The sequence below is a fragment of the Rana temporaria genome, chromosome 2, assembly GCF_905171775.1.
Source record: "Rana temporaria chromosome 2, aRanTem1.1, whole genome shotgun sequence".
Taxonomy (NCBI): Eukaryota; Metazoa; Chordata; class Amphibia; order Anura; family Ranidae; genus Rana; species Rana temporaria.
This window is the reverse complement of record NC_053490.1, coordinates 116,109,001-116,634,000: the sequence shown is the minus strand read 5'-3', so window position 1 is coordinate 116,634,000 and position 525,000 is coordinate 116,109,001. Positions and strand designations below refer to the sequence as shown.

At 43.1% G+C, this 525,000-nt stretch overlaps 1 protein-coding gene and 1 long non-coding RNA gene across 2 annotated transcripts; one reads left to right on the top strand and one right to left on the bottom strand.

The window, feature by feature from the left end:
* The first annotated feature begins 30,866 nt into the window (after positions 1-30,866).
* On the top strand, positions 30,867-40,790 carry LOC120928550. The gene is made up of 2 exons (XR_005747220.1): positions 30,867-30,968; positions 39,873-40,790. It is a non-coding gene; the product is annotated as an uncharacterized LOC120928550 (long non-coding RNA).
* A 69,813-nt stretch (positions 40,791-110,603) lies between these two features.
* SCN8A (sodium voltage-gated channel alpha subunit 8) lies at positions 110,604-361,975 on the bottom strand. The gene is made up of 27 exons (XM_040340817.1): positions 361,877-361,975; positions 308,835-309,165; positions 261,058-261,176; positions 255,641-255,730; positions 249,726-249,854; positions 240,883-240,974; positions 224,213-224,434; positions 220,340-220,403; positions 210,769-210,910; positions 207,958-208,161; positions 207,274-207,567; positions 197,617-198,003; positions 193,921-194,059; positions 188,698-188,936; positions 185,868-186,041; positions 184,804-185,160; positions 182,535-182,999; positions 181,314-181,431; positions 172,692-172,846; positions 166,450-166,623; positions 163,486-163,608; positions 151,041-151,325; positions 150,720-150,773; positions 147,554-147,691; positions 137,471-137,575; positions 122,266-122,536; positions 110,604-115,495 (listed from the first exon to the last, which is right to left on the bottom strand). Exons 2-27 carry the CDS (start codon positions 309,108-309,110, stop codon positions 114,348-114,350), a joined length of 5,964 nt encoding a protein of 1,987 aa, XP_040196751.1. The 5' UTR covers positions 309,111-309,165; positions 361,877-361,975; the 3' UTR covers positions 110,604-114,347.
* Positions 361,976-525,000: the final 163,025 nt, after the last annotated feature.

Genomic DNA, 525,000 nt, shown 5'->3' with positions numbered 1-525,000 from the left:
GCACACAGAAAGCAGGACTCGGCCCAGCACCCCGGCGTCCACGTGATTGGATTTAATTTAACAGCAGCGGGAACCAATAGTTGCGCTGCTATCGATCTATCCAATCAGGATGCAAGACACCATCTAGAGCTGGATTGCTCGTTCCTGGACGGAGAAAGACAGTGTTCAGGTAAGTAAAGGTGGGGTGGGGGGGGGGTTGCAGCACTACAAACGTTTTTTCACTTTAATGCAATGAATTAAGGTGAAAATTCATGAGGGTTTACAACCCCTTAAATGCATAGAATGCTTTAAGGTAAAAAAAAAAAAAAAAGCATTCTGCCTAGAACCACTTTAACATTGGGTATGCCTCTGTCTACTGTATCTATCTATCTATCTATTTATCTATCTATCTATCTATCTATCTATCTATCTATCTATCTATCTATCTACAGTATATATATATATATATATATATATATATATATATATATATATATATATATATATATATATATATATATATATATATATATATATACTGTATATATACTGTGTGTGTGTGTATGTATATATATATATATATATATATATATATATATATATATATATATATATACATATTTAATCTTCTGCAACATATCTTTGAGTTGAAGTGTATCTGCCAATAGATCCTTGAAGTCATAGCGAAGTATAAAAGCACTGTAGTTAAAACTCACCAGACCTAAGGCAATAGGCAGAGGACACCTCTGATACCCTGCAGGTTAAGTTAAAGGTCCAGAATTCTATAAAACATGCTAACACCATAGGGACTGGCACTAGAGCTGAAATCTGAAAAGTATTTAAGTATCAGAGTGGAAAAGGCTGCAGAGATGTTTCCTATGGGGTCTCATGGTGTCTCGGGGTACAAGGATGATTATTTCTTTGTAATCCCCTGCCTGCCATGTATTGCTGCAATAAAATTCAGTGTTGTAAAGGTTAATATCCTTACTGGAGTTTGTCGGGAAATTGAATAGCAGGAAGCAAGAGCCACTGGAATTCGTTATGGCACTTACAATAAGACCTAATCTCCAGGAAATCATTTAGTGATATATCCTGAAACCAGTTTAACATCTTCCTTTCCCAATTATTTTACTTAAATGAAAAATAAATATACATATTTATGAAAAGCCATACATATAGTGAGAAAGTAAAATGACAATCTGGCCTTGTATGAATTTTGGGCCTCTAAATGTATGTTTCCATTGATATGCACATTATATCTGTCTGTGCGCCCCTTGCATATGAATTTTAAGGACGCATAAAGGCACTATAAATGTCCTAATATCAATCAGTTTCCCAAAGGAGATGCAGCACATATAAGCTGCTATAATAGATTCCTCAGCTTCTACCAGCTGCACATTTTATGAAGATATTACAATCTTATCATCACAATATCTCTATAGTATATTCTATGTATATGCACCCAAAGAATAATCATAATGAAAGTGTCTATTATTTGGACTGAAAAAATATTCATGAGGGTAGAGCATGTGAATTCACTTTGAATGTAAATTAGATGCAAGGTGCTTCTGGCTTCTACTGGGACTCTGTAGACTGATGACAATTTAAAAATAAAAATTGAATGTGTATAATCGGTCATTTTGGGCCTAAATATAAACTAATTGGAGCTCTAAGTCTAGAAGCTCAGTAATAGAAAGTACTGTAACTCTAACCAAACAGACAACAACACAGTTGAAACCCATATACATTACAGGAACTGGAACTCTAATCCAAAAGAATTGTATGGTGATCATTATACTTTTGGGATTCAACCACCGTTATTAAGCTATATACAGAGGTAGTGCCAACATGCTAAAGAAAAGTGACAAAGGTGTAATCATCTCTCTCCCTTTCCCATCGCTTAAAGGAGTTGTAAGCCCAGGTTCACACTGGGTACGATTTGCTTCGATTTGAGATGCGATTTCACATGTGAAATTGCATCTCAAATCGGCGGCATTTGCCGGCAATTGTCGGCAATGACACCGTCCCAATCGGTGCGACGCCGCATCTGCGGCGCTGCACCGATTTCAAAAAGTAATTCTTGTACTACTTTTTGCGATTTCAGGCCGCGATTTACATAGACATCTGTGCAGAAACCTCCACAGATGTCTCTTTAATAGCGGCCGAAATCAGGACTGCCAGCGGGAGTGAAGCCGTGCGAGTTCAGCTGAACTCGCACGGCTTCACTCCCGCAGCCCAGTGTGAACCAGGGCTAATGGAATTTATTATTTTTTGCTGAAATTACTGTTTACAGGGTATAGAGACATATAGCTAGATTCAGGTACAGCCGCCTATCTTTAGGTTGGCGTAGCGCATCCCATTTCCACTACGCCGACGTAACATAGTGAGGCAAGTACTGTATTCACAAAGCACTTGCCTCCTAAGTTACGTCGGCATAGCGCAAATGGCCCGGCGTAACCCCGCCTAATTCAAAATAGGCAGGTTGGGGGCGTGTTGTATGGTAATGAATCCACGATTCATTATCATACATGTAAATGAAGCGCCAATCGTACGGCGCATGCGCGCATGCTCAGTATCAAGTCGCAAATACTTCTTGCTTTCGACGTGAACGTAACCTACGCCCAGCCCCATTCTGAATCGGCTTACGCAAACGACGTAAACAACGTGAAATTCGACGGCTGTCCGACGTCCATACTTAACATTGGCTGCGCCATCTTTTTGGTGGTTTATCTTTACGCCTGAAAACACCTTACGTAAACAGCGTATCTTACATGCGACGGCCGTGCGTACGTTCGTGAATAGGCGTATCTTGATCATTTGCATATTCTCGGCGTAAATCGACGTACACGCCCCTAGCGGCCAGCGTAATATGCAGATAAGATACCACGGCGTAGGAGACTTACGCCGGTCGTATCTTAGCAACAGATAAGCGTATCTCAGATTGAGAATAAGCTTATAGATACGACGGCGCCGCATTCGGACTTACGACGGCGTGTCTACTGATACGCCGTCGTAAGTCTATGTGAATCTAGCCCATAATAGTTAACTGATTCCTTTTAAAATTGATTAAAAATAGATAAAAATCAATCATATAATGTACCTCTAGTTTCGTTTTTGCATCTATTTTCGTTTTTGCATGTTATCCTGCCTCTGTGCATGTACAGAGCCATAGAGCAGTGATGGTTTGGAAAATGAAACTAGAATCTCCCAGTACTGTGGTCATCAGGAAACAGACAACCAGGAAGTGTCCAGAACAGAGAAGAATTACAGCAACATCAGAGCTAAAACGAACAATGATGACATGAAACCAGGATGGTAAAGGAAGCATAATTAGCTAGACAAAATATTTCCTTTAGTGACCCTTTAAGATAAATTACAACTCTGAGGCTTTTGTACCTTAATAGTAAATGTTACCTATTACGGCCTATGTCACACAAACGATCCTATTGCTGTGGACAACTTGCCAGTCACAGGACCACTAGCAGATAAAACTCCAATAAAAGCCTCTTCTCATGATGTGTCTCCATCAGCAGAACAGGCCATTTGATATCAGCCTACCTACAGCACAAAGCAAATTGCTTGCTAATTAAACCACAACTCCAAAAAAGCAAGATAAAAGTAGGTAGCCCATTAAAAGTTGAAATAACAAACCCCTACCGCAATACTCAGCTTTAATTCAGAGATTTCCACCCTAAAAATGTTTTTCTGCTGCTAGATGTCCTTAATCTGATGGCCAGCAAAATTCAATCTCCTTCTTCTGAGCCCAGGTCATTCTGGACGCACCACAGTCTGCAACAAGACAGTAAAAGGAAAAAGACAGTAAAAGTACACTGATGAGTAGGGATGGGCTCAGGCATGTTTGGATCGTAGTCTCAACCCACCAGAGCAATCCCTCCAGGAAGCCATCACTGCACACCGCCAATCATATGTAGCATGTGTATGTGCAGCTGCGAGAAAGCAAATGCCTCACTGCCTAAGTTTGGAGCTCCTGAAGCTCAGCTGGATTGGGACTACTATCCGAGACCATCCCTACTGAGCTCATATCTCTGTCACTCTACTTTTTCTTCCTATCAACATGCTTCTTGTCAGCACATAAACTGATTGGCTTCTAATTCTTCCTTTCACACTCCACGTCTGCTGCACAGGAACGCCAAGAGGCTGATACCAGGTCAGATCCAGGCACTTGTACTGCTTGCATTTCAAAATACAAAAAGAGAATCTTTCATAATCATTTCTGTTACAGTTCTGTCTCCAATGGAACAAAGTGCATGTGATTTAGTACTTTGTCTCATGATGTTAACTGCTTTCTAACCCTGCCCACCTCCTCTCCTGCCACAGCTGAACCGACAACAGCTTTGAAAGAGATGGCCGATTTATAAGTGCAGTTTGTCTTGGCTGCGAATACTTTCCACAGACAAACAGCAGCAAGAGGTATGCATAGGGAGAGGCTCTACATTCCTCTTGCTATTGCAATAGGATCTGATCTAAACCTGATTGTAATTCTGTGAAGTCTTATGCGAATATACGTTGGAATATTGAGTGTATATATATATATATACTATATTACCAAAAGTATTGGGACGCCTGCCTTTACACACACATGAACTTTAATGGCATCCCAATCTTAGTCCGTTGGGTTCAATATTGAGTTGACCAGCCCTTTACAGCTATAACAGCTTCAACTCTTCTGGACCCACAATGTTTAGAAGTGTGTCTATGGGAATGTTTGACCATTCATCCAGAAGCGCATTTGTGGGGTCAGGCACCAATGTTGGATGAGAAGAACTGGCCCGCAGTCTCCACTCTAATTCATCTATCCCAAAGGTGTTCTATCTGGGTTGAGGTTAGGACTCTGTGCAGGCCAGTCAAGTTCCCCCACCCCAAACTTGCTCATCCATGTCTTTATGAACCTTGATTTGTTGATTATGATGGGTTCCCTATCACATGATCAGTAGCTGGGAGTTCAACTTCTGGCCTCTGGTGTTATTAGAGAAACATAAATAAAGAAAAAAAAGCAAGGACTACACACCCTGAAGCGTTAACTACCAAAATGAGAGTCAGTGTACCTTGAATGGTCATTAAGTCCACGTGAAAAACATATAAACACTGATATAAATAGTATAAATCTTACACTGATATGTGAATAAACAGTAATCTTAGATTTATATTGTGTAACGGCTACCCACTGGTAGTGAGGGGTATCGGCCGTTGGAGACGTCCTTTTCCCTGGCAAGCTGCGATATGCAGGTACCGCCGGTATATCCCATGGAACGCCCTTCCAAGAAACGAGACGTGCTACGTTTGGAGGGTCAAGCAGACTGACTTTATTTGGCATATTTCACCTGCTTATATCTGGTTACAACTGTTACAAGAACAATGACAGTTTCCGCCCTCCCCTTTTCCCAGTAGGGGGCTTCAACACAGACCCCCTGAAACAATGACATCTCCTTGAATTAATCACTTGGCCAGTTTCTAGACTCTTCGGCACCTCACCCCACTTAACATTTCCTGGCCAGGCACATAGAATTCAATTAACCTTTAAAACAATTATCACTCACACATAATCCCCATCAGCATACACCTCACAGGGGGGCTGTTTACCTGCACACAAAAGAGGGTTCATTAGCATTCCAGCAATGAAAGAGACTTGTCCAGTTAACCCTTTGAGCTCAGAATACAATCTGGTACCTTCACTTGTGACAAGCCATGCAGTTCCTTGTAGTCCCCCTGCACGAAGATTATAACTGTCTCGGCAGCATGCCTGTGTCCGTTACACTACTCCCCCTTTGTGGAACACTCCGGCAGACCCGGATTGATCCTTTTCGGATCAACTTGGGGATGTCCGGTCTGCTGTTAGGGTAAAAGTTCCGTTTGCCTGGACAGTCCGTCGGCCTTCCCATTGGCTTACCATGTCGGTAGCTGATGGTGACGGTGAAGAATAGAATTCAATTCTGGAACAGTCACTTGCTTTGCTCTCTCAATGGCTCCCAAAACCTGTTGCTGATGCTCTTGGGACAGATACGGCACCACCTGGATGCAAATCCCATTTAATCTTTTGACAATTTCCGCCTGTTTGTGCATTTCAATGTTCAAGCCACGGGACATCTCATAATACGTGACATAGTGTCGTTGCATCTCTGATTTCTCACTGGCCAACTTGTCACATTCCCATTTTAGACTGTGATATTGTGCCGGATCTACAGTACAGGTCGGGGAAGGTAGTCTTACCCGGTTCTCAGCAGCAAGCGGGTTGATTCCAGCAACGCGGGTGGTCACGGGACAAGCAGCAGCAGGTGTAGGTAAATAAGCCGAAGTCAGAGGGCCAATGTCGTTGCCCAGCACCACCTCGGCAGGTAGGTTGTCCATGATACCAACTGTGGTCTTTCCTGACCCGGCTCCCCAGTCTAAGTGCACCCGGGTGGTGGGTACGTGAAATACAGCACCCCCTGCGACCCGGACGGCAACTGTGCGAGTGGACACGTTCTCTGGCTTTACCAGATGTTTTTGAATCAGAGTGATAGTAGTCCCGGAATCTCTTAAGCCTTGTGCTACTTGTCCATTCACTCGTACCTCCTGACGGTGATGCTGACGGTTATCCGGAGAGGCCGCTTGTATTGGGTCTGCCTCATACCAAATTCCCAGACATTCCTCAGGGCCCCCCTCGGTCTCCAGGCAGTGGGCCGCAGAGGGACGTGATGGAGTGACCTCTGTGTTAGGTTCTGTGCGTCTCCAATTGTTATTTGTAGCTCTCAAAGGGCAATAACGAGCAATATGTCCCGTGTCGCTGCAGTGATGGCACGTCACCCTAGGCGAATCCCGGGGGTAGTTGCTAGGCCCCTGAGGACGTGGTGGGACTGGAGCCCGAAACTCTGGGCGTGGGGTGACGGTTGGAGTACGCGGTTCTACCTTATGAGCCAGCCGTGTAGTACCCTGGCTTACTTTCCTTGTTTCCGCGTACTCATCTGCTAGCCGAGCCGCCTCGTTTAAGTTAGCGGGTCGGCGATCTCGTACCCAGTCTTGTATGTCTGCGGCCAGGTCTTGGAAGAAATGTTCCATTAGGAACAGCTGCAATACTTCCTCCCCGGTGTTGGCCTTGCACCCTTGGACCCAAAGCGATGCCACCCTTTGTAACTGGTTGGCCCATTCCATGTGGGAGTCCACAGCCATCTTCTTGGACTCCCGGAAGCGCCGGCGGTAGGCTTCTGGCGTTACGGCATATCGGGTTAGCAGCGCCTTTTTAACTTGCTGGTATTGTAAAATATCCTCTGGAGTGAGAGCCCGAAAGGCTTCATTGGCTTTGCCCGACAATTTCCCCGACAAAATAGTGACCCATTGGTCTGGTGGGACCTGGTGTAGTGAGCACTGCCTCTCAAAGTCCGCCAAATATCCATCGATTTCCTCCTCACTTTCTACAAAAGCTTTGAATGCAGTGAACGGTATTTTCTTTCCTGTAGCAGCAGGTGGGGGGGTAGGAACTGCAGGTGTAATGGGCTGTCTCGCTCTTACCAGTTCCAGTTCTTGTCCCCTCTTCGTTTGTATTTCTTCCCTTGCTTCCCGGAACAGCTGGTTGATTAGTTCCACGGACGTTTCTGGATACAAGGATAATCTCCGCTGTACAATCCCAGTAATTACATCTTCTTTGCTGACCGGTGCAAGGGGCTCCGTTCCTTCCATGGATCCATCCATTTCGTCCAGCTCCAGCAGGTCAGCTATCAGCTCCCTCCGTGGTCTGTTGCTGGCGCTCCTACCACGAATCTCCAATAGATCTTTCAGTGTGGATCTTTTCAGCCTGGCGTACTGCGACTCCATTCAGCACTTGCTCTTTGGATAAAAGGACCATCCCACTGCTACCAACCAATGTAACGGCTACCCACTGGTAGTGAGGGGTATCGGCCGTTGGAGACGTCCTTTTCCCTGGCAAGCTGCGATATGCAGGTACCGCCGGTATATCCCATGGAACGCCCTTCCAAGAAACGAGACGTGCTACGTTTGGAGGGTCAAGCAGACTGACTTTATTTGGCATATTTCACCTGCTTATATCTGGTTACAACTGTTACAAGAACAATGACAGTTTCCGCCCTCCCCTTTTCCCAGTAGGGGGCTTCAACACAGACCCCCTGAAACAATGACATCTCCTTGAATTAATCACTTGGCCAGTTTCTAGACTCTTCGGCACCTCACCCCACTTAACATTTCCTGGCCAGGCACATAGAATTCAATTAACCTTTAAAACAATTATTACTCACACATAATCCCCATCAGCATACACCTCACAGGGGGGCTGTTTACCTGCACACAAAAGAGGGTTCATTAGCATTCCAGCAATGAAAGAGACTTGTCCAGTTAACCCTTTGAGCTCAGAATACAATCTGGTACCTTCACTTGTGACAAGCCATGCAGTTCCTTGTAGTCCCCCTGCACGAAGATTATAACTGTCTCGGCAGCATGCCTGTGTCCGTTACATATTGTATAACAAAAAGATGAATAAACGCAAAAAAAGGGGGGTAAAAAAAATAACAAATATGTTCTCAAAGGTGAAAAACAAGTGTTCAAAATGGATTTCAAAAGGAAGGTATGGTAAGTCCCAATGGCATCAACATGTGTAGAAGAGACAACCACCACCTACTTTGAAAAGGCTTACCAGACCATGTGGACTTAATAAGGCTTGTGCCCAATGAGTCGACAAAGCAGGAGGTGTATATACACCAGTGAGATAGAAGATCCTGGACTGCCACACTCCTTAAAACGTCTTTATTGTACAAAAACAATCAAAGCGATGCAGTCAAAATGAAGTGAACAACAGGAAAAAGGTTTTGGTTTAGTGGGACAGAAGCAAAGCCAAGGGATCAGCAGTTTTTAGAGCAGTATCATCTCTCACATCCGTGAATGAGGTTATACCGTTTGTGTGTCACATAGAAGAAAATGTCCATCCTTTGATCTAAGGCTGCCAGTCCTAACCAGTCATCACAACATTGAGCTGTGCAAGGAACGGAGGGATCATTTCCTATTGTGGCCAGGATTAAGTGGTGGGCAAGCTCCATCTTACTGGTGTATATACACCTCATCCCACAACCAGGCAAGGGTTGTGGGGATGAGGCCCTTGTCCCCATCAACATGGGGGCAAGGTGCTTTGGGGTGGGGGCACAGAACCCCCCTGCCCCAAAGTACCCATCCCCCCATGTTAAGTGGCCTGGTATGGTTCAGGAAGGGGGTGCTCTCTCATCCCCCCCTTTTCCTGCGGCCTGCCAGGTTGCGTGCTCGGATAAGGTTCTGGTATGGATTTTGGGGGGGGGGCCTAAGCTTTTTTTTTTTTAATTGGCGCAGGGTTCCCCTTAGTATCCATACCAGACCTAAAGGGCCTGGTATGAATTTTGGGGGGACCCCCACACAATTTTTTAAACATTTGTTGCTTAATATTCATACCAGACCCAAAGGGCCTGAAAATGGACTGGGAGGGGAACCCAATGCCGTTTTTTTCAATGAGTTTTATCTTTATTGCCAAGACCCGACAATACATTACAGCCGCAATCATTTTTAAATTACTTTTTTTCCTTTTAGAAATGTCATTTTGCTGTGGTAATGTTCTAAACATGGGAAAAATGTGCCACTTTACAGGCATACTATAGACACCCACCCAGGTACAAAATATAAAGAAATATTTCACTTTTATTGTTTCACTAAGCATTATTAAAATCACTGCTCCTGAAAAAACTGCAGTTATTAAAACTTTTTTTTCCATTGATATGTTTGGGGACCCTGGGGCAGGACCCGGGTCCCCAAACACTTTTTATGACAATACCATGCATATAAGCCTTTATAATTAGCTCTTTTGATTTTTTATGTTCGTGTCCCATAGACTTTAACAGTGTTCGAACAATTTTTTTCGGCTCATCATTAGCTAGCAATCCACAAGAAATTCTATATAATAAAGATATATTAACCGCTTACTCACCGCCCTATAGACGATATACGTCTACAAGGCGGTTCCGTAACTCTGGGAGGACTTCCATGGACGTCTTCCCAGAATCGCGCGCCCCCTGGGGCGTGCACACGGGAATGTCCGCATCACGGTAAATCGCCGCTGATAGCGGCGGTTTACCACGCGATCGCTCCGTCCAATGACGGAGCGATCATTGTAAACAAACCGGCGTCATGTGATGACGCCGGTTCCTCCCTCCCCTCTCTGTACCGAACGGTACAGTGTGAGAGGAGAGGGGAGAGAGCGGATGCAGCACGAGTGCTGTGGGCTGGGTCTGTGACAAATGCAGTCACAGATTCAGCCATCCATCCCTGCTCAGCCATCCCTGCCCCATACTAAGACTACTCTACTGAGCAATACTCTGCAATACCCCACAATACTCTGCAATACCCCACACTACTCTGTAATACCCCACAATACTCTGCAATACCCTACACTACTCTGCAATACCCCACAATACTCTGCAATACCCCACAATACCCTGCAACGTCGCCTATGGGGATTTTTAAGTAGCGAAGGTTGGCGCCATTCCACGAGCGTGTGCAATTTTGAAGGGTGACATGTTGGGTATCTATTTACTCGGCGTAACTTCATCTTTCACATTATGCAAAAGAATGAAGAAAAAATACTAAATTTGCTAAATTTTATAACAGAAACAAAGAAAAATTCATTTTTTTTTTACAGAATTTTCAGTCTTTTTTCTCTTATAGCGCAAAAAATAAAAAACCCAACGGTGATTAAATACCACCAAAAGAAAGCTCTATATGTGTGAAAAAAAGGACGAAAATTTCATTTGGGTACATTGTTGTATGACTGAGTAATTGTCATTCAAATTGTGAGAGCACCGAAAGCTGAAAATTGGTCTGGTTATTAAGTGGGTTTACGTGCCTGGTGGTCAAGTGGTTAATGTATTGTACATGAATGTGTTAAAAGTATTTGTAACTTAAATAATGTGTCTAATGTGGCTGTCAGATGAATCCCAAAGCCAGGAGGAAAAAAGGGAGTCCATAAGACTGCTATAAAAAATAAAAAATAAACCCAAGTGGCTGTATTATATAGATTCTACTGAATCCCAAAGCATAATAGAACGTGAGTATGTGTGAAAAGAATGTGATTAGGATGACAAGAGTGAAAAAGATATTTTCACAGTATTAGGCTTGTCTTTTACAGAATTTCTGAGCGGCATTTGCGATTTTCTCTTCATTTTATTTATAATTTTTTCCTTTTTTTTTCACTCATGTCATTCTAATCACATTCTTTTCACACATACTCACTTTCTATTATGCTTTGGGATTCACTAGAATCTATATCCTACCTATAAAGCCACTTTGTTTTGTTTTTTTCCTATACCAGTACACTTATGTTATGGACTGCCTTTGTTCCTCCTGGCTTGGGATTCAACTAGCAGCCACACTAGACACATTATTTAGGTTACAAATATACTAGCCCGGATTCTCCAGATACACCGTCGTAACTCTGAGTGTGAGGCGTCGCATCTCTGCGCCTGATTCATAGAATCAGATACGCCTCACTGTTGCCTAGATATGAGCGGCGTAAGTCTCCTACGCCGTCGTATCTCGGGGTGCATATTTACGCTGGCCGCTAGGTGGCGCTTCCGTTGATTTCCGCGTAGAATATGTAAATGAGCTAGATACACCGATTCAGAAACGTACGTGCGCCCCGGCACATTGATTTACGTCATTTACGTAAGGCTTTTTTCAGCGTAAAGTTACCCCTGCTCTATGAGGCGTAGCCAATGTTAAGTATGGACGTCGGGACAGCGTCGAATTTTGCGTTGTTTGCGTAAGTCGTACGCGAATAGGGCTGTGCGTAAGTTACGTTCACGTCTAAAGCATTGACTATTTGCGGCGTGATTTGGAGCATGCGCACTGGGATACTTTCGCGCCGTTCGTAAGGAGCGTCAATTACGTGGGGTCACAAGTAATTACCATACAACACGCCCCCTACCAGCCTATTTTGAATTAGGCGGGCTTACGCCGGCCCATATACGCTACGCCGCCGTAACTTTGGCCGCATGTTCTTTCTGAATACGGGACTTGCCTCTCAAAGTTATGGCGGCGTAGCATATATGAGATACGCTACGCCCGCCTAAAGATAGGCATTTCTTTCTGAATCCGGGCCTCTATGTTTAAACGTTTGTTTTTTATACCAATGTCTGCTCTTATGGATCAACATATAAAAACCACTGTATTTTCTATGTAATCAGCTCTTCATTCCATATCTTTATGTTGGTACACCATGGTTCAACTGTATTATTGATGTATATTTTACTATATGAATTGACGTAACCATGATGTATACCCAAATAATCTGTTTATGAGGCCACCTAATCAAATACTTGTTTTTAATTATATTTTTTCTTGAATGAACAAATATTGAATTTCAAATAACAAACAGCTACATTATGATTGTGCTAAGCACTCTTAAATTAGAACTATAGACAAAACTTATTTTTTTCATATTGGATGGTTATAACCCCTGTCAGATTTGTTTGCCATCTATGCCCCATTGCAGATATTTCCCTTCACGTTATGTCCCATAGCCAAACAGAAAGTGAGAGAAAATCTCTGCAAATTATGGTAATGGAATTCCTTGGGGACCCCCAGGTCTCCAGAACTACTGTCCCCACTGAAAGATTTCCCCTCTAATACTTTTCTGGGGACAACCCAAAATGTGTGATTTTATTTTCCTGTTACTTTCAATGATAATGCTAGTACATATAACACTTACCTCCACCCAGACTGACAATGCTGCTGTCCAAATGTGCCCCTTGTTCTTCTTCATCCAGAGTGGGGGCACTCTAAAACAGCAGTTGTGTTACTGGCCAGATCACCAGGTGAAACCAGAGAAAAAAAAAGAAAACTAGTGAAGCCACCACATTTAATAATTGGTAAGCTGCAATATATAACATTTGTGGGTTTAATACTGCTTTAAAGGTGTTGTAAAGGATTTTTTCCCCCTAAATAGCTTCCTTTACCTTAGTGCAGTCCTCCTTCACTTACCTCATCCTTTGATTTTGCTTTTAAAATGTCCTTATTTCTTCTGAGAAATCCTCACTTCCTGTTCTTCTGTCTGTAACTACACACAGTAATGCAAGGCTTTCTCCCTGGTGTGGATAAAGCCTCTTGAGGGGGGAGGGGGAGGGCAGGAGTGTCAGGATGCCCATTACACACAGCTCCTTTCTCTATCTCCAAAGAGAGTGTCCTGACTTGCCTGCTCGCCCCTCCCCCCTCCCCCCTCAAGAGGCTTTCTCCACACCAGGGAGAAAGCCTTGCATTACTGTGTGGAGTTACAGACAGAAGAACAGGAAGTTAGGATTTCTCAGAAGAAATAAGTACATTTAAAAGCAAAATGGAAGGATGAGGTAAGTGAAGGAGGACTGCACTAAGGTAAAGGAAGCTATTTAGGGAAAAAAATGTTTTCCTTTACAACCCCTTTAAGGCTCGGTTCACACCTAAGATGGATCCGTCTCTCAGCAGGGGTCCGGTGCATCCTAGTTTACCATTTTAGGTCCGATGTCAGCCTGAATTTTGGGCTGAATTCAGACCTGAAACGGACCAAAAGACGCACAGCGTTTTTTCTGCAAAATGCACCGGAGCTGCTGCGGAGATATGTGAACCGGCTCCATAGAGAAGCGGTCAAAATCTCCTACTATTGCGAATTGGATGCGGTGATTCAGCATCCAAATCGCAATTGTGTGAACCCAGCCTTAAAGGAGTTGTAAAGGAAAACATGTTTTTGCTGAAATGACTATTTACAGGGTATAGAGACATAATAGTTAACTGATTCCTTTTAAAAATGATTAAAAATAGATAAAAATCAATCATATAATGTACCTACAGATTCAGTTTCGTTTTTTGCATGTGGTTTCCTGCTTCTGTGATGTACAGAGACACAGAGCCAATACAGGGCAGTGATGGTTTGTAAAACGAAACTGATTGGTGTTGATGGGTTTTAGACACACAGTAATCACACCTCCTTGATTAGTGACCACAGAGAGAAAGCTCCCAGCACTGTGGTTATCAGGAAACAGACAACCAGGAAGTGTGGAGATCAGAGAAGAATTACAGCAACTCGAGAGCAAAAACAAAGCTATTAAGATAAAAAAAATCCTTTACAAAGCCTTTAAAGGGGTTGTAAAGGTACATTTTTTTTCCTAAATAGCTTCCTTTACCTTAGTGCAGTCCTCCTCCACTTACCTCATCCCTCCATTTTGCCTTTAAATGTCCTTATTTCTTCTGAGAAATCCTCACTTCCTGTTCTTCTGTCTGTAACTCCACACAGTAATGTGAGGCTTTCTCCCTGATGTGGAGTTTCGTACTCGCCCCCTCCCTTGGACTACAGGAGGACACCCACTAACACACAGCTCCTTTCTCTATCTGCAACATAGAGAGCGTCCTGACTCTCCTGTAGTTCAAGGGAGGGGGTGAGCACGACACTCCACACCAGGGAGAAAGCCTGGAAATACTGTGTGGAGTTACAGACAGAAAAACAGGAAGTGAGGATTTCTCAGAAGAAATAAGGACATTTAAAAGCAAAATCAAAGGATGAGGTAAGTGAAGGAGGACTGCACTAAGGTAAAGGAAGCTATTTAGGAAAACATGTTTTACCTTTACAACCCCTTTAATCATGGTGATGGGTCCACCTATAATAATTGTTATAGCTATATTAACAGTTATTATATTCATATGAAATTTAATGGACACAATATTGTAATTTAAAGCAGAGTTAATTCTCATAAAAAACAGATTGTAGCTTCTCCAAAATAAAAAGTCATCATTGATCTATATGACGTTCTTTGAACTTGATTCTCATATAGCTTTGTTTATTTCAATACCCCTAGGTTTGTGCATTGTTCAGTGTTCCTTGCTTATTTCATTCATTTGTTTTATAGAAAAATGTTTTCTGAAAATAAGGTTACTTCAATTTGTATTGGCTTCCTTTCAAACTCATCGGTCTGCTAATTAACTTAAAATGTAGAATGTCTCGTTGACCTCTATACTTGCATGTGTAAGGGGCTTGCGATTTTTTTAACGAACAAAAAAAAATGTTTAAATAGAGCATCTTTGACATCTCTGGGAATTTCTTCAGGATAGCAGATGTACAAAAAAAACCTTTCAGACTGCATATTTAACAGCACATTGAACTTAATAATTCTTGGTATTCACTCCTGTCAATGCTTTTTTAAATAATCAGTGAAGAGCTGCTTCAGACATCCACACTAAAGTCTTAAGAGGTGTTTTCTTTCCTTTTCAGAACCTGAAATTTATCGTAGGTCACCTTGCTGTCTACAAAGAAGTACTGTATTGCTAGCCTACTAGTGTAAAATGCTGTCAGACTCATTAAAAAGATAGATCTCTTCAGCCTTACAAGGACCACCATGCTCTATTAGCCTCAATAAATCTATTGACCACAGGAGCCACTTCTCTTTCCTCTCATTGCTCAAGAACATTGACTTGGCACATTTTTGTCTTGGCTCTTTCCCTACTCCAGAGCCCCATGAACCGACAGTCTACTGTTTGTAAAGAGTTCTTAAGGTGGTTTGGTTCCGCAACTTGATGGAAACGGTCACACTAAGCTTCCTATTGTTTCTTTAAAGTTTCCTTTCATTACAGATGCAGATGCAAGGACCTGAGATAAAAGAGAGACAATCTGACAGAAGAGCATTCACTAATAATCCCTATTGAATATGGCTCGAAATTCTTTGACCATTCTAGAAAAATTGAAAGTTTCAATTATTCTTTTTATTGTTGAATGAGTGGGGCCCTTGAATGACAATTTGTGTATGCTTCGTATTTTATGTCTTGATAATATTTTTTATTGTGCTTTTCAAAAAGAATATAACTAGGCCTTGTAGAAATTCCACACCGTCTGTCAGAACACCATAGGATTGACAAGTTTTGAGTAATTGGTGAGTCCAAAGATAGGAGACTTTGTTGAGAGAAGGCCCTTGAGAAATCTATTGCAGAATGAAAGAAAGAGGGGATTGGAAAGACTGAGAAGATTAGACCTAGAGAAGTCCTATACAGTATTTCTTAGCGATCATGTGTTTTTTTTTTTAACTGTGCTTACCAATGTCTCAATGACATTTCGTAAATTTCTGTATAGCATGCATTGTTTTCATATAATTTAAAATTAAGATGATAGATATATACTGCTATAAAAACAATTAAGATATACTGTAAATGCAATACAGTAGTGGTTTATTTCAGTTGTAATGAGGTTGAAAGTATACTACTACTTACTTTGAGGTGATTTGGCCATATGAAAGTGGTTAGCAGCAAAACACTCTTATACCAGTCATTTGCTTGAATTAGGGTGCTGTCACGTTTAGCCTTACCCTCTGATCTTTCGCTCTAATCCTAATCTTGTACCCTAGTTATAAACCCAAACCTAAACTTCCGCTGTAACCTTAAACTGAGTTCCCAGCCTTAAAGGGGTTTTCCACCTTTTTTTAAAGTTTATTAAAAGTCAGCAGCTACAAAAAGTGTAGCTGCTGGCTTTTAATAAACTGACACTTACCTGCTCCACGGCTCCAGCGACGCCCCAGCCGCGGCTCCGCTCCTCGCCCCCCCTCGCCGGCCGGCGTCTTCATTCTTGGTGTGGGCACCCGGCAGTGACAGCTTTCGGCTTCACGGCCGGGCACCCACTGCGCATGCGCGAGTGGCAGTGGAGGGGCTGTGAAAAGGCGATTAAGCTAATCGCCTTTCCAGCCCCTCGGCGGAAGGAGGAAGTGGGACAGGAAGTCCCCTTCTCCTGAAGCCCCCACTCCCCCCCCAAAAAAATTACATGCCAAATGTGGCATGTAAGGGGGCGAGGAGTGGGTTAAGAGGAAGTTCCATTTTTAGGTGGAACTCCTCTTTAACTTAGAATTCGGCTTTAAAGGGGTTGTAAAGGTTTGATTATTATTTTTTTTTTTTTAAATAACAAACATGTTATACTTATCTTTAGTTCCGGTTCCCACTACAACAACTTGGAATCCGACTTGTGTCGCCCCAAGTCACGCGACATGAGAAATTTCATTGAAGTTAATGAGAGCTGTCTTAATGTACACTACTGAAGTCGCTCCGACTTCAGAAAAGGTTCCTGTACTACTTCAAGGCGACTTCTAGGCAACTTGTAGGCAACTTGTACCCATTGATTTCAATGGAAGTTGCCTCCAAAGTTGGATCACAGTCTTAAAGCGGAGTTCCGGCCACAATTTCACTTTTTAAATATAAATACCCCTGTAATACACAAGCTTAATGTATTCTACTAAAGTTAGTCTGTAAACTCAGGTCCATTTTGTTAGGTTGTTACAGCATTAAAACACTTTATAAAATAGAAATTGACTGGGGCCATCTTAAGTGTGGGTATCATGAAGCCAGACTGTATGACTTCCTGGATTTCAGCCTTGCAGATCTCGCACATGCTCAGTGCTGCACAAGCAGTGCAATAGGTTTCAGATCAGGTTTCAGCACCTGTACTGTCCAAGTCACATGATTCTTCGAGACTGGGGAGTGCACAGACTCCTGGAAAGTTACACCCACTACATTCCCACTACATTAAAGGACTAATGATTTTTTTTTAAAACTACTGATGTAATGTTACATTTATGGGTGGAACTCCACTTTAACTGGAGCAACTTTACAGGAAAAGAAAATAGTTTACTCAGGCAAACCCCTCCCTCCCACAGAGCTGATTATTCTGTGATTGGCCACAGCCAAAGTTACCTGTCCTGGAGGCAACTTTAAGTCGCGTTGTAAGTTGCTTCAAGTCGCGTTAAAGTCGCCTTGCAAAGACGCGCTGTAAGTTGTGTTGCCACTGTGTGAACCGGCACTAACTGTGCAGTTAGTTTTGCACAGAGATCCTTCTGTTCTGGGGTCCTTTGGCGTCTCTCTCAGCTCCTCCCCGCTACAGATAACCCCCCTGGGAAGCGCTCTCCCAAGGGGATTACCTTGCAGGCGTGCTCCCGAGTCCTGCATTCGGCGTCCATAGCCGCCAATTGCAGGACTCGGCCCCGCCCCTGTGTAATTGGATTTGATTGGCAGCAGCACAAGCCAATGGCTGCGCTGCTATCAATCTATCCAATGAAAAGCCGAGAAGCCCGGGCAACGATCAGGGACATTCGCAACGCGGAACTTTCCAGGGCTCAGGTAAGTAAAACGGGGGCTGGGAATCGTCAGATGTTTTTTAACCTTAATGCATAGAATGCATTAAGGTGAAAAAACATGAACCTTTACAACTCCTTTAACCCTTATTTTATCTGTGACTATAGCCATAATCCTCTTCAGACTTAAACTGGCCCTATAACCACTTGCGGACCGACCACCATACTGCGGCAGGGCGGCCGCTCTGTGCCAGATCACGTACTTAGTATAGGACCTGACACTTTCAGGTCTGGGTTTGGCGTGTGCATGCCGCAGGCTACCTGCTCCCACTGTGGTCACTCACAGAGGTGGGTACCACAGACTCAATGTCCACTGGCACCCGCCGATTACACAGGACACAGATAGAGCAACAATCTTCTGATGTAAACAAGGCAGATTGTCGTTCTGTCAGAACGGAAAGGAATTGATCCTGTGTTTGGCTTGATTCACACCTATGCATTTTTAGTGCTGTTTGCATTTTGCAGATTTACTCTACAGAATGTGTTTCATAGGAAACCATGTTAAATGGACTGTAGTGCAAATCTGCAAAAAGCACAAAAAATGCATAGGTGTGAATCAAGCATTTCTGCTAAGCAGGAACACAGATCTTTGCCTTCCCCTAGTTAAAGCACCTCCCCCACAGTGAGTAAGCACAACCTAGACACACAGTTAATCCATTGATCACCCCTGATGTTAACCCCTTCCCTGCCAGTGTCATTACTACAGTGACCGTGCATATTTTTTTTAGCACTGATCTTAGTGTCACTGGTCCCCAAAAAGTATCAAAAGTGTCAGTTAGGTGTCCGAGTTATCTGCTGCAATATCGCAGTCCAGCTATAAGTTACTGATTGCCACCATTACTAGTAAAACAATTAAAATATTTTTTATATATATATAAAAATATATATATATATATATATATATATATATATATATATATATAAATAAATACAAAAAAATATCCCATAGTTTGTAGACGCTATAATTTTTGCACAAACCAATCAATATACACTTATTGGGATTTTGTTTACCAAAAATATGTAGCAGAATACATATTGGTCTACATTGGTGAAGAAATTAGATTTTTTTTACATTTTTTATTGAATATGTTTTATAGCAGAAATTACACAAACATTGTTTTTTTTTCTAAATTCTTGGCTATTTTTGTTCATACGGAAAAAAAATATTTGTGGGGAAAAAAAGGACAAAAGTTCTATTTGGGTACAGCATCGCACACTGCGCAATTGTTAGTTAAATTAACGCAGTGCTGTAGCGCAAAAAAAATGGTCTGGTCATGAAGAGGGTACATCTTCCAGAGCTGAAATGGATAATATATAAAGATTTCTCTTGTTCAGTGGGCTGAAAGAGAAAAATCCATAGACTTCTCCATCAATGCTAAACAAGTACTGATTTGCCAACATTTTTTTACCCAACTAATTTCTCAATTAAAGTTTGTTGGCAGGGCCATCCACAGTTCAAATTTTAGCTGATTCGCAGGAATCATACAACATGGCCAGCTTTACTGTTTAGGAATAAGATGATTACTGCAGATTCATGATTTGCAATCAAACTTATGTGCAGAATCACCTGAGAGAATTTTTTGTTCACTCTTAATACAATGCATGGCCTCTGAACTATGACCAGCAGGCATAGAAAGGCCAATAAGGAGGCTTTTGGTTAAGCCAGCCCTTCACTATTAAAAAAGTGTGTGTGGAAGCGAAGGGGGTTGACAGAGCAGCCATGTGTCAATGATTTGGAAGCTGTTGCAGAGAAAGCATAGAAAAGGCTACACAACTGCATACAGAGATTAAAATCAGCTAAACCAATTAATTCTAATTGCTAGCATTTTGCAAAATCAACCCCTTTGCTGATTTTTATGTTCTTATTATTTGGGGTGTTTAGTCTATCATGTTAATTTTTGGTTGGTTTAAGATTAACTGTCACTTTTAGCTACTATTCTTTTTTGCTGAAAGTGCTTTTCATTCAGGAGTTCTAATTTTGGGGTTTTAATTTGTTTTAGGGATATTGTTTTTTATTATTATTATTATTATTATTATTATTATTATTTATTCAAGGGTGATAGGGCCTTTATTTTAGGTTACCGTAAACAGATTTTTCCTGCAAGGAAATTTTTTTTGGGGGGGTTTTCTTTCATTTTTATTTTTTGTTGCTCGGTCCTTTTTAAGTCTGGAGTTCCCAAAAAGTGGAGCATTCACTTATTACTGGCAATTTGTTCTTTGAGTCTGCTTTTCGAAATGAATTGCAAGAACAATGGGCCAAATCCTCAAAAGGGATACGCAGGTGGAACTGCTGTTCAGCCTGCGTATCCCTGTTTCTATCTTTGGAACTGATCCTCAGAAGCAGTTTTCCAAAGATAGGCAGAAGATCCGACATCTGTAAGAGACTTACACTGTCGGATCTTAGGATGCAGTACCGCATCCGCCGCTGGGGGCATTTTGAGTTGAAATGCCGCTTTGCATATGCAAATGAGGACTTACGGAGATCCACAAAGCTTTTCAGCTTTGTGTTTTCTGCGTAAGTTTACGTTTGCATACGTAAAATTAGTTCTGCTTTTACAAAGTGTAAACTAGTAACACCTTGTAAAAACAGATCTTTTTTTCGATCGCCGCGTTTTTTTTTAAATTTTGAATTTTTTTCCCGGCGCGTAACTTTTTTTTTACCCGACGCAACTTTATTGTCCCGTCGCAATCCACAAAGCCTGACGTAACGTAATTTTGCGCGCTGCCCGGGAAAATGACATCACGAGCATGTGCAGTACGGCCGGCGCGGGAGCGCGCCTCATTTAAATTGTCATCGCCCCCTGCAGAAGAGGACCACCTTGCACCGGAGACATTTAAGTTACACGGCCTGGAATTTCTAGGTAAGTGCTTTGTGGATCGGGCACTTAGGTAGAAATTTTAAGTCAGTGTAACTTAAATGGGAAAAAATAAGTTAGGCAGGATTTTTGAGGATTTGGCCCCATGTTCACATAAACCAGCTCACATTATATCACTCTCCTACCCCCCACACACACACACACATTCTCATAGATAAAATAAAAGTTAGGCATATGTTGTATATCAGTTAGGCCTAGTATCCAGGGGTCAAGTCCTGGGGAAAAAAGTGTGGGAACTCCCACCCAAGATCCACTCCCCCACCAAAAAAAAAAATAATAATACGCTCATATGCATAATTGCTAAACTGCATGTTTTGTTTTTTTTCGATCCACTGTACCTTAGTAATCCTGTATGTTACTGGCCACTTCCTGTATATGGATTCATCGGGTAGTGTGCGGGTATTCCGTTACTTTCTCGATGCCGCAATGTCTCCTGGGAGCTTTTGTCATTGCTCCCAGGAGACATTGCAGAGGTCTGCCGCGAGTTATCATAGGATTTAGAAAGAACTTGCTTTGAGCTGGGCATTATTGAAGGATTGGCTCAGGCAGCTCGGCTGCTCTCGGCTGCTCTAGTCCTGCCAAGGGAACTGAGTTTCTGCTGTAAAAAAAGTGCAGGAACTACGTTCCCACGCGTTCCCGCAGGACTTGAGCCCTGCTAGTATCCCTATCTGGCTACTGGCTAGTTTTAAAGTATCCAGTATCCTAACTCTTGCAGTAGACCCTGAGCCTGTGCTGTTCTTCTCTAAATTTAGGCCTACGCTTGATATTTAAAGTTGTCCTGCTGCTGGCTATTGTCATCTGTGATCTCTAAATTCTTAATGAGAACCTGATAGAAACAGCAAACCAATGGTCAATTCTGTCTGCTGGTCAAATTAGGTATATTACTGTTCGATAGAAAAGCATATATTGTTGCTAAAGCTACCTGAAAAAAAAAGAAATTTTTTCAAACTGAAATTAATCACATTGGGGTGCTGATGCTGTATGTAAGTCAAGCTAACCGTGAAAAGAAAAAATCAATTGCAGCCAAATATGCACTGTTAGCATATGCTGTCACTGAAACTGTTCATGAAAATCATACTGTTCTGTAACACCACATGTAGCTTTTTACCTTAATGCATTCCCCCATCCCTAAACACTTACCTGATTCCTCTCACTGATCCAGCCCTGTTTTGGGTGCATCAACGCTCCCCCCACTTCCTGTATTATAATGAGGCTCCTACTGCTATCAGTCAAACACTGCGAGATGTAGCCTAAAACTGAAATCTCTAAATCTAATTGCAGCCACAAACTAAGACTAACTTCTCTAGCCCTGTAAAGCTAAAATTGCTATACATACCTTTTCTGAAGATGCTCTGGTCCGTTCTCCAGCGGCAGAAGCTCTGTGCAGGAGACAGCTATCAACAGCTGTGAAATGCCTGGGAAGTGACATCACCCATAGAATTACTATGGGGGCTCCTCCACAGAGACGCTGCCACTAACAACCCAGCGTGGATCCGGACTGCAGCGGCTTCAGAAAAGGTATATTTAGCAATGTTTCCTTTATAGGGCTAGATAGGTTAGTCTTAGATTGTGGCTGCAAATAGATTTAGAGATTTTAGTGTAGCGCCCACCCCAAATCTAGGGGGCGCTATTTCAAATTTAGGGGGAGTCTTGGCCAATACTTGGGCCCAGACCTGTTTGATTAAACACAAATTTGCCTCTGTTCTGGCTGTGGTACTACTTAGTAGTTTCCCTTGTTGCCTGTAGGTGGTGTTGCCATCTTGTCCCTATGTTGGAAGGCAGGTGTACCATGGTGTGTTGGGTGTCCATTCTCAGCAGTGGTGCAGTGGGAGTGGTGACCCCGCTGTGCATGCTTGGGAGGGGAACTTAAGGGACAGACGCCAATTGATTGGGGTTCTTCCTTTGCCTCGCTGCCATCCTGTTTCGCTGCTGAGTAGGCCCAGCTATGCTGGCTGGGGGCTGCAATTCTAAGAGGGGATTCCAAGCTGTCTGTCCACAAGGAAGGAGGTTATCTTGATGAAGGAAACCGGGGGAGGACCTGCCCTGGAGGACACCGGCAAAGTGCTAGCGTCTCAGGTGAGACCCGGTGACCCAATCAAGGAGGGATCCACTACATTGAAAGCCTTGCAGTCTGCCGGTTTCGGCTTAAAGGCTCTTCTACTGCTCGGCTGGAGGTTCGGGACTTTGAAATCCTGTGGCAGAGGATTTCCTGGACGCATCCAAGTTCATTCAAAGGTCTGTGGCAGAGACCAAGCTCATTCAAAGGTCTGTGGCAGAGACCAAGCTCATTGAAAAAGGTCTGTGGCAGAGACCGTCTGGACATCAGTTCGTCCATCATCCTGGCTGCTAGGCCAAGTGAGAGGGGACTATCCGGGTGAGCAATACCCACTCAATAGCTGAGAGTGGAGACTGATTTATTCTGTACCGTGTGCCTGAATGTTCCCCTGCTTTTTGCCTCCCTCCTACTTTCTCTATTTCAAGTTACCTTGCAGTAAAATAAATAAAGCCCAACTGTTGGAGGTTTTACATCTGTCTGGAAATTGCATTTGTTATGGACTTTGCCACCCTGACAACGAAGCTACAGAGGTAATGTGCAAACCCAAAATTTAACCAGCAGCTCCTCTGGGGGTAGTGCTACATTAGTTTTAGGCTGAACTTCTACTTTAAGTCCAAAAAAGTAGATAAAAACAGTGCGTGTACTACAGCACTGCCAACATTTCTAAACAATTTCTAGGGACATGTTGCAGCTAAATTGACATCCAGCTACTTCCTCACTGTTCCCAAGGTGTTTTAAAGTCAGATGTATATTTTTTGCATTTTACTTTACAAGCCATATTTTTTATTAAACATTTTTGGGAAAAGGAGTTTCTTTAGTAAATGAGTTTATATCTGAATCCAAGGCCAATTCCAGGGGCAAATCAACAAACCCCTGGATGGGAGACCATTGGCAACTTGTATTAAACAATATTCTTAGCCTTTCACTGATTGCTGAACTCTCTTAAACATGACACAGTTACAAATATTGTATGGTAACCACAGTTTTACAAAGCTTTTGGATCCTCCTGAAAGCCACGTGCAAACATCTGTGGGATATTAGACAATACATTAACATAATATGTATTTTTTCTGGCATACTGGCAATGAAGAGAAATCCATTTAAGTACATTCTCATTATTTTGGACAGAAAAGACTGAGATGAAATTGAACTGGTTTCAGTAGCAACAGAATGAGGTTCTGACCTTCTGCCAGAGAGACTCTCAATCAGTTTCAAATCCAACAGAAATCTAAGGGATAAATGAAGAGGAGGAACCAAAAACCCCAAAGAATAAGATGACAAGTTTATGCATTGTAAGAACAGAAAAAAAAAACTTACATAAAATGGTTTCTTGACCTCAAGCTGTACAAATCCAGTTCAGGTCCAGGTCAGGTTCAAATTTTCTACACTGATATATTGGAAGAATACCATATAAATAACTGCATGGATAAAGACTACAAATGGTCTAATTTAATTGGCAGAGCATACATTTTCTTTATTATGGAACATTTCAAATGATACAACAGTGCATGAAATAATTAAATCATGCATTTTATTAGAAATGTAACAGCTGCAAATGAAAATGTATAAGTATACTATATGTACCTCTTTGTTTAATTATAACCAAGGCTGTTGAATCACTTTCAGACTTGCTGTTAACCACCAAAAGTTTATTTGTCCATCCCTAATTCCGGTGTAAATCATTACAATATATGTGATGTACGTAAAAGATTTAAATGTTGTGTTTTGGGCTCACTGAAAAGAATACACTGAAAAGAATACACTACATAGACTGAAGACTTTTGAGTATTTTGCAAACTATTTCATTATTAGCAGCAATGCGTGTGAAATCAAATATATCATTGGGTAGCTATTTCTACATTCACTAAGATATGACACGTGAGAGCAGTGTGGCTTTGTGGTTGGCTGGTATAAATAGTTGATTGTCTTTGCATGTTCCTACTGTTTTTTCAATATCTCTAAATGTAATAGGCCCATGACTTAACATTCCCTCCTCTGAACTCCCCTTTGAGCCATATACAACCATTTAAGCATTTCAGATTTGCCGCCAAGTTGGATAACAGTTCTGTCCCCTGATGTGAGTAAGCTGATGGAAATTGAATGTGAATGAAACAGTGGGCAACATTTGTGCAAAGATATAACATTTTAATCCAAAAATAGACTATTTTGCATTCTGCTGTGCGTATGCTGTCAGAAAGACAACCTTCTGTGACTATTTTTTAAGGTGTATTGTAACAGGTAGGGGGATTGGTCCAAATGATCAGACAAAGGGTAGCTTTAATATGAATTTTAACAAAATCATGCTCAGGAGATTGTAGAAAAATGAAGTAAAGGAGCCCACATCTGCATCTAAGCATGGTAACTAAAGAGGTACTTCAATCTACTCCACCTCGCTTGAACTTGCTGTCCCTGGCAGGTTTGCAGACCAAACAAAGTCATCCTGCACAAAACATTCATGGAGTCTCCTGAAGTCTTCTGGGACAAGCGGCAACATGCCTCTGCTCTCAGACACATTAGTGCATGGAAGTTCAGAGGCCTCCCCAACAGGAGCATGGACCTGAGCTGTAACATTGTCAGGATCCATGGTTTCTCCTGGGGGTCTTGGAGGTAATGGAGGAAGAGTAGGAGGCAGCCACCATTGATGCTCTGGTTGAAAAATGCCTGTGTCTCATGAATTTGCAATGCTCCTTGTTTTTTTCTCGAGTACCTTGTCTGTGGTTATCATAGACTGGCAAACCTGGAATCAAAATGTTGTAGGGCAACTCCAGAGACCTCTTTCACAGTGTTTGTAGTTTTCATTGCTAGTGTGTGCTTTTGCATTTGACTAGCACTCTGTCCTCAGGTTGGAAGTCAAAGTCTATTGCCACCAACTCCCTTTGCTCCACCCATCACTAGGCTTTAAGAAAACTGTTAGACTTTAGACATAATTAGCATTTTCGAATCCCAGAATTTGTGCTCTGTTTCTTCTGTGGGGACTGTGGCCCAAATGTCTGTGGGCCCCTAAGAGTATCTCCAAGCATAATATGGTGAGGTGAGCATCCTGTTGTGAAATGCACTGTTTAGTTGTATTTTCAGACTATTTTGAACGGGTCCATTTCTTATTGATTTTGAAACAGGGTCCCTGATCTGAATATATCTTTTGAAGACAGTCTTAAGGTAGGAAGAAGTGCTTCCACACTATCCGGGTGGTGGTCTTGGTGATCTGATCACAGGTCGATACTACCACAACAAACTTAGTAAAGTGTTTAACCATAACTAGACCATGATGATATCTGTCTTCTGATATATCATGCTTAAGTGGTTGTAAAGAGAGAAGGTTTTTTACCTAGGGTGTGTAATAATAGGGGGCGCTGTGAGTAGTGTTAATTTATATTCGATAGTGACAATCTTAGTGCATAGACAAAATAAAGTGCATAGTGCTAATTAATAATATAATAAAAACAATTGATGAATACTTTTCCAGTGTTAAATTATATTTGTTAACAGTGAATCAAATATTTCATCAAAGCAAAGCTATTTGTTTTTTATAGTGCGACTTCAATCCTTACACAATCACCAATGGCAAAATCACCTGGTGAATGTGAGTGAAATGCCTACTCACCAGACCACCATGACCTCTTTAACTAAAATGAAGGTCAGATCAGGCTGTTTATGTTTGCTGATGTACCAATGGGGATGTAGCTGGGAACCTTGTTGTTTCTCCAACACGATAGCCCATTAAGAGATAGATACCTCGAACTCCCTAAATTCCAAATCACTCATCTCCAAGTTGTTCAAAACACGGCCGTTAGATTAGTGACCTGCAAAAAAACATGGGAATCAATCTCACCTTCTCTGAGATCCCATCATTGGTTGCCGGTAAAAGACAGAATCTCCTTTAAAGCCCTTTGCCGAATGCATAAGTGCATCCAAGGAAACGCCCCCCAATATCTATCTGAAAAAATAAAAGCCCATAACCCCAATCGTATTCTGCGATCCACCAATCAAAACCTTGTCCAGATACCCAAGGCCAGGTACAAGTCCAAAGGGGATCGAAGGTTTGCAGTCCAGGGACCACGGCTGTGAAATGCTCTACCAACCGCCATCCGTCTGGAGGTGAACCACTTGACCTTCAGGAGAAAGATTAAAACCCAACTCTTCTGAGGTCAAAGGGTTTTACCCTCGGAATGGTTACAGCGCCCAGAGGAGATTTAGTTCGCATGTTTTGCGCTATATAAATTTTTCACTCACTCACTCAGATAGAAACAGGACCCTAGTGTGACAGTTTATTTAAAAAGGAAAAAAAACTTAAGCCAAATGGCTGCTTACATTAGTTGGTGCCTTTTCCCGGCACTAAGGATAGCAGCATGAAACACCAGACAGATGTATTCTGCAGCCGTCCAGCTTCCACTTGGTAGATCGACGTGCGTTCCACCGCCGTGGTGAAGTGAAGCAGGAAGTGGCTGGAAATTACGTGACCGGAATGCACCCCGACGTATGTTACGTCTTACAACGTTATCAGAAAGTGTGATACTTTGTATGACGAAATGTATTCCCCTCCTTTTTTCCGGATTGTCACCTCCCATGAGGCTGGAGCCATGGTTGCAGTTCAGCTTCCTACCTGTGACTGCCATGGATACATGCAGGCCTCTATATACCTGCTCCTGAGATGCTATCACTGCTTTGAAACAGTTTTTAAAAAAATAATAATTGGGATTACTCCTATCTTTCTCTTGTAGGCGCTGTGTAATTGGGTAGTTTCTACAGCAGGAATCCTGTCATCCTGCCAGGAAAAAGGGGGGGGGGCAATATTACAGCTGCAGGAGACTGCTTGCTTTCCCTCTGTAAGGGGCTTCAGTTTCCCCCCACTGAGACATGCATAGAGACCATTTGGAAGATACTTTATGATGGATGGTTTATTGAATGTTATTTCTTTAATACATGGGCTTTCAAATACAATGCTAATGCTATACATCGGACCATTTTCATCAGACGAACCGATCGTGTGTGCAGGACATTAGAGATCCTGTCCTGATTACACAGATTCTAAAGAATATGCTCCTAAATACTATACAGGTGAGAAGAATAGCTCTACATTTGAAGGGCACTGCTGAGATAAATATCTTGGGTCAGGACATTATGGAATGACCATGTCACTGTCAGGGCCGGCGCTTCCACTAGGCGGACTAGGCAGCCACCTAGGGCACACTGTCGCCTAGGGCGCCCAGCCGCTGGTTATACTACAACAACACTGTCAGTCCAGATAGCTTAGAACTAACACCTGGCAGCCAGCCGCTATGACATGTGTGAAGCAGCGCCACGGCCCCCCCGCCCCCATCTCCGCTCTAAACAGTGTGACATGTGTAGTGGATACAGTGGGTACAGTCCAGCACTCCCCCTGGGCCCGCCGCTCTGACTCTGTAACCCATCCCACCCCCCTGCCAGCCTGCTCTGTGGTCTGTAACATGTGACAGTGTCCAGGTCCAGCCCACCCCCCAGGGCGCTCTCTGGTGTTTGTGTACAGTGCCGTCCTTCAGCGCACCCCCCCAGGATGCTCTCGGCTCTCCGGTCTCCACGCGCAGCCCCCCCCCCCCCCCGAGGATGTTCTGCTGCCCGTGTCGTGTCACACACTTACACCGCTGGAGCGGAGTAAATAATGATGGGACAACACAGTGCCTGGCGGCGGCTCTCCGAGCTTGGGGACTGGTGGAGGCGGAGCCTGGAAGAGTCACCCAGCACAGAGGCAGGTACATCGTAAAGCAGCATTTTAAACCAGGCAGCAAGCAGCACAGGGTCACATCAATACAAATTTGCTGAGCCCAAGACCATCACCTCACAATCACATGGTAAATACTGTTGCCGTCTGTCTTGGATAATGAGATAGTATATTATATATTGACAATGACATGCAATTTGCAAATGTGTGTGTATATGTATATTCACTGGTCTGCCAAATGCCAAGTATGTATCAAGCCCCCCCCCCCCCCCCCCTGTGAGGCTGCATTGATTGGAAGTGGTGAAGCAACATTGATGGGCACAGTTGAGACTATTTGATGGGCATAGCTGAGTAGGAATGAATGGGCACAGCTGAGACTAATTGATGGGCACAGCTGAGACTATTTGATGGGCACAGCTGAGACTGTATTTGATGGGCACAGGTGAGGCGGAATGGATGGGCACAGGTGAGACTGGATTTGACGGGGCGCTGGTGAGGCTGCATTTGATGGGCGCTCGTGAGGCTGCATTTGATGGGCGCTTCATTAAAAAGGTAGGCTATACAAATACTATAAATAAGCAGGGCAAAGGGGGTGGAGTCCGGGGTAGAGCCAGGGGGAGGCAAAATTAGGTTTCGCCTAGGGTGTCAAAAATCCTTGCACCAGCCCTGGTCACTGTTCTCAACATAATCTGTGAGACAGTGGGCCCTGGAAGAGGGACTGCCACCTAAAAGGACATTTGCTATTTTGTATGTACATATCACTGTGAGCACCCATAGACTGCAGGAGGTGGTAAAAGCAAATGAAACCTTGCAGTCTGTCTCTCTTGATGATAAAAGAGAGGAGGATGAAAGTTATGAAGTCTATACCCATTATCTCTTTCTCAGTGAGGTGGATTTAAATCCAGTTAAAGGACCATTTTGCATATATCAAAAAGGAGCTGAAGTAATTGGTATGTCCAGTAATTCAACCTCCAGTAAGGCGAAAGTTACCAGCCCTGCCTGTAATGTGTGAACCATTGAATACAACTGCTTCATCAGGAGAAACTATAGTGTTAATTGCTACAGCCGCTAAGCAGGAAACAAATATTGAGCATCTGCTGCTAAAAGTAGACATGTGCATGACGAAAAAAATTGTTTTGTTTTAATTCGCTAATCTAGTTATTTTGTTTAGTTAAAATCGGTTGATTCGTTCAATTAATTTTCAAAATTTGTTTTTGGAATTCGTATTTGGAATTCGTGTTTGGAATTGTCAAATTTTCTTAGAATTTACATTTTTTTTTATTTGAAACGATCAAATTGATAAATTTTCGCATCGGTCGAAATTAAAATGTTATATTGTTTTCGATTCAAATGTAGCAAAGTGAACAAACAAAAGAAAAATCTTCAGCAAATGATTACAATGACTCCTTAAATCGGGAGTTCACCCAAAATTCAACTTTCTGCAGTTAGATCCAGCATACTGCTGACATCTGCAGTATGCTGGTCTTTTTTATTTTATTTTGGTACTTATCGTTATAGCAGTATTTCTTCTATGGCTCCGAGCGGGGAATGCTTCGGGGAATGGGCGTTCCCGAAGGCAAGCTAGTTGATTGACGGCCTTCGATAGCGCCTCACGGCTTCCGAAAACAGCCGAGGTGACACTTGGCTGTTTACGGCGCCTGTGCCTGCCGTGTAGAGCTGACTGCGCAGGCGCCGTAAATTGCCAAGCGTCACTTGTGTATCTTCGGAAGCCGCGACACGCTATCGAAGGCTGTCAATCAACTTGCTTGTCTTGAAGGGAACGCCTATACCAGGAAGTAATCCCCGCTCGAAGGCATAGAAGAATTACTGCTAGAACGATAAGTACCAAAAAAAAATTTGATTAGAATTTCACTATGAAATTCTGAAATTTGGACGAATTTCATTACATTATTCGGAGCATTCAGTAAAATTTGTTTAAATTGTAATTCAGGTATTCGGATATATGCGAATCTCCGAATAACGAAAAATGTGTCTGAATATTAATTCAGAATGAAACAAACCGCACATGTCTAGCTAAAAGTCACTGAAGTCATTGCTGACAACTTACATGCCGATTCTTATTGCAAATTACATTTTTTTTTTAGGAGTGCTACCTGTCCCCGCTGGTGAAGAAAACTTTGAGGTGTGGAAAGATCATGGAAAGTTTAAGACTACCAGCATCCATTATCATTAGAGCTTACAAGCACACTCATGTGAGTACCAGTACTCAAGAATATATTGAGCACTATTAGACATGGGCACCGTCAATAAATTTGTTTTGTTCCGTTATGTTCCGTTTCGTGGTTTAACTGGATGGACTTGTGTCTTTTTTCAACCTGACTATGTATAAGCCGAAGATTCGTATTTCGTAATTCGTGTCCGAAATTCAATTTGGATTCGTACGAAATACGAATTTTCGTTAGATTCGTAACATTTTCGTAAAAATACGTACATTCGTTATGATGAATTTAAAAAGCAAACCCAGGAATTCAGCATTGCTGCTGACTTCCTGGGTTTGCTTTTTAAATTCATCATAATCATCACCTAATCACATAATTCATTACCTTTCTCAATATGGCAGTCGTCGCCTCATTATGCTCATTATGAGGTGCTTCCACCATCCCTGTGCTGTGCTGACTTCCTCCTGGGGCTGTACCCCTGCTGTGCTCATTATAAGGGCCCCCGCAATCCCTGTGCTGTGCTGACTTCCTCTTGGGGCTGTACCCCTGCTGTGCTCATTATGAGGGGCTCCCACCATCACTGTGCTGTGCTGACTTCCTGGGTTTGCTTATTCATCATAACGAATGTTCGTAATTGTTGTGAAAAGTTAACAAACATTCGACCTGTTCTTTTAAGAAATTCAGATCCGAAATTCGTCCACGGAATTTCGTATTTCATAAAATTCAGAAGCAAAGCAATTCGGATTTCAGATGCTTCCGAATGTACGAATTCTTCGGAAATTTGTACGAATTTTCGCTTCGTGCGAAACGAACTGCACATGTCTAAGCACTATTGAGCAATATATTTTGACAGATGCTTATGGACTACAACATGACCCTAATCAGATAGTGGATGATTTTAAACAGACAAAGCATAAAAAGGGAGAGGATGTTTATGTGTTTGTGAGAAGGCTAGAATTGCTTCTAGGGAGATTGCTCACTGAAAAGGTAATTTCTCCCACAGATGTTGACAAATTTTGGTAAGGACTGCTCAAACAATAAAGGTGCTACAGCCTCATTACCCAATGTCACCAGTCTTAAGAGTTGTTTTGAGAGAGAGAAATTTTATTTTCACTGAAACTATGACTGAAGTAAAAAGTCTGATATCCTTTTTAGTACCCCTTCTAAGAGCAAAGTTAAAGAGAGGATTTTGGTTGAGCACAAAAACGAGACTATTGCTAAAAACAAAGTGGATAGACTCCCACAGCCTAAAGCTCTATCTGCTAAAAAAAATCTCCAGTGATAAGCCTCTGTTCCACATTAAATGTTTCCGCTGTGGACAAGCAGGCCATACAGTTCATCAGTGTTCACTGCTTGCTGATTGTTCTGAAATTCACAGTAATGCCGCGTACACACGATAATTTTTCGGTTTGTAAAAAATTCCTTTTTTTTTGTGTCATTAAAAACGAGTGTGTGGGCTTCAGAGCATTTTTCGAGTTCTGAAAAACGGCCAAAAAATAATTCGAACATGCTGTATTTTTTCACGACGTTTTTAACGTTGTCGTTTTTCGGGTTTTAAAAAATGGTCGTGTGTGGGCTTTAACGATGTGAAAAATCCGTGCATGCTCAGAAGCAAGTTATGAGACGGGAGCGCTCGTTCTGGTAAAACTACCGTTTGTAATGGAGTAAGCACATTCATCACGCTGTAACAGGCAGAAAAGCGCAAATCGTCTTTTACTAACACAAAATCAGCTAAAGCAGCCCAAAGGGTGGCGCCATCCGAATGGAACTTCCCCTTTATAGTGCCGTCGTACGTGTTGTACGTCACCGCGCTTTGCTAGGGCATTTTTTTTTTCATGATCGTGTGTAGGCAAAGCCATTTTAATGATCAAGTTGAAAAACATTTTTTTTTTCTAGAGCCTGAAAAACTTCGTTTTTTACAACCCGAAAAATGATCGTGTGTACGCGGCATAAGGCTCTATGCTTACTGGACCTAAAAAAAACATTTGTTCTCTTGGGAGTAAAAAACGCTCATATACAGTAGAACATTTGTTGTACAAAGTCTAGATGAGTTTAGAAGAACCTTAGTTTTTTTCTGCCAGTAAGCTCCAATCAGAAACGCAAACCAGAAGATTTTTTTTGTCCTGCCTCTAAACATTAAGCTAAGAATATCCCATTAACTGTCCTAATGTGCATGGTCACATAGAATAACATTGAGCAGCTTCTACAGGCAGAACACAAAACTCCTGTAGAAGCAATGTTTTTTTTTAAGCCAGTGTGTATAGAGCCTAAAACTGGACATATGTACAAAAGAAAACAGGGAAAATCAAGAAAACAAATGTTTACCAAGCTGCCTGTGTTAGGCTGCAGATGTACTTTTAATTTGTTTGGTAATGATATACCCACTACTGCTCTGTTTAATACTGGTTCTCAGCTGACTATCATATACAGGCCCTTCTATCAGTAACATTTAAACCACCTCCCGGACATTATGCCTGTTTATGGTGTGGGAGAAAATCCTGTTTTTATGGATGGTTGTCTAGAAGTTGAGCTTTGCATTCCTGGCTGATGAGGATCACCCACTTAAAGTCACTGCTTATGTGAGCCCTCCACCTGGGGATAACAAATATGCTCCTATGATTGTCAATATTCATTTTAAATGTCCAAAAATGAATATTGTTACTGTTCGGAACATTACCACATACCCAGTTATAATATAACAAAAAAACCTGGGGAATGCCCAGGGAATAACCAAGCCTACTTACCGACCAGCTCGCAGAACAACCAATTAACCTGTCTAACAGTATGCGTTAAAAACAGGGGTTTTGTCCGCACGCATTTGAAAACGCATGCGTGAGCCACAGGGCAGCGCCAAGGCACCCTGTAATCTGTGCAAAATTGAAAGGGTATACTGCGCAGGTCTCAATGTGATATGAAAAATTCAGTAAAAATTGAATGTGTAAATAAATGGTGAAAAAATAATGAAAACTAAATACTAGGGATGCACCGAAATGGAAATTTCAGAACCGAAACGAAACCGGAAAAAAAAATAATAATTCAGTCCGAAACCGAAACCGAAAATTACTTTTCTTTGTTTTCCCCCTATTTAAATTTTTTGGCGGTAATCGATGTGGCAATAATAATTGATGGTTACAGTGGCTGCGTTTGATGGCACAGTGGCTGCGTTTGATGGGCACAGTGGCGACGTGTGTTGGCAGTGGTATAGTGGCTGCGTGTGATGGCACAGTGGCTGCGTGTGATGGCACAGTGGCTGCATGTGATGGCACAGTGGCTGCGTTTGATGGGCACAGTAGTGACGTGTGATAGCACAGTGGCTGTATGTGATGATGGCACAGTGAGGCTGCAATTAATGTTTTTTTTTGGTAGTCAGATAAGGCAAGCATGGCTCAATAACACACAAACGTTAAGCGTTTGTGTGTTATTGAGCCATGCTTGCCTTATCTGACTACCAAAAAAAATATCAATTGCAGCCTCACTGTGTCACTGTGAAAAAATGGCAGATACATATTTTTTTTTATCTGGTCACCTCAGTTAGTTAACCACTTACAAAAGCCCCCGCCCCCCCCCGGAACTAGCCATTTAACATGAACACAGTTAAAACTTCATTTCTTAAAGGTTTTGTGCTGTTAGTGCTTACTTTTTTTGCGGAGTACACTGCTAGGTTCCTCCTAGGCAGGCAGTGTGATTAGTCTGACTGTGTCACACTCACAGGTTCCGACACAGCTCCCTGCGCGCTCCGAGTCCTCCCTCGCCTCTGGCCGTGACGTCCCACGGCTCACGCTGCTGGAGTACACCAAGAAACTCCCCCGTAGGGGGAGTCCAAAAATCAGGAATTAGGAGCTAGGAGGACTCCGGTGGAGCACGATCGGCAGTCGGCACACAATTTGTACAGTGCCACTGCCGCTGCTCGCGCTATGTACAGGTCTGGCGGCCAGCATGTGTGTCTGGCGGTCTGCATTTGCATAGGAACATTGCCCCCCTCTCGTAAACTAAATGGTACCACCCACAGCTTCATTATCGGCAATTTTACTGTGTTTCGGCAGGGACCTAAAAATGCTATTTTCGGCTGATATGTATTGGTCGCCGATAATCGGTGCATCCCTACTAAATACTGCTGCAGTTAAAATGTCAGATATAAACATAAATAGCAATTATATAAAGTGTAAACTGCGCTGCATGAAAATAAGGTGATATATGACAAAAATGTATGTGTCTATATAATGAATACTAATACACATAGATAATCTCTTAAATCAATATTAAGCGTGAACCTAAATAATTATAAAAGTGATATCAAAAAGATCAAGTCCATAGATTTTCACTTAAATCAATGATAGGCGTGAACCTAATAATTAAAAGAATGATATCAAAGAAACAAGTCCATATGTGTTGAATTGGTCCCAAAAAGATTCAGAGAAAAATAAAAGAGAGTGCAAACTCGTCCAAACAAGTGCTGAACAGATCCAAAGGGAATCGTGCCGACCAGCAAGACAGATGAGATGAAAAGAACCTCCACCACTTATGTCTTAACTGCTTACCAAAACAAGTTGATCTCGATAAGGAGATCGTACGTGCATGTGGCTAGCAGCCCTGCTCAAGACTTCCTTGGAAAGTCTTTTTTGCGTTCAGTCCTTGGTGTTATCAGACATATCTCCTCAATGTAGATGACCCAGAAAGGAAAACACTAACATAGTGTAATATCGTCTAGACTGTTTATTAAAGTAAAAAAGGATGCACTCACATGTTGGTAGAATAAATAGTGCGTTTGTTTAAAATTTGCTCTAGCCGGCCGGCTATACTATCCGCCCGTCCTTCCGGATAACAGCGAAGTGAACAGTGGTGACGTCAGCACGCCGCTCCTCCCTGTAATCTGTGGTCCTAACACTAAACAATGAGTGTCCCTACAATGGAGGCACATGCATTCTAATGGATAGATAGGGGCAGGTGGACTGAAGGGGAGCCCCCCTACTTAAAGGTGCAGGAGCACACCAAACACCCAGCATATAGCACAATGGCTGCAAGGGTGTTGGTGTGTTGCTGAACCAATACAAGCACCACAGGTGAAACATGAACGTGTCCACCGCCCCATCTATAGCTGGCCATAGCAGTAAGTAGCATTGGAAGGCTAAAGCAGATAACAAAAAAAACCTGGGGAATGCCCAGGGAATAACCAAGCCTACTTACCAACCAGCTCGCAGAACAACCAATTAACCTGTCTAACAGTATGCATTAAAAACAGGGGTTTTGTCCGCGCGCATTTGCAAACGCATGCGTGAGCCACAGAGCCGTGCCAAGGCACCCTGTAATCTGTGGTCCTAACACTAAACAATGAGTGTCCCCACAATGGAGGCACATGCATTCTAGTGGATAGATAGGGGCAGGTGGACAGAATGGGATAATACCAGCCTGGCAAGAGGTAACTCATTTTTACACCCTTAGCTCCTACCCTGCCAAGGTCGAGGAGAAAGACACCAGTAGACTTTCACCTGAATGATGTTGATAGTCCTGCAGAGCCTAAACAAGCACTAGGAGAGCAGCTAATGGAATACAATGATGTGTTCTCTACTGATGACATGGATGTTGGGTGTGTTAAAAGTATTTAGAACAATATTCGCCTAATACTAGATAGCCCCCCCATTCAATAAAAGATCCAGGCGCATACCTCTTAAAGATCTGGATGATGTTCGAGAGTGCTTGCTCAAAATGAAAGATCAAAACATCATTGTTGAGTCTAAAAGCCGTATGCATCTCCAATAGTGGTGGTCAGAAAAGAAAATGAGTGAGGGTTTTTTCCAGTTTGCTTGCATGCCTCTGGGTATCAGTGGTGCACCTGCAACCTTCCAGCGTCTATTGGATCGGACACTGGGAGACCTTTGTCCCACTCAATGTATTGTCTACCTACTGTAGATGACATAATTGTTTTTGGCTCCACTCACGCTCCAGCATGACCAGAGACTGTTTAAAGTGCTAGATGATTTGAGAGAAGGTCTGAAACTCTCCCTGAACAAATGTAAGTTTGCTCGCTCTTCAATAAACTTTGTGGGTCACATCGTATCTGCAGAAGGGGTAGCAACTGATCCTGCTAAAGTGGAGGCTGTGGTAACCTGGCCCCATCCCACAAATCTGAAAGAACTGAGGTCCTTCTTGGGGTTTTGTGGCTATTATCGCTGCTTCGTTAGAGGCTATTCCAAGAATGCTCGGCCTCTTAATGACTTGCTCAAAAAAAAACTGGCATTGACACACTCCTTTCAGTTAGAGGTGGATTTCTGCTTGAGAGGAAGCTTTTCTACAGCTTAAGAAAAGTCTTACAGAAGCACCAGTGTTTGACCAGGGGCGGGACTTTGAATGTCGCCTAATTAAAGAGCTGTTAACATTGCTTAACATCGACATACTCCCTGAACATTTCATTCGCACCTTGTTGAACATGTTGGACATGTTGGGTACCCTCCCTAATGGTGCTAAGCAAACCTGGAGCCAACGTGTTGGAGCTATGGTACATGCCTACAGTTGTACCAGACATGAATCAACTGGTTTCTCTCCTTATTTTCTCATGTTTGGGAGAGAATCCTTTCTCCCTATTGACATTCAGTTTAGTGTGTCTACTGATGGAGTGGAACAAAGAAATCACTACCAGTATGTGGCACGATTTAAACAGAGTTTAAAAGAGGCCTATTGAATGAGTAAAATTCTGCAAAAATAAATGCTGCCAATAAAAGGCATTTGATGCCAAAGTTTGTAACAAAGGCTGGTGATAAAGTGCTTCTCCGCAATTTGGGACCCTCATCAAAAAATATGTTAGCCGACCGCTGGAGAAATGAGTTGTTTGATGTTATAGAAAAACTACCTAGTATTCGAGTCTATGGGATTGGAGGACATGGAGTCATATAAAAGCCTGGCATAGGAATCTCTTTATGAAAGACAGGAGTCTTTTATCACAATTATTTTATTAATTTAAGATTTTTTTTTTGGATGGTTACACAAGGACTTGTGCAGTTCATCTCTGTAATTGAGGATTGTATATATATATATTTTTTTTATAATGGTATAAATGGTATAATGATACATAGCACTACACTATTAATAGCAAATTATAGTTTTTATTAAGTGTGGTGATTCACTGTGAGTGTTATAGCAGCTGTGGAGATATTTATTTTATACTCACATTTTGTTTTAGGTTAGCAGTTTGGCACTGATTGCTTTTTTCACAGTTTATAGGAATCACTTGCTTCTAGTACCACAATTTGTTACTACTGATGAGGAGCCACAATCTGATATTGTTACAGATTCTAATGATTTGCTTTGTGCAGACAGTAGAGACCAGAGTGATGACACTGACTGGTGTACACCTCCATCAGAGTCCCCTGTACAGGTTCCTTCAACTATTACTGATGGGGGCCTCCCTCAGAGGGGAGGTCTGAGGCCAGCTACCCCTGTTTTCGAACAAACAGCACAAAACTTTGTGCCTACAGTTCCCAGCATGGTTGGAGCACCAAGTATTAATGCTGTCCCAGAGTTATCTTTATTAATGCCTGAGGGCTTGAGGAGAGGAGATTGTGTTTGACGACCTCCACCAATGTTTTCTTATGACACCTTGGGAAGATCGTGCTATGCTGTAAAGAACTATGTACAACCTCATGTTCTGATGGACATGATTGCAGCCCGTTCTAGACTGGTTAGCATGATGTTACTAACCATATTTTCTTTGCAGCTAATCTCTGTAATAGTTTGCTTCTGGAGAAGTGGTTTGCAGAAGGCGACAACAATGTTAACTTTTGCTATGTTTTGTTGCTATTTTATGAATATATCCTTGCCCGGTTGGAAGGATTTTCAGCAGGGGGATAATGTATTGATGTGGTAATGTCTTTGAGCCATTTGCCAAGTGTATACTCCTGTTATGCAGCATTTGTTTTGCCATTTTCCAATATGGCTGCATGCTCTCTCTTTCTGCACCAAGGATGAGATCATCAAAAACAGCAGAGGTATGGCATGAATTCTTGAGTAGGTGTGGGGAAGGAGAGAGCACATGTGGTAGAAAGAGAACAGTGGATTCCTGCAGAGAGAGCACAGATTGTGAGTGGCTGCAGTTTCCCCTCACTGAGACATGCATAGAGACTGTTAGCCTGGGTTCACACTATAGTGAGGCGGGAACTAGCGTGATTCCAGTGCTGTTTCCCACATTGCATCTCTCCCACAGGCAGTTCACACTGCCCTCTGCGAACCGCTGCGGGTGTCAATACAATGTTAAAGACACCCCCATATCCGTTCACAGATTGCAGTGTGAACTGTGGATTCGGACAGGAATCAGATGGCATGGGTGTTAACACCCATGCCATCCGATTCCAGTGCGGGAAAAAAGTCCCTGCTCATTTTTTAAGGCGAATCCAATGCAAGTTCAGCCATACAACTGTATGACTGAACTCGCATTGCACAAATATCGCATGTGATCGGCATAGCAGTGCAGGTGCGAATCACAAGATACCTTATGTTGGATGGTTCACTGAATGTTATTTCTTCAATACATGAACTTTCAAATGCAATTCTGTGTGGATTACAGAGTATACCTCTGTAAATATCAGTGTACCTCCAGAGACACCGCTTTTTTCCAAATATATACTTACTTCTCAATTAAGGGTATAATAAAAAAAAACAATTCCATATACACTTTAGATTTGATTTACACATTGTATACGTTCCACTGTAAGTAATATATGGATAGCCATTGCTCCTCCTTAGATGATCTATGTTGGCTAATGGCAGTAATGGAGTAATGAGAGGATACAATATTTGAGAACAGAAATAAATTCTCCAGAGGGAGGGAAATTCCTCTTAAATTGTTGTCTTTTAGAAAAAGTGTGTCTGCTGAAAATTTTTATCTCAATGAATTTTCTTGTAACAACTAAACAAATCAGTTTTTTTTTCTAATTGTTCTCATTTCAGCCATCTTTGGAAAGGGTCACCAGGATAAGCGTCACCGGGAAGAGTGCTTCACCCAAGTAGGACAGCAAAAAAAAACATCAAAAAAGTATATCCAAAAAGAACTGGGACTTTAAACACTTATTCATTCCAAAAAATGAAGAGACCATAATTAGTGGACAAGCTGACTCACTCTTCTAAGGCTGCTTATCTGAAACAAGGCTGCTCTCCAGTGGGTACCCGGGATGTGACTCAAAGCATAAACACATAGGGGGGACTGTCCCTCTCTTTAAACAAAATCTCTCTATCCCTCTTTCCTCCTTATTGTTCCTCTTTTTGTTCTATAGGTAAAGGCCTTGTTAAAAACAATCTATTTTTTAACTCCCAAAACTATTATACTATGCTGAACCTTTCATCCAGCTAGAACGAAGAAGAATTAGTCGTAAAAAAGACTTCTAAACATACATAATCATTCTCTGCATATTTTCTATCTACATAGCTGGGGTGGGAGGTTTCAGGGATGTATCCTTTGCCTACATGCCTGGCACCAAAAGGTGTCCCTCTTTCCCATCTCAGAAAGTTGGAAGGTATTTAGGCATATACCTGAAGGACAAACCAAATTGTTCAGAAAATGATCACATAAAAGCCAATACCTTTCAGGGGGCAAACAAATGTCATCATTAAGGCTCAGTAACCTTGTCAAGGCTTAAGAATTTGTTAAGGCAGAGTGTATCAGTGCATTTTACACTGCTACAATTTGTCTTACTGCATTTTCAAAAATCAGCTACAGATCTATTTGGTCATCTACATTGATTAGTTTGTTTAAGCTTACGTATACCTAGTGATGGGGAATGTGTTTGGCCCTCAAAACAGTTTTGGCTATTTTTGACTATTCTACTGTATATGATCAGTTAAAGAACAATTAAATAATTTTGGACTCTGGTGCACCTGGTTTATGTTTATGCTTTCAGCAAAAAAAACCTGAGCAGTGACAATTATAACCCCCCCACTGCTCTATAGAAAGAAAAAAATTGGGCTTTCGATCTACTGTAACAATTTTAACAATAAAGATGTCTGATTACATTTTAAGCAGACATAAAGTATTTATTAAAGAGGGAAAAAGATAATTTGGACATTTGCAATAAACAATTAAGCTACCACTAATGATGTGTGCACCATGTATGGCTGCTGCTGATTTCACTATAATTGTTAGTTTCATGAATTTCATATAATACAGTAAGCACCAAACATTTGGCACTGAAACTCACAGCTCCGGCTAGAGTACAGCTCTGATAGCAGGTCACCTGCGTAACGTTCCATCCCTTCCATTCATAGAACGTCTTACATACTTTAAATTTCATGGAATGCCTTGTATTAAAAGTTCAATAATAGTTTTTTCCTGGAGTTCAGCTTTATAACTACTTATAGTTATAACTACTTCATTTCAGACACAATGAAAATAATCTAACAGAGGGAGTCTAAGTTTTGAAGTGGTTGTAAACCCTTTGCAACCTCTTTAACCTACTGTACAGGTAAATCTAGATTTAGGCCCCGTACACACGACCGGATCTATCTGCTGAAACTGGTCTGACGGACCAGTTTTAGCGGCCAGATCCGGTCGTGTGTAGGCCCGAGCGGACAATTGTCTGGCGGATCGGACAGTTTCCAGCGGACAAAAATTGCTTAGCCTGCTAACAAATCTGTCCACTGGAAACCTGTCCGCCGGACGTGTTCGGTCGTCTGTACAGACTCACCGGACACGACCGACCGCCATCCCTCGCATGCGTCATACTGATTTGACGCATGCGTGGAAGCTTTAAACTTCCAGGGCCGCCCACGTCGCCGGGTCATCGTCGCGGCGACGGCGCGGTCACGTCCCCGCGTATTGTTTACGCGCGGATTTCTGTCTGATGGTGTGTACAACCATCAGACAGAAATCTCCGGGCGGACATGTCCGCTGAAAACGGGCCGGCGGACCGTTTTCAGCGGACTGTCCGTCCGTGTGTACGAGGCCTAAGGCTTACCTGTAGGTGCTTAAAATATCTCCCAGATCTGCACGGTCTAGGAGATATTTGCAAATCACTGTATGGCGATTTCTTCTACGCATGTGCCGGAGTTAGAAAGGGCACGCTGTGCTGTTTCTAGCTCAGGTCATGCCATTAAAGGCGGCTCCAGCGCGCATGTGCGAGAGTGACGACACGCGAATCTGGCCGGTCACAGAGCCGGAGTTCGCGGCCACGGAAGAGGGGTGAAGAATGGACGCTCGCTACTAGCGAGGAAGACGGGGACATTAGCTTCTCTTGCAGGTAAGTGTCACATAATGGGCTACTATGCGATGCATAGTAGCCCATTATGCTTTACCTTCCTCTAATTCTTTAAGGTCGTGACTTATGACTTTTTAATGTGTTTTATACTAAAAGGTGTTATAAAGGCTAAAGTATTTTTTTTTACCTTAATGCATTTTCTGCATTAAGGTAAAAAAAACTTTTAATACTACTTGCCCCCCAACCCCTCCTAAATACTTAAAGAGGAAGTAAACTTCCATCTCTACATTTTACCTATAGGTAAGCCTATAATAAGGTTTACCTATAGGTAGTGTAAATATCTCCTAAACATGCACCGTTTAGGAGATATTTACTGTACATGCGGCCAGTGACATCACTTGCGCAAGCGTACTAAAAGAATGGCCAACTGTGCCATTCCTTCAGAGCCCTGTGCCATGACCGGTGGCTCCCACGCGCATGCATGTGAGTGACGTCATTGCGGCTCCGTACAGTCACAGAACTGGAGTCCGCAAACCTAGAAGCAAGACAAGTGAAGATGGAAGCTGTCTCCAGCGATGACATTGCAATCGCTGGAAGGCTTCGTTTTCAGGTAAGTTTCTCATAATGCACTAGTGTGCGATGCATACTAGCACATTACAGTATGTCTTTGCCTTGCAGGTAAGAAAAAAAAAACCTGCAGCAGTTTATAACCACTTTAACTGAACTTGATCTCGATTTATCGCTGTGCCCATCTGCAGCAGCTCTTGTCTCCTCTCTGTCAAAGGCTTGGCTGAGAGCAGCCAAAACACTGGCTTCTGCTGCTGTCAGTTAAAATCTGTGAGCAGAGAGGGTGTGTGGGCTGAGCCGCACTGTGTGTCTTAATATAAGCACATAGACCGGCTTGGGATCAAGCCTGCACGAGTGCCCCCTTAGCAAGCAGCTTGCTATGGAAGCACTTGGAAACGAGGCGGAGCCAAGATCACTGGCTGTGGACCCCAGAAGAGAGGATTCGGGAGTCTCACGGTACAAAACCATTGTACAGAGTAGGTAATGAATTTGGGAGTTGGGCAGTGAAGGGGAAAAAAAAGACACCGCATCCCAATAAGAAGACAATTTATTAAGACAAAAAAGCGGGACTTTTAAGGTGCCAAAGAATTACATTATCACACAATATAAAATATATCAAAATTTTATTCTATAACAATTTTAAAAACATTGGGCCAGATTCACAGAAGAAATACGCCGGAGTATCTACTGATACTCCGGCGTATTTTCAAATTTGCCGCGTTGTATCTTAATTTGTGATTCACAAACAATATACAACGGCATTTGGCTAAGATCCGACAGGCTTACGGCTTCATACGCCTTCAGATCTTAGGCTGCAATACTTCAGCCGCCGCTGGGTGGAGTTTGCCTCGTTTTCCAGCGTTGGGTATGCAAATTAGCTTTCACGGCGATCCACGAAGGTACTCGCGTGCGTTATGTCGTCGCAAGTCGTTTTTTCCCGTCGCAAAGTTAAGGCTGCTTTTTCATGCCTTAACTTTAGACCAGCCATGTTAAAGTATGGCCGTCATTCCCGCAAAAAATCTTTTACAATCTTGTATTCTATTACAAGACCACTATTTTGCTCAGGAATGCGCAGAGCACTACGTTACCTGCTATGGGCAATGCACATGCTCACCCTAAACTGTGTACATAAAAGGTAACCTTTGTTAGCATACTCATCAGTGTAAAGTTTGTCCAATTCCCTGTCACTTCATTGGACAACTTGATCTGCATGTAATACAATGAAAAATCGAAATAAAGTCATGTGAAATTATAAATGCAATCCACATATTGAATACTATTATTGCATGTAAAAACACATCCTGCTATAAAAAATAATAACTGACCGTTAACCATAAATGAAACACATACATATAATTGGATTTAACGACTAATGGTTAAAGATATTCATTGTTATATTGTCAAGATCATGTCTTATACAGGGATCACATTTGAAATTACAGTATATACAATGTAAAAATGATAAATCACAACAGAACTTGAATAAGTCATGAAAAATGATGGCATGGCAATGAAACTAGCCAATTAAGGGAGATTTTTCCCCATAAATACATATCACGTATTCACTGGTTCAGTCGTGTTATTTGTAAAGTGGGAATGAATACAGGCAATCTCTGAGCTGTCAATCACAGGACATTTTCAGTGAGAGGATGATGAGTAACTGTCAGTCACGCTCAGCTGAAGAATTAGACTATGTTCCACAACACTGCCCATCTTTACAATGGGTATTATCTCTTACCCGTGAATCGCACAATCTCCCTTTTAGTTCCACTTTCCCATGCAAAGTCAATTTACCTGTGCTCATTACTGCTTTCTGCTGCAGGGAGGAAAAGTGTAAAGTAACACTATGAAGCAATTGTATTCACATCAAACTGCCCTCCTGAAAAAACAGCCTTGTGTGCGGTCACAGCGAGAGCTTCTAATCATTACTAAATACTTTCTGTTTCTAAGTAAGTATGTGCAATTTGAGTTTAAAGGTTTAGAAACTATTTTTATGGACATTGACCTGCCTAACTGCTTCACTGCTAATTCCGTCATACAATATGTTTCTCCTCTGGCATCACACTTTCAAAGATGTCGAGAAAAATCACAGCGTTGTAAAGCAGTCTGATGCGGCGTACACACGATCATTTTTCAGCATGAAAAAAACTTAGGGCCAGATCCACAGCCCGGCAGCGCAACGTAACTTTTTAGATTTAAGTTACACTGCCGCAAATTTCCTAAGTTAGGTACCGATCCACAAAACACTTACCTGGAAATTTGCGGCGGTGTAACTCAAATCCGTCCGGCGCAAGGCGGGCCAATTCAAATGGGGCGAGTCCCATTTAAACTAGGCGCGCTCCCGCGCCGGACGTACTGCGCATGCTCCCGGCGCTTTTTTCCCGACGTGCATTGCGCGACGTGACGTCATTTTTTGAACGGTGCGGCGCGTAGCGTATTTCCGTATTCCCGTACGGCTTACGCAAACAACGTAAAATTTAAAAATTTGACGCGGGAAGGACGGCCATACTTTACACAGCAGTACGCCTGCTGTGTAAAAGTAGGGCTGCCTCACAAAAGTGTAACTAAGCGACGGGAAACTAACGTAGCGGCGACGTAGCGAACGCGAAAAAGCTTTGAGGATCGACGTAACTCCTCATTTGCATACCCGACGCTGGATTATGACGCAAACTCCCCCCAGCGGCGGCCGCGGTACTGCATCCTAAGATCCGGCAGTGTAAAACAATTACACCTGTCGGATCTTAGGAATATCTTCTGTGAATCAGTCGCATAGATAGAAACAGGGATACGACGGCGTATCAGTAGATACGCCGGCGTATCCCTTTTGTGGATCTGGCCCATAGTTTTTAAAAAATGTCATTTAAAATGATGGTGTGTGGGCTTCACATCATTTTTCAGGTTCTGAAAAAAGACAAAAAAATTTTTTTTCGAACATGCTGCATTTTTTAACGAAGTTTTAAACGATGTCGTTTTTCGGGTTGTAAAAAATGATCGCGTGTGGGCTAAAACGACGTTAAAAACCAGCGCATGCTCAGAAGCAAGTTATGAGACAGGAGCGCTCGTTCTGGTAAAACTACCGTTCATAATGGAGTAAGCACATTCATCACGCTGTAACAGACAGAAAAGCGTGAATCGTCTTTTTCTAACACGGAATCAGCTAAAGCAGCCCAAAGACGAATGGAACTTCCCCTTTATAGTGCCGTTGTACGTGTTGTACGTCACCGCGCTTTTCTAGAGCATTTTTTAAAAACGATGGTGTGTGGGCAACATCGTTTTAATGATGAAGTTGGAAAAGCAACGTTTTTTTCTACATGCTGAAAAACTTTGTTTTTTTTCATGCCGAAAAATGATCGTGTGTACGCGGCATGAGACATTGTAGAGGTCACTTTTACTTCTTAAAGCGGTTGTAAACCGCATATATAATTATTTTTTTTTTAAACCTGCAAGGCAAAAGGCATAATCAGCTAGTATGCACCGCATAATAGCTGATTATGAAATACTTACCTCGGAACGAGGTGAAGAACACTTACCTGGTCCACGCCGAGCGAGATGTCATCTTGCTCCGGCGTGTCTTCCGGGTATCGCCGCTCCAGCGCTGTGATTGGCTGGAGCGGCGATGACGTCACTCCTGCGCGTGCGCGCGGGAGATTTAAAATCGGCAAGGCCCGGCGGCTGCCGGTCCTTTCGCCGTGGATTCCCCCTGCGCATGCGCCGCTGCAGCGGCGCATTGCGAGGGGAATATCTCCTAAACCGTACAGGTTTAGGAGATATTCTTTATACCTACAGGTAAGCCTTATTATAGGTTTACCTGTAGGTAAAAGTGAAAAATAAGGGTTTACAACCACTTTAATGTCATACTCCTATTTCTCAATAATCAGCAGTGTAGATGCAAAGATTTTAGTGATTGATCATGTTCCAGAATTTCCTGCCATTTATATACAACATTGATATAATAGTACAACATTGGTACAAAACCTCCTGCCATTTTATCATAGACTATTGAACCAATGTTGTATTTCAAAGGTAAAGATTTTAGTTACTTATTTAAAGTGTATGTACACTCTAGCAAAGAACTTCTCTTGTTTGCTCCATTTAGGTCTATTAACCGCTTGCCGACCGCTTCACGCCGATATACGTTGGCACAATGGCAGCAGTGGACAAATGGGGGTACCTGTATGTCCCCTTTAATTTGCTGTGCAACGCGCACCCGCCGTGATCTCCGTGAGTGTGCTCGCGGGCCCCCCCGAACACGATGTTTACCGGCGGCCCACGATCCTGACACGAAGAGGCAGAATGGGGAGATTTCCCAGTTCTGCCTAGTGACATGACAGGGATCTAATGCTCCCTGTCATTGGGAGCAGTGATTGCTGTCATGTGAGTGGTTGCCCAACCCCCCCCCCAGTTAGAACACATCCCTAGGACACACTTAACCCCTTGATCACCCCCTAGTGTTTAACCCCTTCCCTGCCATTGTAATTTATACAGTAATCAATGGCTATTTGTAGCTCTGATAGCTGTATAAATGACAATGGTCCCAAAATAGTGTCAAAAGTGTCCGATGTGCCTGCCGAGCGAAGTCCCGATAAAAATCGCAGATCATCGCCATTACTAGTAAAAAAATAATACAAATGCCATAAATCTATTCCCTATTTTGTAGACGCTATAACTTTTGTGCAAACCAATCAATATACGCTTATTGTGTTTTTTTTTGCCAAGAATATGTAGAAGGAAACATATCGGCCAAAACTGAGGACATTTTTATATATATATGTAGCGCCCCCTTGCTTTCAGCATGGGCACTATGCCTAAAGTTAGTGGGAAGTGGGAGAGTTACCCATTCAATGTTTACTTAAATTTGGGGACTTCTGTCGTTCCAGAAAGTCCACTGGGTCAGAGGGGTTCTGGCGGAACAATTCTTCCCCAGCAGCCAATTGGAGGAGTTTATGCCTCACGAGGCATGCTGGGGGAGGATATATCTGGGACAGGGGTCATGTGTTCGGGAGTCTTCGCGGGGTCCCCGTTCCAGGTACCTACCTTCAGGGTACGCGCATCCATGGACCCCGCCGGTGTGGCCCACCTGGCCAGAGCTGACCTCTGCACCGAACCTCATCCTGATGAGAGAAGGGACCCCAGTGTTTCACTGGGTTCCAAGGCCTGTTGACAGAATCCTAGTCTGGGATTGGGTGTCCAGACCACTGACAGGTATGCTTGCTGTCATCCAGGGACCCTTTATAGAAAAGTCTACTGGGAGGATTCTCTTTTCCTTATTCACCCAAGTCTTCTATTGAAATTGGCCCGTGGCAGGGGCCCCAGAGTCGGGTCTGTGAGAGAGGCCTGTTCCTCCCAGTATTATCCAGAAGTGGCGCTCCGGCTGCCGGGCCTATCATAGGGGTCTGTCCGGGGGCACTTTACCCACTCCAAGCAGAGTGGCGACGTGTAGCAAAGTTGGTTCTATACAGAGCAGTGTTGATTGATCCGTTCTATATTCAGGCCTGATGCCGCATGGTTCTTTTTCTTCCTTCATCAACCTTGACCTTCCCAATGTGTGTTGATGTTGGCCGTGTTTGGCCTGGACAATAAAGCATTGAAAACTCTTTATTGGATGTCTGGACCTCCACTCACTGCTGTTATTCTCACAGTTACACCCCTAGACACTGCCAGGTTAATTTGGTAGGCCGGTCCCAAATCAAACAGTGGCTCTTTCAGGGGTAGCGCTACATATACATATATATATATATATATATATATATATATATATATATATATTGGGGATATTTATTATAGCAAAAAGTAAAAAATATTGTTTTTTTTTCCAAATTGATGCTCTTTTTTTGTTTATAGCGCAAAAAATAAAAACTACAGAGGTGATCAAATACCACCAAAAGAAAGCTCTAATTTTGGGAAAAAAAGGACGTAAATTTTGTTATGGTGCAACGTCGCACAACCGGGCAATTGTCAGTTAAAGCGGCACAATGCCGTATCCCAAAAAGTGCTCTGGTCAGGAAGGGGGTAAATCCTTCCGAGGTTGAAGTGGTTAAATATACCACTGGCAGAGTTTTGTTACAACCCCTGGCAAAAAGTATGGAATCACCACTCTTGGAAAATGTTGATTTAATTGTTTTAATTGTGCAGATTTTTTTTTTTAATAACAGACATGCCTCAAAACTATTTTCATTTAACATTCCAACCTTCTGGTTTTAGGAAACAGTTAAAAAATAAAGAAAACTGTAGTCAGTTGCAACTGTTTTTGCAGATCAAGCAGAGGGAAAAAATCACGAATTTCTGAGGAAAATATTATGGAATCACCACGTACTTTGCAGTTCTAAAACAAACATTGCATCAGATTACATCCTGAAAAATGATGTCATCGCCACCAAACATCCTTTCAATTGATGGAATAAGAAAAGTGTCCAAAATCTCAATATAAACTTGTGCATTTATTGAAGATTTAATGACTGTTGTCTCCCCCGTACCTTTACCTGACATGCAACCCCATATCATCAATGATTGTGGAAATTTGCATATTTTCTTCAGGCAGTCATCTTCATACATTTCATTGGAATGGCACCAAACAAAAGTTCCAGCATCATCACCCTGCCCAATGCAGATTCGTAATTCATGGCTGAATATCACTTTTACCCAGCTATAGCTGTCTCTGTAATCTGTTCTCACTGGACATGAAGCTTGACTTTTAATGCAATTTGCAGGCCTTATTTAAAAGCAGTCTTAGAGAAGGCACTAGCATTGCCTGATCAATACTATGCAGATTTGGCCTCTTTCTGATAGTAACATCTGTTCCCCAGTACATTACAACGTGTATCATATTGCTTGTACATCAGATTGGGTCTCCAGATGCTATGAAAATATATCTGCTGTTTTTCTTGTTTTCCTGGTAGGACTACTATCAGTAAAGACATTCTAACAACTAAAGGACACTTGATCCGGAGTTTAATTGATCAGAAGGACAGATGGCATACAATATATAATCAATCAAAACATATTAAGCTCATATTAGTAATGTGATATACCCTACAGAGTCATTTGTATGCTGTCTGCTTCTTTCTAATCACTGTACCATCAAGTGTGTCATGTTGACATGCTGTGTCTATCTGAGACTATCTGAAACAAGTAAAATATATCTAACAGTAGTTCAATAAAAATAAATAAAAAAAAAAACAAGCTAAAATGTCAAATAAGTGGCATTGTTCTATGAACTATACGACCACTTCAATTATACAGAATGTCTTAAAGTGGGTGTAGACCTTCATTTTAAAAAATAACAAACATGTTATACTTACCTGCTCTGTGCAGTGGTTTTGCGCAGAGCAGTCACAATATATATATATATATATATATATATATATATATATATATATATATATATATATATATATATATATATATAAAACAGCAAATTCCAGTTAAAAGTGGTAAAAGTGGAGCAATTATCAAGGGGGACACCTGAGACTCTGGGAATGTGGGGGGGACTCTGATGACGAGAGACGACCTTTCCGCAGAAAGAATACACTAAGGTAAGGGGGGGTTACTGATATAAGTGGGAAACCTTTATATCAGTGCCCCCTTACATTATTGTATTCACTCCCCCTTACATCAATGACCACCCCCCCCCCCCCCTCAGACTGGCCTGGCGGTGCTATCACTGACCTCCTCTCAGGTGAACCTTGAAGGCTCAATCAGTCGGCTCCAGCTAGGTGGCTCTGGTTTTCCTATAGTCTTTTCTCCACAGTTCACACAAGTCTGACTTCTACCATGACTCCCATCCCGGCAGCGCTTCCATTCTTGACTCCTCTCCAGACTCCCTCAGAGACTGCAGACATGATATAAGACAAGATGGTCAGAGGTTGCGGACATGATACAAGAGATGGTTAGAGGCTGCGGGCATAGTGCAGGAAATGGTCAGAGGTTGCAGACATGATACAGGAGATGTCAGAGGCTGTGGGCATGGTACAGGAGATGTCAAGATGTCAGAGGCTGTGGGCATGGTACAGGAGATGTCAGAGGCTGCGGGCATGGTACAGGAGATGTCAGAGGCTGCAGGCATGGTACAGGAGATGTCAGAGGCTGCGGGCATGGTACAGGAGATGTCAGAGGCTGTGGGCATGGTACAGGAGATGTCAGAGGCTGCAGGCATGGTACAGGAGATGTCGGAGGCTGCGGGCATGGTACAGGAGATGTCGGAGGCTGCAGGCATGGTACAGGAGATGTCGGAGGCTGCAGGCATGGTACAGGGGATGTTGGCCTCACCAGTGCCCATCAATGCAGCCTCACTGTGTCCATCATTGCAGCCTCACCATGTCCATCATTGCAGCCTCACCATGTCCATCATTGCAGCCTCACCATGTCCATCATTGCAGCCTCGCCGTGCCCATAATTGCAGCCTAACCATGCCCATAATTGCAGCCTCACCGTGCCCATCATTGCAGCCTTACCCTGCCCATCATTGCAGCCTTACCATGCCCATTGCAGCAAAAAAACTGGCAAAAAAAAAATATCCCATAGTTTGTAGACACTATAACGTATGCGAAAACCAATCAATATACACTTTTTGTAATTTTGTTTACCAAAAATATGTAGCAGGATACATATTGGCCTAAATTGATGAAGACATTTTTTGTTGGTATGTTTTATAGCAGAAAGTAAAACATTATTTTTTTTTTCAAAATTGTTGGTCTTTTTTTGCTTATAGCGCAAAAAATAAAAACCATAGTGGTGATCAAATACCACCAAAAGAAAGCTCTATTTGTGCAAAAAAAGGGGCATACATTTTGTTTGGGAACAGAGTCGCACGATCGCTCAATTCTATTTTCTCCATCAGTTCATTCCCCAGTAATTACCTTTTGTATCACCTGAACGCGTCCGCAGGTCAGAGCACCAGCAAAGCCCTGCCCCCTCCCTCCCTGCACACAGACTCACCCACCTATGTGTCTACACAGCCACCTTCACCTGCTTCCCATCACTGGAGCGCCCACATAGGCAGTGGCAGTGCTGCGCATGAATTGTATAATAATTGTCCTGTCTGCCCTCATTGGTGTAAAGTGCTGCGCAAACTGTTGACGAAATTATAAATCCTGTACAGTAAATAAATTGATTGTTTATTAAAGTGTGTGTGCGGACACCCTAAGTTCTTTTCATTGGTGTACTACACAGACAGTTGTGTTTGTCCTTATTAAAAATAAATAAATACATAAATAAATAAATAAATAAAAATAAATACATACAAAAATAAATAAATACACACATAAATAAATAAAAATAAAAGTCATACATAAATAAATCCAAATAAATACATACAAAAATAAATAAATAAATACACACGTGAAAACAGAGGGAAAATGCCTTACAAAAAAACACATACAAAACAAACAATGCAGCCACCACTTCTAAGGATTAGTAAGATGCAATATATTAAATTATACTGCTTTAACCACTTCCATACCGCGCCTATTCTGGCACTTCTCTCCTTCATGTAAAAATCTATTTTTTTTGCTAGAAAATTACTCAGAACCCCCAAATATTATATATATATATATATATATATATATATATATATATATATATATATATATATATATATATATATATATATATATATATATATATTAGAAGACACCCTAGGGAATAAAATGGCGGTCATTGCAACTTTTTATCGTGCAGGGTATTTGCGCAATAATTTTTCAAACGCCTTTTTTTGGGGAAAAAAACGGTTTCATGAATTAAAAAATAACAAAACAGTAAAGTTAGCCCAATTTTTTTGTGTAATGTGAAAGATGATGTTACGCTGAGTAAATAGATACCTAACTTAAAATTGCGCACACTCATGGAATGGCGCCAAACTTTGGTATTTAAAAATCTCCATAGGCGACGCTTTAATTTTTTTACAGGTTACCAGTTTAGAGTTACAGAGGAGGTCTAGTGCTAGAATTATTGCTCTCACTCTAACGTGTGTGGCGATACCTCACATGTGTGGTTTGAACAGCACCAATAAGACCCCACATCTCTCCTCCAGGCTGGAAAGCATGAGATCGGGAAAAAAAATTCACCCACATCATGCTTTCAGGCACGATTGCGAATTTGTTTACTTCCGGCTACCCGGGCGTGATGTCAGAATGTTGCGCCCGGGCCTTTGACGGTCATAGAGATGACCGGTGATCACCTGGTCACTGGAAATCTCTATCCTCCTCTTCAGGCGGTGGCCGATTTGTTCTCCGGCCTCCGATGGCACGGGGGAAGCACCGGATGGCGGCGGGAGGGGGGGGAACGTCCCCTCCTGCCACCTATAAGAACGATCAATCGGTGGAACCACCAATATGATCATTCTTATGGTGCGCAGAATCGCCGCCTGAAAAGAAGGATATATGAATGATGCCTGTAGGCATTATTCATATATCCCCCCTTAAAGTCCAGGACGTCATATGACGTCCCACAGTAGGGTTAAATACAAGTTTAATTCCACTTTAAATCATGTTAATAACCACTTCAGCCCCGGAAGATTTGGCTGACAAATGACCGGGCCACTTTTTGCGATTCGGCACTGCGTCGCTTTAACTGACAATTGCGCGGTCGTGCGACTTTGCTCCCAAACAAAATCAACGTCCTTTTATTTCCATTATTTTGGTGGTATTTGATCACCTCTGCGGTTTTTATTTTTTGCGCTATAAACAAAAATAGAGTGACAATTTTGAAAAAAAAAGCAATATTTTGTGCTTTTTGCTATAATACGTATATGTATTTGCTATAATACGTATTCTTCTACATATTATTGGTAAAAAAAATCGCAATAAGCATATATTTAATGGTTTGCCCAAAAGTTATAGCGTCTACAAAAAAGGGGGTAGTTTTATGGCATTTTTATTATAAACTTTTTTTTTTAAATTATGGCGGCAATTTTTATTGTGACTGCGACATTATGACATTATGACATTGGACACTTTTGATGCTATTTTGGGACCATTCAAATTTATACAGTGATCAGTGCTATAACAATGCACTAATTACTGTATAAATATGACTGGCAGTGAAGGGGTTAACCAGTAGGGGCGGAAAGGGGCTAAGTGTGTCCTAAAGAGTGATTCTAACTGTTAGGGGGCGTGGCTTACTGTGACACGTCACTTATCGCTGTTCCCGATGAGAGGGAGCAGACGATCAGTGTAGTGTCACTAGGCAGAACAGGGAGTTGCCTTGTTTACAAAGGCATCCCCCCGTTCTGTCATTCCGTGACCCGATCGTGGGACACCTTTGGACATCGAGTCCACGGCTCCCGCGGGCACGATCACGGATACCGCGGCGTGCGCTGGGGGGCAGGTTCGCCTGCCTGTGCCATTCTGCCGACATAAATGTGCGTGAGGCAAGCGGATAAAAGGTAAGTGTTGTGAGATCCATTTACTACTTTAAATTTGTGATTATTGCCTTATAGGCCTTATAAAGTAGGTAGATGCATTTGTATTCATCAGTCCCAATACCCCTTACACAGGCAAAACTGCTCAGGATTTATGTGAGTTTAGTGGTATTTTGGCACTCATGATTTTACACACTGAATAAATATTGCAGTTTAGGATCACTGGAATTAGCCTGGTACATGAATTTAAATTACAGCCAGGCAAAAGTACAGCATTTTATCCTCTAACAACTGGTGTTTTAGTTACATTTGTATCTCCCACAGGAACCATTATTATTTAGAGAACTGTTTGTATTTAATACATATATACTGCAACAATAGGCTCAGAAATCAAAGCAGATTTTCTATACAAACACTAGACTTTAAGGCTGCAGTGCCCCCTGCTGTCAATAAGACATAATACAAGCTTTACTTCATATGTGAATATTTTATTTAGCATCAGAGCAAAATAAGTCACTGCCTTCTCTATGCATCTATGACAGTAAGGCCGCGTGTACACGATCCGTCAAAACCGATAAAAACGGACTGAAGGACCGTTTTCATCGGTCCAAACCGATCGTGTGTGGGCCCCATCAGTCAGTTATCCTTCGGTCAAAAAAATTAGAACTTGCTTTAAAATTTAACCGATGGACGCCTAACCGATAGGTCAAAACCGATCGTTAGTATGCAAAAGCATCGGTTAAAAACCTGCGCATGCTCAGAATCAAGTCGACGCATGCTTGGAAGCATTGAACTTTGTTTTTTTCAGAACGTCGTTGTGTTTAACGTCACCGCGTTCTGACACGATCGTTTTTTAACCGATGGTGTGTAGGCGCGACGGACCATCAGTCACGTTCATCGGTTAACCGATGAGAATGGTCCTTCGGACCGTTCTCATCGGATGGACTGATCGTGTGTACGCGGCCTGACAGTAGTCATTGTAACACAATAGGAAAGCTGAGAAGTGCAGGGGGTATATGAATGAGGGGGACAGACCTCTATTATCCTCCTCAAATGTACGGTGTATTTTAACTCTTTAAAGGAAATATATACAATTGAAATTTATTTTTCTCCTTTTTTTTGCAACATTTGATTTTTCAGTACAAGCTTTCGGGGTATGTCCCCTTCTTCAAGGTCCGAGCAGTTCACCTCAAGCAAAGAAATATGTAGCTATCAGCTATTACTTCTGAAAATCCTAGATAGCTAGCTGCCTGTGGATCCAACATTTTCAGTGGCACTAGTCAGTGAGTGCAGGAGCGCTGCCCCCTCTCTCCTGCACCGCCACTGACTAATACATAAATTAATGCATTGCATGAATCTATGTATTGTCGCCGACGCCGCTGCCGCCCACTATTTAGATGGCCGGCCCCCTGGTGTGCGCCGGCCATCTGAATAACAGCAGTTGGTTGGCTTTGGAAGTGTCTATCAGAGCCTGTGGGCTGTAATCGGCTTCCAAATAGTTAACCAGGGGACGCACAGGGTGTGTGTTCCCTGGTTAACACTGACACACGTCTTAGGCCAATCAGGTTCACCGGGTCTGCTTACCGGTAACCTGATTGGCTGAAGCATCATCAAGGTTGGAAGAAGACATCGAGGGACAGTGGAGGGAGGATGGCTGACCCGAGAAAGGTAAGTGCGCGGGGGGGGGGGGGGGGCAATCTGGCAGCATTTTACAGGGCAAACTGGCGGTTTTTGAGGGAGCAAACTGGCGGCAATTGATGGGCACAGTGGCGACATTTGATGGCATGGCACAGTAACAACAATTGATGGGCACAGTGGTGACAATTGATGGCACAGTGGCTGCGTTTGATGGCATGGCACAGTGGCGACAATTGATGGTTACAGTGGCGAAAATTGATGGGCACAGTGGCTGTGTTTGATGGCATGGCACGGTGGCGACAATTGATGGGCACAGTGGTGACAATTGATGGGCACAGTGGTGACAATTGATGGCATGGCACAGTGGTGACAATTGATGGGCACAGTGGCAACAATTGATGGCACACAGGCTGCATTTGATGGCATGGCACAGTGGCTGCATTTGATGGCATGGCACAGTGGCGACAATTGATGGCACAGTGGCGACAATTGATGGCATTGGCACAGTGGCGACAATTGATGGCACAGTGGCGACAATTGATGGCATGGTACAGTGGCGACAATTGATGGCACAGTGGCGACAATTGATGGGCACAGTGGTGATAATTGATGGGCACAGTGGCTACACTTGATGGCACAGTGGCGACAATTGATGAGCACAGTGGCTGCGTTTGATGGGTACAGTGGCTGTGTTTGATGGGCACAGTGGCTGCAATTAATGGGCACATTGGCGGCAATTGATGGGCACAGTGGCAGCAATTGATAGGCACAGTAGCTGTGTTTGATGTCCATCGCTGGACTCCAGGACAGGTAAGTGTCCTATTATTAAAAGCCAGAACCTGCAGTATGTATTGCTGCTGGCTTTTAATTTTATTTTAATTTATTTTTTGGCGGAAAAAAACACTTTAACAAGACAAGCTCAGAGGAAAAAATAAAATATAAAACAGCAAATGCGTATACGTTCTAATATAAGTCTATGGTTAGTGAAAATGGCGTTAATATCACTATAAGCACTGGTTCACCCTGGTGCGATTTGACATGCGATTTGACATTTGCATTTGTAATCGTGGTCGAAATCGGGACTGACAAGCGGGAGTGAAATCGTGCGAGTTCAGCTGAACTTGCACGGCTTCATTCCCGCAGCTCAGTGTGAACCATGGCTGAAGCTATATTAAACCCAAAACAAAAAATGTAATATCTTGCAGCTTATCAATCATTAAATGTGGTGGCTGCATTCGTATATAGGCATTTTTTCCTTGTTTTTACCTGGTGATCTGGCCAGTAACACACCTCTTGTATGTAGACATTAAGGGCCAGATTCACGAAAGAGTTACCCGCCGCGATTCACAAAACTCGGCGCAACGTAACTTCGCGCAAAGCACGTCGGGAAAATAGCGTCGGTAGCATGCGCAGTACGTCCGGCGCGGGAGCGCGCCTAATTTAAATGGGACTCGCCCCATTCGATTGGGCCCGCCTTGCGCCGGACGGATTTAAGTTACACCGCTGCAAATTTCCAGGTAAGTGCTTTGTGGATCGGGCACTAACTTGTGTAATTTAAGCAACTTGGTAACCAGTCGTGGGCCACAATGAGCGGAGCAGGCAGATGAAGGGTCACGGCTACTCTATAGGCCCTCAGATACGATCTGCCCAGATGGAAGGGGACAAATTCCCCTCTATTTTTTTTTCTTAGAGGATCGGATTTGAGTAAGGCGAGTGTAAACGGACAAAGGTCTGTTTACATCTTCCCCTCTTTAGAGGTGAATTGAGGGTCCGATTGGGTAAGGCCGATCATGTGAAAAAGGCCTAAGACTGCTTTCACACTGATGTGCTGCGGTTTACCCACACCACGGGTGCAGCGTACATTCTAACTTAGGGGTATCAAACTCAATTTCATTGTGGGCCGCATCAGTATTACGATTGCCCTCAAAAGGGCCGGTTGTATCTGTAAGATTAGATGTCCAGCGCATCCCCCCCTTTACATTAGATGTCAAGAGCCACCCCACCATCAGAAGTTGAGTCCCCCATTCTGCCTTACATCACAGTGCACCCCCCTTTCCTTATGCTGCTGCTGGGAAGAAGCTGGATGCATTGCTTGAAAGCAGAAAGTAAGGGTCTGGAGTAGGACCAGAAGAGGGATGGAATTCTCCTGCAGGAGAGGTGCGAGGGCCACATGAAATGGCCTGGAGGCCAGATTCAGCCCGCGGGCCTTGTGTTTGACACCTGTATTCTAACTGAATATAGTGCCTGTTACAGCTCCCTCAATTCTATTAACCCTCACCTCACTGGAAGATTACGGTGGCAGGAGTAGGGAGGGATCGGAGGAGGAAGATTTCAACCAAAGCAGAAGACAGTAGCACAAGAGACACATCACACTGATAATGTGGCACCATGCGATCTAATCTCCGGGGCTTACCCCAGCGACTTGTAGAGTCCTGACTTAGACTGGGGGGGAGAAGTAATAATTTGCTCGCAGTGAAGTGGAGGGATAATCGGAATGTTTACATTCTGTCCTTCCTTCACGCAGTACAAATTCCAACGGTGAATGGTGTTGTGGAGAAACCCCTCTGTGTCCACGAATACAACCTTAATATGGGAGGGGTGGACCTCAATGACCAGTTGAAGGCACCGTACTTAATTGTCCACAAGGCCAGATGCTGGTACAAAAAAGTGTCTGTATACTTACTCCAATTGTCTCTGCTGAACGCTTATGTGCTATACAAGGTGTCAGGACAAACAGGATCCTTCCTCAAATTCCAGGAAGAGATCATAACAGTCCTTCTGTTTCCAGATGGTCCTGTGGCCCAACTTCCCAATCCAAATGCAGTGAGCCAGTTGCATGAGAGGCATTTTTTGTATGTCCTCCCTGGTATCCTTTCCCAACGATCACCCCAAAGAAGATAAACAAAATAGTGAAAAAAGGAAATGATATGCGCCCTTCAACCTTCTTCCACCCCACTGCGCCAATCAATATGAAAACCCCAAGAAAAGCAGCTACTTTTATTATTTTTTATAACTTTTTATTATTTATATGTTGTTTTTTTCATTATTTTTCACTTTTTACATATACCTATTATGGTTTAATACGTGTATACTTTGTCACAGATTTATTTTCACATTTATTTAGGATTGTTCAAAGTAATTTTTGCACATAGCGCTACTATTTTGTTCATTCAGAATTTTTTACACCCCAAAGAAAATGTTGTGTCTGTAGCAAGAGCGGATATAGGCATGACACCCGTTATTATTGTCCCTCCTGTCCTTTCCAACCTGGTCTTTGCATTGATGAATGTTTTGAATGCTACCACACTCTAGTGGAGTAATAGCGTAGGGTACAGCACCACACAGTCTAGGGTACACTTTCATAGGGTCTCCAAAGATGCCATCGCATTTTGAGAGAACCGAACCTGAAACCGTTACAGTTACAGTTACAAATAATGGTGAAAAAATAAAGAAAACAAATCTCCATTGTTCGCTTTCTATTGTTCTGCTCTTTTTACTGTATTTTTTAATTGCAATGTTTTATTGTTACTATATTTTATCGGGTTTTATTTTCAGGTATGTAATTATTTTATACTTTTCTGTTTACTGTGTTTTATTGTTAACCATTATTTTCTTTTCAGGTATGCCATTTAGCTGCAGCACTGATTCATTTATCTTGACAGCAACAGAATTTGCTCTCACGGTATGTAATCCAGCGCTGTAGGAGGTGATTTTACCACCACAGTTAAAAAAAAAAGTGCATATATGCTGAAGCATGGGGGCAGGGGTGGAGGGGCGATTTTCCCCTAACATTAGGGGTGGATTGCCGCCATCGCTTCGGCATATATATTTTACTTATTTTTTGGCACAGATTGTTGTTGTTTTTTTTTAGTTAATGTTTTATTGTTACCAGTGTTTGCTTTTCAAGTACACCATTCAGCACTGATTTATCGATCTTGACAGCAACAGCGTTTGCTCTCATGATACGTAAGTCAGCGACTCCAGTGCTGTAGGAAGTGATTTCACCACCACAGTTAAAGAAAAAATGGTGCACGTATGCCCATCATTAAAAGTGGGTGGATACCCACCGATCAATCTCTTTTTTTGTTGAGCCCACAGGCTGCGTGAAAAAAAAGAACATTACAATATATGCCCAACAAGGACAGCAAGCCCACCCTCTCCTGAAACATACCAGGCCACAAGTTTCGTAACATGGGGGGTTTGGTGCTTTGGGGCAGGGGGGCTGATGTGACGTCAGAAGGGGCAGGGCCTCCGGGTGACATAACCGGGTGGCCCCGTCCATTGCCCGATATAAGAACTGTCAAAGCGCAGAGTGGGCAGTCAGCGGGAAGCCTCCCAGGAGGCGGAGCCTTTTTATTTATTTTTATTTTTTTGGGTCTGGTTGACGATTGATTTACTTTGAGGGACACTATTTGTTTTTTTTCTAGCAATGGTCTTGTCAAAAACTGTTTCTTGTGGTTATTACCGTTTAAAGGCCTCGTACACATGACCGTTTTCCTTGACAAAATCCATCAAGAAACTTGGTGGCAGAGCTTTTTTGCCTAGGAAAACGGTTGTGTGTATGTTTTTCGTCGAGAAAACTGTCCTGGGTCTCGACGAGAAAAAACGAGAACAAGTTCTCTTTTTTCTCGTCGGGAGTCTCAATTTCCTTGTCGTGTTTCTCGTCGGGCTGGTTTACGTCGAGAAACACGTTCGCGTGTATGCTTAGAAACCCGCGCATGCTCAGAATAAAGTGTGAGACGGGAGCGCACCTTAGGTAAAAGTAGCACATTCGTCACGCTGTAACAGACTGAAAAGCGCGAATCGTCTCTTACCAAACTTTGACTTAACACGCAGTAACATGAGATTAGCAAAAGCAGCCCCAAGGGTTGTGCCAGTGCCATCAAACTTCCCCTTTTTAGTGCCATTGTACGTCACCGCGTTTGAGAACGACGAGATTTTGTCTTGACAGTGTGTATGCAAAGAAAGCTTGACAAGATTCTCAACAAGCCTGGCAAGGAACTCGTTGAGGAAAACGGTGTTTCTTTTACGACGAGTTTCTTGGTCATGTGTACGAGGCCTGACACTTTTTTGGTGTATGGGTAGGGGTACGATGTACCTGATACCCATTCACATGGAGGGGGATGAGATTTTGTTAAAGGGGGCTTCCAGGTTCCGGTAAGCCCCCTGCACACAGACCCCAACAACCACAGCCCAGGGTTGTCGGGAAGAGGACCTCATCATGGGGACAAGGTGCTTTGGGGTGGGGGGTCTCATGTGTTGAGGGCCTGGTATGGTTTGGGGGGTGCTCGCTCGTCCCCTCCCCTTTCCTGACCTGCCGGGCTGCATTCTCAGATAAGGGTCTGGTAAGGATTTTGGGGGGACCCATGCCGTTTGTTTTATTTTTATTTTGCCATGGGGTTCCCCTTATAATCCATACAAGGCCCAAAAACCCCATACCATCATTTTCTTTATTTTTTCAATAGACGGGTCCCGGCAATGGTAACCGTGAGTCATTTTAAATGTGATTTGACTTGTTTTGTTCGCTTTAGAATTCTTTAGAATTTTTGCTATAGCATGGTTTATGCATGCTACAGATTCACCACTTTACAGGCAAATTAAGGGAACCCCCCAGGATATTTAAAGGAATTTTTTATTTTTATTGTTACACTTCCAACATAAAATCACTGCTCCTGAAACGATTGTTTTTTAACCTCTTGCAGACCGTGCTATAGACAAAATACGTCTACAGCACGGTCAAGTTATTCTGGGAGGACGTCCCTGGGACGTCCTCCCAGAATCTTGCTCCCGCGCACCACCTGGGGCGCGCTCCCGGAATCATCCATGACCGCCGGGTCTAGAAGACCCGGCGCATCATGGATTGTGGTAAATTGCCGCTGATAGCGCCAGTTTACCATGTAATCCCTCCGTCAAATTAAGGAGCGATCACTAGTAAACAAACCAGCGTCATGTGATGACGCTGGTTCCTCCCTCCCCTCTCTGTACCAATCGGTACAGTGTGAGAGGGGAGGGGGAGAGAGCGGAGGCAGCAGCAGTGCTGTGGGCTGGATTTATGACAATTGCAGTCACAGATCCAGCCATTCATCCCTGCCCAATACTCAATCCTGCAATACCCTGTGCAATACTCGGCAATACTCCAATACCCTGTGCAATACTCTGCAATACTCCAATACCCTGTGCAATACTCCAATACCCTGTGTAATACCCTGTGTAATACCCTGCAATACCCTGCAATACCCTGCAATACTCCGCAATACCCTGCAATACCCTGCAATACTCCGCAATACCCTGCAATACTCCGCAATACCCTGCAATACTCCGCAATACCCTGCAATACTCTGCAATACCCTGCAATACTCCGCAATACCCTGCAATACCCTTCAATACCCTGCAATACTCCACAATACCCTGCAATACTCCTCAATACCCTGCAATACTCCGCAATACCCTGCAATACTCCAATACCCTGCAATGCTCCAATACCCTGCAATACTCTGCAATACTCCAATACCCTGTGCAATACTCCAATACCCTGTGCAACACTCCAATACCCTGTGCAATACCCTGCAATACCCTCTGCAATACCCTGCAATATTCTGCAATACCCCAATACCCTGCAATACTCCAATACTCCAATACCCTGCAATGCTCCAATACCCTGCAATACTCTGCAATACATCCCCCCCTCCCGCCACCCTCTGGTGCTTTTACCGACTCACTGCTACGATCGAAGTCAGGATCATTTTTTTTTATTTCAGTCTTCCCAGCCTAGAGGTGAGATGTGGGGTCTTATTGACCCCACATCTCACTGTAAAGAGGACCTGTCATGCTATATTCCTATTACAAGGGATGTTTACATTCTTTGCTAAAAAAAACATATATAATGTTTTGGGGTTCTATGTAATTTTCTAGCAAATAAATGATGATTTTTACATGTAGAAGAGAAATATCAGAATTGGCCTGGGTCAGGGCTCAAGTCCTGCGGGAACACGTGGGAACGGAGTTCCTGCACTTTTTGCACAGAAGGAACTCAGTTCCCTTTGCAGGACAAGAGCAGCCGAGCCGCCCGAGCCAATTCTTCACTAAGCGGCGATGCCCAGCTCGAGTCACTGTCAGGGGCAGGCGAACCTTAGTAATCCTTTATGTTACTGGCCGCTTCCTGTATATGGATTCATAAGGTAGTGTGCGGTTATTCTGTCACTTCCTCGATGCCGCAATGTCTCCTGGGAGCTTTTGTCATTGTTCCCAGGAGACATTGCGGAGGTCTGCTGCAAGTTATCGCAGGATTTAGAAAGAACTTGCTTCCACAATGTCTCCTGGGAACAATGACAAAAGTTCCCAGGAGACATTGCGGCATCGAGGAAGTGAGGGGGGGCCTGAGGACTGGAATTAAGAAACACTGATATACAGGAATCGACCAGTAACATAAAGGATTACTAAAGTACAGTGTATCGAAGAAAAAAAAACATGCGGTTTAGTAATTATGCATATGAGCGTATAATTTTTTTTGGTGGGGGAGTGGATCTTGGGTGGGAGTTCCCACACTTTTTTCCCCAGGACTTGACCCCTGGCCTGGGTGCTCCAGAACGCCTGAAGGTGCTCCCTGCATGTTGGGCCTCTGTATGTGGCCACGCTGTGTAAAAGTCTCACACATGTGGTATTGCCATACTCGGCTGTTGATTGACATTTTCCCCAAAAACGAGCTCTCCCCCCGTCGCGTAAGCCAAGTCACGGTTGGCGAAAGGAGCCGAACGGCGAGTCGGCGCTATACTGCGCATGCGCATCGCCGTTCGGCTCCTTTCGCCAATCGTGACGCGGCTTACGCGACGGGGGGAGAGCTCGTTTTTGGGGAAAACGTCAATCAACAGCCTGTGAGGAACGCCCACTCCCGCGGGACTCGCAACCCGGATGCACGGGTGAAGATGCTGTACTAAGGTATGTACAGCAGGAAAAAAATATTAAGAGCATTAATCGTGATGGAATGTGGGGGGGCAGTGGAATAAAAAAATGTTGTTTTTAAGGGGGAACCACCGCTTTAAGTAAGTGAATAGCCGCTTACCAGATCCACAGATTAAACGGGCGCTGTACCCATCAATCCTTCGGCTGAATCGAGCTGTTCACTCCTGCTTTCCTTCCTCCTCTGCAGATTGCAGGGATACTGTGGTCTCCAAACAACTCTCCCAGGAATGGAATGCACGAGAAGGAATGGATTATAAAATGTGTGGATGAGGAAAAAAGAAGAAAGGCTTCATTGTGCAGCGATGTATTAAAAAGGTACACTTTACTCCACTTGCTGGAGATAAATCACTGACATCAAAGGCTTTCAGCAACAAAGTAAAAAGTCTGGGTAAAAAATACAAACCAGCTTCGGCTCAGGCCAATCAGCTGGGAGCGTGGTGACGTCAGCTACTGATGCTCCACCCGACGCTGCATTTCTCCCTACTGGGCATCAACGGGGAACGGAGGCAGTACCCAGACCTCCAATGGCAAATCACTTGCATATAAGCCTTCAAAATGGGAACTTAGGGCCTGATCCACAAAAGGGATACGCCGGCGTATCTACTGATACGCCGGCGTATCCCTGTTTCTATCTATGGAACTGATCCACAGAATCAGTTTCTCATAGATAGGCAGAAGATCCGACATGTGTAAGGGACTTACACTGTCGGATCTTAGGATGCAGTACCGCAGCCGGCGCTGGGGGCATTTCTCGAAATCCAGCGTTGGGTATGCAAATTAGCACTGACGGAGATCCACAAAGCTTTTAAGCTTCGTTTTATCTCCATAAGTATTAGTTTGCCGTCGCAAAATTAGGGCTGCTTTTACAAAGTGTAAAGTTAGTACACCATGTAAAAGTAGACCCTTCTTTCCCGCGACGCTGTAAATTTTTTTTTTTAATTTTTTTTTTCCCGCCGCATCTCTTTTTTTTCCCGACGCAACTTTTTTTACCCGGCGTGATTCACAAAACTCGGCGTAACGTAATTTCGCGCAATGCACGTCGGGAAAATCGTGTCGGAAGCATTCACAGTACGTCCAGCGCGGGAGCGCGCCTAATTTAAATGGGACTCGCCCCATTAGATTAGGAACGCCTTGCACCGGACAGATTTAAGTTACACCGCTCAAAATTTCTAGGTAAGTGCTTTGTGGATCGGGCACTTAGGTAGAGATTTTGCGGCGGTGTAACTTAAATGCCAAAAGTTAAGTTACGGCCGGTTTTTGTGGATCAGGCCCTTCGATTTTTCCTGGTCTGCTCCCGTAGACTTCAATGGGGTTCGCTGTTTGGGTTAGAACATTTCCCCAGTTCGGGACTTCTGGTGTGAACCAAACAGGGGAGTCAGGACCTTGTGCTGAATCTTGACAGCTAATTAACCACTTGTCGACCAGCCGCCGTCATTATACTGCAGCAGCTCGGCACGATCCTTTGAACTGTCATATCTGTTTGTTGGTCCCTTTAAGTGGGATAGCAAGGGATAGCATCCCCACTGGGGGGGTGCCGATGCGCGTGGCCGGCGGTCGCAATGACTGCCTACCACGTGCGATCTCAGGCGCGAGAGGCAGAACAGGGACGTGTGTGTGTGTAAACACACAAATCCCTGTTCTGTGACGAGAGAAGAGGCAGATCGTGAGTTCCTACTAGGTAGGAACCACAATCTGTAATTTCCTCCAGTCAGTCCCATCCCCCTTACAGTTAGAACACACACTAGGGAACACTGTTAACCCCTTGATGACCCCCTAGTGTTAACCCCTTCCCTGCCAGTGACATTTACACAGTAATCAGTGCATTTTTATTGCACTGATCGCTATATAATTGTCAATGGTCCCAAACATATGTCAAAAGTGTCCAATCTGTCTGCCATATTGTCGCAGTCCCTATAAAAATCGCAGATCGCTGCCATTACTAGTAAAATAAATAAGTAATAAAAATGCCATAAATCTTTCTTCTATTTTGTAGACGCTATAACTTTTGTGCAAACCAATCAATATGTGCTTATTGCGATTTTTATTTCCAAAAATATGTAGAATACATATTGACCTAAACTGAGAAAAAAAAATGCTTTTTTTAAAAAAAAAAATTGGGGATATTTATTATAGCAAAAAGTACAAAATATTGTGTTTTTTTTTTCAAAATTGTCTCTCTTATTTTGTTTATAGCGCAATAAACAAAAATTGCAGAGGTTATCGAATACCACCAAAAGAAAGCTCTATTTGTGGGGGAAAAATTACATCAATTTTGTTTGCGTACACCGTCACACAACTGCGCAATTGTCAGTTAAAGCGACACAGTGGCGTATCGCAAAAAATGGCCTGGTCATTGAGCAGCCAAATCTTCCGGGCCTAAAGTGGTTAAAGTTATGTCTGTGAAGACACACTCTGCATGCAGCCTTTATTTGGGATTATACAAAACAAAAGGCAGCTTGCAATTCCAAAAAATGCCAGAAGGTCCTCATGTCCAAAGTTGACATCAAATGAGACTTAAGTATCCACCTGGTAAAATTGAGAGAACGTTTAAACAGAGGACAACAGGTAAGCATATAATAAAGCACCGTTTAGGAGATATACTTACGAGTAGGGCATTTAATGGCCATCGTGACTACCTGGAGTTTCCCAGGGGGTCAATGGCTCAGTGGGCTGGTTTTAGTGACAGCTAGTGGCCCAAATCTGGGGCCCATAGCCCAAAAGGGCCAAACCACAGGGCCGTTGCCTGCCCTGCATTACCGCTGTTCCGCCCTCCCTGTGCAGCCAAGGGCAGAAGAGAGATTACATCATCTCTCACTGCCTGCCCTCTCTCTGGTGACCATGATGTAAGGAGTAGCTCTCTGGGGACTCTGAGGTAAGGAGGGGCTTTCTGGGCACCCTGATTTAAGAGTGGAGGGCTCTCTGAGGACCCTGATGTAAGGGGGAGTCTCTCTGGGGACCCTGATGCAAGAGGAAGGCTCTCTGAGGACTCTGATGTAAGGGGGCTTTCTGGGGACCCTGATGTATGGGGGAGGCTCTCTGGGGACCCTGATGTAAGGGGGGCTTTCTGGGGACCCTGATGTAGATGGGGACTCTCTGGGGACCCTGATGCAAGGGGGAGGCTCTCTGGGGACCCTGATGTAAGGGGGAGGCTCTCTGGGGACCCTGATGTAATGAGGGGGGCTCTGGGGACCCTGATGTAAGGGGGGGCTCTCTGGGGACCCTGATGTAATTAGGGGGCTCTGGGGACCCTGATGTAAGGGGAGGCATTCTGGGGACCCTGATGTAATGAGGGCTACCGGCCAGAGGGGGTTTGTCAGGCCCTCACACATGTATGCTCTCAGTTGTCCCTCACACCTGTATGCTCTCAGCCCCCCTCACTCCTGTATGCTCTCAGGCCCCCCACACCTGTACAATCTCAGCCCCCTCACACCTGTATACTTTCAGCCCCCCTCACACCTGTATGCTCTCAGCCCCCTCACACCTGTACACTATCAGCCCCCCTCACACCTGTATGCTCTCAGCCCCCCTCACACGCTCCCAGACCCAGCCCCCTCACATCCCCTCACACCTGTATGCTCTCAGGCACCTCACACACCCCCTCACACCTGTACACTCTCAGCCCCCCCTTACACATGTACACTTTCAGCCCCCCTCACACCTGTACACTTTCAGCCCCCCTCACACCTGTATGCTCTCAGCCCCTTCCAACATACACACACAGACATGTACACATACACACAGCCACCCCCCCTCACTTGTACAACAGTCCTTACTTGTAAGGTGGTCCTCCTAGTCCCAGCTCTTGTTTCCACATACAACAGAGAAAGGTGCTGCAGTCCAGCCTACAGTACACTGAGTACAGGCAGCTCACACAAGGGGTGCACATGCAGGAAATTACCAGAGGTGGCAGCAAAGATCCCGATGTGAGCTCAATGACACAGACCAGCAGTTTTCGACTCACACATACAGCAGCATTCATGATGCTCCTCTGCACCTGCCCTTGCCTTCACCCATCTCCGTCCAGAAACTCGGGCTCATTGCAAGTATATGGGCTGTCCCCCCCTGATGGCGGCTCATATAATAAAAACCAAATTGAAATCCTGTGTTTATCTACATTATTCATTTATACACTGTTGACAAGTTTTTTACTGGCCCTTACAAAATATGTAAGAAGAAAAAAAACACAAGGGACAATACTTTCCTTCAATGTGTTCCTTGTGCTGCTGTGGCCTGATATACCCCCACCCCTGCCAATGTAATCTATCAGTGTGGCAGGGGTTAATAGAACTAAGGGAGCTTTGACAGGCACTCAACAAGAGTGCCAAACTATGTCTGCCCTTTCTGCCAAGATTCTATATTCATTAAAGCAGTAACTACAGCTTCAACAGTATAACTGAAAAATAATTTCTGAATGGAAGACGAGCAGATTATTGAAAGGTCCAGCCTCTCCAATAATAGATGATGTTTCATTGTTTTATTCATAGAAGTTGTTGTGCAGCTTCTATGAATGGAGGAGCTGCGTAGAAAGAGCAGGATACATTTGTGCCCTCTTGATGAGTTCATGCCACAGCTCCTCTGGTTCTATCAATTCTTGCCAAACCAGTAATGATTAAGCACAGTATGTTTGTGTGAAACACGTCTACGTGACCTCGTGTTGGTGTCTTTGGTGTTATCACTTTGAACAATAAAAGGCAATCGGAATTGCTGGATGTGCAGCCAATTCTTTTCTTACAAGTTTCCCACGGAGGCGGGCCGGGGCTGGCACTCTATGAGATATTCCACCTCAGGTTATCATCATACACCTGGAGCAGCGGCTCTTTTTTTCTTTGTTAAAATATTATGGTGGCAGGGGTGGAGGGAACATCAGAGGAGGAATATTTCTGGTAAACCAGGACAAAGGCCAAGTGACACATCACACTAATGGTAGATGTCCCTTGTGCAAATTTTTATTTTGTAAGTGAAGTTAGGCTATAAAAAGATTTTTTCTCTAGAAGTAAAAACAGTGCCAGTGTAGGGAAGATAACATTCTTTAGTTCTGAAAAGGAGCCTCAGCTGAGATAGGTACTGTGGCAACCTCAAATCCCACTGTTGCCACAAGAGTGTGACAACTGCGCTTCCAGCCACTCCCTGTGCAAAGTCTTTCCAGCTTGTGGGACAACCATCTAAGTACCAGAAGACTGGCGATTACTGACTGGTTTATTTCTCAGCTAACCTTTTACACACACAGTAGCTACCACTACATGTTTTGAAGGAAACATTCACAGCATCTGCTGTAGCGATTCAAAACTTTAAGAAATGTCTGTGACACTCACTGTCATGCCAGATAGAGAGGTAACAGATATTAAAAATTGTTAGCTTTCCTCAAAGAGGCTTCTTCTTAATAAAGAGTATTTATGCATATTTTTCTTTGGCAGATGTAATAGGTCTCATTTGTCTACTGGACATAGACATGTTTGGTACCTACTTGATGTCATATCAGGATTCATGGAATATGAAGAGATTTTGATTCTGGTAGTGGACTATTTTATTGACTATTTTATGAAAGCTATTAACTGTCTCTGGCCTAATGGTGGTTTACAAAACCCAATTACGACCAAGATGCATTAGAAACTGTTAAGAGCTCAGTTAAATTATTTATGACATTGAAGTTTTATAACAGGACTTAATTTGAAGTCTTTTGAGGCTTTGTAGTCCCTGGCAACTTAAAGCGGAGTTCCACCTAAAAATGTAACTTCCGCTTTTCAAAACCCTCCCCCCCTCCGATGTCATATTTGGCACCTTTCAGGGGGAGGGGGTGCAGATACCTGTCTAAGACTGGTATTTGCACCCACTTACGGGCATAGACTCCTGTGGGAGTCACACCACTTCCCGTCCCCCCCTGCTGCCTTCTGGGAAACACACTGCCCCCAGGAGAATGCACCGCGCTACTCGCGTATGCGCAGTAGGAAACCGGGCAGTGAAGCCGCAAGGCTTCACTTCCTGATTCCCTCACCGAGGATGAAGGCGGGGGGAAAAGAGGGACGAGCGATTACCCGTCTTGTGCTGCCGACATCTCGTGTGCACTGGACAGGTAAGTGTCCATTTATTTAAGGTCAGTAGCTGCAGTATTTGTAGCTGCTGGCTTTTAATATTTTTTTTTTCCGCTGGACCTCCGCTTTAATCTGCTTGAACTGGTTGGTTTTTGAAGGCAGGTTATATGAAATGAATATGTGGTAGGGGTAGTGGCGCTGCCTGTTTGGCTGTGAAATCATCAAACCTTGGCTGTGTACCAAGTGACGTGACGTCTAATGCCTTCCGTGCCGTGTGATATGTGTGCGGCGCCTAGGCTGTGTGTCAGCCCACACTTCCCACACCCTGAAAAAAGGGGGTGTCTTGTGTAAGTCAGGAGATGAGTAAGTGATCTGATGTTTAAACGCTGATGTAAGAGGCTACTGAAGAGCGATCCACACACGGGTCACCCTTCACAGGCTAATGCCCCAATTCTCCAACCCCAGTCTCCTGGACCGTTTAATAGTGTTAAAGTGCCAAGTGCAGCTAGGTGCAACTCTTTCAACGTTAATATCCTTATGTGCAATGTTGAACGTGAAATATAGAAAGCAAAATTTATATCATATAATGAATATCCACAAAAACAATCCTTCTTTCTAATGTAATATCACTAGTGCCACAGAGTATGTGATGAAAAAATATAGTTCATCAAAATCCTCAGTACATTGTCTCACTGTCTCTCCAGGGCAGTGAGAGCAAGTGAGCGCTAGCAGCAATAAGATGTAAAGGAGACAAGTCCATACAGTAAATAATCCCAGCAGGTAATAATTAAAGTGACTTCTGTGATGAAAGAATCCTAGCTGTACGGTCTTCAGTATCGGAATCAGGTGACTTGGAGTGCCCCCCCCTAATGAGTCCCTACTCACCGAAAGTAGATACCCCTGCAGGGGCAATGGGCACTTCAGCGGGATGGATGGAATGCTCCACTGCCTTTTCGATCTCGTCCTTTGACCAGCACAACTTCAAGGCTTCCAATCCTCACTCAAGACAGCCAGTTAAGGTTGCAGCTCCTCAATTTCTTGTTCATAATCCACAGAACGTTTTGTCCTAGTTCCTCTTCCAATCATGCATTTAGGAAAGTGGATGAAACAGACATGTAGCAGGTAAGTGCATCCAGGAGATGTTCCAGTGGCAGGGCAGTCCCAGTCTGTGATGGTAAAGCTTCCAGGGAAGTCCACAAGATAACAGCCGACTTGTGCTGTGAATATTCAGAGGACACAATCACGCTGGCGCCTGTGGATGATGTCAGAGGAAGCGGGACAGAAACCAGCATGGAACACAAACAGGATATGGACAGGAAATGTGTCATAGAGGCGGGACGAATTTCGGAACAGCTCATTGGTTCCTTCTTCAGCCAGTGACGTCACAGCCAAACAGGCAGCGCCACTACCCCTACCACATATTCACTTCAACACTATTGCCCTATCTTAGGACATTTGAAGGGGGGAGCAGCCATTACTCCATTTAGCGCGGATATTATTTTTTTAAGGTTAGATGAAATGTGTCAGCTCTCTGCCTAGCCCTAGAGACACAAGATGTAAATCTAATTATTTAGTCACAAATTGACAAATGAACATGGTATTGGGTTCTGTATGGATCCCCAATCTCCATGAATCCCCAAGGAACCTTGCATGGAAAGAATTTAAAGTTCCTTTCCAACATGAGTGACTTCTGTTGGCTTTGCTTGCTGGACATTCCAGCCTAGTTGTCAGTCATGGGTACTTCACTTCTTGTGTTGTCTGGTGTAATGGTATTGTTGGAGAATTAAACTCCAGCAGAGTAGATCTCTGTGAAGCTGCGCTATAACGATAGCGAGTTCCTGTTTCTGCAGCACACAAGACATTCTTTGTTGATAGTGGCTTATGCTAATTCTCAGGAGAGCAACTTCCTAGTCATGTAAAGAATGGGATGTTTCTCTTTTGACAGATCCACCTGGCTAAGGACTACACCTAAGCCACAAAAGGGGCATATTTTTGCAAAAGTTGAAATCTAGAGCCTGTAGCATAAGAGCATTAACCAGTGCCTCTTTCAAGGCCTAGAAGGCCTTCTCACGCTCGGATATCCAGGACACCAGCTTAGGTATTTCCCTCCTGATTAGGTCCATCAAGGTTTTAGCTAAGGCACTGTAGTTACACACAAATTTGTTAAAGTAGCCAGCCGTCCCCAAGAATGACATAACCTGTTTCTTAGTTTGAAGGGTAGGCAATTATGACCTGGACCGTATCTGTCCCAGTGTGCCTCCTCCTACCTGCTGTCTCATTGGCCCCAGGTCTGGGGTAAGTAACAGCATTAGTGATGGCATCCAGCTTTTTGGGAACCAGGTGGGACTCCTGAATGCAGCATTTTGTCAAAAAAATGTCATGTCTGCCTTTATCTCCAGTGAGACTCAGTAGGTTCACTGTTAGATGGGAGGGTGTGCCCCTTTGTCCACCTTGTGGATTGCAAGATACGTCTCTTCCATGATTTCCTTTATATATGGACACAGTGTGCCACAAGCACCTCCAGTAGTTGGGGTTCATGTGCTGAAGAGAGGTGTGAATCAATCCTGAGGCTTGTTCCTACATCCTTAGTATAAGCTAACAAGTCCAACAGTCTCTTTCTTTTCAGACCAGCTACATTACATATGCTGTTCTTTCATGATGTGCCTTTAGTATGTTTACATTGAAAGTTTTGTCTTTTGCCTTCTTCTCCCACATTTACCACATAAATAAGACAATTCAGGTGTTCTGTTGTTAGATATGGCCACTTCCACGCTGCTTCTAATTTAATCTTCTACATAAGGAGTAAACCCTATACCTTCTGACCCACGTTGTACATCTTTAGGCTCTCCTGAAAAGAGCCTGTATCAGGGTGGATACAAGCTGTAGTTCATGATGGCTGAGGAGCTCTGCATGAAATCCTACTCTCACAAAGATTTCCAGGAAAGCAGCTTTGTCCACCCTAAAGGACGTACAGTGCCACAGCCTCTGGTTACTGGGTGCCATTGTTCACTACTGTCAAGATATAACCTTTGCCTAAACTGCTGAGGATGGCTTGTAGCCCAAACATTTCTACCGCCACTTTTTAAAAAGTTTTAGTGGAGCCCTGTGGTGAGCATCTTCTACCAGGAATTTCATTGTGTTCCTTGATTGGCTGTGTACAGTGAACAGCCTTTTAACCATTTCTGTCTCACTGCCTTTGGTCAATAGTTCTTCCTTGTAAAGCTTTTCATTGTCCCAGTAAACCTTTAGGTTGCCTCTCTCAGAGAGAGGGCTGGAGGCTATCCTTTGGTCAGTCTGCAGTTCTTGATCAATTGTGGCACTACAAGCCCCATCTAACTGTCCTGTGGCTAACAAGGTTAGCATAGCAAGCAAGGCTCATCAAAGGCCAAGCCCACTGGGCCCCAGCAATGAAACAGGCCACGGGTACCATATTCCTGCTCTGCAACCAGAGACTACATGGATCGGCAACCGTGATTACTAACACATCGGATCCAGCAGTTACATTTTCAGCATCAGACATACATTATTGGGTAACTGTGCATGCTAAGCGGTCTCCTCTCTTTCCATGAAGAACTATACATTTCCACACACATTCCTCCTCCCTCTGCCTATTCCCAAGTTGGCCAGATGTCACAACTAGTGTTGCTCACGAATATTCCTATTGCGAATATTCGGTTTGAATATAGCATATTCAAGTAATCGCGATATATTTTGAATTTCGCTGTGAATATTCGCAATTCAGAATATTAGATTTTTTTCAATTTTATTTTTAGAACAGATCACATCCTAGATAGCTCCATCGACGTCTAAAAGCATTGCTGGTATGATTAGAGACCTTGGGCCGAGTAGCTGAAGCGATCATTGTATTTTGCCGAAAAATCGCAATGCGATTATTCGGCAATCGCAATATCGCGCGATTATTTTCATCGCCCCTATCTTCCGCATCAGAGCGATTTTTTCAGTTTAATTTTTAAAACAGATCACATCCTAGTGATCTCCATCGACGTCTAAAAGCATTGCTGGTATGATTAGAGACCTTGGGCCGAGTAGCTGAAGCGATCATTTTATATTGCCGAATATTCGCAATGCGAATATTCGGCAATAGGAATATTGCGCGATTATTTTCTCCGCCCTTCTTTTGCATCAGAGCCAATCAGAGTTCTCCTACCACAGTTGTCATAGGTTTGCAACCAATAGGAACCTGCCTGCACGGACATTATATAAGGTCACTCCCAGCACCATTTCATTGCAGATTCAGAAGGTGGCTAGAGAGTGTGGACTGTTTCTGTGTTCCTGTGTCTGTGTTCCTGATTGATCTTGCAGCATCAGCATTGTGCTTCATTGCTACTTTGCTAGTGATTTCAGTGCATATTCTACTGATTATAAACTGCTTTTTTCAAAGCAAAAGACCCAAGAGCTTTTTTAAAAGCTACGTTTTGTGTTGTGTTGTTCAGGTAGTTTAGCTAATTGTTAGATAGATTTCTGTGTAGTAAGTGTACATACTGTGAGGCCTCGTACACACGACAGAGAAACTCGACGTGCCAAGCCCGTCGAGTTCCTCGACGAGTTCCTTGTTGAACTTGTCGAGAAGCTCGGCAGGCTTGCTTTGCGTACACACGTAACATACCAAAATCTTGTCGTTCTCCGGCGCGATGACGCTCACGACGTATGACGCGACTATAAAGGGGAGGTTTGATTTTGTTGGCGCCACCCTTGGGGCTCCTTTTGCTGATTCCGTGTTTACGCGTGTTAGTAAAAGTTTGGTGAGTGACGATTCGTGCTTTTCAGTCTTTGTGCTTTCAGATTGATCTCTGCCGTTCAGTTTGTACTTGTGTGGGTCGTATCTAGGCAATCGAGACGTGCGGTCAGGTCGTATTGTTTTACATTGCGGTCCTGTCCCCGCGTTTTTCATTGTCAGGGTCGTTCTTCATAGGTCTTGCTGTTCTTCACTGCGGTCTGTTTAGTGCAATTCTGATTTGTCGTTCGTAACTAGCCTTGTAGCCATGTTGCAGGCACCTAGTCGTCGCCGACTTCGTGCTAAGCATCTTCTGTCTATAGGTCTGTTTGTTTATGACCTAGACAATGAGGAGTTCATGAACAGGAGGAGGACACGTTCATGGACCAAGAATTGGTTGCTCCGTAGGAACCAATTCTCTCACATGCCTTTGCTGCGGGAGCTTCAGGAAAATAATCCTGTTGATTACAGGAATTTCCTGAGGATGTCTGATCCCGTCTTTCAGCACCTGTTGGCTTTGGTGTCCCCCTATATTACCAGGCAGGACACCGTTATGCGGGAAGCCATCAGTGCTGAGCAGAGGCTAGTTGCCACCCTCCGTTATCTGGCAACTGGGAGAAGCCTTCAGGACTTAAAGTTCTCCACGGGCATCTCCCCCCAGGCTCTGGGCCTCATCATTCCTGACACCTGCTCTGCCATCATCCAGGTTCTGCAGGAGGAATATATGAGGGTAAGTTTTCTCCTTTAATATCACATTTTATGTCTATAATGTATGCTAATGTCTTGTAGTTATCTCCTCCTTCCCTAATTACCATGTCTGGAATATGCTGTGAATGTCCCCTTTGCCCCCATGCATGATGTAAACTTTGATGCCCCTTTTTTGGCCTACATGCATATTTTCCATCACTTACCTCCCCAGCATGCTATCCTGGGCCCCAACCTACCTAGTCTAGTCACTTCCCAATGTATTGTGTTATATCCATTGTAATGTCCCCCCCCTCCCCTCCAAAATGTGTTGTAAAGTCTATGTTCCCCAATATTTTTTTATTTTTTATTTAAATTTTAGGACTCCCAAACTCATCTAGCCCTCCCCTCCAAAATGTGTTGTAAAGTCTATGTTCCCCAATATTTTTTTATTTTTTATTTAAATTTTAGGACTCCCAAACTCATCTAGCCCTCCCCTCCAAAATGTGTTGTAAAGTCTATGTTCCCCAATATTTTTTTATTTTTTATTTAAATTTTAGGACTCCCAAACTCATCTAGCCCTCCCCTCCAAAATGTGTTGTAAAGTCTATGTTCCCCAATATTTTTTTTTTTTTTTTTTTAAATTTTAGGACTCCCAAACTCATCTAGCCCTCCCCTCCAAAATGTGTTGTAAAGTCTATGTTCCCCAATATTTTTTTTTTTTTTATTTAAATTTTAGGACTCCCAAACTCATCTAGCCCTCCCCTCCAAAATGTGTTGTAAAGTCTATGTTCACCAATAATCAAAATTAATTTTTTTTAGTACTCCCAAACTCATCTAGCCCTCCCCCAAACTTGGGCATTGGCCCATCAGAGGGGGTGTTTAATGTGTTAATTGGCTAAATATATTTAGATATAATATGCTAGTTCCCAGAAATGTTATAATGCTTATAATGTCTTTGTATAATCTGCTTGCAAGGTTATGTGGCTAATTTTTTCTTTTTTTCTTCCCCAGCTTCCGTCCACACCACAGGAGTGGCAGTCTGTGGCTTTGGACTTCCAGACCCGATGGAACTTCCCCAACTGCGGGGGAGCCATCGACGGGAAGCACGTCCGCATCGTGCCTCCACCCCGTTCAGGATCCCAGTTCTTTAATTATAAGGGGTTCAACAGTATTGTGCTGATGGCGGTGGTGTCAGCACAGTATGAATTCCTTTTTGTGGATGTCGGGATGAATGGACGGGTATCGGATGGGGGAGCCTTCAGGCAGACGGAGTTCGCGCTTCGCCTTCAGGATGATGATCTGTCATTGCCACCGGATGACCAGAATGTAGAAGGCCTGCCATTTGTTTTCCTGGCTGATGAAGCGTTTGCCCTGGGACCCCATCTTATGAGGCCATTCCCTCAGCGCACCCTCACCCCAGAGAGGAGTGTCTTTAATTTCCGGCTGGGCCGAGCACGTAGAGTGGTTGAGAACGCTTTCGGCATCATGGCCAGCCGGTTCCGCCTTTTCCTCACCTCTCTCCACATGGCGGAATATAAGTGGAATACAATTATTTTTGCCTGCTGCATTCTCCACAATTTTTTGCGGAGACAATCTCCAAATTATATGGCTCTGGTTGGGCCCGAGGCACAACATTTGACCCCTGCAGAAACTTTGGCGGGCCTTGAAGCTGGCCACACAGGACTGCCCCCCCAGAGTGCCCGTGAAGTCCGGGACAAATACATGGACTATTTCATGGGTAGGGGGGCAATACCATCTCAATCAAATTTGCCATAATTGTAGCTTTCAAAAAAATAAATCATAATCTTTTTTCTAAACTTGTTATGTCTTGCTTGTGTTGTTTGGAGTTCTTTACTAAGTGTAACTAAGTGTATTTTCATTATCAACTAGCAAACATTTCCCAGGTGACCCCCAAACCAAACACATAGAAAATTTTACGTATTTTATGAAAAACACCACACACTTTTTTGAGGTTCAAAAGCTCTTTATTTTCTTAATTTATTTATTTTTATTTTTTCATAAATACCCTACAAAAATTTTTGGTATATTTTCTCATACAATATACAATCATTTTTGTATTTTTGTTGGTCATTTTTCTCATACAATATACAATCATTTTTGTATTATTTTTGGTCATATTTCTCATACAATATACAATCATTTTTGTATTTTTGTTGGTCATTTTTCTCATACAATATACAATCATTTTTGTATTATTTTTGGTCATATTTCTCATACAATATACAATCATTTTTGTATTTTTTTTGGTCATTTTTCTCATACAATATACAATCATTTTTGTATTTTTGTGGGTGATTTTTCTCATACAATATACAATCATTTTTGTAATTTTTTTTTTTTTTTTTTATTAAATAAAGTATAAAATCTGGTTTTATTATTTTTTTGGTTATTTTTTTATTAAATAAAGTCTAAAATCTGGTTTTATTATTTTTTTGGGTTTTTTTTATTAAATAAAGTATAAAATCTGGTTTTATTATTTTTTTGTTTTTTTTTTTATTAAATAAAGTATAAAATCTGTTTTTTTTTTTTTTTGGTTTTTTTTTTATTAAATAAAGTCTAAAATCTGGTTTTATTATTTTTTTTTTTTTTTTTTATTAAATAAACTTCAAAATCTGCTATTTAAATTTTTTTTTGGTATTTTTTTCAGATTCAGACTCTCCCCAAAACATCCAATAAATTTTTTAATTTAGTTTCCACCCTCCTTGCTCTTTCATTATTTTTTCTGTTGGCCAAATGTATCTCCTCCACCTCTTCTCTGCAGGCCCATATTTCCGAGATCAGCATCTGTTTTGTATGCCTGTCCAAGCCACCACCTGATCCTGAAATGTGGGACAAAACAATTTATTTAAATTAGGCAGGCCTACATCTACATTACCTGAAGCTGGGTTAGTTATATGTTACTTTACCTGATGTGGTGGCAGGCTGCGCATCATCACCATCCCTCGGGGGTGTGGCTTGCTGGACTTCTTGCTCCCGTGTTGAAGCTTCATGACGCCCTACGAGAATGAAGAAAATGGAAACAGGATTTTTAGAGCTTATAGGCCTGAAAGAGGAATATGATTCACTTTATAAAATTTCTGGGACTATTGATGTTTAGAAAAACCCCTCAGGGCAAAACACAGGATTGAAGGCATTCACAAAGATCCTGACAAATCTTGTAGCTTTGGTCTACTTTTAAACATGTAAGCCAACAAAGTATACACTGGATCACCTCAGCTCTGTGTGAAGCCCAAAATGGGTTATTAAAGGGGACAACAATTATGCAAATGAGTCCACATGTGTCACCGACTGCTGAGCAGACTCTCCTTTTACTGTATATTTAATTATTAAAAAAAGATTTGTGGTTTTAATAGCACATCTACATAATTTTCACGATTGATCTCACCACAATTTTCAAAAAATGTCATAATTTGTAGGATTTAAAACACAATATTTAGTCGTTCCGAATGGACGTCCAGTTTGACGACAAATTATTGTGCCTAAAAAAATATTACAGTACAACCTGAAATAAAAAACACATGGCGCGGAACAATTCTTACAAAATATATAACAAACTTACTTCTTCTAATCACTCTCCTGATCCTCTTCATTTGTTCCGGCTCCCGTTTCTTAAGGTCACACCACCTTTTCCGGATCTGCTCCTTGGACCTTTTCACTCCAAATTTGCGATGGAGACTCCTCCTCACCTTCTCCATTATTGCGGCCTTGACCTTGTTCGGGTACTTATATGGCCCATGCCTCCCATCGTAGTCCTCTGCTTTGAGGATGAGGACCATCTCCACCATTTCCTCAAAGGTCATGTTGGAGGCCTTACAACTGATTCGCCGTGCTGCCATATTCTCCAACATGTGCTTCCAACAAAAAAAAGATGGAAAAGGGGCGGGGAAAATACGATACCATGAACGTCAGGGGCGGGGAGACGTGCGTAAAGTCCCACATGCGCGTGTATAAAGGGCTACCACGTGAGTAAAAGGGGCGTTCACAGTTTGTGGAAGACGGCGGAGATAACGATCGGGTCAAAGACCGGTATGTAACTACATTTTACATGTTTTTCTTGATTGAATGATTTTGTGGCCTACATCTTAGGTTCAGAAATTACAACATAGCCAGTTTGAAATTTGAAGGTAATGGTCCGCTATAGTGCCGTCGTACGTAAACAACGCTTTGATTATGCATTTTGATCCAACTACTGTTGTGTGGGCAATCTCGGTTCTCATCAGGATGTCTTCTAAAAACAAGTCGGTTTAAACATGATGCAAATGGTCGCTTTTATGTCTTGACCAAACTATATCGGAGTGCTTTTATCTAACTAACGTTTCATACACAAATGAGGATGAGATCTGGCTTATTAGTTCGACACAACTGGTCATCTGTTTCCTAGGAACTGACCCAACATGATCTGCTGCCAATTCCACCTTGTCGTTTTTGCGACGGAAGATAAGGGGCGGGGGGGAAACATCAATTTTTTTTTAAGCATGGGCGGATGTCGTGTGCGGAGTGTATATAAGGCTCGAACACATGTAGCGTCCATACGACCGGGTTGCGTAAGAAAGACGTTTGAACGACAAGCGTGTAGGTATGCTTCGAACTTGGGACAGCAGTGGCATATTCAGGAAAGACAGACATTTAAAGGAGCACTAAGCCAAAATTGTTTGGGGCAGAAATAACTAACTTTACATTATATCAGTCTTGATTTCATGTCCTCATTGTCCCTTTTTGCTTTTAAGCAGCTGTAATCATTTGCATAAATCATCACTTCCTGGTTCTGCTCCCTCTCAAATTTATCAGGGGAGCTTGTCACTGTGGTCTAAGCTGTGTGTCTAAAAATCAACCAAAACAATGCTACTAATTTTTGAAATTAAAATATGCCCTGCTTTTATTTTTTTTGGGTTCTGTGTGTCTCTTTACTTCACAGAAACAATAACTAAATTTAAAACCAAAAGTGAAACTAGAGGCACATTATATGTATGCACTTGTATGTCTCTAGACACTGTAAACAGTAATTTCCTCCAAAAATATAGTTATCCATTAGTGACCCTTTAAGGGCTAGCTTGTGAGAAAGAGTAATTCACTTTCTAGATTGTGTAGTGACATTATTTTTTTATCCTTGGTTTTGGACAGGAAAAGATGAATCTCTTTAACCGACCCGACTTCTTGGAGATCTTCATTGATAGGTGGCAAGAACTTCCTGTTCTGTGGGCCACCAAAGACCCCATCTCTCGAAATAGAGAATTGCGCAAAACTGCACTGGAGAGCCTGCTCCCACTTGTGCGGAGACAGGTGGGGTTTGATGTGACAACTGACCAGTTGGAGGTCAAAATTGGGACCTTGAGAGGCACCTACAGGAAGGCACGCAACAAGGTCTTGGCTTCGATGAGGTCTGGAGCTGGAGCAGGGCGGGTATTTAAACCCAAGTTGTGGTACTACAGCAAACTGAGCTTCCTGGATGAACACCTGGAGGTTAGGGAGTCACTTTCTAGCCTTCGCCCCAGAAGCCACAGAAGCTCCAGCCTTCCCTCCAGCCAACCTGCTGCTCCCTCTGCAGAAGAACCCTCTCAGCAGCCTTCCATCCTGGATGAAGATCCAGATTTGCCCAGCTGGAGCCAGGTATATAGTACTTTCAATGTGCAAATATGTGGTGTTCAAATGTTGTTAAAGAGATGTAAATTAAGATATTAAAGGTAAATAAAAATTAGATCTAAAAGTGTTATTCCTAAAATTTGTCAGTATTGGCCATGAATTTTTGTGGTGTGATTGACCATAAAACATGGGTCAGAATGATTGGCTTAGCTAAGTCGTGACCAAAAAAAATGCAACAGTCAGGAGCTTAAATAAATAAACCAAAAATGTTAAAAAATAGTAAAACTTTACTTTTTTTCCATACACAGGACGAGACCAGGCAGCAGGAGGATCAGGAAAATGCCAGGCAGGAGGAGGACAGGGTGAGTGGCTTGGAGGAGGCTGCAGGCCCAAGTATCTTGGACGTGTTGGCAGGCCCAAGTATCAGTAACGTGGTGGCAGGCCCAAGTGGAGCGGATGAGGTGGCAGGCCCAAGTGGGTTGCACGAGGTTGCTGGGCCAAGCACGAGATGCCAGGTGTCTCCTCTTCGTCTGCGTCCGAGAAGGCAGGTGAGGGATACAAGGGTGCGTGACGCCTCACTAGCCCTCATTCGGGATGCCCATGCAACCCTGCAACAGCCTCCCACTGCTCAGGAGGGATTTGTCACAGTTGTTTTGGCCAAAATGTCAGAAATGACATTAGACCAACGCCTCCTCTTTGAGGGCCTCCTCATCACCCTGGCAAATCAGGGGGTGAGGGGTCTTCTCACAGAGGACACTGTGATTTGCCGCCATCCCCATCCTCACACACCACATAACTCCCAAGCTCCCCCACCTTCTTCTTCTTCTCATGCTCCTTCTCAAGCTCCCCCACCTTCTTCTTCTTCTTCTTTTTCTCATGCTCCTTCTCAAGCTCCCCCACCTTCTTCTTCTTCTTCTCCTGCTCCTTCTCAAGCTCCCCCACCTTCTTCTTCCTCTTCTTCTCCTGCTCCATCTGAACATTCTTCTTCCTCTTCTTCTCCTGCTCCATCTGAACATTCTGCTTCCTCTTCTTCTTCTACTACTCCTCCTCCTTCTACTGCTCCTCCTCCTTCTACTGCTCCTCCTCCTTCTACTGCTCCTCCTCCTTCTACTCCTCCTCCTTCTACTGCTCCTCCTCCTTCTACTGCTCCTCCTCCTTCTACTGCTCCTCCTCCTTCTACTCCTCCTCCTTCTACTCCTCCTCCTTCTACTGCTCCTCCTTCTACTGCTCCTCCTCCTTCTACTCCTCCTTCTACTGCTCCTCCTCCTTCTACTCCTCCTCCTTCTACTGCTCCTCCTCCTTCTACTGCTCCTCCTCCTCCTCCACCTCCTCCTCCACCACCGTCGGCTACTCATCCTCCACCACCTTCGTCTACTCCTCCTCCTGGCATGAGTACTACCCCTGTGGCACCACCTCCAGCCAGGCATAAGAGGAAGGCTGCTGAGAAGGCTGCAGAGAAGGTGAAAGAGCAGGCTGCAGGGAAGCCACCAAGGAAGGCCTTGAAGAAATCAAGAAAGTGACTCCCTTACTTCCATGTGGTGTACCAGAGTTCAGGCTGCTGTAGTACCACAACCTGGTGACATCTGCCTGCCCTGCTCCAGTTTCTGACCTCGGGGAGTCCAAGACCTTGATGCGTGACTTCCTGAATGAACCTCTCAAGTCCCCATTTTGGCCTCCAACTGATCACCAGTCACATCAGGCCACACCTGGCTGTGCACAAATGGCAGCAAGCTCTCCAGTGCTGACTTTTGCATATCAAATTTTTTTTTATTACCAAAATAAATGGTACATTTTTTTTTTACAGTTCATACTTGTCCTTGTATTTTTTTACATTTTAATTTTGCAAGTGAGAAGGCAGGTTCTTATTTTGTAAAAATTGGATATAAGGTGTAATTTGAAAGGGACACATGAGATAAGACAAAGCAATAAGGTTTCTATGGGGGGAACTTGACATTACAAAAAATAAAAGGATTAGCATTTTTTAAAAATTAAAAAATAAGGTGATTAAAAGCAGGATTTAAAACACACGACCAAAATAAGGTGACAATAAAAAAAAAAAAAAATATTGAGTCCAGTAAGAAAAAGGTTCCACCTAATTTTAAGGAACTCTGTGTGAATATCGTAAAAAAAAAATTATTAGATTGCTGTTTTGTGCCCTTAGGAAAAATTGTGTAAAGCGCTGCAAATAAACGATTAAATAATGTTGGAAACGACACGAATGTGCTATCTCCAATCCAAACGCTAGTTTTACCTATGTTGGTCTCCAGTGTCTAAGTTTTTGACAAGTTTCTTAGCATACACACGACCGAGTTTCTCGTTTAAAAAACAGCCCGATGAAGAACTCGTCGAGCCAAAATCCACTGCCATCGAGAAAATAGAGAACCTGCTCTCTATTTGCTCGACGAGTTCCTCGGCGGCTCCATCGGGCCAAAAATGTACACACGACCGAGTTTCTCGACAGAATCCGGCTCTTCACCGAGATTCTCGACGAATTCTGCCGAGAAACTCTGTCGTGTGTACGAGGCCTCAGTGTACATTTCTTTCAGCTAGCTTAGTTTAGTGTGTGTTTAGTGTCTGTCTTGTCAAAAAAAAAATACCCAAATTTTTTTTATTATTTAGTGTTTGTTTAGTGCATTTTTTTTTGTAGTTGTAGTCCTTGTCAGTTAGTGTAAAAAAAAAAAAAAAAATTAGCTTTAGTTTATAGTCTTTAAGTTTGTGTAAGCAGTTAGTGTTTGTTTAGTACTTTTTTTTTTTTTTTGTAGTCCTTGTCTTTGGTGTACTAGTTTTATTATAGTTTAGTAGCCGTCTGTCTACGTCTTTGTCTGCGTGCCTGTCTGTTAAAAATACAAAAAAACACCTTCCTCACATATCCCGCCCCAATAAAGTTTACCCCCCCCCCCCACATCAGCAATTATGAGCGGCATCCGTGGCCGTGGCCGTGGCAGCAGGGGTAGGGGAGTTACTCCCAGTGCTGGGTCGCTGCCAGCACGGGGTACCTCTCGCGCCCCTACTAGTGCTACAGGATCGGGTGGAAGGGGAGTCCGCCTGATCCAGGAGTTCTTTCCATCGGGCAGCCGCCCGATATTGCCATCTCAGGCTCCAGTAGTGGTGGACTATATGGGGCACAGCAGTGCCACTGAGTCGTCTGTCCCGACTCTCAGTAGTACCACCACTACACCGGTGCCTTCAGTACCCCCCCCCCCAGCCCCCAAGAGTCCAGCATCTTACTGTTCGACAGCGACAGTGAGAGGGATCTCTTGGGGGAGGCCATGCATCAGGCAGACCTCCAGCTCTGTCCTGATGGTCAGGACCTTTTTGAAGGGATGGATGAGGAGGATGGGATACCTGCTGGCAGTATCCCAGAGACATCCCTTCAAAGTGGTGCTGCTGTTTTGGTGCAGGCAACAACAGCACCTAGTCAGACCCAGGCGTGGGTGAGGGGACAGCGGAGCCAGGCTAGAGGCTCCATGTCAGCTGGTTCCCTCAGACCACAACATCTCAGCCCTTGGTCTGACATCTCTGGGGGCGAAGAGGAGGGTGACCCATCATGGGTGCCATCTGACTCGTCGGCTCACTGCGTCAGTGACGACGGGGAAGGTAGGCACCCTGGGGAAACGGTGCGCCAGGTCACCACCAGGGAGACCAGCGTCAGGGTCTCCACTGGTGATGGCAGCAGGAGGTGTCAGCAGCAGCAGCAGCAGCAGCAGCAGGCAGCTCCACCTGTGCGCACCGAGTCCCAGCAGGTGCAAGTCATCATCACCCCATCTGACAGGAGGGCGGTGCTGAAGTCACCTGTCTGGGACTACTTCACCCTGGTAGCAGACAACCCTACCGTGGCCATCTGCCAGATCTGCAAAGTCAGGGTGAAGAGAGGGAAGTGTTTGGCTCGTGTGGGTACCACAGCCCTGAACCAGCACCTGCGAATCAACCACTGGCGGGTGTATGACGAGATGAAGCGTGGTGGTGGTAGCAGCGCCACCACCACAAGTGAGCAGGGTACAGCAGCCTCTGCCACAGCTTCATCTCTTCCCAGCAGGTCATGCCCCCCCGCTCCCTCTAGTAGAGCTACTGGTACCGGCATCCAGACCTCTACTTTCACAGCACCCTCCGCGTCTGTGTCCTGCACTGCCGTCCGTCGCCAGGCGTCGATTTCAGACGCCTTTGAACGCACCACTCCCTTCCCCCCTGGAGACCGACGTGTGCGTTCCCTCAATGGGCTCCTGGCAAGGGTTATTGCCCAACATCTGCTGCCCTTCAACATAGTTGACAGCAACCCCTTCAGGCAGATGTTGGAGCAGGCCCAACCCCAATGGCGTGTCCCCAGCCGCCATTTCTTTGCCAGGACTGGTGTCCCTGCCCTACACCAGCACATTGTGCAGAATGTAACCCTGTCGCTGAATCACGCTGTCAGCGACAGGGTTCATCTGACAATGGATGGCTGGACCAGCAGGCATGGGCAGGGGCGCTACATAAGCTTCACGGCACATTGGGTTTCCCTCCGAGGCACCGGGGAGGAGTCAGCGGCAACCGATTTTGTGGTGCCGCCCCGGGGGGTCCAGGGGAGAACTGCTGGTCTCCCTCAAGCCACTGTCTCCGCAGCTGCTGAGCCTCCCAGCAAGCGCCCCCGTAGCTACTCAAGTGTGGGGCACGTGCGCTGTCAGGCCGTGCTCCAGCTTGTTAGTTTAGGGGACCGGAGACACACTGGCACTGAAGTGCTGACCGCACTTCAGGCTCAGGTCCAGAAGTGGCTGACACCCCGAAGGCTCCAGGCAGGTATGGTTGTCTGTGATAACGGCAGCAACCTACTCGCCGCCCTCAATGCTGGCAGTCTGACCCACGTGCCCTGTCTGGCACATGTCCTCAACCTAGTTCCTGCGCACCTATCCCGGGTTGAGTGACATTGTGCTAAGGGTGCGTAGGATTGCCAGCCACTTCAGGCGCTCCCCAAACCGCTACCACGTCCCTGTCCAATTTGCAGCGGGTCAACAGGCTGCCCCTTCACAGGCTGATTGTGGACAGTGTGACGCGGTGGAACTCCACCCTCCACATGCTGAAGAGGTTGTGGGAGCAGCGAAGGGCGGTGAGGGAGTACCTGCTGGAGCTAGGCACTGAGAGGACTTCACTAAAACTCCCTTTCATCACCTGTGCGGAGTGGAGGCAGATACACCAGGTCTGCCATGTGTTGTCCTCCTTCGAGCAGGCGACAAAGATGGTGAGCAGGGAGCATGTCGGCCTCAATGACATGCTCCCTATAGTGTTCGTGCTAGAGAGGACACTAGATCGCCTGCTCGAAGCTGGGGAGAGTGCCTTGGTGGAGCAGGAGGAGGCAGCAATGCTCCACCGAGACCAGGGCCAGGACGAGGAGGAGGAGGATGATGATGATGAGGAGGTTGCTGGTGTCGTCCTGGAGTCAGGGCCTGATCAGGAGGGAGAGCCGGTGTTGGGGGCACCGATAGTCCGGGGGTTGGGCATCTCTGAGCGTGAGCAGCAGCGCCTCAGGGATGAAGAGTCTGACCTCATTGACCTGGGCAGCAGTGAGGAGTCACAGCGGGCTGTGCTCTTCCCCATGGCTGCCCACATGCTGAGATGCCTCAGGAGGGACCCCCGGATTAAGACCATCAAGGAGAGGTATGTTTTTTGGATGGCCACCCTTTTGGATCCCAGGTGCAAGGGGAAACTGGAGCAGTTCATCCCAGCCAGCCGGAGGCAGCACCGGATGGAGGAACTGCAGGCAGGCATTGTCAGCCGGTTGGAGCAGGCAACTCCCCGGCCTCCAATTGTCCCCCTCATCTCACCCAGCAGGTGGCTGCACCCAGCAGCAGCCGAGCAGGGGACCTAATGGATGAGATGAGGATGTTCTTCCAATCGGAGCGACCCAGTACCAGCAGCAGCAGCAGCAGTCACCACCAGCGGCTGGCCCACATGGTGGCAGATTACATGGCGTCCGTCGGTGCTTCTGAGAGTATGATCACCGACGACCCCATGGAGTACTGGGTTGCCAGATTGGACACCTGCCGCGAGCTCGCTCAGTATGCGCTGGAGTTATTGTCTTGCCCCCCCTCCAGCGTACTATCTGAGCGGACATTCAGCGCGGCAGGTGGGGTGGTCACGGACAAGAGGACCCGTCTGTCCACAGACTCCGTGGACAGACTCACATTCATAAAGATGAATGAGTCCTGGATCGGCGGTGACTTTCTGGCACCCGCCGTCGGTTCAGGGCGCTGAAGGGTCCCTTGTCATGCATTCCCTGATGGAGCCCCGGACCTGATGTATTTACAGTGCTGAATATAACTATTTGAACACCTGAGAAAATCAATGTTAATATATGGTACAGTAGCCTTTGTTTGCAATTACAGCGGTCAAACCTTTCTTGTAGTTTTTCACCAGCTTTGCACACACTGGAGGAGGGATTTTGGCCCACTCCTCCACACAGATCTTCTCTACATCAGTCAGGTTTCTGGGCTCTCGCTGAGAAACACAGAGTTTGAGCTCCCTCCAAATATTCTCTATTGGGTTTAGGTCTGGAGACTGGCTAGGCCACGCCAGAACCTTGATATGCTCCTTACAGAGCCACTCCTTGGTTATCCTGGCTGTGTGCTTTGGGTCATTGTCATGTTGGAAGACCCAGCCTCGACCCATCTTCAAAGCTCTAACTCAGGGAAGGAGGTTGTTGCCCAAAATCTCGCAATACATGGCCCCGGTCATCCTCTCCTTAATACAGTGCAGTCACCCTGTCCCATGTGCAGAAAAATACCCCCAAAGCATGATGCTACCACCCCCATGCTTCACAGTAGGGATGGCGAAAAGTTATATTATGGTCTCATCTGACCACATGACTTTCTCCCATGACTCCTCTGGATCAGTCAAGACAACTATGTCAGAAGTAATTTCCCACTCTATATACTACTAATATTACCACTGCTGTTCATCATGGCACCTCCTGCCCAAGTGATATGACTCTGTATCTACTACTACTACTACTACTGCTGCTGCTCAGTCAAGACACCTATGTCAGAAGTTATTTCCCACTCTATATACTACTATTACCACTGCTGTTCATCATGGCACCTCCTGCCCAAGTGATATGACTCTGTATCTACTACTACTACTACTAATACTGCTGCTGCTCAGTCAAGACACCTATGTCAAAAGTTATTTCCCACTCTATATACTCCTATTACCACTGCTGTTCATCATGGCACCTCCTGGCCAAGTGATTTGACTCTGTATCTACTACTACTACTACTACTGCTGCTCAGTCAAGACACCTATGTCAGAAGTTATTTCCCACTCTATATACTACTATTACCACTGCTGTTCATCATGGCACCTCCTGCCCAAGTGATATGACTCTGTATCTACTACTACTACTACTACTGCTGCTCAGTCAAGACACCCATGTCAGAAGTTATTTCCCACTCTATATACTCCTATTACCACTGCTGTTCATCATGGCACCTCCTGGCCAAGTGATATGACTCTGTATCTACTACTACTACTACTAATACTGCTGCTGCTCAGTCAAGACACCTATGTCAGAAGTTATTTCCCACTCTATATACTACTATTACCACTGCTGTTCATCATGGCACCTCCTGCCCAAGTGATATGACTCTGTATCTACTACTACTACTACTAATACTGCTGCTGCTCAGTCAAGACACCTATGTCAAAAGTTATTTCCCACTCTATATACTCCTATTACCACTGCTGTTCATCATGGCACCTCCTGGCCAAGTGATATGACTCTGTATCTACTACTACTACTACTACTGCTGCTGCTGCTGCTCAGTCAAGACACCTATGTCAAAAGTTATTTCCCACTCTATATACTCCTATTACCACTGCTGTTCATAATGGCACCTCCTGGCCAAGTGATATGACTCTGTATCTACTACTACTACTACTGCTGCTGCTGCTCAGTCAAGACACCTATGTCAAAAGTTATTTCCCACTCTATATACTCCTATTACCACTGCTGTTCATCATGGCACCTCCTGGCCAAGTGATATGACTCTGTATCTACTACTACTACTAATACTGCTGCTCAGTCAAGACACCTATGTCAGAAGTTATTTCCCACTCTATATACTACCATTACCACTGCTGTTCATCATGGCACCTCCTGCCCAAGTGATATGACTCTGTATCTACTACTACTACTACTACTACTACTACTACTACTACTACTGCTGCTGCTGCTCAGTCAAGACACCTATGTCAGAAGTTATTTCCCACTCTATATACTCCTATTACCACTGCTGTTCATCATGGCACCTCCTGGCCAAGTGATATGACTCTGTATCTACTACTACTACTACTACTACTACTACTACTACTACTACTGCTGCTGCTGCTCAGTCAAGACACCTATGTCAGAAGTTATTTCCCACTCTATATACTCCTATTACCACTGCTGTTCATCATGGCACCTCCTGCCCAAGTGATATGACTCTGTATCTACTACTACTACTACTAATACTGCTGCTGCTCAGTCAAGACACCTATGTCAAAAGTTATTTCCCACTCTATATACTCCTATTACCACTGCTGTTCATCATGGCACCTCCTGCCCAAGTGATATGACTCTGTATCTACTACTACTACTGCTGCTGCTGCTCAGTCAAGACACCTATGTCAGAAGTTATTTCCCACTCTATATACTCCTATTACCACTGCTGTTCATCATGGCACCTCCTGCCCAAGTGATATGATTCTGTATCTACTACTACTACTACTACTGCTGCTGCTGCTCAGTCAAGACACCTATGTCAAAAGTTATTTCCCACTCTATATACTCCTATTACCACTGCTGTTCATCATGGCACCTCCTGCCCAAGTGATATGACTCTGTATCTACTACTACTACTACTAATACTGCTGCTGCTCAGTCAAGACACCTATGTCAAAAGTTATTTCCCACTCTATATACTCCTATTACCACTGCTGTTCATCATGGCACCTCCTGCCCAAGTGATATGACTCTGTATCTACTACTACTACTACTACTGCTGCTGCTGCTCAGTCAAGACACCTATGTCAGAAGTTATTTGCCACTCTATACTCCTATTACCACTGCTGTTCACTGATACCACTGATAGTTAATTTATCCCTTAACTACCCCCATTTGTGAGGGTCTGGGTTTTTCTTTAAAGTCCCATGCAAATCAATGGGAAATGTATGTTCCCACATAACTTCTGTACGCCTAGAGATATTTCAATAATACCTGCTATACATATTACTTATATGCCAAATAAAAATATATAACAGTTAAATTAACCCTTACCTACACCCTTATATAAAAGATGGGTATATTTATATTACTATGATTTTCCTCCCCAAAAGGTTAAGATAGGAAGACCGGGCAACGCCGGGTATTCAGCTAGTAATGATATAAAATGTTTTTGGTTATTATTAAGTTAGATGTGTTGATGTTGATGTTGATGTTGATGTGTTAGATGTGAAGTTATTTCCCACTCTATATACTACCATTACCACTGCTGTTCATCATGGCACCTCCTGCCCAAGTGATATGACTCTGTATCTACTACTACTACTACTACTACTACTACTACTGCTGCTGCTGCTCAGTCAAGACACCTATGTCAGAAGTTATTTCCCACTCTATATACTCCTATTACCACTGCTGTTCATCATGGCACCTCCTGGCCAAGTGATATGACTCTGTATCTACTACTACTACTACTACTACTACTACTACTACTACTACTGCTGCTGCTGCTCAGTCAAGACACCTATGTCAGAAGTTATTTCCCACTCTATATACTCCTATTACCACTGCTGTTCATCATGGCACCTCCTGCCCAAGTGATATGACTCTGTATCTACTACTACTACTACTACTGCTGCTGCTGCTCAGTCAAGACACCTATGTCAGAAGTTATTTGCCACTCTATACTCCTATTACCACTGCTGTTCACTGATACCACTGATAGTTAATGTATCCCTTAACTACCCCCATTTGTGAGGGTCTGGGTTTTTCTTTAAAGTCCCATGCAAATCAATGGGAAATGTATGTTCCCACATAACTTCTGTACGCCTAGAGATATTTCAATAATACCTGCTATACATATTACTTATATGCCAAATAAAAATATATAACAGTTAAATTAACCCTTACCTACACCCTTATATAAAAGATGGGTATATTTATATTACTATGATTTTCCTCCCCAAAAGGTTAAGATAGGAAGACCGGGCAACGCCGGGTATTCAGCTAGTAATGATATAAAATGTTTTTGGTTATTATTAAGTTAGATGTGTTGATGTTGATGTTGATGTTGATGTGTTAGATGTGAAGTTAGATGTGTTTAACAAACTAACAATCTGAATAAGAAATGAAACCTTTGCAAAAAATAACATTTTTTATTAAAACAAAAAAAAAACATAATTAAGACACGAGCTTCTGAAGCTCTGCCACCTCATCAAAATTTTTCCTCAGTTGTTGCGCCAGCTGTTGGTTTTGGCGGGTTAAAAAAAGAATTTGCTGCTCATTTGAGAGTATTCTTTCTGTCATACTTTTCATGGCAGATTGTTTCCTCTTGAGCTTTTTCAAAACTGTTAGGATATAAGAAAAAAAACATTTGGATTTCAAAGACCGTTACGAAAGATTATTTTCAGCCCTAAAAATAATAAAGTCTGACTTAAGAGCCTCTATGAAAGAGGATCTGGCAGAGGCAATTCTCTTCCTTAGAACTCTACATTGAATTTATTTGCATTTGCTAAGCCTAGAACTACATTTCAAGATTAATATAAACCATTTCTAGGTTTTGCAGATTTTGTTTTTGGTTCATTATAGATAAGCTTTGTTTTTGTTCTAAAACAACCAAATAATGTGGTTTGTATTTTTGAACTGGTAAAGATCCTGTTCCTGATGTTTATGCCTGCTGCTACTATCCAGTCACTTGATTGTTTTCATTGTGTTTGTCTTTTGCTTAAACTGTGCAATACAGTAGACTGTTGGCTTCCCAGCCAGTAGTCCTGTGGTAGGTTGCGTTTCTTTCCCTCAAGGAATGTATAAAATACATTCGCATATTAATACAGAGGAGTCGGAGTCGGGGAGTCGGAGTCTGAAGTACATAAAACTGAGGAGTCGGAGTCGGAACATTTATCTACCGACTCCACAGCCCTGCTTTAAATGCTGTCCATTTTTAGAGCTACATTTTATTGTTGAAATTTTATTAATCTCTGTGCACATATTTACCCTCCTGATTGATGGTAAAATGAACCGTCTCATCCTGCTCCTCTTCTTCATCACCCACTACTCCACCAGAAGTTTTGGGGGGGGGGTGCAGCTCCTCCTCTTGCTCCTCCACAGGAGCTGGGGATGGCGATGTGGATGGCCCTGGCTGCTCCTCCTCATCCCTCTCCTCCTCTTCCACATCCTCCTCCTGCTCCTCCTCTGCGGCCTGTCACCTTGTGCGCTTGGGGCGCACAGCTGGTAGAGAAGCTCCTATAATAACACAATGTTCATATATGTTAAAATGTTTTCTAATGACGTATGCAAATTCTGTGTACTCTGCTGTATTGTATATGAATACAAATTAATGTATATAGACAGTTAACCAATGGGACAATGTTATATTAAAGGGTCTTGTGGGCACTACAGGGGACTGAGCGTGAGCTGGGCTGCCACCATGGTAAAATGAGCTGTTTTTGTCTCCTTTGTTTTGTTCAGACGATCTCATGTTAAAAAAAGGGCCTGATGGAGTACACAGGATTACTATAACAACCCCACGCCTAACACAGGAATTTAGTGGGAATCTATATATATAAAACTCAACGTGTGTGTGCATGTATGTATGTATGTTCCAGCATCACGTCCAAACGGCTAAAGATATTTACATGAAACTTGGCACACAGGTTACTTATATGTCAGCCACAAACATAGGATAGGTGGTTTAACCCTTACCCACCCCCATTTGCCATGGTCGGGGTTTTTCTTTAAAGTCCCATTCAACTCTATGGGAAATACATGTTACTTCATAACAGCTGTAGATATTTCGATAACACTTGGTCACATGTTACTTATACGTCCACTTAAAGTATAGGATCGTTAATTTATCCCTTAACTACCCCCATTGGTGAGGGTTGGGGTTTTTGTTTAAAGTCCCATGCAAAGCAATGGGAAAAGTATGTTCCCACATAACTTCTGTGTTCCTGTCTGCTGTCCCATGTCTTTTTTCAACAGTACTATGAATACCTTGGCTGGTGGTGATATATGTTACCACAACATGGCGTCTGGGTTAACAACATCTGACCTTACATTAATTACATATGACCTTACATAACTGTCACCAAAGGAGCTGCGGTGGCTCAACGCGATTGCCACTGCGCTGACAAGCGATCCACCTCTGCAGCTAGGGGTTCGGATCCCGCTCTCGGCTACATGTGAATTGAGTTTGGTGGTCTCAGCCCGGCCCCCGGTGGGTGTGCTATGCAAGGTAAGCCTGCGCTTAGTACGCCCACCCCCCTCCCACAAAAACCACCACAATTACACGCGCACTCGATATTGGGTTAACATGCAGGCACTCTGACCACGCGGTCTCTAAAAAGAGAGGCGAAGGACTAACGGGGCTGGTTGAGCGGGCAAATCCTCTCACTCCCTTATAGGGAGTCCCTCTGCCCCGTTGGGCTTCGAAGCAGAGCAGGTAGGACGGTCTGTGTGGGAGGACCCCCTCACACCCGCCATTGCCACCCGGGGCATGGAGAAAGGTGGCAGATTGCCTCTGGGGGAGGCCTGCCTACTCCCAACTCCTGCAGTCCGGCTCCTCTCTCGAGTTCACGCACAAAATACACTTTGGAAAAAAAAAACATAACTGTCACCAATAACTTACCTGGATGATATTTATCCCGGATATGCCTGACACGGTCCATGTGGCGCCTCTTCATGTCAGACCATTTTTTAACGATCGCCAGGCGATCGTGTTGGCCGCCTAATTCCGTCATTAGGGCGCTGACCACGGCCTTTTTATCAGGCTGCCTGCGCAGCTGATCGTAGCCCTTTTCTAGGAACCTCTGCAAGATGAAGAACAAAGTATATTGTAATACTTTTGTTTAAAGCCTTATGGATATATGACGGAAATCTATGGTATTCAACAATTGGAAGCATTCTTGCCTTATTAATCAATGACAGGGGTAACATGACAGATTTTTTATCCTGCCATTTCGGTCGCCACCTTTTTTGCATAAATATAGCAGCCATTATCATTTGCATAATTATGTATATATGATTAACAACACAGGATACACGTATAGGGGAGATATGCGTTGCTATTCATCTGACCGCTATAATTATTTTTGGACACTTATAATGGGCCTGTACAATAGATTATTTTTTTTCATCCCTATCTTTATATAGGAACAATAATATGTTTGTTTCTTTTGACTTTTTGATGAATTAATTTTGAATAAATAATGGAGTTGATGTTATTTAACAACTACAACTACCAGCATGCTCTGATACACCATGTAGCTCACCGTCACCAGCTGTACAACAATTATACTTTAACTCCCAGCATGCCTGGACAGTTAATGGCTGTCCGGTAATAACGGGGAGTTGTTTTGCAACAGCTGTAGGCTCCATTTAGGAAACAGTGCCGTACAAGATGTTTTCTTTTAATGTGGAGGTGAGGGTGGCTATGTAGGGGTATGTGTATATGTTTTGTTTTTTAATTTATATTTAGTGTGGTGTAGTGTTTTTAAGGTACAGTCAGAGGGGCATGGGGTTCACAGTAGTTTCCCGCTGAGGGTTTGAGCTGCAGGGCCAAATTTGCTTCAGCTAGAAGCACACTGTAAGCCACAGCCCATGTGAATGTACCCTGTACATTCACATTGGGGGAGGGGGGGGGGGGTAATTGCAGCCAGTTGCATGCAGGGAGTTGTAGTTTTGCAACAGCTGGAGGCAGAATTATTTCACATTGGTCACTTTCCTCACTCTCCCATCTTCCTTTTCCCCACTTTCTTTTATTATTTTTCCCCGTGTTCTGTTTTGTTTGTCACTCTTTTTGTTTTGGTGCTTGCACTTTATGTGTGGCGAGTAGGGTGCTGGTCCTCGGGCCGGTCTCTGAAAGTCTTGGGAGTTGGTAGACTCGGCCTTCTGGTTAGGTTCACCGGCTCTCATGGGGTCTCCCTTCGGGGGAGCCTCACCGAGGAGGGTTCTGTTTCGGCAGTCCCTCCGAGGATGTTGGGTCCTTGTGGCTTTGGCTGCTTGGACCAAGATGGGTCCATATGGCTTCGGCTGTATGGACCACAGTAACTCTTTTCCCTGTCAGGAGACTAATGCCCCGGGGGATCAGAGACGGGTCCTTTTCGGAGGACCACTGACGTATGCACCCATCGCAGTTTTTTGTGATGTCACTCTTTATGTGTGTGCACATTTTTCCCTGCACCGGGTGGAGTTTTTGGGTTGTGTTTTGCACGCCACAGGCTTTTCAACAGAAAAAAAAACAGCTGGAGGCAGAATGGTTGCAAAACACTACGGGTTTGTTACCTAACTCAGGGTTTCAAGACCAGTCCACCTCCAGCTGTTGCAAAACTACTACTCCCATCAGCCACGGTCTGTCAGTGCATGCTAAGAATTTTACTTTTGCTGCATCTAGGGTGCCACAGTTAAGGCCCCGTACACACGACCAAACATGTATGCTGAAACTGGTCCGCGGGCCAGTTTCAGCAGACATGTTTGGTCGTGTGTGGGCGCGAGCGGGCCGAATTCCAGCAAACATTTGCCCGCCGGGCCTTTTCCCAGCAGACAAATATTCCTGGACTTGTTTTAAAACAGTCCGCTGGAATCCTGCCCGCTCGGACATGTACGGTCGTCAGTACAGACCTACCGTACATGTCCAGGCGCCCGCCGTCCCTCGCATGCGTCGAATGACTTCGACGCATGCGTGGAAGCATTTTAAAGGCAGGCCGCCCACGTCGCCGCGTCATTGTCGCGGCGACACCGCGGACACGCCCCGCGTATTGTTTACGCGCGGACTTCTGTACGATGGTGTGTACAACCATCGTACAGAAGCCCTCTGGCAGACATGTACGGTGAAAACGGTCCGACGGACCGCTTTCACCGTACATGTTTGTCCGTGAGTACCCGGCCTTAGAGACCCGTGCATAAAGGTGGGCCTGCAGAACTTACAATACTAGAAGTGCCAGCATTCCCAGGTATGCTGGAAGTTGTAGTTCTGCAACATCTAAAGGGCAATATGTATTCGAACGTCCTTGGGCCTTAAGGACCCTAAAGTCAGGACATTCGCATACGTCCTATGTCCACAACATGTTAAATTCATTATGCTAAATAACAAGGAAAGTGCCTAAATACACATTTACCAACCAGGGTGTCTGCAGCTGTCCAGGCATGCTGGGAGTTGTAGTTTTGTAACAACAGGAGACACATTGTTTGGGAAATACTAATATCTGATCTTATATACTAACTTTTAAACTAGACTAAAATGCAGTTAAAGATAATGAAATAACAGTGGTCAAAATACTTACACTAATCAGCATCTTTTCCTCAGCGAGTGAGAAATTGCTTCCAACCATTATGATATTGCGATGCGATCATAAAGTAGGAAACTGGCAAGGGTCCAGGAAATGGTCGCGTGTTGGGCGCGTGTTGTTCGCGCGATCGAAAATTTCGCAATATATATCGCAATCGCAATATTTTTTACGCTAAAATATCACAAATATTCGATTTCAGAGTGCTCCTACAGCAGTTTTCGAAATATCTGCAATCAATTTCGCATTCGCATTTTGTGAAATTGCGCTAAAATATCTCGAATATTCGATTTCAGAATGAGCCAATCAGAGCGCTCCTACAGCATTTGGGGAAATTCCGCAATAATTATCGCATTCGCAATTTTGTGAAATTTCGATAAAATATCACGAATATTCTGAGCCAATCAGAGTGCTCCTACAGCATTTGTCGAAATTGCGCAATAAATATCGCATTCGCATTTTGCGAAATTTCGATAAAATATCACGAATATTCTGAGCCAATCAGAGTGCTCCTACAGCATTTGTCGAAATTGCGCAATAAATATCGAATATTCTGAGGCAATCAGAGTGCTCCTACCGCAGTTGTCGAAAATTTGCAATTATTTTCGCATTCGCAATAGCGAAAATTCGCAATCATTTCATTTCGATAAAATATCACGAATATTCGAATTTAGCGAATATATCTCGAATATTCGACTATATATTCGAGATATATCGCAAAATCGAATATGGCGTATTCTGCTCAACACTAGTCACAACCACATCTTTTCACAGTACCTTTGTACATCCAGGGGGCCTAGTTAGTAGATTCTGGTTGTCATCAAGACCAACATTCCCCAGATCTGTGCCTAGCCGAACCAGTGTGGGGATCTTGTCTGAGGCCCTAACCTCTCTCATCCCACTGCTCACAGCCAACAGTGCTTCCCTGTGCCAAAGGGAACAGAAAGTCTCATTTGGCTGCTGTTGCTGGAGCTTACCGATCTCAAAATACACGACAACAGGCAGCTTCCCTCTGTGCAGCTGCTCTCTCAGTCTGATGCTTGAAAAACTGTAGGTACCCCAAAGAAACCATAGCTACTATGCATTGCAGTGCTTCCTTCAGCTTATGAGGATCAACGTTGGGTACAGACAGCCCAGTAAATGCAAGCTTACACTGTGGACCAGAGGACACATTTGTTGGTACATTAGGTTCAGTCCTTGGGCTCTCACCCAGCTGGGCTGTGCCAAAACCACTTGTACCTGTAACAGGCAGAACCTGGAGGGTTTTCCAGGGTCTGCTGTGCCTGGACAGCTGCATCATGTACCTCACAAATCATGTCCTCCCTTGTTTTCCATATGTTTTGGTCAACCTTGCGTGGCACACATTTCACAGATTGTTTTTGACAATTATTTTGTACTTTACTAGACCATGCATGCTTGCAAATAAAAGATAGAAAGAAAAACAAAGGATAAGGAGGCAACTGTTGCTGTATGTCTCTCTGTATATAAATAATATTGACTAAACAGCCTATTAGAACTGTTTTAAATGAGGTTGAAGGGATTGTTAGAGCCGATATTAATGTCTGCCAGCCCCTATGCAATAAGATATACTATACAGTTTGTGTTTTTTTTAAATTCAGCAGCTTAATACCCTTTTTCATATAGCCAATGTGCAGATTACAGTGGGAGGGGCAGAGTTTTCCCTCTGACATAAGCCAGGGGGTCACGTGACCACAAGACATCTAGCTGCAGAATAAAAAAAAAACACACACAGTTTCTAGTACATATTTTTATTGCAGAGGGGCTAGAAGGAATTGTCAGTAACTTTTACAGGCAAAATAGCGGCAGGAGGGGTGGGAGAGGAGAGAAGAGGGAAAGAGGGGAGAGATCAGCTAAAAGAGTGCAAATCAGGACCAGGCAGGATCAATCAGGTACTGTAGAAGATAGAAAGGGGCAATTGAAAATGCAAAAGCACTATGCTACAGTTAGTAACTCAAAAGGACAGAAGCAGGATTTTTTTTTTTGGGGGGGGGGGGGGGGTAACAATCACTTTAAAGACAATAACTGCCATCACAAATTTTAATGGAAATTCACTGTTTATCTGCTGTAGTGATTCTGACCTTTTAGAAATGTCTGTGACACTAACTACAAAGCATTAGCCACTGCAAAGCCTAGATAATAGAGTGTAAAATATGTTGGCTTTTTTCAAAGAGGCAAATATTCTTTAATTTCTGATTAGAACATTTAGAGAATCAGTATAGCAATTTTCAAATATTGCTCTAATTTAAAGAATAACATTGCAAGATAATGTTTACAAAAAAAAAATTACAAAATGGACAACAGTAAATCCAATTTGGATTAATGATTGATCCCTAGCAATCCTTCATGATTTCATTGGAGAATGCAAGCTACAGCTGCCAAATTTCAGCAGCTTTTTGTAGACCATCTAGTACAGGGATAAGCAATTAGCGGACCTCCAGATGTTGCCAAACTACAAGTCCCATGAGGCATAGCGAGACTCTGACAGCATCAAGCATGACACCTAGAGGCAGAGGCATGATGGGACTTGTAGTTTGGCAACAGCTGGAGGTCCGCTAATTGCTTATCCCTGATCTAGTAGGTGTCATTTAGCCAACCCCCTCCCAAGGAGAGCTGATGGGTCTAAAGTAGGAGTGCTGAAGTCTTTTATCATTACAGTGTTTACTCTCTCAATGCCAGTGTTCCAACTATAATATTATTTCGGGGAGAGAAGACTCAACGAGTGACGGCTCACTTGCACAGTCTTCCACCCATCACCATATAAGACCCCCCCCCCCAATCAACATTACTTCCCTGCGTTTTTTTTCTGCGACCATGGGTTACCTAAAATACTCTGCAGAAACTATCCGGGAACTAAAACCATTTGCCTCTATACTCCCAGTTGTCACCAAAAAAGCTCTAAGGAATGAGCGACTGTTGAGAATCAATCGACGATCAACCGTCAAAAACTACGCGCAGGTACCCCAGCCCAAGCGCATAATATGCGCTTTGGTCAACACAAGATCGGCAGTAAAACACCGACAAGAAATCTATGATTTCATCCTTCAACACGATCTAGACTGCCTCTTCATCACAGAAAGCTGGCTGACAGCCGACTGCAACACCATTCTAGCAGAATTGGTGCCAGCAAATTATCGCATTCAAATGCAAAACAGAGTGGGGCAAAGAGGGGGGGGGGCCTGGCGGTGATCCACAAGACTCACCTCTCGATCACCAAACCAGTCCTTCAAAACTCGCTTCCATTCATGGAAACCCTCACTCTGCAGCTGCAAACAAATCCCCAAGATACGGTCCATATGCTACTTTGCTATAGACCACCAGGCCCAAAAACGCACCTTCTCACTTCATTGACTGAATTCATCTCCACATATACCCTAAACATCAAACACCTTTTGGTGCTTGGGGATTTCAACCTCTGGGCCAACTCCTCGCTGGACCCCGTAGCCGACGCCTGCATCGACCATCTGGAAGGATTAGGTCTGCAGCAACTAATACAAGGCCCCACTCATGCCTCAGGCCATACGCTCGATCTCATTTTCAAACAAGATTTGGAAATTGACGTCCTGGGAAATGAGCCGCAACCATGGACCGATCACCATGACATCAAATTCACAATCACCAAAAATGCCAGCCCAAAAAAAACGACAAAACCAGTGACAACTCACTGGACTAGATCTCAGAAGAAGCTCCACTCGGAACTCTTCAAAACAACACTAGGGAACAAAATAAAAACAACCCAACAAAAACAAACAGCCACAGAAACACTTGACGCCATCAACAAGGCGCTACTACAGTCAGCTGACTTAGTAGCACCAAAACGCAAAACTTGCATCCGGAAAAACAACTCCAGCTGGTTTAATGACCAGCTGACGTTGCTAAAGCAAGAGCGTAGAAGAGCAGAAGCTGCGTGGAAAAGGTGCTCTTCAGATAAAAACCACACCATTTACAAGATAATAACAAAGAAATATCACAAAGAAATCTTCACAGCCAAAAAAAATCATTTCTCCAACATCATTGCAAATGCCCTTAACCGCCCCCGAGAACTCTTCAAGCTGGTCACTCAGACTATGAATCCAGCTTGTTTGGAGGCCCCCAATTCTGATTCACAAGAATTTTGCAACAAATTATCGGATTATTTCATTAATAAAATTGAAAAAATCCATGAAAGTATTCAGCAAAATGGAACCGTCACCAACTCCCCCCCAAATCACAAACCTAATACCCACATAAATCCGTCGCAACCACCAAAATTCACTCTAAAACACATTTTTATCTATGCCACTAAAAACATCATCGGGACTCTGCGTAATAGCACAGCACCCAATGATATCACCCCCACTAAACTGCTGAAAGAAAGTGCCGATATACTGGCACCAGCTATCACGCAGCTCATTAACCAATCATTCAAGGAGGGCATGGTGCCCACCTTGCTAAAACAAGGTACAATAAAACCAATTCTAAAAAAAACTACCCTCGACCCCAAAGACCCAAACAACCGGAGGCCCATAACAGCTCTAAATGTCTTCTCCAAGGTAATGGAGAAAGTAGTTGTACAACAGCTGCAACTGCATTTAGACACCCATAAATTACTCGATCCGTTTCAATCAGGCTTCCGTCCGGGTCACGGAACAGAAACAGCGCTGCTTAAAATATGGGATGATGCTCTAGAGGCCGCAGACGAAGGAGAATCTTGTCTCCTGATACTGCTGGACCTAAGCGCGGCTTTTGACACTGTAGACCACGGACTACTACTGGCTAGGCTAGCTGAAGTAGCCGGAGTCGCTGAATGTGTTTTACCCTGGTTCTCCTCCTTCTTGGAAAACCGATCACAAATAGTGAAACTGGGGTCTTTCACTTCTGAAAAACGTACGGTGTCATGCGGAGTCCCTCAGCGATCTCCCTTATCGCCCGTATTGTTTAATATCTATCTTCGCCCTCTCTTTGAAATCATCAGTAACCAGAAGTTACTTTACCACTCCTATGCAGACGACACACAACTGTATTTCCGCATCTGCAACAAAAAGGATCATTCTCTTGGACTAGAGAAATGCCTCACTCTAATAGATAACTGGATGACAAACAGTTATCTTAAACTCAATGGTCGAAAACAGAACTTCTCCTGTTTCACGCTAACCGGAAAAATCACCCCGCGTCAACATGGACTCCCCCGCCCATTCTGGGTAAAACTATCACCCCTAGCACCAAAGTCAAAAGTCTCGGAGTCATTTTAGATACCTACATGACAATGGATGCACAAATAGGGTCAGTAGTCAGCGGATCCCACCATCTGCTGCACCTACTACGCAGACTTACGCCCTTTATCCCGAAAGAGGACATTGCAGTCGTGGTGGGAACAATCATCAATTCCAGACTCGACTACGCAAATGCCCTCTATCTAGGACTCCCCAAATACCAAATCACTCGTCTGCAAGTCGTTCAAAATACGGCCGCTCGACTAGTGACTGGGAAAAAAACATGGGAATCAATCTCACCTTCACTGAGATCCCTTCATTGGTTGCCGGTAAAAGACAGAATCACTTTCAAGGCACTCTGCCTAATACATAAGTGTATTCAAGGCAACGCCCCCCAATATCTATGCGAAAAAATAAAAGCCCATAACCCCAATCGCATTCTGCGATCCACCAATCAAAACCTCCTCCAGATACCCAAGGCCAGATACAAGTCCAAAGGAGATCGAAGATTTGCAGTCCAGGGACCTCGCCTGTGGAATGCACTACCAACCACCATCCGACTGGAGTCGGACCACTTGGCCTTCAGGAGAAAGATTAAAACCCATCTCTTCTGAGGTTCCTTACCCATGAAATGGATACAGCGCCCAGAGGCGATTCAGTTCGCATGTGTTGCGCTTTACAAGTCTCTCTCTCTCTCTCTCTATTTCCAGATGACCATGTTTGACATTTTAGCGACCAATGTATTTTTGAATAAGATTAAATCACAATTTAATAGACAGAAAATATAACATTGATATTCGAATATTCGCCTTAGGAGACGTAACGTTTTTAGAAGAATCAGTCCCAATGAAGGTGATAAAAGTATAAATAAAGTGCTCCACTCGTGCGCTTCATAGAAGGTTCTTTAATAAGGTGCAGCTAGACCTTGTAAAGAGGTCTTAGGCCCTGTACACACGATCAGTCCAAACTGATGAAAACGGACTGAAGGACCGTTCTCATCGGTTAACCGATGAAGCTGACTGATGGTCTGATGTGCCTACACACCATCAGTTAAAAAAACGATCGAGTCCAACGCAGTGACGTAAAACACAACGACGTGCTGAAAAAAAAGAAGTTCAATGCTTCCAAGCATGCATCGACTTGATTCTGAGAATGCGCGGGTTTTGAACCGATGCTTTTACGTACTAACCATCGGTTTTGACCTATCGGTTATCAGTCCATCAGTTCAATTTTAAAGCAAGTTCTAAATTTTTGGACCGAAGGATAACTGACTGATGGGGCCCACACACGGTCGGTTTGGACTGATGAAACTGAACTTCAGTCTGTCTTCATCAGTTTGGACTAATTGTGTGTAGTATCTGGTAAGAGGCGATATTACTTCTCCTGGTGGAGCACAATTGGATGATCACCTAAAGCACGGGATTTCTATAAAGCGCACAAGTGGAGCACTTTATTTATATATATATATATATATATATATATATATATATATATATATATATATATATATATATATATAATATATATATATATATATATTTGTTTTTATTATTCACCTTCATTGGGACTGATTCTTTCTTTCTTTGTTTATTTCTATATTGATTTAATGAATTATGGGACTATTGTTTTGTATTTTAATATATTAATTTTATAATTTGTCATTTTAATTCACTTGTGAATCATGTATTTAATTTGTTTATGAATTATATAAAGCCCAGATCAGTAAGCGGATTCTCTGTTGATTGGAATGGAATCCGCCCCATGTACTAGGGGCCTTAAAGTGTTCTTACTGCTTGTTCAGAATATGTAAATACTTCAGTGTGCATATTCTGGACACAGGTTAAAATTTACTATAAGCAAATATAAAAATAAATGCACACAAACTATAAAAATAACACATTCATTAGTGTTTTTTTTTTAAACACCTCACCTTTTCTCCCCAACCAGGCATTATTCATGTTATGAACTACATTGTAAAAAAAACATTATTTCACAGCTTGATACAGTGTGTAATTCATAAATAAGTTACAATTATAGTTCTTTTGGGGCTTATCCTGGTTCAATAGGGCCTGTAACTGTGTTGACATGTCAGTTCTTGGGGTGAACCACACAGTATCCATTAGACAATATATTGTCTTCTTGCAAAGAAGACTTGGTAGCCCCTTCCCTAGCCCCACCATGTCCTCCTGAGGAGTCCCCCGAACTGTTTGACCACAGTGTTGGGTACATGCTGCATGAGGATGCGCAGTGTTTTGAAGGCTCCGATGATGGTACACAGCTAGAGGAAGGCAGTAACGTGAGCCCAGAGAGAGGGGGTGCCCAAGAAGGACAGCAATCTGGCAGTCATGTTCCCCCAGCTGCAGCATACTGCCAGGTTTTCTACAGTGATGAGGAGGGAGGGGATGATGAGGTCACTGACGCTACGTGGGTGCCTGATAGGAGAGAGGAGGAGGAGGCACAGGCACATCTCCAACGAGGCAGGATGCCCTCCAGGGGCCAGCTTAAGGGCAGCACACCGACTGCATCAAAACGCAGAGCCAGGCATGTGCAGGGCGCTGCTGTCTCTCAGCATTATTCCAAAAGTTCTTTGGTGTGGGCCTTTTTGAGATGAGTGCATCAGATCGCACCCCTGCTATTTGCAACATATGTCTCAAGCGTATCTCGCGTGGCCAAAACATCACCCGCTTGGGCACCACATGCTTGACCAGACATGACATGCCATGCAGTTCGTTGGCAAGCGTACCTCAAAGACCCACCCAAAAAAGCGGACCTCCCCTTGCTCCTCATCAGCTGGGATCTCCAACCCCACTATACCCTCAGTCCTCTCTGAAGCCTGCACTGATAGGACTGAAGGTGTAGAATTAGGTGTGTCACAGCCAAGTACTTGCGAGCAATCTACTATCGGTACACCGATGGCAGATTGTACCAGGCAAATTTCCTCGCCCCAGCTGCTGCAGCACCGAAATAAGTTCTCTCCCAGCCATCCACATGCCCAGTGGTTGAATGCTAGCTTAGCTAAATTGCTAGCACTTCAACTGCTGCCTTTTCAGTTGGTAGATTATGCCCTCTTCCGTGCGTTTGTGGAATGTGCGGTACCTCAGTGGCAAGTTCCCAAACGCCACTTTTTCTTACGGAAGGTGATTCCGGCTCTCTACTGGCATGTGGAAGGCAATGTCCATGCTTCGCTGGACAGGGAGGTCAGTGGTAAGGTGCATATTACCGCTGACTCATGGTCCAGCAGGCATGGACAGGGACGTTACCTTTCTTTCAGTGGCGCATTGGGTGACTCTGCTGGCAGCTGGGAAGGACGCAGGACAAGATACAGTAGTGTTGGAGGTTGTTCCGCCACCATGCCTCCAAAATGCTACTACTGGTTGTGACACGCCTCTCTCCTCCACCCCCTCCTCTTCTTCTTCCTCTGTGGCCTCTTCCTGTGCTGATGTGTCCTCGGAACCAGTGGTGCTCCGTAGGCATTCAAGGGGCTACACAGGAATGCAGGCAAAGAGATGCCATGCGGTGCTTGAGCTGGTGTGCTTGGGGGACAGGAGCCACACTGGGCCAGATGTTCTGTCAGCTCTGCAGGGGCAGGCTCAGAGGTGGTTGAAGCCACGCCAGCTTAAGCCAGGAATGGTGGTTTGTGACAATGGCACCAACCTCCTCTCCGTCTTGCGACAGGGACAAGTGACCCATGTGCTCTGTTTTGCTCATGTCCTTAACTTGGTGGTGTAGCGGTTCGTGGGCAGGTATCCGGGCTTACAGGATGTCCTGAAGCAGGCCAGGAAAGTCTGTGTGCATTTCCGATGGTCATATAATGTCAGTGCTCGGCTGGCAGACCTCCAAAAGGAATACAACCTGCCCAAGAACCGCCTAATCTGTGACATGCCCACCAGGTGGAACTCTACGTTGGCCTTGCTGCAGCGGCTGCACACGCAGCAGAGGGCCATCAATAGTATCTGTGCCAATATGGCAGCAGGAAAGGGTCAGGGGAGCTTGGGTTTTTCCCCACGCGAGTGGGCCATGATCAGGGATGCATGCACTGTCCTGTCACCATTTGAGGAGGCCACGAGGATGGTGAGCATTGACAGTGCATGCATCAGTGAGACTGTTCCTCTTATTCACCTGTTGGAGCACACGCTGCATAGAATGGTCAGGGCCCTTGAGGCAGAACAGAGGGAGGAAGAGGAGGACTTCCTTACCTGTCAAGGCCCCCTTTATCCAGACATTGTTCCTGCTTGCCCGCCTATCACACAGAAAGAGGAGGAGGAGGATTGGGGGAGGAGCCTAGCACTCAGCATCAGCAGCAGTCTTTAAGGGATCAATTACAGTCCCAAGGAACCCATGGACTTGTACGGGGCTGGGACGAGGTGGCTGCGGATCATGTCATCCTCAGTGACCCAGAGGACTCCGCACCGAATGCCTCAGCAAACCTACATTGTATGGCCTCCCTGATCCTGCAAAGCCTGCGGAAGGATCCTCGTATTCGTGCTATCAAGGAGAGGGATCATTACTGTCTGGAAACCCTCCTTGATCCACGTTACAAGAGTAAGGTTACGGACCTTATCTTGTCGGCACAGAGGGAGCAGAAGATGAAACATCTTCGGGAGGCCTTGCAGAAAGGTCTGTGCAACGCGTTCCCAGATACTGGGAGGTTACAAAATCCTGGTCCTGGACAACGTGTTGCTGAGGCTTCGGTCAGTCACAGAAGGAGCGGTGGAGAAGGTGGCCGTCTGAGCGATGCATTCAGACAATTTTTTAGTCCGTAGCCCCAAGGTATGACCGGTTCCAGCAACCATCGCCAGCGTCTGTTTTACATGGTGCGGGAATACCTAGGGGCAAGATCAGATTGGGACACCTTTCCCACCGAAAATCCTCTGGCTTACTGGGTCTTGAGGATTGCTTACTGGCCAGAGCTTGCACAGTACGCAATTGAGCTACTGGCTTGTCCTGCATCCAGCGTTCTTTCAGAACGCATATTCAGTGCTGCTGGAGGCTTTGTAACTGATCACAGGGTGCGCCTCTCCACCGACTTGGTCGATCGACTGACCTTCATAAAAATTAATCAGGCTTGGATCACCACCAGCTACCAAGCACCTGATGCTGATGTAACTGAATCATTTTTTTTAAATGTCAGATCCCTTCAAGACTGCCTATGCTGATGCTGAGTGATTATCCTGTTATGCTGAGTGACTATCCTTTTCCTCCTCAATGATCATGCTGATAGCTTGTGAGAACATTTTTGGTTCTGGGCACCAGCACCAGTGCCTAAGGCTCAATTTTTCTGCCCCTGTTTAACAGGGGCGTGTAATTACAATTTTTGATGCAATATTTTGCAGCGGGCTCATTCCTGCACTCCAACTAGAGTATCTGTGAGGGGTTGCAGTGTTGTGGCACCAGCACCAGTGCCTAAGGCCCAATTTTTCTGCCCCTGTTTAACAGGGGCGTGTAATTACAATTTTTGATGCAATACTTTGCAGCAGGCTCATTCCTGCGCTCCAACTAGAGTATATGTGAGGGGTTGCAGTGTTGTGGCACCAGCACCACCACCACCAACAACAAAGGCCCAATTTTTTTCCCCTGTTCAACAGGGGCATGTAATTACAATTCTTAAACTAATATTTCACATCAGGGCCCATTCCTGTGCCCACCAAGAGTAACTGTGAGGGCTTACAGAGTTGTGGCACCAGCACCACCACCACCACCAACAAAGGCCCAATTTGTCTGCCCCTGTTCAACAATGGCATGTAATTACAGTTCTTGATATAATAGTTCACACAGCTGGGGGCGTTCCAGCGCCCAGCAAGACTAACTGAGGGTTTACAGTGTTGTGTCACTGGATTAGCGCTAATCCAGTGACCTGACACTTTGTACAGCCCTCGAACCAGGAACAGGAAAAGAGTCTGCTCTCAGCAACTACACTGTCCGGCCAGGAGAGGCATACAGGCACAGTACTGGCATCAATTATTTTCTTTGCTTGTCACTTTTATACTTATGGTACGCATAATTTATTAGGGGATGTGGTTTGGGGCTCAATAAACTTATGTTTTAAAAAACAATATCACACTATTTGAGTTCCCTCTGTTTCCATGTGATGGCGATTTGAATGAATACAAACACATTGGCTGGTGGAGAGTGCAGCATCCAGGAGATACACAGAGATACATGCTCAAGGCTTTACTTTTACATATTTGTGGTGAGTGCATCCCCATAAGGGGTTTATCCCCCCACGTGGTGAACGCCCCCTCTGGTGAAAGGAGCACTAATTGAAGATTTTCTTTCTGTCTATCTATCAGCACTATCATCCGATTTCCTATATTAATATGGACATATAGAAGTGTTTCAGACGCTGGTCTGGAAATAGCGCTGCTACAGTGTTTTATTGAACTTTGGACTTTTGAGTTTTAGAAGTTTTAGAAGTTTTATATTTACTGTGTATTTTACCACTGCTCCCCCGTTTTAAGCAGCAGCTTTCATCTTGTATTATCTAGCTGTCTGTGTCCAAGATTACCCCAGCTTGCATCCTAAGCGCTGAGCTGTGCTGCAATTTGGAAGGAAGGGCGACATCAGCATTTTTTGAGCGTATATACGGCAGGCCCCTACTTTCAAACATCCAACTTACAAACGACTCCTACTTGCAAACGGAAGGAGACAACAGGAAGTGAGAGGAAATCTACCCATAGGAAGGGAAATTCTCTTCTGTAAAAGGTGTCTCCTGTCCACTGATGCTTTATCACCAATCCTTGTTTCACTAAAAACCAAATTTTCTAAAAATCTTTTGTCATTGGGACAGAAAGTGAATTGCAATCTTCTGAACAGATGCACACAGACAACAAAACAAATATGTTACAGGGGTTATAATGACCCTTCTCTATGTTTTCAGAAAAGCTTAAAAATAGATTTTATGGCTGGAGCTACACTTTAAAAAAGTACCAGTTCACAATTACAAACAGATTCTACTTAACAACAAACCTACAGTCCCTGTCTTGTTTGCACCGCCTATATACTGCTGTTCAAAGTATATAGGGCCAAAGGGGCTTGTAGTGACCTGGGGGGAGTTGGGGGAAACCCATGCTATTTTTCTCAATGATTTTCATCCATATTGCAGGGACCAGACATTACATTTAAGCCGCAAGCAGTTTTAAATGACTTTTTTCTTATAGTAATCTCATTTTGTGTCTAAACACATGCATACTATAGACACCCAGCAGGTACAATATTTAAAGGAATTTTTCATTTTTTTCCCACTTTAAGCATCATTAAAATCACTGCTCCAGAAAAAACGACAGTTTTTAAAACTTTTTTTTCCATTGATACATGTTTCCTGGGGCAAGACCCGGGTTCTCAAACCCGTTTTCCGACAATAACTTGCATATTAGGCTTTAAAATTAGCACTTTTGAATTCGAACGTTCGAGTCCCATAGACGTCAATGGGGTTCTAAATGTTCGCTCAAACGTTCGGTCTGTTCGAAGGTTCTGGTGCAAACCAAACGGGGGGGGGGATTTCGGCTCATCCCTACTTATTATAGGCTTACCTGTAGGTAAAAGTGGTTATACAGGGTTTGCAATCCCTTTAAGTAGCTTTTCATCTGAACATGATGGCTATGGAACCTGAAGCTTGAGCAGCGCCACCTTGAAGTGACAAGACATTGTGAAGCTGTTGCTAAACCTGCATTTTATATTTCAGATAAGGTGGTAGTTAACCTAACTGTATTATTTGTTGGGAACCATACCCTTACTGCCAAGCATTGGCAAGGGTTACATAAAGATACCTTTTCATGATCCCTGTGGTTCAAAGGTCACAGAGAATTCCCATCATTTGTAGGTACTAGTACCAAAATCTGAAGTTAATTATTTTTTACTTCAGAGAGGGGAAGTTAGCATCAGCCACAATACATTTTCCAAATACATGATCAGTCTTTATTTACTCTTTTTTTAACAGAGTCCTTTTACATGGCTTAGCACATTATTTACATTATTTCAACAACTACGGTATATAAAAATAAAGGAAAAAAAGATAATGACAAAAACAGTTTGAAGACCAGCTTTTGTTTTTGGAGCCAAATGTAATTCACTGAGCTTTACACTATGTGAGAAAACGTTGTTACATGATGTTTATATCTCTAAAATAGTTTGTGAGATACAAATATGTGTAGTGACATTGCGTTCTACATGCTGAATGTCTGTCTCATCATTGGATGAATGGAAAGTTTTGTTGAGGCGGTTGTGAGGCATGATACACAAGTAGATGGCCAATGACTTCATAACCTTACCAATCATAGGCAACTATTATAAGAAGCTACACAAAAAGCAGCAGTAGTTCTAAAATTTTCCACCTGCATTGACAAAGAGGGTCTAGTAATTAGAAGTGGTAGAACATTAAGAGGTGCAGGTAGTGAAATCAAATCAAAGGCCAAAGGCTAATTTGTTGTAAAACTTCTGCTCCTCCAAGCTCACTAAGGATAAGCAGAAATAATATTCAAGACTGCATAGTATAGTCCTTTTGTGCACCAGTTATATCAATGTGGCACTGATTGAAAACTCATTGCACCTACATAACAAAACATATACTGTCCCAAAGACCAGTTGTCATCTCTCCTTCCCACTGTGCTTTTATTTCAATCAGTAAATTTTATGAAATTACAATTTTACCCAAAGCTAGTATTTCAGATTTTGACATGCATTAGTAAGTTAAATTACTGTATTTATTGGCATATAACACTCACTTTTTTACCCTGAAAATAGAGGGTAGACTGTGCCTGCGTGTTATATGCAGGGGGCTGTGGCAAGTTTTTTTCCTAAAACTTCCCTCTTAAAGTTAGGGTACGTGTTATACGCCTGTGCGTGTTATACGCCGATAAATATGGTACCTGTTTATCGGTCTCTGAGAACCCAGTAGAGAGATTTCTCTAGTAGCCAATTAGTTTTACTCCTTACCATATTGATTTCTCTCTTGCAGCAAGATTCCAGTATTTTTTTTTTTTTGCTTCTACATTATGAAGAATCTTATAATGGTCATCATAATATAAATCAGACATTGTAACAATCATGCCATTCATGTAGAAGTGGCAATCCTCATATAGGAAAATCTTGTCTTTGAAGTGCCAAAGAAATAAAAGAAGCTACTACGCCCTTCGACTTTCCACTATGTACAACTGAGTATTGGGTGGGGATGTCTATTAGGTTTATTCCGTTTTTACACCAAAGTTGATTTATTTTATTTTGGATAGTGGAGAAAGAGTGCATGACAAACTACACAATGCATTGGTACTTTTTTATTTAGTGAAGCTTCATTTTTCATCATCCCTTCCCTTGCCCAAATTAAAGACATACAAAAAAAGTAAGACATCAAATTTTTCAGTGCCTGTTTACTGCCACATTACTGCTGGTGATGGCGTCACTCTGCTACCTACAGTTTAAACAAAGCTAGCAGCCAGCATTTGCTTACATTATTCTGAAATGTAGATGGGATACTTCAGTTCATTTACTTACTACATTGTATGGACTATATATTTTAAAAAAGATGTACTTAAAGGGTCAGTCAACCAAACAATGAAGTGTATAGCAGCTTGCATCATGTAATGGCTTTCCATAAGACTCCAGAAATTAGATCTCTGTGCACCAAAGTCCACCAACTTGATGCTGCCTTTATTTTGGGGTTTCGCTTTTTCTGATGCTACATTTCTAAAAACTGAAGAAGCATTAAGTTTGAATTTAAACCCATACATAAAATGTTTTTTGGCACAAGGACCTTCATTTTTTTTGCTTTCAATTAAATAATACTTGGTGCAAGATGTATCCACAAGCCCTTTCTTTTCTGGGGTGACAATGCTTTCTCAGTTTAGCAGCTTCATTGTCACCCCTTTTCTGTGTGCTTCAAAGTTAGACTAGAGACAGCTGTGCCAATACACAGTGTGTTCTGCCACTGCAGTAAAACTGATATTCTGCTGCTACCAAAGTGGGTATATGTCCACAGGAATTTCATGCAAGAAAAGTCTACAGGAATTGCACAGTGCAGGGAGACAAACATGAACATAGTAGAGAAAAGTTTTTTTTTTTAAATAATGTTATACAGCTTTATTTACAGCACAATTTCCGATTAATTTTGTTTTACATTAAGTCCCATTCTGCAGTAAAAAAAATGGCATGGCTTGAGAGCAGAATCAGGATTTATAGGGAATGTAGCAGGAATTAAATGATCTTGTTTGCCTTTATTATGATTGCAGCCTAAATGCCACTGCATTTGATGTAGAGTAGGAAGTGTTTCACTTGGCACAGAGGTATGGCTGGAAGTGTTAAAGACCTCTGGTTAGCAGCTTGCATAGCAGCAGACCCTTAGTGACCTAAGAAGCCAGTGTTTGATCCAGCGCCAACTTTAACTGAAATATCTGTTTTTGGGTAGACTGACCCTTTCACTTAAAAATAAAGTAAGAAACCCTACAAAAATGTAGCTTTGTGATATCACCAGCCTTAGCAATTTGTTGCAAGTGGCTATATAAAAACAACTTGGCTTATCACAGCTGAAATATATTTATATGAAGAATAGCCAAATGTTGCATAGAAGTGGTCAATATTTATTGCACACTGGAATGAGAATAGATGACTCATAATCTTATTGGTGTATTATCATCTGAGATATACAGTTCACACTGTCCTGGCATTTTTTTTTAAATAAATAAAAAATAAATGATAAAGATGACAATGGCATACGCCAGAAGCTATTTTGTTTAATTTGTCATATTTTCCGTATTTACAAAAAAAATTCGATAAAATAAAATGATATTTTACAGCATTTATAATATCCTCTTAAAAAGTTGAACCACACTTTTCAGCTTTTTGTGCTGTTTACAATGTAGCCTGTACACATGTATGGAGTTGATATATAATACATCCTATTTCAGCTGTAAATGGAGAGCAATAAATAGAAACACACTATGAAGTTAGAAACTGTTCCTTCTTCAGATTTTCCTTTGTTTAATGCTCACCTATGCCACTGCATTTGAAGTAGACTAGGAAGTGTTTCTCTTGGCACCGAGGTATGGCTGAAAGTGTTCAAGTGGGTTTTAACAGAAAATCGAGTCATGAACTAGTAAACAAATGAGTGTACAGTATGATATTTCATGCATTCTGTGTGTTGGTTAGATATCAGGTAATTATTTGGTCCACACCAAAAACAGATTTCTTCTTCGACCCCATTTACACCACACAATTCCATAGCATTTTCAGCAGCATCAGCTAATAAAATACAGAACACAGCAAGCTTTCATTTTTTTTTTTTGCATAATGTTACTGCAGCACCAGCCAGGTCTCAAACAATATTTAAAAAATGAATATAAAAAAAATAAAAATAGAAACACATTCTTAATTTTCTGGTCTCCAACATTCTCAGTCATCGTTAACACAAAAAACACAAAAATGTAATGAAATGAAGAAATATATGTAAAACAAAATTTTCTTGCTATGAAATGTGTTGGAACTCATTACATTTCACAATGCATTGTTACACCTCAAGACCTTAAAACTTGTCATTTGAACTAAACCTTTTATTCTGATCATTGTCAAATTTGCAACTATAAACATGGTGCCAAATGCATTTTTGTAAAAAAAACATAAAAAATAAAGGAAAAAAATACAACTCAAAGTTGAGGACAAAGTGAAACATGCCATTTAAAGTGCTAAGCTGTGAATTGTCCCAAGCGAAACAAAACAATCTTTTTCTTAAAACAACGCCTATACAAAAGTATAAGCATATTGCAAAAAACACATCCCAGTGCCACGATCTTTACTCAATTAAAGGCTTTTCTAAATATTGCAGCTTTGCTTCTGCTAAATATATGCCCTCTGTAGAATGAAGACTAAAAACATTGTAAAATACAAAAAGCAGAATTTCATAAGCCCTAGATTTTGGTTTACAGTGACATAGTATATTAGAAGCTATTTTCTTGTTTTTTTATTACTATTTTTTATAGTACCCCAGTAAAGGAAACCTTAAGCAGCAACTAGTTTCTTTTTTTTCTCATTTTGTTTGTAATATGTGCAAAAGTGATGTTATTTAAAGTATTTATATTAAACATACACAAATCGTTCTGTCTTGCTTTAATCCCTAACCGTGACGTGTAAAAGTTTGAAGATTTGGTAAATATTGGTGAAGGGTATATATTAAGTTGCCTCCAGATATAGTGTTCAGTATTCAGTGTAGTGCCTCAAACTTATGGCTATCCCACTGCAGTGGACAGAGAACTGATGTTTTGTGTTTTATGAGTCTTCATGCATGATTCCTGATCACAGCATGCCATCATGCAAGTCATTTCTATGCATTGAACGAGCACAACTTATTTAATTTTTTTTTTCTTTTTGGAATTGGCCTGAGCAAATGCTCTTTAGCCAGAAAAATAACCCAATTTTCCCATCTCCCGAATCACATGAAGCCCATGTAGAAAAATTATGCAGATATATCAAATAAATTGTGACATGTGGCATGGGCCTAATGTTAAGTTGTTGTTTTTTGTTGTTTTTTTATTTTCCCAGGTTTTTTGTGTTTTTTTTTATTTTTTTATTTTGTCTTGTTTTGCTGCTTGACTAAGGTAACATTGCAAATATAGTTTTGCATGAATAATCACATCCCTAAGTGGTGCTTTTTCTGATTTTTTTCAGAATAATATGAGAAAATAAACTCCATCTGGCTGCCCTGGAATTGGACTATTCCTTGCAGCTCCGGTCATTTCTCCTAAGTTGCATTGGTGTATGGGAGACATGCAGTACAACTTCCTCGTTTTTGTCCTTTAACCAGGTGGTGATTCACTGCCTTAAAATGCAACAATGTCATAATAAGCAGATTGTTTGGTATTGATCTTCAGATAAGTGTCTCCATAGCTGTTCTGCATTGATATAATTATTAAATTTGTAAACAATCTTTGCTTGCAAATGAGAAATGTTAACATTTTTTTCAACACTTGGATTCCCTGACAGATTTTTGTCTTTTCGCTCTTTCTCTCATTGCTTCTTGTATTCTTTCTTGTTTTTCTTTTTCAGGTTTAGTTACACTGTCATATGATGGCAGCGATGCTGTAGAAGGGGTGCCTTCTTTTCTGTCCGTATTTGTTCCTCCATTTTCCATTTTAGTTGAGGAAGGTTTTCTACAAACAATACCTCGTTTTGTTAAACGGCGTCTGTAGGCCTGCTGTATAACCACAGCTGATACATCCTCCTGTTTGCGCCTGAGCGTAGTGGTGATGGGCTCATAAGACACTTTTGAAGGGTTGGAAGCTACAAAGCGCTCTTCCATTTGCTGCCGCAACATATCTAGCTCCCCACTCTCTCCAAGCACACGTTTGGTAAAGGCAAAGAGGATATCTAAACAATGGATTCTGTCACCACTCACCATAGGCAAATCCATGGCAATAAGTTCAATAGTGTTTGGCTTAGGAACTCTCAATGGATGCTCCAAGGCATCTGCAAAATCTGTGAGTTTACCGAACTGGATAAATTGGGTGGCATCGGGATCAAATTTCTCCCATATTTCATAAAATGTTTCAAAGTCATCCTCACTTAGAGGATCTGCGCTCTCTTCTGTGGCAACGCTAAAATTTTCTAGGATTATAGCAATATACATGTTTACCACTATGAGAAAGGAGATGATGATATAGCTGACAAAGAAAAAGATTCCTACAGAGGGGTTTCCACAATCACCTTGCATGGGATTTCCTGGATTCTCCTTCTTAGGATCACAGTCTGGGGGGCGGTTTAAGATGGGTAATAATAAGCCATCCCAGCCAGCAGAGGTAGTGACCTGAAATAAACAAATCATGCTATTGCCAAAAGTCTCAAAGTTGAACATATCATCTATTCCTGCTTCCTTCTTTACGTAGCCAAAGTTCGACATTCCAAATATTGAAAATATAAACATAACGAGAAATAGTAGCAGGCCGATATTAAACAAGGCCGGCAAGGACATCATTAAGGCAAAAAGCAGGGTTCGAATTCCTTTGGCCGATTTGATTAAGCGGAGTATACGACCAATACGAGCCAAGCGTATGACTCTGAAGAGCGTCGGGGATACAAAGTACTTTTCAATCAAATCAGCCAGAAACATACCTAAGGGAAGAAAATGGACCACTTAGTACATAATATAAATTGCATAACATTAAAATTTTCAATTCAATTTTTGAAAACACATATAAGATGAAATTGTAGAACAAAGGAACTGAACAAACCTTTTTTTAAACATGGTCTTTAATAGTTAAAATTACTCTAAACAATTATTTATTCTGCAAAGTATTCTGGGAAGTATTCTGGGAAGTAATCCAAACACATCCACTACTTAATGACCCGGTAATCTATTTTACTTAAAATTGTTTGTTACTGTGTTTTTCTGCCTCCTTGTAACATCCTCTGTGAGCTCCCAAACTTCTTTTCACCTCTTCCATTTGGAATGAGCAGTTCTTGTTAGCTACAGTCATATGCACTGCTCTATGCGCACCACAAGTCATATAGTCCATCTCATTAGCAAGCAAGAGAGGATGGCTACATTTCTACATACAGTAGGGCCATGGAGAAATCATGAGAATGCTAAAAAACTAAATAATTTGGAGCTTATGGACGAGGCTGAGGGCAATAGAAGGTCCATTTTTTTTAGTTAAGAATTCACCAATACTAATACTGAAATAGAATTTGTGGGGGTAATCCACAAAAGGGATACACCGGCGTATCTACTGATACGCCGTCGTATCCCTGTTTCTATCTATGGAACTGATCCACAGAATCAGTTTACCATAGATAGGCAGAAGATCCGACATGTGTAATTCAATTACACTGTCGGATCTTAAGGATGCAATTCTAGGCCGGCCGCTAGGTGGCGAGGCCATTGCGGCCGGCCTAGAATATGCAAATGAACACTTACGGCGATCCACGAACGTTCCGACGGGCCCGTCGCGCTAATTCTACGTCGTTTACGTCGAGTTACGCCGTGTAAAAATAGGGCTGAGTCCTATTTGACTAAGCCCTATTAAGTATGGCCGTCGTTCCCGCGTCGAAAATTCAAACTCTACGTCGTTTGCGTAAGACGTCCGTGAATGGCGCTGGACGCCATTTACGTTACTGTCTAAGCAAATGACGTCGGAGCGACGTCTGTTAGCGCAATGCACGTCGGGTAAGTTACCCGACGGAGCATGCGCAGTACGTCTGGCGCGGGAGCGCGCCTGATTTAAATGGGACTCGCCCATTTGAATTGGCCCGCCTTGCGCCGGACGGATTTAAGTTACACCGCCGCAAAATTCCAGGTAAGTGCTTTGTGGATCGGCACCTAACTTGGCAACTTTGCGGCAGTGTAACTTAAATGGAAAAAGTTACGTTGCGCTGGCTGGCTGTGGATCTGGCCCCAGATTTTTAAACCAGAGTTTAGTGTCATTTTAAAGCTCACTTGAAGAACATTCTGATCCATTAGCATTTCCATCAGTCCATATGGAAAAGCAATACCAGGGGACCAGACAGAGAGGGAGATTGTGTAGACTGGCTAAATAAATAAATACACACAAGGCTGAATTTACAAATATCTGATTCACACACCCTGGATGTGTTAAACTTTTCATTTTTATATTGATCTTTTTTTGTTATCTGTTGGGTTGTTTCCTTGCTAGAATGAATATAGTATTTTTGGTCAAGTACACATGAGGAGTACATGGTCCTGATAAAGTGGATGTATCTGCTAAACGGGTAGACCATATACAGTACATTATTGTTACTGTCTATTGTTCCACCTGTATACTGTAGTCATACTTGACTTTTTTTATAATGCTGTGTATTTGTTCTTCTAAATTTTAAAGGGACATTTATGTGTGATTTTCTACAATAAAATTGATTTATTTTTTACATTATCATTTACCTCCTATTTATATGTTCCCGGCGGCAAAATCAAAGTCCCTTACTCTGGTGTTTTTGTTGAAATATTTTTTTGGGATGATGCCCCCAGAAACGGGCCAGATTCATAAAGAAATGCGGCGGCGTAACGTATCCCAAGTTTACAGCGTAAGTGCCTGATTCACAAAGCTCTTACCTGTAAACTTGCGGCGGTGTAACGGAAATCCGCTCGGCGCAAGCCCGCCTAATTCAAATGGGGCGGGCACCATTTATATTAGGCGCGCTCCAGCGCCGAATGTTCTGCGCATGCTCCGTTAAGAAATTTCCCGACGTGCATTGCGTGAAATTACGGCGCCCCAACGTGTTTTTTGAACGGCGATGTGCGTAACGTACTTTCGTATTCCCGGACGTCTTACGCAAAAAAAAAAAAATTTGACGCGGGAACAACGGCCATACTTTAACATGGCTGTTCTAAATATAAGCCATGTTAAAGCACCCTTAACTTTACGATGGGAAAAAACGACTAGAGACGACGTAAGAGATTACGACGAACGCGCGTATCTTCGTGGATCGCCGTAATCACCTAATTTGCATACCCGACGCTGGAAAAGGACGCAAACTCCACCCAGCGGCGGCCGAAGTATTTCATCCTAAGATCCGACGGTGTAAATCAATTACACCTGTCGGATCTTAGGGCTATCTATGCGTAACTGATTCTATGAATCAGCCGCATAGATACTCTCAGAGATACGACGGCGTATCAGGAGATACGCCGTCGTATCTCCTCTGTGAATCTGGCCCAATGTTCCACCACGTTTATTATTTCTTGTGGATATGTTCTTTTTAAAAACAACAGACTTACTGGTCAGATCACCAGATGAAAATAGAAGGCAAGTCTAAAAAGAAAACAAATGCAGCCATCACATCTAAGTATTGGTAGGCTGCAATATAATAAAGGTTTACTGTTTAGGTTTAGTACCACTTTAGATGATTAAAATTAACTAAAGGTAATGTTTTAATGTGAGTTTGTGAAAACTAAAGAATTCACAAGTATTTATGCCACTGATGCAGCCCAATGGAGTGGGATATATACGTGGGTGTGTTTGTGTGTGTGTGGGGGGTCCCATTTGTTACATTTGTTTCATCTGAAAGGTGTCTGTTAACTGAATTATCAAAGAAGTAGTAGGCATCCAAGCTGTAGACTGGGACTGAGCAAGTGACCTGGCAGTTGTCTAGAGGTCAACTGAACTGCCAGTCTTCTGGGAAACTCTCAACGCCGCAAGTAACAAGAAGACAGAATAAGTAATGAAAAATTGAATAATATTAGCTTTTACCAGTATGCCATTTCTGTAGTTTACATATCCCTGTAGATGTGAATGTAGGGCGGGGGTATAACTGTTGGACAGAACTATACTGTGTGTAGTGGCTAGTTTGTTGCCTGAAGTATAAGTTAGTAGGCCATTTTCTGGTTTTCTTTTTCTTTTTTTCTACAGGCCTAAAGTTTAATATTTTATTTTGGCCAGTTTATTAAACCAAAAGCAAAATTTACAGATAACAACTATTAAACAGTTCACCTCTGGAGCATTTGTTCCTTTTTCGCAAACATGTTAAAATTTTAATTTTGTCTAGAAAATTACTTAAAACACCTAAAACATTGTACATATTACATATTCTGAAAGCAAGAGCGCTTTAGGAAAAAGATGGTAGTTGCAAAAGTCTATGTAACATGATTATTGCATATCCTATGCCCGGTTCATGAACCATTTTTAGGTGAGCAATCTACACTCCCTTGACATTTGACAGCTTTGCAATGACAAAATACCATGAGCATGACTTATCTCATGTCTACTATGTTTTATATAATATTGCTTGTCTTTGTGTATTATATTACATGTTCTATAGATCCTCCTGAAGAAGCGGTAATTCCGCGAAACCGATCAAGGTTGTGGCCAGCTCCACTCTAACAAGATATCTTACGGTTTTTGTTACCAACATTGCTGTTCTATATTGTGGGGCTTGTCCCAAATGTTTTCAACATTGTATAGTTTTTTATGTTAATAAATATTTTTTATACGATTATATGTCTCTGTTATCAGTGCCTAGAAAAATCCTAGTCAACACCCCTTGACCTGTGACTATTGATGGGTTAGTTGGCATCAATCAGCCCCTACCCTATATTCACTTGGTGCCATTTCCTGTATTTAAATCGATATTTTCAGTAAAAATGAATGAATTTTATTGTATACAAACACAATATAACTGTAATTTTTTGTAAAAAAACAAAACAAAAGACTAACTTATACAAATATGTCAAGCACAAAAACTGTGCTCGCACATGAAACATCAAAAAATTGCGGTACCCCAAATTATCAGTAGGCGAAGCTGCCTTTACAGTTCATCAGTTTAGAGTTAACCATAAATGAGGGACCTGGAATTATTTACCGCACTCTGGCATGCACAGCTATATCCAATATGTGTTGTGCAGACACTGTTTTCAAACATGCATGGGAAAACAGAGGTACTTTTACTTTTTTATTTATGTTTTATTATATTTTAATGTTAACACTTTTGAATTGTATTTTTTCACTTAATTTTATTTTTATAACAAGGGGGCTAACAAACCCCCTATGTAATAGCACTGGGCAGATGACCGGTACTCTTTATAGAGACCTCAGAGGTCTAATGTCTATCCTGACCTCAGCTTCAGCTGATTGAGTACAGACTGTGACACCAGAAATCGTGAGGGGGAGGGAGGGAGTGGGGGAATCCCATAAAAGAGATTGGGTATCCTGTAAAAGTGATTTTGGGGGAAGGGTATGCCCAAGGTCTTGAAATGATTAATGTTGAATAATAAATACTATGTTTTGTCTCAAGTTCCTAATAGTGTTGGGCGAACTGTTCGGCCTGAGCATGAGTTAAGGCCAAACATTGGCTGCACAGTGCATTCTGCACTCTGATTGGGCAAAGCTTTAGGTGCAGTAAAAGCTAGTTGTTAAGAAGTGGGGCCGGGTAGCCGGCAATGGTATCCTTAACAACTGATGAGTCATCAGCTATTAATGAGCATCCCCGCTGACAGCTGAAAAAAATAAAAAATAAATAAAACATTTCTGGTAAACAAAGATAGTAAAAAAAGTGCAACAATAAAACTGAAAAATTCCTTTAAATATAGCGTCTGGGGGGGGTCTCCTTGGTCTGTCTGTAAAGTGGTGAATCTATAGCATGCACAGCAGAAAAAATAACAGAGCCCCCCCCACCCCAAAGTACCCCCCCATGTTGAGGGCATGTGGCCTGGTATATTTCGGGGTGGGGGCTCACTCGTCCGCCCTTTCCTGACCTGCCAGGATGCATGCTCAGATAAGGGTCTGGTATGGATTTTGGGGGAGACCCCACGCTGTTTCTTTTTTTTAATTTTGGTGCAAGGTTCCCCTTAAAATCTATACCAGACCCAAAGGGTCTAACTGGGGGTGAACCCACGCCATTTTTTTCTTTATTGTTTTTTTCAATATTATTATTATTATTTAGGTACTTATATAGCGCCGTCAATTTACGCAGAGCTTTACATATACAATGTACATTCACATCAGTCCCTACCCTCAAAGAGCTTACAATCTAAGGGCCAGATTCAGGTAGAACTGCGGCGGCGTAACGTATCGTAGATACGTTACACCACCGCAAGTTTTCATCGCAAGTGCCTGATTCAAAGAGCACTTGCGATGAAAACTAGGCCGCCGGCGTAAGCCAGCGTAATTCAAAGGGGCGTGTGCAATTTAAATTAGGCGCGCTCCCGCACCGAACCTACTGCGCATGCTCCCTTTTGAATTACCCGCCGTGCTTTGCGCGACGTGACGTCATTTTTCCGAACAGCGACGCGCAGAGCGTAATTCCATATTCCCGGACGGCTTACGCAAACGACGTTATTTTTTAAATTTCGACGTGGGAACGACGGCCATACTTTATACAGCACATATGTGTAAAGTTAAGGCACCAAAAACGACGACTAACTTTGCGACGGGAAACTAGACTAGCGGCGACGTAGCGAACGCGAAAAACCGTCGTGGATCGCCGTAACTCCTAATTTGCATACCCGACGCTGATTTACGACGCAAACTCCCCCCAGCGGCGGCCGCGGTATTGCATCTTAAGATCCGACAGTGTAAAACAATTACACCTGTCGGATCTTATGGCTATCTATGCGTAACTGATTCTATGAATCAGTCGCATAGATACTCTGAGAGATACGACGGAGTATCTGAGATACTCCGTCGTATCTCGTCTGTGAATCTGGGCCTAAGGTCCCTAACTCACATTCATATACTAGGGCCAATTTTAGGCAGAAGCCAATAAACCTACCAGCATGTCTTTGGAGTGTGAGAGGAAACCGGAGTATCCGGAGGAAACCCACGCAGGCACAGGGAGAACATGAAAACTCCAGGCAGGCAGTGTCATGATCGGGATTCGAACAAGCAACCCTTTTTACTGCTAGGTCGAGAGTGCTACTCACTACACCACTGTGCTGTCAATAGCCGTGTGCCAGCAATTGCAAGCGCGAGTCAATTTAAATATGATTTGACTTGTTTTTTTTCTTTAGAGATGTCATTTTTGCTGCATGCTACATATGCGCCACTTTACAACCAGACTAAGGGGACACCCCCAGGTCCTATATTTAAATACAATTTTCATTTTTCTTGTTGCACTTGTAAGCATCATTAAACTCACTGCTCCTAAAAAAAAAAAAAGATTGTTTTAAAAAAAAATCCATTGATATGGGGGTCCGGTTAGTACCCGGACCCCCATACCCCTTTTTATGGCCAACTACTTGCATATAAGCCTTCAAAATGGCCACTTCTGATTTTTCCTGTTCGGCTCCTATAGACTTCAATGGGGTTCGCCATTCATTAGAATTTCTCCCCGGCTCCTAAAGTGAATTTGTCTTCTGTTATGCTGCTGTTGTTATGCATAAACAGTAAATATGTCTATAATTCTATAATTATCAAAAATACCACACTTACCAACAATAGAAAGAATTACTACAACAAAGTCAAAAATATTCCATCCGATGGTAAAGTAGTAATGTCTCAGTGCAAACAGCTTCAACACACACTCCGAGGTAAAAAAGGCAATAAAAACCACATTAACCCAATACAAGACATTCTCAGTATGATCAGTCTGATCATCTGTTTCCACCATCATGGTGACCATGTTCAGACAGATGAGAATCATAATGATTATATCAAATGCTTGTTGGGTGATCAAATCAAAGATGGCACCTTGGCATATATTCTGTTTAAAAAAAAAAAGAAAATGTAAACATTAATAAAAGGCAGATAAACGAGTAGATAAATGCTTCAAACACTACCTTTTCAACACATGGGATTAAGAACCCAGCACAAAAGGCAGTGGTTAATGGAATTCGGTGCATAAAACATGAAACATAGGTTTTCTATAATAAGTTTAGCTTCAGTTCTACATTGACAATAAAGGTATTTAACTTATAGAGCTTTCTTCACACAAACATATTGGGGCAGATTCACAAAGAGAGTACGCCGACGTATCTACTGATACGCCGGCGTACTTTCAAATTTCCCGCGTCGTATCTTTGTTTTGAATCCTCAAAACAAGATACGACGGCATCTGGGTTAGATCCGACAGGCGTACGTCTTCATGCGCCTTCGGATCTTAGATGCAATACTTTGGCGTCCGCTGGGTGGCGTTCCCGTCGTTTTCCGCGTCGAGTATGCAAATTAGCTATTTCCGACGATCCACGAACGTACGAGCGGCCGTCGCATTTTTTTACATCGTCTCTAGTCGGCTTTTTTCAGCGTATAGTTAAAGCTGCTATTTGGTTGCGTACTCAATGTTAAGTATGGCCGTCGTTCCCGCGTATAATTTAAAACTTTTTTTTTGTTTGCGTAAGTCGTCCGTGAATCGGGATGGACGTAATTTACGTCCAAGTCAAAACAATGACGTCCTTGCGACGTCATTTAGCGCAATGCACGGCGCGAAATTTTAGGGACGGCGCATGCGCAGTTCATTCGGCGCGGGGACGCGCTTCATTTAAATGAAACACGCCCCCTACTTGCCGATTTGAATTACGCGCCATTACGCCGCGAGATAGACTATGCCGCCGTAACTTACGGCGCGAATTCTTTCAGGATTCGAACATAACAAAAGTAAGTTACGGCGGCGTAGCGTATCTCAGATACGCTGCGCCGGGGCAGATCTTTGTGAATCTTCCCCATTGTTATTTGTATGCACATGTTGAAGCCTCTACATAAATCAACAACACTGGAGGATTTGGCTGGGAAGTCAGGCGTCGGCCTGGAGGACGGCACACGGTCATCTGTGGGGGGCCCTCCTTCAGGCTTAGGTCAGACATTTACCTGGTAATCTCCAGGGGAAAAGTTTTAGACCAGTAAAGAAAATGATTGAGAAGGAGCTAACTAGGTTGGAATGTTGTACCGTAAATAAGGGGTTTGCAATAAATTGAAGGGAAACGCATGGCTCTCAAAACCCTCAGTGATGATCCCTCTATCAGAGTCTCTCTGAATAAAAAATTATGATATATAACTTCTCTAAATTTTAACCACTTGACAACTGGGCACTTAAACACCCTTAATAACCAGACCAATTTTCAGCTTTTGGTGCTCTCACGTTTTGAATGACAATAACTCAGTCATACAACATTGTAACCAAATGAAATTTTTGTCCTTTTTTTCCCACAAATAGAGCTTTATTTTGGTGGTATTTGATCACCTCTGCGTTTTTTTTTTTTCGCTATTAATGAAAAAAGAACGAAAATTTTGTAAAAAAATGAATTTTTCTTCATTTCTATCATATCATTTTGTAAAAAAGTAATTTTTCCTCATACATTTGGCCTAAAATGCATACTGCTACATATTTTTGGTAAAAAAAAAAAAAAATTTGGATATTATTTAGTCTGGGTGAAAGTTATAGGGTCTACAAGCTATGGTACCAATTTCTGAAAATTGAACAATTTGATTACACCTGAAGTACTGACAGCTTCTCTCATTTCTTGAGACCCTAACAAGCCAATAAAGTACAAATACCCCCCAAATGACCCCTTTTTGGAAAGTAGACATTCCAATGTAGTTAGTAAGAGTCATAGTTAGTTTTTTGAAGTTGTCATTTGTTCCCACAATTCTTTGCAAAATTAAGATTTTTTTTTTTTTTTTTCATACCAATATTGTCATTATAACAGGTTATTTCTCTCACATGGCATGTATATTCCACAAATGACACCCCAAAATATATTCTGCTGCTCCTCCTGAGTATGGCAATACCACATGTGTGAGACTTTTACACAGCGTGGCCACATACAGAGGCCCAACACCGAAGTAGCAACTTCAAGCATTCTAGGAGCATAAATTACACATCTAATCTCTCAACCACCTATTACACTTTTGAAGGCCCTGGAGCACCAGGACAATGGAAACACCCACAAAGTGACCCCATTTTGGAAAGCAAACACCCCAACGTATAATCTATGAGGCATAATGAGTCTTTTGAACAGTTCATATTTTTCCAGATGTTCTTGGAAAATGTGGAAAAAAATAAAAACGCATTTTTTTTTACAGAAAGTTGTCCATTTATAGGATATTTCCAACACATAGCATGTACATAGAAAAAATTACACCCCAAAATATATTCTGCTGCTCCTCCTGAGTATGGCGATACCACATGTGTGAGACTTTTACACAGCGTGGCCACATACAGAGGCCCAACACCGAAGTAGCAACTTCAAGCATTCTAGGAGCATAAATTACACATCTAATCTCTCAACCACCTATTACACTTTTGAAGGCCCTGGAGCACCAGGACAATGGAAACGCCCACAAAGTGACCCCATTTTGGAAAGCTAACACCCCAACGTATAATCTATGAGGCATAATGAGTCTTTTGAACAGTTCATTTTTTTCCAGATGTTCTTGGAAAATGTGGAAAAAAATAAAAACGCATTTTTTTTACAGAAAGTTGTCCATTTATAGGATATTTCCAACACATAGCATGTACATAGAAAAAATTACACCCCAAAATATATTCTGCTGCTCCTCCTGAGTATGGCGATACCACATGTGTGAGACTTTTACACAGCGTGGCCACATACAGAGGCCCAACACCGAAGTAGCAACTTCAAGCATTCTAGGAGCATAAATTACACATCTAATCTCTCAACCACCTATTACACTTTTGAAGGCCCTGGAGCACCAGGACAATGGAAACGCCCACAAAGTGACCCCATTTTGGAAAGCTAACACCCCAACGTATAATCTATGAGGCATAATGAGTCTTTTGAACAGTTCATTTTTTTCCAGATGTTCTTGGAAAATGTGGAAAAAAATAAAAACGCATTTTTTTTACAGAAAGTTGTCCATTTATAGGATATTTCCAACACATAGCATGTACATAGAAAAAATTACACCCCAAAATATATTCTGCTGCTCCTCCTGAGTATGGCGATACCACATGTGTGAGACTTTTACACAGCGTGGCCACATACAGAGGCCCAACACCGAAGTAGCAACTTCAAGCATTCTAGGAGCATAAATTACACATCTAATCTCTCAACCACCTATTACACTTTTGAAGGCCCTGGAGCACCAGGACAATGGAAACGCCCACACAGTGACCCCATTTTGGAAAGCTAACACCCCAACGTATAATCTATGAGGCATAATGAGTCTTTTGAACAGTTCATTTTTTTCCAGATGTTTTTGGAAAATGTGGAAAAAAATGAAAACGCATTTTTTTTTACAGAAAGTTGTCCATTTATAGGATATTTCCAACACATAGCATGTACATAGAAAAAATTACACCCCAAAATATATTCTGCTGCTCCTCCTGAGTATGGCGATACCACATGTGTGAGACTTTTACACAGCGTGGCCACATACAGAGGCCCAACATCCAAGAAGCACCATCAGGTGTTCTAGGGACATAAATTACACATCCAATTTCCTTACAATCTATCACATTTTTGAAGGGCCTTCATATTTCTAACACAGCATGTACATACCAAGAATTACACCCTAAAATACATTCTGCTGAGTAATGGGTAAAAAAAAAAGAAGATTACCTGTGGTTTTAGTAGTGCAATTGTCCACAGAAGGAGAGCCCCGATCCAGGCAGCAGGCAGGGACGTGGTCACTGGTCAGCGACAGTGAATGGAATTGTCCAGGCAGCAGGCAGGAATATTGTCCATAGTCAGGCAAAATATTCGTCCTGGTAGGAACATGGTCCAAGTAGCGGGCCATGGGTAGGGGAATGGGGACAGGGGTAGAGGCTTCTCCCACCCAAATCTCTTTGAAGCCTCCGGGCAACCAGACCCTAATCCGGGAATGAGAAAACGAAAAAATTAGTTTTTTCATCCAGAAAAACAATTCTGGAGCCCCTCACATATGTGAGACCCCTGTGTTCCCACTAGTATAGCAGGGTAAAAGATCAATCCAAGGGGCAGGCAAAAAACGTGGTCAAACAGTCCAGGGTCAGTTCCAGAGCAGGCAGATGTAGGTACAGTTTAGGGTTAGGCAAAAGAGTGGTCGTATAACAAGCCAGGGTCAGTTCCAGAGAAGGCAGAGGTATGTTTAGGGTTAGGCAAAAGAGTGGTCGTATAACAGGCCATGGTCGATTCCGGAGAAGGCAGAAGTATGTTTAGGGTTAGGCAAAAGAGTGGTCGTATAACAGGCCATGGTCGGTTCCGGAGAAGGCAGAGGTATGAGTGCAGTGGCATAAGGGGTGTGGGGGGAAATTACAGGAAATTAGAATTGCGTTTACCATACGTCCCTAATAATGAAGAAACGTATGGTAACGGCGGAAACATGTTCCAATACAGAGGCCTGGTTGGGAAGGACAATCGGGACAGTAATACACAGTGTCTTTTCGAATTCCTCTTCTGGAGCACACCCGGCACCTCTTCTGATTTCTGTGGCCTGTTTCAGGGGAGGGGGTTTTCTCAGGAAAGTGACGCTCGTGGAGTCTGCTCACAGAATCAGAGCGAATATTTTCCGGTGGGTTTTCAGGGTACAAAAGGGCGGTGATGACTTCTTCTTGATAGTCCAGATATGATACGGGGTTCTCTGATGACTTTTTGTAGATTACATAGGAGTTATAAAAGGCCAAACTAAAAAAATAAATGGACACTTTCTTGTACCAGTGGCGGTATTTTCTTGTGGGCAGGTAGGGTTCTATCATCTGGTCATTGAAGTCCACTCCCCCCATGAACAAATTATAGTCATAGATGCATTTTGGTTTTTGGATTGGGCCGGTTCTTTTGGGGACTTCCACGTGGGTGTCATTGTGGATTGATGAGAGCATGTGGACGTTCCGTTTGTCCCTCCACCTGACAGCCAATATCTCCTGGTTCCTCAATGCTGCAGACTCCCCTCGTCTGAGCTTTTGATCCACCAGTTTTTGCGGGAAGCCTTTCCTGTTGGGTCTTATTGTGCCACATGCTGGGGTATTCCGGAGGTAAAGACAGCGAAACAGGGGCAAGCTGGTGTAGAAATTATCCACATAAAGGTGGTATCCCTTTCCAAAGAGTGGATACATCAGATCCCAGACCACTTTTCCGCTGACTCCCATATACTCTGGACATTCAGGGGGATGCAGTTGGGAGTCCTTCCCTTCATACACCATGAATGAGTAGAGGTACCCTGTGGCTCTGTCGCAAAGCTTGTACATTTTGACCCCATATCGGGCCCTTTTGCTGGGGATGAACTGCTTGATGTCCAGCCTGCCTGAGAATTTGACAAGGGACTCGTCCACAGATATGTTCTGTTCAGGGGTATATAATTGGGGAAATCGTTGAGCGAAAAAATTTAGAAGTGGCCTAATTTTATATAGCTTGTCAAAAGCAGGGTCATTTCGGGGAGGGCACTGGGCGTTATCGTTAAAGTGGAGGAACCGCATAATTATTAAATATCGGGATCTTGGCATAAGGGAGGAGAAGAGTGGCATGTGGTGAATGGGTTTGGTGGACCAGTAGGAGTACAATTGTTTTTTTTTTTGAAAGTGCCATAGTAAAGGTTAGGCCTAAGAAAATTTTAAATTCGTCCACGGTTAGTTCTCTCCACTCAAAGGGGCGGGCATATCTGGAACCAGGGTTACTTCTTATGTACTGTTGTGCGTAGAGATTGCACTGGGCCACAATGAAGGATAGCAAATCTTCGGTGAAAAGTAAATTAAAAATATTAAGCATTGAAAAGTTTTCGGTGTTCACCTGGACACCTGGCTGGGCAGTGAAAGGGGGGATATTTGCTGCTCCGGAATTAGGGGGAAGCCACAGGGGGTTTTGAAGGCCATAGGGAAGGCTGGCATGGCCCCTTTGTTGCAGTGGCACAGCGCTTGAGGCGGACGGCACAGCGCTTGAGGCGGACGGCACAGCGCTTGAGGCGGACGTCACATCGCTTGAGGCGGACGGCACATCGCTTGAGGCGGACGGCACAGCGCTTGAGGCGGACGGCACAGCGCTTGAGGCGGACGGCACAGCGCTTGAGGTGGACGGCACAGCGCTTGAGGTGGACGGCCCTGCGCGTCTGGGAGTAGGCCGCTTCTCCACGCCAGCACCCCTTCTTTTCCTGGGCCCACGTTCCTCATCAGATTCTGAATCCGACCCACTGTCTATAACGGGTTCATAGGCCGAATCCGAATCGGACAGAGACTCCTCGCTGCTCTCATCGCTCATGGCAAGTAGAAGATGTACGGCCTGCTCACCGGTAAAGAATTTTTTTGCCATACTGGTGGCTGGTGAGGCTGTACTGCAGAGCACTGTGGTGGCACTGATGGACACAGGTGGGCACAGGCGGCACTTATGTGCACTGTAGTGGCACGGGTGTGGCTCTGGTGGGCACAGGTGGCTCTGGTGGGCACAGGTGGCTCTGGTGGGCACAGGTGGCTCTGGTGGGGCTCTGGTGTGCACTGATTAGCAGAAGGCGGCACTTATGTGCACTGTAGTGGCACGGGTGTGGCTCTGGTGGGCACAGGTGGCTCTGGTGGGCACAGGTGGCTCTGGTGGGCACAGGTGGCTCTGGTGGCTCTGGTGGGGCTCTGGTGTGCACTGATTAGCAGAAGGCGGCACTTATGTGCACTGTAGTGGCACGGGTGTGGCTCTGGTGGGCACAGGTGGCTCTGGTGGGCACAGGCAGCACTGGTGGGCACAGGCAGCACTGGTGGGCACAGGCGGCACTGGTGGGCACAGGCGGCTTTGGTACGGCACTGTTTTGGCACTGGTATAGGACTGTTGTGGCTCTGGTGGCACTGGTGCGGCTCTGGTGACACTGGTGCGGCTCCGGTGACACTGGTGCGGCTCTGGTGTGGCACAGGTGGCACAGATGTGGCACTACTGGGCACAGATGTGGCACTATGGACACAGATGTGGCACTGATGTGGCACTTTAGGCACAGATGTGGCACTGATGTGGCACTATGGGCACAGATTTGGCACTGATGTGGCAATATGGGCACAGATTTGGCACTATGGGGCAATATGGGCACAGATTTGGCACTATGGGGCACTGGTATGGCTTGTAAAACTCACAGTTTATCTCCTCTTCTCTCTCGCTGATACTGTGTGAGGAGAGGAGAGGAGATAAACTTTCCCTGACCTTCTTGTGTTTACATTGTGATCGCGCCGTCATTGGACGGCGCGATCACATGGAAAAAGACCACTGTTACTGGTCAATTTCCCTGATCTGTGTAGCGCCGGGTCTCATAGACCCGGCGCGCACAGAATCTTCTGTGTGCGCACCCGAGGCGGCGCGCATTGCTGCTTCTGCAGGGCGCCGTTAAATAACGGCAACCCCCAGTTAAGCAACCACCTTGCCGCCGTTATATGACAGCGGGTGGTGGTTAAGTGTTTAACTATGAAAAAGGGTAAAATGGATATTAGTTTAAATTTAAGGTAGGCCAAAATACAAGGCCGCGTTGATGTTTCCCAGTATCAGAGTTACATACCAGGGAAACTGGTTATGCAACTTGAAATGTTTGTTCTGCAAGCAAGTTGTGTACAAGTCAATTAAAGTCAGTGGGGTAGATTCACGTAGCTGCGCTTTAAGTTACGGCGGCGCAGCGTATTGTATTTACGCTACGCCTCCGCAACTTACAGGAGCAAGTGCTGTATTCACAAAGCACTTGCTCCGTAAGTCGCGGCGGCATAGCGTAAATGGGGCCGGCGTAAGCGCGCGTAATTCAAATGGGGATGCGCCGTCCGTGTATATATCCCAGTGTGCATTGCTTCCAAGTACGGCGCAACAACGTATTGGTTTCGACGTGAACGTAAATTACGTCCAGCCCTATTCGCGAACGACTTACGCAAACGACGCAAACAATTCAAATTTCGAAGCGGGAACGACGTCCATACTTAACATTGACTGCGACACCTAATAGCAGGAGCAACGTTACGACGAAAACGACTTACGCAAACGACGTAAAAAACTACTGCCGGGCGCACGTACGTTTGTGAATCGGCGTAACTAGTTAATTTGCATACTCTACTCTGAAAACGATGGGAGCACCACCTAGCGGCCAGCGTGATAATGCACCCTAAGATACGACGGCGTAAGAGACTTATGCCAGTCGTATCTTAGGCTAATGTCGGTGTATCTTGCTTTCTGAATACAGAAAGAAGATACGCCGGCGCAGATTTGAATTTACGTGGCGTATCTATGGATACGCCGGCGTAAATTCTCTCTGAATCTACCCCATTGACTCTCTGAACTGTGACCAATGAAAAGATTTACTCCTTGCTAGATGGTACCTAGTGCCAGAGCGCCTCTCTGAACTGTACTCCGTTCTTCATATATGATGGACTTTTCCTAGGGTCCGTTGTTTTTGAATACGGGTTCATTCCTTAATTTACTCATTCACTATGGTCAGTATTACCAAAAACCCTTGAATAGCACTGCTTAAAGAACCTGTGGAAAATATCCCGCAATCCACACAGACTTTTTTAACTACATGTTTTTAGTGGCAAAAATAGCAATCGCTAATGCTTGGAAAAGATCAGTGATTGACCTAGCTTTAATGAAGCAAAAGCTAACCTGGATCATGCTCCACTAAAAAATGGTTAGTGCCCCCCTGGGACAAACAACCAGTGTTTGAAAAGGTATTGTCCCTTTCTTACCTACAGGCACCGGATACTCGGGGTTGACATTGGATTGGTGGTAGGTAGGTGGATTCCTGGATTGGTAAGGTCTCACTTCTCTACTCTTTTCTCTGGTTTTCTTCTCTTTACTTGCCCTTTCTATCTCTCTCCTCAGGCACAGTATTGGTGCTCTAGTCCGACCCTCTGTCCCTTTGTCACTCCCTAGGGATTTTACTCAAGGTTTTTTTATATGACAAGTTATCTTACAGGATACTAGATTAATATATTTGACCATTCTAATTATTTGTTGCTACCAGAGTAAGATAAATAAGTCTAGGGTTAGGCGCTATAGGGGTTCCTATGTTAGCCATACTTCTTTCATTATGGTCATAGCCTGCTCAGATGGAAGGGTGAGCGGGTGTAGTCCTGCTTGACCCCCTTCGCCAAGCCTACAATGTTGGCCTGAAGGCCCATCGGATGTTTGCCCTTATCCTGGCATATAGCTGAACCTGTATTTTTATATGAGACTCTTTACCATTAACCACATTGGCGAAGTCCCTGGTACCTAACAATGGACTTTTCATGGGTTTTTGCCTAAACTTCTTATCCTTTTAATATGCTAATATCACTATTTTCTTGTCAATTGATTTTGATGACAGTGTCATTATGCAATTTCTTTTGTTACATTATAAAAAATTTTAATGGGCAGTTCAATAGGCAGTTCGGCTCTTCTGCTTGATTCTGAGCATGCATGGTTTTTGGGAATTGCATACAGACGATCGGAATTTCGGACAAGAACTCTTTCAGTCAGAAAAATACAGAACCTGCTCTCAATCTTGTGTTGCTGGAAATTCCGACAGAAAAAATCCAATGGAGCATACACACTGTCGGAATTTCCGACCAAAAGCTCACATCGGACTTTTCTTGACGGAATTTCCGATCGTGTGTACGCGGCATAAGGGATACAAGACAACTGTTAAATATATGTCAGGAATTGGCCTGGGAGGAAGGAAATATCTGGAACACGTGTGATGTGTCCAGCTTATACTCTTCAATACCCCATTATTTGGGCTTGAGGGCTGTATAATTTTTTCAGGACCATCACAGTGATTACACCTTGATCCCTTAGAGAGTACATCTTGGAGTGCTTAGAGTATTTGTTAAAGCAAAACTTTTTTTCTTTTGATGGGGACTTCTACATCCAGAGATGCAGGGCACCTATGGGTGCTCATTTTTCACCCTCTCTCGACAATATTTGTATGGGTTGATGGGAGAGGACCCGCATCTTTGGGGGTATGAACCTTTTTAGGATGCACATCAAATGTTATCGTCACTATTTTGACGACTTGATACCTTTGTAAGCTGGTGGTCTGAGGAGTTTTGCAGATTTCCTAAATCTAAATGATAACCCTTTAAATCTTAGGTTCACTGGACATTTGAGTTATGATTCAAGACCTTCCTTGATGTGGTTCTTTGCAGTGAAAGGGGTGTATCTCTTCTGGCCTGTAAAGAAAGCCTCTCTTTGGCAACACAGTCCTGCGAGCTGACTCTGGACACCCTGACCATACTATTAGTGGCATACCAGTTGGTCAATTTCTCAGGCTTCGCAGGACTTGTTGCGATGAGAAAGATGTTGGTAGTGAAACTGCATGCATGTACAAATGGTTTAGTCAACGGGGAAACCTTGAGCCCAAATTTAAAAGAGCCCACAAATATAGCCAAAACAGCACAGAGAGGCCAATTGTTATAGGAGAAAACTCACAGGGATGTTTGTGCGTGCTTACCAGTGTTTTCTATGCCATATTGTGCAAACGAGAGGTCTTCTGGATTTTCTCCCTTCAAACTAGAATTCTAGCATGTCTGATATACTGAACTGTTAGTTCATTAAAGTGGTTCTAACGCTTATGCATTCTGTGCAATAAGGTAAAAAAAACCTTCTGTGCTGCAGGAGCCCCCAGCCCCCCTTTATTCTGACCTGAACCCAATCCGATACAGTAATGTGCAGTGGCTCTCACTGCCGTTTCCCTCCTCACTGGGCAGATTGAGAGCATCGACAGGCATTGGCTCCCACTGCTGTCAATCAAATGCTGTGACGAGGGAGCGTGGGGGCGAGTCGCTCGGTTTGTGGCAATAGACCCAGACTGGGCCGCTCGAGAGCGAGCACACACGAGTGCCCCCAGGGAAAATGGCATTTCCTGGGTGCACTTACCGAAGAGGAGGGGTCTGGAGCACCGGCGGGGGACCTCAGAAGAAGAGAATAGGGGCTGCTCTGTGCAAAACTATTGCACAGAGCAGTTAAGTATAAAATGTTTGTTAATTTAATAAAAAAAATTATAATTATAGAAATAGTAGAACCAATGTCCCATTGGGGTTTTACAATTATGTTACATGTTTTTAGGTTTGCCAATACTGTAGTCATTTTTCTTCAATAGGTTTTTATTTGGTTTTTTACAATTAACATATGCATACATAAACAGTGTACGAACAAAAGAAAAAAAAAACATTGGTTGTCGTATGGCAGTAGAACAACGCCATGTGTGATTTTGTATAAGGCAACAGTACAGTGTCTACAATAGGTATCCATAATAGTATATGAATTACCTTAACTTGGTAAAGTAGTGGAGAGAGGAGCTGGCTCCAATCCCGGGAACCCCCTGCGGGTTCAAGACTCCAGGACTCAAGCCAGCCCCTCTCCTCAAATAAGTTCCATTCAACCGTATTGGTCAATGTATAGTATTAGAAAACATAAAACGAGAACAAAAAGACAACTAAGTGTCAGGAATAGACTTGGGGAGGTAGGTGTGCACCTTGACATCTCTACCTAGGCGTTGTACAGTAGGTTAGGGTATTGCCAGGGATATCAAAGAGTTATTATTGTACCATGCCAACCATGGATGCCACTGTTGGGAGATGTGTTCTCTGCTTCTATTTCTGAGTGCCAGTGTCTGCTCGTATATAAAGTGTAGGTGGGTTGTTTGGACCACTTCCCCTAGGGTGGGTGGTGCAGGTTTTTTCCACTTTCTGGCGATGCTCAGTCTAGCTGAGAGTAGGATATGAGATATGGTATGTTTCAGCTGTTTTGGGTAGTGGTCCAATACTGTAGTGATTTTGATAATTTGGTTATAGTGTTTGTTTTTCTTTTGCTTTGTTTTTTTAACTTTGTGTTATGAAACAGATTATGTATCTGGTTAGGATTTTAGCATAAACATGGTTAGAGAGGAGCTGCCGACTGATTACTGTATTTATTGGTCACTTTTTTACCCTGAAAATAGAGGGTAAACTGTGTCTGCGTGTTATACGCAGGGGGCTATAGAATGTTTTTTTCCTGAAACTTCCCTCTTAGGCCGCGTACACACGGTCGGTCAAAACCGATGGAAACGGACTGAAGGACGTTTCATCGATCCAAACTGATGGTGTGTGGGCCCCATCGGTCAGTTATACTTCGGTCCGAAATTTTAGAACTTGCTTTAAAATTGAACCGATGGACGCCTAACCGATAGGTCAAAACCGACGGTTAGTATGCAAAAGCATCTGTTAAAAACCTGCGCATGCTCAGAATCAAGTCGACGCATGCTTGGAAGCATTGAACTTCATTTTTCTCAGCACGTTGTTGTGTTTTACGTCACTGCGTTGGACTTGATCATTTTTTTAACTGATGGTGTGTAGGCACATCAGACCATCAGTCAGCTTCATCGGTTAACCGATGAGAACGGTCCTTCGGACCATTCTCATCGGATGGACTGATCGTGTGTACGTGGCCTTAAAGTTAGGGTGCGTGTTATACGCCGATAAATACGGTAGTTATTTGCACCTGTATTGATTGCCTGTGGATAACAGGTGCATTAATCAGAGGGCAGCTCAGGTGTGAAGAAGCACATTTAGTGTGAAACCTGTTACCTTTCTCCCGTGTGTACTTTGCACGATTGCTGCTTTTATCAACTGTACTGTATATGATTTAAGAAAAAGTTGCCTGAAGTGAGTGCAGCCGTCCGGATTTTTTTCTCTTATAGGTGGACAGCAAACAGGCTGGGCTGGCAACCCTGTTGTGCTGAAGAAATATAATAATGTGCTAGCTTACCTGGAGCAGTGTGAGTGTACCTGCATATTGTTCCCTCCAGGTACTTTGCAAGCTTCCCCTGGCCTTAGACAAAATCCTCTATTGGTGCTGTTCTCCTCTCCAAACACTGGCAACCACAGTCTGCCACCTCATCGGCCAACCCCTCCTCATGGCTAGAGCGCACTTTGCAGTAAACGCTCTAGTTGCTACAATATATTTGCTATTTGCTGCACTGTGCCTTATGTACCCTCCCTCAATGGTCACAGCAATATTTCCTTCATCTTCAGTATCTAAAAGTAGGAATGCCTGTACATGACCAAGATCATCTTCCTGCAGCAAGTCAGTGATTGTGTGATCAAATAATCTCCTCATTGCCAGTTTTCAGGGCTATGGTGAGATTACTGGAGGATGCGGAAGAGGGTGCATTTGCAGCCGTGGGAAACAACTGGCTGCTCTGCACATAGGAGGGTAAAGAAGAGGAAGGCACTTTGTCAGCCACTCAACTACCTTGTGCATGTATATTTAGTCCGTTCTGTGATAGGAATACCTAGTCTACATGGTTGTGCATAACCTGCTCATCCCCTATTACCTCCACAACAACACCACCAAAAAACTACAAGGAGGAGGGGGGGAATTTTTTTTTGAAGAATGCCAGAATATAGGGACTAATGCTATCTGTGAAAGATGTACTGTTCCACTTACACACATATAGCTGGATTCAGAAAGACTTACGCCAACGTATCTACAGATACGCCGCGTAAGTCCACTGATGCGCCGTCGTATCTATGCGCCTGATGCTTAAATTAAGATACGCCTGAATTTTGGCTCCATCCGACCGACGTAAGTCTCCTACCCCGTCGTATCTCTATTTACGCTGGCCGCAAGGGGGGCTTCCATTGATTTACGCGTCAAATATGCAAATGACCGAGATACGCCAATTCACGAACGTACTTGCGCCCGTCGCAGTAGTATACGCCGTTTACGTAAGGCGTACGTCCGGCGTAAAGTTAAACCACCAAATAGGAGTCGCAGCCCATGCAAAGGTATGGACGTCGGAACAGCCGTCGTATTTGACGTTGTTTACGCAAGTCGTACGTGAATGGGGATGGGCGTAGGTTACGCTCACGTCGTAGGCATTGAGCCGTCGTATCTTAGATGCGCCGTTCGTTCGGCCCTTCATTTACATGGGGTCACGCTTCATTTTAATACATCACGCCCATTTCCTTGCTACTTTGAATTAGGCGGGCTTACGCCGGAAAATTTACGCTACGCCTCCGCAACTTACGGAGCAAGTGCTTTGTGAATACTGGTCTTGCCTCACTGATTTACGTCAGCGTAGCGCATATGAGATGAGCTACGCCGGTTTAAAAATGCGACGCTCTACGTGAATCCGGGCCATTTTGCTTAAAGGCATTTCCAAACATGTATTTGTTATTAATTTTTGAGCCTTTAAAGCTGCGATAAAAGGAGCCTCACATCACTGTATGATATTTTAGAAAAAATATGTTTTTTATTTGCTATATATTGACAGGAGGAGAGAGCAGAGTAACAGAGAGAGCTCATCAGTCTGGTGCTTCTCCAGCACCCATTTATTCACAGCCTAGGGAACGGATAAGACATAGCTGTATGCTTAACTACAATCACTTTCAAATCTGCTTGATGATCCGAATTATTTAAGTGTGACAAATAGGGAACGGATAAGACATGGCTGTATGCTTAACTACAATCACTTTTAAATCTGCTTGATGATCCGAATCATTTAAGTGTGACAAATATGTAAAAAAAAAAATCAGGAAGGGGCAAAAACTTTTTTTACAGTACTGTTTGCAGAACTATAGCACACCTAATCTGATCAAGTGACATCACTTTCTTTACTCCTATTTATGGCCCATAAAATATATCATAGTTAACATTAAATTAAAGCAGTGCTCCAATATTGTTCATAATTTAAAAAAATATATATATTTCCATCACATCTTGAAAATGTTTACCTGAAGCAGACCCCACATAAAGGCACCCTCCCATATAACATAACATATAAAACAACACATGGGCCTTACCAATGGCCTTGGGATGGGTTTCTGAGGTTTCTTCGAGCCCAGTTTCTTCATAGCATTGTAGTATTTTTTCTGCTCTTCTGTCATAAAGATATCCTGACCTCCAAAGTGGAGAGGAAAACACAAAACTGGTTACAACCTATATGACAACTTGGGAAATAGTCCATTGCTGATTTCCCACCAGTACCTTAGTACCAATCTAACCCAACTACCTGCCAAACAAAACAAATTGGGCCCAATAAATTATCAGTGGTCTGACATTAAAATAGTGCAGATTGAGACATTTGTACTTGTGCAAAAAACAAACAATGATTCTCAATGCATGTTCCTGTGGAATTTGACATAAATAGGTGTCAGAAATTGCAAAACCCCATTAGGATATTTGGCATAAATGTTGCCATTGTACACCATAGAATTGAAATGATTGTATATATGTTATGTGCATAGAATAAGCACATTGGTGTGCCAAGCGGTAGGTGGTACATGAGTACTAGTTATTAAGAATGATCTTTGGATTTACAGGAACAAACTGGCAATATTTGCTAGTTTTCCCTACCCGAACCCTGGCCGACGTTTGAAAATAGCCAGGAATCTGTCATTTTACGCATATGCAACTTCACCATTTCGCTTCATATAAACTATGGTCACTGTGACATTATAGATAATTTGCGGCAATTTAGCTTGTAATTTTTCTGACGCAATTTTTCTCTCTGTACCACTGATAGTTTTTTTTAAGTCAATTCTGTAGAACTTGACCCCAGTAAATGGTATCATATCAGACATGCGTGCAAAAGGAATTTGGGAATGTACTGTTGGCCTAAAATGTATGTAGGCCAACAAGAAAAAACATATTCAACACATCTTGGCAATACATGCACATTTTCTCTTGTTTTATCCCCTTTCAAAAGGTTGCAAGTACAGAAGAATGTATACAAAGAAACACCCGCATGAAGCGCTACACCATAGAAACGGTAAACCACAGTGTTCTGTGTGGTTAAAGAGTTACACTAAAACACACACCCGTGCAGCTGTCAACCACTAAGGAGACATGGGCAAAAAACAAAAGAACAAAAACATACAGCGCACAAGGGTTAAGTGAATGTCACTTTATAGTCTGTAAAATAATATGGAAAAACATATATGCATGAAAAATTTAAAAATTGAAGTAGCCACAAATAGCACACAGGAAAATAGAACATTAAAATTCTAAAAAAATCTAATAAAAATAGTCCGCATTACATAGGCAGAAGTTCATGTGGAGATGGTAGAGTGAAAACACATACACTTCGGGGGAGATGTTAGGAATAAATCCAAATGGTGTACATACACTTGTATGCAGAGGTGATACGATACCTCAACAAAAAGCAGCCGCTTGTACGTCTCTATGCGGGGAGATGGAATCCGTTGGTGGGAAGATGACAGTCACGCTGGGAGCAGGTGTAAATGCTGTTTCCATGCAGAGAGGATACTGCCGTTTTCACCTCACTAGCTCGGGGGCTGATGGAAAAGGAAAACTTCCTCGCAAACCGGGATCTCAAGCGGCAGGGAAAGTCCTGAAGGGGAACCACCAAGCCGGTTCAGTGACGCAGCCGCGTCACACGGGAGCGAGGAGAGGGGGACGGAAGCCTAATTGAGTCACGCAGAAAGAGAGAAGGAGGTGTCCGGACACCATCGATCAAGCGTCAGGTGACTCCAGGCACCAATCGTTGTGGGCAAAATTCGAGCAGTACGGGTACTGGCGCTAGCGTCACTGGAAGGATTTCCCGAGTGTCAGCACTACACATCTGCCACAATGTGCTTACTGCAAACATATGGGGGCATCAAGGATAGTTATGGTGAGCCGTGAATTTTGCCCACAACGATTGGTGCCTGGAGTCACCTGACGCTTGATCGATGGTGTCCGGACACCTCCTTCTCTCTTTCTGCGTGACTCAATTAGGCTTCCGTCCCCCTCTCCTCACTCCCGTGTGACGCGGCTGCGTCACTGAACCGGCTTGGTGGTTCCCCTTCAGGACTTTCCCTGCCGCTTGAGATCCCGGTTTGCGAGAAAGTTTTCCTTTTCCATCAGCCCCCGAGCTAGTGAGGTGAAAACGGCAGTATCCTCTCTGCATGGAAACAGCATTTACACCTGCTCCCAGCGTGGCTGTCATCTTCCCACCAACGGATTCCATCTCCCCGCATAGAGACGTACAAGCGGCTGCTTTTTGTTGAGGTATCGTATCACCTCTGCATACAAGTGTATGCACACCATTTGGATTTATTCCCAACATCTCCCCCGAAGTGTATGTGTTTTCACTCTACCATCTCCACATGAACTTCTGCCTATGTAATGCGGACTATTTTTATTAGATTTTTTTAGAATTTTAATGTTCTATTTTCCTGTGTGCTATTTGTGGCTACTTCAATTTTTCAATTTTTCATGCATATATGTTTTTCCATATTATTTTACAGACTATAAAGTGACATTCACTTAACCCTTGTGCGCTGTAAGTACAGAAGAATACCTGTTGTTCTGCCAGAAATCCTGTAAGCTTCTAACTTCCTTTAGTAAGTTGCTGCACTACAATTTCAAGCAGTGTTGTCTGCCCTAAGTTCTCCCATTATGGACTACAGAATTCCCCCCTCCCTCCAGGGATGGACTGGCCATTGGGACTACAGGGAGTTTCCAGGTGGGCCAATGGCTCAGTGGGCCGGCTTCAGTGACAGTGGACCGCCGCCCCCCTCCGCTCCTCTGTCTCTCCCTTCCCACAGTGCTCACCTGGGGGGGAACAAAGAAGCAGGAGGAGGACCAGAGGAGCAGGGGGGACGACAGAGGAGCATGGGGGACGACAGAGGAGCACGGGGGAGGGGACAGACAGCTGACTCAACAGCTATGGCCTGGGAGTTTCTTCCTTCTGCCTAATCTTGTCCCATAAGGGGGGCACCGAACTGATTCTTTGCCCCGGGTGAAATAATGTCTAGCTTCCCCACTGGTACTGCCTATAAGAGTACCAGTACCAGCCGTTCTACTCTAATAAATTAGAACGGCTAGTGAAGGGGGAGAGGGGGCTTGGGTGGCCAGGGGGGGTGTGGGAGTTGTCCGGCCGCCATGGGAGAGACCTGTCAAAGTGGGCCAGTCTGGATGAAGTCCAGGGCCAAATTTCTATCCCAGTCCAGCCCTGCTTCCCTCCCACTTCATAAGGGGGAGTTATTCTGTAATCCAGCAGGAGAAAACGTAGCACAAAAAGGACATGAGGAGCTCTGGCAGAATCAATGGGTGTTTTTCTGTACTTGCAGCATTTTTAAAGAGACAAAACATGGGAAAATGTGTATGTTTTACAGATATGTACGAAATATGTTTTAATTTTTTTGCCTGTATTGTCCTATATTCCTTTTGATAAGGCCGTCTATCAAAACATCTAACTATGGTTAGATTCTCCTTAATAAAGGAAGGCAGATTTGCTCAGTTAGAACATCAAACCATTCTTAAGCCCTGTACACACGATCGGTTTGTCCGATGAAAACAGACCGATTGGACGAACCGATCGTGTGTGGGCCCCATCGTTTTTTTTTTCCTATTGGTGAAAAAAAATAGAACCGGTTTTAAATTTTTCCTATGGATAAAAAAACGATAGAAAAAAAACGGTCTGTGTGGAAGTCCATCGGTCAAAAATCTTCGCATGCTCAGAAGCATTGAACTTCATTTTTTTCAGCACGTCATAGTGTTTTACGTCCCCACGTTGGACACGGTCGGATTTTTGACCGATGGTGTGTAGGCAAGACTGATGAAAGTCAGCTTCATCGGATATCCGATGAAAAAAATCCATCAGATTAGATTCCATCAGACATCCGATCGTGTGTACGGGGCTTTACAGTATACAATTTATTTTACTGCCCACCTTGTGTAAATGTTTGAAGATCAGACAAATCTGCATGAAAACATTCAAGCAAATACAAAATGCAAATCTTTGTTGTTTCCAATTCAAAAAACCCAGAGCTAGGCAATGCCTCCCTAAAATGAATTATTTGTACCCTAGATGTCCTTTATCTATAGCATTTCCAATTATTTCTAACATAGTAACAGTGCCTTTCCATTAAATATACAATAGACTTGTTGGTTAGAAGCTGAACCGTGGGAACCTTGAGTGGAGAGTGTGAGCAAGTTTTGCTTTTGACTGCTGGTGATTGCTGTGTTGCAATTTTTTTTTGGGGGGGGGGGTTACCTTGCAGCTTTTTTAACACCCTCTCTGTCACTTTTTAACCACTTCCGCCACGGAAGATTTGGCTGCCCAATGACCGGGCCATTTTTTGCGATACGGCACTGCGTCACTTTAACTGACAATTGCACGGTCATGTGACCCTGTACCCAAACAAAATTGACAACCTTTTTTCCCACAAATAGAGCTTTATTTTGGTGGTATTTGATCACCTCTGCGGTTTTTATTTTGTGCGCTATAAACAAAAGAAGAGCGACAATTTAAAAAAAACACACAATATCTTTTATTTTTTGCTATAATAGATATCCCACATTTTTTTATCCCCAAAAATTATTTTTCCTCAGTTTAGGCCGATATATATTCTTCTACATATTTTTGGTAAACAAAATTGCAATAAGTGTATATTGATTGGAATGCACAAAAGTTATAGCGTCGACAATATAGGGGATAGTTTTATGGCATTTTTATTATTATTATTTTTTTACTAGTAATGGCGGTGATCTGCCATTGTCATTTATACAGGGATCAGTGCTATAAAAATGCACTGATTACTGTGTACATGACACTGGCAGGGAAGGGGTTAAACACTAGGGGGCGATCAAGGGGTTAAGTGTGTCCTAGGGAGTGATTCTAACTGTGGGGGGGTGGGTTACCACTGACATGACAGCGGTCACTGCTCCCAATGACAGGGAGCAGTAGATCCCTGACATGTCACTAGGCAGAACAGGCAAATGCTTTATTTACATCTCCCCGTTCTGCCTCGTCACCCCGCAATCGCGGGTCGTGGGCGAACATCGAATTTGCGAGACCTGCGAGCACACTCCCACTAGGAGGCAAATTCAAAGGGATGTACAAGTACGCCCATTTGCCTGCCCATGCCATTCTGCCGACGTATATCGGCGTGCGGCGGTCGGGAATCGGTTAAACAGACTTTTGTTTTCTTCAGCCTACTAATTAAGGGGAGTGGTTAATTGGCCACAGGCGCTTGAGGTCTATATAACTTTCTGTAGAACTCATTTTGAGCCTGCTCATCTTTGAGCTTGCTGGAACTTAGATCAAGTGGAACTGGAAACAGGAGGTTATAACAGGGTTCAAAGTACCTGTGCAGTGTGAGTACCTGAGTGTTGTCTAAATAGTGTGTGGATCGTTAGTACCCGTGAGTGTACGTGGGTCTGCGAGTGCACGTGGGTCTGCGAGTGCACGCGGGTCTGCGGGTGCACGCGGGTCTGCGAGTACCTATGTATTGTGTTGTTGAGTACCTGTGTATTGTTGAGTAGTAGTGCCAGGAAGCTAGTTGTAAGGTAATTTGGTCAGGGTATAATCCCAATCTTCATTAAATTGGTAGGTACGATGCTCAGCGGGTGTGGAGATGTGAATCGGTGTACATCTTGTGGCATGTACTGTATGTGTTACTTGGTTATCTGATTGAGGGCGAATACTGCTGTGCAATATGTAAGCACATTTAGGTAGATTCACAAAGAGTTAGGCCGGCTCATCTGCAGATAAGCCGACCTAACTCTGAATCTACGCCGGCGTTTGTTTAAGCGTATGCTCAAACAGAGATACGCTTAAACAAAGCTAAGATAGGCCGGCTTGCGTCGTTCTATCTTAGCTTGCAATGTTTCTGGTGGCCGCTAGATGGCGCTTCCATTGCGACCGGCATAGATTATGTAAATTAGGGGATACGCCGATTTCCGACGATTCACGAGTGTACGCCGGGCCTACACAGTCGAATTACGTTGTTTCCGTAAGGGATAGGCCGCCTAAAGTTATTCCACCTATGAGGTGGAATAACAATGTTAAGTATGGCCGCCGTTCCCACCGCGAGGTTCGAATTTTTAACGTCGTTTGCGTAAGACGTCCACGAATCGGGATTTACGTTGTTTACGTCCGCGTCAAAATCAATAGGCCCGTACGGCGTACTTAGCCGCAATGCGCCCTGGGAAATGTAGTCGCCCGGCGCATGCGCAGTACGCAAAAACGTAGAAAAACGTGAGGTCAAGCCTCATTTCCATAGTACACGCCCCCCTCCTAGTAATTTGAATTAGGTGCCCTTACGCCTGTTCGCCGTAGATTAGCAGGTAAGTGGTTTGAAAATCACTACTAGCCTAGCTAATTTACGGCGGCGTAGCCTAAAAACACTAGGCTAGGCCGCCCTAAAGTTAGGCCTCGGTACGTGAATCTACCCAATTGTTTCCCTGGAAACCCAGGTTCTTAATCTAGGGAAACTGTCAGCATTGAAGTGGTAAGCGCATTATACCCTCTTTGTATGTACATGTGTTATACACTTATTTACAAAGTTTAAGATATTAAATTACTGTATTATACCTGCATTAATGATGAATTTCTATGTCATACACAGACCACTACATGTAATAAAGGAACAGGAATATTATGCAAGCCCTGACGAAGCACATCTAGTGCGAAACTAGTTGGCAAACTCGCATCTACTTTTCCTCTAAAAATAACCTTTTCCCTTTTATTTTGTGAATCATGGAAATGTGGTCTTGATCATGTATATTTCATTATGTTAATAATTTTATGAAATTTGAAATTTTATATTTATATAATTAAACTATTTTTGATACTACTAAAAACCTTGTGTTTTGTGCGCCTACCTTTGATACTAAGAGCAACACACCTCACATTAAAAATCCCTTTATTTGGAGAGGAACTGGTTTTCTTCCCCTGATATATGCTAACTCTTTTATTTCGGAAACTGTCAGCACTGAGAAGACCCTACTAAAGGAGAGCCGGGAACGTACCCGGCAGGTTCCATCACAGAGGCGGGTGGAGATAAAGAGATGCAGGCACCAGAAAAGAGTAGATGGGTGACAGTCAGGAAGGATAGAGGGGGAAGTGCCAGGGAGGCCGATCCTGGGCTGGAGCATCCCAATAATTACGCTCCATTGAGTGACATTGGTGAAACCAGTCAGGGACCAGCACTGCTGGAAAAAAAGGGGGGGGTGCAGGTCCTATGCTCACTATATTAATTAACTGTGTAGGATATTATTCCTGTCACAGCAACCCGTTAGTTGCGGACTCCCCAATTAAGGTGCGGTGTCCATTGGGGGGGGTTTTCTTTGTACCAGCACTGCTGGTGCTGAGGGACTCTCCTAGCTGCCAGGGGAAGAACTCCTCCAGTGAGAGCGGGGGGAAAGAAAAGGGAAAGGATAGACTGTTTCTGGCGGTAGGGGACTCTATTCTTAGAAGGACAGAGAGGGCAATCTGTGATAAAGACCTGAAGCGCTGAGCTTGTGTTTGGCACATCACGGATCTGGTGGACAGATTACTGGGAGGGGCTGGGGAAGACCCGGCTGTCATGGTGCATGTTGGCACCAATGACAAAGTCAGAGGCAGATGGAGTGTCCTAAAGAACTATTTTAGAGACTTGGGAGCTAAATTAAGGAAAGGGACCTCCAAGGTAGATTACTACCGGTACATCGAGCCACACCAGAAAGTGAGATTGGGGAAGTAAACAAGTGGCTGAGCAGCTGGTGTAGTAAGGAGGAGTTTGGTTTCCTGGAGGCCTGGGCCGACTTCTCAGTCGGTCACCAGTACAATAATAGGGACGAACTGCACCTAAATGAGGAGGGTGCAGATCTGCTGGGAGTAAAGATGGCCAAAAACATAGAGGGGTTTTTAAACTAGGCAACGGGGGGAGGGTCCAGAGATAAAGATAGTCAGAGCAGAACACAGTCCAGAGGGTAGTATTGGGGGCATTAGTGGTAGGTTGACTAAAGCACATAAACTCAAAGTAAGTATAGTAACAAGTCCTAGTTGCAATCTCGGAAGACCCAATACAAGGATAGTATGTGACCGGTCTAAACTATGTGGCATGTAAGGGTGCAATTAGGGCGGCTAAGATAGAACACGAAAGACACATAGCAGGGGAGAGCAAAAAAAATCCCAAGAAATTCTTTAAGTATGTAAACAGTAAAAAAGGGAGGACAGACCATATTTGCCCCATAAAGAATGAGGAAGGACATCTGGTTACAAAGGATGGGGAGATGGCGAAGGTATTGAATGTATTCTTCTCCTCAGTCTTTATGAGGAAATGGGGGGGGGGGGCTTCAGTAACCAAAACTGCAGTGTTAATCCTTGTTACACATCACAGGAAGCACCCGCATGGCTAACAGAGGACAGAATTAGAATTAGGCTTGGGAAACTTTAATAAATCACCGGGACGGGATGGCTTGCACCCGAGGGTACTTAGGGAACTCAGTCAAGTAATTGCCAGACCATTGTTCCTAATTTTTACTGACAGTCTACTGACTGGAATGGTACCAGCGGATTGGAGAAAATCCAATGTAGTACCAATATTTAAAAGGGCCCAAAATACATCCCTGGGAATTACAGACCAGTTAGCCTAACATCAATAGTAATTTATGCTCTTGGAGGGGATGATAAGGGACTATATACAACATTTTAGTAATGAACACAGTATCCTTAGCAGTAATCGGCATTGGTTTCATGAAGAATCGTTCTTGCAAACCAATCTATTAACCTTCTGTGAGGAGGTGAGTTGCCATCTAGATAAAGGAAGTCCCGTAGTGGTGTATCTGGATTTTGCAAAAGCATTTGACACAGTTCCCCATAAACATTTACTGTACAAAATAGGGTCCTTTGGCATGGACCATAGGATGAGTACATGGATGGAAAACTGGCTACAAGGGCGAGTTCAGAGGGTGGTGATAAATGGGGAATACTCGGAATGGTCAGGGGTGGGTAGTGGGGTCCCACAGGGTTCTGTGCTGGGACCAAAACTGGCTACAAGGGCGAGTTCAGAGGGTGGTGATAAATGGGGAATACTCGGAATGGTCAGGGGTGGGTAGTGGGGTCCCACAGGGTTCTGTGCTGGGACCAATCCTATTTAATTTGTTCATAAACGACCTGGAGGATGGGGTAAACAGTTCAATTTCTGTATTTGCGGACGATACTAAGCTAAGCAGGGCAATAACTTCTCTGCAGGATGTGGAAACCTTGCAAGAAGATCTGAACAAATAATGGGGTGGGCAACTACATGGCAAATGAGGTTTAATGTAGAACATTTTTAAATAATGCATTTGGGTGGCAAAAATATGAATGCATCTAGGGGGAGAACCTCTGGGCGAATCTAGGATGGAAAAGGACCTGGGGGGGCTAGTAGATGATAGGCTCAGCAATGGCATGCAAGCTGCTGCCAACAAAGCAAACAGAATATTGGCATACATTAAAAAAGGAATTCACTTCAGGGATAAAGCGATAATTCTCCCACTCTACAAGACTCTGGTCAGGCTGCACCTGGAGTATGCTGTCCAGTTCTGGGCACCAGTCCTTAGAAAGGATGTACTAGAAATGGAGCGAGTACAATACGGACAACAAAGCTAATAAAGGGTCTGGAGGACATTTGTTATGAAGAAAGGTTGCGAGCACTGAAATCATTCTCTCTGGAGAAGAGACGCTTGAGAGGGGATATGATTTCAATTTACAAATACCATACTGGTGACCCTACAATAGGGATAAAACTTTTTTGCAGAAGGGAGTTTAACAAGACACATTGCCACTCATTAAAATTAGAGGAAAACAGGTTTACCCTAAAACTACGTAGAGGGTTCTTTACTGTAATAGCAGCAAGGATGTGGATTTCCCTTCCACAGGTGGTGGTCTCAGCGGGGGGAATCGATAGTTTAAAAAAACTATTAGATAAGCACCTGAACAACCGCAACATACAGGGATATACATTGTAATATTGACATATAATCACACACATATGTTGGACTTGATGGACTTGTGTCTTTTTTAAACCTCACCTACTATGCAACTATGTAATGCCCCCTGTGTTCAGTGTATTTTTTTTAACAAGATATAAAATGCATATGATGTTATGTATCATGCATAGTATACTTATCTTTTTCTTCTGTTGGTTAAAGTTATCAATGATGACACCAATGAATAAATTTAGGGTGAAAAAAGACCCAAAGATTATAAAAATTACAAAATAAATATACATATAGATGTTGTCTTCATATTTTGGCTGTTCTGTGACCTAAAACATATTTAAATGATATGTTAATATACAGACAAAAATAGAAATGCAAACTACATAAAAGCTTAACATGCCAGGGGACATTTATTAATTATTTTGCAAAGCATGACAGTGTTAAACACCAGCAGTAGATATGGTTAGGACAGGTTTATAATAATTAGGCAGCGTCATTTATGAATTCACCCCTCAGATTCTCTAAAAATAGCACTGCGATAGAATAAATCCTTCTACTGACTACTTCTTCATTGTTTCTCTATTTTGAGTGAAAATTGGTCACATCTCCAGTGGTAAATACATTGCAGACCTGTGTAAAGCTGTTGCAGTTAGCTGCCCAAGATTTCAGGTATGTAAAAAAAATGTTGTACTATACATTTTGCTTATTGACAGGCAGCCTGATATGCATCTAAATTTGTCGCTACTTTACTTAATGAATATTACTTTTAGTATTTTTTGCTAGATATGCTACAAAAATCTATATGTATACAATTGGCTAAGAATGGAAAAGGAGAGAAAGATTGGCTACAGCTGCTCTCTGTAGATGCTGCCCAGCGATGCTGAACTGGTTAACAGGTCTATAAGCAAGAGTAGGGAGGTGCTGAGCAGAAAGAGTTCAATAGACTGAGTCAGGCAATACTGCACTGTGGGAACTGCAGTTCAGAGGAGAGAGACTATACTGTAATTTAGAGCTTTTGAACTGCATTTCCTAGAGAGAGATTTCCAGGAGGATGAGAAAAAGCTGTATTTTCTCAGGCTGCACAGGACACACTTTCTCTTGCCATGAGGGAGCCCAGAGAGTGCACATTGCTGTCCAGAGTCCACCACCACTGCTTCATAACGGCGGCCTAAGCAAGATTCAGAGTGCTGAGTCAAGGTGTACTAACAGCCAGAGTCACCTATGTGCAGGACAAAGAGTGAACTTGCTGTGGGTTAACCAGATGGTGAGCTGCAATATCACTGGGACTGGTGAGCTGCTGTTATGGGGATTTACTATCTGCTGCTAGAGAGAGAGAGACTGAACCCTTTAGATACGGACCATACAGCCATCTAGAAGCTTTATTGCTGCCTGTAGGCTTGACTGGGATTATTCTCATGTGCACCAACGGTACAACTGGGCCCTAACACTAGCCAGCTGAGAATTTAGGACTAAAAATTGCCTTTTTACAGCTGAAACACAGAGACCTTTACCTATTGCTTATGTTAAGAGGTACCTCTGATGGGACATTGCATTATATTCTAGTTATTCGCCTAGAGTGCACTCTAGGCTAGTCAAAGTATTACTATTCACGTTGCAATTAATGTTTATATGCACTGTTTATTGCTGTCTTTGTTGAGTTATGGGTTGATTTCAGTCTAGTAGTACATAACTCTATTCTAATTTACTTTGGCATGGTGATTACATTGGCTAGCAGACTGTATCTGTATCTACCTACTGTATGCTCATTTATGCTCAGACCATCATTTAACTCTAATCTGTACCAATATATTGATTTAATTCACCACTAAACAGTCTTGTGTCTATTTTCTGGTACTAAATATGAGCCAAGTTAAAGGGGCTGAAGTTGTTCTTGGAGTCGTGGCACAGAACCCAAATTATCAAGCGACTCATTCAGGGGAAGAGCTACAGATACTGTAAAATGTGAATTATTAAGTTAATAGAAAAGTGTATGACAGTAGAAGCCTGCTGCTTATTTCTCTACTGTTCATTCCTAGCGTGAAAGCACCAGAATATCCAAATGTTTCCTTATGTATTGACTTAGGTCTAAAAAAAGAGTCCTGATTTCCCAAAATGTGCAATGTTTGGACATGAACACATTCCAATGGGGTGAAACCATAACACCCCTATATCTGTCACACAACTAGAAAAATGTATACTGGGTATATGAAGAAACCATCAATAACTCAAGATTAAAAGGCAAATAATATATATATTTTTTAGCCACATCCATTATGGTGAATGAGGCCACACATCGCATTAAAGAACTAACAGTCAGGCTCAGGAGGTAGGAAGAGCATCTTTTAAAAACTGACATATAAATTTAGCTGCTGATACCTCTGGGTAAATTGACTGTTTTGTGTTTTTACTTAAAGGTAATGTCTGCTTATGTTTTTTCTAACATGGGTAAGCCAGGTTTACGACAGGGCTACTTTTACTATTGCAATACTCGATGGCGGTGAAAATCTACTCATTTGATATAGGGGACCCAAAGGTCAGCCCCTGAAATGCCCAAGGGGCCACACATAGTATTCAGTGAATGTGATTCTATGGACAGCTGTCTAAGGCCTCGTACACACGACCAGACATGTCCGATGAGTCGTACTAACCATCGGACATGTCCGACGGACAGGCTTCCAGCGGACATGTTTCTTAGCATGCTAAGAAACTTTTGTCCGCTGGAAACCTGTCCACTAGGCCGGAAAACTGTCCGGTCGGCCCTACACACGGTCGGACATGTCCGCGGAAACTGGTCCGTGGACCAGTTTCAGCAGACATGTTCGGTCGTGTGTACGAGGCCTTAGACTGCAAACATGTTATGGAGGTTGTTGGAGATTGGGGGCATTCTTTATGAGACTGTAATTAACTGGAGACTTATTAAATGACACTACTAGAGGTTACTGCTATTACAAATCAATGCACCCACATCTGTGCAAGCTCCTTTAAAAAAGTCCTGTAGGTAAGATTTTTTGAAAGAAATAAACCAAAACAATTACTTCTTGGAAGACATTCTAAAGAATAGTTTCCCTCACTGGATTGAATAAACACCTAGTTAAGGAACACACAGGCTTCTATCTCCAGGGGTTTGGATGGCTGCACGGTAAGTGGCAAAATGCTACAGGTTGGACACCAGGGTTCTATGGTTCAATCACACTTGTGTGCTAAGAAAACATTATTCAAAAATATCCAGCAGCCCCCCCAGTGTATTTTTTGCATTGAAATGTGGCACATTAGGATCAGCAGTTTCTGCAGCTAAGCATACCACACAGATGTGTAAAAAGAAGCAATATCCACTATAATTATTCACATGCTTACCCTTCTAGAGTCTACTGCTGCATACATAATATCCATCCATCCTTTAAATGTAGCCTGAAAAGTTAAGATGAAACAAAAAATATATAAAAAATCATTAAATGTATGTTTCAAGGATCACTTATACAGACAAGACCAAAATGCTATATGTAAAATAGGTGTCAATGTTAGTGATGCAATAAGGGAAATAAGGTATAGCAACAGAAAATCACAAGCAGATACTGTAATCAAAAGTACTATTTTCTTGTCTCTCAGATATGTAAAAACAAAAGCACTTAACAAATACAGTCTTTACGAGCACTATATACATAAAATATAGCTTACTACTTGAAGCAATGCAAGGTATCCAGCTCCAACGTTGTCAAAGTTAATCTTTACATTTCTCCATCTAACTTCAGTAAAGTTCTGATTTATGAGATTTTCACACTCTGTCCGATTGTTTACATCTTCTATTAGAAATCTGTCTTCAGCTGTCTCATTGTAACAGTAGTAGTATTTGCCAGCAAATAGGTTGACACCCATGATGCTGAAAATCAGCCAAAATATAAGGCAGACCAGCAATACATTCATAATGGAAGGGATAGCTCCAACCAAAGCGTTGACTACAACCTGTGTTGGAAGAAAAAAACACTGTAGTAAAGTACATAACCTACTAGCTGAACAAAGACTTGATAATATAGGAGATAGGGGTAGGGTTGGGGGTTGGGTTTGGAATTAAAGGCCACCGACAGGTATGTTCTGTTTAAGCAAGTGAAAGACGAGAAGGCTGTTACACATTAACAGATCCTCTAAACAGTATAATTCCAAGTCAATGTATTATAAGCATGATTTTGGAATACATATAATTCAATAAATTAGTGCCACATAGAATTTTTATGAATGTTTGTTGGTACACAGCATTAAAAGGAACAAGCTTCCCTTCTCATGTTGGCACAGCTCATACACAGCTTAGGTTTTCTGGAACTCTAAGGCCGCGTACACACCATCGGTCCAAACCGATGAAAACGGACCGAAGTTCAGTTTCACCGGTCCAAACCGACCGTGTGTACGGCCCATCGGTCTGTTGTCCTTCGGACAAAAATTAGAGAACTTGGTTTAAAATCGAACCGATGGACCGCTGACCGATAGGTCCAAACCGATGGTTAGTACACAAAAGCATCGGTTCAAAACCCGCGCATGCTCAGAATCAAGTCGACGCATGCTTGGAAGCATTGAACTTTGTTTTTTCAGCACGTCGTGTGTTTTACGTCAGCGCATTCTGACCCGATTGGATTTTGAACTGATGGTGTGTACGCACATCAGACCATCAGGCCGCTTCAGCGGTGAACCGATGAAAACGGTCTGTCGGACCATTCTCATCGGATGGATCGACCGTGTGTACGCGGCCTAAGGGAAAGGATATGGTGATACAAACAATAAGAAACATATTTTAGGAAGTGTTTAGACACCTCTCAGACAATGTACTGCTATAAGAGTCTCATTGGGGAAATTCATCTAACTCTCTACCAATGTGAAATCTGCCTTATCCCTTGCATACTCAATTCAAAACTTAACAAAGGGAGGCTGGAACTAATGTGAAGTAATACGTGGCCCTATCTCCTGTAAAGACCATATAAATCATGGACATGGTGTAGGATGAAAGCTTGCTGGGAAAAGAGCAGCTAACAGAAGTTAAGGCCTATTAAGTTACCAATCAGAAACTATGTGCAGGAGAGATATTTTGAGCACTTAGTAAAATCAGTGCGAGAGGGTGGTTACCACTGAGGGGGAGGAAAGTTAAAACATCTGAACAAGTTATAATACATCCAAGCCACTGACATTAGATATGTAAATTGTGCATGAGAACATGGCCAGGTTATTAGCTGAGCCTAAGGCCCCATACACACCATAGAATCTATCCGCAGATAAATCCCATCAAATGGGTTTCAGCGGATAGATCCTATGGTGTGTACACGCCAGCGGATATTTATCCGCGGATAAATCTCCCCTGGGATGGATTTCCAGCAGATGGATATTTGCTGACATGCAGAACAAATCCATCTGCTGGAATCCATCCCAACGGATGGATCCGCTCGTCTGTACAGACTCACCGGATCCATCCGTCCAAAGGGATTCCCCGCACGCGTCGTAATGATTTGACGCATGCGTGGAATTCCTTATATGACAGCGTCGCGCCCGTCGCCGCGTCATAATCGTGGCGACGGCGCGACACGTCATCGCCAGAGGATTTCCGCGCGGATTTCAATGCGATGGTGAGTACACTCCATCGCATAGAAATCTGCGGAAATCTTTGAGAGGATTTATCCGTGGAAACGGTCCGCTGGACCGTATCCGCGGATAAATTCTCTTGTGTGTATGGGGCCTAAGAATACCAAGTAGTTGCACTGCAATCTCTTGTTAAATATGGACACCATCTACTCTTTTCAAACTTTCAAAATAGATTTTTAAAGATTGCCTTAAAGTGGGTTCCCATTTTTTTTTATCATTGCCCCCTCCCCATCCTGTATTAAAATAAATGTGCCCAAGTTTTACTTACCCTCTCCACACGTCAGTGCTGTTCACAGCTTCTTCCTTCATGATCGACAGCCAGCACATGGCTCTAACCTTTCCTTTGAGCCTAGCCCTTTTGTGACACACCCCCAACTGTGTGTCACAGCCTGGGCTCACAGTACTCCAGGAGTTACTGCTGGAAAAAAGGTCCATGGGGGCTTTAAGGTAGCTGGGATAAAGAGTGTATATGCAGCAATTTGTAAGCAAAGTTCTACTTTGATATCATTTTTGCATTAAGGGTCTCTGTAATCCATGTCCATCATTTTTACGGGGTAACACAAATAAATGCTAGTAACCTTTATGCTGTGATTCTGAATTTCAGATGTTGTCATATCAATAAACGTATTATCAATGGTTGATAACCCCTTGTTTCAGGTGTGGTTGAGCTTTGATGGCTTTGATGAGTAAAGGCAAAGGGTAACATGATACAAAATTATAGAGAGAGCTGAGAGCTACACAAGACAAAGGTCCTTTGCATAATGCCTTAACATGGTTGTTGCTGTGTTGAAAAACACTATGTGACAATAATTTACCTTCAGGATGTGATAATTTTATATATATATATATATATATATATATATATATATATATATATATATATATATATATATTCATATCGGAAAGTGGTCTTTAGAGGGATATTCGAGGGTTAGCAAAGATAACCTTTGCTGAGCATTAGAAGTGGGTAGTGTTAAAAGGCCATACTGGTAGATACACAGGTCATATAAATATATATCAGGCAGCCAGCTGAGCATGCATGTTATGCAAGCTCAAATTGTAAAAAGCCATATTCCCTCCTTTTAACACTAAAGAGACACATTTTGGTTCATATTTTGAGTCATTGCTAAGAATATTTAGCCATCCCTTTTTACATACAGGGGAAAATATACAGCTCGCTGCTTTCTTTTAAGACAAGCAAGCTACAATTTGCACAGGATGATGCTACTCATGAATGTTAAACAAATATTGAATTATTCTTTTTTTAAGCTCTCAGGGTCCAGAGTTTCATGCAACATTTTAAGTCCTGATGAAGGAAGATTTTTCTTAACCCCCAACATGAGTTGCTCCTTTATTCCATGTCATGATGTTTTGACTTTTACGTTGCTTTCCAAGGACCAGAGGTGTGAATCTGACTGGTGACAGTGGGCATTGCAGTTATTTCAAAAACTTTCATATTCCAACAATCAGTTGGCAGAGGAAAGGCTACTTTACATTTTTTAAAGAAACAATCATATCTTATTGCAGGCACTTTTCAGAACAAGAATAAGAAATAAGGCTGATTTCTATTGTTGGAGACTCTTGTGGCAATGTCTCATACCATCCTCCCGTTCTTGGCCATAATTATGACCCTTTAATGCAGATAGAGCATATGAACCTTACTGTTCATTCTAAACAGAATTTAGCAATAATGTCTTTGGGTTGGTTGGAGGATGCTTTGGGACCTCCAGCTGCAATTGAGCATTTGCTAAACACCCTTTAAAAAAAGCGCAACTACACCCATTTTTTTTTAAGTTTTATAGTGTGGGAAAGGGTTAGAACTTTTGTCAGGATTTTATTGTACAAGTGATGCTCATGGTTTAGTAATATAAAACCAAGACAAGAAGTGAGGAGAACTAGTATCACAGGTCAGTAAACAAAATCATCAACCATCCCTTGCAGGAGAGGCCCCCCCACTTGTTTTCTGTCCCTCTGTCACTAGGATAGAAACTATGGAAAAATACCCCAAACTAAGACAGAGATGAAACTGAGTTTTTTAAGCATGCCTTATGCCGCGTACACACGATCGGTCAATCCGATGGGAACGGTCTGATGGACCGTTTTCATCAGACCAAACCGATCGTGTGTAGGCCCCATCAGTTATTTATCCATCGGTTAAAAAATGTGAAACTTGTTTTAAAATTAACCGATGGATACCTAACCGACAGAAAAAAAACGATCGTTTGTAGGCACGTCCATCGGTTAAAAATCCATGCATGCTCAGAATCAAGTCGACGCATGCTTGGAAGCATTGAACTTCGTTTTTTTCAGCACATCGTTGTGTTTTACGTCACTGCGTTCTGACACAATCAGTATTTTAACTGATGGTGTGTAGGCACGACTGACCATCAGTCAGCTTCATCGCTTAAATGATGGAAAAATCCATCAGACCGTTCTCATCGGATTGACCGATCGTGTGTACAGGGCATTAAAGCGGATGTTCCACCCCAAAAATATATTAAAAGCCAGCAGCTACAAATACTGCAGCTGCTGACTTTTAATATAAGGACACTTACCTGTCCTGGAGTCCAGCGCCGTCCGCAGCAGGGCACGAGCGATCGCTCGTCACCCTGCTGCTCCCCCCTCCATCCACGGTGAGGGAACCAGGAAGTGAAGCACTGCGGCTTCACTGCCCGGTTCCCTACGGCGCATGCGCGAGTCGCGCCGCGCCCGCCGATTGGCTCCCGCTGTGTGCTGGGAGCCGAGTGTTCCCAGCACACAACGGGGGGGGGGGGGTGACGGGAAGTGACGGAATGCCCGTCTTTTGCCCGTGAATGCCGGGCCGGAAGTGGGTGCAAATACCTGTCTTTAGACAGGTATCTGCACCCCCCTCCCCCCTGAAAGGTGTCAAATGTGACACCGGAGGGGGGAGGGTTCCGATCAGCGGGACTCCACTTTAGGGTGGAGAACCGCTTTAAGCTTTAATTTTTAGTACTACGTTAAATTGTCTTTAGCATTTAAAAGTTTTTATAGTAATTCTAACTCTACAGCTTTGAAAAATAAATTTGTCACGTATGTACCAGCAGTTTAATTTGAGTTTTACACAATTTTGTAGCTTTGCTATTGAAGAGTTGTTTAATATCTATTATTACATTGGGATGCAATCATAATATGAAATGTAATAAAAGGTGTGCACGTCAATATTAATAATAATAACATCAAATAAGAATATTGCTGTAGTCTATAGCTACATTGCTGAATCATAAACCATACGTTGAAGATCTTTCCCCATCCCTGAAACCCTAAGAGGGAACATGGCTTTTATGTGATTTTTTGCATTGGCAGTTAATATATTGCATGCATGTTTCACTGCATTAATACCACTTACAAAACAAAGAGAAGAGACATGGTAGTTCTTTCCAAGAGCAAGTTAACATGAAGCTGAGAATGCAAAGAACTACAGTACATGTAATGATTCAAAGCTTGCACTATACATGCTTTCTATCATTCGCTCAAGGGTTTTAAACTACCTAGCAATATTGTATGAGGTAATATGGAGGACAGAGAATATAAATAGTAATGAAACTTAATTTCAAGCTGTGATAAAATATCTAAATTGTACCCATCTTTCTTTAGAGAGGACCTCCAGGAAAATGGAAAATCCCCACTTTGCTAAGAATCTGTCTATATAGAGGCCTATAACCTCCTAAACACTCCATGGTTGTTTTAGGGACATACAGCTATAGTTATAGATTACACTTGTTGCTGGTTAAATACGGTATTGTCTTGTAACAATACAACACAATGGCTATTTAATGAAACCACTATTTACTAATAGCATATCCAGTCTAAGAAATAATGCAGCGTTTGTCCTGTTATTTGCATTAGTTATGTGACAGATGAAGACCCTCCAATTTTCTTTCTTGGAATATGCCTTGTGTACCTCATCTCATTTAAATTGTACTTATTTTTTGAATGTATCATTTAAACTCTTTAAATAAGTTGGTAGCACAGATCAGAACAACATTTACAATTTTCTACCTTCCACCTTTTATTGGCTACCTGACTACCCTTCGATTATTTTTGGTAATTCTAGAAGCAAAAATTAAGTTTGAAGCTTCAGAAGCTACCAAGAGAGATTACAAGACTGTGTATGAATAACGGGACACACAGCAGTCTAGTCCTGTTGTCTTGTATCTCTTTTCTTCTCCTGACTGGTAGACTGTATATTCCAACAGTAACTCTGCATGTGAACCATATACTGTAGCATGGTGCCTCTAATAGAGCATTCTGGTTTAAATTAATTTGATAACATGACTGGTAAAAAGGGGTGGATCCTGTACAAAGGAGTGCTTAAGGTGATGATAAAAGGCTTAAAGCAGAACTGAATGCTCAAGGAAGTTGGCACTGTCATTCTAATATGTGAAATACCTGTATTAGAGATATGCTGGGACACATAGATTATCCTGAGTATAGCTATTTCCCCTCCACATAGTAAAGTACTCTCTATTGCCTCTATTAAATCTAGTAGCATCCACTCAACACGTACTAACACGCTGTATTCTAAATACTAATTCTATCATGATGTGCCTCCTCTGTATTTAAGGAAATTATCTTACACACGTTTTTTCTAATTCAACTCTTCACAGACAATTTCATATAGCTAGTTCTTCACTTACTGTAATTAATTTTAATTGATAAACTGATAAAAAATAAAAAAGATTTGCGTAGAACTGTGTAGAAATCCAAATAATTTTTTCTACACAACGGAAATATAATTGTAGTTTCCAAATTAAGATGTAATGTATTTACTGCACTGAACCCTTTTAATTTGTCTTAAGATGTTATAGGAATTCAAGTACATTAAAAAAACTGTTTCATAGAATAATAAGGCCCCATGCACACGAGAAGCAAATGCAAACTCATCTAAACACAAGTTTTCAAACGCAAAAAACGGCGTTTAAAACGCCCGTTTTTGCCGCAAATTTTGCGGCGTTTTACCGCGTTTTACCGCGTTTGCGTTTATAAGCATTTGGTTAAGAAACATCATAAGACCCTCCCTAAGCTCAAAAAACAATATTATTTAACCATTTCAGCTATTTCGTGAGACCAGAGCAGCTGAGAGCAGCAGTGCACGTGTATTTAGCGTGTCACTTGCCACGTCACCTGGCCATGTCACCTGCCACGTCACCTGGCCACGTCACCTGCCACAAGTTGTGGATTGTCCACTGGCCACGTCACCTGCCACATCAACTGGCCACGTCACCTGCCAAGTTGTGAATTGTCCACTTGCCACATCACCTGGCCACGCCACCTGCCACAAGTTGTGGATTGTCCACTGGCCACGTCACCTGGCTATGTCACCTGGCCATGTCACCTAGCCACGTCACCTGCCACAAGTTGTGGATTGTCCACTGGCCACGCCACCTGCCACGTCAACTGGCCACGTCACCTGCCACAAGTTGTGGATTGTCCACTGGCCACGTCACCTGGCCACATCACCTGCCACATCACCTGGCCACGTCACCTGCCTCAAGTTGTGTATTGTCCACTTGCCACGTCATCTGCCATGTCACCTGGCCACCCCACCTGCCACAAGTTGTGGATTGTCCACTGGCCACGTCACCTGGCCACGTCACCTGCCGCAAGTTGTGGATTGTCCACTTGCCATGTCACCTGCCACATCACCTGGCCACGTCACCTGCCACAAGTTGTGGATTGTCCACTGGCCACGTCACCTGGCCACGTCACCTGCCACAAGTTGTGGATTGTCCACTGGCCACGTCACCTGGCCACGCCACCTGCCACATCACCTGGCCACGTCACCTACAAGTTGTGGATTGTCCACTTGCCACGTCACCTGCCTCAAGTTGTGTATTGTCCACTTGCCACGTCATCTGCCATGTCACCTGGCCACCCCACCTGCCACAAGTTGTGGATTGTCCACTGGCCACTTCACCTGGCTACGTCACCTGCCGCAAGTTGTGGATTGTCCACTTGCCATGTCACCTGGCCACGTCACCTGCCACATCACCTGGCCACGTCACCTGCCACAAGTTGTGGATTGTCCACTGGCCACGTCACCTGCCACGTCAACTGGCCACGTCACCTGCCACAAGTTGTGGATTGTCCACTGGCCACGTCACCTGGCCACGTCACCTGCCATGTCACCTGGCCACGTCACCTGGCCACGTCACCTGGCCACGTCACCTGGCCACGTCACCTGCCACAAGTTGTGGATTGTCCACTGGCCACGTCACCTGCCATGTCACCTGGCCACGTCACCTGCCACAAGTTGTGGATTGTCCACTTGCCATGTCACCTGCCACGTCACCTGGCCACATCACCTGCCACGTCACCTGGCCACATCACCTGCCACAAGTTGTGGATTGTCCACTGGCCACGTCACCTGCCACATCAACTGGCCACGTCACCTGCCAAGTTGTGAATTGTCCACTTGACACGTCATCTGCCACGTCACCTGGCCACGTCACCTGACACAAGTTGTGGATTGTCCACTGGCCACGTCACCTGCCACATCAACTGGCCACGTCACCTGCCACAAGTTGTGGATTGTCCACTTGCCACGTCACCTGACCACGACACCTGCCACAAGTTGTGGATTGTCCACTGGCCACGTCACCTGCCACGTCAACTGGCCACGTCACCTGCCACAAGTTGTGGATTGTCCACTGGCCACGTCACCTGCCATGTCACCTGGCCACGTCACCTGGCCACGTCACCTGGCCACGTCACCTGCCACAAGTTGTGGATTGTCCACTGGCCACGTCACCTGCCATGTCACCTGGCCACGTCACCTGCCACAAGTTGTGGATTGTCCACTTGCCATGTCACCTGCCACGTCACCTGGCCACATCACCTGCCACGTCACCTGGCCACGTCACCTGCCACAAGTTGTGGATTGTCCACTGGCCACGTCACCTGCCACATCAACTGGCCACGTCACCTGCCAAGTTGTGAATTGTCCACTTGCCACATCATCTGCCATGTCACCTGGCCACATCACCTGCCACAAGTTGTGGATTGTCCACTGGCCACGTCACCTGCCACATCAACTGGCCACGTCACCTGCCACAAGTTGTGGATTGTCCACTTGCCATGTCACCTGACCACGACACCTGCCACAAGTTGTGGATTGTCCACTTGCCACAAGTGGATTATGCACTTGCCAAATCACCTGGCCACATCACCTGCCACAAGTTGTGGATTGTCCACTGGCCACGTCACCTAGCCACGTCACCTGCCATGTCACCTGGCCACGTTACTTGCCACAAGTTGTGGATTGTCCACTTGCCATGTCACCTGGCTATGTCACCTGCCATGTCACCTGGCCACATCACCTGCCACAAGTTGTGGATTGTCCACTGGCCACGTCACCTGCCACAAGTTGTGGATTGTCCACTGGCCACGTCACCTGGCCACGTCACCTACAACAAGTTGTGGATTGTCCACTTGCCACGTCACCTGCCTCAAGTTGTGTATTGTCCACTTGCCACGTCATCTGCCATGTCACCTGGCCACCCCACCTGCCACAAGTTGTGGATTGTACACTGGCCACGTCACCTGGCCACGTCACCTGCCGCAAGTTGTGGATTGTCCACTTGCCATGTCACCTGCCACATCACCTGGCCACGTCACCTGCCACAAGTTGTGGATTGTCCACTGGCCACGTCACCTGCCACGTCAACTGGCCACGTCACCTGCCACAAGTTGTGGATTGTCCATTGGCCACGTGACCTGACCACGTCACCTGCCACATCACCTGGCCACGTCACCTACCACAAGTTGTGGGTTGTCCACTTGCCACGTCACCTGGCCATGTCACCTGCCACAAGTTGTGGATTGTCCACTGGCCACGTCACCTGCCACAAGTTGTGGATTGTCCACAATGCCATACAAGCAATTACATTTTTTATGTTTTTTTTTATGGTTTTTCATCATTTGCCATCATTTTTGAGATTTCTAATGTAAAAAAATAGGTCACCTTTAAAAACGCCTATAGACGAAATCGCGGCAAAACGCCGGTACCGCGTTTTGCCGCGATTTGCGTCTAAAACGCAAAAGCTGAATGCTTCTGAACCCAAAATTTTGGGTTTGGAAAAACGGCCCTAAACCCAACTGCTTTGAAACGCCAAAAAACGTGATTGTGTGCATGGACACATAGGATAACATTAAATGTGTTCAGGGGCAGTTGAAAAAAATGCCCAAATGCCTCTGAACTCGAGTTTAGCAGCGTCTCGTGTGCATGGGGCCTAAATGATCTCTATATAAAGTCCTCCACTACTTAACAGCACAAAGTATAACTATAGGAAATTATGAACATAATTAATTTATAAGTCCTCCCGTATGTTGTGATCATTACATGATCACATGAGCCTGTTGTCCCTGTTATAGTTTTTATGTATTTTTTATTATAGAGGATAAAGCAAATATTTAACCAATAAAGCCCTGTACATACGGCCGGGATTCCCGATGGTATAAAGTCAGCTGGGAATTCCGACAGGTACACTGCGGGGAGAGCTTTGGTCGTGTGTACAGGGCTTATGCTCCCTCTGCATTGCCTCGCAGTGTTCTCCATTGGCAAGTGTAGTAAATCTGGTGAAAAAAAATGCTGGGAATCCCGGCAGGAAAAAAGGGAGCAGGTTCTCTATTTTTCCCGCCGGGATTCCCAGCAGTTTTCCCAGCGAGGAAGCATACACAAGCCTGGTTTTCACGGCAAAAAGCTCTCCCAGCAGTTCTCTTGCCGGGAAAACCGGTTGTGTGTATGAGGCTTTACTGTATCAGGGGACAGGTGAACCAGCTCATCAACCTATTAGTTTGGATGGAGATATCCTATTTAATGGCACTCGGACTAAATGTTTAAATAAACGTTTTAATTTTTTTTATTTAATTATTTTCTGACTGACGGAATGAAGGGAGAATAGTACCTTTCTATCACCAGCAATTGAGTATCTGCCAATCTATTCAGCACAAGCAAAAAGAAACTGACTTCTGTCCCCTTTTCTCTGTTAAGCTAATGGAACTTGGAAAGGGATTGTGATCAGAAAAATGACAGAACTTTGCTTTACATAAATCATTGCGTAATTCTCCTAATTAATATACAAGAATGTTTTTGGAGAACTCTGACTGGACCTTATAAAAAGGGTTGGAAATAGAAATGTGAAGCTGCCAGTATTGCATCTTTTACTTTTGGGATACTATTGCAGTCTACGTATAGGGAAATTGCAATAATACCACAACAGGATCTATTGAATTATTTGACTCTATTTACACAATGAAGCTCTATTTAAATAGCGACTCATCTGCTTATATATATACAGGCATACCCCACTTTTAAGTTTATTTACTAAAGCTGAAAAGTGCAAAATCAGGTTCACATCTGCACAGAAACCAATGAGTTTCCATGTTTTATTACCAGGCTTAATTTAACAAGCTGGGGTTAGAAGCTGATTGGTTTATATGCAGAAGTGAGCCTGATTTTGCATTTCCCATATTTAGTAAATAAACACCATTGTGTACTTAAAAGTGGGATATGCCTGTATATATATATATATATATATATATATATATATATATATATATATATATATATATATATATATATATATACACACACACATATACAGTATATATATATATATACACACAAATCTTACTTTTGCACTAATTAGTATGCTTATATAATTTTCCTAAATATAAAGTTTTAACTTCTAGTTTAGTTCCAGTTCTACTTCTAAGTTTGGTCTGTTCTTTAACCTGAAATTTGTATATGTACATTTGTCAAAGTTTACAGATTTATGGCCATGCTGATATATATATAGTTTAGTACTGCTGTAGATTTTTCTAAACATTATTAGCAAGACTAAGAAGACACTGTTTCAATGATCTGATATTGTTCCTTCAGCCACAGTGATGGGACAGGGCGCCATAAAGCATAGAAAGAAGTGGGAAAAAGTGAAAAAGCTTCGCCATCAGACAAGCTCTCCAGTCTTTGTAAGACTGGACTGAGAACAACAAGGTGCAGCAAGATGAATTAAACCAAGAATTTCATATGTTATTTATTTAATAAAACAGGAACGTGATACTGTCTCTCTTGGACACAAACTAGGTTAGTCAAATTTCTTCTATGAATACCCGCTTACCAGGAAATATATGAAAAGTTTTAAACATCACTTGGTAAAGGGTTCAAATTCTTCTTTTTTGCACCTGGTGATTCTCCCTATAGATATATAGCAGGGAAACCCTCTGGGTGCTGGAGACAAGCCAGGCCAGATGAGAACAGTGAATGCTACAATGTACTACAAATGATATGTCATTTTGGGCCAGTATTAATGTGATGAGGCAGCTGAATGCGTCTCCCTTGTTTGAGCAGAGGGTGCAGGGATAAGGAGGTCAGCAGCTGCATCATGAATTTTGAATCTCAATCCGGTTTGATCAGTTCTAGCATGCTTTAAACTGTTCCGTATGCATGCAGAAGGATCAGCTGCTTTCAGCATCTTACCCTCATCCCTTCAAATCGTGACAACGCTCTTAGGGGTCTCAAAGCTCTTAAGGTCCTAAGGGACTTAATGGCACCTAGTTCCGAGTAGCCCAGGGCATTAGCTACAAGGCTTACTAAAGAGACCTACACAGAAACAGAAATACAAAGAGAGGTTCCAGACTGTTAGAGTCAAAGCCTAACACTGATTAAACAGCCTGGATTCATGGCTGGGACCTCAGCTGTCTAAATCACTTGACAGAACCGACCTGGAAGGAAACATGGTTGAAAAGGTATTAGAACGAGAAGGAGAAATACATGAGAGTGAAGCAGAACCACACAGATAGACAGTGGGGGTCTATTCAAGGTGGGGCTGACAAAATTCTTACCCTTGCCCTTCACCATCTGCTGGATACAGGTGCTTCCACTAAATGAAGCCAGACAAATTAAAAAGGTACCTGTGAGAAAGAATACAAATAAACATATACAGCACATTCCTTCAACAAATATGTCATCTGGAAACTAAAGTCATGTATTGGCGTGGCTAAGACTGCGCCATGATTGGTCTTACTCTTTGTGTCCTGGTGTATTTTTATAATTATTTAATAGACAATAGGGCGGTGGTTTTCACGCAGGGTCTCAAACATGCAGCTGTCCTTGAAAAATACAATATTAATGTTAATGAGTAACCAATACATACCAAAATTCATGGGGAAGGAACAATGTAGTTAATCTGTTAAAGGAGCAACATCTAATATCTTTATTGAATTTAAGTATGAAAGTAAATGTTCAGGTTAATGAAAATTTCAGCCCTTCTTGCCCCTTTATGAAGTAAATAGAAAGAATACTCCTAACATGCTCAAATTTCACAATTGGAACTGATTTGATCTACAGCTCCATCTACAGGGTATACATGGTATTGTGGCCCATAAATTCAGATGTTAGTGCTTTATTGTTTTAAGCTTGTAAGAGGCATGTTTACATGTGGGAATAGTCCAAATTAGCACATGGAGGGGTCAGATACATAGGTAAAACGATTCCATATATATATATATATATATATATATATATATATATATATACACACACACACACAACTCTTAGGCCTCGTACAGTCCGACGGACCGTTTCCAGCGGATAAATCCTCTGGCGGATTTGGATCTGATGGCTGTACACACCATCAGATCAAAATCCCCGCGGAATACATCCGCGGTGACGTGGCCGCGCCGTCGCCGCGACGATGACGCGGCGACGTGCGCGACCCTGGAAGGTAAATACTTCAACGCATGCGTCGAATCATTATGACGCATGCGAGGGATGGGAGCAGACGGACTTATCCGGTGAGTCTGTACAGACGACCGGATAAGTCCGAGGGACTGGATTCCAGCGGATAGATTTCTTAGCATGCTAAGAAATTTTTATCCGCTGGGAATCCGTCGGCTGGATTTTTATCCGCTGGGAAATGTCCGCTCGGGCCTACACACGACCGGATCTATCTGCTGGAACTGATCCGCGGATAAATCCCAGCGGACAGATCCGGTTGTGTGTACGTCTTTTTGACCCCAGATCTAATATTGAAGAGGACCTGTCATGCTTTTTTCTATTACAAGGGATGTTTACATTCCTTGTAATAGGAATAAAAGTGATCATTTTTTTTTTCCAGTGTAAAAAATAATAAAATAAATAAAAATAAATAAGAAAAAAAAAAAAATGTTTTAAAGCGCCCCGTCCCGAAGAGCTCATGCACAGAAGCGAACGCATACGCGAGTAGCGCCCGCATATGAAAACGGTGTTCAAACGACACAAGTGAGGTATCGCCGCGATCATTAGAGCGAGAGCAATAATTATAGCCCTAGACCTACTCTGTAACTCAAAAAATGCAACCTATAGAATTTTTTAAACGTCGCCTATCGAGATTTTTAAGGGTAAAAGTTTGACGCCATGCCACGAGTGGGCGCAATTTGTAAGCGTGACATGTTGGGTACCATTTTACTCGACGTAACATTATCTTTCACAATATATAAAAAAATTGGGCCAAATTTTTTCCAAAAAAAGTGCGCTTGTAGGACCGCTGCGCAAATATGGTGTGACAAAAAGTATTGAAATGATCGCCATTTTATTCTCTAGGGTGTTAGAAAAAAATAAATATATAATGTTTGTGGGTTTTAAGTAATTTTCTAGCAAAAAAAACTGTTTTAGTCTTGTAAACACCAAATCTGAAAAACACCCAAAGTAGAGAAGTGGTTAAAATCACTGCTCCCGAAAAAACTGAAGTTTTTAAAACTTTTTTTTGCATTGATACATGTCCCCAAACACTTTTTATGACAATAACTTGCAAATTAACCTTTAAAATTAGCACTTTTGATTTCTCCCATATACTTTTAAAGGGTGTTCCGTGGCTTTTGAATTTGCCGCAAACACCCCAAATCGGCGAACGGGCGAACAGCCAATGTTCGAGTCGAACTCATGTTCGACCTGAACATAAAGCTTATCCCTAGTCATATTTATATTGTCATAGCTTTTATATCCATATATATGGGGTTGTATTTAAAATCTGGAACACCTTGTGTACCTTTTCACACACCTACAGTCTGTTAGAGGAGTTGCTGTCCAGATAATTCACTGGTTTCCTTGTGGTGCTGCCAATAAATAACTAATCTTTAAACAATCAAGGACCTCTTTGCAACTGAGATGAAATGAGAAATGCCTTTAATTGCTCTTGGACAGAGATCGTCAAGGAAACAAGGAAACCGGGGCCTTCTTTCAGCACTGACACAATCATACTGGGCAATGCCACTAACAGCTTCCAAGCATTTACAGTGCAGGCTTCCAATGAAAGATAAGAAGCCACAATGGAGGACTGTAGTGTTGCAGTTAGGTGAATGGGTACACAGAGGAGTGTTTCCACAATATATTAAAGAAGGCAAGGATTATAGTAAACCTGGAAAGACATTGTTAGTCTTAGTAAAAACATAATTTAATACATACATCAACAATGAGGAAGTCCAGCCAGCACCAGGCATTTGTGAAAAACTTGACAAATCCATAAGCCAACCACTTCAGTAACATCTCCAAGATAAAAATATAAGTAAAAACTTTGTCCGCATACTCGAGAATTGTTCTGATGGTTTTGCGTTGTTCTATGTAGATGTCTTCAAATGCCTACCAAACAATGGGAAATTCCAATATACTTGACTATTTATTGAAAGACATTTAGATTTATAGAATAGGTGCACATGCACATGCATAAAAAAGATATTGCCCCAGCACATGGCTGGTCAGTCAACAGGGCTCATGCAAAAAACGGTTGTGCAAGATATCAAACAAGTTGGGAAATTTTGTCCGATTTTATTTCATCTCTGCTAATAAATAAAGCCAGAGGCAGGAGGCATATTAACATTTTCAGAAGGCATGTTCAGCAATGGCAGCCCATATATTCTTCTAGGCACGGACACCATTAGATAGGACAATATTGTTTTAAAAACAAGAACCGTTAGAGTCACTAAACATAGTCTACTAACAATTTCACATATTTCTTTCGCATTCATTGTTGAGGCATTCCTAGACTGCCATTTTCAGGGAAAATGGACACTGGCAACAAAAAAACATTGTCCAATGCTAAATCTCAGAAGTTCCTGGAGTTATTGGTCCAGAGCTGAGGCAGTGTTCTCATCCCCATCTCTGCAACTCATTGTTGTGAGAAACTAGCAAGCTTATGTTGTGTTTAGGATTCCTCTGTTTAGGTACTGAGACTACATATGTGGTATTTTCTACAGAAGCAACTGTAGCTGACTGGTAAAAATGATCCTGTTACTTTATATCCTTGCTTAGCTGTATGTACTTTGCTGGTTGACCACATTCTGCTAGGGTTATACAAGGGGAACTGTTATGCCGTGTACACACGATCGGTTTATCCGATGAAAACAGTCCGATGGACTTTTTTCATCAGACAAACCGATCGTGTGTGGGCCCCATCTGTCTTTTTTCCATCGGTGTAAAAAAAATAGAACATGTTTTAAATTTTTCCGATGGATAAATAAACGATAGTAAATTCTGATCGTCTGTGTGGAACTCCATCGGAGAAAAATCCATGCATGCTCAGAATCAAGTCGACGCATGCTCGGAAGCATTGAACTTAATTTTTTTTGGCTATTTATAGTGTTTTACGCCACCACGTTTTGGCACGGTCAGAATTTAGTCTGATAGTGTGTATGCAAGACTGATGAAAGTCAGCTTCATCGGATATCTAACGAAAAAATCAATCGGATTCTATCCCATCAGAAATCCGATCGTGTGTACACGGCATTACAGTTTTAGGTCTTCCCTCGTTCTTTTTAGCTGCACTTAATGAAGCAGCTCTAATGCAGCAGGGAGTGTACTAGTGCATGGGGGAGTGCGCCCAAACTCTATGCTTGATTTCTTAGTAAGAAAATTAAGGTACATCTGGAGAATGACTGAAAAGAGCTGTGATAAACAGTAAATTTGCTTCACATTATTTCATAAAAATAACGAAGGAAAATACTGCGCCACCACACTCAATAAATGAGCTGCTGACACTGCAATTGGACAAATTGTGTAAAGAGAGTGGTAAGGATTTAAGTGCAGCGCTAAGTAACTAGTGACGTGTAATAATACAAACATATGAGTGACAGTGCACAATTAAACATCCACAAATGGAATTGCCTGTAAAGCAAGACTAGTATGCAAACATATATATATAAACATATTGAGAACCATAATGTTCATTAAACTGCGTCAAAAGACACTTGGATGAGTCCAAAGTAAAAAAAAAAATGTTTTTAAACGCTGCAAGATAAGTAAATATTCAGACTTCCGGCCAAAGACGACCAACAGAGGTAAGTGCTCGGTTCAGCAGAGAAACAAATTCACCATCAAATGTGCTACCGCCATCTGTGAAGGTAATAGCATGTGGGTTGTACAGTAGTGCAGATTCGGCAATCAAACTTCCCGGGACAAGCAATGTATTAAATAAAGTATTGCACTTACATCAGCGTGGTACGTCCCAGCACGTTTCTTCTACCAAGACATCATCTGGAGTGTGATGTCTAGGTAGACGAAACGCATCAAAACGTACCGTGCTTGCTCCACAACCCTGTGTTCTTCTCCTTGTCACATTATACAAAAGGCCTGTTTTTATCTACAATGATGTAAGTGCAATACTTTATTACATTTGTAGTCAAGGATTGTATGCTATGTGGTGATCTTTTTTTTCCTGTATGACTCCTTCCTGTTGATTGGTGGAGCCAATGTGTCTCTATATGCTGAGCTTGGAACATTATACTTTCTTGATGCTGGTCCCGGAAAGTTTGATTGCCGAATCTGCGCTGCTGTACAACCCACATTCTGGTTCCTGTGATGCTAAAGACCCCACCAGTTTTGCTTGTTCGGCTCTCTGCTGCTGGCAGGTAGGCCACACCATTTGGTAAGAGTATCCTATTACCTTCACCGATGGCAGTAGCACATTTGATGGTGAACAAACTTTTTGTTTCTCTGCTGAATCGAGAACATACCTCTGTTGGTCATCTTTGGCTGGAAGTCTGAATATTTACTTATCTTGCACCATTTGAAAAAAAAAATGTTTTTCACTTTGGACTCATCCAAGTGTCTTTTGACACAGTTTAATGGACATTATGGTTCTCAATATGTTTATATATATATATATATATATATATATATATATATATATATATATATATATATATATATATATATATATATATGTTGTCTCACTATTTTACATACTAGTCTTGCTTTACAGGCAATTCCATTCATGAATGTTTAGATGTGCACTGTCAATCATATGTTTGTATTATTACACATGTCACTAGTTACTTAGCGCTGCACTTAAATCCTTACCACTCTTTGCTAAAACAGGCTGAGTAAAAGATCACAGTCAGATTGTACTTGGTGTGTTCAGTTTTAAAATCTCTCCTGGTTTATTTATAACAGCTGTTGTGATGTTTTGTGTGTAGTTGTTCCCATGCCCTGAGACAGTTGTTAACAGTGCAATACTTCATTACTATTAGTGCCGGTTCACACAGGGTGGCACAACTTGCCGCGCGACTTGGCAAGGCGATCTGCACACGACTTCAGAGGCGACTTGCAAAATTATTTCTGTATTGAAGTCAATGGAAGTCACCCTGAAGTCATCCCAAAGTCGTACAGGAACCTTTTTCTAAGTCGGAGCGACTTGAGTGCTTCTTATTAGAATGGTTCCATTGTACATAATGGAGCGCGACTTGTCAGGCGGCTAAGTCGCCCCTGTGTGAACGGGGTCTTAGAAACCAGCGGATTCCCTTCCAGCATTTCAATGTGGCCGCTATGTATTAGTGGGCATGGTATGGTACTGGCAAAAGCCCTGCTACAATCCTCCTCATTGCCTTTGGTATTGTAGTAAATCTGGTCAGTTGGGGGATTAATTTCAGTCTTAATCTTTAGTTTGGTTTGTTTGGCCCTCTGCAATCTCTGGTGAACAGAAATGGGACTCTATGCCCTTTTTAAAGAGAGGATCGTTTGGACTAATTTTGGTCTACAAAAATTGAACTGGAGGCCTTATCCTGTATTCTGCAAGACATTTTTTCTGGCTTTAATGTTGAGGCCCATGACCTCCTTTTTTTTCTTAAAGTGAATGTAAACCCAAATTATTATTATTATATTTTTTATGTCACAATGTAGAGTATACGATTTCCTATCATCTGTGCCCAGTCTTGCCACACAGAGTTAATCCAGCTCTGAGCAATCCTCTTTTATTGTTCAGTGAAAATTAACAGACTTCCAGATAAAAACCTGTCTAAATAAAACGTCCTTTCCTCTCTCCTTGCTTTGAGTGACAGGTTATTTACATATCTAGCTTGGACATGTTTATCATATGTTATGTTATAAACAGGAAAAATTGCGCTTATCAACAAATGGTGGTCAATAGCAATCAATTAGCATATCGCTTAGACACAAATAATAGGGAGGCAGCAGTTCTTGTGCGGATGCACCAGAAAACATAGGGAAAGAAAAAGGGGGGTTTAGAACTGCGCCATAGCACCCGGACTCAGTGTGATTTAAAGTCCATATAAAATGTTAATCCTCAATAGGGACTATGATAATGAGTAGAAAAGTCTATATTCCATCAACTTGGGCATGGATCTGCTATACGTGAGATATTCCAGTCACCAGCGTGAATCCACAGCACACTTCTTTCAGTGAGAGCCCACCACCACTAATGTCAAGCAGCTTAACAGATGGATAATGATAGACAACAGTCGACTGTAACCCAGCCGCGGCCTTTGGGGGGAGATCCCACTCCCTGGATCAGAAAAACAGCCCTTGGCTCCCGCAGGCGTGACAGAAACACCACCGCACGATCATATATAAAGAATGGCAGACATAGTGTAATTCCGCAAGGATGTTTATTTAAAAAATATTGATAGAAACTTACTCACATGGTTAAAAGAGTAAATGAGCGCTTAAAATTTTGTTGCCGGCCGGCAAACACACAGAGCGGAGCCCTTCCTCCTAACGTGATGACGTCACCGCACGTCCTCCCAGCCTTGCGGAATTACACTATGTCTGCCATTCTTTATATATGATCGTGCGGTGGTGTTTCTGTGTTATCTGTTTTTTAGGTTCCACGAGGTGGATATTCAGACCTCATTTGATTCCAGCTTCGAGAGGTCCTTCAGGTGGCTCTTAAAGCTGCAGACAGTCCTAATTTACTGCTGTTTTTTTCTTGGGACGGCTAATCTTTTTTGCTATTTTGTACTACTTTTCTACAAAACTGAGGCATGATGATTGTGGGGTTATCCAGTGCCAACCAACTTTTTTTGTTGCCAGTGTCCATTTCTCCAGTAGGTTATAGTATAACCCTTATAATTTAAGAATTTGTGTGTCCCTCAATAGACTAAAAGGATTATAGGTCGAGTATGAAAAATAATTTTTCCATCAAACGACACATATGGTCATTTGTAACAAGAAATGCTGGAATTTGCTGCATTGTTATCTTTTTTCAGACTTAGTCTTGCTAAAACACCAAAGCATATACCTAATACATATCATATATCATATACCATATACTTAAACCAGTTATGTTATAAATGAATACAAAAACTGTCCATATATGCACATCAATGGTAAACAAATTATATGTTGGATTGAGATGAAAAATAGTGGGGGACATTTATCAAGTAAATTAGCAATACATTTAATCACAAATCAGGCTATGTTTCCTTCAGCAAAGTCTTCAGCAGCCAAAGGAGGAATTTATGACTTTCAATAAATCTGTCTCCCAATGCATCTCATAGCTCCTCTTTAGACTGTTTAGCAGTTGATTTGCCATGTGACAGGATTGATAAATGTCACTCAGTATTTTATACTACCATAGTTCTTCATCAGAATTAGCTAGCACAATGTTATGGAGTAGATAAACAAGGCTAGGCAACTTTGTACACATGCACCGTATATGTTCAACTACAAAGAAATACTACAAAATACAACGCATGCAACAAAATGCTCTCTAGCACTACAGCCTCTTGCATATAAGTTTATACAAGAAAAACACTTTTTTTTGGTCAAGCATCCAATCATAATCTTTCTTTATTTCCATAGCAGTTTAGGATAAAGAAAAGGAAGAAGCTGGTTGGTCATCATTTATAACAAGAAATTTAAAGGGCTAATTCAACTTTAGAGACATTTGCACAAAAAAAAAAACCTATGCATTACAGCTTCCTCAGTACATTAACATGCAGTCCTCTGTTTTGTGAAATAATGCTTCTTTTTCAAGTTCCTTCTATTGGGATCCCCTCTCTGTCCTTCCTAGATACCAGGATGTACCGACTGTAGGATGCATGTCTATGCGCAGTCCACTCTCTCTCACAGCAGCTAAGCTCAGCATTCTTCGAGAGTGAAAGGGGGAAGAGTATGTATGCATGAGTTCTTGTTCATGACATGCTGGGGCCACGTATCGAATAATCGGTACATCTTGCCACCTATGTAGGACAGAGGGCAGAGCCCAATGGAAAACACAGCTTGAAAAAGTAAGCATTATTTTACAAAACTGAGGACAGTATTCATTTACATAGCAAACTGTAATGTATATGAATTTTTTTTTTTGCGTCATTAAAGGTGAACTAACCATTTAAACCCTTTAATACACAAGGCCCTTTAGTTTCTTCATGTTTTTCTAAAAGTAGGAAGAGGGTATAATTAAGATGAATACTTGCCAGAGCACCAGAGCTTAATAAAATCATGAAGATGATAAAGGTTTCAAACCAGTTATGCTCCACTATTAGAAAACAGGTTTTCCGAAGGGTCCACCATGACTTTCCAATCCCCTCTTCTACGCTAACTTGAAGACACTTGTAACGTGCCACACAACCTGTATAGAATACAAATTGCTAGTCTTACCCAAGGAAAAATTCACACATATAAGGAAGCACAAGTACAAGCTTTAAATGAAAAAACATACATTTTTGTTTCCAATCTCTCTCTGATGTATATATTTCTATATATGTCCCTGTGAGGCTTTGCACTATGGGTTGCTATACGTAGAAACATATGGACATTAAAGTATTTATACATACGGTACTTAACAAGCAGTAATACAACTTTTAAACAAGCTATCACTGACCTCTATATCTGCTTGTACTGTAAAGTAATTCATTCTCAAAGATTCCTAAAAATTATCAGGACTCTATAGTGGGTTTCAGTTGATTTCTAACAGCTTAGAAACAACTGCTTTGTGCTTACATTAGAGATTGGCAGGCTGATATTATCTGCTCTCGATTGAATATAGGCTTTTGAGCTTTTTTGAGCTCTAATTTTTTTCTGGAAACTCCCCTCCATGTTAGCCAATGTGTCCATGCACACTATGGCTTTTTTAGGGGTTCACAGGCATATGCTTTTACAGGCAGAAAAAAACCCCCACCAAACTCACCTTTTTAAAAGGAGCTTTCGAGCAGAAAAAGTACGCCTAAGTGCCCAAAAACGTGTGGAAAAGCGTAAAAAAGCCCCAAAAAATCAAAAAAAAGCTAGGAAATGCACAAAAAAAAAGAGGAAAAATTATCTGATGGGATGGGAGGGTTTGTGAAAAAAATGCTCATGGTCAAAAAAAGGCTCAAAAGGAGTTTAATAAAAATGCTCAAAATAGCACAAAAAAAGCACAAGCTTCTTCAAGCGTTTAGGCAGACAAATAAGAGCTCAAATGCCTGTAGAAGCAGCTTTTTGTTTTGCAGTGTGCATGAGCCCTTATAGAAATATACCCTGTCTGTATGTCCAAAGATGATTAGTATATATCATCTTCGGATGGGCAAAAAAAAAACCTGTCAGGGGTTAATGCCCACCCTTAAGCTATCTAAAATTAAAAACATGTCCTAGCCAGCACTAGGACCCAATTATGTGTGCATAAACTGTTAAGGAACATTCTGACCAAGAGAAGAGTAACATATGTATGATTTATCACTGTGCTGCTAATGTGCCTTTACTGTCCAATCACAGGCTGGTAGCAGGAAGGTGACCAGTCTGTTTTGCTTAACTGCAGTGGTAAACTATTCAGGCCACTTTATGTTGTCTGGTAGGGCTGTTTATATCTCCGGACTAAATAGATATAGATAGAAATCCATTACATTTTAGCTTTAAGAGGTTTCTTGACTAACTTTAGGGTGGATTTTTGCTTAGCTAAGCCAAAGTTAGCCATGGATGTAAAGAACTGTGTTGAATTTGTTAGATTTTAAATGTATTGATATTATGTGATAAATGTTTCTGAATCATTGGTTTAAACATGGTAGCTTTTAAGGACAAGGTCAGTTATAGGACGACACTACATCTGTCGTAGACCACATCTATTCTTGAAAGTCCTACGTCAAGGTGGGTGGAGATGTTACTTAAAAATACATAAGTGGGTGTTAACGTTCATCACAACCTTCCATGGAGCTAATCTATATATGAATTATGCTAAGGTTGGCTTTTAAACCTGTATAAGTATCCATGTGGTGAGTGTAGTGAGGTAGGAAGCCTTAGGGTCACGACCCTACAGAGAAGATGGGGGTTGGAACCCAAACTTCTAGAAGGGACTCTATCCAGCAGAAAAGATGTACCATCTATTTCCTCCTTCTGTAACTTTTTGAGATGCCACCCTGCCATGATGTTTTACCAAGCTGTAACAATGTAAGCATTAACTGTTAGTCCTTATCTGTGGAAGAATAAACATTGTATAATGAAGGGAACCTATGTCTGAATATTTTGGAAACAACGCCTGGAGAAGGAGAGTTTTGACACATCGCATGACACGTGTTAGAGGAAAATATGTCCTCTGTTCTATATCTCTCATCCCCCTTTCCCCCAGCATTTAAAAGAATTTGAACATCTACTTATCTTCAAATGAGACTTGGGAGGGACATACTGAAATAATTGTCTAAGCCAGGGGTCTCCAAACTGTGGCCCGAGGGCCAGATGTGGCCCTTTACTAGCCTTTATGCGGCCCTTGGGGCACAATTCCTTCCACTGATATGAGGCACTATTCCTCCCTCTGACACCAACAATAGGGCACTATATCTTCCAAGGATACCAATGATGGCATACTACTACTACTAATAGAGGGAATACTCCTCCTATTGACCACCAACCCTGAGGCCATATTTATTCTCACTGATGTTGGGCCTGTGACATTTTCTGCCCTGCTGGCCACAATCCGGCCCTCCTAAAGTCTAAAGGACAATAAAGTGGCCCTTTGTTTGAAAAGTTTGGAGACCCCTGGTCTAAGCAAACATTTGCCTATAGTTTGTAATTAAAAAAAAGTAATAGATCGCTACATATTCAAATGCTTATTACTCATAAAATGATAAAAACCCTATAAAACAGTAACACCGACATGGGCTTTCAATACAGGGGCACCTTGTATCTTCAGAATATAAAATCAGTAGTTGATTCATCAGGTGGCAAAAAAACCCTTACGAAGTGTGGTCTAATTTTCTCCCACAGGTATAAACATTCCTTCCTATCCCCAAAAGCAAGTGAATAACTAACTGAATCAACATTTTACATGATTACTTTTTCTGAATGTTATTAGTTGCTAATATACTGTTATTAATATTGATATATAGGGGAAAACATGTATGACCTTGCTCGTTGGCAAGTATCAATAACAGTTCACAAATGTGGGCATGTTTTTTCACAGTCGGGGGTTCTGATTTTACTGATTTTCTATCAAAGTTTTGTTTTCACCAGTTTAGGTATAACTAGTGCTAGCTGGCATTTTTTGAGAGTTTGTGAGTCATTACATTACATGAAAAAATAATCTGTTATTACATTTTTATTTCTTTATATGTTAAACTGACACATAGGGCCAGATTCACATATCTGCTGATACGCCGTCGTATCCCTGTTTCTATCTATGCAGCTGATTCATAGAATCAGTTACGCATAGATATCCCTAAGATCCGACATGTGTAATTGTTTTACACTGTCGGATCTTAGGACCGATTACCGCGGCCGCCGCTGGGGGGAGTTCTCGTCGTAAACCAGCGTCGGGTATGCAAATTAGCACTTAGAGATCCACAAAGCTTTTTCCCTTCGTTAAGTCGCCGTAAGTGTTAGTTTGCCGTCGCAAAGATAGGGTACCTTTTACAAAGTGTAAAGTTAGTACACCATGTAAAAGTGTACCCGTCTTTCCCGCGTCGCTGTCAAATTTTTTTTTTTATTTTTTTTTTTCCCGACGCAACTTTTTTTTACCCGTCGCGATTCACAAAACCTCGGTGCATCGTAACTTCGCGCAAAGCACGTCGGAAAAATAGCGTCGGGAGCATGCGCAGTACGTCCGGCGCGGGAGCGCGCCTAATTTAAATGGGACTTGCCCCATTTGAATTGGCCCGCCTTTCGCCGGACTGATTTAGGATACACCGCTGCAAATTCCCAGGTAAGTGCTTTGTGGATCGGGCACTAACTTGTGTAATTTGCGGCGGTGTAACTTAAATCAGAAAAGTTACGTTGCGCCCGCAGGCTGTGAATCTGGCCCATAATGCTTTGAATTATTTAAGGACAGAAGATAGAAAAAAATCTAGGAATGAGGCAACATGAATTTTTTTAAATTAAGGGGCACCCTTGCTGTTAAGGCGGTATTAAACCCAAAAGCAAACACTTATTATATTGCAACTTATCACTTCTTAGATGTGGTGGCTGCATCTTTTATTTTTACCTGGTGATAAGTCTGTTTTTCAACATAACAAGCTGGAGGGTTGAGACAAACCATTTAAAGTGGTTGTAAACCCTTACATATACCAACTGAAGTGACTAGCCTCTGGTGATGCACAGAGTTTAAACAAATAATCCTATATAAGTTGTACCTGTTTATCTGTGGCCCTCTCTGTTCTACAGCCTTGTAAAACACACAGATCAAAGGATTTTTAATAGCAGTAGAAAGCAGGGTGGGGATCTGATGTCACGCACACTGGACAGAGCTCCAGTGAAAGTAAGTAATGAAAGGGACACAATGCCATAGGGAAATATACACAGCTGAGGCTGTTGTTATGGATTAGAGTCTTAAAGAGGTCACTGATGGGTTTTACTTCCTCTTTATTCCCCTGCAAAGTAAAAGCATAATGGGCAAGTATGCCTTGTATACTAGCCCATTATGTTGCACTTAACTGCAAACGAAGCCTGCGCTGTCCCCGAGGTCCCTGCTGGTGGCTGCATCTATCTTCACACCTCTTCCTTCCGGGGCCATGAACTCCGGCTCTGTGGCATGCACGTAGGAGCCAACGGTCATGGAACTAGCTCTATAGAAACAGCACCCTATAGATCATGCCCTTTCTACAGTGCCGATAACGTCGGTGCAAGCGTATATGGTAAATATCTCCTAAACCGTGAAGGTTTAGGAGATATTTCCAGTACCTACAGGTAAGCCTTATTATATACTTATCTGTAGGTAAAAGTGGGGTGTAAGGCCCTGTACACACGACCGAACATGTCTGCTGAAACTGGTCCGCGGACCAGTTTCAGCAGACATGTTCGGTCGTGTGTACGGCCGATCGGACAGGTTTCCAGCGGACATTTGTCAAGCCGACCGTTTTCCGGCGGACAAATGTTTCTTAGCATGCTAAGAAACATGTCCGCTGGAAGCCTGTCCGTCGGACATGTTCGGTCGTCTGTACAGACTCACCGGACATGTCCGATCGGCCGCCATCACTCGCATGCGTCGAAGTGATTCGACGCATTCGTGGAAGCTTTGAACTTCCAGGGCCGCCCACGTCGCCGCGTCTTTGTCGCGGCGATGGCGCGGCCACGTCCCCGCGTATTGTTTACGCGCGGATTTCTGTCTGATGGTGTGTACAACCATCAGACAGAAATATCCGGGCGGACATGTCCGCTGAAAACGGTCCGCCGGACCGTTTTCAGCGGACAGTCCGTCCGTGTGTACGAGGCCTACGGGTTTACAACCACTTTAAGGTGATAGTAGGGTCAACCTAAAAAAAAGGGTTCCCCTCTGCAGGTTAAAGCCTCAGGCATGGCACACAGCTCTGAAGGAACGGCACGGGTATGCCATTCCTTCAGAGCTAGCAGAGAGAGCGAGAGGGAGAAGAGCAGAGAGAAATGACACTCGGTTCTTTGGATTCAGATGTGCTTTATACATTTTTCATGTTAGAGGTTTACAACCACTTTAACACTGATAGGGTTGCTTACAATGGTCAGCTTTTCCTTACTTTTGGAAAACCTTTATCCCAAAAGGAAAACAAGCTGATTGCTGTAACTGCTTATAAAGGGTTACCTGGAGTTGGGCTTTAGTTTATTAGTAGAGATAATATAGAAGAACTCCAAACAGGGGAAAAGTTCTTCCCCGAACCACAAACTCTATTGAGGTCTATGGTAGCCAAACATGAGAAATCAAAAGTGCCCATTTTGAAAGCTTATAAGCAAGCAATTGGCCATAAAAGGGGTATTGGGGTCCGGGTACTGCCCTAGGGGACATGTATCAATGCAAAACTGTTTTAAAAGAAGCAGTGATTTTAATGATGCTTAAAGTACAACAATAAAAAATGAAAAATTTCTTTAAATATACTTCCTAGTCTGCTGTATAGTGGTGCATCTGTAGCATGTAGAGAACATGCTGCAGCAAAAATTAATGAGTCAAATCACAATTAAATTGACTCATGGCTGCAATTGCTGGCACCCGGCTATTTAAAAAAAAAAAATAAAGAAAAAAATGGGGTGGGGTCCCCCCCAGTCCATACCACATGAGTTTGAAGGGGAACCCACACCAAAGTGTAAAAAAAATGGCATAGGGTCCCCCCAAAATCCATACCAGATCCTTATGCGAGTACGCAGCCTGGCAAGTCAGGAAAGGAGGGGGGCGACAATGAGCGAGCATCCCCCTGAACCATACCAGACATGCCCTCAACATGGGGGGGTGCTTTGGGGTAAGGGTCTCTTCATCACAACCCTGGGCAGTGGTTTGGGGGTCTGCGGGCAGGGGGCTTATTGGAAACTGGAAAGCCCCCTTGTTAAAGATCCCACCCCCCCTCCATGTGAATGAGTATGGGGTACACATTACCCCTACCCATTCACCAAAATAAATAAAAACAGTACACAGGTTTGACAAATCCACATCCACAGTGTCCACCGATGAAGATCCATCGTCAATCATGATGCCCACTTCCACCACCAGACCCGGAAAAAAAACTTCTGCCCGCGACGAAGGCTAACCGCTGAATGCCTGCTCTGCCATTTGACAGTTCTTAAATATATAAGGGGCGCTGCCACCTGGTGGCCCCTAGGTCATGTCACTGACCCAGCATGCATTGATCGGTGACGTCACATGGGGCAGCGTCACCAGGTTACGTCGCCAGATGGCGCCACCTTTACCTATTTAGGAACTGTTAAACGGCGGAGCAGGCATTACCGGTTAGCCTTCATCGTGAATGGAGCTTTTTCTTTCTCTTTTTCGGGTCAGGCACTGGCGGTAGTCATGATTGATGATGGATCTACATCAGGGGACATTGTTTTTTTATTTATTTTTAATAAAGGAATTGTCAAAAACTGCCTCCTGTCTTTATTTATTTTTGACACTTTTTTGGTAAATGGGTAGGGGTACCATACTTATTCACATAGGGGGGGGCGGGATCTGAGGCCCCCTTGTTAAAGGGAGCTTCCAGATTCTGATAAATTCCCTGCCTGCAGACCCCCAGAACCATATCCCAGGGTTATCAGGAAGAGGCCCTTGTCCCCGTCAAGATGGAGAGGGCATTTGGCCTGATATGGTTTAGGAGGGGGGGCGCTCTCGTCCCCCCTCTTTCCTGGCCTGTCAGGCTGCATGCTTATATAAGGGTCTGGTGTGGATTTTTGGAGGGACCCCACGCCGCTTTTTGTTTAATTTTGGTGTGGGGTTCCCCTTAAAATCCATACCAGACCCAAAGGGGCCCACGCTGTTCTTTTCTTTTTTTTGCATTGCCGTCAATGGCTTGCAGCCGTGATAATCAGTTGAAATCTCAGTTTTGCTGCAGCAGGTTCTATACATGGTATAGATGTGTCACTTTGCAGGCAGACTAAGGGGACCCCCCAGGCATAATATTTAAATTAATTTTTCATTTTTATTGTTTCACTTTAAGCATCATTAAAATCACTGCTCCTTTAAAAACAATGGGCTAGATTCAGGTAGGGGGACGTAAATTTGTGCGGGCGTAGCGTATGTTATTTACGATACGCCGCCGCAATTTAGAGAGGCAAGTGCAGTATTCACAAAGTACTTGCTCCGTAAGTTGCGGCGGCGTAGCGTAAATCTGTCGGCGTAAGCGCGCCGAAATCAAATGTGGAACAGGGGGGCGTGTTATATGTTAATGTCTGGTAACCCGACGTGATTAACGTTTTAAACGAACGGCGCATGCGCCGTCCGTGGACGTATCCCAGTGCGCATGCGTCGGATAGAATGCCTAAGATACGTCGAACACTGCCTACTACGTGAACGTAACTTACGCACAGCCCTATACACTCGTTCCGACGTCCATACTTTGCATGGGCTGTGCCACCTAGAGACCAGCTTTATCTTTACGCCGGCGTACGTCTTCCGTAAATGGCGTAACTAATTGCGACGGGCGTACGTACGTTCGAGAATCGGAGTATCTAGCTCATTTGAATATTCGACGCAGAAAACGGAAGCGCCATCTAGCGGCCAGCCTAAATTTGCACCCTAAGATACGACGGCGTAGGAGACTTACGCCGCTCGTATCTTAGCCTAATTTAAGCGTATCTGGTTTCCAGAATACTCTTAAATTTACGACGGCGTAGATTCAGTTACAACGGCGTATTATACTACTGATACGCCGGGGTAACTCTACGTGAATCTAGCCCAATATTTTTTGCATTGATACATGTACCCCAGGGCAGTACCCAGGTCCCCATACCCTTTTTATGGCCAATAAGTTGCATATAAGCCTTTAAAATGGGGACTTTGTTCATGTTTGTGTCCCAAAAACGTTTATAGAGTTTGCGGCTCGGGTCTGAACTCTTTCTCTGTTCGGGAGTTCTAGAGCAAACTGAACTGGGCGTTGTTCGGCCCATCAATACTGGCCAGATCACCAGGTGAAAACAGAGTGAAACAAACTAAAAAAATAAACGAATGCAGCCACAACATCTAATGATTTGTTAGCTGCAAAATATTACATTTTTGGCTCTGGGTTTCATACCGCTTTATACAGTAAGTCTAGGATTAACTGTGTCTGGTGAGGGGAACAATACTAATGCACAGAATTACAATAGGAGCATAGCACTGAAAAAATAGCATTTCTTTGGTCATGTAATGACTATCAATCGCCATTTCAATAACATCATTATCTGTATGTTTTAAAGCAAAAGCATACCATCTGTAAAACAATTATCTGGATCCAGGTATTCTTCTGGCTGTTCTACTGGAACTTCCTCTGCTTCTGGTTTTATATCAATGGTACTTCCTTCTGAAGAACTTGTGTAATCCAGTTTCTGTGAAACAGTAAGATGAGATAAAATCACCAGCAATATTTAATAAAATACTCACACACTAATTTCTCGTTTCACTTTCATTACGTTTTTTATTTGCTTTTTTTCATAGTACAGATTATGACACAAAAATGTATCTGGATAAAAGAAATACACTATTAATTTCCAAAACAAAAGTCATCAATAGCACAAGAATCTCTTGCCGCCCGAGTGTACAGACACTTTGGAAGGCAAGAACGCGGTGATGTCATCGCGTACGACGAGCATGCGCTCGACACATTCGATGCCGTCGCCACCATCTTGCTGCAACCTACCTATGCCTAGGAAGCTACCGCACATGCGTCAAAGTCATTTTGAGCATGCGCGGGTTTCCACGGCGACAGGTAAGTATACACACTCTCGGGTTTCTCGGCAGGAAAACTGCAGAGAATCTCACGACGAGAAAATAGAGAACATGTTCTCTATTTTTCTCGTCTAGATTCTGGGCAGTTTTCTTGTCGAGAAACCTGAAAGCCTCGAACACATGCTCGGTGTACTCGGCAAGAAAGCTCTGCCAGCAGTTTTCTTGCTGGTTCTTGCCGAGTAAACCAAGCGTGTGTTCGAGGCTTTACCAGATTTTTTGACCCAAGAAAAGAATACAGATCCAATAAAGCTTTTTTATCCACCATATATCTGCATATTTTTTAGTAACTCTCCTTCATTCAATCTCATATGTGTCCCGAAAAAAATAAAAAATGTATATAGCGTAATACCTTCTGGTTATCAGAATAATTCTCTAATAATTGTGCAATCTTCAGTCTCCCTTATGGCTATATTTTTACCCAAAGAATTCACCTACCCAAAATGAAAAATACACCCAGACAATTTCCGACAAGATTTGTGCGACCGTGTGCATGCAACACAAGTTTGAGCCAACATTCCGTCAGAAAAAATCCAAGTTTTTCTTGACGGAATTTCCGATCGTGTGTACGCGGGAAAAGGAGCCCCGAGCTCATGCCACTTCCTAAGACCAATGTAAAGGGAATGCACTCTCATGCTGTATCTGCCTGAATATAACATTTAAAAAAAAACTTTATGAGAAACAGATTTTAAATAAAAAAACTCACATCTTTACTGCCTTCTTCATCTGATGCACTGCTAATATCCTCTGTGTTAAGATTCTCAAAATCCGACTCTCCTAATGCGATGGGCACTTTGACAGTGAGGTTTGGGTTGTTGATGAACGACATATGATCTTCATCGATCATATACTTTTCAACACTGCTACCAATGCCACTAGTAGTGCCATTTCCATTCTTCTGATATTCCATATCTCGAGTGATATCAACCCCTGCATGATTTACCAAGCAGCTCTTCTTTTCATACATGTCATCTAAAGGTTTCTCATCACCAGCCTTCTTCTTAAAGTGTGTTTGTATGAAGTTGTGGACATGTAGTTTAATCCATGCAATGCCTTTTTTAATCCGAATGACAGCTATTTGGAGGTTGTTCATCTCTCCATCATCATCAGTGGCTGCCAGATTGTCAGAACTGAAAGAGCTCAGTAACAAAGCAAGGAACAAATTCAACACCTACAAAAAAAAGGAAACACAATACATTTGATAGTGTTGCATGTGCATTAAGGGCCAGATTCTCAAAAAAGCGACTATCTATAAGCGGGCGTAGCGTATCTCAGATACACTACGCTGCCGTAACTTTGTGAGGCAGGCCCCGTATTCTCAAAGAACTTGCGGCCAAAGTTACGGCGGCGTAGTGTAACTGTGCCGGCGTAAGCCCGCGTAATTCAAAGTAGGCTAGTGTGGGTGTGTTTTATGTTAATGTATCGTGACCCGACGAATTTTCAAATTAAATTACACCCGCTCAATGCCTAGTCGACGTGAACGTAACTTACGTCCAGCCCCATTCACAGACGACTTACGCAAATGACGTAAAACACGACGCTGTTCGTACGTTTCTGACGTCCATACCCAACATGACTTACCCCTGCTTTATGAGGGGTAACTTTACGCCGGCGTATGTCTTACGTAAACGACGTATCTTGCTACGCCGGGCGCACGTATGTTCGTGAATTGGCGTATCTAGTTAATTAGCAGATTCGACGCGGAAATCTACGGAAGCGCCACCTAGCGGCCAGCGTAAATATGCAACTAAGATATGACGGTGTAAGAGACTTACGCCGCTCGTATCTTAGCCGAATTTATGCGTAACTGATTCTAAGAATCAGCCGCATAGATACGACGGCTCTCATTCGGACTTACGACGGCGTACATGGCGCTACGCCGTCGTAAGTCCTTTGAGAATCTGGGCCTAAATGTTTAACTATACGTGGGTGATAACGTTTTCAATATTATGATTAATAATTTATAATACCATCATTTATTAATAAAAAATTAACAACTACAAGAAAATTGACAATCAAACAGTTTTCACAGTCAATAATGAGCTGTAATTAACAGTGTGAGGAGGGCCAGTGTTGATGGTCTTCTGCTCTCTTCAGAACTGCTTCTCTTTTTATACAAGTCTCAGAAGCATCTACAAATGAAGTCAAACATATGTTGCATTTGCCCAGAGAAGCCCATCAACACAGGCCCTATGACTAGATAAGCCATAATTACCTCACTTATTTAATTGGCAGGCATCTGATACTCTAAAACTGCCCAAAAAAAATGCAGATGTTTTTTTTCTGTGTAATCATAGCAATGCTGACAAGATGCTTTACAGATTTTTTTGTTCAAAATTGATCATATGACTATAAGAGGCAGACCCTTCCCACATACACTATATTACCAAAAGTATTGGGACACCTGCCTTTACACACACATGAACTTCAATGACATCCCAGTCTTGGTCCATAGGGTTCTATATTGAGTTGGTCCACCCTTTGTAGCTATAACAGCTTCAACTCTTCTGGGAAGGCTGTCCACAAGGTTTAGGAGTGTGCCTATGGGAATGTCTGACCATTCTTCCAGAAGTGCATTTGTGAGGTCAGGCACCGATGTGGACCAGAAGACCTGGCTCGCAGTCTCCACTCTAATTTATCCCAAAGGTGTTCTATCAGTGTTCTAGCGCGTTGGGATCCTACGGGGTAAATGACCGCGCTATATCAAGATGCCACTCAACTGAACTTATGGACTAAGACTGGGATGCCAGTAAAGTTCATGTGCGTTATTGTCTTTGACATTGTTTTTGTTGATTTTATTCATGGTTGTGATTGAGCGCAACACTGTTTTTGTTATAATTCCATATTATATGTTGCTTAGAAATTCAGCTTGTCTATGAGAAGTCTAAAATAGTTATCTACACAATGGTTTGTTGGCCCATGAAAAGAAAAGTACATATTATAACTTACTAAGTCAAGCAGATAAAAATACTGACCACTAAGTTACCAATAACCATGACCATCATGAAGACACATAGACACATTGCTTGTCCTGCGACCTCCATGCAGTCCCACATGGTTTCAATCCATTCTCCACACAAAACACGGAAGACAATAAGGAAGGAATGGAAAAAATCGTTCATGTGCCATCTTGGTAGTACACAATCTGGATTTATTTTACAGACACAATCCTTGTAACTTTTGCCGAATAACTGCATTCCCACTACAGCAAAAATGAAGACGATAATGGCCAAGACAACGGTCAGGTTACCCAGGGCACCAACAGAGTTTCCAATGATTTTAATAAGCATGTTTAGAGTAGGCCAAGACTTGGCCAGCTTGAAGACTCTCAGCTGTTGATAAAACACAAAATATCCTATTAATAACCTGCACATAAATATGATTATTTAAAGTAGTTAGGTAGTAGTGGGTGTATGCGTATACTGTATTTGTATCATTTTTCTTATTACAACAAGAGCAAAGGTGTTTGCTAAAATATATTTATGTATTGACGCAGTTTTGAGAATGGCTATGCACCATAGCTCTGAGGACTTATGCTGACCAAACACATGACAGTCTTCAGGCAATTTACATTTTTTTGGAGAATTTTAAACCACCTTTGGGTCACAAAAAATTATCAACTAGATAGATCAACACAACCTAACATCAACAGTATATTGAAAGCAGGAATTCACAAAAAAAGTTTTTGTATAAATTGCAAATTAACTTTAGACTGACTATCTGTATACAATGAAAACTACAAAAAAAAAACATTAGTAAACAATAAGCTCTAAAGCCATTTTTCTTAGCTTTGAGATTAAAATGACTCTGTCATAAAAGAATATAGGGGCTGCCGTTGCAGGCCTTCTTTAAAAGATTCCCTTACCAAATAAGACAAAGAGATGTATTTAAAATTCAATTACTCAAAAACACAATTTAGACATCACCTTCTATCGGAATGGTTACAAAAAAATAATTAAATATGAAGGAAAACTACATTTCATTGTATGATTTTATAAAATATAGGACTAAGTTTTACATTGACATCATATTGACTTACCAATCGAAAAGACCGTAACACCGAAAGGCCTTCAACACCTTGAAGACCCATTTCCAATAAACTGAGACTCACTATAAAGCTGTCAAATATGTTCCAGCCCTCTTGAAAATAATAGTATGGATCCATTGCAACCAGCTTCAAAAACATTTCCGCTGTAAAAATTCCAGTAAAAACCTGCAAGAAAAGGGTATAGCCCATTATATTTGCAATGTGGACATAAATGATATGCATCAGATTGTACCAGTACAATTTGATGCACATATTTTTATGAATGATAATTTAAAGTGTACCTTTTATAAGCCACCCGTCCGCACTCCCAGTCTCATATCTAACTGCCCATGATCTACTGAGATCTCTGTGGCCCTACAGAGTGATGCACAACCTTCTACAGTGGGGATCGAAAGTTTGGGCAGGTAAGAATTTGTATTAGTGTGCATAACAAAGCCAAGGAAAGATGGAAAAATCTCCAAAAGGCATCAAATTACAAATTAGACATTCTTATAATATGTAAAAAAAATAGATTTTATTTCCATCATTTACACTTTCAAAATTACAGAAAACAAAAAAATGGCGTCTGCGAACATTTGGGCACCCTGCAGCGTTAATATCTTGTACTGCCCCACACAGCTTGTATCACAGCTTGTAAACGCTTTTTGTAGCCAGCCAAGAGTCTTTCAATTCTTGTTTGAGGTATCTTTGCCCATTCTTCCTTACAAAAGTCTTCCAGTTCTTTGAGATTTCTGGGCTGTCTGTCACGCACTGCTCTTTTAAGGTCTATCCATAGATTTTCAATTATGTTGAGGTCAGGAGATTGTGATGGCCATGGCAAAACCTTCAGTTTACGCCTCTTGATGTAATCCCCCGTGGATTTTGAGGTGTGTTTAGGATCATTATCCATTTGTAGAAGCCTTCCTCTCTTTAACTTCAGCTTTTTCACAGATGGCATCAAGTTACCATCTAAAATTGCTGAAATTTTATTGAATCCATTTTTCCTTCTACTCGTGAAATGTTCCCTGTGCCACTGTCTGCAATACAACTCCAAAGCATGATTGATCCACCCCCATGCTTAACAGTTGGACAGAGGTTCTATTCATTAAATTCTGTGCCCTTTCTTCTCCAAACGTACCTTTGCTCATTCCGGCCAAAAAGTTCTATTTTAACCTCATCAGTCCATAGAACTTGTTTCCAAAATGCATCAGGCTTGTCTATATGATCATTTGCAAAGTTCAAACGCTGATTTTTGTGGTGAGGACATAGAAGAGGTTTTCTTCTGATGACTCTTCCATGAAGACCATATTTGTAAAAGTATCTCTTTATAGTGAAATAGTGTACCACAACTCCAGTGTCTGCCAGATCTTTCTGGAGGGATCGTGCAGTCAAACGTGGGTTTTGAATTGCTTTTCTCACAATCCTGCGAGCTGTTCTGTCTGATATTTTTATTTTCTTGGTCTTCCAGATCTTGCTTTAACTTCCACTGTTCCTGATGACTGCCATTTCTTAATTACATTCCGAACAGAGGATATTGACATCTGAAAACGCTTTGCTATCTTCTTATAGCCTTCTCCAGCTTTGTGAGCGTCAACTATTTTCAGTTTCAGTTTTCTAGGCAACTGCTTAGAAGAACCCATGGTGCTGATTGTTGGGGCAAGGTCAGATGAGTCTGGGCATTTAAAACCTTTGAGATTAACATCACCTGGTCTTCCCAGACGATGATTGAGAACAATCCATGACACTGGCAGGTCTCAGCTTTGCAAAGGGGGCAGTGCATGCTATAAATTCTGCAGGGTGCCCAAAGTTTTGCAGACGTAATTTTTTTGTTTTATGTAATTTTGAAAGTGTAAATGATGGAAATAAAATAAGAATGTCTAATCTGTAATTTGATGACTTTTGGAGATTTTTCCATCTTTCCTTGGCTTCGTTATGCACATTAAAACACATTTTTACCTGGGGTGCCCAAACTTTCGATCCCCACTGTATCAGAAGCTTTTTAGTTGGGCTTGGGCCTAGGTGCCTCACTCTCCATACAGTAGTGAAGGGTTGCACAGCTCAGATCTCAGCTGATTAGGGACAAGTGACAATAAAACTGGGATAAGAGTGGGGGGGGGCTTACAAAAATAGGTGTAACTTTACTAAAGTAGCTGTTACACTAATAGATTGCTTGTATAGTCCCCACATCATCCTATTGTTCAGGAATGATGCATCAATTTTACCCATTGGTACTATTGAGTTAGGCATTTCAAATAAGCAAACAATTGCCACTTTTGATTTAAGGTCCATGCACACTAGGAGCAGAAAAAATACTAGATCGTCTGGCAGAAAAAACAGCATAAAAATATTCATAGTAGCTCGTATTGCACAAGAGTTTAGGAGAGTTTATGGGCATTTGCTTTTACAAATGTTTTTTTTTTCCAAAACATTCCCCACTGCCCACTTTTCATGGTACACATGAAAAATCAAACTCTCCTAAGCTATGCGTTTAGGAGCGTTTAACTTTTTTTCTGCCTGAACGCTGCTCTCAAAAATGCGATCCAGAAGGGATTTTTTTACTGCCTCTAAACATTGAGCTTATAATACGCTTCTGGACACATAAGATAACCTGGAGCTGCTTCTACAGGGAGGAGGAAAAAAACACAGCCATTGATGGGCACATTGGGCCATGAGTGTTTTCTGAACCGTCATTTGGAACTGGCAGTCCAGAAATATGCGTTCACTTTTCCATCATTTTTATACAATATGGTGGTACAAAGATGGTTTAAACACAAATGTATGAGGTTAATGAAGGATTGGAAACATATTTTGGCCAATTTTTGGGTTCAACTAAAAATCTTACCAAGTTTCCTACAAATAAAACACCTTCAAACTGCTCAGTCATTGGATAGTGCTCCATTGCCATGAACAAAGTATTCAGGACAATACAGATGGTTATGGCCAAGTCCACAAAAGGATCCATTACAATCATGTTTACTATTGTCTTGATCTGTACCCACAGAGGGCAGCATGTCCATATCAAATAAGTGTCTGCAAACTTGTACCAACAAGGTGGACACTTCCGCTGAGACTCTTCCAGTTCTACAAACAGAATGAATACAAAGAACATCACTACAGCACTGAAAGGAGATTTAATACAATGTAAATTCACATTTTAGGCATACAACTACATCTTTCAAAAGCAGAAAAACCTGCTTTATTTTTATCTGTATGTATGTAACTATTAAAGTGATACTTTTTTTTTAAAGTAAAAAACATGTTATACTTACCTGCTCTGTGAAGTGGTTTTGCACAGAGCAGCCCAGACCCTCCTCTTCTCGAGTCCCTTTTCAGTGCTCCTGGCCCCTCCCTCCTGTTGAATGCCCCCACAGCAAGCAGCTTGGGGCACCCAAGCTGAGCCGCAGCTCTGTGTGCCCATTCAGACACAGAGCAGCGGCCCGGCCCTGCCCCCTCTCTCTCCTCATTAGCTCACTGACTTTGATTGACAGCAGCAGGTGCCAATGGCACCTCACTGTTGTCTCAGCCAATGAGGAGGGAGAGTCCTAGACAGCCGAGTCTCTCGTGCAACATCGCTGGATCGAGATGGGACTCGGGTAAGTATTAGGGGGGCTTGGGCTGCTGCACAGAAAAAGGCTCTCTTATATATTTATATGCATTAAGACAAAAACATTGCTGCCTTTACAACCACTTTAATAAAACAAAAAGAGCCAACAAATGGATGTCCTGTGATTCTTACATTAGTATGTATATAAAAAGTAGGTTATTTATCCACTATCCGTCTCACCACCAAATATCTCAAATGTTATGGTAGTTGGGGACGTTTGCATCCAAGTGCTATAATTTTTCAAGCTAAAAATAAAGTTTCTCTTAACAGTATTCTGGGGTATCTGGGCTACATTTAATCATATAATAATCCAAGAAAACTTCTGGTGTTGAGAGCAAAGCAAGTCTATTACTTGTCTCCAATATTTTGATATAACCAGTCCACAGTAAATGGCCAAAGTCCGCTTCGGGTCGAGTACACTTTAAGCAGTTAGAGATTCATTGCAAAGGGAACAGTCAGGTAGGAGTAAGGAAGGTCTGGTGTAAGACATATACAGTGGAACCTTAGATTACGAGCATAATACATTCCAGGAGAATGCCTGTAATCCAAAGCACTCGCATATCAAAGCGAGTTTCCCCATAGAAGTCAATGGAAATGAAGATAATTTGTTCCGCATTGACTTCTATGGCATGCAATACCGCTTGTGGCCAGAGGCGAGGGTCGCTGCAGAGCCTCGTAAATACTCGGGGACAGCTCGGCTGATCTCGGAAACTCTCAAAAAGGCTCGGAAACATCCGGGAACGGAGTATTTCCCACAGGTTATCTAGTATTTTCGAACGGCTCCAAACCGTTCCGAGTTACACCGGTGCCCCGCACCTCTGGCCAAATGCGGTACTGCACACCCCATTAGCTTGAATTCTGCTCGTTTTGCGAGACAAAGCTAGCAAACTGAGTCAGGATTTAAAACAAAAAGTTGTTTGTCTTTCAAAACGCTCGTTAGCTGCGTTACTCGTAAACCAAGGTTCCACTGTAATTGGATTAATTTGTTATTACCTGCAAGTGAGACCCCAAGGTTTAAAACAGCAAGCTTCTTCCCAGTCCTCATCCATGAGGGAGGGAATCTGCATTTCTATCTGGACCTGACTTGTAGAGGGAATTTACTGAGCTTGGTGTGCAACAAATGGGAGTATAGGCTGGATATCAAACGTTTGGCACCCTGCAATTGCAGTATACCTATAGGAGAATAGTTTGAAATTGCACATCTGTGACTGCTGAACTTAAGGGTATAACTGGAAAAACTTCCCAACTTTAAAAAAAGTGTGAGTCAAATATGGTCAAATGAATGCATAACATCATTGTCATATACATCAGAAAGGGTGAGTAAACCCTCATAGCCAGAGCAACCCTCATGTTGTCAGAATGAGGAATCAGGTAGGCAATATTATAATTATTAAATGTGGGGAAATATGGTATTACCCTAGAGCATCAGTTCAGTAGGCATGTCTGTAAAACCAGAAAGATTTTCGATTCCCACCACATGGATCTCACCAGGGTTAAGTCTGCCTTTTTTCTTACACAAAGTCACAGGTTTTTATAGTGCAACTGTAACAACCTTGGGCATTGTGCAGGCCAGACACTTGTATCTCAACATTTAATGACAGAATAAGGACATTAGGTGCTTGCATAGCACCCTTGCTTGCCCCTCCCACGTCTCTTTCTATCAGCACTGTTAGCACAGAAATGGAGAGAAACTAAGGGAGAAGAGAAATGCTAGAATACGAGTCATGCCGTGTACACACGATCGGAAATTCCGACAACAAATGTTTGACGTGAGCTTTTGGTCGGAAATTCCGACCGTGTGTAGGCTCCATCGGACATTTGCTGTCGGAATTTCCGACAACAAAAATTTAAGAGCTGGTTCTCAAATTTTCCGACAAGAAAAGTTGTTGTCGGAAATTCCGATTGTCTGTATGCAATTCCTACGCACAAAAAAACACGCATGCTCAGAATCAAGCAGAAGAGCCGAACTGCCTATTGAAATTCATTGATCTCGGCTCATCATACATCTTGTACGTCACCGCGTTCTTGACGGTCGGAATTTCCAACAAGATTTGTGTGATGCCTCATACACACAACCATTTTTCTCAGCAGGAAAAAAACAAAAATTTTCCCAACGTGATTCCTCTCCAGCCTGACTTGCATACACACCTTCATGCTAAAAAACAGTGTGGTGATGTACATATAAAGGGGAAGTTCCTTTTTAATGGCACCACCCTTTGGGCTGCTTTTGGGCTGCATACTTGATTCTGAGCATGCACGTTTTTTTCCCCCTCGGAAAAGTATACACACAACAGTTTTTGGCGATGAGAAAAAAAACTGACGGGAAACACGACGAGAAAAAAAGAGAGCTGGTTTCAATTTTTTTGTTGAGAAAACTGCTAGGGAGCATACACATGACCGGTTTTCACGACCAATATAAAAAAATGGTAGTTTTCTCGTCGTGAAAAACGGTTGTGTGTACAAGGCATGACCGTGTGTATGCAACACAAGTTTGAGCCAACATTCCGTCGGAAAAAAATCCACAGTTTTGTTGTCAGAATTTTCGATCGTGTGTAAGCGGCATTAGTATCAGTTTCCAGTGGAGGAATTAGCCCTTCTAATTTTGGGTGACCCACAGGTGTGGACGCTGCTACAATATGTAAACTATACATTCCATTTTTTTTAATTTTTAGAATGGAGGTGCCTCATAATGTGCATAGTTATAAAGGGAGCCTTGACTGAAAAAAAAGTTGAGAAATACTGGTATGCAAATAGGTCAAGGACAACATACCATCCTAAAGAGTAAGTAAACAATTTTACAAAAAAGATGTTGACCTGTAAGCAACGCTGTATCCTGGCCTAGGCCAACAAGGCCCAGGCCAAGGGCAGCACTTTGCAGGGGGGCAGCACGGAAAGAGTCCCCGCCGGGTTGTGCTGCACTGTTAGTGTAACGCCAGTCTTATGGGGCGGACTGGGCAGAGAGGCAAATTAGTCCCATAAAGGGGGGCACTGCCTTCGGTAAGCGGGCGGCCAGCATTCCGCAACTGTGGGGGGGGGGGGGCTTTGCTTCTAATTTTGACTATCCTATCATCCTGGACCACAAACCTTCCTCACTGTGATGTATTTTCTGCTGCACCGTTGACATGGTTGACATCTTCTTAGTCCTCTCCATAAAATGATCAGAAATTTGTGCCTAAAGTAGAACTATAGGAATACTTTTTTTCTTCATTTTGGATGAGTAAGGGAGGGTTATAGCCCTGGTCAGTTTATTTTTTTACCATCACTGTCCCATTGCAGAGATTTTCCTTCACTTCCTGCCCCATAGACAAACAGGAAGTGAGAGGAAATCTATGCAAATTTAGGGACTCCATCCCCCCCCAGGCCCTCAGAACTAGTGTCTCCACTCAAAATGTTTTCAGGGCGGGTCTTACAGCTAGATTAAGGCGGCGTAGCGTATCGTATTTACGCTACACCGCCGTAAGTTAGATAGGCAAGTACTGTATTCACAAAGTACTCCTAACTTACGGCGGAGTATTGTAAATGTGTCCGGCGTAAGCGCGCCTAATTCAAATGAGGATGGGGGGCGTTTTATGTATATTACTTGTGACCTGCCGTGATTGACGTTTTTTACGTTTTACGTTTTTTTACGAACGGCGCATGCGCCATCCGTGTACATTTCCCAGTGTGCATTGCTCCAAAGTACGCCGCAAGGACGTATTGGCTTCGACGTAAATTACGTCCAGCCCCATTCATGGACGAATTACGCAAACGACGTAAAATTTTCAAATTTCGGCGCGGGAACGACGGCCATACTTAACATTGGCTACACCACCTAGGGGGCATGTTTATCTTTAGGCGGCGTATCTCTTACGGAAATGGCGTATCTTTACTGCGACGGGCGCACGTACGTTCGTGAATAGGCGTATCTAGTCATTTACATATTCTACGCCAAACTCAATGGAAGCGCCACCTAGCGGCCAGCCTAAATATTGCACCCTAAGATACGACGGCGCAGGCTGTCGTATCTTAGCTAGGTTTAAGTGTATCTCAGTTTGAGAATACACTTAAACTTAGGACGGCGCAGATTCCGAGTTAGGATCAGTATCAGTATCAGTAGATACGCCGGCCTAACTCTTTATGAATCTAGCTATTAAACCGCAAGGGGTGTGGCCTTGACAGGAAGGGGTGGGTCATATGTAAATTAGGGGGTGCACGAGTTTAGTCAGGCCTAGGGCAGCACAAAACCTAAATACACTACAGCCTGCAAGCCCCATCTACCTTCTGTGTTTCATTACTGGTCATCGAGGCCACCCATCCTATGGATAGGCCAATCAAGAGATGCACAATGCCCTGGTTTTGGGGCCTCTCAGAATAGTTGGGAAGCAATTTAAGGTATGTGCAAGCATTTGAGGATATCTGAATTTCATGCATGTTTGCCAACAAATTTACTTTAAATATGACACATGAAAAAGTAGTTTATACCTTCCACAAGAGTTTGTGTCAGGACACTAAGGACGCTATTAGCTCTGTGTTTCTTTCCAAATGACGCATTAAGCTGGTCAATTGACACACGAAGAGAAGATCCTGAAGGTTTCTTTTTAACCTCTACCTCTGTTGAAGGCTGTAAAATAGCATAGTGAAATTAGGAAATTATAATTTACGTTAAAATTATAACTACATACCAGTTTTGTGAATTTTTATGAAACTACATGTTTTGTTCTCAAAATGTCCTAGAATGACACTATAATGATAGGTTGGTAAATTCTAAATGAAAACTACATCACAATATTATTAAAGCTGCAGTCTGAAGAAAATGTGACATTCTGCATTGTAACAAAAAAAACTTCTCTAAATCTTTTTTAAAGCTACCTTCCGAAAAAGATCAATTTTTTTTATGCAGCAATGAAATACTACTAATTATGTATCATTGTAGTCTATTTTTGCAATGATGAAGCATGCAGATTCATACTGTTTTATGTTTAATAATGTAATTACCACACATCCATGTATGTGGTTTACTTGGCAAGTTTAAAGCTGACCTCTAGATGGACAGTAAAATGCACAGATGAAATACATACACTATATTACCAAAAGTATTGGGACACCTGCCTTTACACGCACATGAAATTTAATGGCATCCCGGTCTTAGTCCGCAGGGTTCAATATAGCCCACCCTTTGCAGCTATAAAAACTTTCCACTTTTCTGAGAAGGCTGTCTACAGGGTTTAGGAGTGTGTCTATGGGAATGTTTGACCATTCTTCCAAAAGTGCATTTTTGATGTGGAAGAAATGCCTGGCTCACAGTCTCCACTCTAATTCATCCCAAAGGTGTTCGATCAGGTTGAGGTCAGGACTCTGTAGGCCAGTCAAGTTTCTCCACCCCAAAACATGCTCATCCATGTTTTTATGGACCTTGTTTGTGCACTGGTAATCCCCCCTCCACTAAATGATTTGGACCAGTGCACAAAGCAAGGTCCATAAAGACATGGATGAGCGAGTTTGGGGTGGAGGAACTTGACTGGCCTACACAGAGTCCTGACCTCAACTCGATAGAACACCTTTGGGATGAATTAGAGCAGAGACTGCGAGCCAGGTCTTCTTGTCCACATCAGTGCCTGACCTCACAAATGTGATTCTAGAAGAATGGTCATACATTCCCATAGACACAATCCTAAACCTTGTGGACAGCCTTCCCAGAAGAGTTGAAGCTGTTATAGCTGCAAAGGGAGGGCCAACTCAATATTGAACCCTACAGACTAGGACTGGGATGACATTACAGTTCATGTGCCTGTAAAGGCAGGCGTCACAATACTTTTGGTAATATAGTATATACTGTATGGAAGCTGTATTTCTGTTAAAGGGTTTGCATTTCTGTCCATCTACTGTAGTCCTGAGATGTACACAGCCCTGTCGGACAGTTCAGCCAGTCCTCAGATCTGATTTGTCACTACTGCAGTTTAGTTATACATCCTAGTCTTGTCTCTGCCTAAATCTGTGATTAGACAGTGAAGAAGAAGCAAGCAGACTGATGAGCTCATCTCTATCACTCTGCTCTCTCCTACCACAGCATATGAGAAGTGCAGCACAACTGTTTGGGTTCTTGTGCTGCTACTTACTCTCCTAATCTGAGCTCTGCTGCATGAATTTAAAACACTTTATCCAAAGCTAGAGAAAAACACATTGCTTGGGGTACTACATTAAAAGCATTACGTTAAAGCCTCAAAGTTATAATTATGATTTTTTTAAACCAACAATATAATCAGCTTGTATGTATTTTTATTTTTTTGTTGTTAATATCCTGGCTGCTTTTTTACACACAGTGGTCACATCTAAATCAATTGTGGATATGTCCTTTCAGTTCAATTCCACAGTCAGTCACTACTGACTTTGACATACAGTGGAACCTCGGATTACGAGCGGGACAATGCTCGTAATCCAAAGTACTCGCATATCAAAGCGAGTTTGCCCATTGAAGTCAATGGAAATTAAAATAATTTGTTCCGCATTGACTTCAATGGCATGCAATACTGTACTGCATGCGGCCAGAGGGGGGGTGCGCCGGAGAGCCTCGGGAACACACAGAAAGGCCCAAGGACAGTTCGGCTGACCTTGGAAAGGGTCGGGAACAGCGCATTATCGAGTCTTTCCGATCATTTCTGAACGGCGCCGTTCGGCTCACGTGCCCCCACACCTCAGGCCAAACCCCGGTACTGCACACCGCTTTGGCTTGAACCCTGCTCACTTTGCGAAACAACACTCGCAAACCGAGTTAGGATTTAAAAAAATACAGCGCTTGTATTGCGAATTGCTCGTTAAGCGCGTTACTCGCAATCCAAGATTCCACTGTACTTGTATTTTTTACTACAAACCTACAAAATATAAATATAGCTATTTTTTATGCACTGTACCCAAAGTAGTAGTGTTTACTTTGAACTTAAAGCGGGGGTTCACCCTAAAACTACTTTCTAGTATTACAATGTCCCGACACATTACAATACAATTATGCCTATCTTATTTTTTTTATGCTGTACATACTTCGGTACAGCTAGTTCACCCTCGGCTTCCGGGTGGCGAATCCCGCGGGAGTGGGCGTTCATACCTTGCTGGTGATTGACGTCATGACCAAAAACGAGCTCCCCCCCCGTCGTGTAAGCTGCGCCACGATTGCCGAAAGGAGCCGAACGGCGGTGCGCAGGCGCAGTATAGCGCAGACTCGCCGTTCGGCTTCTTTCGGCAATCGTGCCGCAGCTTATGCGACGGGGGGAGCTTGTTTTTGGTCATCACGTCAATCACCAGCAAGTTAGGAACGCCCACTCCCGCGGGATTTGCAACCCGGAAGCCGCGGGTGAACTAGCTGTACCGAGGTATGTACAGCATAAAAAAAAAATAGGCATAATTGTATTGTAATGTGTCGGGACATTGTAATACTAGAAAGTAGTTTTAGGGTGAACCTCCGCTTTAATTTACAGGTAAATTAAACTAAATTTGTTTTGCTAATACAATTTCTTGTATATGTTTATGTTTAAGTGTTTTACCTGTAGTTCTTTATGTGTTTTGCACTATTTCTAAGAACATGCATCATGCTATTCTTTAAATACCCATGCTAGGTTAGAGAGGGAATCATAAATGTTACAAATTAGGCTAACATGCTATCTAGATTAGGTAGATAAATAATAACATAGCTAAGAAAGGAGATATTTCAGTCACTGGGTCTTTAAAGAAACAAAAGCAAACTGGAATTTAAAAACCTTATATAGCACTGATTCATCAAGTATTTAGTGTGCTTTCATAAGCTTTCTTGTTTCTATATAGATGCAGTAAAAAAAAAAAAAAAAGGCTGCATTGAATGTTAAAGCAACAGGTACACTTTAACCATACATTTTTATCTCATACCGAAGCAACAGTATATATTTATGAAAAAATGTATTATGTAAATTTCCAGAATGTTTTTGTCTCCAGGTTAGACACATTAATATAGGTTAACTAAGGAAACTAAATATAACATAAAATGGCTAAATAGGATATAGTAAAAGGTTTACATAAAAGGTTAGAATAGTGTTAGGAAAACCAATACTCATTCCACCAGGGAAGGATCCAGAAGTATTTTTGAGGGCGGCATACAGGAAGCACGAGGGTTGACCGCCATGCCTAGACTAAACTACTTATTGACTTTCTTACGCTGTCATCGGTAGCTGCCTTATCTATTTTCACCTCAGGCAGAAGACGTCCACCAGGAATATTGGCGCCAGGACCACCAATTATTGACACCACGCCATTGCAATCCACTGCGCTGCTGCGCTTCACATTCCTTCGTAGGTTTGGAAAGATGCGAGAGGACCGACTGCCCTGGCTGTATCCGCTGTTGTAACTGTTGCGTCGGTTGTGACCTCGGACTGGTAAAAATAAAGAATCTCTTCGCCCTTCACTTTCCTCCACCGTGCTATGTTCATCATCTGCAAACTCATTTTCAGTCTCAGGTTCTCTGAAACTTCTCCGAAAACTAAAGATGCTACTTCTGCTATTGTGCCTGGACAGGTAGGGAGAGCCTGGGATGCTTAGCAAAGACTGGAATACATAAAAAAAGAAAAAAATAATTAAATAAGCAAAAATACAGTATGCATAGTGTATATAAACACACAAACACACATATATATATATATATCAGCCAGCTTGCCAGACAGACTAGTCACATGACACTCTTAGACACACTCAATTACTACTCTTCCTACCCTCACTTTTTCCAACGGAAATATAAAAGTACAGAAACTTTTTGAAGACCCCACATGCATATACAGTGCATTGAAAAGGTATTCATACCACTTACATTTTTCCCCATTTTGTCATGTTACAACCAAAAACTTAAATACATTTTAAATACAGTTTTATGTGATAGACCATATACTGTGTATACGTATATATACATACACACACACAGTGCCTTGAAAAAGTTTTCATACACCTTAAAATTTTCAACATTTTGCCATGCTACAACCAAAAAAACTTAAATGTATTTTATTGGGATTTTATGTGATAGACCAACACAAGGTGGCACAGAATTGTGAAGTGGAAAGAAAATAAAAAATGTTTTTCCAAATTATTTACAAATAAATATCTGAAAAGTGTTTTATGTGCATTTGTATTCAGCCCCCTTTACTCTGATACCCCTAACTAAAATCTAGTGGAACCAATTGCCTTCAGAAGTCACCAAGTTAGTAAATAGAGTCCACTTGTGTGTACTTTAATCTCAGTATAAATACAGCTGTTCTGTGAAGTCCTGTGAAGGTTTGTTAGAAAACCTTAGGGAACAAACAGTATCATGAAGGCCAAGGAACCCACCAGACAGGTCAGGGATAAAGTTGTGGAGAATTTTAATGCAGGGTTAAGTTATAAAAAATATCCCAAGGTTTGAATATCTCACAGAGCACTGTTCAATCCATCATCCGAAAATGAAATGAGTATGGCACAACTGCAAACCTACCAAGGCATGGCCGTCCATTTAAACTGACAGGCTGGGCAAGGAGGGCATTAATCAGAGAAGAAGCCAAGAGGCCCATGGTAACTCTGGAGGAGCTGCAGAGATCCACAGCTCAGGTGAGAGAATCTGTCCACAGGACAACGATTAGTTGTGCACTCCACAAATCTGGCCTTTATGGAAGAGTGGCAGGAAGAAAGCCATTGTTGAAGGAAAGCCATAAGAAGTCCCATTTGCAGTTTGCGATAAGCCATGTGGGGGACACAGCAACGATCTCCAAGGCTCAGAGCTGGGCGGTCCCGGTTGTTATGTATTGTTTAAAGAGTGGCGAGTCAGCACGCCGCTTGTGCCCCTGGAAGAAGTCATTGTTGTGACGAAACGGCGTAGGGAGGAGCGGCGTGCTGACGTCACCACGATTCGTACCACGCTGTCTACCCGGAAGGACGAGCGGACAGCAGAGCCGACCGGCTAATATTGTTACACGCATTTTTTAATCTACCTACATGTGAGTGCAATACCTTTTACTATTAAAACTTTTAAAACGGTATCACGCTATGTTAGTGTTTTCTCTTCTGGGTCATATCTATGGAGAGAGATTGGTCTGATGTGAAATAGAGATAGAGTGACAGCATATCCTGGATTCCTGGAATTGGCTCATGTGTTTACATGCTTGATTAATCTCTCGCTCTGGTAAGCAGCTAGAACTTAAGCGGTGGAGGATACTGTCATCTGCTATACAGATTCACAGGATTTTTATTTGGACATCTTTGTCACCCATTTGGAGAACTTTCTGTCACTTTTGAACTTCTCTGTGATACATCCTTTTATATGGACTTGGCACAATTTTTCACTTGCATTTTTAATTAGATTGCACTGGTGATCTGTGTGCACGATACACGGCATAATTGACTGTTTATGTTGATTCTTCATTTTGCAGCGCAGCTCTATATTTTTTTATTTTTTACAGCAACTTCTTGGCCTAACAGCTATAAAAACGAATGCCCTGTATACACGATCAGTTTTTCCGACAGGAAAACCGTGGGGTTTTTTCCTATGGAAAATGGCTCAAACTTGTGTTGCATACACACAGTCACACAAATCTTGTCTGAAATTACGAACGTCAAGAACGCGGTGACATACAACATGTACGACGAGCCGAGATCAATGAAGTTTAATAGGCAGTTCGGCTCTTCTGCTTGATTCTGAGCATGCATGTTTTTTTTTTGCGTAGTAATTGCATGCAGACGATCGCGATTCCCAATAGGAATTTTTCCTGGCACGAAAATAGAGAGCCTGCTCTCAATCTTTTCTTGGCAGGAATTCCCACAAAAAAAGTGTGGTGGAGCATACACACGGTCGGAATTCCTGACAAAAAGCTCACATCGCACTTTTCTTGTCGGAAAAACTGATTGTGTGTATGAGGCATTACACTGCACATCACCCTGAACACACCATCCCCACGTGAAACATGGTGGTAGCAATGCACGCCACACTTTTTACATATTTATTTGTAAAAGATTTTGAAAACCATTTATCATTTTCCTTCCACTTCCCAATTATGCACCACCTTGTGTTGGTCTATCACATAAAATCCCAATAAAATACATTTAAGTTTTTTGGTTGTAACATGACAAAATGTTGAAAATTTTAAGGAGTTTAAAAACTTTTTCAAGGCACAGTGGGCCGGATTCAGATAGGTGAGCGGATCTTTAGATCCGCGTTACCTATCTGATTTACGATCCGCCGTCGCAAGTTTTTGAGGCAAGTGCTTAATTCAGAAAGCACTTACCTCAAAACTTGCGGCGGCGTATCGTAAATCCCCCGGCGGAATTCAAATTCCGCGGCTTGGGAGCATGTACAATTTAAATCAGGTGCGTCCCCGCGCAGATCGAACAGCGCATGCACCGTCCGCGAATTTTCCCAGCGTGCATTGCTCCAAATGATGTCGCAAGGACGCCATTGGTTTCAACGTTAACGTAAATTACGTCCGGCCGTATTAGCGAACGACTTACGCAAACGACGTAAAAAATTCAAAACTCGGCGCGGGCTGAACGACGCCCATACTTAACATAGGATACGCCGCACTTACCCCTCCTATAGCAGGGGAAACTTTCCGCCGGAAAAAGCCGAACGCAAACGACGTACAAAAAAAGTGCCAGGCGGTCGTTCATTTCTGAATCGGCGTAAATGCTCATTTGCATATCCGATGCGTAAAAGATACGGAAGCGCCACCTAGCGGCCGGCCTGGAATTGCAGCCTAAGATCCGACGGTGTAAGTCACTTACACCTGTCTGATCTTAGGCATATCTATGCGTAACCTGATTCTATGAATCAGGCGCATAGATACGACGGCCGGACTCAAAGATACGACGGCATATCAGGAGATACGCCGTCGTATCTTCTTTATGAATCTGGCCCAGTGTGTATATATATATATATATATATATACACACACACATATACACAGTATCTCACAAAAGTGAGTGAACCCCTCACATTTTTGTAAAAAGTTTATGATATCTTTTCATGTGACAACACTGAAGAAATGACACTTTGCTACAATGTAAAGTAGTGAGTGTACAGCTTGTATAACAGTGTACATTTCTGTTCCCTGAAAATAACTCAACACAAAGCCAATAATGTCTAAACTGCTGGCAAACAAAAGTGAGTACACCCCTAAGTTAAAATTTTCAAATTGGGCCCAATTAGCCATGTTCCCTCTCCGTTGTCATGTGACTCGTCAGTGTTACAAGGTCTCAGGTGTGAATGGGGAGCAGGTGTGATAACTTTGGTGTTTTCGCTCTCACTCTCTTATACTGGTCACTGCAAGTTCAATATGGCACCTCATGGCAAAGAACCCCTGAAAAAAATAATTTTTGCTCTACATAAAGTTGAACTAGGCTATAAAAATATTGCCAAGACCGTGAAACTGAGCTGCAGCCTGGTGGCCAAAACCATACAGCGGTTTAACAGGACAGGTTCCACTCAGAACAGGCCTCGCCATGGTCGACCAAAGAAGTTGAGTGCACGTGGTCAGCATCATATCCAGAGGTTGTCTTTGGGAAATAGACGTATGAGTGCTGCCAGCATTGCTGCAGAGGTTGAAGGGGTAGTGGGTCAGCCTGTCAGTGCTCAGACCATACGCCACACACATGCATCAAATTGGTCTGCTTGGCTGTCGTCCCAGAAGGAAGCCTCTTCTAAAGATGATGCACAAGAAAGCCCGCAAACAGTTTGCTGAAGACAAGCGAACTAAGGACATGGATTACTGGAACCATTTCCTGTGGTCTGATGAGACCAAGATAAACTTATTTGGTTCAGATGGTGTCAAGTGTGTGTGGTGGCAACCATGTGAGGAGTACAAAGACTAGTGTGTCTTGCCTACAGTCAAGCATGGTGGTGGGAGTGTCATGGTCTAGGGCTGCATGAGTGCTGCCAGCACTGGGGAGCTACAGTTCATTGAGGGAACCATGAATGCCAACATGTACTGTGACACACTGAAGCAGAACATAATCCCCCTCCCTTTTGGAGACTGGGCAGTAGGGCAGTATTCCAACATGATAACGACCCCAAACACACCTCCAAGACGACCCCTGCCTTGCTCAGAAGCTGAGGGCAATGGTGATGGACTGGCCAAACATGTCTCCAGACCTAAACCCTATTGAGCATCTGTGGGGCAGCCTCAAATGGAAGGTGGAGGAGCGTAATGTCCCTAACATCCACCAGCTCCGTGATGTCGTCATGGAGGAGTGGAAGAGGACTCCAATGACAACCTGTGAAGCTCTGGTGAACTCCATGCCCAAGAGGGTTAAGGCAATGCTGGAAAATAATGGCGGCCACACAAAATATTGACACTTTGGGCCCAATTTGTGCATTTTGACTTAGGGGTGTACTCACTTTTGTTGCCAGTGGATTAGTCATTAATGGCTGTGTGTTGTTATTTTGAGGGGACAGCAAATGTACACTGTTATACAAGCTGTACACTCACTACTTTACATTGTAGCAAAGTGTAATTTCTTCAGTGTTGTCACATGAAAAGATATAATAAAATATTTACAAAAATGTGAGGGGTGTACTCAGTTTTGTGAAGGTTTATATATTATATATACACGCATACACACATACACACATACATTATCTTATGGATGATATTTGCTAAACTTTTCTCAATCTTCTTAATCTAAGACCATTCATAGGTATTCATTATTATTGTCCATAACATTTCGGTTATGCAACTGAAGCTTTTAATTTCCATTTCTGTCATTGTGCCACATTCTTCAATAAAACTTTATTCATATATATATAATATATTAAAAAGACGATAAAAAGTTCATAAACTTGCAATAACTAAAAAAAGAGAAAAAAAATAAAAAGACTTAAGCCCTGTACACACGATCTGTCAATCCGGTGAGAACGGCCTACACACTATCAGTTAAAAAACAATGCGTCGACTTGATTCTGAGAATGCATGGATTTTTAATCGATGGACGTGCCTACAAACGATCATTTTTTTTCTATCGGTTAGGTATCCATCGGTTAATTTTAAAAAAAGTTTCACATTTTTTAACAGATAGATAAATAACAGATGGGGCCCACACACGATCGGTTTGGTCTGATGAAAACGGTCCATCAGACCGTTCTCATCGGATTGACCGATCGTGTGTACCAGCATTAGGGAATAGTGTTAGTTCTGTCCACTGTCTTATGCCCTGTACACACGATCGGTAGGAGAAGCACATTCCAGCGAGCGCGTCATAGAAGCGACGGGGATCCGACTTGGATACCCGCCAATTCTAGCCATGGCGTTTAGTATGAATCATGAGCGGGAACTCCACGCCAAATTTTAATTACAAAAACGGCATGGGTTCCCCCCCCCAGGGGCATACCAGGCCCTTAGGTCTGGTATGGATTGTAAGGAGAACCCCCTACGCCGAAAAAACGGCGTGGGGGTTCCCCCACAATCCATACCAGACCTGTATCCAATAATGCTGCCCGGCCGGTCAGGAAAGGAGTGTGGACGATCGAGCGCCCACCCCCCCTTCTGAGCCATACCAGGCAGCATGCCCTCAACATGGGGGCGGTTGGGTGCTCTGGGGCAGGGGGCGCCCTGCGGCCCCCCCACCCCAAACCACCCTGTCCCCATGTTGATAAGGACAGGGCCTCTTCCCGACAACCCTGGCTGTTGGTTGTCTGGGTCTGCAGGCGGGGGGCTTATCGGAATCTGGGAGCCCCCTTTAATAAGGGGGCCCCCAGATACCGGCCCCCCACCCTAGGTAAATGAATATGGGGTACATCGTACCCCTACCCATTCACCTGGAAGAAACATTTCAATAAAATAAACACACAACACAGGGTTTTAAAATAATTTATTAGTCAGTTCCGGGGGTCTTCTCCGCTCTCCGGGGGGGGTCTTATCCACTCTCCGGGGAGGTCTTCACTCTCCGGGGGGTCTTCTTTCATCTTCTCCGCTCTCCGCTGTCATCTCTGCGCTCCCCGGTTCTTCTCCCGCTCGCTCTCCGGTGCCTTCTTTGGGGCTGGCCGCCGCTATCTTTGTTTTAGCTCACTTACTAGCAGCGGTGCAGCCCGCTCTTCTGTGCCGTCTTCTGTCTTCTTCTTTTCTTCGATGTTGACGCAACGTTTCTTCCCGCTTTAATGCCAGGTACGCGGCTCGCACCGATTTATATAGGCCTCTTATGACGTCACGGCACTGGGACTCACGGAGCATGATGGGACCGTGATGTCATAAGAGGCCTATATAAATCGGTGCGAGCCACGTACCCGGCATTACAGCGGGAAGAAGTGTTGCGTCAACATTGAAGAATAGAAGAAGGCAGAAGATGGCACAGAAGAGCGGGCTGCGCCGCTGCTAGTAATTGAGCTAAAACAAAGATATCGGCGGCCAGCCCCAAAGAAGGCACCGGAGAGCGAGCAGGAGAAGAACCGGGGAGTGTCGAGATGACAGCGAAGAGCGGAGAAGATGGAAGAAGACCCCCCGAAGAGTGGAGAAGACCCCCCGGAGAGTGGAGAAGACCCCCCTCGGAGAGCGGATAAAACCCCCCCGGAGAGCGAAGAAGACCCCCCCCCGGAGAGCGGAGAAGACCCCCGGAGCTGACTAATAAATTATTTTAAAACCCTGTGTTGTGTGTTTATTTTATTGATATTTTTCTTCCGGGTGAATGGGTAGGGGTACGATGTACCCCATATTCATTCACCTAGGGTGGGGGGCTAGTATCTGGGGGCCCCCTTATTAAAGGGGGCTCCCATATTCCGATAAGCCCCTGCCCGCAGACCCCGACAACCAATGGCCAAGGTTGTCAGGAAGAGGCCCTGTCCTTATCAACATGGGGACAGGGTGCTTTGGGGTGGGGGGGCCGCAGGGCGCCCCCCTGCCCCAGAGCACCCAACCCCCCATGTTGAGGGCATGCGGCCTGGTATGGCACAGGAGGGGGGGCGCTCGTTCGTCCCCACCCCTTTTTCCTGACCGGCCGTGCAGCGTGCTTGGATACGGGTCTGGTATGGATTGTGGGGGAACCCTCATGCTGTTTTTTCGGCGTAGGGGGTTCTCCTTACAATCCATACCAGACCTAAGGGTCTGGTATGCCCCTGGGGGGGGGGAACCCATGCCGGTTTTTTATTTAAAATTTGGCGGGGAGTTCCCCCTTATGATTCATACCAAACGCTGCGACTCGAATTGGCAGGAATCCAAGTCGGATCCCCGACGCTTCTATGACGGCTTTTTCCCATTGCGGCGAGCCGGCTCGGCACTGGCTCCCGCGACGAGGCTCGTAGGTGGTCAATCTCGCCGAGAAAGGGAGCGAGATTGACACAATATTGCGGTCACCTACTGTAGTGTACATTACCAAGAGAGTTAGTTAACCACTTAATCACCAGGCCTATTTTGGCACTTCTCTCCTTCATGTAAAAATCACAATTTTTTTGCTAGAAAATTAATCAGAACCCCCAAACATTATATATTTTTTTTAGCAGACATCCTAGGGAATAAAATGGCAGTCATTGCAATACTTTTTGTCACACCGTATTTGCGCAGCGGTCTTACAAGTGCACTTTTTTTGTGCACGAGCTCGTCGGGACGGGGCGTTTTTAAAAAAAATGTTTTTGTTTTCTTATTTATTTTTATTTATTTGTATAATTTTTTACACTGAAATAAGAAAAAAAAAATATCACTTTTATTCCTATTACAAGGAATGTAAACATCCCTTGTAATAGAAAAAAGCATGACAGGTCCTCTTAAATATGAGATCTGGGGTCAAAAAGACCTCAGATCTCATATTTAGGCTTAAATGCAAAAAAATAAAAAAAAAATTAAACTGTCATTTTTTCAAATGACAGAAAAAAAAATGTCTCTTTAAGACGCTGGGCGGGACTGACGTTTTGACGTCACTTCCGCCCAGCAGAGATATGGGGACGGGTGGGGGCGATTTTTCCCTCAGTCGCATCCCCGCACAGGTGCCGAACGGTCCCGATCGCCTCCGCCGCTACCGGCGGCTCCGGTAAGCGGCGGAGGGCGCGGGAGAGCGGCGGGAGGGGGGCCCCTCTCCCGCCACCGATAACGGCGATCTCGCAGCGAATCCACCGCGGAGACCGCCGTTATCGTTTACAGGACCGTCGGCACTAAAGATGGATACCTCAGTTGTGGCAGCAGCTGCTGCCGTTACCGAGATATCCATCTTTAAAGTGCCGCCGTTAAAATACGTAAAGCGGTCGGCAAGTGGTTAAACCATATAAAAACCTATCATAATTTGGTATTTTATATTGTTACAATCAAGCTATTGTAGAAGGTCAGGAACAGTTTCCAGTAGCTTCTTACATGAGTCTGAATTTCTAAATTGTAACCACCAACCCATATTGCATTCTACACCTAAAAGTCACAGTACCCACTCCACTACCAGGGATTGGTTTCTTTTCAAAATTGGAGGAGGCTTAAGGCACCATACACACTATTAGATTCTCTGCAGGTTTTTGTCTTTAGGTTTACCAAAACCATCTAATATGAGGTCAAACCTTAAGAGTTTCAATTTGTATGCAATCAGGCAGGCCCTTGCACTACATGGTTTTGGTAAACCTGAAGACAAAAACCTGCAGGAAAACTGATAGTGTGTATGGGGCTTTAGATTTTGTTGCTATGTTTCCTTCCCCTCTGTTGGACTGCTTTTGGATGTGTTGGCCAATGTATCTTCAACTAAAACAATGCTTGAGGTGTAAAGATGCAAGTGAGTCTTCCTGTTTTGTATGAGGAAAATAAAAATCTGCATGCACATACTCTTAGCCATGCCAATACAATACAATTCTAAAGACAATTCAAAATGTACTTTATATTATCAAATCGGATTTTCTCACGGTACCTGATCCATTATTGAAAACTTTCGTCCCAGCCTATTGTCAGGATACCAAATACCTTTTCTTCTCATGCCATCTTCTGATTCAGATTTGTAAACCTTCTCATTATCGCACTTTTCCTCCCCTTCAGACAATTCTTTTTGTTTTCGCTTCTTTCTACGATTCCTTCTTTCCTTTGCACTTTTAGAACTCGGTTTGGAAAATTCTGAAGAGGTCTGAGACATTCTTGCATCTCCTTCTTCTTCATCCTCTGCCGGATCCTCAGTAACAGTACCAGCTGAGGTGGCCATCGCTGCTGCCTAAAGTAAATGAAGAACACAAAATAATGTCTCACGTATATAGAGGTAGATCATGCGTTTCTTGCATGTGAATTTATACTACAAATTTAGGCAGTGTTGTTGTTAGGTTGGCTGCACTGCAATTAAACAATCAAAATTATGTCAGTCACTAGAACCTGCATAGTGCATGTGCTTAAAAAAGGACTGACCATAAGGGCTCCTTTGTATGGCTTTATTCTCCAACATGTCAGCAACAAGTACGGAGGGGGTTGAGAGACAAAGAAGGGGAAAAAATCTACTTATTTAGTAAGGAAAAAAAAGTTGGAACTGATAGATTTGTAAGTGGAGAAATATCCACTTATTTCGTATGAAAAACGATTAGAACTGATAGATTTGTAAGACTAGCCAGACCTGTTCTTCTTGAGCTCTCTTCAGTTGATCCAGCATTGCTTTGAATTCATTTTCCTTCTGTTCTGCCTCCTCCAAAGTTGCTTGATTTTGTTCTTCATAAGCCATGGCCACCACAGCCAGGATCAAATTTACCAGGTAAAATGAGCCAACAAAGATGACCAAAATAAAGAAGATCATGTATGTTTTCCCAGAAGCACGCAGAATCTAAATTATAAATAAGAATGTGTTACTATTTTGTTAATTAAACAAGATGAATATAACTCAGTCAAAACTCAATAAGACATTATAATTGTATTAAAAATATACCCATTTTTTTTCAAGCCCTCCTTTCCTTCCCGTTGCCTGCAGCTGCTGGCCATCAATCAGCTCCGGCTAGCTGACAGGCTGGAGAGCGGGGGAGGGGGAATAGTGGTGCAGGGGAGGTTGAGGCGGGGAAGGCTTGGTAAACATATGTCTACCAGCCCCCTCCCTGTACTTAAATGGACACAGACAGTGATCATTACAGATCACTCCTGTGTCCATTGATAACTGAGCATAGTAAACCGAGTTTATTATGTGTCAGTTTATGAATGAATCAGGAGTCTCTATACAGGCTCCTTATTCATTCATGTAATGTGCAGCTTAGGCTGCAGACATAGGGACTTTCTTCAGTCCCTATTCTCTGCCTCAAAAAAGAGATATCAGGGGTCTGTTCAAACCTCTGATATCTCACCAAAGACCCCCTCCCCCCAAAAAAAGTACAAAATATAAATACAAATTAAAAAATATAATTGTAAAAAAAAGTTGAAACACATTTAAAATATTATGAAAAAACATAGTAAGGCCCCTTTCACATTTCCGTCAAGCAGATTTGCCTGCTAAGCTGGGGGTCTGTCCGCTGACATTGAATTCCAATTGGAACTGCCTGCACGGGTTGCACTGAACACCCGTGCATCCTGGTGCAGGTAAACATGGCTCTCCAAGCGCATACACTTTAGTATGCCACAAGTGAATGATGCTTTAGTAGCAATTTATGAGGAATTTTGTGTTATGTTGTGTTTATGTGCACTAATAATAATTTTAGTGTATCTTTAGGGAAAACAGCGATTTGATGAACATTTGCACAATTTTTACGGGGCTAAAAAAGACAGTAGCACTTTTTATATTCTACAGGTCATGTGCTTTTAGAAAACGTATGGTTTGGGGGGGGGTCTTCAAATTCTGAAAGCTGTAAATGAAAAATGGTAACCCTTCAGATTTTGTAGTAAATTGTTTTTATTTAGTTTTGTGCTTTTCACAAAAAAGGTGAAATTTAAAATGTACAAATATTTGTTATTTATTAACTCAATAAAGTTTTAACTTTAAAATTTAGTAAGAATTTAGCAAGAATTTTGTACATTTTGCCATTTGTATGAATCTACCAATAATGATTTTAGTGTATTTTTTGCGAAAATATTGATTTGATAAACATTTGTGCAAATATTGCAGTGCCTTAAAAATCAGTAGCACCTTCTTTTTATTCTACTGGCCATGTGCTTTTAGAAAATATATCATTTTGGGGGTCTTTTACAAACTCTAAAACATTTTTTGAGAAATTGTTGCTTACATCCAATTTTCACCATTTCTCAAAAAGGTGCAATTTAAAAAATTTACAAATATTTATTTATTAACTCAATACAGGTTTGGCATGTTTAGAAGGAATTTTGTAAGATTTGCTGTTTGTATCTGCTAATAATGATTTTAGTGCATTTTTAGCTCAACTAAACTGTTTTGGTAAACATTTGCGCAAATAGTCAGTAACTTAAAAAGACTTAAAAGTCAGTAGTACTTTCCCTTTATTCTACTGGCCATATGCTTTTAGAAAATATATGGTTGGAGGGGTGGGTCTTTTACAGACTTTGAAAGCTTAAAGGGAAAAATGAAAACCTTCAGAATTTGGGAGAAATTTACATTTTTGCATATGTCTAATTTTCATCATTTTGAAAAAAAAGTGTAATTTAAAATCTACAAATATTTGTTATTTATTAACTCGATACAGGTTAAGCTTTTATATTTACTAGGAATTTTGTAAAATTTGCTATTTATATTTGTTAATATTGTTAATTAGAATATTATTAGCAAATATATTGTTTGATAAACATATATTTTTTATTCTACTGGTTATATACTTTCAGAAAATACTGTATATGGTTTGGGGGGTCTTTTACATACTCTAAAAGCTGTATGAGAAAAATAAAAAAGCTATCCAAAAATTGGTAAAATGGTCCGGTCAGCTAAGTTTAAAAGTGGAGCGCAGGGCCTGGCAGCAAAAAGGTTAAAGGATCAACAAAATCACATTCATAACATTAGATATTAATGCAGAGGATTAATCATTGACACAAAACATTGTATTAGTATTATTGAAATATTATTTTCTTATTCTGAAAATGTAACACCTGTGCATGGTGGCTCTGCACGGGGCACCGATCGAAGTGCTCTGTGTGAACGAAGCCTAATAGCATACATCCCAACAGTCCCAAATTTTCACCTTTGTCCTGCAGTCCCGGAGTACAGGGGCTTTGTCCCGCATTACTCCATTATATGGTAAAAGCAGAGCAGGACCTTCATCAGTGTGAAGTACATCTAGCACAGCCAGGGATTGGTGGGAAAGCCGACTGGGGTACGACGGGCCGCAATGAGAAAAAGCGTAGCTGTCAGATTCATCCTTTGATGTCTAACATTGTTCAGAAATATGTTTTATTTTAGTATAATTTAGATTTTTTTTGTGTTATGTCTATATAAGGGCACAACCATAAACATCAAACAGAAAACAAAGACATTATATTTACTTACTAACTGGTACAAGTTTTCCCAATAATCCTGAGTCATAAGGCGAAATAAGGCAAGAAAGGCCCAGCTAAAGGTATCAAAATTGGTATAACCATAGTTGGGGTTCCTGCCTGCTTTCATGCATGTGTATCCCTCTGGACATTGCCTAAAAACAAAAGATAATTTAGACAGTAGAACACATGCGTTTATATCACAAAGGGTTATCTTTCATACAATTTTCATTATTTTTTTTTTAAGCTTTCAGAAACATGATTTTTAGGTCTATTTATCATATACTTTTATTTTCCATATCCAGTGTTCTTCTTTCCCCATCCAAGTATTGTAAATGTGATCTTTAAAACTGATCCAGTTGTGGTGAGATTGTCAGGACTTACAATATCAGCAACATTGGCAGGCAGTGACTGGATCCAAATTACTTCTTGCTGATTGTAGAACACTTTGATCGAAAACTTTTGCATATCTTTACAGATGAACATCAGATAAGTAAAAACAAATAGTATGTCTAGCTACAGCAATTATATGTGCTCAGAACAGAAACTAAAGGCACACTGAAAAGAGGGTGGGAATAGCTACCGTGTTTCCCCGAAAATAAGCCCGGGTCTTATATTAATTCTGTTACCCAAAAACACACTAGGGCTTATTATTGGGGTAGGTCTTATGCTATATGCCATCTTCTCTCCCCCTGCCTGTCAGAAATCCCCTGTGGAAATTCCTAAAATTTACAGCACTGCATATTGCATTATGTGTATGTCTGCAATTCAATTGTGCCACATACCTTCTTCTAGTGCTGGGAACATCTGTAACCCTTTAAAGCTCTCTTCAAGCACTGCAGAGGGAGGGGGGCCCGATATCCCTCGCTGACAGCTTGCAGAAGAGATGACATAAGCTGATCGCTGCTCGGCATTTTCATTGCCAGTCGGAGCCCTTATCCCAGCTCTAAGGAATGCAGAGGGAGGGGGGCCCGACATTCCTCCTGACAGCTTTTAGAAAAGCAGATCAGCGTAACATCAGCTGAGCGCTGCTTGGCGATTCCGTGGCCCACCAAAAGCCTCTTCACATCTCTAAGGAATGCAGAGGGAGGGGGGACCGCGATCCCCGCTGGGAGGAGATGGGAAGAGGAGAGCAGCGCGAGTACAGCTGAGAGCAGAGGGAGGTCAGCGCTATACCAAAAGGTACAACTACAATATACAATACAGTAATAGAGTGGACTCTAGTATTTCCCTGACATTTTAAACTAGGGCTTGTTTTCGGGGTAGGGCTTATATTGCAGCCCTTCCTGAATATCGGGGTAGGTCTTATTTTCGGGGTAGGTCTTATTTTCGGGGAAACACGGTATATAGAGCATCTCCTAGCTATGGAGTGAGAAAAGGACAACATTATTTGAAGGGAAATAATCGACAATGCATGTGTACTCTCTGACGAAATCTATCATTTCAAATACTAAACAATTAAAAATGAAATCTAAACATTGTAAGAGAAGAATATTCCTGGAACACCTGAAAAAAGAAGGGGAAGACCATGGAAGAATAATGCAAACATTCACATATTGTAAAATTTGTAAAGTCATTAGGAGTCATTACTGTCTGTAAGATGGCACAGAAGACAGTTTATGTGTGTATCCTAGGAGGAGAAGGCAGCAACATGCATCAGTCCTTCTTGCCTCCTGTAGAACCAAGTTCTTCAGAGGCAAAGGCAGCAACATGCACCAGTTCTTCCTACCTCCCTTTGAATCAAGTTCTTCAGAGGGGAGGGCAGCAAAATTTACCAGTCCTTCTTACCTCCCTTTGAATCAAGTCGTTGGATTAGAAGACAAATCTTTTTCCTTCTCTACTTTCCAAACATGTCCACCATTATTTAGTGCAGTCTTTGTAATGAGACCCATAGGCCAATGGTTGTAGTGATCATTCTTTTCTTTCAAGAGGACTATTTCATTGACCTGTAGGTTGGGTTGCCATTTGCTATGACCTTGAAGGTTGCAATTGTACTCCTTCTTCCATCAAATCCAAAAGACATTGGTAAGGTGCTGAACCTGTTGATATTTTAAACATTAGGGAAGGGCAGTTATTTGCTTAATCTGTCACTGAGAGCTCTACCATTTGCTGTTGTTGGTGCCTTCCTCCCAATTTTTGACACTTGAGATGTTAGTGAAGGATGGAGGATATGCATCTTTTCATCCTGACAAACCAAAACCCTGCAGATCCTACTGCTTCTTTTGTAAAGTGCTGTACTTGGTGCTGAACTTGCTCATGGTGATGAGGAAACAGCAGTGCAGTGATGTGATGTCGACCTGGAACCTTTCAATCATTATTTGGCGCAGACTTTGTAATGAGACCCATAGACCAATGGGTACCATGGGAACCTGAGGAAGTTTCTGTTGTCTTCTCGAATAATGAAATGGTGGAATATTTGCTGAATGCTGGCCATAAAAGCAACTGGTTCATGTCAGAAGTAGAGCAAAACTCCTATAAAGTTGTTGTTCAGATTAGGCCCAGTGACAATGACATTGTTGAGAGCACTTGAATCAAAGACCACCTCGATCTGATCTGGCTTACAAGGATGGTACATGCCAAAGCATAAGTCGTACCAACATTTATGCCCTTCCCTAAGAGGTGCTGCAGGCTCACTACGATCTCTCACAAACACCTTCTGCATAAAGTCCTCAAATTGTTTCTTCATCTCAGGTTTTCTGTTCGGGGTGCATTGATAAAAAGGAAAAATTGTGCTTCTGCATGCTGAACATCAGTTGGTAGTGTCTTTCTTGAAACACAAAAATTATAGGGATGCCCCACAACTGTTGGAGTTGTCCTGATAAAACTTCTTCATAATTTTTAGAAAACTCTATGTCTTTCATGGTGGCTGCCAGGTCATAGTCTTTAGTTGCTACAACAAACACTGTTGTGCTGACACTATCATACAAAAAAATCAAGGGCCTTGTTACTGCCTTGTGTGAAGAACTGTTGAAAGCCTTTACTGCAAATACTTCTTTGCCATGGTAGTGATAATGGTATTGCTCAAAACAGGTAATGGCAAGACCCATGTCCTGAAAGAGGAAACTGCGGAATACCTCCTGACATTAACCAGACAGACAATGCTTTTGATAACCCAGGCTAGATCCAGATGTTGAGCAATGGGCATATGGTACATCATGTGGTCCATTGATTTTTTTTGTAAGCCTTGCTTACCCTTGGGAGAATACTGGCATATCTGTCAAGAGCTGGTATGTGATTGGTTATGCCTCTCAAGTGTGAGTGGTGAGAGGCAGCTGCAGGAGTAAGAATCTTTTGTGTTGGTTGGAATCTGGTTGCACTCGATGAGAGTGAACAATGGGATTTCTATACTGCCATTCAGGGGAGCTACTACAAGACCAGTGGCTTTCCTGCCTGAAACTTCTGTAATGCCATCGCAGGTGCCCAGGATATATAGTAAGGCATCTACTGTCATGTTTAACAGGTCAAAAAGCTTTGATATTGCAAGAGACCTGTAACTCTGATCATCTAGAATAATATTTCCAGATTAGGCAGATACTGGTGGTAGGGTACTCAATTATTTGAATGACAGAAAAGGTAATCGATCAAAAAGACAGAGCTTGCCGAACGGTATGTTGTTTACCAGTTTCTCGGGTTCAGCACATCATGGACTGGATGGACAGATTGTTAGGTGAAGGTATGTTACAGGCCCCCTAACCTGAATGAAGAAGAGGAGGAGTTGGTTCTCCTTTTAAGAGTTGGCGGTGAGGCAGGGCAATGTCATTATAATGGGGGACTTCAACTATCCAGATATTGACTGGGCAGAAGGGACAGTTTACTCATTAAAGGTCCGTCACTTCTTAAATGTCTTACAGGACAACTTCATGCCCCAATTGGTGGATTGCCCAACTAGAAAGAATGCATTGCTAGACCTATTAATACAAATGACTCAGATCTGGTCGCAGACGTGGAAATATGGGACAACTTGGGAACTAGCAATCACAGGATATTTACCTTTAGCATAAATCACAGGAAAAGGAGGCACAAGGGTAGTACAAGAACACTCAATTTCAAAAGAGCCAACTTTTCTAAACTGTACTCAATACTACAAGAGATTAAATGGGACCAAATACTAGAAACATTAAACACTAAGGAAAAATGGGAATGCTTTAAGAACATACTAAATAAAGGTATCACCCAGTGCTTTCCAATGGGCAATACATATAGAAGAATGAAACTGGGAAGAAGAAGAAGAAGAAGAAGAAGAAGAAGAAGAAGAAGAAGAAGAAGAAGAAGAAGAAGAAGAAGAAGAAGAACCTGGGTGGCTAAACCATAACGTAAAAAAGTCATATTAATCACTTCACCCCCGGGAAAATTTTCCCTCTTAATGACCAGCCGTTTTTTGCAATACGGCACTGCATCGCTTTAACTGACAATTGCGCGGTTGTGCCATGCTGTACCCAAACAAAATTAACGTCCTTTTTTTCCCCACAAACAGAGCTTTGACCACCTCTGCAGGTTTTTTTTTGGCGCTATAAACAAAAAAAAAGCGACAATTTTGAAAAAAAATTGTATTTTATACTTTTTGCTATAATAAATTCCTCAGTTTAGGCCGATATATATTCTTCTACATATTTTTGGTAAAAAAATTGCAATAAGCGTATATTGATTGGTTTGCGCAACAGTTATAGCATCTACAAAATAGGGAATAGATTTATGGCATTTTTATTGCATTTATATTAATATTTTTTTTACCAGTAATGGCAGCAATCTGCAATTTTTAGCGGGACTGCGACATTCTAGCAGACAGATCCGACACTTTTGAGACTTTTTTGCTATAAAAATGCACTGATTACTGTGTAAATGTCACTGGTAGGGAAGTAGTTAACACTAGGGGGCGATCAAGGGGTTAAATGTGTTCCCTCATGTGTTTTTCTAACTATGGGGGCATGGGACTGACTAGAGGAGGAGACAGATCACTGTTGCTAATTAGTAGGGACAGCAGATCTACACACATCCCCATTCTGGCTCTTGTGCCCGCGGTCGCGTATGGTCGGCGGACATCGCTTACTCTGGCCACGCAAATCGGGTTCCCCACCGTGCAGCGGGCATGCACCCGCCTGCTATCGCCCCTAAAAAGGTGCCGAAGTTCACCTACGGAGCAAAACTGACGCATGATAATGATGTGCTAACAATAAAAAAGCGAGGTCAGAGCACATTGGATCCATACAGGTTGATGAAGAGTAGCTAGGTACAGATGACAAGGAGAAGGCAAATGTACTAAATGCATTCTTCTACCTAGTTTTTACACAGGAAAAGGAGGGGTATAACAACCACGACTGTATTGTTGGTAACATGTCATAGGATATACAGTGGGGTAAAAAAGTATTTAGTCAGCCACCAATTGTGCAAGTTCTCCCACTTAAAAAGATGAGAGAGGCCTGTAATTGTCATCATAGGTATACCTCAACTATGATAGACAAAATGTGGAAACAAATCCAGACAATCACATTGTCTGATTTGGAAAGAATTTATTTGCAAATTATGGTGGAAAATAAGTATTTGGTCACCTACAAACAAGCAAGATTTATGGCTCCCACAGACCTGTATCTTCTTCTTTAACCACTTAAGACCCGGACCATTATGCAGGTTAAGGACCTTGCCCCTTTTTGCGATTCGGCACTGCGTCGCTTTAACTGCCCTAAGGGAGTGATTCTTACTGTAGGGGGCGTGATATCACTGATCATCGTTCTCTATAACAGGGAAGAGACAATCAGTGACACTGCCACAGAGAAGAACAGGGAAGGTGTGTTTACACACACCTCTCCCCGTTCTTCAGCTCCTGTGACCCAATCGCGAGACACTGGTGTCCATTGGGTCCATGGGTCCCGCGGGCGCGGTCACGAAGCTTCGGACCGTGTCACGAGCACACCATGGGCTGCGTGCACGCGACCCATGGCTGGGCTCTTAAAGGCAATGTACAGGTAAGTGCCTCTGCCCAGCCGTGCCATTCTGCCAACGTATACGTAACGTTAGGCGGTCCTTAAAGTGGAGTTCCACCCATAAATATAACATTACATCAGTAGTTTTAAAAAAATGTCATTAGTCCTTTACGGAAATTTTTTTTTTTTTTAGATGCCTTCAAAGTGTTGTTGCTAGGCAGAATAGTTAATCTTCCCACTTCCTGCACCTAGGTGCTTAATGCTTCCTAACCTACACCGCACAGACTCCTGGGAATGTAGTGGGTGTAACTTTCCAGGAGTCTGTGCACTCCCCAGTCTCGAAGAATCATATGACTTGGACAGCACAGGTGCTGAAACCTGATCTGACACTGCTTGTGCAGCACTGAGCATGTGCGAGATCTGCAAGGCTGAAATCCAGGAAGTCATACAGTCTGGCTTCATGATGCCCACACTTAAGATGGCCCCAGTCAATTTCTATTTTATAAAGTGTCTAAATGCTGTAACAACCTAACAAAACGGACCTTAGTTTACAGACTAACTTTACTAGAATACATTAAGCTTGTGTATTACAGGGGTATTTATATTTAAAAAGTGAAATTGTGGCCGGAACTCCGCTTTAAGTGGTTAAGAGGCTCCTCTGTCCTCTACTCATTACCTGTATTAATGGTACTTGTTATCAGTATAAAAGGCACCTGTCCACAACCTCAAACAGTCACACTCCAAACTCCACTATGGTGAAGACCGAAGAGCTGTCGAAGGACACCAGAAACAAAATTGTAGGCCTGCACCAGGCTGGGAAGACTGAATCTGCAATAGGCAAGCAGCTTGGTGTGAAGAAATCAACTGTGGGAGCAATAATTTGAAAATGGAAGACATATAAGACCACTGATAATCTCTCTCAATCTGGGGCTCCATGCAATATCTCACCCCGTGGGGTCAAAATGATCACAAGAACGGTGAGCAAAAATCCCAGAACCACACGGGGGGACCTAATGAATGACCTGCAGAGAGCTGGGACCAACGTAACAAAGGCTACCATAAGTAACACACTACGCCGCCAGGGACTCAGATCCTGCAGTGCCTGATGTGTCCCCCTGCTTAAGCCAGTACATGTCCGGGCCCATCTGAGGTTTGCTAGAGAGCCTTTGGATGATCCAGAAGAGGATTGGGAGAATGTCATATGATCAGATGAAACCAAAGTAGAACTGTTTGGTAGAACAAGCCCCCACTGTGCTGGTCAAACATGAACAAACAGGATACGTAGTGAGGGTCCACCGCTGAGGCTATATGCACCTCCACTTGCTGGAACTATATCCTCTATCTCCCAGCAGATTGACTGCAAAGCTTGTCAAGCCCAGCATCCACAGTAAATAATGTGAGCAAATGCATCGCTGCCTGTTCCCACAGTCACATCACTTCCAGTGCAGCTGTAGGAGATACAGTTCTTAAGGAACAGCATTTCTTACCATCATGCGATAATCCATAGGAAGAAACGTCTCCTTAGACCTGGATGTCAATTATTGCAGGACTCTATGCTCCCGGGTCTAATAGCACTACTGTTATCAACATTGATCTGCTACTTAACTTTGCATTTACAGTTCCCCTGAACTGAAGGATTTATACTCCTTCCTTTCCATGACCACAGTAAGCAACTTTAACTCCCTGTTGAAATTTGACAGATCACTAGTAATTCATCTCATATCCCATGATTGGAAGGATCACCTGCCAGCTCCTTCCCCCTGGGGCCATACGCAGATTGGATGTAATTCTCCCCAATTTAGGAAACTTGAAAGTGATTATTCATGCATGACATCACACCTGCATATCGTTAAATGGCGTTCAGACGTCCAGTTTGATTTATGTTTATGTTGTTTTGTTTCATGTTTGTCCTTGTTTGGTGTCCATGTTCCTATGCACCCAACAGTGGTGCCAACGTGGAAACCAATGTTTTTGTGAAGCTGTTAAATTAATAGGTTGGCATCATTGTACACTGCTTTTTTACCTGCTTGATATTATTAATTATATTTTATTAAATAACACTCTCTTTTGATCCTTTTTCTACCATTAGTAACCCATATGCTTCCCTGGTGTCTTTCACTTTTTATGATCATCATTGTTGCATTCTATGCACTTAATAGTAACTTTACAGTCTTTAGCATGGTGTTCTGTGGAAGTAAATCATTTAAAGTAAACCCCACATTTCTTTAAAAGCTCTTGGCATTCTTGTAAGGGTTTCTTTCTGAAGCCGATATATTTCCTAGGTGGGTGTGGTTTATAATGTATGGGACATTGGCGATTTGATTTCTCGATTTTCTAGTTCTGAGTAGGTACAGGTAGAATATCAGACCTTTTCACAGACACTTGACCTCTGTGATCTCTATGTGAAATGCATGAGCTTTTTAGGCCTTAGAGAAGGTGGACCGAGAGGGTTGGACTCCTCAAAGGAGAAACTTGGATGATTCTTAGTATCTGAAATTCTAGCAATGAACTCACAGAAGTAAGAAAAGGGAGGAACGGAAACTTTATTTTCTTCTCTAACTTGGTCCAAGTGATGCCTATTTTTTCTGTATACCATAAGGTAACTTGAAGACTATTGAGTTATCCACACGAGCAGAATCTAGGCAACTGAGGCCACGTATGTGGTTATCGGCTTTGGCGGGTTGAAGCTCCAAGAGAAGATCACTGAGCTCTTCAAAACTTTAGATTGTCATTGCTAGATATTTGTGGGAAGCTTTGCAACATTTTAAATAAAGCATCTTTAATGACTGGGTAGCACGAGCTACATTTAAGTCTGCCCCAAGCAGCGCAAAGACCTGTTGCAGGATTGTAAATGCAAACGGCTTTAAGGTTTTTGATACAATCAGCAGATTGAACACCTAGCCATCTGATAAGCAGATTTTGTTTTCTGTAGTTGTGACATGTAGTTCACTGATTGTGACTTTCAATTTCGAGGTCCAATCTCTGTAGTTTTCTGGTTTCTCATTGAACTTGGTGAGCCGTTTGCGAAGCATGTATTTTACAAATGGTGACGTGTCTGTGTTTTCAGACTTTGGATGCACAGCTGCATGCAGAGCAAAATTAGTTTCATTGGCTGTGGAGCTGAGATTAAGCAACTTTGGGAGGTATGGTGGTGCAAAGGTGTTCATACCACTGACACTGGCTTACAGTTGATTGTAATGTTGGGTTGCAGCTGTGGGACAGTGTACTTGGTAGGAGGTAACAGGCCCATGGTAAGGTGTATTGTCTATTATCTGCATAGCGGTGTCTTTAGTTTGCTGCGGTTCAAGGGCCAAGTGAACTGGGGCATGAGTAGACAGATTGTCCTGAGAGGTGGTAAGCGCAGTGTACTGACCTTGGTTGAGGCATAAAGCTGCTGTGGCTGGGAGCTGAATCAGTAAAGTTTAAAATACATTAACTGGAATACTTTAACACAAATACAAATGTTCTTCTTTGTTGCGTAGTACAATGCATAAAGAAAAAGTACATAAATAACTAAAGCTTTATGCTAGCTTTAACTTCCAGATTAGACTATTAAGACTACTCAGATTGTTGTTAAGGTAGTTTCCTCTATGACCAAGTGCACATAAAATTACTTTCATTTACCAACATTTTACCAACAGGAAGAACAAACAGTAGGCTACTTACCCAGCATCTGTGCCATTACCACAAAGTATTGGATCGATAGCTCCAGGCACTGTGTAAAAGTTTGCTAAAAAGTGTACAAAGGAAATATTATAGAATCTACATGTAATTGTGTTTTGAACTGACAGCTATTCAGTTATTTAAAATGTGTATAAAATATATGTGCTGCACTTATAATAAAAAAATACCAAATACTATACATACAATTATACATGGGAATGTGCTCAAACATATTCGTACAATAGTGAAAATAAACTTTTTTGAAAACATAGTCCAAAAAATGTGCAACTTGGTCCAAAATATTGTGTGACAAAGTCCATAAAAATAAAAGGAATATCCACATATCCTCATGATGTATGTCACAAACGTTCCTTCTCTACCAACCCCTACTTAGGTGTTCTCTCACCTTGGTTAGATGACCCTCATTACAAAGGCCAGAATGAACGTGCTCCTTTCAATTCCAAGACAATACAAAGGCAGATGGAGGATATCAGCATCAAACATCTCATCAAAAGAATTCCACAACATGGATCACTGAGCCCCAGGGTTCATAACATAAAACTTCTCTTAGACAGGTAAAACTCCAGAAAGACAGAGCAGATGAATTGTGCTCACCAAATTAACGCTATCCATGAAACCACATAAAAATATACAGTATACACAAATTGTTACCAAGATGGTATAGAGACCCCACGAAACTGCACTGCATGTTCCCGGAGGTTGACCCTACCTGCTGGAGGTGCAAAGCTGACAGAGGCACATTGTATCACATTTTTTGGTCTTGTCCACTGATTCACCCCTTCTGGCCAACCTCTTTTGAACAAGACCATGCAGCCTGTCTTCTTCACCTCAGTTTTCTCTCCAGATAAAAATATTGCCATTCATTGGTTCACCTTGTAAAACATGGCCAGGGCATGTAACCCAGCACAGTGAAATCTTCACCTCTCCACCCACAACCAGTCACTGGATAATATTTTGGAATTATATTTAAGCAATGGAGGAACCTACTCTCACTCTTAGGAAGCAGGAGGTTTGCATAGTTCTATTGGATGCAATTTCAATATTCTGGTAGATACACAGATTTTTTGGCTTCCTGCTCAGGATCCACAGATCCTGAACAGAGAGCTTGCAGGCTTGCAATTCAGGAACACTACCCCGCCCCCTTTTTTTTTCGATTGCTGTTTGCTTTGAGATTGCAAACTCCACTCCGCTCTAAACTGGTTCCTTAACATTGTTATTTTATGTGGTTTTATGAGTAAAGTTAAAACGGTGAGCACTATGCATCTTCTCTGTCTTTTTGGGGGTTATACCTGCTTGAGAGGGGTGTTTTGTGAGGAACCCTGGGGCATGTGGTGGAATTATTTTGATGAGACGTTCGATTCTGATATCCTCCATCAGCCTTTGTATTGTCGTGGAATTGAAAGGAGAACATTAATTCTGACCTTTGGAGTGAGGGTCATCTAACCAAGGTGAGAGAACACCTGAGAGGGGTTAGTGAAGGTGCACACATAAAAGGAAAGTTTGTGACATACATCACAAGGATATATGGATATTCCTTTTATTTTTCTGGACTTTGTCACACATTATTTTGGACCAAGTTGCACATTTTTTTTTATTATACACGTGCACAGCACATATTTTATAGACATTTAGAATTATTTATTAATCAATTTGGCATTTGCAGCTTGTTTATTGAAGTTTATTGTGCGCAGATATTTTGTATACATATTCAATTATTTGACATTTGTAATAGGTATATTGTATATTACTCTTCCATGCTATTTCTCACATAAATGTATTAAATAAAATGAATAGCAACACAATTATCTAAATCAGTTTGAAGAAACTCTGGTTGCTCTACATGTTCACATCTGTGAGTTGTAGTACACTAAAATGCTGGTCACTTGTGGTGCATTGGCGTGGCATTCAACATTGTTAACACCAGCACACTCTGGTCACCTCAGCTTACAGCTAGTGTATGCCACACACAACTATACATGCCCTTATGATGCATCTAATCTGTGGATAGGTGGTTGAAGGACCTGCTATTTTTCTATTATCTGCATGTTGTCTCCATTTCCTTAACATTGCAAGATAAATTTGATGGTAAATTACTCTGTAATTGACAGCTCATCTCTCTCCTCTCCGCTAGATGTGTATATTTCACAAAAGTATGAGATTTCTTATGCCTTGTACACACGACCGGATTTCACGACGAGAAAACTGCCATTTTTTATATCGGTCAAGAAAAACGGTTGTATGTATGCTCCCTAGCAGTTTTCTCGACGAAAAAACTGCCCGCAAAATTTTTTTTAAACCAGCTCTCTTTTTTCTTGTTGTGTTTCCCGTCAGTCTTTTTCTCATCGCCAAAAACCGGTCGTGTGTATGTTTTTCCGAGGGAAAAAAAAACGTGCATGCTCAGAATCAAGTATGAGACGGGAGCACCTTTTCTGGTAAAACTAGTGTTCAGAATGGAGATAGCACATTCGTCACGCTGTGACGGACTGAAAGGCACGAAGACTGAAAAGTGTGAATCGTCTCTCACCAAACTTTTACTAACACGAGGATCAGCAAAAGCAGCCCAAAGGGTGGCGACTTCCCCTTTATAGTCCCGTCGTACGCGTTGTACGTCACCGCGCTTTGGTCGAATGTTTTTTTGGATGAACGTGTGTATGCAAGTTAGGCTGGAGAGGAATCACGTTGTGAAATACTATGGGGTAGATCCACAAAGAAATTACACTGGCGTATCTAGTGATACGCCGGCGTAATTTCAAAATTTCCACGTCGTATCTTTGTTTTGAATCATCAAAACAAGATACAACGGCATCTCGGCTAGATCCGAGAGGCGTACGTCTTCGGACCTTAGATGCAATTTTTCGGTGTCCGCTAGGTGGCGTTCCCGTCGTAATCCGCGTTGAGTATGCAAATTAGCTATTTCCGACGATCCACGAACGTACGAGCGGCCGTCGCATTTTTTTACGTTGTTTCCGTTTGGCTTTTTCCGGCGTATAGTTAAAGCTGCTATATGGTGGCGTACTGAATGTTAAGTATGGCCATCGTTCCTGCGTCTAATTTTGAAAATTTTACGTCGTTTGTGTAAGTCGTCCGTGAATGGGGCTGGACACCATTTACGTTCACTTCAAAACCAATGACGTCCTTGCGACGTCATTTAGCGCAATGCACGGCGGGAAATTTTAGGGACGGCGCATGCGCAGTTCGTTCGGGGCGGGGACGCGATTAATTTAAATGAAACACGCCCCCTACCCGCCGCATTTGAATTCCGCACCTTTACGCCGCGAGAGATACACTACGCCGCCGTAACTTACGGCGCAAATTCGTTGAGGATTCAAACTAAGCCTAGGTATGTTACAGCGGCGTAGCGTATCTGACATACGCTGCGCCCGGCGCAGATCTATGTGGATCTGCCCCTATGGCTTTTTGAACGTCAGGAAAAAAAATGGTGTGTACGCGGCATTAGAGATAAGAGGACTTTCTTCAGTCACAAATTTTCCAGCATTCTCAAAAACATCTTTGTTGGTACAGAAAACAACTTCCTACATGTAATTCTTGCATCTGGAAATAAGCAATTTATTTTATTATAATATATTTTTTTAAAGGCCTGAACCTACCTGGCTTGAAGAATACATACACATTAGTAAGTTTAATACATATTATATACTATATATTATGGAGTACAATAATACTCAATAAGATCATTGCTCAGTATGTTTTACTACCAGGGCAACAATCCATATTCCTATGGATACCTGCAATGGTGGCAGGCCTCTTCATGTATATGGTATGATACTATTCATCCTAAAAGTAACTGTGGCATGAAAACATATAGTTATTAAAAATGGACATTAGACTACGTACTATCATTGTTCGTGTATTCATCAAAATCGAATCCTTTGCTGCCATTGGCTAAATACTGCTCGTCCATGTTGATTGGCCAAACAACGCATTTTCTTCTTAAATGACCCATGAAAAGCTGTAGACCGATTAAAGCGAAGACACTGAGGCAAAACACTGTCAAAATCATTACATCTGACAGTTTCTTCACAGACTGAATAAGGGCACCCACAATGGTCTTCAGACCTGCAGAATGAAATCAACAAAAATGTTAAACCACACTTCTCTGTATGCAGCTGTAGCTTTTAAGAGCTTTTAAATAGATTCCAATTGTAAGCATAGCTCATAAAAGCTACAGGTCTCTGCATCTAGTTCAGCATCATATAGCCTTGTAAAGCACATCCGGCAACTGCAAAGCTGTACAGTATTGTCCCTGGAACAGAGCATGCATCTGGTACAACTGCAGTATGATTTGGGGGTTCAAGTACGGTACATGGCTGCTTTGATTGTGCTTGAGTAGTGATCACCAAATTTCACTGATCCCTAGCGCACATAGAAGTGAACACAGGTGTTTGTTGTCCATACTAAAAAAAGCATTTCTGTTGTTAGATTTAAATACTTTTTGAGGATGAATTAAGTATAACTTATACTATCTTTAAGGCACAATGGGTGTGTTACTTTTACATTTGCCATTGTCAAAAAGTATGGCAATTAATAGTGTGTACCAGGCTTTAGTGATACCTACCACCACCGGTAAAAAAAAGTCACACAAAAATGATTTTCTGTTAGTGTTGTTTCTTATGTTGTTTTTTGGAAAAATACACACTTCTGGTTTGTGATACCCTCCCATTGTAGAAAAAAGTAATCTCTGCTTCAAAAGGCTTCATCTGATTAAATACTTTATTTACATTTTTAAATGCCTAAAACACAATTTATTTAAAAATTTAAAATGTATTTATTTATTAAAAATGATTAATGCTGTTTAAAGCGGGGGTTCACCCTAGAATAAAATTTTTTTTTTTTTTTTCATTCTATCATAAAATTTGGCATCGTAGCGCGAGCTACAGTATGCCGGTCTTACATTTTTTATCCCCGTACTCACTGTTTAATCCGACCTAGACGATTCCGTCTGCCCACGGGGAATGGGCGTTCCAATCCAGACGGAAAGTGATTGACGGCCGGCTCTGGCACGTCACGCTTCTCCGGAAATAGCCGAAATAGGCTTGGCTCTTCACGGCGCCTGCGCATAGCCTGTGCGCAGGCGCCGTGAAGAGCCGAGACCTACTCCGGCTGTCTTCCGGGAGCGTGACGTGCCAGAGTCGGCCGTCAATCACCCTCCCTCTTGCTAGGAACGCCCATTCCCCGCGGCAGACGGAATCGTCTATGTACGATTAAACAGTGAGTACGGGGTTAAAAAATGTAAGACCGGCATAGTGTAGCTCGCGCTACTATGCCGGATTTTATGCTGAAATGTTGTTCAGCAGGGTGAACCACCGCTTTAAATAGTAGGTTTGTTTATGTATCTATGTATTACATTGGGCCTGGGTATGCACATAATGCCGCGTACACACCATCACTTTATGTGATGGAAAAAAAACGACATTTTCTGTGAAGTAAAAAACGACGTTTTTGAAACTTCAATTTTCAAAAACGACGTTGCCTACACACCATCGTTTTTTTTTCTAGCAAAGCGAGGTTACGTTCACCACTTTTCTCCATTGAAGCTCGCTTCATAACTAGCTTCTGAGCATGCGCGGGTTTAAAAATGTCGTTTTAAACGTCGTTTTTCGGTCAATTTCTGTGAAACAAAAAACGACGTTTTGAAAAACGACACAAAAAATTGAAGCACGCTTCAATTTTTTTTGTCGTTTTTCACAAGACATAAAACTACGTTTTCCCCCACACACGGTCATTTAAATTGACGTTTTTAAAAATGTCGTTTTTTTCCATCACATAAAGTGATGGTGTGTACGCGGCATTAGGCTCTGTTTTGTATTAAAAACATTCTTTGAAACTGAATAAAAGGATTAATGACAAAAAAAGTTTGCCCGTCAATTTAGATTCCAAAAATGATAAATTATACAAATAAAATTATAATTAATATCAGTTTTTATTATACATAGTAATTGCCAAGCAATTATGGCAATCCATTTTAGGTAAAATAATCATAAAGATAGGACTGCACTTTTCAAATATTAAGGAAAGCCCTCTTTTATAGTGTTTGCCATTTACAATTCTGCCCATTCACTAAGCCACACAATACAAAGCATATACTGCACAGTTGTGACTGATCAGCCTTAGGGAACTAATATTGTACAGTATAGGTAAATATAACAGGCATTTTCGGGAGACAGCAATGTCCCAGTCAAAAAAGAAATACAATACTGTTGCACTGGAGAGATGACAGCTTAGTAAAGAATATTATGTTTTTAGGGGAAAATGCAATTTGGCTCCAGTTAGTAATGTATACCCATTTTTCCCAGTAATCTCTTAAAAAAAAAAGAGGGGGATCCACTGTAACAGATATCATTACTACATCTTTTATAGGTTATTCCATGTCCAACTTTTTGTTTCATAATGATAATCAGTTTATGTGCTAGGATAATAATGGATGTTGTAATATGGCTACAACTCAAGTACTTGATAGTTAACATATTAACCTCTTTACCACCGGGCTAATTTTTCAGATTCGGTGTTTACGAGACTAAAACATTTTTTTTTTGCTAGAAAATTACTTAAAACCCCCAAACATTATATATTTTTTTTCTAACACCCTAGAGAATAAAATGGTAGTAATTGCAATACTTTTTGTCACACCGTATTTGCTTAGCGGTTTTACAAGCGCACTTTTTTTGGAAAAAAATCACTTTTTTGAATTAAAAAATAAGACAACAATAAATTTTGCCCAATTTTTTTATATATTGTGAAAGATAATGTTACGCCGAGTAAAATGATACCCAACATGTCACGCTTAAAAATTGCGCCCACTCGTGGCATGGCGTCAAACTTTTACCCTTAAAAATCTCGATAGGCGACGTTTAAAAAATTCTACAGGTTGCATTTTTTGAGCTACAGAGTAGCTCTAGGGCTAGAATTATTGCTCTTGCTCTAACGATCGCGGCGATACCTCACTTGTGTTGTTTGAACACCGTTTTCATATGCGGGCGCTACTCGCGTATGCATTCGCTTCTGTGCGCGAGCTCGTCGGGACGGGGCGCTTTAAAAAATTTTTTTTTCGTTTTATTATTTATTTTTATTTCGTTTTATAATTGTTTACACTGAAATAAAAAAAAAATTATTTGATCACTTTTATTCCTATTACAAGGAATGTAAACATCCCTTGTAATAGAAAAAAGCATGACAGGTCCTCTTAAATATGAGATCTGGGGTCAAAAAGACCTCAGATCTCATATTTAGGCTTAAATGCAAAAAAAAAATAAAAAATTTGGAAATGTCATTTTTTCAAATGACAAAAAAAAAAATTGTCTCTTTAAAAGGCTGGGCGGGACTAACGTTTTGACGTCACTTCCGCCCAGCAGAGCTATGGGGACGGGCGAAGGAGATTTTTCCTTCAGTCTCGTCCCCGCTCAGCTCAGCTCCCGAACGAATCTGCCGCGGAGACCGCCGTTATCGTGTACACCACCGCCCACTGAAGAGATAGATATCTCGGTTGTGGCAGCAGCTGCTGCCGTTACCGAGATATTCATCTTTAAAAATAGGATGTCTTTTAGACATGGGGCGGTGGTCAAGAGGTTAATAGAACATCTTATTACAAACAGTTAATGGTAACAAGTTTTGGCCTTGTCCTTGTCCACTACAGACCCTCTTACTCTAGGCTTTAATCAGTGCACAGCACAGATAAAGATTATCATAAACGTGGGACAAACTGATGCAATTGATGCAAAGATAAAGTCACCTGTGGTATTGTTGCTACAAACATCCTTTTAGTGCAAATTGTGGGTACAGCATAAGCAAGACATGCACATAAATTAAAACGTGCGCATTGTTTATTCAGTTTGTCTTTGTAAACCTAGACTTATGTGGCTGTAGATCATAATGGAGAAAAGGAGTTCTTTATGTAGAGACAAAGCAAAGAGCAAATGTGTACAGTAAAAAACTGCACTTTGAACTGTGATGCCGCGTACACACCATCACTTTATGTGATGAAAAAAAATGACGTTTTTAAAAACGTCACTTTAATTGACTGTGTGTGGGGGAAAACGTCGTTTTATGTCTTGTAAAAAACGACCAAAAAAAATTGAAGCATGCTTCAATTTTATGTGTCGTTTTTCAAAAGTGCACTTTTTACTTCACAGAAATTGACCGTGTGTAGCAAAAAACGTCGTTTTCTAAGACGTTTTTTCATCCACGCATGCCCAGAAGCTACTTATGAAGCAAGCTTCAATGGTAAAACGTGGTGGAACGTAACCTCGCTTTGCAAGATCATTGTGAGAAAACGATGGTGTGTAGGCAACTTCGTCTTTGAAAATTGAAGTTTCAAAAACGTAATTTTTTACTTCACAGAAAGTGTCGTTTTTTTTCATCACATAAAGTGATGGTGTGTACGGGGCATTAGGGGCCATAAAAAGTAATAGTTTAATATTTATAAAAAGTTTTTTTTTCTGCTTCATACATACGCATTGCTTTCTTGATAAAATACAGGGGCCCAAAAAAATGTATACACACTTCAACATGAAAAATATATTACGGTTATTACTAGGTTTAACTACTTGCCAACCAGCCGCCATCATTATACTGTGGCAGGTCGGTACGATCCTGCGAACCGTCATAGCTGTACGGTTTGCTCCTTTAAGCGGAATAGCATGCGCACGCCCGCTGCACAGCTACTAGCGATCGCGGGCACAAGTGCCAGAACAGGGACGTGTGTGTGTAAACACACAAATCTCTGTTCTGTGAGGAGAGGAAGTTTGTGAGTTCCTACTAGCTAGAAACAGCGATCTGCACAGGCGTTGCTATGGGGGTGCAGGGGTGACACCGGGGGCCGCCGCGCCGCTAAACACTGTACTGTAGTATTGATTGGAGTGGTGCGAGCAGGGTATCTAGCTGTTCGGGGAGGCTGCCTGTAACATTCCTCAGTCAGGCTATCCCCGAGTGAGACGGAAGTTGGTGGGCAGAGCTGGGGGGGTGTGGTTGCCTCCTCCTCTCCTCCCACAGACTCCTTCACTATGGATGATGCCGCAGCTGAGGTAGCTAGAGGCGAGGACACAGCAGCCCCGCCCACAAGCCCGGGTCTTCATCTGCAGGCATACTATGTAAATGACTCTGCAGTGTCACTGCATAGAGTTCCAAGATGCATTGTACCACCCCAGCCTGCTCTGTGCCACCCAACCTGTTCTGTGCTACCCCAACCTACCCTGTGCCACCCCAGCCTGCTCTGTACCACCCCAACCTGCTCTGTGCCACCCCAGCCTGCCCTGTGCCACCCTAATGTGCCCTATACCACCCCAACCTGCCCTATACCACCCCAACTTGCCCTGTACCACCCCAACCTGCTTTATGCCACCACAACTTGCCCTATACCACCCCAAATTGCCCTATGCCACCCTAATTTGCCCTGTACCACCCCAACCTGCCCTATGCCATCATAACTTGCCCTATGCCACCCTAACTTGCCCTATACCACCCCAACCTGCCATGTACCACCCTAAATTGCTCCATAGCACCCCAACCTGCCCTTTGCCACCCTAACTTGCCCCATACCACCCAAACCTACCCTGTACCACCCCAACATGCCCTATACCACCCCAACCTGCCACTATACCACACTATACTACCCTAACCTGCCACTATACCACCCTATTCTATCATTTACAGGGGCTGGTCTGGGGTGTGCCCCGTGACTGTGCGCTGCCTGCATGGTGCTGGGCAGCCTAGAGGGGGGTGACACCATGTTTTACCGCACCGGGTGACACCAACCCTAGTGACGCCACTGGCGATCTGTCATCTCCTCTAGTCACTCCCATCCCCCTACCGTTAGAACACACACTAGGGAACACAGTTAACCCCTTGATCGCCCCCTAGTTTTAACCCCTTCCCTGCCAGTGACATTTACATAGTAATCAGTGCATTTTTATAGCACTGATGTCTGTATAATTGGCCCCAAAAATGTGTCAAAAGTGCCGATCTGTCCGCCATAATGTCGCTGTCCCAATAAAAATCGCAAATCACCACCATTAGTAGTAAAAAAAAAAAAAAAAAAATGCCATAAATCTTTCCCCTATTTTGTAGACACTATAACTTTTGCGCAAACCAATCAATATACGCTTGTTGCGATTTTTATTACCAAAAATATGTAGAAGAATACATATCGGACTAAACTGAGGAAAACATTTTCTTTTTTTAAAAAAAATTGGGGATATTTATTATAGTAAAAAGTTGAAAACATTTTGTTTTTTTCCAAATTGTCGCTCTATTTTTGTTTATAGTGCAAAAAAAAAAAAAAAACGCAAAAAGATGATCAAATACCACTAAAAGAAAGTTCTGTTTGTGGGGGGGGAAAAGGACGTCAATTTTGTTTGGGTGCAATGTTGCACGACCGCACAATTCTCAGTTAAAGCGACACAGTGCCATATAGCAAAGAATGGCCTGGTCATTGAGCAGCCAAATCTTCCGAGGCTGAAGTCGTTAATTAAACATCAAAGGATAGCTGCAAGTCATGTTTGAATTATGAAATCACATTAGGTGCTCAAAGTGGTCACCATTAGCATCCACACCCTTTTGATTTCAGTGAATTACTACATGAACAACATTGACTCTGGTAAGGGGGTCCACAGGAATTGATCTGCATGTTTCAATTTCTTTCCCTAGTGCAGCCAGTGTAGGTGGTTTTCTACGATACTCTACATCCTTTAGTGTTCCCCCTAGATAGAAATTGAGGGGTGTCAAGTCTGGGAAACGTGGAGGGAATTCAACAGCACCTCCACGTCCTATCCAATGACCTGGCAGAATGTGATTGAGATTGCCTCTCACATCTCAGTGGTAGTGAGGTGTTGCGCCATCTTGTTGGAAGTAACATTTCTAATCCGCATAAACCGAACAAATGGACGGTAACATGATTTTATCAAAAATGGTGCGACTACTGACATCTATAGGAGAAACATAATACTACACATTGCTGCCATAGTTCAATTCGGGTTTTTAAAAAAAGGGCATAGATAACTGTTGAAGTGTGTATACATTTTTTTGGGCCCCTCTGTAGTGTAACTATTGAATGCAATAACTTGGCATTAGTTTTAAACTCTTTCTGGTTGCACTGCCAGCTCCATATTGGGCCAAATCAAACTTAAAGTGGTAGTTAAAGAAAAAAAAATCCCCTGCCAGGCCATGTCATAATGTGCTAGTTATGCACCACATACTAGTACATTATGCAAGACTTATCTTAAAACAAAGTCTTCCAGCGGTACGCTGTCACCGCTGAGAAGGCTTCCATCTTCACCCGGTCTTCCTTTTGGGTTCACGGCCCCTGGCTTCACGAGCAGCCGGGGGGCGCGATGACATCACTGATGCACGTGGGAGCCGCCGTTTACGGCACAGTCCATGCTGGACCTTCAGAGTGCATATTCCGGTGATGTCCCCAGCTGCATGCACTCTGAATATCTCCCAAACTGTGCAAGTTTAGGAGATATTCACAGTACCTAAGCCTTATTATAGGCTTACCTGTAGGTATAAAGCCTCGTACACACGCTCGGTTTACTCTGCAAGAACTAGAAAACTGCTGGCAGAGCTTTCTTGCCGAGTAAACCGAGCATGTGTACGAGGCTTTCAGGTTTCTCAACAAGAAAACTGCCCAGAATCTTGACGAGAAAAATAGAGAACATGCATTAGCGGTAAAGAGCTGCTCATTTTAGTGGCACTTTACTGCTGTTTAAGCTGCGCTTTTCAGCCACTAACGGGGCGCTTTTAACCCCCGCTAGCAGCCGAAGAAGGGGTTAAAAACGCTGTGTTGTGGCGTTTCCAAAAGCACTTTTCTGGGCAGGGGAGTCAAAGATGCTGCTTGCAGGACTTTTTACAATGTCCCTCAAGTGCACCGCCACAGTGTGAAAGCACTCAAGCTTTTAGATTTAGCGGCATGGGAGGCATCGGTCTGAAAGGGCTCTAACCTTATTCCACGTTCCCCCAGCAGCCAAATCTCTTCTCTGTGAAGCTCTAGGCTGTGGAAGGGCCCTTGGCTAGTCCTGCATTATACATGATGAAGTTATAGTTCCTGCTACTTAAGGGGGTTGTAAAGGAAAAAATACATTTCATAATAAGCATCCTTTACCTGCAGACATTCCTCTTTTCACTTCCTCATTGTTCATTTTTGCTCAGAAGTTGCTCTATTTCTTCTCTGTTCTGTTCACTTCCTGCTTGTCTGATTGTTACTCACCACCGTGAAGGGAGACTTTACTGCGGTGGTCATTGATGTGCTCACCCCCTCCTGGGAACTACATCTGTGCGGCAGGACGCTCTCTACATGTTAGAGACTTCAAGGAGGTGTGAATTACTGGGCGTGCCGCAATGCATACTGGGAAATGTACTTCTTACATGAACGAGCGCCGCAAACCAGGAAGTGAATGATAGAACAGAAACTAGAACGCCGGAGGTGATATAGATGAAAGAATTTAATAGGTATTTACTCGTTTTTTAACAGAATCATTACACTATTATGTCTGTTTGTCTACCTTGCAGACATGAATTTTAGGCAAAATTATTTTTTCCTTTACAACTCCTTTAAAGAGCAGCAAAGAGGCTTTGAGGGATTGGTTGTGCAGCTGGGAGGAAACCTGTGGTTGTAAGGCCCCTTTCACGCTGGACAAGGGAGGTGCGGTGGCGGTATAGCGGCGCGATTTTAAGCAATGCTATACCGTCATATTTACCGCGATATTCGGCCGCTAGCGGTGCGCATCGCCTCAGTGTGAAAGCCCTCGGGCTGGGGCAGGATTATTTCAGGCATTATGTATGCACTATTTTTTAGCGTTAAAACGCCTGAAATACGCCTCATTGTGAAAGGGGCCTTAGGAATATGGTGACTATAGTTGTTCTATGTCTCCCTTAGTCAAAACACACATTTAACCCTTGACGGCGGAAGGAGCCCCATTGACCTGCCAGACTTTATTTAATTAAAATAACAAACATGTTATACTTACCTGCTCTGTGCAGTGGTATTGCTCAGAATGGCCCCGATCCTCCTCTTCTCAGGTCCCACGGGGCGATCTTCCCTCCTCCTCTTCTTCTGGACTACCATTGCCAGCCGCTGGCTATGGGGAGAAATGTAGTCCCCGCACTCCTGACCTGTGTGTTTCCGGAGCCGCGCTCCATAGACTTACATAGCAGGACTTAGGCCCACTCCCCCCACTTCCTGCTCACTGCATTTGATTGACAGCAGCAAGTGCCAATGACTCCTAATGCTGCTCGAGTGCTGTGTAAAGAGGAAAAGAGGGGAGAATAGATGCTGCCATGCACAGCGCTGATCTCTTGTCCCCTCTCTTCCCCTTTCACTTAGGGAAGATGGGCACGGGGAGACTGAAAATGTTTTGTTATCTTAATGCAAGCAAAGGTAAAAAAAAAATTAGGTTTAGTAACACTTTAAGTCATTTTGAATAATTGATATAAAAAAATCATGCGGTTCAAAGAACTGATACCTTTGGATCAATATGTCTGCCAGGAAAATAACATTTTCAGGGACAGATCAGTAATTTCAGTCTGCTTGTTTTTCAGTGAATATACTGTAGATTTATGGCAGTTGCCATCATGATGACAACACCATGATCCTGACTTTTTTTGCCAAGTAAGCCTCTGACCTAGAATACATATGCAGGGTGGCAACTGAGATTTCTGTGGCTGCATGCTTGTTCTAGGTCAATGTGTCACTAGCTAGGACAGAAACATGATGACAGCCACAGAGATTACACATTTCATTTGTATTTAATGATAGCTGCTATAATACTTTCCTCACTGGAATCCTTTAACCACTTCCTCACCGGCCCATAGTCATATGACGTCCACAGAGGGGATCTCCCATCCCGGGTGGACGTCATATGACGTCCTGGGCTTTGTGAGGGGATATCTGAATGATGCCTGCAGCTAGAGGCATCATTTAGATATCATTGTTTGCCGGCGGCGATTCTGCGCACCATAAAAATGATCATAGAAGCGGTTCCGCCGCTTGATCGTTCTTAAAGGCGGCGGGGGGAAATCCCCCCCTCCCGCCGCCAACCGGTGCTTCTCCGGGTTCTCCTGTGCCATCGAGGGTCCGAAGAAAGAATCGTCCAGTGCCGGATGGGAAGCATAAAGATGACTGGTGACCAGATGGTCACCAGTCTTCTCTATGAGCGTCGGAGGCCCGGGCGCGATGTGATGACGTCACGCCCGGGTACCCTGAAGTAAACAAAGCCGCGATTGCGGCTAGTAAGCATGAGATCTGTGAATTTTGACCCCGCATCTCTCAATCAAGAGGACCTGTCACACACTATTCCTATTACAAGGGATGTTTACATTCCTTGTAATAGAAATAAAAGTGAACAAAAAAAATGTAAAAAAAGTGAAAATATATATATATATATATATATATATATATATATATATATATATATATATATTTTTTTTAAACGCCCCTGTCCCCGGTAGCTCGCGTTCAGAAGCAAACGCACACGTAAGTCCCGTCCACGTATGTATACGCCGTTCAAACCACATATGTGAGGTATCACCACGTGCGTTAGAGCATGTGCAACAATTCTAGCACTAGACCTCTAAACTGGTAACCTGTACATTTTTTCAAAGCGTCGCCTATGGAGATTTTAAAGTAACGAAGTTTGGCGCCATTCCGTGAGTGTGCGCAATTTTAATGCGTGACATGTTAGGTATCTATTTACTCGGCGTAACATCATCTTTCATATTTTACAAAAAAATTGGGCTATCTTTACTGTGTTGTTATTTTTTTAATTCATTAAACCATTTTTTTCCAAAAAAAGGCATTTGAAAATGATTGCCCAAATACCGTGCAATGACCGCCATTTTATTCCCTAGGGTGTCTGCTAAAAAAACATATATAACGTTTGGGGGTTCTGAGTAATTTTCTAGCAAAAGAATGATGATTTGTACATGTAGGAGAGAAGTGCCAGAATAGGCCTGGTATGGGGGTGGGAATAAAAGCCCTGTATTGAAGGGGTTAAAATGCATCTGTCAAGTTAGCTGATTTGTGCAGTACATCATGAAAATGTATTACAGTGGTAAGCAGTTAGTCTAATTTAAAACCTGAGGTTTATGTATGATTTTTTATTGCACATTTTCATTGGTCCAGCTTGGACCAAAGTATGTGTATCCAATACCTGACTCCTCCCTGTCTAAGCTGCAAATCACTGCAGTAGTTGCCGTTACTACAGTGATAGCAGCAGTCTTGCCGATCTAGTGCTGAGTGGCTTCTTTTCTGCATAGTAAACACAGAGGGTCAGTTTGATATATGGTGTAATTTTTGTGAACTTTTATACATTCAAAAAGTTATTTCCTGACCTTGCACCTGCACTATGGGTTCATTTTTATGGCAACTCACATATAAAAGTACAGTAAAACCTTGGATTGCGAGCATACTTCATTCCAGAAACATGCTTGTAATCCAAAGCACTTGTATATCAAAGCAAATTTCCCCATAAGAAATAATGATAACTCAAATGATTCATTCCACAACCATTTATTTATAAGTCCTTCCGTTTATAGTCCATATAAAAAGATTATAGTCATGTAATAGGCTGTGTAACCATAACATTTTCATCCACAAATGGAAGCCTCCACAAGAGGATTAGAAAAAAAAAACAGCACGAGCTACAGAGTATACAAGAGAAGAGAGGCGTCTCTAATGCCGCGTACACACGATCGGTCAAACCGTTTTCATCGGTCCAAACCGATCGTGTGTGGGCGCCATTGGTTATTTATCCATCGGTTAAAAAAAAGCCAACTTGTTTTAAATGTAACCGATGGATTCCTAACGGATAGAAAAAAAATTATCGTTAGTAGGCACATCGGTTAAAAATCCACGCATGCTCAGAATCAAGTCGACGCATGCTTGGAAGCATTAAACTTAGTTTTTTTCAGCACGTCGTTGTGTTTTACGTCACTACATTCTGACATGTTTTTTAACCGATGGTCGGTTAACCGATGAAAACGGTCCATCAGACCATTCTCATCGGATGGACCGATCGTGTGTACGCGGCATAAGTGTAACAATATGTTGCTAAATGTTGTACCTTCATTAAATGTAACCATATTGCTACACTTAGAGGCGCCTCTCTTATCTTTTATACTCAGTTGTGACTTGATGCTAATTGGATATCAAGACATCGCTTGTATATCAAAGTATCAAATATCAAAGCTTGTATATCAAAGTCAATATTTATTTAAAAAAAAAGTGCTGGTGTTGCAAAATGCTCTCAAACCAAGTTACTCTCAAGGTTTTACTGTATTGATCAATACCTATTTTCTTCAAATTACATAAAAGTTTATTTATTTATTTTTCCCAGTAAGTGTCCTTTTTGTCCATCCCCATTGTGCTGGTTTATGCTGACATTTGTGATTGGCTTGATGCATTTTAAAGAGATAACATTGTGATGGAGTAATAAATACTTGTATCTCAAGCCTCGTACACACGACCGAGGAACTCGACGGGCGAAACACATCGTTTTCCTCGTCGAGTTCCTTGTTATGCTGTCGAGGAACTCAACAAGGCAAGTTTCTCCATTCCCGTCGAGGAAATAGAGAACATGCTCTCTTTTTGGCTCGTCGAGTTTCTCGACAGTTTCCTCAATGAAAATGTACACACGACCGGTTTCCTCGGCAAAAAAATATCTCCCAGCAAGTTTCTTGCTGGTTTTTGCCGAGAAACTCGGTCGTGTGTACGAGGCCTCAGGCTATCATTTCAAAACCATCGTTCTTCACTCAATAACCTTTCTAAATTTCAGCAGATAGAAATGCCTTACAGACTTGAAAGGCAGATTTGTGTAGCTTCAGTGATAGTTGGAAAACATAACCTACCTTTCACTTGTTGCTCAAGGATTCTGTTAATAAATATATTGCTAACATATCAGCCAAAAATCAATGTGACTAAACAAAGAACATTGTTCCATGTTTATCATTAGCAATTAAACAATTTACATCTTAAACAAGTTCTGATAGACCATACAGTAAAACAGCAATAGCAAATAAAACATGCAACTATATCATAACACATGAAGCAAACATTTTCATGAGTGTGGTCAAGCTTGGGAGGAGTATATTTTCATGCAAATCATTTAAACGCCAAGGCTGAACTGCTTTCAAGTTCTAAAAACAAAAAATTGCAAATACCAAAATTTCTACTAAAGTAAAATAAGAAAATAAAAAAATAGGCAAATCGTAATAATAATTGTAAATGTTTGAAAATATTTCCTTATAGCATACTATGTATATATATATATATATATATATATATATATATATATATATATATATATATATACAGTGAGGAAAATAAGTATTTGAACACCCTGCTATTTTGCAAGTTCTCCCACTTGGAAATCATGGAGGGGTCTGAAATTGTTATCGTAGGTGCATGTCCACTGTGAGAGACATAATCAAAAAAAAAAAATCCAGAAATTACAATGTATGATTTTTTTAACTATTTATTTGTATGATACAGCTGCAAATAAGTATTTGAACACCTGAGAAAATCAATGTTAATATTTGGTACACTAGCCTTTGTTTGCAATTACAGAGGTCAAACGTTTCTTGTAGTTTTTCACCAGCTTTGCACACACTGGAAGAGGGATTTTGGCCCACTTCTCCACACAGATCTTCTCTAGATCAGTCAGGTTTCTGGGCTGTCGCTGAGAAACACAGAGTTTGAGCTCCCTCCAAAGATTCTCTATTGGGTTTAGGTCTGGAGACTGGCTAGGCCATGCCAGAACCTTGATATGCTTGTTACAGAGCCACTCCTTGGTTATCCTGGCTGTGTGCTTCGGGTCATTGTCATGTTGGAAGACCCAGCCTCGACCCATCTTCAAAGCTCTAACTGAGGGAAGGAGGTTGTTGCCCAAAATCTCGCAATACATGGCCCCGGTCATCCTCTCCTTAATACAGTGCAGTCGCCCTGTCCCATGTGCAGAAAAACACCCCCAAAGCATGATGCTACCACCCCCATGCTTCACAGTAGGGATGGTGTTCTTGGGATGGTACTCATCATTCTTCTTCCTCCAAACACGGTTAGTGGAATTATGACCAAAAAGTTCTATTTTGGTCTCATCTGACCACATGACTTTCTCCCATGACTCCTCTGGATCATCCAAATGGTCATTGGCAAACTTAAGACGGGCCTTGACATGTGCTGGTTTAAGCAGGGGAACCTTCCGTGCCATGCATGATTTCAAACCATGACGTCTTAGGCCCCATACTCACGACCAAACATGTCTGCTGAAACTGGCCCGCAGGCCAGTTTCAGCAGACATGTTTGGTCGTGTGTGGGCGCGAGCGGGCCGAATTCCAGCAAACATTTGCCCGCCGGGCCTTTTCCCAGCAGACAAATATTCCTGGACTTGTTTTAAAACAGTCCGCTGGAATTCTGCCCGCTCGGACATGTACGGTCGTCAGTACAGACCTACCGTACATGTCCAGGCGCCCGCCGTCCCTCGCATGCGTCGAATGACTTCGACGCATGCGTGGAAGCATTTTAAAGGCGGGCCGCCCACGTCGCCGCGTCATTGTCGCGGCGACACCGCGTCATCGACGCGGCGACACCGCGGACACGCCCCGCGTATTGTTTACGCGCGGACTTCTGTACGATGGTGTGTACAACCATCGTACAGAAGCCCTCTGGCAGACATGTATGGTGAAAACGGTCCGACGGACCGCTTTCACCATACATGTTTGGTCGTGAGTACCCGGCCTTAGTGTATTACCAACAGTAACCTTGGAAACAGTGGTCCCAGCTCTTTTCAGGTCATTGACCAGCTCCTCCCGTGTAGTCCTGGGCTGATTTCTCACCTTTCTTAGGATCATGGAGACCCCACAAGGTGAGATTTTGCATGGAGCCCCAGTCCGAGGGAGATTGACAGTCATGTTTAGCTTCTTCCATTTTCTAATGATTGCTCCAACAGTGGACCTTTTTTCACCAAGCTGCTTGGCAATTTCCCCGTAGCCCTTTCCAGCCTTGTGGAGGTGTACAATTTTGTCTCTAGTGTCTTTGGACAGCTCTTTGGTCTTGGCCATGTTAGTAGTTGGATTCTTACTGATTGTATGGGGTGGACAGGTGTCTTTATGCAGCTAATGACCTCAAACAGGTGCATCTAATTTAGGATAATAAATGGAGTGGAGGTGGACATTTTAAAGGCAGACTAACAGGTCTTTGAGGGTCAGAATTCTAGCTGATAGACAGGTGTTCAAATACTTATTTGCAGCTGTATCATACAAATAAATAGTTAAAAAATCATAAATTGTGATTTCTGGAATTTTTTTTTTTGATTATGTCTCTCACAGTGGACATGCACCTACGATGACAATTTCAGACCCCTCCATGATTTCCAAGTGGGAGAACTTGCAAAATAGCAGGGTGTTCAAATACTTATTTTCCTCACTGTATACACACACACACACAAAACAAAGATAACATTACAGCTTTAGTTTTTTCTTATTATTATTATTATTATTATTATTTTTTTTTCAAAGGTATCGTTTGAGAACTTTATTTATAAGATGTGGCATTAAGAATATATCCCATACATTTTACCAGTTGCAAGTACCAATTAAGTGCATACTGAAAAAGACAAATACACAGCATATTTCAAAGCATTGACTATAAATATACAAGTTTTAATTTTATAAATAATGTAGATATATAAAAAATTTGATTTTTCATCAATAGAATATTTTTTCTTTATTATTCTAAAACAAGTTTATAGTTAAAACTATAATCATTAGTAATTTTAAAATACAAGGCATGTAATCTACAAATCGAACAATTTTTTTTTATATATATATATATTTTACTATAATAAAACAAATATTGTTATGTTAAAACTGATAAAAATCCAATAACTGAATGTACATTGTGTACTTTTGTATTTCTAATAAAACAGTTTATTTGTCTTACAGTCCACTTTGATTGGGGGAAAAAAACGTAAAAAAAAAAGAAGAAGAAAATAAAAAGGAAAATGGCTATTCATTGAGACATGCAAGAAATTAGCATTTTAATGTTAGGCTTGGCAGTCTTAATGAGACAAAATTGGGCAATTCTCTCTGATGGTATATATGTAAAATGTGTAATCACCTCACTTTTTACACAACTGCAAACAATCTTGGACGCTACAAAGTTCTTCATGCCAACAAATTGACTTCATCCCACATAAGAGATGATGAAATACAAAACATTTAACATTTAATCGTTTTTACATTATGGCATGCTAGCATGCATGCATCATTAATACATAAAGTACATACTCTCGTTTGCATTCCCAATAGTGGATCCACCAATAGGAAGTGTACTGCATGGATCATTTGTATGTGAACCCAAATGACTCTCCACTATTAGTGGTAAGTATTATCTGAGCCATTCAGTATACTTGCCTGAGAGAAAAGCAGACTGCAAAGCCAGTCAAAAATGTGCTGCATCATTTTTGAAAGAAACCACAGAATGTGAATGAAAGATCAGCCTTAGTGTTTAAACGTTATCTCACCTGGAATGACAGAGATAGTTTTCAAAGCTCGGAGAACTCTGAATGTTCTCAGCGCTGAGACATTCCCAAGGTCCACAAACTCTGTCACATATCTGTAATAAGGGAGGTCACACACAAACACGATGACAAAACACAAAACAACTACAACAGGAAGTACGTCACAGGGCCTAACCAACACCTAACATCCACTGCAGGCCACCTTACCTGGAATTACAGATATAGTTTTCAAAGCTCTCAGAACTCTGAAAGTGCGCAGTGCTGAAACATTGCCTAGGTTTACAAACTCTGTTATATACCTGCAGAATCAAATCAGAGTTACTTGTAATGGCGTGGATGGATAAGTGTAGGCCCTACATTATCCAGATTGATCCTAAGGAAATATTTTAGGTGGCCTATAGCAATTCATAGGCAAACCGATGTGCTTCAAATAAGGTTTATACAACTAGCCTTTTTTAGGGAATATTTTGTATCCAAGTATGAGGTTAGTGGTTTATAATTTCATAACCTAGACATTTTAGGAGCCTGCTAAAAGGCACATTTATTTTAAACTGCTTAAGAGCCCTTTCACATTATTTTTACCGTCGACGCTATGGGCGGATTTGCGGCGTATTTTGGCCACTAGCGGTTCGCATTTACCCCCCGCTAGCGGCAGAGAAAGGGTTAAAACCGGCAGGAATGCGCTACTGAAGCAGTGCATTGCGGGCAGGAATAGCCGCGCTGTACCATTGATTTCAATGGGCAGCAGCGGAGGAGGATCGGTAAACACACCGCTCCTTCTCCGCTCCAAAGATGCGGCTAGCAGGAATTTTTTTTACCATCCTGCTAGCACACCGCTTCAGTGTGAAAGCCCCTCAGGCTTTCACACTGGAGTGAATGGGGACAGATTTTTATGGGCGTATTGCAGGAGCTATTTTTAACACTATAGCGCCTGCAATACGCTCCAGTGTGAAAGGCAGCATTTGACTCAATATATGCAATTTGTAAACTGTTTGTTTTCTATCGGTAATGGGTGGCACCATATGTAGCCAACGCACATATTTAATTTTCTTGAACTTTAACATGACAAGGAAGTCTTTTTATATCAATAAGCTCAGACACTCACAAACTGATGGTTCCTGCCCCTGCTAAACCTGGAGTTGTATGTTGAAGAAGTTGCTTGAAAGCATTCCTGTCATTGAAGACCTCCTTCTGAACATGCTAATCATTAGCTTAAAGTGATATTAAAGGCTTTCTTCTTATTTATTTTTTTTACAAACATGTCAGGCCTCGTACACACGACTGAGTTTCTCGGCAAAAACCAGCAAGAAATTTGCTGTTTTTTTTTTTTTGCCGAGGAAACCGGTCGTGTGTACATTTTTCGACAAGGAAACTGTCGAGGAACTCGTCGAGCCAAAAAGAGAGCATGTTCTCTTTTTCCTTGACGGGAATGGAGAAAATTGGCTTGCCGAGTTCCTCAACAGCCTAACAAGGAACTCGACGAGAAAAACGATGTGTTTCGCCCATCGAGTTCCTCGGCCGTGTGTATGAGGCTTCATACTCACCCGCTCTGTGCAGTGGTTTTGCACAGAGCAGCCCCAACCCTTCTCTTCTCAGGTCTCCTGCCGACACTTTTGGCCACTCCCTCCTGCTGACTGCCCCCATTCCCAATCTGTGGCTCTGCGTGTCCAGTCACACACTGAGTCATGGCTCAGCCCTGCCCCTTCTCTCACCTCATTGGCTCACTGTCTGTGAATGACTGAATGACTGTCTGCTGCTGTCTCAGTCAATGAGGAGGGAGAGTCCCTGAATGCTCTTGTACACATCGCTGGAGCGGGATGGGGCTTGGGAAAATGTAGGGGGGGGGGCTGGAGGGAATAGAATGCATGAAGGTAAAAAACATCTTGTGCCTTTAGAACCACTTTAAATATATTCTGAGCTAAAGAATATGTAAACTCAAGATTTCATATTACTGATATGTGTCTGCTGTACCGTATGCTTGAATAAAAATGATCCTGTTCTCCTTGTATTGCTGCATTTGTGTAAAATCTGCTGTTCCTGCCAGTCCCTCTGCTTTCCTATTAAAAACTGACCACACGAAGCAGGCGTGTGGTTCTATAGCTCTGCTGGGAACTCAGCCTGCTCTTATCCAATTATCAGACTTGTCCTGACATGCCCCCTCTGCATGACCTCTCACTGGGAAGATCAGTGTGCTGCAGTTTCCCCTCCTCAGCTGAGAACAGAGAGAATGTGATCACTTTTAAAAAGTGAAAAAGGGTATTTTAATGTTTTTTTTTTTATATCTATACAATTTTTTCCTTTCATTTCTAGTTTACACTGAATGGGTTGTTTTACAAGGTGAACGTTTACAATCACTTTAATGAACTAGAACAAGTATAAGGATCAGGGGTTCACTATGATATTACTTGCTGCTTTATATCACAGACTCAAAGTATTAAGACCAGTTAGCATTTTCAAAAGGTGGCCAACAATGGCAGCCTCCATATTTCTCCTAGCACAGATTTCCTTACAGGAAGTGGAAGACCAGGTGAGAGAATGGTCAAATATCTTGCACTTGATAATGACAAGGTTTTTAATCTCCACTCTCAAACCATTCAGCACAGATTTGGGTCACTTATCTCTAGTTACTAAAAAATGTTTTGTCTGATTTTTGCCTCATTTATCTTTAAATTTAAAGTAAAAAGAAACACGTTTTCCTTGTTAAAAAAAGAAACATGTTTGCTTTGTTGACAGTAACTGACACAAATATTATTATTTTTTAAAAAGCCATTTTAAAGCGGGGGTTCACCCCCCAAAAAAAAATTTAACATTACATTCAGCCGAGTTGTCATAATGACAATCGGCAGTTTTTTTTAATTTTATCCCCGTATTTTCACCGCCGCTTCCGGGTATGTCTTCTGCAGGACTGGGCGTTCCTAATTGATTGACGGGCTTCCGACCGTCGCATACTGCGCGTCACGATTTGCCGAAAGAAGCCGAACGTCGGTGCGCAGGCGCCGTATAAAGCCGACTCGCAGTCCGGCTTCTTTCGGCAACTTGTGACGCGCTGTATGCGACGGTCGGAAGCCTGTCAATCAATTAGGAACGCCCAGTCCTGCAGAATACATACCCGGAAGCGGCGGTGAAAATACGGTATGTACGGGGATAAGATAAAAAAAAAACAGCCAATTGTCATTCTGACAACTCGGCTGAATGTAATGTTAAAAAAAATCTTTTGGGTGAACCCCCGCTTTAAGGTTATCATTTAGCTTGCAGGAATGGAAAACATGTTATAATGTCTGAAACAGAGTAACGCCCCTTTCACACTGAGGAGTTTTTCATGCGCTTAAAAATAGCGTCTAAATACCGCCTGAAAAAATCCTGCCCTGCAGTCTAAATGTAGAAGCCCGGGGGCTTTCACACTGGAGCAGTGCGCTAGCAGGACCGCTCCAAAAGTCCTGCTTGCAGCATCTTTGGAGCGGTGAAGGAGCGGTGTGTTTACCGCGCCTCCACCGCTCCTTCCCATTGAAAGCAATGGGAAACCACGGTAATACCACCGGCAATGCGCCTCTGCCGCTAAAAATAGCACCTCTATACCGTCAGCGCACCTCCCGCCCCAGTGTTAATGGGGCCTAACTGCGGAGATACGTGAGTATCCCATGAGTCTGGTCATGGATTTAAATAAAACATTTTTTTTCTAAGAACAAAACTTTGGACTAAGAATAGTAAATTAGAAATATGTTCTTTATAGAACACAAGATTGTTATGTGTATTAAAATGGCTCTATGCATTTGTGCAAAGTGTAGGAGTGTTAGGCTGGATGGTAGGCTGAAGCCTTGTACACACGACCGAGTAACTCGACGGGCAAAACACATCGTTTTCCTCGTCGAGTTCCTTGTTAGGCTGTCGAGGAACTCGACAAGGCAAGTTTCTCCATTCCCATCGAGGAAATAGAGAACTTGCTCTCTTTTTGGCTCGTCGAGTTTCTCGACAGTTTCCTCGACGAAAATGTACACACGACCGGTTTCCTCGGCAAAAAATATCTCCCAGCAAGTTTCTTGCTGTTTTTTGCCGAGAAACTCGGTCGTGTGTACGAGGCCTGAGGCTCAGGACTCAGGCCTGTGTACACTCGACGAGCCAAAAAGAGAGCAAGTTCTCTATTTCCTCGACGGGAATGGAGAAACTTGCCTTGTTGAGTTCCTCGACAGCCTGACAAGGAACTCGACGAGGAAAACGATGTGTTTCGCCCGTTGAGTTCCTCGGTCGTGTGTACGAGGCTTCACAAGGCTTTTCCATATCTCAAACATAGGAAAGCAATACATATTTGAAATAAGCAAAATAGTTTAAATGGGCACTAATACACACCTCAGAAGGAATTAGCTACATATGGCTTCATTTGTTAACACAAACTTGGCAGGCCAGTATTAGATTGGAACTTAACAGTGGCCCTGGAATGTTCCTTTTGTAAATCAAGCCAAGGCCAGCACATTATAGTACTGAGGGCCACAGTAATAATGTGAATAGGCTGGAATTAATTTCTATCATTTTAGATTTTATTATTGAGTTAGAGCAGACAACTGAACATTATATGTCACCAACATTCTCAGACACAGCAGCTTTTCAGGCAAATGGCAGAACTTCTAGACTTGCAAATAAAAACTAAAAAAAATGTTTTCTAGGAAAAGACAATATGTACTGTAAATCTAAATAAAAGGAAAGTACAGTGCATTAAAAAAAAGTATTCATAACCCTTAACATTGTCTACATTTTGTCATGTTAAAACCAAAAAAGTAAATGTATTTTATTGGGATTTTATATAATAATAGACAAACACAAAGTGGAAGGAAAATTATAAATGGTTTTCAAAAATAAAAATAAATAACTGAAAAGTGTGGCGGGCATTTGTATTCAGCCCTCAATACTTTGTAGAACCACCTTTCACTGCAATTACAGCAAGTTTTTGGGGTATGTCTGTACCAGCTTTGCACATCTACAGAGTGACATTTTTGCTCATTCTTCTTTGTTCTTTCAAAGTAGCTCAAGCTCTGTCAGATTGGATGGAGAGCATCTGTAAACAGTAATTTTCAAGTCTTGCCATAGATGCTCAATTGGATTTAGGTCTGGATTCTGACTGGGTCATTCTAACGAATGAATATGCTTTGATCTAAACCATTCTTATTGTAGCTCTGGCTGTATGTTTAGGGCTGTTGTCCTATTGGGAGGTAAACCTCCACCCCAGTCTCAAGTCTTTTGCAGATTCCAACAGGTTTTATTCTAAGATTGCCCTGTATTTGGCTCCACCCATCTTCCTATTAACTGTTACCAGCTTTCCTGTACCTGCTGAAGAAAATCATCCCCACAACATGATGCTGCCACCATCATGTTTCACGGTGGGGATGGTGTGTTCAGGATAGCTTCTTGCAAACTGCAAACTGGACTTCTTATGGCTTTCTTTCAACAATGACTTTTTTCATTTCACTCTTTCATAAGGGCCAGATTTGTGGAGTGCATAACTAATAGTTGTCCTGTTGACAGATTCTCCCACTTGAGCTCCTCCAGGGTTACCATGGGCCTCTTGGCTGCTTGTCTGATTAATGCTCACTTTGCCCATCCTCTCAGTCCAGGTGGATGGCCATGTCTTGGTAGGTTTTGCAGTCGTGTCATACTCTTTCCATTTGGAATGTGCAGAGCTTCATTAAATGTTCAAAGCTTGGGATTTTATTTTTAACCTAACCCTGCTTTATACTTCTCCACAACTTTATCCCTGACCTGTCTGGTGTGTTCCTTGGCCTTCATAGTGGCGTTTGTTCACTAAGGTTCTCTAACAAACCTCTGAGGGCTTCACAGAACAGCTGTATTTATACTGAGATTAAATTACACAGAGATGGACTCTATTTACTAATTAGGTGACTTCTGAAGGCAATTGGTTCTGCTAGATTTTAGTTAGTGGTGTGTGGAAAATTTTAAGGGGTATGATACTTTTTTAAAGCGGTGGTTCACCCTGCAGAACAACATTTCAGCATAAAAATCCGGCATAGTAGCGCGAGCTACACTATGCCGGTCTTAATTTTTTTATCCCCGTACTCACGGTTATATCGTACATAGACGATTCCGTCTGCCGCGGGGAATGGGCGTTCCTAGCAAGAGGGAGGGTGATTGACGGCCGGCTCTGGCACGTCACGCTCCCCGAAGACAGCCGGAGTAGGTCTCGGCTCTTCACGGCGCCTGCGCACAGGCTATGCGCAGGCGCCGTCAAGAGCCAAGCCTATTTCGGCTATTTCCGGAGAAGCGTGACGTGCCAGGGCCGGCCGTCAATCACCTTCCCTCTCCATAGGAACGCCCATTCCCCGTAATCTTCTATGTACGATATAACAGTGAGTACGGGGATAAAAAAATACAGACAGGCATACTGTAGCTCGCGCTACTATGCCGAATTTAATGCTAGAGGGAAAACATTTTTTTTTTTTTTTTTATATAGGGTGAACCCCCGCTTTAAGGCACTGTATGTGTATTGGGCACTGTATGTATATGGTTATTGTTTACAGCTCTGCTTAGAAAAGAACACAATGCACAGTATGCCTATATGATTAATTGAGTGTGAGGTCACTGACTCTAGGGGTCACAAATTACACTGTTGCTTAAAAATTATAAAAATGGGTGTGATGACACTCTAGAACTCTATAACATACACAACCATTTACCATTGCACCATCAATCATATTACTTTTTCTGATAAGGTATATGGAATAGTAGTATTGCTCACTGATAAAATGGTAGTAATTCCAAGCAGAAATTGGAGTGGGAAAATAATTTAAATATATATTTATATATATTTTATATATCCATGTATATGCCTTTTTATCCATAATTCTCTTTAGAGTCTTGTGATTGAACCCCTTCCAAACTGCTTAGACAGGACAAACACTCTTTTCTAGCTTGAATCCAAAGCTTCCTGCTTCCTGGATTACCTTCCTCTTAACTGGCCATTGCTGATTATGCCAATTCATTGTTAAATGAGCAAGCAACAGGGGGGAGAGCACAGGGAGGCTGGATTGCTACTACAGTATATTACAGGCCTGATTGATGTATGTAAATCACAAATCTGAACAAAATTTTAATTCAACGGACAAGCAAAATAGTAAACATGTATTTCTGCTTGGAGCTCATTCCATCATTAAGGCTGGGTTCACACTTATGTGAATTGGATGCAAATCAAATTCTCATTACAGGAGACTGTGACCGGTGTATTGTCACATTCTGCTGCCTATCGTAGAATGCTGCGGAAGTCACGTGGCGGCCAACTGCGCATGCGCGATGCGTTCCAACCGCAAGTGCGATGCGTTCCAATGGATTCACAACAGCACACACCAGTGAAACCTCGGTCTGCATCCAGGCTCTTTCCTTAACATCCCAGTGGATTGGAGGATGTTAAAAAAAGAGCCAGGAGGCCAAGCGAGCGGAGCGCGCTGTCCGAGCGAAGCAAGGACGTGAGGCCGACTGTCCACTTTTCTCTAAATCCACGTCGCCCTGAATGCCGGGTTCGCTGGTGTGTACTGTCGTAAATCTATTGGAACGCATCGCACTTGCGTTTGGAACGCATAGCGCATGCGCAGTTGACCGCCACGTGACTTCCGCAGCATTCTACGATAGGCAGCAGACTGTGACACTACACCGGCTCTCCATGGAGTCGGTTCACACAGCTCCAGGACAGCCGTGGTCCACACTAGAAAAGGGTACTGTGTGACTTTGACTCTGTTTCAGGTCCGAATATAGGCCGCAGCTAGTGTGAACCCAGCCTAAAGGTAAGCCCATGATTGTTTGGCCATTACCTGTAATTAATTATAGATTAAAAGAGATGTAGACCAGCTATATTTAAAGACTTGGCTCGAAAATCCTAAAAACAATACGTAAAACCTTGGTTTGCGAGCATAATTTGATCCAGAAACATTGTAAGCTTGTAATCCAAAGCACTTGTATATCCAATTTTTTTTTTTTACAGGGTATAAAAGAGAAGAGAGGCACCTCTAATGCCGCGTACACACGATCATTTTTCAGCATGAAAAAAAAACGTTGTTTTTCAGCATGTCCAAAAAACTACGTTTTCCGAACTTCATCATTAAAACGAAGTTGCCTACACACCATCGTTTTTTAAAAATGATCTAGAAAAGCACGGTGATGTACAACACGTACAACGGCACTATAAAGGGGAAGTTCCATTCGCCTTTGGGCTGCTTTAGCTGATTTTGTGTTAGTAAAAGACGATTCACGATTTTCTGTCTGTTACAGCGTGATGAATGTGCTTACTCCATTATGAACGGTAGTTTTACCAGAACGAGCACTCTCATCTCATAACTTGCTTCTGAGCATGCACAGGTTTTTTACGTAGTTTTAGCCCACACACGATCATTTTTTATAACCCGAAAAAAAGGACATTGTTTAAAACGACGTTAAAAAATGCAGCATGTTCGATTTTTTTTTTTTTTTTCGTTTTTCAGAACCTGAAGAATGATGTGAAGCCCACACACAATCATTTTAAATTACGTTTTTGAAACGTTTTTTTCATGCCGAAAAATATTGTGTGTACGCGGCAATAAGTGTAAGCAATAAGCAATAAGTGTAGCAATAAGTTGCTAAATGTTGTATCTTCATTAAATGTAACCATATTGCTACACTTAGAGGCTCCTCTTCTTTTTTATACTCAGTTGTGACATGACGGTACTCTTATATCAAGACATCGCTTGTATATCAAGGCAAAATTTATTAAAACATTTTTCTTGTCTTGCAAAACGCTCTTAAACCAAGTTACTCTCAAACCAAGGTTTTACTGTATCTAGAACATTTAGCACTGTGAAGAATAGAATACTTACGCCATCATAATAACGCTGAAATCTAACCAATTCCATGGATCCCGCAAAAATGTAAAACTATCTATACAAAAACCTCTTGCAATCATTTTTACAAGTGATTCAAATGTATAAATTCCAGTAAAGGTGTACCTGTGAAAAAAAAACAAAAAAACATTAAGTTTGACATTCCCAGGTATAATGGTATAATACATTACCACAGCTGGTATATTGATTATAATTTAATTTTGGTATACATAGTATTATATTTCTTTATACTTTAAAGACACCTGAGATGGTGTTTTTCAAAGGTGTTACTTCTAGATGTGACATTTAAATGATATTTAGGCTAAATTGTATTGCATCAAAACAAAAGAAGCATGTGCATATCTTTTGCAGGTTGCTTGCCAAATGACAGTGGTATGCTTTGTAGGAGAGCTGGAAATCAAGGACCCAACTGCCAGACAAGACTATGATCTAGTTGACCTGTCGTATGTCACTATACACCTTTTTACTTGAGAGGTGCCCCATGGAACTGCTGAACTGTACAACGTATACATCTCTTAAGCCTAGTACACATGGGCCGAATGTCGGATGGCATCGCCTGGTTCAACAGAAAACAGCCGGCATTCAGCCCAAGTGTACGGCAGCCGGTCCTAACAATTCAATGTTAGCACAGCTCCTAATCAGCTGGTGGGGGGCTGTCCCCCTGTCAGCACACAATAGCACAGCAGGGAAGATCGATGTACTAACATCAGGCTGTTAGTACAATGGCTCCAACCTGAGCCACTGGGTTGAAGGAAAAAAAAATAGTAGTGTGTACGAGGCTTTAGTCTCAAATGCCTGGTGCATTTGTGATCAGATGGTGTCTCTGACCTGTGAGGGGTTCTTAATCAGACTGATGTCTAACTGCACCACACCACTGTCAGCAACAAGAGATACACTAAGCTGCTAAGGTATAAGTGAATCTTTAAGGATAAGATTACCATTCTATACAAGAAAGTTTCTTACACATAGCTAATGTAAGTGTGCAAGTAAGTAGTCCTTGGCCTCTTGTACACCGATGCCTAAAAAATAATGCTTTTAGGCATGCAGGTGTTTTCTTTTTACTGATGTAAATGCAGCCCATTGTTATTAATGTGCTTGTACACACAGGCATGTAAATATGTGCTGCGTATAAATCAGTAAGAGATATGCAAACACGCATTTGTGCATGTGTGCAAAAATCACATGAATATGCACATTTACTATACTGTCCATCCTTGCGTTTATGCAGGAATTTTCTGCCATGAATCTGATGTTCAGACATCAGCACTGTGTATGTGTTATGTTTAAAATAGAAACTAATTTGCACTGAAAGAATTATGCCAATACAATACTCTCCAACATATTTTAGACTAGAGGTAGACCGATATGGGTTTTTCTCTGGCCAATGCCGATGCCAATATTTAGAAACTGGGGCGGCCGATGGCCGATATATGATGGCGATTTTTGTGGCCGATATTTTATGCGGATTTAAAAAACAACCTCATCCACTTCACTCCTTCCTACTTACTCCTGTCACTCTACAGGGGTGGGCAATTATTTTTTCGATGGGGCCACATGAGAAACAAAAAAATATTTTGGAGGGCCGGGCCAAAAGGCTAAACTCAATACTGCATAAAATCAATTGTATTTCTTTATAAAAAGCAGTAAATATCATTGTTGGACAACTGGTACAAGTACTTGTTATAGACATGGCACAGGAGGGGGACAGAGGCTGGGGACATGGCACAGGAGGGGGACAGAGGCTGGGGACATGGCACAGGAGGGGGACAGAGGCTGGGGACATGACACAGGAGGGGGACAGAGGCTGGGGACATGACACAGGAGGGGGACAGAGGCTGGGGACATGGCACAGGAGGGGGACAGAGGCTGGGGACATGGCACAGGAGGGGGACAGAGGCTGGAGACATGGCACAGGAGGGGGACAGAGGCTGGGGACATGGCACAGGAGGGGGACAGAGGCTGGGGACATGGCACAGGAGGGGGACAGAGGCTGGGGACATGACACAGAAGGGGGACAGAGGCTGGGGACATGACACAGGAGGGGGACAGAGGCTGGGGACATGACACAAGAGGGGGACAGAGGCTGGGGACATGACACAGGAGGGGGACAGAGGCTGGGGACATGACACAGGAGGGGGACAGAGGCTGGGGACATGACACAGGAGGGGAACAGAGGCTGGGGACATGGCACAGGAGGGGGACAGAGGCTGGGGACATGGCACAGGAGGGGGACAGAGGCTGGGGACATGACACAGGAGGGGGACAGAGGCTGGGGACATGACACAGGAGGGGGACAGAGGCTGGGGACATGACACAGGAGGGGGACAGAGGCTGGGGACATGACACAAGAGGGGGACAGAGGCTGGGGACATGACACAGGAGGGGGACAGACGCTGGGGACATGACACAGGAGGGGGACAGACGCTGGGGACATGACACAGGAGGGGGACAGACGCTGGGGACATGACACAGAAGGGGGACAGACGCTGGGGACATGACACAGGAGGGGGACAGACGCTGGGGACATGACACAGGAGGGGGACAGACGCTGGGGACATGGCACAGGAGGGGGACAGACGCTGGGGACATGACACAGGAGGGGGACAGAGGCTGGGGACAGGCAGCCACTGTTTAATCAATAACAATTGATTAAACAGTGGCTGCATGTGATGGCACAGTGGCTGCGTGTGATGGCACAGTGGTTGCGTTTGATGGGCACAGTGGCGACAATTGATGGCACAGTGGCTGCGTGTGATGGGCACAGTGGCAACAATTGATGGCACAGTGACTGCGTGTGTTGGCACAGTGGCTGCATTTGATGGGCACAGTGGCTGCATGTGATTGGCACAGTGGCTGCGTTTGATGGGCAGAGTGGCTGCGTGTTATTGGCACAGTGGCTGCGTGTGATTGGCACAGTGGCTGCGTTTGATGGGCACAGTGGCTGCATGTGATTGGCACAGTGGCTGCGTGTGATTGGCACAGTGGCTGCGTGTGATTGGCACAGTGGCTGCATGTGATTGGCACAGTGGCTGCGTTTGGGAACAGTGGCAACAATTGATTGCACAGTGGCTCCGTGTGATTGGCACAGTGGCTGCGTGTGATTGGCACAGTGGCGACAATTTATGGTGGCACAGTGGCTGCGTGTGTTGGCACAAGTGGCTGCATGTGTTAGCACAGTGGCTGCGTGTGATGGGCACAGTGGCGACAATTGATGGCACAGTGGCTGCCATTAATGTTTTTTTTTTAGTCAGAGACGGCGAACGTGGCTAAAAATAACACAATTTTTTTTTTTTAAACTGACATTTATTTATTAAAAAAATGATCATCACCTCACCTCAGTAGGCCTCCCCCCCCTCCCCAATACAGTAATTTCATTATTTAAGGAGTGTTTTCTTACTTTTTTTACACTGACTACTTGCTTGCAGACAGCACTAGGCACTGTAGGACTAGGCACTGGCAGGCTGAGGAGGCTCCTCGTGACTTGTCCTTCTTGCAAGCGCCGACAGACACACGGCTCCCCGCGCAGAGACGAGTCCTCCCTCTCTCACCTCGTGACCTCGCCTCCGGTGTGACGTCACGCGGCGCACGCCACTGAAATGAACCGGTGTATTACCAAGCTAGTTCCACCGTCTGGGAAGTTCCACACCCGATTGCGCATGCGCAGTAATCGGCTACGGAAATAGCGGAACGCAACAGCTGATCGTCAGCTGTTAATGCGCTCGGCGGAGACACACTCGCGGACACATTGAGTGCGCGCTCGGCGGACACGCTGGGCGACACGAGTGCGCGCTCGGCGGACACGCTGGAAGACACACTCCCAGACACATTGAGTGTGCGCTCGACGGACACGCTGGGCGGCACTCGCACGGGTTGGCGGGGAATAAGACGCACCATGTTGAAAATAACTTGGCGGCAAAATTATTAAAACTAATATAACCAATCCAAAAAAATATTACATGTTCAATCTCGTTCACTGTCACATTCCTCCCCTTCCTGCCCACCTGCCAATCAATCAAAAAAATATTACATGTTCAATCTTACATTCAATCTTCCTGCTGAGCAGCAGCGTGCACCTAGCATCGGCGGCGTGTGTGGGAAGTCATCGGGAGCGAGCGCATCTACAAATCAAGAACAGCTGTTCCCCCTCGGCTGTTTCCGTCGGCTTCTCGTACGCCTGCGCACTGCTCGGGGAACAAATACCACAGCTGGAACCAGCACGGCAGATCACCGGCCCTGCCTACTGTTATCACCGCGGCGGGGAACATTACAGACAGCGTTCGTTTGAACAGCTGTTTTCCCCGCCGCGCATAGACATTCCCCCTTGGACGGATCTGTCCAATCGCGAGCAAGGGGGAGTGTCTATGTGACTCCACCTTGCTCGCGATTGGACAGATCCGTCCAAGGGGGAGTGTCTATGCGCGGCGGGGAAAACAGCTGTTCAAACGAACGCTGTCTGTAATGTTCCCCGCCGCGGTGATTAACGTGGCAGCGGCGGGGGGGGGGCCGGATTAAAAGGTCCGCCGGGCCGTATACGGCCCGCGGGCCGTAGTTTGCCCAGGTCTGCTCTAGCACACACTTAATGTCCTCAGTACAGATGGCACTGGTTGGCACTGGTTGGTGGCACTGGTTTGGAACTGGCAGGTGGCACTGGTTTGGAACTGACAGATGGCACTGGTTTGGAACTGACAGATGGCACTATTGGCACTAGCAGGTGGCACTGGTTTGAAACTGACAGATGGCACTGGTTTGGAACTGACAGATGGCACTGGCAGGTGGCACTGGCTGGCACTGGTTGGCATTGGCAGGTGGCACTGGTTTCGAACTGGCAAATGGCACTATTGGCACTGGCAGGTGGCACTGACAGATGGCACTGATTGGCACTAGCAGGTGGCACTGGTTTGGAACTGACAGATGGCACTAGTTTGGGACAGATGGCACTGGCAGGTGGCACTGATTGGCAGTGGCACTGGCAATTGGAACTGGTTAGCACTGGCAGGTGGCACTGATTGGCAGTGGCATTGGTAGGCACTGGCGTGTGGCACTGGCTGGCAGTGGCAGGTGATACTGGCTGGCAGTGGCGGGTGACACTGGCTGGCAGTGGTTGGCACTGGCGGGTGGCACTGAGAGATGGCACTGATTGGCACTGGCTGGTGGCACTGATTGGCAGTGGCACTGGCATGTTTCACACTAAGCCGAGTGTAACTGTGTGAAACTAACAGAGAGGAGAGAGAGAGGAGCTGTCAGCACATTGTCGGGGGTGGGCAGGACCCATCAGCTAAATTACACCAGCCAATGATTGTACTGCTTTAGAAAGGGGGCAGGGCCACATACACGTAGCGGCCTGCCCAGATACCATCCCATTGGCTGGTGCAATATAGCTGCTGGGTCCTGCCCACCCCGGCCGTGTCCCAACCACCCGGACATCGAGCTGACAGATCCTCTCTCTCCTCTCTGTTACTTGTCAGTTTCACACTCAGTGTGGCGCTTGATGCTGCCAGAGCCGCTGAGTGTGGAGAAGGGAGGACTAACGGTGGTCAGTGTAAAATATCAGCCTAATTTTGATAATAATCGGCCAATACGATTTATCAGAAATGGCCAAATATCGGCCGATATATCGGTCTACCTCTATTTTAGATACCCGTGGTCATATGCAATAGTTTGATTTTTTTAAAAAGATATATAAAATATAATTAGATGATAGCAAATCTGGCAACAAAAACACTAAGCACATTTTTTTAAATGGCTTGTATACATAAAAAGCAGGGTCATGCTAGGATGTATCTCCTTGTATGTTATAAACTCTGCTTCACTTTGTGAACATACAGCTGCCAAAGCACACATCCTACATGCAGTAATTAAAATAGAAATAAATGAATAAAACATGTACTTACTCCACTTGTTTAGACCATTCTGGGGGATTACTAAAAGTCATGAATACGCAGTTGGTCAAAATAGTGCACATAATGATCATGCTAAATACTGTATACTGAGGTTAAGGAAGCATATGGTGTGTATTCATTCAAAAGAAAAATTACATTACATCAAAAACACATTTTAATTAACATTCCATTTTTTTTTAATTCAAGATTAAAGAAGATCTATGCCATACATAAAAAATTCAACTGAGAAGGAAATATGTCACAAAGGCCCGGATTCAGAGAGATCTGCCTATCTCTCGGCGGGCGTAACGTATCTCAGATACGTTACGCCACCGTAAATTAGGGCGCAAGTTCCGTATTCAGAAAGAACTTGCACCCTAAGTTACGGCGACGTAACGTATGTGGTCCGGCGTAAGCCCGCCTAATTCAAATGTGGATGATGTGGGCGTGTTTTATTGAAATTTAGTGTGACCCCATGTATTTGCGCCGTGAAAGAATCCCAGTGCGCATGCTCAAAATTACGCCGCAAATCGTCAATGCTTTAGACGTGAACGTAACTTATGTACAGCCCTATTCGCGAATGACTTACGCAAACGACGTAAAATTTTCAAAATCTGACGCGGGAATAACGTCCATACTTAACATAGGATACCCCTCATATAGCAGGGGTAACTTTACGCCGGAAAAAGCCTAACGTAAAAAAATGCACCGGGCGGACGTACGTTTCTGAATCGGCGTATCTACCTAATTTGCATATTCCTTGCGTAAGTATACGGAAGCGCCACCTAGCGGCCAGCGTAAATATGCAGCCTAAGATACGACGGTGTAAGATACTTACGCCGGTCGGATCTCAGGGAAATCTATGCGTATCTATGCGATTCTATGAATCAGGCGCATAGATACGACCCCGCAGCTCAGAGTTACGATGGCGTATCCGGAGATACGCCGTTGTAACTGGTATCTGAATCCGGGCCAAAGAGATCCCAAATACTTATCTTTCTACTTGTATCCCCTCTGTAGTTATTCACAGGACCAACTACTCATGTAACCTTGGCAAAACTGAAAAGGTATGTTTGGCAGAGCTGGTAACTCAGCAGTTGCATAGTTAGTCAAATTGAAAAAGGACACAGTCCATCTAGGTCAACTTCCAGGGGAAAAAAAATTGAAATCCTCCATATATAATCCTAGACCAACAGATGATCCAGAGGAAGGCAAAAAAAACAAGAACAAATAAAAGCATGATCCAATATGTTCTAGCAGTGGAAAAAAAAAAGTCTTTCTTGATCCCCCAGGAAGCAATCAGATATTCCCTGGATTAACAACCTCTGGTGTTATAACTATAAATGCTAGTATCTAGTTATATTTAGTGCGTTTATGAATGCATCCAGCTCTTTTTCAAACAATATAAGCTGGCCAGAACTAGTTCTTGACTGAAGAATGAATATTTATCTGTAGCAACCATCTGACCAATGCCTTAGTACTAGTCATACAATTTGTTAACCACTTAACCCCCGGACCATATTGCTGGTCAAAGACCAGAGCACTTTTTGCTATTCGGCACTGCGTCGCTTTAACTGACAATTGCGCGGTCGTGCGACGTAGCTCCCAAACAAAATTGGCGTCCTTTTTTTCCCACAAATAGAGCTTTTTTTTGGTGATATTTGATCACCTCTGCGGTTTTTAGTTTTTGCGCAATAAACAAAAATAGAGCGACAATTTTGAAAAAAAATTATATGTTTTACTTATTGCTATAATAAATATCCCCCAAAAATATATAAAAAAAAATTTTTTTTCCTCAGTTTAGGCCGATACATATTCTTCTACATATTTTTCGTAAAAAAAATTGCAATAAGCATTTATTGATTGGTTTGCGCAAAAGTTATAGCGTTTACAAAATAGGGGGTAGTTTTATGGCATTTTTATTATTTATTTTTTACTAGTAATGGCGGCGATCAGCGATTTTTTTCGGTACTGCGACATTATGGCGGACACTTCGGACACTTTTGACACATTTTTGGGACCATTGGCATTTTTATAGCGATCAGTGCTATAAAAATGCATTGGATTACTATAAAAATGCCACTGGCAGGGAAGGGGTTAACACTAGGGGGCGGGGAAGGGGTTAAGTATGTTCCCTGGGTGTGTTCCAACTGTAGGGGGGTGGCCTCACCAGGGGAAATGACTGATCACTGTTCATACATTGTATGAACAGAAGGTCAGGCATTTCTCCCCTGACAGGACCGGGAGCTGGGTGTTTACACACACAGCTCCCGGTCCTCACTCTGAAACGAGCAATCGCGGGTGCTTGGTGGCAATCGCGCCTGCCGGGCACGCGCACAGGAGTCAGGGATGAGAACGCGCCCCTAGTGGCCGCTGCAAGAGCCAACGTATAGCTACGGGCTATCTCGCACAGGGGAGCCGACCTGCTGCCGTATAACTGCGGCGGCCGGTCGGCAAGTAGTTGATGAAATGTTTTCCTTCCTTTCATGGGATTCAAGAAAGAAAAAATTTGAGATCACTCTTTACTATGGCCCGATGGAGCAGAATCTGTCAAGTGGATCACTCAGCTGATCCCCGATGAGCAGGCAGATGACAGGTTCATGTCTGCTCTGCTATGCAGACGGACACAGACACAGCCCACTGCTCTCTATGGGGCGATCTGATCCAATCCGCCGGAAGGATAATGAACGTATCTCAATCCGTCTGTTTTTAGCGGATGGGATCGTTTCGGATGCCGGCGGGTGTCAGGGGACACATGTCCGCTGACATACGCCGCTCCATAGAGAACAATAGTTCCGATCGGGTCTGCGTGAAAATTAGACAGGCAGACCCGATCAGTCTGCTGGTGTGAAAGGGGCCCAAATGTTAAGAAGCCTTACAGAGAATTTTTATGTAAAAGTTACAGATACAGTTTAAAGTCTACAATCTGGTTAAACATTTGCTGATCAGTTTATATCATATCCACATTTAAAGATGTGGCTTTCTCCTTAATGGGGATTGGGGCAAAATGATTTGCACACATTCACGTGGCCCTGAATACAGGATGCAACGAGACCTATTATGGAAGTTTTCCTTATCTAGAAGCATAGGGATGTGTACAGCACATTGATAAAAAGGACAGCAAAATATTAGCTATTAGACAACCATAGGACTGCTTTTAATTATTTTCCTTTTAATTGTTACACTCTTACTTTAAGTGAATATTAAATATTTAAATCAATAGCATGTAATGTGCTAATTATCATACGAAGAATTAAAACAAAAGCTTTGGTCTAGCCACAAAGATCCTGAAAGATTAGAGGATTATAACAGTAATGGCAAAATGAACAATACAGAGTAAAATGCAGACATTTATTCATACTGGCTGAAAATTTATTGGTAAATAATGGCATTATACTAAGTATTCATTACTAAATTGCTTAATTTACCTTAGTGCAGACCTTCTTCACTTACCTCATCCTTCGATTTTGCTTTTAAATGTCCTTATTTCTTCTGAGAAATCCTCACTTCCTGTTCTTCTGTCTGTAACTCCACACAGTAATTCCAGGCTTTCTCCCTGGTGTGGAGTGTCGTGCTCGCCCCCTCCCTTGGGCTACAGGAGAGTCAGGACACTCTCTACGTTGCAGATAGTCTAAATAAATGTCGCTCCTTCTCTCCTTTCACTCTCTCCCCACACACTAGGTCCAGCCCCTTGTCAAAGCACTCAGGCCTCGTACACAGGACCGAGTTTCTCAGCAAAAACCAGCAAGAACCTTGCTGGGAGATCTTTTTTTTGCAGAGGAAACCGGTCGTGTGTACATTTTCGTTGAGGAAACTGTCGAAAAACTCTACGAGCCAAAAAGAGAGCATGTTCTCTATTTCCTTGATGGAAAATGGAGAAAATTGGCTTGTCGAGTTCCTCGACAGCCTAACAGGGAACTCGACGAGGAAAACGATGTGTTTTGCCCGTCGAGTTTCTTGGTCGTATGTACGAGGCTTCATTGGTCGTGCCAGAGGAGGTACCTACATACTTGAATTCCCCCCTGCGAACTAAATTAATGTATCCAAATCGATGGAGAACATATAACTCGCGGCTGAACCTCTAACGTCCGGACTAGTGCTGTGTCTATGTTGTTATTTGTGAGTCCTGTTAGTCATGTATGTCCATGGCAATCAATTTCTATAGGATTCCATTTTTAAAAAGGTTTTTTTCATAACTGCATTTTTAAATATGTCATTTTTGATATTGGAATAAAATTATTTTTGTATTATTTCCGATTAGATCATTACTTGTTGCTAAAGGTAACCCCTTTCAATTAGCCTTTCCTTAGGCTATTCCCCTCCCCCTTTCCACCCTATTTTTAGATAGAGAAAGGAGCTGCGTGTTAGTGGGTGTCCTCGCTCTCCTGTAGTCCAAGGAAGGGGGCGAGCATGACAATCCACACCAGGGAGAAAGCCTTGCATTACTGTGTGGAGTTACAGACAGAAGAACAGGAAGTGAGGATTTCTCGGAAGAAATAAGGACATTTAAAAGAAAAATGGAAGGATGAGGTAAGTGAAGGAGGACTGCACTAAGGTAAATGAGGCTATTTAGGGGGGAAAAAATTACCTTTACAACCCATTTAAGCCAAAGTAGCTGGAAAAAGGGTGTGAAAATTGGTGCTAAAATATTTATTCATTTTTTGTTTTATCTGTTTGCTTGAGGTGCAGACAATGTCAGTGGATATCACAAATATGATTTGGAGTCATGGATGTAGCCTATCCTCTTGCCGCTCCTATACACAGTATACAATAATTGGGCCATCATGGGTCTGTTACTTGCAGAACTCTGGACACTAAAATAAATTCATTATCATTCAGTTTTTATCATAAAGAATTATTCAGCACATACTAGCGTTTTTCATTAGCTGGTGGTATGACTGGAATAAAGGTCATATTTACAGACGGTTCATATGGGGCAGTGTTCTGTGAACAGGTACTTGAAGCCAGACTGCATGTCCAGTTCTGGACAGTGAATGAGTTCAGGTAGACTATGAATGATCCTTAGAGAGTACCGCATTCCTATTCCTATAATGACAGTTAGTTATAGTACACAATAGCAGGCTACAAAAAAAACATGCATGAAGCACTTGTCTAAGAAAAGGGAACAACATAAGTACAGCCTTTCAGCTCGTCTAATGGATTTTTTGCGGGAACTGTAGCCATTTTTTCTAGTTCAGGAAGGGTTACAATGTTAGATTTTTATAGATTTATTCGATTTTTATATGAGGAAATCCCACCTTTGACAGCTGGAGTTTCCTTACCTCCTCGGATAGTGAGATAACAACAATAAAAACCTTAACCCCTCCCTATGCCATCCAAAACCATAACATGCCGGTTGAAGTTGCACTTTAATATTTATTTAAAAGGTAAAACAAACCTAGCCCAAATCCCATTTTATAAAAGGATATGAATGTATCAAAATTTTAATAGCTATCCTCCTTAATAGGTTAAAAGGACTTAAAATATACATTGCAGGCGCGGCACTAAATCTGAAGATTGTTTTTCCTTTGTTTAATACTATAAAGGTCTGCGGAAAAAGAGAGAGAGCGAGAGAGAGAGAGGCATAGGTTAGGAAATTATAACAAAAATAATACGGTTTTAATTTTTGCAGTGTGCAATATATTAGCACAAAATTTCTCCCTACCCCTTATTTACAAACCATAAAAAAGCCAGTTGGCTCAACAACTCATTTTGTATTACCCAGTTAGTCTAAAGTGTTCTGCAAACCAGATTATATATATTGTTCATTGCTATACTATGTACGATACATATCATGGAGTATTGCTATATATCTGCAGTCCCAAGATGTTTATGTTTACCCTTAATGTCAACTTCCAGTCTATGAGAAATGGAAAACATAGAATTAAATAGGCCATATTATGTCTTATCATATGTGCCTTGCGATGGATCAGAGGGCCTATACCCACAACTTACCACAACGTAGAGTGCCGCAGGTCTTTTCACTCCTGCAGTGTCCCTCATTCTAAGGTTCAAATGTCGGGAGGTATGCATTATGCTTCCAACCTCACAGATGTACAGGAAGCAGATTATTGTTATTATTAAAGTAAAAGGATTTATATAGTGCCAACAGTTTACGCCGTGTGATGGACGTGAAAATAAAATGAATATTTTACTAGTGTTAGAATCACTTAAATGTTGCTTTTCTTATATTCTTATATATTGTTTTTATATTCCTTATACTGTTTATTTGTTTCATACGCATTATGCATATGTATGTATGGGAATGATCAATACTGCTTATTTTCCTTGATAAGATTTGTCAAATATGTTTTTTAAAGTATATTTCAACTTGGATGGATATACAAAAGGGATAAAGGAAAAGTTCATCTTCCATTTTCTCCTTCTGCTTCTCATCTTTCGAATGTGTGCTCCAGCCCATCCCCCTACTACATTCCTAACGTGGACTTTAACCTTCCCTCCCCCTTCTTTTCACTGATCTCCTGAAAGCTTGGAAGAAAACTTGTCTGCTTTACTGAGAGAACTTTTTATGACACATGGATTTTCAAGAAGAACATGGAATAGGAAAGACCCCTATATGAACTGTTTTGTAAATAAGGACTTTCATTCCTTGCCCCCTTGCTCACAGACAAGCTCTTTCCCTAGCTCATATCACCGTCTGAAATAAAGATGGCTCCTGGACTTTGAAATGTGCCATGTGCTACAGACGTCACAGGGAGGGAGGAGGGTATAGTGGGTGAATGGGAGGGATCGGTGGGTGTGTCTGTATAATGTGAACCAATCAATGCATGTTTTGTGATTTTATGCTTTTAATAAAGCTGTGGGGGCCATTGCTCAGGCCCTCTCTTGGCTGTTAAACGTTGGAAGGTGAGCATGTGAAATCTTTTTGTCTGGATTGCATGCTCTCATTAATTTGAATCAGGCGGTAGAATGGGTTCCTCCCTGAGAAATTGTGTCAGGAAAATATTTAGTCCACATCAGCCGCATTTTACAATAAGGGGGACAGTACATGGAGCTTACAATCTAAAGGTTCCACAGACATAGCAGGGTGTAAAACCCAAGCATACAATGAAACACAGAAGCTCAGAGAAAACCATGAAACTACTAGATGCTAGTCTTTCACCAATTTGTTAGACTTAAATGGATTGTAAGGCTTTGTTTTTTAAAAAAAATAACAAATGTCATACTAGCCTCCACAGTTAGTTTTGCACCAAGTGGCCCCAATCCTCGACTTCAGATTCCAGACTATGCCCCCCCCCCCCCGGCGCCTGCATTATTTGATTTGTTTGACAGCAGTAGGAGCCAATGGCTGCGCTGCTATCAATCTATCCAATCAAGAGCTGAGACAACGGGCAGAGGGGAAGAGCGCGTCACCAGCGGAGAAATACAGGATTCAGGTAACTGAAAAGGTGGGGGTTGGGGGTCAGTGACAGAAGATTTTTCACCTTAATGCATGGGATGGAAACATGAGGGTTTACAACCCCTTTAAGGCTAGGTACACACTTGTGTGGGTGAGCGAATTACACCTGTTCCTGCAACCACCCACCGCCAAAAGGCACAGCTCTTTTACAGACATTTTTTGCAGAAAATCCCATGGTGCAACCATAGGTAATATGGTTGAGGTTGTAAAAAGGTGCAAGACCCTTTTTCATGCGTATCCCACAGATGCAGCAGCCTATTCAACTGAATGGGCTGTGCCTGTGAAAACGAGTTCTGCACCAAATGCATAGGTGTGAACCAACCCTTAGACCCCTTTCACACTGGGGCCGCTGCTCGTTTTCAGCTGTGTTTTTGGCCGCTAGTGGGGCGCTTTTAAAGCCCAAAGAAGGGGTTAAAAACTCCTGTGTTGCGGCACTTCCAAAGTGCTTTTCAGGTGCTGCTTGCAGGACTTTTTTTCCCCGTCCCACAAGCGCACTGCATGAGTGTGAAAAGTCACACTGGAATTATTAGAAGGTGGTTTTCAGGCACTTAGCAGAGGCTATTTCCAGCGCTAAAGCACCTGAAAACCACCCCACAGATTCTAACTGTGGGGGAAGGGGACTGACTGGGGGAGGTGACCGATCTGTGTCCCTATGTACAAGGGACACAGCATCGGTCTCCCCTCCCTGACAGGACGTGGATCTCTGTGTTTACACGCAGAGATCCACGGTCCTGCTCAGTTACTGGGCAATCGCGGGTGGCCGGCGGCCATCGCCGGTGACAGGCACGCGCATCGGGTTCCCAGTAACGAGGCGGGTGCACGACGCTGGCAGTGCGCGCACGCCCCCTAGTGGCTCTGCAAGACGAGGACGTCATATGATGTCCTGTCAGAACAACAGAGCTATCGTGCCGCCGTCAATTGACGGCGGCCAGTAGTAGAGTGGTTAAAGCAAGATGCTAAGGAAAAGGCAGAACTCCACATTGCTCATCGGCAGGAGACAGGATCTACATCAGCTAAGCTTACAGCATGATCTTCTAGATCCTCTCACTTCGGGAGATCAGCATTAAGTGACAAGCTTATAGAAGCTACAAAAGTGTAACATGTCTTGCTAGAAAAGAAGCTGAAAAAGAAGCACTGATGGAAGCTCAAACCAAAACTTCTAGCAAAAGAGATACAAGCTCAGATTTAATTTAAAGAGTCATAGATGCAGGTTTAAATGAAAATTCAATGGGGAGAGATGGAAGCACACATGGAAACCCAAATTAGAAATCCCCAAATGTTAAGGCCCCTTTCACACTGGGGCGTTTTCCGGGTGTTATTCAAGCGTTTTTCAGGTGCTTTGGTGTTAAAAAAAGCCCGTAAAGTGCCTAAAAGAAGCCTCAGCTGCAATCCCAATGTGAAAGACCGGGTGCTTTCAGAGCCCTTTCACACTGCCAGCGCCCGAAAAAACGCTGGTAAAGCACCGCTAAGACCCTAACGTTTTAGGGCGTTTTTGCAGTGCCTCAGTGTGAAAGGGCAAGGCGTTTTTACAGCGCTTTCAATTCATTTCAATGGAGAGGGGCGTTTTTGGAGCGTTTTTTTCAGTGCCCAAAAGCTGCTCCAAAGATGCTGCTTGCAGGACTCAGTGTGAAAGGGTCCATTGAGATGCATGGAGAGTGTTTTATGAGCGTTTTAATAGCACTATTTTTAACGCTAAAACGCTGTAAAAACGACTCAGTGTCAAAGGGGTCTAAAGGAAGAAGCAGCCACACTCGCAAAGTTGAAAGTCCTCAAAAAAGCAATGTGAGAATTTTGTGTCCCACCAGCTTTTTCTGCTATTGCTAAGTATTGCATTCAAGTTACTTATGTTCTAACCTATGCTGACATCCAGTGCCATAGCACCTTGTTTATGTGGCATTTGATATGTTGCTTCTCCCCCCCCCCCCGATTAAGTGCTATATGGGACACATAGGTGTGCACACAGGGTGTCCCGGATCTGCCTGGGCACACCCTAATCACCCAGTGTGGTGCAGATTCCCCCTGCTTCTTGGCGCCCCCTGTCTCTCCTCTGCAGTGCTGCCAGCTTCCCTCCTCTCCACTCCCCCCGGATGTTTCAAGATGGAGAGTGGGACGGTAAATATTTAATTTACCTGCCCCTACCTTTTCTGAATGTACTGATCGCGCTTGTGTTTATTCTTAACTAATGCATAGTAAGCTTAGTAAACAATGTTTACTATGCTTCAGTTTGTGAATGAACAGGAAGCAGCTCAGCACTTCTTATTCGTTCACTGTCCAGTGCAGCTAAGGCTGCAAAAAGACTGGAGAATCTGTCTTCAGTCCCTTTCTCTCTCAAAAGTGAGACATCAGGGGTCTGTTTAGACCCTTGATATTTCCCCAAAGCCCCCTCAACAAGGCTCCTAAAAACATTGTAAAAAAAAATACAAAATAATATTGTAAAAAATATTAATTTTTTTTTTAAAAAGAATAAAGATTAAAAACTACTGACACCATCCACTGCCCCAAATAATATTGTAAAAAATATAAAAAAAATGTTAAAAAGAATAAAGATTAAAAACTACTGACACCATCCACTGCCCCACTGACAGCAATCCCTGCTCTACTGATGCCTTTCACTGTCCTGTTAATATACACATGTGTGTTTGTACTCTGGGGTGCACACTTTAATGCAATAAGCTGCACACACCAATGATGGTACAGTCTTTGTTGGTTCCTTCCCTGCCTTTTTCCATGTTCCCTCAGTCAGTTTCTCGTTTTCATAGCAGGCAACTAGGTTGGGAGAATCATTGTCTTTTTACACTACAGGAGACTGAAAAACATCCTTTGTATTGTACTCGTGAAGTAAAATTGCATTTAATTTAACTTTTGTGTCTCATTGGAGAGTTTACCTGTCTGTGCAGGGTACTGAATAAGCAGGTGACCAACATTTCTGGACAGATTGAGCTCTTTGAAGGTATGTCAGTGCATACAATGGCATTTCAAACCAATCAGTGAAAAGCCAGATTTCAAAGCTATTAACAGTCCACTATCTACACAGGTTTCCAATGCCTTGGGGAGCATATAGTATGTCCGTATAGCTCTGAGTGAGCACACAGCTGCACTATAGACTGATACATGCTTGCACAACACTTCCTTCAGCAACAGAGGATCAGAATACAGTCTTCTGCATTGTTCTCACATATCTGCCCTCAATTAGAAGCTTATCTTTCTTCAAGGGGTGGTTCCCCCGAAATTCATTTAAAAAAAAAATCCTTTCTCCCGCTTAGTACATGTACAATAATGTACTCACCCGTCCCAGGAATCTAGGCGCTAGCATTCTTAATTCATCAGAAAGTAAACTTTATAAAATACAGCGATGGACGTTTCCATCTTAGCTCCTGGCATTCTGAAGCCCTATGCTGGAAAGAAATAGACACGCCCAGCCCCACTCAGACAGACCAGGAAGTGCCTGCTTCACAGACCATAAAGAAAGGTAAACAAACGTTTTAAAAATGTTTGTTTGGCGAACGGTTTTTAGGCTAACTATGCCCTTGTGTTTAATGTTACGTTTTTAGATTGGTGGAACCTCCACTTTCAGTTTGGAAAGCTATGCATGATTTGGGGTTTCTTTGTATTGAACTGCTTGTGAAAATCCAGGGACTGTGGTTTCTGCATGTATAACTGGAATTACTGTGCTGTGATTGATTGTGTTGTTTCCTTTTAGTTACACAAAGCCACAGTTTTTTATTGTGCACCATTTCAATTTTTCAGCCTCTGGCATTCTAACAACCAGTGATGTCATCAGTGTTGATAAGAAGGGTGTTTATCGCCTGCATAGCATCCTTGTTTGACCCTCCTCTACCCCCTCCATCAACACGGGGGGTCACGTTAGCTGAGGGATGGCGAGAAACGGAGGGAGAGGAGAAACACTGGAATACTAGTCAGTACTAGTGTGCAAAAGTGCATTTGCTTTGGAAGAATAAATCACTTCTAATGTTGGGTGTCTTCCATGTGTCAATGCTGCATTAAGTAAAACTATTATGCCTTGTACACACGATCAGAATTTCCAATGGAAAAAGTCCAACTGACTTGGACTGTAGCCTCATCTGAGTTTTTTCATCGGAAATTCCATCGGAGTTTAGATATAGAACATGTTCTATTTTTCTCCGATTGAATTACGTCGGAATTCCAATGAGATTTGGCCAGGCAAAACAAACGTCCGACGGACCTGTTTGATCAGACAATCCGACCGTGTGTACCCTCCACCGGACAAACTTTTTGTGTTTTTCATAGGACAAATGTTCGCTGTGCAAACAGACAAACTTTCCTACATCGCCTAATCCGATCGTGTGTACACAAGTCCATCGGACTAAAGTTCAAAGTACAAACACGCATGCTCAGAACCAATGCTAAAGATCAGACAACCATAGCAGAAGTTGCCCACAGGGTGACGATAAAGAGCTGAAAAAACACGTGATTTGGCGAAAGTTGGCGGAAAAAGTCCTGATGTGTGTATGCAGAACAAGTTCACGGCCAACACCCTTCAAACAAAAATCCACGGAAAAGTCAGATGGAAGTCCGATCATGTGTATGAGGCTTAAGAGTTCAAGATCATCCCGCTCAAAGTGTTTTATGCACAGGTTTAAGCACAAGCCACACAAGCCCAGGCCCAATCACAAGCTGCACAGACTCAGGCACAAGCAACCCAAGTGCAAGCTAAGGCAAGGTAGGCCAAAGCAGAAGCAGAGCTGGAAGTCAGAAAGAAGGGAGGAAGCTAAGGGCCAGATTCACAGTCAGAGTACGCCGGCGTATCTACTGATACGCCGGCGTACTTTCAAATTACCCACGTCGTATCTTTAGTTTGAATCCTCAAACCAAGATACGACGGCATCTGGGTTCGATCCTTCGGATCGTAGATGCAATACTTCGGCATCCGCTGGGTGGAGTTTGCGTCGTTTTCCGCGTCGGGTATGCAAATGAGCTTTTTCCGACGATCCACGAACGTACACGCGTCCATCGCATTCTCTTACGTCGTCTCTAGTCGGCTTTTTCCGGCGTATAGTTAAAGCTGCTATTTTCGCCGATTTGAATTCCGCCGCCAGAAATAAACTACGCCGCCGTAACTTACGGCGTGAAATCTTCCTGGATTCGACTTAAAGCCAGGTAAGATACGGCGGTGTAGCGTATCTCTGATATGCTGCGCCGATCCATTTCTTGGTGGATCTGGCCCTAAGTGTTTTAGAACAAGCTGCTATTAGGAGTGAGCTCGACAGTGCAAGTCTTGCAAACTCGGATCCCATAGAGTGCACTAAGAGCTATGTCCTAAGCTAGAACAGCAAATTCTCAGATACATTTTGATGCTGTTGATGACACCAACATTCCTTCAACACATTAGCCTAATGAGACTGCACAAGCTTGTGATAGACCTGTTGTCCTCTCTGTCCATCAAGCTGAAACTTTACTTTACACTATATCATGTGATTTGCAAGCTGCAGAAAGACAGACAATCAACCCAGGTGTCAACACTCAAGCCAAGTCAGCACCATCTCATCAGGATAGTGACTTACCGCCTGACAACATAACTAGAGTGGCACTATAGATTTTTACAATGATCTGCAAACCTGTTCCTGGTTCAAATCCTCTAACATCTCCATACTATTGTAAGTCACCTGACACTAACATATTAGGCTTTGCCAGATTTATGGTAATCTGTTGATTTACAAAGTTTGATGACTGGCTTGGGAACCACAGAGGATGAAAGTGCACCAATAAACATGCCATTAGTGACCTGGGTATACTACCTGGGGAAGAATTTAACATGTAGATAAAATGGCTAGGCCCTCAAGAATCTGACAATGTTAAGAGACTAAGGCCCATACACATGATCAGAAAATCGGATGAAAAATAGTGCTTTCTACACAACAAAACCAACAAAACCATCCAAAACCGTGGATTGTTTTTTCGACGAAATTTTGCCTCAAACTTGTGTTGCACGGTCACACAAATGTTGTCGGGAATTCCGAACGTCAAGAATGCGGTGACGTACAACACTACGACGAGCCGAGAAAAATGAAGTTCAATGATTCCGAGTATGCGTAGGATTTTTGTCAGAATTTCAGACAAGAACTTTTGCCGTTGGAAAATTTGAGAACCAGCTCTCAAATTTTTGCTGTCAGAAATCCTGACAGAAAATGTCCGATGGGGCCTACACACGGTCGGAATTTCCGACTAAAATCTCACATCGAACATTTCTTGTCGGAAATTCTGATCGTGTGTACGCGCCATAAGTGATTGTACGATAATCTGAGGTTTAGTACACAGCTTTCGAGAGACAATCACGACAGTTTTCAACATTCAATATTATCCTAATGGACAAATACAAAAAAATTCTCGTACGATACCAGATCGTACAATTTTAGTTTAATCAGTACGATCTTCGTCTGAAAATACAATTAATGCAACACTTCTGAATTTTTATTCTGTCGTACAAGACTTGTCGGAACTTTAGTAATCTCTTAATTTTCAATATGGAGACTAGCATGCAAAAAACAGACAGTCATGCGTCCGTTAATCTCATTGTGTGTACGAGGCATAAGAGCTGTTCACATCAGCAACCCAGCTGAAGGTCTTCACGCCTCTTGGAAGTGGCTAGATAAGGGCTACTGTAGTCCAGAAACTGTAAAGGATGGTCTGTTTAAAGGCTGCAAGATTTTCGCAATATATCGGGTAAGGATAATCAGAAGTATTAAGAAATGAAATATTGTCTCCTTGCTAAGGCAAATTATCACCTACCAGCGCTCAACCATCTTGACCCCATCCACAGTGTAAATCCTATAGTTTTAAAGCTTCCATACAGCATTTGGGAGAAATAGTCAGCTTTGGGTTTTCTTTCCACAATTCTTCTATTTCTGTGAGTTCATCTGGAACATTGCAGAACCTAAAAATGATCCAAGCTTCATGTACAGTGACCCTAGTTCACAGAGTTCAAATTTTCCCAAGGACAAATATCCTCACAATAAATTCAAGGACTCCAGGGTTCTCATGTCTGTGAAAAACCCAAATACAGTGGAACCTCGGTTTAAGAGTAACTTGGTTTGAGAGCGTTTTGATTTGCGAGCAACTTTTTTTTTTTTTATTCTGACTCGGTTTGCGAGTGTTGACTCGCAAGACTAGCAGTATTCAAGCAAAATAGGCCTGCAGTACCTCATTTGGCCTAAGGTACGGGGTCACAGAAGCTGAGCAGAGCCGAAAATAAGCCTGTAGTACCTAATTTGTCCGGAGGTACGGGGGCGCAGGAGCCGAGAAAAGCCGAACATTGGCATGCAGTACCTCATTTGGCCTGCGGTACGGGGGCGCAGGAAACGAGCCGAAGTGTCCTTGGGCCTTTTCGGCCATTTTCGGTGCTCTCTGGCGCCCCCCACCTCTGGCCGCATCGGTATTGCATCCCATTGAAGTCAATGCAGAACAAATTATTTTCATTTCCATTGACTTTAATGGAAAAAATTGGTTTGATATGCGAGTACTTTGGATTACGAGCATACTCCTGGAACGAATTATGCTCGTGATCCGAGGTTTAACTGTATATTACTAAGAAAAGTGTGTAGTAAAAAAGAAACAGCGCTAGACTAGTGAAAATATACAAAATAAACCAACAAAAGTCAGCAGCTCAATGTGGGATACACCCATAAATAAATTGAAAAAAAAGGGGGAAGGGGGGATGCGCCAAGTTGACACAAAATAAATTACATATAAATTGATAGATGATTGAGCAAGCTAATAGTTCATATGACGAACCAGTCTTCCTTTAAATGGCACCACACACAAAGAAAAAGTGCCCAACCACCGTAATATAGACCTGCTTACCGAATGGCAAGCATAAAGGACGTTTGGCTATTACCCAGCCACGGCCTTTAGCTTGCAATGCTGACCACTGGAACACACAGGAAGCAGACTGTATGGCTAAAAATCCCCCTAGGCGTCTCATAGAGTGCGTATCCTTGATTCTGAGATATGCTCTTGGTAGCGGCTAGTTCCTATCCTCCAGAGATTCACCTAGGTGACCAGTTGCAACTTCAGGCTAGTCCTGCCATCAATGAAACTACACCTAGCAACTGTAAAATCTGTACTTGGAGAATTACAGTGAGAGCTCCAAAGACTTTGATATGGTATTCCTGCAATAGAGTCTTTACCTGAGGTGTAGATTCATCCATAAAAGCCAGGGCTGATATACTGTAGTTGACAGCTTGAACATTACACCCAGCACTCTGCCAACAAAGAGAGATCTAAGAAGTTCTTCCATCGTCATGTAAGAACATCTCTTTTTTTCCAAGCTGGAGGCAGTCTTCTGGGCTTGTCAAAAGGTTTTTTAACCAACAAAAGAGACTACACTGCTATCGTCCATAAAGAAACTTGCAGGCTCTGTTGCACTTTCCAGTCCAGGACATCAAAGACCTAACTGGACAATATTATTTTTTTGGAAGTTGAGTCAGCTAAAGCTTGCATTATGTGGCCTTTCTGACTTGAAGATGGGTTTAAATTGGTTGCAAAGGTAAATGTTTTTTCACCTTAATGCATTCTCTGCATTAGGTAAAACATCTTTTAATGGTAGTGCAATTTGACATTTGAAACAGAACCAAGAAAGAAAGAAACCAAACTTATTATAGCAGAATTGGGAGATCCAGCTGAATGCACCAGTAAATATGTGCTAAAGCACAATGTTTGCAATGATATAGAGCCATCTATCATACCTCCTACTAGCAACATTGCTCTGACTCTCAATACCGAGACCTCTAATCTGCTAATGCATACACCACTTGAAATCCACAGCAAAAAATCATGCCTCCTACCATTAGCCACAGTTTAAACAACAGTCAAGGGAAACTCTACACTCTTACAACATAATTTTACCCTAGTATACCTCATACCTTATGTAGCAGAAAACAAATTAACCCATTGAGTGTAAAAGTAATTTTTTAACCAAAGATGAAGAGATTAGATCAGTCTAACTTAAGATTTATGATACGTTGTGAGTGCATTAATATTGGTCTTTCAAGGATCAACAACTGTTCAGAGTACTACAGGGCCTGGAGATCAACCTTTGCTGACCTCAAACTTACTGCTAAGGAGGAACATGATTTGCTTATTAGGTGGCTAGGGACCAAAATCTGTAGATCTTGTCAAAAGATAGAACAACACAGTAGAGCTGCACAATTAATCGTTAAAAAAATTGCGATTCAACCCCCCTCAGGATCTTAGGACAGCATTTCCCCGATTCATGTTAAACAAGTGCAGAGATGAGCAGAGCTGTGAAAAGAGAAAAAAACTCAGCCAGCAATAAAGAGAAACAATGTATCTCTCGGTTCTTTTAGATCAAAGGAATGAACTTCCATCTGTAAATGAGGTCAGATTAAACATTTAAGGACTAAACATTTTTTGACATTTGTTGTTTAGAAGGTAAAATCTGTATTTTTTGCTAGAAAATTACATCATAGAACCCCCAAACATTTTATTTTATATATATATACATATACATATATATATATATACATATACATATATATATATATATATATATATATATATATATATATATATATATATATATATATATTTAGCGGAGACCCTAGAGAAAAGATATCATTGCAATATTTTTTGTCACACTGTATTTGTGCAGCTGTCTTTTTGCAAAAAATACACTTCGATGAAAAAAAACAAAAAACTAAACAGTAAAGTTAGCCCAATATTTTTTATATAGTAGATGAAAGATTATGTTACGGCGTGAGAATCTTGAGAGAATCGTGATCTTTATTCTAAGAAAAAAAAATGTGATTTTATCCAGAATCGTGCTTATCCACAATACAGGTAGACTGCCAAGATGTAGGTCTCCCTGCTGCATGATCAAGACTCAAGCAAACCTATGGTAGCTCTGAAGCAATAGAAAGTGCTATATTTTAAGAGACTAAATACCCTTCCAAAAATAACTAACAAGGATCATTGCATGCTTGAAGAACAAAGTGACCTCCTGATTTACCTACAGTTGGCAAAGGCAGACCCTCATCTGCCAGGACTAAGCTATTTTGACAGTGTTCAAGGTGCAAATCCAGTGAAGTACAAACTACCATACAGCCTGCAAGAGGAGTGGGCAGCACAAGGCTCAAAATACAAAATAGTTCATAATGTATCCTTCTCAATATGCTCATATTTTTCCAGGATCATCAGTAATCCAGCCTGGACAAGGAACAATTACAACTTAAGCTTTAGTGAACTCAACTTGCCCCCTTCATCATCATCAAAATATGACAATACAGCAGTTAAACATAGATACATAACAGGAACAGTATCTGTTAAAAAGAAAGACAGACATTATACCTGCCATATCTTTTTCTACGGCTAAGGCTGCTCCTGGTGGTGGAGATAAAGACCTCAGTAGCCAGTGGCCCTTTCACAAGAAATCTTACTCTCTTAAGAAATGCTGTGGGCTTAGGACAAAGACTTTACAACAGCTCAAGGTACTTTTTCAGAATATTTGGGATATTTTTGGATATTCTATAGGTGCAGTGCCTCCTCAGACTGATCTATTAAGAGCTGTAAAGCTGCTACAATCCACGGCATCTAGTTACATTCAGCCTTGACTCAAATCATGGCAGTGAGCAACAGAGTCATGTTCCAGCTGTGACAACTGTTTCCTCTTCATGTACCGGAGAATGTGAGGAGAACTTCAGTCCCAAATGCTGTGTCTAGGTACTGTATATCTAGTCACGATATACCCAGAGGGGCAACCAAAGCAAGACACCAGGATGTACGCCATACTAGATGAACAAAGTAACAGATCCCTGGCTAAACCAAAATTCTTTAAACTCTTCAGTACAAAAAGGAGATACAATACCACATTCTCTCAACACCTGTTCTGGTCATGTAGAGAATTTTGCCAGAAGGACTAATGGGTACAATGGGCATCTTACATGCAGTATTTTGGTGTGCAGATCATTTTACCGAAATATCACTACACCATTTTGCGGTATTTATTGCAAAACACTGAAAACACCTGTAACTGTAAATACCACATGAACAGGCGTTAAACTCAATTCACAGCAGGAAATAAATAATTAAATGCATGTGGTAATTAAGTAGTGGTCCAGGCATATGCTATTTAAGGAATGTGTATGATTTTAACTGGTTAAGGAGCAAGGAGCCCCCCGGCCTCCTTAACAACCAGTAACTGTCATGGTTGTTCAGGACATGGTGGCAGGTGTTAAATTACCACAAGCTTTTACTACTAAAATTCTGCTTCAATAGAGCATGTGGTATTTTAGTAGCATTGGGCCAGATTCACAAAAGAGATACGACGGCGTATATCCTGATACACCGTCGTATCTCTGAGATACGATTGTCGTATCTATGCGCCTGATTCATAGAATCAGGTTACGCATAGATAGCCCTAAGATCCGACAGGTGTAACTGTGTTACACCGTCGGATCTTAGGCTGCAATTCTAGGCCGGCCGCTAGGTGGCGATTCCATTGCGGTGGGCGTAGAATATGCAAATGACTAGTTACGCCGATTCACGAACGTCCGCTTTGCCCGTCGATCTAAATGTACGTTGTTTCCGTAGAGATGCGTCGCGTAAAACTAAGCATGCCCTCTAGGTGGTCTAACCAATGTTACGTATGGCCGTCGTTCCCGCGTCGAATTTTTAAATTTCACGTTGTTTGCGTAAGTCGTCCGTGAATGGCGCTGGACGCCATTTACGTTAACGTCGAAACCAATGACGCCCTTGCGACGTCATTTAGCGCAATGCACGTCGGGAAATTTTAGGGACGGAGCATGCGCAGTACGTTAGGCGCGGGAACGCGCCAAATTTAAATGGTCCCCGCCCCATTTGAATTAGGCGGGCTTGCGTCGGGCGGATTTACGCTACGCCTCCGCAAGTTTACAGGTAAGTGCTTTGTGAATCAAGCACTTACGCTGTAAACTTGCGGCGGTGTAACGTAAATGGGATACATTACGCCGCCGCAGCGTAACGCAATTGTATGTGAATCTGGCCCATTGTTTTTTGTGACTGCCAAAACAAAATAAAAAAATGCTGAGCAGTATTTTACGGTATTTCTTAAAGTGGTAGATACCGCTTTGTGAATGAAGTCCAATGTGACCAGATACCCAATAACATAGAAAACATTCCCACTCAGGAAGCTGTGTATTACCATCACCACTTAGGGCACCTAGCTCAGCATATTCCTGCTATGAACATGAATGCTGAAATCTTAAACCCATGGGGAAGAGACATTTTCAGAGTGCACAAAGTGTGCCAGTAGTGCAACAGACTTGACAATTCCCTATCTGCACATGACTGGATCTAGGCTGGGTAATAGTGGGTAAGTAAATTTGGACAAGATGTGCAAACCAACTCAGACAAACACCTTAAAAACTAATAAATTCTCAACGTATTTCCGACCACTTAAATCCCAAAAATAAAGTATAGTGCTTATTATAATTCTAACATTAAATGTTTTGAAATTTACAACATAAAAATACAACAAATTAAATGTCCATCCTTAATCTTTCATGTGATCTTAAACACTTCTTTACAGTGCATAATTTTTTTCTCTTATGCACTTTTCTTGTATGCACCCTCCACCAGTTGTGCTCTCATCTTATCCTTTTGCTCAAAATTGGCTTGTGGTCCTTTAAATGGACCCCTTGTGTTTCATCTCTTTTGACACTTTTTTCACTATAAGAGGTATTTGGCCATTTTAAATGTAATCCTCTTGCTCCACCAGGATATTTCTAGGGATGCCACAAACTAGAAAAGCAATATAGTGCTTATATCCTTTAAAACAATTTATCCATGCTCACTTTCCATCAATACACTCACGTTTTTATGTGTAACAGTGTACGACTTTGTATAAAACCTTGCAGTGAAAAAGCCGATACCCAGCCAGTATTATGTATTGCACTTCCTGGTTTCGTACAGCATGATGACATCCAAAAGCTCTGCACCAACATGTTTCGTCACCAAACATCCTGACTTCTTCTGGGGTTTTAAAGCCATTTACAGTAAATTTACACTATTGTTTATTTCTTTGCACAGAACTAAAACTTGTTAGTAGTGAATGGAAGGAAAGACAAATGGGTTCTAATCTTTCCAATACTTTATCTAAAATTTTGGTTCAATTCGATGTTAAACAATAAGTCATTAAAGCATGTGTCTTTGGCCACAAGCTAAACACAGTCCCTAATACTAATATACACTGCTACTATTCATAGGCCCAATATTCCATATATACCTTGGAATCACATTTTATTAAGCCAGACTTGGTAGTTAATATAGTGTTGTTAAAGGAACACTAAAGTTAAAAAAAAAATTGTAAAACAAACATGTTATACTTACCTCCACTGTGCAGCTCGTTTTGCACAGAGTGTCCCTGAACCCTGTCTTCTGGGGTCCCTCAACGGCTGTCTCGGCTCCTCCTCGCAAGAGCTTTCCACCTTCATGCGAGTGAGCGAGCATGGTGGAAAGTTTTGCGGGCGCACTCCCGTGATACAGCAGCCGGCATAGCCGCAGACTGTATCACTCGGCCCGCCCCCCGGCGCGCCGCGTCATCAGATGTGATTGACAGCAGCGCCAGCCAATGGCTGCGCTGCTATCAATCCATACAGCCTAGCCAATCAATGGGCAGGCTGGGAACCCGAAGAGGATCACGGGGATGCGCGCGGGACTTTCGAGGGGTGAGGTAAGTAAAACGGAGGTTTCGGGGAGGGGGGCTTTACCGTCGGATGTTTTTTCACCTTAATGCATAGGATGCATTAAGGTGAAAAAACATTTACCTTTACAACCCCTTTAAAAGAACAGTTCAAGTTACAAAATGGCATGAATTTTCACTTTAAGGAAAAAACTATTTCACAGACACAATACAAATGTTTGAATCTCGTACTACACTAATTATAAAGGTTTTTTCTTTGTTTTAACCAAGAGAACTGGAAAATGATATGCAATAATCCTTTTTGAAATTATTCCAATCTGCAAACTGTGCATCTCTGTTTCCTGTAAGGTTTAAAGGAAAAGTCAGCAAAGCAGAAAGCAAAATCAATAACATTTTTGCTGACATGATAACACGTGCAGAAGAAAGACTTCAGCGTGTCCCAAATGTACACATCTGAAATGCATTGCCTTAAAATCTCTGCTAGAATGCAAGCTTTCCTGCAAAACAGAATCCCGATGGGATAGCAATACTGATCATCCTCATCCCAAGAAATGACCAAATAGATAAATGTAAGAAATACACCTACAGTAGGCTTTTCGGTAGGAAGTCTAATGCCACGATGAGATTTTTTTTTCTTTTTTGCATGCTAATTTTATCAAAACTGAAGAGTTTACTAAAGTTACAAACATTTTCGTACGACAGAATAAACATTCGCAAGTGATTTAATGTGCTGTAGTGTAGTTGTATTGTATATTTGGACAATTGTACTGATTAAATTAAAACTGGAAGATCTGGTATTGCACGAGAAACATTTTCGTGCTTGTCCCATCGAATAATATCGGACCTTGAAAGCTGTGTACTAGCAAACATATTACCATACGATCGCTTCAAAAGCGGTATTTTTCGTCCGATTCTCCGATCGTGTGTGCGGGCCATTAGGGTGTTGTGCAAACAACAAAACTACACACAGTAATCATCCAGAAATCAGATGTCATTGTTTTTGCATGAACAAGATCATTAAGTGATTATCCAGATCTTATTTCTCAACTGCTAGGCTAGGGAAAACATTCCATTGGAGAAGCTTGTTTGATGACTCTCTAAGAGGAACTATTCCCTCACTTTGGAAAGGTCTCCTCTTAATTTGTGCTTTGACTTGGGTACAGAGAATTAATTTTGATGGGAAACTGGCTGCAAAAAAAAAACACCAGAGAGGGGTATTTGAGAAACCCCTGCAATAAAATCACAAAAAAATAAATAAAAAATTGCCGCAGCACTTAAAGTGATTGTGAGGACCCATACACACGGGAGGATTTATCCGCGGATATGGTCCAGCGGACCGTTTCCGCGGATAAATCCTCTCGAGGATTTCAGCAGATTTTAATGCAATGGAGTGTACTCACCATCGCATTGAAATCCGCGCCAAAATCCTCTGGCGATGACGTGTCGCGCCGTCGCCGCGATTATGACGCGGCGACGTGTGCGACGCTGTCATATAAGGAATTCCACGCATGCGTCGAATCATTACGACGCATGCGGGGGATCCCTTCGGACGGATGGATCCGGTGAGTCTATACAGACCAGCGGATCCATCCGTTGGGATGGACTCCAGCAGATGGATATGTTCTGCATGTCAGCGAATATTCGATCTGCTGGAATCCATCCCAGGGGAGATATATCCGCGGAAACAGATCCGCTGGCGTGTACACACCATAGGATCTATCCGCTGAAACCCATTTGCTGGGATTTATCTGCGGATGGATTCTATGGTGTGTACGGGGCCTTCGTTTTTTTTTTTTTAAATAACAAACATGTCATACCTCCACTGTGCAGTTCATGTTGCACAGAGTGGCCCCAATCCTCAACTTCTGGGGTCCCCCAGCGGCACTGGTAGCTCAACTCTGCATCATATAACCCCCAAGGAGAAGCGTTCTCCAAAGGATGCATTAGGGGGAAAAAACCATGAGGGTTTACAACCCCTTTAATTATAAATGCATATGCACTTACTTTTCCAATAGTACCCCTGCAGTCACACAAATATCTGTTGATCCTGCCAGTAAAGTCCACCTAATTCAGCTTCCTGCGATGTGACAATAATACGGCACTGCTCCTGAATTCAGAGCAGTGCTACCACACTGGATAATAGATGTACAGCCCTTGTATCATAAACAGGTATCAATATTCCTGTATCTATAAAGTACAAATATGCAGAGAAAATGCAACTACATAAAATAAAATATGCATATATCAATTAATGTGTAAACAAACCATGTGCCATGTAATACGATGCAGCAATAAAGTGCAATAATATAAAGTGACATATGTGATAAAAAAAAGTCCATACAATTGACTGAAAATCCTTGTGAAAATAAAGTGACTTGGTACAAATGCTTGACCTCGTGAGAACCATCACCCCAGTGAGATGAAAGGCTTCCCGGTACTCTAGCAACCCCCCTTACTCAGGGAGGTCACAAAGCGCTAATTGGATCAGAGATCACCAACCATGGATATCCAGATCTCCTGGGTGTCGTAAATCTCCTGGCGTCTCCTGTCAGGAACCTCTGTGTCCCGGGCAATGTTTAAAGTAAGTGTCTCAAATATCCAAAGGAAGTGCAAATCATGCAAAAAAATTATAAAACTCCAAATGAAGTAACAACAGGTACAATGCTACATGTAAGTGCTGCATGTAGAGAATCTGACTCCACCGAGTCTCCAATTTGCATAAAGCAAGGTAAAACAAGGAACTTCCTTGCAAGTTAAAAAATCCTCAACTCAGACGTGTAGAAGCGCTTGCGCAGAGTGTGTGGGCATGGCGTCCCGAGGATTGTTTCATTAGAAATGACGTCATCAGGGTCAGATTATCTACATGCAGCACTTACATGTAGCATTGTTCCTGTTTTTACTTTATTACATTTATTTAAAGAAACAATATCGCACTATTTGGAGTTTTTTAATTTGTTTGCATGATTTGCACTTCCTTCGGATATTTGAGACACTTATTTGATCACTGCCCGGGACACAGAGGTTCCTGACTTTAAAAAAATAAATAAATAAGAAAAACTGTTTTTTTAAAAGACCCCCCTGTCCCGCCAAGCTCGTGTGCAGAAGCAAAAAGCATACGTAAGTCGCACCCGCATATGAAACCGGGGTTCAAACCACACGTGAGGTACAGCCGCAATCGTTGGAGTGAGAACAATAATTCTAGCACTAGACCTCCTATGTAACTCAAAAATTTTGATTTTTAAGGGTCAAAGTTTGTCACCATACTATTTTGAAGCAAGACATGTTGGATATCAATTTAAAAATGGGCTAACTTTACTGCTGTCTTATTTTTTATTCAAAAAAGTGTTTTTATATCCCAAAAATTGTGCTTGAAAGATCGCTGCGCAAATACGGTGTGACATAAAGTATTGCAATGACTGCCATTTTATTCTCTAGGATGTCTGAAAAAATATATATAATATTTGGGAGTTCTAAGTAATTTTCTAGCAAAAAAAATGATTTTAACTTGTAAACACTGTAACACTTCCTCCAGTCTAAATACAGATATTCTATATTATTGCAACATATTACAACCATGAACAAGGCAAGACTTGTTTGGCTGCAAGCTGGAACATGAACTGTTTATTCAAACACAGGTACACAGGTATACACTCAGGGAACAACTCCCCCCTTCCCTTTGCACTCTGGGTGGGGTAGACTGTCCAATCAGCAGGGAGAGCTGTTGGAGGAATTCCCCTATCCCCTCTCCACCCTGCCTCCAGTCCACAGGCTAGGAACACAAATAAAAACATCCATCCCATAATACACTTCTCCTAAGGCAGACAGACACAACAGAACAATAGGACACCCCAAACAATCCCAGCAAAGAGTTTACAACAGCATGAGACAACACACAATGTATACATATATACAACATTCCAGTGTGGCTGTACAGCGAGTCTGACTAGCACAGATCAGACTGGGGTTCTCCGTCACCCTGTACCCCTAATAGACACAGGGTAAATTAATCATAGGAGGGGCAGGGGAGCCAGCTCCAGTGCTCTCCAAGGCAAGCTGGGCTCCACAAGCCCCCCACCCAAAGTGCCTCCCGTCACAAACACCAAGTCTGAAAAATAGGCTAGGTCCTTAACTAGTTAAAAGGCTAGTAACTGCATTTGGGACTTATTCAGACTGTCATATAGGAGACTTTATTTCTTTATTACTTTCATAATTTCCTACTCTATGCAAAACTGATAAGCTTCAGCTGCAAACATTGACCAGTATATATTCTATGTTATCATAATGATACTAGAACAGTGAAACATGAAGCAAAAGTTCTATGGATAAGAGCTTAGATGCTGAAGATGTAAAGATGCATTAATCGAAAGAAGTTATTAGGAGAAATGGACTGCTTATTTTAACTCTGCAATATTTAATAAAATAAAAATGTGTTAAATGGACACTTTTATTTTTTTAAACTGTTCACGATCTTTGTTAGTGTTGTAAGTAAATAGTTAACAGACCTAATAATATCCAATTAAATATACAGAGGCAGGGCTTTTTTTCTCAGAGGATATGTGCAGGAACTCACCCTCCCTGGCCAACACTATGCCCCCAACCCCACCATTCCTCAGGGAGAGAAGTAAGGCCGTGCCAAGTCTTCACTATAAATTGGTGGCTCTAGGGCTTAAATCTATATGATTATAATAAACCAGTTCCATATTTTTTCAATAAAATAAGCGTGCAAGTAAGATGAAAAGCGAGTTAGCGTATACATATTTTTAATGTTATGTGTTTTCATTATTTCAATAATTAACCTTTAACCACTTCAGCTCCGTAAAATTTACCCCCATCCTGACCATGCAATTTTTTGCGAAAACTGCACTGCATTGCTTTAATGGACGATTGCGCCGCCCAAATAAATTTGATGTCCTTTTTTCCCCCACAAATAGAGCTTTCTTTTGGTGGTATTTGATCACCTCTGCGTTTTTTTGGGGGGTTTGTTTTGCGCTATTACCAAAAAAAAGACTGACAAATAAAAAAATAAAAAGATTTTCTACTTTCTGCTATAACACACATCCAATTAAAAAAAAAAAAAATTAAATCGTATTTCTTCATCAATTTAGGCCAATATGTATTCCGCTACATGTTTTTGGTAAAAAGAATCCCAATAAGCATATATAGATTGGTTTGTGCAAACGTTATAGGCCCGGATTCACAAAGCACTTACGCCGACGTATCTCCAGATACGCCGTCGTAAGTACAAATGTGCGCCGTTGTATCTATGCGTCGAACCAGAAACCAAGATACGCCTAAAAATAGGCTTCCTCCGACCGACGTAACTTGCCTACGCCGGCGTATCGTAGGCATAGTTGTGCTGGACGCATGTGGCGCTCCCATTGATTTCCTATTCAAATATGGAAATGAGGGAGATACGTCGATTCACGAACGTACTTGCGCCCGGCGCATAATATACACGGTTTGCGTAAGTCGTACGTCCGGCGTAAAGTTATTCCCCATATAGGAGGCGCAACCCATGCAAAGGTATGGACCAGGGAACACAAGCCGTCGTATCTTATGTTGTTTACGTTGTACGTGAATATGACTAGGCGTAGGTTACGTTCACGTCGTAGGCAGTGATCCGTCGTATCTTAGGGAGTAGTTCTGACGTGATTCTGAGCATGCGCAGTGTGATGCGTCCACGGGATGGCGCATGGGCCGTTCGTTATTCGTATCTTTATGGCACTCGGCCCATCATTTGCATGGGGTCACGCCTCATTTGCATGGCTCACGCCCACTTCCACTTACGCCTAGGAAACCCAGCGCAGATTTGGCAGCACTGGCTTTGTGAATCCAGTGCTTGCCTCTCTGCGCTACGTCGGCGTAGCGTATATGATATACGCTACAGCGGCATAAAAATCCCCCGATGTATGTGAATCCGGGCTATAGTGTCTACAAACTAGATTTATGGACTTTTTTATTGTTTTTACTAGTAATGACGGCGATCAGTGATTTTTTAGTTGGACTGCGATATTGTGGGGGGGAAGTAGGAGCTGGATGCCTCTAAAAAGAGGGTATCCGCCACCCCCAAAAAATGACATGCCAAATGTGGCATGTCAGGGGCCCGCTTTAATGCCTACAGGCAATTTTCTCATTTCTAATTGCTAATTTTCTAATGCTCTTATCCAACTGTCTCAAGTTGACTCATTTGTACAAGTCACAATCTTCAAAACATTGGAGCCACATCTCTGAATTGTTTAGCTTCCTGATATGCTTTGGTTAATTATAAAGAGCCCCACATATTAATGTATGATAGGACAGAACAGCAAAGGATGTGCCAAACTAAAAAGATTGTAAGCTATATGTGAACTTAGATAAATAGTAAAAGTTATTACCAAGAAATATTACATTTCAAAAGATTGCTATCCTTTCTGACAAAATGCACTTATCCAAAAAGTACCTTACTCTTACCTACCAACCTACATGTATAACACTTTTGAGGTCATTCTAAGTTTATCATCAATGCAATGAACGGAGGCAAGACCACAGGGCACCACATCCCTTAAAGGGGTTGTAAAGACAAAAATATTTTCCTCTTAAATTAAAGTCTGACAGTAGCTGATAAAGTAAAAAGTAATGTTTTGCATTATAACTAGTTAGATACCTGTTGAAATCGAGCTGTTTTATTCACCTCCGTCACTCCTGAATCATTATTCTCACTGACTTCCTGGTTTGCGGTGCGCATTCATTCTTGCTACATCACGGCCTAATGGGAACTACAGTTCCCATTAGGCTTAGCCTCCATGCCTGTGAGGGATAAGAGAGCAACTTCACGCAGGGCTGTAGTCATAGGGAGGGGGTGAGCACATTCTGCTTTCCACCATGCAAAACGGCTCAGATGCTGGTGGAAAGCAAGAAGAGGAGTGACAGGAAATGGCATTTTCAAACCTGGATTACTGTATTTTGGAGGTCAAAAGGAAAAACGAGGTAAGTGATATTTAAATGCTCTAGCTTACAGCAATCAATTGATCTAACAAAAAACGAACCTTTACTGTTCCTTTAAATTAACTCAATTAAGAATCTCAACCAAAAAGAAATTGGACTTTAAAGGTGTCAGTGAAAAAACATACTTTTTACAATAATATATAAAAAAAAAAAAAATTATACAACATCAACATCAATACAATGTGCTGGTTTAAGATAATTAATAATTATTTAGAGATTATTTTCATTATTCTGATTAATTGTGATTATTTTCACTATTTTAAACCAGCATCATAATGTTGTATTGAAGTTGTATAATAGAATTCCTTTATATTAAAACAAAATCTACAGTATGCTTTTTTCATGGGCACCATAAGTGCCATTTCTTTCTGGTTGAGATTCAAAACTGAATCAGAGTTTATTGACAGTGCATCTGACCTGCAGTTAATGGCCTTTTAAACTACAGCTGACTACTTTCTAAGCTGTACTAACCTGCATGAGAGAAGCAGTTCTAACGTGAACAAAAGCCTGTGAACATTGGACCTCAATACCATTGTAGGTACACATCACACTTATCACAACTTCATCTGCAGAAAAGCTTTTCTCAAAAAAATGAACTTTTACTTTGTTTCAAGCTGGCACACAATCAATCTGGTAACAGACCACTCGTTCTTATGCAAAATGAAAAGAAAAAGATGCTGTAAGTTGCTAGGAGTGAGTTTAGGAACCTATTTATAACCCTTGTTGTAAATATGTCTGCGCACTGCATGTTGGCATCTTATACCGCGTACACACGATCAGAATTTCCGACAAGAAAAGTTTGATGCAAGCTTTTGGTCAGAAATTCTGACCATGTGTAGGCTCCATCTGACTTTTTCTGTCGGAATTTCCAATAGCAAAAATATGAGAGCTGGTTCTCAAATTTTCCGACGGGAAAAGTTCTTGACCGAAATTTTCGATCATCTGTATGCAATTACGTCGCACAAAAAAACAAGCATGCTTTGAACCAATTCGACGCATGCTCTGAATAATTGAACTTCATTTTTCTCAGCTCGTTGTAGTGTTGTACGTCACCGCATTCTTGACGGTGGGATTAAGACAACATTTGTGTGACCGTGTGTATGCAACACAAGTTTGAGCCAAAATTCCCTCGGAAAAAAATCCACGGTTTTCTTGTCGGAATTTCCGATCATGTGTACGCGGCATTAGAAAATTAGGGATTAGGAAAAATGTGTTAACAATTTCAGCTAAATACCCAGTGCATTTCCTTCCAGTTTGAATGACAACCTATTTGCTTTTGGGTCACAGAACTATTGTAAAGGTCCACTCTTCCCTTTTTAATACTGCTATTTTTAGAAAGAAAAATGCACAAGAATGTCAAAGCCTAATTAATTCACCCAGCTGGCACAAAGAACCCCCACCCCTCCCCCTCAATTCCTTCTGTTTTAAACTATTAGACAAATAGAAACACCTACCAGCTCTTCCTGTCTGGCTATTTTACAGACACATTTCAGCAAGCTAAATTAATACATTTGGAAAATTATAACATAATACCACATTATAATTTCTCCTGTTAGAATTAAAACCTTTGTTAAACACATTAAGCAGGCTTTATACTTGTTATCATTTGTAAAAAGAGCTCACACTGTAACGGCATAGAGTATCTGACCCTGTCAGCAGAATTCTGCACAAGACTTGCAAGTTGAAGTGTGCTGCAGCTTGGCAGACTCAACTTGCCTTGGGGCAATGTCAAATGGGTGCATGAGAAAGCCAAACTTTCCTTGACCTGGACAATGCTTTATAAAGCACTACAATGAAAAGACAAATATGACAACAATGCAGATATTCAAATTCTGGGGGAAAAAATGCATACTATCATGCTATCTATCCACTTTTACGATAAAGCCTTACTGACAAATCAGTGCCTGAGCTAGAAATCACTAAGCCGACTTACTTTCTTCCTCTCTAAATCCCTTTGTGAAAAGAAAAAAAAAATCAGATCTCCTCCCTCTATCCCAAGTCACTGACTGTCTTCCTTTAATTATGACAACATATAATGGCTTTACATACAACCATCATTATTTAACGAAAAATGCAAGTGATTAGTGCTGGAGATAGTTACTCTCTACTTCCCAACAACTGTTTATCCCTACTTTAAACTTGGACCAGATTATTCATAATTCAGTGATGTTTAGTAATTGTTGGGTTAGCATTTTATAGTGGGGTGGCTGTGGACGTGGTATACTTGTTTTTTTTTAAAAAAAGCATTTGTCACAGTTCCCCATACCCGCTAATGTGTAAGGTAAGGTCTACATGCTTGGGAAAATCAGTTTGTAAATGGATAGAAAACTGGCTAAAAGACTGTATTCTGAATGGTCTAGGGTTGCTAGTGGTGTATCCCAAGGTTCAGTTTTAGGACCATTGCCTTTTATTATATTTTTAAATGATATAGGGTCTTCGATTAAAAGTGACATTTCAGTATTTGCAGATGACACCAAGCTTTGCAGTGGAATAACGTCCTTACAGGACGTCTTCAACTTACAAGCCGACTTCAATGCACTGTTTAATTGGGCAAAGGTTTGGCAAATGAGGTTTAATGTTGAAAAATTGCACTTGGGGCTAAAAATATGCATGCATCATACATACTGGGGTGAGTACAACTGGGGGAGTAAATGGTGGAGAAGGATCTGGGTGTTCTGGTAGATGTTGGTTGAACTGGATGGACTTGTGTCTTTTTTCAACCAGATTAACTATGTATTTATGCAACTTTTATATTTCAGGTGGTTTTGTTATTTTGTTAAGGGGGTGCTTATGGGGTCTGCAATCCCATGTGAAAGAGCACATCAGCTGACAATTTTCAAGGTAGTCAACACAAGAATGTACAACTGTTTACAAATCATAGAGAATAAGATGAAGAGAGGGAAAGGGGTTGTTTCATAGAAGGTATATAGACTGTTCACTTTGTAAGGGAAGTTGCACTTTCCAAGGGAATTTGCGCCAAAACTTTATAAATGAGGTGAAGTTTTGTGGACTTCTATAACGCAATCATGTGCAAGTAAAATGTGGTTTATTTTTCTTGCACAGTAGTGGGGATTCTTTGCAAAGCGAACAGCCTATTTGCCTTTAGTAATTCAACCCCACAGAGAACAGATATAAAGTTTAAGGTAAATGAGAGGCAGTTAATCTGGCACATTCTTGAGCAGGGGTCTCCAAACTGCGGCCCGAGGGCCAGATGTGGCCCTTTGCTAGCCTTTATCCGGCCCTCAGGGCTTTATTCCTCCCACTGATATGAGACACTATTCTTCCCACTGACTCCAACAAGGGGGCACTTTTTCGTCCACTGATACCAATGATGAGATACAATTACTGCTACTAATAGGGGCACCACTCCTTATCCTACCGATCGCAAACTATGAGGCCATATTTATTCTCACCAATGCTGGGCCTGGGGCATTTTCTACCCCGCTGGCAAAAATCCGGCCCTCCTAAAGGCTGAAGAACAAAAAACTGGCCCTTTGTTTAAAAAGTTTGGAGACTGCAGTTCTTGAGGACCTGTTGTTGTTTGCAAAAACAACTTTAATAGATACCATGGAGAAGGAAAACACCAATTGTCTATAAATGCATCAAAAATATTATATTTATAATGTTTGTAAAAATAATTTATAAAATATTACATTTAGCTAAAAGCTTCATGCATTCCAAAATTATGAATTTGCCAAATCCTTTTTCAGAGCAGGAAATATTAAAATGGAGAGGAGGAATCTGGATTTTTTTTGGAGATCGAAGTAACGTACACAAGAAAAGCAGCGCTCAACTATCCGGACCATCAGAACTGGATTACCGGTATTCATAGTTACATAGTTACATGGGGCCAGATTCACGTAGAGCGGGCGCAATTTTACGTAACCGATTTACGTTACACCGCCGCAATTTTTCCGATTTAGTGCCGATCCACAAAGCACTTACCTGGAAATTTGCGGCGGTGTATCATAAACAGGTCCGGCGCAAGGCGGCCCAATTCAAATGGGGCGGGTACCATTTAAATTAGGCTCGCTCCCGCCCCGGACGTACTGCGCATGCTCCCGTCGCAAATTTTCCGCCGTGCTTTGCGCAAAATTACGACGCGCCAACGTTTTGTGAATCGCGACGTGAAAAAAGAGTTATGCCGGGAAAAGTAAAAAATTTAAAAATAATTCAAAAGCGACGCGGGAAAGACAGGCATACTTTAACATGGTGGAGTACTTTTACACAATGTTAAAGGTGCCCTATCTTTGCGACGGAAATCTAACACTCGCAACGACGTAACGACGGGAAAAAGCTTTGTGGATCGCCATAACTCCTAATTTGCATACCCGACGCTGGTTTACGACGCGAACTCCCCCCAGCGGCGGCCACGGTACTGCATCCTAAGATCCAACAGTGTAAGTCCATTACACCTGTCGGATCTTCTGCCTATCTGTGCGTAACAGATTCTATGAATCAGACGCATAGTTAGAAACAGAGATACGACGGCGTATCAGGAGATACGCCGTCGTATCTCTTTTGTGAATCTGGCCCATGGTTGGTAAGGTTGAATAAAGACAACAGTCCATCCAGTTCAAACTGTGTAGGTGTGTGTGTGTGTTCTCACTAAAATGCATGTCCAAGAGTCTTTTAAAACTATCCATACTTCCTGTCGACACCACAGATTGTGGAAGAGAGTTCCACATCCTTACTGCCCTGACAGTGAAAAACTCCCTACGCAGCTTAAGGTTAAATCCACCTTCTTCCAGTCTCATTGTGTGGCCCCAAGTCCTCTTGCACTGCCCGTGACTGAAAAGTTTCATACTTAAGCTGGGATCACTGTTGAGATATTTGTACAGTACATCGCTATCAAATTTCCTCTGAAGAGTTTCTTCTCCGGGGGGGGGGGGACACACTAAGGGCTTGTAGTCATTCCTCATAATTGAGGTCCTCCAGTCCACATAATATAGTTGCCCTTCTCTGGACTCTATCCAGCTCCAGCACATCTTTTCTGAGGATTGGTGACCAGAACTGGACAGAATACTCCAAGTGTGGCCAAATCAGAGTTTTTTTAAAGTGACTGAATAATCGTTTTATCTCCAGAGTAGAGTTGTACAATTAATAGTTAAAAAATGGTGATCTCAATTCAACCCTCCTCACGATCTCTATTGCAGAGTTTCCTGATTCTTTCATGTAACAAGTGTAGAGACTTCTCTGCTTACTCAGCCAAAAGAAAAAAGTCTGACAAGTTTTTAACATTGTCTGTGCTAGTAGATAACTAGAAACATTGTAGATTTTCCTTCTTAGATCAAACGGATAAACTTCTGTGTGTAAATGCACAAAGTTTAACCACTTAAAGTCTAAACCTTTTTCTGACACGTTTCTTATAAAGTTAAAATCAGTATTTTTTGCTAGGAAATTACTTGGTACCCCCAAAAATGATATATATATATATATATATATATATATATATATTTTTAGCAGAGACCCTAGGGAATTAAATGGTGATTGTTTTAAATTGGCAATATTTTATGTCACACTGTATTTGCCCAGTGGTCTTTCAAACATATTTTGTTTGGAAAAAATACACTTCAATCAAAAAAAAAAAAAACACGAAACTGTAAAATTAGCCCAATTGTCTTGTTTAATGTGAAAGATGATGTTACGTGGCGAGATTAGTGAGAGAATCGTGATCTATCTTCTAAACAAAAAAAATTGGATTCTCATTTTAGCCAGAATCGTGAAGCTCTAATTCATACTAATATGCTGCTGGCTTTGGTAGCCACTGCTTGACACTGCATGCTATTTCTCAGTCTGTCTTCTACTAGGACCCCTGGATCCATTCCCTCCCTAAAGAGTAACTTGCGTTTATATTTTTAACCCCCCAAGTGCATTACCTTACATTTACCAATGTTAAACTTAATTTGCCACGCAGTAGTCCATTCCAATAATTTATTCAGGTCCTCTTGAAAAGTTTCTCTATCCTGCTGTGTTGTTATTGCCTACATATTGTGTGTCATCAGCAAACATTGAGACCAAGCTATTTATCCCATCCTATATAATGTATAAATATATTAAATTGAAATGGTCCCAGGACAGAGCTTTAGGGTACCCCACTAACTACTCTAGACCATTTTGAGTATACGTTATCACAACCCTTACGACACGCCCCTGTAGCCAGTTTTCTATCCAGATACTATCCTATGGTCCTTGCCTACAGACCTCAGCTTGTAGATTAAGCATTTGTGGGGGACAGTATCAAATGCTTTTGCAAAAATCCAGATATACCATATCCACCAGCCTACCTTTGTCCAGGTGGCAGCTCCCTTTCTCGTAGAAGGTTAATATTCAGGTTGGAGGAACATCACACACCACAAATCAAATCATCTATCTAACAAAGAGAAGCTGGCTACTCAGTACCATCCAAAAATTTAAATACTTTATTAGCTACAAAATAATATCCAGTGGTAGAGCAGGCTTACGTGTTTCAGCTAAGAATCCTTATGCATAGCACAGCCCACGCCACACTAAGCACATATTTATACAAATTATATACTTCCCTCCCATCAAAGGAGGTGGGGAGAAGCAGGTGAATACATTTAAAAACAAATAATAAACTTGCAAAGTGTCATGTTATAAAAACAAACAAATTATATATATATATATATATATATATATATATATATATACATATATATATATATATATATATATATATATATACATTATATATATATATATATATATATATTATATATATATATATAATATATATATTATATATATATATATATATATATATATACACAAACACAGGTATATCCACATAATTCAAAAATAAAATAAAAAGGAGATAGGATAAGGTACCTACAACTTATAAGAAATTATATCTGGTTAAAATACCCTAAAAATCAAATAAATAACATCCCTCATCTTAGGAAAAGATCTACATCCCACCTGTTTGTTTGAGGCCAGATGATCCATTGTCTGTAAAGTATAAATCCACCATATACTTTCTCAAGCAGTTTCCTGCGTACATTTCCCCCTATAGGTAACTTGAGTATACACTCCACACCATATAATGAAAGGATATACTTGTGTGTGTAAATATTTACACAACAAACACAAACACACAACATAAACAAATGTAAATCCGAACCTGTCCTTCCACTGGACTTTATTATGTAGCTAATAAAGTATTCATATTTTTGGATGTTACCGAGCATCCGAACTTCTCTATGCAGAGAGAAGTGTTGTTAGTGTTAAAGAAGCTTATGTCATGAAATTAAACATTTAATATTGGCAAATACAATATATGCAAATTTAGTGAGAGAATTTTCAATATCTGATAAAAAAAAAAGTCACTAAGCAATGTGCTATTTAAAATCATTGTGTGTGACCAGTGAGGTTAAAATACAGCAGTCTCTGTGTCAGTTTGTAAACCATGTAAGGTGCACATCCCTGCCATTCACTGCCATGTTATAGGGTAACATATATGGACAATATTGATTACATTTTCATATAAGCATGGTCTCTTCTGTCACACATACTAATATTATTGTAAAATACAATAATATTGTATTATTGTAAAAAGTGAAAATTTTGTAAGCACCCTGAATCAAACTTTCCACCAAACAATAGTCCAAAAGCCGGGGAAGAAGTTATGTATGTTACGCTGACCTGCTGTAACTATTGCATAATAATAGCCTATTCTCTACAGCTCTTTTCCAGCCTTTAACAGATCAGCATTTGGTAACAAAGGTGGCAATTGAGGTAAGTATTCACTTTTTTTACATGGAGTTCTTTACTGGCATTTTGTTTTTGGCAACAATTCTGCTTTCCATCTCAGGTGCAGTCTCAATTTTACACTGTTTACTGAACCAACAACAAGCTACTGTAATTCTGTAACTCCAAAATGGTTAGGGATATGTTATCCCTAACATAATGTTAATTGCACAGTCTGCTTATAAATCTCTGTCCAGGGGCGGACTGACAACTCATGGGGCCCCTGGGCAATAGAAGATTATGGGGCCCCTCTGGCTTACAGATGACCACCACGCCAGGAGGTAGTGCAGAGGCGGGCAGCTAAAATCTTGGGATATTCACATTAAAAGCATGTCATTTTCGGACATATCAGGGACAGATCTAAAAAAAAACACAGATTTTTACATACTGTGCCTGGTTTTACTGAGCCTGGCAACCCGGATGGGGCCCCCTAGTGGCATGGGGCCCTCGGGCAGTGCCCGAGTGACTCAATGGTCAGTCCGCCCCTGTCTCTGTCTTACCTATATCATTTTGAAATTTCTACATAACTGTACAACTGCATGCAAGGATACAGCAAAGCAGCTAAGAAAGTGCTTACTAAGGAAACCAGTCTCAAAATCCTGTGCTGCACACTTTTCTGCTTGTACCATTCAACTCCACCAGCACAATTCCCAAGCTGCTCCTTTAAAGTGAATCTAAAGCCTAAGCAGGTTTTTCTTTAGTTTTAGAAAAAAGTCTTCAATAATGGGTATAAGAGGAAGCTAGCTAATGGAGGTGATACATAAAATCCTAATAAAAAAAATATTTAGTGCTGCTATTTTAACGTTATTATTATTATGCATATGCATTATCACGATTCATATTGTGAATGGGGCCTTAGCCCTGTGGTATAGTATACAGTGGAGTGAACAGTTGTTTCAGAATTTCTGCAAAAAAAAAACTCATCCAATGGTAACTGTTGCCTTACAAGTTCAGAAGTCATTCTGAATGCAACTTCCTGGAGATAAAGCCCCATGTGCTCATACACTGATAAACATTTACATCTCACACACACTGGTACATCTGTAGAATTTCTTATGGATAAGATGAAGATACACATCCCTGCCATCACTGTTATTTTCAGTGAAAATTGCTCTCTCTAGGAAACACGTTTGGGATTTATATAGAACAAAAACACAGCAAATGTTTGTTTAGTGAAAGAACGCTAATTTGTAACAATTGTACCTTTAGAATAGTATATTTCCTCCGTGATAGCCAACTCTGTTGTACTGGCAAAATGCAACAAATGGAATTGATAAAAAATAAAAAATTCAAGAAGTTGATGGCTATTTTAAAGGCTAGATCAGGGTGCCCAACCTTTTGAAGAGCGAGGGCCACCTAAGCGACATGGTAACCAGTCACGGGCTACAATGAGCGTAGCGGGTGGATGGCAGCCCACTCTACTCTATAGAGTCAATCTTTTTTTTTTGAGGATGGAATTAGAGGTAGGCATTTGTAAACGGACACAAGTCCATTTACATCTGCTACTCCATAGAGGTGAATGGAGGGGTCCAATTGGGTCAGACTAGCCGCGTCAAAAGGGCCTATGGCTCAGTGCAGGTAACTCGCAGGAGCCCTGCTCTGCACCTGCGGATCAGTTTGAAAGCAGCCCAGTAAAACCACTGGCAGAACAGATATGCTCATATTACACTGTTATTTTAGTAATAAACTTACCTTTAATACCAGTATTCTATTCTATTCCTTCCCAGAGAAGGAGGTCGCGGGCCACATCAGGGGGCTCCGCGGGCCACTGGTGGGCACCCCTGGGCTAGATGGTCCATCAATGCATTAAAGTGGTTGTATAGGCTAACGGTTCTGTGTGGTGCTTCCCCCACAGCCCCCCTAATACTCACCCTGATATTACAAAACAAAAACCCTAGTAAAGAACATCAGAGAGGCATAGGAGTTACTATAGGTGACACAAGGATCATAATAGAGAGTTATTTAAAATATATAAATTTATTAGTATCAAACAAATAAAAAAAAAACAACAGCGTCTACAGTACTGCTAACCAAGTTGTAGATAAACAGCACAGAAAAACATGTTAATACTCACCAAACCCCCTCTCGATCCAGCATGTGCATGAGAGACTTGGCTGTCCCAGAACTCCCTCTCCTCACTGGCAGAGACAGCAGCGAGAGTCATTGGCTCCCACTGCTGTCAATCACAGGCAGTAAGCCAATGAGGAGAGAGTGGGGGGGCAGGGCTAAGCCACGGCTCTATATGTCTTATGGACACACAGAGCAGGGCTCGACAAAGAACACGCACCAATGTCCCCGTACCAAGCAGCTTGCTATTGGGGGCACAGGTCGAGGGGGAGGAGCCAAAAGTGCTGGCGGGAAACCCAAGAAGAAGAGGATCGAGGCTGCTTTGTGCAAAACCATTGCACAGATCAAGTAAGTATGACATGTTTTTTTTCTTTTTTAAGCTGAACCTTTAATACCACTTTAGATAAATATGATCCTGGCCAGCACAGTTCCTTCTGTGTTAAAACTGTAAAGAATGGAGACTAATTACCTCAAAATGATGGTATTAATAAAAAAAGAGAAAGTAATGACCTACTAATGAAAATAAAATAAAGTATAATGCAATTTAGCTTTGGCTAAAGAGGGGAAGCATTTAAAGCCTTGATGGACTTTTCCTGCTATCTGAAGCTCCATTACAGAGATTTTTTTTCTCGCCAACAGCCTTATTACATCTGTGCGGTATGTTATGTTGCATATTAATTTGCCTGCCATTAAGGTAGCCTATTCATTTGAATGGTCTGCCTAATGCCTCCAAATGCACAAAAAAAAAGGTGTGTGCACCCATTTTAGAAAAGTAGTAGTGCATTAGCATGGATTACAGTTTGATGCAATGAATAATGCAGTAATGAATAGCACCGCAGCACAACAGGGCAGTACCCTAATGCAAAAGTGTAAATCTGGCCTTATGGTAATGGTGACATTGGTTTCACCAGACAGGAGGTGGGAAAATCTGCAATAGAGATGCAGAAAGCAGTAAAACAGTTTCTAGCCTTCAGGAGGGCAGTATTTTTAATATGAAGCCAAGAACACGTAGACATGAACTCCAACTAGCAGGAGGAAAGCTCACAATCTTAGAAAGCATTATTTTACAGAAAGGGTAGTTGATACTTTGAACAAACTTCCTGCAGAGGTAATACGGCAGTCAGCAGTAAGTGGATTCAAACATGCAAAAACATTTATACATTTTACAAAGGGGGGCAGACCCAATGGACCTCTTGGTCTTTTTTCTACCGTTACTTTTCTATGTTTCAATGTTTCCATTAGTCAAAAAAAAAAGGTTTATGCTGATGTTACAGATTTTGCCTCACTTATTGTCTGGGAAGACCATTGTCTCCCAAGGAGAAATCTCTAAAGGGAAAGATAGCAATACCAATCCAACAAGGGTTCTAATTTTTCCACACTTTACTGGAAATTTTTTTTGGCTGGGCAGATGTATCCCTTAAAATTTGTCTGCTTTCTTTATCTCATGTTATGCCTATATGCTACTGCTCAGCGTTTCTTCTTTTTCCTCTAGAACAGTCATTAGTATATTAATTTACATACATTTTTCTGCTTTGCAAAAACCCTATGCTATGTTACCACGTTAAGACGTACATATAAAGTAGTTTAACATGTCCAAGCTTGCAATAGATTGTACTGTTTTGCCAAACTCAATGCAAAGCCTGTGAGTATGACATATTGCCATTGGGCTGCTTTCAACAATTGTTGATAAAAAAAAGCCAAGCAGAGCCATGCTGTGGGGACTAGTGTTCTATGAACCTAAACAAAAGTGGGCGAAGGAACTAAGGCTGATGCAGTAAGGTTTCAAGCATCCTCTTAAAAAGCCATTTTACATCCATAACAGTCAATGAAGAGGATTTGAAGGGTTCTTTTGTGAGAACGGTCCACTCACTAATGTGTGTGTAGCGATGAGTTGCTATCCATGGATATAATTTAGGAGATTGGGATCTCACTGCTTTTCTGCATTATCTTCAAAGAAGTTTGTTAAGACAGACACATGAAAGCTGCCATTTCTATGTTAAAGCGGAGGTTCACCCAAATAACATTTATATAAGACCAAATTCTTTATACTACCAGCATGTACAGTCGGCACTTTTTTTTTTTTTTTTTTTAGGCTGTACATACCTTATAATCTAAAATTGCAATCCGGCTTCCAGGTACTTCCAAGCTGAGCCGCAATGTAATCTGGGCATTCGCCCAGATGATTGATGTCTATCAAAATGTTCCCCCCGGCGGATAAGGCCCCGCCCCCCATATTGTGTAGGCGCGTCACAGAGTTTCCGAAAGGAGCCGAACATGTAAATGGGCGAGTCGGCTCTACACAGCACCTGCGCACCGATTAGGAGCCATGTAGAGCTGACTGCGCAGGCGCCGTATAGAACCGATTCGCAGCTTTACCTGTTCGGCTCCTTTCGGAAACTCTGTGACGCGCCTACGCAATATGGGGGTGGGGCCTCATCCACCGGGGGGAACATTTTCTGATAGACATCAATCATCTGGGCGAACGCCCAGATTATATTGCGGCTCAGCTTGGAAACGCATACTCCCGCGATTATAAGGTATGTACAGCCTAAAAAAAAAAAAAGTGCCGACTGTACATGCTGGTAGTATAAAGAATTTGGTCTTATATAAATGTTATTTGGGTGAACCTCCGCTTTAAATCTGTAGGCTCCTGGGCTGTCATTCTAATCCAAGCTTCATTAAAACGGAAGTAAACCCATCGATTTGATAATTTTAAAAAACAGTTAACATTCCCGGCATGCTGGAATTGCTAGCTGTTCACATGTGTTGTGCTCTCAACCAAACTGTCAAACCATCCAATGGCTGGTGTCAAAGGATCACATGTGCAGCATCATAGCAGTTGCAGAGTAAACAGAGGCTAAGATGGCAGCTTCCTTGGCTGAAAACAAAAGGAGGGTTTACTTCCACTTTAATTGATAAATTACTAACATGGAACGAGCAGCCACTGAATTCTAAGAAGTCTGAACCTCTATTCTGCAGACTTGTGTAAGGTGAAAAAAATGACTCAATGGTCAGTAAAAGCAAGATGATCCTGGATCATGCACAATTAAAAAACACATTAGCAGTAGTGCTGTCCACACACATTTCTACCTGGACATGTTCCTCCTTGGCCCCCATGCTAATTTTTACACTAAAATGTTGTTAAATGAAATTCATAATGTTGCAAACATATATGAAAATGACCAATGGAAAACAGTACAAAAAAGGAAAAATAGCAAAAATAATAAAGTTGTACAGTACTGGGCAAACATTTTAGGCAGGTGTGAAAACATGCTGTAAATTTAGAACGCTTTCAGAAATAGAAGTGTTAATAGTTTATTTTTATTAATTAACAAAATGGAAAGCAAATGAATGGAAGATAATTCCAAATCAAATCAATATTTGGTGTGACCACCCTTTTCCTTCAAAATAGCATCAAATTCTTCTAAGTACACTTGCAGTTTTTGAAGGAACTCAGCAGGTACAGTCAGAAAAATAATTATTTGATTGCTGCAGATGATCCCACCCACCATAGGGCAGAATGATGGCCGGAACGTGGTTGCATTATCCTGTCTGAGCGTCATATGACGTCCGGCAGGATAAGCCGTGGGGGCGCGCAGCGCAGCGATCGGTGGTGTGTCAGTCTAAAACACCACATCTCCGATCTCTGTAGAGCATGACGTAGGCTCTTTACCATTTGATCAGCTGTGTTCAATCACAGCTGATCACATGGTAACTAGAAAGTGGCGTTGATCGACTTTTCCTCTACTCGCGCTGACAAGGCATGCGTAGAGGAGAGCCAATCGGCTGCTCTCCTGACAGGGGGGTCTGCGCATTGATTATCAGTGCAGACCCATCAAGGGTGCCCAATAGAGCCCACCAGGGATGCCAATCAGTGCCCATTGAAATGCCAATCTGTGCCCCTCAGTGATGCCTGTCCATGCCTCCTAATCCATGCTGCCTATCATGCCATCTATCAGTGACACCCATCAATGCCACCTATCAGTACCTCCTATAAGTGCCCACCAGTGCCGCATATCAGTGCCCACCAGTGTTATCTATAAGTGCTCATCGGTGCCACCTATGAGTGCCCATCAGTGCCACTTGTCCGTGCTGCATATCAGTGCCCATCAGTGCTGCTCATCAATTCCGCCTATCAGTGCTGCGTATATGTGCCTCATCATCAGTGCCCATCAGTGCTGCCCCATCAGTGCACATCAGTGAAGGAGAAAACTTTGTAAATAAGTACGTTTTCTCCTTCACTGATGTGCACTGATGAGGCAGCACTGAAACAGAAACAAAAAAACATTATTTTCCCCAAATTTTTATTTATAACACAAACAATAAAAAAAAACTTAATGGTGATCAAATCCTACCAAAAGAAAGCTCTATTTGTGGGGGAAAAATTATAAAAATTTTGTTTGGGCACAGTGTTGCATGACCACGCAATTGTCATTAAAAAATGTGACAGTGCAGGAAGATGGGAAAGTGTCCTTATTGCAGTGGTTAAATGACAGAGACAGAATATTAGCCCAAAAAAATTATACAAATAATATAAATTGAGTTGCAGTTCAGTGAGTAACATACCGTATATACACGAGTATAACCCGAGTTTTTCAGCACATTTTTTGGCGCTGAAAATACCCCCCTCGGCTTATACTCGAGTCACCTTTTTGCACCTGATCTCCCGGATTTTGGGGACCCGGTACCGGCCTGCCCAAACATGGCACACATATAGCACCGCTCTTCCTCTACAAGTGTGCACATTTTTTTGTCCGGGGGACCTACTATTTTTCAAAGCTGGGCACCCCTTCTATATACTCCCATGTTAAACGTAAGACTGGTCATGGGCACAGTGAGTCATGGTCACAGTGAGGCAAGGACACAGTGAGGCATGGGCACAGTGAGGCATGGGCACAGTGAGGCATGGGCACAGTGAGGCATGGGCACAGTAAGGCATGCACATGGACACCCTAGGATTATACTTGAGTCAATACGTTTTCCAATTTTTTTGTGGTAAAATTAGGTGCCTCGGCTTATATTCGGGTCAGCTTATACTCAAGTATATACGGTAAGTATTTGGTCCCCAAGCAAAACATGATTTAGTACTTGGTGGGGAAACCCTTGTTGGCAAGCACAGAGGTAAAATGTTTCTTGTAGTCGGTTACCAGGTTTGCACACATCTCAGGAGGGATTTTGGTCAACTCTTTTTTACAGATCTTCTCTAAATATTTATAGCCAGATTCACGTACGGCGGCTTAAAGTTATGCGGGCATAGCGTATGTAATTTACGTTACACCGCCGCAAGTTAAGAGAGGCAAGTGCTGTATTCACAAAGCACTTGCGTCCTAAGTTACGGCGGCGTAGCGTAAATGTGCTGGCGTAAGCGCGCCTAATTCAAATTGTGAAGAGGTGGGCGTGTTTTATGTAAATAAAGCATGACCCCACGTAAATGACGCTTTGAACGAACGGCGCATGCGCCATCCGTGGACGTATCCCAGTGCGCATGCTCTAAATTACGCCACAAAGACTCATTGGTTTCGACGTGAACGGAAATTACGCCCAGCCCCATTCACGGACGACTTACGCAAACGACGTAAAAATTGAAAAATTCGATGCGGTTCCAACGTCCATACTTAACATTGGCTGCGCCATCTTTTTGGTGGTTTATCTTTAACGCCTTACGTAAATGGCGTATCTTTACTGCGACGGCCGTACGTACGTTTGTGAATAGGCGTATTTCGCTGATTTACATATTCTAGGCGTAAATCTGAGTACACGCCCCTAGCGGCAATCGTAAATAGACAGCTAAGATACGACGGCGTAGGAAAACTTACGCCGCTCGTATCTTAGCAACATTTAAGCGTATCTCAGTTTGAGAATACACTTAAATATACGACGGCGCAGATTCGGAGTTACGACGACGTATCTACAGATACGCCGTCGTATCTCTACCTGAATCTGGCTATTAAGGTTTGTTGGCTGTCGCTTGAAAACTTGAAGCCTCAGCTCCCTCCATAAATTTTCTATAGGACTAAAGTCTGGAGTGACTAGGCCACTCCATGACCTTAATGTGCTTCTACTTGAACCACTTATTTTTTTCTTTGGTGGTATGTTTTTGGTCATTGTCATACTGGGAAACCCATCTTCAGCGTTCTGACTGAGGGAAGAATGTACCTTTAGCAGAGAAACAGCCCCAAAGCTGTGTGTAAACCTGGTCACCAACTACAAGAAAAATCTTACCTCTGTGCTTGCCAACAAGGGTTTCTCCACCAAGTACTAAACCATGTTTTGCTTTGGGATCAAATTCCTTATTTTACTGATTGAACTGCAATTTAATTTATAGTATTTGTTTTATGTGGTTTTTTTTTTCAGAATTTCGAACTGATAGTCTGTCTCTATCATTTAAAATACACCTATGATAAAAATGATGTACTCTTAATTTCAAACTTACAAAATCTGTAGGGGATCAAAGAATTATTTTCCCCACTGTAGGTTGTTCCAAACATCTTAGAGAAACAACCACAGATCTTCTGTGGATGTAGGCTGCTTCAAATCCTTCTGTCATTTCATGTGATCCTCGCTGATGTTGAGTATGGGCTGCATGGGGGCCAAACCATCATTTCCAGGACTCCCTGATCTTTTTTCCCCTTTATATCCTTAATGACATTGGCTGTTTGGGGTTATTGTCTTGCTGCAAAACAAATTTGGGGCCATTCACACACCTCCCTATTGGTACAGCATGATGGTTAAGTATCTGTTTGCATTTCTCAGCACTGAGGGCACCCTTAATCCCAACTAAATCTCCAATTTAATTTGCAGAAATGTGGCCCCAAACTTGCAAGGACCCTCCACCATACATCAATGTTGCCTGCAGATACTCATTATTCAACAACTCCCCACCCCTTCAGCGAATAAACTGCCTCCTGTTACAGCCAAATATTTTGAAATTTGACTCGTCAGTCCAAAGCACCAGCTGCCATTTTTCTACACCCCAGTTACCAGATTTTCATGCATAGTTCAGTCATTTAGCCTTGTTTCCACATTGAAAATATGGCTTTTTGGCCACAATTCTTCCATGAACACCACTTCTGGCCAGATTTTTGCAAACAGTAGATGGGTGTCCAACAGGTTTCCACTAGTTCTGTCCTGATAGCACTGCTGGACATCTTCAGATGTGGAAGGGGAGTAAGCATGATGTGTCTTTCATCTGCTGCATTAAAGTGTACATAAACCCCCCTATCGTTTTCAGATAAGGAAGCTGCCATCTTTGCCTCTGTTTAATCCACAACTGCCATGATGCTGCACGTGTGATCATTTATGACACCAGCCATTGGATGGTTTGACAGTTTGGTTGAGAGCACAACCAAAAGGAGTGTTACATTTCCGGCACATGCTGTTTTATGGATGGGTTTACTTCAGCTTTAAGTTTCCTTGAATGACCACTGAGTCTATGGTCCTCAACGTTGCCTAACTTTGTTCCAGTGTACAAATTGTGCAAGTGTAAAAACTGATGCTGGTTTGAAGCCAAAGGGTAGTTATATAAAATATGATTGGATTTACATTTTTGCTCACTTAGCATTTTGGAAAATTGATTAAAAAAAAAGAAACAATTAAAATATATATTTTGGAATGCATTTTTACTTTACGGCATTTATTCACACCTGCCTAAAACCTTTGCACAGTTCTGTATCTGGATATGCTATGACTACTAGATTCCCTAGAACCTTTGGCTAAGTTCACAAAAAATGGTTATTTTAGTTATGGATGGATCTTGTTTATAGGATCATTGCCTATATTCTTATGCTGCTCCGATCTGCTCCTGTGCCATATATGGGAAGTTTAAGTGGTATTAAACCCAAAACCAAACATGTAATATATTGCAGCTTAACAATCCTTAGATGTGCTGGCTGTATTCATTTTCTTTTTTTTAAGCCCCCCCCCCCCCCCGTGTGATCCAGCCAGTAACACACCTCCTGTATTAGACTGCCTCTTCTCTGGCTAAAGGATCACCTTTGAAAAGCAGCAGTCTGGGGGGAGTGTTAGGGCAGATATTCCGACAACAATTGTTCGATGGACATGCTTTGTCGGATAATCTGACCGCCTGTATGCTTCATCGAACAAATGTTGGATGGTCATCCTCTCAAATTGTCCGACAACAAATGTGTTCCGTCGGATTATCCAATCGAGTGTACACAAGTCTGTCGGACTAAAATCTAAAGAACAAACACCCATGCTCTTAACCAATGCTAACCATCAGACAACATTAGCAGAAGTTGCCCAATGGATGGTGCTAAAGAGCTGAAAAAATACGTAGTTTGGTGTATGTTGGCTGAAAATGTTCTGCTGTCTGTATGCAGAACAAGTTCACGGACAACGCCCTTTGGACAAAAATCCACGGATTTGTCAGACGGAAGTCCGATTGTGTGTATGAGGCTTCAGTTGGTCAAGCAGATTTAGGCGCTAACAAATTGAAGAGCAAACTACAGCTCACACTTTATAACTATTTACAGAACAGTTTTTTTCCTTTTAGGATAAAGGTTTTACATGAATACATAAAATCTGATCATAGTCAATAGTAAATTGTTTGTTTCAACATGCTAACTGCTACATTTGTAGGAGAACTTGTTCTCTTGAGAGGCAGACTTACTGGGTGGATCACTAAGTTAAAATAAAGAAAACAAAGCCTAAAAGGAAAAACAAATGCAGCCATCACATAGCTGATGCCGTGTATACACGACCATTTTACATGATGAGAAAAATGCAATTTTTTAAATTGGTCATTAATAACGACCGTGTGTAGGCTCCAGAGCATTTTTCCTCTACGAGAAAAATGGGCATTACAAATTTAGAACCCGCTCGTGTGTAGGCTTTAACAACGGGGAAAAAAACGTGCATGCTCAGAAGTTATGAGAAGGTAAATTTGCATAATCAGCCCCAAGAGTGAATGAAACTTCCCCTTTATAGTGCCGTTGTACGTGTTGTATGTCACCGCGCTTTGCTCGAGCATTTTTTTTTTCACGATCGTGTGTATGCAAGGCAGGCTTGACAAGAATCATGTCGAGAAAAACTTAGTTTTTTTCCATGACATTAAAAATGGTTGTGTACGCGGTATAGGAATTGGTAAAATGCAATACAAATAATGTTGACTTTTGGGTTTAATACTGCTTTAAATTGTATGTAAACCCCAACAGTGAACATCTCTTATTTGCTCCCTTTTGGTCTGTTAAATTAACCATTAAAAGCATTTTAATTTGTGATTTCATACATTTTCAGCTCCAGGTAGATGTCGGTTTATCAGCATTTTATCTAAAAAAAAATTGGCACCATTTAAAATCAGCTGTTCTACAAAATGGCAAACTAAAAAAACCATGGCAAAGCATAATCCATTAGTGTCCATTATAATACAGTAGTGCACTACTGTGTAGAGTACCACACCAAATTACACCATTACAGCTATGCAATCTGTAGTTTTATTCTCACAGTTCATTTTCAGCTTGATGCAACCTAAAAGGAGATTAATTACAGGTCAACTACACATGTGAAAGATGAAGTTCACCATTTCAAATTGATCTAAAAAAGAAAAACGAAATGCACCTGAATGATATCCATAACTAAACAAGGCCTACAGAAGTGTATGACCTGTATTTAATATAGAGTTGGACAGTTATACTATAGAAGTGGACAGCTACTGTCATACAACTTAGAGACTTGAAACACCATAAGATAACCCGCCTAATAAATATCATGGTTATCAGGAAACAATGTACCTTTAAAAATACTACTTGGGGGAACTTTATCAAAGATCTTGGGTGTAAAGAACAGGTTGATTTGCTACTTCAATAAGGTTATTGCTAACTCTACAGCTAATAGCAAAAGTATAGACACATACAAAAAAAACTCACATAACAAAATCTGTAAAATAACCCTTCAAGTTTTTCAATAAAGGCCTTTCCACTGTAGAGAACTATGTTGTTAAAACCAAATAACTGCAGTATGTTATACATATTGTCCACAAAACGTTCCACCAAAAGATCCTGAATTCTAGATACGTTAGGCCTCGTACACACGACCGAGGAACTCGAGAATCTTGACAAGCTTTCTTTGTGTGCACACTGTCAAGACAAAATCTCGTCGCTCTCAAACGCGGTGACGTAAAACACGTACGACGGCACTATAAAGGGGAAGTTTGATTCCACTGGTGCCACCCTTCTGAGCATGTGCGGGTTTCTAAGAATACACACGAACGTGTTTCTTGTCGAAAACCAGCCCGACGAGGAACACGACGAGGAAATTGAGACTCTCGACGAGGAAAAAGAGAACTTGTTCTCTTTTTTTCTCATCGAGTTCCACGACAGTTTTCTCAATGAAAAACATACACACGACTGTTTTCCCTGGCAAAAAAGCTCTGCCACCAAGTTTCTTGATGAATTATGTCGAGGAAACAGGCGTGTGTACGAGGCCTCACTTGTATCCAAAATTTTAAGCCATCAGGTGCCTTTATCTTTGAAACAGCCTACGGTCTGCATGGCCTTCTGGCTGCCCTGCTGGACAAGGCTGAAATCTCATGTTGTCAAAGACTACAGTTACTCTGTTGTGTAACGTCTTTGGCACAACTCTTAAAAAACAGTGACCTGTCTTGGAGGGTCCCATATTGCCATTGTTACAATGTTTTTTTTAACTATTGACCCTTTGATTGTCTTGGCATGTAATGCCATAATGGCTGAAGTTTCAGGCCGGATTCACACTTGTGCGGTGGGAATTTCAGCTCTCTTATCTCTGCAGGGAGATGAGAGAACTGTTCAGCAGATCAGCTCCATTTTAGATGCGAATTTGGAGACCTGGGAGAGGGGAGCAGGAGGGGGGAAGTGTATTAAGCTGAATGAGAGAAATCCTGAAGAGAAATGAACACATCTGCGAATCAGATGCGTGCCCATAGAAGAATTCGCACCTGAGCCGCACCGCAATGCCTAGAAAACGCACACGTTTTTTCAGCAATACGCAGTGCGAATGCACATGCTCATTGAAATCAATGTATTTTATAATGTTATGAGTGAGTGAGTGAGAGACTTGTAAAGCGCAACACATGCGAACTGAATCGCCTCTGGGCACTGTATCCATTTCATGTGTAAGGAACCCCTTGACCTCAGAAGAGATGGGTTTTAATAATTCTCCTGAAGGCCAAGTGGTCCGACTCCAGTCGGATGGTGGTTGGTAGTGCATTCCATAGGCGAGGTCCCTGGACTGCAAATCTTCGATCTGCTTTGGACTTGTATCTGGCTTTGGGTATCTGGAGGAGGTTTTGATTGGTGGATCGCAGAATGCGATTGGGGTTATGGGCTTTTATTTTTTCGCATAGATATTGGGGGGCGTTTCCTTGAATACACTTATGTATTAGGCAGAGTGCCTTGAAAGTGATTCTGTCTTTTACTGGCAACCAATGAAGGGATCTCAGCGAAGGTGAGATTGATTCCCATGGTTTTTTTCCAGTCACTAGTCGAGCGGCCGTATTTTGAATGACTTGCAGACGAGTGATTTGGTATTTGGGGAGTCCTAGATAGAGGGCATTTGCGTAGTCGAGTCTGGAATTGAAGATTGTTCCCACCACGACTGCAATGTCCTCTTTCGGGATAAAGGGTGTGAGTCTGCGTAGTAGGCGCAGCAGATGGTGGGATCTGCTGACTACTGACCCTATTTGTGCATCCATTGTCATGTAGGTATCGAAAATGACTCTGAGACTTTTGACTTTGGTGCTAGGGGTGATAGTTTTACCTAGAATGGGCGGGGGAGTCCATGTTGACGCGGGGTGATTTTTCCGGTTAGCGTGAAACAGGAGAAGTTCTGTTTTCGAACCATTGAGTTTAAGATAACTGTTTGTCATCCAGTTATCTATTAAAATAAGGCATTTCTCTAGTCCAAGAGAATGATCCTTTTTGTTGCAGATGCGGAAATACAGTTGTGTGTCGTCTGCATAGAAGTGGTAAAGTAACTTCTGGTTACTGATGATTTCAAAGAGAGGGCGAAGATAGATATTAAACAATACGGGTGATAAGGGAGATCCCTGAGGGACTCCGCATGACACCGTATGTTTTTCAGAAGTGAAAGACCCCAGTTTCACTATTTGTGATCGGTTTTCCAAGAAGGAGGAGAACCAGGGTAAAACACCTTTAGCGACACCCACTACTTCAGCTAGCCTAGCCAGTAGTAGTCCGTGGTCTACAGTGTCAAAAGCCGCGCTTAGGTCCAGCAGTATCAGGAGACAAGATTCTCCTTCGTCTGCGGCCTCTAGAGCGTCATGCCATATTTTGAGCAGCGCTGTTTCTGTTCCGTGACCCGGACGGAATCCTGATTGAAACGGGTCAAGTAATTTATGGGTGTCTAAATGCAGTTGCAGCTGTTGTACAACTACTTTCTCCATTACCTTGGAGAAGACGTTTAGAGCTGTTATGGGCCTCCGGTTGTTTGGGTCTTTGGGGTCGAAGGTAGTTTTTTTTAGAATTGGTTTTATTGTACCTTGTTTCAGCAAGGTGGGCACCATGCCCTCCTTGAATGATTGGTTTATGAGCTGCGTGATAGCTGGTGCCAGTATATCGGTACTTTCTTTCAGCAGTTTAGTGGGGATGATATCATTGGGTGCTGTGCTATTACGCAGAGTCCCGATTATGTTTTTAGTGGCATCTATGGAAATGGGTTTTAGAGTGAATTTTGGTGATTGCGGCGGATTTATGTGGGTATTAGGGTTGTGATTTGGGGGGGGGGGAGTTGGTGACGGTTCCATTTTGCTGAATACTTTCACAGATTTTTTTCAATTTTATTAATGAAATAATCCGATAATACGTTGCAAAATTCTTGTGAATCAGAATTGGGGGCCTCTAAACAAGCAGGATTCATAGTCTGAGTGACCAGCTTGTGGTTTAAGCAGTAACCAATTCGCATAGGTGTGAACCCGACCTCAAAGTTTAATTCTATAGCACTGGTGATGTAAGCAGTACAATTATTTTAGTCAGTTACAGTTTCATTTCTATATTTTCAAAAGTATTGGGACACCTGCCTTTACAAGCACATGAACTTTAATGGCATTTCAGTCCTAGTCTGTAGGGTTCAATATTGAGTTGGTCCACCCTTTGCAGCTATAACAGCTTCAAATTCTCTGGGAAGGCTGTCCATAAGATTTAGGTGTGTGTCTATGGGAATGACCAATCTTCCAGAAGCACATTTGTAAGGTCAGGCACTGGATGAGGTCTGGCTCACAGTCTGCTCCAATTCATCCCAAAGGTGTTCCATCAGCTTGAGGTCAGGGCCCTGTGCAGGCCAGTCAAGTTCCTCCACCCCAAACTTGCTCATCCATGTCTTTTTGAGCCTATTCGTCAGACAATTATGGCCATAAAGTTGGATCATGTGTACGAGGCTTTAGGATGTCAGCATACCAAGACATTTTGGACAATTTCATGCTCCCAACTTTGTGGCAACAGTTTGGGGATGGGCCCTTCCTGTTCCAACATAACTGTGCACCAGTGCACAAAGCAAGGTTCATAAAGACATGGATGAGTGAGTTTGGGGTGGAGGAACTTGACTGGCCTGCACAGAGTCCTGACCTCAAATTGATAGAACACCAATGGGATGAATTAGAGCAGAGACTGTAAGCCAGGCCTTCTCATCCAGTGTCTGACCTCACTAATGCGCTTCTGCAAGAATGGTCAAACATTCCCATAGACACACTTCTAAACCTTGTGGACAGCCCAGAAAAGGTGAAGCTGTTATAGCTGCAAAGGGAGGGCCAACTCACTATTGAATCTTACGGATTATGATGTTCATGTGCGTGTAAAGGCAGGTGCCCCAATACCTTTGACAATATAGTGTCGTTTGTAAGGCAACATTTACACTGTCACTTTCTGACCTAACTTTTCTATGTCAAGCCTCGTACACACGGCCGAGGAACTCGACGTGCCAAACACATCGAGTTCCTCGGCCAGTTCAGCCCTGAAGCCGCCGAGGAGCTCGGCGGGACGAGAGCTCCCATAGAACAACGAGGAAATAGAGAACATGTTCTCTATTTCCTCGCCGAGCTCCTCGTCGGCTTCCTCGGCCGAAAGTGTACACACGACCAGTTTCCTCGGCAGAATTCAGCCAGAAACTCGGTCGGAAGCTGAATTCTGCCGAGGAAACTGGTCGTGTGTACGGGGCCTCACAGATTTATCAAAAGTGGTGAAGTAATTATTAATAAACATACAGTGACATAGATAAGCTTTCAAAATAAAAGATCCCTATTAAGTCATATTTTCTGTACACATAGTTGCCTGGCTGGGAGACAGAGAAATGAACAAATCATAGGGTACCATAATGCCCTTTTCTCTGTTCAGGCCAGTAGCAGTGAATGATGAGTGTAGTTCTCAATGCTCTTATATTTTTTGCACTTTAATCTGTTTCCCCTCACATTTTTTATGTGACAGATATGAAAATGGTGAAAACATTAACCCACCCCTTAAGTGTAAATTGCATTTTTTCATGTCAATTCATAATATTGCAATTCTACCGAAAAAGTGCACTGTGTGCTTATAAGAAAAATACCCAGTACATGAATAATACCAGCATCTCATGCATCATTTCCATTATCCTGCTTCCACAAAATGATCCTCATCCTTTAATTTACTCCATTCATCCACTGTAGTTGCAATACTGCTCCTGAAAAGAAAAAGGTCTCTACAAGTTGCACCTTCCATTATAACCCTACTTGGTTCTAACGGGCATTTTCATGTCAATTCATAATATTGAAATTCTACCGAAAAAGTGCACTATGTGCTTATAAGAAAAATACCCAGCACATGAATAATACCAGCATATCATGCATTATTTCCATTATCCTGCTTCCACAAAATGATCCTCATCCTTTAATTTACTCCAATCATCCACTGTAGTTGCAATACTGCTCCTGAAAAGAAAACGGTCTCTACAAGTTGCACCTTCCATTATAACCCTACTTGGTTCTAACGGGCATTTTCATGTCAATTCATAATATTGAAATTCTACCGAAAAAGTGCACTATGTGCTTATAAGAAAAATACCCAGCACATGAATAATACCAGCATATCATGCATTATTTCCATTATCCTGCTTCCACAAAATGATCCTCATCCTTTAATTTACTCCAATCATCCACTGTAGTTGCAATACTGCTCCTGAAAAGAAAACGGTCTCTACAAGTTGCACCTTCCATTATAAGCCTACTTGGTTCTAACTGCCTTTTTAGATGCCAAATGTAAGCACCCTAATCATCTGGACCTGTAATCCCATTGAATGATTTCCCTTGGACTCACTTTCTTGTTTAAATAAAAAGGGTCTAAGTCTTCAATTGGCACAGCAAGAAGTTTCGGATTAACATCGCCGTAGATAAATGGCAAACTTTTGCCTGCTTCCAGGTCAGAGTTTGGTGCAGGTTTATTATCTTCATCATCATCTCTGTGACTACTGTCTGGCTTTGGTGGCTTTTTTTTCTTCTCTTCTGCTATACGTTTTTCAATGGCAGCCAGTGATTCACGAGTAAATGCTTTGAAGCTGTCAGGGCCAGGTGGTGCCATAAGCGGAGCTGCCATCTTTTCATCCTGCAGCAACTTCTTTTATTTAAATAGCACCCACGACAGTCAAACTCTGAAAGGTAAGAAAAGGAAGAAAAATTTAAGAAATTACGATTTTTTTCAACATAAATAACAATATATATAACAAGCTATGCTTCAACAAATATACACTGCTCAAAAAAATTAAAGGAACACTTTGAAAACATATCTCAAATCAACGGGCAAAATGCTGGATATCTTTACTGATATGGACTGGGTAATGTGTTAGGAATAAAAGGCTGGCACATCATTTGATGGAAATGAAAATTATTCACCTACAGAGGGCTGAATTCAAAGACATCCCGAAAATCAAAGTGAAAAAATCATGCATCAAGCTAGTCCATTTTTGAAATTTTATTGCAACAAATCAAAATGGTCCTCAGTAGTTTGTATAGCCCCCAAGTGCTTGTATGCATGCCTGACAACATCAGGGCATGCTCCTAATGAGACGACAGATGGTGTCCTGGGGTATTTCCTCCCAGATCTGGACCAGAGCATCACTGAGCTCCTGAACAGACTGAGGTGCAACCTGGTGGCACCAGATGGACCGAAACATAATGTCCCAGAGGTGTTCTTTTGGATTTAGGTCAGGTGAGCGTGGGGGCCATTCAATGGTATCAATTTCTTTATCCTCCAGGAACTGGCTGCATGCTCTCGCCACATAAGGCCGGGCATTGTCGTGCACCAGGAGGAACCCAGGACCCACTGCACCAGCATAGGGTCTGACAATGGGTCCAAGGATTTCATCCCGATTCCTAATGGCAGTCTGGGTGCCATTGTGTAGCCTGTAGAACAATGTTACAGGCAGCATAAAGTTCTCCGCAGCTTCTCCATACCCTTTCATGTCTGTCACATATGCTCAGGGTGAACCTGCTCTCATCTGTGAAAAACATGGGGCACCAGTGGAGGACCTGCCAATTCTGGTGTTCAATGGAAAATGCCAATTGAGCTCCACAGTGTCTGGCAGTGAGCACAAAGCACACTAAAGGATGTCAGGCCCTCAGGCCACCCCCATGAAGTCTGTTTCTGATTGTTTGGTAAGAGACATTCACACCAGTGGCCTGCTGGAGGTAATTTTGTAGGGCTCTGGCAGTGCTCATTCTGTTCCTTCTTGCACAAAGGAGCAGATAACAGTCCTGCTGATGGGTTAAGGACCTTCTACGGCTCTGTCCAGCTCTCCTAGAGTAACTGCCTGTCTCCTGGAATCTCCTCCATGCTCTTGAGACTGTGCTGGGAGACACAGCAAACCTTCTGGCAATGACACATATTGATGTGCCATCCTGGAAGAGTTGGACTGCCTGTGCAACCTTTATAGGGTCCAAGTATCGCCTCGTGCTACCAGTAGTGACACTGACCATAGCTAAATGCAAAACTAGTGAAAAACAGTCAGAAAAGATGAGTAGGGGAAAAAATGTCAGACACCTCCACCTAAAAAAAAAACATTCCTGTTTTGGACGTTGTCTCATTGTTGCCCATCTAGTGCACCTGTTGTTAATTTCAATTAACAGCAAAGCAGCTGAAACTGATTAACAACCCCCTCTGTATACACCCCTCTGCTACTTAACTGACCAGATCAATATCCCAGGAGTTCTGATTCAAACGTGTTCCTTTAATTTTTTTGAGCAGTGTAGTTCATATCAATCTATTAGCAAAAATCTAGAGCAGTTGGAGGAAGGTCTCACCTACATAGGATGGGCATTATGGGTTAAGCACTTAGTATAGGGCCTTACAGAAGTACTGACAGGCGCAATCAATGTTAATATGTGACATCATATATAGTGTTGAGCAGAATATGCCATATTCGATTTTGCGATATATCTCGAATATATATTCGAATATTCGAGATATATTCGCTAAATTCGAATATTCGTGATATTTTATCGAAATTAAATGATTGCGATTTTTCGCTATTGCGAATGCGAAAATAATTGCGATTTTTTGATAACTGCGGTAGGAGCACTCTGATTGGCTCAGAATATTCGTGATATTTTATCGAAATATCGCAACATGCGAATGCGATATTTATTGCGCAATTTCGAGAAATGCTGGAGGAGCGCTCTGATTGGCTCAGAATATTCGTGATATTTTATCGAAATATCGCAACATGCGAATGCGATATTTATTGCGCAATTTCGACAAATGCTGTAGGAGCACTCTGATTGGCTCAGAATATTCGTGATATTTTACAATACAAAATAATTGCGAATATTCGGCAAATGCGGAAGGAGCACTCTGATTGGCTCAGAATATTCTTGATATTTTACAATACAAAATAATTGCGAATATTCGGCAAATGCAGAAGGAGCACTCTGATTGGCTCAGAATATTCTTGATATTTTACAATACAAAATAATTGCGAATATTCGGCAAATGCAGAAGGAGCACTCTGATTGGCTCAGAATATTCTTGATATTTTACAATACAAAATAATTGCGAATATTCGGCAAATGCGGAAGGAGCACTCTGATTGGCTCAGAATATTCTTGATATTTTACAATACAAAATAATTGCGAATATTCGGGAAATGCGGAAGGAGCACTCTGATTGGCTCAGAATATTCTTGATATTTTACAATAGAAAATAAAAAGTGTTTTGCATTGGTGTGATTCTTTACTCTATCCATCTGTCACAGCCGTTTGTCAATCAAACACCTTGAAGATTGAACACGTTCATGCTGCATGCTTTGGACTTTTTTTCACTTCACATATCAAAGACATTTTTATGAAAGATTATTTTTCTATTATTGGGACTATATTTCTTTATATATTTTTTTCACTGTGTATTTCACAAGTTATTTGCGCTTGCTTATTTTATAATTTGCCCACATGTCTTGTCACTAGACATATTTTTTATTCTTGTAGAGCGACTCCATTTTCTGTCTTGTATTAATTTATGTTGTATAACATTTTTTAGTTGCTGCTGTATTCTCCCCTTTTTTAAGGTATGCGCAATTTTTTCCTTCTTACAAAAAATAATAATATCAAACATACAAATATTCATAACATACACATACACAAAGCCCCCCCCCTTTTGCATCAGAGACAATCAGAGTTCTCCTACCACAGTTATCGAAAATTCGCAATAATTTTCGCATTCGCAATAGCGAAAAATCGCAATTTTTTTTTTTCAATTTGGCAACATAAAAGGATCGCCTCAGCTTAGCTACTCGGCCCAGGGTCTCTAATCATACCAGCAATGCTTTTAGACGTCGATAGGATGTGATCTGTTTTAAAAATCAAATTGAAAAAATGCGAATATTCGGAATTGCGAATATTCACCGCGAAATTCGAAATATAGCGCGATTTCTCGAATATGCTATATTCGAGTCGAATATTCGCAATGCGAATATTCGTGAGCAACACTAATCATATACCCAGAACAATTCCACTAACAGGGCTTGTTTGATAACTCGCCCAATTCTAGATTTACAATTAGGGAAAGGTTCATAGATCCAAATCGCGGAAAAGGAGACACATTTTTCTGACAGAGTGCAAGCCACTCAATAATAATAGAATGAACCAGGAGTTTGACAATAAATTGTGCGGAATGATAGACCAAATTGCTCACTCAGGGCCAGTTGTGGTTGGAAGCTCTGCTCCGACATCTTGCTGGAGAGATAGCAGCCCTGTACCGAATTAGTCACAGATGTATGTATTACTCATGGCAAGGTATTTCAAGTTCAACTGTACTTTTACTAACAATTATACATTGGTACTTGCAGCTACTGCCAAAAGTGTCATAGTATTGCAAAATTAATAGTAACCTGTACTGAAGATAATTACCGTTTCTCGTAGGATGACCTGCCTGTTTACATCCAAATTAGCTTTGTATGGGGCCATCTCCCTAGGCTGGTGATGTCTGGGAGGTGGCCCTATAAAACTCTGAGGGCCCGCTGCACAGCCTTGGCCAACATTAAAGAGGATATCAGCTGGAGAGGCTATAAACATTAGATCAGATCATGGCTGTGCTACTGAGGTAGGGGAGAAGCTGGGGTTGAAGAGTTTTAAGCGATCCAGCCCAAAACGAAATACTATTAGAAAAGTTTGCATTGCCAGTAACCTGCCTAAAAACATGGAGATGAAGCTGTGATAACAGGCAGTGGTGCAGAATGGGAAGCAGACATGGGAGCTGAGTGGGTCTGAAAGAGAATAGAAATAATAAAAAAAAGGCAACCAAAGTGTAAAAATAGGTATGTTTGTTGGTTTGCACTACAAATTGCCCACCTTGTAGTTGCCTACCTTTTTCACCTTCTGTAATCCTTCTGTTATATATCAGGTTTATTTTATAAAGTACAGCATTGAAAAATTCTTTTGGCAGACATTGCTAATAGGACAATATCTGATTACCCACAAGGATTATCTCTTTCATCACATGATTTGTGGTTTTCTTTACATTTGATATATTTGTTTTATTAATTATTACATTTAGAATTAATTAGCGCCCCCTATCACTTGGACTATTGAAAAATGTTGGCCTTTAACATATCGTATTCCTAACCTTAAAATTGCTATAGCTTGGACGGAAGGCATCAAAGAGAGGAGAAAGGATTTCATCTAGCAAACAAGGAAAGTAAGAGGAGCTTGTATCTAGTGAGTGAATAGTTGAGTAAAGCCAAGGGGAGTAAAGAGTGTGAGCCAAAAGATCAGGAGGAGGATGAAGGAGTGTACACCACTGTGGGGGAGGCAGGACAGAAAACAGATATCTGCTTTTATTAATCTACTGAGTGAGGCTAGGTTCACACTACTGATACAATTTTGATCTGACTTTCAGTGCTATTAGGTAGTGCTACTTGGATGCAACTTTAATAAGGTTTGTATATTCAATGGGACCAAAATCACACTGCAATTGCACCAAAGTAGTACAGGAATCTTTTCCAAAATGTCTCCATTGGCGTCCATTGATGTGAATGGACGCCATTGAAAAACAATGTCATTTCCCTTGCCATGCGATTCTGTGTGTCTCAAGTCAAATCTGAAATCACACTCATGTGAACCCGGCCTAAAGGATAGCATGAGATAGCATTTGTATGATGGCAATGCAGTTGATTTACTAAAACTGGAGAGTGCAGAATCTGGTGCAGATGTGCATGGTAGCCAAACAGCTTCCAACTTCAGTTTGGTCAATTAGGCTTTGACAAACAAATCTGGAAGCTGATTGGTGCCTATGCAGAGATGCACCAGATTTTGCATTCGTCAATTTGTGTTGAATAATTAAAAACACACACAAAAGACTTAGGAACAAGTTAGAGGGGCAAGGGGGAGGCTGGTCTTATTTTATTCTGTTTTTCGATCATTCACACTACTAGTCCAAAAAAAATAATAATAATAATCTTACCTATACGTAAACAACACATTAAAACTATATTACATTGACTAACAAGATGCTAGCATTGTTTTTGTTTGTATGAATAAACCATTTACATACATGACTTACAGAATTTTGTCTTAAATCTTCTTCAATAACTGCCAGTGTTCCACATACTAATTGCTGCTGCCTGACCAGCAATGAAGAAGTTAAATGAATAATACATTATTTATCTGCTTACGCTTTACAGGAAATGGGCCTTGATTTATAAAACCATTTATGAACTGTAGCCTTCATACCATTTATAACGGTGCCAAGAATCCTTACCTCTATGATATCATGAATGAGCAATTTGCTTTTACCAACACAATATTTCAATAACCACAAAATGCATGGCCTGTCTTACTCACTTCCGTGATTTGAGAGGAACCTTTCCCTACGTCTCATCCTAAGTGAACATGAACAGATCATGTTTTGCACACTTTTGAATAGAAGGACATGTGGGGAAATTCATAACCATTTAAAGAAGCACATTAATAATAGGATTTATGTACAGGTACTCCTCACTTAACGGACCAGGTTCCGTTCCAACGACCAGGTCGTAAAAACGATTTCAATATTTTAAGTATTCTTAACTACTGTACTGTATAGTGATGAAAAGGTCTAAATAGAAAACTCAAGTTCAATAACGTTGTTTTAATTTGCATAAGTAGAGTACGAAAATTCTGTACTGTACAATATAATGATGTATATACGCGACGTTAGAGTGGGGACAGCCGGTCGTAAGTCAGAGTAGACGTTAAATGGGTTGTTAAACAAGGAGTATCTGTACTTCTATTATATGAATTTCAAAATATTTGTGCTTTTGAGTTAGTGCTGCATCTTATGAATCAATATCATTTGAAGATGTACCTTTTAACTTAAATATGTTCATAACTAGCAGATTAGCAATATGAAAATCTAGATTTTGTGAGAAGGCTAGGGCCTCTGAATACGTGTTTTTGTTAGTTGGTGTGAGCGAATGCAGGCTGCTCAAATTAAGTAATTCAATTACTTTCAGGCCTCATACACACAACCGTTTTCCTCAACAGAATCCATCAAGAAACTTGGTGGCAGAGCTTTTTTGCCGAGGAAAACGGTCGTGTGTATGTTTTTCATCAAGAAAACTGTCGAGGAACTCGACGAGGAAAAAAGAGAACTAGTTGAGGAGAGGACCAGGCACCTGACACACCCAGAAGAGTGTTGGATGCAGAAGATTCTTTGGTATACATACCAAACAGACCGAAGAAAACAGACCAAACAGTCTGTCTTTTCAACAGACCGAAGAAAAGACTTACCACCTGTTGGGGAGGTAAGTATTATTGCATTTTTATTCAAGGCTGCTTTTCTTTTCAGCAACAGCATCTCTTTAACTGAACACTCCAACTTTGCATTTTTTTGGGGCGGTTTTAGCTTTAGGTCACAAAGTCACCTTCCCTATAAACGAGACCCATATACTGTACACCATGTTGTGTTGCTGCTACAGGTTCAGCACTAACTTCAAGTACCCATGTACACAGACTGGTTTCAATGGTCTTTGCAAGCAGAGCTCCATTTTCAGTCACTTGCAGCCAATGAACCACATTTATTAGCTTAAATAGAACATGGATGAACACAAAGATGAACCCTAAAAAGTTTTTTTTTCATCCAAACTAGTGATTAACTTATATAATGCTAATAAATGCATACATGCTTTACTGTATACTAGACTATAAATAGAAAACACTACAGGATCTATTGTCTTTAAAGGGTATCTAAATAAACACTTAGGCCCCTTTCACACTGAGGCTGTTTGCAGGCGCTATTGTGCTAAAAATAGCGCCTGCAAACCGACCCTAAACAGCGGATGCTATTTCTCCAGTGTGAAAGCCCCGAGGGCTTTCACACTGGAGCGGTGCGCTAGCAGGACTGCTCCAAAAGTCCTGCTAGCAGCATCTTTGGAGTGGTTAAAGGAGCGCTGTGTTTACCGTTCCTCCACCGCTCATTCCCATTGGAATCAATAGGAAACCACGGCTATACCGCCGGCAATGCGCCTCCGCAGGGGCACATTGCCGGCGATATTAACCCTTTTTCAGACGCTAGCGGGGGTTAAAACCACACCGCTAGTGGCCGAATACCGCCGCACCTCCTGCCCCAGTGTGAAAGGGGCCTTAGAGACAACTGCTGTTTTTGGATGATTACTACTGTATATAGTTTCCCAGATATATATTCAGCAGGCATTGCAATGGAAGGTGGTCACGAGACAAGTTTAACTGCCTTTATTTGTATTACAGCATTTGTGCTTATAGTTTTTTTTTGGAAGCAGTAGGTGACTCTCATATATATTTTCAAATGCATGCAACTGATTTTTTTTACTTTAAATGCATACTATAAAGTGAGTAGACTCTAGCTTAGAGGTGTTTTTACTTTTACTTGCTAGATCAGTTGTTGGCTTTATGGGGTTGATTTACTTACTAAAGCCAACTAAGCTGTTTACTTACAAAGGAAGTTTCACTTTGCAAGGGAATTTTCCCCAGAGCTTAGTAAATGCAGTAAAATGTCACTTTGCAAACAATACCTAATTATACACGAAAAAAATTGCATGCACACGATTGGATGACTGAAGTCAGCAAAGTTTCACCTCATTCACAAAGCTCTGGGGAAAAGTCTCTTGCAAAGAGCCAAATGAACAGTCTTTTTGTCTTTAATTAACCACAAGCTGTAAGGTTTTTACACCTATCAATGTACCTAATAGTTTACAACAGTGGCAACTACTGTAGCTGAACCTGTAACTTTGTAAAACAGCGAAAAGTAGCTGCAATGAAAGGGGGACTTGTTTTATCTCTGCACTGTCCTCTGCGAACCGCTGCGTGTGTCAATACATTGTTAATGACACGCTCAGTTTGGTTCATAGATCGCAGTGCAAACTGAATTCGCACAGGAATCGGATTGCATAGGTGAGAACACGCATGCAATTCGATTTCAGTGCGGGGGAAAAAAGGTCCCTGCACTTTTTCTTCTGCAAATCTAATGAGAGTTCAGCCATACAACTGTATGGCTGAACTTGGATCGCACAGACATCGGATGCGATTGACACAAAATCAAAGTGCAAATCACATGCCACATGTCTGAGATCGCATATGTGTGAATCTGGGCTTAAAGTGATTGTAAAAGTAAGTAAAAATAAAAAACAGCTTTATATGGAATTGCACAGAGAAGCCCTGAACCTCCATTTCTCGGGTCCCCCACCAGCGCATCTAGCTCCTCTTCTCTAGAGAGTGCTCCTATAGGAAGTTGCTTCCTTAGGGGGCACTCATGTGGGCTCAGTCTCGAGTCTCACTGTTTGTGTCTATGGACACAGACAATGGGATTTGGCCCCGCCCCCAGCTCCCTCTTCAGTGGCTTTGATTGCAAAGCAAGTGAAACCAGGAAGTGAAAAGAGAGAAGATCTGCAGAAGTCCACAGCATTGGATCAAATGAATGCTTAAAGCGGGGGTTCACCCTATTAAAAAAAAATAAAAAATTGTTTTATTCTACCATTACATTCGGCATCGTAGCGCGAGCTACAGTATGCCGGTCTTACATTTTTTATCCCCGTACTCACTGTGCTATGGATCATTGAAGATTCCGGGGAATGGGCGTTCCTATGGTGAGAGAAGGTGATTGACGGCCGGCCCTGGCACGTCACGCTTCTCCGGAAATAGCCGAAATAGGCTTGGCTGTTCACGGCGCCTGCGCATAGCCTGTGCGCAGGCGCCGTGAAGAGCCGAGACCTACTCCGGCTGTCTTCGGGGAGCGTGACGTGCCAGAGCCGGCCGTCAATCATCCTCCCTCTCCATAGGCACGCCCATTCCCCGCGGGAGTCGGAATCTTCAATGATCCATAGCACAGTGAGTACGGGGATTAAAAATTTAAGACCGGCATACCGTAGCTCGCGCTACGATGCCGAATGTAATGGTATAATGATGTTAAGGAGGGTGAACCACCGCTTTAAGTAAAAGAGTAAAAGAGAGTAGTAAGTTAATGCAAGGAATGCAATAGGAAAAAAAATGTTTAGGCTTTATAACCACTTTAAGTTAGCATTCTATGCAATAAAAAGCTCATTATGCCTCAATTCCAGTGATTTCATATATTTAGAAAAAAAAATATTCTATCAAAAAACATGAATGCATTAAAATGATATAATAAATATCTGGCAGGTACAGTGCAAGTACTACTCAATTTAATAGTATGCGAAAACCATAAAAAAAAATTCCATACCTATGCTGATCTGATACTCTGCAGAAACAGTTACATACTGTATGCATGCATGTAATAAAAGTTTTTTTTAAGATGAACTAGCATGTGACATTATACATTTATATTTTGTAAGGCTTTAAGTAGTTGCATCACTGGGAAACTTAAAAAACAAAAAAAAAATGAAAAGCTGACATTCCCGACAGAATAGCATTGGCCAGGCTGCAGTAATAGTAAGCATGTGTTCCACGAAGGACAGGACACCAGTGGAAGGCCTTTGGGACCTGTTCTAGGACAGACTATTATTAGTAAAAATGGAATAGCATGGAAAGAATTTCTGCTAATGACACAGGGAATAGTTATATGGGTGGGAAAGGAACAGGAAATGATTAATGATACAGGTATAGCAGAGAAATAGTCAAAGTGCCCTAACATTTACATGTAATGGTGGCATAACAACCCACTTGGGACTTTTATAAATCATTAGAAGATTTATGGAGCTATACTATAAACTATAAGGGACATTTTAGTCGTTGTTATACCAATAACATACGTTTAGGCTGCCTGAAGAGAGGAATTCCCGAAAATGACTGTAGACATACAGTATACTCCAATAATTATTTTATTTACAAAACTAACCTAAATTCACTATTATTATTGCATCCCTTGGTGACAAAATGTAGTTCACAAGCTGCTGGATGCCACCCTGTTCGTGATGTCACCAGTCATGTACAAGAGGGACATGCAGGGACTGATGCTGGTGAATAAGCATTCCCAGCTGGCTCTGTATTATTGTAATGTTCAAACAGTATAATATAAAGAATATAAAAGTCAGAGATATACTTATGTTAAAAAGAACGGCCTGCACAGACTACTGCCAATGGATGCGTGCTCCTGCACAGTATTCATGAGCTGCCAGCCTTTGTTGCATGGAGCTGTGCTAGGAGCTTAAGCAGAGCTATTTGATATTGAGAGGGAGCGTGAGTGAGGGGAGCCACAAAGATCCAACATTACTGGAGGTATTTCAGTGTCTGAAATGGCAACTGCAGTTCAAAAATAGACACTCTTCACAAACTTATCTCACACTTCTACATGTTGTACACTGTTTGAAAAGTTGAAGGGGGTGACACGGTCTCTTTAAAGCTTACTGAACACCTGGATGCACCCATCCTGTTTGCCTTGCAGATTAGCATGCAGGTGTGTTCTGTGTTACAAGCTCAAGCAATAGTTTGCACCTCAGAATACCAAAGGGTTGTACAACTCTTAACATTGGAACTAAACCTTGGGGCTTAACAGTCCTAAATTAAACCTTTAAAAGAGAAGTCTGGGAATGGCAAAAAAAGAAAAAATCATAATCACCTAGATGGCTGCAGCACCGATACCAGCTGCAGGTGTCCCCCAATTCTTAAAGGATGGAAAACTGAGCAATTAAACACTGCTGATTGCTCAGCTCTCAGTCCTCGGCCTACAGAGTGCTCTGGTGGTGACTGTCAGTCACCAGCTCTCTGCACCTCCCCTGCAGGGCTCACTGGAGTGCTGGGCTGCGGAGGGGGCGGGAGTGGCTGGCTCAGGCGCTCAGCAGCTCACTGAGGGGCTGAACCAGCTGTTGGCCCAGGCTTCTGGGTGGATCCCGACCATATACTTAGGATTTTTTCAGAGCCTGGACTGCCTCTGTGTTGTCAGCCGACAGCAGACTTTTCGCTTTAGTCAACCCAAAAGTGATATTACAGTTCTGATAAAGTCACTTGCTCACTTCTCTTGGATTTCAAACACCAAACTCTCCCTATCACAGTTTGTGGTGCCACTTATGCCTACCCTGAAGTTTCAGGTGATGGCACTCCTGTTATTGCAAATTTTCATAATATACACAGAAACATCTAATTGGAGATTAGGACCTCTTTATACTGACCATTACATACATGCACATCTGTAAACTCAGGCACAAAGATCTTGTTTTTCCAAAAGATATTACAACATTTAGATCCCTAATATCTGCTAAAAACTGAAAATATCTGTTTTGAAGGGAGTACCCCCTTTAATAAATGGTAAAAATAGCAGGAGCAACAGTAGTACCTACTTTCTCCCAGTGCCTTTCGTGCAGTGTAATGTTTGCTCCAAAATACAGGTACACTTTAACTGTCAACAGGATATATGAAATAGTACTGTTCACCCTAGAGTACAGCACTGCAGTTCCCTTAAGGAAAGGGGAAAACAATTTTGGATAAATGTGGTGTTGCTTCACCATAAAGTTAGTGTAGGGCAGCATAATGTTGCGTTAATACATTTCTAAATTTGCACTAAAGTACCAGTTACCTGTACTCCCCTGTAGAACAACCCAGGACCCCGCCAAATCTGAGCCACCCTGTAATGTAAGCAACAATGCTTCCCGGTTGTGGTTCCCCCCCCTATATCACTTGCTTTACCACTGACCATTAGTCCATCATGGTGAGGGCATAGATGTCAGAACAGTCCCTCCAGATTATGTTAACCCTTCTAGGTCTTGCAGAAAGTGGGCAGCATGTAGTACAGAAATCGCACTGTAATGTTTTCCTGTTACAGGAACGTGAACAATTATTATTTTATTAGTATTGGCAATTGTGTGAGAAATGGTCATACCAACCAATTAAAGGTATATAGAAAGTATAGGGTTAAATCAGTGCCAGCAACGAGGAAGCTACACTCTGTATTTTTAGGATGCTGTGCAGTGAGGCTGGATTTAAGCTCATCATATACAGTTCATTTTAATGTTCTTTGCTAATAGTTTGCATTCTTTTCTAACCAGTGCAAAGCAATACATTTCAGAGATGCCCAACTACAATTAACATATTTGCTTTTCATATATAGGCAATATCAGTGGCAATACAACCTAGGTAATATGTAATGCACAAAATAACATAATTTCATTGTGATAGAACAAGAAGCTTCTACAGAATTTGATTAGATGAATCTCACATCTACAGGCTACTGTGCACAAGTTGCCAGAACTGCAAAGCCTGGACTCCTATCATCTTTCGGGAGGAGAGCCTTTTCAGATTAATCTGTGTTAAGTGCATTGGCCATGGTCCATTTTTGCATTTAAGGTTACCCAGTTCATTTATATTTAAAGCGTTAAGATCACAATGTCCATGCTTTGCTTTTCTTCCTTAATGTTTAAGCAGGCTTAGAAGAAAAACCCCATATGCTCTCCTAAGCATGCAGTAATCTGAATTACTTTGTATTTTCATTGTATTTAAGAAGTGTAAGGCCCTGTATACACGACCGAGTTTCTCGGCAGAATTCAGCCAGAATTCGGAGCTGAATTCTGCCGAGAAACCCGGCCGTGTGTACACTTTCGGCCGAGGAAGCCGACGAGGACCTCGGCGAGGAAATAGAGAACATTTTCTCTATTTCCTCGTTGTTCAATGGGAAATTTCGGCTCGCCGAGATCCTCGGCGGCTTCACAAGGAACTCGACGGGCAAAACGATGTGTTTTGCCCGTCGAGTTCCTCAGATGTGTGTACGGGGCCTAAGAACTGCTCTATAATGTGCACCTATATTACCTTGAAAATGCTCAAAAACATTCTCTACTTCAGTTTAAAATATATGCGTAATTCTGGAGAAAATTATGCCACAGAGCAATATAGGCTTTGGAATGGATCATCCAAAATCTTACAGACCGCTCTAATTGAAGCTGAAGTATAAGTCTGCCAATTTCTACATAGTTCCTTCAACCACGGGTTGAAGGAAATAAAATTGTTCCATTCCCCCATCAACACAGTCAGTGTTGATGGGAAAATCCCTCCTGCAGCACATTTGTATTCTGCCAGTGGGGAACACAGGGGGCATAATACAATGATCACTGCCAATGGTTATAGGACAATTAGACAAAAAAAAAAGAACAGCAGGCTGGTTGTATTAAAGTTAATCGATGGATTGACTTAAGTACAGGCAGCCTGCTCGCCGACAAATCAAAATTCAGCAGGAATTTCAATTCTTCAACTGCCAGCTTAAAATGTTTGTTAACCCCCAAAAAAAAGAAAAAAAAGATCCTGTTCCCTTAAGCATGTTATATAGCACAGTGCTTGTGCTGTGACATTTGGCCCCCTGTATCACCTAAAATACCTGTCTGATCATGCCTGGCTATGCCCTTCCCGTTTGCTGACCACGATATATCAGGCCTCTGTCAGACGAAGCCCTGCTCTCTGTCTCCTGTGTCCTCTCCTCCATCATCTCCCCCTCCCCTCTCTGACTGTCTGCTCATGTCAGCACCTGCCCCACGCTCCTGCTACTCTCATGCTTAACATTAAAAGCTCCCATCCCATCTGTATTAGACCAATAAGTTCCCCTGTGTCTGTGTTATATCATAAATATGCTTATCTGTACCAATAACACAGCGTCTTCCTCCGATCATGTGAATCCTCGGCTCTGTCTCTCCTCTCCTCCCCGACTGACATCAGCGGCAGTGCTCGGTCCCGCCCGCTGGAACTGTCTGTCGGGCAGAGGAGAGGAGGCAACTGATCACAGGAAGACAGTGGGGGTTATTTACAAAAGGCAAATCCACTTTGCACTACAAGCGCAAAGTGCACTTGAAATTGCACTAAAAGTGCACTTGGAATTGCAGTCGCTGTGCCTGCAATAAGGATAAGCAAAAAGCAGTAATCCATAGAAACTAAACAGACTTCAGTTTCCTGAAGTCAATAAAAATATATTACCTGTTTACAGCTGTAGGTTTCTGCCTTTTTAAAATGTTGCTTCAATTATAAGGCTTGATATAACACATTACTTGGGCAACCCAATACTCAAGCTTTATGCAAAATGAAATAAGATAAAAAAACAAAAAAAACAAACACAGATTTTGCTTGCCTACACTTTTGATATTTTACACCTGCTTTATTGCAAGGCTAGAAATTAAGAGAACACTGTAGTGTTAGGAACAGGCCATGCAGTCTGGAAGAGATGTCTCTACCAAGACACACAGCTGCAAACTCGTCAGACAAGAGCTTCCAAAAGAATAATTATTTACTTGCTGTTACGGGATTAAAATATGTTTTACCCAATCTATCAAAAAGATTATTTTTCTTTTGTACATTTATAATAACTACTTTTTTCTAGTAAATATATCCTACATTTAATGTAAACTCTAAAATATTAAAATATTTCTTTATCATTCAGAAAATACACAATGAGGGTTATTTTTGAAAGGCAAAATCACTTTGCAGTACAAGTGCAAATTGCACTTGAAATTGCACTGAAATTACACTTGGAAGTGCAGTCGCTGTAGACTCGAGGGGGACATGCAAGGAAAGTAAAATACAGCATTTTAGCTTGCACATGATTGGATGATAAAATCAGCAGAGCTTCCCCTCATTTCAGATCAACCCCTCAGATTTACAGCGACTGCACTTCCAAGTGCACTTTCAGTGCAATATCAAGTGCAGTTTGCACTTGTAGTGCAAAGTGGATTTGCTTTTCGTAAATAACCCCCAATAAGTCATTATTGCTAAAGAAGGCAACACCAGCTTCTAAGGTCGAGAGTGTACTTTTTCTACAGAACATGGAGTCCCCAAGTTCCAAACAAAATAGGGTCTGTAGGTTTGTTCTTAGGTTGAATTTATTTGTAAGTCGGAACATGTACATTTTTTAAGCCAAAACAATAATTTTTAAGTATTTTGGATAGCATAGGGAAGGGTTAACACTACCTGTAACAATTATTTTGCTGTCTGTGACCCTGTTCAGAAGATTTCACCTCACTTTCTGTCCCTGTGGAGACACCCTTTTCCCATGATAACTCTTAAGCCTCGTACACACGACCGAGGAACTCGACGGGAGAAACACATCGTTTTCCTCATCGAGTTCCTTGATAGGCTGTCGAGGAACTCGACAAGGCAAGTTTCTCCATTCCCGTCAAGGAAATAGAGAACTTGTTCTCTTTTTGGCTCGTCGAGTTTCTCGACAGTTTCCTCGACGAAAATGTAAACACGACCGGTTTCCTCTGCAAAAAAATATCTCCCAGCAAGTTTCTTTCTGGTTTTTGCCGAGAAACTCGGTCGTGTGTCTCGGCAAAAACCAGCAAGAAAATTGCTGTTTTTTTTTCTTTGCCGAGGAAACCGGTCGTGTGTACATTTTTCGACGAGGAAACTGTCGAGGAACTCGTCGAGCCAAAAAGAGAGCATGTTCTCTTTTTCCTCAACGGAAATGGAGAAAATTGGCAAGTTGAGTTCCTCGACAGCCTAACAAGGAACTCGACAGGCAAAAAGATGTGTTTCGCCCGTCGAGTTCCACGGTCGTGTGTACGAGGCCTTAGGCCTCGTACACACAACCGAGCAACTCGTCGGAAAAGACACATCTTTTTCCTCGACGAGTTCCTTGTTAGGCTTGTCGAGGAATTCGACAAGCTTGCTTTGCGTACACACGGTCAAGACAAAATCTCCTCGTTCTCAAACGCGGTGACGTACAACACATACAATGGCTGGGGAAGTTCGATTCCACTGGCACAACCCTTGGGGCTGCTTTTGCTAATCTCATGTTACTGCGTGTTAAGTAAAAGTTTAGTAAGAGACGATTTTCACTTTTCAGACTGTTACAGCGTGAAAAATGTGTTATCTCCATTACAAACGCTACTTTTATCGAAGGTGCGCTCCCGTCTCATCTTTATTCTGAGCATGCACGGGTTTCTTAGCATACACACGCTCGTGTTTCTCGTCGAAAACCAGCCCGACGAGGAACACGATGAGGAAATTGACACTCCCATTGAGGAAAAAGAGAACTTGTTCTCTTTTTTCCTCGTCGAGTTCCTCAACAGTTTCCTCAATGAAAAACGTATACACGACCGGTTTCCTTGGCAAAAAAGCTCTCCCACCAAGTTTCTTGATGGATTCTGTCGAGTTTCTCGGTCGTGTGTACGAGGCTTAACAGGAGTAAATTTCTCTTCCTAAGGGGAGATTTCCTGCCGTCTCCCTCCGTTTGCAAGTATGAATCGTATGTAAGTCGGATGTTTGTAACCCCGGGAACCACCTGTACACCATTACATCTTTTCATATTTTTGGTTAAATAAATGATTGTGGATACTTTTTCCACAATGTATGGATAGAAGCTGTTGAACCTTTACTAAAGGATGATGAAGCTGCAATATTTTCTGAAGCATAAAAAGGAGATCCATATATCATGTATGAAATCTGCTTTAATTCTACCTCCCTCTAGTGTTTTGCAGTTAACCATAGTCCAATCTGATACACTAAAATGTAACATCTGAAATTTAAAGTGACTTTACTTTCCAAAAAAGAAAGCCAAAGCACTGTCCCTACACTAGAAGACACTAGGTTTGATTTACTGATTGCAAATAGGTTGCTCATTTTGGAGGGTAAGCTGCACATTGCAAGGGGATTTTCCCAAGAGCTTAGTGAATGTGGGTGAAATTCCATTTTGCAATAATTACCTAATCACGTGCAATAAAAATAACAAAAACAAAACAAAATTTTTGCTTGTACATGATTATATGATGGAAGTCAGCAGAGCTTTACCTCATTAGGCTAAATTAGGAGAAAATTGATTTGCAAAATAAAAAAGCCATTTGCCTTTAGAAAATCAACCCAACTGAATACCAACCTCTCTAATGTCTCTATTTAGGTGAAAATGCGTAAATGTAATGTGACCCATCCAGGAGTCATCACTAGGCTGAGGTATTCAATAAATGTGTCAGGGAAGAGGATACATCAAACACAAAAATTGAAACTTTGGGAAATATTCCCCAAAAAATACAGGTAGGTGGCAAGAGACTAGTCACTAGCGTTGCCTGTGGTTTACCTGCAGCGGATCTTTCTCCATTACTGGCTTATCTTGGCTTGCAGGTAAGCCAAGCAGATACGCTTGCAGATAAGGGCATGGCTTTCCCTTGTCAGAGCCACCAGCAAGGAAGTGACATAACCACTCCATCCTCACTCTAAATTTCTTGAGGCTAAGCAGTCTTAATCTTATGCCTTGTACACACGATCAGGCTTTTTCCCGGCCAAATCACATCGGAATTCCGATGGAATTCCATCGGAGTAAAATAGAACATGTTCTATATCTAAACTTCGACGGAATTCATCGGAATATCCGATGAAAAACTCTGATGGGGCTACACGTGATCAGAATATCCAATGGAAAAAGTCAGTCAGACTTTTTCCATCGGAAATTCCGATCGTGTGTACAAGGCATTACACTGCAGATATTCAGCTACGAAGCTGTAGGCATAGGAGTGCACCACTATCTAAGTGCAGCCCTACCTTGGCCAGTTACTTTAGGTTTCCAGGAAGTGATCTTTTAATCTGCAAGTGTGCAAAACTTTTTTTTGGACACTTGCAGTTGCTCTTTAAGGAAGAGATAACCCATAATATTTACTAGTGCACAGAGAGGATAGAGCCCACCCCGCACCTCCTTCTGGTTCTCGTCTCTTCCCTGCTGCTATGTGTACTACGGCCAGCAAAGCAGAAATCTGTGTGGGCTGCCCACCCTGGTCCTACCAACTGATGACACTATTGGTTGCTAAAGACATGTCAGGGGGCATACACATCTTTCTGTTTTACTGGCAATATTTGGGGGGGATTTGGGAGCAGGGAGTTTGTGCTGGAAAGGGGGATTTGTGCAAGTTGTGCTCAGAGGAAGGATTTGGAGTGTTCATGCTAAGGGGAGGAATTTGGGGGGGGCTTGTGTTTGGAGGGGGGATTTCTGCTAGGAGGGGGACTTTTGGGGGGCGAATAGTTACAACCTAAAAGCACTGAATTCTGCCTCACAGACTACATTTAGGGCTTGCTCACACCAGGTGCGGTGCAATTTGTTTGCTCCCATTAAAAAATGCGACGTGTGGAAAAAATGCAAAACAGTGCACACGCTTGGACCTCCTGGTGTGAACGAGCCCTCAGACATGCCCCAGGATTGTACACAGTTCTAAAGGGTGCCTTGACTGACAGAAGGCTGAAAAACACTGAGCTACAGTATACACATTTTCTGTTTTTTGTGTGTAGATATACTTTAAAGAAAAGGTATAGTAAATTATCAGAAACTACATATTTTGAGTTATTACGATAAATACGTTTTTGGTGTGAGTGTCACATTTTTACAGATTTGTTCCTCCATATGTTTGTTATAGTATTAAAAACAGTAATTATTAGATTAGCCACTAGAGTAAGCTAACAGTTTAATTGCAAATCACTGTGCTTACTTTCTCTTGCGATAAGATATCGGCAAGGCTAGAAGTGCATTTTTTTTAAATCAATAAGCTATCTAATAGACATGCATTGTGAAAAGAGGCAGTGCAGCACAACCACTGTGTAGCACTGCAAGGCAGGAAACAGTCTGTATAGGTTGAGCACAAATGGCTGCTCCTATGTGCATATGTAGTCACAAACTATACACAGGATCAAGATTTTTTAAATCATTTACACACATTCATAACAATTAAATTAAGCTGATCTTATTTATTCATTTGTATTTAAAAATATATTTGAAAAGACTATGGCCCAGATTCACAAAGCACTTACGCCAACGTATAACAAGTTACGCCAACATAAGTGCAAATGTGCCGACGTATCTTGCTTACGCCGGAGTAGGGTGGGCACACATTTAGGCTGGGTGCATGGTGCCACTTCCATTGATTAGCCATTCAAACATGCAAATGAGGGAAATATGGCGATTCACGAACCTGCGTGTGCCCGACGCAGGCTACGCGAGGTGCACGTAAGTTGTACGTCCGGCGTAAAGTTATTCCCCATAAAGGAGGTGCAACCCAGCAGCAGACATACAAAGGTCTGCACCAGGGAACACAAGCTGGCGTATTTTACGTTGGACGTGTTTCTAGCTGGGCGTAGGTTACATTCACGCCGTACGCAGTGATCCGGCGTAGTTTAGGCAGTTGTTCCGACATGGTTGTGAGCAGGCGCAGGGGGATGTGTCCACGTCATGGCGCATGTGCAGTTCGTGATACGTATCTGTCTGGCGCTCGGCCCATCATTTGCATGGGGTCACGCCTCATTTGCATGGGCCACGCACACTTCAAATTACGGCGGCGTACGCCTTCGAAACACACGCCACGCTGGCGCAGAGTTGGGAGCACTGGCTTGCTGAATGCACTGCTTGCCTCTCTGCGCTGCGTTGGCGTAGCGTACATTGGTTACGCTACGGTGGCGTAATGTGCGCCTTGCTCTCTGTGAATCTGGGCCTATATGTTCCCTTTAAGTGGTGAAATAAATATTTACACATTTTAAGGAGCCAGGGTCTATTACTATTATATTTGGTAACCAATAAACATGTTCCTGTTTCTTAAAGCCCAACACCTGGCAAAAAAAAAAAATTTCCAATGCCGCACTGCACGGGTCAACTGCTCTATTCAAGACCGCTGGAGCTCGGTGGTGCCAGACTGATCTTGCGCCAGGAAGATCAGAAGATAAGTAAGTATATCTTCGTTTTCCTCTCCCCTAGAAAAAAATAGCAGTTAACCCATGCAATGCAGGCACAGCCCCACTGCATGGGAATTTTTATTTTTTTTGCCCAGAGTTGAGCTTTAAATCAGGTAATTTAAAAAAAGTGGAATCAATATAAATAGAAGTGCACAGAACAAATATTTTGTCCAGAAGTAGTAAAAGCATGACAAGCCACAATGATATGGAAGGGAAGCACAAATGCTGCATGCTTGGTAAAGTATTTTTAAAGTTCACCTTTCATAACATGTTACATCCATATTCATGGTGTAACATGTTATGAAAGCACCGGCCCCTGCTCCCCCCACTCTCCAGCTCTGACAGCTAGCGGGGGATCTTTTTCTCTCCACTAGCTGTCAAAAATGTTCAAAAAACATGGACGATCAGTTCTTCAACCAGCCCCGACCCCCCCCCCCCCCAGTTGCGTCACTGACAGCCTTAGTAGCTGTTGGCTTGTAGTTCTCAATGAACTTCCATGGCGCTGTGGATCGCCGTGGTAGTTCATTTGTGCTTCCTGCCAGAATGTATTAGTTTCCTCGTATGAGGTACAAGGAAGCAAATACACCGACAGGTCTGTAGGAGACCCCGCATGGCATCAGTGATCTGCTGATCGCTGGTGCAATGCTTTACAGGCTCCTGCAACAAAAAATAATAAATGCACATTTTTTTTTACCTGCAAAGACATGCATTTATACTTTTTTGGGCAAAGGGTAAACTTATCCTTTAACCTCCCTGGTGGTAAGATTCTGTCAGATTATTGATACTGAAAGCAGTACATTGTTTTGCATTGAAATTTGGCATTTTATATTGTAGGCCCGTAATTCGAAGGAAAAACACACTTAAACCTGTACAAACAAGAGTCTAGTAGGTATGATAAGGTTTGAAATACAAAATCATAAATTATAATATAATAAATAACTATAAATAATTATAAAAAATAATAATATAATAATAATAATAATAATAATAATAATAATAATAATAATAAAATGTGTTAAATAATGTAATCAAATCAAAACACTGAAATTTGCTCAGCTGCAGAATTTTCGCTGTCATTACTTTCCGTGTTTGATGAAGAATTTCCCCACAAATCACTATCGCCCAATTCTGCAAGTGATTTTCTAGTTGGTCTAATACCGCTTTTGATGTAAAGGGACACTTTTTGGTTGCTATGGACAATTTCAAACTGGACAAAGCATTAGGGACTAAAGGGATGTGAAATGATTTGATACAGTAACGTAATCTGTAGGTGTACTGTAAGTGTTATGTGTTTTTCACTTTTTGGATTTGGCGCAGGGCTTCGTCCCCGTGCGTCACGACCCTCACAGGGAACGGAGCACGGCACTGTGATAGATCGAGCGGAGGACACAGCTCGCGGACACAGTAGGGGGACATCACAGGATCCTGGAGACAAGGTAAGTAACTTTGCCTGGATCCTGCGATGCAATACCGAGTGTTACTACTTGGTAATGAAAATTTACCCCGAGCCACACTCAGGAATACCGCTAGGAAGGTTAAAGACTAAAAAAAAAAAGATAGACAAGAGAAGCTGAACTTCAGGGGAGAAAAATCTTAACCCTAAAGCCCCATACACACGGTCGGACCTTTGTCCGGCCAAAATCACATCGGAATTCCAACGGAATTTCATCGGAGTAAAAGAGAACATGTTCACATCTAAACTCCGACGGAATTCCTCGGAATTTCCGATGGAAATAATCCGATGAGGCATACACACGGTCGGAATTTTTTCTGATGTACAGGCAGACAAATTACACTTATGCCTTTTACACACGACCGGTTTCCTTGGCAGAATTCACCAAGAAACTTGGTGGGAGATTTTTTTTTGGAGAGGAAACCGGTCGTGTGTACATTTTTCAGTGAGGAAACTGTCGAGGAACTCGACGACCCAAAAAGAGAGCATGTTCTCTTTTTCCTCAACGGGAATGGAGAAAATTGGCTTGTCGAGTTCCTCGACAAGCCTAACAAGAACTCGACGAGGAAAACGATGTGTTTCGCCCGCCGAGTTCCTCGGGTCTTGTGTACGAGGCCTCACAGGCTGCAGGAGTCCTGACCAGTATTTCGCTGGGGGAATGATTTCCAGACTCCTAAAAGAAAAAAAAAAGTGGGCCTGATACTCTCCCTTCCCATCACACTGCAAGGTCTCTCCTTTCCCTGCTAGTCCCCAGGTACAGTGCTGGAAACAGGCAAGGAGGTGAGTAGGAGATAAACAGCACAATGTTAAAAACATCAAAAGTTTAAGTCGCCATAAAGCCCATTTCATTTTCACAAGCCCCAGACATTTCTAAAAGCACCCCTGCCTAATAAGGTTCAAGCACACAGGGTGTTTTATCCTTCCTAGTTGTATTCCCAAGTGTGTAACCCTCGAGCCACACTCAGGATTGCATCGAAGGATCCAGAAAAAGTTACTTACCTTGTCCCCAGGATCCTGCGGTGTCTCCCCGCTGTGTGTGCGAGCTGTGTCCTCCGCTCGATCTATCACAGTGCTGAGCTTCGTTCCCTGCAAGCATCGCAACGCACAGGGACAGAGCCCGGCGCCAGATTCATAAAGTGAAAAACACATAACACATACAGTACACTGTAATCTTACAGATTACTATGTCAAATTATTTCACCTCCCTTTTGTCCCTAATGCTTTCTTTGTCTAGTGCCCTGCATGTAGTTTTATATTATATATACTGTTTCTGCCTGGAAAGAGATTGTCCATAGCAACCAAAAAGTGTCCCTTTACATCAAAAGTGGTTTTAGAGCAGCTAGAAAACAGTGTTAATGAATTAGAATCACTTGCAGAATTGAGTGATAGCGATTTGTGGGGAAATTCGTCATCAAATACTAAAAGTTATGACAGCGACAATTCTACAAATTTCAGTGGTTTTTATTTTTTTACATTTTATTATTATTATATTATTATTTGTTATAATTGTTTATAGTTATTATATTATAATTTAAGATTTTGCGTTTCAAACTTTATCATACTTGGGATGTCTACTAGACCAGGGTTTGACAAATTTGCTTGGAATCTAGGAGCCAGCTAAAAAAGTTAGGAGCCAGAAAACGCGCCCCGTCCCACCAAGCTCGCGCGCAGAAGCGAACACATTCGTGAGTAGCGCCTGCATATGTAAACGGTATTCAAACCAAACATGTGAGGTATCGCCGCGATTGGTAGAGCGAGAGCAATAATTCTAGCCCTAGACCTCCTCTGTAACTCAAAACATGCAACCTGTAGATTTTTTAAACGTCGCCAATGGAGATTTTAAAGGGTAAAAGTTTGTCGCCATTCCACGAGCGAACGCAATTTTGAAGCGTGACATGTTGGGTATCAATTTACTCGGCGTAACATTATCTTTCACAATATAAAAAAAATTGGGCTGACTTTACTGTTGTCTTATTTTTTTAATTAAAAAAAGTGTATTTTTTCCCCAAAAAAGTGCGCTTGTAAGACCACTGCGCAAATACGGTGTCACAGAAAGTATTACAAAGTCCGCCATTTTATTCTCTAGGGTGTTAGAATAAACAAATTATATAATGTTTGGGGGTTGTAATTAGAGGGAAGGAGATGGCAGTGAAAACACAGTGAAAAACACATTAGAATTGCTGGATTGCTGTTTTACTTGTGTAGGCTACACTTGTAATGCCAACGGCCACCACAAGATGGCGCCAGATCACAGAAGGAAGCTTAGGCGTGCAGAAGGCCACAAAGCCGTGGCCTCAATTACCGGCCGGCGCGGGCCCAGCCGCGATCGCGCGGTGGGGGAGGTGGAGGCGCACGGAGACACAGCATCCTGTGTCTCAGTGCGCCCCCGCCACACGATCGCAGCAGCCCCGCGCCGGACGATAATTGAGGCCGCGGCTTTGCGGCCTTCTACAGGCCTCTAGCTTCCCTGGGCGCAGGTCACTATTTCTTGTCGCAATAGCAACCGGGCGCCCGGATTTTGTCGAGCCCTGTACTAGACTCTTGTTTGGACAGATTTGAGTGTGTTATTCTTAAGAATTACAGGCCTACAATATAAAACGCCAAATTTCTATGCAAAACAATGTACCACTTTCAGCATCAATAATCTGACATAATCATACTGCCAGGGAGGTTAAAAAATGAGCTGCAAAGCCAGTACCGACACCAGGAAAAAGCGTCTTTAAAAACGCACTTTTAGAAGCGTTTTGTATTGGCGTTAATGTGCGTTTAGCTGCGTTAGCGGTTAGCAGCGCTTCTCTGCCCTCTATTTTCCACTCCCAGATCGAATTACTGCAGCTTAAAAACACTTGACTTGGCTTAACACTGTATTCAGCATTTACACGTGTTTAGCCGTGTCAGGCATTTTTACAGCTGTAACTCTTCTGCTCCAGAACACACTGGTCCTAGGTTTTATTTGCGGCTTAAAAACACCTATGCCACTTACAGCTTCTAAAAGCCTGTGTGTGCATGGACACATAGGGGTGGATTTACTAAAACTGGAGAGTGCAAAATCTGGTGCAGCTCTGCAAAGAAACCAATCAGCTTCCAGTTTTTTTGGCAAAGCCTAATTGAACAAGCTGAAGTTAGAAGCTGATTGGCTCCCATGCACAGCTGCACCAGATTTTGCACCCTCCAGTTTTAGTAAATCTACCCCCATAGAATAACATGGAGAGGAGTCTTTAAGCTGTAAAAATATCCAGTGTGCATGAGGCCTAAAGAACATCAACCTTTCATATTTTCCATCCTGGCAAAAACTATTTTTTTTATTAGGATAAGTAGATTGGGACCCCGATTAAGTCCTTTGGACAAGTAGTTTTTTTTTTTTAAATGTCTACACCATTGCTTTAATGATATGGCTTTAGTGTAAAATCTATTCTGATGTTTTTTAAGTTCACATTGAGGGTGTTATTGCTGGATTGTTTCCTGGCTGTCATTATATTTTTTTTATTTCAATACTTTCAGTCAACATTCCAATCAAAGTGTACAAATCAGAAGTTCTGACTTTTACATTCTGACTTTAACATGTTCTAAATCAGTAAGTGAAACACTGGGGTAGATTCACGTAGGGCTGCGCAATGATATGGCGGCGCAGCGTATCGTATTTACGCTACGCCGCCGTAACTTACATGAGCAAGTACAGTATTTACAAAGCACTTGCTCTGTAAGTTGCGACGGCGTAGCGTAAATGGGGCCGGCGTAAGCGCGCGTAATTCAAATGTGGAAGGGGGGCGTGTTTTATGTAAATGTATGATGACCTGACGTGATTGACGTTTTTTACGGATGCGCCGTCCATGTACATATCCCAGTGTGCATTGCTTCCAAGTACGGCGCAATGACGTATTGGTTTCGACGTGAACGTAAATTACGTCCAGCCCTATTCGCGAACGACTTACGCAAACAACGTAAAAAATTCAAATTTTGAAGCGGGAACGACGTCCATACTTAACATTGGCTGCGCCTCCTAATAGCAGGAACAACCTTACGCCGAAAAAGCCTAACGTAAACGACGTAAATACATTGCGACGGGCGTACGTACGTTTGTGAATCAGCGTATATGGGTAATTAGCATACTCTACGCCGACAACAACGGAAGCGCCCCTAGCGGCCAGCGTCAGAATGCACCCTAAGATACGATGGCGTAAGAGACTTATGCCAGTCGTATCTTAGGCAAATGTCGGCGTATCTAGCTTTCTGAATACAGAAAGTAGATACGCCGGCGCAGATTTGAATTTACGCGGCGTATCTATGGATACGCCGGCGTAAATTCTATCTGAATCTACCCCACTGGAGCCAGTAAATATATCATTTACAACCCCACTCATTGCATTTATTCATAACTGAAATATAGCAAATAGAATAGAATATCTGTCCCTCCCATTAGGGCTTCTAAAAAAAATTGTAAACAAATAATGAAAAAATAAAATACATTAATAAAAATATAAAACTACTGACAACATCCACTGCCCTACTGACACCAATCTCTGCTCTCATGACACCGTCCACTGCCGTAATGACAAAGTCCTCTGGCTTACTGACACTAGCCACTGCCCTACTGGCACCATCCATGTTTTAATACATTTTAAAATGTTTACATTTATTTATAAGGGTGTGTGTGTGTATTTATATTTTATATATATATCCACACAGTGCCTTGAAAAAGTATTCATACAAATTTTCCACATTTTGTCATGTTACAATATATTTTATGTGATAGACCAACACAAAGTGGCACATAATTGGGAAGTGGAAGGAAAATTATAAATGGTTTGTATGACCACATTTCACTGCAATTACAGCTTTGCACATCTAGAGAATGACATTTTTTCCTATTCTTCTTTGCAAAATAGCTTAAAGTGGTTGCAAACCCTTACAGACCACTATAACCTACAGGTAAGCCTAGGCTTACCTGTAGGTGCAACAAATATCTCCTAAACCTACACAGTTTAGGAGGTATTTCCAAAAGAAAAGCACTGATGTCTATGGCGCATGCGCCATAGACAACAACGCGCAGGCGCAATGAGTGTGCCGTTACTAACAGTGATCGCTGGCGGCACCCGCGCGCATTCGTGGGAGTGACGTCATCGCAGCTCCGGACAGTCACAGCGCCTGAGCCGCAATATGCGTAAATGGCGCCGACGGAGGAGGTGACCGAGCACCGCTGCGGGCGCTTCGATCTCAGGTAAGTACTTCATCCACCACTATGCATAGTAGCTCATTATGCCTTTGCCTTGCAGGGTGTATTTGAGAAAAAAAAAGAGGGTTTACTTCCTCTTTAAGCTCTGTCAGATTGGATGAAGTGTGCCTGAACAGCAATTATCAAGTCTTGCCACAGATTCTCAATTGGATTTAGGTCTGGAATTTGACTGGGCCATTCTAACAGATGAATATGCTTTGATCTAAAACATTCCATTGTAGCTCTGGCTGTATGTTTAGGGTTGTTGTTCTGCTGGAAGCTGAACCTCCGCCCCAGTCTCAAGTCTTTTGCAGACTCTAACAGGTTTTCTTATAAGATTACCCTGTATTTGGCTCCATCCATCTTCCCATCAACTCTGACCAGCTTCCCTGTCCCTGCTGAAGAAAAGCATCCCCACAACATGATGCTTCCACCACCATGTTTCACAGTGGGTATGCTCTGTTCAGGGTGATGTGCAGTGTTAGCTTTCTGCCACACGTAGCGTTTTGCTTTTAGGCCACAAAGTTCAGTTTTGTACTCATCTGACCAGAGCACCTTCTTCCACATGTTTTCTGTGTCCCCCACATGGCTTCTCGTAGAACTGCAAATGGGACTTCTTATGACTTTCTTTCAACAATGGCTTTCTTCTTGCCACTCTTCCATAAAGGCCAGATTTGTGGAGTGCACAACTAATAGTTGTCCTGTGGACAGATTCTCCCACCTGAGCTGTGGATCTCTGCAGCTCCTCCAGAGTTACCATTGTCTTCTTGGCTGCTTCTCTGATTAATGCTCTCCTTGCCCAGCTTGTCAAATTAGGTGGATGGCCATGTCTTGGTAGGTTTGTAGTTGTACCATACTCTTTTCATTTTCAGATGATGAATTGAACAGTGCTACATGAGATGTTCAAAGCTTGGGATATTGTTTTTATAACTTAGCTCAGCTTTAAACTTCAACACAACTTTATCTATGACCTGTCTGGTGTGGGCCTTGGCCTTTATGATGCTGTTTGTTCACTAAGGTTATCTAACAAACCTCTGAGGGCTTCACAGAACAGCTGTATTTATACTTAGATTAAAATTACACACAGGTGGACTTTATTTACTAATTGGTTGACTTCTGAAGGCAATTGGTTCCACTAGATTTTAGTTTAAAAGCATTTATAATTTTTCTTTCACATTTACGCTTAGCAAAACTTTGGTGTTTGCCCCTATTCATCATGAGCTGGACGCAAAGATCTACAACTTTTTCTATGTACAGAAAGGCCTATTTCTCTTGAATATTGTTCACAAATCTGTCTAAGCCCTGGTTCACACTGGTGCGTTTTGACATGCAATTTGAATATGTCAAATCGCATGTCAAATCAACGGCATTTTCGGCGCTGCACCGATTTTAAACATTTGTTTCTGTATTAGTACTAGTTTCTGCAGAAACTGCAGATATCTCTGTAATCGCAGCTGAAATTGGGACTGACGAGCGGGAGTGAAATCGTGCCAGCTGAACTCGCACGGCTTCATTCCCGCAGCCCAGTGTGAACCTGGGCTCAATCTGTGTTAGTGAGCACTTCTCCTTTGCCAAGATAATCCATCCACCTCACAGGTGTGGCATATCAAGATGCTGATCAGACAGCGATGTGCCTTAGGCTGGCCACAATAAAAAGCAACTCTAAAATGTGCAGTTTTATCACAAAAACACAATGCCACAGATGTAGCAAGTTTTGAGGGAGCGTGCAATTGGCATGCTGACTGCAGGAATGTCCACCAGAGCTGTTGCCCTTGAATTGAATGTTTATTTCTTCACCATAAGCTGTCTCCAAGGGCATTTCAGGGAATTTGGAAGTACATCCAACTGGCCTTACCACCGTAGACCACGTGTAACCACACCAGCCCAGGACCTCCACATCCAGCATCTTCTCCTCCAAGATCGTCTAAAACCAGCCACCCGGACAGCTGCTGAAATAATCGGTTTGCATAACCAAAGAATTTCTGCAGAAACTATCTCAGTGAAGCTTATCTGCATGCTCATTGTCCTCATTGGGGTCTCGACATGACCGCAGTTCGTCATCGTAACCGACTTGAGTGGGCAAATGCTCACATTCAATGGTGTCTTGCACTTTGGAGATGTGTTCTTTTCACGGATGAATCACGGTTTTTACTGTACAGGGCAGAGATGGCAGACAGCGTGTATGGTGTCGTGTGGGTGAGCGGTTTACTGATGTCAGCGTTGTGGATCAAGTAGCCAAGTAGTGGTGGGGCTATGGTATGGGCAGGCGTATGCTATGGACAACAAACACAGGTGCATGTTATTGATGGCATTTTGAATGCACAGAGATACAATGACGGGATCCTGAGGCCCATTTTTGTGCCATTCTTCCACGACCATCACCTCATGTTGCAGCATGATAATGCACTGCCCCATGTTGCAAGGATCTGTACACAATTCCTGGAATCTGAAAACATCCCAGTTCTTGCATGGCCAGCATACTCACCGGAAATGTCACCCATTTAGCATGTTTGGGTTGCTCTGGATCGGCGTATACGACAGCGTGTTCCAGTTCCTGACCATATCCAGCAACTTAACCACTTCCGGACCGCCGCATGTACATTTACGTCGGCAGAATGGCATGGACAGGCATATTGACGTACCTGTACGTCCCTGCCTAGACGTGGGTCGGAGGTCCGATCGGGACCCCCCCCCCGGGAAATGCGGCGGTTCCCGTGGCTATCTGAGCGATCCGGGATGAGGGGGCGGCTGTTTGTTTTTGTCCGCCCCCTCCGGATCGCTCTCAGCCAATCCGCACGCTCCCCCGTGTGTCACTTCCTCTGCCTGTGTAAAGGAAGAGGGAAGTGATGTGATCTGTCCTCTCGGCGGTATTTTCAACCGCCGCTGAGGAGAGATCACATCACACAGTGAGTCTGCGCAACACTACACTGACACCAGGACACACAGGCACATAAACCCCTTGCGATCAACCCCACCCCTCTGTCACAGTGTCACTGAATGCAGTGATCATATATGTACTGATCACTGCATTTAGTGTCAGTTTGACAGGCAGTGTGACAGGCAGTTAGTGTTAGGTTCAGGGTAGCCCCCGTACCCCCCCTAATAAAGTTTTAACCCCTTGATCACCGACCCTAGTTAACCCTTTCACTCCCTGTTGCCAGTGTCACTAAGCGATAATTTTTCTGATCGCTGTATTAGTGTCGCTGTTCCCGCTAGGTAGCTATTTCTTTTTTTATTGCGATTTTTTTTTACTAAAGACATGTGGCTGAATACATTTTGGCCTAAATGTTTGACTAAAATTTAGTTTATTTGTTTTTTCTTATAACAAAAAGTAAAAAATATAGATTTTTTTTCAAAAATGTCGCTCTATTTTTGTATATAGCGCAAAAAATAAAAAATCGCAGAGGCAATCAAATACCATCAAAAGAAAGCTCTATTTGTGGGAAGAAAAGGACACAATTTTGTTTGGGAGCCATGTCGCACGACCGCGCAATTGTCTGTTAAGAGCCCATTCACACCTTGGCGTTTTGTCGCCTGTAGCGCGACGCGCACAAACGCCAGAGGGACCAAAATACATGTAAGGCTATGGGCATGGTTCACATCTGAACGCCGATGCGCCTGACGCGCATCGCATGTAGTCAATAAAAGTTCCGGACCCTTTTTTGTCGCGCATATCGCGCGATATGCGCGTATTTGAGCGTTTCCATTTCCCATAGAAAGTAATGGAAACGCTCGATTCAAGCGACTTGCGCGACAACGGGCGTTTGCTACGGGCGTTTCGTCAATAGAACTTGTCGCCCATGCAGAAGATTAAAAAAATCTACCAACATAGCAACAAGTGATGAAAAGATGATAGTTTTTCCTATTGGCTAAAAAAAAAACTTCAAAGTACAAAAACGTCGGACAACGCTGTATGCAAACGCGCATATTAGCATGAATATGCGCGACAAAATGCCGGAAAAAAACGCCGGAAAACGCCGCTATTGCCTACGCCTAGGTGTGAATGCAGCCTTAAGCAACGCAGTGCTGAATTGTAAAAACCCCTTGGGTCATATAGCAGCATATTGTGGCTGTGGACGTGATATATTTGGATTTTGCAAAAGCGTTCGATACAGTTCCGCACACACGGCTCATGTGTAAGGTAAGGTCTACAGGATTGGATATATCAGTTTGTAAATGGATAGAAAACTGGCTGAAAGACAGAATTCAGAGAGTCGTGGTTAATGATTCTTACTCTGAATGGTCCAAGGTTATCAGTGGTGTACCCCAAGGTTCAGTGCTGGGACCCTTACTTTTCAATATATTTATAAATGATATTGGGTCTGAGATCAAAAGTAACATTTCTGTCTTTGCAGATGACACCAAGCTATGCAGTGGAATAACGTCCTTACAGGATGTCTCCAATTTACAAGCCGACCTCAATGCTCTGTCTGATTGGGCGACTAAGTGGCAGATGAGGTTTAATGTAGATAAATGTAAAGTTATGCACTTGGGGGCTAAGAATATGCATGCATCATACATACTAGGGGGAGTACAACTGGGGGGGTCTGTAGTGGAGAAGGATCTGGGGGTTTTAGTTGATCATAAGCTCAATAATGGCATGCAATGCCAAGCTGCGGTTTCCAAAGCGAGCAAAGTCCTTTCTTGTATTAAGAGGGGTATGGACTCCAGAGACAGAGATATAATTTTGCCCCTGTACAAATCATTAGTAAGACCTCATCTGGAATATGCAGTTCAGTTTTGGGCACCAGTTCTCAAAAAGGATATCGGAGAACTGGAGAAAGTGCAGAGAAGAGCAACCAAACTGATAAGAGGCATGGAGGAGCTCAGCTATGAGGAAAGATTAGAGGAACTAAATTTATTCACTCTTGAGAAGAGGAGAATACGGGGGGATATGATCAACATGTACAAATATATAAGAGGTCCATACAGTGAACTTGGTGTTGAGTTATTCACTTTACGGTCATCACTGAGGACAAGGGGGCACTCTTTACGTCTAGAGGAAAAGAGATTTCACCTCCAAATACGGAAAGGTTTTTTCACAGTAAGAGCTGTGAAAATGTGGAACAGACTCCCTCCAGAGGTGGTTCTGGCCAGCTCAGTAGATTGCTTTAAGAAAGGTCTGGATTCTTTCCTAAATGTACAGAATATAACTGAGTACTAAGATTTGTAGGTATAGTTGATCCAGGGTAAATCCGATTGCCTCTCGGGGGATCAGGAAGGAATTTTTTTCCCCTGCTGTAGCAAATTGGATCATGCTCCGCTGGGGTTTTTTTGCCTTCCTCTGGATCAACTGTGGGTATGGAGTTGGGTGTATAGGATTTTACTGTGTTTTTTTTTTTTTTTTTTGTGGTTGAACTGGATGGACTTGTGTCTTTTTTCAACCTGACTAACTATGTAACTATGTAACTATGTAACTATATATTGGTCCGGTCCTTAAGTGGTTAAGGCACACCTGTGAAAAAATCATGCTGCCAAATCAGCACCTGGATATGCCACACCTGAGAGGTTGATGGATTATCTTGGCAAAGGAGAAGTGCTCACTAACACAGATTTAGACAGATTTGTGAACAATATTTGAGAGAATTAGGCCTTTTGTGTACATAGAAAAAGTCATAGATCTTTGCGTTCAGCTCATGATAAATAGGGCAAACACAAAAGTGTTGCGTTTATAATTTTGCTCGGTGTACGTGCCACTTTGTGTTGGTCTATCACATAAGATCCCAATAAAATACACTTACGTTTTTTGTTGTAACATGACAAAATGTGGAAAATTGTAATACTATTTCAAGGCACTGTATATACATGCATGTGTGTTTGAGCTTTGGGGTGCCCACCTAATGCAATAGGCTGCACACACCAATGATTATAGAAGAGAAGTCAGCAAAGCAGTCCCCCCATCTGTCTCAAGACAGGGCTAGTTTAAATGATGCAGGCTTACATGCAATAACCAGTACAAAAGTTCTGCAGCATTAATTTGAAGACTATTGTATAGCTGACCTCTTATCAGCTAATTGCTCATTTACAAAAGTAACCACAATCTTAACAAACCATGCTTTTTCCAAGGGGTCATGTGAAAAAAAGCCCAAGACAAATTTGGTGCATACGGATCTATTTAGCTCTCAAACACACGCTACCAATAGTAAAAATATGGGGCATAAAGCAGACCATTGGCTCCCGCTACTGTCAATCCCTAATGAGGAGAGAGTGGGGGGGGGTGGGGTCTAAGCCATGCTGTGAATGGAGACACAGAGCAGTGGCTCAGGAGTGATCCTGCTTGGGTGCCACCACATTAGTAGCTTGTCTATCAGCACCTGATCACACCTAATGCCTCCACTGCTTTCTGGACAGTGCTGCCTCTGTTGCTAAAATGCTACCCTGTTTGCTGCAGTGGAGGGAGAATGTGTGATGCCGCATACACACGATAATTTTTTGGGTTGTAAAAAACAAAGTTTTTCAGGCTCTAGAAAAAAAGACGTTTTTTTTTTCAACTTCATCGTTAAAACGACATTGCCCACACACGATCGTGAAAAAAAAAATGCTCTAGCAAAGCGCAGTGACGTACAACAACAAAGACGGCACTATAAAGGGGAAGTTCCATTCGGATGACGCCAACCTTTGGGCTGCTTTAGCTGATTTCCTGTTAGTAAAAGACGATTTGCGCTTTTCTGTCTGTTACAGCGTGATGAATGTGCTCACTCCATTATGAACGGTAGTTTTAACAGAACGAGCGCTCCCGTCTCATGACTTGCTTCTGAGCATGCGCGGGTTTTTCACGTCGTTAAAGCCCACATGATCATTTTTTACAACCCGAAAAAAGACTTTGTTTAAAAGGTCGTGAAAAAATAGAGCATGTTCGGAAAAAAAAATTGTCGTTTTTCAGAACCCGAAAAATGCTCTGAAGCCCACACACGATCGTTTTAAATGACATTTTTAAAAAACTTTGTTTTTTACAACCCGAAAAATTATTGTGTGTACGCGGCATAAGACACAAATTAGGGAAGATTTGGCTTAGTTAGGAGATATAAGGAAGATTCTTATTTTAATTTATGAGGCTTGTAGATCGCATAGCAAATGAATTTTGGTACTTGTTTAGACTGTTATACAGGTCCCTTTATAATAACTTATAATTAAGTGTTAGGGGCTTGTTCACAAGTGTGGCAGGCACTAACCTGATCACTTTTTAGAGGTGTTTGACAGTCAGTGAGGAGGCGATATGTTGCCTACTCGAACCCTGATTTAACCCTATAATTGCTGTACTACTGTGCCGCAATTGCATCCATCGAATGCTGTTGTGGTGCAGTAGAGTTGCATTAGTCACATTTGATGGTGTCACCAACCATCGATAGCGACATGCTGTTAAGGTTTTTACATGGCTGTGAATAAGAGCATCGGAGACGTGGCATGTGTACAGCTGTGAGAAACTGTATGTTTGTGTTCAGGCCAGTGGTTGGGGGATGGTAAAACCACAAATCAACCACCTGGATTCACCACCCCCAACCACAAGTATGAACGAGCCCTTACAGCACATATGTTTTTTTTTACATTAAAAAAACATAGTTCTACAGTACATTACGCCAACTTGGATAGTATACGCAATCCGATATCTGGTTAATGCTAGATTTTTTTTTTTAGACCTCTCTTAGATTTGCTTTGTAATAAAACGTTACCCTTTTTTAATTATTTTGATATTTTAAGGCAAAACTTTAGTCCACGTTGCATTTATTATTTAACCAACTTGCTCACTTTACAATGTGTACAAAAAGTGTAGAAAAGCAAAGTTCCACATATTTAAAACTACGACTGTGTCACCTCTTGTTTATCTTATCTCAGCAGAGAAACTGAACTTCAAACTTTCTGCTTGTTGGTACTGTATATGACTCTCCCACCTCACTACAATCTCCTCTTCCTCTAGGTGTTGGAAAAAAAAATCAGAATTATGTCCCCTATTTTGTAGGTGCTATAACTTTTGCGCAAACCAGTCACTTCGCTTATTGCGATTTTTTTTTACCGAAAATATGTAGAAGAATACGTATTGGCCTAAACTGAGAATTTTTTTCTTTTTTTTTTAATTGGATATTTATTATAGCAAAAAGTAAAAAATATTGTGTTTTTTTCAAAATTGACGCACTTTTTTTGTTTATAGCACAAATACGATCAAATACCACCAAAAGAAAGCTCTATTTGTGGGAAAAAAAGGACGTCAATTTTGTTTGGGAGCCACGTCGCACGACCGCACAATTGTCAGTTAAAGCGACGCAGTGCCGGAAGCTGAAATTTCGCCTGGGCAGGAAGGGGGTAAATTCTTCCGGGGGTGAAGTGGTTAAATGTCCTTATTTCTTCTGAGAAATGCCTTCTGTCTGTAACTCAACACCATGCAAGGCTTTCTCTCTGGTGTGGAGAAAGCCTCTTGAGGGGGGAGGGGGCGAGCAGGCAAGTCAGGACACTCTCTACTTTGCAGATAGAGAAAGGAGCTGTGTGTTAGTGGGCGTCCTGACACTCCTGCTCGCCCCCTCAAGAGGCTTTCTCCACACCAGGGAGAAAGCCTCGCATTACTGTGTGGAGTTACAGACAGAAGAACAGGAAGTGAGCATTTCTCAGAAGAAATAAGGACATTTAAAAGCAAAATGGAAGGATGAGGTAAGTGAAGGAGGACTGCACTAAGGTAAAGGAAGCTATTTAGCGGGGGGAAATGTTTCCTTTACAACCCCTTTAACATGGTGAAAAAAGGTTAAATAAACAAAGTTGAATAAAGTTTAAAGCAAAACATTGGTTGAAAAAAGGATCCATGTCTATAAAAGTATAGAATGGATTTTGTTGCATGCAATAACCAACTTCTCCCTTTTAGTGTTTGCAATATACATGTACACTATACTGTAAAAAAAAAAAAAAAAAAAAAACTTTGCAGCGATAACAGCTTCAACTCTTCTGGGAAGGCTGTCCAGTTTAGGAGTGTGTCTATGGGAATGTTTGACCATTCTTCCAGAAGTGCATTTGTGAGGTCAGACACTGACGTTAGGCCAGTTTCCACTGTGTGGTTTAACATTCTGCTGAGCTAATTTTGCATTTTACATGAATTATTTCTGGTGTTTCGGATGCTGTTGAATGAGAAGATCAGTCTCCACTCTAATTCCTCCCAAAGGTGTCCTATCGGGTTGAGGTCAGGACTCTGTGCAAGCCAGTCAAGTTCCTACACCGTAAACTTGCTCATCCATGTCTTTATGGACCTTACATTGTGCACTGGTGTGCAGTCATGTTAGAATAGGAAGGGATCATCCCCAAACTGTTCCCACAATGTTGGGAGCATGAAATTTCCCAAAATGTCTTGGTATGCTGATGCCTTAAGAGTTTCCCAACCCCTGAAAAATAAACCCATGCCATAATCCTCCCCCCTCCACCAAATGATTTGGACCAGTGCAAGTCCATAAAGACATGGATGAGCCAGTTTGAAGTTTAGGAACTTGACTGGCCTGCACAGAGTCCTGTCCTCAACCTGATAGAACACCTTTGGGATGAATTAAAGCAGACTGGCCTTCTTATTCAACAGCATCCAAAACAGAAATACTTCATGTAAAATACAAAATAAGCTCAGCAGAATGTTACACCACAATAAAAGAAGTGTTTAAAACATTTAAAAGGTACATTCCAGTCACAAATAAATATGAACTTATAGACCGCCCCACGCAGATATACTGTGGAAGGTCGGCCCTCCCTTTCCTGCTGTGATTGGACATAGCGAGAGCAAATAATCGGGACCCGCTGAGGAGAGGCAGAAAGGCGGTCTGCCTATGTAAACAAGACAGACTACCGTTCTGCCAGAGGGGATCTTGTGTTTCTGCTCAGCAGGAACACAAATCTCTGTTTTCCTCACAGCACACCCCCCACAGTTAGACAATAACAGTCAGAGCACACGTGCGGACGTGTGTTGCAGCAGCTCCTGTCAGCTGTCCCAGAGCGGTCTCAGAGCCGAATCCCGGTGCTCCCCTCTCCCCCGCTTCGGCACTCCGTTACTCACCTCCCCAGCCGCTCCATCCAGACCCCGGGATCCAGCCCCCCCGGGACCACCTGGCCCGCCGACCAGCTCCCTTCAGCTGAGTCCGGCGTTTTTTTCACCCGCCGCGGAGCCCCCCCCCCCCGGACCACCGAGGCGACTTTCGCCGCACACAGTCCGCGGGACCCCGCCAGAACCCCCCCCCCCCCCGCTCCACTCACCAGTTCATCCGCCGCCGCAGCCGCCGCCTGCCGCCTGTGGTCTCCCAGGTGTCCTCGGACACTTCCCCTAAGCGGGCTGAGCAGCAGGAAAGAGCGCGGCTGCGGCCCAGCCCCAGCCACCGGCTTTGCTTCCCCTGTTTCTTCCTCCTCTACATCGCCTCCAGCCAGACAGGCCCACGAAGTGCATCTCGGCCAGGAGAACCAGGACAGACCGTGGCTCGGGCCTAGCTGTGGTTCCGGCGGCCATCTTGGTACACCCAGCTGAGGCAAAAGGACTCCTCACCACCCACCCTAAGCCGACCTGCCTGGGAACGCTCAGGCCACACAGACACTGATCAACACCCAGGGGACCACAGACAAGAGACATCTGGACAGTAGCATAACCACAACCCGGTAAGTAAGGGCCATCTCGGCTCCCCCTCCTTTCTCCCACCCCATTCTGCACGTTCTTTTCCTAGCTCACCCTACACCTCCCAGGTAAGTCTAACCGGGGTCCACACTAGCAGCTTGATCCAGGGTTTCCGATCGCCACTGGGGTCAGGAAGGAATTTTTTCCCTTGCTACAGCAATTGGCCGCTAGGCAAGGGTTTTTCGCCTTCCTCTGGATCAACTGAAGGGGGGCGGTTAGGCCGGGTCACCATCTTTTTTGCAGCATTTTTACCGATCCTCATCACTGTCACTGAGCGAATACCAACTGAACCTTCCGGGAACAGCACCCCCCCCCCCCCGAGGACCATCCCCATCATCGTTGGATCAACAGGATTACAGTACCAGCATTTCGCCATCAATTTATCTCCCACCATGATCATCATCAAGTACGCAGCGGACACCCTCCGCAACTTAAGGAAGTTGGCCGCTACGCTTCCAGCCACCACTGAAAAAACACTACAGAAAGAACGACTACTAAGAATCTACCGCCAACCAAACCCAAAAAAAGAGAAGCCACCGCAGCGACTTCAACACTTAGAATGCGCCCTGATCAACACAAGATCTGCAGTCAAACACAGAAAGGAAATCCATGACTTCATCGTCCAACACAATACAGACTGCCTCTTTATCACAGAAAGTTGGCTAACACCCGACTGTAACCCCATCTTAGCAGAATTGGTGCCCGAAAATTATCGCATCCTAACCGAACATAGAACAGGACAAAGAGGAGGAGGCCTTGCAGTGATCTACAAATCCCACCTTGCTCTCACCAAACCTACTCTACAGAACTCTCTGCCCTTTATGGAAACTCTGACCCTGCAGCTTCAAACTACACCAGAAGAAACCGTCCATATACTACTATGCTACAGACCACCTGGACCAAAAACGCATCTCCTCTTACCCTTCTCCGAATTCCTCTCGACGCACACTCTGAAAACCAAAAACCTGTTGCTACTTGGGGATTTCAACCTCTGGGCTAACTCAACTCAGGATCCCATCGCTACCGCCTGCATCGACCAACTGGAAGAACGGGGTCTGCAGCAACTGATAAAGACTTCAACACATACATCAGGTCACACTTTGGATCTCATCTTCATACAAAACGTGAATGTCAACACTATGGACAATAGACCTTTACCATGGACGGACCACCACGCCATCAAATTCATATTAACCACCGATACCGTCCTTCAAAAACCCAAACTCCCAACAACTATACACTGGGCAAGATCAAAGAAGAAATTACACTCTGAGCTCTTCAAAATCACACTAGCAACTAAAATAGACGTACCAAATCCGAACCACTCAACGGAGCAAACTCTCAACGCTTTAAACAAAGCACTACTACAAACAGCAGATACAGTCGCTCCAAAACGCAGAGCTCTCAACCGAAAAAATAACTCAGGCTGGTTTAATGACTTTCTCACTCTACTGAAACAGGAACGCAGAAGAGCTGAAGGAGCCTGGAGGAGGAACCCATCAAAAGAAAACCTCACAAAGTACAAAACCCTCACCAAAAATTACCACAAAGCAATCTTTAAAGCCAAAAAAGACCATTTCGCAAACACCATCTCCAAAGCCATAAACCATCCACGGGAACTTTTTAAACTAGTCTCTAAGGCTATGAACCCCTCCTGTTTGGAGCCCCCTGCAAGTGAGACACAAGAATTCTGCAACGAACTATCAGACTTTTTTATCGACAAAATTGAAAAGATTCGGGCAACAGTTCAACAGAAAAAAAACATAAACCCCACTCAGATACAGCAAGAAGAAGAAATCAACAAAACTTCGATGAATTTCGAGCTGATCCCAATTACCATCGACACCACAAAAAACATCATCAGAAGCCTCCGAGACAACACATCCCCAAACGACATCATCCCGACAAAACTCTTGAAAGAATGCACGGACATCTTGGCACCCACCATAACGCACATCATAAACCAATCATTCAGGGAAGGGATGGTTCCGGACAACCTCAAACAAGGCATAATAAAACCTCTCTTAAAGAAGCCCAACCTCGATCCGAAAGACCCTAACCAGCGCAGACCGGTAACAAGCCTGAACACGATCTCCAAGATCATGGAGAAAGCAGTAGTGCAACAGCTCCAGCCCCACCTGGACGACCACAAACTCCTAGATCCTCTACAATCAGGTTTTCGCCCAGGCCACGGCACAGAAACGGCTCTTCTCAAGATATGGGATGACGCCCTTGAAGCAGCAGATGACAGAGAATCCTGTCTCCTAGTGCTGCTGGATCTTAGTGCAGCCTTCGACACAGTAGATCACAACATATTGCTCACGCGACTCAAAGAAGTAGCAGGAGTCTCTGACGCAGCCCTACCGTGGTTCGCATCTTTCCTGGAAAATCGTACCCAGACCGTGAAACTTGGAGATTTCACATCAGAAACACGGACCATCACATGCGGAGTCCCGCAAGGATCACCCCTCTCACCTCTACTCTTCAACATCTACATCCACCCGCTCCTCAAAATCATCAGCAGACAGGACCTGCGTTACCACTCCTATGCGGACGACACGCAGCTTTACCTTCGAATCACCAACAAAAAAGACCAATTTCTTGAACTTGGAAAGTGCCTCACACTGATCGACAATTGGATGACCGATAGCTCCCTCAAACTTAACGGATCGAAAACAGAACTACTCATCCTTCACGCAAATAAAAAATCCATTGCTAGGACCACATGGACACCACCCACCATCCTCGGACAAACCATCGCACCAAGCAAAAAAATCAAAAGTCTCGGAGTCATCTTCGACTCAGACATGACGATGGATGCACAAATAGGATCAGTCGTCAGCAGCTCTCATCATCTGCTCCGCATGCTACGTAGACTCATCCCCTTTATCCCGAAAGAAGACACGGCAGTAGTTGTCGGAACAATCATCAACTCACGACTCGACTACGCAAACTCCCTCTACTTAGGGCTACCAAAATACCAGATGGCGCGTCTACAAGTCGTCCAGAACACGGCAGCCAGACTGGTAACAGGTAAAAAGCCGTGGGAATCAGTCGCCCCAGTCTTGAGGTCCCTCCACTGGCTGTCCGTACAGGACCGGGTGACATTCAAGACGCTCTGCCTCACCCACAAATGTTCACAGGGAAAAGCTCCTCAATACTTATGCGAGAAAATAAAACCGTACGTCACCAAGCGCATGCTTCGGTCAACCAACCAAAACCTTCTCCAAATTCCTAAATCCCGCTACAAATCGAAAGGAGAACGAAGATTCTCGGTCCAAGGACCACGGCTCTGGAATGCTCTACCCACGACCATCCGCTTGGAAGAAAACCATCGGGCATTCAGGAAAAAGCTAAAGACCCACCTCTTCTGAAAGATCTGTACTACTCTGGATGACAAGCGCCTTGAGGCGATTAAGTTCGCATTTGCTGCGCTATACAAGTTACTCACTCACACTCACTCACTCAATACCCCCTAGGGACACATTTAACCCTTTGATTGCCCCTGATGTTAACCCCTTCCCTGCCAGTGTCATTAGTACAGTGACGGTGCATTTTTTTTATCACTGACCACTGTATTGGTGTTACTGGTCCCAAAAAAAGTGTCACTTAGTGTCAGTTTTGTCCACCGCAATGTTTCAGTTCCGCTAAATATCGCTGATCGCTACCAATACTAGTAAAAAAAAAATATTCCACAAATATATCCCATAGTTTGTACACGCTATAACTTTTGCGCAAAACCAATCAATATACGCTTATTGGGATTTTTTACCAAAGATATGAAGCAGAATACATATTGGCCTAAATTGATGAAGAAATTCGATTTTTTACATTTTTTTTATTGGATATGTTTTGCCTCCAAAAGATCTTGTATAGAGGTGTGTGCTTATGTTGCAGGCAATTATACAAAACTAAGATTAAGGCCCCATACACACGAGAGGATTCATCCGCCGATACGGTCCAGCGGACCGTATCCGCGGATAAATCCTCTCGAGGATTTCAGCAGATTTCTATGCGATGGCGTGTACACACCATCGCATTGAAATCCGCGCTGAAATCCTCTGGCGATGACGTGTCGCGCCGTCGCCGCTATTATGACGCGGCGACGGGCGCGACGCTGTCATATAAGGAATTCCACGCATGCGTCAAATCATTACGCGGCATGCAGGGAATCCCTTTGGACGGATGGATCCGGTGAGTCTGTACAGACGAGCGGATCCATCCTTTGGGATGGACTTCAGCAGATGGATTTGTTGAGCATGTCAGCAAATATTCATCTGCTGAAAATCCATCCCAGGGGAGATTTATCCGAGGATAAATATCCGCAGGAGTGTACACACCATAGAATCTATCCGCTGAAACCCATTTGATGGGATTTATCTGCGGATAGATTCTATGGTGTGTACGGGGCCTAAAGGATAACTGAGTGACTTAAAGTAGCACTCCAGGTTAAAGAATATCTTTTGAATACAGAGGCCAACTGTATTAAAACAAAACATTTTTGCTGCAAAAATCATCCTTAACCACTTCATTACTGGGCACTTAAACCCCCTTCGTGACCGGACCAATTTTCAGCTTTCAGCGCTGACGCATTTTGAATGACGGTCATACAACACTGTACCCAAATTATATTTTTATAATTTTTTTCTCACAAATAGAGCTTTCTTTTGGTGGTATTTGATCATCTCTGCGATTTTTATTTTTTGCGCTATAAACAAAAAAAGACAGAAAATTTTTAAAAAAAACACAATATTTTTTACTTTTTGTTATAATAATATCCCAATTTTTTTTTAAAAAAAATAAAAATTTCCCTCGGTTTAGGCCTATACGTATTCTTCTACATATTTTTGTTAAAAAAAAACATATATTGATTGGTTTGCGCAAAAGTTATAGCGCCTACAAAATAGGGGATAGATTTATGATTTTTTTTTTTTTTTTACTAGTAATGGCGGCGATCTGCGATTTTTTTGTCAGGCCCGCGATATTACGGCGGACGTATCAGACACTTTTGACACAATTTTGGGACCATTCACATTTATACAGCGATCAGTGCTATAAAAATGCACTAATTACTGTATAAATGTGAATGGCAGTGAAGGGGTTAACACTAGGGGGTGAGGAAGGGGTTAAATGTGTATCCTGGGTGTGTTATAACTGTGTGGGGGGAGGGGACTGACTGGGGGAGGTGAACGATGCTGTGTGCCTATATACAAGGGACACAGATCGGTCTCGGTCTTCTCTCTCCCTGACAAGACGTGGAGCTCTGTGTCCGTCAGGTACCCGATCGCGGGCACCTGATGGACATCGCGGCCGCCAGGCACGCGCATCGGCTTCCCAGCGATGCGCTGGGCACAGTGTTTCCCCGCTGCGCGCCCCCAGCGGCGCGCACAGGGAATGTAAACAACAGGACGTCCAGGGACGTCCACCTGGCACTTGAGAGCCGCGCTGTGGACGTCTTTCGTCTATAGCGCGGATCTGAAGTGGTTAAAGGAGAAGTACAACTGAAGCTTTTTTGGCTGTACGTCTCCTGTGGATTACAGGAGTGCAGTTTGTTCTGCATTCCTGTGACCCGTTTTCAGCCTAAAGCCCGTTTTCAGGTTAAAGCCCGCTGTTGGCTGATGTCACAGAGCCGGTCCAGAGCCGCGACTGTCAGTCGCGGCCCTTTGCAGAGAGCAGTGAGGGGAGAACTGAGTTTTTTTATCAGACAGTTCTCAATGTAGAGCCAGCGGGGTACAGATGCAGATCAGATCGATTGAATCAATGCTGAATACACCTAGAGGAGTAAAATATATATTTTTATTTAATTTTTTTGTAAAGCCCATACTTCTTTTTTAATGCAGGATTGTCACCCACAGTAAACGTTTTGACACCAAATGCCATCAGTCTTCTGTGTTAAATTATAACCAGCGTCATTCAACCCGCTTCCTCTGTGTCATGGTCCCCTGGGCTTAGAAGATTATTGCAAAATCTAGACTTTAACTTTAGACCCCTTTCACACTGAGGCGATTTGCAGGCGCTATAGCGATACAAATAGCGCCTGCAAAACGCCCTGAAAGAGCCGCTCCATTCACTCCAGTATGAAACCCCATTGAAATCAACGGGCAGTGCCGCTGGGGGTTAAGTAATTTTCTGGCAAAAAAATACTGATTTAAATTTTTTAAAAAAGGGTCCAGAAAAGGCTTGGTCTTTAAGTGGTTATAGTCAGCAGTGGATTAGGGAGTTAATATATGAGTGTTGGGTTATGGTTTGGAAGAGGGATAGACATAAGGGTAACTGTTAATGTTAACCACTTCAGCCCCAGAGCATTTGGCTGCCAAATGACCGGGCCACTTTTTGTGATTCGGCGCTGCGTCGCTTTAACTGACAATTGCGCGGTCGTGCGGCGTGGCTCCCAAACAAAATTGATGCCCTTTTTTCCCACAAATAGAGATTTCTTTTGGTCTTATTTGATCATCTCTAGGATTTTTATTTTTGCGCTATAAAAAAAAAAGAAGAGCGACAATTTTTTCTTTTACTTTTTGCTATAATAAATATCCCATTTAAAAAAAAATAAAAAAATGTTCCTCAGTTTAGGCCGATACATAGTCTTCTACATATTTTTGGTAAAAAAAAAAAAAAAAATTGCAATAAGCATATATTGATTGGTTTGCGCAAAAGTTATATCGTCTACAAAATAGGGGATAGTTTTATCGCATTTTTATTATTATTATTATTTTGTTTTAAAAGTAATGGCAGCGATCTGCAATTTTTATCATGACTGCGACTTTATGGTGGGCAAATCGAACACTTTTGACACATTTTTGCGACCATTGTCATTTATACAGCAATCAGTGCTATAAAAATGCACTGATTACTGTAAAAATTACACTGGCAGGGAAGGAGTTAACCTGTAGGGGGCACTGAAGGGGTTAAGTGTGTCATAGGGAGTGACTCTAACTTTTATGGGGCGTGGCTACGAGTGACACGTCAGTGATCTCTGCTCACGATCACAGGGAGCAGAGATCACTGTCTTGTCACAAGGAAGAACAGGGAATTACATGTTTACATCGGCATCTCCCTGTTCTTCCTCTCCCGACCGCAATTGCGGGCCGCCCAGGAACATCGAGTTCCCAGGACCCGCAGGGGCACTCACGAGGCACGCTGCAAATTTAAAGGGATGTACAGATATGTCCATTTGCCTGCCTGTGCCATTCTGCCGAAGTATATCGGCATGTGGCAGTTGGGAAGTGGTTAAGGCTTAAACCTCTTGTCATGTGGGAGTCGCCAGAAGTATAAAGTGGTTGTGCCCTTACATATACCCAGTGAAGTGACTGGCCCCAGGTGATACACAGAGATGAAACAACCCCTCCTACATAAGCTGTGTATCTGCAGGTTTAATTTCTCTACACCTGTTAAAACTCCAGAATGTATAAAGCTTGTCTCAGCTGTTAAAACACTGGGGGCAGAGAGCTAAAAATTACACACTGCAGAGATCAGTGAGAATAGCTATGAGAGCGTATTGGAGGGAAGGGACACCCCCCCCCCCCTTTTCACACAGCACACAGGAACAGAGTTGAAGCTGTCAATCACAGGCTGTGTACAGGATATTCCTCTCCTTTTTTCTCTTGGTGTCAGGTAAAACTTGTCAGAAGTGACTCACACAGATAGCAGAGGAATAGGGAAGCAGAGAAAATGACACCTAGTGCTCTGGATTGAGACAGGTAAACACTTTAGAGGGATGTGTTTGGTTCATATTTCATGTCAGAGATTTACAATCACTTTAAAGCAGACAACTCTGAAAAAGAAAATGCACCCCCTTGATGTTACCTATTTAAAAATAAAATCTCTTAACCTTTCAATTCATCCAGGCACCTTCTAGGTCCCATTGGCCATATAGTTTTCTGATACTTCCAGTTGTGAGCTTAAACAAGAAACTAGTTCTGTGTGACGCAGAGGCATTGCCACTGCTTGAGCAGAATCTAAACTTAAATAACAAATGTGTTATACTTACCTACTCTGTACAATGGTTTTGCACAGAGCAGCCCCAATCCTCCTTTCCTCAAATCCACCACCGGGGCTCCTGGCTCGTGATCTTCTCCAATTGTCCCTATAACAACCTGCTTGCTATGGGGGCACTTCTACGTGTTCACACCTGAGCCCTTCTGTGTGTGCATAAGACACACAAAACCTGGATTGGCACTGCCCTCCACTCCCTCCTCGCTGGCTGTGATCGACAGTAGTGAGGGCCAATAAGAAAGCAGAGACCCAGGAGAGCAGCTGTTCTTGTGCACATCAATGGGTCATAGTCTGCCTTGAATAAGTATTGGGGGGAACCACATATTGAAGGTTTATTACCTTCATGCATAGAATGCATGAAAGTAAAGACATTTTTTAGAACATCTTTAGGCTTTCCTTTATGGAAAAACAGACAAGAGAGCTTCAGAAAATAGAAATGGACTTCAGTATGAGATCCGTAAGTATGCTCCTAAATGAAAAATAGAGTATATTTTCTGTTTTCGTGACATGCTACCTACATCCAGAAACAAACATTTCATTTTTGAGTAGTTGCAAGCAAGCTGAATCACCTTCTAATTACTTGCATCTCGGGAAGCTCCCGTGACAACACATGCTTACTAGAATTTCCAGCATCACTTTTATACAATGTATTCCCAATCATTTTAAATGAAACAAAACAGTTAGGCCTCGTACACACGATAGGTTAACCAGAGGACAACGGTCTGAAGGACCGTTGTCCTAGGTTAACCTATGAAGCTGACTGATGGTCCGTTGTGCGTACACACCACCAGTAAAAAAACAATCGTGTCAGAACACGGTGACATAAAACACAACGACGTGCTGAAAAAAAACGAAGTTCAATGCTTCCATGCATGCGTCGACTTGATTCTGAGCATGGACGGGTTTTTAACTGATGGTTGTGCGTACTAACGATCAGTTTTGACCTATCGGTTAGCAATCCATCGGTTAAATTTTAAAGCAAGTTGCCATTTTTTTTACCTAAGGTTAAATAACCTATGGGGCCTACACACGATCGGTTTGGACCGATGAAAACGGTCCTTCAGACCGTTGTCCTCTGGTTAACCTATCGTGTGTACGAAGCCTTAAGCCTCGTACACACGACCAAGGAACTTGACGGGCGAAACACATCGTTTTCCTCATCGAGTTCCTTGTTAGGCTGTCGAGGAACTCGACAAGGCAAGTTTCTCCATTCCCGTTGAGGAAATAGAGAACTTGCTCTCTTTTTGGCTCGTCGAGTTTCTCGACAGTTTCCTCGACGAAAATGTACACACGGCCGGTTTCCTCTGCAAAAAAATATCTCCCAGCAAGTTTCTTGCTGGTTTTTGCCGAGAAACTCGGTCGTGTGTACGAGGCCTTAGAGATTCCAGATACACAAGGCTGACAATCTTGTTATCAGCCTTACTAGAGACAGCAGAGACACAAATAACTGCAGGGGAATTTCACCACTGAAGGCTTCTGGAAAAGGAAACCAGCGGCTATTCAAACCACCAAAAAGTAAAACTTGAGTTGTATAAAGTACTAAATCAACTAATATTTATAAATAAAGTGCTTGATGCACAAAGATATTTCATTAACTCATATAGTGATAAAACTAGTCATATTTGATAAAGCTAAGCTAATAATATAAAATAAATCTAAAAGTTGAAATGATGCTACACAATGAAAATGATATATAACGTAACCAACTTATGAAATGATTCTTAGAGGCAGATATACCCGCATAAGTAACCTTTATAGACTACGAAAAAGACATGAGAAGCCACTTATGTTTCTATCTAGAGAGTAGAAAAAGATCTAAGCTAGTAAGGATAAATATCACCAGTGCTGTCTCAAAGAGATAAGAAACCGAACAGTGAATTATTCAACTGTTTCACACCTGTAATTGACATTTTGGAAATGGATAGATCAGGAATCAGCTCTGAAAAATATATGGCCCTTAACCACCTTTAACCATAAACTAAACATAAGTTTCCCACAGCTTTTTTCCTACCATAATGTTGAAATATGTACACATGATGAAACATAGGTGCCCAATTTCCACAATTTCCTACTTTGACTTAAAATATGCAATTGTGTTGTGTGATCGTGATGACACCTTTGTTTCCAATATAGCTTGTTCATTTTCATTTTGTTGAAGAAATAGTAAAAATTTGTGTTTCCCACTGACAAAAGAATATTACATGCCGTGGGGGGAAAAAGTGGCAGAAACGCACCCACTAAAGTTTCCATGTCTAACTTTTCCTTTCTACAAGTTTTTAGAATAATCATGAAGGAATATTGGGTGTCATATTTTAGTATATCCTTTTACAACACACTTCTGCTTACATAATGTGTTTATTATGGATTTATTCTTTATTACTAAAGTTTTCTGACACTGAGCTTCACATCTACTTTATTTGCAAAGTATCTGCAAAAACAGCGGCAGTGGTATTCATATTGTAGAACACATATTTAACCTTGTATTCGGTATGACAAAAAACACAATATTTGTGTGTATGCAGGTGGTTTGATGCATGTGTCTCTTTACCCTTTAAATTCTGTATACGATTTAAAAATAAAAAGGCCAGTTCTATTGTATGGATATGGAAAAGGCCAAAAGCAGTGAAACAGTACAATGTGTAGAACAGTAAAGCCAAGAGATGTAATGTAAACATTTAAGTAAAATAGTTTTTGTCACTATAAATCTAAACTAGAGTCATACTTTCTACTGGAATAATTGCAAAATTTAGAAGTTCAATAAACCAACTCTTACAAATAGATATACATCCATTAAGCATCTATACAACCATGTAATGATGACTAAAGGTGCTTATTCAGCACAATCCTTTTAAGTCGGTATCCTTAAAGAGCTGTCCATTCAGCACCACGCTGTAAAGCAGTCTGTCTTTATGAAGCTGTCCATTCAGGATCAAGCTGCAAGGCAACTCGTTTTTATGAAGCTGTGCATTTAGGACCATGCTGCAAAGCAGCCAGGCTGTATAGAGCTGTCTATTCAGCAACATGCTGCAAGCCAGCCAGTCATTATAGAGCTGTATAATAAGCAACATAGTACAAGGTAGCCAGTCTTTATAGAGCTGTCTAATGGGCAACATGCTGCAAGGTAGCCAGTCTTTATGGAGTTGCAAATTCAGCACTATGCTAAAAGGCAACCAAGCTTTATGGACTAGTCTACTCAACACCCTGCTGCAAAGTAGCCAGTTGTCCATTCAGCACTATGCTACAAGGCAACCAGTCTTTATGAAGCTGTTCATTCCCTTCAACAAAGCAGCCAGTCTTGACGGTGTTGTCCAATCAGGGCCATCCTACAAGGCAAGCAGTCTTTAGAAACCTGTCTATTCAGCACTATGATAAAGGCAGCCAGTCTGTATGGAGTTGTCCATTCAACACCATGCTAAAGGGCAGCCAGTCTTTATGGAACTGTGCTTTTGACAGATTGGGGTTGATTCGCTTAGGGCAAATAGACTGTGCACTTTGCAAGGTTGCCCTCTGCAAAAGCAGTTGCTCCAGAGTATAGTAAATTAGTTAAGGCTTCACTATGAAAAAAGTACCCAATCACATGCAAGGAAAAAATAAAATGTACATAATGCACATAATTGGATGATGGAAGTCAGCAGATCTTCTGCTCATTTATTAAGCTCTGGAGCAACTGCACTTGCAGAGTGCAAGTGCAAAGTGCACAGACTTTTTCCTTTTGCTAAATCAAGCCCATAGTCTTTATGGAGTTGTCCAATCAGGACCAAGCTACAAGACAATCAGTCTTTAGGAAGCTGTCCATTCTACACTATGCTAAAAGGCAACCAGTCTTTATGGAAATGTGCTTTGAACAAAAAACTCTCTATGGAGTTGGCCTTTCAGCACCATGCTATAAGGTGGCCAGTCTTTATGGAGTTGTCCATTGAACAGATAAGTGTTTATGGAGCTGTACATTCAGCACCATGCTACAAATCAGCCAGTGGAGCTGTACATTCAGCACCATGCTACAAATCAGCCAGTGGAGCTGTACATTCAGCACCATGCTACAGATCAGCCAGTGGAGCTGTACATTCAGCACCATGCTACAGATCAGCCAGTGGAGCTGTACATTCAGCACCATGCTACAAATCAGCCAGTGGGGCTGTACATTCAGCACCATGCTACAAATCAGCCAGTGGAGCTGTACATTCAGCACCATGCTACAAATCAGCCAGTGGAGCTGTACATTCAGCACCATGCTACAAATCAGCCAGTGGAGCTGTACATTCAGCACCATGCTACAAATCAGCCAGTGGAGCTGTACATTCAGCACCATGCTACAAATCAGCCAGTGGGGCTGTACATTGAGCACCGTGCTACAAATCAGCCAGTGGAGCTGTACATTCAGCACCATGCCGCCAGGTAGCTACTCTCTACGGAGCTGTCCCTTCAGCACCACGCCGCAAGTCTTTATGTAGTTGTCTATAGCACGGTTCGTCAGTATGGAGCTGTCCTTTCAGCACCACGCTGTAGGTATATATAGAGCTGTCCACAGTACAGTCACTCTGTATGGAGCTGTCCATAGTACAGTCACTGTGTATGGAGCTGTCCATTCAGCACCACGTCTGTATAGACTCCTCCGCACCATGCTCCCAGGGAATCACACACAGACGTTATCCCTACATGACATTTCAATTACTTACTTTGTTCCAAAAGTTAAACTTAATTGGTTGCTACAGGCAACTACTCTAACTCCCTTTATACCATTGTTTAAATAAGCCTTCCAATCCTCCTGATATCCCTTCCCACCTAATGCCAGTTGTAGGGATCACCATCCTAGGGACAGGGACTCCACACGGGCCTGCATGTGACCCAACATCCATTCCTTTCTTACACTCTAAGGGAAGGGAAGACATCCTGCATGCAGTCTATAGACATGGAAAGGTATGTCGGCTTTGGAAATGAAGTGACAAGCAGAAATCATGGCTGTAGATAATGCATGATGTAACCAGGAGCTGAATGCAGCTGCATTTGTGTGTAACTTGTGCAGCAAATGTCCTGAATGTCAGGAACACGTGCAGCGAATGTCCTGAATGCCAGGAACACGTGCAGTGAATGTGCTGTGTGTCAGGAACATGTGCAGCGAATGTGCTGTGTGTCAGGAACATGTGCAGCGAATGTGCTGTGTGTCAGGAACATGTGCAGCGAATGTGCTGTGTGTGTCAGGAACATGTGCAGCGAATGTGCTGTGTGTGTCAGGAACATGTGCAGCGAATGTGCTGTGTGTCAGGAACATGTGCAGCGAATGTGCTGTGTGTCAGGAACATGTGCAGCGAATGTGCTGTGTGTGTCAGGAACATGTGCAGCGAATGTGCTGTGTGTCAGGAACATGTGCAGCGAATGTGCTGTGTGTCAGGAACATGTGCAGCAAATGTGCTTTGTGTCAGGAACACGTGCAGCGAATGTGCTGTGTGTCAGGAACACGTGCAGTGAATGTGCTGTGTGTGTCAGGAACATGTGCAGTGAATGTGCTGTGTGTGTCAGGAACTTGTGCAGTGAATGTGCTGTGTGTCAGGAACCTGTGCAGTGAATGTGCTGTGTGTCAGGAACCTGTGCAGTGAATGTGCTGTGTGTCAGGAACCTGTGCAGTGAATGTGCTGTGTGTCAGGAACCTGTGCAGTGAATGTGCTGTGTGTGTCAGGAACCTGTGCAGTGAATGTGCTGTGTGTCAGTAACTTGTGCAGTGAATGTGCTGTGTGTCAGGAAGTTGTGCAGTGAATGTGCTGTGTGTCAGGAAGTTGTGCAGTGAATGTGCTGTGTGTCAGGAAGTTGTGCAGTGAATGTGCTGTGTGTCAGGAAGGTGTGCAGTGAATGTGCTGTGTGTCAGGAACTTGTGCAGTGAATGTGCTGTGTGTCAGGAACCTGTGCAGTGAATGCGCTGTGTGTCAGGAAGTTGTGCAGTGAATGTGCTGTGTGTCAGGAACTTGTGCAGTGAATGTGCTGTGTATCAGGAACTTGTGCAGTGAATGTGCTGTGTGTCAGGAAGTTGTGCAGTGAATGTGCTGTGTGTCAGGAAGTTGTACAGTGAATGTGCTGTGTGTCAGGAAGTTGTGCAGTGAATGTGCTGTGTGTCAGGAACGGGTGCAGTGAATGTGCTGTGTGTCAGGAACGGGTGCAGTGAATGTGCTGTGTGTCAGGAACGGGTGCAGTGAATGTGCTGTGTGTCAGGAACTTGTGCAGTGAATGTGCTGTGTGTCAGGAACTTGTGCAGTGAATGTGCTGTGTGTCAGGAAGTTGTGCAGTGAATGTGCTGTGTGTCAGGATATGCCATCTGCTGGCCCGGGACACGTGTGCTCTTAGCCGGCGATGGTATCATTCATGTGCACACCATGACACCCAGCCATCCACATCCTAGACAGAGAGAGGCAGGGGCAGGGACGCCGTTGGGCTGTGTGTAGGCATTGCCATTGCAGAACATAAGGGCCACAGGAAAAAATACTGCAGTGAATAGGAGCGGGTTATCTATCCGACACACTTCTCTAGGAGAAGCCTACACATAGTCACCGCAAAACTCAGCCTGAGCCCCCCAGCCAGCATTATTACTGATCACTACAAGAGAAGGCAATAATGAAATAACAGCAGAGCGCAGAGCATGCAGGACTGTGCCCACCTACCACACCCGCAATCCTCACACCCTGTGTACACAGGAGGGGGGTCCCCAGCCCCGAACTCGTGCAGGATCGTCTCCCCAGCAGCAGCAGCAGCACCACCTTCCAGATCAGACCCCCATCCCCTGCACATACAATGGAACGGGTGGGGCTGGGGAGGGAAAGTGATGACACCTTGTGATTCTCTGTAGCCGCACTGATGGTGCTGGGGGGTCATGGTGTGAAGACCCCCCCCCCCCTCTTCTCCCCAGGGCACTGGCAGGTGTATGTCAGGAGGGTTTTCACCATGATCACCTTTCTCAGAGATGGAAGGAAGGGTAAGAACAGGGATGGAGGGGGGCACTGAATGTAAAAGCAGGGGGGGCTCCCTAAAAGGATAGCACCCCACTAGGAACCCCCAAGTGTGGGGGGGGATGATGGTGATTATGATGATGGCATTTCAGCAGGGACAGGGTTAAACAGCAAAGGTTGGGGGTGGGGGGCAGCACAGGTGATCCACTTGAGTAGCTACTTAGTGACCCCCCAGATCCCATGATGAGCACCATGCCTCATACAGCAGTGCCCCCGAGGTGCCCGGAGATCAGGGCTGCAGTGTGGAGCTCCCTACTAAGCTATGAACCGGGCCGGTTATAGTCGGGGCAGCCAGCGGAGAAGTTGAGGGCAGAATCGCCTCTGCGGCAAAGAGCCGGTGCCTGAGTCTACCCTCCCCCATCCCGGGCCCCGAGCACCAGCAAGCCAACACTCTACTCCAGCGGAGTCCCAGCCTCAGCCTGTCCCAGGTCTTCCCCAGCGCACACCCTGCCTCTGCTAAATCATTCTCCCCCACCCGGCATTACATCCCATAGACACTTACTTGCTTGGCTCTAGCGGGAGTCCCTGCAGGCGACGCCGGACTGCAGAGGTGGGGAGGCTGCAGCAGGAGGAACTGCGGCCGTCGCCATCTTGGAGCCTCCGCAGCGCGCGCCGGTGTTATGTCAAACAGGGCATCCCCTGCATCCTTCCAGGCGTGCCCGTGCCGGCCGCTGGGAGGTACCGGCGGGGGGCTGTGCGCTCAGTGGAGGAGCCGCTTACTTACTATCAGCAGAGCTGCCGGTGCACTAAATCTTTAGCCACACACCACAAGGTTACCCCTCATGGGTCTCACCTACATACATAGCCATATCCTCCTGCACCATGGATTAACCCTTCCATAACCCTGGAAACACCCCCACTACTTACTACCAATATAAATACATATAAAACATAAATGTATGCAATTGCTAAAAAAGCTAAAACTACCTGTGTCCATCTGATACATATGTCCATGGTGGGGGATCTTCTGGACACACTAGAAACTGAGGAAGTGGCTACAAATGTCTTCAACTTGGCAGAACAAGTCCAGCTAATAAGTCAACCATGTGACTAACTACTATTAGATATTAGACATGTGCACACTGAAATGTTTCGTTTCAGAATATCGTTTTTGTCCGAAAAATACATTTATTTAGTTACTCCCGAAATTCGTTTTTATTCATTTTGTTTTTTGTTAGAAATTGCATTCGTCTGAAAACGAGAATGAATTAAGGTTAAATCTGCCCCACGCTGAAGAAGTCCCGCCCACAGGATGTAACGCGTACAGGGGGAGGAGCTACGCATGGCGTCACCCGCGATCGCCCCAGTTTGCACTTCTCTATTGTCCACATTACACGCCTGTCAGCTGGCACTCGGTTCAGAGTGCCCCAACATGTGAGTGATTTTTAATGTGTTAATTTTCAATAAACTGTTGCTACTGAGAGCATTAGATCTCTCTCGTTTTTGTCCTTCATGTTGGATCATTGCTGCTGTATATTGGTCACGTGTTGATTCCTACGGGGCTGCCAAGCAATTTCTTGACTTATTCTACCAGGATCTTGTGATTGATCATTATGCTTAGTGATCTTTTAAGGTCAGATTTTTGGGGTGAGAGGCCATCCTTATGCACGGTGGAGGATATCCATTTGGTCACTTATACATAACTGCACTACGTGATTGAAAAGTGATAGGATTTTCTCTTTTCCACATTCACTTATGGACTTCTTCTCTTTTCTCATTGATTTATATTTTTTTTATTTTTAGTTATTTTTTGCGCTGCACTGTTTATACTGTGAATCTGCCATTGAATCATTATCGTGTCTGTCGAATGTTCAAAGAAGATTCGACAGAGCAGCGAAACTGTACGTCGAATGTACAACATTGTCTGTATCCAGCGATGGGTGATCTCAGGTCCAGCGATGAGAAGATCCATCCATCCAGAGCGCAGCATCGCCGACCTCCTCTCTCCGCTGGACACAGCCCAGCGAATGACGCGGGTGAAGCTTTGACATTTCTTATATAGAGGAGGCGGGGCCACCCATCACGTGACCCCGCCCCCTCTGACGCAAGGGGAAGACCGGTCTTCCCCAGTGACGTAGCAGAGGGTGCGTCAGAGGGTGCAGGGTCATGTGACAGGTGGCCCACCTCCCCTATATAAGAAATGTCAAAGCTAGAGCCGCGTCATTCCGCTTGGGCTGTGTCCAGCGGAGAGAGTAGGTCGGCGATGCTGCACTCTGGATGGATGGATCTTCTCATCGCTGGACCGGAGATCACCCATCGCTGGATACAGACAACATTGGAGCAGGAAGCCAGGACCGAGAGGGGATTGCCACCGCTGGATTTTTTTTATTATTAATAAAGGACTTTTTTCTACGGTGTGTGTGGGTGTTTTTTCCAACTATTTACACTTCCTTTGTGAAATGGTAGGGGTACGATGTACCCCATTACCAATTCACATAGGGGGGGCCAGGATCTGGGGGTCCCCTTTGTTAAAGGGGTCTTCCAGATTCTGATAAGCCCCCCGCCCGCAGACCCCCACAACCACCGGGCAAGGGTTGTGGGGATGAGGCCCTTGTCCCCATCAACATGGGGACATCCTCCCCATGTTAAGGGCATGTGGCCTGGTACGGTTCAGGAGAGGGGGGGCCGCACTCTGTCCCCCCCTCTTTTCTGCGGCCGGCCAGGTAATACACTTTGTGCAGGGACAGTTCGAAGTGCGGGAAAAGTGCGGGAAAAATGCGCTATTTCACATGCTAACTTTACACCCCCCCCCCCCTAGGTACGAAATTTAAAGGAATATTTCACTTTTATTGTTTCACTTTTAGCATTATTAAAATCACTGCTCCCGAAAAAATTGTCGTTTTTTAAAACTTTTTTTTGCATTGATACATGTCCCCTGGGACAGGACCGGGGTCCCCAAATACTTTTTAGGACAATAACTTGCATATTAGCCTTTAAAATTAGCACTTTAGATTTCAAACGTTCAAGTCCCATAGACTTTGATAGGGTTCTAAAGTTCACACAAACATTTGGTGTGTTCGCAAGTTCTGGTGCGAACCGAACAGGGGGGTGTTCCGCTCATCCCTATTGACCACGTATAACCATTTAGATCAAAATCACCAACAAAATATTGTCATACTATAGGTTTGGATACAAGTTACAAGAGAGTCAGCCAGTCAAGCCTTTTTCAACCAGGGTGCCCAGGGACCTTGGGGTGCCTTGAGGCTTCTTCAGGGGTGCCTAAAAATTGATCAAAAAATGTATACAAGCCATCAGGTGGATGAAGCCTGCCTTTTATTTACACAATGCCACAGGTTTTCATTATGCACCATGACAACTTCCTAGACAATGGCATTCTAACAACCAATTAAGTCATCAGTTGATAAGGAGGATGTCTGTCCCCTCCACAGCATCCTTGTTTGACCCTCCTGTGCCCCTTTCTCTCAGAACTGGGGTCACATTAGCTGACTGATGGAGAGAAATTGTGGGAAAAGAGAAACATTGGAATACTAGTCAGTACCAGTATGTAAAAGTGTATTTGCTTTGGAAGAAAAAATCAAGCGATTCAGTTCACATGCGCCGCGCTTTATAAGTTTTTCATTCATTCATTCATTCATACACACGCATGGTTTTCTCAGCAAAAAGCTCTCCCAGCAGCTTTCTTGCCAAGAAAACAGTGCGTGTGTACGAGGCCTAACATAAGGTTTACAGGTAAGGAAAATTATGTCAATCTGTACAATGTGCGATAGATGTACATTGCTTTGGTTAACTAATAAGCTAACAGTAGAATCCTTGAATTCAATAAACAACTTAAGTTTATAATTTCAAAGGGTGCCTTGACTGAAAAAAAGTTCAGAAACACTGAGCCAGTCCATTAGAGCTGTAGGAAGTAAAGGCACCAAAAAAAAACAAAAAAAAAGACACCCTGCAAGACAAAAGGCATAATGAGCTTGTATGCATAGCATTATGTAATATTCACCTCCGATTGAAGCCCCGGCAGCCGTCCTCGTACACCGCTCGGGTGGCCGCCATCTCTCGCGCGTGGGAGCCGCCAGTCACGGCACGGCCTACCTTTGGAATGGCACGATCGCCGTTGCTAAAGTGCACCTGCGCCCGGTATTTTAGTAAATATCCACAGTTTAGGAGATATTTCAACCACCTACAGGTAAGCCTTAATCTAGGCTTACCTGTAGGTTAAAGTGGTTGTAAAGGGTTTACAACCACTTTAACCACTTCCGGACCGCCCACTGTATATATACGTTGGCACTTTGAAGATGGATATCGCTGTTATGGCAGCAGCTAGCTGCCATAACCCAGGTATCCATCTTTTCAGCAGATCCGATCCGCAGACGGATGGAAAAAACTGATTTTACTCCATCTGCAGAATCGGAGCATAGCGGACACCGATGAGATCGGGTGTCAGCGGATGTTCATCCGCTGACACTCGCTATCTCATATGGATACATGTATGTCCGTATTTTATCCAAAAACGGATGGATGAAATACAGTCTGCTGGTGTGAAAGGGCCCTTACTTTAATATATGGGTGCTTAATTTATCTACCAAAAGAGTTAAAATGTATCTGCCAAAAGAGTTACATTTCTGTCCAGCCAGTTTTGAGTTTACAATGCCCGATCACACAGTACAGCCCTGTTTGGTAGGACAGATGAACAGATTTTTCTCTACTGCAGTTATGTAACACTTAGGCCCCTTTCACACAAGCCAGATATGGTTTTGCTCATCAGAGGATCTGTCCACTGATCCCCTGCTGAGCTGAGCGGAGCTGCTGGATTACAGGAGGTCCGTGTCCACTCCAGTTGTACAGAGCGGACACAGTCCCCTCTGGTCTATGGGCAGTCAAATGTAAATGGACCGACTGTCTATTCACACTTAACTGCCCTCCGATCTTATCCAGCCAGACAGAGGGGAATGGATCCCTCTTTCATTTGTTTTTGCTGGATCAGATTGGAGGTGTCCGAGTGTAAACAAACACAAGTCTGTTTGTATCTGATTACCCATAGAGGAGAATAGAGGTTCCAAACGGGTTCGCCTGAAAAACTTACAAGCTGACCCGATCAGACGGCCGTATAGGTCTGTGACTAAACAATAAAAGATAACCCAAAAGACGGATGAACGCATCTTTCTATCATGCTGATCTTCCCTATTATCAGCATGCTTATTGTTAGCACATGAGCACTGCAACGCAATTGGTTGGCTCATTGTTCTGCTTCTCCCTCTCCCAGTCTGAGCTCAGCTGTACGGGATATTTCAAGAGGTGCTGTACCTTAAAAAGTTAAATTCAGGCACTTACACTTCTAATACTTAAAATAAAATTAATTATGCGGTAATGAATATAGGGCTGCATTCATTTGGGCCTGTATATCAGCCTTAAGCTTAGCTTTACCATACCCAATTGCCAGTTGCCCAATAACTTTTTATTGCATTTATTTACATTTAGCAAATGAATCCAACGACAAGAAATTGTATTGTTAAAATGTGGTGCATAAAGCTCCAGGAGAGGTGATTAATCAGAACTGCAATCTAGGATTTCTGTGTTGTGTTTTGCAACAAAAGAGTCTATCCCTCATGAGATTTCATGCAAAAAAAAAATATATAGTACTAATTATATTATTGGGAATTTTGTATAGTATCCTGCATTGCAAGAAAAACCCTAAATCATAGAAAAAGTCATATACGAGAGTAGGGGTATCTCAGGGCATAGTGTGTGCATCACAAAGGATGGCACAGCAAAAATATGTCATATAGGATAGGGGATGCTGTGTGAGTCGAGGGATGCCATAAATCATGTGGTAGTGACAAGAACCATAAATGCATGGTTAAAATAGATGCCAAACACCAGGGATGCCAGATATATAAGGTATGAGATGCCATCAGTGATATGGGATCCCATATATAATATGTAGATGCCATAAATCAAGGCGCATACCAGATATCCCAGGAGGGAAAGAAAACATATTTCATGGGGATTGCTATAAATCAAAGGAATTCCATGTAAAATGAGGATGTCCTATATCACAGGCCATTGTAGATAGCACAGCACAAGGCAGATATCAAACGAGTGTAACATCTCAATTGAAATTTCCACAATACAGAAATTAGTGATCCTTTTACCCTTTTGATACGTGTTATTTATTTATTCCAGGTATTTATATGTATTTATATAGCACTGATAATTTAAGCAGCAATTTACATACTGTACAATAATATCAGTCCCCCTAATAAGTTTGTATTCTAAGGTTCCTGGCGTGTGGAAACCAGAGCACCCATAGGAAACCCTCCCAAGCACAGGGACCCCAGTGCTGCAAGGCAGAAGTGATAATCAATATCCAAAGAAAGAGTCCATTTTTCTTATGTATGGAACCCCTTGCATTTTACATAGCTCTATGATAACTCATTTACCATAATAATGCACCGTATAGCATTCTCCTGTTGTTCATAGATTATATAATCTCAGATGGTGCTCTCTGATATACTGTAGAGCAGACTTCGATATATGTTGAATCCACCTTGGGCTTCAAATTGCTTCCTTAAAGCCCAACCCCAGTTAGCATTTGTTTTAAAAAAATACAAAACCCAGCACTGTGTAAAATCTAAAATGCAGCTTTCATTGCAATTCTAATGCCGCGTACACACGGTCGTTTTTCGGCATGAAAAAAAAACAGCGTTTTTAAAAACGTCATTTAAAATCATTGCGTGTGGGCTTCACATCGTTTTTCGGCTTCTGAAAAACAGCAAAAAAAAAACCCGAACATTATGCATTTTTTAATGTCGTTTTTTAAAATGTCGTCTTTCGGGTTGTAAAAAATGATCGTGCGTGGGCTAAAACGACGTTTTAAACCACGCACATGCCCAGAAGCGAGTTATGAGACGGGAACGCTCGTTCTGGTAAAACTACCATTCATATTGGAGTAAGCACATTCATCATGCTGTAACAGACAAAAAAGCGTGAATCGTCTTTTACCAACAAGGAATCAGCTAAAAGCAGCCCAAAGGCGAATAGAACTTCCCCTTCAGAGTGCCGTCGTACATGTTGTACGTCACAGAGCTTTGTTCATAATTTTTCAAAAACGATGGTGTGTGGGCAACGTCGTTTTTAATGATGAAGTTGGAAAAACTTCGTTTTTTGGACATGCTGAAAATGTCATTTTTTTTCATGCCGAAAAACGACCGTGTTTACGCGGCATAAAGCCTCGTACACACAATAGGTTAACCAGAGGACAACGGTCTGAAGGACCGTTGTCTTAGGTTAACCGATGAAGCTGACTGATGGTCCGTCACGCCTACATACCATAGGTTAAATAACCGATCGTGTCAGAACGCGGTGACGTAAAACACAACGACGTGCTGAAAAAAACAAAGTTCAATGCTTCCAAGCATGCGTCGACTTGATTCTGAGCATGCAGGGTTTTTAACCGATGCTTTTGCATACTAACGATCGGTTTTGACCTATCGGTTAGGCGTCCATCGGTTACATTTTAAAGCAAGCTCCTATTTTTTTAACCGAAGGTTAACTAACCTATGGGGCCCACACACGATCAGTTTTGACCGATGAAAACGGTCCTTTAGACCGTTGTCCTTTGGCTATCCTATCGTGTGTACGAGGCCTAACTCTCTACCTGGCCCTGCCCCCAGCAGATTTACTGCTCCATGGTTCAACACCCATCATATTACAGGTTAAATGATGTCCAGCATCATTCAGTCCACTTTCTTTACATCCAGGACCTCATTAAAACCTCCTAGGGGTAGGAGATCTATCTGAACAACATAAGGCCTTATTCCAGACAGGCCTCATTAAAGTGGAGGTCCGGCTTAATTATTTTTTTTTAAGTCAGCCGCTACAAACACTGTAGCAGTTGACTTTTAAAAAGGACACTTACCTGTCCAGGGTGACCGCGATGTCGGCAGCAGAAAGCCGAGCAATCGCTCAGGTCTCGGCTGCCCCAACGCCATCCTCGGTGAGGAAATCAGGAAGTGAAGCATTGCAGCTTCACTGACCGATTCCCTACTGCGCATGCGCGAGCCTCTATATGAATGGGCGGATGTCTCCTGGGACACACACAAGGTCCCAGAAGACGCTGCTCCCCATTTCTCAGGAGGCAGCGCGACAAGGAGAAGAAAGAAGACCCATCGCAGACAAGGAAGAGGCAGATTAGGAGATCTATCTAGTAACAGCTACTTCTGGAAAGTATACCATTTTTTTTCAATTTTTTTTGTAGCCTTTCAGCTTTTTTTTTTTTTTTTTTTGGGTGGACCTCCGCTTAAACCACTTGCCGACCGGGTCACTCTGATATATGTTGGCAAAGTGGCACATATCCACAAATCGCCGTACAAGTACGTCTTCCCCTTTAAGAGTCGCAGGAGGTGCGTGCCCGTGGCATTTCAGGCACCCAATGAACTAGAGCTAGAATGGGGATTTGTGTATGTAAACACACAAATCCCTGTTCTGTCAGGGGAGAGAAGACATAATGGGCCAGATTCTCGTAGATCGGCGTAAAAATGGGCGGGCATAACGTATCTCATTAACGTTACGCCGCCGCAAGTTTTTCAGGCAAGTTCTTTATTCACAAAGCACTTGCCTGTAAAGTTGCGGCGGCGTAGCGTAAATCACCCGGCAGAATCCAAATTCGGCGGGTAGGGGGCGTGTTTCATTTAAATGAAGCGCGTCCCCGCGCCGAACGAACTGCGCATGCGCCGTCCCTAAAATTTCCCGGCGTGCATTGCTCTAAATGACGTCGCAAGGACGTCATTGGTTTTGACGTGGACGTAAATTACGTCCAGCACCATTCACGGACGACTTACGCAAACAACGTAATTTTATACATTTTCGACGCGGGAACGACGGCCATACTTAACATTGGCTGCGACTCATATAGCAGGGGCAACATTACGTCGGGAAAAGCCTAATGTAAACGTCGTAACTTTACTGCGTCGGCCGCGCGTACATTCAGGAATTCGCCTATCTAGCTAATTTGCATACTCAACGCGGAAATCTACGGAAGCGCCACCTAGCGGGGAAAAAAAATTGCAGTTACGATCCAACGGTGTAAGAGACTTACGCCTGTCGGATCAAAGGGATATCTATGCATAACTGATTCTAAGAATCAGTCGCATAGATACGATGGCCCAGATTAGGACTTACGACGGCGTACATGGCGCTGCGCCGTTGTAAGTCCTTTGAGAATCTGGGCCATTGTTTGTTCCTAGTAAGCAGGAACAACGATATGTCTCCTCCCCCAGTCAGTCCTATCCCCATACAGTTAGAAACACTAACTAGGGAACACATTTATTCCCTTGATTGTCCCCTAGTGTTAACCCCTTCCCTGCCAGTGACATTTACACAGTAATCAGTGAATTTTTAAAGCTCTGATCGCTGTATATATGTCAATGGTTTCAAAAATGTGTCAAAAGTGTCTGATCTGTCTGCCGCAATACTGCTCAAAATCGCAGATTGCCGCCATTACTAGTACAAAAAAAAATGCCATAAATCTTTCCTATAGTTGTCAGGTCACCTGTGGCCAGATGACAAATGCACCCACGTTGGAGTCAGGGGTGCACCGCAAGATAGTGAACCCTATAGCGGACTGCTGTGGATGGACAGGAAGCGTGAGGCCAAGATTCCCCAGGGCGTGGAGTCTAAGGTCCAGCAGGTGTTCACCAGAGCCTCTAGTGGTGAGGATGGCCTTTGCTGCAATTGAACCCAGGTTGCGGCCCCCGGGGTCCCCCAGGTCACGTTCCGTAGGGAGAGAGGGGAAGCAGCCAATCAGGACACAAGGGATCGTGAAGGGTAAGCCGAGGTCGGGGCAACAGGCAGACGAGGATAACCAAAGGACAGGCAGAGGGTCAGGGTCACAGGCAAACAGGAGTAGTCAGGGACAAGCCAAAATCTGTACACAGAGATATAGACGTAGCACACGACAAGCAGGAACACAAAGCTAACAAACAACGTTGAACAGCAAAGCAGACCTGCAGTGCAGTGGTTAATATAGAGTTCCTGGGGTGGGGCCATGCAGGGAGGAGAGATGATAAAGCCAGCCAGATAAGGGAGTCTGGCTTTTAATGACCACATGGAGAGAAGGTTAGCTGCCAGACATACTACATATCCATGACAATAGTTTGTAAACGCTATAACTTTTGCGCAAACCAATCAACCAATCAATCACTTATTGCGATTTTTTTTACCAAAAATATGTAGAAGAATATATTACGCCTAAACTGATGAAGAAATTTGTTTTTTAAAAACATTTTTGGGGGTATTTATTATAGCAAAAAGTAAAAAATATTGGGCCAGATTCAGAGAGACTTACGCCGACGTATCAGTAGATACGCCGTCGTAAGTCTGAAAATGCGTCGTCGTATCTATGCGCTCATTCTTAAAATAAGCTACGCCTGAATGTAAGTCTCCTACGCCATTGTATCGTGGGTGCATATTTACGCTGGCCGCTAGAGGCGCTTATGTTGATTTACGCGTTGAATATGTAAATGAGCAAGATACGCCGATTCACGAACGTACGTACGCCCATCGCAGTAAGCTACGCAGTTTGCGTAAGACATACGCCGGCGTAAAGATAAAACACCTCTATAGGTGGTGCAGCCCATGCAAGGTATGGACGTCGGAACTGCCGTCAAATTTTACGTTGTTTACGTAAGTCGTACGTGAATAGGGCTGTGCGTAAGTTCGGTTCACGTCGTACGCATTGAGCTGTCGTATCGTAGGGAGTACTTGAGACGTGATTCTGAGCATGTGCCCTACCAACGGCCCTTCATTTACATGGGTTCACGGTTAATTTACATGTAGTACGCCCACTACCTGCCTAATTTGAATTAGGCGGGCTTACGCCGGCCCATGTTTGCTACGCCGACGTAACTTATGGAGCAATTGCTTTGTGAATACTGGCCTTGCCTCACTATGTTACGTCGGCGTAGTGAAAATGGCATGCGCTACGCCGGCCAAAAGATGCGCCCAGGTACGTGAATCTAGCCCATTGTTTTTTTTTAAATTGTCACTCTTTTTTTGTTTATAGTGCAAAAAATAATACACACAGAGGTGATTACCAAAATAAATCTCTATTTGTGAAATGTCAATTTTGTTTGGGTACAACGTCGCACCAATTGTTAGTTAAAGTGACACAGTGCCGTATCGCAAAAAATGGCCTGGTCATTAAGCAGCCAAATCTTCCGGTCTGTAAGTGTTTAAAGAGTAAGGAAGGTTTGAAGGGGTCAGTAGTATGTAATGCAGAGTTCAGAAGGTCAGTAGTAAGTAACACAGAGTTTAGAGGTGAGTAGTAAATGATGCAGAGGGGTCAGTGGTAATTAATGCAGAGTGTGTGGATCAAAAGTAAGTAATGCAGTCAATTTCCATTCTACGGAACAACAGTGTGATCCCCATCCCACATTAAACAGGTTCCAGTGTCCTCCTTTATGCCGCCAAATCTTGCATCTCATTAAGATGGAGAGACCCACAACCTCTTTCTGTCACTCTGTGTGCGAGTAAAGGAGCTAAATAACATGGAAGACCTAGTGCTTTGATAGACTACTATCTTGAATGTTACCTCTTGTTGTTCTTACACTGTAAATCAATTGCTGAAACATTTGTAACTCATGTTGTATGCCCTTTAAGCTGTAAAAGTTGCCATTGTATCACTTCTTTGCAGTGTATTTGTATTGCCTACAGAGTGCTGGATACCTTTTTGTTTTCAAAATTAATAATTTGTAAACAGAATCCAGCATACAAGTTGCAGCAATTTTGGCAAATGACAGAAATGTTTTCTCTTAGTTTTGTGTAAAACATTTTTATGTAGTGAAAGGGTATGAACGTGCAATACAGAACACTATGATCAACACAAACTGACCTGTTCAGTACAATATCACTACTGATTGCAACCTCTTCCTCCTTGCTTTAACCAAACCTTGCCTCTGCTGGTTTCCAGTGGAAGGCTCTGCCTAAACCTGGGACACATTGACACACTTGGGAAAAGATATAGCTAGATTCAGAGAGAGTTACGGCGGCGTATCAGTAGATACGACGTCGTAACTCTGAATCTACGCCGTCAGAAATTTAAGCGTATTCTGGAAATCAGATACGCTTAAATTAGGCTAAGATACGAGCGGCGCAAGTCTCCTACGCCGTCGTATCTTAGGGTGCATATTTACGCTGGCCGCTAGGTGGCGCTTCTGTTGTTTTCTGCGTTGAATATGCAAATGAGCAAGATACGCCGATTCACGAACGTACGTGCGCCTGTCGCAATTAGTTACGCCGTTTACGTAAGAGATACGCCGGCGTAAAGATAAAGCTGCTCCCGAGGTGGCGCAGCCCATGCAAGGTATGGACGTCGGAACAAGCCTATCTTTTTACGTCGTTTGCGTAAGTCACACGCGAATAGGGCTGTGCATAAGTTACGTTCACGTCGTAGGCACGGTTCGACGTATCTTAGGCATTCTATCCGATGCATGCGCACTGGGATACGTCCACGGACGGTGCATGCGCCATTCGTTGATAACGTAATTTACGTGGGGTCATGCTTAATTTCCCTAAAACACGCCCACCTCTTCCTCATTTGAATTAGGCGCGCTTACGCCGGCACATTTACGCTACGCCGCCGTAACTTAGGACGCAAGTGCTTTGTGAATACAGCACTTGCCTCTCTAACTTGAGGCGGCGTAGTGTAAATACCATACGCTACGCCCGCACAAAGTTACGCTGCCCTACCTGAATCTGGCCAATAGTTGGGTTTTCCAGCTTAGGCCTATTGCAATGGAAATGCTAACAACGCAGAATAGTAGGTCACAATCTACCTATAATATGCCTGCAATCAATGGGTGGATTAAGATCAATGGGTTCCAGGGCCCCCATCCTAAGGTATGCTTTATCACACTGACATGGCTCTAATGTTATATGGTCAACACTGCTCTCTGCATTATTCAGGACTTCTCACCCCTGTACAAAAAAATAGGAGGTAGAAAAATGCACACACCATGCAACTGCCTAGAAGTCCCTAAAAGAAGGTATGTATAATAAGATTTGGTTTTAAAAATGAGATGCAACGCTGGGGCCTTAATTGTTTCTGCTCACTCAACCTGGAGTTGGGCTTTAAAATTAACCTTAAATTAAATTGAACTGATATTGCTAATTCTTTGCAGTGCCGCACCGATTCCCAAAAGTAGTTTCTGCACTACTTTTGGTGACTTAAGGGGTGATTTCAATAGATATCTGTGCATGAACCCGCACAGACGTCTGTCAAATCGCACCCAAAATCGGACCGAAATGCCGTTTTGAAATCGTGCGAGTTCAGCTGAACTTGTACAGTTTCAAACCCGCATTTAGTGTGAACCTAGGCTAATAGTGTAAGTCGATTTCATTGTAATATTCAATTGACTCTGCAAAAGTTTGTACTTGGTTTTGTAGATTTTTTTAAAAACTGTCAATAATATTTATTGGAAAATAAATTAAGAATGACTGCCCCAGCTCCTGCAATTTTAAAAACAGTTCAGTTCACTTTAAGTACTCTATGTAATGCCCAATATCAACTAATCAGACATAGGGTTTTCATTCGCACCTGGGTGTTTTAATGTGCTTCAGTTGCAGTGTGATGAAAGGGTTAACCCATTACTGAACCATTATTCATTGTAATAGGGTCCTATGCCTATAAATGGTTTGAAAAAATATAACATAAGGAGTTAACTTTGTGGGGAAATTGTGAAGATTTACCGCACTGGGAGCTTGGCTGATACAATGTCTAGTGGCAGGCGGGCACGAGCAAGGATGGTGCACAGCTAAAGGGATACCCAAGCTGCCTTCTTGCATTATACTGGCCCCGTGCATAACTGATGACTCTCAGCACAATGCTGGGGAATGTGGTAAAACAGCACACACACTGTTCCCCGAACACACAAGGGAAACCGGGGTCTGGGGAGAGTCTGTCATTTACTATGCTTCACAGTGGAGGTCTGGCATTAGAGCAAAGATGTCAAGTTGATGTTTTATGGGCCACGTGCTGACATCTTACCCCTCTATGGTAATCCTCCGCCAAGTTAAGAATCTGTATTGAAACAGGCTTTAGACTGTTCTATAGGTTATTTAATTTGTTTCCATACAAAATGTTGCAGTTGACTAGTTTTGAAACTTCTAATAATGTAGGTCATATAAGCAACCAAAACATTTTAACATTGCTATAAGGGCTACTCATCACTGGCATCTAAAATGTTGATATCATATGAATGTATTTCTTTACTGCTGCCTTTAAAGGGCCATGCTGAGCTCACTTTAATGTACTTTGGATGTTTTGCTTTGTCCCTTTTTTTCTATTTCTATACCTTGATATAATTAAATAGAATGTAATTAAATCATTCGTTTTACCTAATTATATTTTTACATTACGCTAAATTCTAATTTTTTATTCTTTTAGCGCGAGTAGAGTCTCATTCATATTGGTTTTCTTTGTTTAAAAAAAATGGATCTTGATAAAATAAACAAACTTTATACAGTACTTCCCAGATCAATTTCTTCTGTGTTTAAATGCATTTGGCTGGGAAAAAAACAGGCCAAGCAGCACTGGGATCATTTGATGCACATTTTGTATAGGTAAGTGCAGCTAGACTTATGCCTCGTACACACGGCCTGTCTGACTTTTTTTCTCGGATAGTCCAGCCACGTGTAGCCTCCATCTGACTTTTTTTCTCGGAAGTCCGATGGACGTTAGATAAAGAACCTGTTCTCTATCTTTCTGTCGGACTTCGTGTGTACGGGGCATAAATGTGCAAGAGAACTCCTCTCATAGGGCCAGATCCACAGACAGAGTACGCCAGCGTATCTACTGATACGCCGGCGTACTTTCAAATTACCCGCGTCGTATCTTTGGTTTGAATCCTCAAACCAAGATACAACGGCATCTGGGTTAGATCCGACAGGTATACGTCCTCGTACGCCTTTCGGATCTAAGATGCAATACTTCGGCGTCCGCTGGGTGGCGTTCACGTCGTTTTGCGCTTCGGGTATGCAAATTAGCTATTTCCGACGATCCACGAACATACGCGCGGCCGTCGCATTCTCTTACGTCGGCTTTTTCCGGCGTATAGTTAAAGCTGCTTTTTTGCGGCGTATAGTTAGATTTGCCATGTTAAGTATGGCCGTCGTTCCCGCGTTGAAATTTGAATTTTTTCTTTTTTTTGCGTAAGTCGTCCGTGAATCGGGATGGACGTAAGTCACGTCTAAGTTTAAAAAATTACTTGCGACGTCATTTCGCGCAATGCACGGCGGGAAATTTAGAAACGGAGCATGCGCAGTTCATTCAGCGCGGGGACGCACTTCATTTAAATGAATCACGCCCCCTAATCGCTGATTTGAATTCCGCCGCCAGAGATACACTACGCCACCGTAACTTACGGCGCAAATTCTTCCAGGATTCGGACCAGCCAAAAGTAAGTTACAGCGGCGTAGCGTATCTCTGATACGCTGGGCCGATCTAATTCTATGTGGATCTGGCCCATAAAATCTATACATAGTCATCATAGTCTAATCAGCACTTTATTTGAACTTTGGCATGTCGACATTAGGAAATCAATTTTATTTTAAAATTCCTGCCTGTAGAGCACGAGAAACAGTGCAGGTGCAATGCCTGGTTTACCAGTGTTTACAGAAAGGCAATGATGAAGTGCAATGATGATGTCCAATGCATAGCAATCCCTGTAAAAAATAATATTACAATTTTCTGTAGTAAAAAAAATGTATCATTTGATAAGTAATTTGTGATGTGTCACAGTATTTCAAATTTCCTTATTGATATTTGCACTCATTTATTAAAGATATAAGTGTTCTTATGTATTGTAAACTAAGTGCAATATAGGAAATGTATTCTTAAAAAATTACAGAAATAATTTGTCAGTGTAAGGGTGAACTTTACAGACCCTGATGTAAAAGGGAGGAAGGTGGTCTCTGGTCACCCCCCCCCCCCTTATGTCACATAACATTCCCCTTTACGTCAGGGTCTGCAGCGTTGTTCTTTACATCAGAGTTCTCCTTTACATCTATAAGGCTTTGCGCTATAAGTGGAAATCCTGCAGACTCTGATATTAAGGGGAACTCTGTGGACTCTGATTTAAGGGAGAATGTTGGGAACTCTGATGTATGGGGTGGATTCTGGTGACCACAGTCCACCTCCCGTAGAGTGAATACACTAAGGTAAGAGGGTGTTACTGATATAAGAGTGAACCTTTATGTCAATGTCCTCCTTTACCTTAGTATATCATTCACTTCCCCTTACATCAGTGACCCCCCACCAACACAGATTTTGTGTGCCCTAGCTATCTGGAAGCTGCCACTGACCTGACCTCCTCCATCACTTGGGTGCAGCAGGGCAGTCAAACATGGTTAAGTCTGGGAAGCTCAGCACCAGCAGCGCCTCTTTACCACCTCTGTCTGTCTTCTTCTTCTACAGTGACTCGTTCCCGGCGGCTCTCCTACCTTCCGCTCCTGAGTCCCGGCTCCCTTCCAGTCCTTCTGGGTTCTAATGAGGAAAGTGGTAGGGTCTTAATCCCATTAGATGTGATTAACCCTTTGGGAATATCTCACCAAAACCGAAATGCTTGTTGCAGAAGATGCCCAAAATCTGATCTTCTGAGCCAACGACACAAGCAGGAAATTAAATTTTTGGGGGGAGCGCTGTACTCCACCTGTTTACAGAACTCCTCCAGGTTGTCATATTGCATTGCATTTTACAGAAAATTACAGCACTGCTGATCGAAAAGGAAGGGTTATTTTTAATAACGTTATATTACAATATAGCTTGTGTCGCAATTGTTATTATATCATTGTAGTTGATGACGTCACTGCATTCTTGCCATTTTAAAGAATGGTGGTTCTTTTGAATGGCCGTCTATATACATGGCTTTGCAAGGCACGCTTGCCAGGAATCCCGTCAGGAAAACCAAGGTTTTTTTCCTGATGGGATTCCAGGCCGTGTGTACAGGGCTTACAGTCACTGCTCAGGGAGCTGTGAGAACTGAGCGATTGGCAGTGTTAGATCACATGGTTCTCAGTGTTAGAGCCGGCAGGGGACCAATGCTGCATCCACCTAGGTAAGTATGATTGGGGGGGGGGGCATACTTCTCTTTAAATGTATGCTGTATGCAGTGTGTACATTGAAAGCATTTTTTTTTTATTAATTGTAGCCTAAGAGAATGATACTTAGTCTTCAAGGTAAAGCAGTGATATTGCCTGGGAAAAACCGATAAACCAAGGGCTTTTCTGCTAATGTCTGCTAAGAAAGGGAAAATATTTTAAGATGGCAATGCCATTTACAACTACCAGAACAAATATTACGTTTCAATTAGAGTACATGTGTAAAGCAAACCCCAATGGCTCTCACACATAAAGAATACAATACATAGGGGCAGATTCACAGAAGAAATACGCCGGAGTATCTACTGATACTCCGGCGTATTTTCAAATTTGCTGCGTCGTATCTTTAGTTTGAATCCTCAAACCAAGATACGACGGCTTTTGGCATCGATCCGACAGGCGTACGGCTTCGTACGCCTTCGGATCTTAGGTGTAATACTTTGGCGCCCGCTGGGTGGAGTTTGCGTCGTTTTCCGCGTCAGGTATGCTAATTAGCTGTTTACGGCGATCCACGAAGGTACGTGCGTTCGTCGCATTCTCTTACGTCGTCGCTAGTCGGCTTTTCCCCGCGTAAAGTTACAGCTGCTATTTGTTGGCCTATCTTTAGACGTCCAATGTTAAAGTATGGCCGTCGTTCCCGCGTAGAATTTTAAATATTTTTTTTTTTGCGTAAGTCGTCCGGGAATAGGAAAGGACGTAACGCACATCGTCGTTCAAAAAATTACGTCGGTGCGACGTCATTTCGCGCAAAGCACGGCGGGAAATTTCAAAACGAAGCATGCGCAGTACGTTCGGCGTGGGAACGCGCCTAATTTAAATGATACACGCCCCATTTGAATTAGGCGGGTTTGCGCCGGACGGATTTACGCTACGCCGCCGCAAGTTTACAGGCAAGTGCTTTGTGAATCAGGCACTTGCCCGTAAAACTTGCGGCGGTGTAACGTAAATGACATACGTTACGCCGCCGCAGATCTACGTGAATCTGCCCCATAGTTTTTAGCATATTGCCCAGATTAAATCAATTTCTTCCTTTTATGTTTCCATGTTACAGAAATGAGAATCTGCTTGGTGGCCATGGGCAGAATTAAAAGATTCTTACATTTATACATATGTACAACAACAATTATTGATAAGATTGTTCATGTGCAAATTGCAGCAAGTCATATCCAGTTAGATTTTAGTTAATTTAACAGTTAGGAGATGTTTTTCTGATTGGCTAGCATTACTTATTGCACTTAGCAGAATCTCATTGTTGCTTACAGTATAGTGCTTTACCGTAATGCTGAATGAGTGGATATCTTCACATTCCAAAACATACTGATCAATAACCTTGGATATTCAGTCCAGTTTGCAACAGAAAGATCAAGTCAACTAACACACCTAGGAGGGAGGAGGAGCACTAACTTTTGTGTAATTTCTTCTACACAGAGACTGTTGTTTGATACTTTAGAGGAGGTTTGACAAGTAGTTAATTTTTCAAGTCACTATTATGATAAAACACATTAGGATTTGCTTGTGTGTTGCTTATTTCTTAATGAAAAAAAAAAACAGTTTATACATATTTTGCTGGTTATCCTTGTTTCTACTGTACATAAGCTCCTCCTTTACATTCTCCATCAAAAGGCTAAAAGTCTGATATATAAAACAGTAAATTATCTGCATAAACTCCAATTTTATGATGGTATGTACTAGTTTCAAGGCCTCTGATGTCAGGATTATGCCTAATGTGTAGCAATTAAAGTTCTAGATAACGTATGAAAAGGAGAGAGAGGGGGCAACCCTATCTCATTTCCTTGCCAATAGCATAGAATTCAGAGGCGACTCCATTTACCCAATTGTAGCAGTAGGAGATGAGTAGAGAGCAGAAATCCAAGATAGGATAGAAGGATGCATGAGGTGTTAACCACTTGCTTACTGGGCACATAAACCCCCTTCGTTCCCAGGCGAAATCTCAGTGTCCGGCACTGCGTCGCTTTAACTGACAATTGCGCGGTCGTGCGACGTGGCTCCCAAACAAAATTGGCGTCCTTTTTTCCCCACAAATAGAGCTTTCTTTTGGTGGTATTTGATCACCTCTGCGGTTTTTATTTTTTGCGCTATAAACAAAAAAAGAGCAACAATTTAAAAAAAATATATATTTTTTTTACTTGTTGCTATAATAAATATCCCAATTTTTTTTTAAAAAACTATTTTTTTTCTCAGTTAAGGCCGATACGTATTTTTCGACGTATTTTTGTAAAAAAAAAAAAAAAATCACAATAAGCGACTGGTTTGCGCAAAAGTTATAGCGCCTACAAAATGGGGAACAGAATTATGATTTTTTTTATTATTATTTTTTTTACTAGTAATGGCGGCGATCTGCGATTTTTATTGGGACTGGGATATTGCGGCGGACGTATCGGACACTTTTGACACAAATTTGGCGCCATTCACATTTATACGGCGATCAGTGCTATAAAAATGCACTAATTACTGTATAAATGTGACTGGCAGTGAAGGGGTTAACACTAGGGGGTGAGGAAGGGGTTAACTGTGTAGCCTGGGTGTGTTATAACTGTGTGGGGGGAGGGGGGTGACTGGGGGAGGGGACCGATGCTGTGTCTCTATGTACAAGAGACACAGATCGGTCTCCTCTCCTCTGACAGCACGTGGAGCTCTGTGTTTACACACAGAGCTCCACGTTCCTGCTGTCACCTACCGTGTCACCGACGATCGCGTGTACCCGGCGGACATCGCGGCCGCCAGGTACACGCATCGGGTCTTCGGCGATGCGTCGGGACAGTTTTTACCCGCCGCGCGCCACCCAGTGGCGCGCGCGGGTAATGCACATAAAGGCCGTTTTTAAACGGCCACTTGGCACTTGAGAGCCGCGCTGCGGACGTATTTCGTCTATAGCGTGGATCTCAAGTGGTTAAGATGCTTGGCTCTTGCAATAGCGTTAATAATCCTAATCATGTTATCTTGGAATTCTCTGTTGCGCATAAACCCGACCTGATGGAAAGGGATGCTACTTTGGAGAACTAAAGTCTCCAGAGTTTTTGTGAACAATTAAGGATCCCAATCAAACAATGGGATAGGCCCATAACTTGCCTATAGTGGGTTTTCCCTGGACGGGGGAAAACTGAGATGCTTACATAGACAAGGCCTGTGGATTATTTAAAATTACAAAAGGGTAGTAGTAAAATGGTTCACCAATTACTTGTAAAAGGTTTTATAATATGAGACTGCAAAACCATTGGGTCTAGGCGCTTTGTCCACTAAGAACCCAGCTAATGCACCCACAAATTCTTCTGCAGAGATAGGTTGGGAGAGTGACTAGATGTGAGGGCAGTCTCACAGCTTTAAGGTAGACATTGCCTTTTTAGAGGCAATAGGCCCAGGGGAAGAAAAAAATTATAAGTGCAAATTATAAAGTGGCGCATATAAATCGTGGAAAGCCCCAGCCTTTTCTAGGGATGAATGTGATTTTAGTGCCAGAGGGATCGTTACATAACTGAGTGCGGATCACCCTTACATCAGGGTCCCCAGAGAGCCCCTTCCTTAAATCAGGGTCCCCAGAGAGCCCCATTGTTACATCAGGGTCCTCAGAGAACCTCTTCCTTACATGAGGGTCCTTAGAGAGCCTCCCCCTTACATCAGGGTCCCCAGAGAGCCTCCCCATACATCAGGGTCCCCAGAGAGCCTCCCCATAAACCAGGGTCCCCAGAAAGCCTCCCCCTTACATCAGGGCCCCAGAGAGCCTCCCCATACATCAGGGCCCTCAGAGCCTCTACCTTACATGAGGGTCCCCAGACAGCCTCCCTATACATCAGGGTCCCCAGAAAGCCTACACCTTACATCAGGGTCCCCAGAGAGCCTCCCTATACATCAGAGTCCATAGAGAGCCTCCCCATACATCAGGGTCCCCAGAAAGCCTCCCTATACATCAGGGTCCCCAGAGAGCCTCCCCCTTACATCAGGGTCCCAGGAGAGCCTCCCCCTTACATCAGGGTCCCAGGAGAGCCTCCCCCTTACATCAGGTTAAGAGAGAGTGTTGATGAAAAGGGGTTAAAGAGAGAGAGAGGGGGCCGAGAGATTTAGCAACTGTCAGTGTCGCCCCAGTAGTCGGGTGGTTACTAATTTGATGTGCAACTTCTGACTGTAACCAGGGCAAGCCTCCTAATATATAGCCTGAAAATAATTGTTTGAATTGCAACCACCATTTGTCTAATGACAGAGCACACCAGTTCATAATCTTTGCCATGTGTTTTGCCCTGTGATATTTAAAAAATGTCCAGTATGCCAATACCACCTAGGGGTTTGGGTCTCGTCAGGAGTTGCTTATGAATTCTATGAGCCTTGTCTGCTCATAGGAATTTCCCAAGCTTTCACTCCTAAGTTGTTTTAAGAGGGAACCGGGAATATATATTTATTTAGAATACTTCAGAACAGATAAAAAGGAGTTGGTGTAGAGTGGTCACCTTGAGCTCAGTACTTCTACCAAACTAGAACTGTAGCTTGACAATGTTAAGTTCCCTCCTAGTCTGGGTCAGAAAAGGTGGGAAGTTTGCATTAAAGATATCACTTAATTTGGGAGTAATAGTAATCCCTAAGTATTTAAAGTATTCAGATTCAACTTAAATGGAAATCGTTCCTGCAGGGCAGTCACCATAGCATGAGGTAAATTAATGTTCATTACCTCCGATCTTTGTAGATTCATTTTGAAGTTGGAAAGCTCACTGTATAACTGTAGTTTCACAAGCAGGTTAGGTGGGATGATCAAAAGCTGAGTAATGAATTATAGTAAGTCGTCTGCATATCCTGCTACCTTATGTTCTCCAAATTCCATTGAGATGTTAGGGTTATGTTTTATTCAGCTTAGTAAAGGCTGTAGCATTAGCATAAAGAGGAAAGGAGTTAGGGGCTAACCATGCCATGTCCATTATGAAGCTCAAAAGAAGCAGAGAGTGAGACGTTTATTCTAATTGTAGCCATCAGACATGAGTAAATGTTTTTTCAACTCGGTCAAATGCCTTTTTCGGCTGAGAGCAAGATAGTAGGAATGTTAGAGACATGTGCCCAATGTATGGTGTTTCTGTCTTGGTAGTGTTATCTTTTGCCTCCCTTCGCAGTACAACGCCGACTTGGTCAGGGTGAATATGTTTTTGGATCAAGGACACAAACCTGTTTGCTAGGATTTTAGTGAACAGTTTAAAGTCTCCAGTGAGATTGGACAGCAATTAGTGTCCTTTCCTTCTTTGGGAATTACAGTGATGGTTGCCCTTAAAGGGTCACTAAAGGAAAAACATTTTTTTGCTGAAATGACTGTTTACAGGGTATAGAGACATAAACGTTAACTGATTCCTTTTAAAAATGATTACAAATAGATAAAAATCAATCATATAATGTGCCTGCAGGTTAGTTTCACTGTTAAACTGGTTTCATGTTCCTGTGAACTAGAGAGACACACAGAACAAAAACAAACAAATCCAGGGCAGTGTTTTGTTTTTAAAATGAATCTGATTGGTTCTGTTAAGTTTTAGACACACAGTAATGACAGCTTAGACCACCGTGAAAAGCTCCCAGTACTGTGGTTATAAGGAAACAGGCAACCAGGAAGTGTGGAGATCACAACAGAATTACAGCAACTTCAAAGCAAAAACGAACAATAAGGACATGAAACCAGGACTGCAGTAAGGTAAAGGAAGCTATTTAGTTAAAAAAAAATTCCTTTAGTGATCATTTAAGGTGTCTGTTGGGAGAGAGTCCCCATCTAGGAAAGAATTGAAGCCTTCTGTGAATGATTGGACTAAGCGTTAAGCAAGCAATTTGTTCTGTGAAGCCCTGTACACACAGCCGAGAATCCCGTCAGGAAAAACGTTGGTTTTCCTGACAGGATTCCTGGCAAGCTTGGCTTGCCAAGCCGTGCATACAGACGGCCATTCAAAAGAACCGCTGTTCTTTTAAATGGCAAGAACGCAGTGACGTCATTGACTTCGCCGCCATCTTGCTACATCCCACACTAAACTTGTATGCTACCACGCATGCGTCAAACTCTTATCGAGCATGCGCGGGTTTCCAATGGAACAGGTAAGCATACAGACAACCGGTTTTCTCAGCGGGAAAATAGAGCAGTTTTCCTGTTGGGAAAACTGCTAGGGAGCATACACACGGCCGGGATTCCCAGCCAAATGCTCTCCTGGCAGTTTTCCTGCCGGAAAACCGGTCGTGTGTATGAGGCTAGCCAGGTTATCTATTTTAAAGAAAATGGTAAAGTGCAGTGCTATGTTTTGATGTGATCAAAAAAACTGAGGTTTTAAATGAATAAGATAGTGCTATATGATCTATATGAACTGAACCATTAGATTGCACCTATGTGCTAAGTGCACTATGAACACAATAAATAAATGAAAACCAAAATATTGGTGCATAAAACAAAAATCTAAAAATTCTGATAAACTAAGTATATAGATGCACAAAATGATAGATGTGAATCTATATTGAACAGAAAAGTGACAATAAACTAAGGGGTAGATTCAGGTAGGGAGCGTGTATTTGTTTGCGGGCGTAACATATCCTATTTACGTTACACCTCCGCAAGTTTGACAGGCAAGTGCAGTATTCTCAAAGCAAAGTTGCGGCGCCGTAGCGTAAATAGGCCGGCGTAAGCCCGCCTAATTCAAATGTGGGCATGTTTTATGTAAATTTATTGTGACCCCACGTAAATGACGCTTTTTCCAAATGGCGCATGCGCCGTCTGTGAAAGTATCCCAGTGCGCATGCTCCAAATTAACCCGCAAAAAGCCAATGCTTTCGACGTGAACGTAAATTACGCCCAGCCTTATTCGCGAACGACTTACACAAACGACGTAATAGACGGAAAACTCGACGCTGGCCCGACGTCCATACTTAACATTGGCTGCGCCTCATATGGCAGGGGTAACTTTACGCCGGAAAGAGCCTAACGTAAACGTCGTATCTGTACTGCGACGGCCGGGCGTACGTTCGTGAATAGGCGTATCTAGCTGATTTACATATTCTAGGCCTGGGATATGCAATTAGCGGACCTCCAGCTGTTGCAAAACTACAAGTTCCATCATGCCTCTGCCTCTGGGTGTCATGCTTGTGGCTGTCAGAGTCTTGCTATGCCTCATGGGACTTGTAGTTCAGCAACAGCTGGAGGTCCGCTAATTGCATATCCCTGTTCTAGGCGTAAATCAGCGTACACGCCCCTAACGGCCACCGTGAATTCTCTATTTTATAGATGGCTACTATGTCCCTTGAGCCTTGTCAGCACTCCTGGGTGGAGCCTGCCTTAAAGTGGCAGTACATCCACTGGTGTGGTGAAAAGAAGCCAAGCTCGTCTGAGCCTGTCCTTGTGCCATACACACACAGGTACTCATTTATGGCCCTCTTCTGCATGTGCAGCTGCTACAGCATTGCCAAAGTTGAGTTTCACCTGGTGGGCATGTCACCAATGAGGCGGTTGGTGGGCAGCTTGAAATCCCATTGACGGTCAGCCAGCCGAGAACTGGCATTGCATGATCACCAGAAATGACCATAGACTTTTCTGGGTACCTGTTCAAGAAACGCTGCACCACAAAATTCAGGACATGCGCCAAGCATGGAACCTGTGTCATGTGTCCCTGTCGGAGGGCCAAGAGAAGGTTGGTTGCTATTGTCACATACAACCATTCCTGGCTCAAGCTGCTGTGGCGTCAACCACCTCTGAGCCTGCCCCTGCAGAGCTGACAGAATCTCTGCCCTGGTGTGCTCCTGTCCCCTAGACAGACCAACTGAAGCACCACTGACTGCTTGCATAGCCCCTTGAACACTTAGAGATCACTGCTGGTTTGGAGGACAATTCAGCAGAAGAGGCTATAGAGGATCAAGAAGAGGAGTGGGTGGATCAGACAGATGTGGCAGAATCACCACCAGCTTTTTGGAGGTGTGGTGGTGGAACAAGCTCCAGCACTGAACCCTGTCCCACATCATTCCCAGCTGCCAGCAGAGTTACCCAGTGCGCCATGAAAAAAACTGAGCCTCCCTCTTTGTTTGACTTGCACTCTAGGAACTGAGATGTGAAACTGATGGAATACCTGACTGCCTCTTTAACAAGCTCACTTGATGCTCATAACTGGGTCTGGGAATTGTGGGACTTTTTAGAAGCTTCCCAGTTTTATGTATCCTGTGCCCTGTCTTGCCGTGCGTGGGTGGCACCTTCTGATTTTGGAGGGGCTCTGACTCAGGTGGATGCTTTGCATTTTTCTCTCTTTTTCTTCCTCTTGCTCTCCTGTAACTTTCTACCTTCTTCCTTTGTGTTTAATACAGTGCCTTTTGATATCAGGTTGCGCAACATAGCGTGAATGTGATCTACAGTATTTCCCAAAAATGAGTACGTCCCCTCACATTTTTGTAAATATTTTATTATATTTTTTAATGTGACAGCACTGAAGAAATGACACTTCGCTACAATGTAAAATAGTGAGTGTACAGCTTGTATAACAGTGTAAATTTGCTGTCCCCTTCAAAATAACTCAACACACAGAAATTAATGTCTAAACTGCTGGCAACAAAAGTGAGTACACCCCTAAGTAAAAATGTCCAAATTGGGCCCAATAAGCCGTTTTCTCTCACTGATGTCTGGTGCCTCGTGTTACAAGGTCTCAGGTGTGGATGGGGAGCAGGTGTGTTAAACTTGGTGTTATTGCGCTCACTCTCTCATACTGGTCACTGGAAGTTCAACATGGCACCTCATGGGAAAGAACTCTCTGAGGATCTGAAAAAAATAACTGTTTATCTACAAAAAGATGGCCTAGGCTATAAGAAGATTGCCAAGACCCTTGAGTGCAGGTGCTCAGCGTCATATCCAGAGATTGTCTTTGGGAAATAGATGTACGAGTGCTGCCAGCATTGTTGCAGAGGTTGAAGGGGTGGGAGGTCAGCCTGTCAGTGCTCAGACCATACGCCGCATACTGCATCAAAATTGGTCTGAATGTCTGTCGTCCCAGAAGGAAGCCTCTTCTAAAAATGATGCACAAGAAAGCCTGCAAACAGTTTACTGAAAACAAGCCGACTAAGGACATGGATTACTGCAGCCATGTCCTGTGGTCTGATGGGACCAAGATAAACTTATTTGGTTTAGATGGTGTCAAGCGTGTGTGGCGGCAACCAGGTAAGAATTACAAAGACAAGTGTGTCTTGCCTACAGTCAGGCATGGTGGTGGGAGTGTCATAGTCTGGGGCTGCATGAGTGCTGTCAGCACTGGGGAGCTACAGTTCATTGAGGGAACCATGAATGTCAACATGTACTGTGTCTTAAGCGGAGCATGATCCCTTCCCTTTAGAGACTAGGTTGCAGGGCAGTATTCCAACATGATAACAACCCAAACCCCAAACACACCTACAAGACGACCACTGCCTTGCTAAAGAAGCTGAGGGTAAAGGGGATGGACTGGCCAAGCATGTCTCCAGACTTAAACCCTATTAAGCATCTGTGGGGCATCCTCAAACGGATGGTGGAGGGGTGCAAGATCTCTAACATCCACCAGCTCTGCAATGTCGTAATAGAGAACTGGAAGAGGACTCCAGTGGCAACCTGTAAAGCTCTGGTGAACTCAATGCCCAAGAGGGTTAAGGCAGTGCTCGAAAATAATGGTGGCCACACAAACTATTGACACTTTGGGCCCAATTTGGACATTTTCACTTTTGTTGCCAGCGGTTTAGACATTAACCGCTTACAGACCAGCCTCCGCAGTTATATTACGGCAGGTCAGCTCCACTGTGCGAACCGTAGTAGCTCTACGTCGGCCGCTTCAATGGGGCTAGCAGGCGCGCGCGTGCCCGCTGCATTGCGGGGGTGCCGATGCTCGTGACCGGCGGTCGCAATGACCGCCGGCCACGAACGATCATGGACACAAGAGGCAGAACAGGAACATGTGTGTGGCAAACATTTAGATCCTGCTGCTAACTCCACGAAAGTCAATGGGAGCCGAATCATAGAAATTAATATTGACCTTTTTGTGGAGTAGGGCAGTGGCCTGGGGGATATGTATCAATGAATCCTTTTTATATAGAAATAGATTTTTAAAAATATAATTTAACAAGGGGAGAGTTTTTTTTCAGGTGAACTAAAGGGCAACATTGAAAATGTAAAATCCTTCAAATGACATGCTTACATTTACATTGGCAGAATGGCACAGCTGGGCAAAGTGACGTGTATATATACGTCACTTTGAAATTCCCGCCGTGCGGGTGCACGCCGCTGCTGCCGTGCGCGCGCCCCTGCCGCGAGCTCTGCGACCGTGCCCGAGGGACCCGCGGACTCGATGTCCACCGGTGTCCTGTGATCAGGTCACAGAGCTGCAGAATGGGGAAACATGCCTCTCCCCATTCTGCCTAGTGACACTGTCACTGATTGTCTGTTCCCTCTCATCGGGAACAGCGATCAGTGACGTGTCACTCGTAGCCACACCCCCCAACAGTAAGAACCACTCCCTAGGACACACTTAACCTCTTCAGTGCCACCTAGTGGTTAACCCCTTCACTGCCAGAGTCATTTTCACAGTAAGTGCAAAATGTGTCAAAAGTGTCCGATGTGTCCGCTATAATGTCGCAAGTCACGATAAAAATTGCTGATCGCTGATATTACTAGTAAAAAAAGTTTAAAATAATAAACATGCCATAAAACTATCCCATATTTTGTAGACGCTATAACTTTTGTGCAAATTTACCAAAAACATGTAGAAGAATACGTATCGTCCTAAACTGAGGATTTTTTTTTTTTTATATATATATATAGATTTTTTGGGGGATATTTATTATGGCAAAAAGTAAAAAATATTGTTTTTTTTTCAAAATTGTCACTCAATTTTTGTTTATAGCGCAAAAAAAATAAAAAACCGCAGAGGTGATCAAATACCACCAAAAGAAAGCTCTATTTGTGGGAAAAAAAGGAAGTCAATTTTGTTTGGGAGCCACATCGCACGACCGCGCAATTGTCATTTATAGCGACGCTCTGGTCTTTGGCCAGCAAAATGGTCCGGGGCTTAAGTGGTTAAAGCTGCACATGATTTCACAGAACATTAAGATTCTTTATTGTGGCATCATGTAAATTGCATGTGTAATAATTTAGGGTACATATTCATTATTCATTGGCTTACACACAGTAACAGCAACCAAATGGTTGATTTCCAATAAGAAAAAAAAATATTAGGTAGCTTTTAAAGAAAGCGATTGTTTGGTGTAGTAGTGATAGATCATAATTTAGTGCTGGAAGTAGCAGGACAATATAGCTAAACTCTATCCTAAAGTATATGTTTTAAAAAAAAATAAAGATAACGATATTAACTTCATAGAGTTTGCCAAACCATGTTAAAATAAGTCACATAGCATAGCTTTTGATCTTTTCAGGACCACACTGTGTTGTGTACACAGTTTAACAAAATGCAACAAAACATCTCAAATCCATAAACCCACAGCCGAAACCCACAGAAATGAGGCAGCTGTTAAGGAAAACTTTAAACATTACAGTTCCATGTTTCACAGACAACGGCCAAAGATACTGCACAGTAACTGGAAAATATGTAAGCAGTTTGATTAGGGCTCAGGGCAACAGTGTAAGAGGGAGGAAAGAAATAAGAGAGAGACTATGCTCTCTCAAGGTTGATGGGAATTTAATTGGAGATGATGGGCCAGATTCACAAAAGAGATATGACGGCGTATCTCCTGATACGCCGTCGTATCTCTGTTTCTATCTATGCGACTGATTCATAGAATCAGTTACGCATAGATATCCCTAAGATCCGACAGGTGTAATTGTTTTACACTGTCGGATCTTAGGATGCAGTACCACGGCCGCCGCTGGGGGGAGTTCGCGTCGTAAACCAGCGTCGGGTATGCAAATTAGCAGTTACGGCGATCCACAACGGTTTTTCACGTTTTCTACGTCGCCGCTAGTCTAGTTTCCCGTCGCAAAGTTAGTCGTCGTTTTTGGTGCCCTAACTTTAGTCAGCAAGCGCATTGCTGTCTAAAGTATGGCCGTCGTTCCCACGTCGAAATTCAAAATTTACCGTCGTTTGCGTAAGCCGTCCGGGAATACGGAAGTATGCTACGCGCGTGGCCGTTTGAAAAAATTACGTCACTTCGTGCAAAGCACGGCGGGAGTTAGGAAACGGAGCATGCGCAGTAGGTCCGGCGCGGGCGCGCGCCTAATTTAAATGTTACCCGCCCATTCGATTTGGCCCGCCTTGCGCCGGACGCATTTACGATACACCGCCGCAAGTTTCCAGGTAAGTGCTTTGTGGATCGGGCACTAAACCTGAAAACTTGCGGCGGTGTAACGTAAATGGCTTACGTTACACTGGCGGAAATGTACCTGAATCTGGCCCTATATGTCTGTTATTAAGGCGAGCACACACAATTTCTTACGAAGGTATAAATTTATTAAATAGTATCATTTAAAAATACCACAGTCATATTACATATTTTGACCATGAATTGATGCTTCACGCATGAAATGAGATACTTGGTAATGCAGGGAGCCAACATGTTTCGCAATGTGCTTCTCCAGGGCACTGCATACATCTATAATTGCATCTAATTTATACGAGACATAAAACATGTCATTAGTATAATATGGAACAAGCAGTTATAAGTTATAACAATGATAAAAGTTTTTTGTCATATTTAACCCTATAAATTGTCAGCAGAGGCTCCCAGTGCTCACCTGGTCTATACAGTCAGACGACTCAAGCACATCTTCGCATTGGTTTCATCCCTGCCGAGAAAGACCCCTGTGGTTATTAACATAGTGGAAACCAGATCCACCATGATGGCAAGTGGGGATATTGGATCGCTGTAGCAGCCGGAGTGGTGCATTCAACAGAATCTATAAGATAATTATGATAGAATACTCAAAGTAGCTAGATTCGGTACAAATAGGTGTGCTTCAATAAATGCTACTGATGTGTTACAAAGGATTACTGAACCTAGTACTGAAACTACTAAATACCCAGTATCTGCCCAGGTTCACACTGGGTGCGATTTCATTCGATTTGAGATGCGATTTCACATGTGAAATCGCATCTCAAATGCCTCCAATTGTCGGCAATGGCGCCGTCCTAATCGGTGCGACGCCGCATCTGCGGCGCTGCACCGATTTCAAAAAGTAGTTCTTGTACTACTTTTTGCGATTTCGGGCCGCGATATACATAGACATCTGTGCAGAAACCTGCACAGATGTCTCTTAAATCGCGGCCGAAATCGGGACTGCCGGCGGGAGTGAAATCGTGCGAGTTCAGCTGAACTCGCACGGCTTCACTCCCGCAGCCCAGTGTGAACCAGGGCTGTATTATATTAGAATATAATATTGCAAATGCTTTATAATGTAAATAGCCCTAATTGCACAGAGTGGTAAAAAATTGAAGAGCATATGATTATTCTCATAGTGGTGCTAATTTGTACTCATACGGATTATATTGTAGATCCGAATAGAGTTTAAATGTGGAGGGTAAGTTTTTTTTTTCTAATGATAAAGATAGAGCTAAATTGGTACTGCATGGGACACATAGGGTATATGTGCAGGGAGGTATTTGATTATATAATAGGAAAGCTCTAAGCATAGAGCACAGCAGTACACAAAAATAACTGCCCCAAAGGATAATATTATGGACATTTAGAGGTGCTGTATGATGGTCAATCCTGAATATATCTGCCTAGTGTCCGGTATCCTCATAGGGAGATAACCTTGACATAGTAGAGTGATGCATAAACAGTTTTTGTTTAAAACAACCTGCATAGCCCCATATAGTAATTAGCCTAGTAAAAAGAGTAGAAAGCCGAGTGCCCCGTAATTAATTCCCTTACCTGGCCAGCAAAATAATTGTGCATAGGTACACCGCGTTATATGAATCCTCGGTCTGGCGGTGACAGTTAAGTCACTGTACTGATGACCTCAAGATGCGTGTGCCGGTGTATTGTCACATTCTGCTGCCTATCGTAGAATGCTGCGGAAGTCACGTGGCGGCCAACTGCGCATGCGTGATGCGCTCCAAACGCAAGTGCGATGCGTTCCAATGGATTCACGACAGTACACACCAGTGAAACCTCGGTCGGCATCCAGGCTCTTTCCTTAACATCCCCGTGGATTAGAGGATGTTAAAAAAAGAGCCAGGAGGCCAAGCGAGCGGAGCGACTGGCCACTTTCCTCTAATTCCACGTCGCCCTGAATGCCGGGTTCGCTGGTGTGTACTGTCGTGAATCCACTTGCGTTTGGAATGCATCGTGCATGCGCAGTTGGCCGCCACGTGACTTCCGCAGCATTCTACGATAGGCAGCAGACTGTGACACTACACCGGCGGTGAAACCGGCAGCGCCATCTTAAATATCAGCAGTCCCACCAGAAGTGAAGGGTCAAGCATGACCCCTGACATCACTTCTGATCCCGGGCATCCCTCGAGGTGCGCACAAGTACCGCCACGGCGGCCATAGGGAGCAGGCGCGATCAGTCACATACTAAGAGTAGTATAGACGGGAAGTGAGGAGGGAAAAGGAAACTCCCTCCTCATTACCAGGGACACAAAAACATCTCCACCTCAGCCATAAACCACAGGGGGCCCCCTGCAGACAGATGATCACCAGGCAGCGGTACAGTAGTCATCCTACAATATAGACAGAATCATTAAAATAATAATTAGATAAATAACAATCTCTAATTTGAAAAAAAAAATTGAGAATGATTTGATATAGTGTAATTAATTACAGTTCCCAATAATGTAAAAACATAAATAAGGAATCGCCATAATTTTATGAAAAATATCGTAAATGTGCATCTTTGATCAGACACACATCTATTATCTTAACGGAGGTATCCGTGTTGTATTTAGTACATAATATAAAAATATAGAATATAAATTATATAATGTACGGTATATAATGTATAAAGATCACATACTAATCCCGTGTCAAGTGGATTGAAGGTGAAGGTAGGAAATGTACATATGTATATGGTGGCCAGCGAATGCAATTGTATACATTTTAGATAGACCGAGCACTATTATGGATGCAGTTTAACAAGTTTAGATGTATATTAAAGTAATAATTAAAATAATAATTAGAGAAAGAGTTTAAATGATAATGCCATGTTTAGTAATGGTGGATAGGTGGCTCTTTGATTGAATATCCACCTGGCCGCTGACTGGAGAATCTACTTGTCAAAGTCTCCTCCCCTTTCTAATTCTGGAATTACTTCTAATGTGAAGAATGAGATGTATGATGGGTCATAACTATGGTTTAATCCCTCATGTTTGCATATTGTGGTGTATAATAACCCTGCATCCAAATAGTACAAATGGTCTTGTATGCACCTGGCAAAGGGCATTTTCCAATGTAAAATGTGCCGCATAGGCACGTAGTTAGATAAACAATACTAATAGCGCGGCAATCCGCATACATTTTGGAATTATGGAAGCCACCCCTTGGTAGAGGGCATCCCACACCTAAAAAAACGAATGAAACGAAAAAAAAAAACGAATTTTCGGAAATTCGGAAATTTCGATTTTCGAATTTTTATCAATTTTCGAAATTTCGAAATACGAAAATTCGGAAATACGAAAATATTCGGAAAATCGAAATTTCGAAAATCGAAATTTCGAAAATTCGAAAATCGAAATTTCGAAAATTTTAAAATTCGAAATTCGAAAAAAATTTCAATTTCGAAATTCGTAAATACGAAAATTAGGAAATACGAAAATTCGAAAATTGAAAAATTAGAAATTTGAAACATTTTTCAATTTTCGAATTTTTCAATTTTCGAAATTTCAAATTTTTCAATTTTCGAAATTTCGAAATTCGAAGAATTAGAAATTTGAAAAATTCTAAATTTGAAAAAGTCCAAATCTGAAAACTTTGAAATTGGAAAAGTGAAAAATTCGGAAATTCTAAAATTGAAAAATTCTAAATTTGAAAAAATCGAAAATTCGAAAATTGAAAAATTCTAAAATTGAAAAATTCGAAAATGGAAAAATTCGAAAATTCGAAAATCTGAAAATGTTTCGTATTTCCGAATTTCAGAAATTCGTAAATACGAAAATTCGGAAATAAAAAAAAAATCCGAAATACGAAGATTCGTAAATTCGCAAATAAAAAATTTGTAAATACGAAAATTTGTAATTAACGAATTTCCGAATTTTCATAAAAAAAATAATTAGAAACAAAACGAATTGCACATGTCTACTGTATAGGCTACTATAAATGGTTCCATCATCATTAAGGAAAAGATGTAGATCTAAAAAGGGGATGCTCTTAATATCAGATTGAATCGTGAATTTGAGGTTGAATTCATTATGAGATATATACACCATGAATTCAGAGAGTTGCCTGGCCGACCCTGTCCAGATGACCAGGACATCGTCGATATACCTCCGCCAAAGTAAAACGTGGCAGAGGTATATCGAGGCGCCGTCATTCTCAAACAAGGCTCTTTCCCACCCCCCCAGGTACAGGTTGGCATACGATGGGGCACAAGATGTCCCCATCGCAACCCCCTGTAAGAGAGAGGGATAAGTCAATTTGTTTCAAGAAATAACAGAGTATGATATAAAAAAAATTGCAGCCATAAATATTGTAAACACTTGCTGATCATTGAGCAAGTATTTGTACTTTGCTGTTATGTTAAAGGAAGAGATGAGACATACTATTCTGAAGAAAATTCTGTTTATTATGTCACAGTCAAGAGCCAGAAATAATTTACGAACACACTACATACCATGTAAAACAGAGAGACTTGCAGGCGTTATATGTAACTAACATAGAGTTACAAGCAAAAAAAACAGAACTGATTTATTGAGCAGTATGTACTCCTTTTTAGCTAACATGCCAAGACAGAATGACAGATTTTTATTAGATTAAACAAATAACAGTGTATTATTATTTATTTTTTACTGAAGACCTAAAAATAATACATATTTGGTGCACATTTTTAGAAGCTATTTTGATAGTTATTTCAGAGGGAAAAAACAGGCAGATTTTATGTCCCAAAAAAAAAATTTTGTCTATTTCCTAGATTTCCATGATTATGCAGCAATAGAAATGAATTGGTAAAGAACTAAGGGCCAGATTCACATACCCGCGGCGCAGCGTAACGTAACGTAAACCGTTTACGTTACACCGCCGCAAGTTTTCAGTCTAAGTGCCCGATCCACAAAGCACTTACCTGGAAATTTGCGGCGGTGTATCGTAAAAACACGTCCAGCGCAAGGCGGTCCAATTCAAATACGGCGGGTACCATTTAAATTAGGCGCGCTCCCGCGCCGGACTTACTGCGCATGCTCTCGTCGCAAATTTCCCGACGTGCTTTGCGCGAAATTACGATGCGCCGATGTTTTGAGAATCGCGACGTCAACAAAGCACTTACGCCGGGAAAAAGAAAAAATGTAAAAATAATTCAAAAGCGACGCGGGAAAGACGGGCATACTTTAACATGGTGGAGTACTTTTCCACCATATTAAAGGTGCCCCATCTTTGCGACGGAAATCTAACACTTGCGACGACGTAACGACGGGAAAAATCTTCGTGGATCGCCATAACTCCTAATTTGCATACCCGACGCTGATTTACGACGCGATCTCCCCCCATCGGCGGCCGCGGTATTGCATCCTAAGATCCGACAGTGTAAGTCCATTACACCTGTCGGATCTTCTGGCTATCTATGCGTAACTGATTCTATGAATCAGTCGCAAACATACTCTGAGAGATACGACGGAGTATCTGAGATACTCCGTCGTATCTCCTTTGTGAATCTGGCCCTTAGATTTCAGTGCTTATGCTGTTAAATTTAAATATGAATTGCTCCACAATGCCTATAGCTATAGATAGAAAAAATAGCTTGTTTTAACCACTTCAGCTCCGTTTTATTTTACCCCATCATGACCAGGCCATGTTTTGCTATTCAGCACTCTGCTACTTTAACTGGCACAGTTATGCAACACTGTACCCAAATATATATTTTTTTTCACGCAAATAGAACTTTCTTTTGGGAGTATTTGATAACAACTGGGTTTTTTATTTGTTATATAAACAAAAAGTTTTGAAAAAAATATATATTTTTTACTTTCTACTTTATAACATATTCAATAAAAAAATCTTCATAAATTTAGGACAAAAAAGAATTCTGCTGCATGTCCATAGTAAATAAGAAATGCCAATAAGTGTATATTAATTGGTTTGTGTGAAAGTTATAGCATCTGCAAACAATGGTATATGTACTGGAATTTTTTTTATACTAGTAATGGCGATAATCAGTGACTTATAGTGGGACTGTGTTAGTGTGGTGGGAAATCTGACACTAAGGGCTCATTTACACTTGCTTCCGCTTCAACAAAGATTCAACAAGGTTTCACCAAGGCTTCTGACAGGCTTTGTTAAAGCTCTCTGAATGCTAGTCAAAGCTCCTGTCACTAAAATAAAATGGTTAGCTTCCAGTCCTGTTTACACCTTGCTTTTGCTTTGCTTTGGCTCCGCTTCAAAAATTTTACCCCATATAGATTCAGTGGTGCTTCAAAGCATTTTCAAAGCCTCCATAGAAGTCTATGGCAAAGCTCGCTTGAAGCCCCACTGAAACCCCACCGAAGCCTCATTGAAGCCTCACTAAAGCCTCATCGAAGCCCCACGAAGCCTCACCAAAGCCCCACTGAAGCCCCATCAAAGCTTCACCAAATCCCCACCGAAGCCCCTTAGGGCTAGTTTACTCTTGCTTCAAAACATAGCTTTGGACATGCTTTGTTAAAGCTCTCTGAACTTCAGTCAAAGTCTCTGTCACTAAATAAAATGGTTAGCTTACAGTCCTGTTTACACCTTGCTTTTGCTTGGTGCTCCGATGGGGCTTCAATGAGGCTTTGGTGGGGCTTCGACAGGGCTTTGGTGGGGCTTCAAGCGAGCTTTGCCATAGACTTCTATGGAGGCTTTGAAAGATGCTTTGAAGCACCACTTAAGCAACATAGGGTATAATTGTTGGTGTAAACAGGACCAGTGGCGGCTGGTGCTCCAAAATTTTGGGGGGGGCGCAAATGAAAAAGAAAAAAAATGCAGCCTCACTGTGCCCATTAATTGTCACCACTGTGCCATGCCATCAAATGCAGTCACTGTGCCATGCCATCAAACGCAGCCACTGTGCCATCAATTGTCACCACTGTGCCATGCCATCAAATGCAGCCACTGTGCCATGTCATCAAACGCAGCCACTGTGCCATCAATTGTCACCACTGTGCCATGCCATCAAATGCAGTCACTGTGCCATGCCATCAAATGCAGCCACTGTGCCATGCCATCAAACGCAGCCACTGTGCCATCAAACGCAGCCACTGTGCCATCAATTGTCACCACTGTGCCATGCCATCAAACGCAGCCACTGTGCCATGCCATCAAACGCAGCCACTGTGCCATCATTAGTGTGGAGAAAGCCTCTTGAGGGGGGAGGGGGCGAGCAGGCAAGTCAGGACACTCTCTACTTTGCAGATAGAGAAAGGAGCTGCATGTTAGTGGGCATCCTGACACTCCTGCTCGCCCCCTCAAGAGGCTTTATCCACACCAGGGAGAAAGCCTCGCATTACGGTGTGTAGTTACAGACAGAAGAACAGGAAGTGAGCATTTCTCAAAAGAAATAAGGACATTTAAAAGCAAAATGGAAGGATGAGGTAAGTGAAGGAGGACTGCACTAAGGTAAAGGAAGCTATTTAGGGAAAACATTTTTTTTCCTTTACAACCCTTTTAAGAGGAGATCATTAGTGGGAGAATACATATATGTATAATCACAGTAAATTAATACCCATTGCAAGTGTTGTGAAAATACCAAAACAGGAAATAAGTCTGCAAAATTATATCAAGTGACAAAGTGAATAAAATTATTCTTCTGTGTTCACAATATTAAAGTGTCCGTCATTTCCTTGATAAGACCCAACAAAAGCCTCTTACCAAACTGCCAGACCCAAAATTATAGGTCTCGCATAACGTGAAGCTGCTTAAGTCTTGAGCCATGGATCATCTGATATGGGAACACAGGACGGCACCTGTCATAGGAACTCCAATGTGATATCCCTCCCCTGCTCCCCGGAACAGGTAAGCATCCAATGGTGTAGTACCGTAAATTAAAGGGGAAGTAGACCCTACAAATTTTTTTTTTTTTTTAAAAACCTGCAATACAAAGGCATTATGAGCTAGTATGCATAGCATACTAGCTCATTATGTATTACATATCTCAGATCGAAGCCCCTGCAGCGGTCCACGTCTCCCCTTCCAGCCGCCGACATCTCTCTCGTCGCTCCCCCCATTCTCACCTCCAGGACTTCTCCAGAGCCTCTCTTATCTGGAACTCCCTACCCCAATTTGGCCGAATATCTCCAACTCTGTCCGCTTTTAGACAATCCCTGAAAACTCTTAAACTGTATATTTATTTTCTCCATCAGCCCATCCCCCACAGTTATTACCTTTTATATCTCTTGACCATCTCTTTTAGTTTGCAAGCTCTAACGAGCAGGGCCCTCTGATTCCTACTGTATTAAACTGTGTTGTGACTGTACTGTCTGCTCTTATTTTGTAAAGCGCTGGTGCTCATTGGAGGCAAGGCTGGAAGGGTATAACACACACCAGGCTGGCAGGGCTTTTTGTTACAGCATTTCTAGACATTTAAGATATGAAGTCCAGTTTTGTTCAAAATGATACCAGGGATTGGGGGGAAGGGCAACACATTTATTTTAATTTTTTATTTTTAAATGTACTCTCTCTGCTATCTTTTAATTCCTATGAATAACTCCTTACATGGTGTTATGTGTTCAAAGCAATATTCTTAAAAAATCATATAGCGTCAGTGTTTTTGCTTGCTGTAGATAATCATGAAAAATTTCTTTGAGTAGTGAGAGCTGAAGGCCATCCATTGTAGAGTCTTCAGCTTTCTGCATATAGCAGAATATGGTACTCATATCCGGACACGTGTTTTGCAGGCAAAGCAATACTTCCTAAGACTGTTATATGACCATAACATCACAGTAACATCTTTAATGGATGTGATCAGTGCTTTTTGACTTGCTGACAATGCTAGTAACATAGCTTCAGTGTAGTAAGGAAAGCTGTGGAGACCATTATGGTTCCGTATATTATATGTGTCACTGGGGTAGATTCAGAGAGCAATTACGCCAGCGTATCCATAGATACGCCGCGTAATTGCTAATTTGCGCCGGCGTATCTACTTTCTGTATTCAGAAAGCTAGATAAGCCGACTGTAGCCTAAGATACGACTGGCATAAGTCTCTTACGCCGTCATATCTTAGGGTGCATTCTGACGCTGGCCGTTAGGTGGCGCTCCCGTAGTTTTCTGCGTAGAGTATGCAAATTGCCTACTTACGTCGATTCACAAACATACGCGCGCCCGGCGTTCGTTTTTTACGTTGTTTGCGTTAAGACTTTCCTGGCGTAACGTTGTTCCTGCTATTAGGAGGCGCAGACAATGTTAAGTATGGACGTCATTCCCACCTCGAAATTTGAATTTTTTTACGTTGTTTGCGTAAGTCGTTCGCGAATAGGGCTGGACGTAAATTACGTTCACGTCAAAACCAATACGTCAATGCGCCGTACTTGCAAGCAATGCACACTGGCATATGTACACGGACGGCGCATGCGCCGTCCGTACAAAACGTCAAGTCATCAAAAATTTAAATAAAACACGCCCCCCCTTCCACATTTGAATTACGCGCGCTTACGCTGGCCCCTTTTTACGCTACACCGCCGCTACTTACGGAGCAAGTGCTTTGTGAATACAGCACTTGCTCCTGTAAGTTACGGCGGCGTAGCGTAAATACGAATCGCTGTGCTTCTGTAACTATGCGCGCCCGTACGTGAATCTATCCCAGTGTTTATTATACCTGAATTAATAGAAATTTCCGTAGACAGGTTAATTCCTCTACATATTTGCTGTTTAATACATAAATAACCTTTCTGGTTTCCTTTCTGATTCTATCCTAGATCCTTTGTATTAGAAGAATTTATCAAAACTGGAGCAGAACATATCTAGAGCAGCTGGGCATGGCAACCAATTAACTTCCAGCTTTCATTTTCAAAGCTTAACTGAACAAGCTGAAAATAGAAGCTGATTGGTTGCCATGCCCAGCTATTTCAGATCCTTGCTGCTCCAGTTCCCCTCAATATTCATTCAGGTAGAATATATACAAATATATATAAATAAAAACAAATAAAATAATATACAAATAAATCATTCATTCATTCAAAGGACTTTTTTCTTTTTTTAGGACAAAGTACAGAACTAAGGGCCAGATCCACAAAAGGGATACGACGGCGTATCTACTGATACGCCGTCGTATCCCTGTTTCTATCTTTGGAACTGATCCACAGAATCAGTTTCCAATAGATAGGGAGAAGATCCGACATGTGTAAGGGACTTACACTGTCGGATCTTAGGATGCAGTACCTCGGCCGCCGCTGGGGGCATTTCTCGTCGAAATGCCGCTTCGGGTATGCAAATTAGCACTTACGGAGATCCACAAAGCTTTTACGCTTTGTTTTTTCTCCGTAAGTATTAGTTTGCAAACGCAAAATTAGGGCTGCTTTTACAAGGCCTAAACTCTTTAGGCCTTGTAAAAGTAGACCCTTCTATCCCGCGTCGCCGTCTTTTTTTTACGCCCGTCGCGATTCTCAAAACCCTGCGCAACGTAAAACCGCGCAAAGCACGTCGGGAAAATGACGTTGTGAGCATGCAAAGTACGTCCGGCGCGGGAGCGCGCCTAATTTAAATGGGACTCGGCCCATTTGAATAGGAACGCCTTGCGCCGGCCGGATTTAAGTTACACAGCCGAAAATTTCTAGGTAAGTGCTTTGTGGATCGGGCACTTAGGTAGAAATTTTGCGGCAGTGTAACTTAAATGGGAATATTTAAGTTACGGCGGCTGGCTGTGGATCTGGCCCTAAGAGTACAGACAGAATGCAAAAAAAGGAAAAAAAGACAAAAAAAAGGTTTGCGATTAAGGTTAAGATTTAGGGGAATTGAATTTATAGAATAATGCCCCGTACACACGATCGGAAATTCCGTCAGCAAAATTCCGATGTGAGCTTTTGAATTGAAATTCCGACCATGTGTATGCTCCATCGGACTTTTTTTAGCGTAATTTCCACCAGCAAAAGATTAAGAGCTGGTTCTCAAATCCGATCGTCTATAGCAATTCCGACGCGCAAAATTCTGACGCATGCTCGGAAACAATTAGACGTATGCTCGGAAGCATTGAACTTTTGTGTGACCGTGTGTATGCAAGACAAGCTTCAGCGGATTTCCGTCGGAAAAACCATCCAAGGTTTTTCTGATGGAAAATCCGATCATTTGTACAGGGCATTAGTGTCAGGGTTCAGGTTAAAGAAAGCTGTATTAATCTGAAACTCCACCATTGAATTGTTAAAAAGGGTATCCTTACTTTTTTGGAATTATCCAGTTTGTCTATTCTGCACTATTCTTTGCATTTTATTCTTTGCATGCTGGTAGAAGTATTAAGCTGAGTATACAAATATCAAACTTTATCCCATCCAGTAGGACAGCCAAATTAAAAAATATATATATCTCTGATCACCCCCCCTAGAGTAGTACAGTGTCACTATGATGACAGTATGTAAACAAAAATAGTAAACAAAAAACTCTAAACATTTACAAAACTGAATAAGAGCCGGTTCACACTGGGACAACCTGGGATCCGACTTCAAGTCACCCCAAGTCTCCCCTAGTCGCGTATTCGAGAAAATGAATGGAAGTGAATGGGAGCCGTCTTAACCACTTAAGCCCCGGACCAAAATGCAGGTAAAGGACCAGGCCCCTTTTTGCGATTCGGCACTGCGTCGCTTTAACTGACAATTGCGCGGTCCTGCAACATGGCTCCCAAACAAAATTGGCGTCCTTTTTCCCCCACAAATAGAGCTTTCTTTTGATGGTATTTGATCACCTCTGCGGTTTTTATTTTTTGCGCTATAAACAAAAATAGAGCGACAATTTTGAAAAAAATTCAATATTTTTTACTTTTTGTTATAATAAATATCCCCCAAAAATATATAAAAAAATATTTTTTTTTCTCACTTTAGGCCGATACGTATTCTTCTACATATTTTTGGCAAAAAAATCGCAATAAGCGTTTATCGGTTGGTTTGCGCAAAATTTATAGCGTTTACAAAATAGGGGATAGTTTTATTGCATTTTTATCAAAAAAAATGTTTTTACTACTAATGGCGGCAATCAGCGATTTTTTTTCATGACTGCGACATTATGGCGGACACTTCGGACAATTTTGACACATTTTTGGGACCATTGTCATTTTCACAGCAAAAAATGCATTTAAAATGCATTGTTTATTGTGGAAATGACAGTTGCAGTTTGGGAGTTAACCACAGGGGGCGCTGAAGGGGTTATGTTTGACCTAGTGTGTGTTTACAACTGTAGGGGGGTGAGGCTGTAGGAGTGACGTCATCGATTGTGTCTCCCTATAAAAGGGGATGACACGATCGATGCAGCCGCCACAGTGAAGCACGGGGAAGCCGATCGCGGGACCCCAGCGGCGATCGGGTCCGCGGGTCCCGCGGTCCCGGAGCTTCGGACCGGGTCGCGGGAGCGTGCCGCGGGGGCGTGCCCGTGACCCACAGCTGGGTACATGTACAGGACATACCTGTACGTACATGTGCCCAGCCATGCCATTCTGCTGACGTATATATATGCAGGAGGCGGTCCTTAAGTGGTACACTACTGAAGTCGCTCCAATTTTGACACATTTTTGGGACCATTGTCATTTTCACAGAAAAAAATGCATTTAAAATGCATTGTTTATTGTGGAAATGACAGTTGCAGTTTGGGAGTTAACCACAGGGGGCGCTGAAGGAGTTAAGTTTGACCTAGTGTGTGTTTACAACTGTAGGGGGGTGTGGCTGTAGGAGTGACGTCATCGATTGTGTCTCCCTATAAAAGGGGATGACACGATCGATGCAGCCGCCACAGTGAAGCACGGGGAAGCCGATCGCGGGACCGCAACGGCGATCGGGTCCGCGGGTCCCGCGTGGTCCCGGACCTTCGGACCGGGTCGCGGGAGCGTGCCCGCGACCCACAGCTGGGTACATGTACAGGACGTACCTGTACGTACATGTGCCCAGCCGTGCCATTCTGCTGACGTATATATATGCAGGAGGCGGTCCGTAAGTGGTACACTACTGAAGTCGCTCCAACTTCAGAAAAGGTTCCTGTACTACTTCAATCCGACTTCTAGGCGACCTGTACCCATTGATTTCAATGGAACTCGCCTCCAAGTCGGATCCCCATTCACAGTGAGGCAACTTTACAGGAAGTCGTCCCAGTGTGAACCTGTTCTAAGGCAAGCACCCCCCTCCCACAGGGGAACTCCACGCCAAATTTTTAATAAAAAAACGGCATGGGTTCCCCTCTAGGAGCATACCAGGCCCTTAGGTCTGGTATGGATTTCAAGGTACACCCCCTCCGCCAAAAAAACGTCTTGGAGTACCCCCAAATCCATACCAGACCCTTATCCGAGCACGCAGACCGGCCGATCAGGAAAGGGGGTGGGGACAGGCGAGCGCACTCCCCTCCTGAACCGTACCAGGCGGCATGCCCTTAACATGGGGGGTGCTTTGGGGCAGGGGAGCGCCCTGTGGCCCCCCAATCCAAAGCACCTTGTCCCCATGTTGATGGGGACAATGGCCTCTTCCCGACAACCCTGGCTGTTGGTTGTCGGGGTCTGTGGGCGGGGGGGCTTATCGGAATCTGGGAGCCTCCTTTAATAAGGGGGCCCCCAGATCCCGACCCCCCACCCTATGTGAATGAGTATGGGGTACATCGTACCCCTACCCATTCACCTGGTGGAAGAAAAACGTCAATAAAAAAACACTACACAGGTTTTTAAAGTAGTTTATTAGGCAGCTCCGGGGGTCTTCTTGCGACTTCGGGGGTCTTCTTCCGACTTCTCCCTTCTGCCGGGCATCACCGCTGTCTTCTTTCAGCTTTTTTACCAGCGTGGGCCCGGTCTTCTCCCTTCTTCCGACTTCGGGGGGTCTTCTGACATCTCCGCTCTCTTCACCCGATCTCCGGTTCTTTTTCTCTTCTGCCGGCACCACCACAGTCCCAGCATGCTCCGGGTGGTGACGACACAATTACCCCGCCCCCTTATGTCATCACCACCCGGAGCATGCTGGGACTGTGACGTCATAAGAGGCCTATATAAATCGCCGTGCACCGCACACCCGGCATTACAGCGGGAGGGAGCGTCGAGTCAACATCGAAGAGGAGAAGAAGGCGACGCAGAAGACCGGGCCCCCGCTGGTGAAAGAGCTGAAAGAAGACAGCGGTGGTGCCCGGCAGAAGAGAAAAAGAACCGTAGAGTAGGAGAAGAGAGTGGAGACATTTATACATGTACATTTGTACATGTGGATGGCCATGGGGACTTACCTGGCCATCCACATGTTGGGTGCTTCCCTGGTGGTCCTGGGCGGCATCCTGGTGGTCCAGTGTGGGCATCCGAGGGGGGGCTGCGCTGATAAACAATCAGCGTAAACCCCCCCTGTCAGGAGAGCCGCCGATCGGCTCTCCTATACTCGCATCTGTCAGACGCGAGTGAGGAAGAGCCGATCAACGGCTCTTCCTGTTTACATCGTGATTAGCCGTGATTGGACACGGCTGATCACGTGGTAAAGAGCCTCCGCCGGATCGGTGTTGCGGTGTGTCAGACTGACACACCACCGATTGCCGCGATGCGCGCCGCACGGGCGCTGCGGCTGTTATCCTGCTGGACGTCAATAGACGTCCAGTCAGGATAACACAACCACTTTCCGGACGTCAATATGCTATTGACCGGGCGGGAAGTGGTTAAACTGACAAAATTACCCTGATAGGTAAGTACAATATCAAAAAACACCAGCAGAAGTTGCCCAAAGAGTGGCGTTAAAGAGCTGAAAAAACACGTAATTTGGTGAATGTTGGCTGAAAATATTCTGCCTGTATATGCAGAACAAGTTCACGGGCCAACACCCTTTGGACCAAAATCCACAGAAAAGTCCAATGGAAGTCCGATCGTGTGTATGAGGCTTTAGACAGCAGCACCGTCAGTGAGGGGATAGGGTAGTGTTAGATGTACTAGCAGATTTAAATACACTAACTAATTAAAGCCAAACTACAGCTAATATTTTATAAGCAATTACTGCAACATTTATTTTTTCCTTTGAGATAAAGGTTTTACATAAATAATACAAAGCTGACCATTGTAAGCACTCCTTCCATTGTTAAATGGTTTGTCTCATCCCTCTAACTGCTACATCTGTAGGACAGCTTGTTCTGATCAAAAGATAAAAACAAAAGAAAGAAAGCCAAAAACGAAAACTAATACAGCCATCACATCTAAGAAATGGCAAGCTGCAATATAATAAATGTTTGCCTTTGGGTTTAATACTGTTTTAGGCTGGATTCACACCTATGCATTTTTTTGTGCTTTTTGCATTTTGCAGATTTGCACTACAGTCCATTTAACATGGTTTCCTATGGAACACGTTCACATCTATGCTCATTTCAGCCACTGCATTTTTGAAAAGGGTCAGAGACTCTTAGGCCGGAATCACACTAGTGCGTTGCGTTTTGGAGCTGCGTTCTCGTTGCGAATTTCTCTAGAGGGTGTTCTGCAGATCAACTGCGGTTTAGCTGCAGATCAGGTGCGAATTTGGAGACCTGGGAGAAGTTCCAGGTGAGAGGAGAGTGGGGGAGAATTGTATTGAGCTGAATGAGAGAAATTCCTGCAGAGAACTGAACACATGTGCGAATTAGATGCGTACCCATAGAAGATAATAGGACTGAATTTGCACCTGAGCCGCACCGCAAGACATAAAAACCGCATGCGGTTTGGAGGCAATACGCAGTGCGGATGCATCGCACATATGTGAACCAGCCTCATTGAAAACAATGTATTTTGAAATGTCCTGCGAATTAGATGCGGTTTAAACCGCACTCAATTCGCATAGGTGTGAACCTGGCCTCAAACCGTTCTTTTTTTGCTTTTTTGTTTCGATAGACTTCAGTGGAGAAACTGCAGAAAAGCATATAGTGAATTTTTGCTGTGATTTTGCAGAGATTTCATCACGATTTTGCCACAATTTGCATTTTATGCTTTTTACTCTGCCCATAAACAAACTGGCAAAAAAAATGCAAAATGCAAAACGCAAATCGCTGTAAAATCACTTGTGCAAAAAACACAAAGAAAATAGAACTGCAGAAACAATCATACTGCATAGTTGTAAACCAAGCCTTATGCCCTGTACACACGAGCGGTTTTCCCATCGGAAAAAAAAGGATGTTTTTTTCCGACGGAATACTGCTCAAGCCTGCCTTGCATACACACGGTCACACAAAAGTTTGGTGAATTTTTGACTGCCAAGAACGCGGTGACGTAAAAGACCACGGAGAGCCGAGAAAATTAAGTTCACTTCTATGCTTCTGAGCATGCGTCAATTTGTTTCCGAACATCGTCGGAATTTTGCGCATTGGGATTTGTACACACAATCGGAAATTTAAATCAGTTTTTTCCCGACGGGGAAAAAAAGATCCTGCTCTCTATCTTTTTCCAGCAGTTTTTCCATGGGAAAAAGTCTGATGGAGCTTACACACGGTTGGGATTCCCAAACAAAAGCTCTCAGACTTTTTCCAACAGGACAACCGATCATGTGTACGGGACATCAGTGTGAGCCTGATGATCATTAGCAAGAAATAATCAGGACCTAATACAGGTTTCAACTAATTTAGCCAGCAGTAAGGGAACAAATATTCCAAAGTCTGGTATTTCCACATCTGTCTTTAATTGGATGTCATAAAGCCATTTAGCAGCGCTGCATTTGAAATCTGGCTAAATGTAACCTGAAAGTGCCTCTTTTCCAATTCTCAGCTTTTACAGTCTGCACATACTTCATAAATAGTAGCATTATCATGTTCATAACAAGCATCCACCTGAATATACGATTCAATTCTTTTAAAGCATAAATACCCGGAAAATACAAGGGGCAGGAGATAAATTACATCCATACAATACTTTTTTTTTAAATGGTCATTTTGTTCTGTGAAAAAAACGGGTAAACAAATATCTGCGCTAACTGAAAAGTGAAAAAAGTGCAAAGCTGCTAGCACAGTTTGTAGATAGGCAAACAAAAACAATAAAATCAATAGTGCGGCGCTCAAAAGTAAGATGGAAAATTAATCCAAATAGACAATATATGTGATAAAAGTCCACAAAGTATATATTCAAATAAACTGTGTGTAAATAAAGTCCATATATATATTCATCAATGAAATTGAAGATGTAGAACCTCCACCGAAGTTTCAGTGTGAAAACACGAAAAAAAAACACCACACCACTGTGCAAACAATCCGCTTACCAGAAATAATATCGTTATGGGCATGTAATCAAATAACGTGCAGGTCAGTGTCAATCGCACTTCCAACAGAGTGTGCAGGTGAAGACGATAGTCCACAGGCAACATCAACGATGGAATGAGATCTCAGATGTTATGGAGGTGCAAAAGCATACATTGCGTTCATCAACAGATATGTGGTCATAAAATGCAGAGAGGGAACGGCAATAGTGAAGCCCGTAGGTAAAACCAGTAAGCAATTTATTGTATGGTACTTACAACAGACAGGTAAAAAAGCATCAAGGAATATAAAAACTCCGCGGCTCACAGCATAGGCTGACTGACACAAGTACGCTATGAGCCGCAGAGTTTTTATATTCCTTGATGCCTTTTTTACCTGTCTGTTTGTAAGTAATATACAATAAATTGCATTTTGTTCTGTACAATAAAATACAGGTTATCAGACTGTAGCATGTGGTCAAATAAAAATACAGATGCGTTTTGAGATCTAGCATGAATGGAGACTCTGCTTGAATGTCATGTACATTTTAGCCCTCATACCCCATCCTCTTTTGATTGGGTAAGGTGGGCTCAGCAACACCCTCTAGAGCAGGGCTGTCAAACCTGTGATCCACAGACCACATGTGGCCCAACACAAAATCATAAAAACATACTTAAAATGTTGATTTTTTTTCTGCTAATATTTTTGTAAAAATGCATTTACACTTAGCAAACACTTGCAGCCAAAGATAAATTTGACAGTGCCTCTTTACTGGACTTTTGGAAGTTTTATCTTCCCAAAAGAAAAAATATCCCACTCTTTACAACCAAGCCTCAAGCCTTGTACACACGATCGAAATTTCCGTTTGACTTTTTCCTTAGACTTTTTCCTTAGCGTGGTTCATCTATCTGAGCCCTCAATGTATTAATTAACATAATAGGGTACTTAATTCCAATGGATGCCCAAAGTTTGTTTATGGGCACCATTAATTGATTTAATTAATTCATTTTTTGGTATGCCTAAAACCTTTTTAAAGGATTAATATATTTAAGTCTGGTACTTTACGCAATACACCACATTGATGCTCCCATCATGGTCCCTGTCTCAATGTATCGTCCACTCATACATATATATATAGGGTTGTCCCGATACCACTTTTTTAGGACCGAGTACAAGTACCGATACTTTTTTTCGTGTACTCGCCGATACCGAATACCGATACTTTTTTTTAAATGCAGCCACGTGTTCCCAAATGCAGCCTTGTGTCCCCAAATGCAGCCTTGTCCCTTAATTCAGCCATGTCCCTAAATTCAGCCATGTCCCTAAATTTAGCCATGTCCCTTAATTCAGCCATGTCCCTAAATTCAGCCATGTCCCTAAATTCAGCCATGTCCCTAATGCAGCCTTGTGTCCCTAAATTCAGCCATGTCCCTAATGCAGCCTTGTGTCCCTAAATTCAGCCATGTCCCTTAATTCAGCCATGTCCCTTAATTCAGCCATGTCCGTTAATTCAGCCATGTCCCTAAATTCAGCCATGTCCCTAATGCAGCCATGTCCCTAATGCAGCCTTGTGTCCCTAAATTCAGCCATGTCCCTAATGCAGCCTTGTGTCCCCTAAGACAAAGCCAAGTCAATCCCCCCCTTCCCCCGCCGCTGCCGACATCTAGTTACTATGCGCTGGGGTTACACAACAGCTGTCATTTGCATTTGAATAGCTGTGTGTTTCCCCGCCGCGCCGTCATTTATAGCCCCTCCCCCTTGCCCAGAAACTTTGATAGACAGGTCACCCGTCGTATCAAAGTGCCCGGGCAAGGGGGAGGGGCTATACATGACGGTGCGGTGGGGAAACACACAGCTATTCAAATGCAAATGACAGCTGTTGTGTAACCCCAGCACATAGTAACTAGATGTCGGCAGTGGCGGGGGGAGATTGACTTTGCTTTGTCTAAGGCGGCAGCAGCTCTCCTCTCCCCCATACGAGGACTGCTCTGCTCCGCTCTCCGCCCCCTCTCCACCCGCACTCCACCCCCTCTCCACCCGCACTCGGGAAAAAAAAAAGAATTCTATCTGGCATCGGGAGTATTTGCGCGAGTACAAGTACTAGCGCAAATACTCGGTATCGGTCCCGATACCGATACTAGTATCGGTATCGGGACAACCCTAATTTTAATGATGCTTAAATTTAAAAAATTAAAAATTCCTTTAAATATTGTACCTGCTGGGTGTCTATAGTATGCCTGTGAAAACGTCTTCGAGAACCCGGGTCTTGCCCGAGGGAACATGTATCAATGGAAAAAAAGTTTTAAAAACGGTCGTTTTTTTCAGGACTCCTTTTTTTCCATTGATACATGTCCCCTTGGGCAAGACCCGGGTTCTCAAAGACGTTTTCACAGGCATACTATAGACACCCAGCAGGTACAATATTTAAAGGAATTTTTCATTTTTTTTTTTTTTTTTATTTAAGCATCATTAAAATCACTGCTCAGGAGCAGTGATTTTAATGATGCTTAAATTAAAAAAAATATAGCTGGGTGTCTATAGTATGCCTGTGATAACATCTTTAAATAGCACAATCACCTGCCTGCCAGTAAATTAGGAAGAACTGATCTAGCTAAACTATACAGTGTATAAATAAATATATGTACAACACCTGGGATGTATATATATCCTCTACACACTGTAACATTAACTGACTAGCCTGCCTGCCTGCCTGCCTGCTCTATCTACCTGCAAAAAATGACACTCTCTCTGTCTCTCTCTGTTCTCTGTTAACTGCCGCAACACACTACACAAGGCCGCCCTGCAGGCGGCCTTTTATAGTGTGGGGCGTGTACTAAACCCCCTGAACCATAATTGGCCAAAGCCACCCTGGCTTTGGCCAATTATGGCTCTCAGTTTTTTGTGCGTTATGATTGGCCAAGCATGCGGGTCATAGTGCATGCTTGGCCAATCATCAGCCAGCGATGCCGCAGTAAATTATGGTCTGTGAAACGTAACTCGAATTTGGCACGAGCGACCCGTTTTGTTCGTATTTCGACGAACGATCGAACATACGATGTTCGAGTCGAACATGAGTTCGACTCGAATACGAAGCTCATCCCTACTCAGGAGAACTTACATAGTGAGAGTTATACGAATCCAGTGGGTTATTCAACTTATCAGTGTTCATTCATAACTGAAATGTCAGCTTTTGTGGATTCACTCTTTGACCCTTTTAAGCAAGTCCCTATTTAACAAGTTGCAGCCAGTCACCCAGAAATGGAACACATGAGTTTGGTCTATCATTAAATTCAGCTCTGGAAAAATAAATAAAAATAAATTGTTGGTTACATTGACCTGAACCTGTTATAAGAGCTGTCCAAACACATGGAAAACATAGAGAAAAGATGCGATATTCGCATTGTTTTGGGGTCCATCTATATATTGAAAATATATTTATCCTTTAAGAAGTTTAAATTTGTAAGTTGAAAAACCTGGCCAAAGAAAATGCCTTATTAATCGAAATCAAGAAAAACCTTGTGACTACAAGCATTGCAGGTGTGCTGTAGTATGCAAATGGTTTGTATATGTTGGATGACCAGACACTGCTAAAAATTGTTTGTTCTGCTGCCCCAGGTGTGAAAGTGATACTGCTGTTACACATTTTGCAATGATTTATCTCTCTCCTAAATTGATCCGACTTGTTGGGTGTAGCAAAGTTTAGAAGAAAAACAAAACATAAAGCTTTGCAAATTCTACATAAGTTCAATGTCTAGAACTATGTTTGGCTGTACACTGCTAACTGAGAATTCGATACCTATTGGCTTCCCAATTGGTACTGTAAATGACTTTGCAGGAAATGTTAGAAATATTGGCAAAGTCTGTACAAAAAAAAACATATAGGGGTTGATTTACTAAAACTGAAGAGTGCAAAATCTGGTGCAGCTGTGCATAGTAGCTAAGAAAAAACAAAAAACTGCGCTAATTACAAATAAACAATAAAGAAATGAAAAAATTAACCAGAAATGAACTGAATAGGTTGCTAAATAAGGAAGGCAGCAGCTTGTGTGCGATACACAAACAGAAATAGAAAAAGAGGTTAAAGCTGCGCCACTGATCCAAAAATAAAAGTCCACTGAAACTAAATTATATATGTATAGTCCCAATGTGCACCATTAAGTATGCACACAAATAGTAAATCCTGAAGATTAAATCCTCCAGAGCTTCAACACCACCGTGACATCAAATATGTTTCCACATTGAAGTGAAGACCCACCACCGGGTGTTAAAGCCTCTTACCAGAAGGGCAAGCACGATTAGCAATCGGCTATAGCCCAGCCGCGGCCTTTAGAAGCTGTAGTAGACTCACAGGGTGAATGGTTTCCAGAAATGACTTCCTACGCATTTATGGATTTAACCGGATAGACATGGGTAGAGAAAAAGGTGTACCATAGCGTAATTCCATAAGACTTGTTTATTTTAAAAATGTAAGAAGTACTTACAGAAAGCAGATAAAATCATTAGACATAAAAACAAATGCTGGCCGGCAACAAGCGGAGCCCTTGGCATGGTGACGTCACGTGACGTGGTCATCGGCGCCTGTCATTAGTGTAAATATCTCTTAAACCGTGTAGGTTTAGGAGATATTTCTTGCACCTACAGGTAAGCCTTAATCTAGGTTTACCTGTAGGTTCAAGTTGTGTGGTTGGGTTTACAGCCACTTTAAATAAACGACAAGGTCTAATCTTGCTCTAAAGTCCAAATAAGTGCTTTATTCAATAAAAAATATAAATAAGTCCACAAAAGGATGACACTTCACACTATAAACACTATTAAGGTGTGGTATTTGCAATGTGCAATAAGGAACCAGCATGATCCGTACTCCGTGGGAATGAACACGGAGGGCAGAGATGCCCATGCAGCTGAGAGGGATGGAAAAATCCACAGCTGCACAGTAGGATAGATGTGAGCGCATGCAAGCCGACGTATACAGTATACAGTATTTAGCTGGGTTTTCCAGTAGAATGCTAGCTTTTCCCTCATCTCTGATGCCCTTTCCTTACGAGGGGGATACGGTGAAAAAAGTGACAAAAACTTTACATTCATTCATCTTAAAAAAAAGATTTTATGACTACTGTTTAATTTAGAATTCATAATTAAGTGTTTTAATTGATAAGTATAACACAGCTAATAACTTGTCATTGCAGCAGACAAGGTATCAGTCAACAGTGGTGAGGGAACAATGAAAAAGTGTAGAAGGAAAACATTCAATATAAATAAGGGGAAACAATTTTTTTACAAAAATAATGCAGTCTTATTTTACTCACAGTGCTTTACAAAACTAGAAATCATTTTGTAAGAGTCTAGTTTTAGTTTATTTGTTAATTGCAATTAGTGATAGTACCTGAATTTGATTTGATATCAGCCTCTTGCAATCCCCTGTACAGTACAGTTTGTCGAATTACAAACGTTTTGGGCCGTTCACGCCAAATTCGAGTGGCGTGTCACGGCCCATAATTTACTGCGGCATTGCAGTGCATTGCTGGCTGATGATTGGCCAAGCATGCACTATGACCCGCATGCTTGGCCAATCACAGCGCACAAATAACGGAGAGCCACAATTGGCCAAAGCCAGGTTGGCTTCGGCCAATTATGGCTCAGAGGGTTTAGTACACGAGCCACACTATATAAAGCTGCCTGGAAGTCAGCCTTGTGTAGTGTGTTGGTGGTTTACAGAGAGAGACAGAGAAAGAGAGAATGTCATTTTTTTGGAGTTAGATAGAGCAGGCAGGCAGGCAGGCTAGTCAGTTAGAGTTACAGTGTGTAGAGGATATATATGCATCCCAGGTGTTGTATATATATTTATAGAATACGAGATCAAGGATCTCATTACATGTCGCACAGAGGGCGTGGTTTATGTGTTGCAGTGTTCTTGTCTACTGCAATATATAGGACGCACTAAAAGACCAATGTGGAAACGCATAAGAGAACACGTTCAAAACATTGAAAAGGGGTATCCCGACCATAATGTTTCGCGTCATTTCGCATTGTGTCACAATCAAGACCCTAAGGATTTAAAATTTTGGGCTATTGAGAAGTATAGCCCTCACTGGAGAGGTAGCCACAAAGTTCGTGAACTTAGTAAAAGTGAATCTAGGTGGATATATGAAATGGGTTCCTTAGTGCCCAATGGGCTTAATGTAGAATTTGATTTGAATTGTTTTATTTCAGATTTTTAATTTTGGTGGAATTTTCAAATTATATTCTAAAGATCAAATGATGGGTCTAGCCTTTTCTATTCTTGGGTTTTTTCTATATCACATCTTGAATGGGATATATATTTTATATATATTTTGTTTTTTTATTCATGCCCATATGGTGAGCATGTAGAATATGTATATATATACAATCATATTGAATTGTTTTATATCTAATATTGACATATTTGGCATACCAATATATTTTAATTATTCGCCCAAATATTGGTGCGTATACATTTTACATACTATACATTGGTTTATTGTTACCATATAGCTATACCCCTTCAAGATGTATCAATATGTGGAAGATACACTCTATGTGAATGAAGTATCTTTAAGTCACATGAAGAGGGCGATGTGAAATTAAAAACTAGTGGCTACAATGATAATAGTTTTTTCTCGGTTTTAAAAAGAAATGTTTGCAAATATGTTTTTAAATATGTTTTTAAATATATATGTTTGCCTATGCGATATAAACAAATTAGGCATACAGTAAATATGGTGTAACTGTATTATATACCTTTTTAATCTTTTTATATTAAACTATGGTTTTGTACATGATTGTATATGTAACGGGCATGCTAAAGTTGTGTTTTGCACGGGGGGCGTGGCCTGACGGGCAATGGAGTAAGACGTGTGGAGACAGAGCTCCTCATGCCATAGATCCTGATCAACAGACTGCGCGTATATCCTGGGGTCTAAAACTGTGCTGACACCGCCTGGAAGGTCCGGAGAACGGAGAGATTATGTCGCCGCCAAAGAAATCATCCTCAGCGGTCGACAAGCTGGCTAAATTCCGGCACGACGGCGGCGAGGACCAGGCCAAAGATGGCGCCGGCGAGGAGCAAGGGGAGGATCGCCATGCTGCTGACACGGCGAAGGTACTGGAAGCGATCGCAGCGCTGCAGGGCACACTAACCACCAAAATAGACGAAGTCAAGATAGACATATCTCTTATGAGACAGGATCTGGCCACAGTGAGAGACAGGGTTACGGAAGCAGAGACCCGGATAGGAGCAGCAGAGGACATTCTGCATCCCTTACAGCAGGAAACGGAGGACCTAAAGCGCCAAATGTACCAACTCCATTCCCATCAGGATGAAATGGAGAACAGACTCCGCCGCTGTAATCTGCGGTTCATTGGCTTGCCAGAGAGAGTAGAGGGCAGAGAACCAGCCGACTACCTGGAAAACCTCCTTATTACCACATATGGAAGGGAAGCATTTTCAGTAATGTTTGCGGTGGAAAGGGCGCATAGGATTCCAGCTAAACCCCCACCTGAAGGAGCACCCCCCCGCACGTTTATTGCAAAATTTCTGAATTTCCGGGACAGAGACACCATTATGCGGCTATCCAGAGAGAAGGGGAATATCAAGCTGGGAAATGGCCACGTGGCGGTATTTCCGGATTTCTCCAGTGAAGTACAGAAGAAAAGGGCGCAATTTCAGGAAGTGAAACGCCGGCTGCGGGTGCTACACATCAGATATTCCATGCTGTTCCCAGCCCGTCTGAGAGTGGAGGAAGATGGAAAAGCTCAGTTCTTCGATACACCTACTGCGGCCGTAGCATGGTTGGATCGGAAGGGGAGACAGGAATGGTCCTGCAAATGAGTGGTCGTGAGTACATTTACATGGAGGAGGTGGGGGGTGAATGATCCTATACTATCCCGGGGGGATCCCGGTGTCTTGGATAGATGCGGGGCATGACAGCGTTACTATATAGACACCCCTGGGACAAGAGACCCTTTGCTTTCCCTCCGGCCCCCCCCCCCTCTTCCCCCACAATATACTTTCACCGTGCAGTATGTGAACAGCCGGTCTGATTTGGAGGTGGCCCCCCTCTTTACTATCCCCCTCGGGATCGAGGGGGAAGATCGAATCCCCCATTACTGTCTGTATACAAAACTTTTTCTTCCCCCCCCCCCCCTTTTTTTTTTTTTTTTTTTTTTTTCTTTGATGGGGATCTGGACTAGGGACAAGGGCCACCGGCCTGGCGCTTAAAAGGATAAACAGATGGTTGGTAAGAGACTGTTCTCTCGTAAAGCCTGACACACTGAATCCTTCTTGTGCATGGGGAGCTCGGGCCCTCGTGTTGGATCCACGCCTGGATCAGTGGACAATCGTCCCCATGGAAAAGTTTGCTGAAACGTTATTATTCACAGAAGCAAGATATGTGCCTCCAGCTCGAGTTTTGAGCTGGATGTTTTGTGTGACAGTTTTGTGTTTTTTGTTCGGGAACCAAATGCCTGCACCAGGTTCGGGGGGTGTTGGGCTGGGAGGGGGGATGGTTGCCTACGGGCGGAGCCACCGTTGTGGCCCTCAAAGGGAAAGACCGGGTTTACTATATTATGGAGATGTGCAGGGGTGGGAACAGGGATACAGGAGGAGGATGGAAGTGTATAGCAATCAAAAGAGAATGCAAATGGCTAGTCAAATGTGGTATAGGCCGGGATGGCCAAGAAATGTTAATATGACGCCGACATGACGACAATTAAATTCCTGACGTGGAACGTCAGAGGGGTAAGGGATAAAATTAAAAGAACGGCTGCCCTTACATATCTAAAAGCACAGAAAGCTAATGTGATTGCCCTAACCGAGACCCATGTTACAGGTCATCTGCAGGCTGCACTGAAGCGTCCATGGATTGGCTGGGCGTATCATAGCACGCATACCAGCTTCTCCAGGGGCGTATCGCTGCTGGTAACTAAGGCCACCCCATTTGAGCTCGTAACACTGGAGTCGGACCAGCAGGGAAGGTACTTGTTCATAAATGCGATAATTGGTGGTGTTCCTGTGGTATTGATAATATGCTATATCCCCCCCCCGTACAGCTCTGAGGTCGTGACAGCAGGCTTGGAATTTATGGCCAGGCACCAGAATGTCCCGGCTGTATGGATGGGGGATTTCAATATGACCATGGATCCATATATGGATCGTCCGGTCGGTGTGGATGGAGGGGTGGGAGCTGCTAGACAGACCAGGCTAAGCAGACTTCTCCAGGAATTTGCCCTGGTAGACGTCTGGAGACAGAGAAATCCGGAGACAAGGGCGTATTCATGTCACTCGGCGAGCTACGCTACCATGTCACGTATAGATTATGTCCTTATGTCAAAACCACTGATGCCGAGAGTGGTGGGAGCAGGCTTCGCCCCTCGTGCCCTCTCGGACCACTCCCCGTGCTGGGTACAGATGTCCCTGCTGGGGGTGGCGCCCGAGAGGATATGGAGACTGAATCCTTACTGGCTGACGGCCCTAACAGACCACGACAGTGTGACTAGGGAGTTGACATTCTATTTTTCGGAAGGGCGGGACACAACATGGATTAACGGGCACTGGGACGCATTCAAACTTCACGCACGTAGGATTCTGGACAATAGAATAAATAGGCTTAAAACCTCCTCGAGGGCAGTGGTTTCCATGTCTGAGAATGTGCTGCGGGAACTGGAGGGGGCCTACAATGTACAGCCATCTTTAGAAAACCTCACTAAGGTCAAGATGCAATCCAGGGTGGTATCACAATTACTTATAGAAAAAGCTAAACAGCGGGTATTTTTTGGCAAGACCAGGGTGTATGAACATGGAGAAAAAGCGGGGAAGATGCTGGCATATCTGGCACATATGGAAGATAGGCCTCCGGTGGTGGTGTCTCTGATGGAGCCGGACGGCTCGATAGTCACAGATCCCCCGAAGGTGGCAGACAGATTCCAAAAATTCTATGGGGACCTGTATAGATCACAGTGTCATAACACACCAGCGGAACTCCAAAACTACTTGCATAGATTACAGTTTCCCAAGCTGAATTCGGAACAAGCTAAAAAATTAGAGGCCCCAGTCACCACGCATGATATAGACAATGCGGTATCCCAACTAGCCAAATCTAAGGCGCCAGGATTAGACGGCTTACCCTTGGAGTTCTATACCACGTATTCAGAGGTCTTAGTCCCTAGGCTTAAGGACTTGTACCACTCCATCTTCGAAATGGAAATACTCCCCTCCTCTATGCAGGAAGCTCAGATTATCGTACTCCCAAAGCCAGGCAAGGATCCGCAATACCCAGAGTCATACAGACCCATATCTCTGTTGCCGGTGGATATTAAGATCCTAGCCAAGGTACTGGCTAATAGACTGAATGAGGTCATTCTTTCCTTGATACACCCGGATCAGACCGGGTTTATGCCGGGGAAGAATACAGCAATGAACATACGCAGATTATTCATGAATATCCAAGCCCAGCATGATAATATAGGGACGAGAGTAGTGGTGGCCTTGGACACGGCCAAGGCCTTCGACTCGGTCGAGTGGCCATACCTATGGGAATGCTTAAGGTGCTTTGGATTTGGGCCAAAATTTATTAAATGGGTGCAGCTCTTATACCAGACCCCCAAGGCTAGAATTTATGTTAATGGTTGGCTATCGGACCAGATTTCCCTGGAAAGGGGCACGAGGCAGGGCTGCCCCCTGTCCCCACTGTTGTATGCCCTGGCAGCGGAACCCCTAGCTATTGCTATACGGATGAGCCCGGAGGTGGTTGGATTTAAAAAAGGTGACACATGGGAAAAGATAGGACTATACGCAGATGACACGGTTCTTTATTTAGCTGACCAGGGCCCATCACTAGCGGCGGCACTAAATATCATAGAGGAAATAGGAAGATTCTCAGGACTTAAAATAAATTGGGATAAATCTAAGGTCCTCCCACTAGATCAGTTCCCTCCATCGAGGTCCCAATCGGAATTACCATTGCAAAGGGTAGCGGAGGTTAAGTATCTTGGAGTAATGGTCACTAAGAACTTACAAGACTATATGTCCCTTAATATAGACCCTCTATTTGCAATCATTAAATCTAGAACCCAGGCCTGGGCGAGACTACCTCTGGGGGTTATGGGAAGAATCAATCTAATCAAGATGATTCTACTACCCAAAATCTTATACATGATATGGCACGCTCCTTTATATATCCCACTAAAGATATTCAAACAGATGGAGGCAATACTAAACTCTTTTGTATGGGGATCGGGCAGACATAAGCTAGCTTGGTCTGTACTTAAGAATCCCACGCTAGAGGGGGGATGCTCCCTGCCAGATATTCAGGACTACTATATAGCAGCACAACTGTCCCATTTATATCATTATAATAAAACTGAGTCGAGGAAATATGGATCGATGGTTTGCAACAAGCCGGGAAGTGTGTTCCACACTCCCTGCCAGGCGATATTCAGGAGGGGACAGGGAGGGTGTAGGACACCGCAGTTTGGAGCAGGCATGCTAGTACATCACCAAAAGATATGGGACATAGCCCTTAAAAAGCAAGAAAGGTCACATATCCACTCACACACGCCACTATGGGTTAATGGAGACATGCCCGAACTGACCTCAGTACCAGACTCACAGATCTGGGCCTCGTACGGGGTACTGTACCTCTCTCAGGTCCTAACAGAAAGTGGAATCAAGCCCTTCTCAGTGATGAGAAGGGAATTCTCCCTCCCACAACAATTTCTATTTAGATATCTACAGCTCAGACACGCACTCAGACAGCAAGTGGCATTAGTGGCGGTGGACCTGGGTGTTCCGCCGGTGCTGGATGTCATATTCGGAGCGGACTCGACCAAACTCATATCCAACTTGTACTATAGTATTAGACAGCGTAGGGTAAACAAGATAGTCCAGACGTAGATAAATAGAAAAAGACTGTGAAGTCTGAGTCTAGGAGAAAATGGACTTTGTAGGCACCAGATTTTTTTAAAAAAATATAAATAATTTTAATTTGAACAGTACATTAGCACAAAAAACACTGAACAATTGCTCAATTTGATAATCAGAAAAAGAAAAACAACACAAAATACAAATAACTCAATTCCTGTCCCTTTCAGAAAGACACCGCTGATAGCCACAGGGCTAGATGTAAAAATACACAATAAGCGCTGGGTGGCGTTGTAGACTTCAAGAGATGGTGCAGGAGGAGTTTGGATAAAAGTGGGGATCAGCTCAACATGTTTCGCGACGTTGTCGCTTCTTCGGGAGCTTCTGGGTGTTTAAAAGACAAAACAGTGTTGTCATTAGAGATGTATATATATCCAAATACAATACAATATTGTTTAAACATTAGGCATATTGTACAGGAATACAAAAAGGCCTCTGAGCATATAAGAAACAGCATTTCGACTGTGGCCATAATACTCACCGAAAAACGGTGTTTAGAAACTTTGAAGAGTGCTCAGCAGCGTCCAGAATTAAATATATGATCAGACCAACTACCTTAGTCAGATGAAATGAGATACCAAGGGTCAAAGCCACACTGACCATGCACCGCCGGGCAGGTTTGAACCAGTTGGGGTATCTAAAAATTGGATAGTAGACAAGAAAAAATAATAATGTGTCCAACACTAGGTGGGACCATAGAAAAATTACAAAAGGGAAGTTAAGGAAAAAGAAAAAAGACGAAAAAAGGAAAAAGACGGATGAAAAAAGTATATATGAAAAGTATAATATGTATAAAATTTGACTGATATAGCATACCTTAAAAGAGGTATAAGGGCCTAGGCATTCAGAGGACAATTCCAAGAGCTGGAAAAGGGGAACGCCCTTAGATAGAAAATACTGGGACACCAGAAGGTAAAGGGTCCATGTGAATTCCCTCCTAACTGTAACAAGTCCAGAAAATATAAACGGTAAAAAGTATATATATAAAGAAAGAAAAAATTATAAATATAAAGAAACAAATAAATGATAATATTATTATTGGTTGCCAGATAGTAAACTAAAGGATTTAATAGGCACTTGATTTATAGGAGAAGTAGTTGATATTTCAAAAGGAACCTGACATTAAACAAAAATATAAAAATATAAGCAATGATTTTTACCTTGATAATAATGGACTCGATAACAAGTCAATTCACAAAAATTGCCACAAGATGGCAGCGTTGAGCGTTAGGCTGGAGCGAGGAGTGAGGAAACCCCCACAGTGGAACAGCAATCAGCTGTTGAAAATACAAAACCACTCTTAATAGAGGCATGGTGGCAGACAAAAATAAGCAAGGGTAATGAGGGAAAAAGAATTTGTGTACATACCCAATGCTTGACTAGCAGATGGAACGATCTTGGGCAGTGAAATGGTGTATAGGCCCCCTGGACGTCCGTCCTGGCTGGCATTCAACAAAGAGCAACTGCATGCACAGGCTCTTGTTGAATTTAAATACCCCGCGCGGATGACGTCACGCTAATTGACAATCATCCGACAGGCCAGAAAACAATACACTGCGCATGCGCGTGCGCATGCGCACAGAGAGCCGCGATCAGGCTTTCTGAGTGGATGGAAAACAAGTGTATGCATATGGTGTTTCCCAGATGGAAAAAAGAAATGGGGAATTTTTGACACCATATTGAGAGTGCCATCACACATTCTAAAGTCTGGATGAATAACATCTGACCGGATAGTGTGATGGCTTACCTGGCCACTGGTTCATCTGCTCAACGGCGCATGGCACTGTGGTGACAGGTGGTAAGGCAGGCATAAGTCTGAACATATATAGACGCTGGATGAGCAAACAATAAGAAAAAATGATGAAACATTTATATAGAAAGACATGCAAAATACATGTATAACAGGATTGAATCCATCATAGAGTGGACATATACAACACAATAAATAATGATCATAGTACTGTTTCTACTTATTAATGACAAATCAATAAGGAAACTGCACAAAATTTGTCACAGAACACACTTTTAAAACCTGGACATTGGGAAGGGGAAATGGGGGTGGCCCAAACCGGGGCCACTTTGGCCACTAGGACAGACTAGCTTAATGCTATAGCTTGATCAGGTCACAAGAGATTTGAGGTATTAATTAACCGTATTGAGATTATTACATAGAGAGAAGTGAAATCAAAACCATTTAGATATATAATGGTCAGACCTAAAATAGTAAAACGAAGACCAAAACAAAAACTAAAATACAACAAAAGAAGAAATAATTATGAATATTATGCAGGTAGACAATCAGCGTTGGAAAACCACCGTTGGCTTGATGGATCGATCTCTACGTATGGGAGCTGCCATACAGGTCCCTCAAAGGAAGGGCCTGTATGATAGTACCTCATTGATCCCCGGTAATTTAGTGGCGCCCAAGCGCTCTATCCACAGGGTCTCCCTCTGAAGAATAGATTTGTCCCAGTTACCCCCTCGAGGGTCACGCGGGACAACCTCCAAAACAAGAAATTGAATAGAAGATGTGTCAAATTTATGAAATAACCCCAGATGGCGACTTATCGGTGTGAGCATCTTGGCGTATTGCGAATAATAAATGTGATCGTAGATCCTTTTCTTAAATTTACGTAATGTTTTTCCGACATAGTAAGCCCCGCATTTACAGGTCATTAAATAAATGACCCCCTCGGTGTCACAACTGGCCTGAAAGCGAGGTCTAAACGTTTCCCCATTGGGCAGGCTAAATTTGGTGCCAGCTTGCACCCAAGGGCAATAAGCGCAATGGCCGCATTTAGAAATGCCTGGACTTCGATTATGGATCACAGGATTGGTTTTTGCTTGATAAAGGCTTGATGTTAGTTTGTTACCAATTGAGGTATTCTTCCTAAATACTATTTCTGGTCTGTGTTTAACATATTTACCAATGGTGACATCTTCGCTTAGGAGGTGCCAGTGTTTTTCTAGGCAGCTACGTAGTTGATAATGTTGGGACGTGTACTTTGTTATAAATCTGGTGATTTGTTGATCTTTATTGTCTATTTTTTGAGGGTGTATAAGAGAGGGTCTATCTCGATTGAGAGCTTTGTTAAAAGCTTTTCTCAAAAGAGATTTGCTGTACCCTCGCAGTAACAAACGAGAGCGTAGCTCATTGGCCTGAGATCTAAAGTCCGTATCATGTGTACAGTTCCTCCTAAGTCGGATGTACTGGGCATATGGAATACTGTGGATGAGATGTGTCGGGTGGCTGCTTTGGGCGTGTAGCACCGTATTCCCTGCTGTTTGCTTTCGATAAAGCCTGGTTGCGATGTTGTTAGAGGCATCTCTGTATATTGATAAATCCAAAAATGATAAAGTGTCTCTATTATATTCAAAGGTAAATTTTAAGTTGAATGTGTTTTTGTTCAAACAGCTTATAAATTCATGTAAACTTTGTATAGTGCCTGTCCATATAAGAAAAATGTCGTCGATGTATCTATACCAACACAGGACCTGGGCCATGAAGTCATCGTAAGCCTCATTGGAGGCTATCTCCCTCTCCCACCCCCCCAGGTACAGGTTCGCGTAAGCCGGTGCGCAACAAGTGCCCATGGCTACGCCCTGTACCTGGAGGTAGTGGGAGTCTAGGAAGGTGAAACTATTATGGTGAAGGATAAATGACAACAGTTTCAAAATGAAGGATTGAAATTTCCAGGTACGATGATCCTCCTTCATGAGGAAGGATCTGATGACTTCAAGGCCCAGGTCGTGCGGTATACTCGAATACAATGCCTCAACGTCAATGCTAACAAATGTAGCGTCTGATGGTATTGTAACGCCATCAAGATGTCGCAATAGGTCTGATGTATCCTTAACATAGGATGGGAGGCTAATAACATAAGGCATCAGAAAGAAATCCACCAATCTGCTGGCATTTTCAGTAATTGACCCTATCCCCGAGATGATGGGTCTACCCGGTGGTTTGGATTTGTTTTTATGGATTTTGGGGATAGCGTAAAAAATCGCCTCCCTAGGAAAGGCAGTGTTTAGATATTCATAGGTTTGTTGGTCAATTAGGGCTTCGGAAAAGGCAGAGTAAAGTAATAACTTAAATTCTAAATGAAACTGGGCAATAATGTCCTTTGAAATCGGTCTGTACCAAGCTGCGTTTTTGAGAATGTTGAAACACATTTCTTCGTATTGGTCACACGTAAGTAAAACTATATTGCCTCCCTTGTCCGAAGCCTTAATGACTGTGTCCTGCCTAGCCTGTAGGGATTTAAGTGCTTTTTGATGGTCAATACTGAGATTGGAAGATGTGGATGATATAGGCATATTTTTGACCTCATGGACCATAGCAATTAAAAATGCTGAAACTTGTTCGTTAGTGTGTAAATCTGGGAATTGATTTGATTTACGCTTAAAAGCACTGATGTCTTTTTTGCGTGGTAGAGAGTTAGCATTGGTTTCACTGGATGTGGGGATGGCGGTGCCTTCATTTTCCTCAAGTAACAATATAAGATCCTTCAGGGCTCTAAATTCTTTCATTGTATATTTTTTGATTTGCTCTGAAAGTTCTCTCTCAGCCTTGATTCGTTGTTTGTCAGGATCGAAAATGTGTTTATAGGTAAGTTTCCTAGCGAACAGGTAAAGATCCTTGATCACCTCATATTTGTCCATGTTGTTACTTGGGCAGAAACTTAAACCTAGTTTGAGGACGGCTAACTCATCATCCGATAGGGGGTATGGTGTGAGATTAATCACACTCAATTCCTCATAGGTGATGCTCCCAGGAGGGTCTCTCCTAAAGGGATCTCCGATTGTATTAGACGTGTGTGGGCGATTCGATGTGAATCATTGCCCGGTGCATTGAGAGAGCGTGATTGATGGGAAGGGGTACCTAGCATACTAGGTATTCCCGTCTCCATCAATGCTTCCTCTTGATGCAAATTTGCGTTGGATTTGGGGGTTTGCACTGCACTGGGCGGGTGAAGTTGTTTAACCGCTTTAGCAGCTAGGGGTCCCGTATACGAAAAATGGGATAGTCCTAAGTTCTGTGAGGACCCTTCACCTCTATTGGAAACACCCTGTGAGTGACCCTGCATGGGATTGAAACCTGCCACAGTAGTGGGTTTCTTTTTGGTGCTGGGTGTGTTAGGATGCCCACCACCTTGGTATTCCCTCTTACGTGTCCGAGAGTTCGCTTGTGCTGCCGTCGATCTTTGTTGCATCTGTGAAAAAGAGGAAGAGGATAAGGATGAGTCAGATTCAAAGTCTTCTTCTGATAGCCCTGAGTTTCCAAAGCCAGGTGGTGGGTATTTGCGAGAGCCTCTACCTCGGCCCCTGGCTGGAAAATCCCATCTATAGGCATAGCCTTCAACAAAAGCCATGCGATCTTTAGCCATTTTTGACTGTTTTTTTGAAATAATACTCTTATTAAGTTTATCAAGAAACACTTTTAGTTCTTGATGTTTATCGGCATAAAGGGGATGAGTCTTGACATGCTCATATTGGGTAATGAGAAGCGCTAAATCGCGATCTAATATGTTGGTATCTGATTGGTATTGAATCAATAACAATTGCATGCATTCTTTGCTGCATTTATTCAAGACTCCTTCCCAGGAGTTTTTTAGATCTTCTGAGGCATTTTTAATAGTTGGAAACATTTGTATCCTTAAGCCCATAGGGCTAATGTTTTCTTTTATATATTCCTTGAAAAATTCCATGTGCCAATAAAGGTTTGATTTCTTTTTCAGTAAATATTTCAACTTGCCAAAGAATAGCCTTAGATCATCAACATCCTTATTGGTACCATTGTATGACGTTTGGAACTCGGTCATTAATCCTGACCATGCAGTGCCTACAAAGTCCATACTTACTCAAACCCAATTAAACCAAATGCTAAATAAAGAAAAAAGAAGAGAACAGGTAACACACAGAGATTATTGTCAGCGCTGAATGCCAGCAACAATATATATGGTTATTGCTTAGAATAATCAATAGTGGCATGAGGGGGATTTCCAGGTTTCAAAGGGAGTTTCTGTATAGCAACAATTTTTTGAATACAAAAAAATATAATAACAATAAGAAATTATATGTGTGGGTAAATACGTATACACATATAAAGCGTAAATAGGGCCTAGTCAACTAAGTGGTGACTAGAAGGTGCTTCCACCAATATATATATTTAAATTTAGAATTACGATTGCCCTGGGGTGGTAATCAAACACCCCTTAATATAAGGTGCCACATCCTGAATAATGTAGATAAATAGAAAAAGACTGTGAAGTCTGAGTCTAGGAGAAAATGGACTTTGTAGGCACCAGATTTTTTTAAAAAAATATAAATAATTTTAATTTGAACAGTACATTAGCACAAAAAACACTGAACAATTGCTCAATTTGATAATCAGAAAAAGAAAAACAACACAAAATACAAATAACTCAATTCCTGTCCCTTTCAGAAAGACACCGCTGATAGCCACAGGGCTAGATGTAAAAATACACAATAAGCGCTGGGTGGCGTTGTAGACTTCAAGAGATGGTGCAGGAGGAGTTTGGATAAAAGTGGGGATCAGCTCAACATGTTTCGCGACGTTGTCGCTTCTTCGGGAGCTTCTGGGTGTTTAAAAGACAAAACAGTGTTGTCATTAGAGATGTATATATATCCAAATACAATACAATATTGTTTAAACATTAGGCATATTGTACAGGAATACAAAAAGGCCTCTGAGCATATAAGAAACAGCATTTCGACTGTGGCCATAATACTCACCGAAAAACGGTGTTTAGAAACTTTGAAGAGTGCTCAGCAGCGTCCAGAATTAAATATATGATCAGACCAACTACCTTAGTCAGATGAAATGAGATACCAAGGGTCAAAGCCACACTGACCATGCACCGCCGGGCAGGTTTGAACCAGTTGGGGTATCTAAAAATTGGATAGTAGACAAGAAAAAATAATAATGTGTCCAACACTAGGTGGGACCATAGAAAAATTACAAAAGGGAAGTTAAGGAAAAAGAAAAAAGACGAAAAAAGGAAAAAGACGGATGAAAAAAGTATATATGAAAAGTATAATATGTATAAAATTTGACTGATATAGCATACCTTAAAAGAGGTATAAGGGCCTAGGCATTCAGAGGACAATTCCAAGAGCTGGAAAAGGGGAACGCCCTTAGATAGAAAATACTGGGACACCAGAAGGTAAAGGGTCCATGTGAATTCCCTCCTAACTGTAACAAGTCCAGAAAATATAAACGGTAAAAAGTATATATATAAAGAAAGAAAAAATTATAAATATAAAGAAACAAATAAATGATAATATTATTATTGGTTGCCAGATAGTAAACTAAAGGATTTAATAGGCACTTGATTTATAGGAGAAGTAGTTGATATTTCAAAAGGAACCTGACATTAAACAAAAATATAAAAATATAAGCAATGATTTTTACCTTGATAATAATGGACTCGATAACAAGTCAATTCACAAAAATTGCCACAAGATGGCAGCGTTGAGCGTTAGGCTGGAGCGAGGAGTGAGGAAACCCCCACAGTGGAACAGCAATCAGCTGTTGAAAATACAAAACCACTCTTAATAGAGGCATGGTGGCAGACAAAAATAAGCAAGGGTAATGAGGGAAAAAGAATTTGTGTACATACCCAATGCTTGACTAGCAGATGGAACGATCTTGGGCAGTGAAATGGTGTATAGGCCCCCTGGACGTCCGTCCTGGCTGGCATTCAACAAAGAGCAACTGCATGCACAGGCTCTTGTTGAATTTAAATACCCCGCGCGGATGACGTCACGCTAATTGACAATCATCCGACAGGCCAGAAAACAATACACTGCGCATGCGCGTGCGCATGCGCACAGAGAGCCGCGATCAGGCTTTCTGAGTGGATGGAAAACAAGTGTATGCATATGGTGTTTCCCAGATGGAAAAAAGAAATGGGGAATTTTTGACACCATATTGAGAGTGCCATCACACATTCTAAAGTCTGGATGAATAACATCTGACCGGATAGTGTGATGGCTTACCTGGCCACTGGTTCATCTGCTCAACGGCGCATGGCACTGTGGTGACAGGTGGTAAGGCAGGCATAAGTCTGAACATATATAGACGCTGGATGAGCAAACAATAAGAAAAAATGATGAAACATTTATATAGAAAGACATGCAAAATACATGTATAACAGGATTGAATCCATCATAGAGTGGACATATACAACACAATAAATAATGATCATAGTACTGTTTCTACTTATTAATGACAAATCAATAAGGAAACTGCACAAAATTTGTCACAGAACACACTTTTAAAACCTGGACATTGGGAAGGGGAAATGGGGGTGGCCCAAACCGGGGCCACTTTGGCCACTAGGACAGACTAGCTTAATGCTATAGCTTGATCAGGTCACAAGAGATTTGAGGTATTAATTAACCGTATTGAGATTATTACATAGAGAGAAGTGAAATCAAAACCATTTAGATATATAATGGTCAGACCTAAAATAGTAAAACGAAGACCAAAACAAAAACTAAAATACAACAAAAGAAGAAATAATTATGAATATTATGCAGGTAGACAATCAGCGTTGGAAAACCACCGTTGGCTTGATGGATCGATCTCTACGTATGGGAGCTGCCATACAGGTCCCTCAAAGGAAGGGCCTGTATGATAGTACCTCATTGATCCCCGGTAATTTAGTGGCGCCCAAGCGCTCTATCCACAGGGTCTCCCTCTGAAGAATAGATTTGTCCCAGTTACCCCCTCGAGGGTCACGCGGGACAACCTCCAAAACAAGAAATTGAATAGAAGATAAAAGGGATAGGAATTGAGTTATTTGTATTTTGTGTTGTTTTTCTTTTTCTGATTATCAAATTGAGCAATTGTTCAGTGTTTTTTGTGCTAATGTACTGTTCAAATTAAAATTATTTATATTTTTTTAAAAAAATCTGGTGCCTACAAAGTCCATTTTCTCCTAGACTCAGACTTCACAGTCTTTTTCTATTTATCTACATTATTCAGGATGTGGCACCTTATATTAAGGGGTGTTTGATTACCACCCCAGGGCAATCGTAATTCTAAATTTAAATATATATATTGGTGGAAGCACCTTCTAGTCACCACTTAGTTGACTAGGCCCTATTTACGCTTTATATGTGTATACGTATTTACCCACACATATAATTTCTTATTGTTATTATATTTTTTTGTATTCAAAAAATTGTTGCTATACAGAAACTCCCTTTGAAACCTGGAAATCCCCCTCATGCCACTATTGATTATTCTAAGCAATAACCATATATATTGTTGCTGGCATTCAGCGCTGACAATAATCTCTGTGTGTTACCTGTTCTCTTCTTTTTTCTTTATTTAGCATTTGGTTTAATTGGGTTTGAGTAAGTATGGACTTTGTAGGCACTGCATGGTCAGGATTAATGACCGAGTTCCAAACGTCATACAATGGTACCAATAAGGATGTTGATGATCTAAGGCTATTCTTTGGCAAGTTGAAATATTTACTGAAAAAGAAATCAAACCTTTATTGGCACATGGAATTTTTCAAGGAATATATAAAAGAAAACATTAGCCCTATGGGCTTAAGGATACAAATGTTTCCAACTATTAAAAATGCCTCAGAAGATCTAAAAAACTCCTGGGAAGGAGTCTTGAATAAATGCAGCAAAGAATGCATGCAATTGTTATTGATTCAATACCAATCAGATACCAACATATTAGATCGCGATTTAGCGCTTCTCATTACCCAATATGAGCATGTCAAGACTCATCCCCTTTATGCCGATAAACATCAAGAACTAAAAGTGTTTCTTGATAAACTTAATAAGAGTATTATTTCAAAAAAACAGTCAAAAATGGCTAAAGATCGCATGGCTTTTGTTGAAGGCTATGCCTATAGATGGGATTTTCCAGCCAGGGGCCGAGGTAGAGGCTCTCGCAAATACCCACCACCTGGCTTTGGAAACTCAGGGCTATCAGAAGAAGACTTTGAATCTGACTCATCCTTATCCTCTTCCTCTTTTTCACAGATGCAACAAAGATCGACGGCAGCACAAGCGAACTCTCGGACACGTAAGAGGGAATACCAAGGTGGTGGGCATCCTAACACACCCAGCACCAAAAAGAAACCCACTACTGTGGCAGGTTTCAATCCCATGCAGGGTCACTCACAGGGTGTTTCCAATAGAGGTGAAGGGTCCTCACAGAACTTAGGACTATCCCATTTTTCGTATACGGGACCCCTAGCTGCTAAAGCGGTTAAACAACTTCACCCGCCCAGTGCAGTGCAAACCCCCAAATCCAACGCAAATTTGCATCAAGAGGAAGCATTGATGGAGACGGGAATACCTAGTATGCTAGGTACCCCTTCCCATCAATCACGCTCTCTCAATGCACCGGGCAATGATTCACATCGAATCGCCCACACACGTCTAATACAATCGGAGATCCCTTTAGGAGAGACCCTCCTGGGAGCATCACCTATGAGGAATTGAGTGTGATTAATCTCACACCATACCCCCTATCGGATGATGAGTTAGCCGTCCTCAAACTAGGTTTAAGTTTCTGCCCAAGTAACAACATGGACAAATATGAGGTGATCAAGGATCTTTACCTGTTCGCTAGGAAACTTACCTATAAACACATTTTCGATCCTGACAAACAACGAATCAAGGCTGAGAGAGAACTTTCAGAGCAAATCAAAAAATATACAATGAAAGAATTTAGAGCCCTGAAGGATCTTATATTGTTACTTGAGGAAAATGAAGGCACCGCCATCCCCACATCCAGTGAAACCAATGCTAACTCTCTACCACGCAAAAAAGACATCAGTGCTTTTAAGCGTAAATCAAATCAATTCCCAGATTTACACACTAACGAACAAGTTTCAGCATTTTTAATTGCTATGGTCCATGAGGTCAAAAATATGCCTATATCATCCACATCTTCCAATCTCAGTATTGACCATCAAAAAGCACTTAAATCCCTACAGGCTAGGCAGGACACAGTCATTAAGGCTTCGGACAAGGGAGGCAATATAGTTTTACTTACGTGTGACCAATACGAAGAAATGTGTTTCAACATTCTCAAAAACGCAGCTTGGTACAGACCGATTTCAAAGGACATTATTGCCCAGTTTCATTTAGAATTTAAGTTATTACTTTACTCTGCCTTTTCCGAAGCCCTAATTGACCAACAAACCTATGAATATCTAAACACTGCCTTTCCTAGGGAGGCGATTTTTTACGCTATCCCCAAAATCCATAAAAACAAATCCAAACCACCGGGTAGACCCATCATCTCGGGGATAGGGTCAATTACTGAAAATGCCAGCAGATTGGTGGATTTCTTTCTGATGCCTTATGTTATTAGCCTCCCATCCTATGTTAAGGATACATCAGACCTATTGCGACATCTTGATGGCGTTACAATACCATCAGACGCTACATTTGTTAGCATTGACGTTGAGGCATTGTATTCGAGTATACCGCACGACCTGGGCCTTGAAGTCATCAGATCCTTCCTCATGAAGGAGGATCATCGTACCTGGAAATTTCAATCCTTCATTTTGAAACTGTTGTCATTTATCCTTCACCATAATAGTTTCACCTTCCTAGACTCCCACTACCTCCAGGTACAGGGCGTAGCCATGGGCACTTGTTGCGCACCGGCTTACGCGAACCTGTACCTGGGGGGGTGGGAGAGGGAGATAGCCTCCAATGAGGCTTACGATGACTTCATGGCCCAGGTCCTGTGTTGGTATAGATACATCGACGACATTTTTCTTATATGGACAGGCACTATACAAAGTTTACATGAATTTATAAGCTGTTTGAACAAAAACACATTCAACTTAAAATTTACCTTTGAATATAATAGAGACACTTTATCATTTTTGGATTTATCAATATACAGAGATGCCTCTAACAACATCGCAACCAGGCTTTATCGAAAGCAAACAGCAGGGAATACGGTGCTACACGCCCAAAGCAGCCACCCGACACATCTCATCCACAGTATTCCATATGCCCAGTACATCCGACTTAGGAGGAACTGTACACATGATACGGACTTTAGATCTCAGGCCAATGAGCTACGCTCTCGTTTGTTACTGCGAGGGTACAGCAAATCTCTTTTGAGAAAAGCTTTTAACAAAGCTCTCAATCGAGATAGACCCTCTCTTATACACCCTCAAAAAATAGACAATAAAGATCAACAAATCACCAGATTTATAACAAAGTACACGTCCCAACATTATCAACTACGTAGCTGCCTAGAAAAACACTGGCACCTCCTAAGCGAAGATGTCACCATTGGTAAATATGTTAAACACAGACCAGAAATAGTATTTAGGAAGAATACCTCAATTGGTAACAAACTAACATCAAGCCTTTATCAAGCAAAAACCAATCCTGTGATCCATAATCGAAGTCCAGGCATTTCTAAATGCGGCCATTGCGCTTATTGCCCTTGGGTGCAAGCTGGCACCAAATTTAGCCTGCCCAATGGGGAAACGTTTAGACCTCGCTTTCAGGCCAGTTGTGACACCGAGGGGGTCATTTATTTAATGACCTGTAAATGCGGGGCTTACTATGTCGGAAAAACATTACGTAAATTTAAGAAAAGGATCTACGATCACATTTATTATTCGCAATACGCCAAGATGCTCACACCGATAAGTCGCCATCTGGGGTTATTTCATAAATTTGACACATCTTCTATTCAATTTCTTGTTTTGGAGGTTGTCCCGCGTGACCCTCGAGGGGGTAACTGGGACAAATCTATTCTTCAGAGGGAGACCCTGTGGATAGAGCGCTTGGGCGCCACTAAATTACCGGGGATCAATGAGGTACTATCATACAGGCCCTTCCTTTGAGGGACCTGTATGGCAGCTCCCATACGTAGAGATCGATCCATCAAGCCAACGGTGGTTTTCCAACGCTGATTGTCTACCTGCATAATATTCATAATTATTTCTTCTTTTGTTGTATTTTAGTTTTTGTTTTGGTCTTCGTTTTACTATTTTAGGTCTGACCATTATATATCTAAATGGTTTTGATTTCACTTCTCTCTATGTAATAATCTCAATACGGTTAATTAATACCTCAAATCTCTTGTGACCTGATCAAGCTATAGCATTAAGCTAGTCTGTCCTAGTGGCCAAAGTGGCCCCGGTTTGGGCCACCCCCATTTCCCCTTCCCAATGTCCAGGTTTTAAAAGTGTGTTCTGTGACAAATTTTGTGCAGTTTCCTTATTGATTTGTCATTAATAAGTAGAAACAGTACTATGATCATTATTTATTGTGTTGTATATGTCCACTCTATGATGGATTCAATCCTGTTATACATGTATTTTGCATGTCTTTCTATATAAATGTTTCATCATTTTTTCTTATTGTTTGCTCATCCAGCGTCTATATATGTTCAGACTTATGCCTGCCTTACCACCTGTCACCACAGTGCCATGCGCCGTTGAGCAGATGAACCAGTGGCCAGGTAAGCCATCACACTATCCGGTCAGATGTTATTCATCCAGACTTTAGAATGTGTGATGGCACTCTCAATATGGTGTCAAAAATTCCCCATTTCTTTTTTCCATCTGGGAAACACCATATGCATACACTTGTTTTCCATCCACTCAGAAAGCCTGATCGCGGCTCTCTGTGCGCATGCGCACGCGCATGCGCAGTGTATTGTTTTCTGGCCTGTCGGATGATTGTCAATTAGCGTGACGTCATCCGCGCGGGGTATTTAAATTCAACAAGAGCCTGTGCATGCAGTTGCTCTTTGTTGAATGCCAGCCAGGACGGACGTCCAGGGGGCCTATACACCATTTCACTGCCCAAGATCGTTCCATCTGCTAGTCAAGCATTGGGTATGTACACAAATTCTTTTTCCCTCATTACCCTTGCTTATTTTTGTCTGCCACCATGCCTCTATTAAGAGTGGTTTTGTATTTTCAACAGCTGATTGCTGTTCCACTGTGGGGGTTTCCTCACTCCTCGCTCCAGCCTAACGCTCAACGCTGCCATCTTGTGGCAATTTTTGTGAATTGACTTGTTATCGAGTCCATTATTATCAAGGTAAAAATCATTGCTTATATTTTTATATTTTTGTTTAATGTCAGGTTCCTTTTGAAATATCAACTACTTCTCCTATAAATCAAGTGCCTATTAAATCCTTTAGTTTACTATCTGGCAACCAATAATAATATTATCATTTATTTGTTTCTTCATATTTATAATTTTTTCTTTCTTTATATATATACTTTTTACCGTTTATATTTTCTGGACTTGTTACAGTTAGGAGGGAATTCACATGGACCCTTTACCTTCTGGTGTCCCAGTATTTTCTATCTAAGGGCGTTCCCCTTTTCCAGCTCCTGGAATTGTCCTCTGAATGCCTAGGCCCTTATACCTCTTTTAAGGTATGCTATATCAGTCAAATTTTATACATATTATACTTTTCATATATACTTTTTTCATCCGTCTTTTTCCTTTTTTCGTCTTTTTTCTTTTTCCTTAACTTCCCTTTTGTAATTTTTCTATGGTCCCACCTAGTGTTGGACACATTATTATTTTTTCTTGTCTACTATCCAATTTTTAGATACCCCAACTGGTTCAAACCTGCCCGGCGGTGCATGGTCAGTGTGGCTTTGACCCTTGGTATCTCATTTCATCTGACTAAGGTAGTTGGTCTGATCATATATTTAATTCTGGACGCTGCTGAGCACTCTTCAAAGTTTCTAAACACCGTTTTTCGGTGAGTATTATGGCCACAGTCGAAATGCTGTTTCTTATATGCTCAGAGGCCTTTTTGTATTCCTGTACAATATGCCTAATGTTTAAACAATATTGTATTGTATTTGGATATATATACATCTCTAATGACAACACTGTTTTGTCTTTTAAACACCCAGAAGCTCCCGAAGAAGCGACAACGTCGCGAAACATGTTGAGCTGATCCCCACTTTTATCCAAACTCCTCCTGCACCATCTCTTGAAGTCTACAACGCCACCCAGCGCTTATTGTGTATTTTTACATCTAGCCCTGTGGCTATCAGCGGTGTCTTTCTGAAAGGGACAGGAATTGAGTTATTTGTATTTTGTGTTGTTTTTCTTTTTCTGATTATCAAATTGAGCAATTGTTCAGTGTTTTTTGTGCTAATGTACTGTTCAAATTAAAATTATTTATATTTTTTTAAAAAAATCTGGTGCCTACAAAGTCCATTTTCTCCTAGACTCAGACTTCACAGTCTTTTTCTATTTATCTACATTATTCAGGATGTGGCACCTTATATTAAGGGGTGTTTGATTACCACCCCAGGGCAATCGTAATTCTAAATTTAAAGATAGTCCAGACAGCGAGAATACAGTGGGAGCAGGACGTGGGCCCTATTGAGACAGAGGATTGGGGGGAAATTCTGGAGGGCGTTAAAACCGCATCCCCCAAGCTATCTGACAGAATGACACAATTATATATAATCCACCGAGCTTACCTGACACCATTGAGATTGACAAAGTTCCAACCCACAAGGAGCACACTATGCCCCATGTGTCTATCGGAGGAAGGCACCTTCTTCCATTTGCTCTGGCAGTGCTCCGACATGCAGGCTTACTGGCTACAAGTGACGCAATTTCTACATGACAATATGGGATCACCAGTGGGAATGGACCCAAGATTGTGCCTACTGGGTTTAATACCAGACGTTGAGGTTGACAAATACCAGACCATATTTTTACAAGAATCATTATTTGTCGCAAGAAAAGTGGTAGCTAGGGCATGGCTGCAAGCAACGGCTCCATCCTTACGGGACTGGAAGAAGGAAATAAATGCGGTACTGCCCTATAGGAAAATGATATACAAACATAGGGGCCGCCCACAAAAATTTTCTAATGTTTGGGACCGTTGGCTGGAAGATGGGGAAACGTGTACCGTATAATCCGTGAGTGATAAGGGGAAGGCAGCGGGCGGAGGGAAAGAGAATGACTTCTGAATGTATGTAAATGTGATATGGGGTACCTCGTGTAAGATACAGATAAGTAGACTGTAATAAAGTTATGTATACCTACCCGGAACGTAATGCATTTGCGGATGACCTTGAATTTTGAACATATAAGTTGTAAAACAGGAGGAAATGTAACTCCTGTGATGTATAACCTGTACACCTTAAGCACATCTCAATAAACTTGACTTTTTATGGTTAAAAAAAAAAGTTGTGTTTTGCACAGTGCCTGAGTTGTTTGCCAGCAATGATGTTGATGTCAGCTCCCTTCTTGGTTTCACTTCCTGTGAAATTGACACGCAGCGGCTCTGTTAAATAGCTCAGCTGTTCTCACAGTCACATGGAGACCCATGACTAAGCCACGTGACGAGTGGCGTAACGCGTGGGGGAGGAGCCTATGTGACGGGAATACATCCTTGTGAGGAGACCATCGCACTGAGCGGCAGCTTTTTAACTCTGAGCCTGTGTATATCGGCGGATGTGTGAGTTGGTACACCGTCGATGTGATATCTTGTCCACCCCTCTGGCCATAACAGTATTGTGCTATGAGGCTTGTCCTCTCTTTCCTTTCTTTTACATATTTCGATCGGAGTGCTTCTGACTGAATTGCTTCATAAGGTCGTGGTCTAATGAAAAGCAGTGTGAAGGAGACATCAGCTGAGTGGCTTGAGTGCTGCATATGGGATTAGTTCGTTAACCCATTATGAACTCACTGTGTTTTTATCATTAGACTGAGTATTTATTCATGAGTGTTGTTGTTTTCTATTATATATTTACACTATTCACTGAATTTGAATGAATATCACTCACCATATTGTATCAATCAGCACTAGTTGATATTAGCACTATCTCTACCTTTTATATATATTTATACACTGTATTGAGTTTAGATAGATGCGCTCTTCCTAATATACGGACAGGCAGGCAGGTGATTGTGCTAGCTGCAGTATTTTCACTTGGTGTACTGTCTGTGTCCTCTGTACAGTGTGAACCTAAAGCTACGTCAATAGATTTGCTGGTGTATCTCATATTAATTCCTAAAGGCAGTAGAGCTGCATGATTCTGGGGAAAATGAGAATCACGATTCTTTTGCTTAGAATGAAGATCACGATTCTCTCACGATTCTCAAAAAATGCATGGTGCTTTTGTTAGCATGCATTTTTGTGATTTTCCTTTTATTATAATTTACACACACACACACTATATATATATATATATATATATATATATATGTATATATATACATATATACATACATATATAGAAATATATATTTATATATAATGTGAAAAAAAACACAAAAATAAAAATGTATGCTAACAAAAGCACCATGCAGTTTGGTGCAGCGACATTAAAAAATAAAATTAAAAAAAGGCCCATGTACTTTGGTGCTATTGAGGGGTGGCAGGCAGTTCATTCTCAAATTAGTAGGCTGTTCTGCAGCAAGGCACATACTCTGTCTGATGCATCGCATAGATGTGAAGTTAAACCTTTAAAACACAGTCAGGAGGCCGGGGGGCACCAAAAAAACACATTTTCAAAAAATCATTTGTCATTGGGACAGAAAGTGAGGTGCAATCTTCTGAACAGATGCACACAGACAGCAAAAAAAAAGTTACAGGGGTGATAACCCCTCGCTACGTTTTCCAAAAAGCTTAAAAAATCTGGAGCTACACTTTAAAAAAGTACCAGTTCAAAATTACAAACAGATTATACTTAACAACAAACCTACAGTCCCTGTCTTGTTTGCACCGACTGTATACTTCTGTTCAAAGTATATAGGGCCAAAAGGGCTGGTAATGACCTGGGGGGAGGGGGGCAGGGAAACCCATGCTATTTTTCTCAATGATTTTCATCCATATTGCAGACATTACATTAAAGCCGCAAGCAGTTTTAAATGACTTTTTTATTATAGTAACACCCAGCAGGTACGATATTTAAAGGAATTTTTCCCAAAAAAATTTCACTTTAAGCATCATTAAAATCACTGCTCCAGAAAAAACGACTGTTTTTAAAACTTATTTTTCCATTGATACATGTTCCCTGGGGCAAGACTCCGGGGGGTAGATTCACGTACCTCGGCGCATAACTCCGCCGGGCGCAGCGTGTCTAAGCTACACTACGCCGCCGTAACTTTTTTTTCCGAATCCTCAAAGAATTTGCGCCGTAAGTTACGGCGGCGTAGTGTATCTTTGTCGGCGTAAGGGCGCGGAATTCAAATGGATGTGATAGGGGCGTGTTTTATGTAAATATGTCGTGACCCAACGTAAACAACATTTTTTTTTAACGGCGCATGCGCCGTCCGTGGGCGCATGCTCGAAATTAAACCGGAACAAGCCAATGCTTACGACAGTGACGTCATTCTACGCAAATCCCTATTCGCGAACATTCGGTCCGTTCGAAGGTTCTGGTGCGAACCGAACGAGGGGGGGTGTTCAGCTCATCCCTAGTGGGGTCATAGGCCTGACTGTGCTGTGCTTCTGGGCAATGTAAATTAAACAACTAGATGGACAGAAATATAAATTTGATGGCAGGTAAAACAGTTTTGATATATGTATCTCATTTGGTGCTCAGCTTTAATTTGCCTTTTAAATAGAGTATAAATTAAAGTAAATGCTGCTGTTCTTTATTTTATGACATTTAAATAGAGTAAGAGAGAAGAGGAAAGCAGCATCACAAAGAGTTTTTTGGAGTTATTACTGCTTCAACAAGAGACTTGCACAAAACAGTATTCTGCTGCAAAGCAAAAATCACAGAAGCAACAAAATATTAAAGTTAATTTCCAGCTTGAAAACAATACTTTTGCCTACCCACTTCACCTGTCCCAGTTAATCGTTTATTTAAAACATACATTCATATGACATGCTGGATCCCATTGCTTCTCTATTTTGCTCTGCAGTGTGAGAGAGTTCTTATGCCGCGTACACAGGGTCGTTTTTCGTCATGAAAAAAAATGACATTTTTAAAAACGTCATTTAAAATCATCGTGTGTGGGCTTCTCATCGTTTTTCGGCTTGCTGCATTTTTTAATGTCGATTTTTAAAATGTTGTTTTTCGGGTTGTAAAAAATGATCGTGTGTCGACTAAAACAACGTTTTAAACCCGCGCATGCCCAGAAGCGAGTTATGAGACGGGAGCGCTCGTTCTGGTAAAACTACCATTCATAATGGAGTAAGCACATTCATCACGCTGTAACAGACAAAAAAGCGCGAATCGTCTTTTTCTAACACGGAATCAGCTAAAGCAGCCCAAAGGCGAATAGAACTTCCCTTCAGAGTACCGTCGTATGTGTTGTACGTCACCGCGCTTTTTTCATCATTTTTTAAAAACGATGGTGTGTGGGCAACATCGTTTTTAATGATGAAGTTGGAAAAACATAGTTTTTTGGACATGCTGAAAATGTCATTTTTTTTTCATGCTGAAAAACGACCGTGTGTACGCGGCATTAGAAAGCTCAAGCCACTTCCTGTTGACATGGATGCTACCTATTGGCTTTTTAGAAGTGTTGCATGCAGGGTCCTTACAGGATCTTGAAGTATTCTAGCAGTGATGACATGAAAAGAATGGTGGCAACAAGCACGTGGGACATGGGGTTATCTGGGAGTTGAGATAAGGATGGGCATTGGCATTTGTTTTTTTTAGAACTGAGCTTTAAATTAGACCAAACTCGTGTTCCATTTCTGTGTTAGGCTGGGTTCACTCCATCGCCACATGCAGCTCCCAGCAGGGGTCCAGTGCGTCCTGGTTTACTGTTTTAGGTCAGATTTCAGCCCGAATTTTGGGCTGAATTCGGTCCTGAAATGGACCAAAAGACGCACAGGGCTCCTGTGCAAATTCGCACTGGAGCCAGAGCAGAGACATGTGAACCAGCTCCATAGAGAGCCGGTCAAAATCTCCTGCTATTGCAAATTGGATGCACGGAACCCACATCCAATTCCACATCGCATTTGTGTGAACCCAGCCTTACTGGACTGAAACTGCTTGTTTAAAAGGGTCAAAGAACCCATTTGTTTCCTATAAGTCTCCAGGCTCTTCTGTTTAGACATTAAATGCTACATTTGTTGTAATATTGAGAGTTTTATTTAGCTGGTTGTTAAATACACTGTATAATGCAGAAAAAAATACATAGGTTATATATAGGGTTGTCCCGATACCGATACTAGTATCGGTATCGGGACCGATTCCGAGTATTTGCGGGAGTACTTGTACTCCCGCAAATACCCCCAATACCGAAATAGAATACTTGCACCCCCGCCGCCACCGCATCCCGCCACTACGCCGCATCCCCGCTGCCGCCGCGGCTTGGTTACTACGGGCAGGGAACATTACAGCTTTCATTTGAATAGCTGTAGTGTTTCCCGCCGCGCCACGTATAGACACTCCCCCTTGCTCGGGTGAACTGTCCAATCCCGAGCAAGGGGGAGTGTCTATACGCAGCGCGGCGCGAAAGACTACAGCTATTCAAATGAAAGCTGTAATGTTCCCCGCCCGTATTAACCAAGCGGCGGTGCGGCAGCATGTACGGTAAGGGGGACATGGCTGCATATATGGGGGGGACATGGCTGGATATGGGGGGGACATGGCTGGATATGGGGGGGACATGGCTGGATATGGGGGGGGACATGGCTGCATATGGGGGGGACATGGCTGCATATGGGGGGACATGGCTGATATGGGGGGGACATGGCTGGATATGGGGGGGACATGGCTGCATATGGGGGGACATGGCTGCATATGGGGGGACATGGCTGGATATGGGGGGGACATGGCTGGATATGGGGGGGACATGGCTGCATATGTGGGGACATGGCTGCATATGGGGGGGACATGGCTGCATATGGGGGGGACATGGCTGCATATGGGGGGACATGGCTGGATATGGGGGGGACATGGCTGGATATGGGGGGGACATGGCTGCATATGTGGGGACATGGCTGCATATGGGGGGGACATGGCTGCATATGGGGGGACATGGCTGCATATGGGGGGACATGGCTGCATATAAGGGGACATGGCTGCATATGGGGGGACATGGCTGGATATGGGGGGGACATGGCTGCATATGGGGGGGACATGGCTGCATATGGGGGGGACATGACTGCATATGGGGGGGACATGGCTGCATATGGGGGGGGGGGGACATGGCTGCATATAAGGGGACATGGCTGCATATGGGGGGGACATGGCTGGATATGGGGGGGGACATGACTGCATATGGGGGGGACATGGCTGCATATGAGGGGGACATGGCTGCATATGGGGGGACATGACTGCATATGGGGGGGACATGGCTGGATATGGGGGGGACATGGCTTGATATGGGGGGGGACATGGCTGCATATGGGGGGGGACATGGCTGCATATGGGGACATGGCTGGATATGGGGGGACATGGCTGCATATGGGGGGGACATGGCTGCATATGGGGGGGACATGGCTGCATATGGGTGGGACATGGCTGCATTTGTGGGGGGACATGGCTGCATATGGGGGGGACATGGCTGGATATGGGGGGGTCATGGCTGGATATGGGGGGAAATGGCTGGATATGGGGGGGACATGGCTGGATATGGGGGGGACATGGCTGGATATGGGGGGGACATGGCTGGATATGGGGGGACATGGCTGCATATGGGGGGGACATGGCTGCATCTGTGGGGGACATGGCTGCAATTGTGGGGGGACATGGCTGCATTTGGGGACACATTTAAAAAAAAGTATCGGTATTCGGTATCGGCGAGTACCTGTAAAAAAGTATCGGTACTTGTACTCGGTCCTAAAAAAGTGGTATCGGGACAACCCTAGTTATATATACAGATACAGTATAATATATATATATATATATATATATATATATATATATATATATTAGGGCTGTGGAAATTAACTATTAATTCCTCGATTAATCTTTAATTTTTTTGATCGTTCAAATTTTTTTTGATCAATCAACATTTTTTTGATTGGCACTCACCTCTCCGCCGGCTTCCGGGCCTTCAGGGAATTCCGTCAGAGATCCGGTGACATCACGGACACCGGCTGGTCTTGCGGCGTCCATCTGAAGGGCTCTTTTGCTGTGCCTTCATATCTGCATGCCGGAGGGACCTTACTATCTGTCACACGCAAGGGCTGTTACACTTCCCTCTATCACTTCCCTCTATCAAGCTGGGATCCTACAGCCATCCACTGGGAGTTGTGATAGTTCCCTTCATGGGACATCTACATGCCGACGGACTGATGTTAACCCCTCCTCATCTGGATTTAGCAGTGGTATAGTTGTACACATTTTTACCGGTATCATACTTAGCTACATGCTTTTATGACTGCTCTTGCTACCGTTTGGTATTACTCGCACCATTTTTACAGTTTATGTAGCTACATCGATTTTATCTTCAGTGCAATATTTATTTGGTTACCTACTTGAAGACTATAAAAGTTTTAATGTTATTTCCATCGAGCGCTGCCTTTGTGTTTTTGTATCCTGCTATCCATTTTTACAGTGGTTGGTAGCTGCACTGGGAATCAGCCTGCAAGGAGATCAGCTAAAAGTAGTTGGATCTGTATGTGCGTTATAATTAATCGAAATTAGTCAATTAATCGATTAAAAAAAAAAAACATTAATCGATCACAAAAATTGTAATCAGTAACAGCCCTAATATATATATATATATATATATATATATATATATATATATATATATATATATATATATATATATATATATATTATATTATATATATGCTCATCGGCCACTTTATTAGGCGTAGCTTGCTAGTACCAGGTTGGACCCCCCTTAGCCTTCAGAATGTCTTAATTCATCAATGCATAGATTCAACAAGGTGTTGGAAACATTCCAAAGAGATTTTGGTCCATATTGAGTAAGTGTTACAGTTTTGGTTGTCCCCAGACCTCATTATCTTCTATTTATATCTATTATTATTACATGCAAGACACATTGGACAAATGCAACCCATGCTACCCAAACTCTTCCAACAATAAGAACAGCTTTTAAGACACCTACATTCCTTAATGAACCCCCAAAATTCTGTTCCCTTAGAGTATGTACAATAAGTGTTTCCAACCGTCCATAAATTTACAGACTGTGTGTAAAAAACAGGCATATTTCTCATGTTTGTAAATGTCCTTAGGAAGGAGAAAAGTACCTGTAAAAAATCTGTCTGTATGTAGCTATGCTCTGAACTACACATGCACAGTTCTGTAGTCCTGAGCTCAGCCTTGTATTGGGCAATGAGACGGGTCTGAGTGTGTGCTTGTGCGATGGCATCATGGAACACATCGGATGTGGCTTTCATTCACATGCCCTGCTGTTGATCCAAAGTCAAGCCCGGCAATTCACCCTGACTTTCAAAACTGCACATGCACAGTTCAGAGCCAGCACATGTGTAATGTTTTTAAACAGTTTTACTGCCAAACATCTGCCACCCCACCAAGGTAAAATGAAAGTGTATGTAAGGGAGCACACCACTGACTGATAAAAGGGGATGCTGCGTGATGTAAGGGCACACTCACTGACATAAGGGGCACTCTGGGCCGATGTAAAGGGGCACTGAGTGATGTAAGGGGGCACTTTTGCTGATAAAAAGGTGGTACAGAGTGATGTAAGGTGGCACTCTGACTGATGTAAATGGCACAGTGTGGGAGGAGGCACTGAGTTGCCTGCATGCAGAAGAATCTGTCCACAAATTACTCGGACTGTCACATTATCCTATGCCCCAGCCTCTGTTGTTGCTAAAGCCTGCCCAAAGAAGAGCAAAGGATGTGCCCATACCCACTGCCTCTTCTCTATGGGGAGGAGCCACACCCTTTCCAGAAAGAAGAAACTCACTCTCTGTATCTGGACTGTCACAATAAGACTGGTAGTTCAGGTTGGCAAAGCAAGTAGGATATGATTATGCTCCAGTCCTGATCACTGCTTCCTGCCCAGAACATCAGAGCTCATCCCAGGTCACAATGAAGATTTCAGAGGTTGGATGGCAGACTGCATCCTCTCCACCTATGTGTCCTCACCTATTCTGCTTTACAGATTGTACCATGCTGTTCCCTAAACCTGCCCTTCACTTTGCAGTGCAGGTTTACTGAAATAGAAAGTAAGGGCCAGATTCACAAAAGAGATACGACGGCGTATCTCCTGATATGCCGTCGTATCTCTGAGATACGATTGTCGTATCTATGCGCCTGATTCATAGAATCAGATTACGCATAGATAGCCCTAAGATCCGACAGGTGTAAGTGACTTACACTGTCGGATCTTAGGCTGCAATTCTAGGTCGGCCGCTAGGTGGCGATTCCATTGCGGTCGGCGTAGAATATGCAAATGACTAGTTCCGCCGATTCACGAACGTCCGCTTTGCCTGTCGCTCTAAATTTACGTTGTTTCCGTAGAGATACGTTGCGTAAAACTAAGCATGCCCTCTAGGTGGTCTAACCAATGTTAAGTATGGCCGTCGTTCCCGCGTCAAATTTTTAAATTTCACGTTGTTTGCGTAAGTCGTCCGTGAATGGCGCTGGACGCCATTTACGTTAACGTCGAAACCAATGACGTCCTTGCGACGTCATTTAGCGCAATGCACGTCTGGAAATTTTAGGGACGGAGCATGCGCAGTACGTTCGGCGCGGGAACGCGCCTAATTTAAATGGTCCCCGCCCCATTTGAATTAGGCGGGCTTGCGCCGGCCGGATTTAGGCTTTGTGAATCAGGCCCTTACGCTGTAAACTTGCGGCGGTGTAACGTAAATGGGATACGTTACGCTGCCGCAGCGTAACGCATTTGTATGTGAATCTGGCCCTTTATTCTTAAATAGGTTAGGAAATAATAGGACTTTTTACGGGTAGTCAGGCATAGAATAAATGTAATACAAGACAATCCAGGGCTGCATTGTGCATGTCTCTATATACAGAAGCAGACTGGGAGGTGGGCCAGAAAGGGATGTAAACCCACAGTAGAGCAGGCAACTTGCACACAGAAGCCAGCAGCACATGTGAATAGTATGCAGGGCCGGCCCTACTATGGGACCCGATGGTCCCTTGGTCCCAGGCGGCACTTTCAGGCGGGCGGCAAATTGCCGCCCGCCAGCCAGCATGTTCCCAGGGCTGCCATCAGACAGTGCTCCTGTATGGGGCCCCAGCGTGCCAGCAACATAATAAATGAATCTGTCAAGCGTCGGCCGAGCCCGCGCAGCACCCGCTATAAAGACGGAATCTGTGAGAGGGAGAGAAGCAAGCTGTGGGACATCAGTATATCTCCCCCACTCGCCCCCTCCTTTCTCCTGTCAGCAGTGGAGAGAGCGGCTCTCCCCTGATTTGCCGCTTAGTGCTTTGCCTGTCTGTTTCCCTCCAGATTGGCTGCGCAGTGGCCAATCAAAAGAGACTAGGGTCTAGTGGAGCATCATGGGACATGCAGTTCCAGAAGATTGACCGCCCCATTGCTGTGCACAGCCAGCAGACTTCAGCCCCCAGCATGCACTCTGCTGGGAGAGAGTCTGGAACCAGGAAGAAACTGAGGGAGTGATTGCTACAGGACACAGGGAAAAGAGAGGTCTTCCCTACATGTGGCAAGTGACAAAAGTTTAGCGTCTACAAAATAGAGGATGGATTTATGGCATTTTTTTTTTTTTACTAGTAATGGCGGTGATCTGCGATTTTTAGCGACACTGTGACATTGCGGTGGACAGATCGGACACCTTTGGCACTTTTTAGGGACCAGTGACATTTATACAGCGATATACATGTATAGAGCCATGACAGGTCCTCTTTTTATACTCCTATATACATGTATAGAGCCATGACAGGTCCTCTTTTTATACTCCTATATACATGTATAGAGCCATGACAGGTCCACTTTAGTTATCATGATATAAAATAATGAATGTGGGGGCATTTTGGTGGGCGTGATTTTTTTTGGGGGGGGGGCAGCTTTTGATTCTTGGTACCAGGCAGCACAATGTCTTGGGCCGGCACTGATAGTATGGCAGATCTAACAGAACACCTGCAGCAAGGAGGTAAGAATTTCACAAACAGAAAACTATGGGCTAGCCCAGACACTCTATAGATTATACCTTATGTAGACCTGACCAAGATATTTATTGTCTTAACCATAGCTCCCAACTGTCCCTGATTTTGAGGGACTGTCCCTGATTTGGAGCAATGTCCCTCTTTCCCCCTCATTTGTCCCTCATTTGGCCTGATCTATATAGTTGTATATAAAATGCCCTTTTTATCCATCAAAAAGTGATTCCCAGTGCTAAACTTTCATCTGATTTCTAAATTTTTGCATTTGTAAATTCCAAAAGCCAATATAAAGGAATAGTAATGGTAAAAAGTGGGCGTGGCAAGGGGTCCTATTCCTGCATACGTTTGCTGATAGGTGTCCCTCATTCCCATTTCAAAAAGTTGAGAGGTATGTCTTAACAGTTGCTGGTTTTAATTAAGTTCTTCTTTAAAATGGTTGTAAACCTTCATGTTTTTTCACCTTATTGCATCCTATGTATTAAGGTTAAAAAAACACCTTGCAGTCACCGGCCCCCCCTAGCCCCCATTTTACTTAGCTGAATCTTCTTTGGCGCGATCCTGCGTTTCTTTCCCCAGGTCTCGTCGGCTCTTCGTTGGATAGATTGATAGCAGCAAAGCCATTGGCTCCTGCTGCTGTCAATCAAATCCAATGACGTGGCCGCCGGGGGGCAGGGCCGAGTCATACAATCGGCGGCTATGGACGCCGATTGTATGGCATGGGAGCGTGCCCACAACTTAACCCCCTCGGGAGACAGATTCCCAGAGGGGGTTATGAGCGGCTCTCTTGCGGGGAGGAGCCGCGAGAGCCACCGTAGGACCCCAGAAGAGGGCGTTCGGGGCTACTCTGTGCAAAACTAACTGCACAGTGAAGGTAAGTATGATATGTTTTACTTATTTTTTATTATTTTCTTTTTTTATAATAGTTGAACCTCTCAGGCTCAGCAAGACAAAATAAATGCGTTTTGTGTGCAAAAAACATATGTAATAGAAATGTTTTATAAAAAAAAAAGGTCCTTTGTCCTGAGATTTATTTGTGTCACAGTAATTAGTATTTTGTGGTATATGTATGCAGTGTTTACAGCAGGCACAGATTCTGTTCAGTCCTCCTTTAAGACCCTCCTACGGGCCATGTCCTTTCATGCTATGCACGCTGCAGATCTTCTTTTTCTGTTTTGTGCCAGCGTACCCCATGTCTTTCATATTTCAAGTCAGGCAGATTACTTGCTATGATTAATATCATTAAACAGTTAATGGTATTAATTTAATTTTAATTTTATAAACGTTATGTTATGCTATTGTCACATATATTGTTATTTTATTATTATTATGTTATTAATAAATGATTAATAACATTAATATAGTTAATGTTTGCATATTGTTTGTCTTGTTTAACCACTGGACCTCCGGAAGGTTTTATCCATTACCAGGGCATTTTTTTTGCTATTAAGCACTGTGCTACTTTATCTGGCAATTGCTGGATCATGCAACACTGTACACAAAATACATTTATATTTTTTTTTTCACACAAACAGAGCTTTATTTAGTGGCATTTAATCGCCACTATTTCTTGCTATATAAAAACGAATAAATACAGAAAATGTTAAACAAAAAACAAAAATTCTGCAAACAAATTTAGGTCAAATGTAGTCTGCTGCATTTCTTTGGTAAAAAAAAATTAAAAAAATAACCCAAATTAGTGTATATTATTTAGTTTGTGTGAAAGTTATAAAGGGGCAGATCCACAAAGATCTGCTGCGGCGCAGCGTATCTGAGATACGCTACGCCGCCGTAACGTACTTCTCTTTGGTGCGAATCCAGAAAGAATTTGCGCCGTAAGTTACGGCGACGTAGTGTATCTCTCGCGGCGTAAGGGAGCGGAATTCAAATTGGCGAATAGGGGGGCGTGTTTCATTTAAATGAAGCGCGTCCCCGCGCCGAACGAACTGCGCATGCGCCGTCCCTAAATTTCCCGCTATGCATTGCGCTAAATGACATCGCAAGGACGTCATTGTTTTGACTTGGACGTAAATTACATCCATCCCGATTCACGGACGACTTACGCAAACGAAAAAAAAAATTCAAATTAAACGCGGGAACGACGGCCATACTTAATATAGTAGGTTTAACTATACGCCACGACACAGCAGCTTTAACTATACACCGGAAAAAGCCGACTAGAGACGACGTAAAAGAATGCGACGGCCGCTCGTACGTTCGTGGATCGACGGAAATAGCCAATTTGCATACTCGACACGGAAAACGCGGGGAACGCCACCCAGCGGACGCCGAAGAATTGCATCTTAGATCCGAAGACGTACGCCTGTCGGATCAAACCCAGATGCCGTCGTATCTTGTTTTGAGGATTCAAAACAAAGATACGACGCAGCAAATTTGAAAGTATGCCGGCGTATCAGTAGATATGCCGGCGTACTCGATTTGTGGATCTGCCCAAAGTCTATAAACTATAGCATACATTGGAAAATTGATTAATCCTGATGCACACTGACAGCCTAATTTTCTTAGGCCCTAAAATGCCAGGACAGGAAAAATACCAACAAATTACCCCTTTTTTTTTAAAGCAGCCAGTCCAAGGTATTTAGTAAGAGATATGGCGAGTTTTTTTAAAGTTGTAATTTTTTGTCACAATTTTTTGGAAATTGAAGAAATTAAATAAAATGTTTTTTTTTTCCCACATACTTTCATCAGTGCAGTACAACATCATCATATGACTGATGTGGTGAAGACCAGGGATACTAACTGGTGAAAGTATGTAAAATAAAATAAAAAGTGTAATCAAAACATTTTTTCTTAAGAATTTTTTCTTAAATACTCTCATCAGTGTAATTCAGTTTCACCAGTGTGACATGGGCTTACAAATATTTTGCTCCTTGACTTATTACCCATTTGGAAAGTCCATAGATAACAACACAATTCGCTAGCAAACCATAATATACGTTCCATCTGCAGTACATAATTGTTGCATTCCCACAAACCACAGGATAAAACTAAACCACCATTATGAAGCTGACAGTCTACCACTTTTTGCCAACACCTTCACAGCATTTTATGTGGCAATATGGCCGATTGGTGATGTGTGCATTATTGTTCCCTCATGCATTCACTACACCAATAGTAAATCAGGACCATTGGATTTGTGACAGGACCAGATGTATCCAGTAACACAATGCTATGAAATACCATGTAAACATATGTAGGAAATACAGAATTTATAAATGTTATCAATCCTAAAGAAAAATTCTGTTAAAAGAAGAAAAATATGTTAAACATCTGGCTGCTTAATTTTTCATTTAAGATTATACCAATATTTTTTTTTCCCCCATTTCGTTCCCATTTTCTTTTAAAACAGGCTCGTCCACCCACATTCAAGATTAGCAAAATATAAGTACCAACATATTTTTCCCACAAAAACACATTGCAGCTGTTGTTATGCCTTCCCCATTTATTAATATGATCATATTCTTTATATAAAAATATATAGAGGAAATGGGAATGTTGCCAACATGTTATTGCGGACAAGGGTGGGTAGCTGATCATTTTGGATCCTAAAGGACACCTCCAGTTCTCCTATTAGAGAAACTATATTTTCTTTAATTTAAAGGTGTACAGGGGGTATGTATTTGGGTCTTGCCAAGTCCAAATTTTAGTTTACCAGTGTCAGATTTGAAGATCCAGGTAACAACATCTTGGATGGGCTGCAGGCAACAGCACAGAAAACTAGAGTTAAAAAGGGGGATGCATTAAGGTAAAAAAAATTACCTTTAGCACCACTTTAATAATGTTAATGTCTAGATATGTTTATCATTTTCTACAATATACAGAACATGATAAAATCTACAATGGATGACATTCAGTGCTTCCTACTTAAGTGATTGTAAAGCTTCAAATGTTTTTTCATTAAAAAAATAAACATGTCATATTTACCAGTTCTGTGTAATGGTTTTGCACAGAGCACCTCAATACTCCTCATCTCGGTTCCCCGCCAGTGCTCCTGCCCCCTCCCTCCTACGAGTGCCACCATAGGAAGCCACTTCTTATAAGGGCAATCAGAGCAATCATATAGTACTCAATGGAAACAGATCAGCTGTGCGAGCAGAGAGAACCATGGCTGAAACCTTTGAATGTACAGCAGCCTGTCAGAATGCATGTACACTCACCCAGCCTGCCCCAGTGTCCCTGATCATTGCCACCAGTGTAAAAACATATAACAAAAATAAAGTGTGCAGCCACCCCCTGTCACTTGTCCCAGTGTCACAATACTCACGCCATACACCATACCAATGCCCTGAACACTGCCCTATCAGCATCCTGATCACCGCTGTATCCCATACCAGCATCCTGATCGCCACCATACACCAGAACAGTACCACGATCACAGCCATTCTCCATACCGGTACTCTGATCACTGCCATACGTCATACCAGAGCCCGATAACCACATTATACCATACTAGCAACATGATCACAGCAATTCACCATATCAGAGCTCTGATCATACACCATACCAAAGTAAGGGAAGATTTCCCCAAAATTTCTTTTTTTTTTATATATTTTCACTTTTGATGATAATGGTAAACAGGACAAGTAGAGAAGGTAAATCTCTCTAACAGACAGCAGAAAACAAAAGTGCTCTAATCTCTTTTGCCTTTAGTTACACTTTAATTACATTTATGCCCTGTAGTGTCAATGCCACCTAAATAAAGTAGGTGAAACCCCCTTGTAATACCTATAGCAGCTGGATGAATCTGAAAATGTAGGCAGAAAAGGCTGGTGATTCTGAATGATGAACTGAACCCTACTTTGAGGTTGTAAGGGAAAGACATTTTAAGTGGTAACCTTGCTTTGGTGAAGGGGGTAAATTATAGACCCTGAAACATGTTAGTTTTGTGTATAGTTTCCCATCTAATTTTACATTGGAACTTGTATCTGGAATTTAATATTACAATGTGGCACTTCATGTCCACAGTACTGGAAAGCTCTCCATGTCTGTTTCCACCCCTAGATAATCTCCCACCATATGATACAGACGCTGCCGATGGGATGTGGAAGCTGACAGCCCTAAGCGCAGAGGACTAAAAAAAAAATTCTCCACTGCTCCTCTCTTGACCAACATAAGCCTCAAAACTTTTCTATGAGACTGTAACCTAGCAGAGTCTGGAAAGGCATTACATTTACTCCTCTTTAAGGTGTCCTCAAGAGATTTCATCCTCTGCTCCCTCTGTGAGGACGAGATGAGTTCAGAGACTTTCCCCTTGTAATGGTGGTCAAGGAGGGTTGTCAACCAATAGTGATCCTTCTTGATGCCACAAATCTCTGGTTCTTTTGCAGGCTTTGAAGAATGAGGGAGCCCATGCACCACAAGTTTATGGAGGCATGAGAAGCAGAGTCCCTGGGGTCACTGAGGATTACAGTATCTGGAACTGCCTCCTCCCAGCCACATACTACTCCCAAGGGTTCTGGGGACAGAAAACAATCTCTTAAAGGGGTTGTAAACCTTTGTATTTTTTCACCTAAATGCATCCTATGCATTAAGGTGAAAAAACACCCTCCAGTGTCCGGACCCCCAGCCCCCCTCCCCCCATTTTACTTACCTGACCTTGGGTGCGATCCCACGTCGCTCTCTCTGCGGCTTCTCGGCTCTTCATTGGATAGATTGATAGCAGCGCAACTATTGGCTCCCGCTGCTGTCAATTAAATCCAATGACGGGAACCTTTACAACCACTTTAAGATTAGATGTATGTCTTCCTCTGCTTCAATGCCTCCAAAACTGCCAGAATCCTCCTATTGTGTGTTCTGTGGCATCGCAAGAATTGTGTCTGCATAAAGCAACCTTGTGAGGAAAGGAAGTCCTCCTCTTCCTCCCACTGCTCTGCCGCAAGTGCCCTGTCCAGTGCCATGCAGAGTCTGCTCCAGCAGGAACACAACAGCGATTGTGTCACTGATACATGCATTGTCACGGCTTACCATCCTTGTCACCTCCTCAAATGGTGACAGTACAGTGCATGCATTATCTTTGCCAGCAGCTATTGACATAGGGAAAACAAGCTAATCCAGCCTGAGTCTGTGATTGTGCCCTACTCACATAGGTACTTTTTGACGGCCCTCTGCTACATGTGCACCTGCCGCTGCAGCATTGCCAAAGTTGAATTCCACCTGGTATTCATGTCACATTTATGGGTAGGTGAAATTCCCGCTGAATTTCAGCCAAGGAAGCACTGACTGTGTATGACCACCAGAAATGGCTACAGACTCTTCTGGCCTGCTTTAGTGGATCTTCCAACATTGGGTACCTGTTTAGAAAATGATGTACCACCAAATTAAGGACATTTGCCAGGCATGTTAGTGCCATTATTGCACACCACTTTTCCTGGCTTCAACTGGCATGGCATGAATTACCTCTGGGCCTGCCCCTGCAGAGTTGAAAGAATCTCTGCTCCAGTGTGGCTCCTGTTCCCTAGACAGACCAGCTGAAGCACTGCATGGCATCTTTTAGCCTGACTCATTGAATAGCCCCTTGAACGCTTATGCCCTGTACACACGGTCAGATTTCAGTCGGAATAAACTCAAACAGTTTTTTCCGATGGAATTCAATTCAAGCTGTCTTGCATACACATGGATACACCAAATTCAAAAACGCGGTGACGTACACCACACCACCCTAGCCAATTGATCCAGGGTTGCACCGATCGCCGTTAAGGGGTCAGGAAGGAATTTTTTCCCCCGATCGCTGCAGATTGGCACAGCACGCCTGGGGTTGTTCGCCTTCCTCTGGACCAATCGGGGAGAGAAGACTCAACGAGTGACGGCTCACTTGGACAGTCTTCCACCCATCACCATATAAGACCCCCCCCAATCAACATTACTTTCCTGCGTTTTTTTCTGCGACCATGGGTTACCTAAAATACTCTGCAGAAACCATCCGGGAACTAAAACCATTTGCCTCTATACTCCCAGTTGTCACCAAAAAAGCTCTAAGGAATGAACGACTGTTGAGAATCAATCGACGATCAACAGTCAAAAACTACTCGCAGGTACCCCAGCCCAAGCGCATAATTTGCGCTTTGGTCAACACAAGATCGGCAGTAAAACACCGACAAGAAATCTATGATTTCATCCTTTAACACGATCTAGACTGCCTCTTCATCACAGAAAGCTGGCTGACAGCCGACTGCAACACCATTCTAGCAGAATTGGTGCCAGCAAATTATCGCATTCAAATACAAAACAGAGTGGGGCAAAGAGGGGGGGCCTGGCGGTGATCCACAAGACTCACCTCTCGATCACCAAACCAGTCCTTCAAAACTCGCTTCCATTCATGGAAACCCTCACTCTGCAGCTGCAAACAAATCCCCAATATACGGTCCATATGCTACTTTGCTATAGACCACCAGGCCCAAAAACGCACCTTCTCACGTCATTGACTGAATTCATCTCCACATATACCCTAAACATCAAACACCTTTTGGTGCTTGGGGATTTCAACCTCTGGGCCAACTCCTCGCTGGACCCCGTAGCCGACGCCTGCATCGACCATCTGAAAGGATTAGGTCTGCAGCAACTAATACAAGGCCCCACTCATGCCTCAGGCCATACGCTCGATCTCATTTTCAAACAAGATTTGGAAATTGACGTCCTGGGAAATGAGCCGCAACCATGGACCGATCACCATGCCATCAAATTCACAATCACCAAAAATGCCAACCCAAAAAAAACGACAAAACCGGTGACAACTCACTGGACTAGATCTCAGAAGAAGCTCCACTCGGAACTCTTCAAAACAACACTAGGGAACAAAATAAAAACAACCCAACAAAAACAAACAGCCACAGAAACACTTGACGCCATCAACAAGGCGCTACTACAGTCGGCTGACTTAGTAGCACCAAAACGCAAAACTTGCATCCGGAAAAACAACTCCAGCTGGTTTAATGACCAACTGACGTTGCTAAAGCAAGAGCGTAGAAGAGCAGAAGCTGCGTGGAAAAGGTGCTCTTCAGATAAAAACCAGACCATTTACAAGATAATAACAAAGAAATATCACAAAGAAATCTTCACGGCCAAAAAAAATCATTTCTCCAACATCATCGCAAATGCCCTTAACCGCCCCGAGAACTCTTCAAGCTGGACTATGAATCCAGCTTGTTTAGAGGCCCCCAATTCTGATTCACAAGAATTTTGCAACGAATTATCGGATTATTTCATTAATAAAATTGAAAAAATCTGTGAAAGTATTCAGCAAAATGGAACCGTCACCAACTCCCCCCCAAATCACAAACCTAATACCCACATAAATCCGTCGCAACCACCAAAGTTCACTCTAAAACCCATTTCCATCGATGCCACTAAAAACATCATCAGGACTCTGCGTAATAGCACAGCACCCAATGATATCATCCCCACTAAACTGCTGAAAGAAAGTGCCGATATACTGGCACCAGCTATCACGCAGCTCATTAACCAATCATTCAAGGAGGGCATGGTGCCCATCTTGCTAAAACAAGGTACAATAAAACCAATTCTAAAAAAAACTACCCTTGACCCCAAAGACCCAAACAACCGGAGGCCCATAACAGCTCTAAATGTCTTCTCCAAGGTAATGGAGAAAGTAGTTGTACAACAGCTGCAACTGCATTTAGACACCCATAAATTACTGGATCCGTTTCAATCAGGCTTCCGTCCGGGTCACGGAACAGAAACGGCGCTGCTTAAAATATGGGATGACGCTCTAGAGGCCGCAGACGAAGGAGAATCTTGTCTCCTGATACTGCTGGACCTAAGCGCGGCTTTTGACACTGTAGACCATGGACTACTACTGGCTAGGCTAGCTGAAGTAGCCGGAGTCGCTGAAGGTGTTTTACCCTGGTTCTCCTCCTTCTTGGAAAACCGATCACAAATAGTGAAACTGGGGTCTTTCACTTATGAAAAACGTACGGTGTCATGCGGAGTCCCTCAGGGATCTCCCTTATCGCCCGTATTGTTTAATATCTATCTTCGCCCTCTCTTTGAAATCATCAGTAACCAGAAGTTACTTTACCACTCCTATGCAGACGACACACAACTGTATTTCCGCATCTGCAACAAAAAGGATCATTCTCTTGGACTAGAGAAATGCCTCACTCTAATAGATAACTGGATGACAAACAGTTATCTTAAACTCAATGGTTCGAAAACAGAACTTCTCCTGTTTCACGCTAACCGGAAAAATCACCCCGCGTCAACATGGACTCCCCCGCCCATTCTGGGTAAAACTATCACCCCTAGCACCAAAGTCAAAAGTCTCAGAGTCATTTTCGATACCTACATGACAATGGATGCACAAATAGGGTCAGTAGTCAGCGGATCCCACCATCTGCTGCGCCTACTACGCAGACTCACGCCCTTTATTCCGAAAAAGGACATTGCAGTCGTGGTGGGAACAATCATCAATTCCAGACTCGACTACGCAAATGCCCTCTATCTAGGACTCCCCAAATACCAAATCACTCGTCTGCAAGTCGTTCAAAATACAGCCGCTCGACTAGTGACTGGGAAAAAACCATGGGAATCAATCTCACCTTCACTGAGATCCCTTCATTGGTTGCCAGTAAAAGACAGAATCACTTTCAAGGCACTCTGTCTAATACATAATTGTATTCAAGGCAATGTTCCCCAATATCTATGCGAAAAAATAAAAGCCCATAACCCCAATCGCATTCTGCGATCCACCAATCAAAACCTCCTCCAGATACCCAAGGCCAGATACAAGTCCAAAGGAGATCGAAGATTTGCAGTCCAGGGACCTCGCCTGTGGAATGCACTACCAACCACCATCCGACTGGAGTCGGACCACTTGGCCTTCAGGAGAAAGATTAAAACCCATCTCTTCTGAGGTCAAGGGGTTCCTTACCCATGAAATGGATACAGCGCCCAGAGGCGATTCAGTTCGCATGTGTTGCGCTTTACAAGTCTCTCTCTCTCTCTCTCTCTCTCTCTCTCTCTCACTATGACGAGCCTAGAAAAATGAAGTTCAATGCTTCCGAGCATGCGTATAATTGTTTTCAAGCATGCATGGTATTTTCTCAGTCTGAGTTCCATACAGACGAACGGAATTTCCGATCGGGAAAAAAGAGAACAAGTACTCTATCTAACTTCAAGATACTGCAGTAAACATGCACTAACACACTTCAATATACTGCAGTAAAACTGCACTAATGCACTTCAATATACTGCGGTAAAGGTGCACTAACGCACTTCAATATACTGCAGTAAAGGTGCACTAATGCTCTTCAATATACTTCAGTAAAGATGTACTAACGCACTTCAATATACTGCAGTAAAGGTGCACTAATGCTCTTCAATATACTTCAGTAAAGATGTACTAACGCACTTCAATATACTGCAGTAAATGTGCACGAACGCACTTCAATATACTGCAGTAAATGTGCACTAACGCACTTTAATATACTGTAAAAAAAAAGTGCCCTGGCGCACTACTATACTGCAGTAAAACTGCCCTGACTCTCTACACTGACACTCTTCAATATAGTACAGTAAACCTGCTCCACTACACTTACACTGCACTATCAAGATATTCACACTACACTACACTGATACTTTATACTGATAATTTATACTCACAATAGAATCACAATAGCTTACTATAGCACACTAACTCGCCAGTAGCAATGAACAGAGCCCTCTTCTATCTATCTACACTTCAATATCACACTGCAAATGGCTGCTCTGGGAAGCATCCTTTTATAGTGGGGTGTGAGTCTATGAGCAATGAGCCATGATTGTGCACAGTCATTATCAGTGACAGCCCATCCATAGGGGGCGCCCAGTTCCTGCCCCACCCCCAAGCTTTTTGACAAAAAAAGATGGTCACTTTAAGAGTGTCCAGGTGCCGGACACACAGCAGTCTATGGGAAGCTTCCTAGCTTGCAATCAGCTGATCGCAAGCTTGGAAGCTGATTTGCCCGTGTTTAGGGCGTGTGCAGGGAGCAAGCTGAGCGCCCTCACACACTCCCACTCTCCACTGATTTGTCCCTGGCTCCCGTCCTGTCTTTTTTATTGGCTGGGACCAGAGGGTGATTGGGTGCAGGGCCGGATTAACAATGGGGCTGATGGAGCTGCAGCTCCAGGCCCCTTTCTCAAGATAGGCCCATTTGCCCAAAAAAAAAAAAATTTTTTTTTTTTTTTTTAAGATTTTTTTTTTCTAAGATCGAATTTGGGGGGTTGTAGCTCGATGACCAGAGGTTACAGAAACCCCACATTTGGGGGTAGGCATGGGAAGAGCTACCCCACAACTGGTTAAAATATGGGACGGCTATCATTTATGGTTCCGGAGATACGGGCCTGCTTGCACAGCCTGTCAGAAGCTACATTCAGAGCGGCCAATATAAATACAAGCTGACACACTGCAGCAGACTGATAGGATCACAGTGCTTATAATAATTATTTGTATATTACTCATGGTAATTAACCCCTTGCCACCCAGGCCAATTCTGACACTTCTCTACTACATGTAAAAATCATCATTTGTTTTTTGCTAGAAAATTACTCTATGGTGGTCTTTGCACTTTTTATGTTGCAGGGTACAGAGCTGCACGATTCTGGCTAAAATGAGAATTGCAATTTTTTTGCTTAGAAGATAGATCACGATTCTCTCACGATTGTTGCAGCGTAACATCATCTTTCACATTAAAACAAAAAACAAAAAAAAATGGGCTAACTTCACTGTTTTGTTTTTATGGTTTTTATTATTCATTGAAGTGGGAAAATGCAGTGTGACATAACATATTGCAGCAATAGCCATTGTATTCCCTAGAGTCTCCCTAGAGTCTCTGCTAAAATATATATAATGTTTGGCAGTTCCAAGTAATGTTCTAGCAAATAATATTGCTTTCTAACTTAAGAAACAAGTGTTGGACTTTAAGTGGTTAAATTTAGTTACAATGTTAGTTGGTTACAATGTTTCATTTTGTTTACAAACTTCGCAGACTGCCCATATTTGTTCTTTACACACAGAAGTGTATCCCTTTGATCTAAGAAGGAAGTGTTAGTTACAATGTTTCCTGTTAAAAACTTGGCAGACTGCCTGGATATTTTCTTTTGACAGCTGAAAGTCTCTCCACTTGTTATATGAAAGAATCAGCAAACTCTGCATTGAAGATCGTCAGGGGGGTTGAATCGAGATCACGATTTTTTTAACGATTAATTGTGCAGCTCTAGCACGGTATTTGCGCAGCAATTTTTCAAACATGTTTTTTTGGAAAAAAATGTTTCATTCATTAAAAAAACAGTTAGTTAGTTAAGTTAGCACATTTTTTTTTGGTATCCTAAGCGATGCTTTACATTTTTTTAGGTTACAGAGGTCTAGTACTAGAATTATTGTTCTCGCTCTAACGATCCTGGCGTATGTAACCTGTGTGTATCTGGCTCTGATACTACTAGTGCCTACCCAGCCACTGACTAGTATCTCTCCCCAGCCTGTCCCCACACACCCTCTCACCTGCTGACCTGTGGATGGGGGAATCACTCCTGCAGTGTTATTGTGTTCTGCCAGTGCGTACAATGATCAGTGTTGCTAACTTTAGCTGGCAGCACTGATTGGTTTAAGAAAAAAAAACAGGCTGGTTGTACTCAAGTTGATTAATAGATTGACTTGTGTAAAACCAGCTAGCCCATACATAGATTGACTATGGCTGGTCTCTGCATAATTGGCGTAATTTCAATCCATGTATGACCCGCTTAACCACTACTCAGTCCCTAAATATCCTTCCACTCCTGTACATAGTGCTCACTGTCATACTCTCCACACTCCTCTCCTGTACATAGTGCCCACTGTCATACTCTCCACACTTCTCTCCTATACATAGTACCCACTGTCATACCCTCCACACTCCTCTCCTATACATAGTGCCCACTGTCATACCCTCCACACTCCTCTCCTATACATAGCGCCCACTGTCATACCCTTCACACTCCTCTCCTGTACATAGTGCCTGCTGTCATACACTTCTCTCCTGTACTTAGTGCCCACTGTCGCACCCTCCACACTCCTCTCCTGTACATACTGCTCACTGTCATACCCTCCACACTCCTCTCCTATACATAGTGCCCACTGTCATACCCTCCATACTCCTCTCCTATACATAGTGTTCACTGTCATACCCTACACACTCCTCTCCTATACATAGAGCCCACTATCATACTGTCTACATTCCTCTCCTGTACATACTGCCCACTGTCATACCCTCCACACTCCTCTCCTGTACATACTGCCCCATCATACCCTCCACACTTCTCTCTGGTACGTACTACCCTCTGTCATACCCCCTCACTCTTCCTGTACATACTGCCCATTGTCATACCCTTCACACTCCTCTCCTGTACATAGTGCTTTTTTCCGTACCCTTTGTACTCCTCTCCTGTACATAGTGCCCACTGTTAGACCCTCCACATTCCTCTCCCTCACCTGCACATACTTCCCACTTATATACCGTCCATACTCCTCCCCTATGTCGCTTACCCACAAAAACAGTTCTTTAAAATCATACTGAATATCCTCAATGTTACCAGCTCTAGAATGGACACACTTTTGTTAGTTCAACTAAAGGAAATATCAGTTCTCATATTTGTTCTGCCCCATTATTAGTACTCATTTAATTTTGTGATTACTACTATGATGTATAGAGGAACATCGGGGATCTCAGCTACTCTAAATATAGCACTTATATAAAAAAGTGGCCCTGAAAATATTTTTTAAATGTTGGCAACTGTGCACTTAGGCACTGCACAAGGGCCACCGTCCACCGGGTCAGTAGGGGGCCCCATGAGAGGCTCCTGGGATCCTGTGATAATAAAGCGGTAGTAAACTTTCCTGACATTACTACTTTTTAGATACCCTGGGGTAGGTTATGCCACAACGTACAAGTATACACAGCATATTAGCACATTAGTGTACACTTAAATTTTCAGACTGAGCCCTCTAGTGCTGCGATGAATTAGGCGGGGCCTGGACACTTCCATCTTCACCCGGTCTTCCTTCTGGGTTCTGTGCCTTTGGTCACTTGCCTTGGCTGGGCTGCGTTCATGTCACTCCCACGCATTTATTTATTATTTATTACACCCCATTCACACCTCCGCGACAAAACGCCCGACGCCAGCCGCTCGTGCCGCTGGAGGGGAGAATTCCCATTGCTGTCTATGAGATGGTTCACATCTCATAGACGCCGTACGCCTGCGGCATGAAAAAAAGTCCCGGACCCTTTTTTTCAGGCAGCATTGGCGTTCGGCCATACAAAGCAATAGGAAGGATTTGTAAAAAAAAAAGTTACACTATTCGCGGCAAAATACGCCGCGTACGCGGCGTTACTTGTCGTGGAGGTGTGAATGCAGCCTAAAAGGCCCCACCAAAATCCTCAGCACCAGGCCCATGATGTTCTTAATCTGGCCCTGATTGGGTGGTGCTTTTTTGTCACTGCTGCGTCACTTCCAGTTTCCCGGCTGGCACACTGTAACTTGTGGAGCAGGAGTGCGGAGACGTGATTGCAACTGTCCAGGACCCTTTGATGTGAGGCGGGGAGCGGATCACAGATGCAGCGGATGGACACAGAGCTGGCAGTGTACCAAAGCACCAGGTAAGTGCAGGGATCGGAGAGGATTGCAACAGCTGACCTTCTCTACTTGCTGTTGGCATGTCTCTCTCTCCCAGTATCATGCTTCCCCCTCCTTGGACTCCTCTGCAGGGTGGCTAACAAGTAACTGTGCCACCCACTGAACTAAGTACTGTGTCCTGCCATGACCCTGCCCCCCCCCTCCCCCACTTCTTATCACTTTTCTTAGCTGCTGCAGAGCTTTTAAAGGAGGGTGGGGCTGCTGAGTGTTGTGGGGTTTCTCTACATGCATATCCACCCTAAACACCCCCTGCATCTCTACACCCCCCCAAATCTCCACCCTAAACACCCCCCTCCTTGCCTCTCCACCCTAAACAACCCCCTGCATCTCCACCCTAAACAACCCCCTCCATGCATCTCTACCCTAAACACCCCCCTCCTGGCACCTCCACCCTAAACACCCCCTTCCTTGCCTCTCCACCCTAAACACCCCGCTCCCTGCATCTCCACCCTAAACATCCCCTCCTTGCCTCTCCAACCTAAACACCCCCCTTCCTGCATCTCCACCCTAAACACCCCCCTGCATCTCCACCCTAAACACCCCCTGCATCTCCACCCTAAACACCCCCCACCCTGCATCTCCATCCTAAACACCCTGCTCCCTGCCTCTCTACCCTAAACACCCCACTCCCTGCATATGCACCCTAAACCCCCCCTCCCTGCCTCTCTACCCTAAACTATGCCCCCGCCTCTCCACCCTATACACCCCCTGCCTCTCCACCCTAAACATCCCCTCCTTGCCTCTCCACCCTAAACAGCCCCTCCTTGCCTCTCCACCCTAAACACCTCCTCCTTGCCTCTCCACCCTAAACACCCCCCTCCCTGCATTTCCACGCTAAACACCCCCTGCATCTCCACTCTAAACACCCCCCTGCCTCTCCACCCTAAACACCCTTTCCTTGCACCTCCACCCTAAACACCCCCCTGCCTCTCCACCATAACCAACCCCCTCCCTGCCTCTCCACCATAAACACCCCCCCCTTCCCTGCCTCTTTACCCTAAACACGCCCTCCTTGCCTCTCCACTCTAAACACCCACCCCTTTCTTGCATCACCACCCTAAACACCCCCCTCCCTGCCTCTCCACCCTAAACAATGAGTCCCCTCCCTGCTTCTCCACCCTAAACAATAACCCCCACCTCTCCACCCTAAACAATGAGTCCCCATCCTGCTTCTCCACCCTAAACAATAACCCCCACCTCTCCACCCTAAGAAATAACCCCCCTCCCTGCCTCTCCACCCTAAACAATAACCCCCTCCCGGCATCTCCACCCTAAACAATAAACCCCTCCCTGCTTCTCCACCGTAAACAATAACTCCCCTTCCTGCCTCTCCATCCTAAACACCCCCCCCTCCCTGCCTCTCCACCTTAAACAATTAATCTCTCTGGGCCGGATTCAGAAAAGAGATACGCCGGCGTATCTCCTGATACGCCGTCGTATCTCTGAGTCCGGCCGTCGTATCTATGCGCCTGATTCATAGAATCAGGTTACGCATAGATATCCCTAAGATCCGACAGGTGTAAGTGACTTACACCGTCGGATCTTAGGCTGCAATCTCACGCTGGCCGCTAGGTGGTGCTTCCGTTTGTTTACGCAAGGAATATGCAAATGAGGAATTACGCCGATTCAGAAACTAACGACCGCCCGGCGCTTTTTTTTTACGTCGTTTGCGTTCGGCTTTTTCGGCTGGACGTAATTTACGTTCACGTCAAAAGCATGACGATTTGCCGATGTCATTTGGAGCATGCGCACTGGGATTCAGTCGCGGCCGGCGCATGCACAGTTCGTTCGGCCCGGGGACGCGCATCATTTAAAGGATACACGCCCCCTACCCGCCGAATTTGAATTCCAACGGGGGATTTGCGCTACGCCGCCGCAACTTTACAGGCAAGTGCTTTGTGAATACAGCACTTTCCTGAAAAACTTGCGGCGGCGTAACGTAAATGAGTTACGTTACGCCAGCAGAAAGATCCGCTGATCTTTCTGAATCTGGCCCAAGGTGTTTAACGATGTGGTTAGTATGAGGGAGGGGGTCCTGTGTAACAATGGGGGGTAGTGTCGAGGAAGGGAGGTTGGTTTTGTTTAACCATGCCCCTTAAGCCCCTTCTGTGCTGTTCTCCTTATAGTTATTTGTACATTACATTATTAATCTTTATTTCTACATGTTTGTTTTCATGCATTTCTTTCACTGCTGCCATCTGCTGGCCAGAATTTGCATGCCACACGTCCCTGTTCTTGTTAGTAAAGTTTTTTCTAGTCGGAGGCGTGGACTCTTGCTGGGCAGGTCTCTTCACTGGGAGCAGCCATTTTCAGTATCTCCTCATGGCTGTGTGACTAGACACTCCACATTTTTGGGCTCGAGAGAAGGCATCAGTTTTTGACCACGCAGAAGTCAGCAGAAGTCAGCAGTAGTTAGCAGCAGCTCAGCAGCAGCTCTGCAGCCACAGCAGCTAGCCTCAGGACATATTCTAACAAGTCAGCATTGATACCACTACTACAGAACAGTATTGTATCACCGTTTGTTGTCTTATCTGGATTGAATAAACCCACGCTGATTTCATCTTCATGTCTGAGTCTGGATCCATCTAACCTGAACATCTGCCGGTCCTGTCTGTCCCACTGCTTGGATACGAAGGTAAGAAGTCACACAGCTATTATCAGTTATACCTTCATTCGCCTTCATGTGGGAACAGAACAGTCAAAAACTGCCTTAATGTCCACACCCCAGTCACAGATTCCCTCAGAGTTACCACACTAAGGAATCTCCCTTGTAACAGGCCCATCTGCAGCGAATCTGCCCAGCTACAGTGCATGTTCCACAAGTCTAAGGGCAAGCACCGCATGTCCACAGTATCTTTACTGTTGCCTGAAAGCCCTCCACAACTCATCAAGCCGTTTCCTATATCCCATATCAATCTTTGCTCGCATAGCAGAACTGTTAACGCACACGGGGTCCCTCTCTAACCTAAACCCCCGCAAATCACTTAAAACACCTGAGGAACCTTGCCAGAGTGCCCCAGCGCAGCCACACTGCAATTTTCAGCCCCCAATTCAAAAGTTTATTTTCTTAAAGAGACAGCGCACCTTAAATCAAAATGGACAAAAAGGACCTTGCACAGTTCCCCAGTGATGAAACAGAGCTAATGCAGCCTGATACTGATCACCAAGAAGTACAGGAAGCAGAACCCACACTTCCAGCAGACCAAGTCGTGCGACCAAGACGCTCCCTCAAACCGACAATAAAGGTCAGGGAAAACTATCAAACCACAAAAGATGAGCTATGCGATAACCTGGAAGAGCTATGGGAGCGAGTTTCCTCCCTCATGTCAGGACTTAAATCCTCTGGTGATACCTCAAGCTTACAAGTTGGCATCAGGCGGCTGAACACAGCTCATGAAGGATACAAGAGACTGTTCACAAGGTATATAACCTTTCTAAAAAACGTTAATAATGATGAAGCCCTTTCAGAACTGAGCAAGGCAGAATCTATAGACATTCAAAGAGACACCATGGTGCTGCTTGCTAAAGATAAAGCGGAACTCCGCATCTCCCATTTGCAAGAAACTAGATCACAGAGATCAAATTCATCCAAACATTCCTCTCGGTCATACAGATCATCGTGCTCAAGAAGCTCAACCCTAAGCGACAGACTACTAGAGGCCCGCATAAATGCAGAGCAATCCAAAGCCAGACGTTCCTTCACTGAAAAAGAAGCTCTGGCAAAAGCAGAATCAGAGGCCAAGAGGGCAGACGCAGAATCAGAGGCCAAGAGGGCAGAAGCAGAAGCAGAGGCCAAGAGGGCAGACGCAGAATCAGAGGCCAAGAGGGCAGAAGCAGAAGCAGAGGCTCGAATAAAGATTCTTGAATCAGAGATGGAAGAGGAAGTTGCATTAGCTAAAGTAAGACTACTTGAGCAAGCATTAAGCCAAGGTCTTGATCCAGTCTGCTCGCTACCACAGGAGGTAGAAGATTCAGCTTACCGCACCAGCGACTATGTACTGAAACAATTATCTGCATCACCCCCAGTATGCAGTACCGTCCAAGCTGACAACGCCGAAACCTCAAAGTCATCTCCACCTACAGTGCCAGTGTCACTTGCAGCACCCGAGAAATCTGATGGTGTTCACCCAGATGTGCCCTCTCAAGGACAGTTATTACGAAACTACAAAAAGGGCCATCAGGCGTTTCCTGGCCCACCTCCACAGCTCAAGCAGCAGTCCTCACGATCTACAGAGACTAGATCACAGCTCAACCCTGCAGCAGCATCATTCTACCTGGATGCATCTCACCCTTTCACGCCGCAAAGCCTACACGCCCCGGCGGCACCACAGGTTGTCGTGGCAACAAGCAGTGAGAAATCAGATATGTCTGAGTTGGCCAGGATTATGGCGATCAGAGAGCTAATTAACACAAGTCTCTCAAAATTTGATGACCGTGCAGAGAGCTACAGAGCTTGGAAGGCAACTTTCAAGGCCACCATTGCCAACCTCAAACTAGACGCAGAGAAGGAGCTCAACCTCATGATCTCATGGCTGGGTCCAAGCTCCACAAATCGCATCAAGAGCCTCAGAACTGTCTATGTGGGACAAGCAGAAGCAGGTCTCGCTGCCGCCTGGCAGAGACTCGAACGTACCTTTGGCAGTGCAGAAGCTATAGAGAAGGCCCTATTTAAGAGATTGCAGAACATTCCAAAGATCAATCTTAAGGACGTCCATAAGCTTCAGGATTTGAGTGACCTGCTCATGGAACTAGAGCTTGCCAAAAGAGACCCTCGTCTGATCGGGCTATGCTACCTGGATACAGCCCATGGAGTGAACCCAATTGTCGTGAAACTACCATACAGTCTGCAAGAAAAGTGAGCGGCATCAGTCTCAAGGTACAAAAGGGTGCATGACATCACCTTTCCCCCATTTATTCATTTCTGCAGATTCATTGAAGAACAGTCCCAGATGAGGAATGACCCCAGCCTCGATTTCCTGGAGTTCAACACTACAGCTCCAGCGACACCATCACCAAGGTATGAGAGTGCCATGCATAAACACAGAGACTTTAAGAGCAGCGTGAGTGCTAGAAAGACTAACCTACCGTCTTATGCAGCACCCACGGGTAAACAGTACAATACCTCATCAGGAGACAAGTCCTTCAATCGTGAATGTCCCATTCATAAAAAACCACACTCACTGAACAAATGCAGAGGGTTTAGATCCAAACCCATACAGGAGCGCAAGAAGTTCCTCAGCGAGCTTGGGGTATGTTTCAGATGCTGCGCTTCATTGGAGCACATGGCTAAGGACTGTAAATCCATCATCAAGTGTGAGGAGTGTCATAGTGAAAGACATGCCTCGGCTATGCACCCAGTTCCACTGCCCAGAGACTCACCAGCTGCCGTCACCACCAGTCCCGCTCCAAGTCATGGCGGGGAGCCCCAGAACCACGCTAACGCAGCCGCCGCTGTTTCCTGCTCATGTTTGGAAGTATGTGGCGAGGGCCAGGGTGAGAAATGTTGTGCCCGAATATGCCTAATCAAGGTCTATCCAGAGGGACTACCAGAAAAGGCAGTAAAAATGTATGCCATCATCGATGACCAAAGCAACCGGTCCCTAGCAGGACCTAAATTCTTTGAAGCCTTTGGGATAAAGGGACCATCAGAACCCTACATCTTAAACACCTGCTCAGGCCGCATTGAGACTAGCGGCAGGAGGGCGCAAGGATTCATTGCTTCCCCCATCAGTGGGAATACCGAAATACCCCTACCAACACTGATTGAATGCGATCAAATACCCAACCATAGGGATGAGATTCCTACCCCAGAAGCTGCGTTTCACCAACCGCACCTAAGGCACCTAGCCAACGTTATCCCACCTATGGACAACAATGCTGAGATTCTACTCCTGCTTGGCAGAGACAATCTAAGGGTGCACAAGGTGCGCCAACAGTGTAATGGTCCTGACTACGCACCATATGCCCAGAGGCTGGACCTGGGATGGGTAGTCATAGGAAACGTATGCCTGGATCAACCAGAAATCGACTCCTTCAAAACGTACGTGCGTGGAGACGGACGCACAACTTGCATTAAGCCGTGTCCTCATCACTATGAAGTGAAAGAGAAGTCTCCAGACCTCGTACAACCACCTGACATCATTTCTCCCCTCTTTGCTGACGACTTGGGGAGATCAGTCTTTCGCACAACCAAGGATGACGATAAGGTAGCCTTATCAGTAGAAGACAGAGAGTCCTTTAAAGACGAAACCAATCACTGGGTTTCTCCATTACCCTACGGAACCACCAGGGTAAGACTCCCAGACAATCAGGAGCAAGCGCTATCCAGATCTAACTCTCTTCAGCGCACCATGGACAGCAAGCCTGAGACGAGAGAACACATTGTCATACCATCTGAACTTAATCCAGCAGATCACGCCACCAGGCCTACGTCTGTGGGTTCCTTTGCTAAATCTACTTGGCTTACAGGCCCAGAGTTTCTGCTAGGACGGGCAGACAAATGTGAACAGGAAGTTTACAGCATCCAGGATCCGGATAATGATCCAGAAATCCGCGCCGAAGTTAGCGCATTAGTCACTGAAACAAAGCAGACCTCCAGGCTTGACTGTCATCGTTTTGAACATTTCTCCAGTTGGATGAGACTTGTCAGAACCATTGCAAGGTTAGTGCACATCGCCAGATGTTATCACAACACTCAAGAAGATAAAGATTGTCACGGTTGGCACATCTGTCATAGACCATTCTCTGCTGAGGACATTTCTCATAGCGAGTCTCTCATAATACGTCATGTCCAGCAGCAGGAATTTAACGTAGAATGGAAGTGCTTGAACAACAGACAGCAGATTCCTATAAAAAGACCTCTTGCTAACTTAAATCCAATTATGGACACTTTTGGCCTGCTCAGAGTTGGTGGTCGTTTGAATCAAGCCCACCTAGGAGTTGCGGAGCAAAATCCTGTCATTATTCCCAGCAAACATCATATCACCACGTTGCTGATCCGACATTACCACAAAAAGACTGAACACCAGGGCAGACAAATCACTGAGGGCAAGTTAAGGTCTGCGGGTCTTTGGATTATAGGTATGAAGAAACGTGTAGCCCAACTACTGCATGACTGTGTGCACTGTCGTAAAGCCAGAGGAAAACAGCTACACCAACAAATGGCCGACTTGCCCGCGGATAGACTATGCACAGAGCCGCCCTTCACCTACACTGGCCTAGACGTCTTTGGACCATGGATGGTGTCCGCACGTAGAACCCGTGGTGGTCACGCAAACAGTAAACGTTGGGCCGTGCTATTTACTTGCATGAGTGTGCGAGCCGTTCATATAGAGGTGATAGAATCTATGGACACATCCAGCCTCATTAATGCCTTAAGACGGTTCTTCGCCATCAGAGGACCAGTGAAACAGTTGAGGTCAGACCAGGGAAGTAACTTCATCGGCGCCTGTAGAGAACTGAACATCGACACTAAGCCTATCCAAGATCAGTTGGCGGAGAAAGGTTGCACCTGGATTTTTAATCCTCCTCATAGTTCCCACATGGGGGGTTCCTGGGAGAGAATGATCGGGATCTCACGCAACATCTTAAATTCTATGTTGATGGATGTAAACTCTTCAAGACTTACGCACGAGACTCTCGTCACTCTTCTCGCTGAAGTTTCAGCTATCATCAATTCAAGACCCCTTGTGCCAGTATCTATGGATCCTGAAACACCAGCCATACTGTCTCCGGCTATTCTACTTACCCAAAAAACGGACAATATGCTCACGCCTAGTGGAGAATTTACCCATGGGAATATCTACCAAAAACACTGGAAACGTGTACAACACCTGGCAGATTACTTCTGGAACAGATGGCGTAAAGAGTATCTCAATATTCTTCAAGGAAGGAGGAAATGGCAACATCAAAAACCAAACTTGAAAGAAGGAGACCTCGTATTAATGAAGGAGCAACAAACCGAAAGGATCACCTGGCCTATGGGACTAATTACAAAGGTTCTTCCTAGCAAGGATGGCAAGGTCCGAAAGGTGGAGCTGAAGATCTTCAGGAAGGGTGAGCTTAAAACTTTTGCAAGGCCGATTAACGAACTCATTCTAATATTACCCATCGAGAACGTTCCCGAAGGATGAAAAAGGACTGAACTCGAACTTCACAGTTTTACCCGCTATGGGTCAGCCAACCCACTATGTCATGTTTATTGCATTTCACATGTTCTTTGTTACAGGTTGTATTATATTTTATGGACATTCGTCATAGTGAAATCTCCTTACGTAAATTTCAGACGGGGAGTGTGCTGTTCTCCTTATAGTTATTTGTACATTACATTATTAATCTTTATTTCTACATGTTTGTTTTCATGCATTTCTTTCACTGCTGCCATCTGCTGGCCAGAATTTGCATGCCACACGTCCCTGTTCTTGTTAGTAAAGTTTTTTCTAGTCGGAGGCGTGGACTCTTGCTGGGCAGGTCTCTTCACTGGGAGCAGCCATTTTCAGTATCTCCTCATGGCTGTGTGACTAGACACTCCACATTTTTGGGCTCGAGAGAAGGCATCAGTTTTTGACCACGCAGAAGTCAGCAGTAGTTAGCAGCAGCTCAGCAGCAGCTCTGCAGCCACAGCAGCTAGCCTCAGGACATATTCTAACAAGTCAGCATTGATACCACTACTACAGAACAGTATTGTATCACCGTTTGTTGTCTTATCTGGATTGAATAAACCCACGCTGATTTCATCTTCATGTCTGAGTCTGGATCCATCTAACCTGAACATCTGCCGGTCCTGTCTGTCCCACTGCTTGGATACGAAGGTAAGAAGTCACACAGCTATTATCAGTTATACCTTCATTCGCCTTCATGTGGGAACAGAACCACTGATAACAGTCTGGTCACACCCACTTTTTGGTGTGACGTGTCGCATGCTTACATCAGCCTCAAATTCTAAAGTTGGGAGGTATGTACTCTATCTTGTGATGCTTGGGATGCATACTCTGTCCTGTGATGCTGGGGCTGTATACTCTGTCCTGTTATTCTGAGCTGTATACTCTGTCCCGTGATGCTGGGGTTGTATACTGTGTCCCCTGATATTGGGGCTGTATACTCTGTCCCTTGATGCTGGGGCTGTATACTCTGTTCTGTGATGCTGAGCTGAATACTCTGTCCTGTGATGCTGAGGCTGTATACTTTGTCCTGTGAAGCTGGGGCTGTATACTCTGTCCTGTGATGCTGAGCTGTATATTCTGTCCTGTGGTGCTGAGCTGTAAACTCCTGGCACTATGGGTGGAAGTTAGTGGAAAGGAGGGGAGGGAGTGGGTGGATTATATAAGGGGTGGGGCTTATGAGAAGTGGGATGGGTCAAAAGGGAGGGGCGGGGTCTGGCACCCCCCCCATACTAAAACTTCACCAGCCACCACTGTTCATTATTACTTTTCCCAATCATGGCTCTGACAGGGTTCCGTGCCCTGATTGGGCACATCGTTCATTGCTTCAGCCAATCAGGGCTTCCAATGCACTGTGCAGTGCATTATGGGGCATTTAGTGGGCCAAACAAGCGGTCAAACGCCCAGACAATGAGGTGTTCACTGAATATGAGAGCAGCCAATGTTCGGGCCAAACTCAAATGCCTGGGCCGAACTGTTCGCCCAACACTTGCTGGCAGTAATATGGAAAAGAGGAAATTTAGGTATGTAGCACCCCCTTACTTTCAGTATGGGTACTACGCTAAAGTTAGTGGGGAATGGTAGAGTTATTTTGCTCCCATTCACATTTCAGAAATGTCCACTGGGTCAATCTGTACTCCAGGGATGCAGTACCATCCCTGGCAGGCAGTTGGCGCTAGAGGGGTTCTGGCAGAGCAAGTTTTCCCCAGCAGACAATTAGAGAAGTTTCTCCCTCGCAAGGCATGCTGGGGAGGGGTATATCTTTGACAGGTGTCATGTGTTCTAAAATCTTCGCGGGGTCCCGGTTCCAGGTGCGGCATCCACCTTCAGGGTGCGCGCATCCATGGACCCCACCAGCACGGTCCACCAGGCAAAAATTGCAGACTACACAAACCCTCATCCGGAGGTAAAATGGGACTCCGGAAATCTACTGGGTTCCCGGTTCTATTAAGAGGATTCCAGGCTGAGTGCCGTCCGACTCGGGGATCTGGTGACTGGAATGCTGACAGGTACGCTTTGCTGTCACCCGGGGACCTATGCTAAAAAATCCACTGGGAGGATTCGCTCTGTTCATCCATCTAGCTTACCTAAAGTAATTGGCCTGTGGCAGAGGCCCTAGAGCCGGGTCTGTGAAAGAGACCTGTTCCTCCCAGAAAATTCTAAGTGACGCTTCGGCTGCCAGGCTTGTGAGAGTGGTCTGTCCGGGGGCACTTTACCCACTCTGTCTGAGAGTGGCGACGAGTTATAAATTGGTACTTTATTGAGCAAGGACTGCTCAACTAATATCCAGGCCTGATACCGCAAGGTTCTTCTTTTACTTCATCAACCTGTTCTTCCCACTTAATGTTGATGTTGGCCATGTTGACCTGGAAATAAAGCATTGGAAAAACATTTATTCACTGTCTAGACATTCGCTCACTGTTTTGGCTCACTGCTATCACCCCTAGACCCATTGCCGGGTAACTTAATATGCCGATCCCAAAACAATCAGCGGCTCCTTCGGGGGTAGCGCTACAGGTACTTATGCCTGTTGTATTGTAAAATATATATATTTATTAATATTTTTTAAAGAAACTTGCAGTGATAGAAATATGTACTATATGCTGTTACTGCTGCGCTACTCTGAATTTGATAGTTGTCTCGTCTGTTGTGCTGATCAATCATTGGTTTCAGTGCATTCTAACTCACTGACCTGACAAAATTAGGTAGAACATGGTTTTACTTAACGGTGACATAACTTGGTACATACTCTAACTGTTAATGACAGACGTACTGAATCCAGAGAAAAACAAGTGACTAGCATTTTCAGTGGGAAGTCAGCATTGGTGACCCATATTTTCCTATTTTTCATTCAGTACAAGTTTCCTTTAATGAACATAAAAACTTAATTAAATGGTGGGATTTTTTTATTTCTATCTTGAGTTCAGCTTAAAGTGATCTCCATTTTGTATAATGTAGTGCAAACTGTTGGTGCTACGTAAATCTCAAAAAATAATAATGATAATAGTTATAGGGCCAGATTCACATACGTTAGCGGATCTTTAGATCCGCCTAACCTATCTGATTTAAGATCCGCCGCCGCAGGTTTTTGAGGCAAGTGGGTAATTCACAAAGCACTTACCTCAAAACTTGCGGCGGCGTATCGTAAATCCCCCGGCGGAATTCAAATTCCGCGGCTAGGGGGAGTGTAGTATTTAAATCAGGCGCGTCCCCGCGCCAATTGAACTGCGCATGCGCCGGCGGATAAATTTCCCAGCGTGCATTGGTCCAAATGACGTTGCTAGGACGTCATTGGTTTCGGCGTGAGCGTAACTTGCGTCCAGCTCTTTTGTGAATCGACTTACGCAAACTATGTAAAAATTCAAAACTCAGCGCGAAAACGACGGCCATACTTAACATTGGCTGCGCCTCATAGACCCAGGGGTAACTATACGCCGGAAAAAGCTGAACGCAAACGACGTAAAAAAAAAGCGCCGGGCGGTCGTTCGTTTCTGAATCGGCGTATCTCCTCATTTGCATATTCGTCGCGTAAATAAACCGAAACGCCACCTAGCGGCCGGCCTGGAATTGCAGCCTAAGATCCGATGGTGTAACACAGTTACACCTGTCGGATCTTAAGGATATCTATGCGTAACTGATTCTATGAATCAGTCGCATAGATACGACCGGCACAACTCAGAGATACGACGGTGTAACATGGAGATACACCGTCGTATCTCTATGTGAATCTGGCCCATAATGTGCAGATTGTTTTTTTTGTTTTGTTTTTTTGATGATGACATTGAGCATTGCACATAAAAGCATGTGAACATGGCTTTTATGCAATCATTGCTGTGGTTTTTCTGTTTTGTCCATGTGAAATGATGAAAAATTTAAATAAAAGATGCGTTTTGTGCAAAAAAATATTGGTACTATATGGTGTAACTTTTTTATTTTTTTTCATAAGGTTGTCAGAATGATTGATTATAGATAAGACTAAATAAAGAAAACTGACAACCGCATATAAAGAGAGGTAATTTTTCAGTAAATTATTGTAGAAGACTATCATAGACAGAGTTTTGCCATCTGCAATTTATGCAGATCCTTATTGTGTACCTCCTGGATTATAAGCTTTAACGAGCAGGACCCTCTGATACATACCTCCTGTATTGTATTGTAACTGTACCATCTGCCCCCATGTTGTAAAGCACTGTGCAAACTGTTGGTGACTTGGCGCTATATAAATCCTGTATAATAATAAAAATACTCAGGGCTATTTTTCAGGGGGAGCTCAGTTCCACCACCTCTGGCTCAGACCCTTTGGTGCCTGCTCACCACAATCACTTGTAAACTGGTTTCTGTGTTTACAAGTGACAGCTCTGCACTCTGTGTGTAACCCCCTGAACTCTGCACTCTGTATGTAATGGTATTTAATGCCCCTTTTAGACCCTTCTACTGTTTGTGAAATCTGAACAGGGTCGTGGTTGAGTTCCTGCACCTATTTTCTGAGAAAAAAAGCTCTGATAATACTGCATTGTAATAACATCAAAAGAAGTCTTTACATTAAAATAAGAAACACTTTTAGTGCACTTTTACCAATTATATTAAGCTTGGGAGACACCTAGTGGCAAAACAAAATACTACTCATTCAAGGAAGATTTCCTTTAAAAATGTATGCCTGGACAGAGAGGATCATTGAACTAACCAGTACATGATTTATTTCTCTGAAATCCTAAATATATTGACTAAAATTACAACATTATTGTATTTTTGACATAAATGCATGTGCTCTAGTTGCAAAGTCAAGTACATACATTAAACACAAAAAGTACATAAAACCATGATGTGAACAGAAGGTTGACATCAAATGGACAGCAGTGAGCCCCTTGTGTGTCAACGCGTTTTGCTTCATCAGGACACACTTGGGGATTATCGAAAAGAACAGGTCTCACTATCTATGATAAAACACATCAGTCAGACATTATATACTAATAAAATACAAAAAACATTAGTTGCTGCCATGTTCAAAGGATGTGCACACAATGCACATATACAAATAACTTATCTGCACACAATTGCCCCCATGTGAGAGATTCCAGAATGGACCTCAAGGCTCATCGTATGGAGAGGAAAGAGGAAAAGGTATTCTACCATTGATAGTGGTCAAATATTGTGCTGGAATGATCAACATAATTGTTAAAATTCCCTTCACAGTCAGGCCATCAATTTTAAAGTTTGGTGAATATTCGCATATAAAAAATATATACTTACTAGCAAAGGAGCAAAAATATTTCTTCCTACTGGGTTTATTGCAGAGTATCATATATAAAAAATGCATTGTAAGTACCAGGACGATTAAAGAAAGGGCTAAAGGGGGGGTGGTATATCCAAAGCCTTTTAACCGCTTAACGACCGCCGCATGTACATATATGTCGGCAAAATGGCACGGACAGGCAGAACGACGTGCCCGCACGTCGCTGCCTTTCCGCGGGTCGGGGGTCCGATCGGGACCCCCCCCGGTACATGCGGCGGTCGGTAAGCCTCAGGGAGTGATCTGGGATGAGGGCGCGGCTAGCCGCCCCCTTGCGATCGATCCCCAGAGCTGAAGAACGGGGAGAGCCGTATGTAAACATGGCTTCCCCGTGCTTCACTGTGGCGGTGCATCGATCGTGTCATCCCTTTTATAGGGAGACACAATCGATGACGTCAGACCTACAGCCACACCCCCCTACAGTTGTAAACACACAGTAGGTGAAGCATAACTCCTTCAGCGCCCCCTGTGGTTAACTCCCAAACTGCAACTGTCATTTTCACAATAAACAATGCAATTTAAATGCATTTTTTGCTGTAAAAATGACAATGGTCCCAAAAATGTGTCAAAAGTGTCCGCCATAATGTCGTAGTCATGAAAAAAATCACTGATCGCCGCCATTAGTAGTAAAAAAAAAAATAATAATAATAAAAACGCAATTAAACTATCCCCTATTTTGTAAACGCTATAAATTTTGTGCAAACCAATGCGATTTTTTTTACCAAAAATAGGTAGAAGAATACGTATCGGCCTAAACTGAGGAAAAAAATGTATTTTATATAGGTTTTTGGGGGATATTTATTATAGCAAAAAGTAAAAAATATTGCATTTTTTTCAAAATTGTCGCTCTATTTTTGATTATAGTGCAAAAAATAAAAACCGCAGAGGTGATCAAATACCACCAAAAGAAAGCTGTTTTTGTTGGAAAAAAAGGACGTCAATTTTGTTTGGGAGCCACGTCGCACGACCGCGCAATTGTCAGTTAAAGCGACACAGTGCCGAATCGCAAATTCTGGCCTGGGCATTTAGCTGCCTAAAGGTCCGGGGCTTAAGTGGTTAAACTGTTCTTGGTCCGTAGTATCAGAGACTTCACCCATTTAGACAAATATAAGTCTTGTTAATATGGGTAACAGCTAGACCTGTCTCTGTCACAGAAAGGTGCATCTGTATGTAGTTCAAGAATCTGTAAGACAGGCTAGAAAAGGTAGGAAAGAAAAGAACATAAATAACCATAAGTAAAAGTAAAATACTATAGTGGCTATTTAAGACACAGAACTGTGCTGACATGCACAGAACAGCAGACAGTCTGGTAACTCACTATGGATAAAGTAGGATTCAGTATACCCCCCAGGGAAACATCAACCACATTTGGGTGTGTTGTAGAGAAATATTTATACCTACCAGTATCAAAAACAGCTGGCATCCATTAGTGAGTTGATTGAGCGTTCTCTGCAAACCAGTGGCAGCCTCCTTTATTTTTTCGAGCTCATTCAAAGCCTGCACTGATTCGGCCAATTGTTCATCTTGGAAGTTTGTGGCATTGGAAGAAGAGAAAAAAGTATTTAATGGGAATGATGGTCAAGTGGCTAAGGCCCTACATAGTGAATTATGGTCACGTTAGTAGGCAAATTGGGCAAATACTTACCTAGCCAGTCTATTATTGCTTGCAACCTGCTTGCCCTTCAGACACCTACACTACTAGGAATGTACACACTGCAACTACTCTGTAATCTTGACCCTGGTGCCTAGGTCTACAAAACTCGGGTACCTAAAAACACTGCCAGCTCCTCCCACCTCTTCCTTCTCCATGCTAAGGCACCACATACTTTGCTAATGTGTGGAGTGGGTGTTTGGTTTGGACATCTAAACACTTGACATGGATACAATTTTGAAGCCAGATTCTAAAAATGCTTATTGGGGTAAACAAAAGGCTCAAGAGTTGTTTCTTCAACTTGTTGGTCTCTTCCACCCTCTGTCTGACTTGCGTCTGTGGATGTGATGTCAAGTGTAGGCTATGTGCTGGGTCCAGCTCTCATATGCCAGTCGTCCAAATTCCGGAACTGAACACACTCACGTTCCTCAAAAAAAAAAAACACCATTCATTAAGCCACCCCAAGTCACATCTGTTCCTATCATCCCCTTTGCTGAATTCGTTGACCAGCCTTCCACTTGTGACAATGTTTTCTCCTGACTAGTGGACTCCAACATACTGCACTTTACTTTTTTGAACATTGAAAAATGTGATGAAAAGGGAAGGTGATGTAATTTTAAAGATGATCAAAAATGGCTAAATGCCCACATTGAGCAACTCATGCAGTTGAGACTCACCCCACTTGTCTCCTATAGGATAGGGGATATATGATGATCATTCTATCAGGCATGACTCTGTGTGACTGTGATCCCCAAGGGCCTCTCCTCTACCCATGTCTACCCTGGCAAGGCTGCATTAATGGGCACTGATGAGCCAGGTAGCAAATAGAAAGTGTTCTTTACCCCTTAAGTTCCTCCCTAAGCCCATGGCCTTTGGCCCACCTAGAATCACCCATGTTGGTGTCTAAATGAGTGTGTTTGAAGTTGTCACTTACGATTTTGGGGGGAATATGGCCCTGTTGTTTCCCCTGATAGGGCCCGGGCCAAGGGAAGCCTCCCTCTGTCCCTTCTGGTGGCTTGTATGTGGCCTTTTTTTTCCTATTGAAAGAAGAAAAAAAAATTTGAGTACACCAAAAGAGGGTACTCCAAAAATAAACAAGTATAGTTCATGTCTGCTTTATATTTAACTTTGTCTTTTTTTTATAAATATCTTTATTAATTTTCTGAATTTTTTTCCATACAAAAATTAAAATCATACATATACATTGCATTCATATTCCATTTACATTGCAATAACATTCCTCTGCTCTCTTCGGAGCATCCATACAATGTCCTTCCACCCAATACAGTACATTCCTCTCTCTCCCTTTCAATGGTGTGATTGACCTCCCAGTATAATCCCTTTATCCTGACGCTGTCATAGAGTTCTCTAGCCAGTTTGCCCATACGCTCTCATATTTCTCCCCGTGTCCTCTATTCCAGTATGTCTCTCTATACAATGTCAGATTGCTGTTTACTAGGTTTTTCCACTGTACTACTGAGGGAGCCTCTAGCTTTTTCCAGTTTAACACTATTACTTTCCTAGCATAAAATAATAACAGGCCTACCTGCATTCTCCTTTCCTTCGAGACAATGGGCCAGATTCACATAGAAGTGCGGCGGCGTAACGTATCGTAGATACGTTACACCGCCACAAGTTTTCATCGCAAGTTCCTGATTCACAAAGCACTTGCGATGAAAACTACGCCGGCGGCCTCCGGTGCAAGGCGGGCCAATTCAAATGGGCGTGTGCCATTTAAATTAGGAGCGCTCCCGTGCCGGACCTACTGCGCATTCTCCGTTTCCTAACTCCCACCGTGCTTTGCGCGCCGTGACGTAATTTTTTTCGAACGGCGACGCGCGTAGCGTACTTCCGTATTCCCGGACGTGTTACGCAAACGACGTTAAATTTTAAATTTCGACGCAGGAACGACGGCCATACTTTAGACAGCAATACAATAGCTAACTAAAGTTAGGGCAGGTCAAACGACGACTAACTTTGCGACGGGAAACTAGACTAGCAGCGACGTAGCGAACGCGAAAATCCGTCGGGGATCCGCCGTAACTGCTAATTTGCATACCCGACGCTGGTTTACGACGCAAACTCCACCCAGCGGCGGCCGCGGTATTGCATCCTAAGATCCGACAGTGTAAAACAATTACACCTGTCGGATCTTATGGATATCTATGCGTAACTGATTCTATGAACAGAGAAACGCCGTCGTATCTCTTTGGTGAATCTGGCCCCAAATTCCTCCCCCACCAATCCCAGGAGACATATCTCCGCCTCTTGTTCCAAAATTATTGATGTCACTGTCGCAATCATTCTCAGAACCTCTCTCCAAAACACTACTATTTTTGGACAAAGCCAAAATATATGCATGAAGTCTCCTGGAGTATCTGCACATCTCCAGCAGTTCTGAGGATTGGTCGGTGAGATCTTATGTAGCTTATATGGTGTATAGTGGCTTCTGTGTATGATTTTAAATTGTATCAGTTTATCTCGAAGTGATACCAATATCTGCAGTGGGAACCTCCATACTTCCTCCCAGTTCTCCAGATTTGGGACCTCTCTCTTCCAATTTTCCCTTAGTTTGCTTATATCTGAGGATGTAGTATTTATTAAGTATGCATAGCAGTTTGAGATTGTCCTCTTCCCACCTTTTACCATTTGCTCTACACCTGATTCCATTAGTTGCGGGGTCCCCTCTGGGAACTGGGCTAATAAGGCATGGATGAGCTGCCTATACCTGAACGCATAGCTCTCGGGAATGTTCAAGAGCTGTCTCATTTCCACATATGAGAGAAACTTTCCCCCCTGTATCAACTGTGATAGTTTCTTCACCCCATATCTAGTCCATGCTCCTGGATCCTGAATTGAATCCAGATGTGCTAACTCCGTATTTCTCCACAATGGAGTATTTGGGGATAGGTTATTTTTTAAATCTCCTTCTCTTCCTATAACAGCTTTCCATATTTTAACTGTTGTTCTCATTGCTGGGGTCAAATCTCGTCTTGTTTTAATCCCTCTATACAACAGTCCCTGCAGTGCCTCTACCGATTGAACCGCTGCTGCTTCCAACATGGTAGCCGAGTCATACCCATCCGGGTTTAACCATTTCCCTGCTGTCACTAACTGTGCAGCTGTGTAGTATTTGTGAAGATCTGGGAATGCCAATCCTCCCTGTGCTTCTGGTCTCATGAGTGTACTTAGTTTAATTCTAGCTGGTTTATTTGCCCATATAAATGTAGAGAGCATTCCGTATAACGTATAAAAAAGCTTTTTGGCAACCACTGTGGAGAATTCCTGAAGACGTACAGAAACTTAGGAAGGACTTTCATCTTTATCAAGTTTATACGTCCTAACAGTGACAAAGGCAGTGTCACCCAAATCTTTAGTCTCTTCCCAAGCTCCTGCACCTCTGGATCTAAATTAAATTTCCGAAAATCCTCAACCTGTCTAGATATTATTAGTAGTTCTGATGAAGTTCCGAGAGTAGCGGAACAAAACATGTAAACTTGTGGGGTACAGGGACCCCCCTATACATGTCTAAGCCTTGCTACCTTTCCCTTTGTTAGCTCTGTGACATTTGCACCTTGAGCTTTGATGCAGCCATTTGAAGGATATCCTATGGAGACATGAACAATACATAGGGCCTGATTTACCAAGCCTTTACTCCATGACTCATGGAGTAAAAGCAGGAGTAGCAGCCGTTTTGCCATTTACTAAAGAAATACGCTGCTAGTGCAGTGTATTTCCCTAGTTACTAATGTGCTCCGTGCGCCCAGGAGAGGGTGCATTGTGCACCAGTACAGACCTGGCGCACGGCACATTAAACTGTAAATTGCGGGGGTTTGGGCGGGAGTTTATTAGGGGGGGAGGTGGGGGGATGCAGGGGAAGTGAAGTGACATGTGTTTTAAAGTGTTTGGCGGGCCGAATTGAAAAGGAAAGTGTTTTTTGAAAACAGATCCCCGTACGCTTGCACAGTGCGCCTGAACCTCGGGAGGTTCATTTGCATACTGGGCATGCGCAGAGAGAAAAGTCAGGGATTCCCGTGCGCCTTGTCAGTACGCCGTGAAAATCTTGGTAAATACCAAGCGGCGTACCCGTGAATGCGCTGCGTGACGCGGCGCACGGGAATCTCCGAGCTGTTTTCAGCCCTGAAGGGGAACTCCGCGCCAAATTTCAAACTTGAAATCGGCGCGGGTCCCCCTCCAGGGCTACATTAGGCTCTTAGGCTTGGTCCGGAACGTGAGGGGTTAAACCCGCGCCGATTCGGCGCGGGGGTCCCCCCCAGATCCAAACCAAGCCCTCATCCCAAGCATGCAGTCTGGCCCGGACAGGAATGGGGGAGGGGACGAGCGAGCGCCCCCCCCCCTCCTGAGCCGTACCAGACCGCATGCCCTCAACATGGGGGAGTGTGTGCTGTGGGGGAGGGGGGCACTGCCCCCCCCACCCCACAGCACTCTTGCCCCCATGTCGATAGGGACAAGAGCCTCTTCCCGACAACCCTTGCCATTGGTTGTCGGGGTATGCGGGCGGGGCTAATCGGAATCTGCGAGCTCCCTTTAATAAGGGGGCCCCCAGATGCCGGCCCCCCACCCTATGTGAATGAGTATGGGGTACATCGTACCTCTACCCATTCACATGGGGGAAAGTGTAAAGTAAAATAAAACACCACACAATAAAATATTTTATTAATCTGCTCCGGAGCCCCCCCTTTCTTCTTTAGCTCTCTTAGAAGGGGGGGTTTCTTCTCTCCCGATCTTCTGCCGGGACCCTGGGCTTCGGTGATTTCTGCCGGGGGAGGGCGCCATCCCTCGGTCCTCTCCGGAGCCTTCCGCCGGATGCCCCCACCCCATTTAAGCTCTTTTTCATTAGGGAGGGGCATCCGGACTTCGGGGTCTTCTGCCGGGGGATGGCGCCTATCCCCCGGTCTTTCCGGTGCCTTCCGCCAGGGTTCCGGTCTTCCTGGTCTTCTGCCGGGGGTGCGCCAACTCCCCGGTCTTTTCTCTTCTGTCTTCTCTGCTCCCTCTTCTGCCTGGCTCCCCCGCGGAGCCAGGGCTTTCTTCCGTCTTCTTTCTTCTCTCTTCCTTCTTCTGCCTGTCTCCTCCGCGGAGCACAGGGCTTGTCTGCGCTGTCTTCTCCCTTCTCTTCCATTCGATGTTGACACGACGAGGTTCCGCGCTGACATGCCGTGTCAGCGGCGGGCATGGACTTATATAGGGTAATGCCACCATGTGACCTCAACCCATGTGACATCACATTCCCTGGGCATGATGGGAATGTGATGTCACATGGGTTGAGGTCACATGGTGGCATTGCCCTATATAAGTCCATGCCCACTGCTCAGACGGCATTCCAGCGCCGGACCTCGTCGTGTCAACATCGAATGGAAGAGAAGCAAGAAGACAGCGGAGACAAGCCCTGGGCTCCCGGAGGAGACAGGCAGAAGAAGGAAGAGAGAAGAAAGAAGACGGAAGAAAGCCCTGGCTCCGCGGGGGAGCCAGGCAGAAGAGGGAGCAGAGAAGACAGAAGAGAAAAGACCGGGGAGTTGGCGCACCCCCGGCAGAAGACCAGGAAGACCGGAACCCTGGCGGAAGGCACCGGAAAGACCGGGGGATAGGCGCCATCCCCCGGCAGAAGACCCCGAAGTCCGGATGCCCCTCCCTAATGAAAAAGAGCTTAAATGGGGTGGGGGCATCCGGCGGAAGGCTCCGGAGAGGACCGAGGGATGGCGCCCTCCCCCGGCAGAAATCACCGAAGCCCAGGGTCCCGGCAGAAGATCGGGAGAGAAGAAACCCCCCCTTCTAAGAGAGCTAAAGAAGAAAGGGGGGGCTCCGGAGCAGATTAATAAAATATTTTATTCTGTGTGGTGTTTTTTTTTTACTTTACATTTCCCCCATGTGAATGGGTAGAGGTACGATGTACCCCATACTCATTCACATAGGGTGGGGGGCCGGCATCTGGGGGCCCCCTTATTAAAGGGGTCTCTCAGATTCTGATAAGCTCTCCGCCCGCATACCCCGACAACCAACGGCCAGGGTTGTCGGGAAGAGGCTCTTGTCCCTATCGACATGGGGGCAAGAGTGCTTTGGGGTGGGGGGGCAGTGCCCCCCTCCCCCACAGCACACACTCCCCCATGTTGAGGGCATGTGGTCTGGTATGGCTCAGGAGGGAGGGGGGTGCTCGCTCGTCCCCACCCCCATTCCTGTCTGACCAGACTGCGTGCCTGGGATAAGGGCTTGGTTTGGATCTTGGGGGGGGGGGCCCCACGCTATTTTTTTTGGCCCCGGTTTAACCCCTTATGTTCCAGACCAAGCCTAAGAGCCTGGTATGCACCTGGAGGGAACCCACCTTATTTTTTTTGGGGGGGGGGTCTGGAGTTCCCCTTCATGAACAGCGATCTGTCATTTACACATGTCAGTCCCACCCCCCCCCCCCCTACAGTTAGAACACACCCAGGGAACATATTTAACCCCTCCCTCGCACCTAGTGTTAACCCCTTCCCTGCCAGTGGCATTTTTTGAGTAAGCAATGCATTTTTTACAGCACTGATCGCTAGAAAAATGCCAATGGTTCCAAAAAACTGTTCGATGTGTCCGCCATAATGTCGCAGTACCGATAAAAATCGCTGATCGCCCCAATAACTTGTTAAAACAACAAAAAAAAAAATTTGTAGACGCTATAACTTTTGCAAAAACCAAACACTAAACGGTATTTGCGATTTTTTGGAACCAAAAAGATGTAGAATACGTATCGGCCTAAACTGAGGGTTTTTTTAGTTTTTTGAATATATATTTTTGGGGATATTTATTATAGCAAAAAGTTAAAATAATTTTTACATATGTGGGCGGGACTTACGCAAGTCCCGCCCACATATATAAACATCGTTCAAACCACACATGTGAGGTATTGACGCGTGCATTAGAGCGAGAGCAATACTTTTACCACTAGACCTTCTTTGTAACTATAAACTGGTAACCTGGAAAAAAAAGAAAAAGGTCGCCTATGGGGATATTCACGGAATTCATTTTGGCCCCATTGCAGGAGTGTTTCCAATAGTAAAGCGTGACATGTCAGGTATCTATTTACTCAGTGTAACATCATCTTTCACATTATCCCCAAAAATTGGGCTCACTTTTGTGTTTTGTTAATTTTTAACCACTTGAGCCCGGACCATATTTCTGGTCAATGACCGGGCAAGTTTTTGTGATTCGGCGCGGCGTCGCTTTAACTGACAATTGCGCAGTCGTGCGACGTGGCTCCCAAACAAAATTGGCAACCTTTTTTTTCCCACAAATAGATTATTAAATGTGCGTGTTTACTTCTGTCTTTAACACCTCCCCTTCAGGCTGGAAAGCATCAGATCAGGGGAAACAAAAACAAAAAAAGCTCTCATTCCATTGCAGCTTGGTTCCTACATGTGTGATGAACTGAGCATGCTCAAACACTTAGAAAAAAAATATCCTTTCTTTTTAAAAGGTGAAAAACACTCATTGGATGCTCATAGAGCGTGGTTTGGATTAATTGCAGGTGTGCCCAATTACAAGCTCACCCAAACTAGAGACTGCAATTTGGTCATGTGATTTCAATTGCTTCATTACTAGCACTGTTATAAAAAGCTTGGATCGATCAGTCCTCAGCTGCCCTCAGAAGGGGCAGGCTGGCAGAAATGCTGTTGCTAAACACAAATGTGGTTTGTTTTATTTTGCCAATGGTTTTGGTTTATTTTTAAATGATGTTCACTTTGATGTATTTGTCTATGTGGCCTTATTTTATGAAAAATGTGTGAAGCTATGGTTAATTAGAATTTTGAAATGTATTTTTGTTTGTTTGTCTTTTTTTGCTTTCCTTGTTTTGTTGACCAATAAAAATTACTTTAAAATTGTTAAGTTTGTCTTTTGTTACTTTTTCATGCTACATATGTTGACAGCTGCAGCTGAACTAGGTTTGGGCCTAACAAATTATGTGTGATTTTTGTCTAAGCTTCTTTCCTGGTGTGTAATCATGAAATGTTTGCCATGTTTATTCCCCATGACTTTAAAGACAAAAACTGGTAAGTATTTTATTTATTCTGCAGTGGTCCTCAGCCCTCAAGTACCCCCGACAGGACATGTTTTGGGGATTTCTCTTATCAAGAATTGCTGTCCAGACTGTATTTTAAAGCACATGTGCAAGATGAAGGAAAACCTGCAAACATGGCCTGGGGGGGGGGGGGTTGCTATTGGTGGACAGGCTTGACGTGCTGATTTACAGCACTGTGCTTAAATCTAGCGCAAGGCAATCCTATTCAAATTGTGGGTGTTTGAGGGAAGCCAAGTGAGTGTTAGAACCCCTGCTTTGTGTTTTTTTATTTTTGTGTTGAGCTTTGTGTCCCTTTTCTTAAAATTGGCTTCACTTCCTGTCACAGCTGAACAGGAAGTGAGGTTAAAACCCTACCAGTGTCATTTCTTGGGGACACCGGTCAATCTAACTAGTGTCCCCATTAAGCAAATTGCACTCCAGCACTGCTGTGTACACCCCAAATCATGGGTCTTCAAACTACGGCCCTCCAGTTGTTCAGGAACTACAATTCCCATCATGCCTAGTCATGTCTGTGAATGTCAGTGCATTACAAGGCCTCATGGGATGTGTAGTTCTACAACAGCTGGAGGGCCGTAGTTTGAGGATCCCTGCCCCAAATGATTATTTAGTTTGGGGTTTAGTAAAGGCAAAGCCACTCTGCAGTACAAGCATAGTTGCTGAAAATCAGAGAGGAAGCACTGATGGTTTTAACATCCAATCCTGTAGAAGCAAAGTTGTTTTGTTTTCTTCCTTGCTTTGCACTTGTAGGAGTGGATTTGCCTTTAGTAAATGGACCCCAAAGTCCAAGATCCCTAATAATTTGGGGTGTACACAGCAAAATGCTAGAGTGCAATTTACATAATGGGAAACTATTTAGATTGATCTCTGTGTCCCCAAGAAAAGATATTAGTAAGGTTTTACCCTCACTTCCTGTTTGGCTATGTGACAGGAAGTGAATGAATTAGAAAGGGTGAAGACACCTCACAAATGTTGTCACTATCAGGGGTGCAGACATCCCCAAAAAAATGAGCAGATAATACTTATTTGCAAATTAATAATTTTTTAGTTAACATTGGGTGGGGTGCTCTAACACACACATTCCTACATATTAGCAACGCTCTATCCTGGCCTATTGGCATGGTTATATTTTCTTAGGGCTCTCAATAAAACTCTATGAAATTTGTGCTTAAACTAGAACCAGGGGCGGACTGACAACTCATGGGGCCCCTGGGCAATAGAAGATTATGGGGCCCCTCTGGCTTACAGATGACCACCACGCCAGGAGGTAGTGCAGAGGCGGGCAGCTAAAATCTTGGGATATTCACATTAAAAGCATGTCATTTTTGGACATATCGGGGACAGATCTAAAAAAAACACAGATTTTTACATACTGTCCCTGGTTTTACTGAGCCTGGCAACCCGGATGGGGCCCTCGGGCAGTGCCCGAGTGACTCAATGGTCAGTCCGCCCCTGACAAGAACTATAATCAACAAGCGCAGCCCCCCCTCGGATCACCACACTGGACCACCAGGGATGCCCACCCTGGACCACCAGGGTGTGCAAAAACAAAAAAAATATAGAACAAAAAAACAAAAAGCATTAAAAAATAAGAAAAAAGATGCCAATCAGTGCCCACAAATGGGCACTGACTGGGAAAATCAGTGCCACCCCACAGTGCCCATCCATGCACAGTGCCCACCTATCAGTGCCCACCTGTGCCACCCATAAGTATCCATCAGTGCCACCCATAAGTGCCGCCCATAAGTATCCATCAGTGCCACCCATAAGTGCCGCCCATCTGTGCCGCCCATGAGTGCCCATCAGTGCCGCCATATCAGTGCCCGTAATTGAAAGAGAAAAACTTATTTACAAAAAAATTAACCTAAAAAAAGAAAAACGTTTTTTTTGTTTCAAAATTTGCAGTCTTTTTTTAGTTGTTGCGCATAAAAAAAAACGCAGAGGTGATCAAATAACAACAAAAGAAAGCTCTATTTGTGGGGAAAAAAGGACGCCAATTTTGTTTGGGTACAGTGTTGTATGACCGCGCAATTGCCATTCAAAGTGCGACAGTGTTGAAAGCTGAAAATTGGCTTGGGCGGGAAGGTGCGTAAGTGCCTGGTATGGAAGTGGTTAAGGGAATCCAGTGCCCCCCCAGAACTAGTGTGTGGGTCCCCTGAAAATTACTGGGCGGGGTTATACAAAAACAGGGTGTGACCTTGACAGGAAGGGGTGGGTCATTTTTCTATTAGGAGGTGCAGATATGTAGTCAGGCCTAGGGCAGAACCAAACCTAAATATACTACTGCATATTAGGGCTTATTTAGACCGGAACCGATTTACAGCGTGTTTTTATATTGTGGGAGGAAACCCACGCAGGCACAGGGAGAACATGCAAACTCCATGCAGATGCTGTCACGGGCGGGATTCGAACCAACGACTCTTTTGCTGCTAGGTCAAAGTGCTATACACTACACCACTGTGCTGAACGAACATGATTGCAGCTGAAAGCATGAGAACTTTTTTTTTTTTTTCAATACCATGCTTTCCAGCCTTATTGACCCCGCCTCTCTCCATAAAGAGGACCTGTCACACACTAGTCCTATTACAAGGGATGTTTACATTCCTTGTAATAGGAAGAAAACTGATCATTTTTTTTTTATTTTTTTATTTCAGTGTAAAACATTATAAAACTAAATAAAAATAAATAAGAAAACCCCAAAAAAAATTTTTAAAGCGCCCCGTCCCGACGAGCTCGCGCACAGAAGCAAACGCATACGCGAGTAGCGCCCGCATATGAAAACAGTATTCAAACCACACAAGTGAGGTATCGCCGCGATCGTTAGAGTGAGAGCAATAATTCTAGCCCTAGACCTACTCTGCAACTCAAAAAATGCAACCTGTAGAATTTTTTAAACGTCGCCTATCGAGATTTTTAAAGGGTAAAAGTTTGACGCCATGCCACGAGCGGGCGCAATTTTTAAGCGTGACATGTTGGTTATCATTTTACTCGGCGTAACATTATCTTTCACAATATAGAAAAAAATTGGGCAAAATGTATTGTTGTCTTATTTTTTAATTCAAAAAAGTGATTTTTATCCAAAAAAAGTGCGCTTGTAAGACCGCTGCGCAAATACGGTGTGACAAAAAGTATTGCAATGACTGCCATTTTATTCCCTAGGATGTCTGCTAAAAAAAAATATATAATGTTTGGGGGTTCTGATTAATTTTCTAGCCAAAAAATTGTGATTTTCACATGAAGGAGAGAAGTGCCAGAATTAACCCGGTGGGCAAGTGGTTAAAGTACTCATGGCTATAAAGAATAGAGTCATTGCTCATTAAAAAAATAAATAAAAAAAGGGGGTCCCTCCAAATTAAATTACCAGGCCCTTCAGGTCTGGAATGGATATTAAGGGGAACCCCGCCGTAAAAAAACAAAAAAAAAAAAGACGTGCGGTTCCCGGCAAATATCCATTCCAGACCCTTCAGGTCTGGTGTGGATTTTAAGGGGAACTCCACCCCAAATTGAAAAAAAAAATGGCGTGGAGTCCCCCTAAAAATCCACACCAGACCCTTATCCGAGCACGTTGACCTGGCCGGCCGCAGAAAAGAGGGGGGGACAGAGTGCGGCCCCCCCCCCTCTCCTGAACCGCACCAGGCCACATGCCCTCAACATGGGGAGGATGTCCCCATGTTGATGGGGACAAGGGTCTCATCCCCACAACCCTTGCCCGGTGGTTGTGGGGGTCTGCGGGCGGGGGGTTTATCAGAATCTGGAAGACCCCTTTAACAAAGGGGACCCCCAGATCCTGACCCCCCCCCTGTGTGAAATGGTAATGGGGTACATTGTACCTCTACCATTTCACCCCAAAAAAAATGTCACAGTGTTAAAAATGACAGTAGCCGGTTTTTGACAAATCTTTTAATAAAATCTTCTTTTCTTCTTTCCTTCGTGTTTCTTCCGCTACTTCTTTCTTCTCGTTCACATCTTGCCCGACGTCTTCTTCTATCTTCTCCGTCCGTCCTTCAGCCTTCTGGTCCCGCATCTTGCCCGTTGTCTTCTCCGTCCGCCTCCTCGTCCGCATCTTGGGTCTTCTGCGGTCTTCTTCTCGGTCCGCCGCCTTCTCGTCCCCGGACACAGCGTTTGAATTTGATTTGGCCGCCGTTTTCCCGCTCCTGGGACCCGCCCCCCTCTGACGCCACAAGTAAACTCCTTAGAAGGTCATGTGCGTCAGAGGGGGGCGGGGTCACATGAGTGTGACACGGCGGGGGAATTCAATTTCAATCGCGCCGCCCGGAGAAGAAGTTCCCGCCGTGTCACACTCATGTGACCCCGCCCCCCTCTGACGCACATGACCTTCTAAGGAGTTTACTTGTGGCGTCAGAGGGGGGCGGGGTCACATGAGTGTGACACGGCGGGAACTTCTTCTCCGGGCGGCGCGATTGAAATTGAATTCCCCCGCTGTGTGACGCTCTGCGACCCCGCCCCCCTCTGACGCACATGACCTTCTAAGGAGTTTACTTGTGGCGTCAGAGGGGGGCGGGTCCCAGGAGCGGGAAAACGGCGGCCAAATCAAATTCAAACGCTGTGTCCGGGGACGAGAAGGCGGCGGACCGAGAAGAAGACCGCAGAAGACCCAAGATGCGGACGAGGAGGCGGACGGAGAAGACAACGGGCAAGATGCGTGACCAGAAGGCTGAAGGACGGACGGAGAAGATAGAAGAAGACGTCGGGCAAGATGTGGACGAGAAGAAAGAAGTAGCGGAAGAAACACGAAGGAAAGAAGAAAAGAAGATTTTATTAAAAGATTTGTCAAAAACCGGCTACTGTCATTTTTAACACTTTGACATTTTTTTTGGGGTGAAATGGTAGAGGTACAATGTACCCCATTACCATTTCACACAGGGGGGGGGGTCAGGATCTGGGGGTCCCCTTTGTTAAAGGGGTCTTCCAGATTCTGATAAACCTCCCGCCCGCATACCCCCACAACCACCGGGCAAGGGTTGTGGGGATGAGACCCTTGTCCCCATCAACATGGGGACATCCTCCCCATGTTGAGGGCATGTGGCCTGGTGCGGTTCAGGAGAGGGGGGGGGCCGCACTCTGTCCCCCCCTCTTTTCTGCGGCCGGCCAGGTCAACGTGCTCGGATAAGGGTCTGGTGTGGATTTTTAGGGGGACTCCACGCCATTTTTTTTTTCAATTTGGGGTGGAGTTCCCCTTAAAATCCACACCAGACCTGAAGGGTCTGGAATGGATATTTGCCGGGAACCGCACGTCTTTTTTTTTTTTGGTTTTTACGGCGGGGTTCCCCTTAATATCCATTCCAGACCTGAAGGGCCTGGTAATTTAATTTGGGGGAACCCCTACACATTTTTTGGTTTGTTTTATGAATGAATCCCTTTAGAATTGTCAGAGCCGACAATTCATTATAGCCGCGTGTGAAATTTTAAATGACTTTTTTCCTTCTGAATGTCACTTTGTGCAGGGGGAGTTCTAAGTGCGGGAAAAATGCGCTATTTCACATGCTGACATTACACCCCCCCTAGGTACGAAATTTAAAGGAATATTTCACTTTTATTGTTTCACTTTAAGAATTATTAATTTCACTGCTCCCGAAAAAACGGCCGTTTTAAAAAATAAAAAAAGCATTGATACATGTTCCCTGGGGCAGGACTGAGGTCCCCAAACACTTTTTAGGACAAAACTTGCAGATTAGCCTTTAAAATGAACACTTTTGATTTCTCCCATAGACTTCTATAGGGAGTTCGGCGCGGCTTTACATATTAGTTTCAATGCGCCGGCTGCTACGCTGGTTCATGCGCCTGATTAAGCCTCCACCCAGAGTACTAATTAACGCATGAACCAGCGCAGCGCACAGAGCATAGTAAATCAGGCCCATAGTGACTACAACTGCCATGCTCTGCATTGAGCTACTTTTTGAACTGAAGATTTATTATCCTATTCTGGACATTGGCACTACCAACTATCACTAGAGACACTGGACATCTATCATTGTCCTTCACTGGATATAAGATCCTACTATCACCTCACCGGACAAGCACTTTTATAATGAGCAGCACTTCAGGTACTATGGAGATATACGGATGGATGATTTGGCTGCAGAACCTTTGAGCAAACGTGTGATTATAGACTGGATGGAATAGCTACGATCTCGAGCTATCATTTGACAGCAGTGAGTAAATCGTGTGTTACACTGTTGTGAAACATCGCTGCTAATACTGTCACTTACAACCATCATACCATTTGTCTAATCACTAATTGCCTATCCAAACCTGTAAGCTGCAAAAGCAACACACGGAACCACTTCAAGGACATGCTTGCCTAAGCAACCCAATGGACTATATCCACACTTTATGAGAATCAGTTCAGATATCTATCAGTGGTAACATTTTTGCATTCTCATTAAGTGCATCTCACCAGATTCACATGGAAGCTACATACGGTATGTTTCTAAACGGTGATCTCCATGAGAGACTTTCTCAGCTATTTCAGGCTCACGGTCCCTCTGGTTCTGTTAGTATTGATTACTTTGTTGGTCACTAGTCTTAGTGGAGGGGTATATTACCACTACCATTATACAGGATACATTTTCATGTCCTTCCTTTGGTTTCCCTCTTTGCTGTGTTCCCTCACATAGATAGTGGTAACTTTTACCTGCCATTTCAGGAAACCACTGTCCTGTGTGGGAACTATTAGGGATATATTGTATTAGCAATTGGGCTTTTTTATGTGGGGGGTATCTGTGTATTGTGTGAAGGGTGGGTACGCTATTTATTTACTCTGACCCTCCTTCGGGAGGATCGAGTATTCCCTCATTCTAGTTACCAGTATATGCTGGTCTGTGGGGGGGTGTCCATTAGGGTATTATCTGGGTAGGTCCACCTATTTTTAGGGGACCCATTTTTTATGCCTAATACATGTGTGTTCTTTTTAATATGTTTTTTTTAATAAACTTGTAGTTAACTCTTTAGGGTGTGCAGCAGTCTGTCTCTTTTTTATTTTTTTATTTTTGTTATATAGATATTATTATACCCAGGTATTTAATCTCCAATACCCATTTCAATGGTAAATCCGGGGCAGCGTTTTTTGGGGCTCCTTGGTTTATGGGGAACAATATGAACTTACCACAGTTTACTTTAAGCCCTGTAAATACTAAGTAGGCATTCAACAGTTCTAAGGCTCCCTCTGGAGATTGACGCGCATCTCTTAAAAATAGCAGCATGTCATCGGCATACAGGGCTACCCTCTCCTCCAGCCCCCCCCCACCCGGAGTCCCTGAATGTTTGATGTAGTCCTAAGAGCCTCTGCCACTAGCTCTATTGCTATTGCGAAGAGCGCCGGAGAGAGAGGGCCGCCCTGCCTCGTGCCTCTGTATAGCTGGAAAAAAGATGACAGTCCTCCTCTCAACTTCACTGCTGACATTGGTCTCCCATAGATTGTTTGGACCCACTTTATGAATATTAGTGGGAATCCCATTCTTCTGAGTATTTCCCAGAGGAAGGGCCATTCAATTGTATCGAAGGCCTTTTCTATGTCTAGAGAGGCCACTGTCCTAGACCCCTCATGCATATGATGAACATGTATATTCGTATAGAGCCTGCGTAAGTTAATATCTGTTGTTCTCTGTGGCATGAATCCTGTCTGATCTGAATCTTATATTATATTTCTGAGCAGAGGTTGAATTCTAAATGTTAATATTTTTGTCAATATTTTCAAATCTATATTTAATAGTGCGATTGGCCTATACGATGAGCATAGCTTTGGGTCTTTTGTTTCCTTATATATTAGTGTTATATGTGCCTCTCTCATTGATTCAGGCAGGGCCCCTTGCATTAACCCGCTTGTGAATACTTCTGCTAGTTTAGGGGCTATTAATGCTCCATATTTTTTATAAAATTCTGCAGGAATTCCATCCGGGCCTGGTGCCTTTTCTCCCAAGAATGTGCGTATAACCTCCATGATCTCCTCCACCGCAATGGGAAGAAAAAACAGAAGAAAAGCGCCTCTGAGTCATCTGATTTAATACAATGATTAATGTAGATATCCAACACTTACATTACATATAGCAGGAACAAGGGTGCAAGTGAGGATCTATGTATAGGAGCCAGATCGTGTATCAATCCTGATAAGCCAAGTCCGTGGCTGTGTATGAGCGGTGCAGATGCACGGCGCTCAGTCCAATAGATGATGCGGTCAGCGGGACGGTGGCTGGCAAGGGCCAAAACGTTGTTGTTCAGAGTAAAGCTAAACACAGCGCTCGTTCCGAAGGGGGTGACGTCAGCAGGACGGTGGCTGACAGGGACCAAGAAGGCACGACGCGTTTCAGAGCCAGCGCTAGTCAATGGTAAGACTGCGCGCTCTTTTTTCAAGTGTACAGAGGACAGGGCCTTGCGGGATTATAATGGAAAGACCATGTGATAGTAATGAGCCAATAGGGGGCCTGGATTTACGATCGGTACAACCAGATGCAGTGAAAGAAAATAAAGGATAAAAGATATATATTCAGTAACGAAACAATAATTGCAGGGGGGAGGGGGGGTGGATGCAACCTAATTGGTATAAGAGGGAAATGATTTGAAAGTTATTGAAGAACTAAATGAGAATATTATATTTTAACGACAACACTTCCTGTGTACAGATGAAAATCGAGCAATAAGAGAAAAAGAAAAATTATATATTATATATATTATATTATATTGGAGGTATAGTAATATAAAAATATCAAAAATGCAATAAAATATATCAGCAACCAATAAATTATGTTAATAAAATCAATTGAAATTGTATGTATATATATATATATCTCTACACATATATGTCTATGCTGGAAACTTTTGTTGCGGAAAAATTGATAGATAGAGAATCGATCATATAATAACAGCAATATGATAACAACCAACTGAGCTGTGTATAAATTATTAAAAAATTATTAAAAAAAATATATATAGTAGTAAGAAATCAATCTTGTGCAAGGAGCATCATAAAAATATACACAAGATTGCACAAGATTGATTTCTTACTACTATATATTTTTTTTTAATAATTTTTTAATAATTTATACACAGCTCAGTTGGTTGTTATCATATTGCTGTTATTATATGATCGATTCTCTATCTATCAATTTTTCCGCAACAAAAGTTTCCAGCATAGACATATATGTGTAGATATATATATATATACATACAATTTCAATTGATTTTATTAACATAATTTATTGGTTGCTGATATATTTTATTGCATTTTTGATATTTTTATATTACTATACCTCCAATTTTATACCATTTAATTTTATGAATGTAATGTTATTAATGTATTTTACTATATATATAATTTTTCTTTTTCTCTTATTGCTCGATTTTCATCTGTACACAGGAAGTGTTGTCGTTAAAATATAATATTCTCATTTAGTTCTTCAATAACTTTCAAATCATTTCCCTCTTATACCAATTAGGTTGCATCCACCCCCCCTTCCCCCCCCCCTGCAATTATTGTTTCGTTACTGAATATATATCTTTTATCCTTTATTTTCTTTCACTGCATCTGCCCCCTATTGGCTCATTACTATCACATGGTCTTTCCATTATAATCCCGCAAGGCCCTGTCCTCTGTACACTTGAAAAAAGAGCGCGCAGTCTTACCATTGACTAGTGCTGGCTCTGAAACGCGTCGTGCCTTCTTGGTCCCTGTCAGCCACCGTCCTGCTGACGTCACCCCCTTCGGAACGAGCGCTGTGTTTAGCTTTACTCTGAACAACAACGTTTTGGCCCTTGCCAGCCACCGTCCCGCTGACCGCATCATCTATTGGACTGAGCGCCGTGCATCTGCACCGCTCATACACAGCCACGGACTTGGCTTATCAGGATTGATACACGATCTGGCTCCTATACATAGATCCTCACTTGCACCCTTGTTCCTGCTATATGTAATGTAAGTGTTGGATATCTACATTAATCATTGTATTAAATCAGATGACTCAGAGGCGCTTTTCTTCTGTTTTTTCTTTCCATGTATGCCTGAGTTGACTTCACTCTTGGAAGAGCAGCCCTTGGTCATCTACTGATAAATTGTCCAGAGAATACAGCTTCAATGCATGGACTGATTGTATTCCCATTGATGAACTTTTAACTATTTGGCTCTAATTTTATTCATAATTGCTGCTGTCATCTTGCATTTTAAACCTTTTTTACCCCTGTTACTGATTGTTGTCACTTGATCACTCTGAGCGCTGTTTTCTTGTAATTTTTTCCACCGCAATGGGACGAACCAATGCTCTCCTCTCACCGTCTGACAACCATCCGAGGGCTATCCGGTCCAGTAGGTCCGTCATATCCTCCGGGCGGAAGCCGGGGGGAGAGAGGAAGTATACAGCATACTATAGGACTCTCTAAAGGCCTCCAATATCTCTTTGGGTTCTTTTACTATCTGTCCGTTTAAATCCTCAATCTCTGATATGAGTGTAGCTTGATGTTCTTGTTGCGCCAACCTTGCCAGAAATCTACCCCCCTTATCTCCCTGTTCAAAAATATTCTGTCTATTTCTATGCATTTCCAGTCTTGTTATTTCTTCCATATGTAAGTGTAGATCTCTCTGTGCCGCCATCATTACATCACAATTAGAACTACTGGGATCTTGCCCATATTTCTCCCTTTGTACATCAATCTGTATTTTCAATAATAATGCAATATTTTTAACTTTTTGCTATAATAAATATCCCCCAAAAACATATAAAAAAAAAATGTTTCCCTCAGTTTAGGCAGATACGTATTCTTCTACCTATGTTTGGTAAAAAAAATCACAATAAGCGTTTATCGATTGGTTTGCGCAAAATTTATAGCGTTTACAAAATAGGGGATAGTTTTATTGCATTTTTATAAAAAATTTTTTTTTACTACTAATGGCGGCGATCAGCGATTTTTTTCGTGACTGCGACATTATGGGGGACACTTCGGACAATTTTGACACATTTTTGGGACCATTGTCATTTTCACAGCAAAAAATGCATTTAAATTGCATTGTTTATTGTGAAAATGACAGTTGCAGTTTGGGAGTTAACCACAGGAGGCGCTGTAGGATTTAGTGTTCACCTAGTGTGTGTTTACAACTGTAGGGGGGTGTGGCTGTAGGAATGACGTCATTGATCGAGTCTCCCTATATAAGGGATCACTCGATCGATGCAGCGCCATAGTGAAGCACGGGGAAGCCGTGTTTACATACGGCTCTCCCCATTCTTCAGCTCCGGGGAGCGATCGCGACGGAGCGGCTATAAACGAATAGCCGCGCCGTCGTCCCGGATCACTCCCTGAGGGAATCCGACCGCCGCATGTAGCGGGGGGGTCCCGATCGGACCCCCCACCCGCTAGAAGGCAGGGACGTACAGGTACGCCAATGTGCCTGTACGTGCCATTCTGCCGACGTATATATACATGCGGCGGTCGTGAAGGGGTTAAACGCATCCCACACGATCTCTACTGAGGATGATCCTGCATTATTCTCCCAGTATTCCGTTATTATCGATGTCATTTTCCTTGCTATTTCCGGGTGTCCCACCCATTGCGGGTTTAATCTCCACAAGGATGCATTTCTTGGGGTTGGAATACGTATTGACAAAAAAAGGGGAGAATGATCCGATAGGCCACTCGGCAGATATGTAGTTTCTGCAATATCTGCTAGCATCGTGGCATCAGTAAACGCTAGGTCTATTCTAGATGCAGTCTTATAGGAGGTGGAAAGCACGAGTACCCTCTTTCTCCCAGATTTCTCCATCTCCAGATTTCCGTTACCCCCATCTACCGCGCCCAGTTATATAGTTCTGTTGAGTGTTGTTTGGGGGGTTTTGGTCCATACAGCTCCGATGATAAAACAGCATTGAAATCTCCTATTAATACCATTTTCGCTGGCAAGTACTGGATGATCTTTTCCATTATCTCATTCAGCACTCCCACCGAAAACAGGGGTGGAATATACACTGCCGCTGTGACATATCTCTGTTTACCCATCCTATACACCAGGATAACATATTTTCCGTTTACGTCTATGTGGGCCTTCTCTATTTCTCCTGTAAAGGATTTATTTCCTAAAATCGATACCCCCTAGCATACGAAGAGTATGTAGAGTGGTATGTTTTCTGTAACCAGGCTTTTTTTAGCGTTGTTAGTTGTTTTCCCATTAAATGTGTCTCCTGTAGTACAATCAGTTGGGGAGAATATTTTCTTATATATTGAAACATTAATGCTCGTTTAAATTTTGAATTTAATCCTCGAACATTCCAAGATAGTATCGAGAAACAATTATCTTTCCTGGGCATTATACCTAGAGCATGGGAGGGATCTATACCTCTATTGTATCTTGTGCCACCCATTTCCTTGGGGTGATATCCATAGGGTATCTAAACCACACCATTGACATACCCATTCACTCCCCCCTCATTCCCCCTCCCTCCACCCTACCCACCCTATTCCTCCCCACTCCCCTCTCTTGTATATTCCCCCATTTATTCTAGGATGAGAGTGGAGAGGAATTTCTTCTATCCCCTATTTTACTGGCCATAATCTCCTTTTTAGGTCTAGTATCCAACATAGCCCATCCTCCTTCCCCAAAACGTAGGGGAAGCGACCACCAACCTCCCATTCACTTGTGCGGCGGGCTCCTCTGCTCAGCTGTAAATCTCACACCTTATTTGTTTGGATCGTTTATATTGTTCTGTGTCTTAGGACCTTCCCTAAAAAAAAAAAAACATCTCTATAATCTTCCTTTCCCTTATTACATACAATATTGTCGCTTCATACGAAATACATATAAATTAATAGGTTAATAATAAATTAAATAAATATTTATGTGTTCCTTATCTATCTTTAGCATAATTTTAACATAATTTTGCGGTTCCTTGTGTCACGTATATATATTCTTCCTTTAGTCTTTCCTATTCTAAAAAAAAAAAAAACCCCAGTGGAAAAAAGAGATAAAAAAAAGAAAAAGAAACCCCCTTCCCTTTCTTGTGTTATCTTAAGTTCCTTACCCCATCACACCTTAGCAATACACCCCAAAACAAGTAGGGGAGAGAAAAAAAAAGAAGGAAAAAACGATTTCTCTCCAATTCCCCCCCTTCCATTATTCACATATTATTCACATATTCACATATTCCTAAGTGCTATTATCTCTCATTCTCACACAATATTTTATATTAATTATAACCAATATACTACAACATGGCAAGTCTATCTATACGCCACAAAATAGCAGCTTTAACTATACGCCGGAAAAAGCCGACTACAGACGACGTAAGAGAATGCGACGACCGCGCGATTATGTCCCGACACGGAAAACGACGCAAACTCCACCCAGCGGACGCCGAAGTATTGCATCTGCGATCCGAAAGCGTACTAAGCCGTACGCCAGTCGGATCTTACCCAGATGCCGTCGTATCTTGGTTTGAGGATTCAAACTAAAGATACGACGCGGGAAATTTGAAAGTACGCCGGCGTATCAGTAGATACGCCGGCGTACTTGCTCTGTGAATCTGCCCCTGAATTTTTTTCGGGAGCAGTCAATTTAATAATGCTTAGAGTGAAACAATAAAAGTGAAATATTTCTTTAAATTTCGTACCTGGGGGGGGGTGTAAAGTAAGCATGTGAAAAAGTGCATGTTTCCAGTACTTAGAACTGTCACTGCACAAAGTGTAATTTCTGAAAGAAAAAAAGTCATTTAAAACCGGACTTGCGGCTATAATGAATTGTCGGTTTCCGGCAATTCAGAGAGGATTCATTCATAAAAAAAAGCGTGGGGGTCGCCCCAAATTCAATTACCAGGCCCTTCAGGTCTGGTATGGATATTAAGGGGAACCCCGTCGTCAATTTAAAAAAAATTACGTGGGGTTCCCCCCAAATATCCATTCCAGACTCTTCAGGTCTGGTGTGGATTTTAAGGGGAACTCCACCCCAAATTTTAAAAAAATGGCGTGGAGTTCCCCCCAAAAATCCACACCAGACCCCTTATCCAAGCATGTTAACCTGGCCGGCCACAGAAAAGAGGGGGGAACCGAGTGCGCCCCCCTCTCCTGAACCGTACCAGGCCACATGCCCTCAACATGGGGAGGATGTCCGGGTTTCCCTTAATATCCATACCAGACCTGAAGGGCCTGGTAATTGAATTTGGGGGGACCCCCACGCTTTTTTTTTATTTTTTATGAATGAAGCCGACAATTCATTATAGCTGCAAGTCCGGTTTTAAATGACTTTTTTTCTTTCAGAAATGACACTTTGTGCAGTGACAGTTCTAAGTACGGGAAGCATGCGCTTTTTCACATGATAACTTTACACCCCCCCCTAGGTACGAAATTTAAAGGAATATTTCACTTTTATTGTTTCACTTTTAGCATTATTAAATTCACTGCTTCCAAAAAAACTTCCGTTTTTAAAACTTTTTTTTGCATTGATACATGTCCCCTGGGGCAGGACCCAGGTCCCCAAACACTTTTTAGGACAATAACTTGCATATTAGCCTTTAAAATTAGCACTTTAGATTTCAAATGTTCGAGTCCCATAGACTTTAATAGGGTTCTAAAGTTCACACAAACATTTGGTGTGTTCGCAAGTTCTGGTGCGAACCGAACAGGGGGGTGTTCGGCTCATCCCTAGTTATGAGTATGGATCCGGAGGTAACGTATGGTAAAGGTGTGTGGGAGTTGAATGTGGAGTTGTTGGAAGATGAGGATGTGAAAAGAGAGTATGGTGTGTTTTTTGGAAAACTGAAGAGGAGGAGGAATGATTTTTTAAGTGTGATTGAGTAGTGGGAGTGGGTGAAAGTGCATACAAAGAGTTTTTTTGTGAGAAAGGGGTGTGAGATTGCGAGGAAGGAGCGTGAGGTGTATGAATGGTGGCTAGAGAGGTTGGAATATTTGGAAGAACTGAGAGAATGGGGAGAGAATGTGGGGTGTGAATTAGTGGAAGCAAGAAGAAAGCTGAGAGTGTTTATGGAACAGAGAGGGAGAGAGATTATGTCTCAAGCGAGGATGGTGGTGAAAGTGAAGGATGAAAAGTGTACAAGGTTTTTCTTTAAAAAGGTGTATGGTGGAAAGGTGGAGTTGTCGAGCGTGTTGGATGAGAATGGACAAGAAGTGAATGGGAAGGAGAGAGTGGGAGAGTGGGAGAGGAAATTTGTAAGTTTTATTCTGAGTTGTATAGGAAAAAGAAGAGGGATGCGAGAGTTGAGAAGGATGTGTTGGAGCAGGTGGAGATGGGTTTGGATTTGGATGATAAGAGTATGCTAGGGGAGAAAGTGAGTAAGGGTGAAGTTGACGAATGTCTTGGAAGTATAAAGAAAAGGAAGACGCCTGGTAGTGATGGATTGCCTGTTGAGTTTTATTGTGCGTTTTGGCATGTGATTGGTGATTGTGTGTATGAGATGGTGATGAAAGTTTTGGAAGTTGGAAGGATGCCTGAGTCTATGTTGAAAAGTGTGATTGTTTTATTGTACAAGAAAGGTGATAAGCGTGAGTTGAAAAATTGGAGGCCTATATCGTTGTTGAATGTGGATTATAAGGTTGTGGCAAAGGTGTTGGCGAATCGGTTGCGTGCAGTGGTGGAGAAATTGGTGGGAGAGGAGCAAGTGTATGCGGTGCCTGGGAGGTCGATTGCTGAAGGTTTGGTGAGTTTGAGGGATGTGTTATGGTTATGTAAGGAGAGGAATCAGGAGGTGGCTGTGTTGGCTGTGGATTTTGAGAAAGCGTATGATAGAGTGTCGCATGAGTTGCGGAGGAGAATGGGGATACCTGAGGTTTTGGGTGGATTAAGTGTTTTTATAGAGGTATGGTAAGTAAGGTGTTGGTGAATGGGTGGCTGACGAATGATATAGACATTGGGTCTGGAGTGAGACAGGGATGCCCGTTATCGCCTGTTTTATTTGTTTGCGTAATTGAACCGTTTTTGAGGATGTTGGCTAAGGATAAGTGTTTGAGAGGGGTGGAGGTTCCTGGGAGTGGGGGTAGGGTTTTGAAGGTGATTGGATATATGGATGATGTTACCGTGGTTTGCAAGGATATGATTGGGTTAAGAAGGGTGAAACTGTTGATTGAGATTTTTTGTATGGCGAGTGGGTTTTGTGTGAATATGGGGAAGAGTGAGTGCAAGTTGTTTGGGGTGTGGGGAACGGTTGAACAATGTGGTTGGAAGCTTTGTGTTGGAGGATTGAGGATTTTGGGTGTTAAGTTTGATGGAGATTTGTATGGGAGAGAGAGTTGGCAGGATGTTTTGGCAAGAGTGAAAAATAAATTTGAGTTCTGGTCTTTAAGGACTTTATCGTTGGAGGGGAAAGTGTTGGTTGTGAAAGCGGTTGTGATTCCCATTTTGTTATTTTTGTATTATGTGTTTCCGGCGCCTGATAGAGTGATGAAGCAGATTGTGAGAGTGTGTTTTTCGTTTTTTTGGTCGTCGAGGATGGAGAAGTTGAAGAGAGTGAAAGTGATGAAAGGTGCAATGAATGGTGGGAAAGGTATGGTGAGTATTGAGAAGTTTCTGGTGGTGAAGTATGTAAGTATGTGTGTGAAATTAAGCGAGAAAGAGAATGTTGCAGGATGTATGGTGAGATATGCTGGTGGGAGTGTGTTGCGGAAATGTAAGTTGTGTGAGGTTGATCTGAGGAAGCCTGTATGTTTTGTTGCGCCTTGGTTTTATGTGAGGATTGATAGGTGTATGAGGAGGTATGGGTTGCAAGATGTGACGCAAGATAAATGGTGTGAGAGTAAGAAAATTACGCACTTGTTGAAAGAGAGGGAGGAAGTGGAAGGAATAGGTGGCTTAAGAATTGCGGAATCTAAGAAAGTCTGGAAGAATGTGTGTTGTAAGGGAGTGGACAATAGGCAGAAAGATATTGCATGGACGGGGGTGCATGGGTGTTTGCCTATTAGGGAGTTTCAGAGAAGGAGAAGGTTTTTTGATAGTGAAGTGTGTCCGAGGAGTGGGTGTGTGGGGATTGAGAGAGTGATACATGTGTTTTGGGAGTGTCGGAATGCAAAGAAAGTATGGAGTAGGATGGAGAAGATGGTGAAGGGATTGACTGGTGTGGATGTTTTAACATATGGCGGACCGCGGGCCAAATGCGGACCGCCTCACTCTCTTATGAGGCCCGCTGCGGTACCGGCATTTAGCAGCCTTTTCTTCCCCCTGCCGTCTCTGTAATCCTCACACAGAGCCGACAGGAGGAGGCGGGACAGTTATGGATGCAGGGCGGAGCTGCGGGAGGTAAACAAGCAGGTGATTGGCTGCTAGGATGAAGGGCAGTCTTAGCAACCAATCACAATCTTACAACGCCCGCCCTCCATCAGAGATATGCCGTGCCTCCCTCTGATCTTCGGTCTATGCAAGGTGAGTGAGGGGGCAAAGTTGCAGTGGCCCTGTAGTTTCCTCACTGCGGGGGGGCCCCAGAAGACCGGGATATCACTCCATTGTTGCTGGCTGCAGTTATGAGCAGAGAGCGTCTACTCTCTGTCACACTGCCCAGACCCCGCACTGACAGCCCACCCCCCTCCTCCTCCGGACACTCAGACAGGAGAGGAGATAGAGAGAGCAGGAGCTTCTCCTGTGTGTACCAGCAGCCCCACCCACATTCCAATCCCTGGCAGCTCCGTGCTTTGCAAAGGGAAAGTCCAGCAGCCTGCAGCTAGATAGATAGTGGATGAAAGATCAGCGTGTATGTAGTTGTACCATGGATGATGCAAGTTTGCAACCCTCCACAACAGGGGATCCACAGCTCTGCAGGACAGCCTTTCTTCCTTCCTTCAAACTTCTCAGTGGTTGAAAAGAAAGCAGCACACAGGTGGGTCAGTCATGAAGAGAGAGTTTGTTGTCACCTCCAGTGCCCCTCTACCAACACAGCAGCCTGCTGGGATTTCCCTGGTATGGTGCACTACAAGCCCCAGCATGCTCTGTCAGCCTTTGTGTATATCTAGCACAGGTGAGTAGGCCTGCTTGCTGACCACAGTGGCAGAACTCCACTGCCCAAGTCAATGGCAGCTGGTGCTCAAATTTTTTTTTGGGGGGGGGGGCGCAAACAAACTGAAGAAAAAACCCCATCAATTGCAGCCTCACTGTACCATAAAACACAGCCACTGTGCCCCATCAAACGCAGCCACTGTGCCCCATCAAACTCAGCCAATGTGCCCCATCAAACGCTCCCACTGTGCCCATCGAATGCTCCCACTGTGCCCCCCCCCGCCTGCTGTCTGCCCGGCACTTACCCTGTCTCAGTAGGGCAGACGGGTGGGCACAATGCCCCTCCGCCATTTAGCAGCCTTTTCTTCCCCCTGCCGTCTCTGTAATCCTCACACAGAGCCTACAGCAGGAGGCGGGACAGTTCTGGATGGAGGGCGGACAGCAGTGGTTTCTCTTTTCTAACACAGCTGGGTGAACTGTGAGCGCCAAGAATAGGGGGTGTCAGCGGCGACCATTGATAGATTCATGCATTGCATGAATCTATCTATTGGTGATAGAGGGGGGTGGCTGGAGAGAGGGGGCGGCGACCGTGCGCCCTTAAAGGTGCACCACCACTGGCCCAAGCCTCCATCTATGATGGAGGCTTTCGCTTATCTCGCCAGCCTCTGAGCACACCAATGTAAGGGAGAGAGAGAGAGAGAGAGAGACTTGTAAAGCGCAACACATGCGAACTGAATCGCCTCTGGGCGCTGTATCCATTTCATGGGTAAGGAACCTCTTGACCTCAGAAGAGATGGGTTTTAATCTTTCTCCTGAAGGCCAAGTGGTCCGACTCCAGTCGGATGGTGGTTGGTAGTGCATTCCACAGGCGAGGTCCTTGGACTGCAAATCTTCGATCTCCTTTGGACTTGTATCTGGCCTTGGGTATCTGGAGGAGGTTTTGATTGGTGGATCGCAGAATGCGATTGGGGTTATGGGCTTTTATTTTTTCGCATAGATATTGGGGGACGTTGCCTTGAATACACGTATGTATTAGACAGAGTGCCTTGAATGTGATTCTGTCTTTTACTGGCAACCAATGAAGGGATCTCAGTGAAGGTGAGATTGATTCCCATGTTTTTTTCCCAGTCACTAGTCGAGCGGCTGTATTTTGAACGACTTGCAGACGAGTGATTTGGTATTTGGGGAGTCCTAGATAGAGGGCATTTGTGTAGTCGAGTATGGAATTGATGATTGATGATTGTTCCCAGGGAGAGCTCCGTGGACTGTAATGTAAAGGGGGATTCTGATATAAGTGGGGGCTTTGGTGAGTAGAGACCCCCTTATATTGGTTCCCAGAGCACCCCTTACATCAGAGTTCCCCTTTATATTACAATCCACAGAGCTCCCCCTTAGGGCCCTTTCACATGGGCCCTAATGGGACAAAACGGACCCCATGATCATTGGAAAGGGCCCCGGGACCAGAGATCAGGGGGGCCCTTTATGGTTTCCTGCACCGGGGCCCAGATGGTTCTAGTTACGCCTCTGAGTTATAGGGAGTGAAGACACTAGTCTGGAAAGCGGAAAAAGCTAACTCGCTGAGGACATTAAAGTGGAGCTGTTGAGGGCTGTCATGTGGTGGGCTGAGGACATTAGGGTGGGGGGGGGGGGGGTGGGGGGATTGTGATGTATGGGGAGAGATGTGGACATTACAGGGGGGAGATGTGGACATTACAGGGGGGAGGCTGAGGACTGTGATGTGGGGGCAATGAGGACAGTAATGTGAAGGGGGCTGAACATAGTAATGAGGGGGGATAATATAAATTGGGGCAAAGGACAGTACTGGCAGGGGGGTTAGTGTCAAGGAAGTGTGAGAACATTACTGTGGAGGGGGGTGATATAAAGGAGGACCTGAGGAGCACTGGGGACTGAGGATGCTGATGTAAGAATGGGTTTAGATCTGTACATGTGCATGAGGTGCACATGTCGTGGGTAGGTCAGCCCTTTTTAATGGGCTGCACTGCCCGCAAAAAACACGGAGAAACGCGTCTTTGACGTCTTTTCCAAAAAGGTGCGGCAGCAACATGCGGTTTGGCACATGCGAAAAAGGCGCCACGGGTAACGACATGATGTTCGGACCTCTGTTGGAAGAAAATTTTGCTGACCGGACCTCAGTGAATTTGAATTCATTACCCCTGACATATGAGATGGTGTTGTATGGTTTGTGTGATTTAACGAGGAATGAGGAGAGATTGTTGTGGATAGTGGTGAATTGTGTTAAGGAATGTTTGTGGGATGAGCGAAATATTTTTATTTTTAGGCAAGAGATTGTTAAGGTGAGGGAGTGTGTGGCCATGGTCCGAGGAAGGATTTTTAATTATGCATATTATGATTTTAAGAAATTGGGTGAGGGTGATGCACGAAGGTTGTGGAAAATAGATGAGTGGAAGCAATGGTGTATATAATATGTTTTTTGGGATTATGTTTTTTGATGTTTTTATTTTGGTAAATTAACCTTTTATTTTTGTCTTTCAGGGTGAGTGCAGGTGGTGGTTAAGGGACAGTGTGGAGAAAGCGTATAGGAGTGATTTTTGTTTGTGTAGGCATAGGGTTGAGGGACAGTATATTGTAGGGGTAGCTTTGATATATTTTGATATTTTGTGCTAAATGTTTTTTTTTTTGTAATGTTTTTTCTTGTTATCATTATTGCTGTATTCTTGTTATTTTGTTGTTGTTGTTGTATACTTTGTTTTTTTGCTATGTATCTTTTGGGGTTTTGTGGGAGGGTTTTTTGTGGGAGGGTTTTTTGTGGGAGGGTTTTTTGTGGGAGGGTTTTGGGAGGGATGTCGGTGTTTTTATGTAAATATTGTAAACCTTTTTGTATTTTTTTGTATTTTATTTTCTGTACTTATTGTAAACCTTTCTTGTTGTATTTCTTGTATTTTATATTTTCTGTACAAATGTTATGTGATTTTGTCTTGTATATATTTTTTGTATCAATGTTACTATGTATTTTATCTGTGAAATTTTAAATAAAAGAAGAAAAAAAAAAAAAAAAGATTTGACAGAATCTTAAAAAAAAATAAAACATTTTTTGACTCTTCATGTCTCTCTATGTCGAATCTTTTCTCTCTATGTCGAATAATATTGGACTAATAGAGTTAAAGCGGTTCTCCACCCTAATTACAACCTTGCCTCTTTTATATTTGCGTCCTAAAATATGTTAAAAACCGATGTTTTCAATTGCTATAAAATAAAATAAAAATTTCTGTGTGTGTGGGGGGGGGGGGGGGGGGTTCTCTGTGTGTGTTTTTTTTTTCTTCTGTGTGTGGGTTTTCTTTTCCTGTGTGTGTGGGGGGGGAGGGGGGTTACTCTGTGTGTGTGTTTTTTTTTCTGTGTGTGTTTTTTTTTCCCTGTGTGTGTGTGGGGGGGGGGGGGGTTCTCTGTGTGTGGGTTTTTTTTTTCTGTGTGTGGGGTTTTTTCCCTGTGTGTGTGGGGGGGGTTCTGTGTGTGGGTTTTTTTGTGTGTGGTGTGGGGGGGGGGGGTTCTGTGTGTGTGGGGTTTTTTTTCTGTGTGGGGTTTTTTTTTCGTGGGGGGGGGGGGTTCTGTGTGTGGGGTTTTTTTTTCTGTGTGTGTGGGTTTTTTTTTCTGTGTGTGTTTTTTTTTCTCTGTGTGGGGGGGGGGGGTCTGTGTTTGAGGGTTTTTTTTCTGTGTGTGTGTGTGTGTGCTTTTTTTTTTCATGTGTGTGTGTGGGGGGGTTTTTTTTCTGTGTGTGTGTGTGGGGGGGGTTTTTTCTGTGTGTGTGTGGGGGGTTTTTTCTGTGTGTGTGTGGGTTTTTTTTCTGTGTGTGTGTGGGTTTTTTTTTTTCTGGGTGTGTGTGTGGGTTTTTTTTTCTGTGTGTGTGTTTTTTTTTTCTGTGTGTGTGTGTGGGGTTTTTTTTTTATTCTATCCCCCCCTCTACTGTTATTCTATCCCCCCTCTACTGTTATTCTATCCCCCCCCCTCTACTGTTATTCTATTCCCCCCCCCCTCTACTGTTCTTCTATTCCCCCCAGCCCTCTACTTTCTTTCTATTCCCCCCCCTCTACTTTCTATCCCCCCTCTACTTTCTATTCTCCCCCCCCTCTACTTTCTATTCTCCCCCCCCTCTACTTTCTTTCTATCCCCCCCCCTCTACTTTCTTTCTATTCCCCCCCCTCTACTTTCTTTCTATTCTCCCCCCCCCCTCTACTTTCTTTCTATTCTCCCCCCCCCTCTACTGTCTTTCTATTCTCTCCCCCCCTATACTTTATTTCTATTCCCCCCCCCCCCCTCTACTTTCTTTCTATTCTTCTCCTCCCCCCCTCTACTTTCTTTCTATTCTCCCCCCCCCCCTCTACTGTTATTATATTCCCCCCTCTACTATCTATCCTATTATCTCAAGAATTGTTTTTTGATTTGTATTTATGACGATTGGTTTTAATTTTATTGAAACCATACAAATACTTGTTTGTTAGTAAAATGTTTTGTAATGTCTGTCTGCTTTTTCTCAAATTTTATTTTCATTTATTTTTTTCACTCAGCCTCTGTCTATGGCCCCCCTCTACTGTCTCTCTATGTCCCCCACTCTCCCATCACTCTATACCGTCTATCCCCCCTACTGTCTATCTATCCCCTCTACTTTTCTCTCGCCCTCTTTCACTTTTCTCTCGCCCTCTTACACCTTTTTTTCGGCCTCTTACACTTTTTCTCGCCCTCTTACACTTTTTTTCGCCCTCTTACACTTTTTTTCACCCTCTTACACCTTTTTTTCGCCCTCTTACACCTTTTTTTTGCCCTCTTACACTTTTTCTCGCCCTCTTACACCTTTTTTTCGGCCTCTTACACTTTTTCTCGCCCTCTTACACCTTTTTTTCGCCCTCTTACACCTTTTTTTCGCCCTCTTACACTTTTTCTCGCCCTCTTACACTTTTTATCGGCATCTTACTCTTTTTATTCCCCTCTTACAATTTTGTCTTCGCCCTCTTACACTTTTTTTCGCCCTCTTACACTTTTTTTCGCCCTCTTACACTTTTTCTCTTAGCCCTCTTTCACCTTTCTCTCGCCCTCTTTCACTTTTCTCTCGCCCTCTTTCACTTTTCTCTCGCCCTCTTTCACTTTTCTCTCGCCCTCTTTCACTTTTCTCTCGCCCTCTTTCACTTTTCTCTCGCCCTCTTACACTTTTCTCTCGCCCTCTTTCACTTTTCTCTCGCTCTCTTTCACTTTTCTCTCGCCCTCTTTCACTTTTCTCTCGCCCTCTTTCACTTTTCTCTCGCCCTCTTTCACTTTTCTCTCGCCCTCTTTCACTTTTCTCTCGCCCTCTTACACTTTTTCTCGCCCTCTTACACTTTAGTCTTCGCCCTCTTACACTTTAGTCTTCGCCCTCTTACACTTTTTTTCGCCCTGTTACACTTTTTTTTCCCCCTTTTACACATTTTTCTCGCCCTCTTGCACTTTTTTTTCGACCTGTTACACTTTTTTTTCGCCCTCTTTCACTTTTCTCTCGCCCTCTTTCACTTTTCTCTCGCCCTTTTACACTTTTTCTCTTCGCCCTCTTTCACTTTTCTCTCGCCCTCTTACACTTTTCTCTCGCCCTGTTTCACTTTTCTCTCGCCCTCTTACACTTTAGTCTTCGCCCTCTTACACTTTAGTCTTCGCCCTCTTACACTTTAGTCTTCGCCCTCTTACACTTTATTCTTCACCCTCTTACACTTTATTCTTCGCCCTCTTACACTTTAGTCTTCGCCCTCTTACACTTTAGTCTTCGCCCTCTTACACTTTAGTCTTCGCCCTCTTTCACTTTAGTCTTCACCCTCTTTCACTTTAGTCTTCGCCCTCTTTCACTTTTCTCTCGCCATATTTCACTTTTGTCTTTGCCCTCTTACACTTTTGTCTCTTTTTAATGAATGTTGAACTTATCATGTATATTCTTTTATAAATTATATATTTATGATGTTTAATATAAATAAAAATATTTTTTGTAAAGTAAATTTTTGTTTTTATTTCTTTCTTTTATAATATTTTGTTTGAAATTGTTTTGAAATTTTTTATTTTTATATTTTATATTAACATATTGACAAAAAAATATTGACATTCAGGCGAAAAAACAATTTTTTTTTTTTTTATTTAAGACTTATACTATTTTTTTAAATATAATATTTAGTTTTAAAGTTAAATTTAATTTTGTAATTATAAAATTGCAGTATATGTACTTATAATACTTTTATGTCCAACAATTTATAATATGATTTATTATTCATTATTTAGAAATGCCGGGTTGTTTTGCTCTAGTGTGCAAAAACCACACTGGTTCTAAGGAAGTTGACAAAGGTATAAAATATATTACCTTCCCAAAGGATAGTCAGAGGATCAGGATATGGCTAAGAAATGCTGGAATGGAGGATTCTATGATAGAAGAATACATTCCACTTATTCTAGATGACAAATGTAGCGATAATTACCGATTTTGTTCAGTGCACTTCATTGAAGATTCTTTTAGTGGCCAAGGAAAAAAGAGAAAAATAAAAGCAGATGCTGTACCTACAATTTTTGATGAAACACATTTGATAAGATCTGCTGAAAATAAGTGGCAGAAAAAACGTAACAGAATCAAAAATGCGATTATGAAGAGGGCTTCAACATCAACAGGATTATTGTTAGAATGTAAATGATGCTTCCACACAAACTGCATTGTTTGATTTACCACTTGAGAGATCCGAGGAATCAACGTGCATAATTGCAAATGAGGAAATCATAATAAAGGATCATGACTACATTCCAACAGAGATATCTGTAATGGGACCACCACTTGATGTGTCCACACTAGGGTGACCACATTTCCATACAGCCATTCAGGGACAACCCCCCCCCCCCCAGCAAGCAGCGGTCGGTGACATCACAAGGAGGCAGTGCCGCCATATGACGTGGCCGAGAGGACCCGCCCCTTACCTATTTAAGCATTTGTTTCATGTATGGAAGCCCAACATTGCAGCTGCAGGCAGCCACTTAGATTCACAGGGCCAGATTCATGAAGCACTTACACCGTTTTTTTGGTAGATGCACGGCGTAAGTGCAGATTTGCGCCGGCGGATCGCTGCGCCTTACCCAGAGAACCAGATTACGCCTCCAAATAGACTTCATCGCCTCGGTGTAACCTTTCCACGCCGGCGCGGCGTTGGCGCAGATTTACGCTGGTCGGATCTGGCGCGGCCATGGTTTTTGTGTTTTAAATATGCAAATGAGGTTTTTGGGCCGATTCATCAACTTAAGCTTGACCGGCGCAAGCTACTCCCGGTGAGCGGAGCTGAAATTTCCGGTGCAAAGTTACACCTCATAAAAGCAGGGGTAACTTTGCACCAAACTTGCAGAGGTCAGCTGGAGAGCAGCTAAAGCAGCAGCGTTACAAACGAACTGAGCAACAACACTTGCAGAGGTCAGCTGGAGAGCAGCTAAAGCAGCAGCGTTACAAACGAACTGAGCAACAACACTTGCTGGACAACACATAGAGGCGGTCCCCATGTTGGGAGAGGCCCTCAATAATTACAGCCCTCTCCTCTGGGCTGAAATTGGTCATCCGCCCACCTGAGGATTCCTCATCAGCCATAACTGCCCCACCACAATGCAAACGACCTAGTTTAGAAAAAAAAAAGCTTCAGTACATTTGCACCTGCAGGGCGGAAGTCTGGGCTGATTCATGGACTGGGCTTTGGTAGTGGGTCGGCGTAGCTCAGGGATCACGCCGGGGCGCAGTTCTGAGCATGTGCAGATTGGGGCATTTACCCCTGGATGTCACTGAGCATGTGCGGTCTAAGATGCGCCCCGGAGTGACCCCTGCGCCATGGTCGGCACTTCATTAGCATAGGGTGACTCCCAGTTGGCCTTACCCCGCCTTACGCTGTCTAAAATCCGCCCCGCTGGGGCATCGTAGACAAAAAAAGTTTCTTGAATCACCCAACTGCCTCTCCGCGCTGGACCGGTGTAGTCTAAAAATGATGCACCACGCCGGTGCAAATCTGCACCATTGTTCATGAATCTGGCCCACAGAGTGTAATTGTTCTTGCGATGTTGGGCTAACATACATGAAACAAATGCTGTTTATATCTAAGGCACTAAAGTTGTATATAAAACCCAGTACTTTGCATCATACATACTAGGGGGAGTACTACTGGGGGGATCTGTAGTGGAGAAGGATCTGGGGGTTTTAGTTGATTATAAGCTCAATAATGGCATGCAATGCCAAGCTGCGGTTTCCAAAGCGAGCAAAGTCCTTTCTTGTATTAAGAGAGGTATGGACTCCAGAGACAGAGATATAATTTTGCCCCTGTACAAATCATTAGTAAGACCTCATCTGGAATATGCAGTTCAGTTTTGGGCACCAGTTCTCAAAAAGGATATCGGAGAACTGGAGAAAGTGCAGAGAAGAGCAACCAAACTGATAAGAGGCATGGAGGAGCTCAGCTATGAGGAAAGATTAGAAGAACTAAATCTATTCACTCTTGAGAAGAGGAGAATTAGGGGGGATATGATCAACATGTACAAATATATAAGAGGTCCATACAGTGTACTTGGTGTTGAGTTATTCACTTTACGGTCAACACTGAGGACAAGGGGGCACTCTTTACGTCTAGAGGAAAAGAGATTTCACCTCCAAATACGGAAAGGTTTTTTCACAGTAAGAGCTGTGAAAATGTGGAACAGACTCCCTCCAGAGGTGGTTCTGGCCAGCTCAGTAGATTGCTTTAAGAAAGGCCTGGATTCTTTCCTAAATGTACATAAAATAACTGAGTACTAAGATTTGTAGGTAAAGTTGATCCAGGGTAAATCCGATTGCCTCTCGGGGGATCAGGAAGGAATTTTTTCCCCTGCTGTAGCAAATTGGATCATGCTCTGCTGGGGTTTTTTGCCTTCCTCTGGATCAACTGTGGGTATGGAGTTGGGTGTATGGGATTGTATTGTGTTTTTTATTTTGTTTGTTTATTTTTTTGAGGTTGAACTGGATGGACTTGTGTCTTTTTTCAACCTGACTAACTATGTAACTATGTAACTATGTAACTATGTAACTTTATACCACAAAAGAAATACAAATGACACAAGGGATCTGGGGTAAAAACTGCACATACACTGACCTACCCGACTACTACACTGACCTACTGTACCTGATCCCTACACTGACCTACACGACTACTACACTGACCTACTGTACCTGATCCCTACACTGACCTACCCGACTACTACACTGACCTACTGTACCTGATCCCTACACTGACCTACCTGACCACTACACTGACCTTCCTGATCCCTACACTGACCTACCTGACCACTACACTGACCTTCCTGATCCCTACACTGACCTAATCGATTGCTGCATTGAAATACCTGACCACTACACTAACCTGATTCCTACACTGACCTACCTGATCATTACACTGACCTACCCGATTCCTACCCCGTCCATTGGGGGAGCATGTCAGATCCTCAGCTCTAAGGGACTAATGCTGGGACCTGTAGTCCTTCATTAGGAGGATGAGGTCAGTGGCAGACTGGCAGTGCTGGGGGCATGGGTTAAGTGGCAGTGCTTGGGAAGGGATGGGATCACTAACTCTCACTTGCTGTCACCTGTTAGTGTCCATTTGGGAGGGGAGAGGGGCTTGGTGAGGGTGAGAGAAGGGGTGGGAGAGAGAGAGAGAGAAGGGGTGGGAGAGAGAAAGAGAAGGGGTGGGAGAGAGAAAGAGAAGGGGTGGGAGAGAGAGAAGGGGTGGGAGAGAGAGAGAAGGGGTGGGAGAGAGAGAGAGAAGAGGTGGGAGAGAGAGAGAGAAGGGGTGGGAGAGAGAGAGAGAAGGGGTGGGAGAGAGAGAGAGAAGGGGTGGGAGAGAGAGAGAAGGGGTGGGAGAGAGAGAGAAGGGGTGGGAGAGAGAGAGAAGGGGTGAGGGGGAGAGAGAGAAGGGGTGAGGGGGAGAGAGAGAAGGGGAGGGGAGAGAGAGAAGGGGTGGGAGAGAGAGAGAAGGGGTGGGAGAGAGAGAGAAGGGTGGGAGAGAGAGAAGGGGTGGGAGAGAGAGAGAGAAGGGGTGAGAGAGAGAGAAGGGGTGGGAGAGAGAGAGAAGGGGTGGGAGAGAGAGAGAAGGGGTGGAAGAGAGAGAGAAGGGGTGGGAGAGAGAGAGAAGGGTGGGAGGGAGAGAGAAGGGGTGGGAGAGAGAGAGAGAGAAGGGGTGAGAGAGAGAGAATGGGTGGGAGAGAGAGAGAAGGGGTGGGAGAGAGAGAGAGAAGGGGTGGGAGAGAGAGAGAGAAGGAGTGGGAGAGAGAGAGAAGGGGTGAGAGAGAGAGAAGGGGTGTGTGAGAGAGAGAGAGAGAGAGAGAGAGAATGGGTGAGGGAGAGAGAAGGGGTGGGAGAGAGAGAGAGAAGGGGTGGTAGAGAGAGAGAGAGAAGGGGTGGGAGAGAGAGAGAGAGAAGGGGTGGGAGAGAGAGAGAGAAGGGGTGGGAGAGAGAGAGAAGGGGTGGGAGAGAGAGAAGGGGTGGGAGAGAGAGAGAGAGAAGGGGTGGGAGAGAGAGAGAAGGGGTGCGAGAGAGAGAGAGAAGGGGTGCGAGAGAGAGAGAGAGAGAAGGGGTGGGAGAGAGAGAGAAGGGGTGAGGGAGAGAGAAGGGGTGGGAGAGAGAGAGAAGGGGTGAGGGAGGGAGAGAGAGAGAAGGGGTGAGGGAGAGAGAAGGGGTGGGAGAGAGAGAGAGAGAGAGAGAAGGGGTGAGGGAGAGAGAAGGGGTGGGAGAGAGAAGGGGTGGGAGAGAGAGAGAGAGAGAGAGAGAGAAGGGGTGGGAGAGAGAGAGAGAGAGAGAGAGAAGGGGTGGGAGAGAGAGAGAGAAGGGGTGGGAGAGAGAGAGAGAAGGGGTGGGGGAGAGAGAAGGGGTGGGAGAGAGAGAGAGAGAAGGGGTGGGAGAGAGAGAAGGGGTGGGAGAGAAAGAAGGGGTGAGGGAGAGAGAAGGGGTGGGAGAGAGAGAGAAGGGGTGGGAGAGAGAGAGAAGGGGTGCGAGAGAGAGAGAGAGAGAGAAGGGGTGGGAGAGAGAGAGAGAGAAGGGGTGAGGGAGAGAGAAGGGGTGGGAGAGAGAGAGAGAGAGAGAGAGAAAGGGAGAGAGAGAGAAGGGGTGGAGAGAGAGAGAGAAAAAGGAAGAGAGAGAGAGAAGGGGTGGGAGAGAGAAAAGGGGAGAGAGAGAGAGAGAGAGAGAGAGAAGGGGTGGGAGAGAGAGAGAGAGAAAAAGGGAGAGAGAGAGAGGGGGGTGGTTGAGAGAGAGGAGGGTAGATGAGAGAGAGAGAGAGAGGGAGATGGAAGAGAGAGAGGGGGGTGGATGAGAGAGAGGGGGGTAGATGAGAGAGAGGGGGATGGGAGAGAGAGGGGGATGGGAGAGAGAGAGGGGGATGGAAGAGAGAGAGGGGGGGTGGTGAGTGAAATTGACCCCCTAAGCTGGCCTGCAGTCCTTACAGCCTGTCCCAGCCCCTGTCTGTGGGTAGGTGTGTGTGATGCACCTACCTCCAGACCATCCTTGTCCTCTCTGTCAGCCTTCTTGATGACAGGCACAGCTGGAGCAGACGTTGGGGGAAGGTGTGCAGGCTCTGGGACTGGGAGGATGTCACTGCTGCTCAGGTCAGATCTTCCCTCTCACTCCCTCTCGCGCTGTTCCTTCCAGTCAGCCTCCTGCTTCTCCCCGGGGCCACCACTCTCTGGTATAAAGGGCAGCCTCGGAGCTCAGCTGCTTTGGGTCCCAGGAGACAGACAGAGCAGAAGCGCGGAGGAGGAAGTGAAATCCTCCCGCGCTTTCAGCTCTGAACACAGAGGGGGTGCACTGCAGCCGTGATGTCACTGGTTGCTACACGCCAAGCGGCTCTAGCAACCAGTGAGCAGAATGAAAGTCAGGTAGAGGTGGTTCTGCATGCCTATCGCTATCGTGCCAAACAGACAGCGAGGCGTGGTCACGCCCCAAGTGGCTCTGGGTGGGATTGAACCCAGGACTTCTCCTTCACTGCTCCAGGTCTTTGCCTCTGAGCCACTTCTCAAGTTCATATTCTGCTTGCTGTCCATCAAAGCCTGGTTCTGAACTATGTGCTGATTGCCTGTCTTTGAATCTCCCTGCAATCTGCACCTGTTTATCCTGGTCCAGCTGAGGCAGGTTTCCTAATCAACCAGGGTATAAAGCCCTGCCTCACTATGAGGCAGGTGTCAGTTCATTGTTCTCTGATAGTCCTGTCTGTGCCAACGGTTCCTGTGATCCTGTAGTTGTCTTCAGCCTACAAGACTGACCCCGGCTTCTGACCCTTTTGGCTTACGTACCCTGGATTGCTGCTGTCTCCATCCCTTGACCCACGGCTTGTACTTTTGTACTTTCCCTGCCTTCTCCATCCCTTGACCCACGGCTTGTGCTCCGGACTTGTCTTTGGTTCCTGTCTGCAAACCCTGAACTTTCCGTCGGTACTTACCTGACTCTCTCTGGAATCCTGGGCCACGGCTATACTTCGGCTATCCTTGGCAAATCCCTATCAAGCCCCCGTGCACAGACTCACAGCTCAGGTAGTGTCTTACCTTATTACTGTGGGCTGTGTGTATTTGTAAGGGTGAGCATACAAACCTGCAAAATGGACTCCACTCAAGGTAAGACCTTACATAATGAACTGACCCATAACATGGAGTCCGCAGACTTGTTCAAAATGCTCACTTCCTTGGCTCTGCAAGTCTCCAGCCTGAACCATACCATTCTGGAACTTAAACAAGAAATTCAATTACTTAAAGGGACAGCACGCCCAGCCCCGGAACCAGCATGTCCTGAGCCATTTGTTGTTATGCCAGAGAAATTTGATGGTAGCCGTGCATCCTTCTTGTGTTTTAAAATGGATTGTGAGCTGTTGTTTACTCTTAAACCTAAGACCTATGCCACGGACTATGTTAAGGTTCGCGCTTCAATCAACCTGCTCACAGGGCAAATCAAATCATGGGCTCATCAGTTGTTACAGGAAAAGAGTCCAGTCTTGGACACCTGGGAAACTTTCATGTTTGCTCTGGACTCTAACATTTCTGTTTCCAAGAGAACTAGTGTTCCCAAGTCCACTCTCGGTTCACGTGGCCTACGAGTATCCAGGGACAGGAATTCCCAGTACAGATATGACACCAAGCCAGCCCAGCATGTGCCAAGGTATGAAGCTCTGTATGTCCCCAGCCATGAAGCTCCAACACCACATAGCCTTGACGCTCCTGTGGATGCACACACGCCTACCTTGGAGGATGAGGAACCCATGCAGATCGGGGCCATCCGGTCCAGCCTATCTAAGGTAGAAAGAGAGCAGAGGAGAGGCTATGGACTTTGTTTTTATTGTGGTGTTAGCGGGCACCTTATATCTCTCTGCCCAACTCGCCCACCTCGGCCAAGGGTTCTTCGGGTGGGTACTATTGGGAGTTTTTTCTATACCTCAGAATCTGTACCTACCTTCCCAGTTGAAGTTCCGGCTCCAGTGTCTCCAGTTCCTGTGTCTCCAGTTCCTGTGTCTCCAGTTCCTGTGTCCCCAGTTCCTGTGTCCCCAGTTCCTGTGTCTCCAGTTGAAGTTCCTGTGTTTCCAGTTCCTGTGTTTCCAGTTCCGGTGTCTCCAGTTCCAGTTCCTGTGTCTCCAGTTCCTGTGTCTCCAGTTCCTGTGTCCCCAGTTGAAGTTCCAGATCATGTCTCCCCAAGTGAAGTTCTTCCACCTGACTGCACATATGCCTCGAATGGTACTATGGTCCGTAAGCAGGATCTAGCAGTGTTTGAACAAGCTTTACAAGCAGTGAGTGCACCCCCTACCAGAACTTCAAAAGCAACGAAGTCCAAAAAGAAAAAGAAAAAGTCTTCGGACTCTGTCGTTGGTGCTTTGTTTCCCCATGGTTTGGACGAGAACTGTTTGTATGGCATGGATGCCTATGGCAACATATCTCTCCTGTCGGACGATGTGTTTGACTACTCTAGTGAAGAGGGTGGTTTGGACTTTACAGACTGTGTCTATGAGGAAGCTCCTTCCAACACCCGGAGGGCGTTTTTAAGGGGGGGAGAACTGTCACGATCGCTATCGTGCCAAACAGACAGCGAGGCGTGGTCACGCCCCAAGTGGCTCTGGGTGGGATTGAACCCAGGACTTCTCCTTCACTGCTCCAGGTCTTTGCCTCTGAGCCACTTCTCAAGTTCATATTCTGCTTGCTGTCCATCAAAGCCTGGTTCTGAACTATGTGCTGATTGCCTGTCTTTGAATCTCCCTGCAATCTGCACCTGTTTATCCTGGTCCAGCTGAGGCAGGTTTCCTAATCAACCAGGGTATAAAGCCCTGCCTCACTATGAGGCAGGTGTCAGTTCATTGTTCTCTGATAGTCCTGTCTGTGCCAACGGTTCCTGTGATACTGTAGTTGTCTTCAGCCTACAAGACTGACCCCGGCTTCTGACCCTTTTGGCTTACGTACCCTGGGTTGCTGCTGTCTCCATCCCTTGACCCAAGGCTTGTACTTTTGGACTTTCCCTGCCTTCTCCATCCCTTGACCCACGGCTTGTGCTCCGGACTTGTCTTTGGTTCCTGTCTGCAAACCCTGAACTTTCCGTCGGTACTTACCTGACTCTCTCTGGAATCCTGGGCCACGGCTATACTTCGGCTATCCTTGGCAAATCCCTATCAAGCCCCCGTGCACAGACTCACAGCCCAGGTAGTGTCTTACCTTATTACTGTGGGCTGTGTGTATTTGTAAGGGTGAGCATACAAACCTGCAAAATGGACTCCACTCAAGGTAAGACCTTACAATGCCGCAGACAGCGCTACCGCTGCTCAGACTCTGCTGAATTCATCATAACTTTACCCAGTGCTTCATTCCGGGACACTGTATTGTCCCGCAATGAAGGCATCTGGGAACAGGGACACAGATGCCAATTAAGGGACAGTCCCGGGCAATCCGGGACACGTGGGCACCCTAGTCCACACCAATACTTCACGTAAAGTCCTCTACAACACTTGGAGCAATATCACCCTTATCGTTAGACAGTCCAGTGCCCAGACGAAAAAGAAAACTTACCTATGAAGAAGATCCAAGTTTTCATGTATCTGATTGTGACACTCCGCAGAAAGGAGACGTAAGTCTCACCGTGAGTGTGGGAGACTCTCAACCTGAACCTCAACGTGAGCCACAACTGCCATACCCCTTGAATTTAGTGAAAGAGAAAAAATTCATAGTTTTTGAAAGCTGTCTAGATGAACTACTTTTTGAAAGGAGTTGTCCCAGCGAAAGGCTGTGATGAAGATATTAAAAAAATAGAAAAGCAAACAGTAGGTACTATGGTAGTTGTGTACTCTACATGTGCCGCAGAACATCGACTGAAATTGTGGACAAGCCAGCCAAAAATCAAAAATTATGCAGCAGGTAACATTTTATTGGCAGGCGCAATCTGTGTGAGTGGAGGTAACTACACAAAGGTCAAAGAGATGTTTGACCTTTGCGGAATACAATTGTTCGGTAAATCTTCCTTTAATAGAGCACAAAACCAGTACATTTTTAAATCTATCGATCACAGCTGGCAAGAAGAACTCAGAAAGGTGACAGAGGAATTGAGTCCAGAACCCTTGTGTCTTATAGGTGATGGTCAATGCGATAGCCCTGGTTTTTCGGCTAAATATTCGACATACACTTTTATGGATCTTAATTCCCAAAAAATTGTGGATTTTGAAATGGTGCAGGTGTCACAAACTACTTCATCTGTTGCAATGGAGAAATTTGGTTTTGAAAAATGTTTGGATAGAATAATTAGCAACCAATTAGATGTACAAATGATAGGAACAGATCGGCACACTGGCATACGTAAATTGTTGACAAGTGAAAAATACAAACACATAAGGCACTAATTTGACCTTTGGCATTATGCCAAAAATGTAAGAAGAAAATTTAATCAAATTGCAAAAAAAGTGAATTATCGTCCAATTTTGAATTGGATTTCCCCCATAGTGAATCATTTCTATTGGTGTGCTAGAGCTTGCGAAGGAAGCGAAGATCTTTTCAGAGAACTATGGCAATCTCTACTACACCATGTGAGAAATGTTCACGTATGGAAAGTTGGCGATGTCGAGCATAAATGCCTTCACGATGAAGTCAATGTGGAAAACCCGACTGTTCCTTGGTTGAAAATAAATACACCTGCATATAATGGCTTATCCTCAATTGTTTTGGATGCTCAACTTGATAAGGACATGAAACACCTGACTTATTTTTGTCAGACAGGGGTGATAGAAACGTACCACAGTATGATTCTGAAATACCGTCCAAAAAGAATCCATTTTGGGATTGATTCGATGGAGGCCAGAACAAAATTGGCGGCATTGAGTCACAATCATAATGTGGTACGTAAACCAGCCCTGACTAGAAAGACAGATGAAAGTGGTGCAGAATATTTGGTCGAACGTAAAAACTTAGAGTTTCCCAGGGGTCGTAAAAAATGGATTGTCAGGAATGTCTATGAAAAAATGAACAATGACCACGCTTTTCTCATGCTTGCCGACATGTTAGCAATAGTTGATGGAACCCTGACATGTTCTTGGCGAAGCCGAAAAACTGATATGCCCAAAAACCTCGCCTCATTGGAAAGGCCGGATAAAAGTGTCGCTGTGAAAGCACACATGACACGCTTTCCTACTGTGAAGGAATAATGTATTGATTATTTTTTGACTTTTTTTTTTTACATGTAATATAGATCCAACTGCTATATATATATATATATATATATATATATATATATATAAAAATATATATATATTTTTTTTTAATAGATTGTAAATATGTTTAATAGTTATTGTTGGTTTGTCGTAAGTTCAATAAAGAGTTTGTTTAAAAAATAAAAAAAATTGTTATGTTTTTAAAATATTCTGATGATAAAAAAACATATGAAATTTGTAAAACATTCATGTCTAAATAATTACAAAAATCTAGATTTGGTTTAAACATAAAAAATGTTATTAGAAAAAATTAAACCAAACAAAAATAAGAAACAATTAAAAATACATAATTAATGAAATGCCATCTCGGATGCATCATAGTCCTCCGAATACATAAACCCAACGTATGCTCCGTTTGGATCGGGAAAAACATGGCGTATAACTTTAACAGCACAAGATGGGATCACCCTCCTGTTACCTTTCCCTAGATAACCATAGATACAGCATATATAGGTTCTATACGCTGTTTTTCTTAATCTCCTATAAAAAAAAATTACATATTATAAATATATATCAATATTGGATTAAAAAAGGAATAATATTTTAGAAAATAAGATTATAATTTTATTAAAAAATGTACCTGTTGTTATCGGCATCTACCACTGGTCGTTCCTCTGGCAGGATCGTTTTGACGTGGCGGATACCTGGATAACAATTATGTTCTGAGCCTATTCCACTACAATAAAAATAAAACACAGAAAAAAAAATTCAGAAAAATATAATATATATATATATATATATATATATATATATATATATATATATATATATATATATATATATATATATATATATACATATAGATAATTTGATATTTTTTAAAATGATTATATAAAAAAAATAAACCTCTAGAAAAAAAAATTAAAATTACACATGTGTGTGTGTATATATATATATATATATATATATATATATATACACACACAGTCTATATTATAAATATATATATAATAAAAAGTATATATTCTTTTACAATACTACACACACACACTCCTATATATATATATATATATATATATATATATATATATATCTCGCACAATAAATTTCTATATTGGAGTGTATATATTTTATATATATATATATATAATCTCTCATTTATTTTTATATATTGTAATGTATTTTTTATATATATATATATATATATATATATATATATATATATATATATATATATATACACTCCAATATAGAAATTTATAGTGCGTTTTATATATATATATATATATTTCAGTGTGTGTGTACTATAGATATTGTAAACGAATACATATATTTTTTTTATAGATCTATATTTCAGCAGTATATATTCATTTCCAATATCTACAGTACACACACATTGATAGATATATATATATCAATGAAACGCACACTAAGGGCCTGATTCCCAAAAACCTGTGTAAATTTAGGATTATCTAACTTATGTCATTTAAGTTACGGCGCCCTAAGTTGGTGTCGTAAGTACCGTATCCACAGCGCATTTCCGCACAAAATTGCGCCATCCTTAACCTAAGTTCCAATGCGTAAGGCGTGGTTATGGCAAGTGGGAATGAAGTGGGCGTGCTTCATTGTAATGAGCCGTGACCCCATGCAAATGAAGGGCCGGCCGTACTGCGCATGCGCGCACGAATCTGGACCTCACTGCGCATGTGCAGAACTTTGGTCATCGCAATCAGTGAGATAGGTAAAAGGCCAAGCGTACTTAGTTTGAGGATCGCCCTGTGTCTAAATAGCCCCAGTCAAACACACTTCTATTGCAAAAGTATTTCCCTGTGTTCCCTTCCTAAAGCAAGTTGCTTCTGCTTTGAACGTTTGTCAGTGTTTGTTGGTAAGATTTGTTTGTGAGAAAAGTGTTTGTGGAGTTGGAGGGTATAGTTGGTGTTTGTTTTTGCTAATTTGTTCTTTTTTTTGATTGTTTGCCTGTTTGTTTTTGATAAGTGTGTCTTTTTTGGTGTGTGATTGTTTTTTGTTTCCCTTTTTTGCCTGTTTTTTTTTTAATTTATAGTAGCTGTCTGTATTTTTTTTTTTTGATTGTTTTTATTTTCTTTGTTGTGTGTGTGTGTATTGGGCCATATTCTGAGTAAAGTTACGATGGAGTAACTCAGGATACTCCATCGTAACTCCCTTTTTTGACCCGTGTATCTATGCTCCTGATTCTCAGAATCATTTTTGCATAGATACACTTAAGATCCGCCATCTGTAAGTCACTTACACTGGCGGATCTTAAATGCAATGACGCCGGCCGCCGCTAGATGGCATTTAAGTGAAGGAGTCATTTGCGTATGCAAATGATCCTTCTACGCCGATTCACGAACGAGTTCGCGTCGCGTAACCGTCGCTAACGTCGTTTGCGTAAGCGGAAACTTACCCCTGCTATATGAGGGGTAAGTTTCCGCAAGTCTCGCGTAGGCCATGTTACGGATGGCGTCGGGTCCCCGTCGTGTTTTTTCGTCGGATACGTCGTTTACGTAAGTCGTTCTTGAATACGACTTTACGTCAATGACGGACACGTCGTCGTCATTGACGTTTTCCGCCGAGAACTGGAGCATGCGCACTGGGCTTTTTGCAGCCCGGCGCATGCCCAGTTCTTTTGTATCGGGGGCGCGCTTCATTTGAATAGAAGCCGCCCCCTTGGAGATCCGCCAGGCTACGCCGGGACACTTACACTCCGCTGTCCCAACTTATGGAGCAAGTGGTTGGGGAATACAACACCTGCTCCAGTAAGTTGGGACAGCGGAGTGTAAGTGCCCTAAGCGAAGCAGGCGGATATTTACTCAGAATATGGCCCATTGTTGTTTGTTTTTTGGGTGAGTTCCCTGTTGCTGGGTGTTGTCTGTCATGGCTCCCAAGCGCAGGAAGCTAAATTTTACACTGGCAGAGAAGCATATACTTGCTCAGGGCGTCAATAAATATGGGCGATTTCTCCATGGCCCTGAGAGCCACAACACCACCCCGGCCAGGAGGAAGGAGATCCTTAAAAATATTACCGATCGGATCAATGCGGCGGGGGGGGGGGGGAGACCAGGACCATCGCTGGAGTTCAAAAAAAGATCAATGACTTGAGGAGCGTGTCCCGGAACAAGCTGGCAACGCTGCATGCCCATACCAGGGGCACTGGAGGAGGGGGACCCTGCCCAGTCAGGATGAGTGAGGAGGAATGGGCAGTGGCCCAGTGTTTCCACCCACAGCAGGTGGTGGGCCTGCCTGGCTTTGACAATGATCCTCTTATGAGGACAGGTAATTTTTTTTAATTTCTATCTGGTGATTAGCATGTGTGGGTGGGGGAAGGGAAGATGTGCCAAGTGTGTGGATCCACCAACCTGTGATTGTTTTGTGTCCTCCCCAGATGGCCAGGAGGTGGCAGCCCCATCAGCCCAGGAGGTGGCAGCCCCATCAGCCCAGGAGGTGGCAGCCCCATCAGCCCAGGAGGTGGCAGCCCCATCAGGGCAGGAGGTGGCAGCCCCATCAGGGCAGGAGGTTGCTGGCCCATCAGGGCAGGCTGCTGCACCACCCCCAAGACAGGCTGATGCAGAGTCCCAAGAAGGGCAGGATTCGCCATGGGAGGGGAGTGCCTACAACTCCCCTAATTTGGATGTTGAGTGGGAGGAGGATGAGGGGGAGGAAGATGACAATATTGAGATTGGGCAGCAAATCATGATGGGCCAAGATATGACCTTTGAGTCATCCCCTGAGGGAACCCCACAGGCGCCCAGCAGTCAGGCTACCATCATGGGTGGCCCCTTCCAACCCTCCTCCAACATGCAGCAGCACCCATGGCTCACTCCAACTCCTCCTCCAAGGCCACAAGCCTCAGGGGCAAGTAGGAGGCCGACCCCGGAAACCAGGGGGGGGTTGGTGCGTCTGCCGGTCAGTCTGTTGAGGGACAATGTCCGGCAGACCCGCAGTCTGGCTGAAATAAAAAAATCTATGACCAAGGTGGAGCACAGCCTGGGTGCAATGAGGGAGTCACTGGGTGAGGTGGCCACCAACTCAGTGGGGGTCATCACGTGTTTGTGGGACCTGAAAAACGCAACAACAGGCGTGGCCCAGGAGGTGACTGCCCTCACCCAGGCTGTGCAGGCCAATACCCGGGCTGTGCAGGCCAATACCCGGGCTGGCCAGGCTAATACGGCTGACATTACTTCCTGTCTGACAAGGATAGCCGTTGCCTTGGAGGGAAGGCCAGCAGGAGGACAGACACCAGGGGAGGCTCCTTCTTCCCCTGCACAGACCCCCCCCCCCATGAAAATACTCCCTCCCCTGCACAGACCGCCCCCATGAAAATACTCCCTCCCCTGCACAGACCCCCCCCCCCCCCCCGTGAAGATCCCCCAGTCGGCCGTGGCCGTCCCCGTGGCCGTGCCCGTGGGCAGCCCAGAAGGAGCACTCGGCAACATCCTTAAGTTGCAGGGGTACTTTTGATTTGTTTGTTTGTTTTTTTTTTCTTGCTACTGTACTTATGATTTGGTTTATGTGTGTGAATGATGTGTGAATGTGGGGGGGTGGCATTCCTGAAAACATAAGGGTGTCACCCTCAGTTTTGGTGGAGTATGGATCCCCAGGACCAGGGAGAAGTCATCCTAGGTTCCTGAATGGTGTATGAATGCACAGTGACATAATTGGAGCCGTGGCGGGGCGTTACTGCTCCCAAGTACCAAAAGGGGGGGGGGTACTTGGATCTAATCCAATTCGATGTGATGTGTCTGTGCTAGGGACCACAGTGACGTGCATTCATGCATTCTCATTGTGAGATAATTAATGTGCGTTTTGTACCAAAAAAAAAAACATTCTCATTGTCATATAAGTAATGTGCATTTTATGTGCAAAGAAAATGTTTAAAGGTCACATAATCTCTGTGATTTTTTCTGGGGAAAGCCAAAAAAAAAAGATAATTAGGGTCCATTTACTGGGCAAAGATGCCTTCAGACAGTTGTCTCCTTATTGCCTGGCCCTCAGCAGACCGGGTAGAGGGGTTTGGGGGTGGGGGATTGCCTGGGTGGGGGGTTAGGTCAGGACATATCTCAACATGCAGGCCCCTTCTCACAGCAAAATTATGGAGGATGCAACATGCCCCAATAATTTGGCAGGCAAAGTCTGGGGAATACAAGAGTGTACCCCCAGTCTTGTCAAGGCATCTGAATCTGGACTTGAGAAGGCCAAATGTCCGCTCTACTATTGCCCGGGTCTGGATGTGCACCTCATTGAATTTGCGTTCTCCGGGTGTTTGGGGGTTCCTAAAGGGGGTCATCAGGTGGGGTCCCAACGCATATCCAGAGTCACCTGTAAGGGAAAAGACAGGAGGATATTAGTCATGCATGTGCCCCTTGTGATGTCTGCATCATGGGGGGGGCATACCTGACACCAATGTCACTCACCAATCAGCCAGCTGTCTCCATACACATTCTGCTCCAAGTCTTGGTAGATCTTGGTCTGCCGTAGGATGTAACTGTCGTGGCACGACCCTGGAAACTTGGCACAAACGTGCCAGATGAGGCCATGGGCATCTACGATCACCTGGACGTTGATCGAATGCCAGCCTTTCCTGTTTCTGAACAGGTGTTCAGTTTCATGGGGGGGCTGTAGTGCCACATGGGTGCAGTCTATCGCCCCGATGGTCCTTGGGAAGCCAGCAATGCTGTAGAAGTCTGTCATGGCTTGCAGACGCTGCTCCTCCTGGGTGGGCATCACAAACTGGTTGGTCATGCGCCGCAGTATGGCAGGGACCACCTGATGGACACATCGGCTCATTGTCGACTGCACCATCCCAGCCAGACCTCCAGATGCACGCTGGAATGATCCACTGGATAAAAAATGGAGGGTTGCCATCACTTTATGAAGAGGTGTCAGGGCATGGGAGCGTCTGGTTGGGGTGATAAGATCCTCATGAAGAAGTTGGGTGATCTCCAGGATGGCTTCCCTATCGAACCTGTAGTTGCCATACACCTCATAATCTGGCATTTGCAAAAGATCACGCCGTGGACGATAAACTCTCGCCTGTGCCCTCATCCTCCTCCTCTGTGCCCTCCTCCTCCTTTGTGCCTGTAAGGCAGCAAGTGCCATCAGAATCATAGCTGGCCCTGGCATTTTTCAACAAAGACCCTTCTCAACTATAGCTCTAAGCTCTAGTCACTACCTACAGCAAACCCTTCCACGGCATGTGTAAAATTAGGGCTGGTTTTATAATGTGGAAATTTAGTCAGGAAAACTAACAGGTGCGCACAGGGCGGAAAATACGGCGCACACACTTAATTTTGAGAATCGCCCTAACTCCCTCATTTGCATCTTTGCCTATCAAAAACAGCGGCGAGACTAGCGTAATTTGCGCCCAGGGATGCGCAGGTGTAACTAATTTAAGTACGGCTGAAAATACGGAAATCTTTGCTTAACTCGTTTTGAAGATCGTGCGCAAATATACGCGCTGTGTAAATTTAGAAAACTTGAGTTAAGTCTGCGTATCTCTTTTGGGAATCAGGCCCAAAATTTCTATATTGGAGTGTATTTTTAATATATATATATATATATATATATATATATATTTTAACTACATTACAATATGTAAATATAGTGTTTTTTTATATATATATATATATATATATATATATATATATATATATATATATATATATATTT

What these genes read in the sequence shown, in the direction of transcription:
- SCN8A (XM_040340817.1), bottom strand. Translation starts at nt 309,110, where the DNA reads ATGGCAGCTCCGCTTATGGCACCACCTGGCCCTGACAGCTTCAAAGCA. An exon ending in AGAGAGCTCAAGAAGAACAG is followed by an intron (nt 207,568 to 207,957) that starts GTCTGGCTAGTC and finishes CATTTACTTTAG; the next exon opens with GCAGCAGCGATGGCCACCTC. An exon ending in TTTTATTTGTAGGAAACTTG is followed by an intron (nt 186,042 to 188,697) that starts GTAAGATTTTTA and finishes CTTTTCTTGCAG; the next exon opens with GTTTTTACTGGAATTTTTAC.